At 37.0% G+C, this 576,716-nt stretch overlaps 18 protein-coding genes and 1 long non-coding RNA gene across 22 annotated transcripts in view; 10 read left to right on the forward strand and 9 right to left on the reverse strand.

The window, feature by feature from the left end:
- Nucleotides 1–1,840: 1,840 nt before the first annotated feature.
- LOC131432615 (uncharacterized) lies at nucleotides 1,841–2,590 on the forward strand (the record flags this gene model as incomplete). The annotated part of the gene is made up of 1 exon (XM_058598984.1): nucleotides 1,841–2,590. A coding segment is annotated over one exon (603 nt), but the record flags the coding sequence as incomplete, so codon positions are not given.
- Nucleotides 2,591–3,407: 817 nt separating this feature from the next.
- Nucleotides 3,408–11,127, reverse strand: LOC131431511 (uncharacterized). Its single transcript, XM_058597285.1, has 3 exons — nucleotides 11,044–11,127; nucleotides 9,439–10,522; nucleotides 3,408–9,374 (listed from the first exon to the last, which is right to left on the reverse strand). Exons 2-3 carry the CDS (start codon nucleotides 10,410–10,412, stop codon nucleotides 6,464–6,466), a joined length of 3,885 nt encoding a protein of 1,294 aa, XP_058453268.1. The 5' UTR covers nucleotides 10,413–10,522; nucleotides 11,044–11,127; the 3' UTR covers nucleotides 3,408–6,463.
- Nucleotides 11,128–18,659: 7,532 nt separating this feature from the next.
- Nucleotides 18,660–20,001, forward strand: LOC131430596 (uncharacterized). The gene is made up of 2 exons (XM_058595680.1): nucleotides 18,660–18,992; nucleotides 19,229–20,001. The coding sequence occupies exons 1-2, from the start codon at nucleotides 18,834–18,836 to the stop codon at nucleotides 19,994–19,996; spliced, it is 927 nt and encodes a 308-aa protein (XP_058451663.1). The 5' UTR covers nucleotides 18,660–18,833; the 3' UTR covers nucleotides 19,997–20,001.
- Nucleotides 19,933–20,949, reverse strand: LOC131430597 (uncharacterized). The gene is made up of 2 exons (XM_058595681.1): nucleotides 20,460–20,949; nucleotides 19,933–20,396 (listed from the first exon to the last, which is right to left on the reverse strand). The coding sequence occupies exons 1-2, from the start codon at nucleotides 20,666–20,668 to the stop codon at nucleotides 20,003–20,005; spliced, it is 603 nt and encodes a 200-aa protein (XP_058451664.1). The 5' UTR covers nucleotides 20,669–20,949; the 3' UTR covers nucleotides 19,933–20,002.
- A 10,341-nt stretch (nucleotides 20,950–31,290) lies between these two features.
- On the forward strand, nucleotides 31,291–48,856 carry LOC131427845 (gamma-tubulin complex component 5). Its single transcript, XM_058591389.1, has 4 exons — nucleotides 31,291–31,883; nucleotides 31,941–33,689; nucleotides 47,489–48,695; nucleotides 48,758–48,856. The coding sequence occupies exons 1-4, from the start codon at nucleotides 31,803–31,805 to the stop codon at nucleotides 48,799–48,801; spliced, it is 3,081 nt and encodes a 1,026-aa protein (XP_058447372.1). The 5' UTR covers nucleotides 31,291–31,802; the 3' UTR covers nucleotides 48,802–48,856.
- Nucleotides 48,803–49,556, reverse strand: LOC131427846 (DNA-directed RNA polymerase II subunit Rpb4). The gene is made up of 3 exons (XM_058591390.1): nucleotides 49,382–49,556; nucleotides 49,142–49,322; nucleotides 48,803–49,082 (listed from the first exon to the last, which is right to left on the reverse strand). Exons 1-3 carry the CDS (start codon nucleotides 49,443–49,445, stop codon nucleotides 48,908–48,910), a joined length of 420 nt encoding a protein of 139 aa, XP_058447373.1. The 5' UTR covers nucleotides 49,446–49,556; the 3' UTR covers nucleotides 48,803–48,907.
- A 6,509-nt stretch (nucleotides 49,557–56,065) lies between these two features.
- LOC131431075 (dynein light chain Tctex-type) lies at nucleotides 56,066–58,814 on the forward strand. Its single transcript, XM_058596551.1, has 3 exons — nucleotides 56,066–56,284; nucleotides 57,697–57,862; nucleotides 57,946–58,814. Exons 1-3 carry the CDS (start codon nucleotides 56,264–56,266, stop codon nucleotides 58,092–58,094), a joined length of 336 nt encoding a protein of 111 aa, XP_058452534.1. The 5' UTR covers nucleotides 56,066–56,263; the 3' UTR covers nucleotides 58,095–58,814.
- A 16,182-nt stretch (nucleotides 58,815–74,996) lies between these two features.
- Nucleotides 74,997–329,559, forward strand: LOC131432704 (uncharacterized). Its single transcript, XM_058599150.1, has 3 exons — nucleotides 74,997–76,401; nucleotides 305,594–305,875; nucleotides 323,298–329,559. Exons 1-3 carry the CDS (start codon nucleotides 76,359–76,361, stop codon nucleotides 323,849–323,851), a joined length of 879 nt encoding a protein of 292 aa, XP_058455133.1. The 5' UTR covers nucleotides 74,997–76,358; the 3' UTR covers nucleotides 323,852–329,559.
- LOC131432705 (uncharacterized) lies at nucleotides 244,037–245,987 on the forward strand. Its single transcript, XR_009229948.1, has 4 exons — nucleotides 244,037–244,239; nucleotides 244,322–245,574; nucleotides 245,646–245,813; nucleotides 245,873–245,987. It is a non-coding gene; the product is annotated as an uncharacterized LOC131432705 (long non-coding RNA).
- Nucleotides 329,560–403,898: 74,339 nt separating the features above from the next.
- LOC131430477 (coiled-coil domain-containing protein 174) lies at nucleotides 403,899–423,022 on the reverse strand. Its single transcript, XM_058595494.1, has 4 exons — nucleotides 422,901–423,022; nucleotides 422,419–422,837; nucleotides 422,071–422,354; nucleotides 403,899–405,116 (listed from the first exon to the last, which is right to left on the reverse strand). Exons 1-4 carry the CDS (start codon nucleotides 422,940–422,942, stop codon nucleotides 403,951–403,953), a joined length of 1,911 nt encoding a protein of 636 aa, XP_058451477.1. The 5' UTR covers nucleotides 422,943–423,022; the 3' UTR covers nucleotides 403,899–403,950.
- A 503-nt stretch (nucleotides 423,023–423,525) lies between these two features.
- Nucleotides 423,526–425,489, forward strand: LOC131431203 (alpha-1,3/1,6-mannosyltransferase ALG2). Its single transcript, XM_058596781.1, has one exon. The coding sequence runs from the start codon at nucleotides 423,716–423,718 to the stop codon at nucleotides 424,958–424,960; it is 1,245 nt and encodes a 414-aa protein (XP_058452764.1). The 5' UTR covers nucleotides 423,526–423,715; the 3' UTR covers nucleotides 424,961–425,489.
- A 10,496-nt stretch (nucleotides 425,490–435,985) lies between these two features.
- On the forward strand, nucleotides 435,986–439,695 carry LOC131429778 (unextended protein). Its single transcript, XM_058594118.1, has one exon. The coding sequence runs from the start codon at nucleotides 436,126–436,128 to the stop codon at nucleotides 439,117–439,119; it is 2,994 nt and encodes a 997-aa protein (XP_058450101.1). The 5' UTR covers nucleotides 435,986–436,125; the 3' UTR covers nucleotides 439,120–439,695.
- A 16,546-nt stretch (nucleotides 439,696–456,241) lies between these two features.
- LOC131430392 (uncharacterized) lies at nucleotides 456,242–458,181 on the reverse strand. The gene is made up of 2 exons (XM_058595327.1): nucleotides 457,804–458,181; nucleotides 456,242–457,740 (listed from the first exon to the last, which is right to left on the reverse strand). The coding sequence occupies exon 2, from the start codon at nucleotides 457,644–457,646 to the stop codon at nucleotides 456,708–456,710; it is 939 nt and encodes a 312-aa protein (XP_058451310.1). The 5' UTR covers nucleotides 457,647–457,740; nucleotides 457,804–458,181; the 3' UTR covers nucleotides 456,242–456,707.
- An 11,193-nt stretch (nucleotides 458,182–469,374) lies between these two features.
- On the reverse strand, nucleotides 469,375–495,696 carry LOC131427697 (activating signal cointegrator 1 complex subunit 3). The gene is made up of 9 exons (XM_058591131.1): nucleotides 495,303–495,696; nucleotides 494,974–495,241; nucleotides 494,752–494,910; nucleotides 492,848–494,692; nucleotides 476,640–479,833; nucleotides 476,414–476,582; nucleotides 476,181–476,347; nucleotides 469,778–470,232; nucleotides 469,375–469,715 (listed from the first exon to the last, which is right to left on the reverse strand). Exons 1-9 carry the CDS (start codon nucleotides 495,428–495,430, stop codon nucleotides 469,552–469,554), a joined length of 6,549 nt encoding a protein of 2,182 aa, XP_058447114.1. The 5' UTR covers nucleotides 495,431–495,696; the 3' UTR covers nucleotides 469,375–469,551.
- A 136-nt stretch (nucleotides 495,697–495,832) lies between these two features.
- LOC131431905 (vacuolar protein sorting-associated protein 16B) lies at nucleotides 495,833–497,648 on the forward strand. The gene is made up of 6 exons (XM_058597857.1): nucleotides 495,833–496,019; nucleotides 496,083–496,594; nucleotides 496,654–496,681; nucleotides 496,740–496,887; nucleotides 496,951–497,489; nucleotides 497,552–497,648. The coding sequence occupies exons 1-6, from the start codon at nucleotides 495,951–495,953 to the stop codon at nucleotides 497,588–497,590; spliced, it is 1,335 nt and encodes a 444-aa protein (XP_058453840.1). The 5' UTR covers nucleotides 495,833–495,950; the 3' UTR covers nucleotides 497,591–497,648.
- LOC131431906 (copper homeostasis protein cutC homolog) lies at nucleotides 497,530–498,633 on the reverse strand. Of its 2 annotated transcripts, none has more exons than XM_058597859.1 (2): nucleotides 498,003–498,633; nucleotides 497,530–497,930 (listed from the first exon to the last, which is right to left on the reverse strand). In XM_058597859.1, exons 1-2 carry the CDS (start codon nucleotides 498,549–498,551, stop codon nucleotides 497,691–497,693), a joined length of 789 nt encoding a protein of 262 aa, XP_058453842.1. In that variant the 5' UTR covers nucleotides 498,552–498,633; the 3' UTR covers nucleotides 497,530–497,690. The 2 variants fall into 2 exon arrangements, with proteins under 2 accessions (XP_058453842.1, XP_058453841.1); XM_058597858.1 differs by having other exon boundaries at nucleotides 497,539–497,930; nucleotides 498,000–498,632.
- A 12,795-nt stretch (nucleotides 498,634–511,428) lies between these two features.
- LOC131427458 (protein krasavietz) lies at nucleotides 511,429–545,085 on the reverse strand. Of its 3 annotated transcripts, none has more exons than XM_058590659.1 (11): nucleotides 544,928–545,085; nucleotides 544,045–544,181; nucleotides 542,448–542,519; nucleotides 531,566–531,739; nucleotides 531,391–531,491; nucleotides 523,636–523,774; nucleotides 523,065–523,366; nucleotides 521,975–522,082; nucleotides 513,329–513,548; nucleotides 513,132–513,254; nucleotides 511,429–512,594 (listed from the first exon to the last, which is right to left on the reverse strand). In XM_058590659.1, exons 3-11 carry the CDS (start codon nucleotides 542,506–542,508, stop codon nucleotides 512,569–512,571), a joined length of 1,254 nt encoding a protein of 417 aa, XP_058446642.1. In that variant the 5' UTR covers nucleotides 542,509–542,519; nucleotides 544,045–544,181; nucleotides 544,928–545,085; the 3' UTR covers nucleotides 511,429–512,568. The 3 variants fall into 3 exon arrangements, with proteins under 3 accessions (XP_058446642.1, XP_058446644.1, XP_058446645.1); XM_058590661.1 differs by having other exon boundaries at nucleotides 544,045–544,107; nucleotides 544,928–545,062; XM_058590662.1 differs by lacking the exon at nucleotides 544,045–544,181 and having other exon boundaries at nucleotides 544,928–545,080.
- A 16,995-nt stretch (nucleotides 545,086–562,080) lies between these two features.
- On the forward strand, nucleotides 562,081–563,520 carry LOC131431858 (large ribosomal subunit protein mL45). The gene is made up of 2 exons (XM_058597768.1): nucleotides 562,081–562,437; nucleotides 562,490–563,520. Exons 1-2 carry the CDS (start codon nucleotides 562,390–562,392, stop codon nucleotides 563,441–563,443), a joined length of 1,002 nt encoding a protein of 333 aa, XP_058453751.1. The 5' UTR covers nucleotides 562,081–562,389; the 3' UTR covers nucleotides 563,444–563,520.
- Nucleotides 563,521–570,793: 7,273 nt separating this feature from the next.
- The window catches only part of LOC131427885 (V-type proton ATPase subunit E), a 12,442-nt gene continuing 6,519 nt past the window's right edge, over nucleotides 570,794–576,716 (reverse strand). Inside the window, exons 3-6 of the mRNA XM_058591452.1 lie at nucleotides 573,507–573,719; nucleotides 573,302–573,433; nucleotides 573,042–573,236; nucleotides 570,794–572,970 (exon numbers count right to left, since the gene is read on the reverse strand). Of these exons, the coding sequence (XP_058447435.1) occupies nucleotides 572,863–572,970; nucleotides 573,042–573,236; nucleotides 573,302–573,433; nucleotides 573,507–573,719 (648 nt within the window). The 3' untranslated portion in view covers nucleotides 570,794–572,862. The remainder of the gene's footprint in view (nucleotides 572,971–573,041; nucleotides 573,237–573,301; nucleotides 573,434–573,506; nucleotides 573,720–576,716) is intronic.

Genomic DNA, 576,716 nt, shown 5'->3' on the forward strand with positions numbered 1-576,716 from the left:
TCCCGATCTAAATACATAGATGGCGCTAGTTTTATTTCAGTCATCTTTTTTCAGTTAATGCTAACCTTTAAAAGACAGCTGTTAAAATTTTATGTTATTCTATTCAGTTTAGTTTGTGAGTTATTGTGCTAAGAGTGACGCTACTTTTGTTATTTTCAGTACAATGGAAGTTATCACCAAGCGAAAGCGAATGACCAAAAAAATACCATTGCCACGCGCAATCGAATGCACTCGTCACCGACACCTGAAGTGCTTATGAAGCAGCACCAGTCCGGTGGCAGCGATGACCATCAGAACCTACGTAAGCATTTTATGTTTTAGTTCGTTAGGGCTCGATATTATTATTGATGAAAAATAAAGAAGACATTTAATTTGTCGTCCGAGGTGAGCGGTTCTCTTTTTTAAAAAAGAAATTCCGTCCATGAAATTGTAACTGGCGCCCGAAGTCGGGACCTCTCAGTAACGGTATAAGTTAGCACACATTGCTAAAACGAAGACATCTTTAACTCCAGTGAGTTAAAATAGAGGAACTAATCGAATTACTTAATAGCCTCAACGTGAATCAACCTAATCCAAATCCTGCTCCTCAACCTCAACCTGTACCACAGCCCCGTTTCGTCATTGATCGAAATTTAGGCTTTGAAGAACCTGATAAAATACCGCAGATAGTCAGAAATTTGCCTGACTTTAACGGAAATCCACAAGACCTTAGTCAATGGATTTTAGACGTCGAAGACGTTTTAGACCTACAACAAAGTTTTTAATACCACCTGCTTATAAAAACAATCAGGCGGAAAATCAAAGGGGAACCAAATGATGCTCTAATAACAAGTAACACGGCAACACAATGGCAAAACATTAAAGAGGTACTAAAACTCTATTACGCAGACAAAAGAGACTCAATGACTCTTGACAACCAACTAAAATCATTAGTCAGAAGCAAGCTAGAAACTATAGAAAGCTACTATAGCCGTGTGCGAAAGTTAGTAACCATTATTAGTTCGGCCATATCTATGGATGACCAGTGGCATGGTCATGAATTATTCTTAATGCGATTGTACAATCAAATCGCGTTAGATACATTCATTCGAGGTCTTGGAGATCCTCTTTCACGTTTTTGCAAAGGTCTTGGAGATCCTCTTTCACGTTTTTGCAGAAATTTCAAGCCCCAAAGTTTAGCACAAGCGTACAGTTACTGTGTAGATTAATTGAATCTTGACGCACGTAACGCCCCTGTAAACATACCCTTCTGGCAACCAGTACCGACACCGGCACCAAGACAAACTTCAGCAATTCCAGGGTACCAAGGAAAACCACCAGAAAAGCCGCCCACCAATTCCATATTTACCGTCCCGAATGCAACCCCACGACAATTTATTTCTCAAGCAACATCAAATGCGTTTGCTCCTAACCGTACTTATCCTGTTGGCAGAAATGCCTTCGCACCAAATCGAACTTTCTACCCACGACAAGACAATCCCGAACCCATGGAAATAGATCAATCAATTCACTCGAGACAAGTTAATTACGGAAATAGACCAAATTTTAAATTAGCTAGACTTGCATCGAATTCTATGCAGCGCACTAATACCGCTGCAAAACGATTCGCAAATTTAAACGATCTAGACGAATACCGAAACTTCCTTGACGAGACTTCAGAAATCAGCGAAGAATTCTTCAGTGCACAAGAAGAAAATAATACACAAGAAAAAAAGGAAGATCAAGAAATCAAAAATAGCACGGACCCAAAGCTAGGGGCTATCCCTCAGTTAAGTCGGCGGCAGCGAGGTCGGACATCAGGTCATGCAAACGATACCAATAACAATATTCGACACGACAAAAACGATGGGGCGCACTCGGACGAGCCTGGAAATGGATTTCCGGAGCACCGGACGCAGAAGACTTACGTATGATAACGACAGGGATTAACGATGTAATCGATAATAATGATAGGCAGTCCTCAATAAACAATCAAGTATTTGGCAGTTTAGATAACATTACCGAAACAATGGATAAAATTATTGCAGTTGAAAGAGATCATTTTAAATTAGCAACCGAAGAAAACTTGATACTGAAAATTTTTATAAATTTAGATTTCATTAACAAAGAAATTGAAGCTATACATGAGTCGATAGTACTCGCTATGTTAGGAATAGTAAGTCATAAGATACTAGATCCAGCAGAAATACATTTAATAGACGAGTCTCTAGCCAACCAAGGAGTATATTCGGAACTACTAGACGAAGCTCTCAACTTCGCAAAGGTGATAATCGGTACAGATAACGAGATACTGCTTTATGTGATAAACATTCCGATATTCCATCAGACAACATACGAGGAATTAAAAATCGAGGTGATATTAAAAAACGCACGAGGCATTAAATTGAAGGGAGACATTTATTTCCGAGGACCAAACTATTACTACTGTAGATTACGAGATTAAATTTGATAGTTTGTTTACAAGAAACTAAAACATGATTATAAACAATCGTCTTGAGATTTGCTTTAGAAAGGAAGATAAATATTTAGTCTAGACTTACAAAATAATGTCTGTTAGCTAGATCGCCTTCATGTCGAAATTAGGGTCATAAAAAAAAGGCCAGCCTTATCTTCATGCAGGATATATATATATATATATATATATATATATATATATATATATATATATATATATATATATATATATATATATATATATATATATATATATATATATATATATATATATATATATATATATATATATATATATATATATATATATATATATATATATATATATATATATATATATATATATATATATATATATATATATATATATATATATATATATATATAATATATATATATATATATATATATATATATATATATATATATATATATATATATATATATATATATATATATATAATATATATATATATATATATATATATATATATATTTATATATATATATATATATATATATATATATATATATATATATATATATATATATATATATATATATATATATATATATATATATATATATATATATAATATATATATATATATATATATATATATATAATATATATATATATATATATATATATATAATATATAATATATATATATATAATATATATATATATATATATATATATATATATATATATATATATATATATATATTATATATATATATATATATATATATATATATATATATATATATATAATATATATATATATATATATATATATATATATATATATATATTATATATATATATATATATATATATATATATATATATATATATATATATATAATATATATATATATATATATATATATATATATATATATATTATATTATATATATATATATATATATATATATGTTTCAGTGTTCATCCTCTTTATCGCGCAAGCTTGTTATGTCTGTCCGCTTTGGTGCAATAAAGGATCTAAGCCGAATTATATTAACCAGCCTTGGTTCTCAATCGAGTGGTGAGAAGAGAATTGCACATCACTCCCCGTTTTCTTTCTTTTTTACTCTCGCTTCATCCCCATCTCTCTTGATCCGCCTTGGTAAATTCTCGATACTCTTTCCTATCTGAAGATTCTCCAATAAGGGGAAAATGTATACATGAAATGTAGTGGAACTAACATAGATGTAAGAACAGTGTAAACTAACCTTAAAAATTTGTAAATAAATCAGTAGTATTTTAGACACCAAATTGGACGGATAGTCCAGCAGTTTTTATTTCTTGAAAGAAATAAGTTTTTCGTGGTGTTCTCCAGAGAGGAACAACTCAAAAGTAACAGATTCTCACAAAATTGATGAGAATCTTAACAGAATAGCTGTTTCCAAGCTATCAAGTAGAATCTCGACGGACGGTCGACAAACTAAGTTTCCAACGGATAGTTGGAAAATTACCGGCTAAACAAGGCTGGTGCAAACCAAACGGCAGCGGAGCAGAAATTTGATTCGACGGACGGTTGGATCAAAGCAAAGACATCATATTAACAAGATATCAAAGCTGACAGGGGTCTGATCAAAGCCACATTTTTGGCAACAAGGCTAGTAAATGGATACTTTTTTATATAAGAAAAACGAAAATGGTCACTGTCCACTTCGTGACAAACCAGATAATGAAGATGCAATGGTGTGTTGCGATGAGTGCGATCGTTGGTCCAACGATGCGTAAAAACTCGAAAATTTACCCAAAGAAAAACGAGACTATTGGAGTTGTCCAAAATGTTCTCATTTGCATAATAAATTGAAAGCTCTAGAGTTGGGAGGATCCAAGGGAATGGTAGAAGCGCAAAGACAAGCAATTTGCACTTCTACCAATAAGATGATAACGGCCCAGAAAAAGGTCATTAAATATACAACAAATGAAATGTTCAAAGCACAACGACATGCAATTTCTGAAATGCTCAGTTCATTTAAAAATGAATTCATTCTACCAGGTCCATCTGGTGTGAATGATTCAAACAGAGGAGTGGATTCTTCTGAAAAATTAATAAAAATCATAGCGAGACAATCTATGATGGAACTGCCATACTTTGATGGGTCATATAAAGTATGGCCTAAATTTAAAACCACCTTCGAAGAAACAACAAAGGAAGGTGAGTTTTCGGATCTAGAAAATCTTTCTAGACTCCAACAATATTTAAACGGGGATGCCCTAAAATTTGTTGTTAGATCAACGAAACGTTCCAAAAATAATGGAAGTTTCAACAATTTGGTAGTGTTCGCCAAATTTATGAAGGGTTACTGAAAGACGTACTTACAGTTAAAAGTCCGACTTTCGACATCCCCAAAACAATGATCGACTTTATTACAGCAGTCGAAAACCTAGTAATAAATATTAAATCTTTAGATTAAATTGATTATCTTAAGGATCAAAGATTTATCAGCCAAACTTCCTACCAATCTTCATCAACAATGGTTGCAGCATGAAATTGATAGGGAGGAAGATGATTCTGTCTATAGTCCACCCACCTTAGAAATATTCTGTAATTGGCTGATTCCATATAAAAGGCTTGCGACGATGTTGCCATATGAAAAAAGAGAAAAAACTATAAACCCCAAAAAATCGTTTTGAATGATCGAAAAGTGAAGTTGCGTGAGTTAGCTGACATCGTAAAGATATCAAAAGAACGTGTTGGCTTCAGATTTCATGAGCATTCGACTATAAGAAAGGTGTGCTCAAAGTGGGTGAGAACATGTTGACGATTCTGAGCAGTGTTTGGACATGTTTAAACGTAAGAAACCGGAGTTTTTGCATCGATATGTGACAATGGATGAAACATGGATTCATCACTTCACTCCGGAATTAATACGATCGTCATCTGATTGGAAAGCCTCTGGCGAATCTCGTCCAAAGCACCCGAAAGCACAACAATCTGGATCTGACTGGAAAGGTTATGTCCTCGGTATTTTGGGATGGGCGTGGAGTAATATTTATCGACTATCTTGAGAAAGAAAAAACCACTAACAGTGAATATTATATAGCGTTATTGAAGCGTTTGAAGGCTGAAATTGCAAAGAAACGATCGGATATGAAAATGAAATACATTTTCTTTCATCAAGACAACGCACCGTGTCACAAACAAATCAAAACATTGACAAAACTACATGAATTTCTCCCACGTCCACCGTATTCGTCAGATTTGGCTCCCAGCGACTACTGACTGTTTGCAGACCTGAAAAAAAAATGCTGCTCACCGATAAGAAGTTTCGCACGAATGAAGAGGTTATCGCTGAAACTGAGGCCTATTTTCAGGCAAAAGATAAATCGTGGTATTGAAATGTTGGAGCGGCGCTGGAATGATTGCGTTGCTCTTGATGGAGATTTCGTTAATGAATAAGGTTAATTTTGAACCAAAATAATCGTGTTCTCTTGTGTTATGTCAGAGCGAGTATCCAGTCCTCTCTGACATTCATGTCGTTTTTCTGCTGAACTTAAATGAACGGAGCTCTGTCGCGTGTTGCTTTCTCTCGGGCTTCACCCTAAGAATAAAGGACAGTTGTAATCCTGAAGTCTCTATCCGAAAGTCCGACTCCCACTCCAAAGTCCGATGCTTTCATTGGTCAAGTGTCAAAAATATTCTTCTTGAGCTAGAGGCGAAATCTCTTGGCTATTTCATTTTGTTTCAAAAAATTTTGTGACCGAAATTCGGTTGCAGGATAACCTAAATGAATAGTAGAAAAGAAACCGATCATACGAACGAGCCAGTTCTTGACTTCGAGAATAAGAAAATAACGTAGTTCGAGACTAAGATCAGGCAGATTTATGCCCCAATGCGCTCGAATGAACAAAAATGATACTCGATAAAAGCCATTCGAACTGAAATCCCCTATCATAGCTCTGGTAAGTCATAAAATCTCATCACTCACACATACCTGCCACATCTACTCAGCTACTTTCCTCTGTTCCCGCGATTCAGCATACAATCATGAGAACGGATTGCTGCGCCGTTTCAACGAACCGAACTTTTTCTCCGCTTCGAGCAGCATTTTTTCGTTTCGAACCACTTCGAATGGAACAATTTTCATCAGTTTGTTTCCCGTACCGGCGGGGCGGCCGTCCGGCGAGTGTGGCTCTTCGACTAGTTCATCCGACGGAAAATCTTCGAAGCTCATATTACTGAAACCCATCTTTTTGCTTACCTTCGACGATTGCGGTTTGCCAATCGCAGTTTCGTACTTGTCCACCCCGTTACCGTGGGATTTATCTTTTTTGCTAGCCTTTGCCGATACTTTTCTGTAGCCACCGACGTTGACTTTTACTTTTTGGCTTAATTTGGCTGGAATCACCAGAACGTGATTTCCGGTGGTACTGGCTCCCGGGGCGATATTCAGTGCAGCATCCTTATCGCCGGTTGTTTTGTCTTTCAGAGAATTGTATTTGACCTTCTCTTTCTTACTAAGAAAACTACCCGTTTTGGAGGAGCTTTTTGTGATCGTGTCGCTACTGTCGTCATAGTCATCGGATTTCAGCTTCCTCACATCGTCATCGTCGTCGTGTGAATCAAAGTTGACGTAATTGTTATCCGGTAAAATACTGGTGGCGTTCTGTGCCGAAATTTGGCTGAAGTTCACATAATTGAGCCTGGCATTCAATTGGGAACTTTGAGGATGCTGCTGCTGCTGCTGATGATGATGATGATGGTGATGTTGTTGCGTTACAGCTGCTGGCGGCTCTTTTTTTGCAATGGGAACGGTTGCCATCGTATTTGGAATGATGTGTGTTAATGCGACGGATCCCGGTTCTACGGTTACCGTTGGAATTACTGCACTCTCTCCGATGGCTTTAGAAACCGCAATTGGCTGCGACAGGACAAGTGAAGGAAACGGTTCTAAACCGAACAAGTCAGTGCGTGACTTCAGAGGTTTTTCACATGGAGGTGTAGCTTGTTGTGATTCGACTGTTGCTACTGATGCTACTTGAATAGGTTCAGTAGGGGACATAGTAAATAATTCCATTTCGGGTTGAGAACGGTTGTGAGTAGGTTTAACGGGTGTTGATGTGAAAAAATCACCAGCAGTGAGTTGTGATGTAGGCGGACAACTTTCCGGTATAGGATTTATGTTGGGAACATATTTAATACTGTTACGTTTTGGAACAGCCGGTTTCCGAAATGGGGCCATCGCAAATGGATCCAAGTCGATCTCATCTTCTTCGGTCCGTTCGACGGATTCGCCCGGTAGGGATTCGGGAGTGAAAGGATCCATTAGGGCTCCATCGTCGCCGCAAGAGTTGTTCTCGGGTGCAGATTCATAGTCAAGTTCATCATCGAGCAGCAGTGGTTTGTCGCCTTGCACCATGTCCTCTTCGCCCGAATCGTCCTCATCGATAACACTATGTTTGGTGTCGTGTTCACGCTTTTTAACCCGTACTCTCGTCACGACTCGACTGGTATCATCTTCATTTGTTGTCACACTTTCACATTCGGCATGATAGGCACTTGATCCACACGTTTTAATACTTTCGCTAATACAATCATCGACACTTCCTTCTCCACAAGCCAGGCGGTTGAATACTTTTACCGGCTTGCCCGTCGTAACTTTACCACCGTCAACACCGTCTTCTCCTTCGACAAAATCATCGTTTGCCCTCAGATCACTTGCCGATCCGATCGAATCATCGGATTCTCCATCTTCCTCCTTTTTCTGTTCATCCATTGGCCCTTTGCTTGGTTTACCTTTGGATCTGCCAGCCCTTGGCCCTTGGTTCTTCTTGACATCGTCTTTATTCACAACCTTGGAACGTAACTTCTTAACTATCTGTGCATTCTTGATCTGTCCTTTATCCACCTTGTGATAAACTGCCTGCAACTTCTCCGGTATATTACTCTCGACAAACTGTTTGAAGCTTTGCTTCTTCACTCCACCAATCGAATCTGGATAAAACTCCAGATCACTATCATCGGACGTCACATCGTTAGAGTTGAGTTTTTCGTACTTGTTTCTATCATCCAGTGGCAACTTGATAAAATTAGGCGAACCCTTCTCTCCACCGCTAATCAAATCATCCAGCTTAATCCCTAGCAACGCGGATTTATCAACCGTTTCCAAATCACCATTCGGAACGGTGCCATTCTCGCCAGAAACTCCCGCCGTACCGTCCGACGCTGGTATCAAACTTTCCTTTCCGCCGGCGGCCGAATGCCGCCACAGATTGCCACTGCCGGCTGCTGCACTGGAAATCACTTCACTCAGTTTGGAAGTCAGCTTAGACGATCGACCTGCTTTGTCTTTCAATCGCTTTGGCAGTGTAAACGGCGCTGAGCCGAATGGATCTTCCTCGATGACCACTTCACTACTCGGAATGTTAGACGACGCTAAGGCACCGGTAGAGGCAGCCTGCGATAGAATCGGCAGGGAGAACCTTTGGTGATGTGGCTGCACAAGCCATGCAGGTGGAACGGTCGCCGAAGAGCCCCGGTCGGATTTCATCTCTTCGGGCGATGTAACAATCGACGCTTGACTGCTGCCCTCCAAACGGAGCTTGTCGAACTCGGCACCGAACAGTTGATCCTCGGTAAGCGTCGAGTTGGGACTAAATGATGTTGGATCTCCGAAAGGATTCCAAGTCGAGCCGGAAACCGGTGAGACGAGCGATTTTTCACTGTTGGAATTGCTCAGGACATACTGCTGCAGAAGCGACGACCTGGATGGATGCGCCACCGACGATGGGATTAATGTCGTCGGTCTTGGGCGTGTAGAAGAAGAAGATGACGAGGGTTGCTCAGATTCGAAAGGTGATAGCAGCGATGCTGGAGAAACGGCAGCAGATTTGTCCTTATTTGTAGACAAATCATTAGACGGAACGAACAGATGTTTAGCATCTGATTGGTAGAACCTTCAAAAAAAAACATCAAACAATTATCTCATAACTTGACGTAAAACTATAACAACAAACTTACCGATAACCTAAATCGGTTGAACTGGGTTGCTGCTCACCACCTGCCATAGGCTGCATAGTGTTATCTCTGGATATACTGACTGGACTTTTGGACACCATTTTAGATGTGGGAAAATTTCCACTGAAATTTGCAACGAACATATTTTTCTCTGCATCTATGCCTAGCGTAGGCGAAACGACGTTTTTTGGTGACGGATTCAACGGAGGAGGACCGAGTTGAAAAGCAGCTCCAGTGCTGGTTTGCTGTGGTTTTGGGCGGGATCTTGGTGCGACACTAGTGCCACTCATACTGGCGGTTAACGTCGTGTACAGTGTTTTTCGGTCCGACTGTTCCGAATTGGTGTTGGAAAAGTTTGACTGTTGTTGCTTTTGTCGATCGAGCGTTACTCTCAAGGGGTTATCTTTACCGGCAGTTTTGAAGGCAAGCTCGCATACTTGATAGATGCTCGGTCTTTTTTCTGGGTCAGGCTCTAGTAAGGAACGAATCAGATGACACAGTTCCGGTGAATATTTGTTCTTCTCTGGAATAGTATATTGACAGTGCAGGATCGCTTTAGAACTATCCCCAAATGGCATAGCTCCGAAGCATAGTCTATACAGCAAACATCCCAATGCCCAAATATCTACCTTGGTGGTTATACTGTGGCCGGAGTTCAGATCGACCATTTCCGGTGCACGGTAGGATAACGAAGTATACTTTTGAACTTCTTCCTCTACCAATTTCTTACCATGTGCCACTGGATTCAGGAACCGTGTAGTGGCGGTATCTGACTCGGCCAATATAAACCGTCCCATATCATTTTGCACCACATTTTCCACTTTCAAATCGCGGTAGATGACTGGTGCTTGACAGCAGTGTAGCTGGGCCAGTGATTCGCTTACGTCGCAAAATATTTTCAACACTTCATACTCACTGAAACCTGTCTGTCCTCGTCCTTTAATCAGCACAGCCAGTTGGCTCTTATATTGTGGCATAATAATAGTTTCGTGTTGCAACTTCAGAAATCAGCAAATCCATTTCATCGCAAAAACAAACTTCAAATCGTTTGTAGGTACTTGTTGAGCGAAACACTCGGTCCAGTATTCTGTGAATTGATGAGAAAGTATTTTTCAGTGTGTGGGAGAATAGAAAGTGTACCATTTCAATCACGTAGATAACATGTTATGCTTATTGAATATGTATGTTGGTTGAATGAGTTTCAATTTCCGATTGATAAAAATTAAACAATTTATACAGCTAAGCTGTTTAATAGACATTTTTGCTTGAAATAATATATTTTATGCCATAACCTTATAGTTTCCAAAAAATAACGATTTGTTATACATTTTAGTAGCCGATAGTTGAATGAATGACCAAGAAAATACAAATACCACGCATGTAAAAATGCCGGACCATAGCAAAACTGATTTTGAAAATGAAAATGCACTTTAATTGTGAATAAAAAAAGGAAAAATATTTTCAGATAAAAATTATACCGATTTCAACAGCTGACAGTTTGCAACGTCAGCGGAAAGCCGAAATAAATGCTTCTAAAACCATGTGCTGGTTTACCAGATTGTTACTACAGACTTAAATATTATTATTTGAAATAAAAATTTTATATACCTGGTAAGATTTATACACAATGCACTCGATTTATCAAAAATTAAACGCGAGCAAACCCGTTTTCTATTAAAAGTTTTACCTGAGTTTACACCGATTGACAGTCAGAACAGAACCAGAGCTGCCAGGTGATTTGATGGGGAATCTGATTGGCCCTTTTAAAAATGTTGTGTTCAAAGAATACCAGTTAATTTTATCGAACCGCATCGGTACGATCATCGGATCGATCGAGCACGATATCGGACGAATCGTAGCGCTGTGGTCGGGCCGTCATCGAGCAATTTCCCACATTATCAGATCCGAATGGATTCCGAATCAATTCCGAATCGGCGAGAAATTTTCATTCGGAATTTCATGTGGAAATCATAATGAATTCCGAATCAATTCCAACTCCAGTGCAACGACCGATTCCGAATGAATTTCGCCTACAACCGGTTGATTCGGAAATCAGTCGGAATCGAGTGAGAAGATGCGGACTGAATTGTCAATTTGTCTTCTTCTTCTTCTTTCCCGATTTTGCACGTTTTCGTGCTGACTTTCAGTTTATTTTTAAATGAAAACATTACATAACTGATTAAACACATTGAAATCTTCATGTTTTTCGGATATACAGAACTAGTAAATAACCAGTTCTTCTTAGAATTCTAACATAAACTGTTGAAATTCGCTGGAAATTAACAAAACGGCCTACCTTAGTCAGCATCATCCATTCCTCTAGCTGGAGTGTAATGAAATGGCTTAAGTCGCCTAAATTTTACACTAACACATTCATAAAATGAGCGAATATTCAATGACATTGATAATGTCACTGACAATCAGGTTGATCGAGCAGCCAACTCAGGCGAAAATTCTAGCACTGAACCGATCGAGCACTGAAAAATCATGCAGTCGAGTAAGAATTCATATCATGTCTGGAAATTCGTTTGTGATCGTGCTATATCGCTCCAATAATCGGGCTGACGATCGAACCGACGACACGACCTGCCACTCGTCTATCTAAACTGTATCGTAAATTTAACTACCCCTCAGTCACTGGTAATGTCAAAACGAAATTGCTGGAAAAACTATTGAAACTGGCCACAAAAATCGAAAACTGTTGATTTTGAATAACAATTACCAGAACCATGGCTACGTATGTTGTTTATTTGAAACATGCTATATAAATAATCTCAAAACAAAAACGAATTTTGAGGTTTCTGCGAGCCGGAAAAAATACGGACGATTGGTTACATTATGTCTAGGATCTGCTTGGCACTTGGTCTCGTTTAGCACCCCCTGAAAAGCAGAAACTGTAGAGCATAGAGCAGCTGTTCGACAAGATGTACATAGTGCAAGAACGCGCGGTAGAAAATGGCATATTCGCAAGTACTAGCTTTAAATGAACATTTCGCTTAACTCAATTTTACACTTAATTGTTGATCAAATTCTTCGGTATAAATGAAACCGTAGATCTTATCTCGTTTGCCGAGAAAAAACTATATGCGGAAATGCCTCACTCGAAATGCCGTGATCGATCACGAGTCACGCCAGCTGATTATCGAATAGAACTAGAGGCGTGCAAAACAGCTCATTTTGGTGAACAGCTCCGAACCGATCAGCTCACCAAAGTGAATCGATTCGATGTATCAGCTCATCAGCTCTTTTATTTTGAACTTAAGGTTCATTTTGTGGTCCGTTTTTCTTATCACCGGTTGTCTTTCAAATGCATGATCGAAATTGATTTGCAATGATGCAATGAATGCAATGCGAAATAATTTATCTTTAATTGATGTCGACTAAATTGAATCTCTTAAAGAGCCGAAGATCCGATCAGCTCGTAGCGTGTTCCCTGCGTCATGATGCAGTGAACTGGGTAGCAAATGAGTGAGCTGGTGAGCTGCGGTTCTTTTGAAAAGAGCTGTGAGCTGTCAGCTCACTTCAATGATTCGATTCACTGGAACAGCTCAGGAGCGAATTGCCCATCTCTAAATAGAACGGGCAAATGAAGCAGATTTTGTACGTTAACGTAGTCAAACTGGGAACATTAGCTGAGGCTTTGCTCGTGAAGAAAACTTAAGTATGGCAAGTACTTAGTAGTCTAAATGATCGGGTATCTACGTACGATGATACAAAACATGGAAATGGTTAAGTAATTGAAATAAAAGACAGCAAACAAAAGAAATTGTTACTTATTCATTCTCTTGTTTGATTTTTGTAACCATATCCTACATCGTAATCGTCAGAACATTTCAAAACTCACGATAAATGCATTATTTTTATTGCTTGACCATGAATTGTGTTTCTTACAAAACCATTTGCAACTCCCGTCTCGGAGACGCTAGAACATGTTGACTTGTTAGCATTTGAATTGCATACAATGGAAAGTTACCCTTCATTAAATTTTCATGTAGAAGTCACTGATTCTATTCTTGAAATACACGCAGATATTTTCTACTATATTTTAACAAAATCTGTGAAAAATGCTTTCTCGCATCTTTTGCGTTTCTAAATTGTTTGTTTATTTACTCTGGGGATCCTTGGTAACTAGATCCTGGAAAACTTAAATAGTGTTGCTCGAGAAGGTTATTTTCATCATTATTAAGGGGTCGCTATATTTGCGATAACTGGCGGTGAATTGTTAACGGACAATTTCCTTGTCAGTTTTTCTTCGGAGTGCCTGGTCGTGTCGTCGATCGAACTGATGCGGTTCGACAATATTGTTTTGCTTGGTTGATCCCATTGAAGATGGGATATTTCGATACATTGTCGACAGTCTAAAAATAAGTGGAATTAGGGCTGTAAAACTATGCATTTTCTAATTCTCTGTCCCATAAATAAATGCTTCAAAATCGTGCAATTTTGCTGAGAAAATTTAATTCTACAAAAATCTCAATTTTACATGCAGAGAAAAATATTGTAAAAGTAACTAAATTTTGATTTCTTACAACGGTTTATTTTATTGAAATAGTGACAAAAGAAAATTTGGTTTAATATAGAAAATATTGTTGCTTGAAACTACAAAACTAGATGTTTGTTTTGTCTCAGTGAATTAGTTCATTTCAATAAAAAAAACACAAGTCAAATATTTGTTGTTTGTTAAAAACAACAAATATTTGACTTGTGCATTCCTGTCAGTTTCTTTACAAACAATTCCATAGTAAATTTTACCTATAAGGTAATCTATATAGTGCTTTGAATTTATAAACTTGGCAGTTAAATAAATGATAAGATATGAACCTAAAATGGCTGGTTAAAATACATAGACGATAATGCCTTTAAAGTGAGTGTGTACAGTGCCTAACGAATTGTCATCGCCGTTTCAGAGACAGTTGTTCTTGTTTTCGAATTATTCACGCTCGAAAATGTCTGTTTATGTGCCCAATTCTCGCCATTTTGCGGGAAGTTTTACTTTTCTGTAACAATTCAAAAAAAAATGCAACTGAAGCGCATCGAATGCTTTCAGAAACTTATGGTGATGCTGCTCTGAGAAAAAGAACGTGTCGGGAGTGGTTTCAACGTTTTAAAAATGGTGATTTCGATGTCGAAGACAAACATGATGGTGGAAGAGAAAAAACCTTCAAAGATGAATAACAATTTACTGCGAGCACTTAAAACTGGGTGAAATCATCACAGGAGATCTTTACCGAACGCAACTGATGCGCCTTATGCCGTTTTTCATTGAAAAACACTGGTGGCGTGGATTGCTTTGATTTTGCACTTTCGAGCAGAAATGCAATATTTTGACGGTGTTTCATTGCCATTTCTGCTCGAAAGTGCAAAACCAGAGCTGTTCCGACCGAAATAGAAAACTTTTTTACAGCAGACGTGGTAACGCACAGCTCAAAACTGCAATATATTTGTCGTTAATTTTTTCTTCGTGATAATAAATTTACCTGGTTTACATTTAGTAATCTTCTCCGATTTTCAATTCTCGATCCGAACAATGTTTTCCTTTCCTTCACCTACTATCCTTTCATAAATATTATAATTAGTTCAATTTCACAATTCTTGCAATGTTTACCTACAAACTGAATATTTTAATGTTTCCAAAATCAAATTGTTATAATTTCATCAACTTATTTCCGAAATCTATAAACCACGTTTCTTGCTAATAAATTACTTTCTTCTTCCTTCTCTTACGTTCACACCGATAAGTAGCGAGCAGCGTTGCCATTCAGTTCCTGTCAACTCGCTTTTCGCCAGGGCTTGCGGACGTTCCCAGTGGTGTTGACAAGAGCAATCCACGCCACCAGTGTTTCTCAATGAAAAACGCCATTAGTCGCGCGCTAAAAGAAAAGCGGCCACAGTATCAAGAGCGACATGACAAAGTCATCCTCACGACAATACTCGGCCTCGAGTCGCAAAAGTGGTCAAAAAGTATGTGGAAACGCGGAAATGGGAAGTCTTGTCCCACCCGCCGTATTCCCCAGATGTCGCCCCTTCTGACCTCCACCTATTCTGTTCGATGGCACACGGCCTGGCAGATCAACATTTTCAATCCTTTGAAGAGGTGGAAAAATGGATTGCTTCATGGATAGCGTCAAAAAAGGACTCCTTTTTTCGAGCCGGGAACCGAAAATTTCCGGAAAGATGGGAGAAAGTTGTCGCTAGCGACGGACAATACTTTGAATAATACATCTGTAAGCATTTTTTCGCAATAAAACTTTAAATTTTAGAAAAAAACGGCGGAAGCAAAGTTGTACACCTAATACTTACGTTTTTTGTTTCTTAAAATCCTTTTTTGTTGTAGTTAGGCGTGAAATGATTTCCTTCAAAATAATTTCTAGGGTTATTTTTGATACATTTTTTGTCGATTTATTTTATTTTAGCAATTCTAATTACTTACATTAATGAAATTACAATTATTTCTAAACCACAATCATGGCGCGATGTCCTTGCAGATAGGTTAAAATAGAGATATCCTTTAACAATTTTTGTTTGTACAGAAAACGTGTTATGTAATATTATGAGGTTTCTAATATTATTGATTATCAATACTTACGCTTGAATTGTTGATATGCTACACGAAAAAGAAATGAGCAGATGGAATTTTACTTTTTGAAACACGCACAAAATATTTTGTTTATTAAAAGTTGAAAACGTTTCTCTGGTTTATGAGAAATATAACTGACATGGTTCATTTCAACAATAAACTGATACAATGATACAATTATACAAATGAGAACATAGATGAAAGGAATCAAATTTATTATTGAGATAAAGAGAAATTAGAATTAAATCAACAAAGATTTTTCCAATAAAATCAACTCAACTTTTGTTGATAAGCAAAAAATTGGTAGTTTATTTCAACAATACAATCAGCTGGAACAGCAATTTTTTTCGTTGGGTTAGACCAAAATGTTGATTCTCATCAAACAGAGATCATTGTTGAGGGGGGAAATTTGTTTTAAACAATCATATTCTAGATAGAAAATAACAAAAATCAAATTTAATAATCTACTAACTGTTTTGTTCTTTCAAACAGCTCCATTTTGCTGCGTGTAGTAATAAAAAAACTATAAAGGGCGAAACTGTCATTTCATTTGTTTTCGTAAGTTTCGCCTTCCATGTTCCATGCCAAAAAACAGGTTCTGTAGGGTAACAGAGGTATTTTGGCCACTTAATATATTTTGGCCCACCTAACAAACTTGATCGATTTCATCGGATTTTATCTATGTTAAGTAACTCATTTTGCATCAAATTCAAGCTAATCACATTAAATTACCTATTGCGGAAGGGGTTTTTGAAGATATTACAATATTTGGTGGATATTTTTATAAAGTGGGCCAAAATAAAATCAATCCTAAAGTGGGCCAAAATACCTCTGTTACCCTATATCCGAAAAAATATAAGATTGAAATTTTTATATTTAGTTATATATATATATATATATATATATATATATATATATATATATATATATATATATATATATATATATATATTTAGAAATAAACTGAAAATCAGAATGAACACGTGCAAAATCGGGTAGAATGAAAAGAAAACGAATTGACAATTCGGTCCGCATCTTCTCACCAGAGATTATCGAGTTTCGGATATTTTTACCCGAAATTCGATCCCAACGGGTACGGATCGCGTTCGGATAGAGAAAAAATTGTTTGTCAGATTCGGGTCGAGTAACGATTTATTCATTTTAAACGGGTACAAATCGAGTTCGGGTACAAAAATTTGTTCGAGTTTCGGGTATTTGAACTCGCCTATCAAAAATTTTTTCTGGTTCGGGTCGGGTACGGGTAAAGATTTTTATTTTCTAGCAGGTACGAGTCGGGTTTGGGAGAAAATTTATTCTCGGGTTCGAGTCGAGTACGGGTATTTTTTTTCTATTTTCGATCGGATTCCAATAGATTTCCGAACCAACCGGTTGGAGGCGAAATTCATTCAGAATCAGATATTGCACTGGAGTTGGAATATATTCGGAATTGATGATGATTTCCACATAGAATTTCAAATGAAAATTTCTCGCCGATTTGAAATTCATTCGGATCTGGTAATGTGGAGCATGTCATTTGTTGATATGACTAGAGTGCCTATAACCAAAGTGACGACAGCTGTTCGTTTTAATGACCTCTTTGTTCCAAACGAACAAACGATCTGTCAAATACTATGTAGAACTAACGAAACCGCCAACATTTCGGATTCAATGTTTACGGATAAGATGTCGTCACTCTGGTTATAGGAACTCCAGAGTCCGCAGACTTTTTCCGAGTTTGAATTTTTTTAGCTGCCATCTCTGAACTGTCACCACAGACTAACAGACATGACAGTATGAGTAAATTCTTATGAAAATATTTTTTCGTGATGCACTAGTTCCACCTATATTGAACTGCGCGAACTATTTACTATCTGTACACCCCTTGTGTTATGTAAAAGTTTTTTACTAGTTGGTTTCCCCTCGTTTGTCAACACCGATCAGCTGCTTGCAGGGATGCCTGATTTCATCAAAATATTTGAAATTGAATCGTCACAATAAATTATTGGATTACGTTGATAATATATTTAACTTTTTCGCGATGTTGGAAGGTAGCCGTTTATTTGACTCAATGTTGTTCATCTAGACTATTTTTTATTGTGGTGGTAGTTTTCACTCGAAATTAAGTGGTGGCAGACCAGAAGCAAGTAAATATTGTAACAAAACGGGTTCGATTTTGTATTGCGTTGGTGGATGAGAAGTAGGCACAATTATGTATATAGTTTTGGCAATATGTATTAAATCTGAATCCTGCATGAAATTCGCATGGACGTATACAAATCAATACATTACAGGTAATTCTGTATGAACGGCAACTCTGTTGGTAAATGAAAAAATTAAACACAGTCTAGATGACAGACATGATGTTTTTGATAGGGTAACGTGGCGCCATCATGACACATGTGAGTACTGTCCCAAATAAAGGAATATTCGAAATGACCGTTAAAATGATTGAAGAATCTAATTTGAGTGTCCTGTCTGTTAGTCTGTGCTGTCACATCGGCAGTAACATCTGTCAAAGTTAACGTTAAACTCCCAGAAGAGTCTGTGCAACAATCGGTCAATTAATCGATGGATCCTACTGCCAATTGTACCGACGAAACCCTACTAAGTCGGTAGGATAATAGAGAGTACTTTTTATGGGGCAAACACAGTCCTATCTATCTCGCCACCAGTGTTAGTTTTACATCGTGTAACGGATCGGCCGTTTCATCAAGTGTAGTTTGAATTATTATTATTTATTTAAAAAAAAATAACAGGAAACCGAATTTATTCCGTACCTGATCCATTTGAGTTACTCGTGAGGGAAATTACGGAATATTTTATGGATAAAATCAGCAATTCTAATAACGAATGCAAATGGGAATCCAAACGACTTATCGCCCTAGAACCACACAGCTCGGAAGTGAAGTTGGTAAATGCCCTGGACCAATTAATTGATTCTTCGTGGGACGATGATGACGAGGAATGCGATGCGCTGCTGGTAATAATAGTAATAATAATAATTATATATATATATATATATATATATATATATATATATATATATATATATATATATATATATATATATATATATATATATATATATATATATAATATATATATATATATATATATATATATATATATATATATATATATATATATATATATATATATATATATATATATATATATATATATATATAAATTTATTTATATAAATTTTTATTTCAGGCTTCGTTCATTTGCACGACTAAAGAATCTTCATATTACACCAAAGAAACATTAGTGAATGCTTTGAAATTTGAGCAACATAGAAATGACACAACGAATAAAATCACTGGTTTAAACGAAGTGAATTTCACCTGTTTGGCTATTTCACATCGAGTGTCGGTTTTGATAAATTGGGGATATGCCGAACTGAAGTATACTGACTGTCCAAACGAACAACGATTACTGGCTGTGCTGAATCAAATACAGCCTTATATCGATGAATACCGATCTGATGACATTGTACTACAATTCCTGCAATGTATATGGAACTATGCAATAGGAAAGGAGAAATCAGATCTGATATCAAAGTTAGTTACGATAGATCCTAGTAAAATAGAGCAAATAATTGATAATCTAATTTCTATTGATATGAATGATTGTAATTTAACTGATAACCAGGACTTCAAAATTTTAGTGCAAATAGTTTGTATACCAGAAGTGTTCAGATGTGTTAGTTCACACTTAGCAAAACAGGAGATCAGTGCGTCTAGCGACAAAATTCAGATACTTCTAAATAGTATCTTAAAAACGTTAAAAACAAGTTTGTCCAAACATCAGTATTTAAGTTTATACTCACCTGATCTCAAGCCAATCGTTACGATCTTGAACGAAGCTATCAATCAAGATAACGCTGCTGTTCTTGGTATGTTAAAAGCAATTAAAAATACATGTTTGTTGGATTTTATTATTTTAGTTACTCATTTTCCCGCATTCATATATTTGAAATAAACAAAACTAACCCAAATTGTTTTGTAATTCTTGTAAAGTCGGTTCCAATCGCTTATTTATTCGCCTTAACCGCAGATCGCAACTAAGAATATCTCTTGCCTGTGGTAAAACTTCGCAACCTTCGACATCTAGTATGGGATGATAATTATAACTCATTACATCGAACTCCTTCTGCAATCTTCGTTCAACAAATTTAGAACCAACAGCGTCTTGTTCCAAACTGGCTCGTAGTTCTTGCAGGGAAGCAATCAAATCTTTGGAACAATTCATGGTAGTTCCGGTTGGGCCTTTCATTTTCAAACTTCCATATAAGCGAACGGTACAATTGCGAGGCACTGAGCCTAAGTAATTATCGAAGCTTAAATCTAGTTGGCACATCCCGTCTGGTAGTTGAAGGTCCCTTTAAATAGAAAATGGTATGAAATGTTATAAACCACCGTTGTAATTTTGTATTCTTTTGTACTCGGGTAAATCAGGAACCATCAGCGATTCCAGCGATGTTCTGTTTGCTACTAGATAACCAATAACGGAACATTTACCATAGTGCAGCTTAGTGGGATGTTCCACTAAAATTATTTCTTCAACCATTAGTGGTTTGTAATGTTCACAGTATTTTTGGATAGTAAGATTTTTGATTTCCATACTCCATTGATTAACAAAATTGGGCAACATTAAAAAACAGGGCTATGATAAAAGGACTATTCACACCTTTCCGATTCGGTTCAGTGCCGGCACGGCACCATGCACGGACACCGATATTTAGGTCATTTTACACCTTCCCGGTCCGAATCAGTTCCGTGCACGGACGCTAATATTCTGTCACGTTTTAATGCGTGTGTTCACACTTGTTCGGGACCGTTTAGTGTCGGTACTGAGCCGGCCAAATTTGAAAACACGTATTGAAACTCGTAAAAGAATATTGCCGTCCATGCACAGCACTGTGCCGGCATTAAATCGGACCGAAAAAGTATAAAAAGACCTTTAAAGGACTATTCGCACATTTCAGTCACGGTTCAGTCAACCCTACCCCAATCTGATAAAAACCCGGTGAACGACCATAATTAGGTTAAAACCGGCGATAAATAAACGATATAAATCAATCAATCCCGGTTCAGTTTCGTGACGATTCAGCGAAAGTGCCTTCAGTGTACCGTCAGTGTTCCTTTTTTGGTGGAACCCTTCCATTCTGTTTTCGTGCCGTACCCGTTCCGGCACAGCAAAGGCAGTGACATACCGACTTCAGTGAAAATTTAAAAAATATCGGTGACGACGAATTTAAGTTTGTCGTACGGACGCTACACTGATGACGATCTGCACTGAAACGGCGCTGAAATAAGATCAGTATCCGTGCACGGGGCACTGAACTGGATCGGATATGTGTGAATAGTCCTTAATTGATTTGTTTTGCGCCTTTTGCGCGCATTCACACACTCAAAAAAATAATCACATCATAGTTACGTGAAAAGTAATGTGAATATTTTGCACACTACTCTATCTATTTTCATTCGTAATTCCAATGTGGAAATCATAATGAACTACGAATAAATTACAACTCAAGTGCAACAACCGATTTCGAATGAATTTTAAAAAACTTAAAAATCATCAACACGCATAATCTTGCATCGAATCTATGACAAACATCTGCTTCTTTTTTCTTTGTTTGGTGGGAATGGTTACAATGCACTCAAATAAAAATTCACATTCGATTCACTTGAAAAATCACGTAGAAAGGTTTCAAATGTCAAATTGAATATTTTACGTGACGAAAATGAATGTTATACGAACATCCCCTAAAATGAATATAGTCATCACATAAGGTTTACGTGAATTGACCAAACGTCAAACAATCTACGTGAATTTCCAGTGTGATAAACTCGATTTTGAAAATGGCGAGCAGTGGCCCTCGAAGTGTAAGTAGTGTAAATATTTGCGAGAAAAGTTATTTAATTACAATTTTTTACTCCATCGACCGGACCATTCCAGTATGAAAGTTTCCATGTGTTCAACTGGACAGAGTGCCTGCATAAGTCCGGAAGTTTACCCGCTCCTGCCGAATGCTTCAAACAGGCCGTCGGTATGAAGCTAGAGACACTGGAACCATGTAATGCGACTTCAACCTGCATCGGTAGTGTTGTGGAAGTTCTTGGATCTCGACTTCGGCTTCGGTTGGATGGCAGTGACAACATAAACGATTTTTGGAGGCTTGTCGATTTGAGATACCACGACGTTATTAGTTGCTTTTTAAGCCATTGGAATTATATGACAATTTTCTGAAATAAATGTTTTATATTTCATTGCATTTTTCATTTCATAGATTAATATCAAAATCTCGAATCTCCCTTTCGACTTCAACCAATATATAAAATAGTAATTTTCTGGTATCTAAATTTGATATGAACTGATAGATAAATGTGATATGAACAGTACATTACATTTTACCTATGAAACACGTAACTTTTACTGGATTATGCATTAAACAGCTTTTAAATGCCAGTCCATTTAAACCTACGTGAAATGTAGGGTGGAAAATATTCACATAACTTTTCACGTAACTATAACATGATTATTATTTTGAGTGTGATTATACCACAGACTAACAGACAGGACACTTCAATTAGATTCTTCAATCATTTTAACGGTCATTTTAAATATTCCTTTATTTGGGACGGTACTCACATGTGTCATGATGGCGCCACGTTACCCTATCAAAAACATCATGTCTGTCATCTAGACTATGTTTATTTTTTTTATTTACCAACAGAGTTGCCATTCATACAGAATTACCTGTAATGCATTGATTTGTATACGTCCATGCGAATTTTATGCAGGATACAGATTTAATACATATTGCCAAAATTATATACATAATTGTGCCTACTTCTCATCCTCCACCGCAATACAAAATCCAACCCGTTTTGTTACAATATTTACTTGCTTCTGGTCTGCCGCCACTTAATTTCGGGTGAAAACTACCAACACAATAAAAAATAGTCTAGATGAACAATGTTGAGTCAAATAAATGGTTACCTTCCTGCTTCCAACATCGCGAAAAAGTTAAATATATGATCAACGTAATCCAATAATTTATTGTGACGATTCATTTTCAAATATTTTGATGAAATCAGGCATCCCTGCAAGCAGCTGATCGGTGTTGACAAACGAGGGGAAACCAACTAGTAAAAAAACTTTTACATAACACAAGGGGTGTACATATAGTAAATAGTTCGCGCAGTACAGTATAGGTGGAACTAGTGCATCACGAAAAATATTTTCATAAGAATTTACTCATACTGTCATGTCTGTTAGTCTGTGATTATACCTCCATCGGTTTCGTTTATACACTCAGAAAAATTTTATGGTAACAGTTACTATATAGAGGGCCAACCTGACCATGCGAATATAGTGGTTTTCAGCCGACTATTAAATCAGATGATTTCAACAATAGTCAAGTTCATGTTTACTATAAATGGTATCGGCTCTAGAATAGTAATATTGAACAGTATATTGTATGAATAACTAATACGATTGAGATGGTTAGGCTAACCATGACCGAATCATTATTTACATTGTAGTTTTCGCTATAACCAGAGCCATGGTATTTTTGACATTTCACTTCGAGTTATTTCGAAACTAAAGGCAGTGGTTGATTCAACAATGCTGAAGATCAGCAAAACATGAGCTAATGTTAAAAAGTTTTATAAATTTGAATTCTAGAACAAGAACAACAAAATAGTTTCATTGAATTCTATTTTATTTTTGCATCAAATCAAATGATGATGTGCCTGGTGAAATATTGATTATCATCGTAGACACGGAGCAGCGTTGCTTGGTTGCAACTGTTGATCCCAGGCTCTGTTCGGTGAAGTTTTTCCTGAAGCATAAATGGGCAGCATGGAAGAAATTAATTGCCAAGTCCAGATGCAAACCTCAATACCCACCTGTCATATATTGTTATTTTTTCCGTCGGATTTGAGCGATTTGAATCCGGGAATCGAATGATGTTCATCGTTTTCATCAATCGCGTGATGTTGTTTCTACAGCGACCGATAACGAATAATAAAAATTATACAGGACGTCGATTTCACTAGAAAACAGCCGTTACCGACAAAATTGTTGAAAAATTTAATTTCAACGACGGAAACTAGTAAGGCTACAAAATTTACTCACCTCCAAGACCTTCCAAATTGCACAATATAAGTCACAATATAGATTTTTTTTTAAATCAATCACTGATGTGTTACGAAATTGTCTGCTGTATTGTAACTTTATGTGACAATAACAAGGTACATCCGTTTATTGACAATTTGTATAGTCAAACTTTTCAAACTTCATAATTTCTTTTAAACCATGTATCTATTTATGGTAACATTATTATACTGTGGACATATTTACATGGTAGCGATAACTATTTAGCTCCTCATATATACCAAGGCTCGAAAGCAATTTCACTTTACTAGAAATTGTGATTTTAACTATTTGTTCTTATATTTGAAATGACTACCATTGTCAGGATGACCATGCCAGAAAAGTCATAAATACAAATAGTTTAGTCAAGTCGTAGTCTTTTTTTTTTTTTTTTTTTTTCATATATACGTTTATTTCATAGGCAATATACATAAGTTTTTCTTCGCCGTGGCATCCACAATACATAGTAGTTTAAACCTAATACATTTCGAATATCATATTAGTATGTTGGTACTCATTAGTTAATCTAAACACTGTTTTTATCAAGCGAGTTGCTATTTTAAATTACATTAAATAAAATACATTTATTTTGTACATGATCTTATAACTATTTCAGGATTGTTTGTATCAGTTCACCACTTATATTCAATATCCTATAGTTGGCTATTGGTTGAACTCATGGAAGAGAAAACAGTTTAACATAAAATAAAATTTAAATTGGAACTCCAATGGATTTAATGAAATGATAAAGAAGTTTCATGTATGGAAGGTCACGACAAGCAAGAATGTCGCGAACTGGGACATTGGATAGTCTACCTTGGGTACGCAAGGAATTTATTAGTTGAGATCTGACATCACGAAACTCCACGCATGTCCAAACAACATGGTCAATATCGCGGTAACCTTCGCCGCAAGCACAATGATTAGTCTCGGAAAGTCCAATTCGAAGGAGATGTGCATCTAACGTGTAGTGATTGGACATGAGTCTGGACATCACACGAATGAAATCTCTACTCACATCCAGTCCCCTGAACCATGCCTTTGTCGATATTTTAGGAATAATTGAGTGCATCCACCGACCCAGATCATCTTTATCCCAAGAAGCTTGCCAGCTGGCAAGTGTTCTTTGGCGAGACGCGCTATAGAATTCGTTGAAAGCAATCGGTCTCTCATAAATTTCACCCTCAATAGCACCACGTTTGGCTAAAATATCGGCTCTTTCATTGCCTGGAATGGAGCAATGAGCCGGAACCCAAACTATTGTGATTAGATAATTATTATTCAATATGTCGTTCAGACACTGTTTTATTTTACCCAAGAAAAACGGTTCATTTTTGCCAGCAGCGTTTGAGCGAATGGCTTCAATTGCACTCAGACTATCTGTGAAGAGGAAATAATGGTTTGGAGATAATGTGACGATTACATTCAAGCTATAATGAACTGCTGCTAACTCTGCTATATAAACAGATGCAGGTTCTTGAAGCTTGAATGAGGCCGAAACATTATTGTTGAACATACCAAACCCTGTCGCTTCTTCCATTCGCGATCCGTCCGTGTAAAACATTTTCTCAGAGTTAATATGCCTGAACTTACTTGAAAATATTTTTGGGATTTCCATAGAGCGTAGGTGGTCCGGGATTCCACGCACTTCGCGCTGCATGGATGTGTCGAAAAATAAAGTTGAGTCAGGTACATTTAGGAGGCTGACACGGATAGGAATATATCTTGAAGGGTTGATTTCCTGTGACATATGGTTAAAATATACTGTCATGAATTTTGTTTGAGATCGAAGCTCGACTAGTCGTTCGAAATTATTAATTACCATGGGATTCAGCACATCACATCTTATTAGCAGGCGTGATGAAAGCTCCCAAAATCGATCTTTTAATGGAAGAACTCCCGCCAGAACTTCAAGACTCATTGTATGTGTCGAATGCATGCAGCCTAAAGCAATTCGCAAACAACGGTACTGAATTCGCTCAAGTTTGATAATATGAGAATTTGCAGCGGAACGAAAACAAACGCATCCATATTCCATCACTGAAAGTATCGTTGTCTGATACAATTTTATTAGATCTTGCGGATGAGCACCCCACCAAGACCCTGTTATTGTTCGAAGAAAATTTACTCTTTGTTGGCATTTCGTTATCAGATACCTAATGTGTCCTCCCCACGTGCATTTGGAATCAAACCACACCCCGAGGTATTTAAAAGTCAAAACCTGTTCGATTATTCTTCCCATCATATGAAGCTGAAGTTGCGCGGGATCATGCTTTTTTGAAAAGACGACCAGCTCTGTTTTCTCCGCAGAGAATTCGATACCAAGATGAACAGCCCAAACGGACAATTTATCTAAGGTATCTTGCAATGGTTTTTGCAGATCAATAGCTTTGGATCCAGTAACTGAAACCACGCCATCATCTGCCAATTGTCTTAGTGTACATGGGGTTACTAGACAGCTGTCAATGTCATTCACGTAAAAATTATAGAGGAGCGGACTGAGGCATGAGCCTTGCGGGAGACCCATGTAGCTAATTCTGATTGTTGCCAAATCGCCATGTGAAAAATGCATGCGTTTCTCTGACAAAAGGTTGTGCAAATAATTATTTATAACCGCTGGGAGTCCATGTTGGTGGAGCTTGTCTGAAAGAACATCAATGGAAACTGAATCAAATGCTCCTTTAATGTCTAAAAATACAGATGCCATTTGTTGCTTTTGAGCGAAGGCAATTTGGATGTCAGACGAAAGTAATGCAAGGCAATCATTCGTCCCTTTATTTCTACGGAAGCCAAACTGAGTATCTGACAACAAACCGTTCGTCTCGACCCAAGTGTCGAGACGTCGTAGAATAATTTTTTCGAACAATTTTCTGATGCAGGACAACATCGCAATGGGTCTATATGAGTTGTGATTGGAAGCTGGTTTCCCCGGCTTTTGAATGGCGATAACTTTCACTTGTCTCCAGTCAGGTGGAACAATATTTTGCTCAAGAAACTTGTTGAACAATTCCAACAAACGTCTTTTTGCGAGGTCGGGCAGATTCTTCACCAAGTTGAATTTAATTCTGTCCAATCCAGGAGCGTTATTGTTACAAGACATGAGTGCTATGGAAAATTCCATCATTGAAAAGGGGCTATCAATGGAATCATCATTTGAAGAAGACTCCCTAACAATGCTATGCGTAGGAACGGAATCTGGACAAACTTTCCTCGCAAAATCAAATATCCATCGATTCGAGTACTCCTCACTCTCATTTCCTACGTTACGATTCCTCATTCGTCTGGCCGTATTCCAAAGAGTGCTCATTGAGGTTTCTCTTGACAAACCTTCCACAAAATATCTCCAATAGCTGCATTTCTTAACCCGAAGTATGTTCTTGTACTTGGTTTCTAAAACCAAGAATTTTTCAAAATTCTGAGGAGTTCCTCCTCCTCGTTTTAAAAACGTCTTGAAAGCATTTTGTTTCGCGTGTTTAGCATCTGAGCACTCTTTGTCCCACCAAGGATTTGGAGGTCTTCTGTTAGACGATGGACCAAGAAATCGTTTGGTTTGGGCTTGTTCTGCGGCCTCCAGAATCGAACAAACGAGGAAGTCATATTCTTCAAGTGGGGGAAGCTCTTCCATTGAAGTTAAGACACTTGAAATATTACTTTGGTATTTAATCCAGTCAATATTTTTTGTCAAATCATATGGAATATTAACTGAATTAGCAATGCCTTTGTTACTGCTAATTGAGATGATGATTGGTAAATGATCGCTACCATGTAAATCAGGAAATACTTTCCAGGTGCAATCTAGTCGAATTGAAGTCGAACAAAGAGATAAATCTAATGCACTTGGACGTGCAGGAGGTCTTGGGATCCGTGTCATGCTACCCATATTTAGTACCGTCATGCTAAAATTGTCGCAAATATTATATATTAGAGATGATCTGCTATCATTGTAAACGGAACCCCACATCATTCCGTGCGAATTGAAATCTCCTAAAATCAAACGTGGAGCAGGAAGGGCTTCGACAATTTCATTAAGCTGTCGTTGTCCAACTTGAGCTCTTGGAGGAATATATACCGAAGCAATGCAAATGTCCTTTCCTTTAATGTTTATTTGACAAGCAACAACTTCTATACTAGAAGTCGAAGGAATGTTTAATCTATAAAAGGAATAACATTTCTTAATTCCTAAAAGCACTCCACCATACGGGGAGTCTCTGTCGAGACGTATAATGTTAAAGTCATTAAAATTTAAGGCTATGTTTGATGTAAGCCATGTTTCGCACAAAGCAAATACATCACATTTTTGACTATGCAACAAAACTTTAAATGAATCAAGTTTTGGCATGATGCTTCGACAATTCCACTGCAGGACAGTGATTGAATCATTTGCGGCGGATGATAAATTATCCATCAAATGATACAAAACCTGAAAGAGCTGGCCATTGAGCTGATAACTGTTTCAAAAAAGTTCTAGCTATTGGAAGGAATGCTGTTATGATGGTCTTTAGAGGTTCAGAAATATTGAATGCAGCGAAAATCCATTCTACAATTTCCGAAAATTTCAGTAATCCTGTTGGTGAATGTGAAATGGAGCCCACTGGATTATTGTCTTTTCTTGAGCTAGTTCCTGGATTGGTTTGTGAATTTGACAAACCAGGAGGCACAGTTTTTGGTTTTAAATTTGGCTTTTTAGCTTTAACACGGGGATCTTTTTTTGAAGGTATAATTTTAGGTGTCTTTTTTGGTATTTTGTGGTTTGTTAATCTCCTCTTAACAGACCCTTGAGGAGTGACAAACGAGGTATCTTCACTATTTCCATCAGAGTCAGATTCCTCTGGCTCCACAAGATTTGAAAAACCGTTTTCGGTTTCCAAAGGGGAGACATGTATGACCGTTTTGAGCATTTCTGCATATGTGCGCTTAGACCGTGCTTTTAAAGAAAGCTTCATTTTGTCTTTACGCAGCTTAAATGCAGCGCACACTGAAAGATCATCATGAGGGCTTTCCCCACAATAAACACATTTTTCAACATCTTTATCGCAAAGATTATCCTTATGAGGCCCTTGACATTTGATACATTTGGACTTATTACTACAGTAAGTAGCTGTATGTCCGAATTTTTTACAGTTCGTGCAATTCATAACATGCGGTACGAAAAGCCGAACAGGAAGACGAATTTTATCGATATAGACATGGCTAGGCAATGCAGATCCGGCAAATGTTACGCGAAACGAATCTGAGGGACGATAAGACTTTTTTCCATCGACAATAGATGCTGAGTACAATTGTTTGCACTCGAGTATCTTAACTCCCTCAAGCATGGAGTTTTTAAAACGGCCAACTCCATTTTTAAGTAAATCATCTGCTGTCAGACTTGCTTCAGTCACAACACCGTCAATTTCTACCTCCTTCGATGGAATGTAAACTCGATATTCAATAGCAAATAATTTACAGGTTACAATATCGTTTGCCTGTTTCAAGTCGTTAACTACAACTCGAATTTTATCTCTATTAACCTTACAGATTTCTTTAACTTCAGAGAAATGTGATGTCAAATCCTTTGTAATTTGCATCAAGTTTAAAATCTTTTCTTTTTTTCGAAGATAGACTATCCATGGCCCAGTGGTACCCTGTGGATAATGTTTAGCCCTCGGAGTATTTAAACTTTTACTAGTATCCGGAATCGGATTCGGATGATCTTCCATGAGATCATCCATTACATTAAATTTTTTTTGTAAATTAATAATACCAAAATAAAAACTTATGTTTAGTAAAATTTCAGATATAAGAAATAAAAAATAAATTAAATTAAATCTACCTTGTAGCTGATGTCTCTGTTCCTTTATCGTGAAGAACGACGTGAAGCTCTTCCAACGATTTCCAATTGGCAGTCTTTTGCTGTTTCCAATTGGCAGTCTTCTGTCGTTTACTGCTATCTCAGTTGCTCTGCCGTCGTTGTGAACACCACTGCACTTGCTGTACCTGACCCCAGGTACAGTGCTTTTGCTCTTGGTGGCGATCAAATGCGATGCTTGCAGTGTAGCACCTCGCGATATATGCCGTCTCTTTTGATCCTACGCAGCGTACAAATTCTGGTACCTGGTAGATCAGCACTGGGTTGCTTTAGCACCTCTGTGCCTTTGCACCCCTTCGTCTTCGCACCTTTATGCGATGGCACCTCTGTGACTCGTCACTTCTATGCTCTCGCACCTCTGTGTCTCTACACCTCTGTGCGTATGAACGGGATGGCCTTCGTTGCTAGCTTTCCAGTCGGGAAACGCCCCGAATATTGCGTTTGCTATGGGCAGTTTAACTACCTGAAGCTTAGAATTGTCTCGGTAGCAGCCGTTAACTCACGAGCCAGTACAATCGAAACACAACCTCTTCGCTTGAATGGTTTTTACTGAATGAAGTCGTAGTCTTTGTTGTCTAGTAATTTATACAATACAGATGGTGAATAGTCATATATCATGATTGTTGCTACTATTTAAGCGTATAGTTGAAATGACAATGGAAAACAGGCTACAGTTACTATGGCATTTTGCTCAGTGTAGTCACATGGACTTGCCTGTTTTTTACTACCGCGGCGTCGCACCGCCTAGCCACCACAACTCAAAAAAAAATTCTCGAGCTTCTAACGCACTATTAGCTAACCAACGTGCTCACATGTTGAGAGCTCTCCACCGGAAAAGCTGACACACATCAATAGCAGTCGATAAGATCGTGGGAGTGGGTTTTCTTGGCTATCAACTGATAGATCCTGTAAAGTTGCTTTGTAGCCTTTGAATTTATCACGAGTTTTGTAATTATTTTTCAAAAATTGTTTGAAATACTTACCACTTGAAGGACTCACAGTTCGCTATTTTCCAAACCGAATTTTTTCACTGGAAATTGACGTAGATTGCTTGACGTTTGGTTAATTTACGTAAATAGAATGTGATGGTATGTTTATTTTAGGGGAAATTCGAAAAACATTCATGTTCATAACGAAAAATATTCAATTTGACGTTTCGAACTGTTTTACACGATTTTTCAAGTAAATCGAACTTGAATATTTATGTGAGTGTATGTTAGTGCCAAACTCAGCTGTTAATCAAAACATTTTGTTTGATATTGTTATTTCTTGCGTTGATATTTGGGTCAATTCCGGAAAATCGGTGTTCGACTTCCGGTGAAGCTCTTAAAGTGTTAGCATATCGTTTCGCACTAGTGCGATAAAATTTTGTGTATTTCTGTTCGCGGAAGAAAAATTTTTTCTCGTCCTAGAGTGGATCCGTGTGGCGACGCCGCGAAACATCATCGGGAGTCAATGTAAAAGAATTTACAATCGAAAAATATAAAATAATCGAAAATAATAATACAACCAAACATAACCTACAAGAAAATAAATGAACAACACAAGTGCAAAAAACACAATCGAATTAAAACACAAAATTAAATTATAAACAAACAATACAAAGGCAAGATGGGCCATCACTGGCCTTAGCCTGTCACGTTAGTGACACAGCAAATAAAAAAAAAAAAAAAAAAAAAATCGGTGTTCTGTTCATTTTCTGTTAAAACTGGCTTAGGCCATTGTGAATCCGTATCGCAAAATATAGTGCCTCATCAACACAAAATTTCCGGAATGTCTCAAGCATTAGAACAGCGCGAAGCTAGCATTCAGCAAGGAGTATCGGAACTTATAAGATCGTTGACCGGTTTTCATGTAAGTTTCGTGTTTTTTTAAAATCAAATTCTGTTGATTATCGAGGTTTTTGTACAGGAAACGGAGGAGAATTTCACGATTTGTCAACAGTTTTCATTGTCAACAATTCGGAATCATCGCTTCATTTCAGTAAACAGCCATGAAATTCGGCGCAAGGCCGAAGGGTTGATGGAGAATCTACGAATTTCCAATATGGAAAAGCAGGCCGAACAATTCCGTACGGTATTTGAACAGTTTATAAGTGATCCGGTGTGTGTGAACCATTATGAGCACGACATCCAGTGGTCAGTTTTGCTATTTCTTATGACCATCGCTCACAATCCCATTGGTGCTTTAAAGGAACGCTTGAGACGTGGGTCTCCGATCGCTTTAGTTGAGACCAATGTTCAGTCTACCGTTCTATTGGACGACGATGAAAAAACTGAACTCTTAGAGGAACTACGAGCCTGCGACATAAACACACGGACTCAGGATTCGGATGACGATTCGGAGTTAAGCGATTGGTCCGATTCAGAAGGTGATGAAGAGAAACATCTCGACACTGCTGTCGATGCTGAAAAATTAGATGTGTCCAAAGAAGTAATCGTATTCGGTAGAGTTGAACCTCCTCAGCGAGATTTGGGTTATGTAAAGTTCGATGGTTCCATGTCAGAAAAGTGGCTTAAGGAAAACGTTCAGAATTGCTGGTGGAAGGATTCTAAGGCGAAAGCAGAGGTTAACAGTACACACGAAGGAGCCGCGTTTTGTGATTATTGGAATCAAACCATTCTGAAGGCTTCGCATAGTTTCATAAAACCGGACCCCGTATCAACCGTGTCGGAATACTGTTTGGTGCGGGAAATACTTTGGATGTTCGTGAATCCGGTCAACTGCAAATTTTTTCGAATCGACGACGATCAAGTTTGGATCAACCCGAACGTGTCGCTTTCCAGTGCCACCGAGCGAGGTTTGCACACATTTTTGCTAAACTTTACCGAGCACATGACCATTGTCTATCGGTTGCGCAATTTCTGCGTCAGGGTATCGGAAGCAACCAGCAAACCCATTCCAGCGCCGTACAGCTTTGAATGCTATGCATCGGCAGTTCGTAACTTTCTCGATCATTTGCAAGCAAATGTGGTTGAACTGGAGAGTCGAAAAATTACTCAGCAACAGGATCGAATTTTTACAATTATTACGTTGTTTCAAGATCTGGAACCAGAATTTCAACTATTAAAGAATCTCAACGACATTCATCGGTTTTCGGTTCTCGATTGGACCAAATTTCCAGCCCACATCGCGGTGGCACATTTACTGTCGGGCTTGTTCCGAAGCGTAAAGTTGAGTGGTAACCTGGACAAGACGAACCTAGCTTTTGCCTTACTCTTGTCGACTCTGAAAGGTTACATGAATATCATTGACATTTGGTGGACTGAAGGCCGCTTGGACGACTGGCGGGAGGAATTTTTGGTGGAGAAAACTTACGCCGAAGATGCCAGCACGGTGACCGGTTATCGGGCACGGTTATTTTCAAAGTGCAAGCAGCGCTCGTTTTACGTGAGCTCTGCCATTTCGGAAGTGATTGAGAATGATACGATAATACAGCTGCTGATGCATCACTCACTCGCCGCGGGATACACGTTGAATATCCTGAATGGACTTGATCGGATAAGCGACTTGAGAAGTGGTTGTGAAACGGAAGATAGTATGGTTTATGTGGGCTTCTTGGAGGCAATTGTGGAAGTTCTCGAGGGATTCCGAACAGACGACGAAGTGGTTCCGGAAAGTACATGCGATGATGTTGTGCAAATGGACATGATTGCGAAGGTGAGTTCAACTTGGGAATTGGGCGTTCGTAATTTGGCATAAATTTGTTGGGCATACTTTTCGTTGACAGTCTAGTACCTCAGTTGCTTATCGGCCGCCGAGTCTAGCCAAGGGTTCGCTTGTCGTCTGAAGTTTGATTCGAAATTCAGTATGATTTCCAAAAGGGGAACCGAATCAGATGTAGCCACCGATTCTAAACCGATCCGAGCTTAATCTGTACCTAGCTTTTATGGGAGTATAAGTTTGTGAAAATCTACTCAACTGTCTGAGCAAATGAAGAGAGTTTTTGACCACTATTTCCGGTACTTCCGGAACCAAGACCTGGAAACCGGTACAGCTGAAGTCGGTTCGTTTGGCCAGCAACTAGCATAACCTATAAATTAAAACAATTTTGAGTCAAATTTAGAAGACTTTTTACGTTTTTTGCGTTATCGCTCAATTTCGACAGGTATCAATAATATATACATTACTCTATATTTCCGGAACCGGAAGCCGGATTTGGATATAATTCAAATCAAGAAAACGATACTTTTCATCTAAATCTGAGTTTGCGAAAATCGGTCTAGCTTTCTTTCTGAGAAATTGGAGTGGTTTGGAGCACACGAGCACTTTTACGATACTTTCGGAACCAGGCCCTTAACCAGGATTTCATTTCGGGAGGGGCCCAAAGATTAAAAAAATAATGTTATTGAATCTCGGTGTGCCTTTTACGGCTGTTTTAACATACACTTTAAACTTTTCCACTGGAACTGATATTGTATTACATTTCGTTACGTTTACTGTCTCGTTATTTCTGTAACACATGTCTGAGACATTTTAAATAATTATATGTTTTTGATTTCGGGAGGGGCCAGGGCCCCTCGGGCCACCCCTCTGGGTACGTGACTGTTCGGAACCATGAACGATGATTCGGTATACTAAAAATCAACGTATTTAGTCATATTTTAACTATGCCTTTTCTAACTTTTAATATTAGGTTTGAGTTTTGATTCTTCACACCCGATAACTTTTTAATACTCGTGTTCGGTTTTTGCTACAACGGTTTTTGTTCCCTCTACAAATTTAATAACTTCTTCCCTCTACAAATTTAATAACTTCAAGACAAAAACGTTGGTCCAGTACATTGAACCGTTGGTCGTCGATTGAACCGAGCGCCATTTTTTCGTTCAACAAACCCGGCTGACAGAGGTCTATTTTCAATATGAGGAGTTGGAACCCCGTTAGACTAGTTTTACTGGAGAATTTAGAAGGTTCCAATTACCTATGTTTTTCCTTTCTAATATTGAATAAACACTTCCCGGAAAATAAAACTACAAGGATCAGCCCCATGGGGTTCGAGCCATTGATGTGGAAGAAGGTAACCAAAATTTCTAATGATCATCATTTTCAATTAATCTTCACACTTTTGAATCCGCAAATGCACGAGAGTCTGCTTAGATTGAAATTTATTTGGTATTAACACCAAACACGCGAACCCAGAATATAGACTCAATTTGTCGTGATTTGTTTTGTAGCCGACGAAATTACATCAGTAGCCCAAATGTATGCAATTATATGTTTGTAGTCTTAGGTTTGTACACGCTTGCGATACGGATATCGATATTTAAGCTTCTCTTCGCCAAGCTTGTGTTCAAGTTTTGTATACAAGCAGTAATTTTTATAGCGTTTCTCTACCATTACTACCATTCTGCGATTTCGGTTGAAGCGATAAACTTTTTCTCATTATCTATCGAGTTCATTCTGTATAAATTAGAAATTAATCATATGCACTCAAAATTTACCAATTTCATCCGAACTTGCATGACACAAGATCAAAGCATATCTATTAAAGCTTCAAATCGTTTTATGGCATTTTTTGTCTTGCTGTCTAGCAACAACCTACATCTAGCATGCTACGCGTAGGACTGAAACGTTAGCCATAATTTTGCTTATATTTATAGATTCGCGTGCTTCCGATTGACCAATCAGAGCGATGCTTTTACTTTGATATATCGCTTACTCCTTCAAAATCGTCGACTATGGCAGGGAAATCCGGTATGCTGGAGATATTTTTGCAGACAAAATAGGACACTACTATCTATTAATCAACATTTCAATGATATACAATTAAAAGTACATGGCTATGAACATTCAAATCAATACGTAGAAATATTTCTTATCAAATGGTGATATAATATTATTAATTGATACAAAGAGCAAAACCACCCAACAGCGAAAGTTTCATTCAATAAGTTAAAATTAAGTACACCGTACCAACTTGAAATTGAGTCAATACGACTCAACTGTAGAGTAAATATAACTCATCTTTAAATATTTTTGCATGTGCCTTACGGAAACTACTTAGAGCCACTTTACATAAAATTAGGTTATTGAACGGAACCCCCAAATTGAGTGGAATGTACTTAGAAATTAGGTTGTTTTGCGGTTCCGTGTAGATTCCTTGTTGAATACTTCTATTTTGCGTAAAAAAACAACACTTTTCCTTTCTATGTGAAGAAAACACTCAATTTTCACACTTGTTTTTGTAGGAAAGAAAACAACAACAAACCATTCCAACAAACGAGTATTTCGTTTATGTCGTTTTCGCTTGATGCCAAACCTAACCTAGTTTCCATCCTAACTGCTGTCAAACAGTTTGATTGAAGATAGTTTCGAACCTAGTTTTAACGTTGTTGAACTGAAAATCGAGTCAGTTTCGAACCTGATTTTTACATCTGCGAAATCAACAAAGTTTCATTAAAAGTGTTTGTTTGTTGAAACTACCCTCGTTAGTTTCAGTTTTCTCAAGCAAAAACGACATTAGTATGTTGTTCAACAAACGCTAAACGCCCAACAAGATCTAACCAATAGTACTGATGTTGTACCGTTGAATTTCACTATATCACGTCATTACACTCTCACAAAGTCACTATTTTCACAGTCTCTTTTTTCCAAAAGTGTATCAAACGTTATAATACAGATACGTATTTCGGAATGCTATTTGCATCCTTCTTCAGTGTATCGGTTTTATAAGGATGAAGAAGGATGCAAATAGCATTCCGAAATACGTGTCTGTATTATAACGTTTGATACACTTTCGGAAAAATAGTGACTGTGAAAATAGTGACTTTGTGAGAGTGTAATGACGTGATATAGTGAAATTCAACGGTACAACAACAGTACTATTAATGAGTATATTCTACTAACAGCTCAAACAGAAATTTAGTGAAGATCTAACCGCTTTCAGTAGGTCGCTTCAGTGCTGCCAGTTTTAACATCATTTCTATGTAATTCACTCAAGTATCCTAGATTCAAAAGCGAGATGACGTAACTATTGCATTTTCATCGTACGAGACAGGCCTTCATAAGACGGATGATGCAGATGGGATTTCACCCGCCGTTGAAAGTTCTAATTCTGGAAACGATATACAGCCAAGCGTGATGCACGGAAAAGTAAAAATTGCCTGGCCATTCTAGTATCACTGGAAATGAATGGACTGATGAGTTGGCTAGAGCTGCTTTCCACGAATGAAAGATCCAGCTTTATCACTGTCAACTAGTTGGATAAAGCACAAGATTCGTTCATGGATGCATCTTAACATTCCAGCTACTCATTTAGGGGTTAGCCTATGTTTGTGCCTATAACCGTTTTTACTGTTCTTTACGTTTCGTCTTAGACTCGTCAGTCCAGCTACTGTTTGCAGCTTGCCATCTTGCGCTCAGACAAAGTCATTTTCACCAGATTTGAGTCTGATAATGTCAAAATGTCTACTGCATTTTTCCAAGCATCATTGCAATATTCTGGCCAGAGCTCAGACTGGATATTGCAAATTCAACTATCACATGGCTACTGTTCAGCGTACTGAGTATTATTCGTGTGACTTGTGTGAGTGCGATTACAGTACTTCACATCATCTGATACGTAACTGTCCTGCATTGACGCAAATAAGTATCCGGGATTTTGGTTCTCCAAACAGGGTTGAGTCTGTGTGTGGGGAGCTAAAATTGAAGGATATTTGATCGTTTCTCACCTTATGTGGGGAGTTGTAATCGGAGGGGATAATCATTCTTCCTGGAGTAAATGAATTCTTTCAGTGTTGACCCTGAAAGGCTTTGCAGATTGTTTCAAATTCCACAAAAGGAATGTATGGGGTGCTTACTTCCGCTCGTACATATTGCGAATCGTAATCCTCTCGGGGTTTGAAGGTATTATTATATGTGCATTTCGGCACAAATCTCCAAATAACCAGGGGAACGTGCCACTTGAGCCAATTAGTTCTGCATGTAATGTATATTTTTTTATAAGAAAATAAAATGAAATCTTTATCCCCAATTGAATGTTTACAAGAAAAAAACAATTGGAGTAGGTAACTTAACTGATTTGATAAGGGAATGTCGTCAGGGTTGGGCCATTGCTTTTTCTTCTACATATTTGACACGTGCTCCCATCGGTGTTTTATCGTGGAAGTATTATTCTCAATGACAGCAAACTTTTCAGGGCATTGTTTGTCACGGAGAATGTTTTATGAAAGTTTTGTACATTTGTCTTGTTTTCGGCATTCCTAAAAGTTTCAGAATAACCGTGAAAAACAGCTCAAAGCTTGAACCAAAACGATGTCATCTCTAAAGTAAGTATTTATTTCCATTATGTGGTTAATCATTAACAAATTATTCAAGAGAAAATTTCATTTCTCTAACCTGTTCGCGTGTAGTGTCTAGGTTGGGTCACTTGTGTAGTCAGGGTTGAGTCACATAACTTTTTTTTGTGTAGAGTGTGATAATAGTGTTGAAACCGTTTTTCGCTTGTTTTCAGAACTTTTCGCAATAAGCGTACATCTGAAAAGGGTAAACTCAATGTGAACGACGTTTCTTGGGCTCTCAAGTCTGTAATGTTGGATAATAAATCCAAAAGAGTTGCTGCAGGGCAGTGCAATCTGCCACGCTCAACTTCGAGACGAGAGATTGAGCGAACTGTTACAGAAAAGAACTCGCAACACTGTATTACAGTTTTGAATACCCATAGAATTGACCCGAACGGGAAAGCAACTAGTTCTACTGATACGCACGAAGAAGTAGCAAGTTCTTCTCTGCCCCTTCGATGTCTTCTCTCCATGATCCTACTTTTTTTTACGATTGGTCGGACCTCTGCAAAAACCCGATGAAAAGCGCTGTTCTAACTTCTCCAGAGAGCCATGCAGAGTTGCGTGAAAAACAACTGAAGTGCGACGCCTTAAAAACTACAAACCTCTTCTGGGGATGAGGATCAAGACCTCTGTATCATTTATTTGGAGTCGAATCAGAATTTTTATATTAGTCCATTTAATTTGATTAATGTTAAATTAAAATAACAATAAATAGTTTCATACTTGTTCATTTAGAATAAGTGTAGTACATATTTCGTCCAGAATCACTAGTTGCCCAACCTAGACTACTTTTTCAATTTTTTCGTTTTGTTTATAACTTTTAGCCTTTCTCATATACAAAGGTTATGCAATCACTTGAAAAACCGACTAGTGAAAATTGTCATATACCAAGTGTCATATACCATTCGACTCAGTTCATTGAGCTGAGCAATGTCTGTGTGTATGTGTGTGTGTGTGTGTGTTTGTATGTGTGTGTGTCAAATAATCTCACTAGGTTTTCTCGGAGATGATTGAACCCATTTTAACAAACTTAGATTCAAAAGAAAGGTCTCGTGGTCCTATACGGAATTCCTGAATTTAATCCGGATCCGACTTTCGGTTCCAGAGTTATAGGGTAAAGTGTGTTCAATATAGTACACCGTCACATAAACCGGCGAAACAAAAAACGTGAAAAAAATTTCTAAACTGGTCTCAAAACTACACAAATCGATAGTCATTATCAGTAGGCAACCAAACAAACCGATTCCGGCTATCCTGGCTCCCGGTATCCGGTTCCGGAAGTACCGGAAATAGTGGTCATATATACCAAAATGGATCTCACTCACTTTTCTCAGCGATGGTTTGACCGATTTCCACAAACTTAGATTCAAATGAAAGGTCTTCCGGTCCCATATAGAATAGGGTAAAGTGTGTTCAATATTGTACACCGTCACTTAAAATATTCTTGGATGCAACAAACATTTAAATCGTAATTTAGAGTGCGTACTAGTAGAGTGTGTATGTCATGTTAGTTGGTGGCCGTACGAACCGACTTTGATTATACCGGTTCTCGGGTTCCGTTGCCGGAAGTGCATATAATAGTGAACCCACTTCGTTTTTTTCAAGGGTGATCTACGCGAGCAAAGCAGTGTTTTATTCTGTATGTTATACTAGTTAATGCACAAACAATCTCTTAGTTTTTTTTTTCAAAAATCGAAGAGAAAATTTTTGAATAGAATACCACAATTTTGTATGTACATGAGAAAGGCATCATTACGTTTCTAAATGACGGTCCAAACTTTCAAATAAGACATCAATATTGAGAATATTCCAATATAAACAAAAGATACAAGGCATATTTAAGAAGTGGTCCAACCTAGACGACATTCCCCTACCGTTTGACCGATTAAGATTTTGTAGTTCTGAAAAGGACCGCTTGGTTTCGGAAGATTACGTTTGTATTCCATAAATATAATCTTAACATAAGTCATAAAATCGCTCATATATTTCAATATTTCAGTGGAAAAGAACTATCAAAATGCTATACGGGATTCATTTTTGGCTTTTAGAAGAGCCAAATTGTGGACATCTCTGCAATACTAAACACTTGTCGGAGCAACTCGAATGCGATGCAGCCAAATGCTAGTTTTATTCGCATTTGATTGGTGTGACTTTCGTACAGCGAAAAGTGCACAAAGCTAATCAAATTATTCTAGATTTGCACTAAATTGATGATTTTTAACTTCGATTTGCAAAGAAGTAATCTTAATAGTTCTTTAGACAACATTTAGAGCCATTAGAAGGGTTCATTTTGTGTAAGGGAGAGTGTTCGGTTACCGGCACCCTTTTATTTTAAGCTCATAACTTCTGACTAAGTGCACATTATGCGGACATCTATACGTCAATGGAAAGCTAAAGCCTTAGCTAACAACTGATTTAGAAACTTAGTTGATTCATTGGATTAAAAAAAATATCAATTTAGTAAAATTCATTTCTATAATGTATAACACCTCTTAAATCATTTGTACAATTAAAACTTTATTTCACTTTATAATTTTTTATTAATATTTAACACCGACTATTGGCACTTCCGACACCATTGACGTGTAGTTCAGAACTGAGAGCACACTCTCAATAAAGCAGTAAACTGAGTGCTCTCATATTACGCGTTATGTACTAAATACTCCTGACATAACAGTTCTCCCCTCTGAAGAATTAACTAACTCTTAAATAAATTCAAACGATGTTTGAGATTAAACTTCTTATTATAATAATGATATGCAAAATTCGTGTAAATCCAAAGATCATCCTTTCGATTGCAGACTTCACTGCTGTTGATGATTATCCTTTCGATTGCATTACAATGCGTTTTCCAGTGCTCTTTTTTGACGGACTACGGTTCGTTTTTGGTAATTTTTCTTGAGTAGGTTTTAACAGTTCGAAGTCAGAGAATCCTCTGAAAGGCCCTGTAGACGAACCAGGTATTCCGTGTAACGGTTCTTCAAGGTCATCCTTCCAACTGCGCTTCCTACCATGTGGTGTGTCTTCTGGGACTAGCAGTCTGGACGTTTGCATCACATTGTTTGCCAATTTTAATTGATTCCTGTGAGCCATAAGTATGTTCCTATTAAACGAAATTTGAAAAGTGTTATTAGATAATTGTTTTATAAATCTCGCCTCAATCCATCTCGCAATATCTGTCTTTTTAAAATTTTTATAATAAATTTTATCACCTTCCACTAGCCTAAGAAATGGATCGATTTTAGGGGTGGTAGGACTTATTATTGGACTAGGCTTTTCCAAAAAGTTTTTGTATTGTTTGGAAGGGTGAATCAAATCTAGCAACTTTTTTGGCTTGTATGCAAATACTTTATGAGAGGGAACGAAACCGTCGGAAGTGGCAATTTGGTTTCTGTAGTTAATCAAAAAGTAATTGATTTTCATAGTCACATCAAGATTCCGTAATTCTGGATCATGCATGTACTTTTTGAAACTCTCTTTCACTACCCGTACCAAGCGCTCCGCCTGTCCATTGCTACTTGGATTGTACGGAGGACTTTTTAAGACTTGCACCCCTTGCCTCTCTAAGAATGAAACAAATTCCTTAGAATTAAAAGGCGGCCCCCCATCAGTGACTACGACATCTGGAAGACCAAACCTGGCAAAGAAGCTTATAAATATATTTATGACCCTTCTTGCGTCTGTTCCGTGTGGCATAAAGTCTACTTCCACCCATTTCGAGAAGCTGTCTACAATAAGTAAAAATGTTTTCCTATCAAAATGAAAGAAATCCGCGTGTAAACGGCTGAATGGTCTAGTCGTTGGAATCCATTTACTGTGACTAGGTTTAGTCGGAACAGTTGCCATTTTGATACAAGCCTCACATTTTCGCAAGTAGTTTTCTATATCATTGTTTATTCCCGGCCAAAATACAGTATTCCTCGCTAGCTTTTTCATTTTAACCATACCAATATGGTTGGCATGTAACATTTTCAAAATACCAGCTCTTAAAGCCACCGGAACGATGACCCTGTCCTGGTAGACTAAACAATTTTCAACAATATCCAAATCATTTCTTAGCGAAAACATGTCTTTAAAGGATTCAGGAATGGTTTTTTGGCCACCCATTTTCCATAAAATTTCTGATGTGTGTCAGCTGTGTATCATTTCTAGTCTGGCTCGCTATTAGTCCAACATCTAGAGGAAAACGGTCTGTCAAATTCAAACTATTTATGCCACCGATATCCAAACTTCGAGGTACAGCTTGCTGCAATGGGAATCTCGAGCAGAAGTCGGCATTTCCCATATGCGAAGATTTTCTGTAAACTATATTGAACTCATATATGGACAACTCTAAAATATACCTCTGAATTCTGGTTACAATCAACGAATTGTTTCCATTTTTCCCGAATATGCCCACTAAAGGCTTGTGGTCTGTATACACCTTAAATTTTTGTCCATAAAGAAACTTGTGAAATTTCTTAATGGTGCATACAAGTGCTAATGCCTCCAAATGCAAAATCGGGTATTTCTTTTGGGCTGCATTTAGTGAGAAAGAGGTGAAGCATATCGGTTTTTCTATTTCCCCAATTTCATGAGCTAAAACTCCACCCAATCCGTACGAACTAGCATCCGATATAACCACTAATGGTTTATTTGGATCATAGAACTCCAGTAAGTTTGCTTTCAACAAGGCCTGTTTTCCATTCTGGAAAGCTTCTTGACATTCCTTTGTCCAAATAAATTTAACATTAGCAGTCAGTAAAGCATATAAGCTTCTTAACTTAGTTGACATATGTGAAACGAATTTGTTATAATAGTTAATCAAGCCTAGAAACGCTCTTAACTCTGCTACATTCGTAGGCGGTTTAGCTTCACTTATCGTGGATAATTTCTCAGGCGCAGGCAACAAACCTTTGTCCGTAATGAGATGTCCCAAATAAGGTAATTTTGTGACAAAAAACTTACACTTCTTAAAATTAACCTTAATATTTACTTTAAGCAGTCTGTCAAGAACTAGTTTCAAATTCTTGTAACATTCGTCAAAATTTTCACCTGCTATTAGGACGTCGTCCAAGTAACAGCTTACTTTTTCCAGTCCACACAGGACCTGGTCCATAATTTTTTGAAAAATCGCAGCACTGCTGGAAGCACCTTGTGGCAGTCGATTATATATAAAAAGACCCTTAATAGTGTTTATCACAGTATATTGTCTGGACCGTTCTGAAAGAAGAACCTGCGTATAAGCTCCAGCCAAATCGAGACAACAAAAAATCCTACAACCCGCTAAAGTGGCGAAAATATCCTGAGCTAGCGGTAGCGGATAAGTGTTCGGTACAATAACTTTGTTCAAAGATACCTTGCAATCAACAACCATGCGAATATCTTGATCCTTCTTCACGACAACAATAACCGGCGAAGCCCATTCGCTGGCTTCAATAGGCGTTATTACTTTTTGCTGTTCCAGCATGTCCAAATGCTCTAGCATTTTATCCTTCAGTTTAAACGGCACAGTGTACGCTTTCTTGAATATCGGCTGTTCATGCTTCAGAATTAGCTCACCTTCATAGCCCACTATAGGTTCTGAAAAATCTTTATTAAAAACTTGTTTATATCTTGATTTCAAACAATCCGTAACTTTTTCAATACCTTTCTCATCAGTCAAGCTATTAACTGAAGACACGGATACGAAGCCAGATCTCCAATCAGGGTAAAAGCAATCAAGCCAAGAACGACCAATCAAGGGAACAAATCGATTACGGCATTCCAAAACCACTAGCATATGCTGGTGCTCGAAGCCATTCAATTTCACCTTGACATCGATCTCCCCCAAGATTTTCAACCGTTTACCGTTCACCACAACAAGCTGTCGCTTGCTGCTGACTAACGGTATGTTACTAAACAATTTTTGGAAATCCGCTTCACTTATAACCGATACCGCTGATCCTGAATCAATTTCCATACTCAAGACACAGCCTTGAACAACAGCCTCCACCATGCACGGATCATTATTTTTTCTTATTGTAGATATCATCATGCACTCTAGGCCATCAGTCTCAACAGAAGAATCTCGTTCTTTAGACCTTTTGAAGTTATAGCTTTCTTCCCTAGTATCATTTTTTAAAAATCTGACTGAATTTCTGTTTTTATAACTATAGCAGTCTCTTCTAAGATGGCCCTTCTTTTTACAATAATTACAAATAGCACTAGCATATGAGTTCCGATTTCTACTGGCAGAAGCCGATCTTTTCCTAAAATCGCGCCTAAAACTAACACGATTTTCATTATAACCGTACCCATTTTTCCTATGCTGTCCACTAAAACGTCTATCATTATAACGATCATTGTCAAAAATTTCTCTCCGTCCCAAACGGTTCTTTATTGCTAACACACCATCGACATCTATTTTATTCGCATTAATTAACCTAGCTCTTTTTCCTGCCAATTCACTGTTCACTATTTTTCGCTCTACTGTAGTTAAGGCCAAATCTTCTTCCAATAACAAAGATCTCTGCAAGTCCTTATCAAAAACACCCATAATCAAACGATCTCTAATAGCTGTATCTTTGAATTCTTTGAAGTCACAATGCTCAGCTTGTAGCTTAATCGCTAAAATAAAATTTTCAGCTGACTCATCTGACCCCTGGAATCGGTTATAAAAACGGTATCTTTGCATCATATCAGGCTCTATTTTATCGAACCTCTCCTTAAGCTTTTTAACTATATCATCATACTTTAATGTTTTCAGTTCAACTGCTGGAAATATTAACTTCAGCTCATCGTAGACTACAGAACCGGAGAGAGCGATCAAAATTGACTTTTTCTTCTCTTCCGCCCATCCATTCAGTTGACTCAGGAATTCAAGTCGTTCAATATAATTGGAAAACGACGTTCCTGCTAAATAATGATCCAAAGATCCGATCATTGCCATCCTTCTATATATATATATATATATATATTTTTTTTTAAATCAATAGATACAAAAAAGAGAAAAGAAAAATTTGGAGACTTACGAGTTGATGAACTATACCAAACGAACAACCTTTGACGGTAAAGCAATGCAACTGCACTTTTCAGTTCGGTTTGACCTTGACCTAGTGCTTGAGGGCAACTCACTTTCGTTGGAAAATATGCCGATGACAACAAATTATAGCAGCTTACTATTTCCGTCTCACTCCCGCACTCACTGATCAACCGTCTGTATCTCAGCCTGCGTGAGTTATTCTATCGGTGAGAGGTAGATAAACTTGAGACCGTACCGGTTCGCTCTTTTTTTTTTTTTTTTCAATTCCTACGAGCTTTTCTGAGGACGCTACTTTTCAGAAACACAGAGTAGGGGCTGAAAAAGAGGAACAAAATGGTTGTTACAATTAAAATAGAATGCACACAGTTGTTGAAAATTTAATGCTTCCTCTATAGGTTTTCACATTCAATTTATTCTTCGCTCAAAAGTGGCCTGAATAGAGATCTGCACTATTTTTTTTTACACTATATCACCAGCACACTTTCTTCGGCTCAAGATTTCTGGCTTGTCGCCTGCAAAATCTCTAAATACTTACGCTTCTCACTCTAGATTTTAAACATCCGTTTGAGAACCTTTTCCTCGTCGCCAACTATAATGTATAACACCTCTTAAATCATTTGTACAATTAAAACTTTATTTCACTTTATAATTTTTTATTAATATTTAACACCGACTATTGGCACTTCCGACACCATTGACGTGTAGTTCAGAACTGAGAGCACACTCTCAATAAAGCAGTAAACTGAGTGCTCTCATATTACGCGTTATGTACTAAATACTCCTGACATAACAATTTCAAAAAAGGTGTTCGGTTACCAGCACCCCAAGAAATTTAATTAAAAATGGAAAAAAATATAAGTAAAGACTGCAGTTATTCAAAGAAAAAACAGTTTTTTTCTTTTTGGAAGCGTTTTGGACAAAAGTCTTCATTGTCCGATGGTGACTTCGCCTTGGCTCACTTGGTCGATGATTTGTAAGGTGGAGCCTGGTGTTGATTTGGCCGGTCTTCCACGTTTTTTTCTTTGCCGGTCCATCTGCTGTATGAACTTTGACTTGCTTTGTCCCGACAGCAGCCTGCATATCACTGACAATTTTTCACGATTTGTCGAAAAAAAAGGAGCGCCGGTAACCGAAATCGCTAGACATTTTGAAAATGATAAAACAAATCTTTGGTTGCGAAAATTTTGATAGCATCCGGTATAAAATCACGAAATAGATCGATTTCATTTCATAAATATTTAATCCACTCACCTTTCCGATTGATGCTCTTCGGTATTTGGCACAAAAATAACGTGCTGCTATTACACACACATGATATTTGTCGAAAGGACGCTATCTGCTTTCTGTCAAAAGTTACGGTGGGGTGCCGGCAACCGAACACTGCCGGCAACCGAACATCTTTCCCTAATGTTCCCCGTCACTGTCCACTTTTCGTTGTATTTCTTTTCAATGCAAACGACCAGCAGCAGAATGACGCAATCGTTCTTGTTTGAAGTAAAACTCACACTGCGAACGTCCCACAGCAGGATATTGTGACAGGAGAACTAGTTGTTGTTTTCCTGCGGTTAGGCTTGAGGAACGGAGCCTCAAATTTGCGATTGACTGTAGCACCAGTTGAAGGAAGCCTGGTGTAGTTCCACTATGTTGCTATAAGATGTGACTTGGCACAGACTGATTTCCGGTTCGATCACAGATTTTTGAAAAAAATGACCTGGCATCCCTGCGGTTCCGCGCTAGTACAGTTCCGTGCACGGACGCCACAAACACGTTTCCGGCTCAGTACCGACACGAAACGGCTCGTACATGTGTGAATAAACGCATTGAGGTGTGCGTTGGAATATTACCGTCCTTGTACGGAACTGTGTCGGCACTTAACCGGACCGAAATTGTTTGAAAAGACCTTTCTGCCAAATAACGTACAGCTGTTCTATTCATTTTACCCCAGGTTGGCAGTTCAATGCATAGCCAGTTGTCGTATTTTCAAGCCTCGACTTGTAAGGATTCTTAGTGGCAGTAGGATCGTAGTACTAGTCATGCAATGATTCTGTACGCTATGAATCAGTTGCGAAATCTATTGAAACAGAAAGACCAAAAGGAATGTAATGCCAAGACTTTGCTCCGTTTGTTCTATTCATTTTGCTAATACTAATGCACATTAAAAAAAATTGTTCTAGGAGACGGCCAAAACATCGAAGCTCCAAAACTTGCGCAATCAAATCAAAGAAATCTGTGACGACGAACTGCTGATGATGGCTTTAGATAGTTCCCTTCGGTTGGCTTGTTCAGAAGATGAAACTGAAGCTCAACTGGCGTCCCAGCCACCGGTAGATTGTTTGACGAATGCTTACTCGTTGTACAGCCGCCTGAATTCGATATCACGACATCTGATGCTCCCACTGGAACAGGTATTGTTCAGCACCATCAAGAACCTGATGGAAACAAAACGGCAAGCGGCAAACCATTTCGTCACCACTATCTATAAAGAAGAGTTTCTGGTGTTGAATCATTTGAAGAACATTAGAAAAGTACTGCTGCTGGAAGCGAGTGATTTGATGTATTACTTCTATAGTGATCTGTTTCGGCGAATAGAGGCGGGGGAAAACTGGGCCAATCCTTATCTATTGACAATTCAGCTGAACGATATACTGGCTTCGAGATTTACCGACATGACCTCGCTGTTTACGATCGAAATTCTGTCCGAGTACAAAGCGGAAACAACAACCGTGCTGGATGCGATTGATAAACTTCGGATTCTGTACAATCCGAGCAATGATCTCAGCAATATGATAAACGAAGAGACCATGACTAGCTATAACTGCATTTTCCGGTTTCTGTTGAAGGTAAAATGGGCTCTCTGTACCTTGGAATCTTTGCGTTATCCAGAGTGTTACAAGCGTAGACCGCCTTATGAGGAACCGTGTGTGTTAGATTTGAATCTAAAGCGACTGGCGATGTTGAAATTTTGGATGATCTTTACGGTTCAGTGCATTCACTCGCACCTGATGACCCACGTGTTACAATCACTCGGCATGCAGTTGGATGAGCGCTTGGATGCCGCCGATAACCTCAACGACATGATTACCGTCCATCAATCCTACATCAGCACGATCTACGAACATTGCTTCCAGCGGGAAGAGAGTAAACTATTCCGGGAAGGCATCATTCGTCTGCTTAACTTAGTTCATATCGTACGGGACGAATGGAACAACAATGTTGTCTACTCGGAGATGGACGCCCGTGGAGATATCGAGGATAACAGTATGATTGGAGATTTCATCAGCAATGCACAAGTTGGCATGTTAGAAATGACCTATTGCAAGTGTCACCAGCAGCTAGCGGAACTTTTCAACAGAGAAGTTTATACCAAGCATAAAGCACATCGTTAGTATACCCTTAGTCAACTGATTGCAGTAACAAAAATAACAGAATGTGTTTTTTTACAGTTGCAGCACTGGCGGATGCTCTCAGTTACAATATTCCTTACTAAGTTTTGTAAGTTTTGCAGAATCGCGAATAAAATATTTATTCATTGTTGTATCTTACAAATAGCAAAAATTTTTTAAGGAGAAAAGAAAAACTTGCGTAGCACCCTTTCAATACTGCAAGCTTCGCTTGGTTCCAATATCGTCCAATATTTGTCTCAACTCTTCATCCTCGAAACGCCCCTCTAGCGAAGGAATCAAAGCCTTAGCTTCTTCCGGAGCCTCAGGGCAAAGATTCCCCAGAGCGGCCAATTCAAACTTATGCAGTTTTTTAGACATTAACAAACTGAAATAGATTTGTTCTAATAAAACTTCGAAACCTCCATCAGTACTTCACTTCCCTACCTTCTTACACTGGCGATGGTTTCCTTGTTTTTGAACTTCCGGAATAGACCGGTATAGTTATAGGTCTTGAGAAATACTTCGGAGAACTCCTGTTCTTCCTCGGAGGACTCATTTTGGTTCTTGCGATGTTCTAGCAGCATATGAACTTCACTGATCAGCAACGTTTCGGCATTTTCAAATTCTGGAGCAAAGTTAGATTGTCAGTAGAAAACGTGAACTTCAACAGTGTCGCTTCATTACCTTTAGGGAATTGCAAGTCTGCTGCGTCCTCTTCAACTAAGTCGATTGGGTTGTAACCGGCCATGATTTAATATTGTAAATAACAAAAAAAGTTGATGATAGTAAAATGAGCAGCAGAGCAAATCACAAAACAAGGCGACAAGCGTTCGATATAGATTTTTTGACAGAAGCAACACAGTGGGGTAAAACTCAGAAATTTATAAATAAAAATGACGAATTGTTCAGACTGGTTTACACGAGCTATTATCTTACACGGAACGGAAGCAGAGTTGCCATATTCATAGATTTCTGGAAAAATAAGCCACAAATTTTTTTTCATCTATTTTGCTAAAACAGATTTTCCGTCACAGATCAAAGATTTTTTCAAAATTAACAGATTTCGCAAAACTGACAAATTTACAGAAAGCAAACAGAGGAAAACATCAATGAATATTTTGAGTTTGGTTTTAATTTCTGTTAGGAAATTATCAAGGATGCCCCTAAAAAATAAACCATTGGTTCTACAGCATAAACAATTGATTCCAAGGGGCAAATCACTCTAAACTCTAGACAATCTCAAACTAATAAACTCATGTCATTCCAAAACAATTTTCTCTAATCTCTTTTAATCCCAACTAGTCTAGATAAATTTGGGTAATTTAAAACTAATCCAACCTAGTTTTGCCTAATCTTGTTTGAAGTGTATCTGTCATTCGAGCTCCCACGCAGAGATGCCATTTATACAGATTTATCTGTATTATACAGATTTTTACATGCGAATGCAGATTTATTACAGAGTACAGATTTTATACAAATTTCTCAAATTAAATACAGATTTATACAGATACCACAAAAAGTAAGAAAGAAATAATGAAACTTTTCCGTCTGAGCTGGTTTGATTACCCATATTCAAATGAAAACTTTTTCGTGCAGCGTCATGAAACTTTATTGTCAGACTGAAAAGTTGTATGACCTGACTTGACGTTGCGTAATGGGCGTTTGAATTCCATGTTTGAATTCCAAGTCATCATTTTCAAACGAAAAAAGTATATGGATTTACAATTCAATTGTGGTTGATAACAAAATCAATTAAATTTCGTCGTTGAATGTTCATGTCCGTGCGGCAAGGACTTACTATATAAAGGAATGCTCTTTGCATCTGCCATTCTATAACAATAATCTAATGAAATAACATCCTCAAACATCATTTTATTTCCGAAATTTCCTTTCTGAATACAGATAAATACAGATTTTTTATACAAAACAATACAGGTTTTCTATGAAAAATATCTGGCATCTCTGCTCCCACGTTCACAGCTTCTTATGTCAAAATAATGCTTTTCCAGATCTCGGCTAAACTTCTCTAATCCCATTCCAATCCAGCGAGATCCCTGCTAAACTTTTTTACTCCCGGTAAAACTTGTTTGAGTTCAGACAAAGTTTAGAGTGATTTGCCCCTTGATTGATTCACAATTAGATCCATGGGTTAAAATACATTTTATATTGCATCATGACAAGATTTTTTTAATTTCCGACGATTCAATGTATTGTTTCTAAGATTCACAATTGAATTTATTGTACACGTGGTGTTCCAAACAATATGCAAACTGTACATTTGATTGTTTTTCAAGAAAACATGTATGAGAAAATTTCATGATTTGGATTGTTACGATACCTAACAATCTATACATTCTATTGTAAAAAGCATGTTCATAATTAATTGAATAGTTCATAATAATACATTAAAATAATTTTCAACGGCCAAAGCAAGATTGTGTGATCAATTATACTATTCACGGGAAATAAGTGTCTTAGCTGTACTGACGAGTGCGTTAAGTTGGGATTGATACACTGCTCTAAGTGACCGCCCTTGAAAATTATGATATATTTCTCGTCTAATGTATCACGAGTTTTTGTGGTGTTTACATTATTGCTGATACTGACACGCCAGCATCTGGCAATGTTTACACTATTGCTGGTAGTTTCTTGCTGGAAACATTTTTAAAAATGATTAAAAACAATGAAATATGTCTATTCAATATTTACATTATCATTCATAATTTTAATATTGAACCTTTTCATACGAAAGAATGCTTTCAACTGAGAAAATCATGAAATACGTACGAGATATTCAATATTTTCATTCCGTCTCCAATTTCTTCACCAGAAATTTCTTGAATTTCTTCACCAGCATCGCTTGCCAGCATGAAATTTAGAACGTTCAGAAATTTCCATACTGGCAACAACCAGCAGCTGGCAAGCGTTTATTTAACGCTGGTAACGTGCAGGAGCCAGTATACTGGCACTAAATATAAACATTTATTTTAACAATGATGCGCTCTAAGTTGAAAAACTTACCGTTTTTAACCGAAATACCACTTTCAATTAAAGTTTGCAAACTCTTACAAGAAGAGTTAACACTCTCTGTAAAAAGAACCAATGAAAATTTTTAAATTTACCAACGAATAAGAAATGAAATCTTGTTATTATAGTTTGATTATATTCTTATGAAACAGTTTATTAATGTTGGTGTTAAAAAGAACGAACCAAAAATTTCTGCGTAAAGCCAATTGTATGCAGATAGCAATCGTTCCATCGGTGAAGAATTCTCGATGAACATTAGATTGGATCCTTGGTACAAAATAAAGATTCTTTTGTTTACTCTCTCGTTCGATTATTAGACTACTCTTAGCAATCCTTCTCTCTAACAATTCGCAGAGAATAATAATAAAAAACTACAATTTTTTAATCAACCACGAAGGAATCAAATTATAATTTCTGATTTACCGGAAATTCAAAATGTTACACTAATATTTGTTAATTTCAGTTTAAAATGTTCCACTGCACGAAAAGTAGCCAAGTCGAGTAAAACATTCTTCGAGTGTTTTCACAGAAAAACGGTAATATTAACAGATCAGCGAATGCTCTTTAGGGAGCCAAATTCCTATGTTATAGCATGGGAAAACGACTTCGTTTGACTTCCTAAGAAGTATTCGTCAGTCTGTTACGGTGAGAGTCTGTAATTTGCACGTATGACCTAATCTAATGTTCAACGATTTGAATTCTCACGCCTTTCTCATATAGAAAGGTTATGCAATACGACGAACGGGTACTTTCGAACGAATACGAATAAGGCATTCTTGTTTTCACTCGAATGAGTTCGAACGCGACTCGTTTGCCACAAAATATTCAAATATCAGCAAACTTCTTCAAATAAAGCTAAGTCTTGATGAAATCAGTCCAATTCTTGTGATCAACCATATGCGAAACGTTTGAATGTATGCCAGTTTAGCTTCAAACGATACGTGTATTCGAACATCATTCGTACGAACGAAAAGTTTTTACGCATCAAATTTTACATCTATTAGGTACTTTATGGAAAATACGCCATGGGTAAACATGCTTTATTTTATATTAAATGCATGATTTTACCAATGTAATAAATATGTAGACTATCGAAAACATGACAAAATTGCAAGACAATTGAAACATATTTTACGCAGATACTGCTGATAGGACTGCTATTTTAAATGCTTTTAATGTGGAACACATTTTTGTTTTTTATATAGTGGTGCAAACTAGAAACCCAAGAAAAATACACGTATCAATTATTAATATCATGTCACCATTTGATTGGAAATATTTCTACGTATTGATTTGAATGTTCATAGCCATGTATTTTCAATTGTATATCATTGAAATGTTGGTTAAAAGCTAGTTGTGTCCTATTTTGTCTGCAAAAAATCTCCGGCATACCGGATTTCCCTGCCATAGTCGACGGTTTTGAAGGAGTAAGCGATATATCAAAAGGAAAGCAGCGCTCTGATTGGTCAAACGATGCAAAAGCGAAGCTGTTAGAAGCACGCGAAGCTATAAATAGAAGCAAAATTATAGCTAACGTTTCAGTCCTACACGTAGCTTGCTAGAGGTAGGTTGTTGCTAGACTGCAAAACAGAAAGTGCCATAAAACGATTTGAAGCTTTAATTGCTATGCCCTGATCTTGTGTCATGAAAGATTGGATGAAATCCCATGTTATGTCGTTTCGCCTGAGAAATTGACAACTACCCCGGGGTAAATTTTGAGTGCATAAAACTAATTTCTTATTTATATAAGATGAACTCGATTGATAATGAGAAAAAGTTTATCGCTTCAACCGAAATCGCAGAATGGTAGTAATGGTAGAGAAACGCTATAAAAATAACTACTTGCATATAAAACTTGAACACAAGCTTGACGAAAAGAAGCTTAAATATCGATATCTGTATCGCAACCATGTACAAACATATAATTGCATACATTTGGGCTATTGATGTAATTTCGTCGGCAAAAAAAATACGAATCATGACAAATATAGTCTATATTCTGGGTTCGCGTGTTCGGAGTTGGTTCATAATAAAGACTAAGCAGACTCCTCGTACATTTGCGGATTCAAAAGTGTGACGATTAATTGAAAATGTCGATCATTAGAAATTTTGGTTGCCTTGTTCCACATCAATGGCTCGAACAACCACTTGGGGCTGATCCTTGTAGTTTTTTTACTTTGCACGAAGTTTAATTTGAAAATTTCATTTACCGACTTGAGTAAAATTGGTCCTGAGTACGATATTTACTTAGGTATTATGTAATATTCGTCACTTCCTTTATGCTTGAAATCTTCCTAAAAAAAGTACCTGCGCTACCGATCCTTCTTTTGCACATGAATCGCGTTACGTACACGTTCGAGAGAAAACAAGAATGGCTTGTGTTCGTCGAATAGTCGATACGGACGTAAGCAAGCATGATAAAAAATCAGCGAAAAAAGCAAGTCAAATAACCAATGATATCAAAGATTTTTAATTACATTTAAAACGACGACAGGACCAGACACTCCGAAGAAAAATCGGAATAAAAAGTGTTCGTGAGCGATTTATCACCAGTTACCATAAATATAGCGACCCCTTGAAAATGACAAAAACTAACTATTCGAGCAACACTGTTTAAGTTGCTATGAACTAGTTACCAAGGAGCACCACAATAAATAAACAAACAGTTTGAAACAGTTGTGGAATAATTCCACATTTCATGGTTATTAAAAATCCTACAAAAAACAGCAAAAAATAACAATAATTCATTCGAGGGCTGAATTGTATATAAAGTTTGTCAAACGCCGATGCTTGGTGAGTGTAAATGATATTCTAATTCGTATAAATGAATTTCTAATCGCTTTGTATTTTCAGTTCAATCTCGAAAAAAGTTCTCTGGAACCAAATACTTAGGAAGCAAAGCTAAAAACTTTAAATGAGTTGATTGAAAAGTCCCGATTGAGTACGCAAATGCAGGAAGTTCTTGGGACATATTTACTTTTAGAGAGTTATTCCATGGCAGAAAGCGATAATTTTGTACAGCATTGAAACGGGCAGCAATGCTCCAGTATGTTGGATGATGTATTTTTCATTATTCGGAAGTGCATTCGACGTGGAACGCAATCGCTAGACGGAGTGTGTGCTGTTGTTAATAACGCTGTTAGTTGCTTGGAACTAGAGTTCATAAATGTTTTGAAATCACCTCTGAAATCTGGTTACCCTACCGGTTACATAGATAGCCCAATCGGCACTTCAAAGTTCAATCCAGCAAGGGCGATTACAAACTAGTGACGTTCGCTATGGCAGATTATGCAGCTATGGCAGATCTCTGAAAGAATAAATTTAATACCTGCCAGTGGCCAACTACACTCAGTGGTTTCGTTGTAAGCGAGAATCTCTTGTTTTTGTTTACATTTCTTTTGTGGTTACCAAGGCTACTGGTAACTGTTTTTCAAAATCAATAATTTACCAGCTTGTGTTGCCAGTTCCAACATTTTTCCAAGCGATTCCATTTTGACATTACCAGTTACTGAGGGGTAGCTCGATTTACGATACAGTTTTAAAAGCGAGTGGCAGGTCGTGTCGTCGTTTAAAATCTGTACCAGAACTGATAGTTTAAAGTTGGATGGGTGTTGTTTTTATGCATGTACGATGTTTAAAAGTGTTATTGATTCGAACATAAACGGGAATACGAATTTGATATACTTTCGAACGTATCGCATTCGGCCGTAAACAAGAATGAGGGTGTATATGTGTGTATATGTGATAACGATCAATATGCCACTTATCAATATGCACTTTGAAGAGAAATTCCATAACAGTGAACGATGGCGAAAAGTTTTCTCTTTCGTTTGGTATTAAAATTAATACTTTATTTTTCATAGTTCGCCTGTAATTGCTTTCAAAAGATGCTGTTGATAGGTGGCTTATTGGCCGCTTTCACAAAAACCGTGTGAATAATTATTATTCATGAAATGAATTACTGTCATTCCCCTCACTCTGAATTCTATTTTACAGTGTTTCCGCGGCTGAATAAATATCACTTCAGCGTTTGTCATCAACAACTGTTTTCTCCAGAGATGCCAGCTCAGTAGATTTGTGTGCAAATCGCATATTGCTAAAATAAGCTGCAGACATGTTTTGGTTGTTCGCAGGTATTTGTCAAAATTTACAATGTTTTAAAATCGCCGCGGTCTTTTGTTTTTCTTTTACTCGCATAACCAATTTCGTGCTCCACTTCGTGCGAATTTCAATCCGCAGACTTATTTTTAAGTTTACTGATTTTTTCAATCTTGTTTGAAGATATTTGAAATTTCCACCTGGCATCTCTGCTTCTGCGTTTGTCACCGCCCGTTGGTTTCTCAGACAACTGCTGTTGGTCGGAATTGTCAAACATTTTTGATGCAGAACGATCGCCATCGGTCAGTTTTGCTTGGTGAGGTTAAACGGAAAATTCTAGTTTGCTGCTTCTGCTGTTGTGTTTAAACTACCTAATTTGATATCAACGAATACCTTGGACTTTGCGGAAGTGTTTTAACGGAAAACATATTCGCGCTTAGCATGGATGACACCAGGGAAGAGGTATGTTGAAAACAGTTTCCGTTCCAAACTGCTTGCCAGCTGATGATGGAATTTTTCCCTCTGCAATTGATAGCTTTTTCGTTGTTGATCGCTTGACTTGCCGATTGCGACAGGATTTTTTAAATAAAAATTTTCGTCATTTTATTATATTTTTCATTTGGTGTTTGTGTGTAATTGCTGTAATGATTCTCTCGGTGCTTGCTTGGTTTTAATGAAATTTTAAATGTTGAACATTTATTTATTTTTGTTAGTCACTGCGATTAAGAAGACAATGGCTAAAAAAAGATGTAAACAGTTTCGTTCTGGTAGATAAAAATTCAGGTCATCATCCCGCAAATTCTTCGTTGCTATCAAAAATAATTCCTCGGATGGGCAATGGTTTCGCATCAGGAATTTTTTTTTGTAAATGTTGATTGAGTAACCAAGGTCAAGTTCACGCATAATCGATTAGCACTTGATACGCAGTTGTTCGGAATTTCTCTACTTTGCTTGTATCAATAAATATTTATCAAAATGAACTGCGCAATGATAATTACTAATGGTTTTTTATTCGGATGGATTCTTAATCTGAATAAGTCATATCTCAATTATTATAATTTTATTGACTTAGAAACTGATCCATTTTTATATATTATAAGATTGTCCTTTCTATACTTTAAGTTCTACTTCTCTAGTAATATTAGTCAGTATGTATGTCATGGAATATGAAAATAGCTGTTCCAATTAACACTACACATCAAGCGCAGCATGAAAATTGATCAAACTTTTCCGGGTGGCAAAAGTTCAGCTCAACCGTTTGTAAATATTGTTTTCACTGCTTAGCTCTTGTGCATATGATGGTTGCGTGCATTAGAGCAATGTAAGGGAACGCTATGAACAGTAGTCTGCATTACCTTTTGAGGATGTTTTATTTTTTCTTTCTCAAAACATGTGGTTAACGAAATTTTTTCATGAAATTCGAACGGATTTGTTTTGTGTTAATTTATGTCAATGAAAAGTTAAAATAGATATCTCATAGGCATATAAATTTCGAATTTTAAGCTTAGGTTCTTTGTAAAAAAATTCATTCACAAAATAAAGCCATCGTTCCTACATCGCGTGACTGCGATTGACATGGCGAGTGCCCTGGCACAAGCTATCCTACGCTTCTTATTTGTAGATGTAGTAGATATTTCTATTCTGTTACCTGTGAAAACTATGCTATGCCACACATTTGCCAAGGCGCCTGCTTGGAATCTTTCTAACGTCCCATAAACAATGCCCGGACTTTGATGAACAAACAGATACGTGGCATGGTTACTGTATTCCCCGTTTGGAGTTTTAATCGTCAGTAGTAATGTAACCACCACCGACATTTGCTTAGTTTTACCGCATATTAGAAGTCAATAATTGTCATGTTGATTCTTTGCCAGCATCAATTCGTGGTCGACGATGTCAGTAAAATTATTAAAGAAGCTATCGAAACTACGATCGGTGGAAATGCCTACCAGCATGATAAGGTGAACAACTGGACCGGTGCTGTGGTGGAGACATGCCTCAGTGTACTAACGAAGCTGCAAAAACCCTACAAATATATCGGTAAGTTGCTAAGGAAAAGCTCGTTGTAAACAGAGAAATTACGGCAGCATTACATCATATTTCTTTTTTTTTCTTCTTCATAGTAACCTGTATGATTATGCAGAAGAATGGTGCCGGATTACACACTGCTAGCTCCTGTTTCTGGAACAACGAAACGGACGGTTCCTGCACGGTTCGCTGGGAGAACAAGACGATGTATTGCATAGTGTCGGTCTTCGGGCTGTCCATCTAAATAGATTATTATCCGAAAGAATAATCCTTTCACTACCGACCAGGTTTCAAGCGCTCCCAGCCTGTTCAGGTGCTTTCGGAACCGGGCAATGTTCTAATCTATATTTGGATCTTGTCATCCGTATTTATATTCCATCGGAGATAATGAATGTTATACTCTTAGTTATCGCAAATAATCTAATCGATATTTTTTAAAAAACATCAATGTGTTTTATGTTAATCAAATAGAAACGATTTTGAATAACCCAACAAGTTGCGATTCTGGCAGGATTCGTCGAATACTTGATAGCTTTTTTTGTATTATCCAACTTAACACTATTGTTAAAACCATAAGAACCACTATTTCGAGTTAAAGTAGCTTTTGTATTGTATTATTTATGTTTAACGGTATGTTAATGAGAAGCGGAAGAATTGTTCAAGATTTATTACTAAACCTAAACCAATTAATCTTTACTCGAAAGCCTAGTTACAGCCAACCAACGATCGGGCTTCGTCCAATGACGATAAAAATATATTGTTAGGCCTTGAAACTGAAATGCTTTGATGAACGGTGCGATTGCGAGGCTATACCAAATGTTCGTAGCAATTTTGCTGATGAGTGCTGGACGGTTTTTGTTATTGCGAATGTTGAATTCGTGCGCAGTGATCAGTTTTGCTAACGGCTGGATATGTGTGTTAAGGTCAAAATAAAATTTAAACTGTAGGTTTTACATTAAGTGAACGCTAAACTTAATTTTCCTCCAATTCGAAAGTCCTTTTTTCTTCAAGTTATGCGTTTCTCAGTGCGAATTTGCGGAGGAAAAAAAGTTAACTAATATTATCCCACTGTTGAAGCTGAGGTAAGGCTCTTCTTGTTTCAAAAGCTCTTTGTCTTCTTCAAGCATTTCAAATACTTTTATTTTTTTTTCATAAATACGTTTATTTCTTAAGGCAGTTTACATAAGTTTTTCTTCGCCGTAGCATCACTTTTACATAATATTCTTATCCTAATTTAATTCTAACATAGTCACACCGTTTTGCATTTATTAAAACATATTCTCTTATTACTTAAATATCATCTTAGGTAACTCGTCATTAATTATGAAATCTACTCGGAAATATTATTTGAACCAAACGATTAACTTCTATAAATTATAAAATAAGCTGTTATTTTCAGACATTTTGTTAATAATTTCATAAACTGTTTCGAGTTTGTTTGTATCATTACATTATTTTTATTCTAATTTAGCTATTGGTTGAACTCATGGACGCAGCTGGGATCAGAACTAAGTCTTGAAAGGGGCCTTTATTAAATTGAAACTCCAGTTTTCTTTATGAAATGATAAATAAGTTTCATGTATGGAAGGTCACGACAAGCAAGAATGTCTCGAACTGGGATATTGGATAGTCTACCTTGGGTACGCAAAGAATTTATTAGTTGAGATCTGACATCACGATACTCCACGCATGTCCAAACGACATGATCAATATCTCGATAACCTTCGCCACAAGCACAATGATTAGTCTCGGAGAGCCCAATTCGAAGGAGATGTGCATCTAACGTGTAGTGATTGGACATGAGTCTAGACATCACCCGAATGAAATCTCTACTCACATCCAGGGCCCTGAACCATGCCTTTGTCGATATTTTCGGAATAATTGAGTGCATCCACCGACCCAGATCATCTTTATCCCAAGAAGCTTGCCAGCTGGCAAGTGTTCTTTGGCGAGACGAGCTATAGAATTCGTTGAAAGCAATTGGTCTCTCATAAATTTCACCCTCAATAGCACCACGTTTGGCTAAAATATCGGCTCTTTCATTGCCAGGAATGGAGCAATGAGCCGGGACCCAGACTATAGTGATTAGATAATTATTGTTCAATATGTCGTTCAGGCACTGTTTTATTTTGCCCAGGAAAAACGGTTCAGTCTTGCCAGTCATGTTTGAGCGAATGGCTTCAATTGCACTCAGACTATCTGTGAAGAGGAAATAATGGTTTGGAATTAATGTGACGATTACACTCAAACTATATTGAACTGCTGCTAGCTCTGCTATATAAACAGATGCAGGTTCTTGAAGCCTAAATGAGGCCGAAACATTATTGTTGAACATACCAAACCCTGTCGCTTCTTCAATTCGCGATCCGTCCGTGTAAAACATTTTCTCAGAGTCAATATGCCTGAACTTACTTGAAAATATTTTTGGGATTTCCGTCGAACGTAGATGATCCGGGATTCCACGCACTTCGCGCTGCATGGATGTATCGAAAAATAAAGTTGAGTCAGGGACATTTAGGAGGCTGACACGGATAGGAATATATCTTGAAGGGTTGATTTCCTGTGACATATGGTTAAAATATACTGTCATGAATTTTGTTTGAGATCGAAGCTCGACTAGTCGTTCGAAATTATTAATTACCATGGGATTCAGCACCTCACATCTTATTAGCAGGCGTGATGAAAGCTCCCAAAATCGATCTTTTAATGGAAGAACTCCCGCCAGAACTTCAAGACTCATTGTATGTGTCGAATGCATGCAGCCTAAAGCAATTCGCAAACAACGATACTGAATTCGCTCCAGTTTGATAATATGAGAGTTTGCAGCGGAACGAAAGCAAACGCATCCATATTCCATCACTGAAAGTATCGTTGTCTGATACAATTTTATTAGATCTTCCGGATGAGCACCCCACCAAGATCCTGTTATTGTTCGAAGAAAATTTACTCTTTGTTGGCATTTTGTTATCAGAAACCTAATGTGTCCTCCCCACGTGCATTTGGAATCGAACCACACCCCGAGGTATTTAAAAGTTAAAACCTGTTGGATCATTCTTCCCATCATATGGAGCTGAAGCTGCGCGGGATCATGCTTTCTTGAAAAGACGACTAACTCTGTTTTCTCCGCAGAGTATTCGATACAAAGATGAACAGCCCAATCGGACAAGTTATCTAAGGTATCTTGCAATGGTTTATGCAGATCAATAGCTTTGGGTCCAGTAACTGAAACCACGCCATCATCTGCCAATTGTCTTAGTGTACATGGGGTTACTAGACAGCTGTCAATGTCATTTACGTAAAAATTATAGAGGAGCGGACTGAGGCATGAGCCTTGCGGGAGACCCATGTAACTATTTCTGAGTGTTGCCAAATCGCCATGTGAAAAATGCATGTGTTTCTCTGACAAAAGGTTGTGCAAATAATTATTTATAACCGCTGGGAGTCCATTTTGGTGAAGCTTGTCTGAAAGAACATCAATGGAAACTGAATCAAATGCTCCTTTAATGTCTAAAAATACAGATGCCATTTGTTGCTTTTGAGCGAAGGCAATTTGGATGTCAGACGAAAGTAATGCAAGGCAATCATTCGTCCCTTTATTTCTACGGAAGCCAAACTGAGTATCTGACAACAAACCGTTCGTCTCGACCCAAGTGTCGAGACGTCGTAGAATAATTTTTTCGAACAATTTTCTGATGCAGGACAACATCGCAATGGGTCTATATGAGTTGTGATTGGAAGCTGGTTTCCCCGGTTTTTGAATGGCGATAACTTTCACTTGTCTCCAGTCAGGTGGAACAATATTTTGCTCAAGAAACTTGTTGAACAATTCCAACAAACGTCTTTTTGCGAGGTTGGGCAGATTCTTCACCAAGTTGAATTTAATTCTGTCCAACCCTGGAGCGTTATTGTTAGAAGACAAGAGTGCTATAGAAAATTCCATCATTGAAAATGGGTTATTAATAAAACCATTATTTGGAGGAGATTCCCGTATAATGCTCTGCGTAGGAACAGAATCTGGGCAAACTTTCCTAGCAAAGTCAAATATCCATCGGTTCGAGTATTCATCACTCTCATTGCCCACGGTACGATTCCTCATTCGTCTGGCCGTGTTCCAAAGAGTGCTCATTGAGGTATCTCTTGACAAACCTTCGACAAAATGTCTCCAATAGCTACATTTTTTGACTCGAAGTATGCTCTTGTACTTGGTTTCTAAAACCATAAGTTTTTCAAAATTCTGAGGAGTTCCTCCTCCCCGTTTTAGAAACGTCTTGCAAGCATTTTGTTTTGCGAGTTTAGCCTCTGAGCACTCTTTGTCCCACCAGGGGTTGGGAGGCCTTCTGTTAGTCGTTGGCCCAGGAAAGCGTTTAGTTTGGGATTGTTCTGCTGCCTCCAGAATCGAACAAATGAAGAAGTCATATTCTTCAAGTGGAGGGAGCTCTTCCATTGAATTCAAAATACTAGAGATACTACTTTGGTATTTAATCCAGTCGATATTTTTTGTCAAATCATATGGAATACTAGCGGAAGTAGCAATGCAATTGCTACTGCTAATTGAGATGATGATTGGTAAATGATCGCTACCGTGTAAATCAGGCAGTATTTTCCAGGTGCAATCTAGTCGAATTGATGTTGAGCAAAGAGATAGATCTAATGCACTTGGGCGTGCCGGAGGTCTTGGGATCCGTGTCATGCTACCCATATTTAATACCGTCATGCTAAAATTGTCACAAATGTTTTGTATTAAAGATGATCTGCTATCATTGTAAACGGAACCCCACATAATACCGTGCGAATTTAAATCCCCCAGAATCAATCGTGGTGCAGGAAGGGCTTCAACCATTTCATTAAGCTGTTGCTGTCCAACTTGTGCTTTTGGAGGAATATAAACCGAAGCTATGCAAATATCTTTGCCTTTAATGTTTATTTGGCAAGCAACAACTTCTATACTAGAAGTTGAAGGGATGTTTAATCTATAAAAGGAATAGCATTTCTTAATTCCCAAAAGCACTCCACCATACGGAGAGTCTCTATCGAGACGTATAATGTTAAAATCATTAAAATTTAAAGCTATGTTTGAAGTAAGCCATGTTTCGCATAAAGCAAATACATCACATTTTTGACTATGCAATAATATTTTAAATGAATCAAGTTTTGGCATGATGCTTCGACAATTCCACTGCAGGACAGTGATTGTATCATTTGCGACGGGTGATAAATTATCCATCAAAAGATACAAAACCTGAGACAATTGGCCATTGAGCTGATAACTGCTTCAAAAAGGTTCTAGCTATTGGAAGGAATGCCATTATGAGGGTCTTTAAGGGTTCAGATATATTGAATGCTGAGAAAATCCATTCAACAATTTCCGAAAACTTCAGTAATCCTGTTGGTGGCTGTGAAATGGAGCCCACTGGATTATTATCTTTTTCTGTACTAGATCCTGGATTGGTTTGTGAATTTGACAAACCAGGAGGCACAGTCTTTGGTTTTGACTTTTTTTGTTTAACACGGGGATCTTTTTTTGAAGATGAAATTTTAGGTGTCTTTTTTGGTAATTTTCAATACATTTTTCAATTTCCTTGTTGCAATCATTATCTTTATGAGGCCCTTCACACTTAATACATTTTGGTTTATTACTACAGTAAGTAGCTGTGTGGCCGAATTTTTTGCAGTTCGTACAATTCATTACATTTGGAACAAAAAGCCGAACAGGGAGGCGAATTTTATCGACATAGACATGGAACGGCAACGCAGACCCGGCAAATGTCACTCGAAACGAGTCTGATGGGCGATAAACTTTTTTTTCCTCTTCATGAACTACTGAGTACAGTTGTTTGCACTCCAGTATTTTCACACCCTCAAGCATAGAGTTCTTGAAACGACCAACACCATGCTTGAGTAAATCATCTACCGAAAGACTCGCTTCGGTAACAACACCGTCAATTTCGACATCTTTGGAGGGTATGTAAACTTTATACTCTTTATTGAAATGTTCCGAAGAGACAATATCATTCGCGTGTTTCAAATTATTTACCACAACACGAATTTTATCGTTATTTACTTTTATGATCTCTTTGATTGAAGAGTATCGTGATGTCAAACCTTTATTAATTTGAAAAATGTTTAATGGCTTTGATATACGTCTAAAAAAGACTATCCAAGGCCCAGAAGAGCTCTCCTGATATTTTTTCGTTCGTGGGGGTATCGGATTCATGCTAGGATTTACGTCATTTCAAATACTTTTAATCACTGATGACCAAGGTGTATTGCTGGAAGAACAGTTTGGGTTCCGGGAAAGACGAACGAACATCCACTAATTCATCAACAGTATCCAGTGAAACAAGTCAGTGTCCAAAACCACCGTTTAGATAATCACCCCGATTCTGCAATCCGACGGATTTATTCCGTTCGACTTGTATGATTCGATCAACTCCCGTTCGGGAACACTTGAAATTTCGAACACTAACCATCAAAGCTGTCTGCACTACTTACACGTTCTATATTATTTATATTATTCATTCCTTAGTAAACGAAACCGTCACACTTGTATAAACAAATTAGAACGATTCTAAGCCGAACAGAAGTAGTACATACGCAAGTCGATCGAGTAATGTTCGAAAATTGAACAAGTCGAACGAATGATATTCGAGTTCAAGCTTGTTACAATCGGTTCAGACATCTTCGAAAAAATCAAGCGGTAAAAAAAAATTGCACTAACAATCATTTTTCGATCTCGTCTAGTTGAGTTGAATGCTAAACAACACAAGGGGTCTTCGGCACTTAGATAAAAAGTTCTTGTTCTAGCAGCTTCTCAAATACACTGTTCAGCTTCAATACAACGATACAATAAAACTTCTACGTGAACTTTTAAGAAACAATAAAGTGGATTTTTGTTTTTTTTTGGCTTGATGCCAAACCTAACCCAGTTTCCACTCTAACTGCTGTCAAACCGTTTGTTTGAAGTCAGTTTTGAAAATAGTTTTAACGTTGTTGAACTGAAAATCGAGTCAGTTTCGAATCTGGATTTTATATCAGGTTTGCTCAAACCCCCGTTGCTAAGTGCGAAATCAACACAGTTTCGTGAAAAGTGTTTGTTTGATGAAACTGCCCTGGGTCAGTTTCAGTTTTCTCAAGCGAAAACGACATAAGTAATTGAAACTCTCAGGAAATAAATAGGCACATATTAAAGACTGTATTAGAAAGTATGGACGCAACCAAAGACCGCTGCCATTTCGCAATGGTTCAGAATCTGTCAATTTTTGTGACTGCGTCCTGTTGTTTACACTCTTTTCTAACCACTTGTGCAGTTGTTTATTCGTTTTCATTAGTTTGTTTCGAAATGCGTGGACTTTCAGCAGAACAACGTCGAAAAATTGTGTACAAATGGTGCACTGAACGCGGACTGTCACTGAGAAAGATAGCAAAAATTGAAGGAGTAAGTGAAAAAGCCGTGCGAAATGCAATCAGGAAGTTCGGTGAGGATAACACCTTTGAGGGTAAACCGAAAACGGGTCAAAAAAAAGGTCCTGCTAACCTTCAGTTGGATAAACGTATACTTTTGCGTTCGAGCAAAAGAAGGAGGTTTCAGTTCGGGATGTGGCCAAAAAAGTGGGCACTTCGAAGTCAAATGTTCTTCGTACTAAAGAACGTTTGAATATTATACGGTGCGAGAAGGGCAAGTGTTAAACCAGTCCGAGACATCGATTGAAGTCGAAAAAATTGGTAAGAAAGCTATGGTCTGGCAAGCAATTTGTAGCTGCGGTAAGATTTCGAAACCCTTCATCACCACTGCTTCAATGAACAGCGAAATATACATCAAGGAATGTTTACAAAAACGACTTCTACCCATGATACGAAGCCACAAGGATCCTGTTGTCTTCTGGCCAGAACTTGCTTCTTGCCACTACTCGAAATCAACGGTAGAATGGTACACTACCAAAAATGTCACTTTCGTCCCAAAAGATACGAATCCACCAAATTGCCCACAACTTCGACCAATTGAGAAATTTTGGGCATTAACGAAGACACATCTTAGGAAACATGTCTCGGCAGCCGAAACCATTCAACATTTCGAAAAAGATTGGAAAAAAGTGTCAAAACTTGTCGCCAAGAAGTCTGTACGGAATTTAATAAGGAACGTTCGCAAGAAGGTGCGCCAGCTAGTCTACAATGGCTTAGTAGCAAATCTTGAGAATAATATTCTGTTGTTGTGGTCTAATATTATCAGTATATCGAATAAAATTTGAATATCTAACATTTGCGAATTATTTACAGTGAAATCAAAGTGCGTCCATACTTGCGTCCATACGTCTTTAGGGGAGTCCGTGACATTTTGGGTTTGTGTACACTGTTATACATAAAAAATATCTATTTCAATTGGTAAAACAATTTCCCCTGTCAGGAGTTAGCTACAGGTTAGAGTCCCATTTCTGCGGTAACATTTTCGCGGTTTTCATTACATAATTGCATTCGCATGTCAATTATCCAATTTGCTTCCACGTTAGAAACTGATCATATTTCAAAATATTACTTTTTGACATCTATCCACCAAGTCAATATTGAACCCAAAATGATGACTTCCACATTTTTCAAGGTTATTGAAAATTCTAACAGTATCAGTATTTTGGGAACAGGTATCCAAAAATACTGACACTGTAAGAATTTTCAATAACCTTGAAAAATGTGGAAGTCGTCATTTTGGGTTCAATATTAACTTGAAACCTGCTCATCAAATCTGTTCCAGAATACCTATTTGTAGAGATTTGAAACAATATCGAAAAAGCGGAGTCAAATATAATACTATCTTAGGTTTTGAAATATCCTAAGCGGTCAATTTTAAATCCTATTCCTGAATCTATGTTTATGGCAATGCTTAGTTACCATATGATAAATTTTGTAATAAACTTCGACAAACGGAAGTTGATTGAATGCGAAGAAGATTCCAAACAAAGATCATTGACATCCACTCATCAAGCTAGTTTACGTGCTCTGATTACTACTTTCAATTATAAGTCAATTCAATCCAATTTCTTACAAGTAGGGGAGAGTGTTCGGTTACCGGCACCCTTTTATTTTAAGCTCATAACTTATGATTTAGAGCACATTTTGCGAACATCTATATATCAATGGAAAGCTAATGTTGATTCATTCGATTGAAAAAAAATTATTATCAAATTAGTAGAGCGATAAATTTTGACCATTTCGAAAAAGGTGTTCGGTTACCGGCACCCACTGAAAATGGAAAAATATAAGTAAAGACTGCAGTTATTAAAAGAAAACCTATTTAATCGACCTAGTGGTGTAATGATGCCGTCCTCATATTTTTCATTACATCATAAATGTAACCGTTAAATTCGCAAAAACAACTGTTTATTGAATAGAAATAGGAAAATTTGTTCGGACCTAATCTCACAAACTCTATAAATCCTGTTTACCCTGTAGTTCCGGAACCGAAAGTAGTATCCACAACAAATTAAGGAATCCCGTATGAAACTATAAGACTTTTCTTTTGAACATTTAAGTTTGTGAAAATCGTTTTGGCCATCTCCAAGAAAAGTGAGTGAGATCCTTTTTGCAGTTTTTAATCACTATTTCCAATTCTTCCGAAATCGGATTCAGATGAACGGAATAGCCGAAGTTGGTTCGTTTGCTACCAACAAATATGACCTCTAAATTGGAACAGTTTTGAGCCTAGTGAAACCTAGACTTACTATCACAGACTAACAGACAGGACACTCATATTAGATTCTTCAATAATTTTAACGGTCATTTCGAATATTCCTTTAGTTGGGACAGTACACGCATATGTCATGATGTCGCCACATTACCCTATCAAAAACATCCTGTCCGTCATCTAGACTGAGTTTATTTTTTTCATTTACCAACAGAGTTGCCATTTATACAGAATGCGAATTTAATGCAGGATACAGATTTAATGCATATTGCCAAAACTATATACATAATTGTGCTATTTCTCATCCTCCAACGCAATACAAAATCGAACCCGTTTTGTTACAATATTTACTTGCTTCTGGTCTACCGCCACCTAATTTCGAATGAAAATTGCCAACTCAATAAAAAATAATCTAGATGAGCAACATTGAGAAAAATAAATGGTTACCTTCCAACATCGCTAAAAAAGTTAAATATTTTATCAACGTAAACCAATAATTTATTGTGATGATTCATTTTCAAATATTATGATGAAATCAGGCATCCCTGCAAGCAGCTAATCGGTGTTGACAAACGAGGGAAACTAACTAGTAAAGAAACTTTCACATAACACAAGGGGTGTACCGATAGTAAATAGTTCGCGCAGTACAATATAGGTGGAGCTAGTGCATCACGAATAATTTTTTTTTAAGAATTTACTCATACTGTCATGTCTGTTAGTCTGTGTTACTATCTCAAACTCTATTTCGATTAAACCAATTAAACAAAATCGAACAAACAAAACGAACCTGCGTTTCTGTTACTTCTGCATATGTAAGTAAAGCTAAACAGCATAAAACATGTAATAGGATTATTATTATTATTATTATTATTTTTATTATTATTATTATTATTATTATTATTATTATTATTATTATTATTATTATTATTATTATTATTATTATTATTATTATTATTATTATTATTATTATTATTATTATTATTATTATTATTATTATTATTATTATTATTATTATTATTATTATTATTATTATTATTATTATTATTATTATTATTATTATTATTATTATTATTGTTATTGACATCACTACACAACGTGTACGAAATAGAACAAAGCACACCTTGTTCGTTTTGTGTGTTCTACTTCTTTCGGTGTTGTACATATTGTCATTCTATATGGAGATTTGAAAACATTGACACTCATCGCCCTGTAACTGCGGAGCCGGAAGTCGGATCCAGATGAAATTTCACAGTAGCTTTAAGGACAGTATGAACTTTAATTCAAATCAAGATTTGTGAAAATCGGTTCAAGCATCACAGAGAAATCGAAGTAGGGGACGGGTATAGCGTGATGGGTAAGTCGATACCTTTCACGCAGCCCGCCTGGGTTCGATTCCCAACCCCGCACATAGGGTCAGAAAATTTTTCTGGTCCCAAGAGGCGAATGACCTTAAGGTTAAAACCTCTATAATCGAAAAAAAATCGAAGTGAATTCAGTTTTAATAGTTTTTCTTCTCCACTTTCAGTGTTCGCGGAACAGGAAAAGAGGGGACCAGTAGTGCCGAATTAAGTTTTCATGCCACATTTTTTTTGTACATATCATCCTATATCTCCGAAACCGGAAGTCGGATCGGAATGAAATTCAATAGCAGGCTATGGGATCATGAGACCTTTCATTTGAATCTTTGTTTGTGAAAATCGGTTCAGCCATCTCTGAGAAAAGTGAGTGCATATTTTTGTTACACACACACACACAAACACATAGACATTTGCTCAGTTCGTTGAGCTGAGTCGAATGGTATATGACCTTCGGCCCTCCGGCCCTCCGGGCCTCGGTTAAAAAGTCGATTTTCACAGTGATTGCATAGCCTTTCTATATGAGAAAAGCAAAAATAGATTTTTTTCTTTTTGGAAGCGTTTTGGACGAAAGTCTTCATTGTTCGATGGTGATTTCGCCTTGGCTCTCTTGGTAGATGATTTGGATGGTGGCGCCTTTGGTGTTGATTTGGCCGGTCTTTCACGTTTTTTTCTTAGCCGGAGCATCTGCTGTATGAGCAGCTAGATGTTTGGCCAAAACTTTGCCTTGCTTTATCTCGACAGCAGCCTGTATATCACTGACAATTTTTCACGATTTGTCGAAAAAAAGGGGGTGCCGGTAACCGAACATCTTGGGGTGCCGGTAACCGAAATCGGTAGACAATACAAATCCTTGGTTGCAAAAATTTTGATTGCATTCTGTATTAAATCACGAAATAGATCGATTTCGCCTCATAAATATTCAATCCACTCACCTTTTCGATTGACGCCTTTCGATTTATGATACTATAAAAAAAGTCAGAAAAAACTTTAGTGTTGATTTTCACCCATTTAAAATTTTTTTTGAACGCAGCAAAAAGTACAAGCATATTTTTGCTTCGGTATTCGACACAAAAAGAACGAGCTGCCACAGATAACAGATATACAGGCTCACATATGAACTGTGTGTTAAATTTGCTCAATCAGTGTGGCGAACACTTGCAGATGTCACCAAGATCGACACGAGCTGTCACCAAGATTTGGGTGCCGCTCTCACATTGGATAAAATGACAATTTATCCACAATTGGATAAAATGACAATTTTATTATTGTTTTATTCCGATCGAATTCTCGTGTAATTTATGCGACAGGGAAATAAATTTGTCTCTAACACTTAGGGAAATCCTGTGATAAGTGTTTAAATTGTTATATTGATTATTTATGTAACAGTCTGGAGGATTTTTTTATCGTTCCGGAACGTAGTGGAACGTTCTGAAAGATCGCAGCGAATAGTAGAGCAGGTGGCAGTAGTGTTTGTTCGAACCTGTATATCTGTTATCTGTGGTGCTGCTATTACACACACATGACATTTGTCGGAATGACGCTATCTGCTTTCTGTAAGAAGTTACGATGAGGTGCCGGCAACCGAACACCTTCACCTACATTAAAAATGAAACAACTCTAAGGTTCCCATGATAAATACAAGAATAAAGATGATGGTGGATGCACTAAATTGAAATCTTATTCAAGTGACAAATCACAAACTTACTCTATTGTTTGCGAATGAATTCTTTCATGATAATTGATTCTATTCTATTTTGATCCTTTCTCACAAATTTTAACATTACGCAAAATATCAATTTTAGATACGAACAACCTCAAGAAATAAACCTGGATAAATGAAAGGATTTTACATAATAATAATAGTAACAATTTTATATATTTTGATCGAAAAATGTTGAAATAGTTACTGTGAACCTGTAAACTTAGTAGTAGTGTCATTTTATTGATTCTTCGTTAAAAAGCGTCTACAGGGTCCGCCATCTAACATTTTTTTGAACTAGCGTTTTTTTCGACATTGGTAACCTTAATGTCACTTCTGATTTGACAGAAACTTAGTTTTATCCTTCCGCTGAACGAAAATTGTTGTGTACCTTATGATAAAAAAAGAACCGGAATTTTCGTTTTAAAATTCCGCGCTTGTCCAATCGGTAAACTTTTATTCTCTCAACGTTGGCAACACTTTTATACACATTCTGTCAAATTTTGACGCATATCGACGATTAGTTTTTGTTTGGCGTCTATACAAATAAGTTGAAAAATTTTCGTGTGGCGATTTTTATAATGGATGAAAATTTAGAACTACGTGCGTGCATCAAATTTTGTGTTGCAAATGGATTTAAGTGTTCCGAAACGTTGAAAATGTTAGAAAAGGCCTTTGGTGAATCGTGTCTAGGAAAAACACAGGCATACAAGTGGTATAAACCCTTCAAAGGTGGTCGTACAAGCTTGGATCATGATGAGATCCCTGGCCGCCCAACAACATCTGTTACTGAAGAAAACATTGAATCGACGAAGCAAATCGTGTTGCAATATCGTTCTGTACCGATTAGAGAGATTTCTGTTTTGTTCGGCATCTCTTATGGATCAGCCGAACATATTTTAACTGATGTTTTGGGTTTGAAACGCGTCGCTTCTCGGCTGGTGCCAAAAAAACTGAATTTCATTCAAAAACAGCGTCGTGTTGATGTGGCCAAAGAGATAATTTTTGACCAAAAACTCAACCAATATCATCAACCAAGCACCGTACTCTCCTGATATGGCCCCGTGTGACTTTTTCCTCTTCCCCAGACTCAAATTGCCATTGCGGAGAACGCGTTTTGAGACCATAGAGACCATAAAAGAGAATTCGCTGCGTGAACTAAAGGCCATATCTTCGGCGGCCTATAAAACTTGTATGGAAAATTGGATCAAGCGTTGGCATGCATGTATTGCCGCAGGAGGAGGGTACTTTGAAGGCGATAATAAAGAAATTTATTAAAAATTGAAATTTTGCGTTTTTTTTAATAAAATTCCGGTTCTTTTTTGATCATAAGGTAAATGTGTAAATCTTTTGTTCAATTTGTACCTACTTGTTAGTATTGTCACAAAATCATGATAAGGATGCTTTTCTATAAAAGTACAATAATTGCCTTTCCCATATAGAAAATTTATGCAATCACTTGTAAAATTGACTAGCGAAAATTGACTCGGAGGGCTAAATCGACGACACGACCTGCCACTCGTCTATCTAAACTGTATCGTAAATTCAACTACCTCTCAGTAACTGGTAATGTCAAAACGAAATTGATTGAAAAACTATTGAAACTGGCAACAAAAAACGAAAACTGTTGATTTTAAATAACAATTACCAGAACCATGGTTACATATGTTGTTTATTTGAAACATGCTATATAAATAATCTCAAAACAAAAACGAATTTTGAGGTTTCTGCGAGCCGAAAGAAATGCGGACGGTTGGTTACATTATCCCTAGGATCTGCTTGGCACTTGGTTTCGTTTAGCACCCCCTGAAAAGCAGACACTGTATATAGAGCATAGAGCAGCTGTTCGACAAGATGTACATAGTGCAAGAACGGGCGGTAGAAAATGGCATGTTCGCAAGTACTAGCTTTGAATGAACATTTTACTCAACTCAATTTTACACTTCATTGTAGATCAAATTCTTCGGTATGAATCTCGTTTGACGAGAAAAGCAAAAAAAAAAAACTATGCCGAAATGCCTCACTCGAAATGCCGTGATCGATCACGAGTCATGCCAGCTGATTATCGAGTAGAACTGGCAAAAGAAGCAAATTTTGTGCGTTAACGTAGTCAAACTGGGAACATTAGCTGAGGTTTTGCTCGTGAAGAAAACTCTTAAGTACGGCAAGTACTTAGTAGTCTAAATGATCGGGCATCCTACGTACGATGATACAAAACATGGAAATGGTTAAGTAATTGAAATAAAAGACAGCAAACAAAAGAAATTTTTACTTATTGTTAAGGTCATTTAATGAAAAAATCAACAAGAATTATAAAGTAGATTGTTTGACAACTTCAAACAAATTGAGCTAGTACCTACTTTTTCATTCTCTTGTTTGATTTTTGTAGCCGTATCCTACATCGTAATCGTCAGAACATTGAAAAACTCACGATAAATGCATTATTTTTATTGCTTGACAATGAATTGTGTTTCTTACAAACCCATTTGCAACTCCCGTCTTTGAGACGCCTGAAACTAGAACATGTTGACTGGTTAGCATTTGAATTGCATACAATGGAAAGTTACCACCCTTCATTAAATTTTCATGCAGAAGTCACTGATTCTATTCTTGAAATGCACGCAGATATTTTATACTATATTTCAACAAAATCTGTGAAAAATGCTTTCTCGTATCTTTTGCGTTTAAAATTGTTTGTTTATTTACTCTGGGGATCCTTGGTAACTAGATCCTGGAAAACTTAAACAGTGTTGCTCGAAAAGGTTATTTTCATCATTATCAAGGGGTCGCTATATTTGCGGTAACTGGCGGTGAATCGTTAACGGACAATTTCCTTGTCAGTTTTTCTTCGGAGTGCCTGGTCGTGTCGTCGGCTAAATGTTCTATATCATTCGACACAGTTCATCGAGCTGAGCAATGTCTGTGTGTATGTAGGTGTGTATGTAGGTGTGTGAGTATGTGTCAAATAATGTCACTCTCATAATCTCATAGTCTCGTAGGTTGCTATTGAATTTCATCATGCTTCCATAGGGTAAAGTGTGTTCAAAACTGTCCCGGGTTGACGGTTCAATGCATAGGACGCTGGTCTTACAAGCCAGTTGTCGTATGTTCGAGCTCCGACCTGGAAGGATCTTAGTGTCAGTAGGATCCATAATACTAGCCATGCAATGATTCTGTACACTAAGAATCGGCTGCGAAGTCTTTTGAAACAGAAAGGCCAAATTCCACAAAAGAAATGTAATGCCAAGACTTTACTTTGTGTTCAAAACTGCACACCGTTATTTAGAGCGACGATGCAAAAAAGGGTTAAATTATTCTAGATTTGGCACAAAACTGATTCAATTTGTAAGCTATATAAGTTCCTTATTAAACGAACCGACTTCGGCTATACTGGTTCCAAGTTTCCAGTTCTAGAAGTACCGAAAATAGTGGTCAAAAATTCTAAATCGAGACTCACTCAATTTTCTCAGAGATGATTTGATCGATTTCCACAAACTTAGGCTGTTTAATTTTATCCGGATCCGACTTCCGGTTCCAGATCTATTGAGTGAAATGTGTTTAATCATTTAGTGCGATGATGCAAAATAAAGAAAAATTCTGTTAACAAGTTGGAAAGGTTATGTTCGTTTATTATCTTATTTTATTCAAGATTAAAAAAAACTTCTTGACAGAATCTTGTAGTGAATTTTTTGGAAATATAAGTAATATGAGAAAGGCATCAATCCACCACAAGGTGGATTAAGCCAGATTTTTAATTAAAACCCGACCCCGCATATTGAAGAGTAATGTCGTTTTCGCTTGAGAAAACTGAAACTGACCCAGGTAGAAACACTTTTCACGAAACTTTGTTGGTTTCGCACTTAGCAACGGGGGTTTAAACAAACCTGATATAAAAACTAGGTTCGCAACTGACTCGATTTTCAGTTCAACAACGTTAAAACTAGGTTCGAAACTAGCTTCAAACAAATGGTTTGACAGCAGTCAGTGTGGAAACAGGGTTAGGTTTGGCATCAAGCAAAAACGACATAAGGCATTTTAAATGTCAAAACTCGTCGCGCAATACAATAAATTAGTAAGCGAATTCAAATCTACCTATTAAATACCAATTCGACCGCCGAGTGAGGATATCCATCGGTTTTCAAGAAATACATAGAACATAATGATACACGGACCACGAGGAGCAAATCTTACAGTATCTGACAGCATTTTATGTTTCGCGCGCCAGCATTCAAGAGCTCTGAGAGCTTCGGTACAACTCTCACTCTCGCTCAGTTCTCTCGTCGTCTTCTCTCTGATCTCACACAAAAACATATGTTTATCACATTGCGCGTCGACCTGAACCGCCGTCGTCGCCTGCTGAGGCGGGTATCAAAGGAGGGTAGCGTGTTTTGGCTTTCAACTGGACTGGTACTATCAGTTCAGACTGTTCTCGCACTGGAGGAAGTTGCCCACATTGCGCCTTCGGGAAGAGGCGTTGGATGTTTGTTTGACCTGCTTGCTGCTGCTGCTGCTGCTACTGCCAATGTTCTAACCTTTGAACAGCTAGTAGAATTTGAACCGGCACTAGGTGAGGACGTCGTTTTCTGTTGGCAATCGCAGTCGAGGCTGTATATTTATTTTCGCCCATATCAACACCGAGGGGTGATTGACGCGTTCCGATCCGCGATAGATTGTTGGCTGCTGTGATCTGCGTAATTTTATACCTGCCATTAGCCGTCAATGGAGTGAATGTGTGAAATTAACCGGCTCCCGCCCTGGAGGCTGTTCTCTGTTGGCCGAACTGTCGAACTACCGGTATTACGGTGTGAATGCTTTCGTGACGTGAATTTAACGAATTGAAAATATAGTCAATTGAAGTGTGCTCGTTGCAGTGCGAGTCGGATGAAAGAATAATAATAATAATAAAAAAAGGCAACTGGCAGTTCAGTTCACAGATCGTCAAAGAAGTGTAATTGATTTGTGAATAAATAATAGCTGATTGGCAGGCTACCAGGTTGGCAGTTTTCGTCGTTCTCGGAAGTGTGAAAAAGCATTTGAATTGTGCTGGGATGAAGCTTTGTGCCGATAAATTTTGTCGGTGAGTGGATGCATATTTTTTTTTGTGGCGGTGCTACTCTGTATGCCATTAGTGGGGAGTAACTGGAAAAAAAGTGTTAATAGTTATCAGATTACTTGTTCAGCTTTTGTAGCAAAAATATTCGCAAAATTTTTTTTCTGAGAATCTGAACTTGTTCATCCTACAAAATTCGAATAGATACGATTCCTAAAAAAATGATTTAACATCTTACTCGAAACGGTACTTTAAAATTCCAGCATCTCTCACGTTGTATACGATTCGACGAAGAATGTTCGGGTCGTGTTTATCCCAACAGGCACATACAAATTCAGCAGTCGCTTTCTAGCTTCGAGTGTCCGAGTTCAAATCAAATTGGAGTGTGAGCTGAAGTGTACATCAGAAGCGATTAAATATTTAGTGGTTGGAGTGAAACGAAAATATCATCTTTGATAGATGTGTTTTATCCAGTGAGTGGCATCGCAGCTAAATAATAGTACAAGCATAACAGTGTTTCCTTTCGTCGATACTCATCAAAATCAACAACAATCATTTACAGCACGCGCTTTTTCGAGTGTTTTCCAGCGCTTTGTGAAGTGAAGTGCTTTTCATTTTGGAAGCATTAGCTTGAGCTCCGGTCGCCTGTCCACAATCGTTCATCGATTTCAAGGAAGGATTAGTCCCATTGCTGCCGGGCGATTGACAAATCGTTCTGTTTTCCCGAGATGGACATGAGAAGCTCTGTCAGGATTCTAGCAGTATTGTTCGGTAAGTAGGACACGTGCTTGATTTCCGATGTTTGATCTGATTAATCACCACTAAGTCTTCCAATCCATTGAAACCATACAATATATAACATCGTATCATCTCAAAGCATTTGACGGGATTGTGTCCATTATTAATGGCATTTGGTTTTGCTTGCAATTGTAGTCATCAATCACAATTCCGGTTATTTGTCAGGTCGCGAATATAAACATAATCGTATAAACATATCGCATGAGACACCAGCAGGATTGTTTACGCTTTCTTATAAGACTTCACCAATGTAATTATTTATAATCTCTATTTTCTTTTTAATATTGAGTTAACTGTTTCAAAAATTATATGTTCTGCTATTCAGATTATTCATTCAATCTTTACAAAAGTTTATAAAGAATGTTTTCTGACAGTGATGGCCCAGCACACGTTCACCACACGAGCCAGTTCTCATACAGCCCGTGTACTGTGCTTGTTCAAACCAGATTCATGAGTGTGTGCTAGCAAGAAAAGAGAGCCGAATCGATAGAGCTTGTGGCTCGTTCCAATACGAAACACGCAAGCTAGCAGGAAAAACGCACTCGAAATCTGAAGCACACGCTCGTGTGTCGTGTTCGTAGAACCTGCTCGCGATTCAACTGGTGTGCTGGCTCGTCTGCTCGCTCATGAGCTGGGTTGGGTTCTAGTTCGTGAGCTGACTCGTGGGCTGGCTCATGTGCTGACTTGAGTGTTCGTTCTTTTTTTATTCAATAATATAATATTATTTTTAGGCACACAGTGTCCGCTCTTGTCTTGTCATTCAAATGGGAATGACGTATTGACGAAGGATTGACAACATTGAATATTGACTATAATATTACCTCATGTAAGAGCTATTATGGTCAATACCACTTCAATATATCAATTAATTGGTATAGAGTATTCTTTCCTGAATTTTAGAGAAAATCAATATTCAGAGCATTCAATATTGCAACCATCGTCTAATCATTCAAAGGAGAATTGTATGTAATGTTAAAAAAATATTTTGAATACTGATTATAGAAACAAAAGACTATTTTAGTTCCAAGGTTGATTTACTCTCGTGCACTGTTTCGATTAAACCCTATTAAACGCTATTTATCATGAATTTGATAAATAAACATAACCGGTGCGCAAAATTAAGCTGCGTAGCGTTTGAGGGCTTATTTATGTATTTGCTGTACCCTACGCTCCTTTTTCTTCTATGCGTGAAATTCAATATAGTATGATATATTTTAAAAATGCTGCATGATACATGCTTTGTGATCGAATTTTTACAATCGCTATTATTGTCATTATAAATTTATTATTGAATGAAAATAGTATTTGCGGTTTTTATTACCAACCACAATGGTACTGCTGTAAAAAAAAACATATACACCGCGCTGGGAGGGTTTTGGTGGGTTTTTATCCAGACTTAGTGTGCGTGTTTTCTGTTAGCTCGCGTGTTTCGTATTTGAACGAGCCACGAGCTCTATCGATTCAGCTCTCTTTTCTTGCTAGCACACACTCATGAGTCTGGTTTGAAAAAGCACAGCACATGAGCTTCATAAGCACACACAACAGGTATACATCAACTCGTGCGCTGAGCTCGAACATCACTGTTTGGTGCATGTCAAAAAATTAAAGTTTAAGCAGTATAATAAAGTAGTGTCCCAGAAAGTAAGGACGCACTTTGATTTTGTTGTAAATAATTTACAAGTGTTAGATATTCAAATTTTATTCGATATACTGATCATATTAGACTACAACAACAGAATATTATTCTCAACCAAGGATGGCTTTTATCGTATCAAAGAACGTTCACTCTTCACTCTTCACACGATTGAATCAGTGCCATCAAAGAGAAACTAATATCATCGCAACAACAAACACCCGGCATGGCTCATTTAACATAGAATAGACACAAGTGCGAGAGCGAATTTCTCTCGATGACCTGTCTGAGAATCAAAGGTTAGCTCGCTGCTGTGGGGATCCTCTCTGAAGTAACAAACGGTCGCTTATTCTCGTTTCGCGATCCGAAACGGCAGTTGATAATTGCGATAGAATCTTTTACTATTGCCGCTTATTCTAACTATGTGCATATAACCTTTGTATAAGTTGTGTCTATGAAAATGTATGTGAATGCTCCACACAAGGGTTTTGAAATATTGCAACCTAGTATGAGAAACATCAAGTTGAACCATCGATTCGATTTTCTGCGATAATTGTCAACTTGCGATCCTCTCTTGGGAAATTCCACACAGCAACGATCATTATCAGACTGTATATTTTTTCATGGGCCGTGAAATACTCAGAGTATGAAGTGGAGCGAAGAAATGTAGAAAGATTCTCTCGCGGTTCATACATTGAGAGACTCGAGTTCTTGTAGCATCTTCTACCGGATTGAAAATGTTGTATACAATATAGATAGCAATATAGCAGCTTCTGTCAAATTTTCGGCAATCACCAACACTGGAATGATGCTTCCTATCATGCAAAACATTTGGTTTTTATTTTTTGAAAGATAATTCTGAAAAAGCTCGCAAAAATAATGATTTTTTTCATCATTTAGACCCTTTTCCCTCCTTAAGAAACGTTACCTTCATTACTCATTTGTAAGTTACAAGCGTTACATGTGTTACTTTTTGTGAGTCATAGGCGTTACGAAGTGTTACACGCATTACTTTTTATGAGTTATATAAGTTACAGAGCGTTACTCGTTTGTTAGTTACAAGCGTTACGATGCGTTACAAGCGTCACTTTTTAGTAAGTTTAAGGCGTTATGAAGTGTTACCTTTTGTATGTTACTGGCGTTACGAAGCGTTACTTTTTGTAAGTTACAGGTGTTACGAAAGGTGACATGTATTACACTTTATAAGTTTTTGGTGTTATGAAGCGTTACATTCGTTAGATTTTGGTGAGTTGTAGGCGTTACGTACGTTACACTTTTGTGAGTTACAGGCGTTACGAAGTGTCACATGCGTTGTTTTTTCGTAGGTTAGAGGCGTAACGAAGATTTACATTCGTTACAAGAGTTTTGACATCCCAATTTTAACATATTGAAGAGTAACTTATTTGTAAAATTGGTTTTCACAGTGATAGCACAACCTTTCTATGTAATAAAGGCACAAAGAATAGTTGTTTACGCTTCAGCAGAATGACACATGCTGATTTTGAAGCTGTATGAAACAGTAGCTCTCCAACGCATATTCTGATAGGTCAATTATTTATACACCTATTATTTTCTCTAACTATATATTTTATGGTACTGGAATTGTTCCGATATGCAAAAGAAACGAAAGGATTTGATTATTATTATTATTACGAAGCGTTACATGCGTTACTTTTTTGTACGGTATAGGTGTTAAGAAGTGTTACATTTTCGTGTGTTATAGGTGTTACGAAGCGTTACATGTGCGTTACATTTTTCTATGTTATAGGTGTTATGAAGTGTTACATGCGTTACTTTTTGTATGTTATAGGTGTTACAAAGTGTTATATTTTCGTGTGTTATAGGTATTACGTAGCGTTACATGCGTTACTTTTTTGTATGTTATAGGTGTTACGATGTGTTACATGCGTTACTTTTTTGAACGTTATAGGTGTTATGAAGTGTTACATTTTCGTGTGTTATTGGTGTTACGTAGCGTTACATGCGTTACTTTTTTGTACGTTTTAGGTGTTACGAAGCGTTACATGCGTTAATTTTTTGTGTGTTATAGCTGTTACGAAACGTTACATGCGTTACCTCTTTCTGTAGGTTATTGGTCAGTTCTTGAATAAAGTTACAAGTTCAAAATTCAGTTGAAGATATAATACCAAGCATTCAGTTTCAGATTTCAATATTAAAGGGAGAACAAAAAATTTTCTGTTCCTGTGTTGTACATTCGAGAGAAATATCATCAATATTGTGAAGTATCGAAATGACGGTTAACCATCGGTTTTTTTAGAGTCTGCACCATTTTTCGCAAATAATTACTGCGATACTTTTTTCCTTTGGTGTTAGAAAATTGGAAATTTTGCATATTGACTTTGTACGCCATTCGCAGTTTACGCAGTGCCTACTCTGGCGAGGGAAAACATTACGATGGGATTTATTTTGCGAACCGTTCGTATTGTGCAGTTCGCTTAAAAAAGTATAAATATCAACATGTAGATGCTTTGCCCTCGAGGAAAATGCATTAAATCAGAGGAAATTATTCGTATTTATGTTAATTCAGCTATGTCTCTGATATTACCCACCCTCGTTTTTCTCAACTGAACTGCTAAAGGAGCATTCCTCAAGGTTACGAATTGTAAATTTTCACCAATTTAGACATTCTCACGCATAGGAATTGACCAACTACATTGATTTACATGCTTCTTTAATATTCATTATCACCTATCATTAGATGCCCTAAGGATACAAAATACTGTTTTTTCATACTCATCATGCGCTCTCTGAGAATGCCTAAAATTATCAAATTGTTATTGATTCACTTATCAGACACCCTACGTGCATCGAAAATTTTATTTACATTATTTATTTAGCTGGGATTTTTTCGTTTATGAAAATATAATAATTACATCTTGCACGAATCAACTTGCACGCAGAGAAAAAAATTCTAAAAATAACTAAATTTTTGTTTCATGCAACGATTTTTTTTATTATTAAAATAGTGGCAAAAGAAAATCTTGTTTAACATAACAAATACTGCTGCTTGATACTACAAAACATGAAAATAAATTTTTCCCAGTGAATTTTGTCATTTCTGAAAACTTCAGTTTGTATTGATATTAGGGATGCATCATATCACCATGATTATATTAATAGAATGAAAAAAAACTCAACCAAAGTCGATCAATCCATATCTAACCGTTAGGGGAAAGTGTTATAAAGCTGGCCAAAACGCCCCCTTCCTTTTTTAAGTATTCAAGACTTTTCTAAACAAAAGTTTTATCTCTAATGTTATCTTTTCGTTAGATCTTTCTGGTATGCAAATTTGGCAGTTGTGGTTTACTGGAAAATATAAAAAAACTGAAAATATCATTAGATAGCTTTTCGATGTAAGGTTTAGCTTCGACTAAACAAGCAATCTAATCGTGTTAAACGTCTAATGGTCGGTTGCAACTTAGTAATTAACTTTTAGCAGTGCTAATGTCTCTATTTACAGTATAAATATCTAGAGAAACAAAGCCATTTCTTTGATATACGAATTTTCTCATAATAATCACTCTATGGACATTATGCCCCACCTTCGATTCAACAGTATGCTTCTAGTTAAAATATTGTTTTAAAGATTTATAACGGTTATTAAAACAAAAAGTAGCGTTGGGAGGATAAAAAATGTTGGTTTCCAATTGTAATTAATTGATTATGCAATTGATTTCTGATGCAAAGAATATCTTCTTTATCTGCTTTTCTTCTATACCGACATTTCAAGGGGTATATTGCATCATTGTTGTGGGACATACCACTGATTTGTTGTGAGGCATATTATACGGTTGCTGGGGCATTATGCCAACGGCAAGCGAAAAAACTGAGAATGTGGTCGTTTTGGAAAATGTGTTTGTATCAATCAATACTCATCACTTCTTCCGAAATCACTGAAAATTATGTTCCTCAGACGTATTGCAAAGAAATACATTCTCGAAGAAAATATATCAGTACATTTAGAAATATCTCAATGTTTTCTTAAGGGGGCATATTATAACACTTTACCCTACTAGGTGCAGTAAAGATAGACAAAAGAGTGCATGAACTTGTGATACGGGAAAAAAAGCGAGTGTTCCTGTTCGATCTAAAACGCATTTTTTCAGTGTCGCTACTTTCGTTTTTAATCAATATATTGATAGAAATAACAAATATTTTACTTGCGCGTTCCTGTCAATTTCTGGACAAACAATTTCAATTTGAAAAATTTGTTATAAATCAACGAACTTTATAAAAAGTTAATAATTGTAACGCTTTAAATTCACAAACTTTTTAGTTGAAATAAATTACCTTAAATTTATTTATTTCAAATAACGCGTTTGCTTTGCGCTTTTGCTTTTGCTATCATACATTTTTGTTTGATTATACGAATAAAATGATTTCTTTCAAACTTATTTACAAGGTAATTTTTGATACTACTTTTATTTCGATTTATATTAGTTTTAAAATTCATAAAAAAAAACAATTATCTTTAATTTTGAATTTTTTAAAGATAATTAGCAGTTTTGTCGCTATTCACATAACATAATGAAGCTCTGATTTTCTTTAAATTTTTATAGCATTCAACAATTCCGTGCTCCATCAGTCCGGTCAAGATAGATATCCTGCATTAAATATTTTTTGTGAAGAAAGTGTGTTAAGTAATGTTATGCAATTTTCAAAAATATTCATAATTATCAATACTTGAATTGTTGAACCCCCCCTCGGAAATGAAAGAAGCAGATAAAATTTTATTAAAAGGCGCTCAAACTTTATCCGCGGGAGATAAAAATGCATTGTTTTATTAGCGCGGGAAAAAATGGCTCTGTTTTATAAGAAATAAAATTATTACGGTTCATTTCAACAGTAAACTTAGTTGTATCATTACATAAGTAAGCACATAGATAAATTGAATCAATTTTTGTTTTGCTATAGATATGTTATATAGCAGGATTGAATCAAAAATGACATTGCCGATAGCATTACCACATCGTTGGTTGACATGTAATAAATAGTTAGTTTATTTCAACAATAAACTCAGCCGGAACCAAAAAAAGCAGGTGTGTAATGTCAGAGACATAACTGGATGTTGTGAATACGAAAACAACTGACATGTTCCTTAACACTTCCGAATATCAATTAGTTGGTCAATTGTATGAATTATGCAAGCATTCCCCTTTTTGACATTTTTCGCAAAAACAAAGAAGGCTTCACTTGATCTCGATTACTGTGAATTTCACACAGCGAAAATTGCACAAATCTAATCAAACAGTTCCAGATTTGCACTAAACTGAGGTTTTTTACCTTCGATTTGCAAGCAAGAAGTCCTAATAGTTCTTTAGAAAACTTTTAGAGCCATTAGAACGGCTGATTTAGTGTGATGCTCCCCACCGTTGTCCTTTCTTCGTTGTTTTTTCACCATTGCAAACGACTGGCAGCTGTGACGTAATCGCTCTTGTCGGAAGCGAAACTAGCTTTGCAAACGACACAAAAAACATCTGCTCGCAGTGGCGACAGAATCCAAACTGATCCAATTTTTCTTAAGAGGTTTCTTTTTACCTGATTTCGTTTGTAGCTTTTTAACTAATGGGTGGTCCTAACGGCTATAAAAATAGCTGCATACAGAATTTTAATTTCGATTATTTCATTTTGGATTTGTATTTCATTGAAAGAAACTATCAGGATGCTGTACGGGATTCATTCCTGCCTTTGAGAAGGACCAAATTGTGGAACTCACTACGATATTAAGCACTGTTCGGAACATTTTTCTCGAACGATTTGTTGTACAGCAGCAGATATTTTGCTCTCTTCCTCAGAACGCGTTTTGACTGGCTGGTGTTGACATGGGTCAAATGAGACAGGTTTTTCAATAGTGTACTATTGAAATACTTCAATGCTTTTGCTGTACACGTTTAAGTTGAAAAATTTCGATTCTGTTGGTGATTATATTATATAAATCCTTCCACAGATCACTGAGCTATGAGCTTAAAAAATATGAGAAAGGCAAACGTGCCTTATGATGAAAGGCGAACGTGCCTCTTTGATACTCGTTTATACCAAACATTCCAGAAAAGTTTAATTTTGAATTATTTGAGATTATGTCACACAACTGAAATTTTTATCATAAAATTGTGATCATATTTTCGATGGCATGTAGCAAAAATTATGTTGATTCGTTAGATACAACAAGAGATATTCACGATCAAAAACTTATTACTCTCTCAGAAGGTACATTTTTAAAAGGCGTATTCACTCTTTGAGTTTTTTTTGGAGAATCTCCAGAACTGATTTTTCCACGAGTGATAATGAACCGAACTTTTTCTGCTCGCAAATATAGAAATATAGATGTAATATCACATAGTATTATAAGCAAATTCTGTCAAAAATCGATGCAATCTTCAATTGAATCTATTCGCTCTTTATGTCAGTTTATAAGTTAGTTTATAAATTCTTCCCTTCCCTTTTATTCGACAAGCAGGTTCACAATTTGCTCTACAACAAAAATTGCAGAATTGCGGGAGCAAATGATGTCCCAACGGCAAGTGATAAACAAATCATGTAAAGAAAAGAGCTAAAATGTCACTAGTGACAGAATAACCAACTTAAATCCTAACAGAGTAAAACTCATTCATACTCCCATGAATAATACTCAAAAAAACCTCTAACCCTCAATTCTCGACGGATAAAATATTCCTCGGTCGGTCCTGGTTCGAAACAGTTATTGTTAAACAACCAATGAATCGTTTAATGAACGAACTGTGCGGGACCAACATTGCATGGCGTTAAAATATTTAGCATACCGGATATTCACAGCACAGCGCTTTTATATTCATTGTTCAAAAGTTCAATAAATTTAAAAATGTTCAGGAACTGCCTGGAATCAACTCTAACGACGAACTCATAACTTTTGACAAACATTCTATCGGGGATGCGGAGAGGGGAGGGACCATTGTTAGATGCTATCTACCGTAGTTGGTTAAACTAAGTTGCAAAACCAGTAAAACAACTATCGCACCCCGGTTGTTCCGACCAAAGCCCGACTCGACTCGGATGAATTTTACTATTTGAAGAAGATTTCTATCGCGTTCCGCTTGTCAGAAAGTTTGGTTATGTATATTCGATGATAAGGCAAACGATGCTCCTTAATTTTGTACAAAGCTCATAACTTTTTGATTGGCCATCAGAACACTGGGAGTGCAATATTCTGCTGCTATGTATGGTTTGCAGAAGGTAGGTAGCGAACAGAACAAAACGATGACACGTACGGTTGATGATTTTCGCGTGTTTGCCTGGAACGGAGAACAACTTCAGTGGTTTTCAGATGTGCCTGTTGCGCGCTATAACTACTTTTATGTAAAATTAGAAGCTAGAATCAAAGATGGAATTGAACAAACTGTTCATCCCACGAGAATAAGGCGCAGTCAGCTGCCACGCCAAATTGACAGTGATTGATGGGCACGTTTTTCGTTGAACATTCGGCAGAGTGGTTGTTTTTTTTCGTGAAGCCAATTTTAAGTGGAAATGAAGCACTACTGGTATAGAGTGAATCTATTAACTATTATCTTCGACGGTATCTTTTATCGACGGAAGCCGAACCACTGACCAGTGGAGCGTTTGATCGAAACCGTTTTTTTTTCACTCTAATGTATTTTTTATACAATGATACAAATCTTGTATCGCATACCGGATGCAGCTCATCGTTTTGTTACTGAAAATGATTTAAGTGTTTGACTAAATTAAGATAATAGGAACTTTTTACAGGTTGATGAGCTACGTCTGCTGTTTTTCAGGTTTGGGAGTTACGTGAGCTCTTGAGTCGATTGTTTCTAATGTTCTGCACAAGCCTTTTAAAGCGTTTTTGTGAGAACCGGGAGCAAATCGAAAAGTATTTTATTTTATTGAAGATCCAAAAAAAATTTTTTTACATTATCTGATATTTTTGAAAATATAAGTAATATGAGAAAGGCGTCATTACACCACTAGGTAGATTAAAAAAGGTTTTAAATATGATATCGCGTAAATGGCCACCTTTGGCCTTGAGTACAAAATGTGCTCTTTTTTCGGTGTTTTCAATCGTTCTGGCTAATGTGTCGATATGGCGGCGATTTCCCGTTGTAAAGACTGTCCCAGAAAGTATGGACGCAACCAAAAACCGCTGCCATTTTGCAATGGTTCAGAATCTGCCAATTTTTATGGCTGCGTCGTGTTGTTTACACTCTTCTCTAACCACTTGTGCAGTTGTTTATTCGTTTTCATTAGTTTGTTTCGAAATGCGTGTACTTTCAGCAGAGAAACGTCGAAAAATTGTGTACAAATGGTGCACAGAACGCGGACTGTCACTGAGAAAGATAGCAAAAATGGAAGGAGTAAGTGAAAAAACCGCGCGAAATGCAATCAGGAAGTTTGGTGAGGATAACACCTTTGAGGATAAACCGAAAACGGGTAGAAAAAAAGGTCCTGCTAACCCTCAGTTGGATAAACGTATACTGAAGGCGTTCGAGCAAAAGAAGGAGGTTTCAGTTTGGGATGTGGCCAAAAAAGTGGACACTTCGAAGTCGAATGTTCTTCGTGCTAAAGAATCTTCGAACCTATAAGAAGCAGAAACAACCAAAACATAGTCCGAAACATGAAGCATTGATCAGGCCGAGGGCTCGAAAGCTGTACAATACGATTCTTGCTGGAAATTTGAACTGAATAATCAAACGACGACGAAACCTACGTGAAATTCGATTACAAATCCTGGCCTGGCCCACAATATTATACGGTGTGAGAAGGGCAAGTGTTAAACCAGTCCGAGACATCGATTGAAGTCGAGAAATTTGGTAAGAAAGCTATGGTCTGGCAAGCAATTTGTAGCTGCGGTAAGATTTCGAAACCCTTCATCACCACTGCTTCAATGAACAGCGAAATATACATCAAGGAATGTTTACAAAAACGACTTCTACCCATGATTCGAAGCCACAAGGATCCTGTTGTTTTCTGGTCAGATCTTGCTTCTTGCCACTACTCGAAATCAACGATCGAATACTTGTCGCCAAGAAGTCTGTACGGAATTTAATGAGGAACGTTCGCAAGAAGGTGCGCCAGCTAGTATACAATGGCTAAGTAGCAAATGTTGAGAATAATATTCTCTTGTTGTAGTTTAATATTATCAGTATATCGAATAAAATTTGAATATCTAACACTTGTGAATTATTTACAGCGAAATCAAAGTGTGTCCATATTTTCTGGGACAGTCTTTATGTTGTTTTTGAGTTGAGCTATTCAGCTTATCAGCGTATACCTTGGATTTCAAATAGCCCCACAAAAAAAGTTTGGTGGCGTCAAATCGGGTGATCTCGGGGGCCAGTCAAAATCACCCTTTTTTCGATATGACTCGTCCGGGCAATAATGGTCGTAACAAATCGATTGTCAAGCTGTATGGCATGTTGCACCGTCCTATTGAAACCAGTGGCCATTCAAACCACTTTCACGAACAATCATGGCTCGATAGGGATCGCCATTAACAGTTCACGGTGTTGAAGAATCGTCTTGGAAAAAATCTGCACAAATCGGCTTGGAAAAAATCCGCACAAACACCACACAAAATTGTAACTTTTTGGTCATATGGAGGATGTTAATTGAGAGTTTTCAGTGGCATAGAACCGATAATTTTTGATAATTTTGATCGATGATTATTCGTCAAAAGTTGGCCTCGTTTTGAGTGTAGAGCTGAAATATTTCAGCGCGTTTTTTTGGTGTGTACTGTTCTATAGTAAAATTGTCTTGGAATGACACTTCCAACGCGGTATGTCATTAGTCGATTTGACCTTGGTTTGCCCGAAGCTTGCGCTTTAAATGGCCCACCCTGTAGCATTAGTGTAATTATACATTAGTCATGTCAAAATAGAACTGCAAATGTTCAGTGATATAATGCATGCTTACTTGTGTATGATAATGGATCCAGTAGTGATCTCACATACGAAAACCATTAGTTAGAGTGAGATCTGCTGTTTCTGTTCGATAGATTGACCTTTAGGGTAAGATGAAAATAGGAACGTTCGAGTTTGTTCGTGTCGCTATAACATTAGTATTGAACAATTTTCGTACTATTTTTTTTTTCTGCGGTATTGCTTCTTAGAGCCGAATTGTATCAGGTTGATTGTATTTCAATCAATGAATTGTGATAAAGTAATCGGCAAAATGAGATGACTATTGGTACTCTTAATTCTGATAATTTGTAATATTTTTTTATAATTCAACTTGTTCAAGTTTTCTTTGATAGTACTAACAGAAAAATGTTTTTCACTTACCTTTCCTAACAGCTATAGGCCTGGGGTGTCCTTCGCTGTATCAAGCATACGTCTCCACATAACTCGGCCCATGGCTGCTCGTCGCCAGCCACTCAAGGCACGGATGCTTCTGAGATCACCCTCCACTTGATCGATCCACCTTTCTCGCTGCGCTCCTCTTCTTCTTGTACCAGTCGGATTAGATTTAAGAACCATTTTAACTGGGCTGTCTTCCGACATCCTTATGACGCGCCCAGCCCGTCGTAGACGTCCGATTTTAGCTGTCCGTACGACAGGTGGTTCTCCTAGCAGCTGTTGCAATTCGTAATTCATACGCCGTCTCCACGTTCCGTCTTCCATCTGCACTCCGCCATAGATGGTCCTAAGTACCTTTCTTTCGAAAACACTGAGGGCGCGTTGGTCCTCTGCCAACATAGTTCAGATCTCGTGGCCATAGAGAACAACCGTTCTAATGAGCGTTTTGTAGATGGTCAATTTCGTGTGGTGGCGTACTTTTCTCGATCGGAGGGTTTTTTTAAGTCCAAAGTACGCACGATTCCCTGCCAAAATACGTCTATGAATTTCTCTGCTGGTGTCATTATCGGCGGTCACCAGTGAGCCCAAATACACGAGCTCGTCAACCACCTCGATATCGTCACCGTCTATCAATATTCGTGGTGGGAGGCGTAGTGTTTCTTCTCTAGAGCCTCTTCCTCTCATGTATTTTGTTTTCGACGCATTTATGGCCAGTCCGATACGCCTAGCTTCAGCTTTCAGTCCGATGTAGGTTTCCGTAATCTTCTCAAGGTTGCGTGTCACAATATCAATATCGTCAGCGAAGCCAAAAAGTTGTACGGACTTTCGGAAAATCGTGCCACTCGTGTCGATCCTCGCTCTTCGAATCACACCTTCCAGGGTAATATTGAACAAGATACAAGAAAGTCCATCACCTTGACGTAGCCCTCTCCGAGATTCGAAGGGACTCGAGAGCGTCCCAGATACTCGGACGTAGCACATCACTCTATCCATCGTTGCTTTAACCAATCGCCTCAGTTTATCCGGGAAACCGTATTCGTGCATGATCAGCCATAGCTGTTCTCGATCGATTGTGTCGTATGCCGCTTTGAAGTCAATGAATAGGTGAGGCGTGGGTACGTTGTATTCACGACACTTCTGGAGTACTTGTCTTATTGCGAATATGTGATCCGTAGTGGTGCGGGCTCCAGTAAATCTCGCTTGGTACGGCCCTACGAATTCCTTAGCTATTGGTGATAGACGACGGCAAAGGATTTGGGAGAGTTCCTTGTAGGCGGCGTTCAGCAATGTGATTGCGCGGTAATTGCAACAGTCTAGCTTATCGCCCTTTTTGTAGACGGGACATACCACTCCATCCATCCATTCCTGCGGTAGAATCTCCTCCTCCCAAATCCTAGAAATCATCCAGTGCAGCGCTCTAGCCAGTGCCTCTCCTCCATGTTTGAGCAGCTCGCCTGGGAACTGGTCATTGCCCGCGGCTTTGTTGTTCCTCAGCTTGCCGATCTCCTCAATTATCTCCGACAGATCAGGGGCTGGGAATCTGTCGTCGGCTGAGCGTGCACCCAGATTGATTCCTGTACCGTTCTCTGTATCTTGTGCTTCGCCATTCAGATGCTCGTCATAGTACTGCTTCCACCTGTCGATCCCCTCACGTTCGTTCGTGAGAAGGTTACCACTGGTATTTCTGCACATTTCGGCCTGTGGCGTGTAGCCTTTACGTGAGCGGTTCACCTTTTCATAGAACTTCCGTGTGTCATTTGCGCGGTACAGCTGTTCCATCGCTTCGCGATCTTGGTCTTCCTGGTGGCGCTTTTCCTCCGGAAAACATTGTTCTGTCTGTTCCGTGCCTGTCTGTATCGTTCCTCACTAACTCCAGTTGTTGCGCGTATTCCTCTGCAGTACGAATGCTACGTAGCTGCTTGAGATTGATTCCCGGCGTTCCTGTGCGACGAGTATTGCGCACCGTCGATAGTTTTGAGCGCATACAAACCGCGACAAGGTAGTGGTCAGAATCAATGTTGGCACTGCGGTAAGTGCGGACATTGATGACGTCGATGAGAACGTGGTCGATTTGATTTTCCGTATGTTGATCAGGTGATCTCCAGGTGGCTTTGTGGATATCTTTGCGGGGGAAAAAGGTGCTTCGAACTACCATTCCTCGAGAGGCTACAAAGTTTACGCATCGTTGACCGTTGTCGCTTGTTACCGCGTGCAGGCTCTCCAGCCCGATCACGGGCCTGTACATTACCTCCCGGCCTACCTGAGCATTCATGTCGCCGATGACGAGTTTTACATCCCGCCGTGGACAGCTGTCGTAGGTTCGTTCCAGCTGCGCGTAGAATGCTTCCTTCTCGTCATCGGGTCTCGTCTCATGTGGGCAGTGCACGTTGATGATGCTGTAATTGAAGAAACGGCCCTTGATCTTCAATACGCACATTCTATCACTGATTGGCTGCCACCCAATCACGCGCTGGCGCATCTTGCCCAACACTACGAATCCCGTTCCTAGAACGTTGGTTGTGCCACAGCTCTGGTAGAAGGTAGCCGCTTGATGCCCACTTTTCCACACCTTCTGTCCCGTCCAACAAAGTTCCTGCAGTGCTACGACATCGAAGCCGCGGATTTGAAGCTCATCATGCAGCATTCGGTCGTATCCTGGGAAGCCAAGCGATTTGCAGTTCCATGTGCCAAGCTTCCAATCGTAGTCCTTTGTTCGTTGCGTAGGTCTTTGCCGATTATTCTGAGTCGTATTTCCTTCTTGATCGTTCGTAACATATGTTTTCCGGGCGGCTTGTTAGGCCTGCACCAACCTCCTGTCAGCACTGTTCAGAGTCCCACACTGACACAAGGACGGTAATCAGCCGCTCCTAACATGGAGAACAGACGCTGTTTCGAGCCGCCCCAACATGGGGAACAGACGCTCGGGTAGGCTCGCTCTCTGTAAAGAGAAGGCAAGCCCCCCCTTCCCTGTCAGCATACGACCAAGGTCCCACCGGGGTTGGTTACCTGATCTTTCCTATGGTTGCTCGTACCCCAGCCGGCACCGCGGGGAGGTAGGGATAGGAGTTACTGGACAAGAGGCTAAGAACCACATTGGGGCCTGAATTGCGCATTGTCCAGTGTTTTTCGCTTCCTTCAAATAAAATTAGTCTAAAACACCTTTAATACATCACTAAACTTAGTTTACTTCCCCTCCTTAACTTTTTATATACCCCATTAAGCATGTATGCCTATTAGTTCGCTAGATTAAGTTTAAAAATTTAACTTTGGTTAGTACTAACGAATATGATGATATTTCTTCGGTAACATTGCTTTCAATTAATTAATGCACATTTAATCGAAAAAGTTTTCCTTTGAAATGAACTCCTAAAATTTCGGAATGTTGCTAACGACGAAAGTCTGTACTCTTTTGATCATTAATCAAGATGTTCTGAGATAGACCATAATGATTTTTTTCAGTAAAAAAACAATTTCAACCTTTTCTATTCAAATGGACAAAAATCAAACATTGAAATTACCAACTAAGCTTTTTTTCCTGGGTCAATTCTCGAACCTTTCCCGTATGGATCCGAAAACAGCACAGTTGAGAGATGTTATTTGTGCTAGCTCCGCAAATTATCGGACGGGAATTTATTAACTTTGACAATTTATGTTGATTGTTTCACCTGAATTATGTATCTCCCGGTGCTACACAAATTAAATTACGATCAAAACTTTTCATTTTTGTCCTCTGCTAAAAACTTGCTCTGCCCAATCTCGGGCCGTTTCGACACCGTGTAATCAGTGTTGGATACCGATTCCCGCTGCACGGAGAGTGGGGAGACTGTCCTGGGTAATTTAGTATTATGTTCGTATCTGGAGCAACGTGCACCGGGTGACACTCGCGGCGGTGTTCACGCTTGTTATATGCTCGACTTGGTGGGTGCTGTAGCGAAAGCATATTCTTAGCTGGCTTAACACGATAAAAACTGTCGATAAAAAGTTATAATACAATTAGTGACTGTGATCCATTTCAATCGAAAAGTTTCAGCATTCATTTGTTCTTTATGGCGTGGAATACAGAAGAAAGTAGCAACTAGGTATTAGATCCGATAGATGCTGTAAGTCGAGGAATTTATTTTGATATCTCGATATAAGTCGGCTATTACATAACATACATCTATGGTGTGTATTCAGAAACAATTCGTGACCTACACTTTAAAAATGCTTTTTTAATGTAAATTAATTTTTTACGCACCAAGAATAATTTCAATTATTTGCAATATGTTTTGCGGTTGAAGATTTTAAAATTTATCCTATATTTTTTTTTAAATTCGAAATTAATGTGTTTTTATATTAGCCGATTTTCACAAACTTAATTAATTAAAATGAAAGGTTTGGTAGTCCCATACAAAGTTCCTAAATTACATTTAAATCCAGCTTTCAGTTCCTGAGTTAATGAGTGATTAGTGTAAAATTTAAAATTGTCAGTAGAAGGCCACATAAATCGATTCCGGCTATCCCGAAATCCCGGAAATAGTGGTCATATACTCCAAATTTGAACTCACTTATCATCACTTTTTCGGAGATGGTTTGACTGATTTTTACAAGCTTAGGTGGAAGGTCATGTATATTGTTCGTAGATTACCTCGAAAAAGGAAGATCACCATCGACAACAAGTATTAGTGAGCTTTATCGAAGCGCTTGAAAACCAAAAAATCGTTTTTTCAAGACAATGCGTCGGTACAGCCCTCTCGGGCCACTCCTTCTCAAGCTATTATTGAATTATCGTCATTCAAAGTGTATTGTGTATCAAAATGTATTGCGCCAACGCTAGCCTTGTGGATTTTGATGCTCTACAAATGGACATTAAGTGGGAATTTGTATGAAGCCGTAAGCCTTTTCCTTTGAATATATAAATTTATAAAAATCGGTTTGGCCATCTTGAAGAAAAGTAAGGAGGATTCTTTTTGCAGTTTTTGATCACTATTTCCAATACTTCCGAAACCAGATTCCGAGGACCGGAATAGCCGAAGTTGATTCGTATCACCTGCAACAAATATGACCTCCAAATCGGAACAGTTTTGAGCTTAATTGAAAAGAAATTTTCCCTCTTTTGCTTCGTTGCTTTAGGTAGCGGTATAAAATAAAAAATAAACGCTTAACCCAGTAGTTCCGGAACCGGAAGTCGGATCCAGATGAAAATCAGAAATTTTATTTGGGATTATAACACCTTCTACTTAAATCTAAGTTCATGAAAAACGGCCAAACCATCACTGAGAAAGTAGCCTGAGTTTCATTTTGGAGTATTTAAACACTTTTTTCGATGCTGCCGGAATGGGAAATCGGGAGCCAGCATAGCCGGAATTAACTTGAGAGACCGTCTACTAACAATGACTAACGGTTGGAATAGTTTTGAGCCCAGTTTAGAAATCTATTTACGTTTTTGGCTCCGCCGCTTAAAGTGGTGAAATAAAATTTTTAACATTCTGCATTCTGTAATTCCGGAACCAAAAGTTGTATTCTGATGAAATTCTGAAGCCATGAGGTCTTTGATTTGAAGCTAAGCTTGTGAAAATTGGTCACGCTATATCTGAGGAAAGTAATCATTTGTAAAGACGTGTTGTGTTTTTTTTCTTCCATAACAGCACTTACCGGTTTTATCTCGTCATTTTATATTACGATTTGAAAGCTTCGACACCTATCGCTCTGTAATTGCGGAACCGGAAATCGGATCCAGATGAAATTTCAGTACAGCCGAATTGAGTTTATATGCTCAAGAACTAACAAGCTCTGCAAACTAGAAGAATATATCAGTCAGGTTTATGGGATTTAAATCTATGTTTGCCATCGTCAGTGAAAATATACTAAAATTGAATATTTTCCACTTAACCCAATTTCAAAACCGGAAGTCGGATCTGGATAAAATGTTGTATGTGTATGTATGTATAAGTGAAGTCACCATCAGTTCAAGGCATTATAAGTGTATGTGGGTTGACTTACAGTAGATCCGAGTTTGATTATCAGATAGCTTTCATATAGCTGCTGTTAAGAAGGCCAAAATGGGGTTTGAGGACCCAGCGCCTTCCACCAAGAACATCCGGCCATATAATAAAGAATTTCGCTGTACCAGCTTAAACCCGCCTGATGGTTTATTTGTTAGAAGTGTGCGTCTTACTTATTTCAGACCTTCAGGGAGAAACACAAAGCTTCCCCCACGTGACTCAGGTTGACAATTCACTTCATCATCCAGTCATTCACTTGTAAGATACCCTGATGCACTCTCTGCCCCTCCTCGTTGTCGATTTAATATATGAAATAATATGCTATGATACAATATAATAGTCGCAGTGTAAGTTTTGCTCTTCTTTCGTCGCAGTACTGCAGGAAATATAATATTTCTCTTTTCATAATAATAATAATAATAATAATAACAATGATAATAATAATAAAAAAATAATAATAATAATAGTAATAATAATAATAATAATAATAATAATAATAATAATAATAATAATAATAATAATAATAATAATAATAATAATAATAATAATAATAATAATAATAATAATAATAATAATAATAATAATAATAATAATAATAATAATAATAATAATAATAATAATAAAAATAATAATAATTATATAAGACATTAGCGGATCCCTGCACACTTCGTAGCGCAATAGTGTAAAAAATCAAAACTACTTTCAATCAGTTTTATTGATAATTGAAAAAAAAGTTGTTATAACGCTCTATGAAAGTAGTTCCCATCTTTTTCTTTATCGCAAACAACAGGTTGTGAATCGTTGCTCTATGATCTATTACCGTTTTCGTTTTTGAACCTACACGCGGGCGACTCTGACTCCGAGTAAAACGAACACGTGGTACGTGGTCAAAACAACAATTTATAAAAAAAGAAAAAAAATTAACAAACTCGCATGGATGTCGTGGTGCGACCCGAGAAAATTTTCAGAGCGAAACTACGCGATTGGAGTCCGATCTAGAGCGACCTCAGGTTGCTAAAACAAACATCTCAAAAGTTGTTTGGGCGACTCTGGGTCAGCTGTCGGGCTGCTCTGATCAATAAACGAAAACGCTATATGATTCTATGATCTATGCTTCTATATTTTTACTGTCGTTTTCGCTCGATGCCAAACCTAACTCAGTTTCCACTCTAACTGCTGTCAAACCGTTTGTCTGAAGCCAGTTTTTAACCTAGTTTCAACGTTCTCGAACTGAAAATCGAGTCAGTTTCGAACCTGGTTTTTATATCAGGTTTACTCAAACCTTTGTTTTTCCATTTTCGGTAAAAATATATAAAACCGATGGTGATTCGACGCGCGCACCGGCCACATTGTCTTTGTGAAAACAAAACTCCAAAATTGACGTATAAATGCAAATGACATTTCAGTGAGTATGATTGGAATGCATGGAATAAAAACTTTGAATTGTTACCTCGATAACATTTGCCATTATTTTGCAAACTTTAAACTTTTTCTCTGTACTTGTTCCTATATTTTCTGCACTTCTATAATTTTTGCTGTACTTTTCACACCTGCACATGTTTCTGTATAATTTGAACTTTTTCTTATAATTTTTATGCTTGTTCCTGTACTTTCTGTAATAGTTTCCGGATTTTATGAACCTGCTCCTGTACCTTCTTATACCCTACTTTCTGTACTTGTTTCTCTTATTTCTGTACTTGTTTTCATACTTTCATCACTTGGTCCTGCATTATCTGTATTTTTTACGCTATTTTTTGAACTTTCTTTACCTGTTTCAGTACCTTCTACACTTTTTCATGTGCACTTGTTCTTCTTATTTCTGTACCCGTAACTGTCAAGGTGAACTTCGAACCACTCACAAATTATCTTTGGATGGAAATGATTTGTAAAAGTTGATTTCAGAAGATCGTGGACATGATTGGTCGCGATCAGTGAAGTAGAATGGTATAAATATTTTTCTCGTACTGTTGAGTCCTTCATGTTCCGACAAAACGAGTAATCTGGCAATTATGCCATGCAAAATACATCCTAAAGTCGAAACAGTGTGTGAGCAAGGAAGTGAATCGTTTCGAAGAGGTAGAACTTGTCGAAGAGTGCCCAAATCTTGGTTCCACCCGTGCAATGTCCTGCAAAGTAGCAGAAATGATGGTTTTGGTATGTCGGACGAAACTGTTCATAGCCACAATAACCGAAAATAATTTGAAATTTCGAAGTACTTTGCAAAAACCGATGCTGAGAGAATATATGCCCAAAAACGGATTATAATTTGGATCTTGGCTGGGCCTATTGAAGATGTTTGGGACAAATGACTGACCAAACATACAATTTGAAACAAATCACAAATTTTTGAGTTCGCTTTGAGAACAATACGCACAAAATCTCGCACTCAATGACATGTGAATACAACTATGTAATGAAAACCGCGAAAAGAGACGGGACTTGAACCCGTAGTTAGCTCCTATCCGGGTAAATCGTTTTGCCAATTAAACTATCCTGCATGTGAAAGACACGAAGAAACAGTCTAATTGAACAAAAAAAGCATGTTCAGCTGTGCTTGGGTGCCACAACGTTCGTGTGTAGTTATTTTTTTTATAGCAACCCCTCCGTCAGTTGTTTCAGTCCTCAGTTAGTCTGCTTCTTGTGTGTTTCACATACAGGGTAGGTAATTGGTAAAACGATTTCCCCAAATAGTTCCTATCTACGGGTTCGAGTCCCGTCTCTGTGGTAGCTTTATTGTTGTTTCCATCTCACAGTTGTATTCGCATATCATTTTATGAATCTGTTTTTTTAATACTGATCAAATGTAAAACTAACTCAATACTGCTCTACACACTAAGAACGTTTTGCAGAATTCGGTAATTTTTTACCGAATTTTCAACAGCGTTCAGTAATCCGTTCGGTAATCACATTGATTACCGATCGTTCGGTAATTACTGAACTGTCAAACAACTACTGTAAACTGCAAACCAAATGGATCTTACTGATTGTTCGGTAATTTGTTTTGTTTGTTTTCCTTTGGTTAAAATTCTTTTATTGTCGGATTTTAAAAAACAACACATATTCATAAAAACAAATGAAGAAAATTCCAACCTGTTGTGACTATGGTTTTATTCCACGAAAAAAAGGGTCAAATGTTCTGGCTGACCGGAATTATGAGCACCATCCAATACACTGCACAATCCGTCGAGTCCACCAGAAATTACCCTTGAACGATACAAAATTATTTTCTGCCTATAAGTAAACAAAAAGATTTTAGTGGTTCTAATGTTTCAAAAACTTTAGCACCTGTACCTCAATCCATTCGATGAACTCTTCAAGATTTTTTTTCGGTTGGTTCATAAAAAGACACTTACTGAACATTTTATCAACTGTTTGATAGTTAGTTTTCAATGCACGAATTATTTATCAAACATTTTTTGAATAGCGTATGATTTTTCTTGGTTCAGACATTTTTCAAAGTTTTTAATCATCAACATTTCACTAGAATGTTACGCGCTCTGAACAAGAATGATTAATGAAAAAAAAAAGATATTTGCATGTACTTACATTCACATTCGCTACGTGTTTTCACTGTTCTTTCTGACGTTTTGTTCTATCACAAATCGAAATTCGATGCGTTAAAGATTTAATATTCTGTTTTAATTTTTAGTGTGAAAAATACAGTACATTTCAATGTAAATATACAGTACAAATTAAAATGCAGCACATATGAGTGTAAAAACCTGTTTTAATTCACATAATGGTGTAATGATGCCTTTCTCATGTATATAATATTGTGGTATTCTATTCAAAATTTTTCTCTTCGATTTTTGAAAGAAACCAAGAGATTTTGTGCAGTATTTGGGTCAACGCAGTATTTGGGTCAAAAATACAGTACAATACTGTAAAACACAGTACGGATACGAGCGTTATTTATACCTTCTTATGTTTGCATTTCACTTCAATTTTTTTTCATTCATCGATTGAATGTGCTTTGTAATGTTGTAGGTTGATGTAATGAAGCTCAAGGAGTTCATTTTTTTACTTACAGCAAATGACTATAACTAATGATGCAAATTCTACTATTCGGGCATGGGTAAAGCTTATGCAAAATTTAGGCGAAAAAAATCGTTTTAATTGAAATGGAATTGTTTGAGAGCCAAACGGTTGTGGTGTTTGAGTTAAAGGTGTTCATTTGGCTTTGTCACTCGCAAAAAATTGAATTAAGTAGGCTTAAAACGAAATACTGGGTACGACCAGGCTCCCTCTCTGATTTCCTCGTTTGTTTTCTCCTGGAGGCAGCAGTAAAAATTCAAGGTTTCCTTGGTTCATCTGAAAATAGAAGGACGAATGATATAAATATGAATCGAAAATGTTTGAATAACAATTCTGCACTGCTTCGCCTCAGTAAACGATATGAATCTTTATGAGCTTCTTGAACACTACCAGCGATACTTAACAAATTATCACAAATCGCAAATCTATTACCAGTTCAACAAAAACACTATTTGAAAAAAAATTGAACGACCATTTTTTTAGAAATCATATCTTATTTAAAAGATTTAGGATAATGAAAGTTATGTATCATGATTTAACAGTATTTCATATACAATTCATGATTTTATGGAAACCAGTAGGTTGATTGTGCCTTGAGAACTCAAAGAGTGATCAAGAATTCAGCATAAAATTTTTTTTGTCGTGTCGAATGCAGTCGACAAAACTACATTTTGTAACGAATGTAATATGAAGCAGCGGCAGATAATTGAGTAAGAAAAATTTGCAGTCATTAGCATCATCGTCGTCTTCCGGACCAAGCGAAAAACGAGAAATCTTGAAAATGCATTGTATTCGGACCAAAAATAATAAGAACTCCAAACAAAGAACGTGTTTTATGGTTGTCCGTCCGGTTTCTCACCTCCAAAATCAATTCTGTCGTCGCGTCGTGGTTTGCCATCGTTGATATTTGAAAACGGAAACTAAGTACGAAAGAGTGTTCTTGGTGTTTGCTTTATGCGCGTAGCCGTCCGGGTCCAAAAGACGATAAGCTCTCTTCGAAGTAGCAGGTGAAATGAATTACGATTCTGGCGGAACTGAGTGCGGGAAAAAAACAGGTTGAAAGCCGTCCCGAGCCTGGTTTGCCGGTCGAGTTTACCGAGTACCGAAAGATGCGTTATCAGAGCTCTATCGGAACATGGAGTTGAGAGGCTTTGTATATTTACTATACAAACAGACTGTAAATTATCAGTTTTGCTTTAGCTTCAACAAAAATGTTCAATTGAAAATTCAATGAGCTTCAAATTTCGACAATAATTATATATTATTATGTTGTCCTCTGGAACTAATTCCCATTTGGTCACGAGAGCAGTTATCAACAAAAAAAAATCAATATTCTCTTTCAACAACAATTCAGCTGATTACCTCCTTCAACAATTTCCGTACCGTTCCACCCCGGCAAAATGGGTAAACTAGTTGCAATATTTGGAGAAAATAAATGCTGAATCACGCATAATTCAGTAACTGCGGTTCCAATTACGCACTGAAACATAACCCGGCCAATTCCGATGTCGAATGAGCTCAGCAAATAGACTCACGCACCGAAAAGGCAAACGAACAAACAAAAAATTCTTTACTCTTTGTGAGGTGGTAACCCCAGTATGCAGGCATGCCAGGCACGAAAACAAAAAAAAAATAAAGGTCGAAATCATAAAGAGCGACATATTGCACAGCAAATGACTGGCAATAATGTCAACAGAACTCGGTAAATATAAATAAACAGAGTGGACAGATGATTTGCAGATTGATGCGTATTTTCGCGCCTTGCGAGTTTGCCGGATAACATCTGTTCGATGAATGGTACCAGTATGTACATACCAATATATTTGAGGGATAAGAAGTGTGTACATCTGAATTAGGAGATGTACTGCTGTTGGCACTTTTTTCTGGAATGCGAATTTGTACACAAGAGACATTAACGTCTTTTTTGGGCTTGGACACAGAAAACAGATAGGTATACAGGCTCGCATAAGAACTGTGTGTAAAATTTTGAATTAGCAGCTTAGCGAATACTCACCGCGGCAGATGTCACCGCGATCAACACTTTTTCGGGTGCCACATTCACATCAGACACTATTTTGGGCGCTACATTCACTTCACGTAATTTCTTTGTTTATCTGATGTTTAAAATCACGGTTTGTTTTATTCTGATTGAATTCTCGTGTGATTTGAACGATATGTAAATAAAGTTGTCTTAAACACTTATAGAAATTGTGTTCAAATTGTTGAATTTGTAATATTTTTTATAATTGGCAGAATAACTTTGTTATCGTTCCGGAACGTAGTGGAACATTTCGAAAGATCGCGACGAATAGACGATTAAGTGGCAGTAGTGAGCCCCTTGCTTCCAACGTATAGCAAATTTAAGTTTACACTGGTTTTTAGAAAATGTGGCTCGAGCCTGTATAACTGTTATTTATGATTTCTATAGATAAATTTCATGTTTTAAAGAGCATTAAAAAATCTAGTATTATTCATTTGTACTTTAAAAGTTTGGTGAATAAAAATAAAGTGTGGAGTCATATAACACGTGCGAGTGTTATTACATTTGTTGATTTTTCTTATTCAACGATATATTTTACAAGGCACACTGCCTTAGCTCTAAGATACCGAGTGGGACATTTTTTTTAAATAACTATTTATTGGAATATGAGTTAGAATTAAATTATTAAGATTTAAATTGGGTGTACAGCCACAAGTGGTGACTTTTCAGCCCTATTATATATATGATTTGGTTATTGCCATGAGGACATTATTTGCTTCCGCAATTCTGAGATTTTTGTGTAGGGAAAATTCTAAACCTACTTGTATTGTGTAATGGGGAAAAGGAACTTATATACTAACTTACTAACTAATACAGAGAGCGAATCGATTCAGTTGAAGATTGCATCGATTTTTGTCGGAGCCCGAGTGGGACATGTTGACAACGAATACATTGAACATCAGACTAAAGTGTGTAACCTTATGACAGAACAATTCTCATAGCATGCCAGTTTAAAGTGTTACCGCATTGATGTATATATTTTTCGATAATCTTTATATTCTCTGACAATTGTGGCAACCATATAACACAAAAGTGTTGAACAAAATGGCAACAAGAATTTTCGTGAAACTAACTAAATTACAATTTCACCACACATTTCTCAAATAACAATGCACAGTAAGCATATTCATAACATTTTCAGTGAATTAAAAAAAACGCGGATAAGCAAGTTACAGTTTTGCTTTGTTTATTTCCATTTCTCAACGCTATGTATGCAACGAAGCCTGAAATGATCAACTATCGGTTAGTACTGAAAAACTAATGAAAAAGCGGGTGGGTAATGTCAGAGACATACCTGGATGACGTGAACACGTATAAAACTAACATGCTTTTTCCACACTTCCGAATATCGATAAACGAACGTACTAGTTGATAGGTTGTGTGAATTTGGCAAACTTTGTAACAATAGAAGGCATAAGAGCAAAAAATTACAGCGTTGTGTAGGAGACAAGACCGATTACGGTGACATTACAAATGCAATGTTCAAATTCATATAAAAGGGCGTGTTCAGGTGCGTTCGAGTTCTAGACGCATAATTTATGTCAGTTTTAAAATTTAAATCTAGAAATTATAACAAGAATAACTAAATCGCGTTTAACTCGTGTTTCAAAAATATAAAAAAAATGGAACGGCAGCGTATACCAGTTTTAAATTTGACAGTAGAACTGTTCTAATAAATAAAATTCAAACGGTTTGCTGGAGATACGTTTGTTCTAGTTTCAGTTCTATTTTAGATCGCCCATATAAAACTTCCAGTTGCTGAATCTGCTCTAAATTGTTTTGAATTTGAAAAATTAACAGCAATTTTTTGTGGCCATCTATGGTTCCTAAGTTCGAGTTGGAATTAATAGGAAATCGATTTCAACAACCAACTAGTCAAATCCGTCTCGAAAATACAAATTAAACAATGATTTGAAATAATATCCTCGAACCGAGAGACGCCATATTGTATTTTAAGAATTCTACAACCATAAATTATACATATACACTCGCGAAGCGTGAGCAAAAATTATGAGAAATCGTAAATAACCAAGGGTTTTTACACATAATTAAAACGAGAGTAGACAAATTAATAATATTACATGGAATGAAAAGTCCCAGACATTGCACAGAAAAAAACATGAATAGTTTCGAACCGTGTATATTTTTGTTGAGAACAAGCCTCTAGATAACCCAATACTAAATTTCATGACAATCTACCGACTAGTGTTTGAATAAAGTCAGTCAGACGAGTTCGAGTTTTCATCATGCTATGGAAAAAGACGCACCAGCGTATAAATGCAACGGTGAAATTGACAAATTGGTCCTCCATCCCCCGTATCTATTCACTCCCTATTATCTATTTCCAAATCTGAGTGAGACTGTATGAATTTATATGCACGATTTACCAGCCAAGCATATATGTGCTTCTGTGGCTCAGTCGACTAACTGGTGTGCTTTGTGATCTGATGTTTTTCGGTTCAAGTCGCGTTGTTGCTGTCGATCTTTTGATTTTTATTCCATTCGTTTTAAAGCCATGTAATTTTCAAATCACACAATTTTTCAAGTTCTTGAATATAAATTTGTGTAAAACATAACGCTCCATTTATGTGCATCTGATAAGATGTAATCCCGGGTAGGTGTAAATAGCAAACAAAGATCAAAATAATAACAACTTTTACCATCATATCTTGGCTTGATGTTTCTGTGTTATCACAGCGATACTTGATATTTTCGTGATATTGGAATCCAAGGAATCAAGAAATTATACAATATCTGTTTAACATCAAAATTAGTTATAATATCTAATTTCGTTATTGATGAGCTATTCCGATTTCATTAAGTAAATTGATCCAGTAGTTCTATCTTCAAATAAAATACTATTGAATAAACTGCATCAGAATCAGATAAGAGAAATACTTATGATATTACTCTATTCTCAATGCTAGAATATAAAAAAATTGAAAAATTCGTCTTCTATAGATATTTTGTTCTTGGTTTCATATTACAATGACAGAATTTTATATTTTGTAGCTATTTTCTCATGCAAGTTTTGTTATGATTTTTGATATTTTAACTCTTATTTCAAACTAAATAATGTTAATTTCTACCATTGAAATATTTGGTTTAACTAACAGAATTTGTTATTGGTTTACAAATCACTTCTACCCGGGATACCACAAGAATTTTTCGAACTGTGTAATATATTTGGAACTAATCTTTGGTTGACGTGATTTAACTGTATCATCTATATTTGGTTGACGGGATTTAACTGTATCATCTATAGGTTTATTTCCTTTGAATAAGATTTGAAATGTTTAACACTTGTAATTTAAGTATCTTGTGAAATGGGACAATATTAAGTCCAACGTGTCGATTTTCATCAGTGTACTTTTTTACAGTCGTTAGTTTCGCCTTATCAACTGTAAACGTGTAATGACACAGTATTTGAAGATAGTCTTCCATTTAGTTTGTGTCAGTTTTGATTTAATTCGCACCGTGTGCAGTTATGTAGCCGGTAAAACTTAGTATCTTTCGATCGGCAGTATTAAGAGGACCGGTTGAAAGATACGCCATTCGCATTTAAAAATGTCAATTATTTCGATAATCTTCTGCGTTTAGGGATTATTCTATTTTGTGCTTAGGGCACATAACCGATTTAGTTATTCTTTACGTTTCGTCTTAGACATAAACATAAACTGTTTTGCACTGAGGAGTCGAAGATGAAATGAACAATATTCACCAGCTGAAACTGCAAGTGTCAAAAATCGTTCCCAGAGAACTATTTTTGATATTTTTTTCCATTGGACTGCTAGCATCGATACTAATTTAATTAGCACCATGTGCAGTTTTGCGACCAAGCAAACTGCCCCATTTTGTGTAATTGTATGTTTGCGTGAATATGTCATGCTTTAGTATAGTTGCACTGTTTAAATTCTGGAAGCGAAATAGTGATCATCAGTCATCTTTTAACTGTGCAACACCGTCCCTTCAAGTAGTCAAAATCTATATTACACTGTACGAAAAATTCATGTTAATTTATGTCTCGATAGATGCTCATAAAAGAAGAGTCGCCATTTACAAGTAATTTAACGGAAAAATCGGATTTTTATAATGACTATTGTGAACCTATAGTTATCGCTTCAGAAAATACAGCATGCTTTGATTTACGTCATGTGTAATGTTTAAATGTTTTAAGAGTGTAATTCAAAATTTTCTATCTTCAAAAAAGCCGAATATCATATGGCTTCTACTTTCTGCTGTATGATACATACAAATAACGTGTATAGACTGATAAATTCGATTATCAACTTGCTCCGGCCTCAAGTTATTCTTCACAAAGGAAAACGTTCAAAACCGTATTGAACTCTATTGCATGATATCACAGGATCTTCAACACGCGCACCATTCAATTGTCAGAAACAACTAGATATTTTTCTGTGAATTTTCCGACGAATACCGTAGCATGACACAGCAGAGAATCAAATCTATGAAATGGAACGATACAAAAATGAGAAAAAAAGAAACACAACTTCAACGTTTGGTTTTCATCCATTCGACGACGTTTCCACCGAATCCGATTGTCGAGTATACTGTCGGCCTGTTTTCGAAATTTAGGGAAGATAAGGAAAAACGCACCACTGAGACAAAATGTACTTCTTGTTTTCCTAACAAGTTGATAGAACCACATCACAGCAAGCCACTGCTGAGAGATTCTTGGTAGCTAAGGATGAACCTCCGTGTATTATTTTTTTGTAAAAAATCTTCGAATAGTTAAATCTTTAATTTTTATCGACTTATCGCATTTGTTTCTAATTTTTTTTAAGTTTAGGAAGCATATTACCGCATTTTACCTCCATCTACCATTGTGGCTCACTGCCCTCTTGTGAGGCACCTACTCTAACCTGTATGTCCGTAGAGCCAGGGAAGCATTCGAAAGGCTCTTCATCAGAACTAAACAAGTGAAATAACAGAGGAGGGTACGTTTCAAAAAGAGCTGAACAGCAGGTCGCTAGTAGGTTTTTAATTGGAATGTTTCAACGATCACTAGAACGGGGGCCAGAGCTGAATGAACCTTGGAAAATGCCGGCGAATACATGCAATTGAAGCTGCGGTAGCACAGCCTCCCGAGGGGACACATTGATTAAGCTCTTCCGAGGAAGTCTGATATTTTTCCTTTGGAGCAGTTCAATTTGCGGATAATATTTAAACTGTTTTTTCAAGTTATTATTTTTGGATGTCTGAATAGTCAACCAGCAATGTTCGGAATCTTGTATAAAATTTTATTAGACAACTGCCTGGTTCAATGATTGTGAAGATAAATCGTACACTAAGGATGTCGTAGTGCGGTTTTGCTATCAGGCAAGAGTTGAAAATTTCTTCAATATTGGATGCTTAACTTAATTTAATCAAATTTTTCATTAAGTATTCACTGTGTGTAAAAATTAGTTCACTTTCATACCTCCTTCGAGACTGTCGTTACAGTACTCCGTCTACAAGACAGAAGGGAAGACAGAAATAAATAACAATATAATTGTGTAAACCATTGCACAGTGGGGGAAAAACGATCAAAAAACGCGACTTTGCTAATAATTTTATAAAAAACCGAAGCAACTATTTTCAAAGTTAGTATTTCTTATGAAATTTTTTCCGTATAATCGATTTATGGTAGTTAGAAGATCCGCAAAATTCACTATCATGCCAGTTTTGCTCCAATTCCTCTTTTTCTGACTCTGACTCTGATTTCGAAAACTAACTGTGAAACTCTGGAAAAAAATGGAATTCGATAAATGGATTGTTTTTAATAAGATTGATCGCAAATGGAAGTCATCTTCTTCCATGAATTTACAGAAAAGAAGTTCTACTGATCAGTGTTTGGACCAATTATGGTTAAACAAGACAGTTCTATGTTTCGCAAATAACCTCGAAAAATAATTAACAGATAGTCTCCATGATCGCATGCTTCGCGCTACATCGTTTTACCCCAGTTTTCCGATAATGTTGAATTCGGATTTACAATCCCGAAGCAGATCCAATATGACCTACCAATATTGGCTCATATTACGTAGAAAACTTCAGTGATCCAAGTACACATAAGTGGAATGACAGTACTAGTCCGTTTAAACCTTTTTTTCCCAATGTATGTCATAAGTTGAATCTATGGGTAAGCTTCCTTTCGTATTTCGAAAGCAGGCTGATTGCGGTTGATAAAAATCGATTGATAATACAAAGAAAGACCTAGAAATAAGATTACAAATGGATTCAATAACCGCACGAATTCTTTTGTACCATTTTACCCTATTTTTTTTAATTGAGCCTTAATATTTTTTTTAATTCCGCCTTTTGGTCTACCATTCGGAAGCAGATCCAATACAAACTATCGATATTGGTTCATATTACGTAAAAAACTTCAACGATCCAAACACATTTTATGGTTTATAACTGTCATTGAAGGTTTTATAACAGTTCTGAGGTAAAATTTTTTTTTCGATTATTGATAAAACATTGGATTGGTTATATTGTACTAATATTTTGTGGAAAATACGCATTGGCTTAAACAGCTCTTTGAACATTTTCGCAGTAACATTTGAATTTAACATAAAACATTTGATTTGAAAAATTCTTTAAAATAATTCAAATGAAAAAAAATATGTTTTCATTCTTTCGTTATTTTGCACAGGTAATTGTTTCTCTATTTTCTCATCACCACTCATCAGTATCTTCAGTGTCTTCTGTTGACAGTGATTCGTCTATGACAGATTGATACGACTTATAAAATAAATTGGGGTAAAACGGTATAACAAGTTTCGTGCGGTCATTGAATTCATTTGTAATCTTATTTTTTGGTCTTTATTCGTAATATCAATCGATTTCCATCAACCGCGATCAGCCTGCTTTCGGTATGCGAAAGAAAGTTTAACCAGAAATACCCTTTTTGATTTAAATTGGGGTAAAACGGGTTAAACAGGCTAGTACTGTCATTCCCATTGTGTTTTATTGGATCACAGATGTTTTGCACGTAATATGAACCAATATTGATAGATCGTATTGGATCTACTTTTGGATTGTAGATCATATTTCAACTGAGTATTATAACTAGAAAAGAAATGGGGTAAAACGGTACAATGAGTTTTCTGCTGTCAATAAAACTATATGCAATCGATTTGTTAGACTTTTTTACATCGGAAACACTCTATTCGCTCTTCTGCAAGTTCTTCGGTTTTATGTTATACAGTTAATTTTGGATACAAAGCAGTATAAAATGAAACTTAGGGTAAAATGAACATGATAGCATTTCGTGCGGTCCTTCCTAATACATGGAAATTGATTTTACTGACCATTTTACCCCAAAAAAGTGCTTTGTGCTGTATCATGCCCCCAAAAAAATCGTCGCGTTCTTGGTCCATTTTTCCCCACTGTGCATTGGACGATATCGGATTGAGCCACTTGAACGACCTAGATTAAGGGTGATACCACGATCGAAGTCAATTGTTATTGGCTTCAAACTGTGTTGCATTCGACCTTCAAAAGAAATAGAAATCTTGATTAAGGTATGCACCTTGACTGGATCCTCCAGAGTTGATCGCCTTGACACAAATTTGACAATGTAACAAATATTTAAATTAACGTAGTTTTATGAAACTCTATGCTCTCGGCATCCTAGAGCTAACACAGTGTAGCATTGACTTACATAAAGTTGTTAAGATACAACTAAATAAAACTATTACAGTTTGATATACATTAAGTTCGCATCTGAGATCGAGACGATCAAATTCGCAGCTTACCTAAACAAAAACAACCACATGAAAACGTGAAGTACAATGTTGAGGACAGTACAATAGAACTGGGCGCGTAGAAGTAGGAAGGAAGTTTATTCTACTGCTACTACTACTGCGACGGGAGCGGGCCATTTCGCCGAAAGTCGTTTCGTTGAATAGGTCATTTCGTCGAAAGTAGTTTCTCTCAAAGGGTCATTTCGCCGAAAGGGTCATTTCGCCGAAAGGGACTTTTCGCCGAAAGGGTCTCAAATACATTACATGTAGATATACCTACATATGATGTATTCGTTGTTGTGTTATTATGCTTCCTGTATAACTGATGTGGCGCAGCCACATAACCAAAGGCTCGGCGGCATAAAGCTGCCGAGGCGACGCCGGCTGAGTTGGCCGCCGACCCGCCGTCGAAAGCGGCGGCCTCTTGCATACAAACCTGTGCCTGGTCTACTCAAAGCTAGGTTTCTTCGTTTTAGTTAGGTCCGAACGAGCGGTAGCGAGGTCGGGCAGCACACGAATCAAATCGATGTGGCGAAGCCGCATTAGATATTTTTTCACTTAGTAAACGGAAAATACCACACACATTCGCTTTATAGATACACCTATGCAATTGCTTTGATACTTACTGGTTAATAGTCAACAAGTTTCCTTGGGTTCTGAGGTTCATGAATCAATCTTTATTCAAGAATACAACAAAACGGGCGTTAACTTATTATCATTCATTTGTGTTTATGTTAAATTAATTCTAATTATAATATTAAGACAATTGCAGGAATCGGCGAAATGACTCTTTCGGCGAAATGACATTCGGCGAAGTGGCCCATTTGGCGAAATATCGTTCGACGAAACGACCCTTTCTACCCCTGATCCTACTGCGACTACTAAGATCAAGAAGGAACGGGGGAAGAATTTTCATACCAACTTTCTACATGGAGTGCATGTCATACACATGCGCTTAACGAGAGCAACTCCCTCTTCTGTGACATTCGATCACAACGGAAGGTGGTCATGTAGATCACTGGTCACCTACGAAATTCAGCGAGTCATGTATCAAGACTATCAGCAATCCGTTAGCTATGAAAAACCTTATAAGAAAATAAATAAGCACATTTCATCCGTTGGCAGTTGGCTACGAACGAGATGATAGAAGCTAACACATAGATAAAAATATTTTGTGAATTTACATCTATTTTCATGCACATATTTAGAGCAAGGTACTTCACTATTCTACATGATTCAATATAAAACTAAGAGTTAATTGATAGATAGATATTGAATTTTCAATGATAAGCCAATTTAGTTTTGTATCGATGATGGTTTTCAATCAAACTTTCGAATCAACCCATGTCTATTCTATGTTGTTATTAAATTACATGTCGAGTAAATTTCATTATTTATTTCTGTGCAGTATCGATCAATAGGAAAACAGGACGTTTTCAAAATGAGTACTGCAAAGTTAGACCAATAACAAACGAAGTTGAAATTTTGCTGAAAGAACAAATGCAGTTGGAATACAATTTGAGGCTCAATCTACATCTTCGACTAACAATGAGAGATTCTCTTTGTTTACCTTCTCTTTCGATTCCTGCTTTTCTTGGTAATTTCTTCAGTGCAGATTAAGAGATGGTAGCTTTAGTTATCATTATCGGTACATAATTGAAGAGAAGGATTGATAAGAGTACCGTAATAATCGAAAGAGAAAGTAAACAAAGAGAATCTCTCATTGATACATTCGTCGTTTTGAACATTTTATACAGAATGTTGAATACAAAATCCGTGTGTTCTCATAACCTTCGAGAAAGCATGTCGAGGTACGGATAGATTTTTTAAATCGAAGAGAAAGGATGACGGATTCTTTAATTTCCTAACATATGCGTGCGTGTTCTACGTATGCGAGAGATTACTATTATTTATTACATTGTTATTTTTATCAAATCCGTCTTACATGGCACTCTATTGGGATGGAAGGCATCCTTACGAACCGCCGGTAAACTACGATAATCAGCTTACTACTTGTCAATTCTGTGAACAATCTGCATTCTACGGTAAGCCTTACATCCAATCTTTGAAAAAGTCATGTTTAATCCAAAACAAGGCTCGGCACCGGTATCTAGCGCTTTTTGTACTTCTACTTCCAGGAAACAAGGATAATTTAGTTAGTTAGCTTTAAATTTTTTAAACCAAAAAAAATTAAACCACTAAACATTCTTCAACAGTTAAATAATTGGCTGTATTCATTGTGAAACAAGGCAACCCGAAAAAAAAATACAAACAACGCGATTCATTGTAACAGAACCATTCAAAAATTCACATTGACCATATGAACACATTTCAGTACATTGTTATTAACCATTCTATGAATTGTGAATCAACTTTTTACAATAGATTATATATACAAGGAAAAGTCTAAAATTTTCAAAAGCATTTTTTCAAAAAGTGCACAGTTTGTGTACCGGAAAGTGTATTTTTATTTATTAAATAATATAATATATTTTTAGGCACACTGCTTAAGCCCTAAGATGCCAAGGGTATTTTCTAATCTTAATTAACGACTAACTTAAAACTAGAATAGTATCATTAGATAATGTCGTATCGGTGTCTCGGATTCTCGAAAATTCAGCTTTCAGCTGGCGATCGGCAGTGGCCGGTGAATTGAATATTGCATGAGTCTTCTAGATGGCGTTGGTAAATATCTATGTTGGGCAGGAAAGTGTATAAAAAATAACATTAATTTCGGTTGTAAATTAATACGCAGAATTTCAACCGCACAAACAAGTAAACAAACGAAAGCCGACAGCCAAACGCACAGCATGCTGTGATCTGAGCATAAAAAACCATCACAAATACATGCGTACAACACAAATGTATGTGAATAGTTTATTTTCGATACACTTCTTATGAAATATTGAAAAAACTTGATGAAAGAAATTAGGAAAAAAGAAACTCCCGTAGTTGTAGCTTTTTACGACATGGAAACAGTAACCCAGTGGTTCAATTCTTGGCTAAGATTATTTTTGCCACCGGACTCCACACGGCCTCTAGGCTGGTCCTGTCCGAAGAAAGATAATAAGGACTATCAATATCCTAGTGCACCAGTTCGTTTTTGACTCGTCAGTGCATTACAGTTTATGTTAAACTGTTATGTCACCTAGCAGTTCAGCATAAACCGCTAAGCAGATTCTACTATTTGCAGAACACTTTTTTTGTTTTGCACCAAAGTGCAATGTCTAACATTGCTTCAACTACAACTATATTATAACAGTAATTGTTATAAAACTGTTTTTATACTACACAGCTCGAAAATTTGTTGTGATTTTACATCTTCAAAGATGCACATAAATGGAGCAACTTATATTCATGAACATGTAAAATCATGTGATATGAAAATTACATGGCTAGAATGAAATGAAAAACAAAAGATCTATGGCAACAGCGCGGCTTGAACCGAGAAACATTAGATCAAAAAGCACATCAGTTAATCGACTGAACCACAGAAGACAATATCTGCCTGATGAATAATTGTTACATAAAAATCCATATAGCGGCACCTGGTGACCGAGTGTAAATCACATTCGCAGCCTGTAAATTCTGTACGAGAGCAATATTGCGTCATTTGAAAAGTTAAGTAGTTATGAATTGTATCGTTTCTAGAACTATGTAAAAATCATTATTTTGTCAACTTGTTTGCGCCTTTGGTTTAACAAAACCCATACTAAGTATTTTTAAAACTAGCCATGTTTTTATTCGGTTAATGCATTTAAATACACTTAAATGATTCTAGATTCTAGATTAAGTTGCACCCATCCAATTTTGCATTCAACTGGTCAACTGAAAATCTTTGTATTCAAGGTGGGAGTTTCTAAATGTGACAGTTGAAGGTTTCTTGTCATTCCCTTTGTTTTTACTATGTTGAGTTAGTTTGTAACCAAATCTCGTAGCTTTAACAGTTTAAACAAATGTCGTAACATTAATATTCATGGTTTCCGCTAAGCATATGCAAATCAAAGGAATTTTTCCCGATCGTAAATTAACCTGCTCCATGTAGCAGTACAGTAATGTCATTATCATCTCATAATTACTCACCGAAGTGTATGCATGCACCTATTTACCTCTCAGCATTCTTCGAATCTTTGCAAGTGACAGGATAAAATTGGATTAATTCACAGGCAACATGGGACCGGAGCTATTACCGATAGAACAGCATTTCGGTTCATGCGAACGAATGGTTGCGTTCAAAGTCTGTTAGCTGTGCTTGCACATAACCTCACCCAACGCAGAGTTCTGCAGTGAATAAACCCTTCCCGATAATTTTCGTAGTTTTTCGGTTGGCTCATTCTGGAGCGACATTGATTCGCTTTATTTATGTATATTCTGGCACTGGATCTGCTAGCCTGTAACGATGCGACACATACGCATTGTGTAACGAATCAATTTGCAATTTATTATGGTAATTACAATTGAGTGTCACTCGAATGGAATTTATTGTAATTTTATCAGTGCCTGGATGTTGAACCATAAATTAAATTAATTTCGGACGACTCGTCGCCGAAGATATCAGTCGTCATTCAGTAAGTAATCCGAGTACACTTTGCGAGACATTCAATGAAGTATTCGAAATGCAATTACTAGCGGCTCAACCTGTTGCGATAGTAATTGAAAAAAAATACAATTACATCAGGTATCAGTGATTATGATTCTACAGTACATAAAGATAGTCTTCTCCACTATCATCGCTTTTTATCTAGGTTGTTTTATTATCAATCTCTTTGTCGAGCTTTTAACATCTCTCATCTGGAAAACTCTAACTGTGTTCAGTCGGAAATTTCTCTTGAAATCAACAGGTAAAAAGCCCAACAAACCAAATTGAAAATCGCTTACTTGCTGCTAGCTAAAATTGAAGAGAACTGAACAGAATGGGTATGCTTTCTGTAATATTTGAGTTTTTTTAAATTACTCGGTTTTGCTGCTATTCCTAAGCAAGTAGAATATTCTCATTTCTCGCATTAATAATGAATAGATTTTATTTTCCCAGGGTTTCACATGGACGACGTTGATAATTTGATGTTAATTTAAATTTTGCAATGCAAGAATGCACGCAATTTTATTTTACTTACCAACTAAAGCCTGAAACGACGTTCTTTCAAAAACAATTTTAATTTTTTTCATGCCGAGATGCATTTTTCAAACTCAAATGGCACGGTTCATTAATTTCTAAAACTTACACACTTTCTACTTTGAGATAAACTTACTTCGTTTGATAACTTTTTACTGGAGTGTTTTCTTTTTTTTTTATTTAAAAGCTAGTTTTATTTAGGCCTATATGCGTACAAGCTTTACGTGGCAGATTGAGCCGATTTTTTAAATAAAAGATTTTTTTTGTATTGGATCTCGTTGTCATTCTTTTTCTAGGGGGAGAGGAGCTTCCATTTCCCTTCTGCGTCTCGTTATCCATTGCCTCATCGGTGATATTGTTCGCAGTCTTAAGTTCGTTGCTAGTTGCTGGAGGGTAAGTTGTTAACTGCGGCTGGTTCTATAGGGGATACTGATGGTTTCGTTGAAGGGGATGCTTAATTGTTGTTGGTGGCTGTCACCAGGGATCCCAGGTCATTTTTTCAAAAATCTGGATTCGATTTCCAAAATCTGTGAAACGAATCTGTGAAAAGAATCTGTGAAAATCTGTCATCATTTTCAGAAATCTCTGACAATCTGCGTCATCATTGCCGTTTCAACCTTCCGAGCGAACGGACGTGCTTTGTGTTTACTGCGAAAAAACCAGTGCCGTGTGTGATAACGTGACCGGACGATCAAAACTAGATTATATCGCTATTGTGTAATAGACAATAGTGCTTTTTTCTGTGAGAGGTTTTTTGTACATTATACACTGAAGCAGTGCATTGTTGTGAGCGGACGATCGAAACAGTACCGTTAGCCGGTGATTGTTTGATCGATCAAGGCCAGATTTCAGTGGCCATTGTGATTATACTGTGCGGATTATAAGTGAGTGTGCTTTTTCCTCTCGGAGGTTTTTTGCACACCCTCGAAGCGGCGATACGCCGATCGACGAGGGCTTGGCCTTGGTGGCCCCCGTTGGATTAAAAGTAGTACTATTATTTTGTATATTTTTTTTCTTCTTCATTCGACCGTTCATTACCCCCCCCCCCCCCTATCATTTATTTCTGCGCGGAGGTAGCTCCGCGACATGTCAAATTTGACTCCCGACCCCTCCGTTCTCGATGATCAGATGGAGACTTCTGTTGGCAGCAATAAGTCTCGCATAAAGAGTTATCCCGATGGGCTTGCACTCTCGGCCGGGCCTTACTTGGTTTATTTCCGGACCAAGGCTAAAGAAAAAAAATTGAATGTTTTGAAAATATCGCGGGATCTGTCCTCGCGATACAATACTATGTAAAGTATTGATAAAATACGACCAGATAAGCTCAGGGTTCTGTTCACCAGCTCAAAGCAGGCTAATGAGCTCGTTCAAAATGATCATTTTACGCGGGAGTACCGCGTCTACGTGCCAGCTCGCGAAGTAGAAATCGACGGTGTGGTCACCGATTCGAGTTTGACTTGCGAGGACGTTCTTAAGTACGGAGAGGGCTGTTTTAAGGACCCCTCACTTAAGAACGTCAAGATACTGGACTGCAAGCGATTGCATTCAGTATCGATCGCCGGGGATGGAACAAAGTCTTATCCCCAATCTGACTCTTATCGTGTGACCTTCGCCGGCTCTGCTTTGCCCAACTACATCCTCTTGGACCGGGTTCGTCTGCCTGTTCGTCTTTTTGTACCTCGAGTAATGAATTGTACCAATTGCAAACAATTGGGGCATACAGCTTCTCATTGCTGCAATAAGCCCCGGTGTGCTAACTGTGGGGAGGCTCATGCGGATGGCTCTTGCGGTAAGGATGCTGAAAAGTGTCTCTACTGCAAGGAGGGTCCGCATGACCTAATGGCATGTCCTGCGTATAAGCTGCGAGGAGATCGGATGAAGCGTTCCCTGAAGGAACACTCCAAGCGTTCCTTTGCCGAGATGCTTAAGAGTGCCACTCCTCCTAAACTGACAACGAACCCATATGCCTGCTTGTCAACTGACGAGAGCGATTCTGACGACCCTTTGGAAGGTCCATCATCGGCGGTCCCTCATAGCTGTAGGAAAAGAATGAATAAATCCTCTCATAAGCTACCTAGTAAGGGCTCGAAGGTGTCTTCCGAAGGGCTTCGAAAAGTTACAGCTAACGGGAATCGGGACAAAACACCGAAGCAAAAGGCTCCTGGTCTCGGAAAACTCAGTTCCGAGATGGAATTCCCACCACTTCCCGGGACAACAAAATCCCCAAACGTCCCTGAAAATCTATCAGAGAACCAACTAGGTGCTGGACTTATCAAGTTCTCTGATGTTGTGGACTGGATTTTTACAACTTTTAATATTTCTGACCCTCTTAAAAGCATTTTAATTGCTTTCATGCCAACAGTAAAAACATATTTAAAGCAGTTGACTGCAAATTGGTCCCTTCTCTCAGCAATTGTATCCTTCGATGGCTAAATCATCCATCGAGGTCACGGATCTAATCACTGTTTTACAGTGGAATTGCAGAAGTATCATTCCAAAAATAGATTCTTTTAAATTTTTAGTAAATAATCTGAAATGTGACGCATTTGCATTGTGCGAAACTTGGCTAACTTCTGAAATATCCTTAAACTTCCACGATTTTAACATTATTCGCCTGGATCGAGATGATCCCTACGGAGGAGTACTTTTGGGGATCAAAAAGTGCTATTCTTTTTATCGAATTAACCTCCCCTCGATATCAGGTATTGAAACTGTCGCATGTCATGTTACAATCAAAGGCAAGGATCTTTGCATTGCTTCAATCTATATTCCCCCAAGAGCCTCGGTTGGGCATCGGTGGCTCAGTGATATCATTGAGCTCCTTCCCGCACCGACGTTGGTTTTAGGAGACTTTAACTCACACGGTACGGGTTGGGGCTGTCTTCACGACGATAACAGATCAGCTATGATCCATGATATCTGCGACAACTTCAATATGACAATCTTGAATACGGGAGAAATGACACGGATTCCTGCACCACCAGCAAGACCAAGTGCGCTGGATTTATCACTTTGCTCGACATCGCTACGGTTGGATTGCACGTGGGAGGTAATTCCTGATCCCCACGGTAGCGATCATCTACCGATCGTAATATCAATCACCAGCGGCTCAAAACCATCGAAGACAATCAATGTTTCCTATGACCTCACACGAAATATTGATTGGAATAGCTATGCGACCGCGATATCTGAGAAACTTGAAAGAACACAACAACTTCCTCCGGAGGAAGAGTACACGTTTTTGGCTGGCTTGATTCTCGACACCGCGACTCAAGCTCAGACGAAACGTGTACCCGGCGCAAAAACTAACATCCGTCCTCCCAACCCGTGGTGGGACAAAGAGTGCACAAATTTAAACGCGGAGAGAGCCTCCGCGTATAAAATATTCAGAAAAAATGGAACACCTGATAATTACCGGAATTACGCGGCGTTAGACGTTAAAATTAAGAACTTGATTAGAGCTAAGAAACGCGGTTACTGGCGTCGGTTCGTAGACGGCCTAACAAAAGAAACATCTATGAGCACTCTTTGGAACACAGCCCGACGAATGCGCAATCATAACACAACGAATGAAAGCGAGGAATATTCTAACCGCTGGATATTCGATTTTGCTAAAAAAGTATGTCCAGACTCTGTTCCGGAACAGAAGATCACCCGCGCCGCGACACCAAATACAAACGAAACACCGTTTTCGATGGTAGAGCTCTCACTTGCGCTCTTGTCATGTAACAATAAAGCCCCGGGATTAGACAGAATAAAATTCAATTTGTTGAAAAATCTGCCTGACCCCGCAAAAAGGCGCTTGCTGAGTTTATTCAATAAGTTCCTTGAGGACAACATTGTTCCACATGACTGGAGACAAGTGAAAGTGATATCCATTCAAAAACCAGGAAAACCAGCCTCCGATCACAATTCGTATCGGCCGATTGCTATGCTTTCCTGTATCCGGAAATTGTTCGAAAAAATGATTCTGTTTCGTCTAGACAATTGGGTCGAGACTAATGGCTTACTTTCAGATACACAATTTGGTTTCCGCAGGGGCAAAGGAACGAACGATTGTCTTGCGTTGCTCTCAACCGAAATTCAAATGGCATTTGCTCGTAAGGAACAAATGGCGTCAGTTTTCCTAGACATCAAGGGGGCTTTTGACTCAGTTTCTATAAATATCCTATCTGAGAAGTTGCATCAGCATGGTCTTTCACCAATTTTGAATAACTTTTTGTACAATCTATTGTCCGAGAAATACATGTATTTCGCGCATGGTGATTTATCGACAATACGATTCAGTTACATGGGTCTTCCTCAGGGCTCATGCTTAAGCCCCCTTTTATACAATTTTTACGTAAACGACATCGATAAATGTATCAACACATCTTGCACGCTGAGACAACTTGCCGACGACAGCGTTGTGTCCATTATAGGACCCAAAGCTGGCGATCTGCAAGGGCCGTTACAAGATACTCTTGCCAACTTATCCACATGGGCTCTTCAAATGGGTATCGAGTTCTCTACGGAGAAAACTGAGCTGGTTGTATTTTCAAGGAAGCGAGAACCAGCACAACTACAGCTTCAACTAGGGGGTGAAAACATAGCTCAGGTCTTCACATTCAAATATCTCGGGGTCTGGTTCGACTCCAAAGGCACCTGGGGATGTCACATTAGGTATCTGAAACAAAAATGCCAGCAGAGAATCAATTTTCTTCGTACAATAACCGGAACTTGGTGGGGTGCCCACCCAGGAGACCTGATCAGATTGTACCAAACAACGATATTGTCCGTTATGGAATATGGATGCTTCTGCTTCCGATCCGCCGCGAACACCCATTTCATTAAGCTGGAAAGAATTCAGTATCGTTGTTTGCGTATTGCCTTGGGTTGCATGCAATCAACTCATACGATGAGTCTTGAAGTGTTGACGGGCGTCTTACCGTTGAAAAACCGGTTCTGGGATCTCTCATATCGTTTGCTCATTCGATGCGACATTTTGAATCCTCTGGTGATTGAAAACTTCGAAAGGTTAGTTGAGCTTAATTCTCAAACCCGTTTTATGTCCTTGTATTTTGATTACATGGCTCAGAATATTAATCCTTCTTCGTTTGCTTCCAACCGTGCTCATTTCTTGGATACTTCTGATTCTACTGTGTTTTTCGACACATCCATGAGAGAAGAGATTCGTGGAATTCCGGAACACGTACGCCCTCGAGTGGCCCCTAATATATTTTATCATAAATTTAGAACAGTCAACTGTGAAAAGGTGTTTTACACTGATGGATCAAACATCGACAGGTCCACAGGCTTCGGCATCTTCAATCAAAACATCACCGCTTCTTACAAACTCAGTGATCCGGCTTCAGTTTACGTCGCAGAATTAGCTGCTATTCAGTACACCCTCGAGATCATTGAAACATTGCCCAAAGACCATTACGTCATTGTCACGGACAGTCTAAGTTCAATAGAAGCTCTCCGGGCAATGAAGCCAGGAAAGTATCCCCCATATTTCCTGGGGAAAATACGGGAACACTTGCGAACTTTATCTGAACGGTCTTATTCAATATCGTTAGTCTGGGTCCCTTCGCATTGTTCCATTCCGGGCAATGAAAAGGCAGACTCATTGGCTAAGGTGGGCGCATTACAAGGTGACATTTATGAAAGACCAATCTGCTTCAATGAATTTTTCAGTATTTCTCGTCAGAAAACTCTCGAAAGTTGGCAAACTTCATGGACGAATGACGAACTGGGACGATGGCTACACTCCATTATCCCTAAGGTATCGACGAAACCTTGGTTCAAGGGGATGAACGTGAGTCGTGATTTCATTCGCGTTATGTCACGACTCATGTCAAATCACTATACATTCAACGCACATCTCCGGCGTATCGGGATCGTGGAGAACGGGCTCTGCACCTGTGGCGACGGTTATCAGGACATCGAGCATGTCGTGTGGTCGTGCGTAGAGTATCGCGACGCCAGATCGGAGCTATTGGAATCCCTCAGGGCCCGAGGTAGACCGACTGAGGTTCCGGTTCGGGATGTGTTGGCGAGTCGGGATAATTCATATATGCTTCTGATATACCAGTTCCTCAAACACATTAATATACAAGTGTAATCTGTTACATCTTGCTTAGAAAGTTCCTCCTATTTATCGACGTTATTTCAACTGTGGCTAAGAATTATTTTCACCTGCAGGTTCGACACTAACTTCCGCCGATTATCCCGATTCCTCATCTGTCCACCATCTTCATCGGAACTAACAAGATCTTTTTGCTGTCACTAACCTTTTCGCTTCCCCCCTCCCCGTCTCTTCTCCATCTCGATGTCAACTAATTAGATCTCTGTCGTTCTTAGTCATTTCGTTCCCATATCTCCATTTTACTTCGTTTTCCGCAATATTTACTTCTCTATATTTTTTCGTTATATTTACATCACCATCATCGCCCACGGAAGGTCGCTAAAGTCATGCGGGCCACCCGCCGGGTATTCGTAGCCTGGGGGTGTTTCCCGCGGACCCACACGGACCGAGGGATGCGGCCAACGTCATCTGGAAGACTCATGATATATTCCATCCACCGGCCGGTGCCGATAGCCAGCTGAAGGTTGGATCTGCCAAAGTCGATCACTGCGACCCCAATACAACATTATCCAATCATACTATCCTAGTTTTAAGTTAGTCGTTAATAAAATTAGAAAAAGTCCTTGGCACCTTAGAGCTAAAGCAGTGTGCCTTTAAAATAATTATATTATTGAATAAAAAAAAATCTGTGTCATTTTAAAAATCTGTGCACAAAATTCAAAATCTATGAAACACAGATTAATCTGTGAACCTGACATCCCTGACTGTCACTGGTGTACTGGGGTTGCTTGGGGTTGGTGTGAAGGAAGCACCGTTGTCCTTTAGTTCAGTTCAGTTTAACACATGGCTTTTCGTAGTGAACAGCTTTTTGGCAATATTGACATGTGGCCATCTGACTGTCATAGGTAACAAGTGATTTGCACGGAATTCGTGTATCCTGACCAAAAGTTAAATAAGAAGGTATAGGCCTCTTCAAGCGCATGCGTAACAAACGTTCTCCCACTTTTCTTTTTCGATTGAGAGAATCTCTCCGTATTGGGACATAGTTTTGCGAATATACCCAGGTAACCAATAAGCACTAATAATGGCATTAAAATAGCCTTTTATGAGCACCGAAAATGCGTTAAGCTCTATATCTGCAATCTGAAAGCTCATCTGTTGTAAAAAGCAAAGTCCTGACATTACATTCCTTTTGTGGAATTTGGCCTTTCTGTTTCAACAGACTTCGCAGCCGATTCTTAGTGTACAGAATTATTGCATGGCTAGTACTATGGATCCTACTGACACTGGCTCGAACATACGACAACTGGCTTGTAAGACCAGCGTCCTATGCATTGAACCGCCAACCCGGGACGATTTGTTGTAAACTAATCAGAATTCAGCTTTCAGAATGCACACTAGCCTTAAATAAGCATTATCTATGAACAGCCGTATATTTTTTCAAAGTGCCTTAATTCAATACCAAGTGCGATTAAAATGCCAATTGGCGATTATTTGCCGTCATATTTTAAAACTCTATTTAGGCGATATGGCCCATGAACGGTCTCATCCGTTCAATCGGTTTACAAACAGTTACGCTAAACTGTCAAAATGTGTTCATCCGATTGAGGTTAGCAGTGACGGTAAAAAACCTAATTGTTAGATATGTCTTTTATATTATTACATCTCTGAACTAGAAGTGATGTCAGTTTGGTCTTTGAACTTGATCAAAAATCCGAAGAAGGCTTTCAAACGAGCTTAAGGATCAAGACTAAACCATGTTAACTTGTATTGGTAATTTGTATATTACGTACATTTTATTTGGCACGTATTCATAGATCTATGCATTCATATATGCCGTGCAACAAGTTTATCAAAGTTGCTTGAACGATTGAGTTTCAAACAATCTTTTTTAGCAATAATTTATTCTCAAATGAATGTTAAGCCTGATTTTTTTGAATGAAATATCAGTTTTGATCAATTTCTCACAATTTTATGAATGTATATTGTAAGGTCTAAGGCCAGTGTGTTTTAGGTTGATTTAGAAGGCTATTTTTACGCTTCAAATCTGATTTTCTCAGAAACGTTGACGAATATCAAAAAACCCAACTGAAAATCGCTTAGAAAATTAGTTTGGATTATTCTGTGAAAAATTCAGAATGATTCATAGACATTAGCGGTCGGGAAAGTCTTTTTTCTGAAGGAAGAATTGCATAGCTGTAAACGCCGTGTTCATTGAATATCTCGCCTTCAAAAGCATGGATCAAAAATCTATCCTGACAATGACTAGATTATTTAATTTAGATGCGATTAGTGCATAAAAACATATGTGTTGTCGCGGTAAAAATGAAGTGAATGCTATTTTTGGGAAGGTAAGTCGATTTCTTTGCATGTTATTTTTGGGAAAATAAGTCGCAATTTTTTCTGCTCCAGTTTCCTGGTAACGTAACAAAACAGGAGAGAGAAATAAAATCGGCTCAGTAAGGCTGCCAAACAAGCGGTAGCTTTATTGAATGCAGACACATTTTATGCAAACTTGTAACCGAAAATATCGAAACTTTTCCAGCCCATCGAGAGTAGTTTTGTACATATGCGAGAGAGCAATGTAATACGCAGAGCGAGACACGTGGGTATACGCGACCTACTGGCATCAGCCCTTAGTTCCCTTATAAAAAAGTTTGCAACACTGCTTCAATGCATTTGTATTACATTGCGCTACACAAAATAAACAAAACTAAATATTTTCTGTTACAAAAGCAGTTTTCCGGAAAATAAATAGTTTTATGACAATATTCCAAATCCATTGCTTTTCGCGTGTTAAGTTAAAGATTCCTTTTTTCGGGTTTACTTATAGAAGGTACGTAAATCTTTATATCGCAATAATTGCTGCAAGAGGAAATTCATATAGGAATGTGTTTGTTGCTAATCAAATGTGTTAGTTGATGTAAGCTGAAACTGAAATATTTTTTCTCGAGCAGTTTCAAGGAAAGCGGAAGAGTTTTAGACTAAGATTTTCGCTTTTCTTGAATTGTAATTTTAAGCAGAATGATTCGATTGGTTTATTTTTCAACCATATGGAAGATTTATTGATTAAAACCAGGAAAAGAAGCACCGGAATTTGTTTTTACGCACATATTGCTGACATTACCCATACGTTTGAAAAGAGTCTTGCTTCTTAAGTTTGTTAAAATCAATTCAGCTATCTCTGAGAAAATTGAGCGGTAACGCGTTTTGTCGTTTACGTCACTTATACCTTGTTTATCAGCGGAACCAGAAGTGACAGTCATTTGATCTTCAAACTTGATCAATAGCTCGATAGTAGCTTCAAACGATCATAAGCTGGTGGAATATGGTTCAGCCAGCTCCAAGAAAATTGAAAAGCGCACACACATACATTTTCCGATCTCTTCGAATGTATATTTTATCGAAAGTTTTTTTTACCGGAGGATTATTTTTGGGAAACAAGCTTGCCGGAAGAATATTCATCGAAAGCCTTCTTTTCCGGAAGCCCAAGTGACCGAAAACTTTTTTGTCCGAAGCTTATTTTACCGGAAGCATATTACACTGGAAACCTGTTTACAGGAAGCCTATTTCGACAGAAGTCTATTTCACTGGAGCCTATTTTACCAGAAACTTTTTTCATCAAAAGTCTTTTCAACTGGAAAATTGTTTATCGGAGGCCTACTTGTCGAAACCGTATTTTTCCGGATGCTTATCTTACCGGATGTCTATTTTCCCGGAGGTCTTTTTCACTGGAAAGCTATTTCACCAGAAACATATTTTAATGGAAACTTGTTCGCTGGAGACTTATTTGACGGACACCTTTTTTATCAGAAACCTATTTTGCGAAAGCCTGTTTTACATAGGCATCCTTTACCGGAAAACTATTTCACCGGAATCTTCTTTTACCGGAAACCCATTTACCGGAAGTCTGTTTTACCGTGAACATCTTCAGCCAGACAGCTGTTTAACAGGAGTCTCTATTCACGGAAAGACTACTTTTCCGGAAGCACATTTTACCGGAAATTGTAATTTTTGTGTTGTCGCAAAATTCATTTTATAAATAAAAAATAAATTCTACGTCTTTATGCAACAGATGAAATCAACACTCATTCCAATATATTCACTTTGATTTGCAGAAACGTTGGAACGCAATATATATAAGAAATTTTGAAATTTTCAATTTTCTACCGATTTTTTTAGATTTACGGAAAACCTAAAACAAAATCAGAATTTTAGTAGTTCTCAATTGCGTTTGGGTTATGCATAAAAATTGTTTAGATCTTTTGTCCAATACAAAAATATAATTATTTTTAGAGTTTAGGTATATTTACCAAAATTTTTGAGATTTTCAGCGTAATTCAAGTTTCAGTTTTTTTTGTAATTTTTGTTCATAACAAGTTTCCAACTGAAATAATAGAAAAATATATGTCAGGAAATTTAAAAGTTTTGATTTGATTTTGTTTGGCAAAATTTTCCCAATAATACAAATTCTCTGTATTTGTACCAAATTTCTTGAGATTCTTTGAACGGATATATAATTTTGGTCATCGATACATTGTTTCTGGTAATGATTTCAATATTTTGAAGCAGAAAAATGTACATGTCATAGCTTTAATTTTTGAGTTATATACAAACATGCTAAAAAAAATGAAAAATTCATATACGTTTATAAATTCATCGATTTTTTGAGGTTTTCTTTTGACTGTGCAGAAATGGTAGTTGAGCGAAAATTGTAGCTGGTATCACTATTAATCGAATGATGTATAAAAATATATAGGTCATCGCTTTGAATTTCGAGATATTTATGATCATTATAAAAAATCTCACCTTTTTTTAGATCATCTATCTACAGTTTTCATTATAACTTTGGGTAGACAACCCTATTTTTCGGTTTTTCAGTGCATTTTATTTCAGGAAGTAGTACTTTCCAATGGTGAACAAATTTTGAAGATCGGTTGACTAACAACAAAGTTATAACTCGGTGAAATTTAAGTGTTCAATATTTTCTAAGCGACGTTTATGCGAAAGGAAAGAAAATTGGAGAGCAGATAGGGCATTTTGGGCGCGTGAAAAAAAATTTGGAACGGTAAAAATCAAATTTTCATTGGTTTTTCTTTACCAATCATCTCCTACAAAGTTTTTGAATCAATCTACGAACTTCACAAAATTCGGGGGTGCAAAATTTATTGAGATTCGTTCAAAAACAGCTGAGCTATGACAGCTCGAAGTTACCGTTCCAACTTTTTTTCAGGCTTGGTATTTGGAGTGTTAACCCTCAGGGTACGGACTGGGTTACCGTAACCCGAGCGAAATTTGAAAGAAACGCCATACGAAGAGAAGTCGGCGAGGGGGGTCCGGACCAGGGGGGGAAAAAACTTATAGGTACACACTATTAGAGGCCCAAGCGGCAGAGTCAGCCTCCGCTTTGTGTCCGAGCTAGACACATATAAACATTGTGCTCGGGTGTGGTACACCCAGTCCGTATCAAACGTTACAAAATCCAAAATTTTCAAAAAAATTAAGTTTTAATTTTCGTCTGTTTGCCGCTGAGGAATAAAAAGGTAAGTAAGAATACGTACTCTTTACTTAATTTTGTAGATTCTAACCTCAAAATAACGCGTTGTACATGGTGTAAGCGAAGTATTGTAGTAGATCTCAATCACTTGAACGTACGTCTTATATCGAGTGCGGCAATATTATGTAACATGACTTGTGTAACTTTTTAATAATAAATATTCGCCTTTAACAATTATGTTTGGTATTTATTTATATGATACTACTCAACAATATCTGAGAAACCATTTTTTTACGCTCAAAGTAATTAATTTTAACCTTTATCATCATAAATCAAATCATAAATCAACGTATTTTCATTTTTCAAAAAAAATATAGTTTTTGGAATAAATCAAAAAACCGTTATGGACATTTGTAAGAACTACTTTTTACCTTTCAAATGCGAGTTATACAATGTTAATATTTTTTTTCAAAAAGTTACAGCATTTTGAAAAAAAAAACGTTTTTTACAAAAAAAAAAATCAAGACCCGTTCACATTTTTCATTATAATTTTTTTTCAATCAGCTAAATGATTAATCTGAAAACTCTATTATATTTTTGAGACAATTTCACACAAAATAAAAAAAAAATTATTCAAATTGACAAAGTACAGCTCGATATACACCCAATCAAAGTCGCCGGGTTAGGCTAACCCTGTCCGTACTGAACGTAACTTTTTTATAGTCCGTACCCTGAGGGTTAATTATTCGAATTACTCCGTCGGATGCTGTCCGAAACAAAATATTCAGAAATTGTCATAAAATTCGCTTTTTAAACAAATTTGTATTATTTTTTTCAGATGTAAAATAAACTATTGCGTTTTGTTTGATTTTATTCAGTTGTTTTCTGACTTCTCTCTCAGCTGTCAATTGAATAGTGTTTGATTACATTGAGCAAGAAATCATGATAAATTCATGCGGGAAAACCTGACATTCAACTGAAGCGCCATGGCTCGGTTGTGCGATGCAGCCCTCAAATTTGTTCAAGTTACACAACCTTTCCCATACAATGGGGATGACGATAACGAGATCCATTATTTACCCTTATGGGCTTAACTTTGCAGACACAAAAACATCCCAATTTATATTGCCAATGATGAACTCATCTCTCCGTATGTATGCTTCCAACAATGGCCGCTGGGAAAAGCTGCATCGGCGCAAGTCAGCATATCCTCTATCGAACATGTCTAGATGGCACCAGGTGGAATAAATTATGATCTTGTTGTTCGGAGTGTAATGTCTGTAGGCAATAAAGTTGTGGCACATTGCTTCGGCGACGTCGATGACGACAACAGCCAGGAAGGAATAGTCAACGGCACAAATGTTCGGTTCTGTCGGAGTAAATCCATGGAAAGGACGAGCGTACCATCTATTGGGTTGAGGTCGGGGAAGATAGGTAGACTCCGTACTCTTTCAATGAACTCGGTTACAGCACAGGAGCTGGGTGGACTCGGAAGATTTACATTCCCTTGTCTGTGATGTGACACCAATATCAAATCGAACCGTGGAACGGTCGGGTGATAGGTGCACTGTAGAGACTAAGAAAATGAATATTCTATTGTGTTTTTTTTTCGGTTCTTACAACACATGACCGCAAGCCTGTGGTGACATTGGTGACTTCGATGGGTAACCTCAATACGGATATCAAAACTGTATGGTGAAGCATTTTTATATTTGGTTCATCTCACAGCAGACATTTTCCGGAAGTGTTTCCCCTGTTCCGCTATAGAATCACCAGATTCCGAATGCAGGTGCATGACTCTCTTGAGGACCTCGTTTGGTATTTACGTTCGATCTGTAGTTTTGTATTGCACTTTTGTTTCAAAAATTCAAATCTCTCGGCTTTCTGGAAACGACTTTTGCGCCAAACTTTGCGCTCCGTCTGTATGAATTGCATGTGTAGTTAGCACTCGGATTGCTCGGGACTGCCAATACAGGCCAAGGGAGTGCTGGCATTTTTGGCACAGTGCCATTCAACAGAGCAGCGTACGCCACAGTCTAGCCATCTAGCGTCGTTCACCGTTCGCCGTCGCCGCTGTCGGACTACTCGATACGACGGGCTGCATCGGAAATCCATAAATAATTCCCCCCTCACATGAGAATGCAAGATCAGTATATCAGCATCGTGTACGTCATAGATCTGAAGAAAACAAGAAAATCATGTATCACGCCGTGCCATACGCGAGGGGAAATAATCAATTAGTACAACATGTGGGCCCTTCGCCGCGAGGACACGTTTCATTTGCATAGTAATTCGCAGGAGCAATTGTGATTCATTGATTTGGTGTTGATAATAGATGTTCATTTCCATAACACCCGTGTAGTAATATAATCTGGTAACATATGCAAATACATTACCTGCAATATGTTTTATTGGGGTGTATACATCGGTTCGGCTGCAATTCACGAACCGATTCATTTCTTTACTTCATCATAATTGAAGAAGTGCTGGTCAGCCAGCCCAAGCTGAATCGACCGATATATACAGTAATCGTAGAGAGCAATGTCTAGGCTATACGGCGGGTACACGAGACCATGAAAATTCCATACGTTGCCCGACATATTGGATTATCGTAATGGACCCACTTCTCATCGCCAGCCACAATTCGATACAAAAAAAACCTTTTCTTTTGTTCCGTTGAAGCAATTGTTCGCACATGAAGAAACGGTGTTCAAAGTTTCTTTGGTTTCATTTCCTACGGCACCTAATTGCCTACCATTCGGATCATACGCATTGCTTCAGATGTTGACTGGCTTTCTGGCTGGGTAACTCCGAGTTATTCCTCCAATTTTTCATCTTCAAACTTTGCTGCTGCTCCGACTCGTTCTTCGTCTGCTAAATCAAAAAGGTCACTAATGAACTTTTGGCGGACGTTGCATTCGTATTGAAATAATGTAGGAGTAATACCCTCAAAATCTCTTTTTCCGCAACAAAATTCGAAATTTTCTTAGTGAAAAAAGTATTGTTGTTTACATTTCAGTAAAATTATTCATACCGATTTTGGAACTGCATTACTGTTGCTTTCCAACGCATATTTGGAGAGGTATACTACGGGAATAAACATTGAGTGACGTCTTCTGATACAAAACAATACGAATTATTATTTATATACATAATATTTTTTTTTTTAAAGTGATCATGTAAACAGGAATGAATTTCTTCAAATTTGTTTAAAACTGTAGCTAGTCTATTCGCAATTGTGTTTAACGATTTATAAATTTTTAGTTTTAATTTAGAGTTGTATCTATCACAAGGCTTAGAGTGGCGAAATGGTAGCGCGTATGCACGGAATGGGAGCGGGTCATTGTGCCGAAAGTCGTTTCGCCGAATGCCATTTCGCCGAAAGTCGTTTCGCCGAATAGGTCATTTCGCCGAAAGTCGTTTCGCCGAAAGGGTCATTTCGCCGAAGGGCATAAAGCCTCCGAGGCGACGCCGGCTGAGTTGGTCGCCGACCCGCCGTCGGAAGCGGCGGCCTTTTGCATACAAACCTGTAACCGCCTCGTTTGCCCGGTCTACTCAAAGCTAGGTTTCTTTGCTTCAATTTAGCACACGAATCAAATCGATGTGGAGAAGCCGCATTAGATATTTTTTATTTAGTAAACGGAAAATACCACATACATTTGCTTGGTAGATACCTATGGAACTGCTTTGATGATCAGTGGGTAATAGTCAACAAGTTTCTTTGGGAACTCCGTTCTGCGGTTCATAAATCAATCTTTATTCAAGAAGTACAATTGTAGGTCAACAAAACGGGCGTTAACATTATCATCTTCAATTTGTCTTTATTTTAAATCGATTCCCATTACGATTTTAAGACAACTGCAGGAATCGGCGAAATAATCTTTTCGGCGAAACGACATTCGGCGAAGTGGCCCATTCGGCGAAATGACATTCGGCGAAATGACCCTTTCGGCGAAATGATTTTCGGCAAAACGGCTTTCGGCGAAATGACTTTCGGCGACATGACCCTGATCCGCACGGAATGCATAAGATCGCAGGATCGAGTCCTGTCGCTAAGCGTATCTTTTTCTAAAAGATCATCTTTTCTGTAAGTTTTTCATTCATTTGACCTTTCCAATAGATGTTTTCACTCAGTCATTGCAAAAACTGTACTTAGTTATAGCGACCTTACGTCAAAACAAATAAAAATTAATAAATCGAAAAGTACATATTGGAGATCCATTAAAAATAATTTTTCATTACGTTGTAATGTCATGCTGAAGTAACTTATCTTTCCATAACCTAAAAATAACTTGTTTCCATTTATACCACCTAAAACTAAATCTAGCAAAAATATTAAATGAATTCAAAATTCTTTCCTACCAACAATAGATGAACAGCATAGTATTTGAAATTACAAACTTGATAAGATGTAAAAATTTCCTAACTAATATTGAACTGTTGAACGAAATTCAATTTTATTTTACTATTTTTATGCGCCAATAACCAAAAATTTGTTTATAGAAAAAAAAACTTTGAAATTACCCTACTTTTTAAATGTTCCAAAATATACCATGTACACTGAATTTTTTTTGGTTATTATTATAAATCCTTATACACTGAGGCCTTTTTTTACGCGTGGAATACGTACCGCGTAAAAAACCGCGCAGAAAAACCGCGTAACTTCGGAAATCCGCGTAAAAAACCTCAAAAGTGAAGAAAAAAAATTTTTGGATGCCAAATATCTTAGAAATGCATGAAACGTCCAGATCTGGTGTATCTCGAAAAAAAAATTTTTTTTGTGGAAATCGCCTTTGGAAATTGAGACCGCGTAACTTCGGAAATACGCGTAGAAAAAAATCACAATATGGAAGAACTTTTTTATGCCAAATGTCTAGAAATGCATGAAACGTTCAAATCTGGTGTAACCTAAAAAAAAATTTTTTTGTGATAGACAAATTTTAAGACTTCCAAAATCGAATTTTTTTTTTCGATGTCGAATGTCTTAGAAATGCATGAAACGTCGAGATCTGGTGCAATCTGTACATATCTTTTGTGTCAAAAAGTTTATGATAAAAACTATTAATTGAAGAAGATTTGAGGTCGATTTAGAAAACTTTGTACGGTTTTTCGCCCTTTTCAGTGATGGTATAAAATTTTTAACACACTTTACCCTATATTTCCGGATCCGGATGTCGGATCCGGATGAAATCCAGGAATTACGTATGGGACCACAGGACCTTTCATTTTAATCTAAGTTTGTGAAAACCGGTTCAGCCATCTCCGAGAAAAGCTAGTGCAAAAAAACGTTACATACACACATACACACACAGACATTTTGCGTACTCGACGAACTGAGTCGAATGGTATATGACACTCGACCATCCGGGACTCGGTTCAAAAGTCGGTTTTCACGGTGATTGCATAACCTTTCTGTACGAGAAAGGCAAAACGTAAAAAAAAGACTAAACTGGTCTCAAAACTACACAAAAAGAAAGCTATCATCAGTACGCAACTAAACAAATAGATTCCGGTTATTCTGGTTCCCGGCACCCGGTTTCGGAAGTACCGGAAATAATGGTCATATATTCCAAAATGGATTTCACTCACTTTTCTCAGCGATTATTCGACCGATTGTCACTAACTCTTACTCCCGGTGAAACAAAAGTCGTAAAAAAATTCTGAACTGGACTCAAAACCGTTATTCTGAACTGGACTCAAAACCGTTATACTACCAAAAATTACTGCAGATTTTCGGATACAACAAAAATTTAAATCGTCGTTTAGAGTACTATGGAAAAATCGTATAAAATTTTCCAAATTTGAATAAAAACTAGTAGAACTTGTACGTCAAGTTGGTGGCCGTACGAACCGTCTTCGATTATACCGGTTCCGGTGCTGGAAGTACATATAATAGTGAACTCATTTCGTTTTCTAATGGATGGCCTAACCGATCAGTGAACTGTTCCATTCTCTATGTTATACTCAGAGATGCCATTTATACAGATTTATCTGTATTATACAGATTTTTACATGCGCATACAGATTTAATACAGAATACAGATTGCTTACAGATTTCTTAAATTTAATACAGATTTCACCAAAAGTATTAAGAAAAAACTTAAACTATCTATTAGTATTTGATTGCAATGACGAGATAAACGTTTAGGAATCAACGTACAAATCACTTTTTAAAATATCTATTTTTTGTGCACATTTTTAATGAAGAGCACTGAAATCCATTTATATTAAAATTTGTAAATAAATTGAACTTAAAAGTTAGACTAGTCTTTGCATCATGGATCACTATTGCCAGACTGACAGTTGCATTACCTGACTTGACGTTGCATATTGTGCACGCTTAAAAATAGTTACTCAAAAATGAGTAAGATCTCACTCATCTACAGAAAAAGTAGAACAACTCTAATTTAGAGTAACTCCGAAGTTACTCAAATTTGAGTTCTTCCACTGGAAACGATATTTGGGTAAAACTTACTCATTTACTGAGTAATACTTTATTCGTACATGTACAAAAATAGAGTAACTATCACTCAAATTTTGTGTGAAATTTTATTTCACATATACCAAATTTGCAAAAAATTGCTCCTTTTCTGTGTGTGTTGTATTAAAATGTTAAATAATTGAACTCATTACTATATCAAGTGGTGGTCGCTTGGAGTAGTGTGTTATGCTCTGGCACCAATCATACACTTATTCCTCATAAATGACATTTGAGCATATTCGTTTCCATTCTAAAGCACAACACGAAGCTGATCATTCCGGTTTTTGCAGACACAACACCGTTTGTGTTGATCGACTCACCCTCGAAATACGCGTCTCACGAACAAAAAATACAACCTGTTGCTACAAATGGTTATTACAACTTTTAGACTTATCGCGAATGCGAATAGTAACTATAAAACGAGATTTTGCGTTAAACTCAAATTTAGAGTAGGAGTTACTCAATATCATTGATGATAACTACTCAATTTTTGACGTTTCCATGTATCATTTGAAAATGAGTAACTATTACTCAAACTTTGAGTAACTTTTTCTAAGCGTGTGTTTTGGAAATCCATCTCAACCTATGAAGTGAACATTTTCAAATTAGACAAGTATATGCCACCATAATTCAATTGTTGTTGATAGGAAAAAACTATAAAATTTCGTCGATGAATATAATTTAAGATATGAAATTTAATCTACCACTCTATAACCATAATCTATTGGAATAACACCTTTTAACATAATTGTATTGTAGAAATTTCATTTTATTAGCGAATACAGATAAATACAGATATTTTATACGAATCAATACAGATTTTCTATGGAAATATCTGGCATCTCTGGTTATACTAGTTAATGCCCGAACAATCCTTAGATTTCTTTCAAAAATCGAAGAGAATCATTTTGAATAGAATACCACAGTATTATATATGAGTAGGGCATCATTACATCACTAGGTGGATCAAAACAGGTTTTTTGTTTAGGTGTTACAAAACGTTACATGTGTTCCATTTTTAAAAGGTACATGCGTTACATTCGTTACTCTTTTGTAAGTTTTGTGTGTTACGAAGCGTTATGTGTTATTTATTGGTGTTAAAAAATGTTACAAGTGTTTGGCATCCCAATTTCAACAAATCGAAGAGACAATTATTTGCAAAATCTACTAGAAATGTCAAAATTATTAGATGTTTAAAAAATGATCGTAAAATAAAATAAATTAAAAAAAAACAGCTCTATTGTTCATGGAACTTAATTTTGAAAAATCTGGTGGTGGGGGGGGGGGGGGGGTGTGGTTAAAGCCTGATTCTTTCATTCTATCCATGAAGGAAACAGTAATTCTTTTCTTGATATGAGAGTATTCGGAAAGAGAAAGTGCGTTCGAAAACGAAATCTTGGGTATGGGCATGTACCGGAGTGTACTGACGTCTCGGACGAAACAAGTTTCGGCTTGCTGCACAGTTAAACATATTTACATCTATTTTCATGCACATATTTGGAGCAGGAAATTCAATATAAAGTTACTTCTTAGATCTTTACTTTTCAATATACTTTAAAAGCAAAACTAAGCGTTAATTAAAATATGTTGTATAATTCATTGTAAAATCAAGGCATTCTAACGTACTTTTACATCGATGATGGTTTTCAATCAAATGTTTTATTCAATTGATATCTATTTCAAAGTATCATGGAATTACACTTAGTGTAAATTTAATTATTATTTTCTGTGTAGTGTTCAGATTGTGGTAATTTTGAAGGAAAAAATATAATTTTTTACCCCCAATTTTATGCTAGGTGCACATACCCGTTTTGATTCGATTTTACGTTTCGTCTTTTAATCTTCAGTGCGTAGCAGTTTATGTTGAATTACTAGCGCGACCTGACGAATAGTCGACGCCTTTCACGCAGCACATCTGGGTTCGATTCCCAACCCCACACATAGGGTCCGAAAGTTTTTCTGACCCAAAAAGGCGAATGACCTTAAGATTAAAACCTCTATACTTGAAACGAAAAAAAGTTGACTTACACATCATGTCGTTATTTTGTCTTGCCACGAGTAATATTGATATTCGATATGGAAAATATTGAAAATTGTGAATGAGTACAATGGAAATAATTCATCCTTCCAAAATTGATAGTCTACGGAAATTCTTGCTTCGTTCCTCGAAGTTACGCTTGATAAATGCAAAACTGAATCGCTGCCATTAATGCAATAATGCATTTGTCACTCTCATTTATTTCCAGTCACTTTATGTTATTTACTAGACACTTGAGATGCATGTGTTGTGCGGTTGAAATGAGCTTTGTATGGATCGGCGAGAGCGGAAATGCTAAAAGACAAATGATGTTGATGCATACAATTTAATCAGCTCTCGAGAGACACCACTATGAACTATTATCTTCATAATGTAAATGTTCGCATTTTGTAATATATTTTTTCTTCTTTTCTCTTTCTTTCTATTCACAGGTAAATATATCCCTTGGGCTCTTAGCAATAGAGACTGAGGCAATATACGTACAATGGCAGTGAGTTTATGTGATCATTTTAATGTTTGTGCCATTATCTAGAGTATGTAAGTACACTGTCACAACCAAATGTGCCACGAGGAGCTAGAGTAGGATTTTTTTGTTTTTCAGTCAGTTTTGTTAATAGCTTGTCAGTGTCAAACTATTGATAATGACTAGAATAGTATGGATTTTTTGGACGCAGAAAAGAAGTGCTTGTATCGTAATTGGTAAGTCGATCGGCCTTTCACGCAGTAGCAGTTTGGTTCGATTCTAAACTTTGATCATATGGATACAAATAGGTTGACTTTCATATAATCTAGAGGAAAAATGAATATCTTTTGTTTGTATTTGTTGCTGCGAAAAATTCACTTCCACTATAGTTGAAACGCCTAAAAATGCTGATTAATCAATAAGTTGAAACCAAATATACTCGACCTTGATGAAGGAGCTTTTTATGAACGAAATCAACTAGAGAACACTCCTCTTCTCCCTTACAATAGTCAAAAGGCGACACAACAACAACAACAACAACAACAATAATAATGGCAACCGATCAGTCATTACTAATTACCGCTGGTAATCAGCGAACAGTCAGTCCCCGCTCGACTGAGACATCAGATTGCGCTACGGTACCGCAGCGAACACTCAGCGATGAATAATTAGTCCTACGCAATCGAAGTCGACCGAGCTGGAATGGTGTTTGAAGTTCGAAATGTGAAACCTAATGGCACTTCATCATTCGTGGCGAAGCAACCGAAGCAGGCCCATGGGAATTGCATTCGGTACAGGCGTAGAGCGATTACCGGCACGGGTACAATTTTAAAATTCACACCATGCATCAATCAAGTCAATAAATAAATTCCCACATAACTACATAAAATACCAATCGGATCAGCAAGTTGTCCGGTCCGGTATTAACATTTCTTCCTATCATGAGAGTATTATGTTCGCGAGGTATCAGTCACATTCGCGCACGGTACGAGGAACGAATTGTTGTTGTTCAAGTCACCCGGAGCATCGGGTAACATATTTTGTTTTATGCCTTTAATCAATTAAAATACACGGCGAGCACTTGTTCGGTCGATGAAGCAATTGTGATTCAATTATATGCATCAGCAAGTTGTTGAACCAGACAGCCAAGACAACCAGATGACCGGGGTTTTCAGACAGAACCGCTGAGGGCCGTGTTGCGTGTTGTCGGACTATTCGTTTTTTTATGCGTCTGTGCACTTAATTGAACACTTCCGCTGATCATGCATCGAGAAATGATCGATATGTTTGAAATGTTTTGACGAAGGACTACAGTCATAATATAAGTGGAGTGACTAAATAAAAATGTGGCGAATTCTCTTTTTAATAGTGAATTCAGGACTGTTTTGGAATGTTAATCTATTTTGGTTGTGAAAGAAGCATCTTATACCATGTTCACATTAGCGCTGATATCAGTTGACATAACGAAATTATATGCATATCACGTCAGTGTTCTCGTACGATTGAAATAAAGACTGTCCCAGAAAATATGGACGCACTTTGATTTCGCTGTAAATGTAAATGTAAATGTAAGTGTTAGATATTCAAATTTTATTCGATATACTGAAAATATTAGACTACAACAACAGAATATTATTCTCAACATTTGCTACTTAGCCGTTGTAGACTAGCTGGCGCACCTTCTTGCGAACGTTCCTCATTAAATTCCGTACAGACTTCTTGGTGACAAGTTTTGACACTTTTTTCCAATCATTTTCGAACTGTTGAATGGTTTCGGCTGCCGAGACATGTTTCCTAAGATGTGCAATGTGGGCAATTTGGTGGATTCATGTCTTTTGGGACGAAAGTGACATTTTTGTTAGTATACCATTCTACCGTTGATTTCGAGTAGTGGCAAGAAGCAAGATCTCTCCAGAAGACAACAGGATCCTTGTGGCTTCGAATCATGGGTAGAAGTCGTTTTTGTGAACATGATGTATATTTCGCTGTTCATTGAAGCAGTGGCGATGAAGGGTTTCGAAATCTTACCGCAGCTACAAATTACTTGCCAGACCATAGCTTTCTTACCTCATCGTATAATATTGTGGTCCCGGCAAGGATTTGTAATCGAGTTTCACGTAGGTTTCGTCATCCATGATTATGCAGTTCAAATTTCCAGCAAGAATCGTATTGTACAGCTTTCGAACCCTCGGCCTGATCGATGCTTCTTGTTTCGGACTACGTTTTGGTTGTTTTTGCGTCTTATAGGTTCGAAGTTTTAAACGTTCTTTAGCACGAAGAACATTTGACTTCGAAGTGCCCACTTTTTTGGCCACATCCCGAACTGAAACCTCCTTCTTTTGCTCGAACACCTTCAGTATACGTTTATCCAACTGAGGGTTAGCAGGACCTTTTTTCGACTCGTTTTCGGTTTATCCTCAAAGGTGTTATCCTCACCGAACTTTCTGATTGCATTTCGCACGGCTTTTGCACTTACTCCTTCCATTTTTGCTATCTTTCTCAGTGACAGTCCGCGTTCTGTGCACCATTTGTACACAGTTTTTCGACGTTGTTCTGCTGAAAGTCCACGCATTTCGAAACAAACTAATGAAAACGAATAAACAACTGCACAAGTGGTTAGAGAAGAGTGTAAACAACAGGACGCAGCCATAAAAATTGACAGATTCTGAACCATTGCGAGATGGCAGCGGTTTTTGGTTGCGTCCATACTTTTTGGGCAAGTCTTTATTTATATCATCGTCGTTGAAGAACTGTAGTACTTCACGTTTTATATTGAGATGCAATGGACGGCCACATTTTTGTTAGGAACAGTCAATACTCCTTGCTCCTTAACCAATTCCTTTGCCATTCACCACCGTGTATTTATTCACGGTTTATTATTTCAAATTCCTTCATCGTCATTGGAACAGACCACGAGTTAGGTAAAATTGAGAGTATCCGTATTTTATCATCTCTTGAGTAATTTGAAAAGAATGTTGCAGCCTTAGCTGTCATTGTCTGAACTTCTTCAGATTCATTTTGTGGTGGATAGTCGAATAGTTGTTTCCTGATGCCTTCAACGATTTTGGAATACTTTTCTTGATGATAGTTGTCAGACCTGAGCTCTCTAACTGCTATAGGAGAAACATGAATTCCAGAAATACCTTTATTAAATACCTCAACATCTCAGCATTCTCCCAACACAATTATCTAGCGGATGATTTGTGGCCTTTGGTATTAATTTGGCTGGTCTTCAACGTTTTTTTTTTTAGCCGGAGTATCTGCTGTATGAGAAGCTAGATGTTTATCTCGACTGCAGCCTGCATATCACTGACAATTTTTCACGATTTGTCGAAAATAATGGGGTGGCGGAAACCGAAAATGGTAGACATTTTGAAATTACAAAAAAAAAAATCTTTGGTTGTGAAAGTTTTGATAGCGTCCGGTATTAAATCACGAAAAAGATCTATTTCACTTCATAAATATTCAATCCACTCACCTTTCCGATTGATGCTCTTCAATTTATGATACTCTTAAAAAAGTCAGAAAGAAACTTTTGTGTTGATATTCACGTAATTAAAAGTTATTTTGAACGCAGCAAAAAGTACAAGTGACTGTTTGATTCGCAATTCGGCACAAAAAGAACGTGCTGCTATTACACACACACACACACACACACACACACACACACACACACACACACACACACACACACACACACACACACACACACACACACACACACACACACACACACACACACATGTCATTTGTCGGATCGACGCTATCTGCTTTCTGTCAAAAGGGGGATACCGGCAACCGAACACTGCCGGCAACCGAATACCTTCCCCTATATTTTCCCATGATTAAATCACACTCACTGAACACTATAGTTGTCCCGGGTTGGCGGTTCAATACACAGGACGCTGGTCTTACAAGCCAGCTGTCGTATGTTCGAGCCCCGACCTGGAAGGATTCTCAGTGTCAGTAGGATCCATAGTACTAGCCATGCAATGATTCTGTACGCTAAGAATCGGCTGCGAAGTCTGTTGAAACAGAAAGGCCAAATTCCACGAAAGGAATGTAATGCCAAGACTTTGCTTTGAACACTATAGTTTGTTGATGCTAGTTATCACCCTGATGCTTTGTATTTCAAAAATATGCTTTTATAGTTGGGTATAGGTAATTTTTTATATCATACGTAAACTGTTATACCTAAAAGTAGGCATTTTTTTCGTTATGGCGGTTACTCCCTTGTTGAGCCTGTTATTTTTATAAACCAGCGATTTTTCTTCGATTTTGTTTTCAAAATATCTCGAATTAATCAAATGAATTTGATTTTATAATTTATTCAAAATTTTATGAGGATTACAAAAATAATAAATTTGGCGATAAAGAACCCAGACTAATTTAAAAAAGGCCGAATTCTCATGATTCTCGATTTAGTTCCTCATATATCTCGAAAATGACACCATTTAAGAAGTAGCTTCATATGAACTTTTTCATTAAACATCGTTTTTCGGAAATTATTAAAAAGTTTTTCCTCGGGAAACTGGAATTGCTCATATTAAACAATATCTTCTCTCAAAAAACTGAGTTTCATTGAATTCTGAGATAATTATGTCTTTCGTTGATTTAGTTTTCGATAAAATTACACTAAAAACCCTTCTTAATCCCCCTAGTGGTGTGATAATGCCTTTCTCTTCTTTCATAACAGTCTCATGAAAATATATTTCATACTTTTATTATATAATTTCGGATACTAATTTTGACACCAATTGATTCAGATTGATTCGAGTAGTTCACAAAAGCATGCTTCATTGTTTATGTCACAGTCAGCATTATTTTTCTAAACTAGTGCTTTACATTTGCGTTGCCTATTTGTATGAGAAGAGTGATACTAATCTAAACAAACCCTTCTTAGTCCACTTAGTGGAATTTTCATAGATCTTGAAAAATCACCATGAAATTTTCGAAATCGAAAAAATAATTTTGATGCCAAAAGAATTAGAATAGCATGAAACGTCGAGATTTAGTGTCATCTCCAAAAAAAATTTTTTTTGAGAAAATCGACTTTTTGAGACTTAGAAAAAAAAGTCCCACAAAGTTGATTTTTTACAAAAATTTTTTTTTGAGATGACACTAAATCTCGACGTTTCATGCAGTTTTAAGAGTTTCGGCAGGACATTTTTCAAGGTGCTTAAATTTTTGAGCACTAGCGCTTTACGAAATTAGAGGTGATCCCAAAATATTGGTACCCTTATATGTATAAGAGAGGTAAAAATCAACATGTTTTGTCGGTTTCGTCACTTATACCATTATATCTTCGGAACCAAAAGTCACAGCCATTTGGTCTTCGAACTTGATCAATGGTCCGATAGTAGCTTTCAAACGAGCCCAAGTTTGTTAAAATCGGTTCAGCCATCTCTGAGAAAATGGAGCGCGTTAAAATACAACGCGTTTTGTCGGTTACGTCACTTATACAATCATATCTCCGGAACCAAAAGTCACAACCATTTGATCTTCGAACTAGATCAATGGCCCGACAGCAGCTTTCAAACCAGCCCAAGTTTCTTAAAATCAGTTCAGCAATCTCTGAGAAAATTGAGCGCGTTCAAATACCTTCGAAAAGTGCACACACAGACATTTTCCGATCTCGTAGAATTGAGTCGTATGGTATATAACACTATGGGTCTCCAAGGCTCCAAAACTATAGAAATCATTTTATTAATATTAATTATATAATTTAACAAAAGTATTTGATTGGAAATGATGAAACATTTAAATCATCTGTTTTAATTCTCCTAGGGGTAGACAGATATATTATTTCTTTAGCTAAGGAATAATATTTCCCTAGTGTAGCATACAGGGCTGAGAAAATAAAGTTCAAAACCTCATCAACTCGAGATCACTGCCGAAGAAGATCGCTTGTGATCTTTCCCAATAAAGATCACTTCTGATCAGTGATCAGAGATCTTTAAATCACATCGACCAAAATCGATACGGATCTTCCGTTACACAAAATCGGTAGTGATTTTGAGCTAAAATGATTCTTAATTCATGTAAGTTCAATCATTGGATGATTCGATCAGCTTTGATCTTGGTGGAGGAATATCACATATGAACAAGATAAGACATGACATGATCTACGTCTGAAATCGTTGATCCCCCGCAGAGGAGTGGGAAAATGAGACTTTTCCAAAATCATGGAACTTTGTCAATTTTGTATCTTTGGGAAATGCTCTTTTAACACTCCTTATCAATAGAGTTGGGAAAAATACCGGTTTCGTTACGTTACGGTTTACGTAGTTTCAACATATATTCTCGTTTAATGCATTCCGTGTTCGATTCCGCAACCGTTGTTTCATTTGCAATAAAATAAAACGGTTTTTGACATGAATTTAATTTATGGAAGTAACAGGAGCACAGGGTTTGAGCACACAGCAGGCGCTGCGTTAGATTTGCCCTAGCAAAACTTGCACTCCTCTCGGGTAGATGTGAATAGTAAACGAAAATCAAAACAATAACAAATATTACCATCATATCTTGTCTTGATATTCCTGTGCTATCATAGTAAAACTTCATGTTTCTTGATATTTAATCGAAAGAATCTTCTTGATAGATTAGACAAAATCTATTTAGCATCCAGATTTGTTACTATATCTTATTTCGTTATTGACGAGGCATACCTATTTCATTAAGTACAATTGATCCAGTGGTTCCTTTTTCAAATGGAATACAATTGAATAAACTGCATCAGAATCAGATAAGAGAAATTCTTATGATATACTATTCTCAAAGCTGGAAAATCAAATTACTGAAAAATTTGTCTTCTATAAATGTTTTACTCTTGCTTTGAAGTTACAATGGTAGAATTTTAAATTTTGTTGATATTTTCTCATGCAGACTTTGCAATGATTTTTGGATATTTTAACTCTTATTTCAAACTAAATAATGTTATTTTCTACCATTGAGATGTTAGATTTTAATAATTGGTTTGCAAATTTTTTCTACCCGGGCTGTTACTTCTGTGTATGATATTCAAGCTAAACAGGGTAAATTAATCAGCTGCATGACATGATTTATGATTGAACATGTTTTTCTTATCATTATAATTATTGATAATCACAGCATATATGTTAATGTTATTTGCTGGTTTTATTGATATTACTCCGCCAACATGGTATTGCTGAATGAATTTAAAATACATCAAGAAGCATGAAATTTCGATGCGCCCGACCAAACAAACTTTTTGAAATGCTTTCATTTTTCAGGAAATAGGGCAAAGCAGTAATATAATTAGTTATTTAAAAGATGCGCTCATTAAAAATATTGGACGTCACATTTCAACAACCCTCCACCCTTCCCATCACATGCACTTTTTTTATTGTCCGGAAAGTTTTGATGTCGTCCATATAAAAAATGTCACCACGTAAACCACTTTATGCATGTTTGCTCAGTGTTATATTCTACATAGTTTAATAAGATACTTTAATATAATAGAAATCTATTATTATAATAAATCGATAGTATTTAACTAGATTTTGTTTTGCACTTCTTTTCTTGAAAAATTTGCGTTTTTTCATAAAATCGAGTCGTAAAACTTAAAAAATGTATGCTGAACATTTTTTAAAGATCAAAATTTTTGTGAAAAAATTTTTTTTTTCGTTTGTTATTCTCCCATCTTTGCTCATAGTGCAGTCAACTTCGTCAGTTGTAAGTTACAACATATCGAAAACTAAACAATATTCAGTTAATTCCTTTCGGAGAAAATTGGTTTTTTCAAGATATACGGAAAAAAGCTTACACACAGGTTTAATCATTACCTGAAACATTACTGAAAGCTACAAATCAGTCGCAAAAAAAATTATTTACAATGTTTCTTAAACTCACGATTCTTCAAAAATGAGTTGTAGTTTTATTTATCTACTTTCCGATGCCGTGTTCGGTTTTGCCCTCCCTTGTTTGGTTCCAGCGTAACCGGTGAACAAAATGTGCCAGGTTTTTTTTGTTCAAACCTGTATCTCCCAGATTCAATCTAGATGAACTGAAGTCGAGCCGAGACACTTGGACAAACATTTTATTGTTGGCTTTTACTAATTAATGAAGTGTGACGACGGGAAGATCACTTCAGTTCAGTTCCAGTTCATGTGCTATGTTTGTACATTAGCTGTCGGGGAAAATTCGCAAACATGTTACTCTGATTGCACTGGTCTTATTTTCAAGATGTCATTGAAAATCTGTCATGCAAGTCTGTGCATGAAAATAGGGGAGAAAATCGTTCCGTCTTTAAGTCTAAGCGGCTATTTTTTATCGTGTATTTTCAAAGTCGTGTTACTGATAATCCTGCATACTTTAGTCTTTGAAAAACAGTGCTATAATAATTTTGCTTTTCTTTAGCTAGTTTCTTTTCGTATATTTTTCTAATTTGCTTACCTGAATGTTTATAAACATACAACACTTACAATTTTAAACCAACCAATATTGATAATCAATTAATAGTATATTAGAAAATACCATCAAAGGTATGGCAGCTCGAGAATCTTTGACACTCAACAGTATGAATGTCGGTCTGTCTTGTTATAATAAATAGATAACCGACGGCATTCCTCGGAATTTTCCCCTGCAACAACCAGTCTGAGTGCACCACCATCATTACTAGCTGCGGGCAGGGACAGTGACTTTCCTGATTGCGTAAATAATTCAGAGTGTGTACATACAGATGTGTTTGTCCGTGAAGTCAAACTGTCATAAGCTTTCGTCACCAACGAAGCCAACGAAGGCTGAGGGTATTAAGGCACTGTAAACGATAATTGATAGTCTCGGCAGATAAATGAAAGGTAATTTGAGAGACTGAGCCACCGTTTAGATTCCTATATTATAAGGCGCAAAACCGGTCAGCTAATTAAATGCTAATTAGTTTCATTCGGGCGTATCGAAGTAGGAGTGGCGTGCAACTTCGCTAGAGTAAAAGAAACGATAGAATTTCAAGAAACTTTTGGACTATCCCGAAGATTGTTACTTCGCAAAACGAAGCTTGGATGAACACCGAAAAGGATGTTTCTCATTTATATACATTACGGGTTGTGCTTGATAAGAAAAGCGCAACCGAACTACTGCTTTGTTCGGTTCCTTGCCAATAGACAGACCGACAGAAACTGATGGATTTTTAATCCGTTGAATTCTGGAATATTTCCTTCCCTGCGAGTGCGAAAGCGACGCACTGTTGGTAGATGCATTGATTGTAGTACGGACGAGTTCAGCACTATCGTTTCCGCTTTGCTGCCTTTACTGGCCCACGATGCACGATGCAATGCTGGAAGGAAAATAAGTGCACTTGCGCCTGCTACGCTGACAACAACAATTGCGACTACTGACTAGTACCCAACCAGACGCAGTGCATTGGCGAACGCCCTGCATAGCAATAGATCGTAACGAATGGCATTTTTATGAGGATTGATAGCGCTTTTAAACGAATTATTTAGTGGTGAAAATTAGCTTGCTCTACTGCCAGTAATCGTGAAAATTGTGGATGTAGAGACAATACAAGCTTTATATATGTTATATTATTTTTTTCTGATTCAGCAATAATCGGTGCCAGTACTGGTGTCGAAGGAAGACAGTGATTCAATGCTAGCTTCTGGCCAATATATATTGGGACGAGTGCCAAATTGTTTCCGACCAAGCTGCTTGACGACATGGTAAACAGCGTTATGAATCGTGATCCGATACCACGGGGTCGGTGGACTGACTAAAATAAATGAGCCAACTGTCAGAACTATCAAGTTGATGACGTAAAAAGATTATAGAAAACTGCTTTCTGTCGTGGCCAACTACCGATTTCGATTCCTATTTAGAATGTGTCCGATGTAAAATGAAACAAGTTTGTATTTCTTTTTTTTTGCAAATGCACTCGTGTCATTGCACTATGGTCCGAAACGGGAAATTAGCGTGACAAAAATATTTTCACTATTAAATATTAGTTTTTTGTAGTTGGTGTCTTCACAAAAGTTGTTTGTAATCAAATGGCGCTCTTTTTGATGAAAAAAGTTACTAGAGTTGTCCTCAGTTAGACTGAAATCAGAAATCTAACTTTCTTAATTGAACTCAAAAAAGATTTTGTTGTAGAATAAAGATGTAGAAAATTTTATTTTGAGCAACTTTGTTGAAAAAAGTACCTCTCTAGCTCTTCATTTGATCGAGTTACATCAATTTTCTCGAGTAAAAGTAGGGTGGCTCCTGAAAAATCACTTTTTTTGTTCTAGTTGTTTTGTGAAACGTTCCACTGAAAAGTTGTCTTCAGATGAGTTGTTGAACTAATCATTGCGCACAATTTTTCTCAACCAAGCTTTTTCATATGAGCTACCAGTAAAAAGTTATGATTGTTTTTTCATCGAAAACTAGTCGAGCTTCAAATATCAATATTTATTAGATGCCAGATCGATAAAAATGTATCCTATGCGGTTCTTGAAAGGTCATAATATAAGTAAAAACTCAAGAGAAAATTAGAAGGGTGTTATTTTTTTAAACTTTTTAAAAGTAGTCTTGAAAATACCTTCAAAAATCTCAAAAATATTGCATAACCTCTTAAACGCCTTGACGTATCAACATAGTTCCTTCAGCAAAATAATAGTGTCAAATTAGTTCAACAAGTGGTCCATACATTATCCTTTCGAGAAATGAGACACACAAAAACTACAGCCAAAAATAGATTTTTTGTAGGTCAAAGCACTTCCTGAAACCCAAGAAAATCATTAGTTTGTTAAAATGAGTAGAATGTCTTTTCCGGTTTTACAGGCTATTCGGTATACAAGTGGATGAGAAAAAAGGGCCAGTGTCATAGGCGTCTTGGCACGATGTGGATAAAAATATTTGCATTTTACTAACTTGCACCAGCTTGTTGGAATGGTTGCCGAGATCATGAAAATTTCTGCTCATAAATTTATCATGGCCAACTAGTTCGGAATAACCATATTACACAGTATCTCTAATACTCAGTTGCTCAAACTCAATTGAAGTAGTTATTTTGGTCATAAATTATTTAACATTGTTCTGCAATTTATTTTTGGCTGTCATTTTTGTGTGTCTCATTTCTCAAAAGGACAATGTATGAAAAACTTGTAGAACTAATTTGATACTATTATTTTGCTGAAGGAAGTATGTTGATGCGTGAAGGCGTTTAAGAGTTATGCAATAGTTTTGAGATTTTTGAAGGTATTTTTAAGACTACTTTGAATAAGTTAAAAAAAATAACACCCTTCCAATTTTCTCTGTTATTTTTATTTATAATATGACCTTTCAGGAACCGCATAGGATACATTTTTATCGATCTGGCATCTAATAAATATTGATATTTGAAGCTCGACTAGTTTTCGATGAAAAAACAATCATAACTTTTTACTAGTAGCTCATATGAAAAAGCTTGGCTGAGCAAAATTGTGCACAATAATTAGTTCAACAACTCTTCTGAAGACAACTTTTTCGTGGAACGTTTCACAAAACAGTTAGAAGAAAAAAAGTTATTTTTCAGGAGCCACCCTACTTTTATTTGGGAAAATTGATGTAACTCGATCAAATAAAGAGCTAGAGAGGTATTTTTTTCAACAAATTTGCTCAAAATAAAATTTCCTACAACTTTATTGTACAACAAAATCATTTTTGAGTTCAATTAAGAAAGTTAGATTTCAGATTTCAGTCTAACTGAGGACCACCCTAGTATTTTTTTTTCATCAAAAAGAGCGCCATTAGATTACAAACAACTTTTGTGAAGACACCAACTACAAAAAACTAATATTTAACAGTGAAAATATTTTTGTCACGCTAATTTCCCGTTTCGGACCACTGTGCATTGGTATGTCAACTAGACTTGCATTTGAACGTATATTTATCGCTTCACTCGGGAACTATTTCGTTGTTAATTCGACTCATCATCAATAGGAAGCGTTGTTTTTAGATCGGACCTAAGGCCCAATATTCTAGCAGAATTATGATGAAAAAAACATTTTTAATCCACCCAGTGGTGTAATGATGTCTTTCTCATATTACTTATATTTTCCTAAACATCACTAAAAGATTCTGAATTTTTTTTCAAACATGAATAAAATCAAAAATTTTCTTTGGGTATAAACTACCATAACCTTTTCAATTTGTAAACAGTTATGTCAAATTATTATAGATTTAAATGTGGCAACCCTGCACGCTATACAAAATTGAACAAAGCATGTTGTTTGCTAGGCGGTGGTGTTTTCTTCTTCCGTACCAGCACGTACCGATGCATGCCGGCTTGGCGCATCATTTTGTATGACAGTTACAAAGTTTTGACACTCATCGCACTATAATTTCGGAACCGGAAGCCGGATTTAGACGAAAATGCATAGTATCTTTTAAGATAATGAGAGCTTTAATTTTAATCATAATTTGTAAAAATCGGTTTCACCGTTGTTCAGAAATCAAAGTAAGTTCCGTTTTTAGAGCTTTTCTTATCTATTACCGGTGCTTCCGGAAGCGGAAACCGAGGACTAGATTTATATATCCACTTACTAACAACGTCTCTCAACTAGATGAATTTATCAGTAAGTTTTATAAAAATTACACCTCGTTTCGCCATCACTTTTGACAAATACTCATGAAATCGAAAAATATTTCACTTATCGCGCTGTAATACCGGAACGGAAAGTCAGGTCAGGATCATTTTTTCGTGGACTTTTTGAAGAATGTGAAGACCTTTCATTTGCATCTTAGTTTGTAAAAATCGGTTGAGAAATTTCCGAGAAAATTGATTGCGCATTTTCTCATCGATTTGCACATAACGCCTTTAAATTCTGGAGCCGGAAGTCGAATAAATAAAAAAAATCAAGCTATGGGTTCGTTTGAATCCAAGGTTGTGGGAATCAGTCACGCCATCTCTGAGCAAAATGAGTGACAATTTTTTTCAGTTTTTTTTTGGTGCATATCACCCTGTAATTCCGGAACCGGAAGTCGGATGGAGATAAAATTAAAATAGCGATCTGTGGGACCATTTGAATCTGAGTTGGTAAAACTCGGTTCAGCCATATCTGAGAACATCGAGTGACATTTTGTCATTTCGACGAACTGAATCGAATGGTATATGACACTCGGCCCCCTAGGCCTGCATTCAAAATTCGGTTATTACTGTGAAAGCCATTAGTATCAGTAGGATCGTAGTACTAAACATGCAATGGTTAGAAACCTCCATTTACGAACTAAACGGGGGTTCGTAAATGGAGGTAGTTCGTAAAAAAGTGTACGTTATTTGGGATTTGGTTCGTAAAAAAAGTTTACGTTATTTGGAATTTACTTCGTAAAAAAAGTTTTGTGTAATGAATGTGGAAACCCCCAATCATATGTCCATTTTCGGAACGGATGTGATAAGTGGGTGCAAGAAAATGATGTTTTGGGTCGGTTCAAAATCCAAGATGGCGACTTCCGGTTTATCGATATTTCTTAAACATCCTTTTAATGTGGGTATTTTCGAAACGGGCCTGATGAGTAGTTGACGGAAAACGATGTTTGAAGTGGTTTGGAAATCCAAGATGGCGACTTCCGGTTTATCAATACTCCTAAAAACCCTTACAATGTGGGTATTTTCGAACCGGAATTGATAAGTAGTTAACGGAAAACGATGTTTGAAGTGGTTCGGAAATCCAAGATGGCATCTTCCGGTTCTTTGATATTGCTTAAAAACATTTACAATGTTGGTATTTTCGGGACGGGTTCGATGAGCATATACCGGGAAATTATGTTTGAAAGCGCTTCAAAAATCAAAATGATGTGTTCAGTTGTATCGGTTTTATTTGACGATCATTACGATATGACTATATATCGTTTAAAAAAAAGTTATGCTTCTGACAAAGGTGTTTCCTGCTAATCATTATTGTTTGAATATTGTACTATATTTTCGAAATGACCATAACAAGTAGACGTCTGAACAGCTATAATAATTTTATATTGTTACAGTTATATTGTATGCTTTCAATATTTTATTGAACAACTGGAAGTCGATAAAGTCGAAAAAAGTACTGTTATCAATCCCGTTCCGAAAATATTAACATTGTAAGGGTTTTTAAGGAATATCGACAAACCGGAAGTCGCTATCTTGGATTTCCAAACCACTTCAAACATCGTTTTCCGTCAACTACTCATCAATCCCGTTCCGAAGATTGTAGTAATTTCTATGGAGCCGGAAATTGTTTTCATTGGATGCAAAAACCTCTTTTTACGAAGTTGGTTCGTAATAAAAGTTTACGTTATTTGGGATTTGGTTCGTAAAAAGAGTTACGTAAAAAGAGGTAACGTAAAAAAAGTGTTCGTGAACGGAGGTTTGAGTGTACTGTAATCGCTAAAAATCTGCTGCGAAGTCTGTTGAAATCAAAGAGTTTTAAAGAATTCGTTACTTATCACGTGGTCACTTATGAAAAAAATTTTAGAACTGTCTTTCAACACATATCACTCTGTATCTCCGGAACTGGAAGTCGAATCTGATTGACAATCAGGAAAATTTTATGGGATCTCAAGACCTTTCATTTGAATATAACAAAAAGGAAATCGATACAGCTATCTTCGATAAAAGTGAGTGACATTATTTTCATTTTCATTTGGACCGGACGTCGGATCCAAATGAAATTCAAAAACTTTGTATGGGAGCATAAGCCCTTTCATATGAATCAACGTTTGTAAAAATCGATTAGTCATCGCCGAGAAAATTGAATGACTGTTACCCACTCACAGACATTTACTGATCTCGACGAACAAACTATGGCTTGTTTGATAGGTATAACAACGTGGTATTTTTTGTTTTTGAGGACAATTGAGACAGATATTGTCAAAAAACTGCAAATTTTAACATAATACTTTGAAAACTCGAAAACAATAGCGTTCTGGATGACAAAAAGGCCTTCCATTTGTAACTAGTCCGATCAAAATCGGCCTAGCCATCTTTGAAATCTACGTTTCTTTGTGCTGTACACACATACGTCAAAGTTTGCTACGTTCGTCGAGCTGATTCTATTGGTATTGGTCTTGCACAAAAATATTGATATCTCCGTTAAAATGGAGGGATTTTAACAATCTATGACTTGTTGGATACCTATCACCACAGATAACAGACATCCAAGTAGAGATTTCAATGTGTGTAAGAAATTTAACGATTGTTTCAATAAGCAATCACAAAGTAGCAATTCTCCAGTAGAGGCGCTTCGAGCAGCCCAGCAGTCGCTTATGATAGATCCAGCCATCTTTGAGAAACACGGCTCTCAATTTGGCACACACAGGCATTTGCTCAGTTTGTCGAGCTGAATCGATTGGTCTATGACACTCGGCGTTCCGGGCCTCGGAAAACTTTTTCGAGGTTTGAACGAAAGCTATACCTATTATTTATATTTAAAAAAAAGGTAAAAAACTGCTTGTCTTGGCACTCCACACTTCCGGATTCACTGCGCACCCGAGCTGTCAAAGCTCATGGACCAATTGCTCAACACCTGGCCACCATTTAGCGATTTGTTAAAGCACAGGACGTCTGTTAAATAGATTATTCGCAGAGAATCTGTTTATGATTGGTCATAGAGATGTGTTTGCCATAAATAGGGCGATTGTGATCGTGTTTTATATGCACATAAATGTGCAGTGCCGGCAACATCCGGATACTAATGTCGTTAGGAATATATGATTTATTTAATTTTTCTGCACCATTTCATAGTAGTACAGTAACAAAATAGACTCTATTTGCTGTTCATGATGGTGAAAGCGTTGCTAATGTTCCGGAGATTTAGGATGTGTGACAAGACGTGCAGTACGTACTGTAAAATCAAAGTGCTGTGTGCTGCTGATGTGTTCCGTGTCATATTTTGCAACCATCGATATGCAATCGGAAGGAGCTATTTACACATCCGCCTTTTATATTTGGATTTGCTGTACATGCACACACGCACACATGACACCCGGTGTCAGGTTCCTTCCGACACGACGACGATGGCCAAGTGAAATGCATTGAATATATTAGCAGCATAAATGCAATTATGTACAAATATGATGGCATTATTGTGAAAATGTCGTTGCTCTACGTGCTTCCAGACGTCGTATCAGTAATTCAACCGGGTGTTGATTTTATAGTAGTCATCAGTAGCAGAACAGAACACACATAGAAGGAATTGTGCTGGAGAGGATGTTGTACTTGGTGTTTAAAATTTTATGGAGTGTACATTTGCATTCTGTTTACGGGATGTTTGGTTCCACGTTAATAACATTTCCAGGATTGATAGAAGCTCACATTTGAGAAGTGAGTTTTGTTTGCGTATACAATCGTAACTCGAACGTCGTATAGTTATTGAATTATGTACATCTTTTTTGGCTTTATTTCTCGAGCTTGCGGTATCTCTAAGAGTTATATCGCTAGTTTTTACTTTCATTTTGTAATATGAGAACATTTGCTTTGGTTTAATAAACTAAAGATTAAATACTTCGGCAGACGCCTTTTATTCTGAAGTTTATTGACATTTATCAAACTAACAACAATTTGTTTTTGATTATTTGATTTCGCCTTCCTCTCATGATTGTTAATTGTAATTAGAAGTAAAAACTTAGTTTCAGATTTTTAAATTTTTGCTTTCTGAACATAGTTAAGTTGATTGTTTGGCAGTTTTGGCATAGTTTATTGTACAGGGTTTTCTAGAAATTATACGTAGAAGGTAGTATACGTAGAATTGTCCCATAAATATAGGAAACCCCATAGAATATGGGACAGTTATGTGTTTTACGACAGTGTAATAATCTATAAGAGTAAGTCGAAAGTCTAAGACTATATCTAGATCCCTCATCATTTTATTTTATGTTTTCAAAGTGATTTGCTAATCATTTGTCAATAGGGAGTTATGATTTTTCTACTCAATAATATTGAATCATATTTTTTATGTTCAGTCAGAGTAAGTTTTTGTTAAAACAAATATTGAATAAATTAATTTCGTATATTGCTTCAGTGTCTTTAGAGCACCATTCCGACTGCATATACAAGTGTACTACAGGATGTTTGACTAAGAAGCAAATGTCAATTGAGTACCAGATAAAAAGGAGAGGGTTACAATTTGAGCCCCGGGAAACACTTCAATTGCCATATTTGGAATATATGTTTTAGATACTTCCTTCATTTTTTACTATTTACCTTATTATGATTCAATTGAACCGATAGCGATTCAGATGGTAACGAATATATACTGAAATCTGATCTGACATGAAGTGAACCTTTTCATTGCTAATGTCAAGGGCAAGGATATTTGAAAAGAACATCTCTCGCCTGCAGACAATCACAGACGAGTAATTCAACCATGGTATAGAAGTTCTTTTGAAGTAATTGAATATGATGATACACAAGTTGGAATTTGGTAAAAAAAACATGAAAAATGGCTCTATTTCATTAAACTGAAATGATAACAGCATAGTATGTTTGAGAAAGTTGTGTAGTTTTTAATGGTGAAAAACTTTGTAAAACATGAAAAACTCGTATAAATTGAAAATATATATATATATATATATATATATATATATATATATATATATATATATATATATATATATATATATATATATATATATATATATATATATATATATATATATATATATATATATATATATATATATATATATATATATATATATATATATATATATATATATATATATATATATATATATATATATATATATATATATATATATATATATATATGTTCTCCTACAAAAACTTGGTTTAGGATTTATGATATCATGAAGTTACGGGAATACTATCTTCAGCTAATTAGTTTGAAATAACATTCTGCACAACTTTGCGAAGTAACTTAGCCCCTATGATAGCCCTGAGCTAAAATAATATATTTATCTCACTTTTAGGGGGATCAATCAGTTTTTCGCTTAGTTTTTCTTTTCAAAGTGTATTGAAAAATCGAGAACTGTAAAGTAACTTTTTATTTAATAGCCTGCTCCAAATATTTGCGTGAAAATTTGTGTAAATTCACAAAACATTTTCATCCCACACACACGAGTGCTGGGGCTGCCAGTTTTGCTTGTTATAATATTCAGGTTTGTATTTTAAAACTGACATAAATTATGCATCTAGAACTAAAACCAAATCAGGGTCATTTCGCCGAAAGGATTATTTCGTAGAATGTCATTTCGTCGAAATGGTCATTTCGCCGAAAGGGTAATTTCGCTGATTTCTTCAATTATCTATATATTGTAATTGGAATTGATTCAGAATAACGACAAATGAAAGTTAATAACGTTCACGCTCGTTTTGCTAACCTAAAATCGTACTTCTGAAATATATCATATTTAAAATAACGGATGAAATCATTTCCCTGTGTTTAATAAAAAAAAAATCTTGAATATTTTTGCCTTTCTCATATGGAAAGGCTATACAATCACTGCAAAAACCGACTTTTGAACCAGGGCCGATTGTCATATACCATTTGACTCAGCTCGACGAGCTGATCGAATGTCTATGTGTGTATGTATGTGAGACAAATGCTTTCACTCACTTTTCTCGGAGATGGCTAAACCGATTTTCACAAACTCAGATTCAAATGAAGGGTCTCACGGTCTCATACAAAGTTCCTGAATTTCATTTGGATCCGACTTCCGGTTATGAAATTACAGGATGATATGCACCAAATATGTCAAAATAATGTCACTTGTTTTTCTCGGAGATGGCTGAACTGATTTTCACAAACTTAGATTCATATAAAAGGTCTTATGGTTCCATACAAAGTTCCGGAATTTCATCTGGATCCAACTTCTGGTTCCGGAATTACAGGATGATATGCACCAAAAATGTGAAAATAATGTCACACAAAGTGATTCTCGGAGATAGAAGTTCTTAAGATGCCATAAGAATATCCCAATTTTCATTCGGAATAAACCCCTGATTCCGAAGATAGGGTGCTCAGTATGAAAACGTCAATTTCAGGAATACTTTGTTCATAAGCCACCTCTTTATATTGGCTAGTGATTTTCTCTAGTTTGCAGACCATGAGATTCTGTAACCAAATAAACCATTGATAGTCCCATAAATGATTTGCTGAATTTTATCCAAGTCCGACTACCGGTACATTCTTTTCCAAATTCAAATCGTCATAGAGAACCGTAAATAAATTTGTAGTTGATGTTAACGTATGGTTGAATGAACCGAATGTCACTATGCTGATATCCAGCTTTCGGTTCCGGAAGTACCGGCAATAATAATCAAATATGATAAAATGGAGCACATTATACGGACATCTATACATCAATGGAAAGCTAAAGTCCCTGGAGAACAACTGACTAAGAAACTAAGTTGATTCATTTGATTGAAAAATAATTGTTATCAATTTAGTAAAGCGATAAATTTTGGCCATTTTAAAAATTTTGGCCAGGCTACCGGCACTCCAAGAAATTTCCCTAAAAATGGAAAAATATAGGTAAAGACTGCAGCTATTCAAAGAAAAAACAGAATTTATTTTTTTTAAGTGTTTTTGACAAAAGTCTTCATGGTGACAAAATTCATCTGATTGTGACTTCGACTTGGCTCTCTTGGTCGAATATTTGGATGATGGCGCCTTTGGTATTAATATGGTTGGTCTTCAACGTTTTTTCTTAGTCGCATCTGCTGTATGAGCAGCTAGATGTTTGTCTCTACAGCAGCCTGCATATCACTGATAATTTTTCACGATTTATCGAAAAAAATGGGGTGCCGGTAACCGAAATTGGTAGACATTTCGAAAATGACAAAAAAATCTTTGGTTGCGAAAATTTTGATAGCATCCGGTATTTAATCACAAATTAAATCTATTTCACTTCATAAATATCCAATCCACTCACCTTTCCGATTGATGCTCTTCAATTCATGATACTCTAAAAAAAGTCAGAAAAAACTTTTGTGTTGATATTCACGTAATTATTTTGAACGCAGCAAAAAGTACAAGTGACTGTTTGCTTCGCAATTCGGCACAAAAAGTATGTGCTGCTATTACACACACATGACATTTTCTGGATTGACGCTATCTGCTTCCTGTCAAAAGTTACGGTGGGGTGCCGGCAACCGAACACCTTCCCCTAGTATTTCGGGGAATTTCTGCTGTAATATATAGGAGAAAATGGAAATGATAAAGGCTCCACTAGATTGATTAAAAAAGGTTTTTAAGATTGGTTAATGGTCCGTAAAACGGAATTCCCAAGAAATCTTATTGACTTTATTAGAAACTGAGCAACAAAGCATATCCTTTGGTGTATCTACCAGGTACATGATTGCGGTATTTTCTGTTAACCGAGTGTAAATGAAAAAATACCTAATGCGCCACATCAAATGTGCTGGAAATGTATATAAAAAAATTTGATATGAATAGACAGAATTTGTAGTATTCTACACACCTAGAAAATATCGTGTAAATTTACGTCAGCTAAGACTGACATATACGAGCACCAAAAATGACTCATTTTTACAGTAGATCTAACACATATTTAATGCATTCTGAAATATTTTTAAGTGTTGAAGCATGTAAATTTACTGGTCTGCTGTAAAAGTAGTGTATGTTCGACACATATGTAAATTATTCTTAGGGGACGGGTATTGCGTGATGGGTAAGTCGATGTCTTTCACGCCTGGGTTCGATTCCCAACCCCGCACATAGGGTCAGAAAGTTTTTCCGGCCCGAAGAGGCGAATGACATTAATGTTAAAACCTCTATAATTGAAACAAAAAAAAAATAAATAAATTATTCTTGTAAAATTCAATCATTTTACGAATTACATTCTTATGATTTGAGTCACATGCGGATCCACGTCACCGGTAAATTTAATTATTTTTTGCTGTGTAATTAACAATGTAATGTTTTCGAAATTACCCTTTCGGTGGAATGACCATTTCGACGAAACGACTTTCAGCGAAAATATTCTTGTCGTGCATGAACTCAGTGATGTTGTTCGACGATCCGCAATTCCATTGCTTGAAAAAATCTATGTGCTACAAAACAGTACTTAATAAATCTAACAAAAGGCTACATTAACAAGCAAGTTTAATTCCTTATGATTATCCTTTTGTTGTGCCGCGATCGTGAATATTTTTGTTAATTCCCCAGCAATAAACGATTCTCGATAATTTCAGGTTTCGTTAAATTTACATATATTTGCGAGGAGAACGTTAGTAATGTTCTGTAATTATTTGAGAAGAAAGTAACCAAAATGACAGTCACAGTGACTTGCTAATACAAATTGGCAGCAAGAATATTGGTGCAACTAATTTCGATTGTTTTAATCTGACTGAACGACATATTTTAGAAACTGTGAACAGTAACTATACTCATAGAAATTCCCAAAAGGCTTTTTGGGAATTTCTATGAGTATAGTTACTGTTCACAGTCTCTAAAATATGTCGTTCAGTCAGATTAAAGCAATCGAAATTAGTTGCACCAATATTCTTGCTGCCATTTTGTTCAAAACTTTTTATTTATATGTTTGACACTCTAATATTACCGCAATTGTCAGACAATATGAAGATTATTGAGAAAACATATAAACATCAAGACTGCGACACTTCAAACTGACATGTTGTGACATTGATCTATTTCATAAAGTTATACACATTAATCTTATGTTCAAAGCATTCGATGTCAAAATGTCCACACTTAAGATTCAAATGTAATGACACTCGCACGTGTCATATGACGACACACTTTATATTCATGCACTAAACTTTTTAAGAAACAAATGAACTTATGTAGAGAAACACTTTTGAAAAATGTGTTGATTTTTAGCAGTGTACTGAATATGCCCTATAAGAGCAAATTCAGCAGCTAGTTTTATATGGAAGACCTATAATAGAAATGAAACTGGATCAAACGTATCCCCAGCAAGCCGATCTAGTTTGTTTACTCGAACAGTTCTTCTGTCAAATTTAAAACTGGCATACGATGCCGTTCTATTAGGCTCTCTGACAGCTCACTTACAACCACAAATGCAAATGAGATTGGTTTGTTTTCATCAGGAAACGCATGCATTAAACACGATTCAGACGATCAATCAACTTCGGTCGACGTCCAGATTAATTTATTATTTTTTTAAGCAGAATATTACTCACGTATCCGACGTAAAAATGTTCCGTGAACTTGGCGTAATGTCCTTTCACATGAAATGCTTACAATTAATGTTGTTGTTCCGGAATAGTTACATGCAGGTGATAGTCGCTTGATGCTGAGTGTGAATCGCTTTAATATATTGTTTAGTTTTCATCAGGAAACGTGTTGACCACCCATTTTTCAGTAGGGCCGCTATTCATTTTTCACCGGGCATAGAAATGAATAGCGGCCCTACTGAAAAATGGGTGGTCAACACGTTTCCTGATGAAAACTAAACAATATATTAAAGCGATTCACACGCAGCATCAAGCGACTATCACCTGCATGGAACGATTACGGAACAACAACATTAATTGTGAGCAATTCATATGAAAGGATACTACGTCAAGTTCACGGAACATTTTAACGTCGGATACGTGAGCAATATTCGGCTAAAAAAATTTATACAAATAATCTGGACGTCGACGGAAGTTGATTGATCGTCTAAATCGTGTTTAATGCATGCGTTTCCTGATGAAAACAAACCAATCTCATTTGCATTTGTGGTTGTAAGTGAGCTGTCAGAGAGCCTAATTGAGGTTTCTATGCCCGGTGAAAAATGATCGGCGACCCTAGTGAAAAATGGGTGGCCAATACGTTTCCTGATGGAAACAAAACAAAATGTAATAGCGATTCACACGTGGCACCAGGCGACTATCACCGACCTGGAATGGTTACGGAATAACAACAGTAATTGTAAGCAATTCATATCAAGGAACACAATGTCAAGTTGACGGAACACGATACGTGAGTAATATCCGGCAAAAAATTATTAAATTTAATTATTGATCGTCTGAATCGTGTTTAATGCAGGCATTTCCTGATGAAAACAAACCAATCTGATTTGCATTTGTGGTTGTATGTGAGGTGTCAGAAAGCCTAACTGTTTCTATATTTGAAACATGAATAAAACACTGCTGGGGCAGCTCGTTTTTCTTGTTTTAAAATCCAGATTTAAATTTTAAAACTGACATAAATTATGCATCTAGAACTAGAACACTACTGAATATGCCCTAAATATCCGGGAAAATAGAACGGCTGTGTATACCTATTTTAAATTTGACGAACTGAACTGAACTAGAACGGTTCTATTATAGATCATCCTTGTAAAACTTCCAGCTGCTGAAATTGCTGTAAGGTTTCATCATAATAAAAAAAATGTATCATTTTCTCTTGTCAGGTTTCTTCGTTCAGTCACATATTCCAAATTGAAAAATGGTTTATTATCGATACATTGACATATCTAAACCAAGGATCAGATAATTGAAGAAAATATTTATTCTGAAATTCGAAACCAAAACGGCACTCTGTTAACAATGATATAACAGGTCAACATCTTGTATTGATTAGCAGTGGCGGTATATTTTAAGCAGGTGTTCGCTAAAATCTTGCGTCGAAAACATCATGCCAGCACAACCTTTGAAGTTTAGCTTTAAATTATTCAACCGACGAAGATGAAACAACATTTCTGAATTGCAAATTATTGCCGGCGGAAGGTGTGTGCTCTACGGATTTTGCTTTATCGTCATCGAAAACCTATAAAAGCTACCATCCACAAGCAGAATCGATTATGCACCGGATTGGTAGTAGAAAGAAAAAAAACGCTGCAGTCGTTGGTATCCTGACGTCAAAATCCTCACAACTTCATCAGAGACATTTTCTTCTTCTTTATGTATGTTACTTAGCTCTTTGAGTGCTACAAACAAGAAGTGACATTTTCGTCGGTTGCTAGGGAATTAAGGAACACCTGCGGATAAACGAGAGTACACACATTAGAGTGTTGTAGTCAAGCGAGCATCTTCTTTTGTATTGTCATCTCTGCAGGAGCTATTTATTTCTTATTTTTATTCAAATTAAATTATTCATAAAGTACGCAAGTAATTCATAGCACTTCTATTAAACTAAGTTCAGCAACAATTCAGCAGCTGGAAATACATCACCCTATTGAATATGTCTTGAAACGAGAAACCAGCGGATATTTATTTTTCCCATTCGACATCTCGTGTTCTCGGGAAGACGGTAGCCGATCAGACGAGCATAATCTTGGTAAATATAAACATATTTATTTTCAATTTAGGTTTCATTGTCCTTTGAGCTGCCATCAGCGGGAATCGAGCGTGGAACCTATCTTGTTTGTAGCAGTGTTTTGTTGGTTAGCCAGCAGAGAAGGATATTCTTTGTGATACATGATTTGACTTTAGACACACAAACTAGAGATGGTCGGGTATCGGGTATTTTACCCGAAACCCGACCCGTACCCGTACCCGACGGGTTTTTGGTCGGGTACGGGTAAAAATTTTTATTATCAATCGGGTACGGGTCGGGTACGGGTAAAAAAAATTTACTGCTTACTCGGGTACGGGTCGGGTCGGGTAAAAAAATTTACTACTCACTCGGGTACGGGTCGGGTACGGGTAATTTTTTTTTTCTGATCGATTACCCGACCATTTGTACTTCACATAAATATGTTTACACGTTGACGAGAATTTTTTATTGCAAAACAGTTGTTCCGAAAAATAAACAATTATATTCAAGGGGTTTTGACATTCGCGCCTAGAACCAGACCTGAAAACTGGCATCTTTTTCCAGAAAAAAAACATTTCTTTTCTTCATTTAAAAAAAACGATCAATCATAGTTACGTGAAAAGTTATGTGAATATTTTCCACCCTACTTTTTTATAACATATTTAATAAGATACACTGCCTTAGCTCTTAGATGTTGCGGTCAGACCCTACTTTCCACGTAGGTTTTAACGAACTGCCATTTTAAAGCTGTTTAATGCACAATCCAGTAAAAATTATTTGATTAATATATAAAATGTAGTGTAGTATCACATATCACATTCAGATACCAGAAAACTGTTATTTTAAATATGGTTGGAGATTTTCAAAATTTACATATAAATCATTAGGATTCTAACCATAGAAACATGAACATTTGTTTCAGAAAATCTGCATAGAAGTTCTTCTTATTCTTCACTTCTGGGTGGTGTCACCTCACTTGAAATGACACCGATTGATGGTACAGCAAGTTGAGCTATATTGCCAGTTCGATGTCAACATTTCATAAGGGCACATAAACCAATGAGAGTTTATCTTTGTTTACTTTCTCTTTTGTGAATATCTCCTTAATTTTCACGTGTACCTACAAAGTATTCGTGTAGAATGAAAGATAATATCTCCATGTTTCCAACATTACCAAATATGTAACGAACGTTTGTATAATAACGTAGATATAGTCGAAAGAGAAAGTAAACAAAGAAAATCTGTCAATTGTTTTTCGGCCCTTTTGAAATGTTGACGTCGAGTTAATTTACGTTTCTTTTCACTGAAAATCTCGATGCGTGACAGTCGCAAAAGTACGGGTGAAAATCTTTTCACGCGAAATGCTCAAATTTTCACCGTGTTCACTCGTTGAGGGTTCCAAGGGAGGTGGAACAGAAGTTCAATGGCTGTAAAAACCACCAGCTCCCGTTAACATCGTTGGTGTGGGTTTGTGAGGCTTACAAAACGGGCATATTTGACAGTTTTAAATCAAAATGATAATTCATTTTGCTTTGCAGTAAAAAAAATGTAACCAAAAAAAATTTCTCACAAATGTTCAAACTACTTACACTTGAAGGACTCACAGTTCACCATTTTCAAAATTGAATTTTTCACATCGGGAATACACGTGAATTATTTGATGTTTGGTCAATTCACGTAAACGAACCGATGATACTCTATTAATTTTAGGGGATTTTCGTGATTTTTCAAGTGATTCTAATGTGAATTTTTATTTGTGTGTCAAGATAATGAGCAAGCTTACTTGTGGTTCTAAAGAATTGGATCAAAAGTCGCACTGTTTCGTAAAAACCATACCTACCCAAAATAGAATACAGCGGGTATTACGGCATTTTGGATAAATATGCTTCTCGAAAAATTTGAGTAGATATTACTCCCTTTTGTTGACATTTGTAAATGAGTATAAAGTACCAAAGACATTGGAAATCTATTCTTGCTTCACAGTGTATTTATATATTTAAATGTAAACAAGCATTTTATTGTATTTTACTTTCAAAATAGAGCCTGATACGCTCTATCTAGCTCGCTATCTAAAACACTATTTTTTCCATCCTGAATTTTGGTAAACTTTTTACTACTCATTCGGGTCGGGTACGGGTACAGGTAATTTTTAAACGGGTACGGGTCGGGTACGGGTAATGTTTTTTATTTTTTATCGGGTACGGGTCGGGTACGGGTAATTTTTTTTTATTATTGATCGGGTACGGGTCGGGTACGGGTAATTTTTTAAATTTTTAATCGGGTACGGGTCGGGTACGGGTAATTTTTTTTGCTGATCACTCGGGTACGGGTCGGGTTCGGGTATAAGAATTTCTATACCCGACCATCTCTAACACAAACACACAGCAGGGTGAAATTGTTATACCATATGCTTTCTTCCGGAATCAAAATTGCTTTACGCAAGGATATTGAAATCTTAGGATTAATCGTATTTGGAGTAAACGTTTCGAATCATAATTTAACTAAATTCTCTGCATATCAGTACAATAAAAAAACGAGTAATATACTTTGTTCTATTTTGTTTTGTTATCAACGGTTTCAACAGTTTTCATTCAAATGCCCATCTATTATTATTATTATGATTTTGTATTAACCCAGTTTCAAATCCTCGTGAAAGTTTTTCGATTATATATGTTCGGAGGAGTTTGGCGAAATTGATGATTGACTGCTTCTTAGGGAAAGTCACGGCTGACTTCAGTGAAGGTTCTCCGAGGAAATCTGATTTTATATGTGAGTAATTCAGGCCTGGGCGCAGAGGAGGGGAAGATTTTTCAACATTAAATTCAATGAACAATAGAGTACTTATTATATAAAAGTGTAAATAACTTCACTATTCAGACTCACAGAAAGAAATTCTGAATTTTACAGGAGACATAATTCTTCAAACGATACAATTCATAACTACTGAACTTCTCAAATGACACAATATTCCATTTGTACAGAAATTTACTGGCTGCGAGTGTAATTTGCACTCGGCTAGCAAGTGAGACTGTATGAATTTATATGCACGATTTACCAACCAAGCAGATATGAGCTTCAGTGGTTCAGTCGACTAACTGGTGTGCTTTGTGATCTAATGTTTCGCGCTTCAAGTCGCGTTGTTGATGTCGATCTTTTGATTTTTATTTCTTTCGTTTTTAAGCCATGTAATTTTCAAATCACACAATTTTATATGTTCTTGAATATAAATTTGTGTGAAATATGACGCTCCATTTATGTGCATCTGATAAGATGTAAAACCACAAGAATTTTTCGAACTGTGTTTCGTTCTCACACACTTAAAACTTTTTACATGTTATTAGATGCACATAAATGGAGCGTCGCAGTTCACGCAAATTCACGTGGAAGAACATTTAATATTGTGTCTAAAACTCCATACATTAAATTCATTGAAATAAAAAAAAAAAGAATACTGAGAGCAACCGTCGCGACTTGAACCGAGGATCATTGGATCGCTAGTACGTCTGTTAATCGACCGAGCCACAGAAGCATGCATCTGCTTGGCTGGTAAAAGGTGCATTTGAATTCATACAGTCGCACCTGCTAGCAGAACGCAAGTTACAGTCGAAACCAGTAAAATTCAAACTCATCTAACATTAAGCCATTACAAATAAATATTTCCGTCATTTGACAAATTAGGTCGTTATGAATTACATCGTATGAAGTCACGTGTATTATTCAAATTTTTTTGGTGTGCAGGATTTGTTTTACAGTGTCAATATCGTGGATGATTCGCTTTTCTTTTAAATTTTTACTCCTTCCCACCTTTTGAACCCCCTCTCCCTAAAACTTCCCTTGGTTGACCTTTACAATAATAATATCTTTCATTTGAATTTAAGTTTACGATAATCGTTTGAACCAACTTTGAGAAATCAAATTGCTTCCCTTCGGAGTTTTTGATTACTATTTCCGGAAATGGATACAATTTTGACGAAAAACAGTACATGTTGCGTAAAAAAATACAGTACATTGACTTTGAAAAAACAGTTCATTTGGCAGTACGCATTTTACCTAAGAATAGAATAACTTATTTTCATAATTCATAATTTATTTTCATAATCTCAATAGTTTTTCTATTTATTTTACTTTTTTATAAGATAGTTTTTAATTTAATCTAAACTAAAATAATTGACGAATTAATCATCAAACATTTTTATGCACAAACATACAGTCATTTTTTTAAAGATCGGATATTTTTGATGATGATTTTGATTTAGTGCACACTTTCTTTTTGATAGTGACAATTTTCTTTTCTTTTAAATCAACAAAATGGAGTGAAATTTTGGTTACGCTTTCTAAATATGAATAAATAATGAAATAAAACATGAAGAAAAGTGCCAGGGTTGGCGGTTCAATGCATAAGGGTGCTGGTCTTACAAACCAGTTGTCGTATGTTCGAGTCCCGACCTGGAAGGATTCTTAGTGTCAATAGGATCGTAGTATTAGCAATGCTACGATTCTGTGTGCTAAGAAAAGGTCAGTTTATAAACAGAAAGGCAAAATTGATGATGAAAAGAAGAGAAAGAGACAAATCCATGTATTGTTTGCATGTATTTATATTCGTAACGTGTTGTCACTGTTCTTTCTGACATTTGGTATTACGGTAAATCGAAATTGGATGCGTTAAAGATAAATATTTTGATATGAAATATACAAAATCAAAATTCAGGTACATTTAAGGGTAAAAATCAGTACGCAGTATTCGGGTCGAAAATACAGTGCAAAACTGAAAAATACAGTACGGAAACTAGCGTTAGGTATTACTCAAGTGAGTTTCTTTTATCATCAACTAACACAATTTATTAACTCGACTTTTTTCAATCAATTCTGAAAGACAAGATTCACTCTATACTAATGAAAAAACACTCTTAAAATTGAAATTTTAACTTCTTTTACCCTCTAATTCAGAAACTGGAAGCCGTCAGATCTAAATGAAATGTCGGATTTTTTTTTGGAGCCTGGGACATTCTTATTTAAATTTGTTTTTTTTTTTTTTTTTTGCGCATATTTTCCTATAATTCCGGCACCAGAAATTGGATCTATTGTGAGTACAAATTAATTCGGTCCGTTTTTGTGGGATTAAAATGCATTTATTTCAAAACAAAAAGAATTTAAAGATTAGTCAAAGTATCGCCAATCGCTAGTTACTACTTTTCCCACCTCTCAGGCAATTTTTGAATTCCAACTAGAAAAAATGCTGCATCCGTCGGAACAACCAGTAATCAGAAGGAGCAATGTCAGGAGAATACGGCGTGTGTGCAAAATGTCCCATTTGAGTGTTTCCAAATATTTTTTCTCGACCATTGCGACATGTGGCCGAGCGTTGTCGTGCAGAAGAATAACTTTATAATGTTTCTGCTTGTATTCCGGCCGTTATTCTCGTAGAGCTTGGCTCAAATGCATCAATTGCAGCCTATACCGATCGCCCGTTATAGTATCGCCAGGTTGTAGCAGCTCATAGTATATAACACACTTTTGGTCTCAACAATAGTACCTTCAAACCATGAATGTTCGGCTTGGGTGTTGATGTTGAGGTCGATGGCAACAATTTTCCTGGGAATAGTGTAGTATATTTTCTTCTTGGGATTATCATAGAATATCAATTTTTCTTTCTCAGTTACAATACGATGTAAAAAACCTGTTCCATTTTGCCCTTGAATCTCTCATTTTCAGTTCATAAGGCACCTAACTGCCTTGCTTTTGAATCATTTCCATGGATTTTAATTGTACAGAAACTGCTTGTTGAGTCACTTCCAATGATTCTGCAAGCTTCTCTTGCGTTTCACTCGAATCTTCATCGAGTAATGCCTCTAACTGTTTGTCTTCAAATTATTTTGGTTGTCCAGAACGAGGCCTGTCTTCAAACCTGACATCTCCATTCTTGAAACGTCGAAACCATTTCCTACATAATTTGTCAGTTGGAACATTATCAACATAAACATACGCTTCAGATGCAAATTTTTTTTCCAATAAAAACATAAAACTAAAACTTACCGTAAATGCTGCTTAATTAACACAAAATTGCTCATAATTAACACAGTGAAAAACAAGGTTTTGTTTTTAAACTCGAAGCAATATGAACTGAATATTGATGACAAATGTTCAACCTCTTGAAACTATCGACATCAGCTGTCACTGTTCAATATTCATAATAGCCAGAGTCATCTTTTGAAAACGGACCGAACTAATTGGTACTCTCAAGAGAACACACACATTTTTCGATCTCGACAAACAGAGTCGAATGGTACGTGACTCTCTGCTCTCGGTTCAAAAGTCGGTTGTAACAGAAATTGCATATCCTTTCTTCATGGGGAAAGTAAAAAGTGGAAATGCGTCACAATGCCTCTTACTACCCCACACAAGAAGTACATAGAGAAATTGTGAAACCTTTTGTTTCGGATGAGATAATGAAGAATAATTAGATCACGTTGCGTTGCTGTTCGTATTGCTTCCGGACCCGGGAATCGCTTAAATAATGATCGTTGCACATTAATTAATGATGCCCCTGCGATTCAGAACCGGTAGTGGGGTGGTTAGAAAATGAGCGGTTAGAAATGCGATTATTAGTTCATTGCCAAGTAAGGAGCAAAACAAAAACTCATCAAACCGCGCACCATGAGTAATTTGGCTAAATTTAGTTTGTGACATAGCATATCGTCATTGTTTCTTCGTAATGAGGATGAATGGTGCAGAAATTGGCGCGTAAGGGAAAAGAGTATGATCGAAAAGTCGCGGGAGATGAACACGAAGAATCATGATGAAGACATGTAGAATGACAATCAACATTCCCTAAACTACCCATATTAATTGTCGCCTTCATCTGCGGCTCAACGGGAGCCCGAAAGGCAAACGAATAGTGACTTTAATTGTACGAGAATTTCCGTTGACTCATTTTAACCGAAGTACGGTCAGTGCCAGTGGGAGGTGATTCTACGATAGCATATTCAAGGAAACTATTTACTAATTGGTTGATTTCTGGACTATCGTTACTCGGATACCTTGGCCAATCCATGCTGAAGCGACAAACTACTTTTGTGGGGAAGAGTACTGGCATATAGTAATTGCGATAAATCAGCTAGCTTCTAGCGTTTCTCGGTATAGTGCTGTCACTTGATGCAATAAGTGATGACGATTCGATAGTTGTGGCGCTTTTTCTGAATCGAACTAGCGGGTTATCTGATTTTACCAAGTTGCAAAACAGTTGTTCTCGCTTGATTCTATATCAAGTAACTTAATCAAATATCAATTTTCGTATTGGAGTTTCTGACAGCTCGTTTGCAATCACAATTTCATAACCGCCTGCAAGGAAAAACAATCGAAACAATTTTCCTAATTTGCTTTAATTCGTTTTTTTTTTTCATCACGAAATATTAGACGTTTCGTTGATTGCAATGTTTCACCATCGGGTATAGAAAGAACCATTAGAGTATCTGAATGTTGATTTATAATCATCGAAGATTGGTTCATTGTTATCACGAAATATTTCTTTTTGTTTTAATGATCAATCATCTGGAGTTAGACTGGAGCAGGGCCAAAGAGCTGGCATCATTTTCTACTAAAAAGAATGCAATTCTTATTCCTGCTGCTCTCTGTTATACATAATATTATCCCTCATGATCCCTGTTGTCAATTGAGCTACACCCAAACCTTCATTTACGAAGTCGTTTTGACGTGAATAAGTGTTACCTTACTATGACGCACCCTTATGGAAGAATGGGTAGAACTTAATCATGAATATCTCTTGTTTTACTAAACGCATCAACAAGATTTTTTCTCCATGCCATCAGGAATATAATCAGCAACTTATGATAAAATTTTCAACAGTGTGAGATAACCATACCATTACTTGCCTTTATCGTACCCACGACGGTGGTTTTAAGGTAGTCAGACACAAATCAGTTCCGATCAGGGTTACCAGATATACGGATTTTTCAGTATTCTACGAGATTTTCAAGTACATTGATGAAATTTGTTTGTTTGAAATTGATTTTATATAGATTTGGAAGAATGTCGAGTTTTTCCACCAATATAAGTAATATTATAGAACGGTAATTCCTGTTTTATCATATGGTAATAGAAGAACGTGATCAATCGGATTCCGGCCGACAAATCACTGGATTAAATCATTGAAAACCTACGCAAGTTGAGCTCACTGGAAGTTATTAACAGTTGAACTTTCAGAACGCACCCAAAGTTTGTGGTACATGTACAAACTTTGTGCATTCTGCTCAACAAATACTCTCATGTGCCTTATTTGCCATGCTCTCTCCTCTCGACAGATTTTTTCAGTATATATCAATAAAGTATTTAATACTGAACACTGTGTCCAATTTTTTCTACGAATAATGAGAGCAAAACTTACACGAAAATTTCATTTATGATAATTTTTGATACTTAATTTCATCATCAAAAATGATGAAATTTCCTTTTCGACCGGGATGTTTTCTCCTAGATCAACTTGAGCTTCTGAACACTGGATTTGAATTCGGGAGCTAAATTTAGGATTGGATTCTGGAACTGAATTCTAAACCTAAATTCTGAACTTAATTTCTGTGTTAAAATTTTGTTTAAGAATTTAATTTCAAACCTTAATTCCCGGAATTCAGGATCATGATTTAAAACAAATATTCTGGAACTGATTCCTGATTCTGGATGCTGGGACTAGAGTTTTGGAACTGTTTTCTTGATAAGATTCTGGAATTGCACTTAGTCAAATTAATTTATGTTCGGAATTCAAATTCTGAGTTCTGATTCAGAAATTCAATTTCCGAATTCAGGAATAAAATTCATAATATGACTTTTAGATCTGGATTCTGGAACTAAATTTTAGATCTGAACTCCGAACGTCAATTTTTGAATTAACCTCTAATCCCCAATTCATTGCTGAATAATGTTTTTGAATTTACTTTCTGAATCCAAAATTTAGAAACTGCATGCTGGAAATGAATACAGTTTTTTAATTCAGGTTCTGAAATATTATTCTAGAATCAAATTCGGAACATGGATTCGGAATAAGTTCAGTTCCAGAATGCTAGAGTTCTAAATTTATAAATTGAATTTTTGATCTGGATTATCAGTCTGAATTTCACAACTAAATTCTGAACATATCCAAGGTTCCGAATGTAGTCCTTGAGTTCAGTTTCAGTTCCTACTTCCTGATCTTGAACTTAGAAATTTCTGGTGTAGATAAATAGGTGATGATAAAAAGTACCCCACAGATGTAAACATTGGATAAATGCCACAAATCGATTTTTTTGGTAGAATATGAATAAGTGGTAGAATATGTTAGTCGTCAATAGGTGAAACTTTAGTATAGAAACTACTACTTATGCGAACGATAATCGATTTTCAAGTGTGAAAGAATCATTTAAATTTTATTCGTATTCATTTGATCCAGCTACGTCTGTGACATTACTTACCCGCCATTTTTTTAATTACAAATAATGCAGAGATGGCATTTCACCACAGTGATACACGCTGGCGTCAGATTCTTGTCCACACCGAGGATGCAAAAAACGAAGCATCGCACAAAGAGGAAAGCGCACTTCTTCTCAGTGTCGAATAGACAGCATTTGAGTGTGTGCTTGTGGTTAAAGCAGCTGGCGCGAGTGAAACACATTCTCTTCGCATGAATCGCTCACACGCGCTCTCGTCTAAATACACCCAAGTGACCACTGGCGCGTGATGGTGAGCGAACACTTCTGTTAACTTCAATTAATAGAGAGTAGATCTGGACTTGCTATGAAAAAATTGCAAGGAAAACCGAAAATTTTACGATAAATTGTTTTATTTTGCTGATTTTGCGTGTCCACGCTTCTTCTACGCAAACCATACAGCAGAGTGCTCACCGGCGTGTACACCTCTGTGGTGCGATTCAGTGGAAGAGGTAAAAGGAAATAAACAAACGCACTCATGATGATCAGAAAGGTTTTCTGGCCCGAAAAAGCGAAAAGAGGTTAAAACCTCTATGAAAAACAGATTTGATGAGGAGATGGCGGAAAATGATATATGAAATGGTTCTGAAATCCAAGATGGCGATATATGGTTCATCCATATTCATGAAAACTATTTTAATTTGAGTATTTTCGGAACGAGTTTGAAGAGTAGATGTCGGAAAACGATATTTGAGTTTATATAAAAGAATCATGGTGTCCAATGACGAGTTCCGGTTTATTGATATTCCTTGAAACCCTTCACAATATGAGTTTTTTTTCGGAACGGGTTTGATGAGCAGGAAATTTAAATGGACCAGAAGTCACCATCAAGAAATTCGAAACCATCTCTAACTTTCTTTTCCGGCATCTAGCCATCAAATCCGATCCGAAAAAAACCCATCTTGTAATGGGTTTAAAAAATATCAATAAACCGGAAGTCGCCATGTTGAGTTTCAGAATCATGAGTTTCAGAATCACCATCAAACCCTTTCCGAATACCGATATACCCGTATTGTGAGCATTATTAGGAAATATGATTAAATCGGAAATCGCCTTTTCGAATTTCAGAACCATTTCTAACATCGTTTTTTGGCATGTAGTCACCAAACTCGATCCGAAAATACTCATATTGTAACTTCTAAGACACTGAGGATAAACGCAAATAGCACTTGAAATACCGGTATCTGTCTGCCATCATTCGTTAATATCATAACGAAATAGTTTTTTCATAGTGGAATCTAGAAGAGGTACCTTTCATTCTTTTTTAAGGCGGTTTACTCATATTGTAATTATTTTCCACAAATTTCAATAAAACGTATGAATGTAATGCTATCTTGGATTTCAGAACCATTGTTTTACTGCATCTACTCATCAAATCTGTTCCGAAAATACCCATTTTGTAAAAGTTTTTAGGGACTGTCAATAAACCGGAAGTCGCCATCTTCGATTTTGAAATGACCTGAAACATTATTTTCTTGGACCTACTTTTCACATCCATTCCGTAAATACCCATATGACTGGGGTTTTCCACATTCATTGCATAAAACTTTTATTTCGAAGTAAGTCCCGAAAAACGTATACGTTTTTACAAAACTACACACTTACTTTGTTTCGTTCGATCTCGGCAAAAAAATCTAAAAATCATCTCAGCAAACAATAAATTCGCTGAGTCTCGTTAATTTCCAATTTGACAAACGGCAGCTATTACCGTAATTGTCAGCAAAAAGTCTGTTTGGCATTGTCTTTACGCAACGTTCAGCAAACGCAACAAAGTGAGATTTATGAATTATTGACCCTTCGGCAATTGACAGTAAACAAAGAATTCAACAACATTCAATTGGGGATCAAGGTTTCGTTTATTTTCGTACGAACATACAAAAAATACTACGTGGAATGAGAAGTGCCTCTCACAGAAAAGACGTGAATATTTCCGAACAGTCTATATTTTTGTTGAGAACAAGCCCGATACCAAATTTCATGACAATCTATACACTAGTGTTTGAATAACAGCTGACCGTATCAGACGAGTTCTAGTTTTTATCAAGCTATGGGAAAAGACGCATTCATGCATAAAAGCAATGGTGAAATTAAATGATTTGCGGCACGGACTGGTTCACCATCCCCCGTATTTTCCAGACCTGGCTCCCAGCGACTATTATCTATTTCAAAATATGAATTTTTCCAGGGAAAGAAATTTTCGTCGAATGCTGAAGTCATGGCAGAAACGAAAGCTTATTTTGAAGACCTTGACAAATCTTTTTTTTAAATCATTGTACAAAACCTTTTTACGAAGTAAATTCCAAATAACGTAACTTTTTTACGTTTATATATTTAATCCGAGAAGTTTCTTATCTTATGAGATTAGATTAGTATTGTTTCAAAGGATTCGTATCGATATTATAACATATAACAATATATTGATCGATTGATTGTCTTTTTCCTTTCCCATATAGAAAAACTATGCAATCGCTGTAAAAACCGACTTCATAACCGTACCCGGTTATTTCAAAAAATCCCGAAAGTCTAACTAATTCCGACTTCTGGTTCCGGTATTACAGCACGAAAATTTTTCAAGCGATGGCGAAACGAGGGGCATTTTTTTCTAAAACTTACTGGTAAATTCATCTAGTTGGCGGATCTTGTTAGTTAGTGGATATATAAATTTTGGAACTACTAAGGGCATATTTAGGAGTGTTCTAGTTCTAGATGCATAATTTATGTCAGTTTTAAAATTTAAATCTAGAAATTATAACAAAATAAACTGGCAGCCCCAGCAGTGTTTTATCTGTGTTTCAAATATTGAAAAAATAGAACGGCAATGTATACCAGTTTTAAATTTGACAGTAGAACTGGTCGAATAAATAAAACTAAAACGGATTGCTGGGGATACGTTTGTTTCAGTTTCATTTACATTATAGACCACCCATATGAATCTTGCAGCTGCTGAATTTGCTCTAAAGCTTGCTTCATTTAGAATTGGAACAAACTTTTGCTCATATTGTGGCGCTCCTGGTGGACGGATTTGGAAGTTCTTAGCGCCCACGTGTAGGAAATTTTGTCAGCTTCACGTATGATTTTTGACATTCCGCAAATCGACTGTACTTTGTAAACAATCAACATGGAAGCCGAAAGAAGGGAAAAAATTGTGCACAGTTATTTGGAAAATCCATTGTTATCTGCATCTAGGCTAGCTGAACAGCTGAAATTGTCCAGAAATACCGTATGGCGCGTTACCAAATGGTGTAAGCAAACATTGACGACGTTTAGGAAGCCTCAAGCCAATCGTCGGAGTGGAACTGTCGAATGGAAACAGCGTGATTTTGAAGACGATTAAGAGGAATCCTAATCTTTCGGACCGTGATTTGGCCAGAAAATTCGGTGCTGCCCATGGTACCGTGAGGAGAACTCGACTCCGGGAAGGAATCAAGTCGTATCGAGCTAGCAAACAGCCAAATCGGACCATAAAACAGAATAGTGTGGTCAAAATTCGTGCTCGGAAACTATATGACCAGGTGCTGACCAAGTTCGACGGGTGTCTTCTGATGGACGATGAAACCTATGTCAAGGCTGACTTCGGACAAATCCCAGGTCAAAAATTTTACTTGGCAACGGCTCGGGGGGATGTTCCAGCCAAAATTAAAATTTGTTTTTGCCGACAAACTTGCAAGAAAATTTATGATTTGGCAGGGCATTTGCAGCTGTGGCAAAAAAACGAAAGTTTTTATTACAAATAAGACAATGACATCGGAACTATACCAAAAAGAGTGTCTCCAAAAACGAATTTGCCGTTCTTTTGATCCCACGACCATCCCGTAATGTTTTGGCCAGATTTGGCAAACTGTCATTACAGCAAAGTCGATTAAGAATGGTATGCAGAGAAATGGGTCCAGTTTGTTCCGAAAAACCTTAATCCACCCAACTGCCCCCAGTTCCGCCCTATTGAGAAATACTTGGCAATCATGAAGAGGAGACTCAAGACAAAGGGAAATGTTGTCAAAGACATCAATCAGATGACGACCTGGTGAAATAAGATAACTAAAGCGATGGACGAAGAAGGTGTGCGCCGCCTAATGAGCCGTGTTACGGGAAAAATCGAGAATTCTTTCGAAACCGTGACGAATAATTTTTTTCTTAAATGTATGAAGAAAACGCTACATTTGTATAAAAAAGATCTTGAATTCAATAATAAATAACTGAAATACAGGCAATTGTCTTTGTTCCAATTCTATCTGAAGCAAGCTTTAGTTCTTGATTTTCGCCCGATAATAGTCAAGAAAAATTCCAAAGACGAAACTCACTTCGATTTCTCAGCTACAATCAATCCGATTTTCACAATTCATGATTCAATTCAATTTGAATCATGAATGGTGAAAATCGGTTTGGTCGCTCTCATTATCTTGAAAGATACTGTGACTTTTCATCCACATCCGACTTCCGGTTCCGAAATGATAGGGCGATGAGTGTCAAAACCGGTACGGATCGGTACGTGCTGGTAAGGAAGAAGAAAACACCACCGTCCTTCGAACGAAGTAAACAACGTGCTCTGTTCAATTTCGTACATTTAAATCTATATTTTTCAGGAATCTGTAAATCTGTATCGGGGGACGAAAAATCCATTTTAAAAATTTGTATATAAAAAAGATCAGAAATTAAAGCGCTACGAAATGAGTTATTATATCGCATCTAAAAATGACAGCTACTTTTTGCTTAGAGGTAGCGTATTGTAATGTAATTGGCAATTATTTCTATTTACTTATATTTCCTACATTATGACCAAGGCCACTGAAAGGGGAACTGAAAAACAAAATACCCAAAAAAAAAGTTTCTAATATTATTCAAGCTTGAATAAAGAATTTTCTTGACATAATCCTCTTGTAATATTTTTGAAAATATAAGTAAGATGAGAAAGCGTCATTACACATATAGGTGAGTTCGAAGAGGTTTTTTTTTCTACAGAATGATTTCGGTTGAGTTCCAATCAGATTTTCAGTTAGCGAAGTATGACACATTTTCCAGGATTATGATGTGGCTGTTATAATTTACCGATGATGCATCGTTATTTACTGAGTTACAACCAACATGAAAACAATTTAAATTGTTTTTATTTTGATCATAGAATTCGCCTCTGCCATTACACCTGGTACACTTTTTTCCACATTACATATGTGTGTGATTTATTACAGGGATTCGAGTAGTTTTTCATCGTGTGAGCAAAATGACAAATCCGAAAGGGACAAATTGTACGATTTTTCTGTGCTGTAGCTGCTTAAAAATAGGGTCAAATGTGAGTCTAACTAACGAGCCATTATACGGAATCACAACTCACAATAGATACACTCTAATTGAAATCCCATGTCGTTACAGATAATGGAATAGGAATCATTCCACAACGAACGAATGAACGAACGAATAGAAAAAAAAGTACATGATACAAATGAACGAAAAAGAACACACTTTCTGTGTTACCATTGAAGTCCTGTGACTCCGGCAATGATAAAGATGTAGGTACCTGATGCGGTAACTGGAAATATCATAGAAAGGAATCCAACCATTATCGGGAAAGAGTACACTTTTGTCCCCATTCTCTCTTTCTCGTGTGTCACTCTTCGTCATCGTCGTCCGTTCCTTTGCCGCCGTTGTTGTGGTTGTCCTGGAACTTCAACGTCGGATGATATCTTGAAATGTTTTCCGACTAGGATAATGATACCTTCGTAACCGACCTGCACCGACACTCCAGTAAAAATCGTGACCGTGTGAAGCTTTCCACCGATCATTGTGGCATGCCGGTATTCATTCAGGACTTTTCTCTTTTTGTGTTACTTCTGGTGGAAAGAACCGTGTCCCAATAAACTCTGTGCTGGAAGTAGAAATGTCAAATGAGATACGGATGAGGTCGTAATCTTTTACCTCGGGACCACTAAGTTCCAGTAAGAGTTCAATTTGTTTACATCGCCCTGAATCTAGAGAAGAATGATCGGTACATTTCCCTCTTCCACGGAGAGTTATTTCTTGTTCAAATTGTCTCGTTCAGAATTTTATTCCGCTTATCAATAAATATTCTCGATAGTAGAAATCACATTTCCAGTCACAATCATCGGAATTCCAAACAATTTATTCGATCGTTGTGGGTATGAGCTTTCCGGTTCTAGCACGTGGTGGCAGTCATGCATCGCAGGATGAATCGGCACTGGAATTCCTCACAGATGAAGTGCTGCTAGGCAGTATATATAAATCGAATTATATGAAAACGAATCATCGAAAACGATTTTTTTTTGGTATGGGTCGCGCACGATTCGATATCTTCCTACGACTTGGAAGATTCTTCCGTGTCTATGAAAAACTAAACTTTTGCCTTTTAGCGGAACTTGGGGCATTACCGATTAAAATCAAGGGGATAGTAACGAATGACATTTAATCGTTTTTACGATACGTTGCTTCGTTTTGCGTAAGCATGACTCGACTATTACGATGATCAAATATTAAAATTATTTATTAGAAAATACGTATATGTTTGTACTAGTGACGCGATGTTTTTCTGGACAAGATGTGCTTATCGATGACAAATGAAAACATCTTCTAGCATTCAGGTTTAAGGTTTCAGCTCAGTCATGCATGGTACTTTTCAGTTCTATTTATTACACGATTTCACTATTACCGTTGGGATATCATTTCTTTCTATAATTCTATGATTTTGATTGCATGAAAAAATGTAAATTAACTTATCATGTAGACGGAAAAAGGGGAACTTACCCACTAACTTACTAAAACATACAAACAGTGAAGCGTTTTATTCAGGTTATTTTTATTGTGACGGTAAAAATGAACTCGGGTTCATACCTTGACCATTCAGTAGAACTATGTACATGGATTTTGCTTTATGTTGAACCAATTCGAGCGACTCTATTTGAATTCGATTTTTTGTAGTTTTTGATTTGGCTTGAATTTCTCATAAACTTCATTCGTGAACAAAAATGATAATTTTCAAAATCATAACCTGACAATTGTTAATCCAATTCGAGAGCCAGTTTCGGTTCAGCTCGTGATTGGTTGAAATTGACATAAGCAAATACAAGTTGTTGAAATTGATATTTCTGCAGGGTGGTAGGAAAAGTATTGTCAGTATCGTCGGTAACAATGTATTTTGATATTGCATATTTTGTTTTTCGGATCAACTTTTTGAAAAATTTAATTTCAATAGGATTTAAGTTCAATTTGTTTTTAAGTCCTGTCAATGTGGAAGGTATACGAGTACATTTAACAATTACTGGATGATACAATTCCAAATCACGAAGTGTGATATGGACAAGAATATTGATTATGTTAGTTGTACTTGAGAGTAGGACCAAATCTATGGATACTTCTATTTGTTAGTATTTTTCTCAAATTAAATATTTTTGATACTTTAGTTAATTACCGAAAAATTTGTTTAGACATTTTTATTAAACTGTTTCAACTAAACGTAGCTATATTTTTGACTAATATAACATTTGTCTAAGCGTTTACAAATGATAAATAATCGCAAGTGTTTTCAAATGATGAATAATCGCAGTGTTTTCAAATGATAAATAATCGCATTATATACATTTGTATATAAAGTAGCCAAAAACTGAAAAAGTTTATTACATTCTATGTCAAGATGGAGAAATAATGGACGATAGAGTTACAGTATTTGATTCTTGATATGATGTCAGCAGTAGGCAGTGATATTAGGTTTTTTGCCGTCACTGTTAACCTCAATCGGATGAACACATTTTGACAGTTCAGCAGTACTGTTTGTAAACAGAGATTTTTTGTTTGTCTGTTGACAAATTAGATGAGAGCATTTACGGTCCATATCACCTAAATAGAACATTTTTTCACGATTGTATACGGTTTGTTTTTGAGATTTATTAAATAAAAGTGACTAGTTGCAAAGTGTAAACATGATTGTTTGAAATGTGTTCTTCGATTTTTGTTTAGCTTGTTTGTAAACAGTATCGCTGAACTGTCATGAATGAATGCTTGTTCATTTGTGACGTCACGATAAAAAATCTAACTGTATGAGCTTCAACCGGCACGTGTTTCGCGCTATTAGGTTTAACACGATGACGACACAAATGAACTGCCGATGAATCAAGTTCATCTTTGACAGCTACCGTGCGTTTGTTTTGTTTTGCGACTGCAAATTACAAAAAATGACGAAAAAGTATCTGTTAAAAACGTGTTCCACTGTGAAAAGAAACTAAATAGATTGCCCTGTATGCGTTTCCAGCATCAAGGAGCGATATTTGTATAAATCTGTTTAGTGTGAGACGACTTGCAATTTTTAAATTCAACCGATGAACCTCTGATGAACTTTTAAACTGCATACAAACACACGGCGGCCGTCAAAAAAAGTTCATTCTGTTCATTTTGTGAGGTTATGTCATGTTCGTGTAAAACCCCAAGACAAGATCTGACAACTGGCTTCTTATTCTTCCTTTCGAATCATCCTTCTTGTCATTTTCGCCCTGTGGAATAAATACCAACGTATCGGCTACAGTGTAGCCATATTTACAGATTTTTTAAATAATTTTATGCTAAGAAAAAATATTTATTTATTTATATTTTTAGACTCGATTTTTGATTTGCAATAAACAAGAAAAATGTTTTGATGAATGCATTTTTTTATTATATATTAATGCTTGAAAACAATTATTTGAGCTTTGATGACAAAACATGAAATATCTCATGTTGGACGCAAAATCGAATCCATTGTTGATGTATTACCGTATCTTTTGGAAACCGGAAAAAGTCAAGATTGGATAGAAATGCTTAGTGCGACCACAGTGTGCAACACAACAGTTCATTCTTCTCGTAAAACTAAACACACTTTCGAGTCTACACTAATTTAAACAATCTTTTTTGGTTACACTTTATTTCACTAAAAAGAAAAATGGCTTGATGCTGATTTTAATTACACAGTGCTGCCACTATAAACATTTATTACAAATGAGATTGAAAAAAAGTGAAACATTCTTTGAAAATTTTCATTTTCATTTGTGAGCTGAAATTATACATTTCAATTAGGTTTTTTACCGTCACTGCTAACCTCAATCGGATGAACACATTTTGACAGTTCAGTAGTACAGTTTGTAAACAGAGATTTTTTTGTTTGTCTGTTGACAAATTGGATGAGACCATTTACGATCCATATGGCCTGAATAGAGTTTTAAAACATTTGTTCATGTTTGGATACGGTTTGTTTTTGAGATTTCTTAAATAAATGTAATTAGTTGCAAAATGAAAAGATGATTGTTTAAAATGTGTTCTTCGATTTTTGTTTGCGCTTGTTTGTAAACAGTACCGCTGAATTGTCAAGGATAAATGCTGGTGCAAAAGTTGTTTCTTTTCACAATGTGCGGGTTGCAACATCAAAATCAGCCAATCAGAAACTGGTCCATTTTGGTACCTGACGGCTACCAAAATTGATTCAGTGGCTGCTGTCAAATCCAATTTGGCGAAACATAGTCGACTGTATCTTAGTTACCCCTTTGCTGAAAATGTCAAAGATTTAGATGTGGAAAAAATCTTGGTGGATACGGTTGTATCGTTTGAGATGTATGTCTGGCAGCAGTCTGTCAGCCATATTTTGCCCGTTGACAGTGTTCAGTCAACCGTCTGGCAGCCATGCCCACGCGGGTTGGAGTGACAGCTTCCAGTTACAAACGAACAAACGACCAGGGATGTCAGGTTCACAGATTAATCTTGGTTTCACAGATTTTGAATTTTCTGCACAGATTTTAAAAATGACGCAGATTTTCACAGATTTCTGAAAATGATCACAGATTTTCACAGATTCTTGAATAAATCACAGATTTTCTCAGATTTTTGGAAATCGAGCACAGTTTAGCACCAAAAAGTACAGAGCGGTAGAGGCAAAAGGCACAGAGAGTGTTGGTAGTGAGACCTTTTTTTTTGCTCACTAAATTGAATTCGATCTGCTAAAATGGTACGGAAAATGAGTAATGAGACCTTTTTTTTTTGCTCACCATATTGATTTTGAACTGCTATTGGGGTACGGAAAACGGTCACAGATTTTCACAGACTGGTTTTGGGTTTGATCACAGATTTTTGAAAAATATTGCGCATATAAATTTGAAAAATTATTGCGCATATAAGATTACACTGATTACAAGCTTACAATATAAGATTACACTGATTACAAGCGTACAATATGTGTTATTACATCTGTTTATTTTTGTATCTAAACTAGAAGCTAGAGACTTTACTAAACCAGAGAGGTCACTTCAAGATCAATTCCGTAAGTTGAGTTCTTATTTTCAATCCTTTGCATATTGCTATGGTTCGAACAAATAATTATCGATATTTCTCTACTTCGACAAAAACAAATCAATCATTTCCTCTGAGAACCAGTCGTGCCCCTAACTCTCCTACGGAAAGGGGGAAGTGACATTTTTTGGGTTTCGACAACGATGACGATACCGGCGGCTCTGAGGCAGTAGATTAATTGAAATTTCATTCAAATTATTTCCTAATCAAAAAGTACAGAAAGTATTTGTCGGTGGTTGTTGATGACAATGACTGGTCGGAAAGCTGATGTCAAATTCTTTTCACGTTACTGTGAATGTCTCACTCGACGTGACGGAATTGCTTCGATACTGGTTTCGCAGTTCTAAAGCTTGAACCTTCGCAGTTATTTTGAGTCGACTTTTGAACGAAATCGATGTGCTTAGTCATTTTGGAATATAAATTACAGTGGCGTAATTTCAATAGTCATTGGCATGAATCATAACCAAGCAATTTAAAAACGATCTTCGTAACAAACACAGAGTTTTTGAACATTTCGCATTTTTAAACTTTAAATTACTCAGCAAATATTTGTTTAGTACTGAGTTAGTATTATGTCATCGATGCTGCAATCCAACAAATCGTTCTACCCGGATTCGTTATGGGACCAACATGTTATGATTTTGAAACATCTTAGTTTTGCTGGGTTGTCTATTGTTATATTAGAAACTCGAATATCAGTTCAGTGGATTTTCATTGGAGCCGTAACATTTTTCGAGTTAAAAGTAAGTTCTGTTTGTATTCGTTAACCCATTATAACCCGGGGGTTTTAAAATTTGAATCAAATGAACTGATATCATCAGTTCCATCATATTATGTGTTGAAGATTATGGGAAACGCAAAACCACTGTTAAAAATCTTTTCTAAACGAAATTATGCCACCGTGTGATATATCATACACACAAATGTTAGCATACACTGAAATGAAAATCTTATTTATATTCATTAGATTTGTCATATGAATTATATGCAGAATATAATTCATAGAAATTATATGGAAACTCATAATCTTAATTTAATGTGTACGTCAAATCTAAATGGACGTTATCATAATGAAAGTTATAAAAATATCCCATATAATTTATATGGAAATCCGATGGAAGTCGTGAATCGTACTGCTTGAAGCTGAAGAAATAGTTGTGTCTCCGATATTCATCAACTGCTCCAGACCATTTTTTTCAGGAAGTTCCGCATCTCAATGTAATTTTAAATCGATGACAAGACAGCTCATCCAACGTCGTTCAAGGATATGCGTTAACGGACCATGAAATATATATCCGGTACATTTCATTACTCTATCTGTCTAGTAAGATTCATTTTTATTTTCAGTCTCGGGATCTCACTTTTCTTTCGCAAATATCATGAGGTGCTCCCTTACCGAACGGAATACTAGTAAAGCTTGAATCCTCAAAGAAAAGTAGTAGTTGGCGATTATCTGCTATTCGTATGAGCTCCATTGAAAGTTATATATATATATATATATATATATATATATATATATATATATATATACATATATATATATATATATATATATATATATATATATATATATATATATATATATATATATATATATATATATATATATATATATATATATATATATATATATATATATATATATATATATATATATATATATATATATATATATATATACATACATATATATATATATATATATATATATATATATATATATATATATATATATATATATATATATATAAATTTTATAAAACTAGTCATATGGCATATATGAACCTATCTAAATAAAATCGAAGTGAATAAAATATGCGCTTCATAAATTGTTCCAATGTATGTTGTGCGGATATCTAGTAATGGTTATAAGACGCGCCAATCAATTTGACTCAGACCAGAAATTTCATTCGTTATATGGAAATCCTGTAAAAATAACGTTAAGAAGAGTTTTATGTTTCATAAGATTATCTCATATATTTGACATGATGTTGAACACATCTTGTAACTATTATTGGAAATGCTAATAGTGCAAAATCATTAGAATTTCATATAATGTGAAAAAGAAAATTTAGCTCAGTGTAAAATTTTAAATTATTTGGGATTTGTTTTATAGATATAACCTTTTTAGAGCCCCTACTAATGTTTTGTCACAAGATATAAGTATTAGCGCATAATTTGACAAAAAAATACAAAGCAATATATAACTTACTTTTGCACTACCATTTCTAGTCGTTAGTAGGTCAAAGGTCGAGGAACAAAATACAATTAAATTTTGAAAACCAAACAGCAGATTTAACACCCAAAGAAGTAGTGTTGTTTATCTGTTTTTGTTATCGAGAAGCTGTTGGGTAGTGCAGTTCCACAGTATATATTTTTCGAAAAATAGATATTACTGCGTATGATATATCATACACTAGGACATAATGGGTTAATATGACCTGAGGGGCAACTGAGTTCGAATATTTGATCCTAGAAACCGTTATTGAGCATGGAAAATTTGTGCAAAGTCCCACAAGCTATCCAAATCGACGTTCAAAGATCAAATAGCTGTGACTTTTGCTCCCGGAGATATGATAGTATAAGTAACATAACCGACAAAAACCTGTTTTAATCCACCTAGTGGTGTAATGATGCCTTTCTCATGTACATATAATATTGTGGTATTCTATTCAAAAAATTTCTGTTCGATTTTTGATAGAAACCAGGAGATTGTTTATGCATAACATACAAAATAAAACAGTGCTTTCATTGCGTAAGCCATCCTTAAGAAAACGAAATGGGTTCACTATTATATGCACTTCCGGCACCGGAACCCTACTGATAATGACTATCACTTTGTGTAGTTTTGAGACCAGTTTAGAACATTTTTTACGTTTTTTGTTTCGCCGGTTTAAGTGACGATGTACAATATTGAACACACTTTACCCTATAATTCCGGAACCGGAAGTCGGATCCGGATGAAATTCAGGAATTCTGTATGGGATCGGAGGACCTTTCATTTGAATCAAAGTTTGTGGAAATCGGTCAAATCATCGCTGAGAAAAGTGAGTGAGATTCATTTTGATATATAGTACCACTATTTCCGGTACTTCCGGAACCGGATACAGGGAACTAGGATAGCCGGAATCGCTTTGTTTAGTCGCCTACTGATAATGACTATCACTTTGTGTAGTTTTGAGACCAGTTTAGAACATTTTTTACGTATTTTGTTTCGCCGGTTTAAGTGACGGTGTACAATATTGAACACACTTTACCCTATAATTCCGGAACCGGAAGTCGGATCCGGATGAAATTCAGGAATTCCGTATGGGACCGGAAGACCTTTCATTTGAATCTAAGTTTGTGGAAATCGGTCTAACCATCGCTGAGAAAAGTGAGTGAGATCTATTTTCGTATATATGACCACTATTTCCGGTACTTCCGGAACCGGATACCAGGAACCAGGATAGCCGGAATCGCTTTGTTTAGTTGCCTACTGATAATGACTATCAATTTGTGAAGTTTTGAGACCAGTTTAGAAATTTTTTTACGTTTTTTGTTTCGCCGGTTTAAGTGACGGTGTACAATATTGAACACACTTTACCCTATAATTCCGAACCGGAAGTCGGATCCGAATGAAATTCAGGAATTCCGTATGGGATCACGAGACCTTTCATTTAAATTTAAGTTTGTGGAAATCGGTCTAACCATCGCTGAGAAAAGTGAGTGAGATCTATTTTCGTATATATGACCACTAGTTCCGGTACTTCCGGAACCGGATAGCCGGAATTTGTTTGTTTGGTCGCCTACTGATAATGACTATCACTTTGTGTAGTTTTGAGACCAGTTTAGAACATTTTTTACGTTTTTTGTTTCGCCGGTTTAAGTGACGATGTACAATATTGAACACACTTTACCCTATAATTCCGGAACCGGAAGTCGGATCCGGATGAAATTCAGGAATTCCGTATGGGACCACGAGACCTTTCATTTGAATCCTAGTTTGTCAAAATCGGTTCAGCCATCTCCGAGAAAACCTAGTGAGATTATTTGACACACACACACACATACATACACACACAGACATTGCTCAACTCGATGAACTGAGTCGAATGGTATATGACACTTGGCCCTCCGGGCCAATTTTCACTGGTCGGTTTTTCAAGTGATTGTATAACCTTTCTATATGAGAAAGGCAAAAATGTTGTTTTTTATCGCTCTAATATTTATAAGGGGATCACCTCTAATTTCGTAAAGCGGTAGTGCTCAAACTGAACTACTCGAATCAATCTGAATGAATTGGTGTTAAAAATGAGCCCAAATTACTGTCAGTAATTATCTCAACAAAAAGAAAAAAAAAATTTAATGAGACTGTTTTGATGAAAAAGAAAGGTATTATCACATCACTAGGTGGATTAAGAATGTTTTTTTTGTTACGTTAGCTCTTTGTATTTTGCCGAGGAGTTAACAAGGAGTTAGACCACTCATCAGCGAGTGAGCAGAGACGCCAGGTCTGCAGATTTGTCTGTAAATTTGCAGATTTGGGGTATAGTGCTGCAGACATTTTTTGTTGTGCAGACTTTTGCAGACTTTTGAAATTCTCGCAGACTTTTACAGACTTTTGAAATTTTCGCATACTTTCGTCTATATTTACAGACTTTTGAAATTTCCGCGACCTTTTTTTTTTGCTCACCAAGTCAGTTTTGCGTGTCATACTTTATAAATAAATTGCTGCAAGACATACTTGCTGACTGCAGTTTTTTTTTCAGATTTACAGACCGTTTCTGCAGATATTTGAAATTTTTACCTGGCATCTCTGTCAGTGAGTTAAAATTATTCTTGCATCTTGTTTTTAAGTAATTATCCTCGCTTGAACGTTGGTCGTTTAAATATGAGATAACTAACTGCTTAAAAGTTCCTATCTCATGCCTTCCCGTGAGTCTATGATGACATTTGATCAATAGTACGCCGTCAACTGGGTGCTAAAGCCTTCTGCGTTAGTAGCTGAATGAGAGGGTGCGAATTGTTTTGTATACAATTACTCATCTAAAAAAAACAATTAAAAATCGTTGAAATAGAGCACGCGTTTCGGCTTGACATCCCATTGATAAAGTGTATTTAAGCTCCTCAATGTGGTTTTAAATTGCCTTTAAAACACCAGACTTGTAGTCCACTTATTTCAATAAACACCGTTTGTTACATTCTTTGCATTGCTCTTAGATTAGCATTTTTCATCTCAACCTTAAATAACTCCACGTATAAAGAAAATTACGTTCTATGAGTAAGAGGAACTGTATAGGTTTAATTATTTCTTCTCCTATTATTATGTAGGGGCGTGTAAAACAAAATATTTAGATGAGTGTAAATATCTTACTATGTCCCAACAGTATGAAGATTTGGATACGATTGGTAAGAAATAGGACATTAGATACAAACTGGAGTATAGGTAATATCGGAAAGGTTATATACGATACAACACTGAAGAACATACACTAAACACGCGTCGATTGCTTGCCATTTTGCAAGGGATCGAGAGTATTTATGTAATGTTTGAATCCATTTGATGCAAACATTGCATTGAGGCGGGGCTGGTCGATGGAACGGTGACCTCGGAGAACGACTTATGTACCTATGAAATGGGTCATCGGAATTCGATTAAGTTAACACCTTCCTGAGTGAAAGATTAAGTTATTTGCATCTATAAACAAAATACATGGAAACATATTTTTTCTGTCTACAGCTATCAGACAGGGTGCTTGTATGTGATGAGAAAGTTCATAGGAACTTGTTATGTACTTAAAAATTCTCAAAAGTTTCGCACGTTTCTGGCACAATAAAAATATTCTTTGATGGTTCATTACTGCTGTTATTCTAAGATAACTGACAGCATTTGCAAAGAAAAAAATTTTTTTTGAAACACCTTGTGGTGCAATGATACCTTTCTCATATGACTTATATTTTCATAAATATCACTAGAACATTCTGTCAACAATTTTTTTAAACTGGGAATAAATTATAAACTTTCTTCGGGTATAAACTAACCTTACCTTTTCAATTTGTAAAAAGTAATGTCGAGTTAATAGAATTTTTTTTATTTTGTCGTCGCACTAAACGACGATTTGAAGTTTTAAACACAATTTACCCTATAGTTCCAGAACTGAAAGTAGGACCCGGATGAAATTCAGCAGCAACCTATGAGACTATAGGACATTCCATTTCAGCCTGAGAAAATGGAGATAGTTTCGTTCAAGAGTTTATGACCACTGTCTCAGTTTTGAGCCAAACCTACAAGAATTCAACCTTTTTTTTGCATCATCGCTCTAAATGAAGATGTGCAGTTTTAAATACACTTTACCTGATGAAAGCATTATGGAATTCAATAAAATACAATGCGTTTTGTCGGTTACGTCACTTATACCATTATATCTCCGGAACCATGAGGTCACGGTCACATGATCTTCAAACTTGATTCACAACCCAATAGCAGCTTTCAAACGAGCTTAGGTTTGTTAATATCGGTTCAGTTAACTCCAAGAAAACTGTACGAAAAACTGTCTGTTTTTATCCACCTAGTGATGTAATAATGCCTTTCTCGTATCAATCATACTATCATATATAATACTGTGGTATTCTTCAAAAAACATTTCTTCGATTCTTGAAGGAATAACCGTCTACTGATAATAGCTACCGATGGGAACAGTTTTGAACTGGATCAAGATTTTTTTAAATATTTTTTTCGCCCTTTTAAGTGATGGTATAAAATTTCTAGCACACTTCAGCCTATAATTCCGAAACCGAAAGTCAGATCCAGATGAAATTCTGAAGTTTGGTTTAGAATCATAAGACTATTAATTTAAATCTAAATTTGTTAAAATCTGGCAAGCCACATTTGAGAATAGTGACTAAGTAATTGGCCTTCTAACGACAGTTCGACATGTAGATGGCGCTGTTGTGCAAGCGATGATGTTTTCGATTGAAGCTGTCAAAATACATAGGAATGTTTATTATCCAGTGAATTTTTATTTATTTGTAGTTTAAATTCGAATAATCAAAGAATACTCTGTTGTAAATAAATTAATGTTTTTTTATTTCTATCAATTAGAATTTCAACCAACATTTTTAAGTTTTTTGCTTGAGAATAAATCTAAGTTTTTTGCTTTCAGAATGACCTACAGATTGATAATATTGACTTTACTTGTTGACACCGTTCTGAAATAATCGGTCTGGCCGTTTATTCCACCATTCCATTTGTTTAAACCTTTAATTTCGATTACAAAAATTAATGACATAACCTCGTTTAGAATCAATATCTAACCATAGTTAAGTATTGAAGAAATTAAAGGTTTACTTTTTATGCACAAGTTGAATAAATGCAAAAGTTTTATCCATCCCGTAGGTTTGTTTAAGGAAAAATTACTAAGTTAGTAACTATTTCCGCATTTAATACTCGATTGCTATATTGCTCTTTGTGATAATTTGCTAACATCATCGTTTTCTTGATCCATAAAGTGAAACATAAAAGGCGTGGAGTTGATTTGAGTTTTGCGATTGAAGGCCAATTAAAAATTGAAATTTTTACATCAATCACCCTAAAATTCTTGAACCGGGTGTCGAATAAATTTCAAAAGTTTTGCAAAAGACCATGTGACCATTCATTTGAATCTAAGTTTGAAATAATCGGATACGTCATCTCTGAGAAAAATTAGGACGCGTATTTTCATTTTTTTTGCACATTTTACCACATAACTTCGGAACCTATACAAACAAAATTCAGGAATTTTGTGTGGAATTACAAGACCTTTTATTTGAATCTACGTTTGTGAAAATCGGTTCGGCCATCTCTGAGAAAAGTTGGTGCACTTATTTCAATAATTTTTTGTGCATTTTACCCTACATTTCCTGAACCGGAAAGCGGATCCAAAAATATTCAGAAATTTTGAAAGCCTGTTTTAATTCACCTAGTGATGTAATGATGACTTTCTCATATCTCTTATGTTATCATATATAAATGTGTGAATTTTTGCAAAATAATTTTGTTTGAATTTTGTAAAACGAAAAGGTTTGTCCATCAACTAGTATAACCTACAGAGTGAAACAGTTCTCAGGTCGGTAAGACCATCTCTGAGAAAACGAAGTGAGTTCCACTATTGCAGGTAATTACGAAACTTGAATCCGGGAACCGGTCTAATCGAAATCTGTTCGAGAAAAGTGACTGTTAATTGAAAACCGGGAATCAGAAAAGCCGACATTAATTTGGTTGGTCGTCTACTGACAATGAATATCGATTGAAATAGTTTTGAGGCAAGCTTATAAATTAGTTTACGTGTTTTTCTCACCGCTTTTAGTGACGGTATAAATATTTTAATCAATCCGGATGAAACTTTGGAGTTTAGTACAGGACTATGAGTCCTTTTATTTGGTAAAATCGGTCACGCCATCTCTGAGCAAAGTGAGGAAATAATTTGAAATTGCAATTTTTACACACACTTAAATCACGGTGAACAAAAGGCTGAAAAAGAACGACAAAGCGATATTTTAATGTAATTTCGGCTAAGATAGCTTTTTCCTAAATTCTCGGTTTATTATTTCCGGCAATTCGAAATGTTACACTGATATTCGGCTTGCAAGTTTGGAATCTGAGGGCTATAGTGATATCTGAAATCATTTATATTAATTTTATTTTCTGTCTTTGACTCGGCAGTGAATAACAGTTTATGCCGAGCTGGTATGCCACTCAGAAGTTTCTGCTACTTGCGGAATATGTTAAAAAAAGGTAATTTATTTAACCAGTTCAATTGATCAGAAACTGACTATAAATGGTTAAAGTCGCTAAAAAAACAAACAAAAACACATGAAGCGGAAAAATAATCACTCGTTGCTTAACCTAAATTGAGAGATTATTTCCATCAAGGTACCGAAACATATAGGCTCCATTAGCAAATAGCGCTTCGCTCAAATAGTCCAATGACGTATAATTTCCAGTTTTGCCAAGGGCAACTTTTTGTCAGGTTGTGGCACAAGCGGAAATCAAGGTTCCCCAGTTCTCGATAAATTATTTCTGCTGTATCGGAATGCTGACTGCACCGATCAGAGAAATGCCAAAACTGTACCTATTCGGAACACACAGACGGAGTGGATGTCTGTGTGGAATCACACAGAACCGAATGTGATGGGCCGGAGCAAATGTTCGGGCATCTATCATCAGTTCGGCCTAATTTCATATATTTATCGATGCTCTTCCCAGTTTGGCCATCGACGCAGTGTCTGCAGAATGGACCATAACTATATAGACGCGTGAGGATTTCGAGACAAGTGAGAAAAGAAATGCAGTTTATGTGAAGCGCAGTATAATTCCATTTATTTGAATCCCATTCGTTTCAGCAAGTTGATTATGCTCTAACGAAGCCGATGGATTTTGTGGTGAATTCATTAAATAAGTGATTTACAACTCGAAGCAAATGGGGTTTTCAATTGAGTATTGATTGATATATTATGATTTCGGGAATGTACAAAGTTTCGTCATATGTTCCGAATTTTGCTTAGGTAATTTCTATTACAATAACTAGTATTGGCCATCAAGAAATATCATATCATGTCATTTTATAACTTCGGCTGCTGGAGTGAGGTTCGTTCAACATACTAGATAAACTTGAGTCTCAAGCTGTTGGGTTAATTAAATTGTGTGAAATTGATTTCAACAAGCAACATTTTAGCCCTCCTCCCATTGGCCCATCATACCATGCCACATATGTCTTCGAAAGTCTCTTGCCTAATCCAGTGAAAAACACGATTCAGGCGAGGGTGTAGATTCGGTAAGTGTACGATATTTTTCAAATTCTGCTCTCAACCGAAAAACCGTTCTTATCAAGATTTCCAATTAAGATTAATATTTACGACTGGGTTCACGCAGTGTGTCGATTAAGAGTTGGCTGTTGGCTAAACCCAAGATCCTAATAGGGTTCATCGTGGTCTCGGCAGGCACGATATTAGTCGCCGAAGGGAGGAAGAGAGGGCGAGGCGATTTAATTAAAGACGGACTTTTGCTGTCTATCGCTCCGTCCGTCCGTCCGATTCACATGACCTGCACTTATGGTTATAAGCAAAATTTGGTTCGAATGGTATGTGGTATGTGGCTGTATACGATAATAAACTAGCTCAAAATGGGATAAAGAACATCCGTTCTGCGGCGAAAGTTTTTCTGATCTCCTTCAGTTCCAGTGTTTATTTGTTTGCCACTTGGTACTGAATGAAATACACTAATTTTTTTCGATTGAACGGGATGCTAATTTATTGAACCGAGACAGAGCTCGAGGCGGCATTTTGCAAGTTGACAGTGTTTCATATGTATTGAAGCATAAAAACAGCAGTTTAAGCATTTGGATATTTCTAATCGCAATTGTAGAATTAGTGTGTTTTCGTCTTTTGCATAGTCGCGCTTGAAATTTCAAACACTGGTCATTGTGTAATTCCGGAACAGGAAGTCGGATCCGCACAACATACAGGAATTATGTTTAGGACCGTAAGATTTTTTATTAGAATCTAAGTTCGAGAAAATCACTAAAGTCAACTCGGCGAAAAGTGAGTTTCTGTTTTCGAGTTTTTGACTACTATTTCCGATACTGCCGGTACCGGATTCCGGAGAACAATATATCCGAAATGAGTTTGTGTGGTCATCAGCTTACAAGAAATTTATTCACTATTTTTTTGATGTGGAAAACATCTTTATTTTCTATATAGGGTGCAAATTAGAAACTCAAGGAAAAATACACGTAGAAATGTGGTCAGGTTTTAAACACTCACAGGTCAGTATATTTTGTATCAATTATTAATATTATTTCATTATTTGATTGAAAATATTTCTACGATTCGATTTGAATGTATCAAGCCACGTATTTTCAATTATAAATGATTGAAATTTTGATTAGTAGCGAGCAGTGTCCTATTTTGTCTGCTAAAAATCTCCGGCATATCGAATTTCCCTGCCATAGACGACGGTTTTGAAGGAGTAAGCTATATATCAAGAGGAAAGTATCGCTCTGATTGGTCAATCGATGCAAAAGCGAAGCTGTTGGAAGTACGCGAATCTATAAATAGAAGCAAAATTATAGCTATCGTTTCAGTCCTATGCGTAGCATGCTAGAGGTAGGTTATTGCTAGACAGCAAGACAAAAAGTGCCATAAAACGATTTGAAGCTTTAATTGGTATGCTCTGATCTTGTGTCACGCATGCTCGGATGAAATTCCATGTAATGTAGTTTTGCCTGAGAAATTGACATCTACCCCAGGGTAAATTTTGAGTGCTTAGGATTAATTTCTAATTTATATAAGATGAACTCGAGTGGTAATGAGAACAAGTTTATTCGCAGAATGGTAGAGAAACTTAACTAAAAAAGATAATTTCTTGCATACAAAACTCGAACAAAAGCTTAGCGAAGAGAAGCTTCAGTATCAAAATCGTATTGCAGGTATGTACAAAGATATAATTGCATACATTTAGGATATTGGGGTAATTTCGTCGGCTATAAAACAAACAATGTTCGGTGTTGGTTCTAATCAAGTTCAATCTAGGCAGACTTTCGTACAATTGCGGATTCAAAAGTGTGACGATTGATTGAACTGTTTGATTGTAGATCATTAGAAATTTTGGTCGCCTTGTTCCACATCAATGGCTCGAACAACCCCATGGGGCTGATTCCCGTAGTTTTTTTTTGAGAAATTGGCTCAAAAATATATTTTTTTTTATAAAAGCAAATTATCCAACTAACCAATTTTGATTTGGAACACATCTTTGACTAATTTCGCGCTTAATCATGTTCAGAGCTAACAGCCCCCTTAATGAAACTCGCTGTGCAGAAAGACTTCGTCATATAAAAGACTGTCTTTTGGAAACGGGCTTAACTTATTTTACCATATTTTTTTCAAATGGCTGTAGTCGAATACTCACAAATCCTACCAAAAAGTGTTGTATGAGTGGTTTTTATAAGATTAGTCAAGTTTTTGAATAAAATTACTGAAAAAAATCCTAAACTGAAAAAAATGACTGAAAATTTTGAGATCGATTTGCAAAAGAAAAACATTTTTAATTTGGGTGAAATTTTGATACAAGATAGGTTATATTATGTTTCCTACCTACAATCAAAGATTCAAATTGGGTACTTTTAAGGAAAAAAAGTTATTTGAAAAAAAAATAACCAAACTGATTTTTTTCCATTGTAAATCATCGAAAACTAAAGACTTAGACATTACCGATAATATTTTTATCTTTTCCCTTCTGTCAGCTGTTGGAGAATTCAATTGTTCCTTCAACTGCATAATTATTTCAACATACGCCTCCTTTTTGCTAACGACCGTTGAATCTATTCCGAATATATTTTGACGCACTGCTTGCGTAATTTGCAATGATTTTTTATGCGAAAATCCATACTTCTCATATTCCTTGGTGAAATTGGTGACACGTTCAATATTTCATCAATGCTGTTAAACTTTTCGACGTCATACGGATCGTGTGGCTGGTTTGTTCCTGGAATTGATTCCAATGATGGAATCGATGGTACACTATCTGTGAGACCAAAAAGCTTACAGGGTTGACCGATCATGATGACATTAAAAATGCAATTTTAAAACTCTCTCAACAGATTTGAAGTTGAAAAACAGGCAGTTATTTGTATTAATATCTACAGCCAAAGGTTTTTTTTTGCAAAATTGCGCTTTCGTTCATAAATAGAGATTTCTGTTCACGACAAGCGCGAATTTGTTTGCTATGTTTGACACATGTTATTAGGTAACGTTGAATAATGATCGTACGTGAAGTTCACTTTCCGAAAAGTTTACATGAAATTTTCCAACGCTACAGATTTCTGCTTTCTCTACCGATCTACTTCTTAGAACCTATGTATTTTGGTTCATTTTTCAGAAAACTCGAGAATTATTTAATTACAATCATACAATTTTTAAAAACCAAATTAAAGAATAACATTTCTCCCTGGTTCGCTTTATCATAAATCTACAATCTAATTGACACCAATATCTACTTTTTGATAAACTGCATTTGCCCCTTAGAAATAAGTAGTACATGATGAACCATTTTCTCATACTGTATTTTCCGGGTATATTTCGATTCAATACAGATTGATGTCAGAATAAAAAACTGGAATCAATGAGGCTGATTGGTTTGAACGAGCGAAATAACGAGTGACTTTTAATCGCAAAACTAACAGTGGGTAATGTCAAAAACAACAGTCGAAGTGGATACACAATGGTTTGTATATAATATTGTCTACTACCACATGCTGATGGAACTTGAAGGTTTATCCTTGTACTAGAGGGTGTTATATGATATACTACCAATATTGGGGCTAAACCTAATGTGAATTTTTTGAATATAGATAGGCCGAAAACCGTCACCTAGATTTTTAGAATAATAACCCAGAAGGTCGCCATCCTAAACTTGAAAATAGATCGAAACTTTAGACGCCAATTCGGGTTTAATAGTGACTTGAAACATCAAATTTGCAACCTTCTCGTCGAACCCTTACCAAAATACACAAATGAACACATTTGGTAGCGCCGCATTGAACACCGACCAGATGACTACCATTTTCAACCATATTTAATATTATCCTTCATAATACTATATCAATTTGTAACCCTTTTATTAGGTTACTGTTGTGTATAGCAGATGTAATCACATTGAAATATGGCTTCGTATCAGTGTTGAATTGAGAATATGAAACTGTCGAGTTACATCAAATAAGCATGAAAATATATGTGTTGGTCGGGTGCTGACACTTCCAACTAGAACGTTAAACTGTGCAGTTATCTTTATTGAAATGAACATCTCCTGAATCCTGATTCTTCTGCATATTGAATGCAGTGATGGTAACATAACAGTTGCATGATTATTGTTTGGTTCAATAGTACAAGCTAACGGCTTCCGCTGAAAGATAGTTAATTGTGTTTAACCACCTTTAATAAAAAAGAAATATCTACATTTTGAACTGAAACTGAATTTGCAAGCAATCGTTTCGCTTGTAAATGTTGATTCCAATATGCACACGACAAACCAATTCATTTTTAAGCGTACACTAACGAAGTAATGCTTTCGAATCAAGTAAAATGTGGCAAATCCATCAACAAATCACCGAGATACAGGCGTTTCAGGAACGGAAAATCCAAATTGACCTGCTAGTTACCGAACAGCTAACTGATATTCAATATACTCAAGTGAATACGGCATCAACACACCGCACACATACAAAAGCGAGCGAATGGATGTAACTTTGAGACTTGGCATCCACTCACCAGAAAAGCCACCTGCTACGTTGGCGGATGGTTGCCGACTAGTTAAAATTGTAAAATGGTATATATTTATAGATTCGTTTTTGCGCGAAGGTTCATACGATGCAGAAGGGAGTGAAACTTTTTCTATCTGTTATCTGACTTACATCAATGGTGTAATTCATAATTTTTCGCTGCAATACTTAGCGGTTAATGCTGAACCATAAGGGTGGCGTTAGTAGTCCAACTTATACTGCTTATGCACTGATGCGTCGTAGACGAAATGTGAAAAGATGAAAAATTCCGATTTATTAGGAAATGTACAGCTCTAGCGACTAATACGACTGACTTGAAAAGGACTTCATTTCGAATACGCCTAAAATGTAGCGGAAAACAGACCTAGTAGATGTCTAGCAATAATTGATGCAGGTGGTGATTGGACTCACTATTGAACTGCTGGACACACTCTTACTTAACAGACTGTGCTGTGCAAGTATTGACAAGACATTTTTTTTAGATTTCTTTTCTTATAAATTTGTAAAAATTGCTTCTATGTGTATAAAACGAGGCTAAATATTTCATTGTTTTTTCGTACTGTGACAGTAAAGTAACGAATCAGTTCTATCTGTTTGAGAAGCTTGGGTATAGCAACAAGTACTAGTGACCTTATCCTATCGATTGCACATGTTTGGTAAAAAAAACGATGCATTTATCAACTAATAATAGTATATGACATTCAGTGCCTAACAAAATGCACAAAGTTCGATAACTGCAGCTGGATAAAACACTGGATACAAACACTGAATGAAAGAAAAAACAAGCAGAAACTGATTATTTTACGTTTCGCATTCAGCTCATCAGTGCATTAGCAGATTATGTTGACTGCTAATGCCACCTCGCGGATCAACATAATCCGCTAAGCAGACGTAAAGTCATTGCTATTTACAATGCACTTATTTACACCGAAGTGCTATGTCTATCCTGACGTCCCAGGCGAAAGCAGAAACTGGATAAAAACACTGAAACTGGAATCGCCTCGAATATTGGCTTTGCAGCAGCCTTTGCGATAAGCACCAACCAAACAATCTACCTGCAGCTTACAGTTGTCTTCGTATCGAGAAACAACCTCTTCGTTTGAATGCTTTTTACTGAGTGAAACCCTGCACTTATGTTACTTTTTTATATGAAATTCATACTATATATTTAGTTATTTAGGAATTAACCTTGTGTGTGCTAGGGCACATAACCAATTTCATTATGTTCACGTTTCGTTTTAACCTCGGCGGTTTATGTTGAACTGCAGGTGGCATAACAGTTCAACATAAACTGCTATGCACTGATCAGTCTACGACGAAAGATAATGGTGAAAGTAAGTAAGGATCTAGTGTGATCTAAGAAAAAAAATTTATATTCACCGAAATCTGAAATTTATTTTTTATGTCAAGAGTCGAGATAACACCAGATCTCGACGTTCGATATCGGAAATCTTAAAATTCAAAGTCCCAGAGAGTCGATTTTTTTTTCAAAAATTCTTATGATCGCGACGTTCGGTGAGGAAGCGCTAGAATGTCGAAATTAATCAATACACAAGTTATTTGGAAAAAAAGGGATGACATGACATTTTTTTCAAATAAACCTTATGCTGACTACAAAGATTACATTCGGATACATTTTTGGAAAAAACTTTTTACGCATTTCATGGGAAATCAACGAATAACTTATAACCGATTTCATTGAAATTTTTTAAATTCGTTGATTTTCTATGAAAAGCGTGAAAAGGTTTTCCAAAAATGTATCCGAATGTAATCTTTGTAGCCAGCATAAGATTTATTTGAAAAAAAAATGTATATCATCGCATTATTTTTCCAGATATTTGTGAAAGATCACAAAAAAACTCATTTTTTCAGAGCTATTTTTGATAAGACTCGGAAAATCCTCCGAACTTTTCAGCAATTTTTTCCCTGCGGATAGAGAAAAGCATTTCAAAGGTCTGTATGTTTTTGGTTTTGGTAAATTTTTCAAATTTTATATCGAAGTTTTCCTAAAACCATCCGCGCGCGTGGTACTTGGACGATGGCCTTAAGCCACAAATGTTTCTGTCCCCATAAATTGTGCATCCGGACCACTGTGCAATGCAATATAATTCGGAAATTTTAAAATTTCCGATCTCCTACCTATTTTTTGAGATTCTACGCAAACTTAAAACAAAATCAATTTTTTAGTAGTTTTCAATTGCGTTTGGGTTGAACATAAAAATTGTTTAGATCTTTTGTGCAATACAAGAATATAATTATTTTAAGAGCTTAAATATATTTACCAAAATTTTTAAAACTGTCAGTGAAATGCAAGTTTCGATTTTTTTTGTAAATTTTGTTCGTAACAAATTTCCAACTAGAATAATAAAAAAATGTATGTCATATAATTTGAAAGTTTTGTTTTGCAAAATTTTCGCAAAAATAAAAATTCTCTGTACATGCTCCAATTTTTTTGAGATTCTTTGAACGGATATATAATTTTGTTCATCAACACATTGTTTCTGGAAATAAATCTAATATTTTGGAGCAGAAAAATGTACATGTCATCGCTTTAACATTTTTATAATATATACAAACATGTGAAGAAAATGAAAAGTTCATATAAAGACTGTTCCAGAAAGTATGGACGCACGTTGATTTCGCTGTAAATAATTCACAAGTGTTAGATATTCAAATTTAATTCGATATACTGATAATATTAGACTAAACAACAGAATATTATTCTCAACATTTGCTACTTAGCCATTGTAGACTAGCTGGCGCACCTTCTTGCGATCGTTCCTCATTAAATTCCGTGCAGACTTCTTTGCGACAAGTTTTGACACTTTTTTCCAATCTTTTTCAAACTGTTGAATGGTTTCGTTGCCGAGACATGTTTCCTAAGATGTACCTTCGTTAATGCCCAAAATTCCTCAATTGGTCGAAGTTGTGGGCAATTTGGTGGATTCATGTCGTTTGGGACGAAAGTGACATTTTTGGTAGTATACCATTCTACCGTTGATTTCGAGTGGCAAGAAGCAAGATCTCGTCAGAAGACAACAGGATCCTTGTGGTTTCGAATCATGGGTAGAAGTCGTTTTTGTAAACATTCCTTAATGTATATTTCGCTGTTCATTGAAGCAGTGGTGGTGAAGGGTTTCGAAATTGTTTGCCAGACCATAACTTTCTTACCAAATTTTTCGACTTCAATCGATGACTCGGACTGGTTTAACACTTGCCCTTCTCGCACCGTATAATATTGTGGTCCCGTCAAGGATTTGTAATCGAGTTTCACGTAGGTTTCGTCGTCCATGATTATGCAGTTCAAATTTCCAGCAAGAATCGTATTGTATAGCTTTCGAATCCTCGGCCTGATCGATGCTTCTTGTTTCGGACTACGTTTTGGTTGTTTCTGCTTCTTATAGGTTCGAAGATTCAAACGTTCTTTAGCACGAAGAACATTTGACTTCGAAGTGCTCATTGAAACCTCCTTCTTTTACTCGAACGCCTTCAGTATACGTTTATCCAACTGAGGGTTAGCAGGACCTTTTTTTCGATCCGTTTTCGGTTTATCCTCAAAGGTGTTATCCTCACCGAACTTCCTGATTGCATTTTGCACGGCTTTTTCACTTAATCCTTCCATTTTTACTATCTTTCTCAGTGGTTCTCAGTCCGCGTTCTGTGTACCATTTGTACACAATTTTTCGACGTTGTTCTGCTGAAAGTCCACGCATTTCGAAACAAATTAATGAAAACGAATAAACAACTGTACAAGTGGTTAGAGAAGAGTGTAAGCAGCAGGACGCAACCATAAAAATTGACAGATTCTGAACTATTGCGAAATGGCAGCGGTTTTTGGTTGCGTCCATACTTTCTGGGACAGTCTTTAATTCGACCTTACCGTTGTCGCCCAGTTCCGTCCTGAACGGTCACTACACACATGTCATTCTGAAAGCAGCTAAGGATATACAGATTAATTGTAATATGTAATTGCTTTTATTTGTCAAAATAAATTACCTTAGGAAATTTAAATATTGATACGGAGATTACACAGTAACGCGATACACAGTATCGAAATAAGTGAAAATGTTTACATTTGATTTCGTTTCACTCATGGCACACTTCAAGATGAACTGTTTACAACACATTAAGGGCATATTCAGGAGTGTTCTAGTTCTAGATGCATAAATTATGTCAGTTTTAAAATTTAAGTCTAGAAATTATAACAAAATAAACTGGCAGCCCCAGCAGCGTTTTATCTGTGTTTCAAATATAGAAAAAATAGAACGGCAATGTATACCAGTTTTAAATTTGACAGTAGAACTGGTCGAATAAATAAAACTAAAACGGATTGCTGGGGATACGTTTGTTTCAGTTTCATTTACATTATAGACCACCCATATGAATCTTGCAGCTGCTGAATTTGCTCTAACTCTTGTGCTCCACCAAGCGGTGAGTGCGGTCATTTTAGAAAGTACCGGGTACGAACCAGATTTTTTTAAATTTTGTGTACACATGCATGTCTTCATTATTTATCTTTGGTCCTACTTCTCATTTATATGTCTTAAATAAAAATCGGAATTTTACAATGCAAACGTTATTAAAAACTTTTGTATAGTAAGAACCAGTCTGTTGGGGAAGCGAAAATCTATTTGCGCACCCCTGGTAGTGATGAAAACATTCCTACTAAAATCTGTAATACCAACGAACCATCTACTGTAGTTCAGTGACAGTTAGGACACAAGTAAAAAACGTGGTCACACAAGTATTAAGCGCTATCCACACTAGGCCGTGACGAATCCGGAACGGGACAGCAACGTGCCGGGATTTATTTGTAAAATATTCTCATCATACCGTGCACCTTCCGTGTCGCTACCGTTGCTATTAGTAACATACATAATCGTTGCATTTGCATTTGCTTCTGTTCCTCACGAAAATGGCATATTTTTCCAACGAAGAATTGGTCATGATTGCAACTGCTCTGAATGACGAAGATAATCAGCAGTTTAAAAACATACAAAAAAAAAGAAATAAGATTTGGATGCACGAACTTTAGCGAAACAGAGCAGTTGAGGGTAAATTCATCGCCTTATATAAGCAGCTTGTGAATGACGAGATTCATGGAATATTTCCGAATGTCTGAAGCCTGTTTCAACTCACTGTTGAGTAAAATTCATCCGTGTCTTAAAAAGCATGACACTACATTCCGATTAGCAGTGACTCCCGAGAGAGGCTGGTCGTTTGTTTGAAGTAATTTCATTAATTTGTTAACAAGATTTTTTTTTTTTTTTTTTTTTTTTTTGTTTCGATTATAGAGACTTTAACATCTTAGGTCATTCGCCTCTTCGGACCAGAAAAACTTTCTGACCCTATGTGCGGGGTTGGGAATCGAACCCAGGCGGGCTGCGTTAAAGGCATCGACTATCCCATCACGCTATACCCGTCCCCATAACAAGATTTGTAAATTTCCTGCACCACGATTGATTCTGGGGGATTTAAATTCGCACGGTATTATGTGGGGTTCCGTTTACAATGATAGCAGATCATCTTTAATACAAAACATTTGTGACAATTTTAGCATGACGGTATTAAATATGGGTAGCATTACACGGATCCCAAGACCTCCTGCACGCCCAAGTGCATTAGATCTATCTCTTTGCTCAACATCAATTCGACTAGATTGCACCTGGAAAATACTGCCTGATTCACACGGTAGCGATCATTTACCAATCATCATCTCAATTAGCAGTAGCAATTGCATTGCTACTTCCGCTAGTATTCCATATGATTTGACAAAAAATATCGACTGGATTAAATACCAAAGTAGTATCTCTAGTATTTTGAATTCAATGGAAGTGCTCCCTCCACTTGAAGAATATGACTTCCTCATTTGTTCGATTCTGGAGGCAGCAGAACAATCCCAAACTAAACGCTTTCCTGGGCCAACGACTAACAGAAGGCCTCCCAACCCCTGGTGGGACAAAGAGTGCTCAGAGGCTAAACTCGCAAAACAAAATGCTTGCAAGACGTTTCTAAAACGGGGAGGAGGAACTCCTCAGAATTTTGAAAAACTTATGGTTTTAGAAACCAAGTACAAGAGCATACTTCGAGCCAAAAAATGTAGCTATTGGAGACATTTTGTCGAAGGTTTGTCAAGAGATACCTCAATGAGCACTCTTTGGAACACGGCCAGACGAATGAGGAATCGTACCGTGGGCAATGAGAGTGATGAATACTCGAACCGATGGATATTTGACTTTGCTAGGAAAGTTTGCCCAGATTCTGTTCCTACGCAGAGCATTATACGGGAATCTCCTCCAAATAATGGTTTTATTAATAACCCATTTTCAATGATGGAATTTTCTATAGCACTCTTGTCTTGTAACAATAACGCTCCAGGGTTGGACAGAATTAAATTCAACTTGGTGAAGAATCTGCCCAACCTCGCAAAAAGACGTTTGTTGGAATTGTTCAACAAGTTTCTTGAGCAAAATATTGTTCCACCTGACTGGAGACAAGTGAAAGTTATCGCCATTCAAAAACCGGGGAAACCAGCTTCCAATCACAACTCATATAGACCCATTGCGATGTTGTCCTGCATCAGAAAATTGTTCGAAAAAATTATTCTACGACGTCTCGACACTTGGGTCGAGACGAACGGTTTGTTGTCAGATACTCAGTTTGGCTTCCGTAGAAATAAAGGGACGAATGATTGCCTTGCATTACTTTCGTCTGACATCCAAATTGCCTTCGCTCAAAAGCAACAAATGGCATCTGTATTTTTAGACATTAAAGGAGCATTTGATTCAGTTTCCATTGATGTTCTTTCAGACAAGCTTCACCAAAATGGTCTCCCAGCGGTTATAAATAATTATTTGCACAACCTTTTGTCAGAGAAACACATGCATTTTTCACATGGCGATTTGGCAACACTCAGAAATAGTTACATGGGTCTCCCGCAAGGCTCATGCCTCAGTCCGCTCCTCTATAATTTTTACGTAAATGACATTGACAGCTGTCTAGTAACCCCATGTACACTAAGACAATTGGCAGATGATGGCGTGGTTTCAGTTACTGGACCCAAAGCTATTGATCTGCATAAACCATTGCAAGATACCTTAGATAACTTGTCCGATTGGGCTGTTCATCTTGGTATCGAATTCTCTGCGGAGAAAACAGAGTTAGTCGTCTTTTCAAGAAAGCATGATCCCGCGCAGCTTCAGCTCCATATGATGGGAAGAATGATCCAACAGGTTTTAACTTTTAAATACCTCGGGGTGTGGTTCGATTCCAAATGCACGTGGGGAGGACACATTAGGTTTCTGATAACAAAATGCCAACAAAGAGTAAATTTTCTTCGAACAATAACAGGATCTTGGTGGGGTGCTCATCCGGAAGATCTAATAAAATTGTATCAGACAACGATACTTTCAGTGATGGAATATGGATGCGTTTGCTTTCGTTCCGCTGCAAACTCTCATATTATCAAACTGGAGCGAATTCAGTATCGTTGTTTGCGAATTGCTTTAGGGTGCATGCATTCGACACATACAATGAGTCTTGAAGTTCTGGCGGGAGTTCTTCCATTAAAAGATCGATTTTGGGAGCTTTCATCACGCCTGCTAATAAGATGTGAGGTGCTGAATCCCATGGTAATTAATAATTTCGAACGACTAGTCGAGCTTCGATCTCAAACAAAATTCATGACAGTATATTTTAACCATATGTCACAGGAAATCAACCCTTCAAGATATATTCCTATCCGTGTCAGCCTCCTAAATGTCCCTGACTCAACTTTATTTTTCGATACATCCATGCAGCGCGAAGTGCGTGGAATCCCGGATCATCTACGGAAATCCCAAAAATATTTTCAAGTAAGTTCAGGCATATTGACTCTGAGAAAATGTTTTACACGGACGGATCGCGAATTGAAGAAGCGACAGGGTTTGGTATGTTCAACAATAATGTTTCGGCCTCATTTAGGCTTCAAGAACCTGCATCTGTTTATATAGCAGAGCTAGCAGCAGTTCAATATAGTTTGAGTGTAATCGTCACATTAATTCCAAACCATTATTTCCTCTTCACAGATAGTCTGAGTGCAATTGAAGCCATTCGCTCAAACATGACTGGCAAGACTGAACCGTTTTTCCTGGGCAAAATAAAACAGTGTCTGAACGACATATTGAACAATAATTATCTAATCACTATAGTCTGGGTCCCGGCTCATTGCTCCATTCCTGGCAATGAAAGAGCCGATATTTTAGCCAAACGTGGTGCTATTGAGGGTGAAATTTATGAGAGACCAATTGCTTTCAACGAATTCTATAGCTCGTCTCGCCAAAGAACACTTGCCAGCTGGCAAGCTTCTTGGGATAAAGATGATCTGGGTCGGTGGATGCACTCAATTATTCCGAAAATATCGACAAAGGCATGGTTCAGGGCCCTGGATGTGAGTAGAGATTTCATTCGGGTGATGTCTAGACTCATGTCCAATCACTACACGTTAGATGCACATCTCCTTCGAATTGGGCTCTCCGAGACTAATCATTGTGCTTGTGGCGAAGGTTATCGAGATATTGATCATGTCGTTTGGACATGCGTGGAGTATCGTGATGTCAGATCTCAACTAATAAATTCTTTGCGTACCCAAGGTAGACTATCCAATATCCCAGTTCGAGACATTCTTGCTTGTCGTGACCTTTCATACATGAAACTTATTTATCATTTCATAAAGAAAACTGGAGTTTCAATTTAATAAAGGCCCCTTTCAAGACTTAGTTCTGATCCCAGCTGCGTCCATGAGTTCAACCAATAGCTAAATTAGAATAAAAATAATGTAATGATACAAACAAACTCGAAACAGTTTATGAAATTATTAACAAAATGTCTGAAAATAACAGCTTATTTTATAATTTATAGAAGTTAATCGTTTGGTTCAAATAATATTTCCGAGTAGATTTCATAATTAATGACGAGTTACCTAAGATGATATTTAAGTAATAAGAGAATATGTTTTAATAAATGCAAAACGTTGTGACTATGTTAGAATTAAATTAGGATAAGAATATTATGTAAAAGTGATGCTACGGCGAAGAAAAACTTATGGAAACTGCCTTAAGAAATAAACGTATTTATGAAAAAAAAAAAAAGATTTGTAAATGTTAAGAAAACTCCAACCAAAAATTGTATAACGATCATTGAGATGGCTTATAGTTTGTGTTCGTCTCATGATTTCAGATATTTAGCAACAGGAGACACGCATAAAACCAAAGCATTTAGTTACAGACTTGGGACTGTCTACCAGATTGTTCACGAGATATGTCATGTAATTACCGAAAAATTAATCGACGATGCAATGTCGCTAACAACAGAAGATATGTAGAAGAAGATTGCTAACGATTTTTGTGGAATTTCCCGCTGTATCTTGGAGCCTTGGATAGAAGCATGTGGCAATTCTAGTCCCTGCCGAAAGTAACTTTGAGTCAACGCATGCTTTGACCGTGCTTCGGACGTGTGTCGATACAGACACGGATACGACATGGTCTAGTGAGAATATTCACATGGACCTGCATTAAACAAATTTGAAGCGTAACATCGGACGGGATCCGGTCCAGTCCCGTTCCGGATACGTCACGGCCTAGTGTGAATACCGCTTTAAAAGTCTGTTGCTACAGTTTGATTAAGTTATATAATTTGTGCTATTAAATCAGTTGAACAGACACCAAAATCTTAAAGCTAGATTGAATTACGCTAATGGATTGTGTTATTTTTAACCTCGTCGTGACGGACTTCCACGACATTCTGTAAATTTCTAACTTCGTCGTGACGGATTTCCACGACACAGTCAAAAACACTTTGAATGCTAGCACCGGACACAACAATTTGTTTCGGAAGAACCGGCTAAGTTTTTTTTACGGCTTTTACATTCAAAGTGTTCGATCCGGTTCTTGCAACAGATAAGTTTTTAAAGAGATTTTGCTTGTTAAATTCCAAATCCAGTTTTAGCTTTCTGTTTTTTAACAAAAATAGGTAAACAACAATAAATTCGATTTAGGCGAACTGAGTCGAATAGTATAAGACGTTCAATTCCTCCTCATTTGAAACTTCGATGTTTGCATCGATGCCTTTCTATGTAAGAACAGACAAATGAATGAGAACCTTCAATCGGTAAGATCAAACAAAGTCGTGAATGACGGAGGCATTCATAAAACCGCTACCAGTAGATACTGTGCTAACTGCCATATTTCACGGTCCATGATGCCTCGGATTTCTCGCAGACATGCCAAGGGTTAAACAAGCAAACATCATCAATGCCATCAGGTTCAGTATCCGTTTATGTTGACTGACAGTGAAACGAAAAATTAGACAACAAACCCACAAATCCTCAGCACGGTACGTGTTTATTTAGACTGGACTCGTGAATACTCTGCATCCGTTCCCGAAGCGCACCTCATCTACATATTCGGTAACCAGTAACTAATAGGAAAGCAGTGGAGCGCCAGTCAGCAAGTCGGCCAAAAAATAAAAACAAAACAAAGAAAACCAGGGTAGATGTGAATTTACATTTTCAGACAAACACTTCTGGTGCAATACGTGAAAGCTGGTGGCTGTGAAAAATGCCATATCGATGTTCCAACTGGTTCCCATTGACCGTGGCAGAAGATATTAATTGGAGATAACGAGGAACTAATTGGGCTCTGGCGGTTTCACAATTTGATAAATCGATTCATTCAAGAAGATGCAAATTTGGTTGATATAAGGTCATCACATTCAATCGAGTTAACTGTTTTATCTTTTTTTGTTTTTGTTATCTATAAGATAGTGATTAAGTAACGGTTAGCGGAGAGATTTTCTAATTCGATTATGTTTCTGGTTTTTCTTTCGTTTCAGGTATGTACAAACAGCCCATATTTCACCCAAAGTTGCGGTTAGCGTGAGTATGATGATTATCTTGATTGTCACCGTTTTAGCACCGATTACACCACTCGATGGTTAGGAAACATTATCTGTCCTATACATTACCGGTTTTTTTTCTTTATCATGCCTCTAGCTGGTATTTGAAAAATCAATATGATGTAAAGGATGAGCGCATGAGGGATGGATTGAGAAAAAATCATTGCTGTGCTAAGACTGTTTGGTAATAGTTTTAATGGTACAAATTAATCACCTTTTGTTGTACTTTGTGATTGACTGCTTGAGCGAAAATGTCAAACGAATGAACAGAATGACGTTAGGAGGGAACAAACGCCTCGAGCAAAAGTTTTATTGGGGTATTGATGGATTATTAATCCGACACTCGTTGTTTCTAGAGAGCACTAATACCTGAGTATCTCCACGAGTATCACGGACTTGTAGGTAACAAATGTGCATGTGTGCTAATATATCAGTAGATTAGAAATATTATTGTTCAAAACTCGTCGTAAGAAGCTAACAGTACCGAACGAAGTTGAGTTTGAAGAAAATGGATCGAACACATGTACATTGAAAAACCCTTCTTAATCCACGTAGTGGTTACTATTATGTCTCATTAAAACCTTTGTAATTCTATCCTCAGTCATTAGTATTGTGAGCTTATAAAAAAACTAGTAGTTTCCAAACAAGTCTAAGTCTTATATCTTCAGAGGCGCAAGTGGCAACCATTTGATTTTCGCACTTCATATAAATTTAAATCGAAGATTTCAAACGAGCCTAGACTTGTAGAAATCGGCTCTGTCATCTCTGAGAGAGTTGAGCGGTAAAACAGCGCGTTTTGTCGGTTACGTCACTTATACCATTATAAACTTCGAAACTAGAAGTGACAGTCATTTTATCCTCAAACTTGATCAATGGTCCAAACGAACATGAGCTTGTTGAAATAGGCTCAGCCATCTCTGAGAAAATTGAGCGGTAAAACTATTTTGAAAAATGCACACACATAAAGACTGTCCTAGAAAGTATGGACGCACTTAGATTTCGCTGTAAATAATTCACAAGTGTTAGATATTCAAATTTCATTCGATATACTGATAATATTAGACCACAACAACAGAATGTTATTCTGAACATTTGCTACTTAGCCATTGTAGACCAGCTGGCGCACCTTCTTGCGAACGTTCCTCATTAAATTCCGTACAGACTTCTTGGCGACAAGTTTTGACACTTTTTTTCAATCTTTTTCGAACTGTTGAATGGTTTCGGCTGCCGAGACATGTTTCCTAAGATGTGCCTTCGTTAATGCCCAAAATTCCTCAATTGGTCGAAGTTATGGGCAATTTGGTGGATTCATGTCTTTTGGGACGAAAGTGACATTTTTGGTAGTATACCATTCTACCGTTGATTTCGAGTAGTGGCAAGAAGCAAGATCTAACCAGAAGACAGCAGGATCCTTGTGGCTTCGAATCGTGGGTAGAAGTCGTTTTTGTAAACATTCCTTGATGTATATTTCGCTGTTCATTGAAGCAGTGGTGATGAAGGGTTTCGAAATCTTACCGCAGCTACAAATTGCTTGCCAGACCATATTTTTCTTACCAAATTTTTCAACTTCAATCGATGTCTCGGACTGGTTTAACACTTGCCCTTCTCGCACCGTATAATATTGTGGTCCCGGCAAGGATTTGAGATCGAGTTTCACGTAGGTTTCGTCGTCCATGATTATGCATTTCAAATTTCCAGCAAGAATCGTATTGTACAGCTTTCGAACCCTCGGCCTGATCGATGCTTCTTGTTTCGAACTACGATTTGATTGTTTCTGCTTCTTATAGGATCAAAAAGATTCAAACGTTCTTTAGCACGAAGAACATTTGACTTCGAAGTGCCCACTTTTTTTACCACATCCCGATCTGAAACCTCCTTCTTTTGCTCGAACGCCTTCAGTATAAGTTTATCCAACTAAGGGCTAGCATGACCTTTTCTTCGACCCGTTTTCGGTTTATCCTCAAAGGTGTTATCCTCACCGAGCTTTCTGATTGCACTTCGCACGGCTTTTTCACTTACTCCTTCCATTTTTGCTATTTTTCTCAGTGACAGTCTGCGTTCTGTGCACCATTTGTTCACAATTTTTCGACGTTGTTCTGCTGAAAGTCCACGCATTTCGAAACAAACTAATGAAAACGAATAAATAACTGCACAAGTGGTTAGAAAACACTCTTCAACAGGACGCAGCCATAAAAATTGACAGATTCTGAACCATTGCGAAATGGCAGCGGTTTTTGGTAGCGTCCATACTTTCTGGGACAGTCTTTACATTCTCCGATCTCATTGAGCTGAATCGAATGGTTTATAGCACTATGGGTCTCCAGGACTCTGTTCGAAATTCGTGGTTTCTACAAATTGTATTACCTTTCTATAGAGAAAAGCAAAAATAAAGATACTCGTATTTTGTTGGTACCAGAACAGCATAACAAATTATTGTTTTCACTCTGTACTAGAGATGGTCGGGTAAAAATTTTTTCAAACTCGAACTCGATCCTTACCCGATTGAAAATAAAAAAACTTTTACCCGTACTCGTCCCAAACCCGACCCGAACCCGACCGAACCCTTAAGTTCGAAGTGATATCCGGGAATAAAACTAAAGCTAAGAGTTTCGATTTGACAAACGTAACACATTTTCCGATCATGATTAATTTTCAAAGGAGAAGAATTATTTGTTTCATCATAAAAGCATGAGTATTATTATGACTTCTTGAGAATATAATATTTTAAAATACAATGATTTTGTAATCATGACCAGTGTTGGGAGAATCATGATTAGAAAAAATTCATTTCAAAATCATTCGTGAAAAAATCAGTTCTAGAGATTTTCTAAGAAAAACTCTGTGAGTGAAAAAATCTCTGCCGAGATTTTCATTTGTGAAACATGCATCCACAACTCTGCACAGTAACTCTGAACCTCGAAGTTCAGAAGTAATGTTTTGTGTCAGCGAAACATGATGACGAGTTCTCATCCACAGAAATGGCACTAAAGAGATAATCGACACGAAGAAGAGTCTACGCTGCAGTTTGATACCTAAGTGATTCGAGCATGATTTAATTATTATATTTTCATCTACAAAATATCTCTATTGAAAAAAAGAAATAATGAAAATTCATATTCCAAATATTTATTACAGCGACGAAAGGCTGATTCAATTCCAGCAGGTTGATTACACTGCTCTATTCAGATCAAACCCAATAAAATGCTATATAGCATGAATTTGATTCATAAAAGTAACAGGAGCGCAGCATTTTGCAAGTCTGGAACACACAGCAGATGGAGCGTTTGTACGGCGCGTTTGAATTGGCGTAAGGATAAACTGCGCTCCTGTTACTCTTGCGTATGATATTCAAGTTAAATTGGGTAATATTTTTTAATCAGCTGCATAACATGCATGCACATGCTGCTTCAATTGATGATATTACTCCACTACCACGTTTCCTGAATATATTATCAACACTTATTGTTTCGATTATAGAGGTTTAAACCTTAATGTCATTTGCCTCTTTAGGCCAGAAAAACTTGCTGGCCCTATGCGCGAGGATGAGCATCGAACCCCTGCGTGAAAGACATCGGCTTACTTATCACGCTATATCCGTCCGTGCGAATTTATTCATCATGTATTCTGAAGAGGGTTGGGATATAATGGCTACGAAAATTCATTTTCCATTGATCTTCTGTTCGAGAATTATATCGGATATATTCAATGGTCGAACTGAGAATGTTCACTGGCGAACTTTTCATAACTGATTTTTTGCCATGTGTGATCAGTTTCAGTAAGAATCGCGTTTGCAAGAAATCAGAAGTAAACTTTTTTTCAGAGAGTTTTAGTCGCGATTTTCGAGATTTTGATTTTCTCTCAACACTTATCATGCCAACGACAACGGATTTTTCTCCGTGTAGATGCGTCATTAATGACTTTGTCTTCTACATACACTGATATGTTAAACTTGCCAAAATATCGACGAAACCTTGGTTCAGGGGGATGAACGTGAGTCGCGATTTCATTCGTGTGATGTCTCGACTCATGTCAAACCACTACACATTCAACGCACATCTCCGGCGTATTGGGCTCACGGAGAGCGGTCTCTGCACCTGTGGCGAGGGTTATCAGGACATCGAGCATGTCGTGTGGTCGTGCGTAGAGTATCGCGACGCCAGGTCGAAGCTACTGGAATCCCTTAGGGCCCGAGGTAGACCACCTGAGGTTCCGGTCCGAGATGTGATGGCGAGTCGGGATAGTTCATATATGTTTCGCATATATCAGTACCTTAAACACATTAATATCCAAGTGTAATCTGATATACCTCGCTCAGAAAGTATAATCTCCACCTACAGGTTCGACACTAATATCCGCCCGATTCTCTCGATCCCCGTCCCTGTCCACCATCTTCATTGGAACTAACAAGATCTTTTTTTTTTGTCACTAACTATTCGTTCCCCCTTTCTCCGTCTCTTCACCATCTCGATGGCAACTAATTAGATCTTTGTAGTTTTCAGACATTTTGTTTCCATACCCCCTATTTACCTCGGTTTCCACAATATTTACTTTTTTTTTTTTTCATTCTCTTCCGTAACATCACCATCACCGTCTACGGTTCTACGCTCCAGTCGATGACCAGCATGCGGGCCACCCGCCGGGCCTTCGTAGCCTGGGGGTGTTTCCCGCGGACCCACACGAACCGAAAGGAATCGGCCATAGATAGCGCCATCTGGAAGACCCATGCAACATACAATGGATTCTAGAAAATCTAAGACGACATAATCTAACGATACTATTCTAGTTTTAAGTTAGTCGTTAATTAAGATTAGAAAATACCCTTGGCATCTTAGAGCTTAAGCAGTGTGCCTAAAAATATATTATATTGTTGAATAAAAAAAAAAAATGTTAAACTTGGCATTGTCATAATCAACGCAGTGAGCCTTTTTTATTTTCCGCTGCAAGCTTGATTACTTTCGCTTCGTTTTGGAAAAAAACATGATGTACGTTATACGATTTGTTCAATTGCAGCTCTTTAACCTTTTTTAAGTCGGGTGCATTTTTTTCCCTCAGTATAGTATCAGTATTCGCTTACTGAAGGAAAAATAGAACTCTATCTGAAGTTAGGAACAATTGGTCTTTGCGTTTTGTTCTGTTTTGTTCTGCATATCACACAGTCGTTTCATTGTTCGCCACAGTTATTGTATTTTGCTTCTATTACCGAAATCGTAGCGGTACGTTGGTTTTGAACTACGCACGTATGTGAACTGAAGCAAATATATTGTTAGTAAGAAACAAGACTGAAATTTTGGAAATATCTAATTTTCCAGAATTATCGTTCAACAAAATAAATTCAAATGTTTTGCATAATAAAAAGCATCATTCGAACAACATTTTGTATTTTTTTCGTGGGAAAATATTGAGAAATAAGTCGGTGAAGAGGTATTTATGAGAACGCTTCTTAAAGATCATGATTTGCGGTGTCCACTGTATCTCAGCACAGACTAATCAGAAGTGAACAAATCAAAGCAGCATAGTTAGAGTAGAAGTTTTTCTAGACTCCAACGTTTCTGTTTGATTTTTTTTAATTTTTGAAGTTTTGATGATTGTTTAAAGTGAAAACTACGATTTATCAGGAAAAAATCCCCCATTTTGTTGTTGTTAAACCTCCCCAAAGTAACAAACAACGAAAAGGAAAATGTTGGGGTCTAGTTTTTTATATGTTGAAAGTTTGTGCAAACTTTGAAAAAAATCGGGTCAGTAGTTTTTGAATGACGATGGACACGGACTTTCAAAACCTGCTTTCGAGGAAAACGCGTTTGAAGGTTTTTGTCTATAAAATCAATGGAAACAATTAATTACTCCAGGGAGCCCGTAGGGTCTAACATTTTCAAGAAATCATATTTTTTCTTTTATAGCTTATTATAACGAAACATTTCAAGAATGTTTCGTCAAGTTTTGAAGTCAATCGCAGTGAAAAGCCTGTGCGCCGAGCTCTTGCTTCTTCGTAGAATGAGATAGCCATAGATAAAGGTCCATAACTTCCAGAGTTTCGTTCCAATAGGCTTGAAAATTTCACAGAAAATTCTTCAAATGTTTTACTATAAGAAAATATAAAGAAAATAATAAATGATTTTTCAAGAGTGTTAGACCCTACCCGCCTCTTAAATTATGTTTCTTATAGGTATAATAATTCAAGTGTAACAGGTTCTTCAAATACTGCTTCACCTGATTGGCATCTTTTTTTATAAATAGACATTATTTATTGTCTCGGGTTGGCGGTTCAATGCATAGGTCACTGGTCTAACAAACCAGTTGTCGTATGTTCGAGCCCCGACCTGAAAGGATTCGTAGTGTCAGTAGGATCGTAGCACCAGCCATGCAATGGTTCTGTACACTCTGAATCAGCTGTGAAGTCTGTTGAAACAGAAGGTCAAATTCCACTACAGGAATGTAATACCAAGGCTTTGATTTTATTGTTACTGGATAAAATACATATCAGCTTCACATTTCAGGCGGGACATAAGTATTTGTCACAAAAATTAGATGATTGTTATTTTCAAGCCGAATGATCTGGTAACACTGCAAATGACATTTCTTATATACAAATGTTTGTTCTGAGTAGAATTCGCTTATTTTCGCGTGATCTGTTTCAGTTGAAGTAAAATGGGTAGAAAAGGAAAAGAGACTAAGGTGGAAACAAGGAAGATTACAATGAACTTGTTCAGGTTAAACAAATCTGTTACCGAAATAGTTGGGAGCTTTTGTAGACCCAGAACAACGGTTCAGAGTATTATTAAACGCTATAAACATAACGAGAATTTCAATAATGCAGCTAGAAAAGGACGACCATGCAAATTAACGGATAGAGAAAAACGAAAAGTTATTGAATTATTGAAAAAGAGCCTAATACTTCTTCATCAAAAGTACAAGTAGAGTTACAGTAGTTTTGTGGAATGGATGTTAGCTCCAGAACAGTGCGCAGAGTTTTTTTTTTAATAAAGCTTAGTATAATGCTCCGGTGTGCCGTAAGAAACCTTTAATTAGTAAGGTTAAGCGCTATTCACACTAAACCGTGACGTATCCGGAACGGGACCGGATCGTGTCCGCAACGTGCCGGGATTTATATGTAAAATATTCTTATCATACCGTGCACTTTCCGTGTTGCTGCCGTTGCAATCAGTAGCATACACAATCGTTTGATGTTTTCTGTTCCTCACGAAAATGGCACATTTTTCTAACGAAGAATTGGCCGCAATTGCAATTGCTCTGAATGACGAATATAATCAGCAGTTCAGAAACAAAAAAAAACCTAGTGGTGTAATGATGCCTTTCTCATGTATATAATATTGTGGTATTCTATTGAAAATTTGTCTCTTCGATTATTATATGCACTTCCGGCACCGGAACCCGAGAACCGGTATAATCAAAGTCGGTTAGTACGGCCACCAACTAACATGACACACAAACTCTACTAGTACGCACTCTAAATTACGATTTAAATGTTTGTTGCATCCGAAAATAGGCACTAATTTTTGGTATGGCCATAAGACTTTTCAAGTGACCCTAAGATTGGAAATAACAGTTTAGAGTCCAGTTTATAACATTTTTTACGGTTTTTGTTTCGCCGGTTTAAGTGACGGTGTACAATATTGAACACACTTTAACCTATAACTCCGGAATCGGAAGTCGGATCCGGATGAAAATCAGGAATACCGTATGGGACCGGAAGACCTTTCATTTGAATCTAAGTTTGTCAAAATCGGTTAAGCCATCTCCGAGAAAACCTAGTGAGATTATTTGACACATACACCCACACACACATACACACAAAACTGACCGAGAGAGGCTGGCAGTTTCTTTTAGCGTATAGCGATCATTGAGATGGCTTAGGGCATATTCAGTAGTGTTCTAGTTCTAGATGCATAATTTATGCCAGTAACAAAATTTAAATCTGAATTTTATAACAAGAAAAACTGGCAGCCATAGCAGTGTTTTACTCGTGTTTCAAATATACAAAAAATAGAACGGCATCGTAGACCAGTTTTAAATTTGACAGAAGAACTGGTCGAATAAATAAAACTAGAACGGCTATAGATCTTCCATATAGAACTTCTAGCTGTTGAATTTGCTCTTATAGTTTGTGTTCGTCTCATGACTTCAGATATTTAGCAACAGGAGATACGCAAAAACCATAGCACTTAGTTACAGACTTGGGGCAAGTACTGTCCACCAGATTGTTCACGAGATATGTCGTGTAATTACCCGAAGATTAATCGATGATGCAGTGCCGAAACCAACAGAAGATATGTGGAAGAAGATAGCTAACGATTTTTACACTATGTGGAATTTCCCGCTGTGTCTTGGAGCCTTGGATGGAAAGCATGTGACAATTCAAGTACCTGCCAATAGTGTCTTTGAGTCAACGCATGCTTTGACCGTGCTTCGGACATGTATCGATACCAGTGCGGTGAAATTTCGTTTTCAATCGCATAATATAAGATGAAAATGAAATTTATGGCTACTGACCGTCAGCATATTCCTACTAATTCATTTGACTTTTGCTGTCATTTTCGCGTGAAGCTCCCAGAATTCATCGTCAGTTGAATAATCGTACCTAGTTTTGCCTGCTCAGTTTTAAGTGCCAAGTAGTCTAGCTGCTTTACTGTTTTCGCTCTTGGTAGTGAACAAGTTCAAATGAATAGAATTATAAATGGTGTAAAGTATTAAAAATGAAAACTGAAGGAGGAAACAATAAATTTATGTATATTTTGTAAATTTTGTAAAATTACCCGAGAACTGAATGCAGCCCGTTCGGTACGTCAGCGAACGTTGTGTGAAGTTTACTGCAGTAGGGTGATCGTCAATGTTTTCCACATTCAGTTTCAATTAAATTGAATGAAGTTTTACTGCACTGGTCGATACAGACAGATGTTTCGATTAATGTTTATTAAACAAAGTCTATTTCGTTTTATTTTATGATCATTTAATAAAGGGTAGTGTGGAAAACATATAGTTGTTTTCTTTGACTAATATATTGTATTGAAAAAATAACGCATTACATAGAGGAACAACAAAAACAAAGTTTCATACGAATGACGTATACTTATGTCCATCAGTGTAGATACGAACACCCACAAGTGAAAATCATTGTGAATCTTTTCTGTTATTATCGATTCTCGAAGCTTCGAAGATACTGCATATTATATGATTTTCATTGAAACTATGAAATGAAATGGGTAAACGAGAACGCAATTTTGAAACTACTGTTCAGCTTTTGTCGTTGACTGGATAGGGATCTCGTTCTCATAATTTGAAAGCGGAGCTGAGAGTGGCATGTATTTTGCTCCATGTTCGTCTATTTTTGAGTGAAGGAAAATGACTTTTATTGGCTCTGATACTCAGGTACATGTGTGATCAAGCATCGAAAGCGAACTTCACTCAATCATCACCGAAAAATCAACGGTGTTAGGACAGGTTATATCATTTTGAGTAAATTTGTTTACTTCAATAGATTTTATGACTGATGGTTCGGGTAGGCAGCCAGATGAGAATCGAAATCAGTTTCCGCACGCTGAGAATTTGTTTGCTCGTTTGTGGTTGCGGCATCGGAGTTTAATTTACCTTTTGCCATAAAATTAGAGCTGTGCGCCGCCGCGCCACGCCGCCGCCGCCGATAATTTCGACACGCCGCCAATTTAAGAAAAAGATTATCAGCGCGCCGGTTATCCCATTTTAATCGTGCCGCCGATAATATTACATCAGCCGAAAAAATGATTTTGTCAATGTGGAAAATTGTTTACAGTTTTCATAAAAATTCATTGGAAATTACAGTACAGTCACTTTCCTCCTACTTATACTGAAACTCAGTACTACTGTTGTCAACCGAAGCCAATGTCATTTGATTCAAAGTCTATTTTCTGTCTTTATTTAAAAGGTTTTGAGCTATTGGCACATTATCGCAACATTATCGGTCGCGACATCTGAAAATGAAAAATGGAACCAAGAAAAGGAGGGTTCTTCCGAAAAAAAAATAATGTTAGGTTTTTTCGGATTAACATTTTTTTTTAGAAACAGTGTAGTGTTGATTTCTCGGGTACTAGAATGTTTAGCGATCGAGTACCATTTATTTTGGATACTTTATTTGTTATTTCCGGGCATTTGAAAAATGGTATTGAACAAAGTTTCATGCTCCATTCTAAATAAACGTTAGTTTTCGCACAATAAATTAAGATCAACGTTACCAACTCAAAGTAAAAACATTTTCTTCTACTTCTACTATGACTTTTCAAATGAATTTTCCCGTTTTTATAAGAAATCGTTACAAATGTGAGGTAATTAAAATTTGAATTTGTTAATTTGATATTATTTTTGATATCTGAATGAATTTGAGCGCCAAATCGATTTTATGTTAATTACATACGTACGAAAAAGATATACTTATTTTTAGAGTTGATAAAACGATTTTTATACATGATAATTATCAACTATGTAAAAAGCGATTTGAAAAATAGTTCCGAATAAAACTTCATATTTCTTGCTCATAATAAAAAAAACCCTTTGTATATGAATGAAATATTTATTTAAACAATAGTCAACCAACTCCAAATAATCGCACTTATACTCATCTCAATTTCTCTTCTAATTCGATGCATTCGAAACCATTTACCATCTCTATTCACTGCGTTGGCTTTAATGGATCACATAAACATTAGGATCTTTGATTGTAGGTCGACAAAACAATAAGATAGAGAAATTGTCCTGTGTGAATCAATATTAAAATTTTTAATATGTTTATAATTGATTACGCCGAATCTCGCCGCCTCCGCCGCCGATGTTTTCAGGAAACAGCGTCACGCCGATTCGCCGCCGCCGCTGGTCAAAAAAACGTTTCAGCCGCCGATGATGACATTTTTGATCGGCGCACAGCTCTACATAAAATTTCGTCTGTTCCAGCGGGTTATGTAAGGTAGCTGCACATATATTCGAAATGAACTTACTGGATTTGGATAAAGTCAATCAAAATTGTGTCTTTGTCTGAAATACCATGTTGCTCCTCGACGGATTACGATTTCTTCTTCAACTTTATGTTTTATTCCGGAGATCAGTTTTATTACGTCCCCGGTGGAAAGTTATGATTAGTATTTCTCAACCTTAACTGGAATGTGTTTCACTCTTGTAAGAAATTATTTAAAAAAAACTACCTTATACGTAATCCTAAGACAAAAACAGAAGCTCATTCCTTTTCATAGCTCAGTTGATTCGAGGATCCCGCGTAGGCCAATATACAGACGATGATTGTAATGGCATTGGTGGAATGCGAGAGACTTTGCATGGAACTACATATATGACACACGAGAACTGGTGACGGTGGGGAAGGTTGTGACTGACGGATGCACGACGGTATGCAGTTTATTTTGAAGGAAGCTCGTCAAATGTGAGTACGATAGACGAGTGCGAGTCAGAAGCGTGATACAGCATTACGATAGAGCGGCATACTTCAACAACAACATCCCGGCATCCCAGCTAGCGCTACCGTGGAGGTGAGCATCTGGGCAAATTTTCAGTACGGGTGGTCTCTTTCCGTTGAGTACGCCGGTTGCCTTCGAGAGCAACATAAGGAAACGCGACACGCACGGTGGCTGTTGCTTAGAATATTATAGAGCTTCTAGAGTAAACTTTACTGTTTTATTATGTATGGTAACTAATGTCGCTTGGAAATCCAAACAGCAGCAAATTTTTTATCGCAACAGGTCCACAGGTTCTTAGTCAACTAGAGTTGTGAGATCACGAGACTTCGATTGTTTATATTTAACTTCTCATGCCTGGACGGCTATGAGTTCGTGACTCTGAGCATGTTTAGAAATCCAATACCATGTGCAATCTGTTAGGTAATTATTCACTTGTGAAATAACCAATTTACATTTTTTTTGGTGTGTGTGTGTGTGTGTGTGTGTGAGCGATTTTGATAAAATGATCAATGAAATCTTTAGAATCTTAGAACCAAGAATGATGCAAAGAACAGATGATCTTGCGCGAAAAGGAGAATGTAAGAAATTGATCGTACGCTCGATAGAATGGTATTTTAGTAAAGGAGGGCACCAGGGCCGGTGAAAGAGGTGGGTACGGTGGGTAGTGCTACCCACCCGAAAATTCCAAAGGTGGGTAATTACCTACCTGGAGTTTCCAGCGAAAAGCAATGGCAATAATAGTATTATTCATACCAAACATAATATTTTTATTGTAACTCTTAATAATAATTAAAATCAAGGTAGAGTAAAGATGTGAAGATATATAACAGTAAGGTAAGAAGTGACCAGGAAACAGAAGTCTTTTAGTAACTTAACATTCACCTTCTAGTAGAGAAGTTGAACTTAAGTATCTAATCAATGCAAATAAAACAGTACTCAACCGTCGACTTACTCTCATTCGAGCCAACTATTTTTCTTTGGAGTATCTTTTTGAGATCAGTAAAGGACGAGTAGTCGCTGGGACTAGGTTATTGAGAATATGGTGGATGAAGAAACAGATCGGAGCCCAATTCGTTCAATTTGGCCATTGTTTTCATTGACTTGTGGTACGGTGCATTGTCTTGGATAAATATAATGGTTTCTTCCTCGTATGAGACTGTTTATTCGATTTCGCTCTTTAAGCGCATCAATAATTCAATAAAATGATCACTTTTGATGGTATTTTCCATTCTAAAATAGTCGATGTTAATTATCCTCGACTATCTAAAAACTGACGCTATGATTGTTCCGGCGGCTACCTGTTGCATTTTTGGATGGCTTTCTCCGTCTGAATGCGGATATGACCACGGAGAAAAATTTTGGATCCATGTTTCGTCCATTGTTTCATACCAACGCAACACAACGCAAGAAATCCTTTTTATTGCGACTAAACAGTGCCAAACAGCTCTTTGGATCGTTGATGCATTGTTGCTTTTGTTCTATTGTGAGCGAACATGGTACCCATTTGGAAAAGACTAAATTCATGCTCAGATTTTCGCGTAAGATCGTAAAAGCATATCTAGTTGATGTGCTAACCATCTCAGCACATCTAATCTCACGAGCTTTGATTTTGCGTTCATTCAACACGGTTGTCAAAACTTGCCTAATTTTTTTTCCGTCTGGATGACGAAATACCAGAAATCTTTGTTTTTAATGGATCCGACTGCGAGTAACATTTCTTGACCCATTGCTGAGTGCTGAGCTAGCGCCTTTTAAGAAGCAATGTTTTATCAATACAAGGAATTCATCATGTCTATTTTTTCGTAAATTAATAAGTAGCTTCACTTATATGTCGGTAGGTGTAGTGTGTACCACAAACACGATTGACGTGAAAATTTAACTCATGACATCTTAAGGTTGGTACTACTAAAATAAGGTTTGTTTGACATCACAAACGTCATCTTTGGGTCATTCCCGGAACTTTTTGAACAATGTGTTACGCACTTCAGCGGCTGAATTGTTTATGGATTTGTTTCGTGCGCCGTTCGATACCCGTGCGATACACATTTGGATCGAAAATCAGCTGTTTCTTCGTATTCGAGAAAATTCTTGATGACCTCGATATGAGTTGGCGGTTCAATGCATAGGGCGCTGGTCTTATGAGCCAGTTGTCGTATGTTCGAGTCCCGATCTGAAAGGATTTTTAGAGTCAGTCGGATCGTAGCACCAGTCATGCAATGGTTCGGTACGCTATGAGTCGGGTGCGAAGTCTGTTGAAAAAGAATGTCAAATAGTTCTTCAAAAGGAATGTAATACCAAGGCATTGGTTTCCGATCATGGAGAACTGGATGAACTAGTCCAGCACCTTCTATCAGTGATTTTAAAACTAGTTAATAGTTTTATGTTCTATTCGTTGTTTTAATGCGCAATTTTGTTTTAAAACAACATATCGAAAATACTTTAAATCGAAATTTCATGCAAAGTTATACCAATACAAAATTTTGTTAAAAAAATGACCGAAACAAAATTTTGTTAAAGAAATGAGAAATTCTACTTATACATTAATACTTCGAAATGATGGGTCGTACCCCCCGTACGAAAAATTACCCACCTGGGCTTAACATGTTTCACCGGCCCTGGGGGGCACTTCATGAAACGGTTGAAAAAATTAGCCATTTTTTTTATTGTATTGTACAGAAACAGAAAAGGACACAAGTTATTTTTAGAGTATCTTGTATCTTCAAAATGGTTTGGAAAAATCGATTTCTCGTTCACACAATATCGTCCAAAGCTCTGATAAATTTATTTGATTCACGGAAAAGCCAGCGATCGCAAAACAACTTACATATTAGTTGTTTTTCTGAATTTGACTGGTTAAAATTTGTTACAAATAAAAGATTGCTGTTTTAACTAAACTGGCATTTTTTATTTATCGTGCTGGCAGTATAGCAATGACACCCAGCAAAGAGCAATGGCATACACCTAAGTGGAAAATGAAACGTTTCAATGAGGTGTCACTCCTGCAACTGAGCAATCGCACAATCCCAGTAAAGTTACCTGTATGCATGAAAGCAAAAAATACCTCAGATGTTTCAACCAATTATTCATTTATTTGAACTTAAGACGTTTCTTGCAACAAATATTTTTTACTGCTAGTCTCTGTCGGGGGGCAGCTAATCGTTCACCGCTTGAGCAACGAAATTTGACCTAAGTAGCTGCTTTTAGCTTTATCGCTAAGCTCACAGATGATATAGAAATGCAACAGAAGATTTACAAGAGGGAATTCACAAACCTAGTGTTCACAGAGCATTAAGAAATTTTTCCTCCACTTGCAGAATGGCTCACTTTTTTCGGAAGAGCTTTTTTGATTCCGTTTTCAAGAATGTTGCTGAGAAGCCTAATGCTACAGATGCACTTTCAAGAAAATACAAATAGTGATACTTTATTTTAGCAGTAAATTTTTAAGCGTTAAGCGTTTTGTAAGCTTAACATTTGTGCTATAAGAATATCGAATTCATATATGGAAAACTTGTTTTACAATTAATTCTTATATTCTTATATTGTTTTACAATTAACTCCTATATTCTCTATTTTCACTCACATGAAACGGCCACTACGTTACTGACATAAATGACGTTCATTTGCCATTGAAAATTTTCATTATGAAACGTTCCTGGTGAAATGAAGAGGATTTTTGTTCTGCGTTTTGCTGTCTTCGTTCACTGCCAAGTGACAGTATTTGAATGCAGTGATTTCGTTTACCTGAATGGTTATGACAAAATCAACCAAGGCGTGAAACAACAATTGCAATATTGTAATTTTGTGATCTGCGTGTTCTCCGTGAACATCAGGTAAAGAATAAAGAAATTTCAATATTAAACATAAACATACAAACACATAAACAAAACAGCAGTTTGGTGTGAACAGGTTAATTTCATAAAACGCGCCTAAAAGTTTGGAGGCTTCAAAGAAATGACATGTTGCGCGTACATTAATACATTATCTTAGGAAGTATTTGAAATTCGTTTTTTGAAACTTTGCAATGATATTCTCAGATGCTACATCTACCATTTTGTGCTTTAAATGAAAAATAGACTTTGAGCATTTGTAATCTAACAAAAAAAAATTATAGGATTTTGGAATAACCAGTTCATCGATACTGGCTTCGATTTCGTACTGGTATTGAGTCTAGATGAAATATCTAAAACATACACTGCATTTGAAAACTGGTAACATCGAGAGGGATGGCACCTCGTTATTCGATGCTGGAATAGATTAGTTATGACTATTCTCGAATCGAATTTTCAAACTGCTATTTGAATAATTCGGAATTGATAGAAATATTTTCAAATGATTGCATTTGCCAGGTTACTATCGACGAATTTCGTATTCAGAGTTGGCAGCACCTTCTCAGATTTTAATTAAACTTGCTGTACATGAAGATTAATTTGGTTTTCCAAAAATGATTTAGGGTGAAGCCAGAGAGAAAGCGACAGGCGACGCAAAGCGAACCGATGCGAAACTTGACAGATCGCGGGGAGTCGGAGTATGTCAGAGTGAACTCGATGCGTTGCGAAGCGACTACTGACCGATCGCATCACCCACAGTCTGACATACAAGTCATCTTTCTGCTGCACTTGAATGGACGGAACTCTGCCGCACGACTTCGTGCGATCTGTCAAGTTTCGCATCGCTTCGCCTCGCCTCGCGGGTCACTTTCTCTTTGGCTTCACCCTTAGGGTGAATCCAGAGTGGCCGCGAGACGCGACGCGAAGCGATGCGATGCGAACGTTAAAGGATCTGAATTTTGCTCATTTGTTTCCAGCAATAAATTAACATGTATTCTAGAATAACCACGAGGGGTTGCGTAGTGACAAGCAATTTCCGGTGCGACAAACAACAAAGCAGTGCGTGCTCAGTTTTTTATGCGACTAACGAGCGAACAAAGGTTTCTTTATTTTTCGTAATGGTGGAAGAAGATAATTTGATTGATATCGAAGCTCTAATCGAATCAGATTTTCAACGGAATGCGCTTTGGGATCAACAATCTCGCAACTATGGTTCTGGATTCTTGTAAACAAGTGTTGATAAGAGGTTTCGAAAACATTAGAAATTACTGGAAATTACAATCAATAAAAGTACATTAAATGAGTTTTGAGAATATTTCGAGTTATCTCGATGAAAAAAGTCTATGCTTCTTTTCATATATTTTTAGATACAAATGCTAAGAAAAAATGGAAACATCGACGCGATAATTCCGAAAAGAATAACCAATCGGCACTATTTCTAGAAATAGGGTTTTGAAAGTTAGCACTACTGGAAAAAAAACATCACACCGTGAGAAAGATTTGCATTCTGCAAAAAAAGCTACAACTTCGGATAAAGCTGCAGCAGTTGACACTTCAGCATGTAGATGGATTAAATAAGAGTGGATCCAATCAAGATTATTTGACTTTGATTAATATGAACATTGTATATTGTTTTGGTACTACTGTACAAAACACTTTGACTCTAGCTACTAATTCTTATTGGAAATCTTTCACGTTACGCATCGCGTCGCGTTTCGCGCCCACTCTGGCTTTACTCTTAGACTGTCTTTTGAAAAAAGCCAAACTTTCATTGCCATTTTTTTTTTCAAATGACTATAGTTGAAAAATAGTTTTCACAAAATTAGTCAAGGTTTTCAATAAAAAGCATAGAAAAAATCCTAATCGACTCCTACACTGAAAAAAATCAATTTAAAAAATTTAGATTCGATTAGCCAAAAAAAAACATTTTTGATTTGGATGAAATTTTATTGCAAAATTGGTGATTATGTTCTCTTCCTACAATCAAAAATTCAAGCTGGACACTTTTAAGGAAAAAATCAATTATCGAAAACTAAATCAATGAAAGCCATACTTGTCTCAGAATTCAATGAAACTCAGTTTGTAAGATATTGTTTAATATAGCAACTTAGTATATTTTTATTAACCAAGAAAGTTGCAAAGTTTTTTTATTTTTGTCTTTCTCATACGAGGTCTGTTCAAAAAGTTCCCGGAATTTTTTAATTGCGCGCGTCTGGAGAGTCCGGTGGTCAAATTTTTTTTATTGTGTTGGTACATATGTCCCTAATGTATGGTGAAATTTTCAGCTGTATTCATTGATTACATTCTGTCTTGTAGCGGCTGGTGTAGACGTGTTTTTTTGAGCTCGGCGATTTTTGTTAGTTTAAACAATGGAAGAATTGAAGAATTTGTATTAAATTTTGCGTGAAAAACGAAATAAAGTGTAACCAAGTGTGCGAAATGTTACAGAGAGCCTACGGTGAGTCTGCTATGAAAAAAACAAGTGTTTACGAGTAGTATAAGCGTTTCCAAGATGTCCGCGGAGACGTTGAAGAAGACGAACGCTCCGGTCGACCCAGCACGTCAATAATCGATGAAAATGTGGGAAAAGTGGAAAAAATGATTATGGATGATCGCCGAATCACTATTTGAGAAGTTGCTGATGAAGTTGGCATATCAGTTGGCTCATGCCATCATATTTTTTCAAATGTTTTGGGCATGAAACGAGTGGCAGCAAAATTCGTTCCAAAACTGCTGAATTTTAATCAAAAAAACAAACGCATTACCATCGCTTAATCATGCCCCAACCTCCTTATTCACCAGATATCGCTCCGTGTGATTTTTTCCTGTTCCCAAAGTTGAAGAGACCCATGAAAGGACAGCGTTTTTCATCGATTGAAGAGATAAAGGCAGAATCGCTGAGAGTGCTACAGAGCATTACAAAAAGTGACTATCAGGGGTGTTTCGAAAACTGGAAAAAACGCTGGCATAAGTGTATTATATCTAGGGGGGATTACTTTGAAGGGGACCATATAGATGTAGACGAATAAATAAATATTTTTTTAGAAAAATGAGAATTCCGGGTACTTTTTGAACAGACCTCGTATACGTTTATAAAGACTAAGAAATTACTGTGAAAACCAACTTTTGAACGAAGGATTGGAGTGCCATTCGACTTAGATTGTCAAGATCACAAAATGTCTGAGTGTGTATGGCTGTGTGTATGTGACAAATGATGTCACTCAATTCTCTCAGAGATGGCTGAACCGATTTTCATAAACTTTGATTCAAATGAAAGGTCTTATGGTCCCATAGATCGTTATTACATTTTATCTTGATCCGACTTCTGGTTCCAGAATTACAGAGTGATATGCACACAAAAAAAGTAGAAAAAAATTTTCCCTCACTTTTCTCAGAGATGGCGTGACTGATTTTTACAAACAAAAGTCCCATAGCTCGCTATTGAATTTAATCTTTTTCCGACTTCCGGTTCCGTAATTACAAGGCAATATGTACAAATGCATGATAAAATTGCGCACTCAATTTTACCGGAAATTTCCTAACCTAACCTAATTTAATTTTTACAAGCTGATATGCAAATAAAAGATCTTGAAATTTTTTAAAAATTCCCCGACAAGTTGATCCAGATCCGACTTCCAGTATTACAGTATTATTAAGCGATGGCAAAGCGAGGTACACATTTTTACAAAACTTACTGCTAAATTCATCTGGTTACCAGATTTTGTTAATTAGTAAATATATAAAACTACTTATTAGTAAATATATAAAACTACTTTGGGATTACTAGTTCCCAGTTTCCGTTTCCGAAAGCATCGATAGTAGTAAACAAAAGCTTCAAAAAACGGAACTTACTTCGACAACTCAACAACGGTTAAACCGATATTCACGAAACATGATTCAAATGAAAGCTCTCATTATCTTTAAAGATACTGCGAAATAGCATCCAGATCCGACTTCCGGTTCCGAAATTATAGGGCGATGAGTTTCAAAACTTTCAAACTGTCATACAAAATGATGTACAAAACCGGTACGCATCGATACGTGCTGGCAAGGATGGCTTTTATCGTATCAAAGATCGCTCACCAGCAACTCTTCACACGATTGAATCAGTGCCATCAAAGAGAGACGGATATCATCGCAACAACAAAAACCCGACATGGCTGATTTAACATAGAATAGACACCAGTGCGAGAGCGAATTTCTTTCGATGACCTTTCTGAGAATCAAAGGTTAGCACGCTGCTGTAGGGATCCTCTCTGAATCAACAAACGGTCGCTTATTCTCGTTTCGCGATCCGATTCTATACAGGCAGTAGATAATTGCTATAGAATCACTTTACTATTGCCGCTTATTCTAACTATGTGCATATAACCTTTGTATAAGTTGAGTCTATGAAAATGTATGTGAATGAATCCACACAGCAACGATCATTATCAGACTGTAATTTTTTTTAAGGGCGTGAAATATTCAGAGCATGAAGTGGAGCGAAGAAATGTAGACAAATTCTCTCGTGGTTCATGCATTGAGAGACTCGAGTTCTTGTAGCATCTTCTACCGGATTGAAAATGTTGTATACAATATAGATAGTAATATAGCAGCTTCTGTCAAATTTTCGGCAAATCACCAACACTGCGTGCTGGTACGAAAGAATAAAACACCACCGCCTAGCACACAGTGTGTTTTGTTCAATTTTGTATAGCGTGCAGGGTTGCCACATTTGAATCTATATTAATTCGACATAACTGTTTACAAATTGAAAAAGGTTATGGTTGTTTATACCCAAAGAAAGTTTTTTACATTATTGAAGTTTGAAATCTTGAAACAAACTTCTAGTGATATTTTTGAAAATATAAATAATATGAGAAACACTAGGTGGAATGAAAAAGGTTTTTTAATAATATACTTAAAAAGGCACACTGCCTTAGATCTAAGATGCCGAGGTAAGACCCTACTTTTCTCGTAGGTTTTAATGAACTGGCATTAAGAAGTTGTTTAATACATATTTCAGTAAAAGTTGCTTAATTTATAGATAAAATGTAGTGAGCGTTCATATCACATCCACCTAAAAGGTAAACAATTGTTACTTTAAATATTTAAAAAAAAAAGGTACACGTAATTGAAATGTATTGCACATAGTATTTTGGCAACATTTATCTGAAGTCATGTTATCTTCTAAGATAATTTTTAGATATAGGATATGTTTGTAAATAATATGAAAATACCACGAAAAAAATTCATAAAACTTAAAATTGATACAAAAATGCGATGATATAATTTTTTTTTTCAAATAAACCTCATGAAGGCTACAAGGATCACATTCGGACAAATTTCTGGAAAACTTTTTCATGCTTTTCATAGAAAATCAACGAATTTCGTAAATTTCAACGAAATCGGTTATATGAAATTCGTTGATTTTCCATGAAAAGCATGAAAAGGTTTTCCAAAAATGTTTCCGAATGTGATCCTTGTAGCCAGCATTAGCTTTATTAAAAAAAATCAAACCATGGAATTATTTTTTCAAATAATTGTGAGAGATCACAAAAAAAACATTTTTTCAGAATTATTTTTGATAAGACTCGGAGAACTCTCCGAATTTTTCAGTCATTTTGGCCTGCAGATAAATAAAAGCTTTTCAATGGTCTGTATATATTTCCTAAAACCACCCGCGCGCATGGTACTTGGACGATGGCCTTAAGTACGATTCAGACGATCATTCAACTTCCGTCAACGTTAACGGCACTTCGCCGGTGGTTTATATAAGCTTAAGACATTCATTATTGAAACGTATATACACTCCGGAAGTAAAAACGCTACGTGAGGTGATGTCAACCATTAATAAGTGTTACAAAAAGCTTCTTTCCATTGCCATTTCGTGCCAGTAACAGTTACCTGACATAACGTGTGAATCGCACTTAAGCCGAAATATCCCAGTGGTTTTGAGTTCTAGGCAGTTCTCTCTTAGTGTCAATAACATGCCACAAGGATATAAAACCCTCAATATGAAAGTTTAAGATTTGTAGTCATTAACTTGTAAGACCGACGACTAGAACACGTGTCTCTCTGTACCAGATTTTGACAAAATTCAATTGTCGATAATGTCGATAATATAAGGGAAGTGTGTTATCAACTGACAAACTCTGAAAAGTTGAAAATTTAGTTTTGAGAAAATCACAATTCTTTCTGCGTTGTAGGCTTTGAATGAATTTTTTAGCAAATTTCCAAACTACTTACACTTTAAGGATTCACTGTTCGCCAATCTTATGATGTTTGATCATTTGACTTTTGGTCAATTCACGTAAATTGTATGTGAGGATTCTATTCATTTTAGAAGATGTTCGCCTAAATTTCTAACCTCTGAATCCATTCCACGTGATTTTTTAAGTGATTCCAACGTTACTTTTTACTTGAATGCAGTCAGTGTCAATATATTGTGCACGCTTACTTGTGGTTCTAATAAATTGTGTCAAAAGTCGCACTATTTCGTATAAAACCAAACCTACCCAAAATTGAGTTCACGGGTATTACGGCATTTTGGATAAATATGCTTTTCGCAAAATTACAATATTACTCCCTTGTGTTGACATTTTAAGGTGAGTGGAAAGTAACCAATACATTGGAAATCTATTTATGCTTCACAATGTATTTATATTTTAATGTATTTCAGACACCAACTAACGCCTGATACGGCTCGCTATCTAAAACACTTTATTTTCTCCAACCTGAATTTTGACTCAGTGAAAGTTTTAAATTCTACTCAAATTTTTGACAATTGTTCACAGTACTTTTGATTCACTCACTAAGGAACCACTTCTAAGCGTGTATTATAGCAAGCGTTATAGAGATGGTCAGGTTACGGGTATTTGTACGGGTAAAAAATGTTACTGCTCATTCGGGTTCGGGTCGGGTACGGTCAACGGGTTTGCTTTTTAATCGGGTACGGGTAAATTTTTTAATTTTTTATCGGATTACGGTTCGGGTTCAGGTTTAAGAATCTCAATATCCGACCATCTCTAGTAGACGGACATAATGTCTTAAAACTCTTTTTTGTCGAAAAACTACTTTTTAACAAAACATCTAATACAAATGCACTGATGAAGTGTACCTCAACTTTCTACTATTAACTAAATAAAAAAAACTAAAAATGTATCATTATTTTTACGTTTCGTCTTTGACTCATCAGTGCAGAGCAGTTCAAATTGAACTGCTTAGTGCTAAACTCGGCAGTTCAATTTGAACCGCTAAGCAGACGTAAAGTTTCTGCTACTTACAGAACACTTTTTGTTTTGCAACTGATTTGCACTGATGAGTCAAAGACGAAACGTAAAAATAATGAAAACGGTTATGTGCCCTAGCACAAAATTTGGCTAACCCCTAAATAAAAATGTATGCTAGTTTTCATTGGACTTTCAAGCAAAATTGATCAAAAATTATATTCAAACCTATAATCGGGCTTTACAGGGCATTGATTATTAATCGACTAAAACGTTTTAAATTCAATTGTGCACACAACTTTCATAAACTGGTTGTCCTGAACATAAAAATTCGAGCGAATCAATAGGTGCAGCACGGACTGCATCACATGAGTGTTAGTGTCTTTTTCTGTAATGGGAAACAAAATATCACACCACCAAAATTATCAACTAGTAGCCGCACCTATTTTTCAATTTTATCATTGGAATCGTTAGATACAAATAAAGCAATAATAAATAGTACTAGAACGATTATTAAAAAATTACTCTACAGATTTGCGTATGCTACTCATAAATTGTAAGCAATTGTCTTGGCTGTTAATTTTATAACGTATTAAAATTAACAGCACATTTTTTATGTAATTTAAAACTTTCCTTTTCACACCCAATGCTAAGAACGCAATGCTATTTCGCGGAGACAAATCGTTCCCGATGTTGCATTTCATTGCGTCGGCCGTGAAGCTCCTCCGTGCAAACACATTTAGCCATGTGTCTCAATTAAAACTGCGAGAGTGAAATTTATGAATGAAATTGCCCCCCGCTCAGACACGGGTCGCGAGGACTTATCATGCTAAATGCGGACAGCGTAAATGTAAGAAGGATAGAACGGTACAAAATGCACTACGTCTGAAAACTTGCCTAGGCTAAGCCTCGAAAGATGATTGTTTAGTTCTTAGTTCTGGTCTAAATACTCTGATAGAGTTCATGCGACGAAATAAAATAATTGTAAAAATGTAATAACATTAACACAGAGTATTCTACGAAGCTAATTTTTACTAACAGAATAACGATTTGTGTGTTGTTTTATCCCGCACTACCCTTCAAACCAAACCAGACTTCAAGACAGGCAAACAGACCTGAGCTGGTAAGCATACAATATGAATACGTAAACTAACACGTATAAATCTAGTTAGTTATATTTAGAGTTTTACTCTCATTCATTCATGCGAAAACGTCGACAAGTTGCAGATAATTTCCGCTCGGTGCCGAACACCACCGACGCGGTTCAGTCGAATTAATAAGGAAATAAACCGAAAGGCAAATTAGCATAACCGAAATATTTTTTTTTTTTTGTTTCAATTATAGAGGCTTTAACATTAATGTCATTCACCTCTTCGGGGCCAGAAAAACTTTCTGGCCCTATGTGCGGGGTTGGGAATCGAACCCAGGCGGGCTGCGTGAAAGGCATTGACTTACCCATCACGCTATACCCGTCCCCGAACCGAAATAATGTTTGACTTTATACCTCCATAAATTATGGAAGTGAGTGTGGAATTTCGAGATGAAGTTGGTAACATACAGTCGCCTAGAGTATACGGAAATGACGATGAAACTTCACCTCATTAGGAAAAGAATCCCCAAGATTATGTTACAAGTAAAATTACGTGACAATGATACAAATTAGGATGCGGTACAATATGGGTCAACTTGAAAGAAGCGATGACAAGGTGAGTGACAAGCCTCGACTCGGATGGTTAGGAAAATAATGAGAATATTCCCTTTATCCGAAATTATTTATTTTTCATGCTCCGTTTGTGTGAATGTAATCTATTTTTGCCTAAAACCTACGAAATCGGCAGAAGTACTACCTATTTAGGAGAATAAAAGATAAATGCCTGTGACTCACTGGTTGCCAATAACCGCCTGCAGAGCTCTTACTTGACAGACATTAACTGTTGGCTAAAGTAGGCTGGGAATACTGGTGAACATAGACAAAGTGACGGAAAGAGTTGTATTACGTTGCACTGTAAGATAATACATAAGAATATACAAGCGCGTGTTTAGATTTATTACATTAACACGTGAGATTGCTACCGCAAATCAGAGTTTATTTCACATGATTTCACGTAACCGCAACGGGCACACGGAAAGTTGTTCGATAGAAAAAAATCGAAGCATCGAAATTGATGCATTCGTTTAGAGCTTTCCCATCACTACACTGAAAATCGAGTTTACTTCTTTTTTGAGGAAACATCGCTCATTGTCGAACTGTTCTATGAGCTGGGTACCACCAAATTTTACCGAATACTCTTTCTGAGTTCATAATGGGTAGTAACTGAATCGTTATCTACTCAAACTTTGACTTGATCGTCAAAAAATAGCTGACATGACAACACTTTGGGCAATCTTACATTTACCTAAACATTGAGGTCATCGCTCGTTAGTCTGGTCACGTAATACGCTAGTTACCTTAAAATTGCGGAGATGCAATTTAGTGTATTTTGGATAGTTTTCGACCCAAAATTAGGTAGCGACCGGTAAGAGTGTACAATATAATTTTACACGCTTTTTGAACAACTCATTGTTTGAGTTACGATCACTCAAATTCATAAACTGGAACAATATGTCAAAATTTGAGTATGGATTTGAGTAAATTAGCTCGGAAACTATTACTTGTAAAAAAAGGTGTCCTGTAGGTATTAGGAAATCGTTTCTAGAAATTTATACATCGAATTCAAAGAATCCAGATTTTCAATTAATACCCAAGTAACAATTTTTGTTACGCTAGCTTGTTTGTGACTAGTTTGCAACCAGATATTTGAGTGATTGTTACTAACATCTAACCACTTGCATGACTCAAAAAGCGCAGTTTCTACTAGTTGTTTAGTCGGCTAAAAATAAGTTGTCGATACGTTGTAATGCCATACTGAAATAACTTATCTTTTCAAAACTTGAAAATAACTTGTTTTCAGGTAAATTAGTTGAAACTTAGTCACCATCGACATTATAAACATTGAATAAATCCAGAATACTTTTCTATCAATAATGAAAAAGCAGAAGAGTACTTTAAATCACAAACTTGATACAAGGTACAAATTTCACAACGATTTTAAAACTGTCGAGCGGAATTCAATTTTACTTAACTTTTTTTTATGCGCCTTCAATCAAAATCTGTTTATAAAGATATAAAAAATATATATGTTCAGAATGCTCAAAATTATTCCAAGTAGAGTGATTTCTCATCATTATAAATTCATATATCATGAGAATTATAGAATTATCACAATCGATGTTCAATCTCTATATTATTTTCTTCGTGTTTATGACAGTGCATAGAACAAAAGTGACTATTCTGCCTTTCATAATTTTTGGCAAAAAGTAGTTTTGAAAAAAGTAATATCCTGGTTTTATTTATGTTCCATACACTTCTTGAGACTCCATATTGTGTTCGCCATATTCAAGCCAACAAAAGTTGTTTTGTTTGCATTTTAGTTATCATAACATTGGGAAAACCTACCGATAACTCTCTGAATCAATGAAGAAATCATATGTTATAATCTCATAATATCTAAGTTATTACTACATCAATTCACATAGTAACGATTTACATATACGCTTACGTATTTATAATGGTTCCGCAACCTTTTTTCAACTAGTAGCTAAAACCAAAACTGTGAATTAAGATATGTTAGAATCAAGTAACGATAACTTACAAATGATAACTAGTTCAATGTTTTTGTTATAAAGAAACACTGCCGTCACCTTGTTTTAACCAGCATAACATAAAAAACATTTTCGTGTTCTTGTTGCAACATAGTTGGGCTAAATGGTATCAGAATTAGTTACGGGTTGCCAATATTGAAGTCAAATAAACTTATTTTCAACTAGTAGCCAGAAATAAAGTTGTGATTAAAGATATGTTTGGATTAAGTTACGATAGCTTATAATTTATAATTAATTCAATATGACAAAAAGGTGTGGTGATTTGAAACCTAAATAACTATTTCTGCTCTTGTTGCAACATAGTTTGGGCTTAGTCGCATCAGAACTAGTTGGGGATTGCTACTTGGGTATGATCGTATAAGTGATGCAACAAATAAATACATTTTTTTTTCTATCCGCACAATTACTACAGAAAGTGATCAATACTCAAGTTCAAATGTTCTATTGCTGATACATTTGGTTTCAGAATTCGCATAAAAAATGAGCCCAAATTTGTGTCAAAAAATACATTTTAAAATCTGTTAACGGAACTGTGTGAATGTAACAAAAATGTGCACGCTATTTTCTCGGAGAAGGCAGGACCGATTTTCTTCAACTCAGATTCAAATGGAAGGGCCTATAGCCTCATAGTTTACTATTCGATTTCATCCATATCCAACATCCGGTTCCGGAGCTACGGGGGAAAATGTGCGAAATAAATTGAAAAGTATACTCTTAGAAAAAATTAAATTTACGCTTGATGTAAATTCAAGCATGTCGCAATTTCTTCGGTGATGACACAACCTTGTAAAAATAATTATTATGTCTGTATTGATGTAAACTTCAGCTAAATTAACTGTGAGGTTAAAGATATAACTTATCTTTACATTATTTGAAATGTAAATTTAAGTGAATTACGACACTCCTCTAATGTGCATCTAAAAGACTCAAATTTACACGAATTTTTCACGTTCCGCCGAACAGGCTGAACCGATTTTAACAAATTTAGACTCAAAAGAAAGATACTACTGCCTCATAGGATTTTTTTATATTTCATTAGGATCAAAGAAAGAGCTGAAAAATCAAAAGTTGGCCTCCATAGAAGAAGATGTATAATATAGAATATATCAGATGTACCTGTTCCCTGCTATTTAATTTCATACGGATCCGACTCACGGTTCCGGAATTAGAGAGTTAAGTGTGCAGAAATTTCAAACAGACACAAAGGTGCAGAAAACTTAGAGCAAAGGTGCAAAATTTGACCTAATTTTTTACAAAACACACACAAATTCTTGTGATTTTACATCTTATAAGATGCATAAATAAGATAAAGAAGATAAATGGAGCGTCGTATTTCACACAAACTTATATTCAAGAAACTGTGTGATTTGAAAATTACATGGCTTGAATTCAAATAAAATAATAAACAAAAAATCGATAGCAACAGTGCGACTTGAATCGAGAAACATTAAATCACAAAGTACATCGGTTAATCGGTTGAACCACAGAAGTTTATATCTGCTTGTTGAAGTATTGATACACATAAATCTATACAGCGGCATTTTGTAGTCGAGTGCAAATTACACTCGGAGCGTGTAAAATCCCGTGCGAATGGAATATTGCGTCTTTTGAAAAATTAAGTTGTTGTGAACAGTATTGTTTGTAGAATTATGTCACCCGTAAAATTCATAATTTTTTTCTGTGATATTTTGTGCTATTTGTCGCACTTTTTTTTTGTAATTCCGGAACCGGAAGTCTGACTCATACCAAATTCAGTTTTACCTTACCTTTCATACAATTATCTCCTAAGTTTGTATTTGAAGGAATTTAAAAATAAACGAAAAACAGTACATTCTACCTAAACGGTTTTTGGCAAAATTAAGCTGCACACTTCATTTAAGCTTTCAAATTTTCTCTATTCTAGAAAATCAAACCAAAAATACGACACGAATTCAAGTTTTCAAATTAATGTTAACGAAATTAGCCTGGTTGCCAAAGCAATTAACAGAAAAATCGTGCAGTCCTGCCGGCCCCAGTTTGACGAATTTTCTCTCCGCGTGGCTCTAACTATATCAGGGACCCTACTAAAGGGTGATTTTTTAAGAGCTTGAGAACTTTTTTAAACAATAAAACGCATAAAATTTGCAAAATCTCATCGGTTCTTTATTTTAAACGTTAGATTGGTACATGACATTTACTTTTTGAAGATAATTTCATTTAAATGTTGACCGCGGCTGCGTCTTAGGTGGTCCATTCGGAAAATCCGCTTTTTTATCGACAAATTTTGTTCAGCGATGAGGCTCATTTCTGGTTGAATGGCTACGTAAATAAGCAAAATTGCCGCATTTGGAGTGAAGAGCAACCAAAAGCCGTTCAAGAACTGCCCATGCATCCCGAAAAATGCACTGTTTGGTGTGGTTTGTACGCTGGTGGAATCATTGGACCGTATTTTTTCAAAGATGCTGTTGGACGCAACGTTACAGTGAATGGCGATCGCTATCGTTCGATGCTAACAAACTTTTTGTTGCCAAAAATGGAAGAACTGAACTTGGTTGACATGTGGTTTCAACAAGATGGCGCTACATGCCACACAGCTCGCGATTCTATGGCCATTTTGAGGGAAAACTTCGGAGAACAATTCATCTCAAGAAATGGACCGGTAAGTTGGCCACCAAGATCATGCGATTTGACGCCTTTAGACTATTTTTTGTGGGGCTACGTCAAGTCTAAAGTCTACAGAAATAAGCCAGTAACTATTCCAGCTTTGGAAGACAACATTTCCGAAGAAATTCGGGCTATTCCGGCCGAAATGCTCGAAAAAGTTGCCCAAAATTGGACTTTCCGAATGGACCACCTAAGACGCAGCCGCGGTCAACATTTAAATGAAATTATCTTCAAAAAGTAAATGTCATGTACCAATCTAACGTTTAAAATAAAGAACCGATGAGATTTTGCAAATTTTATGCGTTTTATTGTTTAAAAAAGTTCTCAAGCTCTTAAAAAATCACCCTTTATAATCTGGACCATAACTACCACATTTTTAACAGTTACAAGCTTGCTATGAAAAACTTTCTGCTTATTTGGTATTTAAGAGATTTTTACATTTTGTAGCGATGCATTGACCCCTCTAATCTACAGATTATCATAGTTCTTTGGGAGTCAAGTGAACTATCAAATTCCTACGTTATATGATAACGTAATAAAGGAATCCGACGGTTCATTTGGCTCCCAAAAAAAAGTTCGTCAGTATGTTTCAATAAGAGTCTGTACTCAAATATATCAATACAATCAAAACACATTCGACCAACAGAATGGTTTTGCGTTCTAACATTGAAAACACCTATCCTGATCTTGTATCCTATTCAATTTTCGAAACGCTGGTTCCGTTTTTATAATCCCAATTAAAATGAATGTTTTTTTTTGTAGATTTTCAATCCGATGTGCGGAAAAATAAAAATTATATTGAAATATATTCCGTTTCCATAAAGTCTTTTGTCGAAGAAGATTACACGTGTGTCGTAAAAAACAAGAATTGTTCAACAGAGCCAATGCTTTGGATTGAAATTCCAAATTCGTTGGGTTTGACTGAAGTGACCGTCGAAAGGAAATTAATATCTACGGGGCCGACGTAGCATAAATCAATAGCTATGGAGACCGCCCATGTGTTGGCTATTCCATTGACGATCAGAACCAGCTTATATTGCAAAATGTACATATATTAATCAATACCGACGTCGGTCACATCCGAACTTAGATCGGCGCTTGACAAAAGTAATGTTAGTTATAATTTTCACATGGAGCTAAAGATGGAGAAACTCTATATTATCATGCGTTATTGCTCTGATTGGACGGCCTCCAAGAAGGATTTGAAGCTCATAAATTCTTCGATCGAAAAACTCTTCAAGTGACCAAGTAAAACCGGAAGAATGCTATTCATTTTTTGTTCTTGCGTTTTAAAATGCACGTAATACTTTCGACTAGGTATAGAATTCAATGTTGGAATATTTCTCCGAGGCCTGAAGGGTCGGGTGTCTCATACCAATCGATTCAGCTCGATGAACTGAGGCAATGTCTGTATGTGTGTGCAGAACAAAGAGGCGTAGATCTCCGAGGAAAAATGAAAAGTTTTCTAATCACCCAGTACGCTATTGAATCTGATCTTAACTACACGCCGGCGACTCTGGCCCCGAGTAAAACGAAAACACTCTGGGTCAGCTCTCGGGCTGCTCTGATCAATTAACCGAAAACGGTATAAGTAAAATTATGTCGATGATTGAGGTACAACCAAGGGGAGGACGCTTAGAACAATGTGCCAATCACACATTAACACAATGCGTTGGCGCATTTATCAATATTGGCACTTTCGTTTTCATACAGTTGCACAGTTGCGGCACACAAAGGGCTCAGTTTTGACAAGTAGCTGTTTCATGGGGAACAGCGTGGCACACTTAGACTCACAGTATGTCACGTGTTTTTTTAGAGGCACAATATAGTTTTCACGACATTTTGCCACGTTTCGATTTAGCACGCTTTGTTTTTGATTTTTGTGTTCAAAACATTTTTATAATTACAACAATAATTTAGTTTGAAGAACACAATTTCAAACAACTGGAGTAATTTATTTCAGATATATTTTGTAACAAATTTTTAAATAGTTTTGGCTGGTAAGCTGTTAAAATAACAAAAATCATAACAAAAAAGACTCTAGCGGGAACAAAATCGTAACAGATTTTGGAACGTTAGTATCACAATTATTATTGAATTTGATATAACTACAGAAGTCCGGAAGCAGAAGTTTATAACAATAGTTGTAAAAAATTAGATAGTGAATTTAACACAGATCCCAGCTAACTTTTAGTATCGTTTCAATCCAAAATTGATTTTTTTATTAAATGAATAATTTATTTAGTGATCTGATTTCTTCTTTTAGTTTTTTGAAATTCTGATGATTATATTTCGATGTAAGGCTACGAAAGAACTCATTTTTTCAATTAATGAACTTTATCATGAGTCTTGCAAATGAAAATAAAACATCATAACTGATTTTGTTATTATATGGTTATCATAAGTTTCAACTTTCAACTGTTTTCATTTGTTAAATATCTGAAAATAACATAAATTGTTATACATATCAACTGTTGATATACTTGTGTTATGATTTTGTTATGCGCATCTGATCGGATATATGCAATTTTTATAGTGTGTAAAGTTAGAGTTTTGAGTATGTATGGTATATGTTAAATGTTGAGTAATATTTACTCAGTACTAGGCAAGGGTTAATTAGCTCGAATGAACAAACATTCTCAAAATTTTCGTCGAAATATTTCAAACGTACCTTTAACGGAACAGAATTCTGCCATCATTACCACGGTGAGAAAATTGGGACCCGGTCCGACGCAGATAGAAAGTTCAATCGATAATCATTACCCTTAAAATTCAAATACTCGTTGAAAACCTGTAACTGCTTCTACAAATTTTCCACAATTTCCTCGCACAACAGTTCCGCAGAACGGTGAGTAGAATTTGTTGTCAATAACAGAGTAGAAGTTATTCAGTTTTCTAAGTCAATATTATTCACTTTTTGACATTCGAACTAAATAAGCAAAAGTGGGTCTATAAAAACTGTATCGAAAATTTAGCTACACCTCAGTAACTGGCAATGTCAAAACGGAATCATTAGAAAAAATGTTAAAGTTGAAAAATTATAAATTTTGAGGGGACGGGTATAGCGTGATGGGATAGTCGATGCCTTTCACGCAGCCCGCCTGGGTTCGATTCCCAACCCCGCACATAGGGTCAGAAAGATTTTCTGGTCCGAAGAGGCGAATGACCTAAGATGTTAAAGCCTCTATAATTGAAACAAAAAAAAAAAAAAATAAATAAATTTTGAATAACAGTTACCATTACCTTGGTTACTGCTTATTGAATACTTAAGGATAAAATGTAAACCAAGTTTTCTAGTGTTGATAATTTGTGTAATACTGCAATACATTTCATTTGGTATGTAATTGGTATGGTATTGAGTTTAAAACAATCTGTTTAGGCAATAATTTATTCTAAAACTAATGTTAAGCCTGACTTTTAGGATCGATTTGTTCAATTTTTCACCAATGTTTGATGGAAAATTGCTTACGTTTTATGAATGTAAATTTTAATTCCCTAAGAAAAAAGTTAGCTACACTGCTAACATGTGTATTAGATCGCGCTACACAATATAAACAAAACTAAATAAACTGTTAAAAAAGCAGTTTTCTGGAAAAATAAATAGTTTTACGACAACCTTCAATATCCATTACCTTTAGCGTGTTAAATTGAAGGTTCCATTTTTGCGGAATTACTAATAGAAGGTACGTAAATCTTTATTTTGCAATAATTTCTGCAAGAGAAAATCCATATAGGAATGTGTTCGTTGCTAATCAAATATGTTAGTGGAAGTAAGCTGAGAGTTGAAATAATTTTTAAATAATTTTTAATAATTTATTAAAATCAGGAAAAAAACGCAGGAATTGGTTTTTACGCACACATTGTTCACACTTTAGTCATTCACTTGCAAAGTGTCTTGCTCCTTAAGAAATGTGAATAAAACAAACTGATATTTCATAACAAAAAGTTTAAAAAGGCGGGTTTAAATTTGACCAGTTTTAAATTTGACAGTAGAATTGTTTGAATAAATAAAACTAGAACGGTTGGCTGGGGATACGATTGTTTCAATTTTAGATCTATTATATATCGCCCATATAGAACTTCCAGCTGCTGAACTTGCTCTTAGGATTTTACTATATTTAGAGTACACTAAGGTCTTTTTTTATGCGGTCTTTTTTATGCGGTTTTTTATGCGACTTTTTTATGCGAATTTTCAGAGTTATGCGGTTTTTTTTATGCGAAGTTTCAGATTTATGCGTTTTTTTTATGCGAATTTTCAGAGTTATGCGGTTTTTTTATGCGGTACGTAAACTCGCATAAAAAACTACGAGGATCAGCCTCATGGGGTTGTTCGAGCCATTGATGCGGAACAAGGTAACCAAAATTTCTAATGATCGAAATTTTCAAATAATCGTCACACTTTTGAATCTGCAAATGCACGAGAGTCTGCTTAGATTGATCTTTATTTGGAACTAACACCGAACCCAGAATTTAGACTCTATTAGTCGTGATTTGTATTTGTTCTGTAGCCGACGAAATTACATCAATAGTCCATTATATGTTTGTAAATGCTTACGATAAGGATATCAATATTTAAGCTTCTCTTCGCCAAGCTTGTGTTCAAGTTTTGTATGCAAACAGTTATTTTTATAGCGTTACCATTACTACCATTCGGCGAATTCGGTTGAAGCGATAAACATTTTCTCATTATCAAGCGAGTTCATCTTATATAAACTAGAAATTAATCTTATGGGCTCAAAATTTACTCTGGGGTAGCTGTCAATTTCTCAGGGGAAACGACATAACATGGAATTTCATCCGATCTTGCATGACACAAGATCAGATAATTTCAATTAAAGCTTCAATACATTTTATGGCACTTTTTGTCTTGCTGTTTAGCAACAACCTACCTCTAGCATATTACACGTAGGACTGAAACGTTAGATATTATTTTGCTTATATTTATAGCTTCGCGTGCTTCCAACAGTTTCGCCTTTGCATCGATTGACCAATCAGAGCGATGCTTTCCCTTTGATATATCGCTTACTCCTTCAAAACCGTCGTCTATGGCAGGAAATTCCGGTATGTCGGAGATTTTTTGCAGACCAAATAGGACACTGCTAGCTATTAATCAACATTTCAATGATATACAATTAAAAATACATGGCTATGAACATTTAAATCAATACGTAGAAATATTTCCAATCAAATGGTAACATAATATTAATAATTGATGCAAAATTGACTGAGCTGTAATTGTTCGAAATCTGACCACATTTCTACGTGTATTTTTATTGAGTTTCTAATTTGCACCCCTATATAGAAAACAAAAATGTGTTCCACACCAAAAAGACTTCAGTGTAAGACAATAAACTGCCCAAGTTAGGATTGGATCAACGGTGTGACATGTATCGGCAAGTTAAGCCCGTATTCAAGCGAGTTGCGCTGCGGTACGCTCCGCGTATGCGGGTCGTAATTGAAAAATTCACTGCTCCGAAAGTATTAATCTTTCCACTCTGAAACTTTGACAAGATTGAGTTAAACCCCCTAAGGCTAAAGTTTTTCAACTAAAAAAAGAAAAAAAATTGGCCCTAGTTTGATTTTTTTCATTTGTTCATTAATTTTTAACTTTTTTCATTAAATTTACTTTAAAGGTTGTTTCATGGAATCGCTTATTTGAAGGCTAACAAAAAGACGCATATTTCATGTCTTGGACGAATTTTCGTATCTCTATTAGATTTTACAGTATAGGCTATTGAAAAAAGGCTCTTTTTTTGTAAACGCGAAACTTCAAAAAATCATATCTCGAAAATTCCAAGCACCATATCGAAATAAAAAAATACGTGTCGAATATTTTCAAGTTCTTTACCGAAAAAAAAATAGTTGAATGAAAAAAAAAATTTTGATTGGCTGATTTTGCGTGGAATGCCCCATATATTTTTCAAAATTTTTAGTTCTCTTGGTAAGCATTTTAGTTCTCGTAGCAATTGAAACAGTGTTACTCGAGATGATTATTTTTATGATTATCAAGGGGTCGCAATATTTGTGGTAACTGGCGATAAATCGTTAACGAACAATTTTAATATTAATTTTTCTTCGGAGTGTCTGGTCGTGTCGTCGACTCAAGTATATTGAATAATTATACGAGTAAAATGCGAACAACTAATTAGACTTAGCTCGATTTACAAACCGCAAGCAGTCTGATCAATCGAGTAGTAGTACATTACAAGTTCTCTAACTTCCAACTTCCCTATCAGTAGGCTGCTAATAGGGAAAGGGCAGCCTTGTTCAAAGTATCCAGTTCTCGTTGCCATGGTTGCGACTATACATACTGGAAAACTGGTACCAATTTAATTATATAAAAATCAACAGTTCTTCATTAACGATTCCGTCCGCTCAAGATCAACAATCTGAATTGAATTTCCGTCCATGCGAGAGAACGCACCAAACCGAGGGGGTTTGGAAGCAAAATATTAAATGGAATTTCCACCGGCTCCGACCATGTTTGGCTTCGGTACTGTGTTTAACTTTTCACCATCATCATCAGTAGCCGAACCAACCACTCTAGAACGTGTGCAGTGTAATGTACGTAGAACTACATGTGAATATGCGTTGGATGCCTGTCTAGATTTAGGGTCGCCGTGATTATTATTAGCATATCCAGCAGAAGCAGTACGCTAGTTCCGAGCAGCTCTGGAAACGCGCGATAATTCGAAAGCGTGTGAAAATTTGCAAACAAAGTTGAAGCTCCGGATTTGGAAGTGTCGGAATCAGCCGTCAACAATTGAATGTTTGCGAGTGGGTTTTGATGAACGAACATAACAATCTCATTAGGTGCAAAATAGCGAGCGGTTGCGTTTGGAGTTTGTTTTTTTTTTGTAGTCAGTCGATGCCTAGATAAGTTTACATGGATGTCAAACTGACTACAATCTTAGGAATCTGAGAACAATGGAACTAAAAGAATTTATTGTTTTTATGAAAATTAATTCGGCTGTCAATACACGAAAAAATCCGTGATCACAATACAACTAAAATAGTTGTTATTTTTCTGAATATGATTGGGTAAAATTTGGTACAAGTTATCGATTATTGTTTTCTCCCCAAAACTGTAAACGAAACACTACAATTGAATCGTGCCACACTCACATCAGTTACTTGTGTTGCAACAATTAACAGTAAAACGAGTTGTCATATTTAAAATTCGCATGAATTGAGGGTAAGAAGTAGTTGTGTTTCAATTATTCAGTTTATTGAACTAAAAAAATCTAAAATACTGAAGCAATGAACGTTTATTTACTGTTAGTCTCTTTGAAATGTGTCACGATTTATTGTAAGTGAGGGAAATTTTCATTGTGAAAGCAATTAATTGTTGAAAATTTACGAATTAAGACCAACTTATCAACTGTTTTCGCACTTAACACTAAAACCCATTAAGGTTGTTGACATTCCCTTGATGGAATTTTTCCACAAAATTTTCACATGACATCAAGCAGCTTTTACTTCAAAATGGCACACAAGAAAAGAATTTTTTATTCCAATTTTAGTACGGCGCCGATGAACCTAATGCTAGGGTTTTATTTTCAAGAAAGCACAAGTAGTATCACTTCTCTTCATCCACATTTTTTACTGTCGCTTTAAACTTCTCGAAATTTTACTATAAGTGGGCTCTTAACACTCAATTTTTATACCGGTGTAAAGAGAAAACAGCACAACAGAGTCATCCCAAGTAGCATGTTAAGTTGCTGTCCTGTATATTTCTACTGATTGTGCAATTTATCAAGTTAGTTTATATCACTATTCTAGTAAATGTTGTGTTATGGAAAAAGCGGAATTTTGCTGTGTTGTGCAACATATCTTTAAGTTCATCCGTTTTTACAAACATTTATTCACAACGATTGTGCAACTGATACAAAAACTGCTGCGTCGATCCCATCACAATGGCAGTAATAAAATCAGCGAAAAAACAATTGTGAAACTCGTGAGAACTACTACGTAATGTAAACAAGAAATGAAATGACGTTTACAAAAACATGCAAACTTAATCTCGAATGAATAAGTTTCCCATTTGATTTTCAATACGACTGCTCTTAACACAAAAATGGATCTTGTTGAATAATCTGCACATGAAAAATTATAATGCAATATATTGTAGAATTGATCTTTTATGTTCTTGTAAATGAAAAATCGACAACTAACTGCATTTTTATGGAGAAACATGTATGCGTACGCCCGAAATTTTCAAGCGCCATTGAGTTAACGTGTTTTGATGATTGTGCACCAATTTCTGTGCAAATACCAGTCTATTAATTTTTATGTGAATCATCGGAATGGTGTTTAAATACGTGTATTCAAACATTCCTAAAATTTTCAGACGATTTTGATCAAATTAATATGTAAATAAACATGAAAAGCCTCGTAATGAATATTTAGCTGACACCTCAGTGATTTTGCAGTTCTTTCCGAATTATTCCGTTGATTATTTCCAAACTGGCGGAAATTCGAAATGTTACACCGATATACGGTTTTAGAAATCACCGTTTTTAACTGCAATCGACCATACATACTGAAATCAAAAAAAATAATAAATTCGAATGCCTTCAGGTTTTCTGTACATTTTATGATGCAACACAGCTGCAACCAAAATGACGATGAATCGTTTATTTCAAGGCGATTAGTTAAAATGCTTTTTTTTATCTACACATTTACAATAAAATTTATATGCACATAAGATTATTATATTCAGAGATAGCCTCAAAGTCGTATATAAATTCTAAGATATTCTTACTACAAACAAATATACAGAATTTAATTGTCTTCAAATCATGAAAATTTGATCAACGAATTTTTAAAACTTCAGTGAAACACTTTGTGAAATGTTAGATAAAATTCTGGAAAATGCATTAATAAAGCTATTTTGGTAACGTTTGCATTAAAAAAAACTATTTTAATCCACCTAGTGGTGTAATAATAACCTTCTCATATCAATCATACTACCATACATTGAAGTCTTTTTTATGCGAGTTTACGTACTGCATAAAAAACCGCATCACTCTGAAAATTCGCATAAAAAAACCGCATAACTCTGAAAATTCGCATAAAAAAAGTCGCATAAAAACCGCATAAAAAAACCGTAGTGTATATAATATTGCGGTATTCTATATTGATAAAAACTAGCAAATCGGAGTAGATTTGAGATCGATTTAGAATTTTTTTAAAGTTTTTTCGCCCTTTTCAGTGATGGTATGAAATTTTTAACACACTTTACCCTATATTTCCGAAACCGGAAGTCGGATCCGGATCAAATTCAGGAATTCCGTATGGGAACAAAGGATTTTCATTTGATCCTAAGTATGTGAAAATCGGTCGCGCTGTCTCTGAGAACAGTTAGAATAACAATTTTCATTTATCTGCACATTTTACCCCATAACTCCGGAACCGAAAGTCAGATCCAACAGAAATTCAACAATTTAGTATGTGACTTAAGAGCTTTCATTTGAATCTAAGTTTGTGAAAATCGGTCAAGCCATATCCGAAAACAGTGTGTGCACTTATTTTCACAATTTTTTGCATATTTTTTCCCATAATTCCGGAACCGGAAACCGGATCCAAAAAATATTCAGGAATATTGTCTGGGACCACAAGACCTTTCAATTGAATTTAATTTTGATAAAATCTGTCGAGCCATCTTCGACAAAAAATAGTGCAAAAAAACGTTACATACACACACATACACATAAACATTTTGTGTACTCGACGAACTGAGTAGAATGGTATATGACACTCGGCCCTCCGGGTCTCGGTTCAGAAATCGGTTTTTACAGTGATTGCATAACACTTCGATATGAGAAAGTCAAAACACGTCGCTGAATATGAAATATTTATACATATCAGTCTGTAATTCCGGAAGCGGAAGTCGTATCCGGATAAAATTTTAGTAGAATTATATGGGGTTGTAAGACCTTTCGTTTGAACCTACGCTAGTGAAAATTGGATGGGCGGTGTCTGAGAAAATCCAGATGAAATTCAATAGCAACCCATGGGGCTATAAGGCCTAGTTAATCTTAGCTGAAGAAAATCGGTTGAGCGGTCTCTGAGAAAATCGAGTGCACTTTTTATTAATTTTTTTGCTCATTTTACCCCGAGCCGGAAGTCCGATCCGGGTAAAATTCAATAGCACCCTATGGGACTAAGAGAGGTTTCATTTGAATCTAAGTTTGTGAAAATCGGTTCAGCAATCTCCGAGAATACACATACACACATACATACATGCACACACACAGACATTTGCTCAGTTCGTCGGGCTGAGTTGAATGATATGTGATATTTGGCCCTCCGGACCTCGGTTGAATAGTCAGTTTTTACAGTGATTGCATAACCTTTCTATATAAGAAAGGCAAAAATGGATGGCGATTTTTCATGGATTTACCTTCACCCGCACTGACAAAACTACACATGCAGCATCAATAATAGTAGTCCATGAGTCAGCAGACAAAATTTGGCAGCTCCATCATTCGAACTCTAACCGTGATGGCAAAAACAGTGAAGCAACTCAATTCAGTGTGCCCGATCCTATCTCAGCCTGGATGGCGACGATTGAAAGTGCACTTCGTATCCCAAGTAGCAATCCGCAACTAGTTCAGATACGACTACGTCCAAACTATGTTGCAACAAGAGCACGAACATATTTTTTATGTTATACTGGTTAAAACAATGTGACAGCAGTGTTTATTTATAACGTAAATATTGAACTGACCAAGTAAGTTATCGTTACTTAATTCCAGCATGTCCTTAATCACAGCTATGCTTTTAGCTAGTAGTTGAAATAAGGTTTATTTTCCGTTGCGAAACCATTATAAATAAGTTAGCGTATATGTATATAATATAGATATTATAAGATTATAACGTATAATTTCTTCATTGATTCAGATAGTTATCAGTAGGTTATCCCAACGTTATGATAACGATAATGCAACCAAAAAAAATTTTGTTGGCTTGAATATGACGAACACAATAAGAAGTCTCAAGAAGTGTATGAGCTTGAGCTTGAGCTTGAGCGACCACCCCTGGTTGCTACTCCGTTACTGATCGGGATTAGCTGAAATTGTACAGGAAGTTTCTAGATGATCCGACCTGGGACTGGTAAATCATCCTTCAATGTACATCTTCTGGTAATCCCAGAATTCATTGATCAGTACCGGCGCCGGCCAGGCCGAAACGTAGATCGTCTAAGGAATGGGAAGGGATGTTAGTCCAACACTTGTTGTTACTAGAGGCCGTATGTACTACTGCGCACTCCATAAGTGTCACGGGTGAAGGATATTTGTTAGTAAAAATTTCATTATTGGTATTATTCGCGCGCGACTCAGTATGTTCCGATTTCAAGATGCTCGGATGCATCACTAAACTCACTAACTTCCCGAGTGAACGTTTCAACAATATCCTATATTGAAGTCCCGGAAAATCTTGATTCACAGCTCTTATTCGAGGAAACTGAAGAAAAATTTGCAATACTATCACGTGAAGAATAAAAACTTCCCTATTTTATTAAAAATGAAATTACGTGATACAAAATAAACGAGTGAATAGGATTTAGACAAAATAGTTGATTCATTGCATTGACATATTCTAAACAGCTGTTATAAAATCATTTTAAAACACCAAATAAAGGTCAATAGATTTCACGCGCGTCTTGATTCTTTATTATTTCCGCTTTATAATTTCAATTATTTATTAAAATTATTAATGGGTTATATTGGTTGATCTGGGCAGCCGGCTACCGAGAAAAGATTTAATTTATTGTTTGAAATAATAATATCAAGTATTTTTTACTATGTATTCAATATGTTATCTCTGTTATTAACTTTGTAATATCAACGTTGTATGGGCCGCAGACTGTAAACCTACAACTTCGATCGGCCTTTGGGAATAATCCGAGCGGAACTTTATCGTTCTTTAGTAATTGAGATACAAATACAACACATTCTTAACATTAGTGAACTTTATTAACATTAATTGTAAATCACTTCATGATATAGCACAACCGATGCGAACCTTAGCTCTTTCCCTCCTTAACTAAAATCTCGCGCGTCCAGGAAACAAAAAGGCGGAATCATTAGCGCCATTGCTTGACAAGCGACGTTTTTTCTGTCATCGAAGTAAGCTGTGCAGTGGTGCTAAATTTTCATTACCAATTCATTCTTTGAGCTGTCAAGATCAGCTCGAACATTCTCCCCCGGGCGAACGCTGGAACTAGAAGAACTTGAAGACGAAACATTGTCAAAAATGGGAAGCAATGCAAGCTTGTGAACAGGACGTCGAAGAATTCCTGCCCTTGTCCGGACATCCACAACTCGCACCAAACCATCTCTACCAGGAAAAGCTTCTTTAATTCTCCCCAGTTTCCAAGAACAGGCTGGTAAATTATCTTCCTTTATAATCACCATCATTCCGCTTCGTACATTGACCACCTTCCGTGTCCATTTTGACCTGGTCTGTAGCTCCATCAGATATTCACTTGACCAGCGTCTCCAGAAATTATTTCGAAGCTGCTGTACATACTGTAGACGAGACAACCTGTTTTCCGGAACCCCATCGTACTTCGGCTCTGGAATGGCTGTCACGACACGATCGATCATCAAATGCCCTGGAGTGAGAGGCTCAAGGTCCATGGCATCTCCCGAATGGGCATACAATGGACGTGAATTCAAATTTGCCTCAATCTGGCAGAGCAGGGTTGAGAACTCGACCAGGTTGAGGGACGTGGTTTGGCATATCTTCTTCAAGATGGATTTGGCGCTTTTCACTCCTGCCTCCCATATTCCTCCCATATGGGGGGCGCTTGGAGGAATCATTTTCCATTTGATCCTTCGTGGTTGGCAGAATTCAAACAATTTTTGTTCCATAAGTTGCTGTTTGAAAAGTAGGTAAAGCTCCCGCAGTTGGTTTTTTGCACCCACAAAATTGGTGCCATTATCCGAATAAATGTACTCGGGAACACCTCGTCGAGATATAAATCGGAGCAGCGCCGCAATGAATGAATCAGTGGATAATCCTTCAACGACTTCTAGATGGATACCCTTTGTCACCATACACACAAAGACACAGATATAGCCCTTTACCATCATGCCCTTCCGACCAGTCTGCTTCAAGAGGATTGGACCCGCAAAATCAAGACCAACCCTTTCAAACGCCAGAGCTCGATCACAACGGCTCGCTGGAAGATCTCCCATGAACTGACCTACTGTCATTGGTTTGGTCTTAAAACACTGAACACATTTAGACGTAACCTTTCGAACTGCAGAACGACCCTTAGGAATCCAAAATTCACGACGAATTGTTGCAAGGAGGGCGGTTGGTCCAATATGCAGATTTTCCCGATGAAGTGCGGTAATTAGGCTGTCAACTACAGGATGGTGATTCGGCAGAATCCATTGATGCTTATTCGGAAATGGTAATTTGGAATGACGCAGACGACCACCAACTCGTAACATGCCGTCGTAGAGTTCAGGATTCATCGCGGACAATCTCTTGCAAGGTTCACTAGACTGAACCCGGACGATTTCCTCTCCAAACTCCTGGTACTGGATTACTCGGACAATCACTTTCATAGATTCGTTTAACTCATTCACTGTAGGAAAACGCTGCAAAACACGCTCATTCTGGCTCTTTTTTGACGCGTTCTTGCAGAAACGCAACACATGCGCAATAACACGTTGTAACTTTCTAAAGGACTCGAATTTTGTAAATACAGGTAATTTTTCAAGATACACTACTGTATAAACAACGGCAACACGTTTCATTTCTGGAATCTCTCCATCGCAGAGTAGGGGAGGAATATCTCTTTCATACGAATCACTTCGCAAGAACAATGGGCCATTCCACCACAAATCGTTCTTCGCTAACTTGGTGGCAGACTGACCTCGCGATATAACATCAGCTGGATTCTCGTTGGTTCGTACATATCGCCATTCAAATTCCTCCTTCGTAGAGGTAATTTCACTTACACGATTTCCAACAAAAGTGTCTAACATGCTCGGTTTTTTCTTCAGCCATGCTAAAACCACCTGACTGTCTGACCACAGTACAATAGAATGGAAGCACAAGTCCATCGCAGACACAGTTTTTCGCACAAGACGATGGAGAAGTAAAGCAGCAACTAGCTCCTTGCGGGGAATAGTTAGAGCTGCCTTTGGAACTACCTTGGACTTTCCACACAGAAGACGAACAATTGCCTCTTCATCACAAACCACAGATCGGATATAAACACAAGCACCCAACGCCCTTTGGGATGCGTCAGCAAACCCATGCAGCTCGAACCTGGGGGCACTTGTCACTACTACTTGACGTGGTATACGCAGTAAATTGATTCCGACTATCGCTGCAAGGAAATGTCCCCATTCTTGAAGTAGCTCTCCCTTGATCTGTTCATCAAAATCGATGTCTTCCTTCCAGGTTAGCTGCATCACAAATTTTCCAATGACAACCACTGGAGACACCAATCCTAAGGGGTCAAACATTCTAGCAATAAGCGATAGGACTTGTCGTTTGGTTGGTATCGTGATGTCACAGGAGGGCATAGACACGAATAGCAATTCGTCAGTCGTAGGGTCCCACATCAATCCCAGCATGCTTATTACTTCATTCGCTCCCGATTGTGCAAAGCTGACCAGCTGCTCTCGGTCCGCTTCAGGAATGGCACGTAACAGCTCCAAACTATTCGATGACCATTTATGCAAGTGGAACCCACCCGCCTTGAGCAATTGAATCAACTGTATTTGGGCTTCGTATGCTTGAGATATTTCATCATAGCCAAACAGAGCATTGTCGACGTAAAAGCTCCTTTCGACTACTTCAGATGCCATTGGGAATTTTTCTTTCTCGTCGATGGCAAGTTGGTTGAGTGCTCTAGTTGCTAGGAAAGGAGCACAAGAAGTACCGTAGGTGACGGTTGTCAATTCTAAAACACGGATGGGAGCAGATGAATCCTTTCGCCAGAATACTCGTTGCAAAGGAGAGTGACAGTTGTCCACAACCACCTGTCTGTACATTTTCTCTACGTCCGTAGTCATCACATAACGAGGCTTGCGGAAGCGCAAGACGATCGATTGCAAATCACTTTGGGTAATAGCACCTACTTTCATGACGTCATTCAAGGACAGACCAGAAATCTTTGCAGAGGCATCGAATACAACACGACACTTTGTAGTGGTATTCGACGGACGGATTACAGCATGATGCGGTAGGTACCACTTGTTGATATCAGGCTTATCGTGGCATTCAAACACCTCCTTGCAGTGTCCAAGTTCTTCATATTCCGTCATAAATTCGATATATTGTCGCTGCAGATCCGGATGTTTGGTCAACCTTCCTTCTAAAGCGTAAAATCGTCGAAGTGCCATAACTCTGGAATCACCAAGCTTGCTGGAACACTCTTTGAGTGGTAGCTGCACCCCATATCTCCCAGATGCATCTCGTCGATGGGTGGACATGAAATGTTGCTCACATTCTATTTCTTCACTGGATCTTTGGTTTGGACTGGAAATTTCTTCTAACTCCCAGAATCGACGAATCAGCTTATCCAAATCGTCGACGGTTACAGAATGGGAATAAATAACCATCTCGGATGTCGTATTTCCCATGTAACTACCACCTATGACCCAGCCAAACTGAGTCTCCTTGAGGATTGGGAGATTTTCAGTCAACGATATCTCCCCGGGGAGCAGCAGCTTCAGGAACCATTGGCTTCCAATTAGCATGTCGATTTCGCCAGATTGATTGAAAGTCGGGTCGGCTAATTTAACACCTGCTGGAAGAATCCAGTTGCTGACATCGAAGCTTGACGAGGGTAAACTTGCTGTCACTCTATCAGTCACTAAGCATTGAACGCTGGCTCGGAAGTCGGAGTAGTAGGATCGGATCTCTACCACGCTGCTAGTCGATGAATGAGTACTGGTACAATTTACACCCTTCACGGTGACATTCGACGGAAGCTCCTTTAATCCTAACTTGTTCATCATTGATCGAGAAATGAGATTGGCTTGGGATGCGCTATCCAACAAGATTCTACACTGGTGGGGCTTGTAGTGTCTGTCCATGACTTCTACCACGGCGGTAAGAAGCAGAACGGACTGCATTGAAAATTCATTGGAGCAGGATGCAGTAGTCAGTTGCACTGGTTGATCTACTTTCTCTGGTGTATTTTTGGTCTGGACAGATTCGGATTCACTCATCGGTTTCCTTTCTTCTACAGGCGGATTTTTCTTCTCCTCGAAGTGAATAAGACTGTGATGTCGTCGTTTGCACTTAAAGCAGGTTTTGTCGGATGGGCACTTGCTGCTACGATGTCCCTTTCTCATGCAGTTGAAACAGACGTTCCGTTCTCGAACTTTGGCCAGCCTTTGCTGCGTTGTTAGAGCCTTAAACTCAGGACACGTGTAATTCTGGTGACCTTTACCACAGAAATCACATTGAAGCTCGTTTTCTGATGAAGCCACGGTTGCGTGGGACTTAGCAAATGCCTTATTCGATGTGACGGTTTGCTTGATTTGATATTGCGTCTGTTTAGGGTTGGTATATTCGCATCTTTCTAAAACGAAACACTGATCTTTCAGGAATTTCAGCATGATGTCATATCCTGGAAGTTCGCCATGCTTGACGGTCGACTCCCAACGCCTTCTGGTCTCTTTATCCAATGCTGCTGCAAGCAGATGAACTACGATCTGCTCAGACACTCCTGTAAACGGTTGCTCAAGAAATTTCAAGCCTTCGACGTCCCTGGTACACTCTTCTACCAAATTTCGGAGCTCGACATGGTTTTCCTTGGTCATCTTGGTTAGGTGCAATAATCCATTGATGTGTGCATCGATTGCGTGGCGCTTGTTTTCGTACCTTTCCTCAAGAATTTCCCACGCGTGGGCGTAGTTACCTTCATTGATGGTCTTTGCATCTATCAAGCCAGCTGCACTACCCACTAATGCTTTATCAAGATGGTATAGTTTTACAGCTGGTGGGTCGGGGGCCTTGTCGACCAGATCTAAGAACATGGCCTTGAATTTAGGCCAGCTCTCATACCTTCCATCGAATGTTGGGATTGGCATTCTAAGAGGTTGGTGCACTACTAAAGGAGCAGAAGCGTTTTGTCGTGCAACGACTGCCTGGATTGGAATAGTTTGCATTTCAGCACGTTCTTCTAGCATGATGGCAACCGTGTCACAAAGCTTGTCGAAGTCTTCAAAATGCCCATCATGATTAGTCATGTCCTCGGCGGACACTAAAGACAAATTCTTCTCGTGCAAATCTTCATACTCTCTTCTAACAGAATCAAGCTTCTTGGTGAAGACTTTGATCTGGGCTTGGCTTAGCACGGGAACTTCCTCTGCTTCTTGTGGTATAATGGTATTATAAATCAATGTTGCAAATATTCTTCGTGTAACTAATTCATTCACGCATCCTTGCTGTGATTATACTGCCTTCGAATATGCCAGTCTCGAACAACGTTGAACTATTCACTGCTCGAAAGAGAGAAGGGTGCAAAAGGAATAAGCAATAATCGTAGAGAACCCGAATATACTAATCCATTCTTCGCTGCTGGTATACATCGTGCATTTTCGTTTTATACATTCGTTTGTCATTCGTTCATTTATTTTATTCTTCGAATTGGTTCGAATAGCGTCACGGCGAAGATCGTTGGTTTCATTCTTCGCGAAGCATTCTTCATCTAATAAATTCATCATATCTCGTTCGATAGCAGTAATGGGAGAATGCTGGAATATGGTTCATCACATACACATAAGACTATGGTAATAGTGCGGGGGGAAACATCTTAATTTGCATGTTTCAAAGACAGCACGAACGATCATCGCGAATTAGGTTTGGCGATGATCGCTGTATGAATATTCGCTCGATATTCGCGTTAAGTCATTCGGGGGTATGTCCAATGCGAATAACAACTGCAAGGAATACGCCCTTATTCTGAATAACGTCGTATCGTATTTTCCCTCGTATTTCATTTGTATTCTCCATAACGCTAGCAAAATCAAAGGTAGCTATGATTCGATCGAACCACATTCGATCGAAAAATCAATACGTCGTTATTCAGAATAAGGGCGATAGATATTCGTGCAAGTAACGAAGCAGCGTCGGCTTTGTTCGCGCCCGAATATACGGACAAGTAAGGATACCAGAACGATTATCGAACAAAGGCGAAGGAAAGCGAGCGATGGTCATAGACATTCGTTGTATTTTTGATATTCGAGCAACATTGTTATAAATCTTGGTCACCTTACCTTTGGCCAATCCGCGGCGGTGAACAAGCGTTTCAAGTTGCGCCATTGTTAGCAACCTTTCTTCGAGCTTTACCTTCTTCTTCTGCTTCCTTCTCTTTGGAGTGGAACGATCTGATGTAGACTGCCCAAGTGCAGAACTAACAGCAGCCCTTTCCACTGGATTACCTGGATGGACGGATGAAACAGGATCAGACTCCCGCATTAGGACCAAAGCGGAAATATTTCAAGCCTTATGCTTGAAACAGGAACTATCTTCCTCCTATCAGGAACTTCACACACTTTCACTTTCTTTAGTTCTGTTTTTAGCGGCGACCCACAGCTTGTACTGATGGCGTCTTCCGCAGGCTCACTTTTTCATTTACACGACGACACGTTCGCACTTTTCACAAAATGGCAACGGCAACTCGAGTGCATTTTTAAGTTCACTATTTTCAGTGTTTGCTTTCAATCACTCACGACATTTGCGAAACTTCCGAATTCGATTCCCGTTCTTCACTGAATCGCATATCCGGTTCGAAGGACCATTTTTTGTATGGGCCGCAGACTGTAAACCTACAACTTCGATCGGCCTTTGGGAATAATCCGAGCGGAACTTTATCGTTCTTTAGTAATTGAGATACAAATACAACACATTCTTAACATTAGTGAACTTTATTAACATTAATTGTAAATCACTTCATGATATAGCACAACCGATGCGAACCTTAGCTCTTTCCCTCCTTAACTAAAATCTCGCGCGTCCAGGAAACAAAAAGGCGGAATCATTAGCGCCATTGCTTGACAAGCGACGTTTTTTCTGTCATCGAAGTAAGCTGTGCAGTGGTGCTAAATTTTCATTACCAATTCATTCTTTGAGCTGTCAAGATCAGCTCGAACAAACGTATTTGCGCAATAGTTGATTTTTATCATTCAATTTATTATCCTGAAAGACAATCAATAACATGGAAGAAGAAAACATTCCAAATAAAACTTTTCTCTGAAGTTAGACAGAAATTGATAGGTTGAATGAAGAGGTTAGTAAGTAAAGTAATAGTAGGTAATAGTAAAATAGAGTAATCAGAAGTGAAACATTGAAAATATCTGATAACTGAAAGGAAAAAGAAACTCCTGCAATTGTCGCCTTTTACGACATGGAAGCAGGAACCCAGTGGATCTATTCTTGGTTCATTTTTTTTCGCCGGATTCCACACGGCATCTAGGCTGGTACTGTCCGGAGAGAGCTAATAGGTACTATCAATCTCCTAGTGGACCCCAGCCCCTAATAAGAAGTCTCAAGAAGTGTATGAAACATAAATAAAACAAGGATATTACTATTTTCAAAACTGCTTTTTACCGAAAATAGTGAAAGGCATAATAGTCATTTTTGTTCTATGCACTATCATAAATACGAAGAAAACAATATAGAAATTGAACATCGATTGGGATAATATTATAATTCTAATGATATATGAATTTAAAATAATGAGAAATCACACTACTTGGATTAATTTTGAGCATTCTGAACATCGGGTTATTTTGTTGTTTATTTTTTATATCTTTATAAACATGATTTAAAGTACTCTTCTGCCTTTTTATTGATGATAGAAAAGTATTCTGGATTCACGTAAGTGGTTAGATGTTAGTTGCAATCTCTCAAATTTCTGGTTGCAAACCAATCATAAATATGCTAGGGCAACAAAAATTGTTACTTGGGATTTTACTTCCACCATGAAGAAAGATGAAGTTGCTGAATATCGAATATCAGTAAACCCCCCAAAGTCCTCCAGCTGCGTCTCATCGAGATTCTCTGGGCCAACATGAAGCATAAGATCAACTCCAATAATTTTGTCGCGAAAACCGAGGAGGTATTGATAAATGAAACGAAGAAAGAGCTCAAAAACATGCCTACACGCATGTTTTCGTCCACCATGGCGAAAGGGCGTAAAAGTTTTAATCTCATTTTAATTTATAAATGAGGTTTAACAGCTAGAAAATTGTAGTTTTGACTTTAAACAACCACCGAAAATCACAGTTCGAGTTCACACTTCATTCGGTACAGTCGAGAATCGCTTACGGTCGAGACGACAAAAACGAAGACAATACAGTGTAGCGAACAATAGTGTATTCAAAATGAACAAAAACGATATACAAAGACCTAAAGCTTGGCCTTCGCGATCAACTTCGATCTGTAATGAAATCAAGCGCTGCAAAGTTAGACCAGCAGCGAACGAAATTGAAATCTTACTATGTTTGATGTTTGTAACGCCATAACTGTGGGACTACTGAACGGATTGCCATGTTGGTCATGGATAAGCTCATATAACTTGACGAGAATCGATACGTTTTGAAGACCGTAGAAACAGAGAGTTTAGCGTATGATACTTCATAGAAAAATTGCTGCAGCAAGACATACTTGCTAACTGCAGAATTTTGGCATCTCTGATAGCTAGTGTCATCAACAGAGGGGCTTATGAAAAAATGCTTATAACTTGACGAGAATCGATACGTTCTGAAGACCATAGAAACATTTTGCATACCTTAGATATGACTACTATACGGGGGGTGGATGTAGCAAGTGCCATAAATAGAGGAGTGTAATGTTTGTAACGGTATAACTCCGAAAGTACTTAATGGATTGCTATCGAACTTGGCACATGTACTTCTAGCTCTTCAGAAATAGTCATAAGCGTATTTTTATAGGAGAGGGAGCGTAGCAAGTGTAAGTAACAAGAAGGGGTCATAAAAAATTCATATAACCTGACGAAAATAGATATTTTTTGAAGGCCTTAGAAACATTTCGCATACCTTATATATCATTATATGGGGGGATAGATGTAGAAAGTGTCTTCGAAAAGGGGTTATAATGTTTGAAATGGCATAACTCCGAAAACAGCATATTTCTAGCAACTAAGTGAGGTTCCCAAAAATATTCACAAGAGGGAGGGGGGGAATAACTATTCACAACATTGATCTGAATTGACGAAATCATACGATCAAGGTGCATTTTTTAATCTAAATTGAGAAAACTGTCGATTCAAGAAGATGGAAATAGGTTTACAACAACATTTGTATAATCGTTATTTAATAGGTTTTCCTCCCCGGTGAACGACCACAATGATTAAAGCCGGAGTAAAATAAATTCTATAGAAAAGTTATTCTATAGTACGAATGTAGTTATGATGTTAAACAGCCTTTCGTTATAAAATTATCATTATCAGATGGAAAACTTAAAGCAAAATCAAAGCTTTGGTTTTACATTCCTGAAGTGGAATTTGACCTTCTGTTTCAACAGACTTCGCATCCGATTCATAGCGTACAGAACCATTGCATGGCTGGTGCTACGATCCTTCCAGGTCGGGGCTCGAACATACGACAACTGGTTTATAAGACCAGTGCATTGAACCGCCAACCCGGGACTTAAAGCAATTACGTGGAAATAATGATATCATTGAATTTTTTATAAAGAGGGAGTAGCAAGTGTTTATAGCCATGGAAGCCAAAAGTATTGTAGATCGAATGTGACGAGTAAGTACGGAAGTACGTTACAAGCACATGTACATAATAATTCAAGTACGTTACAAGCACATACACATATGAAACTCGGAGGTTACTAAGAAGTTATTTTAAGAGAGAAAGGTGTGATCTGAGATGGGACATTGATCGTTCGCAATCTGAACTTGAACGGAGTATTGTTCAACCGGGTTGACGTTTAAGTTGTGTTTCATTATAATCAGAGTATCAATGGGGAGTGACAATTTCTAGAATTTTTTCGGCCTTGCCTTCACGAAACATTTCCGTGCAACGCCGAGTAAATTAGTTAGTATAAAATAAAAACGTAGGGGTCTAGAAAAACATCTACTACAACTATGTTACTTGGACTTTTTTGACTTCTGATTATTTTGCGTTGAGATACAGTTTAAAACGCGTCCTCGAAAATACTTCTTCACCGACTTATTTCTCAATATTTTTAAACGAAAACAATTAAAAATGTAGCTCGAATGGTGCTTTGTATTATGTAAAACATTTGGATTCAGTTTTTTGAAATAAAATGGTGTTATTGTTCATCGGTTATCCAGTTTTATTTTCCCAAACTTGACTTCTTAAAAATAACTATAAATTGTTTCCGCTGTAACGACTAACTAATTTTTCAAATAACTCGAATCGGATTATCGTCACAGTGTCGGTTTCAATAACAGGTTTAAATGAAAATATCGAGAAAAATCTGAGATAAATTTATTCATTATTCGTTTCCGAATTACAACGATTTGAATCAATATTAATGCAGATTGTATATTCGGGTTCTCCATCCAAGTTTAACCAAAATCAAAGCAATCCTGACTTTTAACACTTTTTCTGCTAGATATTATTATAAGAGTAAAATTTACTAAAAAAGGCGGGTGGGTAATGTCAGAGACATAACTGGATGTCGTGAATACGAAGAAACTGGTACGCTCCGCTCCCATCACTTTTCCGAATATCAGTTAGTTGATTGATTGCATGAATTGTGCAAGATGTCTCCTTTTTTACTAATAGAGTTTGAAGCGATGCACCTACATTAAAGTACAGATTAGTTACATTAAACAGCTAATATTCTATTTATTTATTTATTTATTTATTTGTAGTTTATTTTTATTGAAGCTATAAAGGTCGAAGATATCTTATTCTTATCGAAATTTCAGTACGAGACAATTGTAATGGCCTGGTCTGAAATGTATCGACGATCCACGGTATGCAAGAGTAATTCTAATAATAATAATGATAATAATAGTAATAATAATAATAATAATAATAATAATAATAATAATATTAATAATAATAATAATAATAATATATATGGCAACCCTGTTTCGCATGGCATATTTTCACACGACCCCATACTAGTATAAAGATGTGTTCAACATCATCACTTCCACTTTCGCATTGCCGTTCGTAATTGAATGTGTTAGTGACGGTGCAAATTATTTTAACTTCCATCTTGATGAATCTTTTGGTATGAAATATTGAAATTTAAATTAACTCTTTTTGATTATCTGTGGCACTAAAAAGTGCCTTGAATTATCACAATCAACAAGATCTGAGGTGGTTCTCGTGTGTGTCTTGTTTCGGAAACAGTTGCTCAGAAAATGGTAGGAAAGCGACAAAATTCAACTAGTTCTTTATGATAATCTTTAGCACTGAAAAGTGCTTTGAATTGTCTGCAAAGCACTGAGAAGTGCTTTGGATGGGCCTTGCTGGACTTTTTGGCTGCCTTTCTACCGGTTTTCGGTGCCATCGTGCTGACAATCTTACGTTCAGAGTAGCTGCTTTACTTAAATAAAGCTATTTCTCGCATCATATATTATTTCATACCTGGCAGCGGTGTACGGACAGTCCCTCTGCCAAAATTCCTTTTCCTTTTGTTTTCGAGAACGAGAAACAGTGAGACGACAGGTCCTCGATGTTGCTCTCGTGTGTCTTGTTTCGGGAACAGTTGCTCAGCAAATGGTAAGAAAAATGAATCACTCAACTTTTATATGGATGCTCTTGTATAGATGCAGACATCTCGCGTTCTGATTGGCTGGTGCTGTCATGGGTTAAATCAAACAGGTTTTTCAGCCAGTATCGGCATTACATTCCTTTTGTGGAATTTGGCCTTTCTGTTTCAAACGGACTACGCAGCCGATTCTTATTGTACAGAATCATTGCATGGCTAGTACGATGGATCCTACTGACACTAAGAATCCTTCCAGGTCGGGGCTCGAACATACGACAACTGGCTTGTAAGACCAGCGTCCTATGCATTGAACCGCCAACCCGGGACAAAGTGTACTATTGAAAAACTTCAATTTTGTTGCAATGCACGTTCAAGTTGAAAATTTTCGATTCTATTGGTTGTTAGATCATGTAAATCCTTCCACAGATCACTGAGCTATGAGCTTTCAAAATACAAGAAAGGCAAACGCGCCTTATGAATTATCCTCTTTGATTATACCATTATACTATATTATACTCGTTTATACCAAATATTTCAGAAAAGTTTAATTTTGAACTATTTGAGATTATGTCACACAACTGAAAATTTTATCATAAAATTGTGATTATATTTCCGATGGCATGTAGCAAGAATTATGTTGATTCATTAGATACAACAGGAGATATTCACGATCAAAAACTTATCACTCTCTCAGAGGGTAAATTTTGAAAAGGCGCCCCATGGTAAAGTAAGTCGTATTCACGACAAAAAATGCAATCAGACGATCAGTGCCGCAGTTACTCATCTGTGTGTTCTTGGTCGATTAGAGGCGACGATGGAGCTAATGTGTTACATTCAATCGAAATTCAAACTGACACTCGAAAGCAACAAAACGTTCTACCCGAAGCGAAGTGACACCGAAGGCGTTGTTGTCACTGTCGTCCGGCACGCAAGCACACTCAGGCCAGAAAATTGTGTGAAAACGGTGTTTTCCCATCCCAACAGCGGAAATCGGTAAATGTGCGGACAGGATGTTTCGCTCTGCTTGATTCCGCTCCACAGGGCTAATACAATGATACCAGCCCTGACATGTATGTACGTGCACATGACGTTTACCCGAACCAGACCATCTCTCCTGATGGTCCCGTCGGTGACGTCCCCGCTGTTAACGGTTTGGATGGGATTAAATTTTAAATTTTTTTCACTTTGCCCGACGCTATCAAAGTCAAACCAGGAAAACTTGCAGTCTGTATGATACTGTCAGCGGCTATGTGTTGAACATGAAACTGACGTGTGTGTGACAGCGCTGGTGATAGAAGATGTACAAGTTTTAACTGAGTAATATGTGACTGGCATCGCTCAGAATAGCAATCAAAGTTTTCTTAACGAAAGCTCAGGATGTCGCAGTGTACGGTATTTGTAATTTGGTTCGCGCACACGAGAAAGTTGCATTTGATGTAACTAATTCAATTTTTAAAGTGTAACAGACAAGTAATAACATTTCATCACTGTAAATGTCTTTATTCAAATTCCGAACAGCCTGAAATATGTTACTTTGTAAGTGAATCTTTCATAAACTCGAATCAGAAACATGCAAAACTATTAGAGCATGCCCTATTGATTCCCTACAACTTCTTCCTGGACGACATTTTTGTACGATGAACGGTTTCCGAATTACAACGAGAAGAACTAACTGTTTTAGCTGTAACTTCTTAATTTTTCAAAAGGCACGGATGGGATAGCCATCAATCTGTAGGTTTTAATAACAGCTTTAAAATAAAAATTATAAAAAAAATTAAAACCTGGTTTTTTTTTTATTTAACTTTTTCGGATTATTTTGTAAATATAGAGAAAAAAAATCAATATTTTTTTTAGAGTGCCCAATCGATTCCCTACAACTTTTTCCTGAACGCCATTGTTTTCCGAGTTACAACGATTTGAAAAAGAATCCATCGGTTCAAAACTTATGGTTTGCCATATTGAAACCATGTGCAAAGTTTCATCCAAATTGGAGAAGGTCGATTCTGATTTTGTAACTTTTTTGTCTTTTTATTTCTGGTAACGGAGGCATTTTTGCCACTCTAATATACTTTGGTCAAGTGCTCATATTTTTTTAAGAAGTATAGGATTTGATTTTTAAAATGAGCAAAAAAAATTGAGAAAATTGATGAAATCTTTATTGCAATCGATAGAACAATCAATATAATTTAATGTTTGAAGATTATTTCATGCAAATGCTGTCCGTGGTTCCGCTTTAGATGGCCCATACGCAAGGTCCAATTTTGGAACACTCCAACATATCGGCCGGTATTTCACGAATAATGCTACCGTTCTATAATCCACACCAAACAGTGACTTTTTTGGGATGCATTGCAATGCTTCTGGCTAGTTTTCACTCCAGATGTGGAAATTTTGCTTATTGACGTATCCATTCAACCAGGAATGAGCTTCGTCGCTGAACACAATTTTTCGATAAAAATCGTGAATCTTCCTTTAACTTTTCCAGCGTCTGTTCAGGATTAAATTATAGACCAAACGACGATTTATGATAAAATTATACACCAAACTGAAGAAGTTTGGCAATGACACTAGCTACGATTCAGGAGTGATCTGTCAAAAACAGTGTTGCCAAAAAGATACCAGCAAAAAATCACCCTTCATATGTAAACGTTTTTTGCCTTTCTCACATAGAAAGGTATATGCAATCACTTGGAAAATTGACTAGTAAAAATTGACCCGGATGAACAAGTGTCTATACTATTCGACTCAGTTCGTCGAGCTGAGCAATGTCTGTGTGTGTGGGTGTCAAATTATCTCACTAGGTTTTCGCGGAGATGGCTGAATCGATTTTCACCAACTTATATTCAAATCAAAGGTCTCGTGGTCCCATACGGAATTCCTGAATTTCACCCAGTTCCGGTATTACAAGGTAGAGTGTGTTAAAAAGTCACTTAAGCAGCGAACCAAAAAACGTAAAAAAATCTAAATTGGTCTCAAAATTACACCAATCGGTAGCGATTATCATTAGGCAGCCAAACGGCTATTCTGGTACACGGTTTTTGATTAATGAGGGAGATATTCATTTTCCAGCTTCTACTTTACAAATACCTTCCGATAATAGGAATATCAATTCCCGATTCCCGAGCTCGGCATAATGAAATGCCGAATTAATTGTCGGCAACACGACATTTTACAGATTGTTCAGTAATTCACATGCTCTTTTCCGAAATTCGTTCAAGCAATATGCTGATATCTCGGTAAAGTGCATTCTTTTGCCGAAGTGTGGCAAAAGGTCTGCCCCTTCCCGAAAGTTTGAGAAATATTATGGAGTTGTTGATTACACCGTAGATTACACCGTGCGATATAGGTTTTGAGAGTTGCGTGATGGTCAAAACTTCAAGTTACGTGATGGCCCCGAAGCAGAACAGAGTCAACACCACATAAAACAGAGGATGAAACCGGGGTAAAATAAATGACAATAATAATAATAATACACAAAATAGTAGTTTAGTTTTTTAAGCTATATAGGGACCGTGCACGAGGGCGTGGTTTAGTGGCCTGGCGACGACAGCGCACGAGGCGGCGAGAGGAAAAAATAAAGCTACCATAGCAAAACTTGTAAACTGAGTTTGAAAATATTTTCTAGCGTATTTTCTCTGCGGATTTTTTTCCGAACCCTATGGAACTATTCGCGTGTGGTGCGAACGATTGTTCAACATCGACTGACTATTAAATTTTGATTCGAATTATTCATTCTGTCATTGCAGTTGGATTTGTGTATAATATTTGTCATATTCACTCAAACTCAAACACTCAAACGATATTCTCAGCACATTGAATAATTTTTTAATCGACTTGACCGGAAACACTGAAAAATATATTGCTAAAACATTCTAACTTCAGCCCTTTAGTAAAAATTGCTTTTGTGTAATTTCTTTTTATTCTTTCACTCAAAGAAAATACCTCAATAAAAAGTTTAAATATTTTTTAAATGAAGTAAGTTTATCTCGAAGTTATTCTTACTTTCCCTGAATTGCAGTTATTACACCACTTGCTATTACTTTATTTTCAGAGCAAAATAGACCCAAATAACTTTCCATCCGTCAAACTTTGAAATGGGCCACAGTTTTAATTGTAATCGTAAAAATGCTCACGTGTAGCCAGTTTGACGTATATTGAAAATACGAGTCACGAAGCTAGCAACAAATAATCATTTTATTGAAACGCTGAACTGTTTTGCCTTTCTCATATAGAAAGGTTATACAATCACTTGAAAAACGACTAGCAAAAATTGGCCAAGTGTCATATGTCATTCCACTCAGTTCGTCGAGCTGAGCAATCTATCTGTGCGTGTGTTTCTCGAAAATGACTTTGATGACCAACTTAGAATCAAATGAAAGGTCTCATGATTCTACACGAAATTCTTGAATTTCATCCGGTTTCGGTTCCGGAATGATAGGTTGCAAAGTGTGCTAAAATTGTGTACCGTCACTTAAAGAGTCGAAACGAAAAGAATAAAAAGTTTTCTAAATTGGTCTCGAAAGTATTCCCGGTTTTCGAATAACGACGGCAGATAATAGTCATACACTCAAAAAAGGATCTCACTTACTTTTACACTTGGTCCGGTATTCCTAATTTTAGGTTCAAATGAATGATCTTATGCTCCTACCGAAAATTAAGTATATTTTTCGGTTGCAATTAAAATCATGTTAGTTGATGGCCATACGAACCAGAACAAATTGGCTCAAATGGCACGTTCCCCTTGATTATATGTTCTCGGATTCTAGTGCCCGAAATACCTAAAATAGTGGAACTCACTTCGTTTTCTCATCGATGTCAGAGTACTGTTTCATTCTGTAGGTTATACTAGTTAATGCACAAACAATCTCTTTGGTTTATTTTAAGAATCGGAGAGAAATGTTTCTAATAGTATACCACAGTATTATATATGAGAATATGATTGATATGAGAAAAGGATCATTACACCACTATGTTGTATTAAAACAGGTTTTTGACTATTTTATTCAGCGTGAACATATGGTAACGGTGTAAAGCTAAAGTAGAGTTTTTTCGCCTATTCGCCACTAATGGCGCTACTTGTTATCGTGCACGGTCCCTATACTTTACGAAGTTTTTTTGAGTCAACGCCTGAGTAAAGATCCTATGGAATTTTGTTTTTGTTCCGATTATAGAGGATTTCACCTTAAGTTCATTCGCTTCTTCGGGCTACAAGCTGCGGGATTGGGAATCGAACCCAGGCGGGTTGTGTGAAAAGCATCGACTTACCCATCGCGGTGTACCCGTCCCCAAAAGTTCCATTTGACGAAGCGTTTCACTCGAAATTATCGTGGGATGTGAAGCGTTACGTTAAGTTAAAGAAGCTAGAAAGCGTTGCATATGATAATTTTCTTAAATTGAGTGCTAAAAATCATATGAGTTATTTTGTGGGAATTATGAATGTGTAAACCCGTTATAAGGGTTAGATCCTTGCGGTAAGAAAGCTATAGGTGTACAATGCGTTACATGAGTTATTTTTTGTAAGTTTTAGGCTTTCTGAAGCATTGCATACGTTACTTTTTTGTAAGTTATAGGCATTACGAAGCGTTACATGCGTTACTATTCAGTAAGTTACAGGCGTTACGGAGCGTTACAAAGCGATTTTTTAGTAAATTATAGACGTTACGAAGCGTTACATGCGTTACTTTTTAATAAATTATACACGTTACGAAGCGTTACATGCGTTACTTTTTAGTAAGTTACAGGCGTTACATGCGTTACGAGGCGTTATATGCGTTACTTTTCTATAAGTTATAGACGTTACGAAGCGTTACATGCATTACTTTTTTGTGAGTCATAGGGGTTACGAACCGTTACATGCGTTACTTTTATTTTTAGTAAGTTACGTGCGATACTTTTTTGTAAGTTATAGGCGTTACAGAACGTTACTTTTTAGTAAGTTATAGACGTTACGAAGCGTAACTTTTGCGATTCATAGGCGGTACATGCATTACTTTTTATGAGTTATAGAAATTACGATGCGTTACTCGTTTGTAAGTTACAAGCGTAACGGTGCGTTACATGCGTCATTTTTTAGTAAGTTCAAGGCGTTACTCTTTGTATGTGACTGGCGTCACGAAGCGATACTTTTTGTAAGTTACAGGTGCTACGAAACGTGACATGTATTACACTGAATAAGTTTTTGGCGTTATGAAGCGTTACATGCGTTACTTTTTAGTAAGTTATAGACGTTACGAAGCGTCACATGCATTACTTTTTTGTGAGTCGTTAGGCGTTACGAATCGTTACATGCGTTACTTTTTTGTATGTTATAGGTGTCACGAAGCGTTACATGCGTTATTTTTTAAAAGTTAGGTGCGATACTTTTTTGTAAGTTATAGACGTTACGAAGCATTACATGCGTCACTTTTTTAGTGCATCATAGACGTTACAAAGCTTTACTTTATAGGCGTTACGAAGCGTTACATGCGTTATTTTTTAGTAAGTAACGTGCATTACTTTTTTGTAAGTTTTAGGCGTTACAGAGCATTACGAAGCGTTACTTTTTAGTGAGTTATAGACGTTACGAAGCGTTACATGCGTTACTTTTTGTGATTCATAGGCGGTAGGAAGCGTTACATGCATTACTTTTTATGAGTTATAGAAGTTACAAGCGTTACGATGCACTACAAGCATAACTTTTTAGTAAGTTTAAGGCGTTATGAAGCGTTATCTTTTGTATGTTACTGGCGTTACGAAGCGATACTTTTTGTATGTTACAGGTGTTACGAAACGTGACATGTGTTACATTGTATAAGTTTTTGGTGTTATGAAGCGTTACATGCGTTAGGTTTTGGTGAGTTGTAGGCATTACGTACGTTACTCTTTTGTGAGTTACAGGCGTAACGAAGTATCACATGCCTTTTTTTGTAGGTTAGAGGCGTAACGAAGATTTACATTCGTTACTTTAAATAAGTTTAAGGCGCTACGAAGCATCACATGCGTTATACGTTTGTAAGTTCAAAGCGTTATAAATCGTTACATGCGTAGCTTTTTTTGTAAGTTATAGGTGTTAAAAAGCGTCACAAAAGTTTTGGCATCCCTATTTTAACATATTGAAGAGTAACTTATTTGTAAAATCTACTGGGAATGTCAAAATTATAAAATGATAAGAAATGGTCCTACAGCTACATGGAATACAGTGATAAAAATTGGCTTGATGACAAATCTTATCGAAAGGAAAACTTGTAGCTAATTTTGATGGAAAATAAGCATGAATATTATTGCAAAAAGATCCATAAATATTATTCCCGTAACTAAAACTTCTTTTGCTCAATAAAACTTGTAGGTGAATTATTTGTTCTATTCTATCCATGAAGCAATCATTAGCTCATTTCTTGATATGAGAGTATTCGGTAAATTGAATTGTAATTTCACAAGATTCAACAATTTCAATATTTCAAATGTTACCGACAGGGGGCGAGGGGAGCTGGCCACTTTCGAAATCAGAAACAGAAACGAAAAAAAGGTGCTTACACCGTTTTGAGAGTTACGTGACGGTCAAAATTCCACTACCGATAAAGCACGCAGCGGCAGGTCCTACGAAGCACACAGCTCAAAAAATTCTTGTGATTTTACATCTTATCAGATGCACATAAATGGAGCGTCACAAATTCAAGAAGATGAAAAATTGTGTGATTTGAATATTATATTGCTTTAAAACGAATGGAATAAAAATCAAAAGATCGATGGCAACAACGCGACTTGAACCAAAAAACATTAGATAACAAAGCGCACCAGTTAGTCGACTGAGCCACAGAAGCACATATCTGCTTGGCTGGTAAATCGTGAACATAAATTCATACAGTCTCACTTGCTAGCCGAGTGCAAGTTACACTCGGAACCAGTAAATTTCTGTACGAATGAAATATTTCGTCATTTGAGAAGTTAAGTAGTTATGAATTGTATCGTTTGTAGAATTATGTCACTTGTAAAATTCATAATTTCTTTCTGCGCAGAACAGATAGAATGGAGGATGAAACCTGGATAAAATAAATGACAATAATAATAATACACAAAATTGTACTGGACGTCCGGAGAGAGAAAGTGCGCGAGCATGCCTTGTTAAGTAAGATTCTGCAGCTTGATTCCACACATACTTATTTGGGGCTAGAAAGACAAACGCAAGCGCACTTCGACTTCATGTTTGGCTGAATCCATTATGATACGCCAGAAAAAAGAATGATTACCCGATAATAAACTGAAGTCAGCATGAGTGTTTTGAAGCGGCACCAGTGTTTCGATGGGTGTCTTAATAGGACGGAAAGATTAGAATGGCGGTTTTTTGGGTCAGCATACCATACTTTTGGAGGACTACCTCAAATCAGAAAAAACTAGTATTAGCGTGCATTAATGAAGCGATTGAAGACCGAATTCGCTGTGGAATGGCCTTACATGATTCACATGAGCATCGCTACTATGGTTAAATCAGTTCACCTGATTTGGCTTCCTCGAACTATTATCTGTACTCAAACGTTAATTTGTCTCTGAGAAATTTCAGACCACTACTTCCGGAGCCTGAACCAGCGTAGTAGTGTAAATTTGTATGACCATCTACTAATATGTCCTATAAATTTAGAAGATGTTTTCCGTTCTCCACGAATCGGCTGTGCTACTCTATGCACTGAATTGTCGTCATTTAAAGTAGGAATGTAAGTGGTCTCAGAGTGTATGGCATCATCACAAGTGATGTGGATTGTTGTGCTATAAAAATATTTAGAAGGTCTTAGACATGTGTTACAGAAATAATATGACAGTAAGCGCTAAGAAATTTAATACCTAACAACTTTCTCTCGGACACAGGTACCAATTTTATTTGAATACTTCATAATGACAGTTCCAATTGAAAAGTTTAAAGTGTCTGTTAAAAACCCCGATAAAAGACACACCGAGAATTAGGTACATAAGTAATTTTCAGTAACATTGTTTTTTTTATCGGAGAGCCCCTCCGATGTGTACAGTTCGATTGTTTATTTACAATTGAGCAGCACATCAAATGTCAAGTTAATACGAATGCTCACCGATAGGTGTCACATGACTATTATTGAAATTAGCAGTTATTGTGTTCCAGGGAAGTTTTCATCCGCTAGTGGTGTTCTTGTTTTGTGTTTTCGATTACATGCGGGTTCTTCTCAGCAATTGAGTAAATTCGATTAACACTGTATATTGTAGTATATGTATAATATGATTGAATCGTTTGTAACAAATAATAAGTGCCTTAATAATATAATTTATATTGTCCTTCCGCTTTGAATCCGCATCTCGTCTTTAGTTTCTTTTTTTTGTCGTATATTTTTTACACTTAGCTTTTAGAGTTTTTTTGCCTTCTTTGCTCTGTATTGTTTTTAAATTCTCAAACTTCATACTTCTTGTTTTCTTCTCCATATCCTACTAAGAGCCCACGGTAATTGTTCGACTAATAATCTTTCCTGTGCGGTCTCCGGAACCGAATGCATTCTCTTACTATGTTTATGTAAATGAAATCAGTTCCCTTGATTGCATGGCATAGCCCAGCATAGCCCGGTTCGCCACAGAAGAAATGCATGATTCATATCGCACGTCTCGCCATCGCAGGATTTAATATTCAAACGATTCTCGTAAGCACTGGAGGCGTAGGAAAAACCCGCCCTCCCCCGGGCACTGGCCTGCCTGGGGCTGAGGCTATCGTCTGGCCGGGAAGGAGCAAAACTTTTCCGAATAAACTGTATCGTGACTTCATTAATGGAAAAACTTCCTCCCTTGCGGCTCCCCGCATGGCAGTGAATTTAAAGTGAAAATAGTCGGAAAGCAGTGATTCATACAGTTTTTTCCCAGTCTCGAGTGGTGCCGTTGGTTGGTTTACAAAAGAGGAGGCAAAATAAACGAGGTGGATGATCATGTCCCTTGTTGTTTTACGATGCGAAACGCCTTTCGTTGTCGATGGCGTTTGTGCAAATTGTTCTTTGTCAGATTTACCCTAGTCCTTTTATCCCAGTAGACCGCTGCCTGTATGCTTGGGAAGATTTTCGTTGCCGTTAGCAATGAGGCCATTAATTGATTTTATTTGGTGAGTACCGCAGTTTTGTTGTCCTTTGGCGGTGGTCTAGAATGGCCTAGAATGGGTGTTCACAGTTTGGGGTAATTAAAATTGGAAAACATAGATGAATCATATCCATTGTCTTGGTAACCTTTCAAAGCCAAAATTGTCAATCTACGCTAGGTGATTGAAATAGATTGGAGAAGATTTATCTCTTAGAGAATTGTTTTTCCGTTTTTTTATTTTGACGAGAATTATTCTACTCGTTGGGTGGGAGCTCCCTCATTTTTGTGCAAGTTCAAATTGCGGGAATTTTACCGCATATTATTCTTCTACTGTTCGCCAGTAACTGCCCGTGGGTGCTCTGCGAGGATGGAATTTACAATCGCTTTTCCAATCCTATTAGTGAATTCCATTTCTGTTATCGTTGCAGGAGTGGGAAAAAAGTTAAGACTCTTAAGGTTCTAGTGGAAGTTATTTCTGAAAGAAAAAAAATGCTATCGACCAATGATGGTCCGATGATGGAATTCAAATGCTATGCATGCACGAAACTGGAAGATGGGAATTCAATCGTGGTTTCTTCTTGAGGTAACGAGAAAACAGATTCCTGAAGTATATTTTTCGTTTCCTTTCGTCAAAACAAGCGTTTCCAGTCGCCTGTGCGCCTCAATAGGACTTCATGCACAGACTTATAATTCAGGAAATGGAGTTGCAACGAAATCATCTCATCGTCATATTATACAATTCGTTTTGTTTTGAATGTAGTTGCAAATTTCCTAAATCATACATATTCATACTAAGCTAGCGAGGTATGTGCAGAATTTGGTGAGGACCTAGACAATTGTTTTCGATTTCCAACGTTGTGTTTGTAATCCGAGAGACGCGCAAGACTTTTGTTACATATGAATACATTTCAAAACTAGATGTGGTTTACAAAAAGATTTCATATTCCTTATCGATACTTGGTCCTGAGAAAACATAGTGAGTTTTGAAGTTTTTGACCACTATTTCCGCTACTTTCGAAACCGGAATCCAAGAACCGGTGTAGCCCAAGTCTGCTCATTTGGCTATAAACTAACCTGACAATTGGAACAGTTTTGAGGAGAACTAAGAATAAAAAAAAAGTTTTTTGCATCGGCGTCTTGAATTACGATTAGAAATTTGGAATACTGATCACCCGTTAGCTCCGGAATTGGAAGTCGATTCCAGATCAACAATTTTTTACTACTCTTTGCGGCACTTCCTTTATTTTGAATCACAATTTAGAAGATTCAAAAAGGGTATAGCCGGGTTTGCATATAAAAACTGCCCCTAAAACAGAAATTAAATTGATCAAACTTGTTTGATAGGATTTGTATTGGAGATGAATTTCCCAACATTTGAGCCCTTTAACTGCCATATCTGTGGAGTTGGAAATCAGGAATATTTTAAGTATTATGTGAAACCTTAATGATTTTTATATGTAAAAAAAATATGTTCAAAATTTTCGAATTTATTTTATTCGTACTTAATATTTTGGTACAACTACAACTCTTTACATCAAAATAAACCGTTTATGAGTACATTACGATGTATTATTTTCAAATTTAAAAAAAATGTGAACGGGTATTATATCAGACTTAAAAAAAAATATCCATCGAAAAACCATGCGTCTCCAACAAATCATCATCAGATGGAGACGCGTAGTATTTAGTTCTGAAATAATACACCACTTACCTTCAGAATAAAATACGATGCGTTTTCACCTACAACTTGAGTTCAGGTCTTGGGTATTGAAGTAATTAATAATAAAAAAAGAAATTCATTCCTAATGTTATTTACACACGCCCGCACACCTAACACGATTTACCTAGCAATAATGTAAGGAATGCACTAGTGAACATGTGTGCCAACGGACGGTTATAAATTCATAAAAAAGGACCGATGAGGGAGGAACATGAATCAGAACTATTGAATTGACAAATATTTAGTTTTTAGTATACTGAACTGATAAGTAATTTTTCTAACATTTATTATATTTAAATCAATGTAAGTACACAGAAGTATACATGTTTCACTTATTTTTGTTATGTTTAGATCTAAAGATGAGTGGTGTATGATTTAAGAACTAAATATCATGCGTCTCCATCTGATGATAATTTGATGGAGACGCATGGTTTTTCGATTGATTATTTTTTTAAAAGTCTGATATAATACCCGTCAACATTTTTTTTAAATTTGAAAATAATACAGCGTAATGTACTTATAAATGATTTATTTTTGATAAAAAACGTGCTTAATTCACCTAGCAGTGAGATGATACCTTTTTTATCAAACCGCATGTGTTTTTGCATGAATATTCTTCGGTGTTTTAGTTCTCATTCATTCATTATTTTAATGACCGTCGTTCTAAGCGCAATTTGAGATTTTAATCACTCATTGCTCTGTAATGGCGAAACTGCAAATCGGATCGAATTTGAATCTAAAAGTGTGACAATCGGTTTACGGTACAATGAGTTTACGATTATTTAAGGTACTTCCAGAGCCGGTATTCAGGAACCAGTATAACCCAAACCGATTCGTATGGCCATATGACGAATAAATTCCAATAGTTTTGAGTCCAACTTTGAAGCTTTTCGGAATTATCATCTTCTATATCCGTTTGAATTTCAAAAATTAATCATTCTGTAATTGTGGAGCAGGGAAAAGCCCAGTGGAGCTAGTTTAGTTAAAACTTTCTCTCCAACAGGCATAAAACCTCCTCATCTTTTGCATCAACAGATTAGAATGATCCAAATAATACATAATACATAATAACTTAAAACTAAAACTTCGAAATTATACAATGAGGAGAGAAAACTAATACTAAATATAGTATTCTAGTTACTAGAACCTATCGAGACAGATAACTGAGAAACAGCTTTTTTAGAACATTACGAGAATGATGAAGGTCAAATACATTGGAGCAATTATTAAAGGTTTGTAATAACCGTAGTTAGTTCTAGATGAGAGTATTCTAAGAAATGGTTGGAAACGAGTACGGCGATGACTATCTAAGTGTAACAATTGTAGAAGATCTGAACAGTCTATACGAAATCAGTGACAAAAATGACCTTACAGACGTCACGTCGAACAGAGCGCAAATCTAGGTCAATCAGCTTGCAACGATCTTCGTAGCTCGGAAGGTCCACGAAAGACGACGAAGTTCAAAACGGACGAATTTGCGTTGGATTGATTCAAGGCGTTGAATGTCTCGAAGGTAAAAAAGATACATACTCTAGAGTTGAGCGTATCAAGTTACAGTTAATAATTTTGTCTTTGACGATTTGGCTTTTTTGAGAAAACGATTGAGCTTTGAGAAACGATTCGATACTGGAACCAGAATTCGAAAATCGGTGTAGTCGAGGTCAGATAAATTCACCTGAGGAGCTGTATAGTATACATTTGTTTCAAAATCAGTGTAGACATCTTTGAAAAATCGTAATGCGAATTAAATCTGAATCGAAAACTGAATACCACTAAAACTGAACTATCCCAATCTGCAAACCCGATAAACCTGATAAATTTATGTGAAAAATCATTTTTATATTAATCACCTCGAGTACCCTAAACCGGAAAATCTGACTGAAAAGCAAGATGTGTCATAGCATCATAAAACTTTTCCTTTGAATCTTAGATGATTCTTAGATTTCCATATTATCCTGTAGTTCCGGAACAAGAAGTCGAATCCAAACATAATTCAGGAACCCTGTTTGGGAGTATACGACTTTTCATATGAATCTGAGTTTGTAGAAAACGGTTCAACCATCTCCGAGAAAATTGAGTGAAATTATTTATCACACATGCATTTGCTGATCTCGATGAACTGATTCGAATGATATATGGGTGTTATGTTCTTCCAACATTTATTGCTGTAAGTAGTTTAAATCAATATAATTATGGAATTGCTTTCACCTCAAAAATGCTTCCATCATCTGGTTTACATATTCGAACGATTATGTTGCCAAAAACGAACCGTGCTAAAATCGGTCCGAGGCAAAATATCATGCTGTACACAGTCTTTTGGGTACTTAGAAACAATTGGATGTAACAGTATAAAAAATCATGATTCACGTAGCTCCCAAGCATGGCTTTGTCATACAGCGCTCAAAACTCCTACTACTGGAATAGGGGGAAAAGTCGCTTACACAAAACTGTCGATATCTCCGTTAAAACTGGACCGATTCTAACAATCTATGGCTTGTTGGATAGCTATTTTCGAGCGAAATTTAAGACTAAAAACATATCCTGTTTTCAAGGGCAATTGTGACAGTCATTGTCAAAAAACTGAAAATTTTTACATAAAACTTTGTATAAATCAAAAAGTAAGCATCCGATCTCAAAATCATTCAATAGCGTTCTGGGTGACGGGGAGACCTTTCATTTGCGACTAGTTTGATCAAAATCGGATACCGAGAACTAGGATAGCCGGAATCGATTTGTGTAGTTTTGAGACCAGTTTGGAAATTTTTTTACGTTTTTTGTTTCGCCGGTTTAAGTGACGGTGTACAATATTGAACACACCTTATAACTCCGGAACCGGAAGTCGGATCCGGATGAAATTCAGGAATTCCGTATGGGACCACGAGACCTTTAATTTGAATCTAAGTTTGTCAAAACCGGTTCAGCCATCTCCGAGAAAACCTAGCGAGATTATTTGACACACACACACGCACACACACACACACACACACACACACACACACACACACACACACACACACACACACACACACACACACACACACACACACACACACACACACACAACACACACACACACACACACACACACACACACACACACACACACACACACACACACACACACACACACACACACACACACACACACACACACACACACACACACACACACACACACAGACATTGCTCAGCTCGATGAACTGAGTCGAATGGTATATGACACTTGGCCAATTTTCACAAGTCATTTTTTCCGGGCCAATTTTCACTAGTCAATTTTTCAAGTGATTACATAACATTTTGCAAATATCAGAAAAAATCAGAAAGGTTTCCCGTAATACCTAAAATATTACTGATTTTTTTCAATTTTTTTTGCTAGAGAAGTTTTTGAAAAAATTAAATAAAATGAAATTCGGAAGAACCACCCTAACTCATAAAGCTTGCTTCATTTAGAATTGGAACAAACTTTTGCTCATATTGTGGCGCTCCTGGTGGACGAATTTGGAACCTCTTGGCGCCCACGTGTCGGGAATTTTGTCAGCTTCACGTATGGTTTTTGACATTCCGAAAATCGACTGTACTTTGTAAACAATCAACATGGAAGCCGAAAGAAGGAAAAAAAATTGTGCACAGTTATTTGGAAAATCCATTGTGGTCTGCATCTAGGCTAGCTAAACAGCTGAAATTGCCCAGAAATACCGTATGGCGCGTTATCAAACGGTATAAGAAAACATTGACGACGATTCGGAAGCCTCAAGCCGATCGTCGGAGTCGAACTGACGACCGGAAATTGCGTGGTAAGATTTTGAAGACGATTAAGAGGAATCCTAATCTGTCGGACCGTGATTTGGCCAGAAAATTCGGTGCTGCCCATAGTACCGTGAGGAGAACTCGACTCCGGGAAGGAATCAAGTCGTATCGAGCTAGCAAACAGCCAAATCGGACCATGAAACAGAATAGTGTGGTCAAAAGTCGTGCTCGGAAACTATATGACCAGGTGCTGACCAAGTTCAACGGGTGTCTTCTGATGGACGATGAAACCTGTGTCAAGGCTGACTTCGGTCAAATCCCAGGTCAAAAATTTTACTTGGCAACGGCTCGGGGGGATGTTTCAGCCAAATTTAAATTTGTTTTTGCCGACAAATTTGCAAGAAAATTTATGATTTGGCCGGGCATTTGCGGCTGCGGCAAAAAAACGAAAGTTTTCGTTACAAATAAGACAATGACATCGGAACTATACCAAAAAAAGTGTCTCCAAAAACGAATTTTGCCGTTCATTCGATCCCACGACCATCCTGTAATGTTTTGGCTAGATTTGGCAAGCTGTCATTACAGCAATGCCGTTTAAGAATGGTATGCAGAGAAAGTGGTCCAGTTTGTTCCGAAAAACCTTAACCCACTCAATTGCCCCCAGTTCCGCCCTATTGAGAAATACTGGGCAATCATGAAGAGGAGACTCAAGGCAAAGGGAAACGTTGTCAAAGACATCAATCAGATGACGACCTGGTGGAATAAGATAGCTAAAACGATGGACGAAGAAGGTGTGCGCCGCCTACTGAGCCGTGTTACAGGAAAAATTCGAGAATTCCTTCAAAACCGTGACGAATAATTTTATCCGTATTTTTTCTTAAAAGTATGAAGAAAATGCTACATTTGTATAAAAAACGTGATTAATCCACCTAGCAGTGAGATGATACCTTTTTTTATCAATACGCATGTGTTTTTGCATGGATATTCTTAGGTGTTTTAGTTCTCATGACATTATTTTAATTGTCGGCGTTTTAAACGGCAAATTGAGATTTTAATCACTCATTACCCTGTAATGCCGAAACTGCAAAACATATCGAATTTCAATCTTAGCGTGCTACAATCGATTGAACATTCCATGAGATGTCGAAGTAAGTTCCACTTAAGAGTTTTTCGTCATTATTTATGGTACTTCCAGAGCCGGTATTCAGGAGTTAGCATAGCCCAAAATGATTCGAATGGCCATAAATTATTACGCCAAACAATTTACATGAAATTTATAAACTCATCATCTGTAATTCCAGAATCGGATAAAATTCACCAATTTTGTATGGGACCTTAAGTCCTGTAATATTTGTTTTTGAAGTTCGATTTGGTCTTTTTTGAGAAAATGATTGAGCTTTGAGAATCGATTCGATACTGGAACCGGAATTCTAAAATCGGTGTAGCCGAAATCAGTTAAATTCACCTGAGCAGTGTGTAGACATCTTTGAGAAATTGTAGTGGGAATTAAAATTTGGGGGTACATTCCGAATCCAAAAACGAATACCGCTCAAACTGAAATAAATTTATTTGGTAATCGACTATCCAAATCTGCAAACCCGATAAACCTGATTAATTTATGTGAAATGGACATTTTTATACTAATCACCCTGCATTTTCTAAACCAGAAGTCGGATCTGACTAAAAAGTAAGAGGTTTTATAGGATTTTAAGACCTCTCATTTGAATCATAGATGATTCTTAGATTTCATTTGAATCTTAGATCGGTTCAGCCATCTACGAGAAAAATTAATTGCATGATTTTAATTTCGTTTCACATATCATCCTGTGGTTCCGCAATCAGAAGTCCAAACGTAATTCAGGAACCTTGTTTGGGAGTATACGACTTTTCATATGAATCTGAGTTTGTAGAAAACGGTTTAAATATTTCCGAGAAAATTGAGTGAAATTATTTGTCACACACGCATTTGCTGATCTCGACGAACTGAGTCATGTTCTTCCAGCATTTATTGCTGTAAATAGTTTAAATCAATATAATTATGGAATTATTTCCAACTCGATAATGCTGGTATCATCTGGTTTACATATGCCATATTCGAAAGATTATGTTGCCAAAAATGAACCGTGCTAAAATTGGTCCGAGGCAAATTGTCATAAAAAATTTTGCTGTACACAGTCTTTTTGGTACTTAGAAACAATTATATGTAACAGTATAAAAAATCGTGTTTCATGTTGCTCCCAAGCATTGCTTTTTCATACAGCGCTCAAAATTCCTTCTACTGGAATAAGGCTTACACAAAAATATTGATATCTCCGTTAAAAATGGACGGATTTTAACAATCTATGGCTTGTTGGATAGGTATTACCGAGCGAAATCTAAGTCTGTAAACATATTCTGTTTTCAAGGTCAAATGTGACAGATACTGTCAAAAAATTTTGACATAAAACTTCGTATAACTCAAAAAGTAAAAATCCGATCTTAAAACCATTCAATAGCGTTCTGGGTGACGGGGAGACCTTTCATTTGCGACTAGTTTGATCAAAATCGGTCCAGCCATCTCTGAGATCTCGGCCTCTTAGTTGACAACACACATACAGACACACACATACACACACACACAGACATTTGCTCAGTTCGTCGAGCTGAATCGATTGGTATATGACATTCGGCCCTCCGGGCCTCGGAAAATTTTTCGAAAGTTTGAGCGAATTCTATACCTATTTTTTATATATATAAAAAAAGGTAAAAAGATCTTGAATACAATAATAAATAACTGAAATACAGGCAATTGTCTTTGTTCCAATTCTATTTGAAGCAAGCTTTAGGACTTTTCATTTGAATCTATGTTTGTGAAAATTTTTAAGAAATCAGCTCATCATATTTTTCATCAAAGTTTATAGAAATTTATAAAAATTCTATCGGTATGGCTACATTTCAGAAAAGTGTTTTCGGCCATGTTGGCACATCTTTAGCTGTAATCCCAGAATCAGATATCGAATTCAGATGAAATTTAAAAAAAAAACATCAGGTTTTCACTTGAACCTAGGTATGTGAATGGCGGTTCAGCCAGTTCAGAAAAAAAGTGAGTGAATGTTTCTGTCATACACACCGATAGACATTTAGTGATCTTGTCGAAACTGATTCAACTTGCCCTCAAGGTTCTGCAGTCGTTTTATGAAGTGATTGCATAGCGGAACAAAAGCTTCAAAACGGAATGCAGTTCTGCGACTAAAAAGTTCAAAACGTTATATTCTTTCGTCAAAAAGTGAAAAAGCAGTAGATCATATGTCGTTTAAAGTAACAAAACCCGCAAACTGGAACGAGTATCGGGAAACTAGAACTTACATCACAGGTAAGAAAAATGTATCAAGTAGTTTTGACATTATGAAACCAGAACAATTGAGCTCGTAAACGGTTAAACTCGTCACGAAATGATCGTAAGCTATATGGAGGCTATCGACTTCGAATTTTGGAATATATTTTCTTTTATTTAAAACTACCCTGTAACTTAATCGATAGCATTACAGGTGTAGCCGCCTTAGTCCGAGCGGCGGCGCGAGGAGAATTGGAACGGGTTTTCTTTCAGCGAAATAATAACTATCTTTTTTCTTCATTAAACTTTTTGTTTTTATTTCTGTACACTTAGCAGCACGGTTTTGTTTTCATGCTTTTACACTATGGCAACAATCGTGTTTAAATGTTCAAATATTCTTCATGGCCGGACTTTATCCTTCTGTTTTCGCGGTCGAAACACTACTAAAGAGAATGAATCATATTCTCAATCACAGATTTTCAGACATATTGGATGAAATACTTTACTCTGATTCTCTGATATTTTGGATGGAACACTTTACTTCTGTTTTCTGATATATTGGATGGAACACTGCACTTTTCTAATTTTTCTAAAGTTCACAAAACTAAGGTTACTCTCGACGCCGTCTTGTTTCATATATTATGTTCTTCTGGGCTCTATGAACTGAAACTGAACCTGAACTGTCTACTGGTCGACTCCCGAGACTTACGGATATCTTTCGCGGATTCTTTGAAACTGACTGACTCCTAACTCTTCCCAACTATGGGTTTTTAAACTCCTAACTTTTACTTTTCGGGTGAAGCCCGAAGATTTTAGTACAAGCTGAGCTTGCGATTTTAATTAGAAAGTGGTAGATATTGAAAAAGATCAACTTATGCGGAAAGTTGAAAGTTTACGGATTTTTATTTGATTGATTTGGTTCGTTTGGCGTAATAAATAATAATGTAAATAAATTAGAGAAATGTTGCAGCAAATGTGGCAACTTTGCACGCTGTACAAAATTGAACAAAGCATGCTGTGTGCTAGACCGTTGTGTTTTCTACTTCCATACCAGCACGTACCGATGCGTACCCGTTTTGCATCATTGCACAGTATCTTTTAAGACAAGGAAAGCTTTAATTTGAACCATGATTCGTAAAAATCAGTTTAACCGTTGCTGAGAAATCAAAGTGAGTTCCGTTTTTGGTGTTTTTCTTCATTATTACCGGTGCTTTCGGAAACGGACCGGGGACTAGTAGCCCAAAAGTAGATTTATACATCCACTAATTTTCAAGACCATTTATTTGATTCTTAGTTTGTGAAAATCGGTTAATAAATTTCCGAGAAAATTTGGTGCGCATTTTCTCTTAGATTTTAACATATTACCTTGTAATTTCGGAACCGGAAGTCGGATAAGGATAAAATTCAATGGCAAGCTATGGAACCATAAGACCTTTCGTTTGAATCAAAGATTGTGCAAATCGGTTTAGACTTTCGTTCAAAAGTCGGTTATCACAATAATTACATAGCCTTTCTATATGAAAAAAGCAAAAACGGGCTTTATCCACCTAGCAGAGAGATGATACCTTTTTTTATTGATCCACATGTCTACTGCATCAATATTCGTTTGTCTCTAAATAAAAAATGTGACTAGAAAAAATGATAATCGTTTGCTTTATCGAAATAGACAGGAAAATTTCTATAAATATTAATATTTTCTTGAATATATTTGAATGATATGAAAATAACATTTTGTTGGTGGTTGTAGTTGAAGACAGTTACAATCGATTTAGTTATCAAAATGTATGAGTGATCACTTTGAATTCGAAGATTAGACATAATTTCCAGTATGAGGTTTAACACGACACAGTCTAACAATTATGTTGCAAAAAAAAATGTACCGTGCTAAAAACGAATTGAGTCAAAATATTATGCTGGAGAATACTGTACTCAATCTTTCAATCATGATTGTATTGAAAATTGTGTCTAATTTTGATTCCAAGCGTCATTTCACCGTGCTTCGTTCAAAATACCAACTATTGTGATATGGCGAAAAACTTTTTCTCTAACCACTTGTGCAGTTGTTTATTCGTTTTCATTAGTTTGTTCCGAAATGCGTGGACTTTCAGCAGAACAACGTCGAAAAATTGTGTACAAATAGTGCACAGAACGCGGACTGAGAAAGATAGCAAAAATGGAAGGAGTAAGTGAAAAAGCCGTGCGAAGTGCAATCAGGAAGTTCGGTGAGGATAACACCTTTGAGGATAAACCGAAAACGGGTCGAAGAAAAGGTCCTGCTAGCCCTTAGTTGGATAAACTTATACTGAAGGCGTTCGAGCAAAAGAAGGAGGTTTCAGATCGGGATGTGGTCAAAAAAGTGAGCATTTCGAAGTCAAATGTTCTTCGTGCTAAAGAACGTTTGAATCTTTTTGATCCTATAAGAAGCAGAAACAACCAAATCGTAGTTCGAAACAAGAAGCATCGATCAGGCCGAGAGTTCGAAAGCTGTACAATACGATTCTTGCTGAAAATTTGAACTGCATAATCATGGACGACGAAACCTACATGAAACTCGATTACAAATCCTTGCCGTGACCACAATATTATACGGTGCGAGAAGGGCAAGTGTTAAACCAGTCCGAAACATCGATTGAAATCGAAAAATTTGGTAAGAAAGCTATGGTCTGGCAAGCAATTTGTAGCTGCGGTAAAATTTCGAAACCCTTCATCATCACTGCTTCAATGAATAGCGAAATACACATCAAGGAATGTTTACAAAAACGACTTCTACCCATGATTCGAAGCCACAAGGATCCTGTTGTCTTCTGGCCAGATCTTGCTTCTTGCCACTACTCGAAATCAACGGTAGAATGTTATACTACCAAAAATGTCACTTTCGTCCCAAAAGACATAAATCCACCAAATTGCCCACAGCTTCGACCAATTGAGGAATTTTGGGCATTAACGAAGGCACATCTCAGGAAAAAAGTGTCACCACTTGTCGCCAAGAATTCTGTACGGAATTTAATGAGGAACGTTCGCAAGAAGATGCTCCAGCTATTCTACAATGGCTAAGTAGCTAATGTTGAGAATAATATTCTGTTGTTGTAGTCTAATATTATCAGTATATCGTATAAAATTTGAATATCTAACACTTGTGAATTATTTACAGCGAAATCAAAGTGCGTCCATACTTTCTGGGACAGTCTTTAAATCGATTGTCACATGTTCAGGTTCAAAAGAATATTTTTATTGTTTCATACAATTTCTCTTTTCGATCCGATTTGCAATTCCGAAATTGCAGAGTTCAGACTGTCACTCAGAACGACGGTCAAAAAATGTATCATCTTAGTACTAGGAGAATTAAGCACTTTTTTATGTTTAAAAACCTGTTTTAACCCACCTAGTTCTTTTTTTCTGGTGTAATCATGGTGAATACTGTGGTATTCTATTCAAAATATTTCTCTTTGATTTTTAAGAAATCAAGGGATTGTTTGTGTATTAATTAGTATAACATAGATAATGAAACAGTTCTCTGATCGGTTAGGCCATCCATTGGAAAACGAAGTGGGTTTACTATTATATGTACATCCAGCACCGGAACCGGTATAATCGAAGTCGGTTCGTACGACCACCAACTAACATGATGTACAAACTCTACTAGTTTTTATTCAAATTTTGAAGATTTTATACGACTTTGCCATTGTACTCTAAACGACGATTTAAATTTTTGTTGTATCCGAAAATATGCAGTAATTTTTGGTAGGACCAAAAGACCTTTCATTTGACCCTAAGATTGAGAATAACGGTTTTGAGTCAAGTTTAGAATTTTTTTTACGGTTTTTGTTTCGCCGGTTTAGGTGACGGTGTACAATAATTAACGCACTTTACCCTATGATTCCGGCACCGGAAGTCGGAAATTCAAGAATTCCGTATAGAACCATGAGACCTTCTAAGCTTATCAAAATCGGCTCAGCCATCTCCGAGAAAAGCTGGTGAGATTAATTGACACACACACACGCACAATTTTTACTAGACGGTTGCATAACCTTTCTATATGAGAAAGGCGAAAAACAGTACACAGATAAAAAAATGTTGTGAATTTACATCTATTTTCATGCACATATTTGGAGCAGGCAATTAAACATAAACTTACTTGACAATTATGTACGTTTCAATATACTTCAATCGCAAAACTAAGCGTTAATTGAAAGATACAGTTATATTTAATGAAAAATCAATGCATTCCAATTCAGTTTTGCTTCGATGAAGGTTTTCAATCAAACTTTCGATACAACCCATATCTATTCCATAATACTATTGATTTACATATCGTGTAAATTTCATTATTTCTTTCTGTGTACGTCGTAATTGGGTCAAAAACACTGTACAAACTGTAAAATACAGTGCGAATACGAGCGTTATCAATAGCTCAAATCAATAGTTTATAGCAGCTGAAATTACTAGAAATACTACCCAATTAAAGAATTCTTATGGTACCTGGCCATTCTGGTATTATTGGAAATGAATGGGCTGATGAGTTGGCTAGAGCTGATGCAACAAATGATTTCGTTGGTCCTGAACCAGATTTACCACTGTAAACTAACTGTGGCTTGTGGCACAGCTTGCAAACTTGTGCTCAGACGAAAGCATTTTTACCAGATTTGAATCTGAAAATGTCAAAATGTCTACTGCATTTTTCAGCGCAGTATTCTAGTCAGAGCTCTGACTAGACATTGCAAATTCAATTATCACATGGCTACTGTTCAGCGTGCTGAGTATTATTCGTGTAATTTGTGTGAATGCGATTACGGTACTTCATATCATCTAGTATGTAACTGTCCCACATTGACGCAACTACGTATCAGGGTTTTTAGTTCTCCAAACATGGTTGAGGCTGTATATGCGGAGCTACAATTAAAGGATATTCTATCGTTTCTCACCCAATGTGGTAAGAAGCTACAGTCAGAGGTGTTCATCATTCTTCCTGGAGTGAATGCATGCTTTCTGTATTGACCTTAAATAGGTTTTAGTAGATTGTTTGGCATCTCTTATGGGGTGCCGAATTTACTTCTGCTCTTACATACTGCGAATCGTTCTGCCTTCTTCCGGAAATGCAGAATGGTGTCGCTTTTGTAGAATCTCAAAATACTCTCGGGGGTTGAAGGTTTCATTAACTGCGCATTTTAGCACCTGCCAATCGTTTAGCATCCCTCCGGAAATGCAGAACGATTTGTTTCTTTATGTTTTGTTCTGTTATTACACCTCATCCACTTCACAATTCCCTTCCATGTTCCCTTTATCCGTGTCACTTGAGCAAATTAGTTCCGATAGGTTATTAAAAAATTGTTGTACACATGTTCATGGCAACGTGGACAAAAAAAAACTGTGATCTGATCGTAGTTTGACGACTAAAGTCCTTGCTGATGAATGATCTCACATTTCTTAGAAGTGTCCTTACTTTCCGAATATGCCCCTTATTATAAAATAACATGGTAATTCTATTAATACTAAATCTAATAAGTACAGTATAGTTGACATGAAGACTATATTTTCTTTTTGTTTTCCACATCCAGTTCGCTGTTTTAGGCTCGGTCACGCCATAAAACGCCTTGTCTACCACTCCTGTTTTAGTGATGACATTTTATTATAACAATCATAGCATACCGAATTATTAATGCAGTTATAAATGGTTTGCAAAAATGGAAGCGTTTTATTGATCTAATTTGCATTTTGTTTCATTTGGGATCCGTAGTCCATAAGCCATAAACCTTTCCACGCTAGCATTGCACCTATGCAGAATAGCCAATCAAAAATCGAAGCCTAAACTATTCGGAAATAATCCGAATAAGCTGAAACTACAGCTAGGCGCTGTGATATTTTCCTACCGATAGTTTGATGGCCAAATCACGTATCGACTATTCAGTGCCAACAGCCGTTATTTATGGCACCGCTGTAGCAGACATAAATCAAATTGTGCTTTAGATTTGAGTCGCCGCCACATCTTTCCCGAAAATAGCAACGTTAGAAAATATTAGAGCCATGTTCCATGTTCGAGAGGCAGGCACTCCGTGCAGTACGAAATCTGCAATGAGAACATTAACTTATTACACTGAAGTTTTTCTTTATGTGGTTTTAATGCAAATTTTCGAAGCTATGCGTTTTTGTGTTTTTTTTGTCTAATTCTATTGTATTTGGATTAAATGTTCATCAGCACAAAACTCGTTTTTTATGGGGTTTTAATTCGCGTTTTTTTTATCTTATGCGTTTTCCCTAAATTGAGTTTTGTGTGTAGAGTAGATTTTAAAAATTGTATGTTTTGTATTGCTAAGATCTACATCTACACTACGTAGTTTTTATTTTGCGAAATTTTCAAGTATTAATTTTATTCGAATTTCTAAATTTACCTTTTTTGTTAATTTTGTGAGGAATCTTTTTGTGTGATACGTATCTCCCGCTTAAAAAAAGACTTCAGTGCATGTTATACCTTCGCGTAAATCTATCTGAAAGTGAAAAAAAACACTGACTACATACACGATGTAACAATGTTTTGAATCTGATTTTATTACCATGTGGGTCTCCACCATAAAACAATCATCCGCAACCGTTGGAGGTGCGAAGCGATGAAAATTGGAAAACTACTACTGCCATGGATAGAACCGGACTGACTGCATGATATTCGTACGTGTTTCTCGATGAAAACAAGCTCCGTTGCTGCCAATCGAAATGAGAGCCAAGGGAATTATGCCAACGACGGACACCACGGCCAAAAATGAATTTTGATTCATAATATTTTGCAAATTCACTTCCTCGTCAATGTTTCAATGTCAACAATCATAATCTAATTATGAACGACAAAATCTCGATACATTTTGTACCTTTGGTTGAAGACAAAACTTCGTCAATTTAAGTTCAACGCCCTAAACAAACCCAAAATTCGCTAATGAAAAAGAAACATTTATGGATATTTATACTAGATCGACATGCCAGAGATATGATCAAATCGGTCCAATTCCCCTGTTGCCTATCAACAATTGCAACGGACATTTGAGGGTCATTAAATAGTAAACAACATTCCAATCTGACATAAACAGTACAGTTCAGAACAAGCATTCAAAACCAATGATTGACGTTGGAATGCAATGTGTTGTGGCATTCGCGCTTGGGCGTTATTCGGATACTGTGGGGAAAGTTTATTAATTTAGAATTAATCTAGACGTTGTAGAGCACAGGTCATTGATCCTATGATGATTCTGATTCTAGAGAGCTACTATTTAAGTATATCAGCCTCTTGGTTTCAAATACTTCACTTCATTTGCTGTTCTTGATTTTTGGGACCAAATCACATAAGGTGTCAACAACATTGTGAGTGGACAATGGACAACAATATTTTTTTCTAGTTCTACTAGGGACGCTCAGATCGGTTGCTTTGCTTCAGCCTAGAACTCATCGAACTACCTTCGGACATAATGATCCAATATTATAGCTCAGGGATAGAGTTCGAGATCATCTGCATACATTACTTTAAATAACGACAATTAACTGCAAAGATCGTTAACGAATAGTACGAAGAGGAGTGGGTCGAGATGGCTCCCTTGTAGAACACCCGATGTAACGTTGAAGGATTCGAAGAGTACAGTTCCGACCTGTACGGTAGCACTTCGATTAGCGAGCTACGACATAAAACCAATAGTTATCCAATCAGGGAATCCGCTTCGTCTCAATTTTTTCATTGCGTGCTGATGAAAAATACAATCGAAAGCTTAAAGCAAACCGCGTCGATTTGGTGCCGTTTTTCAAGTTTGTCGATCAATGTAGAAACATAGCTCATTAGCTTCGTAGCAGTAGACCGCTTTCTGACAAACCCGTACTGACCGATGGATATGATATGTTTTACTGAGAAATATAGGAGATCTAACAACATGCGCTCGAAAACTTTTGGTGAGCAGCTCAGAATTGAGATGCCTCTGTAGTCTGTGACGTCGTGTACTTTGCCGGTTTTGTGAACTGGAACTACGGTAACGGCTTCCTATTTCATATGAGCTCCTATTTCCATCTCATGCTTTCAACTCATTACTTTGAACATAAATAATATCTTACAACGTACCTGAACCAAACTGTGAAATGTTTTAAAATGATTATTTAAGCTATTGTCACACTTTCCCATTGAAAAAAATGATTTTAAATTCTTCGGTGATCGTTTTTTTTTTCATTTAAAACAAACTCACATTTCAATTTAGGACACATTTTCGTCTCAAGATGTACAGTTCGACATGTTTCTGAATATCTACTAATCAATTCGTCTCAAAACATGATTACTATTTCACACAATTACACTACTATTGAATGCTGAATGACTTCATAATTAGTAATGTTCACTTGCCACTTGTTTATTTAACGATTAAAAACTTAAAAAATTACCCGACAAGCAATAAAAGTCTTCAAAAATATTACATGAAAGTTTTTCACTTAGTTCACTTGATTGCGCTTTGTTTTCATCTCATTTGGTTTCGCAAAGTTGCCAAGTTTTCTCATAAAGTTATTGATATTTATATTTCAATAAAACTGTTTCGGCTTCGAATAGGGTAACAAAGGTATTTTGGCCCACTTTAGGATTGATTTTATTTTAGCCCACTTTGTAAAAAATATCCACCAAATGTTGTAATAACTTTGAAAATCCCTTCCGCAATAGGTAATTTAATGTTATTAGCTTCAAATTGATGTAACATGGGTTACTTAACATCGATTAAATCCATAAAGTTTGTTAGGTGGGCCAAAATATATGAAGTGACCTAAATACCTCTGTTATCCCATTACCAGAAAGAGCTTGTTAAATACTAATGAAATAACCATTGTTGCAAATCTAGTAGCACTGGTTTCTTTCCGCTACCCGCTTGTGAGAAATTCTGGCAACCGTCCCTGGCTGCATTCCGGCAGCTGTCAATGTTGTCCAGGCGAAATTACGTCATTCTCTCGCCGCACGTGTCTTGTTCATTTCTCTCTTCCTTCTTTTTCCTTTTTTTATTCGACTTCAGTTGATATTCGTCAATCCCGCATCCGTCCATACAAAAAACGAATCTTGAGACGAGGTAAATGAAATTGAAATATGGGTATGTTTGGTAGTGAGAAAACAATGTTATTGGCAATAACATGTTCCATAATTAGTATATATGAAGGGCAATAACTTATTGTCTTTCATATGTACTTTTTTCTTTTAAATAAAACCAAGACGCTAAAAATGTAGAACCGATCCAAAACGGTTCTGCCAATCTTGTATGTCAAGAATCCGACAGAAACAGAACCGATAATAACCGCTAGGCGAAATTCTCTGCCGGAAACGGTTGTTGCATTGTTGCCAGACTTTTGCCGGAATTCTGGCAGAATTCCGGCAAAAATGGCTGACAGATATAGCCAGCCGTCTGGGGGGAAATCTGCCCGCCGCATACAAGTGGGTATATGTCAACACAGAGATGCCAGATATTTCCATAGAAAATATGTATTGCTTTGCATAAAAAGTCTATATCTGCTCTATCTGTTCACTAATAAAATGAAATTCTTATAATAAAATGATGTTAACAGATAATTATTAATATCTCCGTAAGTCATTACCGCACTCACTAGAATATTCAACGAGGAAATTATTTTTAATATAAATGTTTGTCAGTGTTCATCATCAAATATCTGCACAAAAGTTTTCCATTTTAACATGTGATTTGTCCGTTGAATAATACACTTTTAAAGAACCACTGCAATCAAATACTAATAGATACTCAGAGAGAAAAGTGTATTTTTTTACTTCTCACTTTTTATGAACAAATCTGTACTACATTTAAGAAATCTGTATAAAATCCGTACTCTGATTTAAATCAGAATGCGAACGCAAAAATCTATACGATACAATAAATCTATCTGTATAAATGGCATCTCTGGCTCTGCATTTTGTTTTTAGAACGGGCAATGGCTAAATAGTAACAATTCCTTTTTTGGTTTTTTTTCTAAAGTTTACCAAATTAACCTTACAGTAAAATTTTAAATTTAAAACGAACGGTAACGATAACAACCGAAAAAATTTTAAACGTCGATATGATTCAACACTGGTTGTGTTGTTTTATAGTTGGTGTTAGGCCCATCTTAAGAAGAATTCTGACATTTTGAACCTGAGAGTGTAATAGTGCAATATTTTGTTTTGATTACTGTCGCATTTGCTAATTAATTGGCAGAATAATATAATCCATCCAACATCCAACGATAGGATGTATTGGATTTCGGAGAAAGACGATTTCTTGCAGCAGTTTATCTTAAGACAGCTCAAAACTGGAAAAAGCATTTTAATATTTCAGGTTAGTGGAACGAACTCAATACATAAGATTCTTACAATATTTGGTCTTCTTCTTCCTATCCGAAATCTGAATCGGTCTCAAAATGACGCTCAACAATTCCTGTATAGTTTATACTTGAATTATAATGAAATTTCACAGTAATACTACATGCTACTTACAATCAGTGATCAGTGATCGAGTTTAATTCAAAATCCCTTCGCGGGATACAGCAGTAAAATAAAGAGAAATGATATTCGTACCTAATCGAACAAATTTTCACGGTTTTTTATCTTTCCGTTTGACAATTTTACTTTGTTTTCTTCTTCGCATCCAGTCGTACCGTCAAGTGCACCCGCCGTGTGTCTCGTCAGTATGCCGCTGTCAGATAACTTCCGAGGGACTTCGAGTACATTGCTACACTGTACGCTAACATTCCCCGACCCGTAAAGCGTCGAATTTTCTTCAGCTTTACCACTATCCAGCACATCTAGAACGGCCAATCTAGTGACCGGTCTGCGTATAACACCTGAACTAGTTTGTACGTAGGCCTGACGCACCCGATTATCACGTCCGTGTAGAGTCTTCACTACGCGTCCTCGCTTCCAGCTGTTTCTTATCTTTTCATCGACTATGATAACAAGGTCTCCGACCTCTATCTGCTTCGTGTCCTTAAACCATTTAGTTCGACGAGTTAATGTTGGCAAATACTCCATGACCCAGCGTGTCCAGAATTGCCCAAGGAGATTTTGCATCAAATTCCAATTACATCTCAGAGCAGACCTCGAATCGACAGTTTCTTTAATGGCATGCCCCACTCCGTTCGAACTCAACAGAAGAAAATGGTTTGGTGTGATAGCTTCCTGCTCTGAAGTATCCAACGGCACATAGGTCAGCGGTCGAGTGTTTACGATTGATTCAGATTCTGCAACCAATGTTAAGAACGTCTCTTCGTTAACGGACTTAGGGAAACCTAGTGATGCTAATGCCGTTTTCACTGATCGTACTAATCTCTCCCAGCTTCCACCCATATGAGGGGCGGCTGGAGGATTAAAGTGCCATTTCGTATTGGCGTTAGTAAACGTTCCGGCAAGGTCCCGATTTATTGCTTGAATCTCGAGAGTCAGTTCGTTGCAAGCTCCTCGAAAATTTGTACCATTGTCACTAAAAATTTCCAATGGTGAACCTCTTCGTGAGATGAATCGCCGTAAAGCTAGTTTGAAGGATTCAGTGGAGAGACTGTGTGCCACTTCTAAATGCACCGCTCGCACGGTCATGCAAGTAAATAGTGCTATCCAGCGTTTCACTTGACTTCTTCCAACCTTTATTAAAAATGGGCCACAATAATCTATGCCAACATGCGTGAACGGTCGAACAAATGGTTTTAAACGTACATCTGGAAGAGGAGCCATTCGTGGAGTCTGAGGCTTCGCGTTGTTCACCCGGCACAACATGCACTTTCGTGCCACACCTTTTACTAATCTTCTTAGTTGGAAAATGAAAAATTTCTGACGAACTTCGTTTACCACTGTTTCTCCGTTAGCGTGAGCAAATTTACGATGGTACCAGTCAACAATTAGTTCGGTCGCTAGATGTTTTCTAGGTAAAATAATTGGAAATCTAGTATCGTAAGGAAGGAATTCTGCTTGCGCTAAGCGAGATTCTAACCTCATAACTCCTGACTCGTCGACTATGGCAGAGAGAGCCGAAATAGGACTGTTACTTTCAATCTCAATTCGGTCAGTTGAATCGTGGTCTTTATTCCATTCAAGAATTCTCATTTCATCAGGATATTCTTCGACTTGAATGGTCTTCCATATCGTTTTCTCCGCCTGTTGTAACTCTTCGGAAGTTAGCATTCCTCTCACTCGTTGACGACTGCAATTAATAAAATGATACACATAGCCAACGGTACGAACTAGACGTTCCCATTTAGAAAAACGGCGTAATTCGATAAGCCTGTGATGACCGGTTGCATGAATAAGAGTAAAGTGTGCTTGATTTGAACGTAATTCTTCTACGGCAGGAGCTATGGGTCTATCGTGCCGAGGCCAGTTCTCGACGCTATTTTCAAAAAGGAATTCAGAGCTAGCATACCATCTATTATTTGGGTCGAAGGATGGACCAGTTCCCCATTTTGTTCCAACATCAGCTACATTCAATTTGGTCGGCAACCACCTCCATTCACTCAAAGAAGTCTCAGAGAGAATCTCGCCAGCTCTAAACATCACGTATTGACGGTACCGTCGTGGGTCTCCTCGCAACCACGCTAAGACTGTCATTGAGTCTGTCCAGAAGAAACGCTGGGTTATCCTTAAACTGTGACTTTTTCCGATCGTCTTTGCCAAACGAACCCCCAGGACTGCCGCTTGTAGTTCCATTCGGGGAACAGAAACGGGTTTCAGCGGAGCAACTTTGGCTTTTGAAGCAACCAAAGCAAGTCTTGGCTTACCATACTCAACTATCCGAAAATATGCGACACAGCAATAAGCAGATTCGCTCGCATCTACAAAAACGTGAAGTTGTAAAGTATCGTAACTTTCAGGTGAGTAATTTGGGAAATAGCATCTGGGAACCTTGACCATCTGTAATTGATCGAAGAAACTTATCCATCGAAACCAATCCTGCGCTATCTCAGACGTAATTGGATCGTCCCAACCGATACCAGTCTTCCAGATCTCCTGAATAATAATCTTACCATGGATCACGAATGCGGATATAAATCCCAGTGGGTCGAAAAAGCTCATGACAATTTGAAGTACTTGTCGTTTTGTTGGGACTGCTTTTGCATCGATTAACACTTGCAGATCGTCTCTTAGAGCAACTTGGAATGATAGCACGTCGTCTGTAGGTCGCCACACCAACCCTAGAACTCGTTCTGCTGTACTGCTTTTGTCGATCAAAAAACTTTTAACATCATCGTCGTTTTTTTCTCCAAGCCGTCGCAGGACGTATTCAGAATTCGAAAGCCAGTTCCTTATGTTGAATCCTCCCTTGGAATGTACCTGCTTGACGTCTAGTGCTATTTTTACCATCTCCTCCTCAGTATCACGACTGTCTAGGAAGTCGTCCACGTAGTGATTCTCGCGGATTGCTACGGCGGCCTCGGGGTACTCTTTCTCGTAGTCTGTTGCATTCCTATTTTTCACATACTGTGCGGTACATGGCGAACAAGTAGATCCGAAGGTGGCAACATCCATCACGTAGATTTCAGGTTTATCATTCTGGTTATTCCGCCAAAGAAAACGCTGCGCCTGACGATCATCCGAACGGATTTGTACTTGGTGAAACATCTCTTTGATGTCACCTGTCACCGCAAATTGGCGTTGACGGAAGCGGCTGAGTACTGTAGCTAGAGGTGTCAGCAAATCTGGGCCTTTAAGCATCATGGAGTTGAACGAAATTCCAGCAACCTCTGCGGCCGCGTCCCAAATCACGCGTACTTTATTTGGTTTCTTAGGATGTACTACAGCTCCCAATGGTAGGTACCATACCCTTTTTGGATCCGAAGTTAACAATTCTTTCTCGCTGGCTTTATGAGCGTAGCCTTTCTCCTGAAATTCGAGGATTTGCTTACTGACATTTTCAAACAGGTCTGGATTCGAATGTAATTTTCGTTCCAAGCATTTTAACCTTCGCTCGGCCATGGGAAAGCTGTTCGGAAACTCTACGATCTCATGCTTCCAAAGCAGTCCAGATTCAAAGCGACCGTCAACTGTACGCGTCGTTGTTTCACGTAATATATGTTTAGCTCGTTGATCTTCTTCGGACTCTGGTGGCGGTATAGTTCCAACTCCCAAAGTTTCCGTTTCTAGAAATCCTCGAACAAGATCGTGGAGTTCGCGATCTTTCGAGCATGCACAAATGTGTAGAGAGGTATTTGTATTTGGACCCTCACCCATTCTTCCGAATACCGTCCAACCTAGTCGTGTCTTTGCAGCCACTGGCTCATCGAATCGTCGTTCGCGCTTTTTCTGTGTGAGAACAATGTTCGAATGGTCCAAGCCTATAAGAATTCTGGGAACTGCAGAATTGTAACTTTCAACTGGCAGTCCCCGAAGGTATGTGAACTTTTCCGCTAGATCATCGAAGTCCAATGATTGTGTTGGTAGTTCCAAACTTTTCACTGTTCGAACATTTGTCATTCGATATCTTTTGTCACAGTTAGCCGGTTTCGATATCTCTATTTCTGCAATTCTCAGCGAATCCGATTCCTCGCGGGAAACATTTGCAGTCCACGAAAGGCACAAAGGATCACGTTCTCCTTGTAAACCTAGCTCCTTGGCCAGGTCTGAATCTAGTAGGGTTAAGTCAGAACCGTCGTCCAGAAAGGCATACGTTCTAATCGACGTGTTCTTTCCATGAAGCATCACTGGCACGATTTTAAAAAGTATCGAGCGTTGATCGTGTCTGTGTGCACCAACAGTTGCTTTCGAAAACGGTGATGAGCAATCGGACACTGAAGTATCTGTTCTCGCTGGGTGTAATAGCTGATGATGATGCTCTTCGCATCCGTCTATATTGCATACATGCTTTGATCTACACGGCCATCGGCCATGCGGTGTTAAACAGCGACTACATAAACGTTTTTCTTCCACCTTATTCCACCTCTCGTTTATTGTCATGCCCTTTAGCACTGTACATTCTCTTGCCTTGTGACCCGATTTTTCGCATATTAGACAGTTATGTGATGAAAAACTTGCCTTATGACTATCACTAATTGATTTCCCGTTGTCTAAAGAATGTGCATTCAAGAAGTTCTTTGACTTCTGTCTATCTATCGAGATTTTTGGGGTCTCCCATCCTGCCGGAGTAGTCACATCACTTGCAGCCGATACAAGAGCCGACATGTAGTCTCCAAACGTGCCTAGGTCAACTACTGAAACATGCTGTTTGTACAGAGCCCAATCCAATTTTATATTTGCTGGTAATTTATCGACTAGCTCCTGTAACAACATGGGATTTTGCAATTGTGCTTCTTGCTGAGTAGCTCTGAGATGGCCGCATAGATTCTGAATTATTAATCCGAAACTTATGAGCGATTCCAATCTGTCAGCCTTAGGTGGTGGCACTGAACGAACTTTAGATAATAGGCAATGTACGACTAACTCTGGTCGTCCGTAGAGAGTGCGCAACGTTGACAATACATACGGAACTGAAGCGGGCATCAAAGGTAGCTTCGAACCGCTTCCAAGGCGTTTCCCTTGAGACACCGTTGCAAACGCATTAAGTTTTCCCCATCGGTATACCCGCACAACATCGTAGAATTGTCATATGCACTAATAAACATTTGCCATTCAGCAGGGTTTCCTGAAAAATATGGTAATTCTTTTGGAATCACATGACGCGCGGCCAGTTGCTGTGCTGTAGGAGTTCTGTTCACTTCCTCTAATCTTTGATTATTGTCTACTAGCATATCGTGAGAACGACTACGATGATCCACGCTATTGTGAAATGCACCAGGCGATGGTGGCAACGGAAGTCGTGACTTTGGAAGAATACGTGTTGATAACTGCAAATGTGGCTGTTGAAATCGTTGTTCTTGATTATTGCCAAATGCAGAAGGCAATCGTGGAAACGTAGGTTGCAACGTTGAAGGAATACGCGATGATGACTGGAAATGTGTCTGTTGAGAACGTTGTTCTTGAGTACTGCGAGTTGCAGGAGGCAGCGGTAGCGTTGAAAATCGTGATAATGAAGGGAAACGAGATGACACCTGGTTACGTTTTGGTTCACATTCAGGTCGTTGAACTTGGTTGCTGTGATCCGCAGAAGATAATGGAAGGATTGGAAATCGTAACGATGACTGAAAAACAGGCACAGTGAGGCTGGATTGACCATTTGCTGTAGATTTTCCGGTGTCTACCGCTCCTGTATCCAGCACTGTCTTTTCATGACAATTACTTGTTTGCTGAACTATACAATCATTCGAAGCTAACGGTGTTTTGTGTACTGTACCCTTACCAATGTCAACTGACAACATCGTTCTATTGACAGACGAATCATCAAACTGCGTGGCTGCCATCTGAGACTCTTTAACTCTCGAACTGACACCGGCACTTTGTTTTTGTGCATTCATCCAGTCTTGAACTTTGCTCCTGCTACTTTGAATACTACAGCGACTCCGTTCACTTTTACCGTCTTCTTCATCTAAGATTGCTTCCTCCAGAGAAAACTTTTTCCGGAGATACTCTTCTTCTCTTGCTTTCATTTCCTCGAAAGCCGCTTCTAGACGTATATTTTCTCGTTCTCTAGCTACTTTTTCCTGCTCGTACTTTTCCATCTGTAACCGATCTGCCAGAGATTTCTCTTCCTCTAAACGACGAAGCTCCAGTTCGATTCTGGCCTTTCTCGCCCGGGAACTAGATGTACTTGATCCGCCAACTCTAGAATTAAAACTCTCTGACAGGCACTTACTGCACATCCACTTTTGATCTTTGATCGATGCATCCACATTAGCGCAGGTGAAATGCCACCATGTATCACACCGATCGCATTGTACCATATCCTCCGCAGAGTCCGGCTGGTCGCAGCCCAGACACGCTGATGTAAATGCCTTAGATAATAAAGCAATGTTACCTTTCCTCGAGCTGCGACTCCGTCCCTTACTGATTTGGCTCATTTTGACAAATATTTTTTGAGTATTATTGGATTTCGGAGAAAGACGATTTCTTGCAGCAGTTTATCTTAAGACAGCTCAAAACTGGAAAAAGCATTTTAATATTTCAGGTTAGTGGAACGAACTCAATACATAAGATTCTTACAATATTTGGTCTTCTTCTTCCTATCCGAAATCTGAATCGGTCTCAAAATGACGCTCAACAATTCCTGTATAGTTTATACTTGAATTATAATGAAATTTCACAGTAATACTACATGCTACTTACAATCAGTGATCAGTGATCGAGTTTAATTCAAAATCCCTTCGCGGGATACAGCAGTAAAATAAAGAGAAATGATATTCGTACCTAATCGAACAAATTTTCACGGTTTTTTATCTTTCCGTTTGACAATTTTACTTTGTTTTCTTCTTCGCATCCAGTCGTACCGTCAAGTGCACCCGCCGTGTGTCTCGTCAGTATGCCGCTGTCAGATAACTTCCGAGGGACTTCGAGTACATTGCTACACTGTACGCTAACAGGATGAATAAAAATCCTTTGAGATAAAATTAGGAGCAGAGTAGTGAACATATCAGAATTATTTTTAGCTGATTTTTTATTTTAATTTTCAAGGAATATGAACCAATTATCAATGTGAAGCAAGGCGGATTAAGCAGAAATATGAAAAAATGATAGTGATTTTAGTGGCTAAATCAGTTTTTAAAGGTAAAGTCCTTAAGGAGTGTATCGAAAATACGCTATCCGCAACATTTTCTGACAAATTATGATAAAAACGATATTTTATTCCAACTAAAAATTGATCCTTAATTGTACGTGGTTAAACTTGAGCATAATGAAAACCGGATGAAATTGAAGTTATTCCTTCACGAATTTTCGAACATTTGATCGAACGCTCTTCATTAAGTTCCAGACAAGTGTTGTATCGCATTTTTTGGACGCTTAAGCCCAAATTTTTTTGAACTCCTGCATGTTCCCAGCTGCCTTACCAGTCTTCTTGAAGACCCTCTTCACGATTGCCCAGTAACGTTCGATGGGTCGAAGCTGTGGGCAATTTGCTAGATTGATATTTTTCTCAACGAAATTTATACCCCTTCCCTTGGAAGAATAGGGTTTTCTGCCTCTTCCGGGTAGCTCATTCAAAGAATAGAGTTCCCCAAACTTATTAATGATGGTTTTAACATGATGAATTCGCTTCGCCAATTTTCGCATAGTAATACCCTTCTCACTTAGCCATGTGTCCAGAACCTTAATTTTCACTTCCTTTTCAATACGCGACATTTTGAAAACGCAGAATTTCAACCGCACAAACAAGTAAACAAACGAAAGCTGACAGCCGAACGCACAGCATGCTGTGATCTGAGCATAACAAACCATCACAAATACAAGCGTACAACTCAAATGTATGTGGATAGCCTCTTTTCGATGCACTTCTTATTAAGTACATCTGCCATTGTGTGTGTCCTCGATCAATCATCAAATCGAATTATGTTATGTCATCTTCTGGTAGAGAAAAGTATGATCAAAACACATTTTTTAGTTATTTGTATTTATGTTATAGTTGACAATGTTCTTAACCAGCTCAAAGAATCATAGCATCGTCCAACAGACGTTTTGGCCATTTACGAATATTTATCAACAAAGAATCCGATGAAACTAATAACCAATTCATGGGATCCCGATTCGTAAGTGAGCAGGATTGTTCGCGTGTATAATACTCCCGACATCTAAAGACTGTCCCAGAAAGTATGGACGCACTTTGATTTTGCTGTAAATAATTCACAAGTGTTACATATTCAAATTTTATTTGATATACTGATAATATTAGACTACAACAACAGAATATTATTCTCAATATTTGCTACTTAGCCATTGTAGACTAGCTGGCGCACCTTTTTGCGAACGTTCCTCATTAAATTCCGTTCAGACTTCATGGTGACAAGTTTTGACACTTTTTTCCAATCTTTTTCGAACTGTTGAATGGTTTCGGCTGCCGAGACATGTTTCCTAAGATGTGCCTTCGTTAATGCCAAAAATTCCTCAATTGGTCGAAGTTGTGGGCAATTTGGTGGATTCATGTCTTTTGGGACGAAAGTGACATTTTTGGCAGTATACCATTCTACCGTTGATTTCGAGTAGTGGCAAGAAGCAAGATCTAGCCAGAACACAACAGGATTTTCTTGTGGCTTCGAATCATGGGTAGAAGTCGTTTTAGTAAACATTCCTTGATGTATGTTTCGTTGTTCATTGAAGCAGTGGTGATGAAGGGTTTCGAAATCTTACCGCAGCTACAAATTGCTTGCCAGACCATAGCTTTCTTACCAAATTTTTCGACTTCAATCGATGTCTCGGACAGAATTAACACTTGCCCTTCTCGCACCGTATAATATTGTGGGCCACGCAAGGATTTGTAATCGAGTTTCACGTAGGTTTCGTCGTCCATGATTATGCAGTTCAAATTTCCAGCAAGAATCGTATTGTACAGCTTTCGAACCCTCTGCGTGATCGATGCTTCTTGTTTAGGACTACGTTTTAATTGTTTCTACTTCTTATAGGTTCGAAGATTCAAACGTTCTTTAGCACGAAGAACATTTGACTTCGAAGTGCCCACTTTTTTGGCCACATCCCGAACTGAAACCTCCTTCTTTTGCTCGAACGCCTTCAGTATACGTTTATCCAACTGAGGGTTAGCAGGACAATTTTTTCGACCCGTTTTTGGTTTATCCTCAAAGGTGTTATCCTCACCGAACTTCCTGATTGCATTTCGCACAGCTTTTTCACTTACTCCTTCCATTTTTGCTATCTTTCTCAGTGACAGTCCGCGTTCTGTGCACCATTTGTACACAATTTTTTGACGTTGTTCTGCTGAAAGTCAACGCATTTCGAAACAAACTAATGAAAACGAATAAACAACTGCACAAGTGGTGTGTTAACAACAGGACGCAGCCACAAAAATCGACAAATTCTGAATCATTGCGAAATGGCAGCGGTTTTTGGTTGCGTCCATACTTTCTGGGACAGTCTTTATGTAAAAGAAACTTCTTAATCATTATGAACAGTATAATATAGCAAGCGTTTATCGATCTCCACTTTAATTGATGAATAGAGTATGTTTATCCGCAGAGCTTTTCTATAGAAAAATTTACCAAAAATGACATAACGTAATTCGACATGATGATTGCCATCAAAGTCGTGGCTTCTCACCTTACCTTCAAAAAACGTCTGACAGTTATTTTAAAAAAACGTCTCTAATGATTACTAAACATTCTATTTGTAGATTTCGATGTCCATAAAAATCGATTATTGTAAGAGTTACCATGGTAACGAATATATACTGAAATCTAATCTAATAATACAATGAATGTCAAGGACAAGGATATTTGAAAAGAACACTTCTCGCCTGCAGACGATCGCAGACGAGTAATTCAACCACAGTATGAAAGCTCTTTTGAAGTAGTTTAATATGTAAGTAGTCTCATCTGCACCTTTCTGCGCCTTTTGATGATAGACAAGTTGGAATTTTGTAAAAAAAAACATGAAAAATGACTCTATTTCATTAAACTGAAATGATAGCAGCACAGTGTGTTTGAGAAAGTGTGTAGTTTTTAATGTTAAAATACTTTGTAAAACATGAAAAACTCATATAAATTGAAAATATATGCGTTTTCGCACAAAAACTGGTTTTAGGCCACTCTTTTCAGAAAATACATTATAAAATGAATTACACTCAAGTTATGGGAATGGTACCTTCAGCGAATTTGTTTGAAATAACTTCTGCATAACTTTGTTAAAGTAACTTAGCCCCTATGTTGGCCCTGAGCAAAAAAAAATATATTTTTATCTCACTTTTAGGGGGATTAATCAAATAAATAATATTTTCTAAAAGATGGCGTCTATCATTTTGAGCAACTTTGCTGAAGATACTGTACCTCAAAAACCACGTTTCTATTAGTTATCAATTAAGAGCGTGAAATTGAGCTTTTGAACCACTGTGCATTGGTTCAAAAGTCGATTTTAACAGTGATTGCATAGCCTTTATATATGAGAAAAGCAAAACTTAAGATAAATTTTGTGACAATTTCAGCGATTCAAATCACTTCAAAATTTATAGTAAATCCTTCCAACACAAATAATAACACTATTTACGTTGAGTCATCAGCAGGATAAGCATGTGAAATCTGCCCCCAAAGAGAATTCATATTGTTATACGACATTCGAAAGGTCATAGACTGGAAACAATTTTCTCAAAGTTTCAACCCTTTAATTGCTATATTGACGGGGCTAGTGTGGTTCTATTGATTATTATTTTATTTGATTTATGAAGAAACTTCTCCTCCAAAAAATTTGAAAAAAAATCAGGTATGTTTGAGGCATTATGGGGAAGGTTCACAATTTTTTTAAAAATTTTTGAATATGTATTTCATCCATTAAAAAATACTAGAAAAGTTTGAAACATATTTTTTCCGTTTTCCAATTTTTGCACCACCCTGGATTTTTTAGTGATAAATAAAGAATTTTTGAACATGTTGAAGTGGTATGTTTTCATATTTTTAAAAAATGTGTACGACCAAAATATTTGATTTTTTCTAAAAAATAAATAACAGTCGATCATGCGTCCCCGTCAAATTCTGTGAGAAGGAAACGCATGGTGCTTTGTTCTAGTAGTTTATGCAACTCAAGCGCAGGGCATAGAAATCAAAGTAACGAAAAGAAGGAAATGAGTTTCAACCTTTGCATAATACATACACGATCATACTTCGGGTATAATCGAGAAAGTTACAAAGCAAGAACTTACTGGTGAGTGGTTCATATATGAATGGTAGTAATATATGAACGTCGCGACTATCACACATATGAAATTCGGTTACGGCAGTCAAGAACACGAGCGGGTGTCAGTTTTTCACATGTGTCTGATGGATGTAATAAAAGAATAATGAAAGAAAGATGGAAAATTTCATCACAGTGTCAAAAGTTATCATAAAGATATGTCATCGAGGGATGTCTATAGTTTTCAGGAAAAATGTGTGATAAATATAAGGTTGGAATTTTGTGTTTGAAAACGTAAATCGAATATCTCTATGATGTTTTCCATGGTTTGTTGACTGAGAGCGCTATATCTATCTATCTATCTATATATATAAAAATGCAGAGATCATTCTTTGTAATCGCATCACGTAAGAACGGATGGACGGATTGAGATGCTTTTTTTTTGTTTGATCAGTTTTTACCCCCACCGGGTTCGTACATCAAAAAAATTAGGAAAACTTACCGGAAAAGTGGGAAAAACCAATAAAGTTATTTTGTATGGACAATGGAATTTTCCACTGAAAAAGTCGCCAATGATTGCTAGATTTACGATTGATGTTTGGCGCGCAACGAGTTGCATAAGTGCTTGGTCGTGGAAGGAAAGAATACTAGATCGTTGAAAAAATTGTTTGGCGCGCAACGAGATATTTAGTGTTGAGATTTCACATGCATACTTGATGGATGTGATTCGTCATTTCGAACCACGTGCTCAAATGGATATCAAAATTATTGCTTACTAATGTCGTTTTCGCTTGAAAAATCTTAAACTGACCCAAGGTAGTTTCATCAAACAAACACTTTTCACGAAACTGTGTTGATTTCGCACTTAGCAACGGGGGTTTGAGTAAAACTGATTTAAAAACCAGGTTCGAAACTGACTCGATTTTCAGTTCAGCAACGTTGAAACTAGGTTCGAAACTGACTTCAAACAAACGGTTTGACAGCAGTTAGAGTGGAAGCTGGGTTAGGTTTGGCATCAAGCGAAAACGACATGAATGACTCAATGACTGTTCTAGAAAACCGTTGTAGGCAGGAGAAGAAGTTTGGATATCATTTACCAGTTGATGAATTGTGTTCAATGGAGTCAGATGAATAGTATTGGTCATTGCGGGGTCAAGATTAACAAATCAGAAATTTTTTTAATGAATCAATGTGAAGATTGCGCTGTAGAAGCGCTAAGGTCAAACTAAGAGATTTTCCTTGCATTTTTCTTTCTAATGAATTAGATTAGACTAAGCGCACACAGTAAGTGGTTTTTAGATATCAATGTTCAAGATGATTACCATAATGAATTGAGACTGTTATTTCATGTTGCATATTCTGTGAAGAATGTTCAAATTACAATTTAAGCGTCGTCTCCAAGCAATCAAAAGTTCCAGAGTACCTGAAAATGTCCATTTTATTAGACCTCTAAAATACGGGTGGTACTTTTTGATAACTTGAACGGATGTGGGTACAGTTTTACTGACTTGCAAACAGCTGGACATTCGGTAATCTGTTCAGTAAAAGTTTTATTTGCTGAATGATCGGTACAGTTCCACTGAACTTCGATCTGTCATAATTCTAATGACTTCATCATCATTCAATACCTATGTTCGGCGTATTTAGTATTACAATTTTTTGGTGAATTGTACTAGAGATCTGGGAAAGGAAGGAGCAATTTGGTTTACAAAACATATTTTCATCCGAATAATTAATTTATTTGCATGTGATGAATGAATTGAATTACATTTGCTCTCCAGAAATAATTTATTCAAATAAAATGATCAATTATTTTCGGATGCAATTCAGTAGAATGTCTGTGTGTGTATGTAACGTTTTTTTGCACTAACTTTTCTCGGAGATGGCTGAACCGATTTTCACAAACTTAGATTCAAATGAAATTACTTGAGGTTCCATAAAAAATTCCTGAATATTATTTGGATCCGACTTCCGGTTTGGGAGTTATGGGATAAAATGTTCAAAAATAAGAAAATATATGTTCTAACTTTTCTCATAGATGGCGCGACCGATTTTCACAAACTTAGATTCAAATGAAAGGTCCTGTGGTCCCATACGTAATTCCTGAATTTCATGCGGATCCGACTTCCGGGTCCGGAAATATAGGCTAAAGTGGGTTAAAAATAGTATACCATCACTGAAAATGGGGAGAAATTTAAAAAAAATTTCTAAATCGACCTCAAATGTTTTCCAATTGATAATTTTTATCAGTAGACAAACCGATTTCGGTTATTCTCTTAAGAATCGCAGAAAATTATTTTGAAGAATACCACAGTATTATATATGATAGTATGATTTATATGAGAAAGGCATCATTACACCCCTAGGTGGATTAAAACAGGTTTTTTTTTCTCTACGAATCTAGAAATTTTCGCATCTTTACGTCCGAAAATTATGTTATTTGACAGATCTTTATTTCTGCTGAATGTATAGTGATGATTACCGAAATTCTTCGTTATTTTTTATTAATTTTCCGATTATTGGTAAAACTTTCACTGAGTTCGTCAAGAGAAATGACATTTCAGAGTTCACAGAACGTCTCAGTAAATAATAAATAATCGTAACTTTTACATAGGATTTTCCGATATTCAGTAGTTCTTTGACAGATGACCGTAAATTGAATAAATTTTTCGTAACTTTCAGTAAAAATAATATTTTATAGATCGTTGCCGGAAAAATTATTACCGAACACAAAAATAGATTTTTTTTTGTGTATATGAAACTGCTTCGAAGTTGGTTCTGTCGGGTGAACATTTACGTATCAGTAATTCCTTAACACGGACTGTTCAGAATAGAAATCTGTGTATTTGTTCAGTTTTCGCTTAACAGAGGTATTACATATTTTCACATTAATCTTTGGTGGTATTTCTTTTTTTTTTTTGAGCTAAAGCGAGTGTGTGTGTCGAATTCCGTTGGTTGTAGGTTAAGTAATCAGAAAAATAATGAAGAGAAACGTTGACCACTTAGTCTTTTGACAATTCTTCTGACGAGACGAAGTTCGACGGGTCAGCTAGTCTATATATATAAAAATGCAGAGATCATTCTTTGTAATCGCATCACGTAAGAACGGATGGACGGATTGAGATGCTTTTTTTTTCGTTTGATCAGTTTTTACCCCCACCGGGTTCGTACATCAAAAAAATTAGGAAAACTTACCGGAAAAGTGGGAAAAACCAATAAAGTTATTTTGTATGGACAATGGAATTTTTCCACTGAAAAAGTCGCCAATGATTGCTAGATCTACAATTGATGTTTGGCGCGCAAGGAGATGCTCAGTATTTCGCCGTTGAAGAAAAGAATACTAGATCTTTGGAAAATCGTTTGGCGCGCAACGAGTAGATTTGGGTAGAGATTTTACATGCATGATTGATTCGTCATTTGGAAACACGTGCATAATAGGGTATCAAAATCATTACTTGCACTGTTTTAGCTATACCGTAAACAGAAACACAAGTTCTAATGTCATTTACCAGTAGATGTAGTTAGATGAATTATGTTGGCCATCGTGGGCGTGAGTTGAATAAATCAAATTATGTAACGATTTTTTACGTATCAATGATAGGATTCTGCTGTTGAAATAATGAGTTCAGATGAAAATATTTTCCTTGCATTTAGCACGTTTGTTCAGCCGATTCGAGTGAGTTTTCAAGAAAGGTTCACTTCAAAACGGATGGTATTCATGACATTTGTAAGCTGCTTAAGCCAAATCATTTCATTTTCCGAACTTTGGATTACTTGACGAATTACCATATGCGAATCGTGAATCTGAAGGAGAAATCGTGGCATGTAAGAACCATTAGTTGTGAGATCTGCTATTTTATACATTGGCTTTAACGATAAGAAGAATACTGGTATAATCACTCCTCATGTTCACTCCGCTAGAACAGAATATTGATTCTCAGGACTGAATACTAAGCAAACCGATGTGGTGGCTCGACGAATGAGAGGCCTTTTGATACAATTCTTGAACGAATATAGCGTTCATGTCAAAGTTAATGGACACAATATTTAATAAAAGGGTAATTTGAACTTTCGAATGTCCAAGTATTTTTCATTTTATCGCTAATTCGTTAATCGAAAATTGATCCTGTCATTATCCTGCTACGAACATTCATCAAATATAATATCACTAGCGGTGAAGTAGGTTATGGATAACCGTCCAAAATTAGTTTATTACTTTCGATAATCCCTAAGGATTTGCTATTAAATTTTAAACGTCTTCAGTACAAATAATTCTTAATATTCAATGATAAACAACAATCCCCGAGGGCTGCTTTTGGAAATTTGGGGGGTCAATTTAAAGTAATTATCTTGGTCATCTCTTTTTCATCCATCTGTTAATTTATTAATTTGTTTATTTAGGAGCAAGGGAAAAGCCTGCTGGAGCTGAGATTTTGGTTCTCCTTCTCCAGCAGGCATAAAACCTTCTAATCTTTTGCATCAACAAATAACATTTGACCAAATGATACATAACGAAATCTTAAATTACCCTTATTTAAACTACAAAGCTAACTAACAACGATTCATATTGACTAATTATCCTAATAAAACTACCGGGAAAATATTTGGAGAAAACGGGTTTTAATGGCGTTATGAGATAAATTGAAATTAAATCCATCAGAGCAAGTATTGAAAACGCGACATATACTCGAAAACGGTTCAATGAACCCATAGTTAGTTCTAGCACGAAGAATTCTGAGAAAGGGATTAAACCGCAAATTACGCCGAAGAATGTCAAAACTTAGCTGTTGTAGAAGATCTGCACTATCAATTCGAGATTAGATGAGGTCCGCGACGAAAACAGCTTTTTGTGTATCACGGCGGACAGATAGCAAATCGAAGTGTATGTCTACAACGATTTTCGTAGCTTGGAAGATTAAATGGATCTCTCCAGGGCAGGCGACGCAAAGCAAAACGAATGAACTTGTACTGAACAGTTTCAATGCGTAGCTTATCTGTTTGATAATATGGTGCCCAAACAACAACAGCATACTCGCGAACTAGAGCGCAATATAACGATTTCAGGCAGCATATGTTATTGAAATTTTTTGAGATGCGAAAGATGAATCCTAGCATCTTTAATGCTTTAGAGAGGGTATATTCTATGTGATCTTTGAAACTAAGTTTTGAATCCAATAGCACTCCTAGATTCCTAATTGATGTCTCCCGTTTTAGTACAGCTTGCGAAATAGTGTAATCATACATGATCGTGGTTCGTTTGCGAGAGAAGGAGATAACGAAGCATTTGAAGGCGTTAATAACCATTCTGTTGACGTTGCACCAGTTAGAAAATACATCCAACTGTGACTGCAAGAAGTTTGAGTCTTTCAGATATTTGATGAAATGAAACAGTTTGAAATCGTCGGCGAATGATAGCTTCATGCATTGCAATGCGAAATTCAGATCATTTAGATATATCAGAAATATGAATGGTCCTAGATGGCTTCCCTGAGGAACACAAGAACTCACGATGAATGATGGAGTAACGCAGTCGCCAATTCTCACGGTCATACTGCGACCAGTCAGATATGATTCAACCCAATCCATCATCCCGCATGTCAAATCTTTAGTTTGAGAGAGATCTACAATCTCTGTTCAATACACTGACTCGAAGGATGAGATGGCAAACGGTGCATTTGTTTAGTTTTTGCGTAACAAAAGCATTGAACATATCCACAATAATTCTTGATGATATTTCTTCTTCGTGACGAAGTTATTGTGTTGGATATGAATTTGTCGTAATTCGTTTATTGTAAGCCAAGTAATCAGTAAAATAATGGAAAGAAACATTAACGTTTGGCAACTCTGCTGTTCGAAAACACAAATTTAAAAAAATAATTTCAGGCGAGACGAAGTTCGACGGGTCAGCTAGTATTATTATATTTATTCTAAAATTTGAAACAACAACAGTCAAGCATTTATCGACCATGTTCATTAAAAAACTTGATTCGCTGAATCGATTTCTTCAATTCTTGGGTATATTGTGTAGAAAGCTCCGTACTTTCCAGAAAATATCTGAGAACACATAATGACGTCTCATGTACCAATTAACTCAGTAAGTAATTTTCAATCTCAGAGGAACGCTTCCAGGTTTTTACTGGTTTAACATGGATAAATATCATTAAGCTTAGTGATATGCTGGTGTTAATGAGAAAGATCATCAATCCTTGGATTGGAAAGAGAGCAATAAGTATCGGAATATAGTAGCTCTGGAATAGAAGCTTTTGAAAAGGATGTTCTGCCAAGCAATTTTGGATTAAAAGCTTTATCACAAGATTACCTAATTAAGATACACAGAGCATAAAAAAAGCTATTCGGGCCAATAATAAGTTGTATCTCTTTTTTCAAAGCTTAAAAGTGCTATATCGTGTACACTCCAAATTCGACTGGATATTTGGGAATCCAGCGCCGTTGCTGTGAATGTGCTATTGGCAATAGAACTGTTGGTTGTTGTTCACACATGGTCGCCATTATTTACTACTTATCTCATGCTCGGTTTTTATCCAGAATAGTGAGACTGGCGGAAATATTGTAGGAAATTCTTAAATCAGAACAGCTACCAACGACCAAGTCTATAGAATAAACGAAAATAATCAGAGAAAATGCGTGCTTTCAAATAACAGTGTATATTTACAACATTTTTTATCCCATTTCCTATTTAAATGAAATATACAGTCAATAATTCTAAGAAATTTTTTCGTGACCTTTCCTACATGAAACTTCTTTATCATTTCATAAAGACAATTGAAGTTTCAATTTAATAAATGACCCTTTTGAGTCTTAAGAAATCGATTCCAACCTTCATCAATGGCCACTTCTGTTCGTCACCAATATAAAAAAGAAAAATTCAATTCACTGCTGTTTCAACTCGCTATGTATTTAGTGAAATGTACAGAGCTGGCAAAAAGGAAACAGTTTTGTACGAGACCCCACAGTGCAAAACGATTTGACCATTTCTGACTCATTTCTTTCTTTTCGTTACTTTGATTTCTAAGCCCTGCGCTTGAGTTGCATAAACTACTAGAACAAAGCACCATGCATTTCCTTCGCTCAGAATTTGATGAGACGCATGGTCGACTGTTATTTATTTTTTAGAAAAAATCAAATATTTTAGTCGTCCACATTTTTTAAAAATATGAAAACATACCACTTTAACATGTCCAAAAATTTGTTATTTATCACTAAATAATCCAGGGTGGTCCAAAAATTGGATAACGGAAAAAATATGTTTCAAACTTTTCTAGTATTTTTTAATGGAAGATCTACATTTTCAAAAATTTAGAAAAAAATTGTAAACCTTCCCCATAATGCCTTAAACATACCTGAGTTTTTTCAAATTTTTTGGAGGAGCAGTTTCTTCAAAAATCAAATAAAATAAAAATCAATAGAACCACCCTAGCCCCGTCAATATGTCAGTTAAAGGGTTGAAACTTTGAGAAAATTGTTTCCAGTCTATGACCTTTCGAATGTCGTATAACAATATGAATTCCCTTTGGGGGCAGATTTCACATGCTTATCCTGCTATAGCCTTTTGTTTCGTCATGTACAATTTATCGCTTATTCTAAAATATTTGATGGCCCTTCAAAAATTTTGATATTTGTGAAATAACGTTTTTGACTCTTCTGACTCGAAAGTTTAAGGCCGACTATTGCCATAGCTGATTTATGCTTCAAATTCGATCATTGATTTACTTCCAGCAGACTGTTTTACTTCCAGCTGTTTGATATTGATGATGATGTTCATGCATTAGCAATAAAACGCTTTTTGACATGAATTAAATTTATGAAAGTAACAGAAGCGAAGGGTTTCAAACACACAGAACGCGCTGCGATTGAATGGCGCGTTTGAATTGCCGTCGCAAAATTCCAATTCCCAGCGCTTGATGCACCCTAGCTCATATAAATTGACTAAAATTATCAGTGCATAACTTTAGTTCAACCGTTTGAAGGCATCATCTTTCAATACTCAATTTGGGTAAATTTAATAATTTCGCTCGCCCCTCCGGGCACTTTTGCTGATTAAAAACATTCTTCTACATCAATCATTTCCGATCGAATCAGAAGTATTTTTTCAAATTAAGATCTTTACTGATCTCGACTTGACATGATCATGATCATACGAAAATCAAAATCACTTAGAGATCAGATCAGTTCTGATTTCGTAATGATAATTTATTCCTTGGTTAAGATCACTTGAAATCAGCAGTGATCAGTGGTTTTCCCAGCCCTAATGATGTCAATATAAAATACTGTTTATATTTTAACAACGATATCTATTTCATGAATCTCAACATACCGAACTTATTTCAAATAGATCATGACGTGTATCAGTAAGTATATTTTGATTATTTTCGCAAATCAATAACGTTGTTCGAGTTGATTCAACTATTTGCAATGTCTAAAACAAATAAAACCGAATTATTTTTCAACTAACAGAATTTTGTTTCAATAAAAACACCAGTTATTTCAATTAAAATATTTGTTGAAATTGAAAGGTATGTGTCCTCACTAATTGACAGCATTTTTTTTTCAAACAGTTAAATTAGTTGTTTCAACCATTGTTTCTGCTAATCGAAAAACAAAAATGACAGTTTAGTTAAAACAACAATCGATTAGTTGTACCAAATTATAACCAATCGAATTCAGAAAATCAACTAATATTCTGGTTGAAATGGGATCGCGGGTGGTTCCGTGTACGGTTCCGAAAATTCAATCCTTCATATTGCACTCACAAATTTATATGTAAATCTTCACATTGTGCGAAATTAAAGAAGATGCATCGGATGCTTCAGCTCGATTTTGCCTAATTCTCGAAATAAACTTTCCCGGAACTGTGTGTGCACTGTTCTACACCGAGCATCGTAGATGATTTTTTTTATTCCTGAAACTGCTTCGACCTGCATGAAATGTACACCTCTTACAAAGAAGTACTTACTTTGTAAAGAAATCATACGATACCAGGCGGTCGGTTGGTTGGTTTCCTTACAAAGTTGCAATTGAATAATATTATTCATTCACAAGAAAAATAAACAATTGAAATCGTGATACGATTGTTTACTATACCACACCATTCGGTTTCCCGTTGCAATGCAAACCGAGACCTACCTACTCCTAGGCACCTGCATTGTTTCGCCAATATTGCTTCAGGTGTCAAAACAAAATATATTTCGATCTGCAATTTCCGACTTGAATTTACGAAAAAGTCAATAATTTAAAGTGGCTTTAACTGACCATGTGTACTTATTCATATTTGTGCATTAACTTGTTCCATCGAGCCTCCGAATCACAGACATACTAAGAGCCGCCTATCCACTTAAATTCACATGACTCGTGACTCGAAACTAATTGTGTAATTGTCACCCCACACGGATCGACTCCGAAGTCATTAGCAATCACTCGCTATTTACCACGTTACGATTCTCATTATTCTAATTGTCCCCGTAGTAACATTTTTCGTTCTCCGTGTGTTTCCGTTTCAGTGCTCATCGTGCCTTCGTCGATGGTTGATGCCCGACGTTGCTACGTCTGTGGGGAAGGCTCGGAAGCACCGTTTCGCACGGCGATGGCCCTTGCCGCTGCGTTTGCTTCGTCCTCATCGTCCTATCGCCATCACAACAACACCAGTTCCGGCGGTCCGGCGACGAGCACTTTACCCAATATCGTGACCACCTGCGAGGACTTCGAGCGGGACCAAGACGAGCTGGACAAATACGTGCTCGAGTGTCCCTCGACTTACACCAGCTGCCTCACCCAGGTCGACGGTAAGTAAGCCAGTAACTGTTTCAGGTTCCGTACGCCCCGGCAACAGTGCAACCCCGATAGCGTGGGACTTTATCTAACCAAAATATATAACTCTCTGGTCGTAGCTCACAGCATTGAATCGTACGGACTGTAATGCACATATCGACTGTGACCAGTTTTACGACACCATCACACTTTCGGGATGGTACATTTTTGCAGGCTCATGAAACAGTCAACCGGCTAGCAATTGCCTGTTCGGGATCGGGGGGATCAAGTGCTTACATTAAACATGGAGTGTTTATGGGGAACGATTATAATTACGACTGAAAGATGCTTAAGTAATGCTGTCAGTCAGTATCGACATTATCTTCAATACGTACGTATTGAGGTTCATGTGTTTTAGAATGAGCTGCGATAATATTAATTGATGTTAAGTTCATGGTGTGTCTTCAACTTTTAATTATTATGCGGTATTTGAAGTCGTTTAATTTTATATCTTCAATTTAATCTGCGAAGGTAACCAAAACACCTGCTTCAAAATTCTGCTAATTGACCAGATTACTTCCAATGGTGTTAGGGTTGCCAACTTGAATGCATCTCTCGTGCGGACGATTTTTTTCTGGAAAGACAAATCCTATAATTGAAGAATATTGATAAACATTCTGGCATTCCAAATCATACCATTCAAAGTGATACTGGAAACGTACTTAATCACGGATAATACCATGTTATTGGTATTTTGTTTTGACTGAGAGTGCTAACATTTTTTAGTTTTTTTTTCTGCCGATAAACGATCTACTGGTTATAGTGAAGACTTGAGACTCTTACTATGTTCACACTATGAATTAAAACAAGTTTTAACTCTGATTTCATGTTTTAAGCGAAATAACATGTTTTACTTTTGCGTTATTTCATACTCAGAAACGTCGCATTAAAACATGTTTTCCCGAAATAACATGATATAATTGTCAGTAAAGCACAACCCTGCTAGCATTTTCCGTCACTTTTCGACTATGTCAATTGACAAGCTGTTCAACAACAGCAGTTTTCCATCAAAGTAGCCATGTAATCATAATAAAATAAAACTGAAAACTGGTACCAACGTTGCCAGGTATACCGATTTCTCGGTATTTATACAGATTTTTCCCGTCTATACAGCAATACAGATATGTACTCCCAAAATACCGATAACTCACAAATCATACAGATAAGTACCGATTTTGGTTTTTAGCTTGAATAGACAAGAGAAAAGGTTGTCGTGGGACCTTTTTGTTTTGCTCACCTCTTGGTGACATTTTCTACTACTTATGTAGAAGAGACTCTGATACCGATATGGTACAGATAAATTTTTGCGCCGAATACAGATTTTTGGAAAAACGACCTGGCAATGCAGACTGGTATAACCACTTTTGTTTTTAAATTAAAAGATGACTTTTTGGTCATTTGCTGCTCAAAAATATTAGAAACGTTGGCAATAAGCGTGAAACGATAATATCGACGACACGACCAGGCACTTCGAAGAAAAATGGTAAAAAAAGTGTCTGTGAGTGAAGCACTACACGCTTAAATTGGATTACCGACCTCAGCTGTTCAAATCTCGGCAGGTGATTTTTTCGGTAAAATTCACGTTTTATCACTGCGGTACCTTGAGGTACTGCTGTCAACAAATGTTCATTTGTGCTGATATATCAGTAGAATGGAAATATTCGGTAGTTCGGCTGTTCAAAACTCGTCAAAAGCGGCAAGATTTACCGAACGAAATTAAGTGTGTACCAGTTACCACAGTATTGAGCGTCCCCTTGTTTATTACAAAAATAACCTTCTCAAGCAACACTGTACTGGTTGCTAAGGACTTGTTACCAAGTACTCCCAGCAAAGTAAATAAACACAATTTTTTCCAAATCAAATCAAACATGAATTAGGAAGGAGAAAGGTACATGATATAGCTTATCTATTGACTCTATCCTAATTTGATTTTCCTAACAGAATACAAGGAATATGCACAAAATCACGAGATGTTCAAGTTATGCTAGAAGAAATTAACATAAACTACACTAATTCAATTAACAATGTGACAAACTTGTCCTGTTATAACAAACCTCTCTCTCCTGTAGACAAATCATCGCACCACTGAGCAGAATTTGCTTGCACGGGTAAACCTAAAATTATTTTCTAAGCTGAGCAATTTCAAACCTATAACAGACTCACATGACTATTTACCCTTCGTGGGCTCAGGCTGCTGATTCACCCAAAAAATTGTAACTTGGGTCAGCCTGATCCGATTTTAGTCAGGTTTTGTTATGCATTTATTTCATATTTCAGGAATCAAACAGTTTTTATGTCCTTCCGAAGACTGCGAATTGACTAGAGTCAATCAGTGCCAGTACATAAATTTGACATACGTGGCATACGGAATCATGAACAAAACAAAAAGCATGTATGTCAGTTTTGTGGGAAAGGATTTAGGATTTTGCGTCAACATGTCACCGTAGTTCATATAGGTATATAGTACGGTTCCTCATTTCCTTATTGGTATTGGTCGTAACATTGTATATATCGTCGTTTTAGGATTCAAATTACAACATGATGAAAATGTACACGAGAGGAAAGTTTCATTGAACTAGTCTTTTAGTTACGAGCTGTCGCGAATTAATAGAATAAGAATGTATCAGAATAAGTGTATTGGTATTGAGAAAAGTGTATTGGTATTGGGAAAAGTGTATTGGTAATGAAAAAGAATGAAGCAGAAAGAATTTCCGTCTAATGAATTACAGGGTCCGGCACTCGAAGTGTAACCAATTAAAAAGGCCATAAATTCAGTTTGGAAAATTACTTTTACTTAGTTCAAAGTACAAAATGTGTAAAAATAATACAAAATTCAGAATCAATTCGCTTTTGCTCGATATGACCACCTTTTGCCTTGACTTGATGACTAGAGAGAGCGAAGGAGTTGCTTCGTTTGGCCGAAAGCGGTCAATTTCCGAACATTGTATTTTCTAACGAGAAAATTTTTCCAATTGAGCAATTCATAAACTTTCAAAACGATAGGGTTTACTTGACCGACCGTTCATACGAGAATTTGAGTCATCGATTGGCCACCAGGAGGCAGCACCCGCAACAGATAATGGTTTGGGCCGCTGTAACCGCAAATGGGCGCTCTCCAATCGTTTTCATTGAGCCTGGCGTCAAGGTAAATGCGACATATTATCGGGAAAGTATTCTGGAGGTTGGTTTGAAGCCGTTGGCAGACAAACATCTCGGTGGCAGACCATGGACGTTTCAGCAGGACTCGGCACCGTCTCACAAAGCTCGAGTGAACCAAGAATGGCTGAAAAACAACGTTCCGAACTTCATCACGTCCACACAATGGCTCTCGAATTCACCAGATGCGAATCCAATGGATTATTCTCTTTGGGCCATTTTGGAGAGCAAAGTCCGAACTAAAAGATACACCAGTTTCGAGGCGCTGAAAAAAGTTATTGTACACGAGTGGGCCAAAATACCTGCAAGTCACATTCGGCCAAACGAAGCAACTCCTTCGCTCTCTCAAGTCATCAAGTCAAGGCAAAAGGTGGTCATATCGAGCAAAAGTGAATTGATTCTGAATTTTGTATTATTTTTACACATTTTGTACTTTGAATTAAGTAAAAGTAATTTTCCAAACTGAATTTATGGCCTTTTTAATTGGTTAGACTTCGAGTGCCGGACCCTGTAAATTAAAAAAAGACTATTGTACTTCAACATATTGACTTCGATTCGACATAAATGAAGGTGTTGCGCTATCTTTAGTCCAGTTTGATCTCTAATAATCCAAGCAAGTTTTGGTAAATTTTACACTCATCACGTATACAACATTTGTCATTAGAGTATAAAAATATAATAAGGACAACAGGATAGTTCAATTATTGACTCAATGTTTTTGTGGTTTTACCAAGTTAAATTACATCAAAATTATACGGGAAAAGAAAACAAATACAATAAAACGAATGAGTATAAAAAAGAGATCGATTTTAACTTTCAAAAGGAATGAAAAAGCGCCGTTTAGATTAATGTTCAATCATTCTCGATTACAGGGCTTAAACAACATGAAGATATTCTCTTCAACGACGATCACACTTCTTCGTATGTTCCGAATGTAGATTTCGAAAATAGGGCACTTTAGGTTCAATAGTTTTCGAGAAGAATCTGCGCTAAATCCGACGGTACAATGTAAATAACACGTCAATCGAATCGTTGCTAGGATAACTATTAGTCGAAAAATAACAAGTTATCGGCCTAGGTTGCCAGTTTCAATCTAAATTCAAATGATCTCGCTTTGACATTTCGAGTTACTGAGGGGTAGTCAAATTTACGATACAGTTTTAATAGTCGAGTGGCACGTCGTGTTGTCGATAATATCCTTCATAACTAGGAGAAGTACCTGGCTTGTTTCTTATTTTTCGGATGTTGTCAAAATACTTTTTTCTTTCCTACCTGCGACGTAGGAATTTTTGCAGTTTGTTTATAAACAAACTCAATACCAAGTAATATGTCATGCGTATAACATAATCTTAGTGTGAACAGTGGGGTTTTAACTTTATATTGCTATCGTTAAAACATGTTATTTTCTGCAGGTGTGAACATAGTATCTCGAATTGCTGGATCTGATTTCCCATTGCAACGGAATCTACACATTATTTTTCGTGTTTATGTGAGCATTCTGAAGACTGTACTCGAACAAAATGCAATAGACAAAAAGGATCTTTTTACGACGAATATTTTTGAAGCTCTCAGGGAATAAACAAATAATCCTAACAATTCTCATATAGCTGAGCCACATGCAGAGATTTAAAAACAAAAAGATATTTTTGACCCTAAAAAAATTACCCTTTCGGCGAAATGACCCTTTCGGCGAAACGACTTTCGGTGAAATGCCCCGCTCTCCACTGTGATTATGTTCCAATGGCTTTGTGCCGCCGATCCATCTTGGCTTCAGTTATGTGGCTGCGCCACATGCGGAAATTTAAAAACAAAAAGATTTTTTTTACCCTAAAAAAATGACTCATTCGGCGAAATGACCCATTCGGCGAAATGACCCATTCGGTGAAACGACTTTCGGTGAAATGACCCGATCCTCACTGGGATTATGTTTCAATTATATCTCGATTGACATAGATGCGCGCCATCTTATGCGTATGTGAGGCATGTTTGCATGCAACTAAGTGTTTTGGGGTAGTCTTTCGTGAAGTGGGAAATACCCAAAATGGTAAAGAAGTATGTTGTATTTTACTCTGATCAAATAAATCTAAAACCAATAATTTTTATTTTAGCGTCTTGATCAAAATCCATTTTTTTTCAGCGCAAATTGTCTTAAAATTATTACTTAGGCTGTGAACCATTTCGCGGTTAATTTTAACTTTTGGTTAAAATCTGATACTCGAGCGGTTAATTTGATGTTGTCAAAAATATCCCTGCTCGAGAGCATGGTTATTTTTCTCAGATCGATAGTTATTTTCTGACACTGAAAAAAATCTTGCAATGAAAATTCTAATATTAATTCTTTAGTTGAAATTATTTCCAGTGGAAAATAAACTCGAATAACTTTCCGTCCGTCAAGTTTTGAAATGGCCCGCAGTTTTAGGCTGTGAACCATTTCACGGTTAATTTTAACTTTTGGTTAGAATCTGACACTTGAGCGGTTATTTTGTGTCGAGTAGTTGCGACCATTTCAAAATTTGACTGCGGCCATTTCAAAATTTGACGGACGGAAAGTTATTTGGGTCTATTTTCCACTGGAAATAATTTCAACTAAAAAATTAATCTTAGAATTTTCATTGTAAGATTTTTTTCAGTGTCGGAAAATAACCATCGATCTTTCAAAAATAATTATGCTTTCGAGCAGGGTTATTTTTGACAACATCAAATTAACCATTCGAGTGTCAGATTTTAAAGAAAAGTTATAATTAACCGCGAAATGGTTCACAGCCTTAATTCAGATACTTGTTTTTTTTTGTGATAAAATTTTTTATTCTGGCCTTTTTGCGTAAAAGCTTTACGTGGCCGATTGGCTTACATTTTTATTACTTAAAAAATTTTGTTTTGCTTTTGGATCTCGTTGTCACCCTTTTTCTAGGGGAAGATGAGTTTCCATTTCCATCCAACGAGGATCGGGGATCGTCCGCGGCTTATCTCATCATCCATTGCTTCATCGTCGGTGGTGTGTGTGATTTCCGTTTTCTTTTCGTTTTCCTTGTTGATCGTAGTCTTGGGCTCGTTGAGAGTTGCTGTAGATGCGCCTTGTTGTACATTGGTTGCAGTTGCTGGTTGGTTGGAGGGTAAGTTGTTAACTGCAGCTGGTGTACTTTGTTTTATAGACGATACTAATGGTTTCGTTCAAGGGGATACTTCATTGTTGTTGGTGGCTGTCACAGGTGTACTGGGGTTGCTTGGGGTTGGTGTGAAGGAAGCATTGTTGTCCTTTGGTGTAGTTGTCTCCTTGTGCAGTTTATCACATGGCTTACCGTAGTGAACAGCTTTTTGGGAATAATGACATGTGGCCATCTGATTGTCATAGGTAACAAGTGATTTGCACGGAATTCTTGTATCTTGACCGAAAATCACATAAGAAGGTATAGCCTTCTTCAAGTGTATGCGTAATAAACGTACGCCATTTAGAATACCGGGGAAAAATTCTTCTACTTTTCTTTTTCGATAGAGAGAATCTCTCCGTATTGGGACATAGTTTTGTGAATATAAGGATCGATGACGCATGAGGGAAGATCATGCAGACGCACTTCTATAGCGCTATCTTCCATATATACTGGAATGTTGTACTTAATGTTCTCGTGCTCCACATAGTGCACATTGTTATTGTCTTTTGCGAATTGAATCGCATCCAACTCTTTATAAAACTGGATGTAAACAACACTATTTGTCTTATTACATTGAAGTAAATGCACACGTTTAACGTCAAGATGCGTTTGCTCCTTAAGCAAACCTTCAAGTTCTCGTATCGAAGGTCAAATTTTGCACTGCCTGAAGTCAACAACAATTGTATCTTTTCGTGTCGGCGGTAGCTTTTGTTTGTTTGGTTCACTCATTTCGAGGTCGATCTATTGTTCACTACACAATACTGTACTTGGTTTCTTCCATCCCGAACGTAGGTGGTTTTGTTATATCGACTGACTTGGATGAAATGTGAAAGCGAACTGGAATACTTGTTTTTGTTTAGTAAATCATCACCTTCGTTTTGAAGCCACGTAGCGAAATGTAAATTTTATTTTTACTGAGACACTTTGAAAAACCTGTTTTATTCCACCTATTGGTGTAATGAAACCTTTCTTATCTCACTCATATTCTCACATACAATGTGGTTTTCTTCGATATAAATATCTATGCTTCTTGAAGGAAAACAAAAAAAAAGTATGTTTCTGCATCAACTAGTACGACTTAAAAAATGAAAGAGTTCCACTATATCCGGTGCCTCAGGAATCAGAAACCAATCGAACTCGCTTCGTTTTGCCTTCTACTGAAATTGGCTAGCAATAGGAATAATTTTGAGACTTGAACAGAAAAGTATTTACGTTTTTGACTTCGCTTAGTTTCATCTTCATGAGTTTTGAATTCCGCCTATTTTTCAAATGTTGATCCAGAGTTAATACAGTGTGTCAGATTGTTAGTTTCTATAGAAATCGTATCCATGCTGCTCAACCAGAGTAAAATGCCATACAAGATGCATTTGCTTACCCAATAATCACCGAGGAATAAAAATAGGTATATTTCGAGTGGTTCGTCCTAGATCATGTTTGAACAAATCTTGGACCGTATTTTGAAGAAAAAAGTTCGGGTTCTCTCTCTCATTCGGGATGGGGAAATAACTAACGATAAGGATAACAACATAAAACCGAAGATCTGGAAGATTGATAGTACCTACTATTTTTCTTCGGACAGGATCAGCCTAAAGACCGTGCGGAAAAAAACCCAGTCAAGATTATATCCATTGGGTTCCTAAATCCGTATCGAAAAAGACCACAATTGCAAGAATTCCTATTTTCCTTATTTCAGTTACCAGTGTTTTTTTTCGATGTTTAACGTTTGGTTGTTGTTATTTACTAACCGATCCATTTGTTCAACATGCAGCTATTTTAAATAATATTTATTCTCCATTTCACGAGAAATTTTTTTCTCGTTTATTTCTTCGAGCTTCTAAAACTAGTGCTATCTGGCTAAATCCATTTTTTTCTCGCAAGACAACGATTTAAAATATGAAAATCATCTCTCACTAAAAACTATTAAAATTACACTGTTCATAACGCAGATAAATCGGAATCACTGCTTTTGCGGTATGTTTGATAAATAAAGGGAAAATAATCAGAATGATTTTTCACCTCACATTCCCAACTATTGCACGAAAAAGGCCAATGATTTTATCTGGGCTGCCCTGGTAAAATTATATGAAGATTTTTTTTCGTTTGAAAGCAGATTCCAATATAGTTTTTCATACACTCGGGTTTTGTTCTATAAGGCCTCAATCGGTCGATATATTACACTAATTTATCGTGAAGACAAAAGTGGAAAAAATTACAAATAAAAAATTTACAAAAGGCAACCGGCTGTCTAAAGTTTTACGAGTTCGTTCGTTCGAGGTCCATACCGGCGGCAACCCTATGAGATGTTCTTTATCCTTTTTTTTTTGATTACCTGAAATATACAACTTTTACCACCGTTATCTCAGGTCAGCGTAGTTCCATAATCATGATTGACGTTTTAAAATTATAATGACTTTCATGTCGCCTGCACCAATTATGCTCGAAAATAACAGAACAGTGAATACCATTAGCAAACAACCCGTGGTGTGGCGCGCTGGCATGGCAGATTTTAGGTCAACCCGTTTAGTAAAGTCTATATACAAACCGTAGGACCCTTTCTCCGAGTGTTTTCATGTTGATGCTCAAACCACCTTGTTCATAACGAGCCGCTAGCAGCACTAGTTCTGTGTAGTATAACGAACAGCACGCTGCATCGAAGAAAACACCAACCACCCACTTGGAGCATTTCTGCGTGGATGACGACGAGAGGTTGGTGGTGCAAATCATTCATGCAACCAAAAGCCCTTCCGCCATGAATTTAATTTTAATGATATTTTCCTCGAGTACTTGTTGGCACGGTTGAGTAATCGAATATTTCATTCTGATAGAAGGGTTTTTCCATTCGGAACTAAACAACAAGTTTTTCTTTTGTTTTGATTTCAATGTAGCAAAATTGATGGGAAACATTTTCCAGCTTTGCAATGGAAATTCGTGATGCAGGAAATCTTCTTTGATCGTTATTTGCACCTTGTTTTTCGTTATTTGTTTGTCGTTCTTGGTAATTCTTTTTTTTTTTGCAAAGCGTTCTGTTTTTTTTCGTTATTGATTAACACCAGTAGATAAATCGAATCCAAAATGTTACTTCCAATTTAGAAAACGATTTTTTTTAAATTTCCTATGAATTTGACTTCTGACAGGTTGCAAACTTGCGCTCAGGCAAAAGTACAGATCTGAAAATGTCAAAATGTCTACAGCATTTTCCCAAGCATCATTGCAGTATTCTGGTCGGAGATCTGACTGGACATTGCAAACTTAACTATCACATGGCTGGTATTCAGCGTGCTGAGTATAATTCGTGTGATTTGTATGAGTGCGACTACGGTACTTCATATCATCCAACATGTAACTGTCCCGCTTTGACGCAACCACTTATTCAGGTTTTTGGTTCTCCATACATGGTTGGAAATGTGTATGGAGAGCATACGCATCTATCGTTTCTCACCCAATGGGCCAGCCGTATGAATAAAATGTAATAAAGTCTCTTGTTTGTAGTATCTTCTCGAAAACGTAGTCCACAGAGTAAAACACGTTTGGTTTGGTTTTAATTTTTCTACTTCACTTTATCAGCAAACACAGGAGTAGCATCCTCTGGAGCTACCTACCGAAAAATTGTAGTAAATACTACATGTTCGAACGTTGTTGTGTAGTAAAGTCTCTGCTTTTGACAGGAACGTGATCCACATGTAGCATTTACTACCGAAATTCAAGCATGCTACGTTTTATTCATACGGCCCAATGTCGTAAGGAGCTACTGACAGAGAGGTTAATCGCTCTTTCTGGAGTGAATGAATCCTTGCGTCTGCTCAGCGGTGTTTGCTGGCGTTAGCAGTTCAACATAAACTGCTGACACCAGAGCTAAAAAAGTCATTTTTATTGACTCAAAATAAACGAAAATGACGAGAAATTAATGTCACTTTCAGATTCGCTTGCAAACTATGAGAAGGAAATCCATGTCCAATCCATGACATAAGCGGAATAGCAGTTTCAAAATTGTGTTCTTTCTTTCTTTTGCTCTTTCAGTCATTTGCGGTTTTCAGTGAAATTTCCACAGTATGGAGTGTCGGCATTCAACCGAAGCTTTGAGAGTCGAAAATGACAGAAAAAGGGTTCACAATGACTTTTACCTGTTGGTGCTCGAATTTGTAGTAGTTTTGGTTTCAAAAGAGTTTCTGGGGAGTAATTACTTCGATTTGTCATATCTTAGTCAGTTTCTATAGCCAAGCGTCACAGATTTTCAATACATCGATGAAAGAATGAGAATTGAAATTCTGCTGATGCCCCCTGCAGTTTGGTTTCGTCTTGTCATAAAGGAAAGAGTGACGTTGACAATTATACTCTCTCTTTTTTTTCAATGAGAAACGAAAAAGCTTTATCTCTCGTCGCTTGTTCTGATGTCGGTCATTTACGAATGATACAGTAAAATATTGAAAATAAGACTGTTGAATTGGATTCTTTCATTGAGAATGCGTGACAGTTTTTAGCTCTTGCTGACACACTGATGAGCCAAATTCGGTACCCATGCGGTACCAAAACCCCCAAATTCGAGCAGCCTACCTGGGTTCGATTCCTAACCCTGCACATAGGGTCAGAAAGTTTTTCTGGCCCGAAGAAGTGAAAGGTTTTAGCAGATTGTTTGACATTCCTTATTATGGCGAATCGTTGGGCATTATTCTGGAAACGCAGAATAGTGTCGCTTTTATAAAATCTTTAAATCCTTTCGGTGAGTGGAGGTTTCATTAAATGTGCATTTGCACCTGCAGATCTCTCACCCTCCTTTCGGCGGTACAGAACGATGTTTCTACACAATTCCTTTTCATGTTCCTCTGATTCTTTCCTTCGCATCAGGAAAGTGATGAGAAGCCATGTCAAGGCACAAATCTCCAAACAACCAGTGGAGCGTGACGTTTGAGCCCATTTGTTCCGATGCCTGTCGATATCCACTCCCTAACCAAAATAATAAAGTACCAAATGGATCCTTCTCGCAGTCTAAACCTTATCTACATACGTCCTAGTTAAGTTCCCTGAATGATCGACGGAGTTTAGTCTAACCCGATTTTTAGTAAGGAAAAATATAGATAATCATTGTACCACCACTACCACTCAAAATAAATATTCCGACCAATGATTTTATTATAAGTTGTTTGATGCACATTGAAATTAGACTTTTTTTAGAGCAACACTTAGGCACCGCATCCATCCATCTGACACCGGTATGTTAGCACCAGCCATTTGAATGTATTCTAGATAAACCGACATTACAAGCTATTATGAAAGAATCGACCCAAAAATCTCTAATTTTCGTGCAATAAACAAGGTAAACCATTGAACGATCGCATTACTGATTGTTTGTTTACGTTGCCGTTCCAATTTTAATCTCATCAAGATGGCGTCATGACAGAGGACCGACCGCATCGTACTTCCAGTGATGCCAACTCTCCTTTCTTATTGCATCTCATTTTGTTATTGATGAAATATTTCAATTGCATTAATTACAACTGATCTAATAGTTCCACCTGTCAATAAAAAGCAAGCGGCTTCAGAATTAGTTGCAAGAAATATTAATAATATTATTTTATTCTGAGCACCAACTCTATACGAAATTTGTCTTCTGTAAATATTGTACTCCTAAATTGATATTACAATGAACGAATTGGCTACTCTGTTGTTATTCTCTCGTGCAGTATTATTTATTATTTTTAATAATTTTATTTTTAATTTCAAACAAAATAATGTTAAGTTTTACCATTGAGTTATTTGGTTTTAATTATTGAGTTAGCTATTGTTTTGTTTGGCCATCTATTGATAATCACTACCGATTCAAATAGCTTTGAGCCAAGTTTTTAATACCTGAACCATACTGTGAAATGTTCTAAAATGGTTATTTACGTTTTTGTCACACTTTTCCAGTAAAAAACGCAAACATCTTTTCGTCTCAAGTTTTACGTTAGTCATGTTTATGAATATTCACCAATTGACCGTCCTAAAAAATGATCACTATTTCACATAATTTCAGCACTACTCAATGTTGGATGACTTCATAATTAGTAATTTTCACTTTTCGTTTGTTTAATCAACGAACGATTATAAACTTCTAAAATTACCCGCTAAGCAATAAAAATCGTCAAAATATGAGATGAAAATTTGCAATTAATTCACTTGATTCCGCTCATAATGTTATGAAAAAAAAAATTCTTTAAATTATCATCAACAAGTATTTTTTGGTATCCGTGTCATTAGTTTAAGTATATTATTGATATTTCAAAAAAACTGTTCCAGCTTCAAATGTTACTAGAAAGTGCGTGTTGAATAGACATGAAATAACCATTAAGGTCTGAGGACAGAGGGTCGCGTGTTGAGTTTTAAATCGACCACGTGGCTCGCTCAATTCCCTTTGCGCATCGTACTACTCCTGTACTCTCTCGTATATGAGCAAACTGTACCGGGTTGCCAGCATACATTTTATTATTTTGATGAGAAGTTTTATCACATAAATCTATTGTATGGGTTGGTATGGATTCCAATAAACAATGAAAAAATATTCAACTTTCACAAAGATTGAATGTGTTCTGTGTGTTTGGCAGCCTTGTCGAGCCAATTTTATTTCTCTCTCCTTTTACAGAATGCTATCAGGAAGCCAAAGCGAAAAAAAATGGCAGATGCATTGAAACTGACTTTGTGTCACAGAAAAATACAAGACTTTATTTTTATTGCGATAACATATATGTTTTTATGTACTAATCGCATCTAAACTAAATTATCTAGACTTTGTCACGGTACTTTTATGATACAAGTCTTGAAAGCCGAGATATTCGATGAACAAGTAGAGGTATGCATTTCCGAGCGTTCCAATTTTCAGTAGTTCTTCAGTCAGAAAAAAATACAACACGACCGCTAAACTCAATGAATCATTCTGAAAATTTCACAGAATATTCTCAACTTAATTTCAAAGACATTGTCAGGTGGGCTTTTCTACATTCTGCACCGTTTCCAAGAAAATTTAATTTGAAACGGGAAAATAGCAAAAAAACCTATCACTTTACGGTACTGTCCTCAGCCCTTAAGGGGCGGGCAGGGTCCAACACTTTTGAAAAATCATTTATTATTTTTTTTTTTATTTTCTGATAGTAAAACATTTCAAGAATATCCCTAAGCCTATCGGAACAAAACTCAGAAAGTTATGGGCATTTTTCTTTGCCGATCTCATACTACGAAGAAATAAGAGCTGCGTACACAGGCACAAGATTTCTGCTTCGATTGACTTAAAAACTTGACAAAACATTCTCGAAATTATTCATTATAGCAAAATACAAAATAAAAAATATGGCTTTTTGAGAATGTTAGATCCAACGTGATCCCTTGATTAATAAATTGTTTCCTTCGATTTTATAGACAATAAACTTTAAACGCGTTTTTCTCAAAAGCAGGTTTTGAAAATCCGTGTCCATCGTCATTCAAAAACTACTGCACCATTGCTACAAAATGGCCGATTTTTTCGTGCAAAATCGTACTTTTGAATTTAAGCAACCACCAATAATTAAAAAAATTTAAAAAAAAATCAAACAGAAACATTGGGGTTTAGAAAAACTTCTGCTCTAACTATGTTGCTTTGATTTGTTCACTTCGCTGTTACGTGTGTGTGTGTGTTTCATTGGCTGTGCATCTAATATTTTCATACTTTTGAAAGGGCTAATCCAGATTCAATGTGATAGAAGCAGGTGGGGCAAACACAACTCGTTTGTGTTAGTGAAATTCAGTTTTCTTTAGCACGCAAGGAAAACTAAAAACCACGTGCTTGCTTTCGTCACACCACTCGGACTAGTTGGCATTGAATCAAAGCATGTTTGTTTTTCATGTATGTCGTCATACCAAACTACACTGATAAAAATTTGCGATTGATATGTAAACGCCATATGTAAACACCACTTCAATTTAATATGCTTTTCATATCAATACATAACCAAAGCGATTTGTTTCAAGATTTCTAGTTCAAATTCACTAAGATGCGAGATTAGATTATTTTTCACTTAGCTTTGATGTGTTTTTCTTTTGGATGTGATGTGTTTGCTATTGAATCGAACTACATGTGTGAAACACTTCATTTTCTAGTGATTTGTATGTGCAAAACACTTGAATCGGTCAATTTTGTTTCAATTGAAATCTATGTGGAAAACTATGTGACATTCACATGACATGCATATAGAATCTAGAGGTAACGATATATCTGATCGTTTTTAAGTGCATTTCATATAAACGTTGCATGATTTCCACTAAATATCAACAGTCTTTACACTCATTTTATGAGTTAAGTGTTTATTTTCATGAATTTCATGTGTTCTACAAGCAGTGATAGATTGAATGCTTTGCACATGATGCTAGCGTGCAAATTATTTTCAGTGTATTTACATAGTTCTGATTTCTAACACAAGTAAGTCATGTGGTCTGCCCCACCTGTTTATATCACGTTGATCCAGATTAACCTAACAATAAAATTTTGATTGTAAAACGAAACGAAATAGACCCAATAGTTTTTAAAAGTCGAATTGATTACAAACTGGTTCTAAAGCCATCGTGTGTAGTGTCGGTTCAAGGATCAAGAGTAAACCAAGTTAACTTGTGTTGGTAATTTGTGTATTACGTACATTTTATTTGATACGTATGCACTAAATCTGTGTATTCATATATGCAGTGCACCGAGTTTATCAAAGTGGATTGCACGATTGAGTTTCAAACAATCTTTTTTCATAATAAATAATCCTCAAATGAATGTTAAGCCTGACATCTTGGATGAAATATCAGTTTTGATCAATTTTTCACCAACGTTAGATGGAAAATTGCTTACATTTTATGAATGTAGATTTTAATTCCATAATAAAAAAGTTAGTATTTGTATTAGATTGCGCTACACAAAATAAACAAAACTAAATATTTTCTGTTACAAAAGCAGTTTTCCGGAAAAATAAAAAGTTTTACGACAACATTTCATATCCATTGCCTTTCGCGTGTTAAATTAAAGGTTTCTTTTTTGCGGGTTTACTTATAGAAAGTACGTAAATCTTTATAGTGCAATAATTTCTGCCAGAGGAAATCCATATAGGAATGTGTTTATTGCTAATCAAATGTGTCAGAAACTGAAATAATTTTTCTCGAGCAGTTTTAAGGAAAACGGAAGAGTTTTAGACTAAGATTTGCGCTTTTCCTGAATTGCAGTTTTAAGTAGTATGAACCGATTGGTTTTTTTTTTCAACCATATGGGAGATTTATTGAGTAATATCAGGAAAAGAAGCGCCGGAATTCGTTTTTACGCACACATTGTTGGCATTACTCATACGCTTGCAAAGAGTCTTGCTCCTTAAGGCATTAAAGTACGATTCAGACGGTCCGGCTTCTTCCGTCACCGTCACCGGAACGTCAACGTCCGTCACCGTCATTATGATTCACACGATCCGGTTTCCTATCCGTGTCCGTAATGTCATTTTCTAACACGTTGAATTTGGGAGCTTTTGAAGCCAATCAATCTGTTGTTTTCCTACCTTTTAATTGAATAAATAACTTTCAAAATTAACTAGAAAGAGAAAAAAACAAAACAATCACTTCCACTCAACAACGTAACGTACTTTGCAAATCTACTGATAAGTTTAATTACTTATATGTGGTATATTTCGTTTAAGAGTGGGATCTTGACAACGAATACATACATAACAAACGTCAGCTCAATACCGTAATCATATGAATCATGCATGTGTGCGATAATCACAGTCCGTCAAATATTCTTTCAGAGAAATATTGACGGAGCTTGCCGTTGACGGACGTTGACGTTCCGGATCTCTGCTGGATCGTGTGAATACGCAAAGGGAAAACTCATTTGACTAATTTTGACGGAGGCTGACGTTCCGGTGACGGTGACGGAAGAAGCCGGATCGTCTGAATCGTACATAAGGCTTTTTAAGAAGAATTGTGATATTTTTAACCTGAGAGTGTAAAAGTGCAATATTTTGTTTTCAATGCTAGGATGAATCTCAAATGACCAACTAGAGGATGGATGAAAATCCATTCAGATGAAATTTAGAACAGAGTAGTGAACATATCAGAACTGTTTTTTGAATATAAGTTAAATTTCTAAGAAATGTGAAACAGTTCTCAATGTGGAACAGAGCCAATTAAGCAGAAATATGAAATAATTATAGTGATTTTAGTGGCTAAATCTGGTTTTTAAAGTAACGTTAAATTGAAATAGGGAGCCGTTACCCTACATATATCCCGCTTTGGAGTATATGACCACTATCTCCGGTGAATACGGAAGCCGGAACCGGAAACCAGGATAGACAGTATCGATTTGTTCGGCTATACCGATTGTTAACTACCGATTAGAATAGTTTTGAATGGAATTTGGAATTTTTTGATGTTTTTTGCTGTATCGCTTTGAATTACGATATAAAATGTTCAACACACTACGCCATTTTTTCCGAAACCGGAGGTCGGATTTATATGAAATTCACGAATTCACTATGAGGCCTTGAAACCTTTCATTTAAATCTGAATTTGTGAAAATCGGTTCTGTCAAAACAGACATTTTGCGTACTCGTCAAAGTGAGTCGTATGGTATATGACACTTGGCCCTCCAAGTCTTGGCTCAAAAATCGGTTCTTACAATGATAACATAACCTTTCTTTATGAGGAAGGCTAAAAGTTAGGTGTATTATTAAGTACGATTCAGACGGTCCGTCACCTTCCGTCACAGTCAAGCTCCGTCACCGTCAAAATAAGTTGCATGCATTCTTATGGAGACATTCATACATAACGTCACAGTCACAGAACGCATTGACGGACGCCATCTATCAGTATCTATTGACTCCGTGGAATTTGTTTCGAAAATCGAATACTTTGTAAATAGGTACATAGGCGTATACCGTTTCGATTGGTAAATTCCCTTGCTCTGGAACACTCATTCTTGAGTGATCACTTTTGGTCAAAATCTCGTGAATTATTCGTTATTATGTGAACTGTAACTGTTAGTGTAAACTTCACAACTATTATTACGATATGTTTAGCAAACTGATCTGACAGTTAATGTCATCTCTTTCTCTTTTTCTTCCAGGTGACATGGAGCTGCGAACGTGTGGTGAGAGCCTCACCATAAACGACTGCAAGAGCGCCAATAAAATCGATTACTGCTACTGCAGCGAAGATCTGTGCAACAGCCTGAAACGGACGCAAATCCGGCGGGAGATCGAAGACGCTCAGTCGGGAGCTCAATCGGAGCATCTGAAGCAGCGTGAACCGAACAACAGCGACGACGAAGATCTTTCCGAGTCATCCGGAATGGGTCCGGATTCCCACGAGAGACATCGCGCTCCACCGGGTCACCATCGGACGGTACTGGGCGGAAACCACAACATCCACAATCAGATAGAAAAGGACTTCGCCACAACACAGATTGTAATGACGCTGAAACCAATTCCGACTACCGACAGGCGGAACAACAGCAGCACCCGAGATGATCCTGCGAAGCCGGCCAGCAGCGGTGCTAGTAATTGTCAATGGTATCCAGAGCGTAGCAGAAGCAATTTGCTGTCACTGCTACTGCTGACGGTCGGCGGTGGCCTGCTTTCGCGATTAACTTGGTTCCGGGGTCACTCGGCATTCGTTTAATTAGTGGGATTGTGAACTTTTATCTTGATGTGATTTCGAGCGCAAATTGGATTTTTGACACCGCCAGATGGGCTGCGTTGATTTACGAACGACTCATTTGTTCCGGATGTGGTTTACCACTAAGTTTAGCTTTTTCTCAATATGCCTCTTTCCTACTCTCGGTGATTTGGACTTAGCTAGCCGGAGTTTTATTGCCCTCAATAGAAGCCCAATGTTAGGACATTACACACGGTGATGTTTCTGCGCAAAAATCTTTCATTTTATATGATTCATTTTCATGTTGGGTTTATTACCAGCAATCCTAGATAAACAGCAATTGTTTGAAAACGCAAAAGCTGATATTTTCGCTATCACTAAAGAAATCTTCGTGAAAAACTATAATTTTATTTAGAAAAACGAACTAAATAAACTGATTTTTCTTCTTTGAAAATCCGCTCAACGATAGTGAAGAAAACTGCTTCTACGTTTTGCAACCATTGCTGTTTTCCTAAGAATGTAACATAAATTGTCCCTTGAACAAATATATTGGAAGCAATATTCAGATATTAGCGACCCAGCAAAATTTTCAGCGATGTCAGTAGAACTGTCATTTCCTATTCAACCAGAGATGCCAGGTAAAAAAATTTAAAATCTTCAGGCTGTGTTGCGAAACTCTGTGAATCCGAAAAAAATGTCTTCGGGTTCTCATTTCTATATAAAGTATGACTCAGAGAACTCTATAAAGTAAGACACAGAATTAAAACAAAAAACAAGAGCACGTCCAATTCAAAAATCTGTACATTTTGACGGAAGTCTTCGAAAAACTCGATTTTAAAAAGTCTGGAGCACTTCAGAAGAAATCTGCAAATTTGAAGACAAATCTGCAAACCTGGCATCTCTGTATTCAACAAGCGATGTAACCACCAGAGAAATGCTACAAAGAGAGGGCTCCGGTTTGTAGATTAAGCGAACCAAAAACACGATCATGTCTGCAACTTTTGTCACCAGTCATAAATTTTTTTTTGAAATCTTCGGAATATCTGAAAAAACTCCACAAAATCTGTAGAAATCTGCAGTACTTTTAAGCAAAGATGCCTGGTAAACATTTCAAATTTCTTCAGACAGGGTTGCAGAAGTCTGTACAACCGAAAAAATGTCTTCGGTCTCTCATTTCTCTATAAAGTATGAAACACAAAACTGGCTAAGCTAGAACTAAAAAACAGCTCACCCATTTCAAAAGTCTGTAAATTTTGACGAAAGTCGGCAAAAAACTCGATGTTCAGAAACCTGCGAAAAATACTGCAATAAAAAATGTTTGCAGCACTACAAGAAATCTGAAAATTTCCAGATGAATCTGCAGACCAGAGATGCCAGGAAAAAATTTCAAATATCTTCAGACAGGGTTGAAAAAGTCTGTACATCAGAAAAAATGTCTCTATAAAATATGATACGCTAAACTGACTTGCTGAGGAAAAAAACAAAAGGTCGCGGCGATTTCAAAAGTCTGTAAATATTGACGAAAGTCTGCGAAAAACTCGTTTTTCAAAACTCTGCAACAATGTCTGCAGCCAAGGATGGCTTTTATCGTATCAAAGAACGCTCACTCGAAACTCTTCACACGATTCAATAAGGGCCATCAAAGAGAGACGGATATCATCGTAGCAACAAAAAACCGGCATGGTTCATTTAACATAGAATAGACACAAGTGCGAGAGCGAATTTCTCTCGATGACCTGTCTGAAGATCACGAGTTAGCACGCTGCTGTGGGGATTCTCTCTGAAGCAACAAACGGTCGCTTATTCTCGTTTCGCGATCCGATTCTATACAGGCAGTTGACAATTGCGATAGAATCATTCTACTATTGCCGCTTATTCTAACTATGTGCATAGAACCTTTGTATAAGTTGTGTATATGAAAATGTATGTGAATGCTCCACACAAGGGTTTTGAAACATTGCAACCTAGTATGAGAATCATCAAGTGGAATCATCGATACGATTTCCTGCGATAATTGTCAACTGGCGATTCTCTCTTGGTAAATTCCACATAGCACCGATCATTAACAGACTGCAAATTTTTTTTAAGAGCTGTGACATGCTCAGAGTATGAAGTGGAGCGAAGAAATTCTCTCTCGGTTCATGCATTGAGAGACTCGAGTTCTTGTAGCATCTTCTACCGGATTGAAAATGTTGTATACAATATAGATAAAAATCGAGCAGCTTCTGTCAAATTTTCGGCAATCACCAACACTGTCTGCAGCACTATCATGTGATGTAAATTTTGACGAAAGTCTGCGAAAAACTCGATTTTCAAAAGTCTGCATATACGAAATCTGCAGATTTACAGACAAATCTGCAGATTTGACATCTCTGCTGCAGACCTGGCATCTCTGCAGATACAAACTTCAAACCTGACATCTCTGGTAACCATAGTATATCATACGTGTTTTGTTGTCTTCATTGCATCCAATAAACTATTAAAAAAATCAATGATTTTCTCAATTCTTCTATTGGATTTTATGACAAACGAGTTTCAATACACGTTAGTTGCTAATGCATACTTATGATTCAAAGTGCTTTGGATTAATTGTTAAAAGATACTAAAAATTCAATATTTAATATTTTCTGTGATTGAAACATCGCATTGAAGTCTACATCACATTGACTTACTCTGAACTTCGTTCGTTGGAGAAACATAGAGAAATGACAAATGCGTTGTATGTTTATTATTTCACCACAACAAATTTCAAAGTGTCGGGTTTCTTATGGACTTCCGGTGAAACCCTCAACGAATGAACACGCTGTATCGTGTTAGTGCGGTGAAAATTTGAATATTTCGCGAAAAAGAAAGGATTTTCATTCGTACTTTGGCGACTCCACGTTGTCACATAGCGAGGTTTTCACTTGTAGTCCAGTGAAAAGAAAGTCCATTGGACTATAAACGAAAATTAACTGGCAATATAGCTAAGTCGCTGTGCCATCACTCGGTGTCATCTCAAGTGATGTGACACCACCAGAAGTGAAGAGGAAAAAGAAGAAGGGGTTTTATGGTAAAAAAACAAATGTCAGCATCCACATTGGAGAGGAACTACAGGCGAACCGAGTATTACAATACAGTAGAGTATTGATTTTAACATCAGACGAAAGGGGAAACTAATTCCCGGCAAGTATCAAATTCATTAAAATTCCTCTTCGAAGTGAATGTTGACGAATGGTTTATTGGCAGTTATCAAAATGAAAAAAAAAACGCAACAAGTATTCGTTGACGACGTTCTATCTGAAGGTGTCAAGAGTTCATGTCATTTTTTAGCCGTTCAGAATAAGATGATACTAGAGCGATCCCTAGTCATTATAGTTGAACTATGAATGTGAAATAATAATCCATTAGATAAAAGATGGAATCGCAAATTGTAATCCGTTCCATGTTTTCGCTTATGTGTTTTTGTAATCATGTTTCCCAAATTGGAAAAAAGTTAAAGCCACAATAGAATGGTTGAAAAGTGTATCGCTGTTCGTATGATTAAGTCTTAAAAGTCATCTGTCAAATTTTCAACTCAAGGGTTAATTTGAACCACATTTTTGGTTATGTTTACACTCTCCTCGATCCAGGTTGCTTGATTATCAAAACAATGAATTAGTAGCTGAATGTAGTGAATCGAATCTATGTTAATCAATATCATTTATTCCCATTTTATGTATTCGAATTACTTGGATACATTTTTAAGTTTTGATAACAGTACTTCTGTTGAATTTGTCATCAACAAATAATGTTTATTTATTTTTCTCATTTGGTTCAATGTTTGACAGTTCGTTTGGTTCTTTTTGGTTGCACACTTTGCGTGACTCTTATCATAACGAGGACTCTAATCAAACGTATTTATTATCAGTAAATCTTGAAATGTAGATCTTCAAAAATCGGCAGGTGGCTTCTAAGTCCTTATCATAAGCAAAGCGATACTTGTTCGTTCACGTTCGTTTCCCCCGTTTAGAATCACACAGCATTGCAATGATTTCCTACAGCATAAATACATTTACATCAAAGAAAAAGCCACACCAAAAATAAAATAAACGAGCTCAACTGATTTCCCGTGAAATTTTTCTTTTCACAAACCATTCTAAATAGAAAATCGACACAACTGTGATGGTGCTTTCGGAGCTTTAAAAGCACACCAGACACAAAGAAATATTCCTTTAGTTAAGTTTTTATGTTAAGATCCGTTTGAAGGAGAATATCATCCTATTGCCAAGTGAAGATGAAAAAATGCTCAGTTCTTTCAAAAAAAAAAACAAACGAAATAGTCCGCAAAGGAATTTAGCAAACTAAGTGTTAATGTGTCTCGAACCGAGCGAATGAAAAGCTAGTAGTTTCCCCTCACTGATTTGTAAATATCGATTGTAAATAATTAGAATCATCTACAGTGTTTAGTTTGAAAATGCAAGACGAAATCCAACACCATATGATGGACAAACGAAAGAAATTTGAATAACTAATCAAGATGTTTTGTCCGGTAAAAGTGTACGAAGTATGATTTGTTTTGTCTATTTTACAGAAACCGTTAAAAGCTTACCAATGTTCTTTGCCAATGTCCAACGATTACAATATGAATGAGTGGAATGGTAGAAAAAGTTTTGAAAATGTCCATCCAAACGCGCTGCAAATCGTGCCACCCTGAAAACATAAAGAGAAGAATTCGCAGTTACGATACTGTTGTACTACAAAAAATATTTTCCAATGTTGATTACTTATGTTTAGAGCAAATTCTGCACCTGCAAAATTTATATGGAATATTTATTGACCATTCTGACAACTCACTTACTATGAGTTGTATTCATCACGAAACATCAAACATTTTTAAGTACGCTTCAGACGATCAGTCAACTTCTGTCAACGTTAACGGAACTTCGTCTGTAATTTAGATTAGTTTAAGGACATTTCATTATTGACACGAATACACCTTCCCGACGTATAAACGTTCCGAGAGGCATCTCGAAAAGAATAAAGACAAAAATGCCACAAAACAGTGTGACACACATGAAATGTCAGTACGTCACAAAAGAACGAAGAAGAATAGAAGCACAATGAATACCGCGTTTGGATAAATCCCCTATGAATTCCAGTTGCTTTCTCCTGGATTTACATTCGCTTGACATTTTTTTCTCAATTTCACTAATTCATATTTGAATGTTTTTACAAAAAAAATCATGTCTAAGAAAAGAGTATTACACGTCGAGAATCAAGGCAAAATAGCGATAACCGTACATTGAATGAGCTACAAGTATGCAATTGATTGAGCCACATGATGATGGAAAATGATGAAATAGTTTTTAGATTATTATTTATACAAACTACCCGAAATGAATGTACGATGCGTATACATTGAGTGTTTCTAGGAATAAAATTTAGCGACAATGAATTCCGATTTCTCAACTTGTTGAACCGAATATTAGTACGGATTAAGTAAATACCGCATGACCATAAATCTCAAGCCCAAAGGGTGCGTTGATGAGAGTAGTGCACCAAATCTATATTTAATCCAAATAAAGAAAACGATGAATAATCCAATAATTATAGCAATGAAGTATGCTGAAATGTCCCTCAAACGAACCCCCCAACCATGACGTGACGTACAAGTCGTGAATGGTGAAGTATAATTTACGAATACACCTATAAGTAATACTGTCACTTGCCATATCTAGAATGAATAATAAAACCGTAAAATTAAGTAAGTACGTTTGCTGGTATCATTTATTTCAAAGAGAATCCGAAATCCTCACCCCGATTCTGTATTTCGTTCGAATCGGATTTTTTCGATCGAATACGAAATTTTTCAATCTGTATCTCGATCAAGTTCAAGTTTTCCATTCACAGCATCACTCAATCGAATTACATATTTGACTAGTGGACGCGTGCGAGCTTTCGCAACACACACTTACACACTTAAACAGTTTATACTCTTATTTTTTGTATCGTTTATTCAAATATAAACTCAAGATTACAATGTCCCATACGATTCATTGAAAAATGTAGGGTCAGTAATCGTGAACCAGTTGGTTCAGTAATAATTTAATTTTATTGACCCTCCGAGCGTCGACCAGTTCCGACAAAATGCCATGGAAACAATACAAGTTAGAAAAGAAGCAAATATATGTTTACATTCAGCACACAATGATTTCTCGCCACATCTGAAACATTAAATTCATGGGATGAGACAATAACAAACTAAAAAAAATCTAGGCAATGGTTCTAAGTAGTTTTAACTTTCTTATTGAAAGAATCACTGGATATAAAGCAAAATTACTTAACATCGTTCATACTGTAACTTGATATTTTTCCAAACATAAACAATCATTGTCATAGTTACGACGCATCTAGCGATCAGACGCTTGTTGTTTCGCTTCAAAAGACTGATACTGACAGTCAGCGATGCCAGATAGTAGTAGTGTCATTTCCGTAGAATGGAATTTTTCTCGGAAGCGCTCACGGTGACAAGCTTTTTTTCTTTTTTTTGCTCGCCAGACAAAACTTGTTTCCGTAGTTCTCCGTTGATAAATTTTAATTTCCGTAGAAAAAATCCAATCTACGGATCCGATAAATAAACAAATAAACAAATAAACAAATAAACAAATAAACAAATAAACAAATAAACAAATAAACAAATAAACAAATAAACAAATAAACAAATAAACAAATAAACAAATAAACAAATAAACAAATAAACAAATAAACAAATAAACAAATAAACAAATAAACAAATAAACAAATAAACAAATAAACAAATAAACAAATAAACAAATAAACAAATAAACAAATAAACAAATAAACAAATAAACAAATAAACAAATAAACAAATAAACAAATAAACAAATAAACAAATAAACAAATAAACAAATAAACAAATGAACAGATGGTAAATTTTACTTAAATCCATACTCAGATATTGACATATTGTTCCAGTTTATGGATTTGAGTACTCGCAACTAAAACCATGAGTTATGTTCAAAGAGCGTGTAGGCATTTTCAGACAAAGTACATACATTTAAGGCACCCACGGGGTAATATAGAACCCGTACATTCACCATATGTAGATGTTATTGTTTTTCCAGGACTTCACTTTAGGTACAAAACCGAAATGGAGACTTGGCAAAACAATATATAGAACGATACTTCTTTGGTATTTTATGAAATTCTGTAGGAATTTTCCTAGATTTTTTTTTAAACCTTTTTATTTTCAGATCTTATCGAACATTTTTGGAACCTTTTTACAGTATTAAAAGTTGAAACCCAAACCTTTCATTAGAATAAGTAGTAAAATAAATATTTCTAAAATTGAATCAAAAACCCTATAAATGAAGTATGATTAGAGAGATGAACAAAGGAAATTGCTTGTAATATCCACAATAATAATGCTGCTGGTTAACAGAAAATCGCCATTGAATTGAGTTTTTTGAAAACTAAAATTGGCGTTTAGTTCTAAAGATCTAAGAAACAAAATCGCTTATAAATGTCAATAAATTGTATGTGATTGAATGTGAATACAAACGATCCGTTCGCCTACATCGTATTCAATTGATATCAAAGTGAAAATACAACATCTGTTCAAGATTGTACATAATGATAACCCATTTACAAATCCATTCCAGTAATAAACTTTCACCTGAATGAAAATATCGAATGGAACATGACGACCTCTTTATTATTCTAATCTCATTAGTGTTTACCAAACAAAACGACAAAACCAGCCACCTGCTATGACGTCATGAAACTGTGGCCAGCATCATTCAGCAAAAACCAAAACAATGAAGAAGAATGGCTAACAAAAAACTGGATATTACAAACTACTTGTTTATTCAGTACCCTTTAAAGCACTTCCCCGCAAATAATCGATCAGAATATCATCACTACGATAAGAAAATTAAGATTTTACTCGAATTGAAATGCTCGAATGTTTGTTTACCGTACTCTGAGCGCTCTGATTGCCCACCAGATGCCCCAGATGTTGGCTACGCTAGCACTTGCTGAAGCGCCCTATCCTTGCCACCGGGCTGGACAAAACCGATAGACTGATCGACGGAATCCCGCCTGTAGTCCCTCAAAGTGCCCGTCCAATTCAGTAGCGGTCGTCCCGCACCGCAAATACGAATTTTAGCGATTGTTATATCAGCATTATAAGGACGATTTGTGCCACTGCGTACAAGCTGTTAGCATAAACAAATTGATTCATCGTGTCAAACGTGGTGTGCGGTTAATTGCTGGATGCCAATGAGCTTGCCGAGTGAAGCAAAGCGCGGCGTTCGTTGCGGAGTAGGATGAATTCATTAGCACACATCAACATGAGTTCATGCTAATGATGCGGTCAGGCTGCCACCGGTGATGCATCACGCTTTATTACACACACACGACAGACTGCAAGCTAGCTAGCTGGAACTACCTCGGCTAACGGGAATATAACGCGTATAGTCAACATTTAGGATGCACATAGTATTCGATGCCAAACGAACTTTTGTATTGTCGTTTGCTTGGTTGTAGGAATAAATTACCGATCACTGATCGACTCAGTCATCTAATACTTTGTATGGTTAAATGTTAATCTGAATTTTCCCAGCGGTTTAAATATGGATCACTGCATTCGTTATACGGATAATCTGACACGAAGCCATACTCGGTTGACAGCAGTTGCTCGTCACACATCTGTGAAACGATTTTGGTTGTCAATTAACCATCAACCTCACGAGCGGGTAAATTATTTTATAGACTGTTACGATAATTACTCTTGCACACCAACTGTTGAACATAGAATAATTTTATCATAACAGATCAAAATATGGCACCTGAAATGGATTCTCTTATTTATACGGTAGCGGTCATCGTTACCAATCATTATCTCAATAAATAGTAGCAGATGCATTGCCTATTCAATCAATGTTGCACTTGATTTGTCGAGAAATATTGCCTGGATAAAATTTGAATTTGACTTCGTTTGATAGCGCGGTAAATAACGGGCTTCGAATCTTTCTGAGAAAGGCCCTGAGTAAAATGTATTCCTTACAAATTTATATTGACACTAGCTGACCCGTCGAACTTCGTCTCCCCCGATTTTTTTTTTGAATTTATGTTTTAAGACAGTACAGTAGAATTGTCAAATGTCTTATGCTGTTAATGTATCTTTTCATTATTTTACTGATTACTTGGCTGCGATGAATTCATCAAAATATATTTTGAATATTTTAAACGCTTTTGTTACGCAAAAATTAAGCGAATGCACCGATCGCCATATCATCTTTCGAATCAGTGCATCGAACAGTGATTGTGGATCTCTCTCAAACTAATGGTATCGACATATGGAATAAAAAGTGAAGCAAAAATAACTAGATGACGCTTGATTTCGCAAATTTACAAAAGTTGCCCTCGCGGCTTGTAGTTCGTCACTTCTCGCTAGTATGGTGTTATTATTTCGTCGTTTTCGACAACTTTTCGTAGCGTGACAATCACAGGAACAATTTTCGATTAACAATTGAGCGATAAAACTTTTTTTAACCTTTAATTTATGACTTCAGTCAGTAATCATTTAGTAAATTTCTGACATATCAGAGACTCGGATGATTCACATCGCTAAGTTCGACTCGACTATCAGAACTTTTGATCCTGTTTATGGTACAGCTAGAACACTCGTATGCGTTCCATCATTGAGTCATTTGGTAATCAATAATTTGGATACCAAATTAAGCACGTGGCTCGGAATGACAAATAACATAGATCAAGCATGCATGTGAAATCTCCACACAAAACAACTCGTAGCGCGTCAAACGATTTTTTCAACGATCTAGAATTCCTTTCTTCGACGAACAAACACTTATGCAACTCGTTATGCGCCAAACACCTATCTTTGGACTTTTTCAACGGAAAATTCCATTTTCCATACAAAACAACTTTATGGATTTTCTCCACTTTTCCGGTGGATTTCTCTATTTTTGCCTTTTTTTATATATATAAAAAATAGGTATAGAATTCGCTCAAACTTTAGAAAATTTTTCCGAGGGCCGAGTGTCATATACCAATCGATTCAGCTCGACGAACTGAGCAAATGTCCGTGTGTGTGTGTGTGTATGTGTGTGTGTGTGTATGTGTGTGTGTGTGTATGTGTGTTGTCAACTAAGAGGTCGAGATCTCAGACATGGCTTGACCGATTTTGATCAAACTAGTCGCAAAAGAAAGGTCACCCGTCACCCTGAACGCTATTGAATGGTTTTGAGATCGGATGTTTACTTTTTGAGTTATACGAAGTTTTATGTCAAAATTTTCAGTTTTTTTTATAGTATCTGTCACAATTGACCTTGAAAACAGAATATGTTTCCAGACTTAGATTCCGCACGGTAATAGCTATCCAACAAGCCATAGATTGTTAAAATCCGTCCATTTTTAACGGAGATATCGATATTTTTGTGTAAACGCCTTATTCCAGTAGTAGGAGTTTTACGCGTTTGATGACAAAGTGCCGTTTTGGAGCCAAATTAAACACGATTTTTTATACTGTTACATACAATTGTTTCTAAGTACCAAAAAGACTGTGTACAGATAATGGCAGAATTTTCGAGTTGAAAGCAATTCCATAATTATATTGTTTTAAACTACTTGTTGGAAGAACATAACACCCATATACCAATTCCCATATAATTCCAGAATCAGAAATCAAAATCGGATAAAATTCCCTAATTTTGCATGGGACCATAAATCCTTTAATTTGAATTTTTGTTTTTGAAATTCAATTTTTTGAGAAAACGATTGGATACTGGTGCCGGAGTTCAAAATCAGTGTAGCCGAAGTCAGTTAAATTCACCTGAGGAGTTGTATAGTTTACAAAATGTTCGAAAATCAGTGCAGACTGACTAGAAAGCAAGATGTTTTATAGAATCTTAAGACCTTTCATTTGAATCTTAGATGGTTCTTAGCAGAGATGTCTATCTCCTCTGTGTGACGAAGAGCAAGCAAAATTTATCCCCTCGCACTGACAACTTCAACGAGAGCTCTTTTCTTTCACATTTATACACCACTGTTGTGTAAGTGTGCACGCATCAAGAGTGCGTTTGTTTATTTCCTTTTACCTCTTCCACTGAATCGCACCAAAGTGCTAGAGCATTAGCTAATAAATTCTCTGAGGTGGATGTAGATACTTTCACAGAGGTGCACACGCCGGTGAGCACTCTGCTGTATGGTTTTCGTAGATGAAGCGTGGACACGCAAAATCAGCAAAATAAAACAATTTATCGTAAAATTTTCGGTTTTCCTTGCAAATTTTTCATAGCAAGGCCAGATCTACTCTCTATTAATTGAAGTTCACAGAAGTGTTCGCTCACAATCACGCGCCAGTGGTCACTTGGGTGTATTTAGACGAGAGCGCGTGTGAGCGATTCATGCGAAGAGAATGTGTTTCACTCGCGCCAGCTGCTTTAACCACAAGCACACACTCAAATGCTGTCTATTCGACACTGAGAAGAAGTGCGCTTTCCTCTTTGTGCGGTGCTTCGTTTTTTCCATCCTCGGTGTGGCAGAAATCTGACTCTAGCGTTTATCACTGTGGTGAAATGCCATCTCTGGTTCTTAGATTTCATTTGAATCTTAGATCGGTTCAGCCATCTATGAGTAAAATGAGTTACACTATTTTAATTCCGTTTGACATATTATCCTGTAACTCAGGAACCAGAAGTCGGATCCAGGCGTAATTCAGGAACTTTGTTTGGAAGCACTTCTCGTATGAATCTGAGTTTGTAGAAAATGGTTGAGTCATCTCCAAGAAAATGATCTTGATGAACTGATTCGAATGGTATATTGGTGTCATGTTCTTCCAGCATTCATTACTGTCAGTAGTTTAAATCAATATAATTATCCAATTGTTTTTAACTCGAAAATGCTGCCATCTTGGCTATCATCTGATTTACATATGTCGTATTCGAACGATTATGTTGCCAAAAACGAACCGTGCTAAAATCGGTCCGAGGCAAACTGTCATGAAAAAGGATGTTGTACACAGTCTTTTTGGTACTTAGAAACAATTGTATGCAACAGTATAAAAAATCGTGTTTCACGTTGCTCCTAAGCATTGCTCTGTCATACAACGCACAAAACTCCTACTGTTGGAATAGGGGGAAAAGTCGCTTATTCAAAAAAGTCGCTTATTCAAAAATGCCGTTGAAAATGGGCGGATTTTAACAATCTATGGCTTGTTGGATAGGTATTACCGTGCGAAATCTAAGTCTGAAAATATATTCTGTTTTCAAGGCCAATTGTGACAGATACTGTCAAAAAACATAAAATTTGACATAAAACTTATAACTCAAAAAGTAAACATCCGATCTCAAAACCATTCAATAGCGTTCTGGGTAACGGGGAGACCTTTCATTTACGACTAGTTTGATCAAAATCGGTCCAGCCATCTCTGAGACCTCTTAGTTGACAACACACATACAGACACACACACATACACACACACACGAACATTTGTTCAGTTCGTCGAGCTAAATAGATTGGTATATGGCATTCGGCCCTCCGGGCCTCGGAAAATTTTTCTAAAGTTTGAGCGAATTTTATATCTATTTTTTATATTTATAAATAAAGGTAAAACGCAAAATTTCAATTTTAAATAAATTTCTTTATTATCGCCTTCAAAGTACTCTCCTCCTGCGGCAATACATGCATGCCAACGCTTGATCCAATTTTCCATACAAGTTTTATAAGCCTTTAGTTCACGCAGCGAATTCTCTTTTATCGTCTCTATGGTCTCAAAACGCGTTCTCCGCAATGGCAATTTGAGTCTGGGGAAGAGGAAAAAGTCACGGTTTGCTTCGCCGATTCAATGTTTTCTTCAGTAACAGATGTTGTTGGGCGGCCAGGGATCTCATCATGATCTAAGCTTGTACGACCACCTTTGAAGCGTTTATACCACTCGTATGCCTGTGTTTTTCCTAGACACGATTCACCAAAGGCCTTTTCTAAAATTTTCAACGTTTCATTTGCAACACAAAATTTGATGCACGCACGTTGTTCTAAATTTTCATCCATTATAAAAATCGCCACACGAAAATTTTTCAACTTCTTTGTATAGACGCCAAACAAAAACTAATCTTACGATATGCGTAAAAATTTGACAGAATGTGTATAAAAGTGTTGCCAACGTTGAGAGAATAAAATTTTACCGATTGGACAAGCGCGGGAATTTTAAAATGAAAATTCCAGTTCTTTTTTGATCATAAGGTACTTAACAAAAAAAGTTAATGTCTATATTTCAATTGAAAATTTCTTTCCAACTCATATGAAAAAGTATTCGATATGATAATTAGGTATAAGTCTGTTAAAATCTAATCATTTTCATTAGTTCATATTCATTTGTCTGGCAATACGACTGTAAGTGTCGAGTGAATGTATAGGGTGATTTTTTAAGAGCTTGAGAACTTTTTTAAACAATAAAACGCATAAAATTTGCAAAATCTCATCGGTTCTTTATTTTAAACGTTAGATTGGTACATGACATTTACTTTTTGAAGATAATTTCATTTAAATGTTGACCGCGGCTGCGTCTTAGGTGGTCCATTCGGAAAATCCGCTTTTTTATCGACAAATTTTGTTCAGCGATGAGGCTCATTTCTGGTTGAATGGCTACGTAAATAAGCAAAATTGCCGCATTTGGAGTGAAGAGCAACCAGAAGCCGTTCAAGAACTGCCCATGCATCCCGAAAAATGCACTGTTTGGTGTGGTTTGTACGCTGGTGGAATCATTGGACCGTATTTTTTCAAAGATGCTGTTGGACGCAACGTTACAGTGAATGGCGATCGCTATCGTTCGATGCTAACAAACTTTTTGTTGCCAAAAATGGAAGAACTGAACTTGGTTGACATGTGATTTCAACAAGATGGCGGTACATGCCACACAGCTCGCGATTCTATGGCCATTTTGAGGGAAAACTTCGGAGAACAATTCATCTCAAGAAATGGACCGGTAAGTTGGCCACCAAGATCATGCGATTTGACGCCTTTAGACTATTTTTTGTGGGACTACGTCAAGTCTAAAGTCTACAGAAATAAGCCAGTAACTATTCCAGCTTTGGAAGACAACATTTCCGAAGAAATTCGGGCTATTCCGGCCGAAATGCTCGAAAAAGTTGCCCAAAATTGGACTTTCCGAATGGACCACCTGAGACGCAGCCGCGGTCAACATTTAAATGAAATTATCTTCAAAAAGTAAATGTCATGTACCAATCTAACGTTTAAAATAAAGAACCGATGAGATTTTGCAAATTTTATGCGTTTTATTGTTTAAAAAAGTTCTCAAGCTCTTAAAAAATCACCCTGTATAATAAGTGTCATACGTTTGGAATTAATATGCTGTTTGTTGGGTGAAATTCAAATGTATTATCAATAGAAATCAATATGATTTGATTTGAATCAAATTTGAAGACTTACACTTACAATTAAAGTGTCGAATCAAATGCGGCAAAGTGAAGTGCAAAACAAACAGTGGAGTGTATCGAAAATAAGCTATCCACAAATTTTTCTTTCAAATTATGATAAAAACGATATTTTATTCAAACTAAAAATTGATCCTTTATTGTACGAGGTTAAACTTGAGCATAATCAAAACCGGATGAAATTAATGTTATTCCTTCACGAATTTTCGGACTTTTGATTGAACGCTCTTCATCAAGTTCCGGACAAGTGTTGCATCGCATTTTTTGGACGCTTGAGCCCAAATTTTTTGAACTCCTGCATGTTCCCAGCTACTTTACCAGTCTTCTTGAAGACCCTCTTCACGATTGCCCAGTAACGTTCGATGGGTCGAAGCTGAGGGCAACTTGGTGGATTGATATTTTTCTCAACAAAATTTAACCCTTTTCCGCAAGCCATTTGAGAGTGGTTTTGGCATGGTGAACCGACGCTAAATCCGGCCAAAACAGTGGAGGTGTACTATGCTTCTTATACAAAGGCAGCAATAACTTTTGGAGACACTCAGATCGATAGATTTCTGCATTTATAATTCCGGTAGTGTAAAAAATGGTTGACTTCAAACCACAGGAACAAATTGCTTGCCATACCAGTACCGTTCGGCCGAATTTCTCCACTTGAATCGACCTGTCCGCATTGCTCACATCCTCCCCAACGACGACAGTAAAGTATTGTGGACCAGGAAGGGTTTTTGAGTCCTCCTTTACATAAGTCTCATCGTCCATCAAAACGCATGCATCCGGACCCTGAAAAAGACGCGAATACAATTTCCGGGCCCTTGTTGCTGCTTGCTTCTTCTGTTTTACACTTTGTTCCGAGATTTTCTGCTTGTTGTAGGTCTTTAGGTGATTTCGCCTCTTGATACGCTGAACCATTGCGATACTCGTTCCTGCTGTTTTGGCAAAATCACGTATTGACACTGATTTGTTCTTCATGATTGGAGATATCACTTTCTGGTCCTGTTTCGGGTTGGAAGAACCGGGTTTTCTGCCTCTTCCTGGTAGCTCATCCAAAGAATAGTGTTTCCAAACTTATTAATGATGGTTTTAACAGTGGCATGATGAATTCCAAACCGCTTCGCCAATTTTCACATAGTAATACCCTTCTCACTTAGCCATGTGTCCAGAACCTTTATTTTTGCTTTTCAATACGCGACATTTTGAAAACGCAGAATTTCAACCGCACAAACAAGTAAACAAACGAAAACTGACAGGCAAAAGCACAGCATGCTGTGATCTGAGCATAAAAAACCATCACAAATACATGCGTACAACAAAAATGTATGTGGATAGCTTATTTTCGAAACACTCCTTAACATATATCGGGTATATTAGGAATAATGCTTTTCTGGTCAACGTGACAGGCGAGACTCTGACTTGGAAGGAGCGTTGTGGATGACGTACCAGGGGGCAGTAGGCACCACCTGGTCCACAATGGAAGAATGTGCTTGATAAAAATATTTGCACAAACACCAGTGTAGCACGACCAAAAGACAATAGAAAAGAGTGGGTTCCCGGACAAAAACCGACACTAATAGCCAAAGAATTTTCAGCCAAACGCCCGCTATAGAGTGCTCTGGGGTACCGTCGGAAGGAGGAGATCTGCTTGATGGAAACCGTTTGCTGATCAAGTGACAAGTGCGGTCCAAAGCACCATCCATGCACGATATGGAATCTCCCGAACGTCCGGTGGAAGCAGTCTTGCACTTCAGCCAAATGGCACTTCCTGTGTGCTAAATTGAAACTTTTGGAATTGTGTATTGTGTACAGATGGCGCACAAGTGTGGTTATAAATTTTTGATGACTTCTGGTTCCGGTAGTACGACCTTCGGTTTTCTCAATTCCACTGCAGTCGAGTGGGTAGCGAGCAGAAAAGATGATTTTCCGAAGTGAAGAACAAAGCGTCTGAAACCGGTTCGGTTATCCGCAACGCATTTGCTGGTATCATTTGCCGGATGCAGGATACAAGTGTGACCAGCTTGGAGTCGGGGTCTTTTATCTTGCCGATATGGTATGGGGGTATCGAATTCAATATCTTTGTCGAGTTTAACAATGCAATGGTCATAATCTGATAATTAGTTGGAATAGGATTAATTGCACCGGGGATTGTCTACGATGCGGAATATGCGGCAATTGAGACAGTCTGTTGTGTGGATTTACGACGTTAAATAGCAAATATGATTCTTTAGAGTGTTTCTGAGTGGTATCACTTGAAGAACACTTATTAAGTGAATACTTGAAATTAATAGCTTCAAACTAAGCTTATAGTGATCGGTTATTTGGTGGAGGTTTAGTTTTTTTGGGATATCTCATCTAGAGATCTTACGTGTATTCAACTGCGAGGTACATTCTGCTATTAATCGATTGTATTTTGGACAGATGCGTATTGCTTCAACTACTTATGGGCTTCCTCAGTGTCTTACGATTCAAACACTCGAGCAGAAACCTACGAGTAATTGACAAAATACGTATTAGTTTGGTGCTGGAGCACAGTCTCGTTTTGTGGGATTATTTTATCACTAGCTGACCCATCGAGCTTCGTCTCGCCCAAAATTTTTTTGTTCGAATTTATGTTTTCGGACAACAGAATTGTCAAACGACTAAGTGCTTCACGTATGTCTCCATTGTTTTTCTGATTACCTAACCTACAATTACGGGATGCGACACACTCGCTTTAGCTCAAAAAAGGAGTATCACAAAAAATAATGTGAAAATGTGAAATACTTATATTAAAATTGAGCAAATGCACAGGTTGTCATCTCATCCTTTGAGTCAATTAACTGAACAGAGATCCTTCTCTCACGGCTTCAACGGAATGGATATAAGGTGCCACGTTTTCCGTTTCAGATGTGACTCTATCCGGATACATGCGTTTTGACCATAATGTTGTATTGATAAACTTAACACAATGTTGCAGAGTTTCTTTTCTAGAATTGTTCATTCGGTAGAGTAAGATATATTTACAATTTGTTTTTAGCCCAAGTAACCAAACGTTCGTAAAAAAGTATTTGGTTCAAGTAGCATACAAAACATTCCCAACAGTCCGTTTTTAATGAATTACTCAAACTTGAATGTTCACCCGACGCAACAGAACAAATATTGCAGAAGTTCCTTGTACAGCTTTAAAGCAGCGAGAAAGTTTTCTAGGAACATTTTCTGTACGTTCTAGTTGCTAAAAAGTACCACGCGTTCATTAAAGCTCTAATGAAGTCGATATTTTTCAGGTACTGTGGAACTTTTGGTTGCTTGGACAGACGACGCTTAAATTTTAATTTGTTATTTATCTCACAAATTTTAACATTATGGTAATCATCTTGAACATTGATCTAATTGCCACTTATTATGTGCGCTTAGTGTAATCTAAAACATTCGAAAGTAAAATGTAAGGAAGATCTCTTAGTTTGACCTTAGCGCTTCTACAGCACAATATTTTCATTGATTCATTCAAAAATTTTCTGATTTCTGATTCATCTGATTTCATTATATACAATTCTTTAACTGGATATCAGAATTTTTCTTCTACCTGCAGCGGTCATACAGTCATATGCAATCTGTCATTAATTTATTTACAAGCAATAATTTTGATACCCAATTAATCACGTATCCACAAAACATCTCGTTGCGCGCCAAAAGATTCTTTCAACGATCTAGTATTCCTTTCTTCGACGGCCAAACTCTTATGCAACTCGTTATGCGCCAAAAACACCTATCGATGATCTAGCAAGCATAGACGACTTTTTCAACGGAAAATTCCATTGTCCATACAAAATAATTTTATTGATTTTTTCCACTTTTCCGGCAAGTTTTTCTAATTTTTTTGATGTACGAACCCGGTGGGGGTAAAAACTGAACAAACAAAAAAAGAATCATGTAAATCCGTCCATGCGTTCTTACGTGATGCGATTACAAGGAATGATCTTTGCATTTTTATACATATAGATTTGGAACACTTTCCGTAAGTATTTACATAGAAATTTTATTAACCTCGCCTATTCTTAAAGTTTAATGCTATTCTACTCGGTTTCAAAATATTCCAAAGTGTTTGAGATATTTCTGAATGTATTAATACATTTTCTTCGAGAATGTGGGTATTTCATTGCAATACGCCGGAGCAGTATAACAAAAAAAACGACAACTTCCAAAACGACATCTCAGTTTTTTCGCTTACCATTAATAAAAATTGTTCAACAAAAAATCTATTTTCGGCTGTAGTTTTTGTGTGTCTCATTTCTCGAATGGATAATGCACGGAACACTTGCAGGACTAATTTGAAACTATTATTTTTCTAAAAGAAGTATGTTGATACGTTAAGGCGTTTAAGAGTTATGCCATGTTTTTGGGTTTTTAAGGTATTTTTTCACTTATAGAGTAACGGCTCTCTATTTCATGTGAGCTCCTATTTCCATCTCATCCTTTCACCTCATGGCTTTGAACATGAATAATATCTTACAACGTACCTGAACCAAACTGTAGAATATTTTGAAATTATTATTCAAGCTATTGTCACACTTTTTCATTTTACGGTGATCGTTTTTTTATTCATTTAAAACAAACTCACTTTTCAATTCAGGACACATTTTCGTCTCAAGATTTACAGTTCGTCTAGTTTCTGAATATCTACTAACCGATTCGTCTCAAAACATGATCACCATTTCGCACAATTACACTACTATTGAATGCTGGATGACTTCATAATTAGTAATGTTCACTTGCCACTTGTTTAGTTAACGATTAAAAACTTCAAAAATTACCCGACAAGCAATAAAAGTCTTCAATAATATGAGATGAAAGTTTTTCACTTCGTTCACTTGAATGCGCTTTGTTTTCATCTCATTTGGTTTCGCAAAGTTGCCAAAGTTGTTTTCTAATAATGTTTTGTATTAACAAGTATTTTTTGGTATCCGTGACATTAGTTTAATTATATTGTTGATATTTATATTTCAATAAAACTGTTTCGGCTTCGAATATTACCAGAAAAAGCGGGTTAAATACTAATGAAATAACCATTGTGCCAAATCTAGTAGCACTGGTTTCTTTCCGCTATACATCACCATAACACTGTTAAGTGTGTGTGTTTCATCGGCTCTGCACAGAGATGCCAGATATTTTCATAGAAAATATGTATCTGCTCTATCTGTTTTCACTAATAAAATGAATCAGTTCAAATTGGTTTAAAATTTTAATATAAATGTTTATCACTGTTCATCATCAAATATTTGCACAAAAGATTTCCATTTTAACATGTGATTTGTCCGTTGATTATTAAACTTTTAAAGAAGTACTGCAATCAAATACTAACAGAAACTCAGAGAGATAAGTCTAATGTTTTACTTCTCACTTTTTATGAACCTTTACAAATCTGTATTAAATTTAGAAAATCTGCAATCTGATTTAAATCAGTATGCGAACGCAAAAATCTATACAATACAGATAAATCTGTATAAGTGGTATCTCTGGTTCTGCATTCTATTTTTCGAAGGGCTAGTGCCTAAATAGTAACAATTTTGGTTTGTTGTTTTTTTAAGTTCTCCAAATTAACTGCACAGTAAAGTTTTAAACTTAAAACGAAAGGTAACGAAAACGATCCAAAAAATTTTAAACGTCGAAATGATTTCAAACTATTTTTAAAAATATCGTGTGTTGTCTCATAGTTGGCCTTAGGCCCTTTTTAAGGAAAATTCTGATATTTTGAACCTGAGAGTTTAATAGTGCAATATTTTGGTTTTGATTGCTGTCGCCATTGCAAATTTATGGGAGACCAAGGATAGGATGAATATAAAACATTTGAGATGAAATTAGGAGCACAGTAGTGAACATATCATCAGTGTTTTTAGCTGATTTTTTTCAATATTATTTCAATTTCCAAGGAATGTGAATCAATTCCCAATGTGGAGCAAGGCGAACTAAGCAGCAAAATATGAAAAAAATCGTAGTGATTTTAGTGGCTAAATCAAGTTTTTAAGGTAACGTCTTTAAAGATGAGATGAAATAGAGAACACTTACCCTATTATGATCTTTCAGGAACCGCATAGGATAAATTTTTATCGTTCTGGTATCTAATGAATATTGGTATTTGAAGGTTGACTAGTTTTTGATGAAAAAACAATCAAACCTTTTTATTGGAGCTCATATGAAAAAGCTTAGTTCAGCAAAATTGTGCACAATAATTAGTTCAACAACTCTTTTGAAGACAACTTTTCCATAGAACGTTCACAAAAAAGTCAAAACAAAAAGGTGATTTTTCAGGAGCCACCCTGTGTTTTTACCTTTATATATATATATATATATATATATATATATATATATATATATATATATATATATATATATATATATATATATATATATATATATATATATATATATATATATATATATATATATATATATATATATATATATATATATATATATATATATATTTATATATCTATATATATATATATATATATATATATATATATATATATATATATATATATATATATATATATATATATATATATATATATATATATATATATATATATATGTATATATATATTCACTCATACTTTAGAAAAATTTTCCGAGGTCCGGAGGGCCGAGTGTCATATACCAAGAAAATGTCCGTGTGTGTGTATGTGTGTGTCTGTATGTGTGTTGTCAACTAAGAGGTCGAGATCTCAGAGATGGCGATTTTGATCAAACTAGTCGCAAATGAAAGGTCTCCCCGTCACCCAGAACGCTATTGAATGGTTTTGAGATAGGATGTTTACTTTTTAAGTTATACGAAGTTTTATGTCAAAATTTTCAGTTTATTGACAGTATCTGTCAGTTCAGTTTTTGGAGAATATCTGACCATTTGAGATGACTAAACCGTTTTCTACACACTCAGATTCATATGAAAAGTCGTACACTTCCAAACAAGGTTCCTGAATTACGTTTGGTTCCGAAGCTACAGGATGTCATGTGAAATGAAGTTGAAATTGTGTAACTCATTTTTCTCGTAGATGGCTTAACCGATCTAAGATTCAAATGAAAAGTCTTAAGATTCTATAAAACATCTTTCTTTTCAGTCAGATCCAACTTCCGGTTCGGGGATATAAAAATGTCTATTTTACGTAAATTAATCAGGTTTATAGGATTTGAATATTTTGAGAGTCGATAATTAAATTAACTTATTTCAGTTTTAGTGGTATTCAGTTTTCGCTCCGGATTTAATTCGCACTACTGTTTCTCAAAGATCTACACTGATTTTCGAACATTTTGAAACAAATGTAAACTATACAGCTCCTGAGGTGAATTTATCTGACTTCGGCTACACCGATTTTCGAGTTCCGGTTCCAGTATCGAATCGTTTTTCAAAGCTCAATCGTTTTCTCAAAAAAGGTCAAATCGAATTTCAAAAACAAAAATTCAAATTAAAGAATTTATGGTCCCATACAAAATTAAAGAATTTTATCCAATTCTGACTTCCGATTGTGGAATTACAGAGTGAGGAGTTTTTAAAATTCAAACCAATATAGAAGATGACAGTTGGACTCAAAACTATTTATTCGTCATATTAATTTGAGGCCATACAAATCCGTGTTATGCTGGTTCCTAAATACCGGCTCTGGATGTACCGCAAATAACCGTAAACTCTAAAGTGGAACTTACTTCGACATATCATGGCATGTTCAATCGATTATTACACGTTTAGATTCAAATTCGATCCGATTTGCAGTTTCGACGCTACAGGATAATGAGTGATTAAAATCTGAAATTTCCGCTTGAAACAACGGTCATTAAAGACTGTTCCAGAAAGTATGGACGCAACCAAGAACCGCTGCCATTTCGCAGTGGTTCAGAATCTGTCAATTTTTATGGCTGAGTCCTGTTGTTTACACTCTTCTCTAACCACTTGTGCAGTTGTTTATTCGTTTTCATTAGTTTGTTCCGAAATGCGTGGACTTTCAGCAGAACAACGTCGAGAAATTGTGTACAAATGGTGCACAGAACGCGGACTGTCACTGAGAAAGATAGCAAAAATGGAAGGAGTAAGTGAAAAAGCCGTGCGAAATGCAATCAGGAAGTCCGGTGAGGATAACACCTTTAAGGATAAACCAAAAACGGGTCGAAAAAAGGTCCTGCTAACCCTCAGTTGGATAAACGTATACTTAAGGCGTTCGAGCAAAAAGGAGGAGGTTTCAGTTCGGAATGTGGCCAAAGAAGTGGGCACTTCGAAGTCAAATGTTCTTCGTGCTAAAGAACGTTTGAATCTTCGAACCTATAAGAAGAATAAACAACCAAAACGTAGTCCGAAACAAGAAGCATCGATCAGGCCGACGGTTCAAAAGCTGTACAATACGATTCTTGCTGGAAATTTGAACTGCATAATCATGGACGACGAAACCTACGTGAAACTCGATTACAAATCTTTGCCGGGACCACAATATAATACGGTGCGAGAAGGGCAAGTGTTAAACCAGTCCGAGACATCGATTGAAAGCGAAATATACATCAAGGAATGTTTACAAAAACGACTTCTACCCATGATTCGAGGCCACAAGGATCCCACACTACTCGAAATCAACGGTGAAATGGTATACTACCAAAAATGTCAATTTCGTCCCAAAAGATATGAATACACCAAATTGCCCACAACTTCGACCAATTGAGGAATTTTGGCCATTAACGAAAGCACATTTTAGGAAACATGTCTCGGCAGCCGAAACCATTCAACAGTTCGAAAAAGATTGGAAAAAAGTGTCAAAACTTGTTGCCAAGAAGAACGGAATTTAATGAGGAACGTTCGCAAGAAGGTGCGCTAACTAGTCTACAATGGCTAAGTAGCAAATGTTGAGAATAATATTCTGTTTTTGTAGTCTAATATTATCAGTATATCGAATAAAATTTGAATATCTAACACTTGTGAATTATTTACAGCAAAATCAAAGTGCGTCCATACTTTCTGGGACAGTCTTTAAAATAATGTCATGAGAACTAAAACACCGACCGTCTTAAACAATTTGCACATGCAAAAAAACACATGCGGATTGATAAAAAAAAGGTTAGTTAGTCAGTTGTTTATTTTAGTCCGGTTTTAACCTATCCGTCATTCACCGGGGGATAAAAAAAGGTATCAAGGATTAAGCACGTTTTTTTTATAAAATGATGTATAGTTGAAATCAGCAAGGTGAAGTATTGTCGCCAAAGATTTTGATCTGTTTAACAAAGAATGAATAATTTCGCTATAGGCAATTTGTCTATAAATTAAATGACTAAAGTGACCGTCTTAAACAATTTGCACAAATGTGTCTTCCTCATACTAGGCAACTGAAAATACTCATGGTTTATAACCATACATAGTTAGTGCTTGTTTTACTAGCGAACAAAACGTGTCGTAAGCCCACTGCGCCCAATCACGGATTGTATTCCGTATTTCTATGTAATTTTACGCGCCTTATTTTGGCACTAAATTTCACCTTGTTAATCATATTAACAAGATTTTCAGCTCTCACATTTCCCGAACAAATTATTGGCAACATCCTTTTTTGTGAGCATGTCGCGAATCTCATACATAGAAGTAGGGGAGAGAAATGTCAAATTCGTACGCGCCAAAATAGCAGGGCTGCGCACCCATACAATTGACATGATATGTTGAATGTGATACCGTGCGATGGCGTTGCTGAACTGAAGATTGATTTTGCTCCAAGCTGACAGGGTCTGCCTTAATGCATGTTCATACCGAACATTTTAGAACAGTTCAATGTTGAATTATTTGGTGTTACATATGTGGTAATTTCAATTTTGAGTTATCTTTGAATATCTACAATCTTTCCTTCTGTTTCGAAAACATTGGCCGAGAGGATTTCCAAACTCACAACTGGGATCTAAACAAAAAGAGATTAATTCCTACTTGGAAAAAGAAGCCAGTTAAAGCTTGCTTCATTTAGAATTGGAACAAACTTTTGCTCATATTGTGGCGCTCCTGGTAGACGGATGTGGAAGTTCTTAGAGCCCACGTGTCGGGAATTTTGTCAGCTTCACGTATGATTTTTGACATTCCGCAAATCGACTGTACTTTGTAAACAATCAACATGGCAGCCGAAAGAAGGGAAAAAATTGTGCACAGTTATTTGGAAAATCCATTGTGGTCTGCATCTAGACTAGCTAAACAGCTGAAATTGCCCAGAAATACCGAATAGCGCGTTATCAAACGGTATAAAGAAGCATTGACTACGATCGTCGGAGTGGAACTGTCTACCGGAAACTGCGTGGTAAGATTTTGAAGCCGATTAAGAGGAATCCTAATCTGTCGGACCGTCATTTGGCCAGAAAATTCGGTGCTGCTCATAGTACCCTGAAGAGAACTCGACTCCGGGAAGGACTCCAGTTTGTTCCGAAAAACCATAACCCACCCAACTGCCCTCAGTTCCGCCCTATTTAGAAATACTGGGTAATCATGAAGAGGAGATTCAAGGCAAAGGGAAAGGTTGTCAAAGACATCAATCAGAAGACGACCTGGTGGAATAAGATAGCTAAAACGATGGATGAAGAAGATGTGCGCCGCCTAATGAGCCGTGTTACAGGAAAAATTCGAGAATTCCTTAGAAACCGTGACGAATAATTTTATCCGTATTTTTTCTTAAATGTATGAAGAAAACGCTACATTTGTATAAAAAAAGATCTTGAATTGTCTTTGTTCCAATTCTATCTGAAGCAAGCTTTATCTGTTTCTGCCCTAACCTAAGACACTAATAGGCTACAAACCAATGAAAATTTCGCATTCTATAAGAGTGTCTGGTACAACAGTAAATGTTGCTAGTGTTTCGAAACTGTTATTTGAAACCCTGGAGCTCTAAATACCGTTGCGGGACTTAACATCGATTTCAGGTGCACAAAATCCTTTTGTTGGAAACAACTTTTCTGGACATGGTTCGAGTGGTGGCCTAGCCTCTGTACCACACAGGTAAGTCCTAATTCAAACAAGAAAATGAAAAGTTATGAGCTTCATAAAATTGCCCTCACGCAAGCTTATGAAAAAGTTTGGCTGGCAGTTATAATAAAAGTTTACATAAGAAATTTATACGGGAAAACACTCCGAGTTTAAATTGCCAGAAAACAATGTAAATTGTGGATAATTGATTTTCTGTTGTACAATCGAAAAATTACATATAATCTGCAGTTTAATGACCGCTGTAGAAGAAGGATAACGAGTACAAGGTTGAAAGTTGTAAACGTGAACAGTTAAGTAATTATTATAATTACAGAGCCGGTAATGAAGTCACTTTGTGTGGCAAACAACGTGTGTGATCTTACCGGATAATGCAATCCTAGTGCGTATTTAGGCATAACGTTGTATGCAAATGGAGTTACGTTGATTTATTTTTTCAAACAAGTGATAACAAATCTATGCAACATCAAAAACGTTGAAGTATGTTTTCAACCACTGTTGGATAGTGACTATGTCGGTATCAAGATCAATAATCTCTTGCGAAGCGTGAGCCTCGCGGCTATTACGAACGGTACGCCGATGTGGCTGCAGTTGAAAGCAAATTTATGTACATACTAATTTCATATCCCTCATCAACCCAACTGACCGGTAAAACAAATCTCCTCTCAGTCAGCCCGTCACGGCTGGGGCTATTAATTAAGTGATATGATAGCGAGCCCTTTCGGTTCCGTGGCCCAGGCAAAAGCGTGGAGGCGCGTTCACTCCGCAGGATCCACCAGCTTGCAGCAACGGGCGGTGCACAGTCTAAACAAACAAATCGAATCATTATAATGTCTTATTTAACGGATTGAAGTGTTATTCTAGGGTGCATGTGATTTGTTTATATTTTATGACATTAATATATTTACACGGTTTTGTTTTCACTTTTTATTTTCTTTGTGCTCTGCGTTGTCTCGTTGTTCGAATCGGTCGGGGAACGTTTTCAGGGTGACGTGAGGCATGTCAGATGACTTTCGATGGCGCTACAGCATGTGGATGTGGTCGTGCTGTTGAAACGATGCAAGTTCTTTGATCTTCCACCGACTCGGAATCCAGGGGAGCGAAGTCATATCAAAGGTTTACACAGTTTTACTTGCAGAAGATGTTGACGTAAGAGGAGAAATCGAATCATTCCTCACCGTCCAACAAATTATAGTTTTGAAAGTATTTGGATTATTGACGCATCCAGAGCATTCCACATCATTGGTATTTTTCAAAGCAGTTCTAATGCAATCTATTCCTGTTCTACTTAGCGTCGATCCGTACGTCAACAACTATTCATTCCCAGACGATCCAACAAAACATAAATATGTTAAAAGCTTGTAAGATTAAGATGATAATCTATACAATCGTGATCAAGCAAGGCTCTTGAGTTAAAATATGTTACCGCGATTTGTTCCAATACCTAACATTAGCGAGATGGAGAAACAATGCATTTGTAAAAGGTGGTATTCAACGTACACCGTAAAATCGTCTAACAGCAAGTCCGTTCAGTTGTTTGTCAGCTTTTACCTTCGTGGTGATTAATATCAATTGACTGACAGTAAGCAGCATACAGCTGTACTACTGATATGTTATGTAGGGCGAGAGTTTTATTAATGACTTCCGCTGGGTTTCCCCTTCAAAGAGCCCGAGGTACGTCGACGCAGAAATCTTACCATATAGTTGAAGCAGTTTCTATTGCAAGCGAAATTATGTAACAATTTGCATACCGTACAAAATTCAATGATTTAATGTTCATGAAAATGATTAGAGGAAAGTATTATGAAGCGCCAATGCTGGCCAAAACGCACCCCTTCTTTTTTTAAGTATTCAAGACTTTTCTACACAAAAGTTTTATCACTAACACTTTTTGGACCGAAGTTTATTCTATCAAAAACCATCGATGGATTCACGTTGATCCATATGAGAATGCCACTGGTTCGCCGCTGATGTACGAATAAGGCTGGAAAAAGGAAATTTCGTCTGTGCTTGCATTTTCGTAGGAGGATATCCAGGATATCACCAGGATGTGTTCAAATAGACATAACATCGCCCGGAAGAGACGAACTAATTGCTAATTGATTTTGAAACTAAAATGGAATCACAGGAATTATTCAAGTATTTTAAAGGAAGTTATGTTAAAATTGATACAACTTTGATAATTCGACGCTTTCTAGTCAGCTAGATAGAAGAGCATGAAACAATAGTAGAGAAATAAATTCATTTTGGATTTTTCTAAACCAAATAATTTGTCACGTTTCATTGTAAATATACGAACAATTTTCTGTAATGTCCTTACTCAAGTTAAACTTGAAGCGAACAAATCATCGAATTTACTTATTGGCTTATCATGCAGTTTTTGAAAAACAAGAAAATGCACTGGTTACCAATAGTGCGAAAAGGTTTCGAGAGCATGAAAATGTTCAAATACGAGTTCAACAATAAAACTAGTATTTGCCATTATGTTCAATATTCGCACTATTGCTTTGATACAAAATGCCTAATAATAATGACAAATAACAGATAACCTAGAGTGCCTATAACCAGAGTGACGACATCTCATCCGTAATTTTGGCAACAATTCAAAACATTCCATTTGCTTTACATTGAATTGACAGGTCGTTTGCTCGTTTGGAACTGGGAGCTGTCATTCCAAACGAACAGCTGTCGCCACTCTGATTATAGTCACTCTAAGATAACCGATAGAAATGGGCATGCTTTGATGTCATCCGGTTGCCAGAATATTTATTTTTCAATATTTCAAAACTGTCACGACGAAACAGAAGAATGGGCTAAGCCAAACAGGTCATTTTGTGAACCAAAAAAAAATGATGTTTTTGTATGAGACCTAGGGGTATTATTATTTGTATTTGGTTGTGATGCCATGGTGAAGATCGTCAAGAGGCGCTTTAAGAGAAACGCCTCAAACAGCCACTTAATAGGCAAAGGATCCCAACGTATCGGATCGTCCCAGCTCCACAAGATCCAGAAGGTTCAAGACTTTTCGGTGTTACAGCATCAAGAACTAGTGATATGTAAGTGCGAAAGCGCTTCTTAAAAGGGTTGCGGAAGGAAGGTGGGAGAGTAAGGCTTGTTCGCGACAAAATTAACGCGTGAAATATTTCGTAAACTAATGATCGTATGTCTGTTCATTGAGTAAAATCAATTTCTGGTGATATTACAGTTTTTAGATCGAATAACCTGTGCCTAGTTCCCTCGGTAATTCACTTGATGTGCCTCAGAGATGTGTGTTAGGTCCTATTCTTTTTATTATGTATATTAACACTTCCAATACTAAGGGTGTAAAAAAGTTAGAACGCTAACTTTGACTCAGCTATTATTTGACCGATTTCTAAAGTTTCATCATCATTAGAAAGATAAATTCATTTGGAATAAAATCTATTGAAGTATAATGAGTAAAAACATGACTACCCAAAGTAATTATAAAAAGTTCTAACCAAATTCTCACTTTGACCGGCCATATCTCAGCCGTTAATGGTGCGATGTTAAAAATATTACAATCATTCGAAAGATACATCTGACACAAAATAAATAACGTGAAGTCTTATTCAATTACTCATAGCAAATGGAAGCTCTGAAAAAAATGTAAGTTAAAATCCAAGCATAAATAATGGAAAACTGGTTATTTGTTACATTTCTTCAAAATTTAAGGCGATGACACATGTGTTTTATACACCAATAGATTGCATATTAATTCATCTACAAATATTCAATAGAAGCAGTTTCAAGTTTACTGAAAAATCTCAAAAATATTGATATTTTTAGTATATTGGAAAAAGTACAGTAAAAATTTTTTACTGTACTTTTTCCAATATTGAAATATTCGGCAGTTCGCGAGGAATGCCAAAGACTGAGCATTTATATGCATCACTCGCTTGAATTTGATACTAGCTTCAATTTACAGAAAGAAATAATTTCAAATTTACTAAAAAAATACAAAATTCTATATTTTCCCAGAATTTTTTTAAAATATTGCTATTGATTAACACGTATTATGACATTCAAAGAAAACATCTTGTCGTTCACCAGTCGACAGAATATTGTTTCAGCTGAAATTTGTCACAAAAAATGACTTAATTTGTCTTAAAAAACTTCGAAAAATTCGATGTTTTCTCAGAAAACACAATTTTCACAATTTCTCAACCAATTTTTACATACTAATAGTTTAAAGTTGAGACCAGCTTCAATTTAAAGAAAGAAATTATTTCAAACTTACTAAAACAAAATTACAAAATTCGATATTTTCACAGAATTTTTTAAATACTACCATTGTTTGACATACAGCGTTATTTCCAATTTCCTCAAAAATTTCACAAAATTCGATGTTACAACCGATTGCAACAGATTAATTTCAAATGAAGAGTCAAAAACAATGATCAAGTTTTGTCATCGTCGTTTTAAACTATGATACACAAGTCTGATCCGAACAAAATTCTATAGCAGGATCTTTCATTTGATTCTAAGTTTGTGAAAATCGGTTCAATTATCTCTGAGAAATCGAAATTAGTTCCATTTGATAGTGTTTGATAAATACTTCCGGATATCTAGAATACAACTCCATCTGGCCAACTTGGCTTAGATAGCTTTCAACCTTACATGAATGTAAACCTGCTCTTGTAATGTTGATTTACAAAAACGCATATATTACAATTTTCACCCTAAGTGTCGAAAATTTGTAATATTTTCAAATAGTTGTAAAAATATCGATATTTTTGAGATTATTACAGTAAATGTGATATAATTTTCTTCAAATTATAACTGGAACAAAATTCAATCATTTTTTCTCAGAAATGCTTAGTTGCCTGCATTGCATTTCTCGATAAATACCAAAAGCTTTGAGGAAATTAAAAAATCCGTGAAAATATCTAATTATTGGATTTTTTCCATAAATATGTTTATTTAATAGGCAATATACATAAGTTTTTCTTCGCCGTAGCATCCACAATACATAATACTTTAAACCTAATACATTTAGAATATCATATTAGTATGTTGGCATTCATTAGTTAATCTTAACACTGTTTTAAAATACCTGTATATAATTATTTGATTTATTTTTGGTAAATTTGAAGTTGTTTTCATTTGAAAATTATAGCTGGTATCAAATGCAATCTATTGGCATACAAAATATAAACCATATATATCGCTTTGAACTCAATGATATGTGACTTTCGGTTAAGTTTTTGATCGAAACTTTTGCTCGATATTCTAAACTGGGAAATTTTTCATTTTCATTATTTTGTGAGTGATGTATTTGTCTAATGATTAAATTTTTTTGAAATCGGACTACTAATGGCCGAGATATAGCCATCAAAGTAAGCGTTCCTAATTTTGTTTCGAAAGACTTTGGTTTACACTTTTTAAGATACCTTTCGGTATACAACTCTATTATCTATTAACCTTACTAAATTTTAGTATAATCAGTCAAAATCAGCGTTCTAACCCTTGTGTCCCCTTGGTAGTCCGCGTAACGTTTTACCGTCTTGGTATACTCGGAGTGTTAATAACATAGAGTCGCGTTTTTTGACGATACTGTTCTGTTCATTACAGCAAAGATTAATTTAAAAAAAACTTAATTGAAAGATTGTTGCACATTTAAACAACGATCTGCGTTCGCTGGTTCCATGGTTAAAATTTAAGCAACAGAAACTAAATGTCGTGAAAATTATATATTTGGTTATTTCCTCTGTTAGAACCGGTCATTACGGCAATGTTGAAATAGATGTTGTAACTCTCAAACGCGTTAGAGAAATGAAGTATTTTGTAGTCATAATTGATGAAAAATTCACATTCAAATCTCATATTAATAAAGTCATCAAAAAGATTGCCAAAAAAACTGTGTATTGTGTCGGTTTTAAAAATGACTTAACGATCCATAGTAAGATTTTACCGTATAAAACAGTCATTTATTTATTTATTTGTCGAACAAATGTAGGTTACAGACAACAAAAGTTACGATGGTTTCTGATCTGATTCATTATTTCTACGATTCAGTTTTAATTTTTCTTTTATTTGTCTACTGGACTTAATTAGATCGATTTTTGGCAGTTGTAAAAGCGCATCATTCAATTAACAGGATTATTTATGGCATTATTTGTCTTATATTTTTTTCCGAGAATTTTCGACGACTTCTAAGATAGCGACTATGAGCATCACATTTTAGTTGTGAAAACAATGATTCAGATTATACTCGTGGGGAAAAATGTCGTTGATAAAATAAAGCATTGTAACTTTGCGGCGTTCTTCGAGTGTTTGTACAGGGTCTGGCACTCGAAGTGTAACCAACTTCAGACCGTTCGCGCAGCTGACGCACGGGCATCAGCTCTCTAGAAATTTGCTAAATGACAGTTCGGAGTTGTATTGTTTACAAGCGCAAGAAAGCATTTTGCCAAAAGTGAACGCGAAAAAAAATCAGTGATGAATTTAAAACGTAATAGTGTGATTGCTTTATATTTAGATGGAAAATCACAACCAGCGATTGTTCGTGAGCTCAAACACCTTAAAGCAGTGCCGTAGTTGTTCAAATTTAATTGGTTAGTCGTTGACTTTGTTGATGGGGCGCCTGGATTTCTGTGGTACAGGGGCGCATTGCAATTGACTGAAGTTAGATTTTTTAACGGGGTTTGCTGTTTCTTCATCTTCGTATTTTTGTATACAACAGTTATATAGTTCTATTATCAGACTTATTAGTTGCGAGCGAGTCGCCGTATTTTCCTCAACAACTCATTTTTAACTCTTTTGTAAGTTTCCTGAAGCTCTACAATTGCCACACAAATAAACTCATTTGCAACAGACATAAGTGTTATCATAATCTGAATGTTAATGTTTCTAAGTAACCAAGTGTTGAGATTTCCACTTTCTGTATTTATTATTCTTTCAAATAATAGTTCCGATTGTGTGATTTTGAGATAGAGTTCCAAATCTACTTCTTCAAAACTGCACAGAAAGAAATTATGAATTTTCCAGGTGACATAATCCTTACTAATTTACAGCCAAGCAGATATGTGCTTCTGTGGCTCAGTCGACTATCTGGTGTGCTTTGTGATCTAATGTTCCGTCTATCATCAAAAACCATTTGAAATTGCATATTGCACCAAATGCATGATACTTGAGAATATTAGATCATGCCTAACGTGCAACCTAAACTGATGTAGAACTCATCGATAACGTAAAAGACCCCGTGTGTAGTGGAGGATATACTGAAACCAATTGCCAATTGCACTAAACCTGTGCTACACTTTTTGCACCGATACCACTTCGCAGTTTGGAAGAAACCTGTAAAATTGAATTGATTCAGATGTAACAAAAAGTAAGTAAGTGTAAGTAAGTGAAATTTACGCGCTAAACATGATAATTTCAATCAATCATGATGGAAAATACAACTGATAGAAAGAAAATGGAGAATTATCTATTTTAAAGTTTACTCTGCATAAAAAATTTAACGGCAACAAATTTAATATTAATATGTGAAAAGATTTTTTGAAATTTATGTTACATTTAATGGAAAAATGTGTCTAATGCAGATTTCCGTTTTCACTGTTTTTGTAAGCATCAAGATTCCATTTTATTAACACAGAAAAAAAATGTAAATTTTACAGGTGACACAATTCTACAAACGATACGATTCATAACAACTTAATATGTCAATTTAAGAATTTTACTAGCTCCTAATGTAATTTGCACTTGGCTACCAAGTGACGCTGTATGCGTTTTGAGGTATCAATTATTCACTAAGCAGATATGTGCTTCTGTGGCCCAGTCGATTAACTGGAGCGCTTTGAGATCTGATGCTTCTTTTGTTCAAGTCTCGCGCAGTTGCTATCGATATTTTGTATTTTATTTCATTCGTTTTCAAGCCATGTAATTTTCATATCACACAATTCTACATGTTCTTGCATATAAATTAGTTTAAAACATGACGCTCCATTTATGTGCATCTTATAAGAAGATTTTTTTGAACTGACAAATTTTCAGATATTTTTACTGTATAAATTGTCAAATGACGCAAAAATTGACATAATTTGAACTTGGTTAGCAAGTGGGACTATATAAATTTGTATGAACCATTTACTCATCAGCGGCTTGGGTGACTCAGGCAAGTAACGGACATACTTTACCATTTAATGATTCTTGGTTGAAGTTACCATTGTTTGCTCTATGAGTTTTTATTTTTTGTTCATATCGTTGAATTTCATGCCATATAATTTTCAACACTCACAACATTACATGTTTTTTACGTAAGTTTGCGTGAAGCATCAAATAGTGCATGTTTTGATAATTCTGTGAAAGCTTATTTCAATCTTAGTTTGTTTAAAATTGTAGATTGAAGACGGCATTCATTCCTAGCAGCTGTCCCGGATTGTTCTTCACTGTATCAAGCATATGTTTCAATTCCACGGTTCATGGCCCAAAATATTTTTATAAGGAATTACAACTGGCATTTTTCCGCGCTTGACAAGTTGTTATTAATAATATATATTCTAAAATTCATAAAATCCAAGATGACGGCTTTTGGTTTGTGGATATTCTATCAACTCGCTATACAATTAATGTTTTCGAAACAGGTTTGACAAGTAAGTTATTGTAATTAATGTCATATTATTCTCATGTGGTCTGCCGTAAAATTTTACTGTTACAATTATGCAAGTGACGCATTGAAAGTTTGCAAATCAACTAGTATGTGTGATTGTCGATATTCAGATATGTAGAAAAAGCATGTCAGTTACCCCAGATAAATCTTGCGTGCTTAAGATTAATTTCTAATTTAAATAAGATGATCTTGGTTAACCTGACATAACTGTTTACAAATTGAAAAGGTGATGGTAGTTTATACCGAAGAAAGAATCTGATTTTATTCAAGTTTGAAAAAAAGAAATTTGACAGAATCTTCTAGTCATGTTTTTGAAAATATTAGTAATATGAAAAAGGCATCATTACATCATTACATTAGGTTTTTCATTTTCACATATTACCTTGTAACTCCGAAATTCGGTTCCTGATGAAATTAAATAACAAGCTATGGGACCATAAGACCTTTCATTTGAAGCTAAGTTGGTGAAAATCGGTTTGGCCATCTCTGAAAAAGTGATTGCGGTGATGGCGATACCAAAAACCTGTTTTAATCCACCTACTGATGTAATTATGCCTTTCTCATACCAATCATACTATCATATATAATACTGTAGTATTCTTCAAAATAATTTTCTTCGATTCTTGAAAGAATAACCGAAATCGGTTTGTTTGACCGTCTACTGATAAAAACTATCAATTGGAGAAAATTTGAGGTGGAATTAGAAAATTTTCGCCCTTTTTTCAGTGATGGTATAAAATTTTTAACCCACTTTACCCTATATTTCCGGATCCGGAAGTCTTCTTGGTTAGGAAATTTATCAGAAATAAAATAAAAAAGAAAGCAACAGCTGTTTCAACGAATTGTATTTAGCCATGAACTAACAAGACCTGCAAATTGATTTTGCGTATTTTTGCACTGTCACTTTCAAATAAAATATTCGTGGAAATCGAAATATTTAACACTTATCACCCTATTATCCCGGAATCCGTTGTAAGATTCAGATAAAATTCAATTGAAATTTCAGTTAAACTGTTATAATACTTTTCGTTTGAATTGAAATTTACGCAAATTAGCCAAGCAATTATTGTGAAAAATTTGTCGAATATTTTGACACACACCTACACGAACATTTTGCCATCTAGACTAATTCAAATGATATAGGTCAGTTGAACCAATAGTCGTCTCATTAGTCAGGACATCACAGTATTTATCCGATTACTCGGTCTTCAGCACACATATGATGCATTCGGAGCCAATATCTTCGCCGAAGCAGCCCTAACAATCAAAATTAGGGTAAAATGAACTATACTTCTGTTACGAAAACGTGAAAATCGGAGCAGAATGCATATATTTTCATCTTATTCTTTGAACCAATGCACAGTAGGGAAAAATGGATCAAAAACGCTACGACTTTTTGAAGGCAGATGACCACAAAGCGTTTTTTGGTGTAAAATGGTCAGTAAAATCGATTCTACGTACTTAGAAGGACCGCACTAAATGCTATCATGTTCATTTTACCTCAAGGTCCCTTTTGTCGTCGACTAAAAGGCGCCTTTTACAAATTTCCCCTCTGAGAGAGTAATAAGTTTTTAATCGTGAGTATCTCTTGTTGTATCTAACGTATCAACATAATTTTTACTACATGCCATCAGAAATATCGTCATCAATTTATGATAACATTTTCAGTTGTATGACATAATCATAAATAATTAAAAATTAAAGTGTTCTGAAATTTTTGGTATAAACGAAAGAAAAGTCATGACGTTTTTCTCGTACCTGGGTAGGTATAAAACGTTAATACTTGATATATTTCGTTCAGCTCAGGTTCAAGTATCAAGAATTCAGTTCGATATTTCATCAATGGCGTTCAGTATTTAATCCCTTCAAAGCAGATCGATTGCGTCATCCTGCTGCTTATCGTTTGTATTCTAACAAAATAAGTGGAAAACGATGGGGAATATTACGCAAAATCAGCCCTTATAATGGATTTAAATATTATCTAAAGGACTATTAGAAATACTTATCTGGAGTGAATATAACCAGTTTAGTGAAGGTTTACAGTTTAATTGATTCTAATTGATAAATATTCGCATTTTTTCTCGACATTTTTATTTGGATTTTGGTAGTGACAATTATAATTGTTCATTATATTTGCATTAATATAAATTTCAAAATTTTTCGTATTGAATAAAAAAGTTTAACGTATACGTCCTCCTTTTTTATCATGAAGAACTATATAAATTATTTCATTATATTGAACTGTATGTCAGAACGTTTGATGTAACTAATCCGTAGTTGAGTGCAGTGCATCGTTTCAAACTCTAGTAAAGAAGGGGAAAGCTTGCACAATTCACATAATCGATTCACTAACTGATATTCGGGAATGTACCAGTTTAATTCCTATTCAAGTCATCCAGTTATGTCTCTGACATTACCCACCCTTCTTTTTGTACTGGATTGTAATAATGTTTAATTATATAATATATCACAGAAGAAGTTTCAGAAGACCGAATAGAATGTTTCTGATGTAAAAAGGTCTGACAAATCATTGGCATATAGTTTTAATGACAGCAGGAAACTCGTTGTACCGTTTTTAATCTACAATCCAGAACCAGATCCAATACGATCTATCAATATTGGTTCACATTACGTAGGAAACTGCAGAAATCCAAGTTCATTCAATAGGATTGGTAGTACTAGCCCTTTTAATCCGTTTTACACCAATTTATTTCATAAATCGTATCATTGGTTAAAATTACTATCGCATTCTTATTGCGGTTGATTAAAATTATATCAGTCAAAAAAAAGAAGAACTAGAAAGAACTTAAAATTAAAATCATGTTATACCGTTTCACACCAATATTGATAGGATAAATTGGAGTAACACGGTATAGCATGATTCGTGCGGTCATTGAATCTATTTGTAATCTACTTTTCATGGTATTCTACACAATATCAGTAGGTTTTGATCAACCGCAGTAAGCCTTCTTTTGAAATGTGAAAGAAAGTTTAATTAATGGTACGATTTATGTAATTAATTGGAGTAAAACGGGTTAAACGAACTAGTATTGTTATTCCCATTGTATGTACTTGGATCACTGAAGTTTTCTAAGTAGTACGGACCACTATGGCTAGGTCGCATTGATTATGCTTCAGGATCGTAAATCAGAATTGAACTTAAAATTAAGTTTGAAGGAAAATTGGGGTAGAACGATGTTGCACGATTCATGGGATCATGGAAACTAACTGTTAATTAATTTGTAGGGCTATGTGCGTAACATCGAACTATCTTGGTTTAACATAATTGATTGAAGAAAATGATCTGGAGTAAGACAGAAAACAGTTTTTTGCAATCGTTCTGACAAACAGCAATCTCTTTATAGAACTAATAAAAATGTCAGGAGTGCCTTTTCATTAGTCAAATACATTTTTCAGTGTTTTACAGTTAGTGAGGTAGAAAAAAAGAAAAAATTGGGGCAAAACGGCCATGGTAGTGAATTTTGTGGCTATTCTAATTGTCATCAATCGATTCTACGGTCAATTCTACATAAGATAAACCTACTTTGAAAATATTTTCAAAGATTTCTATGAAATTATTGAGTAAAGTCGCGTTTTTCATCCTTTTTCCCCACAGTGCAATGTATTAATCAAAGACAGCAGATATCATTATTAGTAATGATCCTAAAATGTTAAATTAGTGGTAAACCTTAGATGATTTAGGGTACAGATACCCTATGAAACTCAACCTCGTTTTAAAAGATGGATGATGCAATTATTGCATAGTTTTCAAAATGAGAAAAACAAAAAGCACGTCTCACTATCCATGAAATACAGTATCTATTCATACCCTAATGGCAACGACGAATGAAGCTCATGCTGGTAGAATCTATCTACTGACAACTTTATTCATAAAAATGTCATTTAATACATGCTGGGTACAGCTAACGTATACGCGGCCCAATATTATAATCCAGTCTACTCTAGTTCATTATCAATATTTTGGCGATTGATTATTTTCCATTTTAGTCAAATTGCCTAAATGTATGCAATTTCGTACTACGCGTCTTGTACACAAACGAGTATACATTGACAGAAAATACCAGCAAACAGCTTTTCGAATTAATACAGCTTGTCATATCATTGAAAAAAATCATGATGTCTTTAAGTGGCTATCATAGTCTATAGCGTTAAATGAGTTAGATATTCTGAAATCGGGAGATCCGAAGTTCGAAACCAGTTTATATGAATCCATGACAGAATTCTTTTTCGTTGTTGCGAATAAAATCACTAAAATGTAAATTCCAGGATGAGATTGTATATTTTGTGCCCATTCATTCTATTTTTTTAGCCTTTGTTCGCGGTGTTTTCAGTAATGTCAGTAATGAGTTTTGTTATCAACTAGAGAAATTCCATATCTCTTTTCGATTTCAGTATGTTTTTCGATATTATAGGAATATTTATCTGCTTTCGATTTTGATTTTTTAACTTTTAAGGCGACCAATACTAAGCAAATTAAGTAACCGATAAATACGAATATCTAATCAGAAAGAAAATGTTTATTTTAGCACTTAGTGGATAGCTTTTTAAGAAAATAAATTCCATTTATTTCTATAATATCAAAAATTTCCTAACTATTTACCACTAATGTCACGAAATAGTAACAGACACAGATACTAATAGTGGGAGGAAAGTGCGGTGCTATCTCTGTTGTATTAGTACAGGTGTATCATTTTACATCTTACAGATAACTCATTTTGATAAGTTACATTTAAATAAATGGTAGATTGGAATGTTTGTATTTACATATATTCTTAAACTTTCAGCTACGTTTAGTTTTCATCGGTTAGATGTTTAACATATAATTTTAATGGAATGATAACTTTATCTAATTTCTCCGAAGTGCACTTTGTTTATATGATCCGGATTTTTTCAAAGTATCTCTATGGTCTTATGTAGATCCTAGTATTATTCTTACGGAATACCAAATCCAGACCAAAATTTTTTAGTTTTGTTTTGGGCAGATGTTTAATATCATGGCTGAAATCTATTAAAACTATTTTTAATTTTTCTGATGGTTGGGTTGATTGTTTTTCAACAGTATTTTTTTTTTATCAAAATTTTTTTGAATTAATTGCTTCGAATATTAATTGAGCTTTCCAATATCGAGAATGTATTTTTTCTCGTTTCTTACCGCATTTTCTCCATGAGCTAGGTTATGCATTCAATGAATCATGGTGAAAAGCTGCCATTTTATGCTGATGAGAAAGATAAGAAGTATAACGTATAATACTTTCCGTATTAGTTAGCTTTCTATATATCAAAAAGGATAAGTTTTCCGTCTTCCTCATGATGAAAATGTCTAAGAAGTCTGCTATTTTTTGCTTCTTCACAAGTGAATTTAATGCTTTTATTCATGTTATCGAATGGTGAACTACCTCACTATGTATTGAGTAGGTCTTTAATCAAAATGATAAAATTTCATAAAGTATCATCTCAGAAGCATATAAGAAATCGGAAAATACCAATGAAACCCCCATCAGTTGAATTCATGTGGTAATTAATTCTACTATACCGACCTTCCAATATACAAGGCTGAGTTTTAAGAAAAGATGCCAGTATTTATATTAATTCATCTCGTTCAAAATTATTGAAATTCATCATTTCTTATTCAAAACTTCATTATTGTCAAATTTTTCAATAAAGTCAACTTGAAACTATTAAAAGCTATTAATGAAGATTACAAACAGTTATAAATGCTAGTATATTTTATGTTTGAATATAATAACTGTTAGAAAAATTGTTGTTAAGGCAGCACTGCTCAAAGCTGACTTGTGCATTGCTTCCTCCCGAGATTCTATTTATAGAACTCACAAACAAAGAAATAATTTGCGCTCCATTTATGCTTTCGAAAGCTTTGTAGTATTAGGTAAACAAATTCGTTCTGCACCCTGATGTCAATCCTGAGGCACTTCTTACTTATGCTATATATTTAGCTTGAAAATAAATAATGATTTGCGTCCTCAGTAGAATTATATAAAGTATTTAAAAAGATTTCCACCATACGCCCGGAATAAGTTTTAAGAGCACCCTTTTTAATTCTCCTACCGTGATTCTGCGCCCTTAAAACATTCCTAAGGCATCCTTCCAAATTAGGCGTACAAGATTTTTTTTGCTTCAAAATAGATAGTGATTTGCGCCCTCAGTTGGATCATTTGATGTATTTTAAAATACTTCCACCCTGCACCCTGGAATCATTCCTAAAGCATCCTTCCAAATTATCTTTACAAGATGTTATTTATTTAGCGTGAAAACAAATAAAAACTTGCGCCCTCACTATGATTATTTAATATATTTAAAAATACTTCCATCCTTCACTCCTTCATTTCCCTATCGTGATTCTGCGCCTTGGAATAATTCCTGAGGTGCCCTTCCAAATTATCTTTACAAGATGTTATGTATCAAGCTTGAAAATAAGTAATAAGTTGCGCCCTCAGTTGGATCAATTAATGTTTTCAAAAATACTTTCATTCTGCGCCCTGTAATCTATTGTATAGGTCGCCCTTTTCCCATTTCCTGCGACCTGGAACTATTACTAAGGCAATCTTCCAAATTATCCTTGGATATTTAATTTTTTTGCTTGAAAATAAGTAATAATTTGTGCCCCCTTCTTATGATTATTTAATATATTTAAACTACTTTCATCCTGCGCCCTGGTATTAATTATATGGGCGCCTTTTGCAATTCTCTTACCGTGATTTTGCGCCCTAGAATCATTCCTAGTGCGCCCTTCCAAATTGTTCATTTTATGTATTCAAAAATACTCTCATTATGCGCCCTGAAATCTATTTCTATTTTCCTCCCGTGATTCTGTGCCCTCGAACTATTCCTAAGGCGCCCATCCAAATTATCCTTACAAGATTTTTTTTAGCTGGAAAATAAGTTATAATTTGCGCCCTCACTACAATTATTTAATGTATTTAAAATACTTTCATCCTGCGCCCTGGAATTAATGATATGGGCTCCCTTTTCAATTCTCTTACCGTGATTCTGCGCCCTAGAATAATTCCTATTGCGCTCTTCCAAATTATCATTACAAGATGTTATTTATTTGGATTGAAAATAAATAATGATTTGCGCCCTCAGAAGGATATTTTACTATAATCAAGATTACTTTCATCCTGCGCCCTGGAAGAAATTATGTGGGCGCCTTTTCCAATTCTCCTACCGTGAGTCTGCGCCCTGGAATCATTTTCAAGGCGCCCTTCCAAATTATCCATACAAGAAGCAATTATGTGGGCGCCTTTTCCAATTCTCCTACCGTGAGTCTGCGCCCTGGAATCATTCCCAAAACGCCCTTCCAAATTATCCATACAAGATGTTATTTATTTAGATTGAAAATAAATATTGATTTGCGCCAGTGATAGCCGTTCAACCGAGAAGGTTGTGTATAGAAGCGTACAGTTTAATAACGCTGGTTAGTTTACACGCGTTAAATACGACAACGGTTGAACTACAGGTAGAGACCTGTTGGCAGCAGCCGTTAAAACGTAAAATCGTGCTGCATAAGAGAGCCCTAGTGCTGGGCCAAGCTGGTGAAGGAAACAACAAAGGGCGTTTCCCAAGCTCTACCCAGGCCACAATATACAGCCACAAGTGCTGAGCAGGAGAGTGCAAAGGCACATTGAAGAAGAAGAGTGCAAAGGCACACAGAAGCAGGAGAGTGCAAAGGCACACCGGTGCGAAGGCACTTCGGTGAAGAAGCATATCGGTGCGGAGCACAAGGAAGAAGGAGACAAGACAACTCGGTCTTTCCACTGCCATACAACACGCAGGTATACACCGGTGACCTGCGCTGGTTACAGCTGGCGAAGACGAAAGCAAATCGGAATTCGAGTGGTGCTGGATGTCAGGTAGCAGTAGCATCACATCATATTCTATCGCTACAGTGAGCTTCAGCATTGTATCAACGTCCAGATACATCCAACAAGAACATCTAGAGCAACGAGGATCTACACGGCAGTGCAACGGAGATAGACAACAATTTCAAGGTAGAAGTTTTTTCTTTTCCTTTTGATTGAGTACTGTGTAGTGTTGGTTTCATTTTTTACTTTAAAGTTTGATTAAAAATTTTAATGTGATGGATGAATCCATGGACGTAAATCCTAGCATGAATCCTATACCCCCACGAACGAAAAAATATCAGGAGGGCTCTTCTGGGCCTTGGATAGTCTTTTTTAGACGTATATCAAAGCCATTAAACATTTACCAAATTTCTAAAGGTTTGACATCACGATTCTCTTCAATCAAAGAGATCATAAAAGTAAATAACGATAAAATTCGTGTTGTGGTAAATAATTTGAAACACGCGAATGATATTGTCTCTTCGGAACATTTCAATAAAGAGTATAAAGTTTACATACCCTCCAAAGATGTCGAAATTGACGGTGTTGTTACCGAAGCGAGTCTTTCGGTAGATGATTTACTCAAGCATGGTGTTGGTCGTTTCAAGAACTCTATGCTTGAGGGTGTGAAAATACTGGAGTGCAAACAACTGTACTCAGTAGTTTATGAAGAGGGAAAAAAAGTTTATCGCCCATCAGACTCGTTTCGAGTGACATTTGCCGGATCTGCGTTGCCGTTCCATGTCTATGTCGATAAAATTCGCCTCCCTGTTCGGCTTTTTGTTCCAAATGTAATGAATTGTACGAACTGCAAAAAATTCGGACACACAGCTACTTACTGTAGCAATAAACCAAAATGTATTAAGTGTGAAGGACCTCATAAAGATAATGATTGCAACAAGGAAATTGAAAAATGTATTTATTGTGGGGAAAGTCCTCACGAGGATATTTCAGTATGCACTGCATTTAAAGTGCACAAAGACAAAATTAAGCTTTCTTTAAAAGCACGGTCTAAGCGCACATATGCAGAAATGCTTAAAACGGTCATTGATGTCCCCCCTTTGGAAACCGAAAACGGGTTTTCAAATCTAGATGAACCAGAGGACTCTGACTCTGACGAAAATAGTGAAGGTAATTCGTTTATCACTACCCAAGGGTCAGTTAAGAGAAAGAAGTCTTCTTCCAAATTACCAAAAAAGACACCTAAAATTTCATCTTCAAAAAAAGATCCCCGTGTTAAACAAAAAAAGTCAAAACCAAAGACTGTGCCTCCTGGTTTGTCAAATTCACAAACCAATCCAGGATCTAGCACAGAAAAAGGTAATAATCCTGTGGGCTCCATTTCACAGCCACCAACAGGATTACTGAAGTTTTCGGAAATTGTTGAATGGATTTTCTCAGCATTCAATATATCTGAACCCTTAAAGACCCTCATAATGGCATTCCTTCCAATAGCTAGAAATTTTTCGAAGCAGTTATCAGCTCAATGGCCAATTGTCTCAGGTTTTGTATCTTTTGATGGATAATTTATCACCCGCCGCAAATGATACAATCACTGTCCTGCAGTGGAATTGTCGAAGCATCATGCCAAAACTTGATTCATTTAAAATATTATTGCATAGTCAAAAATGTGATGTATTTGCTTTAAGCGAAACATGGCTTACTTCAAACATAGCTTTAAATTTTAATGATTTTAACATTATACGTCTCGATAGAGACTCTCCGTATGGTGGAGTGCTTTTGGGAATTAAGAAATGCTGTTCCTTTTATAGATTAAACATCCCTTCAACTTCTAGTATAGAAGTTGTTGCTTGCCAAATAAACATTAAAGGCAAAGATATTTGCATAGCTTCGGTTTATATTCCTCCAAAAGCACAAGTTGGACAGCGACAGCTTAATGAAATGGTTGAAGCCCTTCCTGCTCCACGATTGATTCTGGGGGATTTAAATTCGCACGGAATGATGTGGGGTTCCGTTTACAATGATAGCAGATCATCTTTAATACAAAACATTTGTGACAATTTTAGCATGACGGTATTAAATATGGGTAGCATGACACGGATCCCAAGACCTCCTGCACGCCCAAGTGCATTAGATCTATCTCTTTGCTCAACATCAATTCGACTAGATTGCACCTGGAAAATATTGCCTGATTTACACGGTAGCGATCATTTACCAATCATCATCTCAATTAGCAATAGCAATTGCATTGCTACTTCAGCTAGTATTCCATATGATTTGACAAAAAATATCGACTGGATTAAATACCAAAGTAGTATCTCTAGTATTTTGAATTCAATGGAAGAGCTCCCTCCACTTGAAGAATATGACTTCCTCGTTTGTTCGATTCTGGAGGCCGCAGAACAATCCCAAACTAAACGCTTTCCTGGGCCAACGACTAACAGAAGGCCTCCCAACCCCTGGTGGGACAAAGAGTGCTCAGAGGCTAAACTCGCAAAACAAAATGCTTGCAAGACGTTTCTAAAACGGGGAGGAGGAACTCCTCAGAATTTTGAAAAACTTATGGTTTTAGAAACCAAGTACAAGAGCATACTTCGAGCCAAAAAATGTAGCTATTGGAGACATTTTGTCGAAGGTTTGTCAAGAGAAACCTCAATGAGCACTCTTTGGAATACGGCCAGACGAATGAGGAATCGTAACGTGGGCAATGAGAGTGATGAATACTCGAACCGATGGATATTTGACTTTGCTACGAAAGTTTGCCCAGATTCTGTTCCTACGCAGAGCATTATACGGGAATCTCCTCCAAATAATGGTTTTATTAATAACCCATTTTCAATGATGGAATTTTCTATAGCACTCTTGTCTTGTAACAATAACGCCCCTGGGTTGGACAGAATTAAATTCAACTTGGTGAAGAATCTGCCCGACCTCGCAAAAAGACGTTTGTTGGAATTGTTCAACAAGTTTTTTGAGCAAAATATTGTTCCACCTGACTGGAGACAAGTGAAAGTTATCGCCATTCAAAAGCCGGGGAAACCAGCTTCCAATCACAACTCATATAGACCCATTGCGATGTTGTCCTGCATCAGAAAATTGTTCGAAAAAATTATTCTACGACGTCTCGACACTTGGGTCGAGACGAACGGTTTGTTGTCAGATACTCAGTTTGGCTTCCGTAGAAATAAAGGGACGAATGATTGCCTTGCATTACTTTCGTCTGACATCCAAATTGCCTTCGCTCAAAAGCAACAAATGGCATCTGTATTTTTAGACATTAAAGGAGCATTTGATTCAGTTTCCATTGATGTTCTTTCAGACAAGCTCCACCAACATGGACTCCCAGCGGTTATAAATAATTATTTGCACAACCTTTTGTCAGAGAAACGCATGCATTTTTCACATGGCGATTTGGCAACATTCAGAATTAGCTACATGGGTCTCCCGCAAGGCTCATGCCTCAGTCCGCTCCTCTATAATTTTTACGTGAATGACATTGACAGCTGTCTAGTAACCCCATGTACACTAAGACAATTGGCAGATGATGGCGTGGTTTCAGTTACTGGGCCCAAAGCTATTGATCTGCATAAACCATTGCAAGATACCTTAGATAACTTGTCCGTTTGGGCTGTTCATCTTGGTATCGAATTCTCTGCGGAGAAAACAGAGTTAGTCGTCTTTTCAAGAAAGCATGATCCCGCGCAGCTTCAGCTCCATATGATGGGAAGAATGATCCAACAGGTTTTAACTTTTAAATACCTCGGGGTGTGGTTCGATTCCAAATGCACGTGGGGAGGACACATTAGGTATCTGATAACGAAATGCCAACAAAGAGTAAATTTTCTTCGAACAATAACAGGATCTTGGTGGGGTTCTCATCCGCAAGATCTAATAAAATTGTATCAAACAACGATACTTTCAGTGATGGAATATGGATGCGTTTGTTTTCGTTCCGCTGCAAACTCTCATATTATCAAACTTGAGCGAATTCAGTACCGTTGTTTGCGAATTGCCTTAGGCTGCATGCATTCGACACATACAATGAGTCTTGAAGTTCTGGCGGGAGTTCTTCCATTAAAAGATCGATTTTGGGAGCTTTCATCACGCCTGCTAATAAGATGTGAGGTGCTGAATCCCATGGTAATTAATAATTTCGAACGACTAGTCGAGCTTCGATCTCAAACAAAATTTATGACAGTATATTTTAACCATATGTCACAGGAAATCAACCCTTCAAGATATATTCCTATCCGTGTCAGCATCCTAAGTGCCCCTGACTCAACTTTATTTTTCGATACATCCATGCAGCGTGAAGTGCGTGGAATCCCGGATCATCTACGCTCGACGGAAATCCCAAAAATATTTTCAAGTAAGTTCAGGCATATTGACTCTGAGAAAATGTTTTATACGGACGGATCGCGAATTGAAGAAGCGACAGGGTTTGGTATGTTCAACAATAATGTTTCGGCCTCATTTAGGCTTCAAGAACCTGCATCTGTTTATATAGCAGAGCTAGCAGCAGTTCATTATAGTTTGAGTGTAATCGTCACATTATCTCCAAACCATTATTTCCTCTTCACAGATAGTCTGAGTGCAATTGAAACTATTCGCTCAAACATGACTGGCAAGACTGAACCGTTTTTCCTGGGCAAAATAAAACAGTGCCTGAACGACATATTGAACAATAATTGTCTAATCACTATAGTCTGGGTCCCGGCTCATTGCTCCATTCCTGGCAATGAAAGAGCCGATATTTTAGCCAAACGTGGTGCTATTGAGGGTGAAATTTATGAGCGACCGATTGCTTTCAACGAATTCTATAGCTCGTCTCGCCAAAGAACACTTGCCAGCTGGCAAGCATCTTGGGATAGAGATGATCTGGGTCGGTGGATGCACTCAATTATTCCGAAAATATCGACAAAGGCATGGTTCAGGGGACTGGATGTGAGTAGGGATTTCATTCGTGTGATGTCCAGACTCATGTCCAATCACTACACGTTAGATGCACATCTCTTTCGAATTGGGCTCTTCGAGACTAATCATTGTGCTTGCGGAGAAGGTTATTGGGATATTGATCATGTCGTTTGGACATGCGTGGAGTATCGTGATGTCAGATCTCAACTAATAAATTCTTTGCGTACCCAAGGTAGACTATCCAATATCCCAGTTCGAGACATTCTTGCTTGTCGTGACCTTTCATACATGAAACTTATTTATCATTTCATAAAGAAAATTGGAGTTTCAATTTAATAAAGGCCCCTTTTAAGACTTAGTTCTGATCCCAGCTGCGTCCATGAGTTCAACCAATAGCTAAATTAGAATAAAAATTATGTAATGATACAAACAAACTCGAAACAGTTTATGAAATTATCAACAAAATGTCTGAAAATAACAGCTTTTTTTATAATTTATAGAAGTTAATCGTTTGGTTCAAATAATATTTCCGAGTATATTTCATAATTAATGACGAGTTACCTAAGATGATATTTAAGCTATAAGAGAATATGTTTTAATAAATTCAAAACGTTGTGACTATGTTAGAATTAAATTAGGATAAGAATATTATGTAAAAGTGATGCTACGGCGAAGAAAAACTTATGTAAACTGCCTTAAGAAATAAACGTATTTATGGAAAAAAAAATTGATTTGCGCCCTCAGAAGGATATTTTACTATAATCAAATTAATTTCATCCTGCGCCCTGGAAGCAATTATGTGGGCGCCTTTTCCAATTCTCCTACCGTGAGTCTGCGCCCTGGAATCATTTTCAAGGCGCCCTTCCAAATTATCCATACAAGAAGCAATTATGTGGGCGCCTTTTCCAATTCTCCTACCGTGAGTCTGCGCCCTGGAATCATTCCCAAAACGCCCTTCCAAATTATCCATACAAGATGTTATTTATTTAGATTGAAAATAAATATTGATTTGCGCCCTCAGAAGGATATTTTACTATAATCAAATTAATTTCATCCTGCGCCCTGGAAGAAATTATGTGGGCGCCTTTTCCAATTCTCCTACCGTGAGTCTGCGCCCTGGAATCATTTTCAAGGCGCCCTTCCAAATTATCCATACAAGAAGCAATTATGTGGGCGCCTTTTCCAATTCTCCTACCGTGAGTCTGCGCTCTGGAATCATTCCCAAAACGCCCTTCCAAATTATCCATACAAGATGTTATTTATTTAGATTGAAAATAAATATTGATTTGCGCCCTCAGAAGGATATTTTACTATAATCAAATTAATTTCATCCTGCGCCCTGGAAGCAATTATGTGGGCGCCTTTTCCAATTCTCCTACCGTGAGTCTGCGCCCTGGAACCATTCCCAAAACGCCCTTCCAAATTATCCATACAAGATGTTATTTATTTAGATTCAAAAAAATTTTGATTTGCGCCCTCAGAAAGATATTTCACTATAATCAAGATTACTTTCATCCTGCGCCCTGGAAGAAATTATGTGGGAGCCTTTTATTAATTCTCCTACCGTGAGTCTGCGCCCTGGAATCATTCCCTAAACGCCCTTCCAAATTATCCATACAAGATGTTATTTATTTAGATTGAAAATAAATATTGATTTGCGCCCTCAGAAAGATATTTTGCTATAATCAAGATTACTTTCATCCTGCGCCCTGAAATCATTTCCAAGGCGCCCTTCCAAATTATCCATACAAGATGTTATTTATTTAGATTGAAATTAATAATGATTTGCGCCCTCAGAAGAATATTTTACTATAATCAAGATTACTTTCATCCTGCGCCCTGGAATCATTTCCAAGGTGCCCTTCCAAATTATCCTTACAAGATAATATCTATTTAGATTGAAAATAAATGATGATTTGCGCCCTCCGAAGGATATTTTAGTATAATCAAGATTACATTCATCCTGCGCCCTGGAAGCAATTATGTGGGCGCCTTTTCCAATTCTTCTACCGTGAATCTGCGCTTTGGAATCATTTCCAAGGCGCCCTTCCAAATTATCCATACAAGATGTTATTTATTTAGATTGAAAATAAATAATGATTTGCGCCCCCAGAAGGATATTTTACTATAATCAAGATTACTTTCATCCTGCGCCCTGGAATCCTTTTCAAGGCGCCCTTCCTAATTATCCTCACAAGATGATATCTATTTAGATTGAAAATAAGTGATGATTTGCGCCCTCAGAAGGATATTTTACTATAATCAAGATTACATTCATCCTGCGCCCTGGAAGCAATTATGTGGGCGCCTTTTCCAATTCTCCTACCGTGAATCTGCGCTTTGGAATCATTTCCAAGGCGCCCTTCCAAATTATCCATACAAGATGTTAATTATTTAGATTGAAAATAAATAATGATTTGCGCCCTCAGAAGGATATTTTACTATAATCAAGATTACTTTCATCCTGCGCCCTGGAATCATTTCCAAGGCGCCCTTCCAAATTATCCTTACAAGATGATATCTATTTAGATTGAAAATAAGTGATGATTTGCGCCCTCAGAAGGATATTTTACTATAATCAAGATTACTTTCATCCTGTGCCCTGGGAGCAATTATGTAGGCGCATTTTCAAATTCTCCTACCGTGAGTCTGCGCCCTGGAATCATTTCAAAGGCGCCCTTACTAATGATCCATACAAGATGTTATTTATTTAGATTGAAAATAAATGTTGATTTGCGCCCTCAGAAGGATATTTTACTATAATCAAGATTACTTTCATCCTGCGCCCTGGAAGCAATTATGTGGGCGCCTTTTCCAATTTTCCTACCGTGAATCTGCGCTTTGGAATCATTTCCAAGGCGCCCTTCCAAATTATCCATACAAGATGTTATTTATTTAGATTGAAAATAAATAATGATTTGCGCCCTCAGAAGGATATTTTACTATAATCAAGATTACTTTCATCCTGCGCCCTGGAAGCAATTATGTGGGCGCCTTTTCCAATTCTCCTACCGTGAATCTGCGCTTTGGAATCATTTCCAAGGCGCCCTTCCAAATTATCCATACAAGATGTTATTTATTTAGATTGAAAATAAATATTGATTTGCGCCCTCAGAAGGATATTTTACTATAATCAAGATTACTTTCATCCTGCGCCCTGGAAGCAATTATGTGGGCGCCTTTTCCAATTCTCCTACCGTGAATCTGCGCTTTGGATTCATTTCCAAGGCGCCCTTCCAAATTATCCATACAAGATGTTATTTATTTAGATTGAAAATAAATAATGATTTGCGCCCCCAGAAGGATATTTTACTATAATCAAGATTACTTTCATCCTGCGCCCTGGAATCATTTCCAAGGCGCCCTTCCAAATTATCCTCACAAGATGATATCTATTTAGATTGAAAATAAGTGATGATTTGCGCTCTCAGAAGGATATTTTTCTATAATCAAGATTACTTTCATCCTGCGCCCTGGAAGCAATTATGTGGGCGCCTTTTCAATTCTTCTACCGTGAGTCTGCGCCCTGGAATAATTTCCAAGGCACCCTTCCAAATTATCCATACAAGATGTTATTTATTTAGATTGAAAATAAATAATGATTTGCGCCCTCAGAAGGATATTTCACTATAATCAAGATTACTTTCACCCTGCGCCCTGGGAGCAATCACCTTTTTCAATTGTATTATTATGTCTTTTGCACCCTTCAGGTTACTTGAATCAGTCATTACAAAATTTTCAAAAAAAAATTTTTCGGTTGCAGTTTCAAGAGCTGGTTAGTCACTGACTAACTGTGACTAACCGCAACTACAGCACTGCCTTAAAGTGAATAAAGTTTTTGTTTATCGCACCATAACTCGTTACAATAATACTGGTAGCATCGCAAAACGTCATGGAGGTGGTCATCAAAAGACTGCAACGTCACGTGAGATGGTTCAAAAAGTGAAGAAGCGACTTGAACGAAATCCTCGACGAAGTGCCAATCAAATGGCAAAAGAACTGAAAATATCCGACCGTAGCATCCGCCGCATACTGAAAAATGATCTGAAGGTCAAGCCTTACAAGATCCAAAAGGCGCATGATCTCACACCGAAGCAGCAACAAGTTAGACTTGAGAGAGCGAAGGAGTTGCTTCGTTTGGCCGAAAGCGGTCAATTTCCGAACATTGTATTTTCTGACGAGAAAATTTTTCCAATTGAGCAATTCGTAAACTCTCAAAACGATAGGGTTTACTTGACCGACCGTTCATACGAGAATTTGAGTCATCGATTGGCCACCAGGAGGCAGCACCCGCAACAGATAATGGTTTGGGCCGCTGTAACCGCAGATGGGCGCTCTCCAATCGTTTTCATCGAGCCTGGCGTCAAGGTAAATGCGACATATTATCGGGAAAGTATTCTGGAGGTTGCTTTGAAGCCGTGGGCAGACAAACATCTCGGTGGCAGACCATGGACGTTTCAGCAGGACTCGGCACCGTCTCACAAAGCTCGAGTGAACCAAGAATGGCTGAAAAACAACGTTCCGAACTTCATCACGTCCACACAATGGCTCTCGAATTCACCAGATGCGAATCCAATGGATTATTCTCTTTGGACCATTTTGGAGAGCAAAGTCCGAACTAAAAGATACACCAGTCTCGAGGCGCTGAAAAAAGTTATTGTCCGCGAGTGGGCCAAAATACCTGCAAGTCACATTCGGGCAGCTTGCGATTCGTTTTTTGACCGTCTCAAGGCCATAGTCAAGGCAAAAGGTGGTCATATCGAGCAAAACTGAATTGATTCTGAATTTTGTATTATTTTTACACATTTTGTACTTTTAATTAAGTAAAAGTAATTTTCCAAACTGAATTTATGGCCTTTTTAATTGGTTACAATTCGAGTGCCGGACCCTGTAAGTATATAAGCATACAACGCGCCTTATATGATGGAAGAGGAAATGTAGTCCAGTTTAGTCTACGAAGCGCATACAGTAAAAATTGTTTTTGGACAGCTTCGATGCGTTCTTCGTGTACGGAGGTACATGGGTTCCATACTATGTTGCAGTATTCCAAAATTGGCCTGGTATAAGCTGTGTATAATAATTCCATTGTGTAAGGGTTCTGAAAATTATGACTGGAGTGTTTAATGAAGCCTAACATACTATTTGCTTTATTAATAATTGTATTATAATGCTCCACAAAAGTAAGTTTTGAAATTAAGTCTAGGTCTCTAATAATTTCACATTTTCTACTGATTAGTTTCCTAAATGTATATCAATAGAAGCAGACATGATTTTTTCTACACACCTTGAAAAAATAGTGTAAATTTACGTCTTCTGTGACCGACATATTCGATCGTCAAAACTCGTAACTCATTTATACATCTTATATAACAAATATTTCATGCATTCTGATATATTTTTAAGTGCTGAAACATGCAAATTTACACTCCTGCTTGAAAAGCGTGGTGTGTTTGACACATATTTGAAACATTCTTGCAAAACTCAGTTATTTTAAAAATACGTTCTAATAAATTGAGTCGTATGTGGATTTCTGTCAGCTGTAAATTACATAATTTTTTGCTGTGTACTAAACTATATTGAACTACACTACTATGACTGAAAAAATCACTTCCGCGGTTGTCGTTCATGAACCAACCATCCTCAAAACTCAAAATCACGAAGTTCACAAGTTGATTTATGTGTCAGCGAAATTTGAATTCGATACCTACACACCAAAAAAAATTGAATTTTACAGGTGACCTAATTCCTCATACGATGTAATTCATAAAGACCTAATTTGTCAAATGACGGAAAATTTCATTTGTAATGACTTAATGTTAGATTAGCTTGAATTTTACTGGTTTCGGCTGTAACTTGCGTTCCTCTAACAGGTGCGACTGTCTGGCTTTAAATGTCTCTTTTACCAGCCAAGCAGATGTGTGCTTCTGTAGCTCAGTCGATTAACAACGTGCTTTGCGATCCAATGGATCTTGGTTCAAGTCGCGGTGCTCGCTATCAGTATTCATTTTTTTATTTAAATAAATTTCATGTTATGGAATTTTAGACACAATATTAAATGTTCTTCCACGTAAATTTGCGTGAACTGCGACGTTCCCCGAGCCCCGACCTGAAAGGATTCTTAGTGTCAGTAGGATCCATAGTACTAGCCATGCAATGATTCTGTACACTAAGAATCGGCTGCGAAGTCTGTTGAAACAGAAAGGCCAAATTCCACCACAGGAATGTAATACCAAGGCTTTGCTTTGCGACGCTCCTTTTATGTGCATCTAATAAGATGTAAAATCACAGGGTTTTTTCGAAGTGTGTAAGTGATTCGTGCAAGATTTTATTATTATATTTCCATCAATAAAAAAACCTCTACTGAATGAACTCGCAACTAAGAAATAGTGACTGCGATATTTTAGATGCACGCTATTTATCATGAATTTGATTTATGAAAGTAACATGACCTGCGCTCCTGTTACGTCTGCGTATGATGTTCAAGGTAAATTGGCTAGTAATTGTTAATCAGTTGCATTACATGCATTGTGGTTGTTCTTTATTATTAGTTTTTTTTTCTCTGTTCATCAGACAACAAAGACTAGTCTTCTCGCTCTATACCTATTTTCCGCTCGAGCACTGGGTAGGAGAGATTATTTATAATATTATTGAGGAGATTGTTCGCTAGTAAAGTTTACATAACTGATTTTTCTGTCATGTGAAATCAATTTCAAAGATTTGTGTTTGCAAAAAAACAGTACTGAACTTTTCTGCAGTGACTTGTGAATTTTTTTTCCCAACACTGCTCCTAACTATTAGAAGTAAAGGGTGTTTATTATCAAAATCATTGTTCAACAAAACAGTTTTTAGAGCACTTCGTGAATTTTATGGTGCACATAATCCGTCTGACCGTCTGAGACCACCATAAAGAACTTCAACGAACAAAATTGCCGCATTTGGAGCAATCACACGCCGTTCAAGAATTACCGATGTATCTCGGTAAAGGTACTGTTTGGTACGGTCTAGGGGCTGGTGGAATCATCGGTCCTTGTTTCATTACAAACGAGGAAGGACTACGCGTTACCGTGAATGAAAATCGATACAGAACCATTATCAATGAGTTTTTGTTGCTAAATCTTCAAGATATGGATGTGGGCAAAATGTGGTTGCAATAGAATGGTGCCACTTGTCATACTGTGGCCGAAACAATTGACTTATTGAAAGAACATTTCAACGACAGCCTAATTTCGAAAAATGAACCGGTGAATTGGCCTCCGCGTTCGTGTGATTTGACGCCACTCGATTTTTTTTTTGTGGGGATACGTGAAGTCATTGTTTATGCGGTACCGAGACAACAGGGTTGAGATTTGGGCAACTTCGAATCGGAAGGCGAACTAAACTGGAAAAGTGACGGGATTCCTAAAGAAATTAAATCGGAATAAATTATTTATTATGACAGTTCATCTATTCAATTTCATCAAAATAATCCTAAGGTAGAGTTAACGCACAGGAGCATACGGTGCAAGTTTGCTGGACGGAAATAAAGTGACGTACGTAAAATGTTACGTTGGCAGTTAACCTCGGTTTGCCACAGAACAATGCTTATTATGATTCATGAAATCATAGCATTTTGTTTCATTTCACTGACTGAACGAATAATTTCCGTCCTAATAAAGTACTTTCAAGCGAAGCATCACTCAATTATTTGTGCCATAATTCAGAGCAAATCGTATATGAAATTGAATCCTGAATTATCCATGCCACAAATACAATTTGTTTTCAACTTCGAGCAATGCCACTGTTTCAGCACTTCCTAAAGCTAAAAGTGTGGATATTAAACACCCATCTGACACCGGTATGTGAGCACCAGCCATTTGAAAGTATACCGATTACGTTTAGCCCCTCGCGTTTCGAGCCCCAAACACTGCGATGTTTTGATACTCATCGCGACTCTCAAATTGTGAAAATTATCTCCACTTGATGTCCCAAAATAATGTCTGCTGTATTTTAGGTAAACCGACTAGTTATTGTGAGAGAGTCGGCCCAAAATTCACTCATTTTCGTGCACTAAACAAGGTAAACGCGTTAAAAAATGTATTACTGTTTGTTTGTTTACGTTGCAATCAGCTGATTTTGAAGTTCTGATTTTGATCTCATCAAGATGGCGTCGTGACAGGGGGCCGATATTAAATATCCATTCCAGTGCCTCTAACCAGAAACTAGAAAATAGGTACCAAAATCAAGTTAGCTTTCATTTTCCCTGGAACAAGTTCGAGCTGGGAAAATTGTGAAGCACCCATGGATGAGCAGGTGGATATGTAAATGCAATCCGATTAAGACCACTGTACGCCGGCTGGTGGTCCGCTACGGGATGGACTCGGCTGCCCGTTGACCACCGGAACCAATGACCGGCGAGTATCGCTTTGTTGCGGTGACGATGTTGGAGATGGCAGTCGGTGGTTTGTCCTTTGTTCGTAAAACCGACCGGCGGATCGACTCGGAGCTATTATATTGCATCGACAGTAGCGTAACAAAGCGATTATCAGTTTTATCCCTCCCCATAAATGGGTCTGATTGTTAAAAATGCATTCTCATCCACAGCCGGTGGTATTGGAAAGCATCTGAAAATCAATCCAGGTGACATAACACCATGTTAAGCGTATTCAATGCATACAGAACCATAACGAGCATCAAGCTGAAGGTTCAATAAACTTGATAGAAATACTCGGTAATCATAGGCCATTATTTTTCAGATTTTGAACGTGCAAGCGCGACATCAATGAATCAATTAACACATTGACGTTGTGGTCCATGTTAAATGAGCATGTAGAAAACTTATTATTTTAAATCGCAGATCAGTTTTCAATTATTTACGATAAAAAAATCTCTCCGTCATTTTCAAATGAAGTGTAAGTGCTGATCTAAATGAATCGATCAAAAGCGTTACTCAATAAACTAAGAGCTTTTGAGGATATGTGTTTGATTCATAAACTTTTCCTTAATTGAACATGTCAGTTATTGATTCGAACTATCATGAATTTCTAATTTATGAAATTATTCGTTTAGGCCGTGGACCATCTCGCGAATTATTTTAACTTTTAGTTAAAATTTGACAGTCGAGCAGTTATTTTTGGTCAAGTAGTTAAATTCCATTAACTCTTCGGCTCACGGATGGAAAGTTATTTGGGTTCATTTTGTACTGGAAATAAAATGATATCAAGTGGTACAATAATTGCAATACAGCGAACATAAGAAGCACTTCAAGATAAACTTACTTCGTTTGACAATGTATTGGAATTTTTTATTGTGGTACTTTCTTAGACTGAGAGTATAAAAAAATCACCTAGAAGAAATTTTTACTAAAGGTCTGAAATTAAAATTTTGTTAAAAGATTTTTTTCAGTGTCGGATAATAACTACATATCGAGTTGTCAAAAATAACCATGCTTTCGAGTAGGTTTATTTTTGACAATGACAAAATAACTGGTCGACAGTCAAATTTTAACTAAAAGTTAAAATAATTCGCGAAGCCTTAGAGCCTTCCACAGCCTTAGAATCAAGGAAGTGCTCACTGAGGCTGAGCTTCTTCATTTTCGTTCTCCAACAGACACAACCTTCCCATCTGTGTACACCCAAAGCTCCATTTACGTAATAATCGGGACTTCGTACATCGAATTATGACATAAAAAAGTTTACGTTATTTAGAATTTTCATGTATGTTATTATTGGATATGTACCTTATGATCAAAAAAGAACCGGAATTTTCCTTTTAAAATTCCCGCGCTTGTTCAATCGGTAAACTTTTATTCTCTCAACGTTGGCAACACTTCTATACACATTCTGTCAAATTTTGACGCATATCGTACGATTAGTTTTTGTTTGGCGTCTATACAAAGAAGTTGAAAAATTTTCGTGTGGCGATTTTTATAATGGATGAAAATTTAGAACAACGTGCGTGCATCAAATTTTGTGTTGCAAATGGATTTAAGTGTTTCGAAACGTTGAAAATGTTAGAAAAGGCCTTTGGTGAATCGTGTCGAAGAAAAACACAGGCATACGACTGGTATAAACGCTTCAAAGGTGGTCGTACAAGCTTGGATCATGATGAGATCCCTGGCCGCCCAACAACATCTGTTACTGAAGAAAACATTGAATCGGCGAAGCAAATCGTGTTGCAAAATCGTTCTGTACCGATTAGAGAGATTGCTGTGTTGTTGGGCATCTCTTATGGATCAGCCGAACACATTTTAACTGATGTTTTGGATTTGAAACGCGTCGCTTCTCGGCTGGTGCCAAAAAAGCTCGATTTCATTCAAAAACAGCGTCGTTATGATGTGGCCAAAGACATGATTTCCAACGCAGATAGTGACCCCACATTCATCGAATGCATCATAACTGGTGATGAGGTGTGGATCTATGAATATGACGTCGAAACTGCACAACAAACGACCGAATGGCGCTTCGAAGGCGAGCCGTTGTTCTAAATTTTCATCCATTATAAAAATCGCCACACGAAAATTTTTCAACTTCTTTGTATAGACGCCAAACAAAAACTAATCGTACGATATGCATCAAAATTTGACAGAATGTGTATAAAATGTTGCCAACGTTGAAAGAATAAAAGTTTACCGATTGGACAAGCGCGGAAATTTTAAAATGAAAATTCCGGTTCTTTTTTGATCATAAGGTATAATATAATGGATAACTATGGAACAAAAATTATTAGAGCAATTCCAGAAATGAGTAGACGAAAAAGTGACAAAATCAGAATCGACCTTCTCCGATTTGGATGAAACTTTGCACATGGCTTCAGTGTGGCAAACCATAAGTTTTGAACCAATAGAGAGGTCAATCCGACTCACGACTGATTTTTAAAAAGGGCGTATGTATTTTTGCCTTTCACAAAAATTGCCTTTTTCAAATCGTTGTAACTCGGAAACCGTTAATTGTACATAAAAATGGCGTTCAGGAAGAAGTTGTAGGGAATCGATTGGGCACTCTTAAAAAATATACACTCAAATAAATGTTCAAATGACTCTACTAATGAGATGACTATTGGTACAACAGACCTACGTGTGAAATTTCATGACATTTTGATTAGTCAAAAAATAACAGCCATAACATACATTCTTATGGCGTTTTTCATTGAGGAACACTGATGGCGTGGATTGCTCTGGTTTTGCACTTTCGAGCAGAAATGGCAATGAAACACCGTCAGAATGTTGCATTTCTGCTCGAAAGTGCAAAACCAGAGCAATCCACACCACCAGTGTTTCTCAATGAAAAACGGCATTAGTAACCTCTGAGTTACAAAAAGTATATGTGCTCGTAACGTACTTAAATTAACGTTCCTTATCACATCCGATCTACATAACCTTAGGCTTCCCTGATTATAAATACTTAGAGCAAATTCAGCAGCTGCAAGATTCATATGGGTTGTCTATAATTAGAGTGACTATAATCAGAGTGGCGACAGCTGTTTGTTTGGAATGACAGCTCCCAGTTCCAAACGAGCAAACGACCTGTCAATTCAATGTAAAGCTAATGGAATGTTTTGAATTGTTGCCAAAATTACCGATGAGATGTCGTCACTCTGGTTATAGGCACTCTATCTATAATGTAACTGAAACTGAAACAAACGTACCCCCAGCAAGCCGTTTCAGTTTGATTTATTCGAACAGTTCTACCGACGACACGACCTGCCACTCGTCTATCAAAACTGTATCGTAAATTTAACTACCCCTCAGTAACTGCAAATGTCAAATCGAAAACGCTAGTGAATTTTTTTAAACTGGCAGCACAAGTTGATATATTTATTGATTTTGAATAACAGTCACCATAACCTTGGTTACTGCATATCGAAGGCAAGATGAATGTAAACAAAATAAATTTCAGATCGGTTATTATATTACGAAACATTTTAATGGATTTACCTGACTCGAGCGGAATGTAAAAAATGAAGAGTATGAGTTATGTCTTTTATAAAGCCAAGTTCAAAATTCAGGTCTTGACTTGAAACCGTTGTGTGAGAAGGAAGACATGGAAATGACCGACAACGAGCTGAGCGAGGCTAGTGCTCTGCGGTACCTGTATAACGTACGGTCAAATGATTTCTTTGTGGAATTCCACTAGTAATCCTCGAATAGTGGCCAACAAGGTGAAATACTGTTTCCACTTCTGCGCAATCAACCGACTCACAACAATTTTGACACCGGTATATTACACCGAATCCTACTGCCCAGAAAAGCTAGCAGTTGAAGTGTACGGATGAATCGCTGGAAGCAGATCATTGTCCTCGTTCGTTGGTTTCATCCTTAGTTTCGATTAAATTCCGAAAATCGAGTTCATTTGAATGCATTTCTGCTTAATTTGGACAAAGTTTAACACTAATAGAACTATTCCACCGCTTTCAAAACATGTTTATTTGTTTTGGGGTTCCTTGGTAACTAGTCCATAGCAACTTAAACAGTGTTGCTCGAGAAGATTATTTTTGTCATTTACAAGGGGTCGCTAGATTTGTGGTAACTGGCGGTGAATCGTTAGGGAACAGTTTTAATGCTGATTTTTCTTCGAAGTGCCTGGTCGTGTCGTCGGTTCTACTGTCGAATTTGAAACTGCTATACGCTGCCGTTCTATTTTTTCTATATTTGAAACACAGATGAAACGCTGCTGGGGCTGCCAGTTTATTTTGTTATAATTACTAGATTTAAATTTTAAAACTGACATAAATTTTGCATCTAGAACTAGAACACTCCTGAATATGCCCTTAGTTATATAATTCTCATGACGTATTTATTTTATAACGACAGGCAGTTTATCATCATAACTACATTCGTACTATAACGATTTAGTTAATGCAAATGTTATCGTAAACTTATTTCCTTCACTTTTGGTCGACAGTTATCTCAATTTACATAAAAAAATGCACATTGTTTATATGATTTCTTCGTCAATTGAGATCAATGTTACTTCCTTTTGTTAAAAATATTTATTCCACCGCCCTTTTGTGAATATTTTTGTGATCCTCACTTAGTTGCTAAAAATATGCAGTGCTGGTCTAGAATTTCTATTTAATCTTTCTCATGTTTGGGGCACTTGCTACACTTTATAATCTATTATTATGTGAAATTAGTATCTATATTAGTCAGAAAGTATCGTTTCTCCTCTTTTTGCAGGCACTTGCTACAATTCAACCTTTTGTTCATCTGTGCCATGAATATCTGATCTCGCCAAGAAAGGGGCAGTGGGGGCCCGTGTTCCCGAGCTTCAATTAACAAAAAAAAATCCATTTAATTCCGTTATATTTAAAAAAAAGTTTTTACTATTTCGCCACTGATATCACGGAATAGTAACAGACACAGACTGATACCAGTATTTCAGTGTGCTATTACCAACATTCTTCACCGAAATACTGTGTCTGTTACTATCTCGTGATATTAGTGGCTAAATAGTAAAGACTTTTTTTAAATATAGTGGAATCCAAAGGAATTAATTATTTCTTTTTGAATCGATTTGATTTGTTTCACTAACCGCTCAAAAAGTAACTCTTATTAAAATTGTTATAAAACTCAATCGCATTAGGATTGAAAGAAAACTACAAAACTAAACCAATAACTTTTCTCATAAAATGAACACTAAACTAATAATTAAACTGTTCTAATGAAATTGGAATTCATAAGATCTACTCCTCCCAAATAAAGTAACTCTAAATCACTGTGCTTGTTTGAACAAATGAATTGAAAATCGTTTTCTTTTTTTTTCATACAAAATCATCGCAACGATGCATTATAAATGGCAAAAATACCACAGAATCCAATTTTTATCGTATCCCTCAGCCCAACAATGCATTGCAGTTAGTATGGTTTACATTTTTTCCACAAACTACATTGAAGCACCCTTTTGAGCTGGTTCGACTAGCACGCGATAGAACAAGAAAACTGAAATGTATAAATTAACCTGACAAAAGCAGAAACTATGACTCGTTTAAAAAGAACTCTTCTACGAAACAGTTTATTAGCTTCCACTTCGCATGTGCATCGAGAATTTTCACTTTTTTGTTCGTTTCGAGTGCATGGTTGCTCCGAGTAATGACTTCGTTCACGGTATATTTATTTGCGAGAATTAAATAAAATGGCTAATATGCGTTTAGCAAGAAACCTTTCATGTCTCTGCTATGGAATTGCCATTTCGTGAGAGTGTCTGAATAGGTGTCGAAGGGATGAGTTAGTGAATGGAAGAAAACTATTACATTGCTTTGATTCGGTTTGTGTCGGCACAACTTATTCGATGATTGGGAATAAAAATATCTAAGTTTCACTATTGCTGAGATGGCGTTTAAAAATTAGATTTAGATACCAACTAACCTGAATCGATACGGTGCGAGATAATATAATTGAAAAACGAAACCATATCTTTATGTTTTGTCATGTCTGTTCACGAAGTAAAGCTTGCTTCAGATAGAATTGGAACAAAGACAATTGCCTATATTTCAGTTATTTATTATTGAACTCGAGATCTTTTTTTATACAAATGTAGCGTTTTCTTCATACTTTTAAGAAAAAATACGGATAAAATTATTCGTCACGGTTTCGAAGGAATTCTCGAATTTTTTCTGTAACACGGCTCATTAGGCGGCGCACACCATCTTCGTCCATCGTTTTAGCTATTTATTCCACCAGGTCTTCATTTGTTTGATGTCTATGATAACCTTTCCCTTTGCTAGAGTCTCCTCTTCATGATTGCCCAGTATTTCTCAATAGGGCGGAACTGGGGGCAGTTGAGTGGGTTAAGGTTTTTCAGAACAAACTGGACCCCTTTCTCTGTATACTCTTGAACAACTTTGTTGTAATGACAGCTTGCCAAATCTGGCCAAAACATTACGGGATGGTCGTGGGATTTTAAATTTGGCTGGAACATCCCCCCGAGCCGTTGCCAAGTAAAAATTTTGACCTGGGATTTGCCCGAAGTCAGCCTTGACATAGGTTTCATCGTCCATCAGAGGACACCCGTCGAACTTGGTCAGCACCTGGTCATATAGATTCCGAGCACGAATTTTGACCACACTATTCTGTTTTAAGGTCCGATTTGGCAGTTTGCTAGCTCGATACGACTTGATTCCTTCCCGGAGTCGAGTTCTCCTCACGGTACCATGGGCAGCACCGAATTTTCTGGCCAAATCACGGGCCGACAGATTAGGATTGCTCTTAATCGTCTTCAAAATCTTATCACGCAGTTTCCGGTCGACAGCTTCACTCCGACGATTGGCTTGAGGCTTTCGAATCGTCGTCAATGTTTCCTTATACCGTTTGATAACGCGCCATACGGTATTTCTGGGCAATTTAAGCTGTTTAGCTAGCCTAGATGCAGACCACAATGGATTTTCCAAATAACTGTGCACATTTTTTTCCCTTCTTTCGGTTTCCATGTTGATTGTTTACAAAGTACAGTCGATTTTCGGAATGTCAAAAACCATACGCGAAGCTGACAAAATTCCCGACAAGTGGGCGCCAAGAACTTCCAAATCCGTCCACCAGGAGCGCCACAATATGAGCAAAAGTTTGTTCCAATTCTAAATGAAATTTATAGCTTAAATTATGCTACGATTACTGGTTAGCAGCTTATGGTTTAAGATCGTGATCAACTGAAATGTATCATTCTTGACCAGTATGGTAAAATTTTCATTTCGAATTAAAGTATTTGATGAAAATGAAATTTCTGGCCTCCACATTCAATTGACTTTTGCTACCATACTCAATTGATTCATTGTCAATTGAATAATTGAACATGGTCATTTAATGTGTTCTTGGTCTATTTTAATTGCTTATGGATATTACCATTTGCAAATCTCAGCCGTTTCTGTAATAAATTATTAAAAAGGCACAAAAATAAACACGATGACAGAAAATTACTCCAGCCAGAATAATAAACAGAGGGTGCGAGCGGGTCATTTCGCCGAAAAAGTAGTGTGAAGCCATTCATCAATTGAAAACATCGTATAGAGCACAAATTCCGCTTAATTTTTAAATATAATAAAACGATCGAAAAAGTAATGATGTATTGAATTCAAGTCTATCGGTCTCACAAATGAACTTTGAATGCAAAAACCGGATAAATACATTTGTTTTGGGAGAACCGATTAAGTTTTTGTCCGGTTTTTGCATTCGAAGTTTTTCTGTCCGGTTCTTGCAAAAAAGATGTCTTTAAACGATTCTTGCATTGCAAAGTCCATGTCCGGTGTTTGCTCTTAATGTTTTTATCCGGTTTTTGCATTCAAAAATACACAAACGGGTTTTCCAAACTAAGTTGCACTTATCCGATTTTTGCTTTCAGCCGTTCAAAAATCAACAGTTGTAACGGGTGTTTTTTATGAGTTTTGTTTTTTCAATACGAATTACTCTATTGCTGAAAGTTGTTTTTCATTCAGTAATAGCCGTTCAACCGAGAAGGTTGTGTATAGAAGCGTACAGTTTAATAACGCTGGTTGGTTTACACGCGTTAAATACGACAACGGTTGAACTACAGGTAGAGACCTGTTGGCAGCAGCCGTTAAAACGTATAGTCGTGCTGCATAAGAGAGCCCTAGTGCTGGGCCAAGCTGGTGAAGGAAACAACAAAGGGCGTTTCCCAAACTCTACCCAGGCCACAATATACAGCCACAAGTGCTGAGCAGGAGAGTGCAAAGGCACATCGAAGAGGAAGAGTGCAAAGGCACATAGAAGCAGGAGAGTGCAAAGGCACACCGGTGCGAAGGCACTTCGGTGCAGAAGCATATCGGTGCGGAGCACTAGGAAGAAGGAGACAAGACAACTCGGTCTTTCCACTGCCATACAACACGCAGGTATACACCGGTGACCTGCGCTGGTTACAGCTGGCGAAGACGAAAGCAAATCGGAATTCGAGTGGTGCTGGATGTCAGGTAGCAGTAGCATCACATCCAACAATCAGCATCCAACCAGAACATCTAGAGCAACGAGGATCTACACGGCAGTGCAACGGAGATAGACAACAATTTCAAGGTAGAAGTTTTTTCTTTTCCTTTTGATTGAGTACTGTGTAGTGTTGGTTTCAAATTTTATTTTAAAGTTTGGTTAAAAATTTTAATGTAATGGATGAATCCATGGACGTAAATCCTAGCATGAATCCTATACCCCCACGAACGAAAAAATATCAGGAGAGCTCTTCTGGGCCTTGGATAGTCTTTTTTAGACGTATATCAAAGCCATTAAACATTTACCGAATTTCTAAAGGTTTGACATCACGATTCTCTTCAATCAAAGAGATCATAAAAGTAAATAACGATAAAATTCGTGTTGTGGTAAATTATTTGAAACACGCGAATGATATTGTCTCTTCGGAACATTTCAATAAAGAGTATAAAGTTTACATACCCTCCAAAGATGTCGAAATTGACGGTGTTGTTACCGAAGCGAGTCTTTCGGTAGATGATTTACTCAAGCATGGTGTTGGTCGTTTCAAGAACTCTATGCTTGAGGGTGTGAAAATACTGGAGTGCAAACAACTGTACTCAGTAGTTCATGAAGAGGAAAAAAAAGTTTATCGCCCATCAGACTCGTTTCGAGTGACATTTGCCGGGTCTGCGTTGCCGTCCCATGTCTATGTCGATAAAATTCGCCTCCCTGTTCGGCTTTTTGTTCCAAATGTAATGAATTGTACGAACTGCAAAAAATTCGGCCACACAGCTACTTACTGTAGTAATAAACCAAAATGTATTAAGTGTGAAGGGCCTCATAAAGATAATGATTGCAACAAGGAAATTGAAAAATGTATTTATTGTGGGAATAGTCCTCATGATGATATTTCAGTATGCACTGCATTTAAAGTGCACAAAGACAAAATTAAGCTTTCTTTAAAAGCACGGTCTAAGCGCACATATGCAGAAATGCTTAAAACGGTCATTGATGTCCCCCCTTTGGAAACCGAAAACGGGTTTTCAAATCTAGAGGAACCAGAGGACTCTGACTCTGACGAAAATAGTGAAGATAATTCGTTTATCACTACCCAAGGGTCAGTTAAGAGAAAGAAGTCTTCCTCCAAATTACCAAAAAAGACACCTAAAATTTCATCTTCAAAAAAAGATCCCCGTGTTAAACAAAAAAAGTCAAAACCAAAGACTGTGCCTCCTGGTTTGTCAAATTCACAAACCAATCCAGGATCTAGTACAGAAAAAGATAATAATCCAGTGGGCTCCATTTCACAGCCACCAACAGGATTACTGAAGTTTTCGGAAATTGTTGAATGGATTTTCTCAGCATTCAATATATCTGAACCCTTAAAGACCCTCATAATGGCATTCCTTCCAATAGCTAGAACCTTTTTGAAGCAGTTATCAGCTCAATGGCCAATTGTCTCAGGTTTTGTTTCTTTTGATGGATAATTTATCACCCGTCGCAAATGATACAATCACTGTCCTGCAGTGGAATTGTCGAAGCATCATGCCAAAACTTGATTCATTTAAAATATTATTGCATAGTCAAAAATGTGATGTATTTGCTTTATGCGAAACATGGCTTACTTCAAACATAGCTTTAAATTTTAATGATTTTAACATTATACGTCTCGATAGAAACTCTCCGTATGGTGGAGTGCTTTTGGGAATTAAGAAATGCTATTCCTTTTATAGATTAAACATCCCTTCAACTTCTAGTATAGAAGTTGTTGCTTGCCAAATAAACATTAAAGGCAAAGATATTTGCATAGCTTCGGTTTATATTCCTCCAAAAGCACAAGTTGGACAGCGACAGCTTAATGAGATGGTTGAAGCCCTTCCTGCTCCACGATTGATTCTGGGGGATTTAAATTCGCACGGAATGATGTGGGGTTCCGTTTACAATGATAGCAGATCATCTTTAATACAAAACATTTGTGACAATTTTAGCATGACGGTATTAAATATGGGTAGCATGACACGGATCCCAAGACCTCCGGCACGCCCAAGTGCATTAGATCTATCTCTTTGCTCAACATCAATTCGACTAGATTGCACCTGGAAAATACTGCCTGATTTACACGGTAGCGATCATTTACCAATCATCATCTCAATTAGCAGTAGCAATTGCATTGCTACTTCCGCTAGTATTCCATATGATTTGACAAAAAATATCGACTGGATTAAATACCAAAGTAGTATCTCTAGTATTTTGAATTCAATGGAAGAGCTCCCTCCACTTGAAGAATATGACTTCCTCATTTGTTCGATTCTGGAGGCAGCAGAACAATCCCAAACTAAACGCTTTCCTGGGCCAACGACTAACAGAAGGCCTCCCAACCCCTGGTGGGACAAAGAGTGCTCAGAGGCTAAACTCGCAAAACAAAATGCTTGCAAGACGTTTCTAAAACGGGGAGGAGGAACTCCTCAGAATTTTGAAAAACTTATGGTTTTAGAAACCAAGTACAAGAGCATACTTCGAGCCAAAAAATGTAGCTATTGGAGACATTTTGTCGAAGGTTTGTCAAGAGATACCTCAATGAGCACTCTTTGGAACACGGCCAGACGAATGAGGAATCGTAACGTGGGCAATGAGAGTGATGAATACTCGAACCGATGGATATTTGACTTTGCTAGGAAAGTTTGCCCAGATTCTGTTCCTACGCAGAGCATTATACGGGAATCTCCTCCAAATAATGGTTTTATTAATAACCCATTTTCAATGATGGAATTTTCTATAGCACTCTTGTCTTGTAACAATAACGCTCCAGGGTTGGACAGAATTAAATTCAACTTGGTGAAGAATCTGCCCAACCTCGCAAAAAGACGTTTGTTGGAATTGTTCAACAAGTTTCTTGAGCAAAATATTGTTCCACCTGACTGGAGACAAGTGAAAGTTATCGCCATTCAAAAACCGGGGAAACCAGCTTCCAATCACAACTCATATAGACCCATTGCGATGTTGTCCTGCATCAGAAAATTGTTCGAAAAAATTATTCTACGACGTCTCGACACTTGGGTCGAGACGAACGGTTTGTTGTCAGATACTCAGTTTGGCTTCCGTAGAAATAAAGGGACGAATGATTGCCTTGCATTACTTTCGTCTGACATCCAAATTGCCTTCGCTCAAAAGCAACAAATGGCATCTGTATTTTTAGACATTAAAGGAGCATTTGATTCAGTTTCCATTGATGTTCTTTCAGACAAGCTTCACCAAAATGGACTCCCAGCGGTTATAAATAATTATTTGCACAACCTTTTGTCAGAGAAACACATGCATTTTTCACATGGCGATTTGGCAACACTCAGAAATAGTTACATGGGTCTCCCGCAAGGCTCATGCCTCAGCCCGCTCCTCTATAATTTTTACGTAAATGACATTGACAGCTGTCTAGTAACCCCATGTACACTAAGACAATTGGCAGATGATGGCGTGGTTTCAGTTACTGGACCCAAAGCTATTGATCTGCATAAACCATTGCAAGATACCTTAGATAACTTGTCCGATTGGGCTGTTCATCTTGGTATCGAATTCTCTGCGGAGAAAACAGAGCTGGTCGTCTTTTCAAGAAAGCATGATCCCGCGCAGCTTCAGCTTCATATGATGGGAAGAATGATCCAACAGGTTTTGACTTTCAAATACCTTGGGGTGTGGTTTGATTCCAAATGCACGTGGGGAGGACACATTAGGTTTCTGATAACAAAATGCCAACAAAGAGTAAATTTTCTTCGAACAATAACAGGATCTTGGTGGGGTGCTCATCCGGAAGATCTAATAAAATTGTATCAGACAACGATACTTTCAGTGATGGAATATGGATGCGTTTGCTTTCGTTCCGCTGCAAACTCTCATATTATCAAACTGGAGCGAATTCAGTATCGTTGTTTGCGAATTGCTTTAGGGTGCATGCATTCGACACATACAATGAGTCTTGAAGTTCTGGCGGGAGTTCTTCCATTAAAAGATCGATTTTGGGAGCTTTCATCACGCCTGCTAATAAGATGTGAGGTGCTGAATCCCATGGTAATTAATAATTTCGAACGACTAGTCGAACTTCGATCTCAAACAAAATTCATGACAGTATATTTTAACCATATGTCACAGGAAATCAACCCTTCAAGATATATTCCTATCCGTGTCAGCCTCCTAAATGTCCCTGACTCAACTTTATTTTTCGATACATCCATGCAGCGCGAAGTGCGTGGAATCCCGGATCATCTACGTTCGACGGAAATCCCAAACATATTTTCAAGTAAGTTCAGGCATATTGACTCTGAGAAAATGTTTTACACGGACGGATCGCGAATTGAAGAAGCGACAGGGTTTGGTATGTTCAACAATAATGTTTCGGCCTCATTTAGGCTTCAAGAACCTGCATCTGTTTATATAGCAGAGCTAGCAGCAGTTCATTATAGTTTGAGTGTAATCGTCACATTAATTCCAAACCATTATTTCCTCTTCACAGATAGTCTGAGTGCAATTGAAGCTATTCGCTCAAACATGACTGGCAAGACTGAACCGTTTTTCCTGGGCAAAATAAAACAGTGCCTGAACGACATATTGAACAATAATTGTCTAATCACTATAGTCTGGGTCCCGGCTCATTGCTCCATTCCTGGCAATGAAAGAGCCGATATTTTAGCCAAACGTGGTGCTATTGAGGGTGAAATTTATGAGAGACCAATTGCTTTCAACGAATTCTATAGCTCGTCTCGCCAAAGAACACTTGCCAGCTGGCAAGCTTCTTGGGATAAAGATGATCTGGGTCGGTGGATGCACTCAATTATTCCGAAAATATCGACAAAGGCATGGTTCAGGGGACTGGATGTGAGTAGAGATTTCATTCGTGTGATGTCCAGACTCATGTCCAATCACTACACGTTAGATGCACATCTCCTTCGAATTGGGCTCTCCGAGACTAATCATTGTGCTTGTGGCGAAGGTTATCGAGATATTGATCATGTCGTTTGGACATGCGTGGAGTATCGTGATGTCAGATCTCAACTAATAAATTCTTTGCGTACCCAAGGTAGACTATCCAATATCCCAGTTCGAGACATTCTTGCTTGTCGTGACCTTTCATACATGAAACTTATTTATCATTTCATAAAGAAAACTGGAGTTTCAATTTAATAAAGGCCCCTTTCAAGACTTAGTTCTGATCCCAGCTGCGTCCATGAGTTCAACCAATAGCTAAATTAGAATAAAAATAATGTAATGATACAAACAATCTCGAAACAGTTTATGAAATTATTAACAAAATGTCTGAAAATAACAGCTTATTTTATAATTTATAGAAATTAATCGTTTGGTTCAAATAATATTTCCGAGTAGATTTCATAATTAATGACGAGTTACCTAAGATGATATTTAAGTAATAAGAGAATATGTTTTAATAAATGCAAAACGTTGTGACTATGTTAGAATTAAATTAGGATAAGAATATTATGTAAAAGTGATGCTACGGCGAAGAAAAACTTATGTAAACTGCCTTAAGAAATAAACGTATTTATGAAAAAAAAAAAAAAGTTGTTTTGACAGTGTAAAGTGACGTCTCTACTCAGTATTGTTTGATAAATCATCATGAATAGGTAAAAAGTAGTTGTAGTATTCTAGGTGGAGAATGAAATCTGTTTCTGCAATGACCAATTTGTAACTCATTTGAGTACATAACACTTAAGAAAATTTGTTCTTGATACTAATAAAAACCATTACCATATAAAAAAAATGTTTGAGTTTGCAATTATCAGTATTCTTGCAAAGGAAATCTGTAGTCAGTTGCTATATTTGAAAATATGTTACACGTTTCTGTAAATTTGATTTTTGGTAAATTTACTGCCCTCTAGCTGTGTCTAATCCTACATAAGTAGAAAAGAAAAACAAATATTGTAACAGTTTGACATCAAATTGATACATTAGAACCTTTGTGTTCCAATTTTTGAGGGATGGATGCGGGTTAAACAAATGTGGATTTTTAGTGGTGTTAGGAAATTCTTTCCTGTCGCAACATTTAAATCTGTATTTTTCAGGAGAAATAAAATACAGATTAATCTGTATATGTGGTAACCCTGTTTCGTACGGCATATTTTGAAGCGACACCCATACTAGTATAAACATGTGTTCTGCATAAATACTTTAAATAAAGAGATGGCTTTTTGGTCAATTGGTTTCTCGTCAAAACATTTATTTTTCGTTGAAGGCCAACGTTTCGAAGGTTATACCTTCATCTTCAGGGCAACTGTAATTTTATGTATTATTTAGTCACAAAAATTTTTTTTCACGAAATACAATAATTTTACAAAATGTACTCACAACGACTACAAATATTTTGCGTCAAGTATGGTGTGACATTTATAATACTTGGTTGAAAAACGGCTAAAACACAAAAACGAGACATACGAATTCAATTTGTTTAGAAATTTTAATTCGAACTATTTGTTTTGCCAAGAACTTACACAAGCACTTCCCACGCACAACGACTTTAATTGAGCACTTAAATATTGCAAGCAGAGAATATGGAAGACAGCACAGCAAAAATTAGAGTGAAACAGATGAGAAATGATAGACAGCGAAATCGGAGGCGAGATGGACAGTTAATGTGTGAGAGAGAGCAACAGACCAGAGTATACAGCATTCAAATTATGCGTGTCGGTTCTGAAGTTAATGGTTGAACTGTCAATAAAAATATGGCACATTTCCAATGTTTGTAAAGCATTAGTTCTGTTTTCTTGATCGAGAATTCTGGTTTTGTTCAGATCAAAACTGTGTTCATTGTCGATCATATGAACCATCAGTACACACGAACGAATTTCCATCGCATTTATTACAGTGTAAAATTGCATCCTGTGAATAAAATCCCTTTCCATATATCTCGATCTATTCGCAGAACTATACGTTGAAATATCATTTCAAACGTCTAATATTTCAAAAAGTTTTTTTCACGTTGACATTTGAGACTTCGAAAACTTCTTTGGCGTCTTTCATCGGAAGCTCCACGCGAAACGATTTTGATCGAAGGTTATGCATGCATACACCCCACCGGCTCTGTTCAAAGGAAACAAAACAAACCATAAATTCACTGGAAAAATAAACGTGCTCGCATCGGCTGTTGAAATAATAATGTTCATTATTTTGAAAATACATAAGTTGTTGAGCATGCCATTCATCTTCTACATAGTTGCTCGTTTCAAAACAGTCGGAGACTGCATGCCGACGACAGCCGAAAAACTCCCAGAGGAGATGTCTCCCGTTTCTACTCGTTGATTTATATGCAAAGAATTAAATCGTCTGTTTTATTGCCATGCAGGAGGTGACAACTATGTTTTATTTAATATATGGGTCGAACGGTTGAAAAAAAAACACTATTTTTGCCAATTTATTAGAGCTATCGTTCAACAAAATAAATTCAAATGTTTTGCATAATACAAAGCATCATTCAAATAACGTTGTGATTTTTTCGTGAAAAAATTTTGAGCAATAAGTCGGTGAAGAAGTATTTACGCTTCTTAAAAATCATGATTTGCGGAGTCCACTGTATCTCAGCGCAGACTAATCAGATGTCAACAAATCAACGCAGTATAGTTAAAGCACAGACTAACAGACATAACAGTATGAGTAAATTCTTATAAAAATAATTTTTCGTGATGCACTAGTTCCACCTATATTGTAATATTTGAAAATGAATCGTCACAATAAATTATTGGATTACGTTGATAATATATTTAACTTTTTCGCGATGTTGGAAGGTAACCATTTATTTGACTCAACGTTGTTCATCTAGACTATTTTTTATTGTGTTGGTAATTTTCACCCGAAACTAAGTGGTGGCAGACCAGAAGCAAGTAAATATTGTAACAAAACGGGTTCGATTCTGTATTGCGTTGGAGGATGAGAAGTAGGCACAAATATGTATATAGTTTTGGCAATATGTATTAAATCTGTATCCTGCATGAAATTCGCATGGACGTATACAAATCAATACACTACAGGTAATTCTGTATGAATGGCAACTCAGTTGGTAAATGAAAAAATAAACACATTCTAGATGACAGACAGGATGTTTTTGATAGGGTAACGTGGCATATGTGAGTACTGTTCCAAATAAAGGAATATTCGAAATGACCGTTAAAATGATTGAAGAATCTAATTTGAGTGTCCTGTCTGTTAGTCTGTGGTTAAAGTAGATGTTTTTCTAGAACCCAACGCTTCTGTTTGATTCATTGTTTTTTTTTAATTTTTTTTTCAATTTTTGTTGGTTCTTTAAAGTCAAAACTACGATTTTATGCGAAAAAATCCGCCATTTTGTAGCTGTAAAACCTCCCCAAAGTAATATTCAACGAAATGGAGAACGATGGTATCTAGTAATTTACATGTAGAAAGTGTGTGCAAAATTTAAAAAAAAATTGGTGAAGTAGTTTTTGAATAACAATGGACACGGACTTTTAAAACCTGCTTTCGAGAAAAACGCGTTCAAAGTTCACCACGATCGACACGAGGTGCCATCACGATTTGGGTGGCGCTTTCACAGAGCCACAATTTTGGGTGCAACATTCACTTCACGTTAGGTTTTTTGTTTTGCTGTTGGTTAAAATGACAAGTTTATTTTTGTTTTATTTCGATCGAATTCTCGTTTGATTTATGCGACATGGAAATAAAGTTGTCTTTAACACTTAGGGAAATCGTGTGATAAGTGATAAAATTGTTGTAGTTGGAATATTTCTATAACAGGCAGGAGGATATTGTTATCGTTGCGGAACGTAGTGGAAAGTTTTGAAAGATTGCTGCGAACATTCGAGTAGGTGGCAGTAGTGTTTCCAACGTATAGCAAATTCGAAATTTACACAGGATTTTGAAAGATTTTGTTCGAGCCTGTATTTCTGTTATCTGTGGTTTGTCTATAAAATCGAAGGAAACAATTTTTCTATAAAGCACGCAGTGTCCAACACTCGTAAAACTATATTTTTTCTTTGCATTTTGTTATAAAAAGAAACATTTCCAGAATGTTTTGTCAAATTTTCAAGTCAATCGAAGCATAACTCTTGGGCTTGTGCACCGAGCTTTTGACTCTTCACAATATAAGATATGAAAAGTTAAAGGCATAACTTCCAGAGCTTTGTTCCGATAGGCAAATTTGATAGTCGAAAATATCAAATCGCAACTCACATCGACTTCTTATATATAACTCGATTCTTACAACACAAACTCCAATAATTTCGAATCCAACTTTCGATTGCAGAAAATGACGTTGCAAAAAGGCGACAAAAATAATCTACACTGAGCACGAAACTACTTCAAAACAGTAAATATAAAACATCTCGTAGCAATAATTCACATATTTATGCACAAACGGATTGAGCAAGTGATTGAACTCATAACAGATTTAACATAGCTGAATTTTAGTGAGTTAGACACGTTATATGAAATAATAACCAAACAAGTAAACAAATGTTTATTCCTTCCCGTATCCGCAGTTTGATAACCATCAAACTCAGTCACTCTCTGTAATCTCACTTAAATCTTCTTCTCGAAAATACGTTCCTTCATGCGTCAAGTAAGATGCCTTTAATGCGTCATGTCAACGATAACACGTCGAATGTTACCGGTCTCATCAACCCACACGCACACGTTGGTCCCAATAGCATAGAACAGTTTACTCCTAATTATGGACTGTCTGTGATGGCACTGTATTATGGCCAATCACTGTCAACATCAGACCTAGTGAAGCACCATCGCCCAGCATTCCGCTTGTATGTTAGAACCAGCGCGATTTTCTACAGCCACAAGGAAAATATCGCCGAGAAACGGTTTTACGATTATGGTCCACATAATAAAATGTAACTTTCTCATAAAGTCGTAATGTCACTGCAGAGGCTGTTATGCGCTGCCTCCCCGTGAGAATGCTATGTTGATTACACTACAACAATTGTTGTAGGTTTGCAGTATTCGAGGGAAGATGCCTTGCGCTTGGAGATTGTTTCTGGATGCATGTTTTTTTATGGAATGCTAAATTGTGTCACATTTATCAGAAAATCATTATTAACAGCCGTGTTAGTAATGACCGTTTTCCTGATTGCAATATTTAATTTTTATCGTCTCAGCTAACCTCGAGTTTTTGACAGTTCAGTAGGACCATTTTTATGGAGGACAATCCTTCAGAATTTCAAAATACGAGGTTAGCTGATACGACAGAAAGTCTAATTCAGTAGAACTGTTTAAATCCGCGGAAGACAAATTGGTTCAACATTATGTTAATATGTCCTTGTAAATAGTTCTGCTGAACTGTTCAAGATGAACCTGAGGTCATTTGTGACACCACAATAAAACCCAATGGGATCATTTCGGTTAAAGTAAACAAATCAGAAATGAGAACTACTGGCGAATAAGCCAAAATGTAAACATGATATATAGTTCATTTAGAGGTTAAACTTTTTAGTACATAGGGCCATAACCGGTTTTCTATACTTTACGTTTCGTATTCGACTCGTCAGTGCTTAACAGTTTATGTTAACCTGGATACATATAGACTTACAGTAGATCGAATTTTTTTTATTATGTAGCTTTCATATTATTGCTATTAAGAACGCCACAATGGATTTTGAGGACTGTGAAGGTTGCTGACGCTGGTGCCGGTCAAAACTACCCGGCCTTAACCTAGTTACGATCGTTCGCCGGTCGTTGAATTTTATTTTTCCCTACTACAATATAGATTTTCGTAGCACGGCCAACTCTACTCTCTATAAATTATTTAAAAAACACAAAAGTGTTCGCTCACCAGTGCACGCATCAGTACACACTTGGGTGTATTTAGGCGACAGCACGTGAGAGCGATTCATGCGAGGAGAATGTGGTTCACTCGCACCAGCTTGTTTAAGTACAAGCGCATACTTACAATCTGTCTATTCGTTACTGAGCATAAGTGTTTTCTTTTTTTGTGTGATGTTCGCCAGCTGCATCCTAAGTGAGAGCATAAAACTTACACGCTGGTGTATCACTTTGGTGAAATGCCATCACTGGATGAAGCATAAAGTTAGGGTAAATTGTAATCATTTTGAGATATTTCTAAATGTATTATATTTTCTTCGAGAATTTCTGGGTATTTCATTACTATACGACTACATAAGTTTTAATGGGGGGGCGGCCCGTTTGACATAAGGCCATTTGGCATAATACCGTTTGGCATAATGCTGTTTGGCATAATGGTCATTTATGTTAGCATATTGCCATTTGTCATAATAATAATTGGATTTGCAATATTGTAATCTAATGTAAATTTTTGTTTGTGTTTCGATCGAGTGATGTTGTGTAAGGAAAACTCGAACGAAATATGTGAATTTTATATTCGATCCAAATATTTCGATAATATTAGGTGAAATAGCATTATTATTTTTTATTTTTCAAATTCTGTAGTAAATAGCACACTATAATTTTATAGAAGTAATTCACTTAGTGCTAGCACAATATTCTGTTCGTCATATATGATTCAGGTCGAGACGTCCGAAGGCCGCGATTGCGCCTGCCACCCGCTGTCGGAAGCGCCGGCAAGAAATCACTTCTGTCTAGTAGCGGGCGTTTGCCAGGATTACTCAAAGTTAGGAATCAGGTCATTAAAAACGATGCGGCGTAGCCGCATTAGACCTTTCAAAATTGCAGTAAATTAGAACAATTTCTATTAAGCAGCATGTACATCTGTTATGCCAAATGACTGTTATGGCAAATAACCATTATACCAAACGACGTTATCCCAAACGGTATTATGCCAAACGTGGTAGCCCCGTTTTAATGATTCTGATAGAAATGATAAAAATTGATTAATAAAAACACACTTTTCAATGTTTTTCGTTTGTCTCAGGCATAATGCCTCAGCAGCCGTATAAAATGCCTCACAACAAATCAGTGGTATAACACACAACAAGAGACATTTTGGCCCACAGCAATGATGCATTATACCTCTTGAAATGTCCCTAAAGTGACTGTTTTGAGAAAATTAGTATATCAAAGAAATGGTGGATAAAATGCTTATTTAGTCGAAGCAAAACCTTACATCAATAAACTGTCTAATAATATGTTCATTATTTTCATATTGACAATTTTGAATATGTTACCTATTTTCTAATGTTAAATTGACATTTTTGCCTTTCTCATATAGAAAGGTTATGCAATCCCTGTGAAAACCGACTTTTGAACCGAAGCCCGGAGGGCCGTGTGTCATATACCATTCGACTCAGTGTGTGTGTGTATGTGCGTGTATGTGCGTATGTGTGTATGTAACGTTTTTTTGCACTAACTCTTCTCGAAAATGGCTGAACCGATTTTCACAAACTTAGATTCAAATTCCCATACAAAATTCCTTAATATTATTTGCATCCGACTTTCGGTTCCGGAATTATGGGGTAAAATATGCAAAAAAAATGAAAACATGTGTTCTAACTCTTCTCATAGATGGCGCGACCGATTTTCGCAAACTTAGGTTCAAATAAAAGGTCCTGTGGTCCCATACGTAATTCCTGAATTTCATCCGGATCCGACTTCGAAAATACTACAGTATTATATATGATAGTATGATTGATATGAGAAAGGCATCATTACACCACTAGGTGGATTAAAACAGGTTTTTAAATTTGCGTACCTTTCGTGCAAATGACTTCCGCTCGCTTTTTTCCTCACTGTTATTTAATCAATTTGATTGCACGAACCTGTCTGCATATTTAACCTGGAATGCCTTATGTGAATGACATGTAGCTTTTGTACTAATATTAGTGAGCGAGAAGAACAGTTCCTGTCAAAATTGTTAGCGTTTGGTCGACAATACGACCAGGCTCTCCGAAGAAAAATCAGCATTAAAACTGTTCGCTAACGATTCACCGCCAGTTACCACAAATCTAGCGACCCCTTGTAAATGATAAAAATAATCTTCTCGAGCAACACTGTTTAAGTTGCTATGGACTAGTTACCAAGGAACCCCAAAACAAATAAACATGTTTCGAAAGCGGTGGAATAATTCTATTAGTGTTAAACTTTGTCCAAATTAAGCAGAAATGCATTTAAATGAACTCGATTTTCGGAATTTAATCGAAACTATGGACGAAACCAACGAACGAGGACAATGATCAGCTTCCAGCGATTCATTCGTACACTTCACCTGCTAGCTTTTCTGGGCAGTAGGATTCGGTGTAATATGTCGGTGTCAAAATTGATTTGTGTCGGTTGATTGCGCAGCAGTGGAAACAGTATTTCACCTTGTTGGCCACTATTCGAGGATTACTAGTGGAATTCCACAAAGAAATCATTTTACCGTACGTTATGCAGGTACCGCAGAGCACTAGTCTCGCTCAGCTCGTTGTCGGTCATTTCCATGTCTTCCTTCTCACACAACGGTTTCAAGTCAAGACCTGAATTGTGAACTTGGCTTTATAAAAGACATATTTCATACTCCTCAATTTTTACATTCCGCTCGAGTTATGTAAATCCATTAAAATGTTCCGTAATATAAAAACCGATCTGAAATTTATTTTGTTTACATTCATCTTGCCTTCGATATGCAGTAACCAAGGTTATGGTGACTGTTATTCAAAATCAATAAATATATCAACTTGTGCTGCCAGTTTAAAAAAATACACTAGCGTTTTCGATTTGACATGTCCAGTTACTGAGGGGTAGTTAAATTTACGATACAGTTTTGATAGACGAGTGGCAGGTCGTGTCGTCGGTTTGGTCTTAGAAATCACAGCATTCACAATAAAGTGAGCAAAGTAAGATTTACTTCTGAGTGAGCTCGAATGAGCGAACATTTTCGTCGAACAATTTTCAATTTATCTGTGACGGAACAGAATTCTACCGTCACCACTACGATGAGAAAATCGAGAACCGGTACGAACAAGAAATTCACTTTAAACTTCACATAATCGTCGGTAACCTGTAATCGCTTCTACAATCGAGTTTTTCACGGCAAAGTGAAAAAATTTGTTGACTATGTAGAAACAAAGTAAAAGTTACTCAGTTTACTTTATCAATAGTACTCACTAAATAAGCAAAAGTGAGTACAAATTTCTCACTGGAGAGAAACGAACGAGCGAGTAAAGGCAAGAAAACTCCTTATTCGAGTAAAATGTCTCTCAAACCAATACTCAAATATTGACCTATCCTATCGAACCAGTTCACAAACGAATAATACGGACATGTTTCTTCCACATTTCCGAATATAGATCACCATCCGTATTATTGTGTGAATCTTGCAACTTTGTGACGGTTCATCTATGCTAAAATACGACTTATTGACGACAAACATATTCTACCATACAATCACAATCGCCGAACACTTCCGGTGAAACTCTCAACGGGTGAGCACGTTGCATCGTGTTAGTCGGGAGAAAATTCGAGTATTTCGCGAGGAAGAAAGGATTTCTATACGTACTTTGACGACTCGCCGAAAGTTATGGAAGAAAGGGACGAATCCTCCCTGGCCCGAACTTTTTCAGGGGCCCGGAACCTCGAAGATTCAAAATTGTTTTTCCATTCTTCATTACAAATCAAAAATCGAAACAAATTTGGTTTGCAAATTATTTTGTAAAAATTAGTATTTAGAAACCTCTTGATTCGATGAAATTCCCATTCCCACAATGTTTTTAATTCTCATGTTTAGGGGCCCGTAATATTGCAGTCCCCATGGGCCCGACTTTTCTCTCGGTGGCCCTGCATAACAGTTCGGCTGAAAAGTTCGTATCGTTTAATAGAAACACACACGGCACTTTTTTCATCAAAAAGTAGTGTTTCATCAACACACGAAATTCCTTTTCCATTTTTTTTTCACAATAACAAAAGTAGCTTCACTCAAAATGCAATATCTCACAAACTAATAATCAGACAGCTGTCAAATTTATACACGTATCTTTTGAAGGTTGGTACTAACTGAAAAGGGTATGGATTTAATTCTAGTGGCGCCCTCTCATAGAAACGATACGAACTTTTCAGCCGATCTGTTACAATCAAGTACAATGTGTGAACCCTGACCGGTGCGATCTAAAGGGTGATTTTTTAAGAGCTTGAGAACTTTTTTAAACAATAAAACGCATAAAATTTGCAAAATCTCATCGGTTCTTTATTTTAAACGTTAGATTGGTACATGACATTTACTTTTTGAAGATAATTTCATTTAAATGTTGACCGCGGCTGCGTCTTAGGTGGTCCATTCGGAAAGTCCAATTTTGGGCAACTTTTTCGAGCATTTCGGCCGGAATAGCCCGAATTTCTTCGGAAATGTTGTCTTCCAAAGCTGGAATAGTTACTGGCTTATTTCTGTAGACTTTAGACTTGACGTAGCCCCACAAAAAATAGTCTAAAGGCGTCAAATCGCATGATCTTGGTGGCCAACTTACCGGTCCATTTCTTGAGATGAATTGTTCTCCGAAGTTTTCCCTCAAAATGGCCATAGAATCGCGAGCTGTGTGGCATGTAGCGCCATCTTGTTGAAACCACATGTCAACCAAGTTCAGTTCTTCCATTTTTGGCAACAAAAAGTTTGTTAGCATCGAACGATAGCGATCGCCATTCACTGTAACGTTGCGTCCAACAGCATCTTTGAAAAAATACGGTCCAATGATTCCACCAGCGTACAAACCACACCAAACAGTGCATTTTTCGGGATGCATGGGCAGTTCTTGAACGGCTTCTGGTTGCTCTTCACTCCAAATGCGGCAATTTTGCTTATTTACGTAGCCATTCAACCAGAAATGAGCCTCATCGCTGAACAAAATTTGTCGATAAAAAAGCGGATTTTCCGAATGGACCACCTAAGACGCAGCCGCGGTCAACATTTAAATGAAATTATCTTCAAAAAGTAAATGTCATGTACCAATCTAACGTTTAAAATAAAGAACCGATGAGATTTTGCAAATTTTATGCGTTTTATTGTTTAAAAAAGTTCTCAAGCTCTTAAAAAATCACCCTTTACTTCAAGCTTCTGAAACTGTCAACGTCGTTCGCTACCAACAACCAATTACTTCTCATTTTTAGAAGAATTTACTAATATTGTTATGTTTGTTAGTCTGTGACACAAGTCCTCAGTGGAAAGTGCTTTACTATGCAGCTTAATCATCACACCTGGCCTCATCCGCGACTACCATCTGTTTTGCTACGCACTTCCTGTGAAGGACTTTAATTCTCAAGAAAACTGGAATAACTATGTCGGTTTATTTACAAAAAGCGAAAATTAATTAAGACTGCACCAGGTAATGGGTTATTAATTGTAATGTGTCTATCAAATGAGAGAATAATAGAGTGAATATTTAAATATTTATCATAGCCGCATACTAAATGTTCGCTCTTCAACAGTAAATAAATTACACAAACTCGATTAGCAAGTCTATTTATTGAATAAGCATTTCCAAACTCACTATCCATCTCAATAGTCTGCATTACTTGTCCATTTATTCTTAGTAGCTATACTGGGTCCTCCCTTGTCTGACTGATTCCTCAAAAATTTCAGACCAGCTTCAATTGATGCTTCCAGAGCAGTTTTCGTGACCGGTGGTTGGCGCTGGTTTTGTTTTATTCGCGATGACGATGATGTTGGCCCATAATAGTCGAAAGTGGGTGGCGGTGGAATTTGCACTCCCATGTTTGCAGACTGTTTATGTTCACGCTCATCCTCCGAACCATCACTCAGCTCATTCCGTATTGGTTCGGGATTTTGCTGCAGCTTCTGCTGCTTTTCTGGCCCAGTTGGATTTTCGAAAGCATCATAATTCCTTCTTTTAAACTCTTTCTTCTTGGTGGTGAAAAACAGCGTTTTGTTTGTTTCCTCCGGTAAAATGAGGTCTTCCATCCCGGGCACTGTCGGCATAAAGATATCTTCTACGTCATGCTGTGTAGCGCGGGCGGATGTCAAAAGTGGATTATTTGCCATTCTCTCCTCAATGCCATCGGATCGTTGAGGAGGAAGTGGACCAATCTGTTCCTCTTCATCATCATCCTCTTCCTCTTCCTCTTCAGTAGGTTTCACTTCGTTTCCAACGTCCCGAGGAGAGTTTAGCAATGGATTTTTCTTCACCAACTCGACCCACCCGGTGGGTTTTTCTACAGGTGGAGCGAATTCACTTATTCTTTCTTTTCGCTTCATCTCGTTCCATTCTTCCTGAGACATAACGTACCATTCCCGCGCTGGTTTCCATTCCGATTGTTCATCCAACTCTTTGCCAGCGTCCCAAGGGCGAACGTGTTTCTGTCTTTCGTGGTCTCGTTTTCTTTCCTCTCTCTCCTTTCTTCTCTTTGCTTTCGCTTCCGCTTTCAATCGTTTCTTCTCTGCCGTAGTATCGTAAAGCTCCTCGTCTTTGTCTTCCGTTTCCTCAGCCTCTTCCTCAGGCGGCAATCCCAGTCGAGCACGCTGCCTTGCCTTGGCCGCTTTCACCCGATCGGCAATTATCTTGTCACGAGCTTTTCGCAAATCATCCTTCTCCTTTTGTGCATCGATTGTAGCTTCTCGAATTGCATCCAGCTCGTGCTGCTGCCGAGTGCGCTCCTCCCGGTCTGTCGAAAAAGCATAGTATCCGACACCATGCTGGCGGGCCTCTGAGGAAGAAAGGAGAATATGGGATCATTAGTATACGGCAGCAGAAATGTGTTATTTAGAATTTACCCCGTAAAAGAATATTTTGTTTGGAACAGATTGAGATTGCATTTCTGAAATCCGAGTTCCGAACGAACATAAAATTGATTAATTTGTTTTTTAATTGCTACTAGGCACAATTGAAAGTTCCAGGACTTTTTAAACATCGTGGCTTCTAGTATCGCCTGAGGTCTTTTTTCGTGTTGTTTCAAAGTGTGCGGAACAAATCAAGCACAAACCTTTTTGAGACCCACATTTTCTGTCCAAATACGATAAATCGATGTTTTTTCGTTCACAACATCTTTTGGCCGGCCCGAACGTTCGTCGTCTTCCAAGTCCTCCCGTCCCGCTTGAAAACATTTAAACCACTCTGAATACGGCTACGGGCTGGAAAATCATCGCCATAAAATTGTTTCATCATTTGTTGAGTTTCGGTATAAGTTTTACCAAGTTTAAAATAAAAGTTAATGTTGGCTCTTTGTTCGATGCTCATTTTCCGATACTACAAATGTATTGTTACATTTAGCGCGACACCTCAGCTTCCATACGTCCAAATGTAATGAAAATTTTATGCGACCTCCCTAGAGGATACACAATTGACGGCTTTGAGACAGTTGTAGACACTAGGAGCCGCGCTTTGAGGGTACACAGAAAGAAATAATGAAATTTACATTTATGGAACAGAAATGAGATGAATCGAAAATTTGATTGAAAACCATCGACGATGAAGAACTAAGTTGGATTGCATTAATTTTATTTAAATAATAGAACTGTATTTTTCATTTAACTTTTAGTTTTGCGTTTGAAATCTATTGAAACGTAAAGAATTGTGACACTAAGGTATTTTTATGCGGTCTTTTTTTGCGTTTTTTATGCGACTTTTTTATGCGAATTTTCAGAGTAATGCGGTTTTTTTCTGCGAATTTTCAGAGTTATGCGTTTTTTTATGCGGTACGTAAACTCGCATAAACAAAGACTTCAGTGTACAGACTTAGAAAATTTCGCAGAATTCGGTAATTTGATGTGATAATGTCGATCGAAATTTGTTGTGCGAAAACTAAAGTTTATTTGGAAAGAAGCATTATACTTGTTTCGATATCATACTTAAAATGCTCGAGAATAACAAGTAAAGTATCCAACATAAATGGTACTCGATAGCTAAGCATTCTAGTTCTCAAGATGTCAACATTTCTGTGTAAAAAATACTCGACCGTAAAAACATAACCTAACCCAATTTTCCACATTGCTGAATATTTTTCATGATTAATCGTAGTTCACACTAGAAAAAGTAGGAGTAACCACTTTCAAATCGCTTTTCTTCCCATCCCAGTTTACTTTTATTGCTGATATCTATTTGTACTATTGAATAAACGAAAAATAAACGTGACAAATCACAACTGCCGGCATGAAAATTTTCGGAAGAGTCCTCCTTTCATTGGTTCTATTTTTCGTTAGCAGGTGTGGCTACCGGTAATTCAGTTTTGCGACAATGTGTCAATTGACTTTTCTGACAACTCACTTACAACCACAAATGCAAATGAGATTGATTTGTTTTCATCAGGAAACGCCTGCATTAAACACGATTCAGATTAATCAACTTCGGTCGACGTTAAGATCACGTCCCCGACGTTGAAATGTTACGTGAGTTTGAAGTAGTGTCCCTTCATATGAATTGCTAACAATTAATGTTTCTGTGCCGTAACGGCGGCCAAAATATTACTAAGCTATTCGTGACGTTGACCGAGCTTTGATTGATCGTGTGAATCGTGTTTAATGCAGGCGTTTCCTGAAGAAAACAAACCAATGTCATTTGCATTTGTGGTAGTAAGTGAGCTGTCAGCAAAGTCAATTGGCACATATTTGTAAAACTGAATACAAATAGATATCAGCAATAAAAGTAAACTCGGAGTAGAAAAAAATCGATTTCAAAGTGATTACTATTTTTAGTGTAAACTACGATTAAACATGGAGTTCACACCGTTTTTTTTAATCGTCAAACCAATTTTTTGTTTCATACTTTATAGAGAAATGAGATACTCAGTCATTTTTTTTTATTTACAGATTTTTGAACCCCTGTTTAAAGATATTCTTAGAAATCTGGCATTTCTGGTATCGAAGGTTGCCGCACATCATAAGACTTTAGCGTGTTTTCAATAGTATTGCTGTCAGGCACGCACCCAGAGAGACCCACACGAAATCGAACACTTTCTTCGATTGGTTTGATATTTACTGTTTACACATTGACTGTTTTTTTTCTACTTAGTGGTGTAATGATGTCTTTTTAACTACTGATAATATAAGCAATTTATGCAAGTTTTATTTTAGAAATTTTGACTACTATTGCCGATATCGGATGAGCAAGGTAAATTAATAAGGCCTTAAACTAACAAGACATAATGTTGGAACAGTTTGGAATTTTGCTAAAAATTCTACAGAGTTTTCACATCTTCACCTCAAATGATAGTTTGAAATTTATATGACACTCGGCCCAACTAACCACGGTTCTAAAGTCGGCTCAGACTACACCGTGGAGTAGTGATTAAGATTCTGCAGATGGAAAAGATTGCATACTCTGGACAAAAAGACGAACGCAAGCACACTTCGGAAAAAAAATTTCGGTTATGGTGATTAGTTCGGTTGGACTTCTGATGTCGGTTGGAAACTGTTGACGAAACCAGGATCCATTATTATACGCCAGAGAACACAAAAATTACTCGACAATGAACTGGCTGCGGCACGAGTATTCCGAAGCGATCCAGGGAGACTGAAAAGGGTGGAAAGGTCATAAGTTCGATTCATTGGAAATGTTTTGAAATAATTTTCGTAGACTACCTCGAAAAAGGAAAAGCACTCTTGACAGCAAGTATAAGTGTGCATTATTGGAGCGATTTTAAACTAAAAAATTCATGTTTTAGGTAATGCATAATAGGATCGCATAATCTTGAATTTTGAGCTCTGGCCGCTACTTCCGGAACCGGAAACCAGAAACCGCCAATATAAATATCCCAAGTAGCAAATGTAACTTATTGAACTTTTAAGATGTTTTACAATTGATTTAGAAATGTTAGTTATGTTAGATATGTTCAGAAAGATTATTAAATATTTTAAAATTGGTTGTGCAACTTATCACTGTTAAGTTTCACAATACTACCGAAAAAATCACTATAGAACAACTTTAAGTACATCTAAAACAATTGTGCAGTAAATCACCAACTTGTTAATGTTTCACTAGAAGCTCTGCAAAAAATTCACATTGTCATGTGAAACGGGAGTAAGTATAACAATTGTGCAACTTATCAAAAACTCTCCAAACGGCTGTCATAATTGTACCGGACTCAATATACTCGAAATTGCTTTAAAACTCTTGTGGAAGAAATTTTTCTAGTTAACTGATTGATGCTCTCCGCAAGGCAAAAAATGATTGGCCAAATTGATAACCTTGTTGTAAAAAATATGTTTCTGTTGAGTCCGCATAGTTTTGGCTGCCTCATGAATTTTTAGGTCAGTGTGAGCAGTTTTCTTCCGTTTTAGAAAAACAATGATATAAAATTCAAAACTTGCAAAAAAGTTGTGCAAGATTTATCTGTTTTAATTGAACGCAAAACTTGCAGATATGAGATTTTTATCATAAAAATTTCTGGAATACAGCATTACATACGCAATGAAAACAAAAATCAATCAGATAATTTGTATTCGGTTTCCATCTCGCGAAAAAAATGAGCAGACCTGACATCACTTTTTCAAGATATTGAATGAAAAGTTAATTCATCATAGTTACTCTCATAGTTATATATTACCGCTTGTGCAACTTGTTTTTGCAACTCCAGCACATGGACTTACCAAAACAATGCCTACAGTGCATATCACAAAAGTCGGACCCGCTAAGATGAATGACTATACTGTATTGTTGTTTAATTCAACTAGAAGATTACTGATAGAAAAACAAAACGTAGAGCATTTCTTTCCGAAATATTAATATGTTAATTTTTTTTATTTAAAAGATATTTTATTCAGGCCTATTTGCGTACAAGCTTTACGTGGCCGATTTAGCTGAGTTTTTAGATACAATTTTTTTTTGTATTGGATCTCGTTGTCACCCTTTTTCTAGGGGGAGAGGAGCTTCCATTTTCCTCCTGAGAGGATTGAGGGGCAGTTTGTTCGTGGTTCGTCTCGTCATCCATTGCCGCGGTATTGTTGTTGATTTCGTTGCTAGTTGCTGTAGATGCGCCTTGTTGTACATTGTTTGCAGTTGCTGGTTGGTTGGATGGTAAGCTGTTAACTGCAGCTGGTGTACTTTGTTCTATAGGGGTTACGTTAGATGGTTTCGTTGAAGGGGATACTTCCCTGTTGTTGGTGACTGTCACAGGTGTACTGGGGTTGCTTGGGGTTGATGTGAAGGAAGCACCGTTGTCCTTTGGTATAGTTGTCTCCTTGTCCGGTTTATCACATGGCTTACCGTAGTGAACAGCTTTTTGCCAATATTGACATGTGGCCATCTGATTGTCATAGGTAACAAGTGATTTGCACGGTATTCTTGTATCCTGACCGAATGTCACATAAGAAGGTATAGGCCTCCTCAAGCGCATGCGTAACAAACGTACGCCATTTAGAATACCGGGGAAAAAATTCTTCCACGTTTCTTTTTCGATAGAGAGACAGTATTGGGACATGGTATGGCGAATATAAGGATCGATGACGCTTGAGGGAAGATCATGCACACGCACTTCTATAGCACTATCTTCCATATATACTGGAATGTTGTACTTGATATTTTCATGCTCCACATAGTGCACATTAATATTGTCTTTAGCGAATTGAATTGCATCCAACTCTTTATAGAACTGGATATAAACAACATTATTGGTCTTATTGCATTGAAGTAAATGCAAACGTTTAATGTCAAGATGCATTTGCTCCTTAAGCAAACCTTCAAGTTCTCATATCGAAGGTCAAATTTTGCACTGTCTGAAGTCAATAATAATTGTATTCTTTTGTACCGGCGGTAGCTTTTGTTCGTTTGGTTCACTCATTTTTGAGGTCTATTGTTCACTACACAATACTGTACTTGGTTTCTTCTGTCCCCAACGTAAGCGGTTTTGTTTTATCGACTGACTTGGATGAGATGTAAACCCGAACTGATTAATATGTTAATGTTTCCTGTTATTTAGATAATATAAGTTATTACGTTGGGTGAACCATTTACTATTCAACTCACTGTTACCATCGATGCCATATTGAAAAATATTCAAGCAAAATTCATTTCGAGATTTTTCAGGATTAATTACACATTAGTTTGATCGAAACCGACTGAAAATTTTAAGAATGTTTGAATTCATGTATTTTAAACTGCATTCCGATGATTCTCATTAAAAATACTAGACTGTTATTTTCACAGTAATTGGTGCACAATCAGCAAAACACGTTAATTCAAAGGCGCTTGAAAATTTCGGCCGTACGAATACATGTTTCACCATAAAAATGCAGTTCGTTGTCGATTTTTCAATTACAAAAACACAAAAGATCAATTCTACAATATGTAAGATTATCATTTTTCATGTGCAGATTATTTTACAAGATCCATGTTTGTGTTAAGAGCAGTTGTATTGAAAATCAAATGTGAAACTTATTCATTAGAAATTAAGTTTGCATGTTTTTGTAAACGTCACTCCATTTCTTGTTTACATTACGTAGTAGTTCTCACGAGTTTCACAATTGTTTTTTCGCTGATTTTATTACTGCCTCTGTGATGGGATCGACGTATAAGTTTTTGTATCAGTTGCACAACCGTTGTGAATGAATGTTCGTAATAACGGATGAACTTGAAGATATGTTGCACAACACAGAAAAATTGCGCTTTTTCCATAACACAACAGTTACCAGAATAGTAATATAAACTAACTTGATAAATTGCACAATCAGTAGAAAAATACAAGACAGCAACTTAACATGCTACTTGGGATGTGTGGCCATCAACAAATATGACCTACGAGTTGGAATAGTTTTGATGCGTGTTAAGAAGGCTTTTTCTGTTCTTCACGAGACGAAACAAGGGAGCCACCACGGACCACTCCTTCTAAAGCTATTCGTGACTGATCTATACTGTGAATTGTCTTTATTTGAAGTAGTGTATGCAGAAGATCTAAAAAAATATCGCAAACCTTGTGGATTGGGATACTCTACAAATGAACATTGAGAAAGTCTTATAAATATGTGATCAGAACGGCATCCGCTTTGTGTTTGTTACAACGAAAGGCTCTGAAGTTTTATGACTCATCAAACGAAGCACTCAAGACATCAACGATGTGTATTGTTCTTAGAATATTTATATCCCTTCAAAAAAGGGTATCAATGAGATTCAACATTACTGTGATTTTATTTACATACAATGTAAAAAAATAAACTGGTTCATGTTTAGTATTTAGAATCCCTGTCAAATGAGCAAATGAAGAAAATAAGGTGATTGGATGTCGTTAAAGTTTACTTGCTTATTCCAGGTAGGCAAAAAAAAACATCTCAAAAGACATTTTTTTGAAATGTTAAGCAATCTATTTGGAAGCATTCATATGACCATTTTTACTCTGATAATAGAAATGCTGCATTTACTAGTATGATTTGAATAATTCTTGTTACGTTGCAAATATGAGAAAGTGGGAAATTCTCCGTATCTATATGATTACCGAGCATCACATCATAAAACGGAAAAGTTGAATTGCTAGTTAGCGCACCCAATTACTGTAGCTTTTTTACGCTTTTACGATTGTATCTTTCTAGTTATCATGATGGCAATCGTACAACATTTCAGTACCTAACATCGCGTGCCCTCTCTTGTTATAATTGTATACAGTTCTCTTTTAGTTGGAGGATGCAGATGCACCATGCACAAATCCATAAACTTTTATTGGAACGTTCTAACAAATTTCGGCACATGTAGCAGAAAACTATGCACTTTTCCGAGAACAAAAGAACACCATAAACATTTCTCTAATTATTTTATTTTGGTAATTCGCCCAATTATATTTTTCCACTTATCACGCCGCACCGACTCCGCGAACACAGCAGATTTTTCCGGGTTGTTATTACATTTCCTGTAGCATCGGACCCCGCTCACCTCCCCCACTTGTCTCTCATAATCGACAGATGGTCGCTTTTCTCGAATAGTTCCCAACTAGAAACGAAGTACTCTCATCTTCACTTCACAGCAAAGGATCCTCGAATGCGATTATTGCAGCCAGCTGGAACATCCCCCGCAAACTCCCCTTTCCAACTTCCCTTGGTAAGCCAACTGAGAAAAAAAAGCGCAACCAAAGTCAAGCCGAAGCAATAATTTCGTGAAACTATACGCCGTACGGTTCTGCTGTTACTATTTTCCACAATGGCAAAGCGGTGGAGCAGATTTTCATTCAACTTTTAATTAAATTATGACTGCTGCAACCAACTGGAGCGTGTATGTGCCAGAGAAAAAGAGAGAATGTACGGGACTGCGGGTAAGGCGGGCGCCAGGGAAAAGCAGTACCAAACTCAGCTTAATTCGTTCCAGTTTTCGAAAAGTGAAAGAATGTTCCAAATCTCAGGCCAAACAGTGCGAATCGCGAGATCGGCAATTCTCAGAAGCCCATTAGAACATATTTTATTGCCGTAAGTTTGGCATTCACGGAATTTTACAACTATTGACAATTTTAAGTTTAGTTTATTTTGCTCTAAGATTGGTCCTAGATAAAACAAATTTTCCTTTTTGGTGAGATATAACGAAGATTAAATTTTAGAAAAAAAGATACAAAGCAAAATCAAAATAAGCTTTGCGAGCAGATGTTTGCAATAACCGGTATCATACTGTAACCGAAATATTCTTGCCCTGGAAATGCTGCAACGAAGTTACATTTCATCAGTTTAAGTTTCCTCCTGCCGTTGTGAAATCTTATTTAATCATCAGCATACGGGAACCGGCACATACACATTTGCTGACTAGCTCGACAGTATTTGAGAAGAAAAACGACAGGAGATGCAGCTGCTGACGACTGTTTGAGAGTACGAAAATGACGACTGGTAAATGTTGAAATAACTCAGTTGGGTAGCAACACGGGAACCAGGCCACCTAACTCGAGAAAGAGAGATACAGATAGATAGAGAGAGAAACTAATGAATTAAGCAAACTTTGTGTAGCACAGCTTTTGTGCAATATGAATGGTTTAGGTGAAAGGTGCTCAAGGATGCAACACTCATTAGTACTCGGTGAAATTCAAGCTTTGGTTTGTATTCAATTATGCTTCAAGAAATCTGTCGTGAAAGAACGGGAAATTTACGTAAAAGGAAACATTTCCGGCGTTTATACTCAATTACAATAATTACAAACTAATAATTGATGTTGTTCAGCATGAGTGTAAGAACGAGCTTAAATAGAAGCCATGCCACCGAATGCAGTAATCAACAATAGAAGATTGTCAGGCGCTGCTAGGATCTGAAAAGTTTTCAGTTCACGTCCCTCGGGTGGCGGATGGGAGTAGATATCAATTTTCTTCCAGATCAACTGCAAATTTGGTTTTGACTAAAAGACTCTTGAAATAGACAACTGGTCGTCGGGTGATTCCAAGCTACCCCTTGAATTGGTTACCACTTCGAACTGACTGGATGCGTTTGGGATGAATCTCAAATTAATGCATTCGTTGTGAATTGATGAAGTTAGTTCGAAAAGGAGGCTTATTTTTTTTAAATAACTATTTATTGAAATATGAAATTAATTATTAAGATTTTAAATTGGGTGTTCAGCCACAAGTGGTGACTTTTCAGCCCTATTATATATATCATTTGGTTGTTACCATGAGGACATTATTTGCTTCCGCAATTCTGAGATTTTTGTGTAGGGAAAATTCTAAACCTACTTGCTAACTAATACAGAGAGCGAATCGATTCAATTGAAGATTGCATCGATTTTTGTCGGAATTTGCTTATAATATTATGTGACAACACATCTAATGGTTCTATATTTGTGAGTCTGTGTAACTCATTTGTACTAAACCAGGGAGGACACTTCAAAATCATTTTCATAATTTTATTCTGAATCCTTTGAAGCGTTTTCTTCCTGGTGGAACAACAACTTGACCAAATTGGTACTGCATAAAGCATGGCTGGTCTGAAAATTTGTTTATAAATTAACAATGTGTTTTTTAGACCGAGCTTAGAATTTCTGTTTATAAGAGGATATAAACATTTAATATATTTATTACACTTTGCCTGGATTCCTTCAATGTGATCCTTGAAAGTGAGCTTTTTGTCATACGTTAAACCTAAGTATTTAGCTTGATCAGACCATGTCAATTCCAAGCCATTCAATTTGATAATGTGATTATTGTTTGGTTTGAGAAAAGAAGCTCTTGGCTTATTATGAAAGATAATTAATTGCGTTTTTGCTACATTTGGTTTATTTTCATTTTGACAGATAATCACTGAAAATATTTAAACTTCTTTGTAGGCGACTGCAGGTCACTCTTAGGTTTCTACCTTTCGCTAACAGACTTGTGTCGTCACAGAATAACGATTTCTGACAACCAACGGGTAGATTTGGAAGATCAGAAGTGAAAATATTATAAAAGATTGGAGCTACACTCGAACCCTGCGGAACACCGGCTCGTACGGGTAGCAATTCAGATTTAAAATTCTGATAGCTAACCTAAAGAGTACGATCAGTTAAATAATTTTGAATCATTTTGATCAAATAAATAGGAAACTGGAAATCAGACATTTTTGCTATTAAACCTTTGTGCCAAACACTGTCGAATGCTTTTTCTATATCTAGAAGAGCAACTCCAGTGGATAACCCAGAAGATTTATTTGCTTTTATCATGTTCGTTACTCTGACAAGTTGATGAGTAGTTGAATGTTCATGACGAAATCCCAACTGCTCTGGTAAAAAAATTGAATTCTCATTTATATGAGACATCATTCTCAACAAGATAATTTTTTCAAAAAGTTTACTGATAGAATAAAGTAAGCTAATTGGTCGATAACTTGATGTTTCTGCTCGGTTTTTATCAGGTTTGAGGATAGGAATTACTTTAGTGTTTCTCCATCTTTTTGGGAAGTAAGCTAATGAAAAACACTTGTTGCAAATTTTAACCAGGAGTCTCAAGGCAACATCGGGAAGATTTTAAACAAGAATATTAAAAATTCCATCATTACCAGGAGCCTTCATGTTTTTAAGTTTCCTAATAATTGATTTAATTTCATCAAAATTCGTCTCAATAATGTCATCTTGTGATAACACTTGGGTTGAAATGTGATCATATTTCAGTGAGACTTCATTTTCAATAGGACTCACAACGTTCAAATTAAAATTGTGGACACTCTCGAACTGCTGAGCAAGTTTTTGAGCTTTTTCGCCATTTGTAAGAAGTATTTGATTTCCTTCCTTGAGAGCAGGAATTGGTTTCTGAGGTTTCTTAAGAACCTTAGAAAGTTTCCAGAAAGGTTTGGAATATGGTTCAGTTTGTTCAACTAAAGCGATGAAATAAATTCCATGAATGGTTTCAACTTCCGACTCCCAAGCTTTCAATAACTTTAGTATTGAAAAAAGGTAAAATTCGATGTTTAATTTGCCGTTGGACAAAAATGGCAACTCCACCACTCATTCCAGTAAACCTGTCAAATCGATGAACCACATAAGGGGCTGTCCATAAAAGACGTCACGCCGCAAGGGGGAGGGGGGTGTTTCATAAAACGTGACCTTTTGTGACTGGGGGGAGGGGGGGATATTCTCAATGAGCGCATTTTTGAAATACCTAATTATATTACTGCTTTGCCCTATTTCCTGAAAAAATCTCCACAATAAACGTTTACATTCTATAGGAAAACGTGTATTTGTTGATGTAAAAGCTTCTTCTTGTAAATTCGGAAATGAGTGATGCAGGAAATCATTTCTGTTGTGATCAGCAAAAGTGCACGGAGGAGCGAGTAAATTAGCGAAATTAATAAATTTTGCCTAATATGAGTAAAAATAAAAAATATGCCTTCAAACGGTTTAACTTAAGTTATGCACTGACAATTTTTTCAGTAATTTGATTTTCTAGCATTGATAATAGTAAATCATAAGAATTTCTTGTATGTGATTCAGATGCAGTTTATTCAATTGTACTCCATTTGAAAAAGGGCGGGAGATCAACGATTTCAGACGTAGATCATGTCATGTCTTATCTTGATCATATGTGATTTTCCTCCACCAACATCAAAGCTTATCGAATCATCCAATGATTGAACTTACATGAATCAAGAATCATTTTAGCTCAAAATCACTACCGATTTTGTGTGACGGAAGATCCGTACCGATTTTGATCGATGTAATTTAAAATTCACTGATCAACTGATCATGAAAAGATTCTCCGGCAGTGATCTCGTTTTGATGAGGTTTTGGTCTTTATTTTCTCAGCCCTGTATGCTACACTAAGGAAATATGATTCTTTACCTAAAACTGTAATATATCTGTGTACTCCTAGGAGGAATAAAACAGATGGTTTAAATGTTTCATCAATTCCAACCAAATACTTTTGTTAATTTATATAATTGATATTATTAAAATAATTCCGATGATTTTGTAGTTTTGGGGATATTTTTTAATCTAATGACAGCATGTAATAAATCGATTTTTCCCTCATATTTGTATGGTTTGTCATACATATTAAGAATGTATTGAGATGAATTTTATTTATTTTGAATTCGTGACATGTGACATAGGGGGTGGGGGGTCTTTGCTTCTGTGACAATTTGTGACAAAGGGGGGATGGGGAGTCAAAAATCGTCAAAAAAAAGTGTGACGTCTTTTATGGACAGCCCCTAATGTGGATTACTTTTCAATTGGACATTTGGTTTAAGAAAAGTTTCTGTCACAATGGCAATATGAGTTTGTGAACTTTGTGAAAATTATAAAATTCATCCTCGCTCGATTTTAAAGATCGAGCATTCCAATTTAAAATATTCAAATAATTATTTAACATCACTGTTAAATTTTAAATTCATTATAATATTATTTGCAAATTACCATCCGATTTGAAATGCTTCAAAAAGTGATGAAGTCGAATTCATTCGGATGATCATTTGAAAAAGTTGATCTTGTAGGTAGATGATTTTATTTTCCGTTATATCGCCTAATTCGACTTCATTTAAAGAAGCGAATGGCATTGAAGGAATATTGGTAGGTAGATGTCTACCTGTTACACTAGTGTAGCTGCCATTAGAAGAAGATGATTTGGCCGATCTACCTATTAATAAATTGTTTTCGTTAGAAAATGAACTGCAAGGCGTTACTGTGTTTTGATTATTTACATTAGAAGAAATAAGTGGTAGATTTCTACCTGTTACACTAGCGTAACTGACATTAGAAGAAGATGATGACGAGGTCGATCTACCTGTCAATAAATTGTTTTCGTTAGAAGACGAATTGGAAGGCGTACCTGTTTTTTGTTTTAAATTCGAAAAAATAAGTGCCTTAGAAGAATTAGGCGTGGCATTTGTAACGTTTTTTTTTTCATTTTCAGGTATGTTCTGTAAATTTAAGGTCGTTGATTTGACTTGTTGTCTAAGCGAACGAGCGTTTAAATTTTTTTCCCTGACAGGACATTGCAAATAATTGGATTTATGATTTCCATCGCAATTTGAACATGAAAATTTATCAGTGGTTTCATTCATTGGACAAATGTCTTTCGAATGAGATTTACCACAATTCAAACACCGTATATCCATATGACAATTTTTGGTTCCATGACCGAAGCCTTGGCAACGACGACATTGCGTTAAGTTTGCAATACGATTATGCCGTTTATAATGTTCCCAATGAATTTTAATGTGGGAAATGAAACGTACTTTTTCTAAAGTTTTCAAATTGTTTACATCACTTCGATTGAAGTGTATTTGGTAAAGTTCATGGGAAATTCCAGAGCGTGGTTTAGAAGTACCATTCGCTCTTTTTTCATAAGTATTACTTGGGAAGGGGCAAAACGAAGCAATTCTTTCAGTTCATTTTTAATTTCATCAGTTATTTGATCATTTGATAAGCCTCTCAAGACAGCCTTGAAGGGTCTGTCTGATTTCATATCATATGAATAAAATAATCTTCCAATCCATCAACCAAGACTCGACATTCTCCTCTTCGTCCGATTTGAAATGAGACTTTTACTTCCGGGAGAAAAGTAGAAAGCTTAGTACGGAATGCTTTGAAGTCGGAAATAATCACCGTCACTGGTGGCATAGATTGTTGTTTCTTCCCAGAACGACAAGCGTCCATTTTGGGAATTTTTGAAGAATTTTTTTCTATGTCGCTACAATCGGATTCAGGAAGAATCTCGTAAATATTGTTAGACGAAATAGGATCAGTGGAAGGGAAATCCGTCCGTTGTCTTTTATTTTTACATTCAGATTCTATAAGATCGTGAATGTTATTAGAAAAATGTTGAATAACGGATTGTGATTTATTCCGTATTGAATTATTTTTAGTCTTAGGCTTGTTGCCTTTTCGGTTGGACGCAGGCATTTTTGAAATGAATGAAATTTTAAATTAAATTAACTACTAAATTTTTTGTTTGAGCTGTTAGTAGTAAATTAACTAGGCTAAATTAGTCTTCGTTTAGACTCCTAGTTTGGAAAAGTCTTGATAAAGACTGATTAGTTCGAAGAATAGTCCTTTGAATAGCTAGCCTTAAAAAGGCTGACTAATTTCTTAGTCACTCTTTGTATCACTTAGTCACTCTAATATCACTTTTTGTATAGCCTTTAGAAAGGCTGACTAGTTGTTAGTCTTTAAAAAGACTGTCAGTGGTACAGGTAGCCTTGAAAAAGACTGAAGCCTTGAATCAATGAAACTCTAGGTAGCCAAAAAAAATCCAGGAGCCAAGAGCTGTTCAACACCGACTGAGTGTGTTTTTACATTATTCCTAGTTATTTTCATGTTAACTGCTTCCGAAATTGGGTCCAGTAACATTCGTAGACCTTCCCAATCAAAACATCGCATTGGAAGATTATGACAAATAATCAGTTTCAAACGAGCTTCGGTAAAACTTTGTGTATCGATGGCCAGTGGTCTGCAACTGCAGTATCGTCAGATTTTTTGACAAAGCCTCGAAATTTAGCTTGCTCTGGATGCTTTGTACGGGGAAATAGCGAGTGAAATTATTGGCATCGTAACTTTTTGTGAATATTCACAATCTCCACCTTCGATTATATTGCATTTGAAAACTTTTTCTTCAATTTTTATACACTCTGGGATAATCGATGCAAAGGCACGTTTTTTCGCTTTCTTCTGATCCATTTTCAATTTACTATAAAACTATAAACGAACCGTTTTAAAAACAAACAGAGAATGACCGATCTTTTCTCTTATTCGAAATATTTTCCTCTCTGCGTGCTGCCACTCTCGCGTCACTGTTGTTCGTGTTCGCCGTACGCTACCCATGACATGAATTCGATCAACGTTGAATGACGATCATTTTGGTTCGTGACGGAACTACTTTGTACGATTTGACGTGTGGATGATGATCACGACTCAGTGCAACTCTACACGTAAAATCGCAGATCACCTTATCTTGAGTTTATCTTTGATACTATATGGTATTGCACCTAATATTTCTATATATGTGAGTCTATGCAACTCATTTGTAATAAACGCAGGAGATAACTTTCAGTATTTCATTCCGAATCTTTTGAAGCGTTTTAATCCAAGTGAAAAAAAACTGGATCAAATTGGTACTGCATAACGATTTATTGTTCTTGTTACACTTAGTTTGGATTTTACTTGATCAGGCCATGTCAGTTTCTAGTCATTAAGTTGGATTACATGATTACTGTTGGCATCAATAATAGTAGTTATGAGCGAATGCTAAAAGATAATTAATTGTGTTTTTGTCATATTCAAGGAAAAAGAGATATCTATGATGCAAGTCACCGTATCACTTGAATAATTGTCCAGCGTGCACACGACTCCGTCGACAAATGAATCCATTTTTAAGCGTACAATATCGAAGTATTGTTTTCGAATCCAGTTAAAAGTAGAAAATTCATCAACAAATCACCAAAATACAAGCGCTCCGAATTGGGCAAAAAAAATCTATCGCCGAAAGTTTTAAACTGACCTGTTAGTCACCGGAACATCAAAATCAAATGAAGAATCCAGTCAACTCTTTTGTGATCGCACGTTCCGTGGTATGATTAATATTTTTGTAGAAATCGTTAAATGAATTTCAAACTCGAAGAAGTAAAGATGGACGCTGTTTTTTAATATGGGAAATACTTAGTTTTTTTAAGATTAAGTTAAATATTGGTTGTGGGACAGTTTTAAATTATACGTTTGATGACAACACAAGAACAATCATTTCGTGAGGTTTTTAGAGCACAACGAAATAAAATAATCTTGAGAACCCAAATTTAAAGACAACAAAATTTTCTTCAAATTTCTTTTTGCTTCGTCTGAACTTTATGATGTAGACGAAAAAACGTTGGAAGTGGTTTCTGCGTTTGAGCATCCCGAAATTATGATTTTATGAAAAACATTTAAAATCTCACCTGAAAATGATTCTATGTTTTATTCACTTTCACTTATTGTGTATAAAGTAATTTGTAATCTTCCTTTTTTACCACCTTACATTATGACCGAGGCCATCATCTGTTCATCTTATCAGAAGAAATTTTTGATATTCTCTTTTATGTAAGTTTCATCCAGTTTTTGGAATAGAGACAAAATCAGGATAATGGTTTTACTTCTTTTATTTATCTAAAAAATCTGCAAAATACAGATGAATCTGTATATGTGGCTAACCTAGGGGCAAGCAATGGTCAAAACCGTCGGTCGTGCGCGAGAAAACAAACGGATGACATCATGATGGCATACTGTGATTGGTTTGTTAAAACATTGGTCGATTCAAACCAATTTTTCAATAGAATGCTATTGAATACAGATATTGTCCCGGGTTGGCGGTTCAATGCATAGGACGCTGGTCTTACAAGCCAGTTGTTGTATGTTCGAGCCCCGACCTGGAAGGATTCTTAGTGTCACTAGGATCCATAGTGCCATGCAAAGATTCTGTACACTAAGAATCGGCTGCGAAGTCTGTTGAAACAGAAAGGCCAAATTCCACAAAAGGAATGTAATGCCAAGACTTTGACTTCCTTTGAATACAGAAACGACGTTACCATATATGTTTAAGTCGAATGTTTCTGAATCGATTGGTTGTTAAATAATATAAATCCGTCAAAAAGTGTCTAAGTTATTATCGTTCAAATTTATGACAGAAAAAGGCTCTGCGAGTAGTTTTGAAATATACTAGTTTTGCATCAAAAACATTGACTATGACAGAAAAACGATAACCTCAGGATCGGCGCGAAGCTCTTGGTGCCGTATGGCCAGTTCATTTTTTTTTGCATAAGTTTTGCTTGGAAGAATTATCCAGATTATATGAACTCTATTGCTCAATACCTATTCTGCCCATTCTCGCATATCAGTCCCATAACGATTTTCGTCAATTTAGGGTTAGATTGAGGAATGAGATCTATCCTCAATATACTCTCAGAAATTGCGATAAAAGTAGAGGTTTTGTTCAGTAAAATGTGAAAAAAATATCAACTCATGTCTGTCCCATATGCAAAGTACCCGCATATCAGTCCTATTCAGTGCAAATTTCAATAATTTCATTTGTTGCAATATTGAAATAGTAAAGGTGTATTACCGATAATTCATGTAATTATACCATGATTTAGCACTAGGTAGCACAATAAGTCAAAAAATTCGAAAATTAAATTTTGATCGTCTTTTTCCCGAAATGCCGATTTTTCATATGGGACTGATATGCAAGTATGGGCAGTACTCTCCATGCCAAATTTTGCATGTTTTTCTATCACGCATTTTTGTTATGCACTTGTAAAACGTAACTAAAAATATGCACTTACCGTCAAACAGCACATCTTGATAAGTCACAGACTCTTTTTCTAAATTTTCGGCATCTTGTTTAGCCCACTGCTGCCGCATCTCTCGGAACCGATCACCAATAGTGTCCTCCGTAATGGCTACTGACGGCATGGGTCCGATGATTTCGCCATCTTCTTCGTGTTCTCCTTCTCCGTCTTCCCGTTCGCCCGTAGTTCGTGCCAATTCTTTATCTTTCCGTATACAATCGTCCAACTCTTCTCTACGACACTTGCGGCTACGTCCAAGGAAATCAACGAATTCCACCCTGCGAACAATATTTTTTTTTTTGAAAAACAAGCGATAATTGCTTAACAAAATCAAATTCATACCAGTCCCTGTTTTGCTCTTTTCTGTGGCTCTCCTCATCCGACGAAATATACGATTCATCGGAACTTGCCGCTTCATCACTGAGAGGAGGTGGTCTATCTGATTGTTTCTTGTGGTTGAACATCACCAGACAATTTTCGTCACTATTCAGTGACCCACCCGAAGCCACCATGCGATCGTAGTAACGGGCTTTTGCTTTCAGAACTCGTTTCGAACGCTCTAATGCTGCCGAATCTTCCAATTCGACCATTTTTCCGTCTTTTTCCGATGCATTTGTTTTATTGCTATCCTTTGCGCCATTCCCAGATGACTTCTCCGGCTTGGGAACTTTTTTCGGAACAAAATCATCAATCGAATTGGATGCTTTAGCACGGCTTACTTCCTCCTGCTTTCGCAGCAATTCCGCTTTCAAACTGAGAAGCTGTCGAGAAATCAATTCGTTATTTCCCATTAAATTAAACTTGGCATTGCTATGATGACTTACCGATGATTTGTCTATTACAATTTTTCTGTTAGGATCATTCATGACAAATTTTGGAAATAATTTACTCCAAGCAGAAGATGAAATGCAAATGTAAAGCGAAATCCAACAAATATTTTGTTGTTTACATACAGTATCTGTCAAAATCATATGGTTAGAAAATCCCGAGTATATTGACATACCATAACTTAATTGCAACAAAAATAATTTTATCCTTTAGCAAAACTTCATAATACTATTTTTTCTGAAAAATAATGTGCATAACTGCAGCTTACAATTTTGCATTATTAAATCAGAAAACAGAAAAAGATATCTATCGAGCTTCTGATGATCCTCAGATCAAGCCTGTGTATGTGAAGACCTACTATCAACATTATAGAAAACCCACTTGAAAAATGTAAAAAAAATAAAGATCATTGAATAAATTTTACTTAGTTCGGGTTGATTGAATGAGTTGTGAAATCTTCAAAATGCTATCAAACGCTGAACCTTTATTAATAAATACATAAATTATATTGACCATGCACCGAGACAACTCTGTGAATGTACTCCGTGAAAAGCGTTCACGTTCTTCGATATATATGTTCCGCCACATGGGCAACAAATTGTTTTGACGTGAAACGTGACAACGATTTGTTTTTTTCGGACACGCATCTAATCATCTCGTCAATTTCTGTAACATCTTCAGTGCTACACGTAAACGCCTAGTGCTGATCGGATACGTTTGCCCCATCATTCCTAGCTGCCACAAAAAAAATCCACCATCTCCTATCCCGGACAGTGCCGGACAAAATAAAACCGATAAAAAGTTTCCAGGTATGGTCCGTATTTTGTTTGTACATCCCGACTTGGGTATCGGCGGTGCCGAACGGCTTGTTGTGGATGCTGCATTGGCATTGCAGAATAAAGGTCATACGGTTAGCTTTCTGACGAATCATCACGATCCGGAGCATTGCTTCGAGGAAACACGAGATGGAAAATTGAGAGTCCTTACCGTTGGTGATTGGATTCCGAGGGACATTTTTGGAAAATGTTACGCCGTTTGTGCATATGTGAGAATGGTGTATGCTGCCTTTTATTTCACCTTCTTCCTGTCGAAACAAGAACGTTTTGACATTGTATTTTGTGATCTCATATCGCTGGGAATTCCGATTATTCGGCTGGCTAAATCAAACCCGAAGGTGCTGTTCTACTGCCATTACCCAGATCAGCTGCTCTCACAACCGGGCAGTTTGTTGAAGCGATACTACCGGATGCCATTGAATTATCTAGAAGAAATCACAACTGGCAAGGCCGATGGAATCTTAGTAAACAGCAAGTTCACTGGTCGCGTCTTCAAGGAAACATTTAAGCGTATATCAGTCGACCCGGATGTATTGTACCCGTCTCTGAACACAAAATATTTCGACGAAACAGTGCTGGAAGAGAAGGACAAAATTTCCGGTATTCCACCAGAGTGCTTCGTCTTTCTTTCGATCAATCGTTACGAGCGTAAGAAAAATCTTAATCTAGCAATGCACGCTTTCAAAAGACTACAGGAACTCATATCGCCGCATGAATGGAACAAACTCATGCTAATAGTTGCGGGAGGATACGACGAACGTGTACTGGAGAACGTAGAACACTTCGACGAACTAGAAGAACTCGCTGAAGATATGGGTCTTCGCTCGAAGATTCGATTCCTTCGCTCCCCCAGTGATCGCGAAAAGTTGTTCTTACTTCAGCGTGCTCAGGCACTAGTCTACACACCGGAGAACGAACATTTTGGTATAGTACCCCTGGAGGGAATGTATCTCGCCAAACCGATCATTGCTGTAAACAGCGGAGGTCCTACAGAAACCATCATTCATGATCAGACAGGATTTTTATGTGAGCCTACGCCGGTTAGTTTCGGTGCTGCCATGGCAAAGCTAGTCAAAGATGACAGGAGCTGCGAACGAATGGGTGAAATGGGTCGAAAACGGGTTCAACAGAGATTCTCGTTCGAAGCTTTTAGCACTAAGCTGGACAATATTGTAACCGATTTGACTGCCAGACAAGACGAACCGAAGAAAGCCAAATAGCATAGGATTGCTTTTCCGCTGTCTAGTTTCCTGTTGCTGCAGGCCATGCGGAATATAGCCTATTAATCCCTCATTGATACCGTAAAAGAAGATTGTATTTTGTGCCACACTGAGACTTGTAATACTAGGATAAGTTTTGCTAAAATGATTCTTATAATAAACGTGACTAAATATTGCCAGTTTATTTTTAAAAACTCCAAAACCAGGTTATGTTACAGTTTTAGAACTCTAAGACAGTGCGGCACGAAACACAAATCGAATGTTGTATATTTGTGACTAAAAAAACAGTAGTTTTTAGCAGTTTAGATAATATTGTTTTTTTATGGTCTCTTCCTGATCACAACTTGAACTCTGAAAATAAAACATAAATTGTCTTATCTAAAAAAAAACGAGGGTGAGTGTCATTGACATTAACGCTTTTGAGCTAGATACAAGTAACAAAGAAAAATACCACGTTAATTATGACTATTGTTTAACGTATTTGTAGTATGTAATGTTGAACATGCACCTAATATAAAGTAGCTTGAAATTGCAGTGTTATATCAATCCGAAAGCATTGTCATTATTACGTCTTGCAAAGAGCTAAGTAAATAATTTCACAACCTGAATACAAATCCACAACTATGAATACAGAAATAGAGTTTTTAAACTATTTTTGCCTATTCTTCTACTTTCACTTACCAGAACACAACACTATCACTTCGTTCCGTAAATTGCTTTTATTTCTTCTATATTTCTATTCCATGGGGGCTAGGGTCCACTAGGAGAATGATAGTACCTATTATCTCTCCCCAGACAGTACTAGCCTAGATGCCGTGTGGAATCCGGCGGAAAAAAATGAACCAAGAATAGATCCACTGGGTTCCTGCTTCCATGTCGTAAAAGGCGACAATTGCAGGAATTTCTTTTTCTTTTCAGTTATCAGATATTTTCAATGTTTCACTTCTGATTACTTTATTTTACTAAATTATCTCTTCATTCAACCTATCAATTTCCGTCTAGCTTCCGAGAAAAGTTTTATTAGGAATGATTCCTTCTTCCATGTTATTGGTTGTCTTTCAGGATTATAAAATGAATGATAAAAATCAACCATTGCGCAAATTCGTTTATATTACAAAGTTAATAACAGAGATAACATTTATCGGTATATTGAATACATAGTAAAAAACACTTGATATTAATATTTCAAACAGTAAATTAATATTTTTCTCGGTAGCCCAGATCAACCAATATAACCAATTATTAATCATAATAAATAATTAAAATAATAAAGTGGAAATAATAAAGAATCAAGACGCTTGTGATATCTGTTGACCTTTATTTGGAGTTTAGTAGTGCATTCGAGCATCTTGAAAGCGGAACATACTGAGTCGCGCGCGAATAATACCAATACTGAAATTTTTACTAACAAATATCCTCCTCCCGTGACACTTGTGGAGTGCGCAGTAGTATATACGGCCTCTAGTAACAACAAGTGTTGGACTAACATCCCTTCCCATTCCTTAGACGATCTACGTTCGGGCCTGGCCGGCGCCAGTACTGATCATTGAATTCTGGGATTACCAGAAGATGTACATTGAAGGATGATTTACCAGTCCCAGGTCGGATCATCTAGAAACTCCCTGTACAATTTCAGCTAATCCCGATCAGTAACGGAGTAGCAACCAGGGGTGGTCGCTCAAGCTCAAGCTTTATTTCTTCTATATTTCTATTCCTTCGAGCTTTTAAGAATAGTCTTATCGAAAAGAAGTGTTTTGCTTCTTTCGTGTTATTTCTCATTCGGCAAAACTATAGATTGTGGTGAGCTCAATTCATGCCCGTTCCTCATGGCTTATTTTTATGTTTAATTCACACGTTTCTTTTACTAACTTAAATATTGAATTTAGTTTTCGAATCTTAAGCCGGTGGTTTGCCAAATTTGTCGCGTCTTTTTCCTGTCTAGGTATCTATTGTGATAGCCAGATATTAGATAGGATATTAGGTTAAGACAAGTTCAAAATTTGTCGTGGAACAGTTAGGATGAGAGTGGCTTCAGAGCATAATTAAATGCGAAGATAATTAAATATAAACTCCAATAAGTTAGACACTGTCTTATTTTATCATTATCATAGCACCTCAATTTCAGCAGACCCTGTCAGCTTGGAGCGAAATCAATCTTCAGTCCAGCAACGCCATCGCACGGCATCACATTGAAAAATTGTATTGGAGCGCAGTGCTGCTATTTTGGCGCACACGAATTTGACATTTCTCTCCCCTACTTCTATGTACGAGATTCGATGCGGACTCGTCTGAAGGCGCCATGCTTGCAAAAAAGGATGTTGCCAACTATTTGTTCGGGAAATGTGAGAGCTGGATATCTTGTTAATATGATATCTTTGGTTTCAGATTAATCAGCTACGATTAAAATAACTGCAAATTTTCTGTCTCGGTACCCGGCTGCCTAGAAATTGAGGAACAAAAATTATAAGTTTAACAACTAACAAGTAGTGCAAGTCTTCATATTCTCAATGTAGGAAGTCGGCCAACTTTTGTTAGGTCTGGTAGAGAAGAAGTTTTGGATATAACGCTTTGCACTAACCAAGCTATCCACGAACTAGGTAACTGGCGAGTTGGAGATGAAGCGAAACCTTCGCTATCTGATCATAAGTTTATATTCTTTGATCACCTAGGTGTCACCACAAATAGGACGACCTATCGAAATCCAAAATCCACAAATTGGGATCTTTATAGTGTAAACTTGGCAACCAGGTTTCACGGGTATTTTCCTACTATCGAATGTCCCGCAGACTTGGACATTGCTGTTGATACGATGAACTCACTCATCGTCCTATCCTATGAAGAGGCATGTCCTTCTCGTGTTCTAAAATCTACGAGAGGTACTCCGTGGTGGAGAGCTGAACTGGATAGACTAAAAAGAGATATGAGAAGAGCTTGGAACAGGCGTGGCCGTGACTACTCGAGTGCGTTCAGAGTAGCTCGTAGAGCGTACAAGAAATGTCTCAGATTTGCCGAACGTGCTGGTTGGAAAAATCTTCGTACAAATGTCTCTAGTTTGAACGAAACTAGTAGGCTTCTCTCGAAATCTCCGGTCTTCCAGGTGAACTTATTAAAGAACAAAAATGACGTGTTTGTTTCGGAGGAAGTGGACATTCTTAATTGTCTCTTTGACTCTCACTTTCCAGGTAGTATGGATGTTGAACATGAAACAAATATTGAACCTCATAACGGTACTCCTGAGTCAGGCTTTGGCACGGTCACTTGTCACAACTGAATCGATCAAGTGGGCCGTTAACAGTTTTTCACCATACAAATCCCCTGGAAATGATAGAATTTTCCTAGCTTTACTGCAAAGGGGATTCAATATAATTAAGCATGTTTTGAAAAAAAAATTACTTTGCAGTCTAGCCTACGGCTATATCCCAAAAGCATGGAGAGAAATATGTGTAAAATTCATTCCAAAAGGTGGACGTACGAACTATGAGGATGTCAAGAGATTCAGACCAATAAGCTTAAGCTCTTTTCTGCTGAAGGTCCTCGAACGCATAGTCGATCATCGCATTAGAGGTGGGCGCTTTCTTAGATATAGAGAGTGCCTTCGATAATGTATCTTTTCGTTCCATAGATCTAGGGATGAGTAGACATCGAGTACCCACTTGCGTCTCAAACTGGATAGGCGCAATGCTCAGCAATCGCATTCATCATTCGTCATTGAGACAGGCAGAGATAAGGAAGGTGAGCGTTTGCGGCTGTCCACAAGGTGGAGTTCTATCACCTTTACTCTGGAACCTTGTTGCTGACGGACTACTGGTAAAATTGAATGAACTTGGATTCCCCACATATGGTTTCGCAGATGATTATCTTATACAAATTACTGGACTATGCATTGCTACAATCTTTGACATAATGCAACAGGCATTAAAGGTAGTCGAAGAATGGTGTCAACAAGTTGAGTTATCAGTAAATCCTAATAAAACTTCATTGATTCTTTTCACAAAGAAGCGAATAACAACCGGAACCCGTCCTCTGCAGTTCTATGGTGCTGAATGGTGGTGCTCTGACACGGTTAAGTACGTTGGAGTTATTCTTAACTCCAAACTGAACTGTAATGCTCATATTGAGTTCAGAATCAAAAGAGCATCCATGGCGTTTGGGCAATGTCGACGGGCCTCTCACTACTACTCCGACTGCTGCTCTCGAGGCTCTGTTCAATATTAAGTCTTTACGTGTGCACATCAAACAAGAAGCGTTATCTTGTGCCTACAGACTACATGCGACTAGTCTCTGGAAAGAAAATCAAATAAACTCGGGTAACAGCCATACAATTCTGAGGTCCGAAATGATCTCATGGGATGAGATGATTCTTGCCCCTAGTGACATCACACTCACGTGTAGTTTTCCATATAGGACTTTTCATGTAATAACTCCTTCTAGAGAGGTGTGGTTGTCAGGTTTTGATTTCACCACTGCAAGAACACTGATGGTTCACTGATGGAGGGTCGAGCTGGCGCAGGCGTATGATGTAGGAAAATGGGATTGGAACAATCTTTTTCTTTGGGTAATTACTGCACTGTCTTCCAAGCAGAAATTTTTGCAATTATGTGCGGTGTTCAGTCAGCCCTCCTTCGAAATTTATCCGGCAGAATAATAGACTTTTGCTCTGATAGCCAGGCTGCAATTAAATCACTAAGGTGATACGTACTCAGATAGAAGAACTCAGCATATAACAGGTGATTTTTTAAGAGCTTGAGAACTTTTTTAAACAATAAAACGCATAAAATTTGCAAAATCTCATCGGTTCTTTATTTTAAACGTTAGATTGGTACATGACATTTACTTTTTGAAGATAATTTCATTTAAATGTTGACCGCGGCTGCGTCTTAGGTGGTCCATTCGGAAAATCCGCTTTTTTATCGACAAATTTTGTTCAGCGATGAGGCTCATTTCTGGTTGAATGGCTACGTAAATAAGCAAAATTGCCGCATTTGGAGTGAAGAGCAACCAGAAGCCGTTCAAGAACTGCCCATGCATCCCGAAAAATGCACTGTTTGGTGTGGTTTGTACGCTGGTGGAATCATTGGACCGTATTTTTTCAAAGATGCTGTTGGACGCAACGTTACAGTGAATGGCGATCGCTATCGTTCGATGCTAACAAACTTTTTGTTGCCAAAAATGGAAGAACTGAACTTGGTTGACATGTGGTTTCAACAAGATGGCGCTACATGCCACACAGCTCGCGATTCTATGGCCATTTTGAGGGAAAACTTCGGAGAACAATTCATCTCAAGAAATGGACCGGTAAGTTGGCCACCAAGATCATGCGATTTGACGCCTTTAGACTATTTTTTGTGGGGCTACGTCAAGTCTAAAGTCTACAGAAATAAGCCAGTAACTATTCCAGCTTTGGAAGACAACATTTCCGAAGAAATTCGGGCTATTCCGGCCGAAATGCTCGAAAAAGTTGCCCAAAATTGGACTTTCCGAATGGACCACCTAAGACGCAGCCGCGGTCAACATTTAAATGAAATTATCTTCAAAAAGTAAATGTCATGTACCAATCTAACGTTTAAAATAAAGAACCGATGAGATTTTGCAAATTTTATGCGTTTTATTGTTTAAAAAAGTTCTCAAGCTCTTAAAAAATCACCCTGTATAATGCTATAAATCTCGTTTGGGTACCAGGTCATTCCAATATAAAAGGAAATTAATGGGCTGACGAATTGGCGAGGGCAGGTGCAGAGATCAACTTCGTTGGCCCTGAGCCGTACCAATTTCGAAGTGTTGGATAAAGCAGAAGATTCTGACTTGGGCTTCCTCTAAGCATAAAAGCAACTGGATGCGTTTGCAGACTTGCCGTCAAACAAAAATATTTTTGGAGGCACCTTCAGGAGCCGTTTCCAAGGACCTTTTACATTTCTCGAAACGTAACTGCGGTGTACTTGTAAGGGGTCTGACTGGCCACTGCAGACTGAATTATCATATGGCCACTGTACAGCGGGCTGAATTGTTCTCATGTGACCTTTGTGAATCAGATTATGGGACTTCATATCATTTAATATGTAATTGCCCTGCAGTTTCACAATTAAGACATCGTGTTTTCGGTTACTATTACATAGATGAACCGCAGTTTAAGGGACTAAGACTTGGAAATATCCTTGGATTTTTAACTCAATGTGGAAAAGAGCTCTAGCTCTCTCGCTAGTGGTATATACTTCTTGTAAGTTTTAAACTGCCTGCTGTATGTTTGTGCCGTCTTGTAACCCTACATCTCCTTAATACCACACCTCCCTCTCCTTTCTTTCCTATCAATGAAAATGATGACAACTCACGGCAAGGCACAAATCCCCGAAAAAAACACGGGGAACGTGCCGTTTGAGCCATTTTATTCTGATTCCTGATTCCTGACCGGTCTGAAAATTTACTGCTCCTGACGTATGTCACTTTTAAATAGAAATATCACAGCATCAAAATATCGCGGAGTTAGGCTTCGTCGTGAATCGTTAGTTTTTTAATTTTTGGTTTTTAATAGATTCATTTGATACAACCTATTACATGATTTACAGAATGATGTCAGCTTGTCTAAGGTCTAAAAACAAGGGTCATCTCTAATGTTCTGCAGCAATGGCACAGAAATGTTCTAGCTTTCTAAAAAAAATGCAAAATTTTAGCTAAACTGGACATGGGTAAGCGGTTATTAAAGTTTTTTTATCTTGAAAAATTCATATGTTTGATTTGATTGCACATTTTCACGCATTTGGTTTTCAAATACTTTGTTTTAACATTAACTGTATGGTGCATTCTAGGCACCCTTTTATCCAAATACGTTTTATATTTAGCGTAATTTAATGGTGTTCCATTCCTAAAATTTTTTCAATGGTGCAATGATGCGCCAAAATCTCGTACAAGTTGACCATTTGATTTCCTAAATATATGTCTATAGATTGAGTTTCGTTTCTACAGAGCCTGATGAAATCAGGCATCCATGTAAGCAGCTGATCAGTGTTAACAAACGAGGGGGTAGGGATGTCGTAATATCGATCGATTAATCGAGTAATCGATTAATAACCCAGATAATCGAGTAATATTTAATCGAATAGCTTAAAACTAATATTCGATTATTGAGCTAATCGAATAATTAAAAAAATCCCATTGTAATAATCGAATGAATAATCGAGTAATCGATTAATAACCCAGATAATCGAATAAATTCCAATCGATTAGTTTCAAAATTATACTCGATTATTGAATAATCGAGTAATTCGAAATTTCCGACATCCCTACGAGGGGGAACCAACTGGTAAAAAACGTTTACATAACACAAAGGGTGTACCGATAGTAAATAGTTCGCGCAGTTCAATGTACGTGGAACTAGTGCCAAACGAAAATTTATTTTTAGAAGATTTGACTCATAGTGTCATGTCTGTTAGTCTCTGCTGGAATTGCCCTCAATCCACTAGACGATTTATTTTTCTATTCGCTTTAATGCTTGATAAAAAGAATGCTATCAATTTCAGTACAACAGACAGCGAAGGGATTAAAACAAATATCCACGGTAAAATTTTGCGTATTTGCATATCAGATTTGTTCCAATTCAAGTCTACAATTTTGTTACAAGTATGTTAATGTATTAACTAAGGATATTACGGAGCTGGACACTGGAAAATACAACTAGTTTCGTCTGATGTCAAAAAAGAACTGGCTGTCTCTTCATTCAACCGTTTCTCTCGCATCGGTCGCTCTCAATAAAAAAGGTAAAACTCTCTAATGGTCATTCTACGCAAGGACTGTTTCTCTTACCGAAATTCCTTAACTTTAAAAGTGCTATCACTCCATAACAGTTAATTGGACGTTTGTCTATAGAAACTTCAGAAATCTCTAAAAAGTCTACAAAACTGCAAAGTCTGTTTACAAAATAAATCGTCAAATTCACAAACAAATCTATTCCGCGGCGATTTCTTCGAATGCCAAGCCCCGTTGAAAATCACATTAGCAGAAAAAACTAGGCAACTCCAGCAACGTTATACTCGTGTTTTAAACATAGTGACAATGTACACGACTTTTAAATTTGGCTGTAGAACTGTTCGAAAAAATAAAAACAAAAGCAATCGATACGTTTGTTTCGGTTTCAATTCTATTATCCATCTCTCATATAATACTTCAGGCTGCTGAGTTTTCTCTATGCGTTCAAAATTAGGATAAATTATCGTTTTTTAAATCTGTAAGAATTATTATGATTTTTTCAATACCAGAAACATAACTTCGAAGCCACATCTTTACAAAGAAAAAAGCAATAATTGCAAACCGTATTGACAAACTGAACGAATGTGAGAGTTCTGTTCGTTTCATTTTGTCAGTAGTGAGCAGTTCAACAGCACTCAATAAAATCTAACCTTTTTCTTGGTTGGCAATCAGCAGTTCTCTAAGAAAGGGACTAACGATTTTGTTGCACGTAGACCACCTGTCGCACTGTATGCTGAAGGAATTTTCATTCAGTTTGAGTTTCAGTTTCCTAAAAATTGTAAGTGAAAAATTCAACGGCGGTCCAAGGTCTCATATATAAAATCTGTATGAAATGTTCATTACGACCGAAGTAACAAAAGTAAACAAACCGAGATTTTTATTGCATTCTGTTAGGAATGTCCTAATACACGCACTACCCGAACACCGTTTCTCGATTCACTATAGATTCACTAAAAAATCTGTCAACACATTTAACGTATGTCGAAATCAATGAACTTTCGTCAATTGGCAATGTACCAAAGCATACACAAAAGTTTTCCACGAAAAAGCAGATCTAGTGTGATATTATGAAAGTGAGACTTGCTGTAGAATTGGAGATATTTAATGGGATCGAGTTGCTATTAAGCTTGTGGAAAAACACGCTGATTAATTAGGAAAGAAATTGAATCCTTCGTCAAACAAAAGCGAAAATTATCAAAACACACTAAAAACGTCTGTCATTTTTTTCCACTTGACATGCAAAACTAGCTCTTACTAATGTTTTCGAGCAAAACTGGCTTTCACACAAGTGCGAGTAACAAAACAACGAATGAACACTGTGACTTTCGCAAAACGACGTAACTAACAGAAGCAAAACGACTTATGTGTCAAGTCAACCAGGAAAAAACGACCTATCATACTGTCCGATGTACATGATCAAATTACAAAACGACGTAAGAGTCGTTTTTGCCCAAAAGTTATCTTTGTAGTTGAAAATTGTGAATTAGTCACTATGATACGTTGCACGCGTTGGACGATTGAAGTTGTTTCAATTACTCATTTTTTAAATAGGATTTAAAATTGTGCGATTATTTTTCAACATCGCTTTTCTCGGTTCAGCTGAAATGTTAGAGCAAATTCAGCAGCTACAAGATTCATATGGGTGGTCTATAATGTAAATGAAACTGAAACAAACGTATCCCCAGCAATCCGTTTTAGTTTGATTTTTTCGACCAGTTCTACCGTCAAATTTGAAACTGGTATACACTGCCGTTCTATTTTTTCTATATTTGAAACACAGATAAAACGCTGCTGGGGTTGCCAGTTTATTTTGTTATAATTTCAAGATTTAAATTTTAAAACTGACTTAAATTATGCATCTAGAACTAGAACACTCCTTGAACTTCGTCGTTTTGAACATTTTATGCAGAAATATTCAGGTCCCACTTAGAAAAAAACGTTCAACGGTGGTCCTTCATTGGTCCAATACGTTGGATAATTGGTCCAATGAAAGTCCAATCAATCGTTCAACGGGAGGCCAACACGGGACCTTCGTTTGCCGATTTTGAAACAGACCGTTGAACCGAATGCCATTTTTTTCGTTCAACAAACCCGGCAGACAGAGGTCCATTGTTGAGCCATTTTTAACACGAGGAGTTGGAGCCCCGTTGGACTAGTTTTACTGCAGAATTTCTGAAATTTTCTCCACTTATTTGTTTAAACTAACAATACATACCTGCATAATACTTCCACAGACTAACAGACATGACAGTATGAGTAAATTCTTATAAAAAATAATTTTTCGTGATGCACTAGCACCACCTATATTGTACTGCGCGAACTATTTACTATCTGTACACCCCTTGTGTTATGTAAAAGTTTTTTTACTGGTTGGTTTCCCCTCGTTTGTCAACACCGATCAGCTGCTTGCAGGGATGCCTGATTTCATCATAATATTTGAAAATGAATCGTCACAATAAATTATTGGATTACGTTGATAATATATTTAACTTTTTCGCGATGTTGGAAGGTAACCATTTATTTGACTCAACGTTGTTCATCTAGACTATTTTTTATTGTGTTGGTAGTTTTCACCCGAAATTAAGTGGCGGCAGACCAGAAGCAAGTAAATATTGTAACAAAACGGGTTCGATTTTGTCTTGCGTTGGAGGATGAGAAGTAGGCACAATAATGTATATAGTTTTGGCAATATGTATTAAATCTGTATCCTGCATGAAATTCGCATGGACGTATACAAATCAATACATTACAGGTAATTCTGTATGCATGGCAACTCTGTTGGTAAATGAAAAAAATAAACACAGTCTAGATGACAGACAGGATGTTTTTGATAGGGTAACGTGGCGCCATCATGACACATGTGAGTACTGTCCCAAATAAAGGAATATTCGAAATGACCGTTAAAATGGTTGAAGAATCTAATTTGAGTGTCCTGTCTGTTAGTCTGTGATACTTCTACTTCACGTAGAATAACAACAAATTTTTTTTCTATGTAAAGGTAACACTTAATTTTCACACAATTTTTGCAAGAGAAAAACAACAACAAACCGTTCCAACAAATTGAACGAATATTTCGTGCAACACGTTGTTCAACAAGCGCTCAAAAACCAACAAAATTGAACGGCCTGCTGAGAGGGGTGCTGGAGCATCGAAGCACTTTCGTTGGACGTTTTTTTCTCACAGGGAGCTTTTGGAATGTATAACAGTTACCCAGAAGGAAACTGGTAGAAAAATTGCCATGACAGTTACGTAGTGTTTTGTTATAAATACACTGACGATGGCCTTAATTTTCTTCGCACTCTTCATGCCATCGCAGATCGAAGTCACAACAAAAAAGTGAATCACCTATCGAAAGCGAAAACTAAATTTAGATCGAAATAATCGGCGGTAGACTCGCGAGTAACATAGACTGTTTGGTGGAAACAAATATGCCGAGAGCTACAAAAGTTCCGATTGAAAAAAGTACTTGCTCGATTACACTAGCGATAGTATTAGTAGTTTTAGTGCAACCTTTCAATTCTGTCAACGGTGCTCATATACTGTCCCATAGCGACGATGAAAAAAGTGCTGTAAACGATGTTAATTACTCATTTTCTGAGGGAAGCTCGCATAAACATTTACTACTAGTGACCAATAGTAGTTTGACCCAAATTGAATCAAGTGACGAGCTGCTGGTGAAGCTGGTGTCGAGTGCGGAAGAATGCTGGAAACAAACAGAAACAGTATACGATGGAATGGCTCGTATCGTAGATCGAAATGATACACATCTAGTGGCGGCGGTGAATTTTTTCAATCATCAGCAGAAATGGCCCACACTAAGTGAAGGGTTTCTCAACGGCAATAGTTATATTAACCATCAACCACCTATAATTGGTGTGTGTGCCTGCCTAAGTGTGAATGCCAAGGAGGAAAGTGATTTGTTTTATTTGCCGTTCTCCACGGAATTAAGTAGTGAAGGCGGTCAAAAGGATAGACGAGTACAACGCAGTACTAATACAGTTGACGATGCGGGGAAGTTTGAGGGTGGCCGAGGTATGAATTCAGTTAACGATGCGGGGAAGCCGGAGGGTGGCCGAAGCGATCTGGTATCGGGCAGAAATCTAGTTATATTTGGCCTTCGCGTCGAGCACGCTGATAAGGAGCCAACGGTCGATGAAGAAGCAGTCCCATCGGTGTTGAGTCACTCGTCCGTTACGCTTCGCCTGTTCGGCATGGGATTAAGCGAAGACACCGTGGTGGTGTTTACGCAAGAACATAATATATTTGGAGGTTCCTGTTTGGTCCCGGTGACAAACATGTTTCAGGTTATCAAAGGTTCGGTGAGCGGATACAGTGCGACGGTGAGAATTGAACTTCCTGCTACTAAGACAGGAACATATTTCTATTTATGCGCTAAGCATGGTAACTTGAAAGGAACGGAACAGTCGGCTCGCAGTGTTGATCCGTTCATTCACCAGGGCTCTGACGCATGGATGCGTATGACAAGTTACGAGCCGTTGCTACCACTGTGGGTTTCGTTACTTATTATTGGCATTTGTCTTATGTTTTCTGCATTATTCTCCGGGCTTAATCTGGGATTGATGTCGCTTGATCGAACGGATTTGAAAATTTTATGCAACACAGGAACGGAAGAAGAGAAGCAGTATGCCAGAGCCATTCAACCGGTACGAGACCATGGCAATTTCCTACTCTGCAGTATTCTACTGGGTAATGTCCTAGTAAATTCCACATTCACCATTTTGCTAGACGGTCTAACGTCCGGACTGGTTGCGGTCATTTGTTCTACAATTGCAATTGTAATATTTGGCGAAATAACACCGCAGGCAATCTGTTCCCGTCATGGTCTCGCTGTTGGCGCCAAAACGATATTGATCACTAAAACCGTCATGCTGATAACCGCACCTCTTGCTTATCCGACGTCGAAGATATTAGATTATCTACTAGGCGAAGAAATCGGCAACTTCTACAACCGCGAACGCCTGAAAGAGCTTGTCAAAGTGACCAATGATATCAATGATTTGGACAAGGACGAAGTCAACGTCATATCCGGGGTGCTTGAGTTACGCAAGAAAACCGCAGAGGATGTGATGACCAGGATTGATGATGCGTTTATGTTGCCGCTGGATGCGGTTCTCGATTTCGAAACTATCACCGAAATAATGAAGTCGGGATTTTCCCGAATTCCTGTGTACGAAAACGAAAGGAACAATATAATCACGTTGCTTTACATCAAAGATCTAGCATTCGTTGATCCGGACGATAACACGCAATTGAAGACGCTTTGTGAATTCTATCAAAATCCGTGCCATTTTGTGTTCGAAGATATTACTTTAGATCTATTGTTTAAGCAGTTCAAAGAGGGCCACAAGGGTCACATGGCTTTCGTGCACCGTGTTAACAACGAAGGGGAAGGTGATCCCTTCTACGAAACGGTCGGCTTGGTAACGCTAGAGGACGTCATCGAAGAGTTAATCCAAGCGGAAATAATGGACGAAACAGACGTATTTACGGACAACCGTAGGAAAGTACGTCGTGATCGCATCAAATGTCAGGATTTCGCAGTATTTTCGCAAGGTCGCGATGGTACTTCGCAACGTTTGCGAATATCACCACAGCTCACTTTGGCTACATTCCAGTATCTGAGTACTTCGGTAGATGCGTTCAAAGCGGACGTGGTTTCGGAAACCATTCTCCGTCGGCTGCTCAATCAGGACATTGTTCACCACGTGAAGCACAAAGGTAAAGATAAGAACGACCCCAGCATGTTTATCATCTCTCGTGGCAAGCCGGCAGACTTTTTTGTACTTATACTGGAGGGACGGGTCGAGGTGACGGTTGGTAGAGAAAATTTAGTCTTTGAAAGTGGGCCCTTTACTTACTTCGGAACGCAAGCATTGATACAAAATGTGGGTGTCGATATTCCGACGGATTCGTCTCAGCAAATTATGGGCTCGTTACAGTCTCTCAATATGGACGCCATGCTGCGCCATACGTTCCTGCCGGATTACACGGTGAAGGCGGTCACCGAGGTGGTCTACATTCAAATCAAACGCAATTTGTACTTAGCAGCCAAACGTGCTACACTGATGGAGCGTTCGCAACGTGTGGGAGAACATTCGCTGGAACCGTTCGACGATGAGGTGGAAAAGCTGCTGCACTCTCTGGACGAAGATGATCGAAGTGTTGGTGCCGATACGACGAATCTACAGACGCCCAAGGCCAGCAAACCCACTAGCAATGCTCCCTCACCGACAACGATAGTCTCCGAGCGACCGACACCGGATCAGAACAATGGACCAATTTCGAGTACCGTGCCGTTAAACCTGAATGTATTAAGCATGCGCAGTAATAGCCTAGCTGTTACCTCCCAGCGAACGCTGGACGAATCCGAAAAACCGTTATTAACCCGTTCCAAATCTTAATATTGTACCGTTTTGCAACCTAAGTTTAAAGTAATGTTTGTAGTCCTGGTTGTAGTCAAAGAACCTTATCAATACTAGTAAAGAACAAATCAAATCAAAGTTATTACATAAGAGAACTTCCAATACATTTTATTTTATGTTTTGAAGTAAGGAAAATTTAACTCATGCAGATGATTGTGTAGTGTGTAAGTGAAATCTTTGTCATTTCCGAAGAGAGGACGTCCATGAAATAAAGAAAAAAAAACGAGACCGGTATGATGTGTTCGTTTGCTAATGCGTTCTACTGTCACTTCGACAAACAAAAAGCATCGAATGAAGCAAATTAATATCACTTCTATTGAGATATTTTATTTAAGACTTGTAATCACCTAGGTTAGTACTTATTATACACGAAGTAAGTTCCTTTAGAGATGGGAGATAAACTAGTGTTGCATTATGGATAAATTTGTAGTTGAAACACGAACTTAGTTACAATGTGGCACACAAAAAAAAACGTCCCTGCATTTCAAAACCAAAATGAAACTGTTGTATGATATAAATTTAGCAGATGAAAATAAAATGTTTGTTTGAAACTTATTCTGAGAAGTTGTGCTTTCTTTGTTTCGTTCCTTTGTGACAAATATCAAAATACAGGAGGGTGGTATTTGTAAGAACCACCCGAAAAATGCATACAGTCGAAAACGTTCCTGTTCATGGGTTGGGATCAAAGCCGACATAAATTAGTAATAAGGCGAGTGGCGCTTGCTTTGATACGAATGTTATCTGAGAACAAAATTGCAAAGTTACAGCTACAAATTCATTCAGATTGATTCAGACAGTACACAAAACCATGCTTCAGCGCTTATGTCACATGTTCGGCTAGATTCTACGATCCAAAGGTATTAGCAATAATGCATTCGAGCTTCAGCTTAGGTCACTCTCAAAAATAATTGTGCGGATAGAAAACATTGATTTATCGGTTACATCTTTTGTACGATTATATCTCCTGGACCAGAACAGACAACTATTTGATCTTCGAACTTGTGTGGGTACAAACTGGTATATAATAATCAATGCATAGCAAGCTATGACCAATCCTATCCAGCTATCCAATAAATCATAGAACAACTTATTTCATCATTAGACCACGGACTGCTGTACAAGTAACGGGTGACAACTAAAATTTTGGAATTTCTTTCTCAAGCTGTTAAAAAAAGACAAACATACTTGAAGAAGATCTGATTTATTGAAATTAAAGATACATTGTTCATTGTTGAAAAAAAATTAGTGAACATTTGAAAACGGTCCGTAATCGGATGTTCGGCGAAGCTTCCGTTTGATGTCGGAACAGGAGCGTTGTACGGCCTTCATGTCAATTTGGCGAATGCATCTCTTGATTCTACCAATCAACTGTTAGCAATTCGTGGCTCTCCAGTTATTTTTGTACACGAAGGAGCTCGAAACCCCGAAGAAATCTTCGATTAGGCGACACTGAGGTAGATTTATCGGGAGTGGTTTTTGGGTACAAATGGGATCGAATGGGTATTCAGGAACGATTGTGTTTTTTGGCACAATGCGATGACGCTTTATCCGGCCAAAACACGTATTGTCCATCAGCATGATGTTTTTGAAGAAACGGGATCAAAATTTTCTTCAAACATTCGTTCTGGTACACATCTTGATTGATTGACAAACCAGAGGGCTTGAACCATGGCTTAAAAATGCCTTTCTCGGAAATGACAATGTACAGCATCACTTTCCGTTCAAACTTATGTTTAAAATAATATTTTATGTTCGGATGTACAGTAGAACTATCCGTTGAATAGTATCGATCGTTTGCGGGATTCTGCGTCTTCGAAAGAGGGAAGTATCTTTCGTCGTCCAAAACAATTTTTTTTCCGGAAAAAATTTTAATCAACCAGCGGCATTGGGAATTCAGCGTTGAAATCTGTGCGTCAGTATATCCCGGGGCTCGCGTCTTCTTTCGGTACTTTATTCCGAGTCTTTTCAATGTTTTGCAGATGTACTGGTGAGAACAGTTGAACTTTTTTGCGACATCCCTTTGACTCAGTGAATCCTTGTTGTTGAAGGCACGAGAAAGAGAACGAAGTCCTTTTGCGTCCATAATTTTGGCTGGTCGTCCACTACCTTCCTTACGAGCAGTTGTTGAGCATCTTAGGATATTGTAAACTGTCGAAGCCGCAACATTTTTGCTTTTAAAATGTTGTACCGTATACTCGCCCTTATTCTGAATAACGTCGTATCGTTTTTTTCCTCGTATTTCTTTTGTATTCCCCATAACGCTAGCAAAATCAAAGGTAGCTATGATTCGATCGAAAAATCAATACGTCGTTATTCAGAATAAGGGCGACTATTTGCCGAAATTTCTGTGCAGTTCGTAGAACTGTACAATGCGGTCGCGAAATACTTCTTGTTTCGACGACATTTTGAGCAAAACTGAGCAAGCATGAACAGAACAGAAAATAATAGCAGAAAGAGGAGAAAGAGAGCTAACACATACACACTCTTAGTGCTTTCTGAGCTCGTTTGTTGTTGAGCATACAGGCCTCGAAAAAATTCCAAAATTTTAGTTGCCACCCGTTAAACAGTTCATCATCCTGGGTGATTCCGTTTTCGTTGAGTAATTAACAATTCTCGGTTGATTTTTCATTAGGGCGTATATCGTCTATTGATCCCGCCAATTATTGTCAGCAAAAATTTTACTGTTAGTTCGGCAAAAGTGATCAGGATTGAATCATGAACTGCCGAGTCATCAGTAACCGAACATGGAATGGATTTTTCTTGATTATTGTATGTAAAATAAGTCACAAAAGCAAAGGTTGGAGAAAGCTGGTGTTTTATTCACCCCTATTCCGTATTTCGATCGAATCGAATTTTGTCGAACTAATGTAAAAATTTGCATTCTGTAATTCGATCGAGTGATGCTTTTGTATGGAAAACTCGAACTCGATCGAGCTACAGAATGCCAAATTTCGTATTCGATCGAAAAAATCCGATTCGAACGAAATACAGAATCGGGGTGATTATGTTCATTTGAATCTAGCATACAAAAAAGAAAACATCACCCCTTAAATCAATTTTGTCTAGTGCTCCTCATCGCACCTACTTGGAAATAAGCAGATAATAATTATATTAGCGAAGCAGATAGCACAGTGAGTTATCTTGTCACGAAATATAAAAAAAACTGATTTCCTTCTTCCAATGTTTTCCAGCTCTACGAGCAATGGCGACATGGTGCTTTGCAAAATCGAAAAGAGACACTAGATGGCAAGTTTCTCACCGAGTTTTAGTAAAAAAATATCTCACTGTTCGAAATCTCGGCAAACGGATTTGCTGATTTCGGTATATTTGTTGTTTACTAACAAGTTCAGTATAATATTATGCCAAACTTCGTCAAAAGTACGCGCTTTACTGAGATATCAGCATATTACTTTAACGAATTTCGGAAAAGAGCACGCGGATTACTGAGCAATCAGCAAAATATCGTGTTGCCGATCTACTTCGGCATTTCAAAATGCCGAGCTCGAGAATCGGTTTTAAATGTGTAGATTTAATTTCACGGTATCAGGATTTGTCTGTATCCTTACTCAATGAGGAAGGATGCACACGGCTGCACACCAATGCACTATGGTCCGAAACGGGAAATTAGCGTGACAAAAATATTTTCACTATTAAATATTAGTTTTTTGTAGTTGGCGTCTTCACAAAAGTTGTTTGTAATGAAATGGCGCTCCTTTTGATGAAAAATGTTACTAGGGTGTTCCTCATTTAGATTGAATTCTGAAATCTAACTATCTTAATTGAACTCAAAAATGATTTTGTTGTACAATGAAGTTGTAGGAGATTTTTTTTGAGCAACTTTGCTGAAAAAAGCACCTCTCTAGCTTTTCATTCGATCGAGTTACATCAATTTTTCCGAATAAAACTAGGGTGGCTCCTGAAAGTTCACTTTTTTTGTTCTAACTTTTTTCTGAAATGTTCTACGGAAAAGTTGTCTTCAGAAGAGTTATTGTACTAATCATTGCGCACAATTTTGATCAACCAAGCTTTTTCATATGAGCTACCAGTAAAAAGTTATGATTATTTTTTCAACAAAAACCAGTCAAGCTTCAAATATCAATATTCATTAGATACCAGATTGATAAAAATGTATCCTATGCGGTTCCTGAAAGGTCATAGTATAAGTAATAATTTAAGAGAAAATTGGGATGGTGTTATTTTTTTAACTTATTTTAATTAATTTTAAAAATACCTTCAAAAAACTCAAAAACATTGCATAACTCTTAAACGCCTTAACGTATCAACCTACTTTCTTCAGCAGAATAATAGTATCAAGTTAGTTCTACAAGTGTTTCATACATTGTCCTTCCGAGAAATGAGACACACAAAAACTACAGCTTGGTGTCTTCACAAACTACAAAAAACTAATATTTAATAGTGAAAATATTTTTGTCACACTAATTTCCCGTTTCGGACCACCGTGCAATGCACAGTGGTCCCAATCATGTCAAAACACGCGTTTTTTTATTTGTGCTTCGGGGGTTAATTTTGAAGCTTTCATGTCATCAGAAGAATTTCTATTTGAAATAGTCCGCTTCTTTTAATATAATCAAAGTTGACATTAATCCACGTACAAGTGAGTTAGAATAATTATTTTGCATACGACATATCTCTTATAATTTTGTTGCTATTGTATTGTCCCAGCGTATGATATATAATACATAGGATAATTTCGTTTGGAATAGATTTTTAATAGTGATTTGGCATTTCTCAACATATTCAACACAAAATATGATGGTATTGATGGTATCTGATAATTAGGTTCAAATTTGGGAACCCCTGGTTTATAATGGGTTAAACTATATTATTGGTATCGATATAGTCATTTAGGGATTAACCTTGTTTGTGCTAGGACACATAACCAATTTCATTATCTTTACGTTTCGTCTTAGACTCGTCAGTGCATAACAGGACTTGGCACTTCGGTGCTAATTATAAGTGTATTGCAAGTAGCAGTAGCCTGCCTAGCGGTTTATTTATCAATCGCCTGCCTCATAATATCAGTCAAGTATAAAATGTTTCAAAATGTTGCACTTCAAAAACATAAAACACAGAGAAAATGAAACTAATGTGACGATTTTACCGACAACGAATCAATGGATGACAACCGCGATTAGTGAACCAATTGGTTCCTAATGATGGAAATGATTCTTTCCCAAATGTAACAAGATTCAATAAAACCATCAATCGTTTTTCTACGTACAGCTCAAGCAACCAAAGTCTTTTGTGTGATTTATAAGGGCATATAAAGTAGATATAAGACAAAAGTGTATGTAAAGCGTATATGAGATTTGGTGGTTACTTGGAAATGTAATAGAACAACCAGCTCTGTTTGGATATAAAGCATTCCAGATAGTTACTATGTGAAATAAACAGCACGTTTTCCTGATTCATTTTTTAAGCCATCGCACTGCAGGTAATGAGGACCGGACTTGGATCGATAAGTAACTGATAGCAATATTTATGATATATGATAAAAGCTGCCTTTCACTATGTACATTATAATAGATTACCAAGCAACTGCTGCTATAAATGATTTAGTATAATCTAAAATGGGTTTCCTAGGCGTATGATAACACCGAAATTTCAGCTAAAGTATATCTACCAACAACTAGTTCTATTTGGTTCCTAGATGACAATAGGTGTAAAAAGTAAAACCATGTTTTAATCTATCTAGTGATGTGATGAAGCCATTCTCTTAGAGCAAATTCAGCAACTAGAACTAAAACTAGAACAAACATATCTTCAGCAAACCGTTTTAGTTTTACAATGCCGTTCTATTTTTTGTATTTTTGAAACACAAGTATAATGCTGCTGGGGCTGCGTTTTTCTGATTATAATTTCCAGATTTAAATTTTAAAACTGACATAAATTATGCATCTAGAACTGGAACACTCCTGAACATGCCCCCTTTTTTCTCATAAATTCATAAGTATATCTGAAAAATTTCCTTGCGCTCCGGTTAGGAACATTGGACCACATTTACCATTTACATGGTCATTTACGAAAAACGACCTTTAAATAGAACTTCTTACACTAATCACCCTGTGACTCCGCACAGTACGAAAAATTCTTGTGTTCTTACATCTTATGAGATGCACAAAAATGGCGCGTCACATTTCACACAAATTCATGTTCAAAAACATGTAAAATTGTGTGATTTGAAAATTACATGGCTCGAAATCGAATCAAATAAAAAAGAAAAGATCGATTGCAACAGTGCGACTTGAACCGAGAAACATTAGATCACAAAACACTCCAGTTAATCGACTGAACCACAGAAGCACATATCTACCTGATATATAATTGATAAATATAAATCCAAACAGCGGCACTTGGTAGCCGAGTGAAAATTACACTCGGAGCCTATAAAAATTCTGTACGAATAGAACATAGTGTCATTTGACAAGTTAAGTTTGTAATAAATTGTATCGTTTGTAGAATTATGTCACCTGTAAAATTCATAATTTCTTTCTGTGCGGAATCGTATGCTGTATCAAGAAAAAATGCTGAAATTTTGTACGGCATTTTAAATCCAAGTTTGTGAAAATTGGTTCATCCATCTCAGAGAAAAATGAGGGCAAAATTGCCAATTTTTGATGTGAATAACTTTTACTTTTTTTTTGAACTTCTGGAAACAATGAAAAAAACTCATCACGCCTTCTCTTACCTTTTTCGCACTCCGCATATATCGACGTGAACATTTCATAAGGGCACATAAACCAATGAGAGATTCTCTTTGTTTACTTTCTCTTCTGTTAATAACAACTAAATTTTCACGTTCAGCTACCAAATTTGCATATAGAATGAAAGAAAATATCTCCAGCTTTGTAATAGTATCATACATGTAACGACAATTGCGTAATAACGCAGATATAATCGAAAGAGAAGGTAACCAAAGAGAATCTGTCAATTGTTTTAAGGCCCTTTTGAAATGTTCACGTCGATATCAGACCCGATGTTCAACTAGGGGAATATAAAACGTAAACCATGGTCGAATATCGATCATTTCTTCTTGTACGTTACGACGAAACTGGACGTCGTGGTGAGAATCTGAATATTGGACCTGGATTCGGGAACAGAATTTTGGATTAGATTCTAGAACTGAAATCAGAATCTAGATTCTAGTCCTCCTGAATACTTAACTTAACCCCAGTACAGGTTCAGAATTCGAAACTAAGTTCAATTTCTGGAACTAGATTTAGTTTCTCAAATTACGTTCGGAATTCGAATCTAGAATTCTGATTAAGAAATTCAACTTCAGAGTTCAGGAACAAAATTCAAGATATGAATTTAAGATCAGAATTTCTTTTTTTTTCCCTTTATGGGCTACTCTGGCCGAGGGGGGTGGTTACAACGATCCGCACTTTCCATACCGGACGAACTAGGCTATGGTGCCCAAATGAACACTAGTAACGAAGGAGGAAACCGGCCTATCATTGATAGGTTCCCTCCAGCATGTAACCCAAGCGACAGATTCCTTTACGGTTATCAATTTGCAACGAAAGATACGAATATCTTCTATTGCAAGTTCACCAGAGAGTTTGTCACTTGGGCAGGAAGTGTGTGCTTCACCCTGTAACCAGTCAATCATTGAGTCGTGCGTCTGTATCGTATTAGTATTTTGTCATCCTACCAACTGCTTCTGTTGCTTAAATGTCCTCGTCGATGAGACTTTGGAAAATTTCGCTTTGTATCCGCTTCGGTCTTGGCCCTGCTTTTCTATATAGTCTTTTATGTCTGAAGCGGTACAAACGATTATTACTTTAAAGTTCCTAAATAGATGTAGATATGTTTGGTCTACTAACACTATCCATTCTAATATGTTCTGATTGTTTCTATCTTTGTCGAAGTTACGTTACATTTCCTTTTCCCCATTGCATCGCTTTTTTGACTATGCCGGAGAAACCTGTTAGTATCTTAAGTTGATAATTTATCAAGAATAAAGAAATAATAATAATTACTATAACAATAATATTTTTTTCTGGGTTTACCGGTCGGGCAGCTGAATAGCGCAGATTCTAAACCGGGCCCATTTATGGATCCAGGATATACAATATAAATTCCTTGTCAGACGAACTAGTCTATGTTGACAAACTGAACACTGGCGGCCAGGAATTGTGCATTGATCCTTTCACCATGTGTAAATTCGTTGTTGAAATATTTAAAGAAGATATTCAACAGAAATTATACTTACTAAATATGGCTTGATGGTGTACTTAATCTATAATCTTGAAAGAGGAAATAAATATATGTTTTGCATAGTAGAGTATGAGTGATGATTGATTAGTGAGTGAATCATTAGTTTGGATCTAAGTAAAAGTGTCGAATGTCTGAGAAAGCGCCAAGCATACTACAATGTAATCTAAGAGAAAGCTACTTTCAACAAGCAACTAAACTACTATGTGTGAATGTCTCGGGTGCTGTTATCCACTCCATTTGCGGTTCCAAGAGGTAACAAAGAGTACACGATTCGGTGATCATATAACCAACTGCATACTGCAAAAGAGATCAAATTTGATTAGTAGATCGCTTCTCTTCCTTAGATCAAAGTGTAGTATTTGTTGTAGCATGGACAATGCCTGACAAGTTTGGCACACTCAGAAAGAAGAACATATCCATTTTACTGCTCCCATTCTGTGTATTGTTGCCTCTTCTTGTCAGACATTACCCATGGCACCATTAGTGTGCATCCTTCTCCATTGAGTAAGGATACAGACAAGCCCTGGGACCGTGACAGCATCATTCAATCTGTCTTAAGGTTGTGCTAACGCCCAGGGTGAATTTAAGATCAGAATTTCGAAACTAAATTTTAGATTAGAACTCCGAATCAGAATTTTGGTACTGACTTCCCAGGATTCTATTCCCAAATTCAGTTTCAGAATTAATCCCTAAACTCGGTTTCAGAATTCATTTCCAGAATTCAGAACTTGCATGCTGGGTCTAAATGCGGAACTTGGATTCTGTAACTAGATTTTGGAACCGAATTTAATTTTATAATTCACGTTTGGCATTCAAGTTCAAAATTCAGTTCTAGAACTAAATTCGGAACCAGGGTCCTGAATATGAGTTCAGTTCCATAATTTTTGAACCCATTTCATGAACTAAATTCTAGATCTGGATTCCGAACCTAAATTGTTAAACTGAATACAGAGGGTGTTTCAGGCAAGGATGGCTTTTATCGTTGTTGTTTCTCTGACAATTAAGAAGCCTTTCCGGATTTGTAATAGTCCCTTTATTTCCACAGGGAAGATTTTAAATCTCTGTAGTAAATTTAATATAAGTTCACATTAGTTCATTTAGCTGTTATTCCATACAAAACTCACGTTTAGTAAATTGCTACTGTTTTAGTTCAGATGTAGCTCATGGATCTACTGCTGCTTCAATGATTCGTTACGTTAGATGGATTTAGAGAACTGTAGATATTTATCGAACAGTACAATCCTAGAATAAGTTAGGTTAAGCGATAAATATTAATTCAATTCAGTGACAAACACTATTACTTATAGTTCAAGTTCAATCAAAGTAACTTTTTGGAACAGAATGTAACTGTAATTACGTAAATAAGTATTTATTAACTAAGCGGCGTTCAGTTCACGCGCGTTTGCCTAACTCTCAAACCATTTTGTTTTATTCCTTCTTAATCTATTTTATCAAACTGTCATTCTCTTCACGGTGCTATCGCTATCAAGGTGCGCTCAACTTGTTGTTGACACTCCCCCCCGAGTATGCTGTGCACATCCTATCGGTCAAGCTTACTCTTCAACGCGCCTTAAGTCCAGCACCGCAAGTTTAACGGCTGGTCTCTCGTATACGCCTCGTGCAGTTTGTACCGTTGCTTTACGCACTTGCCCGTCTTTATTCACAGTTTCTATGACTCTACCTTTTGGCCAACAATTCCGCGGTTGATCCGGATCCACGATCAGAACAATGTCACCAACTTCAATCGGTTTAACCTTTTCAAACCATTTCGAGCGTCTTGTGATTTCTGGTAGATAGTCACGAAGCCAACGTTTCCAAAACTGATTGGCTATTACCTGTGAAATCTTACAACCTCTACGAAGAGCAATCGAGCTATCGTTCAGTAACGTCAGTGGTTTCGATCCGTCGGAAGATCCAAGCAGAAAATGATTTGGTGTTAGTGCTGGGGCTGACTCATTTTCTACTGGTACATACGTTAATGGACGAGCGTTCAACGTGCCTTCGATTTCTATCAGCGCATTTCGAAGCTCTTCATCTGTTGGTCGACGAGATATTTTGAGAGATGAAAGATTACGTTTCACAGATTGGATTAAACGCTCCCAACTCCCCCCCCATATGGGGAGCCGCCGGCGGATTGAAGTGCCAATTTGTATGTGAAGATACAAACTCTTCTGCTAAGCTCATTTGATTCACGACACACAATGCTTCTTTAAGTTCACGATCTGCTCCGATAAAATTTGTTCCTCGATCGCTATAAAAATTTGTTGGCGTTCCCCGTCGAGCGACAAAATTTCTCAGTGCCATTATACATGAACTTGTATTGAGAGAACTAACAACCTCTAAATGTACCGCTCTGATTGTAAGGCACGTTAGAAGAACACCCCAACGCTTTTCGACTCTGCGACCCACGCACACCTCCATTGGACCAAAATAATCTACCCCGGTGTGTGTAAACGGTCTAGTATATGCGGCGAGCCTACACGGTGGAAGATCTGCCATTGCTGGGGGGCGAGGAACGGTGTCACGTAGCTTGCACTGTGGACAGTTCGATCGAATGCTACGATACAATTTTCTTACTCTAGTAATGCAATAAAGTTGCTTTACTTCATTCACCACAGTTTCGTGATTTTGGTGATGATACTTTACGTGAAAATCCGTAACAAGCAGTCGAGTGACCGGATGCGTCCACGGTAGTATTATTGGATTTAAATTTTCCCAGCTTAAGTACTGACAACCAGTTGCTCTGCCTTTCATTCTTATAAGTCCATTCTTATCTATAAATGCGTTGAGTTTGTAGAGTGAACTTTTTTTTGGAATATTCTTTGCAGAAACTGGCATATTTCGTTGACCTTTGATAAGAGAAATCTCCCTAGAGTATGTATCGTGCTGTGCCTGACGGAAGTGGTATTCTTCGGCTCGTTGCATTTCAATACCCGAAAGATTTCCAAGTTGTCGCGTTGACTGCTCGCATCTAATATTATTTGTAAACCGAAATATATATGCTGTAACCCGAATCAAACGTTTCCAATTCGAATAGTCGTTTGCAAGAATCAACGGTGTATATCCTTCAACATGAACGTTAACAGGGACCCGAAGTTCTTCATTTGTAGCAGATTCGAAAGGCATCGTTGGCCAATTCATTTCAGGCAAATGAATATACTCTGGAGCCCTATTCCATCGGCTGTTGTTTCTCAAATCCGGTAGGCGTTCCCATTTGGTTCCTTCATCGGCAACATTACATTTCGAGGCAACCCATCGCCAATCTTTCACCTCCGTTAGATCCAAAATTTCGCTAACTCGTGCTGCCACGTACTGACTGTATTTGCGATGATCAGATCTCAGCCAGGAAAGGACATTCCGCGAATCAGACCAGAATACACAACGTGAGGGTTTGATAGTCAGACTACGGACGATTGCATCTGCTAGTCTTGCACCAATAACTGCAGATTGAAGTTCGAGTCTTGGGATTGTTAGATACTTAATAGGTGCTACTCGTGTTTTTGCTCCCACCAATCTACATTCTATACTTCCATTAGAATCGAAACGAAGATAAACTACGGCTGCCATACCCTTTTCACTCGCATCGACGAAAGTATGCAACTGCATCTCCGATGATTCATCAGCCCACTGCGATTTGTAACATCTCGGAATTTTCAAGCACTCGACTTGTGGCAGAAGCTTCAACCACATTTGCCATTTAGTGAAGCATGATGCCGTAATTGCTTCATCCCATTCCACACCCGAACGCCAAATTTCCTGCAATAGCACCTTTAGTACCATCAAATAGTGAGAGATGAGTCCGAGAGGATCGTAGATAGTCATCAATACTCGTAATACCTCGCGTTTTGTAGGGTGTCTACATCCGTTCATTAATTTTCTATCAAACCGTGACCAATTTATTTTAAATGTAAAACAGTCCGATGCTGTGCACCACCACATCCCAAGGACCTTTTCTATAGCCAGTTTTGAGATAAGATCCATGCTTTTTTCTGCGGTCTGTTTGTTGTTGAGAACAGACAATACGTGTTCAGAGTTAGATATCCAATTTCTAATTTCGAAACCACCTTGATCATAAACGTATGAAACGTCCTTTGCTAACATGATCGTATCCTGTTCTGTGTCGACACTGCACAACATATCGTCTACGTAAGTATTGTTAACGATTGCATCGACAGCTGCTGGGTATTCGTGAACAAAACGATTGGCATTAAGGTTTTTAATGAAATGAGCAGTGCTAGGCGAACAACACGCGCCAAAGGTCATTACTTGCATGACGAATACACTTGGCTCCCGTTCGTTCTCGTCTGTTCTCCAAAGAAATCTTTGACACTGTTGATCCACTGAACGAATACGTATTTGGTGAAACATCTCACGAATATCACCGCATACGGCATATCTGCGTTCTCGAAACTTATAAAGAATAGAGGCAAGCGAGACTAATTGATCGGGACCGGGAACAAGTACTGAGTTCAATGAAACACCTCTAGTAGACGCAGCAGCATCCCAAACAATCCTTACTTTTCCTGGTTTATTGGGATTCATGACAGGAAATACTGGGAGGTACCAGATGCGTTCGAACTTCTGTTCAATTTCAGCAGTTGTCAATTTACGAATGTAACCCTTTGCGAGATAATCGGCAATCTTATCGTTCAATGTCTTTCCCAATTCTCGATCTCTGCTCATCCGTTTTTCGAGATTCCCTAACCGTTGAAGTGCCATTGGTTTGCTATCTGGCAGTCGTATATTTCCTTCGCGAAACAATAAGGCAGTTTCAAATCGTTCTCCATTAAACTGCGTAAGTGTTTGAAGAAGAGAAAGAGCCCGCTCATCATCTTTAGATCTAATATCATTTACAGAATTCGTAATTCCAAGATTGTCTATAAACAGAAAATCTTTGACTGTCTGGTTTAAATTATCGTCGTACTCATGATCGCATACACATACATGATTAGTATAGTGCACCATGTTGAACGACGTGTGTGTGGGGGAGCCTCCATAAACAATCCAACCAATATTTGTTTTAATAGCAATCGGTTGTGTTGCAGTTCCTTCTCGACTCTTACGCACGAGTGACACGCTAGCATGTTTCACCCCAATTAGAATCTTTGGACGAACATTTGTGTACGATTCTATTGGTATTCCTCGAAGATATGGATACTTAACTTGTAGTTGATCTACATCCAATGACTGCTGTGGCAGCTGGAGCTCATGGACAGTGCGTACATCGTCAAGATTAAACCGTCTCCCATTCTGACCCGATATTTGAAGATTTACACTACAAGAATTAGCTTCATATCTTTCGGTGCCGCCGGTCCACTTCAAACAAAGCGGACGACGAATTCCATCGAGACCAATTTCATTTGCTATGTCTTGGTCTATGAGTGTAAGCTCAGAACCGTCATCTAAAAACGCATAACATTTGATATTTTTATTTTTACCATATAAGACAACTGGTACGTAACGAAAAAGAGTTGAGCTGTCAGAGATTCTGTGTGTATTACATGATGGAGAATTTGCTGATGGATAAACATTTGCGGTTCCTCCATTTAAGACTTTGTGAAGCAGTGAATTGTGTTTATAAACACAACCCTCCCTGCCGCATGGTTTAGAATCGCAATTACCCTTATGAGGTAGTAAACACCTTCGGCACAGCCTATTTTCCCGAACAACGGCCCATTTTGCGTCATAAGGTAAGGCAACGAATCCTTTACAGCTTTCTAGAGACTTGCAGTTTCCTTTACATACGATACAAGCGTTGAAATTATGTTTCCCGGCTGATGGCTCATGGTTCGATAATTCATCTTCTGTTGATGTCATTTCCGCGTGCATATTCAACGCGGCCCTTCCTCGCGGTGTTTGTTTATCATATAATGTTTGTGGTTCGATAATGAGACTAGCATCTTCGGCTAGGTCATAAATCCAATGAGCGAATTTGGCCAAATTAACTTTACGAAGTGATCTAGTCTGCCTGGCCCAGTCCAATCTAAGAGACGGGGGGAGTTTTTTCACGAGTTCATGTAATAATGAAACGTCACAGTTATATTCCTTGCGCCCGCATGCTTCAATAGTGGTATACAAATTTTGTACAGCTAACGCGAAATCTATTAATTTATCCATCGAATCTGATTTCAAGGGCGCCATACACAGGATTTTTTCCTTTAAACAGTTTATGATGGTGTGTGGCTGACCGAATCGAAGTTTGAGTGCTTCGATCGCTCTGTGGACTGTTGAAGGATGAAGAAGAAAACTTCTTACGGCTGTGAGTGCATTACCTTTTAAGCAATTTCTCAGGCGTATCATGTTTTCTTCATTTCGGAAGCCACACATTTCCGTTGTACTCTCAAATGTAGAGAAAAACATTGGCCATTCTTCTGGGTTTCCAGCGAAAATCGGAAGCTCTTTAGAGATAACCTGGCGAGCGGCTAGTTGGTTACGAGTCAGACGACAGGAAATCTGGTTGCTGCCTGTAACTGTAAAATGCTTATTACTCTTGTGTCGGGACTTCCCTTTTTTCGGTGTCGAAAGAAATTCTGGCTTGAAACTTCGTTTTGAGACGGAAGCTTCATCGGATCCAGCATCATCTGTGCTATTTTCGAATGTTTCTGAATTTCTATCACTGTCTTCTTCCAAGAAACTATCACCGCTTTCTTCCGAATCGGTATGCACGGAAACTTGCTGTGTAGGATTTTCACTCAACCAATCGTTTACTTTGGAGTTATGGTAAACATCATTATTTTCATCTTCTTGCTCAATTTGTAACTCTGACAGTTCCTTCATACACTATACTGTTTGTCCAACAATTTTCGCCTTTCATCCAGAAGCGTTTGCTCGGCTTGGAGTTTTCGAAGTTTTAGTTCTAACACGGCCTTTGTGGATTTTCTAGACGCTGTTGATTTTACAGAATCAGGAATCAGAACAAATTGGCTCAAATGGCACGTTCCCCTTGATATTTGGAGATTTGTGCCTTGCCATCAATTTGTTTTTAGCATCATTTTCCCGATATATAAGAGGGAAGGATTGAAAGGAAATGGTAAGGGTTGGACTAGGAGGATGGGAAAAATTGACGACACAAAAACACATAAAAGCAGAAGTAAATTCTGCACCCCTAAGGGATGCTGAACAATCTGCTGAGGATCACATTTAGTGGAAGCAGAAGGAAATTCTGAACCTCTACGAGGTCCCGAACAGTCTGCTGTTAATAAAACCTCCAACCCCCGAGTGGATTTAGAGAACTTACAAAAGCGACACCATTCTGCACTCCCGGAAGAATGCAGAACGACTCGCAGTATGTACGAGCAGAAGTAAATGCGGTACCCCCCAGAGGATGCCAAACAATCTGCCAAACCCTATTTAAGGTGAATACAGAAGGGATTCATTCACTCCAGGAAGAACGATGAACCCTTCTGACTATAGCTCCTTACCACATTGGGTGAGAAACGAGAGAATATCCTTCAATTTTAGCTCCGCATACACAGACTCAACCATGTATGGAGAACCAAAAACCCGGATACGTAGCTGCGTCAATGCGGGACAGTTACATATCAGATGATATGAAGTACCATAATCGCATTCACACAAATCACACGAATAATACTCAGCACGTTGAATAGTAGCCATGTGATAATTGAGTTTGCAATGTCCAGTCAGAGCTCTGACCAGAATACTTCAATGATACTTGGAGAAATGCAGTCGACACTTTGACATTTTCAGATTTAAATCTGGTAGAAATGCTTTTGTCTGAGCGCAAGTTTGCAAGCTGCGCCAGTAGCTGGCATGTTTGGATGCAGCCCAAGAACGTATCTTGTGCTTTATCCAACTAGTTGAAAATGGTAAAGCAGGTCCAGGACCAACGAAATCATTCGTTGCACCAGCTCTAGCCAACTCATCAGCCCATTCATTTCCAGTAATACCAGAATGGCCGGGTACCCATATGAAGTAAACAGCATTTGAAAAGCTGAGGTCTTCAATTTGAGTTCGACATGCGATCACTAGATTCGACCGTGAGTCATTCGAACTGAGTGCTTTTAAGGCTGCCTGACTGTCGGAACAAAAATAAATACGTTTACCACAGATCCTCTGCTGAAGTGCCGATTGTACTCCACACAGAATTGCGTAGATTTCTGCTTGGAACACAGTACAGTATCTACCAAGTGAATGAGACTGCTCCAGCCTATTTCACGACAGTAGATACCAGCACCAGCACGACCATTCAACAGAGAACCGTCCGTATAACAAACTATGTGTTCATCAAGTTGTCGTTCCAGACAACCAGACAATCATTCCTAACGAAGAGGATAGCTCACATTGAATGTTTTAAAAGGAAAACTGCATGTGAGAGTTAGGTCACTAGGAGCGAGTAAATACTCATCCCACGGAACCATTTGAGACCACAAGCGAGTGTGACTGGTAGCATATTCTAATGGGTTACTGTTCCAAAGCCCTGTAACCCTAAGACGGTATGCACAAGATAATGCTTCTTGTTTTAGGAACACATGTAGTGGTTTAATGCACAGTAGCGCCTCTAGAGCAGCAGTAGGAGTTGTCGTGAATGCTCCTGTCATCGCCATTAGGACCATCCTTTGGAGATGATTTAGCTTTGACTGAACTGTCGCGACTTCTCCTTTCTGCCACCATACAAGACATCCATATGCTAAAATTGGTCTAACGATAGTTGTGTAGATCCAATGAATATATCTGGGTTTGAGTCCCCATGATTTTCCAAAAGCTCGTCTGCATTGGCCGAAAGCAATGCAAGCTCTTACAATCCTGAAGTCAATGTGAGCAGACCAATTCAGTTTTGAGTCAAGAATAACCCCGACGTATTTAACTTGATCGACCACAGTGACCCCTGAACCAAAGAACTGCAACGGACGAGCTCCTGTAATTATCCTACGATGAGTGAAAAGCACCATTGATGTTTTACCCGGATTTACAGATAATCCAAACCTGACAACACCATTGTTCAACAGATCGCAGGGCTTGCTGCATTAAATCAAAGAGAGTGTTAATGCTTATACCGGTCATCAATATATGATAATCGTCGGCAAAACCATAAGTCGGAAGTCCAAGGTTATTAAGTTTCCTTAACAAACTATCAGCGACTAGGTTCCATAAAAGTGGGGATAGTACACCACCTTGAGGACACCCACAGACACTCAGCTTTCTAATCTCTGGCCTGCCGAAGCGATGATCAAAGAAGTTGATTGCTAAGCATTGCGTGTATCCAGTAAGGGAAAAACCCAAGATATTCCGTTCACGACTGCAATGTTTAACCTCCTGCAGCCATTCAGCCATCGGCACGGAAATACACCTTGACTTAGGAGTTCCTATTTTTGTGGCCTTTTACGACAGGAAATCTGGTTGCTGCCTGTAACTGTAAAATGCTTATTACTCTTGTGTCGGGACTTCCCTTTTTTCGGTGTCGAAAGAAATTCTGGCTTGAAACTTCGTTTTGAGACGGAAGCTTCATCGGATCCAGCATCATCTGTGCTATTTTCGAATGTTTCTGAATTTCTATCACTGTCTTCTTCCAAGAAACTATCACCGCTTTCTTCCGAATCGGTATGCACGGAAACTTGCTGTGTAGGATTTTCACTCAACCAATCGTTTACTTTGGAGTTATGGTAAACATCATTATTTTCATCTTCTTGCTCAATTTGTAACTCTGACAGTTCCTTCATGACACTATACTGTTTGTCCAACAATTTTCGCCTTTCATCCAGAAGCGTTTGCTCGGCTTGGAGTTTTCGAAGTTTTAGTTCTAACACGGCCTTTGTGGATTTTCTAGACGCTGTTGATTTTACAGAACTGGCTTTACTCAGTCTTCCATCTGGCATCGATACTGAAACTTGGACATTTCGTGTTTGAACGTTTTCAATCTGCTTCTTAGGCTTTTCTTTAAGTTTCCTAGGTATAACCTTCTTCTTGTCTTCTTCCTCCGCGGGTTTGGCACTGAATTTCTTCGATTTAGTGCCAGTGTACTTCTGTTTTTCCTTCAGTAGTCTAACGGATGCGCATTTGTTGCAATACCAATCGTTATATTCCACTTCGTCAGAAACACCAACACAAGTGAAATGGTGCCAGCTATCACAATCGTCACATTGCACCATCCTGCTATTATCAGCTTGCTTACACGTTCGACAGCTGTGACCAGTAACGTTTTGATTCTCGGAATTAACAATAGCACCAGTAGTAGTGTCAACCGCACCGGCATTGTTTTTACCATAGGCAAGGTTGGCAGCAGCAGCAGCCTCAGACATGGCCATAAACAGATTTAAAAGATGTTGTTTCTCTGACAATTAAGAAGCCTTTCCGGATTTGTAATAGTCCCTTTATTTCCACAGGGAAGATTTTAAATCTCTGTAGTAAATTTAATATAAGTTCACATTAGTTCATTTAGCTGTTATTCCATACAAAACTCACGTTTAGTAAATTGCTACTGTTTTAGTTCAGATGTAGCTCATGGATCTACTGCTGCTTCAATGATTCGTTACGTTAGATGGATTTAGAGAACTGTAGATATTTATCGAACAGTACAATCCTAGAATAAGTTAGGTTAAGCGATAAATATTAATTCAATTCAGTGACAAACACTATTACTTATAGTTCAAGTTCAATCAAAGTAACTTTTTGGAACAGAATGTAACTGTAATTACGTAAATAAGTATTTATTAACTAAGCGGCGTTCAGTTCACGCGCGTTTGCCTAACTCTCAAACCATTTTGTTTTATTCCTTCTTAATCTATTTTATCAAACTGTCATTCTCTTCACGGTGCTATCGCTATCAAGGTGCGCTCAACTTGTTGTTGTTAAAGAACGCTCTCTATCAACTCTTCACATGATTCAATCAGTGCCATCGAAGAGAGACGGATAGCATCTTAGCAACAAAAAACCGGCATGGTTCATTTAACATAGAGAGGACACCAGTGCGAGAGCGTATTTCTCTCGATTACCTGTCTGAGCATCACGGGTTAGCACGCTGCTATGGGGATTCTCTCTGAAGCAACTAATGGTCTCTCATTCTCGTTTCGCGATCCGATTCTGTACGAGCAGTGGATAATTGAGATAGAATCATTTTACAGTTGCCGCTTATTCTAACTATTTGCATATAACATTTGTATAAGTTGTGTCTATGAAAATGTCTGTAAATGCTCATCACCAGAGTTTTGAAATATTGTAACCTATGAAAATTATTAAGTCGAATCATCGATTCGACTTTCTGCGATAATTGTCAACTTCAATTCGCTCGTATTACCGTATCGCGGTAAGTTCCACACAGCGCCGATCATTGCATAACTGTATCTATTTGCTAATGACCGTTAAATACTCATAGTATGAGGTGGAGCGAAGTTTTGTAGAAAAATTCTCTCGTGTCGCAAGTATTGAAAGACAGCGAGTTTTTGTAGCATCATCTACCATATTGAAAATGTTGTATACAATGTAGGGAAACTTTCTGCGAAATTAACGGCAATCTCCAACACTGGTTTCAGGCACTGAATTTGTTTTTTTTTTCAATTCAGTTTCAGTTCATGAGCCTGATCCATTGGTTAAGAATAAGTTGTCGTTACTGTGCAATGCCGTACTGAAAGAACTTATCTTTCTATAATATGAGAATAACATGTTTTCAAATAAAACTAGTTAAGACTATCACTTTCAGCACCATCACCATCGACATTTTAAACATTGAACAAACCCAAAATGCTTTTCTTTTAACAATAAAAAAGCAGCATAGTACTTGAAATTATAAACTTGAATAGTCACCTCTTTATGAAAATAAACAACGAAATAACCCAACGTTTCAAATGCTTGAAATTAATCCATGTACACTAAATTCATATATAATGAGAATTAAAATATAATCGTAATCGATGTTCCACCCCTATGTTGTTTTCTTCGTGTTTTTGATGGCGCATAGAAGGGAAAGGACTATTCTGCCATTTATTATTATTGTCGAAAGTAGTTATGGAAGAAGTAATATTCTGATTTTATTTATATTTCAAACACTTCTTGCGACTCCATAATATATTCGCCATATTCAAGTCAATAAAAGTTTTTTAGGTTGCATTTTCGTTATCATTACATTGCTGTCCCCTTGTTTGAGTAACATAAAAAACACGTTCGTGCTCTTGTTGCAACATAGTTGGACTTAGTCGTATGAGAACTAGTTGCGGATTGCTACTATGGACGTCAAATAAACTTATTTTGAACTAGTGGTTAAAAGCATAGCTGTGATTAAAAATATGTTCGGATTCAGTAACGATAGCTTATAAATTAGAATGAAAATGTGGTGGTTGGAAACCAAAATAACTATTCCGCAACTAGTTATGTTATGAAAAAGCATTGCCATCACCTTGCTTCAACCAGTGTAACATAAAAACATGTTCCTGCTCTTGTTGCAACATAGTTTGAACTTAGTCGAATCAGAACTAGTTGCGGTTTACTACTTGAGTATGCATCAAGCCGTAAACCCGGGAGACATACACAGACATACGGATATTTGCTTATTTCGACGAAGAGTGTCTTGCTGGTTCCCGTAGGTTACTAGCGATTTGCATAATCACTTTCAGACGTTATCGAAAGACACATAATAGTGGATCGGTTTCGTTGATCGCATACGTACACCATTCAGAACATCTGGAAAAGAAGGCTTTCACCGATCTCTCTCGATGGAAAGAATCTTTCCGTATTGAGATTAACATTTTTCAATATCAGCCTCTCCTCAATATAAACAATAAGCTACAATTATAGAAAAAAAATCGAGAACCTTGGACGAAAGCAGCAAAATCGATTGCAGAGAAATCTGCACAGACCCGAATGGCTGTAGCCAACTTAAAAGTTCGTAGTTTCTTCAAGCAGCCTAATTGATTAACCGTAATTACTTTTAAGATGACTAATAATGCACACGTAAATGAATAAAAACTGCACCTTGGATTGAACTAACAGTAAATTTGTTATATTCCAAATTTAATCTGTTCAGATTTTGTCGTGAACTAGCCATATATCGAACCCCTACCTGGAAGGATCCTTAGTAGGATCGTAGCACTAGCCATGCAATGATTCTGTACACTATGAATCGGGTGCGAAGTGTGTTAAAACAGAAGGTAAAATTCCACAAAAGTAATGTAATATCAAGACTTTGCATGGCTTTGCTTAAATTAATATGTTGTCAGTCTTGGATGAGGTATGAAAGCGACCAAAACTTAAATTGTTAGAACTACTCAGTAAAATAAGATGCCACTCACTACACCAAATCCGTCATCCGGACACAAGAACCGCTTCGTGAATTTTTACTCATGACTGCTCGTTGATACCAAATATTTTAGAAACCTTCAATTTTGAGTTATTTGTGGTTTTCTCATACTACAGAAAGTTATATCATAAACTGCTGATAACATTTCCAATATCATGAAACAAACCTTATGTTATGCACAATAAGGGATATTCACGACCAAAATTATGAATGTGATCGAATTTAAGTAAAGTAAGACGTATTCCAGTAGAAATGCGTGACTTTTTACTTATAACCGGTATCAGTTAATCATCTCAGTACTAGTAGTAGAAATACAAAAATTATCCGGAGCTCAGTAAAGAGATTCTTCTGAAAATAATATTTAATGTCCCATTTCTAGGCTTGCACTGATAAACATTCTTTTTTGCAATGTACTAAGTCTTGAAAAATATGGCATATGACCTATATTCTATGTTTGAAATTTTCAGTATTTCTTGAACAACAAAAATCTAAGATGATCTGAGAACATCGAAATGCATTATCACTGCCGCCCAGCAAGATTTTTACCAATCCATGAGTTTTCGCACCAAAAAAATCTTAATAAAAAAAGACATAAACAAATGTATATTGTAACTCTTAGATAAATTGAACGACATCCATATGCTAAAATTGGTCTAACGATAGTTGTGTAGATCCAATGAATATATCTGGGTTTGAGTCCCCATGATTTTCCAAAAGCTCGTCTGCATTGGCCGAAAGCAATGCAAGCTCTTACAATCCTGAAGTCAATGTGAGCAGACCAATTCAGTTTTGAGTCAAGAATAACCCCGACGTATTTAACTTGATCGACCACAGTGACCCCTGAACCAAAGAACTGCAACGGACGAGCTCCTGTAATTATCCTACGATGAGTGAAAAGCACCATTGATGTTTTACCCGGATTTACAGATAATCCAAACCTGACAACACCATTGTTCAACAGATCGCAGGGCTTGCTGCATTAAATCAAAGAGAGTGTTAATGCTTATACCGGTCATCAATATATGATAATCGTCGGCAAAACCATAAGTCGGAAGTCCAAGGTTATTAAGTTTCCTTAACAAACTATCAGCGACTAGGTTCCATAAAAGTGGGGATAGTACACCACCTTGAGGACACCCACAGACACTCAGCTTTCTAATCTCTGGCCTGCCGAAGCGATGATCAAAGAAGTTGATTGCTAAGCATTGCGTGTATCCAGTAAGGGAAAAACCCAAGATATTCCGTTCACGACTGCAATGTTTAACCTCCTGCAGCCATTCAGCCATCGGCACGGAAATACACCTTGACTTAGGAGTTCCTATTTTTGTGGCCTTTTACGACAGGAAATCTGGTTGCTGCCTGTAACTGTAAAATGCTTATTACTCTTGTGTCGGGACTTCCCTTTTTTCTAACTCTTAGATAAATTGAACGGCTGAAAGCAAAAGTCGGATAAGTGCAACTTAGTTTGGAAAACCCGTTTAAGTATTTTTGAATGCAAAAACCGGATAAAAACATTGAGCGCAAAAGTCGGACACGGACTTTTAAATGCAAAAACCGTTTAAAAACATTTTTATTGCAAGAACCGGACAAAAATACTTTGAAAGCAAGAACCGGACAAAAACTTAACCGGTTCTTCCAAAACAAATATATTTATCCGGTTTTTGCATTCAAAGTTATTTTCGGCCAACTGTCGCTGCGGGATAAAGCATGGGTCGCTAGTTTACTACGGGTGGCGTGATACGTAAGCACATTTTCTTTGAGTCTCGTCTTGTTCCGCAGGGAAAATCGAATGTGATTCCATAATTATGTCAACTCTACTCTATAAATTTTAATGGAAATTCTTTGCAATAAGTTATTCGAGAAGAACCATAAATGTACAAAATTCTTGATACGAAGATGAAACGTGAAATATAGCTCGGTAAACTTAGCTCGTATCTGTTTTCATACCACGCAACTATATTTTCCATAATGGATGGAACTGATATACTTTATTATTGGCTCGTAGCTACGATGCATAAATGTTCACTAAATTCATAATGTTTTCACCAATTAACAAGCAAACATGTATTAAGGATTACTGGAAAAAATGAAAACAGATATGTGTTTCTTTTGATACTTCTATTAATCATCTGTGCAGTCAAGTATGCGTATTAGTGGTTTCAATTCGAGGAACATCATAGTTGTATCAGTTCAATTGTGAATATAACAACAGATTTGAAATTTTTATTCAAACGAAATTAGAGTGAAATGTTCAACATCTTCTATTCATTCAATTCATTCAAACCATCAGTTGGAGTAGGATTCACTATCTATGCACAAAAAAAAAGAAACTTATAACCATGTAAGTCAATAGTAATATGAAATGGACATCAATTTGATTGACAAACATAATCGATATAAAACTAAATACGAATGCATTCATTTTAAATGAATGAAACTTTGTTTTTCAATCAACGCTCAGGTTTGCTTCTTAGGTAAAAGAAAAACAAAGAACTGTAAAGTAATTTTGAATTTAATATCCTTTTCAACATGTGTGCATGAAAATAGGCATAATTGTACAAAATATGTTTATGTGTGCATGGCGTTAACTCAAAGGATCGAGTAAAAATCGGAAGGATTGATTCGAATATTATCTTCACTAAAACACATGTATTTCGAATTTATTTTTTTATTTGTCTTAAATTTTGCATTAAGACTTGCTGATCGGGTATTCTTGCAAAATTTGCATTGTTAGCTCGTAATATTCAATAGTTCATTGTAGCCATAAACTGTTAGTTAAAAACGGAGGGAGAGCTTGAGCTTCATTAGATTATCCTAACACAAAAAAACGGTTTCAATGACTATTGGTTTCAACAGGACGGGGTAACATGCCATACAGTTTGACTAACAATCGATTTGTTATGAACATTACGAGTCATAACGATGATTTTGACTAGCCCCTGAGATGACCCACAAGACTTTTTTTGTGAGGCTATTTGAAATCCAAGGTATACGCTGAGAAGTCATGAATCATAGCAAAACTCAAAGTCGATTGTTGATAAAGGAAAATGAAACTAGACCAGATGACTTATAAGTTAGACTAATATACCGACAGTCATCTCATTTGTTCATTCGCTTTATTTTTTAGCTAATAACTCGACTTTCAATCAACAAATTGTGATAAAATCGAATTCAAAATCTTTGCTTCGGCTCTAAGAAACAGTATCTCAGAAATAAAGGCTTGAGAATTGAGCAATACTGCTGTTTTATCAACGCGAAAACTCGATGCGAATGATCCTATTTCCATCCATTCCCTTTGAGCCAGTGGCTCGAACAAAGACAGCAGTTCTTACTTCTAGCAATGATTATAGTATACGAGAAGCGAACTGGAGATGGGTTGAACGGGAGTACCGTTACCTTACTATTCGAAACAGTAAACTCAATCACTCGATTTACAATCAAAGGATTGCATGTTATGAGTACATTGAATGAATAGAAGTACCGACATGAATATAGCATAGTTATCAGATATCTATAAAAAGGTTTAAGATATGTTGAATATTTTACTCTAATTTCAAATCTGTTGTTATATTCACAATTGAACTGATACAATTATGATGTTCCTCGAATTGAAACCACTAATACGTATACTTGACTGCACAGATGATTAACAGAAGTATCAAAAGAAACACATATCTGTTTTCATTTTTTCCAGTAATCCTTAATACATGTTTGCTTGTTAATTGGTGAAAACATTATGAATTTAGTGAACATTTATGCATCGTAGCTACGAGCCATTAATAAAGTATATCAGTTCCATCCATTATGGAAAATATAGTTGCGTGGTATGAAAACAGATACGAGCTAAGTTTACCGAGCTATATTTGATGTTTCATCTTCGTATCAAGAATTTTGTACATTTATGATTCTTCTCGAATAACTTATTGCAAAGAGTTTCCATTAAAATTTATAGAGTAGAGTTGACATAATTATGGAATCACATTCGATTTTCCCTGCGGAACAAGACGAGACTCAAAGAAAATGTGCTTACGTATCACGCCACCCGTAGTAAACTAGCGACCCATGCTTTATCCCGCAGCGACAGTTGGCCGAAAATAACTTTGAATGCAAAAACCGGATAAATACATTTGTTTTGGAAGAACCGGTTAAGTTTTTGTCCGGTTCTTGCTTTCAAAGTATTTTTGTCCGGTTCTTGCAATAAAAATGTTTTTAAACGGTTTTTGCATTTAAAAGTCCGTGTCCGACTTTTGCGCTCAATGTTTTTATCCGGTTTTTGCATTCAAAAATACTTAAACGGGTTTTCCAAACTAAGTTGCACTTATCCGACTTTTGCTTTAAGCCGTTCAATTATAAGTAAAGTTTTTCCGAAGCATTAGTTCGAATCAAAATACAATCTCGTTCGCCAGTTTCCCAATCGTATTCCAGCCAAAATTGTATCGGCACCAAAAAATACAAACGACAATCTTGGAGCAACAAATTGCCGGTCTGGCCTCGAACTTTTGGTAACATGAAAAAACATTCTCACTCGAACAAAACAACAAATGAGAGCGAAGATAAAACACATTTTTTCCGGATTCAGCTAGACGCCAAACGAAAGATAATCCCAAAACAGACATGATGTTATTGCATCAGTAAAAAGTCGCATGGCGAAATATCACACTAAAAATAAAGAACCGCGCATACGCATATTGAATGGATAGGCCGTTTCTCTAGTGAAGTGTGTTTGGTTTGTAATTCTGAAAACACCTACATATCGTACGAAATTTGCCTCGAACCGGTTACGGCGAGTTCGAAATGACACATGATGAGCACGTTTCGCTAGCGTAATTCACGTACGTTTAGGTGAATATCGTCATCAGGGATCGTACACTGGCGACGTCTAAGATAAGGAGGGCATTTATTCAACAGTGTATAACAAAGTAGGTTTGATCCGGATGAGATGCCGCACCTTTATAAAAATCGACTATTCACTGAATCAGAACTATACTTATTGTTATTAAGAGTTGAAAAATCCTACTACATATTAAAAAAAAAATTTGCGTTAAAACATAAAATGAAAAATGCAAGATAAGGCTCCGAAATGCTACACCTCAGGATAAGCGGCGTCTTAATATGGGGGGAACGTTAGAAAGAAGAGGTTGTTCACATTTATTTTCTTTGTTATTTAATGAATGTTCGATATTTTCTCAAAAGCAAGCACAATCATCAAGCAATGAAATGAAAAATTACCATGGACATTAGGGTACCAATATTTTTGGGTCATCTCTAATTTCGTGAAGCGGTAGTGCAAAATGCACTAAATTTGAGCTAAATCGATTATTGGTAAGTGTTGCTGGCGGTTAAAGTTTGATAATTTTCAAACTTAAAATGTCTTAGGATTGCATGGAACGTCGAGATCTAATATCATCTCGATTTTTTTAAATAGAGGGTAGGGTCTAACGGTTTAAGAAATACACTATTCTTGCAAATTTTAATAGAGGTATCGTTCAACAAAACAAATTCTAATGTTTTGCATTATACAAAGCATCATTCGAACAACATTCCGTATTTCTTTTCGTGAAAAATATTGAGAAATAAGCCGCTGAAGGAGTATTTTTTAAGACGCTTGTTGAAAGTCAAAATTACGATTTTTCACGAAAAAAACCCACCATTTTGAAGCAGCAAAACTTCCCCAGAGTAACAAAAAACGAAAAGGAAAACGTTGGGGTCTGGTATTTTACATGTAGAAAGTGTGTGAAAAATTTGAAAAAAATTGGTGAAGTAGTTTTCGAATAACGATTGACACGGGCTTTCCAAACCTGCTTTCGAGAAAAACGCGTTTAAAATTTATTGTCTGTAAAATCGAAGGAAACAATTTATTTTCCTGGGGAGTGTGTATTTTTTCATTGTATTTTGATTGTAGACTGACCCAGGGCAGTTTCATCAAACAAATACTTTTCATGAAACTCTGTTGGATTCGCACTTAGCAACGGGGGTTTGAGCAAACCTAATAGAAAAATCAGGTTTGACAGCAGTTAAGGTGGAAACTGGGTTAGGTTTGACATTAAGCGAAAACGACATAAGAATTAAATGAAACGTGGAGACCTGGTGTTATCCCGAAAAATCGGTATTTTCGGAAATCCCAACATTTTCCCAAAGCCGATATATTTCAAAAAAAAATTTCTTCGAGTGAACACTAAATCTCAACATGTAATTCAAAAACATTCGGCACGTTCTGGATTGATCACGGAGTGGACATAACTAATAGTGCTTCAAATTGACAATAAAGACTGTCCCAGAAAGTATGGACGCAACCAAAAACCGCTACCATTTCGCAATGGTTCAGAATCTGGCAATTTTTATGACTGCGTCCTGTTATTTACACTCTTCTCTAACCACTTGTGCAGTTGTTTATTCGTTTTCATTAGTTTGTTTCGAAATGCGTGGACTTTCAGCAGAACAACGTCGAAAAATTGTGTACAAATGGTGCAAAGAACGCGGACAGTCACTGAGAAAGATAGCAAAAATGGAAGGAGTAAGTGAAAAAGCCGTGCGAAATGCAATCAGGCAGTTCGGTGAGGATAACACCCTTGAGGATAAACCGAAAACGGGTCGAAAAAGGGGTCCTGCTAACCCTCAGTTGGATAAACGTATACTGAAGGCGTTCGAGCAAAAGAAGGAGGTTTCAGTTCGGGATGTGGCCAAAAAAGTGGGCATGTCGAAGTCAAATGTTCTTCGTGCTAAAGAACGTTTGTATCTTCGAAAAACAGAAACAACCAAAACGTAGTCCGAAACAAGAAGCATCGATCAGGCCGAGGGTTCGAAAGCTGTACAATACGATTCTTGCTGGAAATTTGAACTGCATAATCATGGACGACGAAACTTACGTGAAACTCGATTACAAATCCTTGCCGGGACCACAATATTATACGGTGCGAGAAGGGCAAGTGTTAAGCCAGTCCGAGACATCGATTGAAGTCGAAAAATTTGGTAAGAAAGCTATGGTCTGGCAAGCAATTTGTAGCTGCGGTAAGATTTCGAAACTCTTCATCACCACTACATCAAGGAATGTTTACAAAAACGACTTCTACCCATGATTCGAAGCCACAAGGATCCTGTTGTCTTCTGGCCAGATCTTGCTTCTTGCCACTACTAGATATCAACGGTAGAATGGTATACTACCAAAAATGTCACTTTCGTCCCAAAAGACATGAATCCACCAAATTGCCCACAACTTCGACCAATTGAGGAATTTTGGGCATTAACGAAGGCACATCTTAGGAAACATGTCTCGGCAGCCAAAACCATTCAACAGTTCGAAAAAGATTGGAAAAAAGTGTCAAAACTTGTCGCCAAGAAGTCTGTACGGATTTTAATGAGGAACGTTCGCAAGAAGGTGCGCCAGTTAGTCTACAATGGCTAAGTAGCAAATGTTGAGAATAATATTCTGTTGTTGTAGTCTAATATTATCAGTATATCGAATAAAATTTGAATATCTGACACTTGTGAATTATTTACAGCGAAATCAAAGTGCGTCCATATTTCTGGGACAGTCTTTAGATCATTAGATAGTTTCAAGCATTCTTATGTCAGGAATTGGCCACCAATTTGGATTATCTTGATGCAGTTGGAGCGAATATTAATGTATTACATTATCAGGAACAAAAGTAAATCGGCATCTTAAGAACTTTGCAAGAAATGTCAACGCTTGCCTATTCGGTTCGGTGACGGCACTAATGTTATGACACATTGCAATGACAACGGAACTGATTCGGGCACCGATTTGAATAAGGCAATTTTGGTGAAATGCAAAAATACATACCCCCTTTTTAAAAATCAGTCGTGAGTCGGATTGATTTCTCAATCGGTTCAAAACTTATGGTTTGCCATACTGAAGCCATGTGCAAAGTTTCATCCAAATCGGAGAAGGTCGATTCTGATGTTGTCATTTTTTCGTCTATTCTTCCCTATGGAATTGCTCTATATTAAAAAAAAAAAGCAGAACAACAGCTATTATTATTAAACTACAAAGGAAATTGACATATTATTAGGCTGGCGGGCACTGAAAATATTGAGTTGCTCAACATGCCTATTGCTATTTTTTTGATAAGGTTTATTGAGCTATCCAGGGAAATCCTGAAAGTATTTCATGGAAGTATCAATTATCAAAATCAAGCGTAAATTTATTGTGAAAATACGAGTATTCTTAATATGGCCTAATAAATGTCCGTCTGTGAATCTTCGTAAAGTGAGAATGCGAATGTTTGAAAACTCCGAAAATCCAATGCAGATGACACGCCCGAGTTAAACGTTATCAAACCAGTCACGTACCCAGAGAGGGAGCCCGAGGGGCCCTGGCTGGAATCAAAAACATATAATTATTCAGAATGTCACAGACATGTGTTACAGAAATAACAAGACACTAAAGGTAATGATATGTAATACAATATCAGTTCCAGTGGAAAAGTTTAAAGTGTATGTACGTTAAAAACAGCCGTAAAGGTACACCGAGAATTAGGTACATAGCAATCTTCAGTAACATTATTTTTTAATCTTTGGGCCCCTCCCGAAATGAAATCCTAGTTACGGGCCTGTATCAAACGATGTTTGTGATTGTGTAATTATCATGGTATTTTTTATGAAAACTGCAGTAAATCACCTCAATATTAGAACAGTTTAAGTATGTATTAGATTTCGGTGCCTGGTCCAAAAATACCGCGACATATTCTTTTGTTCTATTTCGACAAACATATGAAAGCAATGGGTGCAATAAATAGCATTATATTTACTTAGAAAACAAATATATCGACGTAAAAATATCATAGATTATCTACGCAGTAACGAATCACATTATAGTTTTTGCACTTACCTTCCGCTATAGCGAAGTTTTCAGGTAATCCGTCGGTTAAACTCAACGTGCAATAATTAGATAAGATACGGAATTACAATTTTTCCATTTGAAGAGCAATCAAATCTCTTTCGGATTCGTTCTCAATTGATACCTGTAAGTCAGCGGGTGCTGGAACAACCTCCAAGTGAATGTCATATTGTTGATCTATACCGATGTATCCGTCCGACATGAGGTAAACAGTATAGATGCAACGGCCTAAAAATTATTTCATCAAATTTCATCTGGTTTAACCAACAATAAACGATTGATCAACCTACCCAATCGCCTTGGTGCCACAAAGCACAATTGATGTGAACTTTTGTTACTCCGATAGACGCAACGTTTCATGGCAATCAGCTCTCCTTGGGCTTGATGACCGAGCGTTAGGAACCAACCTTCATCTTTGCCTTTGGGAAACTTGGGGCAGTGAATGTTCAGAGTTTCGAAACTACCCAAGCGAATCAACTGTACGTTCAGAACATATTCCTGTTCGGCGTAGAGCTCCATCCATGTGTCTCGTGTTTGAGGTTGTGTTAACGTTCGCTCAATGCTGGCATCCTGTCCGTAGGGACCACGAACCGAGAGCTGCACATTAATGGACGGCAGGGAACAAACGACTTTGTAGATTTGTTCAATTTCCGATTCCTCGAACTCCTGTCTGAGCGTACCCGCTAGGGTCTCATAGCGTCGATTACATTTCTCCTTCAGTGCCGGTAACGTTAAAAATGGAAGACTGTAAGTGGAAAGATTATTGAGTGATTGCTACAAACTTCGTACCCAGTACATGAAGGCTTTTTTATAGGGGGCAACGAACCATAGCTGCATATCTAGGGGATATATTATTTTAGTTGGTTGTTTCGGCACTGTAACGGCAGGACTGGAGATCGTTGGTGTTTGATGAAAGCTTGGAAAGATTGGAAAACCCGACGACCCCAGAGGCTAGCTCTTCAACTTTACGAAATTCACGATGATGATAATGATATCCCCGTGAATTGTTAAATAAATGATTCCTTGTGTAGGTTCAAAAACGAAAACGGTATTAGAGATGGCTGAATCGATTTGCACAAGCTTAGGTTTAAATGAAAGCACTTATTTGCTCTCATACGGGTATTTAAATTTTGAAACAGTCAGAGTGACGATGCTATGCGAAAAAAAATCATCTAAAATGAGGTCAAAACTGTTCCATTTTGTAGATTTTGTTAGTTGCTGACCAAACAAACCGAATTCAGCTATATTCAAAAACTAAACAAATGATTTTTCTCATTCCATTCTCCTCCTGCTATCTTTTACCCCATATATAAACTTTGGATTTTTTTTTGTTTCGATTATAGAGGTTTTAACTTTGAGGTCATTTGCCTCTTCGGATCAGAAAAAAGTTCTGACCCTATGTGCGTGGTTGGGAACCGAACCCGAACGGTCGATATCTCAGAGATGATTGGACCGATTTTGATCAAACTAGTCGCAAATAAGAGGTCTCACTGTCACCCTGAACTTTATTGAATGGTTTTGAGGTCGGATGTTTACTTTTTGAGTTATACAAAGTTTTATGTAAAAATTTTCAGTTTTTTGTCAATATCTAGCCCAATTGACCTTGAAAACAGTATATGTTTTAAGGCTTAGATTCCGCACTGTAATAGCTACCAAACAAGCCATAGATTGTTTAAATTCCTCGATTTAACGGAGATATCGATATATATATTTTTTTTTTGTTATGCAATTGTTTCTTAACACCTAAAAGACAATGCACAGCATCCTTTTTCAAGAGGTTTCGATTTTAGCACGGTTCGTTATTGGCAACATAATCGTTCGAACATGACATATGTATTAGAAAGATGGCAGTATTTTTAAATTCAAAATAATTTCATTATTTATGCTTGCAACCAAGGATGGCTTTTATCGTATCAAAGAACGCTCACTGGCAACTCTTCGACGATTGAATCAGTACCATCAAAGAGAGACGGATATCATCGCAACAACAAAAACCCGGCATGGCTCATTTAACATAGAATCGACACCAGTGCGAGAGCAAATTTCTCTCGATGACATTTCTGAGAATCAAAGCTTAGCACGCTACTAACCAGCCAGTTGATAATTGCGATAGAATCATTTTACTATTACTATTCTAACTATGTGCATATAACCTTTGTATAAGTTGTGTCTATGAAAATGTCTGTGAATGTTCCACACAAAGGATTTGAAATATTGCAACCTAGTATGAGAATCATCAAGTTGAATCATCGATTCGATTTTTTGCGATAATTGTCTTGCGATTCTCTCTTGGGAAATTCCAGACAGCAACGATCATTATCAGACTGTAAATTTTTTTAAGGGCCGTGAAATACTCAGAGTATGAAGTGGAGCGAAGGAATGTAGAAAAATTCTCTCACGGTTCATGCATTGAGAGACTCGAGTTCTTGTAGCATCTTCTACCGGATTGAAAATGTTGTATACAATATAGATAGCAATATAGCAGCTTCTGTCAAATTTTCGGCGATCACCAACACTGAGTTATATCATATAACACACTTAAATTTTTTAGCTGAGTCTCGGCAAAAAAAATACCGAGATTCGCACAACCGAGTAATCAGCAATCATCTCGGCAAAAAAAAACTACTGAGCGTCTCGACACCCTCATTGCCGAAATCGTCAGCATAAGGTTTACTGTTTGATCAGTGAAACGTTCACTGAATATTCGGCAGTCCATTAAACGAAAAAATCTAGTCAATTATTTTGTTTGTAATTTCTCAACATTATAAACACGCCATTCAGGATCAAAAATTCATTTTATTAACACTTAAAGGAGGCTTAAAAATTTGTTGTTAGTAGTGCTTAAAGCCTCTACCTGAAAACATGTAGCATAAAAAAATTTAAAAGTTTGTCGGAAGGCTCGCATTTGATACCGAATACTGTAAGAACCATGCAAAGAGTTTTAAATGCTGACAGTATTTCCGGTCCTATGGGAATTATTACATCTCTCCAAACTAATGAGCAGTCTCCTTCGCCAAATTCCTCAGACATCACAACAGCGGCGTTTCCGGATGCGGCCACCTTGAGTCGAGCTTACAATATATTGATTTTTGGCTTACAAAAATTTTCAATATTTAATGATGCATATACGGTATTGTTCAAATAAACTTACTTTGATCTATTGAATTATTCCATGCATTGGGTTATTTTTTCGCATATAACCCCAAAGTTTTGTCTCGAGGACGCTTTGAGCCCCGTGTTGGGTGTTTTTCCCTTATAATCGCGAGTGCTCTGATAAAATCGCTTTTTTATAAAGCGAAACATGTTACTATCACCCTCATTCTTGTTTACGTCCGTATCGGCAGTACGACGAACGGGTACTTTCGAACGAATACGAATAAGCCATTCTTGTTTTCACTCGAATGAATTTGAACGCGACTCGTTTGTCACAAAAAATTCAAATATCAGTAAACTTCTTCAAATAAATGCTAAGCCTTGATGAAATCAGTCCAATTCTTGTGATTATCCATATGCTAAACGCTAATATGTATGGCAGTTTAACTTCAAACGATACGTGTATTCGAACATCATTCGTACGAATGGAAAGTCCCATTCTCGTTTACGGACGAATAGACGAAATGGCGTGGTTTCGATTCGTCAGTTTTATGTTGCGAATCAATCGTTCGAACACATTGAAAAAAGTTTAACCGATTTCTAACAAATTTATTTTCGAGTCTAAAGGTGATTTGCAATCAAATCTTAAATTTGTGTATTGCAGAAAACATTTAGAAAGCATAGCAGTATAGTAAAATGCTGTTTTTTTTCTGGCGAGCTTTCGAATATATGCGCGGTTCCAAGTTTTTACGCATCAAATTTTATATCCATTAGGTACTGGAAAATACGCCATGGGCAAATATGCTCTATTTTATATTAAATGCATGATTTTACCAATGTAATAAATATGAAGACTATCGAAAACATGACAAAATTGCAAGAAAAATGCAACATATTTTTCTCAGATAATACTGATCGGACTGTTTTTTTTTTACTTTGCACGAAGTTTAATTTGAAAATTTCATTTACCGAGTTGAATAAAATTAGTCCTGAGTACGTTATTATGTAGCATTCGTCACTTCCTTGATGCTTGGAATCTTCCTAAAAACAACTACCTGCGCTGCCGATCCTTCTTTTGCACAGGAGTCGCGTACGTACACGCAGAGATGGCATTTCACCAGAGTTATACACGCTAGAGTCAGATTTTTGCCACACCGAGGATGAAAAAACGAAGCACCGCACAAAGAGGAAGGCGCACTTCTTCTCAGTGTCGAATAGACAGCATTTGAGTGTGTGCTTGTGGTTAAAGCAGTTGGCGCGAGTGAAACACATTCTCTTCGCATGAATCACTCACACGCGCTCTCGTCTAAACACACCCAAGTGACCACTAACGCGTGATTGTGAGCGAACACTTCTGTGAACTTCAATTAATAGAGAGTAGATCTGGCCTTGCTATGAAAAATTTGCAAGGAAAACCGAAAATTTTACGATAAATTGTTTTATTTTGCTGATTTTGCGTGTCCACGCTTCATCTACGAAAACCATACAGCAGAGTGCTCACCGGCGTGTACACCTCTGTGAAAGTATCTGCATCCTCCCCAGAGAATTTATTAGCTAATGCTCTAGCACTTTGGTGCGATTCAGTGGAAGAGGTAAAAGGAAATAAACAAACGCACTCATGATGCGTGCACACTTACACAGCAGTGGTGTATAAATGTGAAAGAGAAGAGCTCTCGTTGAAGTTGTCAGTGCGAGGGGAGAAATTTTGCTTGCTCTTCGTCACACAGAGGAGATAGACATCTCTGGGTACACGTTCGAGTGAAAACAAGAATGGATTGTTCGCATTCGTTCGAAAGCATGTGTTCGTCGTATGGTCGATACGGACGTAAGCAAGCATGAAGATACAAAGTCAGCGAAAAAAACAAGTCAAATAACAAATGATAGCAAAGATTTTTAATTACAACTAAAATCTGTACCAGAACTGATAGTTTAAAGTTGGATGGGCGTTGTTTTTATGCATGTGCGATGTTGAAAATAGTGATTGATTCGAACGTAAACGGGAATACGAATTTGATATACTTTCGAACGTATCGCATACGGACGTAAACAAGAATGAGGGTGTATATTTATTCAATATTTTTACCTGCAAGTGATTCCACGCTTCTTCGAAGATTATCCATTTTTTCACTAGAGAATTTCATCAGAAAATAATCGCGCAAGCGCGAAAATGTAACGCGGCAATAAATGACAGCTGTCGTGCTGAATCTCGGCAACAGCTAGTGCATATTCCGAAATCTCGGCAAACGTCTCTGCTGATGTCGGCATATCTGTTGTTTACTGATAAATTCAGCAAGTAATTATGCCAAATTTCGCCAAAGTGAAGCATTTTACCGAAATATCAGTGAATGCATTTAACGAAGTTCAGAAACATGCGTATTGATTACTGAGCAATCAGCAAATTTACGTGTTGCTGATCAGTTTCAGCATTTTATTATGCCAAGCTCAAGAAATGGCCTTAAGTGTGTAGATATTACTTCAGATTGTAACAAAACTAAAAATTTAGCCTCGAAAGGCTACTGAATAAAATAATGCAATCAAAGTATTATCGTTCATATAACTTTCATAAAACCTGATGCCAGAATTACAATTCATAAATATACACGTTTTTGGAAAATGTATTGATTTAGTACATTTTCGTTGACTAGTGATATCTTATTTCAACAGTTTTTCAATCGATAATGAAATTCGACCGCGCTCTGTCATGCGGCGAATTGCTATTTGGCGCTGGGAAAGATACCGAAAATACTTGAATGTTTTCTTATATTCAATCGTTCTTAAGAAGGAGATAGATTCTCGATTCAGGTATAAACATTGTTAGCATGTTAGTAAATACATATGCATATCAGGGATGCCAGGTTCACACATTGAACTGCGTTTCACAGATTTTCAATTTTCTGAACAGATTTTAAAAATGACACAGATTTCTGAAAATGATCACAGATTTTCACAGATTCTAAAAAAAACACAGATTTTCACAGTTTAGCACCAAAAAGTACACAGCGGTTGAGGAAAAGATACAGAGCGTGTTGGTAGTGAGACCTTTTTTTGCTCACCGAATTGATCTGCTATTATCGCTATTATGGTACGGGAAACGGGCACAGATTTTCACAGACAGGTTTTTGGCTTGATCACAGATTTTTGAAAAAATGACCTGGCATCCCTGATGCATATAACCTTATGTTAGTCAATTATAAATACTTATAGTTCATAGTTCTAGTGCAATAGTAATCAACAATAATAAAGATTGAATTAGGTTATGCTCGGTGGGTCACGTCAAGAGTCTCCTAAGATCAGGGGCACGTGCCCCCACTGCCCCTCCGTAAAAGTGGCCCTGGGTTACATTCAAGCTGTGAAATATTCACAAATCCATGACGAATCAATAAGAGTTTTTAACAAGCCAACAAAACGTGTGATAAGCCCACTGCACTCAATCACTGATAATATTTCTGGTTTCTATGGTTGTGTAGACATTGGAAAATAGTGCACCCGCTTCTAAAGCATAGCGCTGTCAGTGTCTCTCCACACAGTAGGAAATTTAGTTTTAATGTTTTGCCTTTGAAACGCTGGTTGTGGAATAGAACAAAAAAAAAAACAACTTACTCCAGTTTCACCTGATTGAAGACATGTGCATTGTGCGGTTCGACGTGCGGCAAAGTCATCACAACAGAATCATCGAGCCAACGTGCTTGGATTATGCACTGCATCAACTGTTGAATCCTTAGAGTGCTAGCCAACCAACCTCGTTCGGCACTTATGTCTATCATGGCCTTGATTATTAATCAATTGATTTGTCATTTGGTGTTAGGCCAGAGATACATGTTAAAGGTACTTACTTGAATGATTCTTATCGATTGATCCAATACAGATTTCGTATCGGTTCCATAGTCAGAATTGGGTAACGGCAAACGGGACAGATGAGCTTGCATCAATAGGAAGACCTTGGTATGAGGATTATCCATCGAAAGTGGATCAACCTTTAGTCGACAAAGCTTCGAAAGATCGCTAAAAGTTTATGGGTTGGTGAAGAAGCGTTTTTCTTACGAATGATTGATTACTCACGTGTTGTAAACGTCTTCGTGGTGCCGTACAGGCTGCTGTTCAAACTCCCACGCATCTACCATAGCTCGCAGGAGCTCCTCAAAGTTCATATCGTGTCGTAACGTATCTGCAAAATGGCGCATACTTTGGTGGGATAGATAGTAGTATGATGATATTCTTCCCATCGATGTGGGAATCAATCCACGTTCATCTTCAGCTATCAGAATACATCCGGCTCGTACCAACGTATCCAGAACATTCTGAACCATCTTCGACAGAAAACGATTGACTTCTGTCTGTTCGATATTGTCCAAATTGTAATATGCTGGATTTCGAAGCAGTCGACGGAAGAAATACGTCCACGTAAGATAATCCAACACCCCTTGCTTTGTCTGAACTGTACCGGCTACGATTTCCGCATTCACATGATCAGAAAGCACCTGCAGAAGACTGGATTCAACTGGGAATGGATCGTACAGGAACTTTTTGTAGAAATTCTTTTTCACATCATGCACAAATACACAGGCAATTCCTTCGTTACCGAACTGCGGCCGTCCAGCACGACCCATCATTTGTAGCACATCCGTGATCGGCATGTCAACGTATCGTTTCAGTTTACCGTCGAAGAACTCGGTTCCCTTGATAATGACTAGATGGGCTGGAAGATTTACACCCCACGCCAGCGTAGCGGTCGCAATCAGAACCTGAATTTTGCGATGCAAAAATAGCTCCTCGGCTGTTTTTCGATCACGTTCTTGCAGCCCAGCATGATGGATACCGATGCCGAAAGCCAACGTCAACTTCAAGTTGTTATCTTTGATGTTCATCAGAATCTGATCCATTTCCTGCTCCGGAATGTGCAGAAACTGTTTCGGATTGTCTTCTCCCGCCAAAAATGCAATCAAATCCAGTGCGGTAATACGAGTTTGCTTACGCGAAGCCACAAAGATAAGTGCCGGGGTGCAGGGAGAGTATTGACGAATAGCTTGGAAAGCGGGACGATTCATGGTTGCCATTCGTGGGCAGTAGTGCTTTCCAGGAAATCCTTGTATATGCACAGACAGTGGCACCGGTCGAACGGAAGGTTTGAAATTGTACAAACCCATCATGCCAATACCCAACCAATTAGCCAGATCACGTGCATTAGCCAAAGCCGTGGACAAACCGACAATCCGAAGCGTGCGTTCAGTGTGCGAAGCGATGAAGTTGGTTCGAGAAACAATTACTTCCAGCACCGGGCCACGATCCTCACCGAGAAGATGGATTTCATCGATCACTATCAAAGCAACATCCCTCACATAATCACGCGTTTGCCACGATCGACTGATACCGTCCCACTTTTCCGGGGTCGTAACGATAACGTGTGACTCACGTATTGCTTTGATGTCCGGAGTAACATCACCGGTTAATTCGACGACTTTTTTGCCCAGTTTCTGTTCCAATCGAACTTTCCAATCATCAATGCGTTCTTTGACTAGTGCCTTGAGAGGAGCTATATAGACGACTTTCCCCTTCGGAAGAGTTTTGAATACCCGGAACATGGCAATTTCAGCAGCAATAGTTTTACCCGAACCGGTGGGAGCTCCCAGCAGAACGTTGCTATCGGTATGATACAGACAGTGGAATATCTGAGTTTGAATCGGATTAAAATGGGTAAAAGTGTACAACGATTCAAAGTTCCGATTATTCAGAACTGTGACAGGCAACGGTTGCAGCGGAAGGAGTTCCGTATGAGGTGGATGAACTTCCGGTAGAATAAGGTGTTTGAATGATAACGGTATCAGATTGGAGCTTCCAAGCCACGTATCACTAGTCGCTCTTATGTAATATTGTGGAGGTAAAGGATCTTTCAGTGGGATAGTCATAACTAATTCCTGTACTTCTTTCCGGATGGTTTGCCGTTTGGTCATCTGGAAATATTCGGAGTGATAAATAAAATTGCTTTCCGGATCCTCAATCCAAATCCAAAATGATTCAGCTGTCTTCCCGTGAACACGATCATTCCACCTAAACGAAGGTGTTATGAATATACGAATTCTCAGAACTGTTCTAGTAATCGGCTGTAGGGTTGCCTCAATTTCCAGCAGAGGAAATTCTTCAGCACACCGCTTTACCAGTGCCGCATGACGATGATTTCGCACCATTTCACCAATTTCCTGCTGATCCATGTCTCTCAAAGCTAGAATACTAAGTCCCCGTTGTTCAATTTTCTCCACCACGTCCATCGGCAGTATCGGAAACTGATACATCGGTGTCATAAACTCCCACATCTGCTTCTCGAACATTTTACTAATGTTCAACATTCTTCCCGCTAGTATCGGATTGTTCTGTCGCAAAACGATAGTGAACAACGCTCGTGCTATCCTCACGGCGTTTTGCGTGATGTAAGACATATCCGAAATCAGTGAGAACGATTTTACCCATCCCTTCGACAGATAAGTTTGCATCAATATGTTCACCTTTCCATGGATATTTTCGCTACCACCTCGAACCGGTACCTCACAGCACACCCTTGTCAAATCGTCCAACTCATCCATTTCATCATCCCTGACCTTTAGCTGCTCAAATTCCTGCGCATTTGACATCATCGCTATAATGTCCGCTTCATTCATGATTGGTTTCAGCATTTCATTAAACACTTCCACCGTATCGTACTTTATGTAGAAATGCGACGCCGTTCTGCCCAGATCAGTCACATTCAAATCTCCCGTTCGCTCATTATATCGAACCATCCGCGCCTTATCGAGAGCCATCGCGGCTGTACTGATTAGCTGCCTTCTCTTCTGTTCTAGCGTGGGGTCATCCTGCAAATCCTGATAGTTCAACCCATAGCACTGCGGATTCATCCTCATCCGTACGAACAAATACGTGTAGCTAAGCCACTCGATCGCCTCGTCAATGTTGCTAATCGTACCGAGCGTAACCTCGGCGTTCAAATTATCCGCCAGACACTGGATAAAGTTCGACTCGATCGGAAATTGATTCGTCAACAGTGACAAATAGTGGTTCAGCTTATCGTGCGTCGTGATAATCGTGCCGACACCGCTTTTGTCGAACTGAGGTCGCCCAGCGCGTCCGAAAATTTGTAGCACATCGAGAATACCCAGGTCAACGAACGTACCATGCTTGGAGTCATAGATCTCCGTGCCTTTGATGATGACTGCGTGAGCCGGTAGGTTCACACCCCAGGCGAGAGTTGCCGTGCACACTAAGACCTGAAAACGATAGGATAGAAATGACACGGAAGATTAAATGTTTGTCGATATATCCAGAAAATGTATACACGTGTACGGCAAACAAAGTTTAATTGGTTTCGCCATCTTCGCCAATCTTGCATTATTCATAGCATATACCATAATGTACATTTCGCATTTCAGGTTTAGCTAATCTTCATCCCTATTCTTTATTTCGATGGAATGTGAAAATTCGGGTGATGCTTGTGTGTGCAAAATTTTGTATTCGATCCAAATAATACGATCAAAATATAGAATAGAGATGATAATACCAGGTATGTCGGTATGAAACGAGTGTTTTACCTTTTTTATAAATATAAAAAAATAGGTATAGAATTTTCCGAGGCCCAGAGGGCCGAGTGTTATATATGTTGCATATGGCAATTTGCAGATAGCCTTTTGGTTCAGTGTAACATAAATGTCAAAATGTAGAGAGTAGTGAAATAAACGGCGACTCGATATATTGATTAGATTGGCAAAAACTCGATATATTGATTAGAAATATGAATTTTGGAGAGGAAATCCCCATTGATGCAATGATAATAGCCAATATAACGAAAACTGACGATTTCCTAAATGAAATAATAAAATATATGAGAAATGGTTGGCCAGAGAAAATCGACAAACGCCTTGTTAATGTATTTTCCAATAAGCACGATTTGGAAATAGTTGTCGAGTGTTTATTGTACCAGGACAGGGTAGTTATACCGCAGAAATTACAAGGAGGGACTTTGAAACTTTTACACGTTAACCATGCAGGCATTGTGAAAATGAAGCAATTGGCTAGAAAGTGTGTTTATTGGTTTGGGATCAATTCTGACATAGAAAAATATGTAGCGAGTTGTGATGTTTGCAACAGTATGGCTATCGTATATAAACCTACTATAGAGTCTAATTGGACACCTACCACGAAACCATTTAGTAGAATACACATAGATTTCTTTCATTTTTCATCCCATACATTTCTTTTGATAGTGGACAGTCTCTCAAAGTGGGTGGAAGTAGAGTGGATGAAGAGGGGCACGGATTGTGCTAAGGTAATCCAGAAATTGATATCATTTTTTGCACGTTTTGGGCTGCCAGATGTGTTAGTATCAGATGGTGGCCCGCCTTTCAATTCCCATAAGTTTGTTGAGTTTTTGGAAAAACAGGGTATCAAGGTCATGAAAAGTCCTCCATACCATCCTCAGAGTAATGGGCAGGCAGAAAGACTTGTGAGAACAGTCAAGGAAGTTTTGAAGAAGTTCCTAATGGAGCCAATATATTCGAATTTGGGGCTAGAAGAGTTAATAAGCATTTTTTTAATTAATTATAGAAATAACAGCATGACGAATGACGGCAAATTCCCGTCTGAAAAAATATTTTCCTACTCACCAAAGACTTTATTGGACCTTTTACACCCAAAAAAGCATTACAAACAAAATATACTAAAGCACGTTATCCCTTACGATGATGAAGTTAACGGTCCAAAGTTTAATACTAATAAAAAAGATCCCTTGGATGAACTGATAGCGGGAGACGTAGTTTGGTATAAAAACCACGATCCCCGCAATCAGTTCAGATGGTTGAAAGCAACGTTTATTAAAAGGTATTCTCATCATACATTTCAGGTTGCAATTAGAAGCGTGGTGCTCATGGCACATCGAACGCAGCTAAGGATAGCCAATAATGATGGGCTTGAACGACCAAACGTTACAATATCGATGAGTTCCCCTAATATTTATGACGGGAAGGATGATGAGCCCTTCTTGGGGTTCCCAGAGGTTCCTCGAGTTAAAACGAATAAAAAGAGAAAATTGGTGACAGTGGAGTGGGCGGTTTTCGGCCAAAGGCGTTCGAAAAGGATACGGTTGGCAAAGGTTGACCGAGATTTTGTTTACAATTAGTAGTATGTAAGACAAACGATTTACAATTGAAATATCTATTAGATTTAGTAGTTATTTTTATACAGATTGAATTAATTTGATTGAAATTGCATATAATAGATTAGTCTTCTTATAGAAGGTAGAGCTGTTGCATATGGCAATTTGCAGATAGCCTTTTGGTTCAGTGTAACATAAATGTCAAAATGTAGAGAGTAGTGAAATAAACGGCGAGAAGCTGGCATTCTTGTTCAGACATTGGAGACGTACTGACTTAAAACTGGTGAGCTATATTTTAAAGAAAACTCCGAAGATTCCCTTGTCCTTTCCGGCTGGTGATTGTCACGCGAGAAGCCTAGTTAATCGGTACTGGATAGCTGGAGTACTGAAGATAACCGTTAGGTAAGATAAAGTTTAGATGATAGCTTTCTCACGCTCTCCTGACATTACAATATACTAATCGATTTAGCTCGACGAACTGAGCAAATGTCCATGTGTGTGACTATGTGTTGTCAACAAAGAGGTCCAGATCTCAGAGATGACTGGACCGATTTTGATCAAAGCCATGTAGTGGATTTTGACATTCTGTTTCAACAGACTTCGCAGCCGATTCAGAGTGTACAGAACCATTGCATGGCTGGTGCTACGATCCTACTGACACTACGAATCCTTCCAGGTCAGTACTCGAACATACGACAACTGATTTGTAAGACCAGTGCCCTATGCATTGAACCGCCAACCCGGGACTAGTCGCAAATAAAAGGTCTCCCCGTCACCCTGAATGCTATTTAATGGTTTTGAGATTGGATGTTTTTGAGTTATACGAAGTTTCAGAGTCCGAATTTTCTGTTTTTTGACAATATCTGTCACAATTAACCTTGAAAACAAAATATGTTTTTGGACTTAGACTACGCACGGTAATGGCTATCCAACAAGCAATAGATTGCTAAAATCCATCCATTTTTATCGGAGATATCGATGTTTTTGTATGAGCGACTTTTCGCTTTATTCCAGTAGTAGGAGTTTTACGCGCTTGACGATAAAGCGATATTTCGGATCAAAGGGAAACACGATTTTCAATACTGTTTTATGCAATTATTCATAAGCACCTAAGACTATGCACAGCACTCTTTTTCATGGCGTTTCGTTTTTTGGCAAAATAGTTCAAAACAATTTCATATTCATTTTATTTTTATTGTTTGGAATAATAATTGTTGGAAAAACACAACTTGTTATTTCCTTATACCATTCGAAGAAGTTCGTCGAGAGAAGCAAATTTGTGTGTGAAAAAGAATTTCAATGATTTCCTCGGAGATGGCTTAACTGATTTCTACAATTTCTGAAGTTCATTTGGGTTCGACCTCTGGTTCCGGAACTACAGGATGGTATATGTAATGAAATTAAAATAATGTTACTCAACTTGCTCGTACATGGCTGAAACGATTTCGTCCATCTAACATTCAACATCTTAAGGTCCTATACAAACTGCTTGTTTTTAATCAGATCCGACTTCCGGTTCAGGAGATACAGGGAGCTTAGTGTAAAAATTTCACATAAATTTATCGGGTTTATCGGGTTTACAGATTTTGAGACCTTTTTTATCAATCCGCATTTGTTTTTTTCATGGATATTCTTAGGTGTTTTAGTTCTCATGACATTATTTTAACTATCGTCGTTTTAAACGGCAAATTGAGAATTTATTCACTCATTACTCTATAATGTCGAAAGTGCAAAAGGTGTCGAATTTCAATCGTAACGTGTGACAATCGATTGAACATTCCATGTGATGTCGAAGTAAGTTCCACTTTAGAGTTTTTCGTCATTATTTATGGTACTTCCAGAGCCGGTATTCAGGAACTAGCATAACCTACAATGATTTGTATGGCCATAAATGATTACGTCAAACAATTTACATCTTCTATATCGGTATGAATGTTAAAAAACTCATCATCCTGTAATTCCGGAATCGGACAAAATTCACCAATTTTGTATGGGACCATAAGTCCTTTAGTTTGAATTTTTAGTTTTGATGTTCGATTTGACCTTTTTGAGAAAATGATTTAGCTTTGAGAAACGATTCGATACTGAAACCGGAGTACTAACATCCTGAGGAGTGTGTAGACATTTTTGAGAAATCGTAGTGCGAATTAAAATTTCGGGGACCTGCAACGAAAACTGAATACCGCTAGAACTGAATTAAGTTTATTTGGTTATCGACTGTCCAAATCTGCCAACCCGATAAACCTGAATAATTTATGTGAAATGGACATTTTCATACTAATCACCCTGTAGCTCCTAAACCGGAAGTCAGATCTGACTAAAAAGTAAAATGTTTTATAGGATTTTAAGACCTCTCATTTGAATCATATATGATTCTTAGATTTCAATTTAATCTTAGATCGGTTCAGCCATCTACGAGAAAAATTAGTTGCATTATTTTCATTTCGTTTCACATATCATCCTGTGGTTCCGCAATCAGAAGTCGGATCCAAACGTAATTCAGGAACCTTGTTTGGGGGTATACTACTTTTCATATTAATCTGAGTTTGTAGAAAACGGTTGAGTCATCTCCGAAAAAATAGAGTGAAATTATTTGTCACACACACATTTGCTGATCTCGACGAACTGAGTCGAATGGTATATGGGAGTTATGTTCTTCCAGCATTTATTACTGTAAGTAGTTTAAATCAAAATAATTATGGAATTACTTTCAACTTGAAAATGCTGCCATCATCTTGTTTACATGTCATACTCGATCGATTATGTTGCCAAAAACGAACCGTGCTAAAATCGGTCCGAGACAAAATGCCATGAAGAAAGATGCTGTACACATAGTCTTTTTGGTACTTAGAAACAATTGTATGTAACAGTATAAAAAATCATGTTTCCGAAACAGCGCTTTATCATCAACTACTGGAATAAGCCGAAAAGTCGTTTACACAATAATATTGATATCTCCGTTAAAGGTTCGAAATGAATTTAGGTTCGAAATTCATATCTAACATTTAGTTGCCGAATCCAGATTGAAAATTCATTTCCTAAATTTGGTCATGAATTCTGCGGTTGAAATCCAGAATTTTGGATTCGAATTCCAACCATAAATTAAGAAACTAAACTCAGTTCTAAATTCTAGTCAAGAAAACAGTTCTAGAGTAAAAGATTAGGATTCAGTTTCAGAGATTAACGGATTTTGATAATCTGTGGCTTGTTGGATAGCTATTACAGTGCGGAATCTAAGTCTAAAACATATTATGTTTTCAAGGTCAATTGTCCGTGTGTGTGTGTGTGTGTGTGTGTGTGTTTGTGTGTCTGTATGTGTGTTTTCAACTACGAGGTCGAGATCTCAGAGATGGCTAGACCGATTTTGATCAAACTAGTCGCAAATGAAAGGTCCCCGTCACCCTGAACGCTATTGAATGGTTTTGAGATCGGATGTTTACTTTTTGAGTTACACGAAGTTTTATGTCAAAATTTTCAGTTTTTTGACAGTATCTGTCACAATTGACCTTGAAAACAAAATATATTTTCAGACTTAGATTCCGCACGGTAATACCTATCCAACAAGCCATAGATTGCTAAAATCCGTCCATTTTTAACAGAGACATCGAAATTTTTGTGTAAGCGACTTTTTCCCCTATTCCAGCAGTATAAGTTTTGAGCACTGTCTGGCAAAGAAATGCTTGAGAGCTACATAAAACACGATTTCTAGGTACCATTGTACCAGGTACGATTGTTTCTAGGTACCAAAAAGACTGTGTACAGCATGATATTTTGCCTCGGACCGATTTTAGCACGGTTCGTTTTTAGCAACATAATCGTTCGAATATGCCATATGTAAACCAGATGATGGCAGAATTTTCGAGTTAAAAGCAATTCCATAATTATATTGATTTAAACTACTTACAGCAATTAATGCTGGAAGAACATAACAGCCATATACCATTCGATTCAGTTCGTCGAGATCAGCAAATGCGTGTGTGACAAATAATTTCACTCTATTTTTTCGGAGATGACTCAACCGTTTTCTACAAACTCAGATTCATATGAAAAGTCGTATAGGTTCCGACCTATGGTTCCGGAACTACAGGATGATATGTGAAACGAAATTAAAACTGTGTAACTCATTTTTCTCGTAGATGGCTGTACCGATTTAAGATTAAAATGAAATCTAAGAATCATCTAAGATTCAAATGAAAAGTTTTAATATTCTATAGAACATCTTGTTTTTCAATCAGATCCAACTTCCGGTTTCGGAGATACAGAGTGATTAGTATAAAAATGTCTATTTCACAAAAATTAATCAGATTTATCGGGTTAGCAGATTTGGATAGTCGATAACCAAATAAACTTATTTCATTTTTGATTGTATTCAGTTTTCGTTTCGGAAGGCACCCAAAAATATAATTCGCACTACGATTCCTCAAAGATGTCTACATTGATTTTCAAACATTTTGAAACAAATGTAAACTATACAGCTACTCAGGTGAATTTGTCTGACTTCGGCTACACCGAATTTCGAATTCCGATTCCAGTATCGAATCGTTTCTCAAAGCACAATCGTTTTCTCAAAAAAAGCCAAATCGAATTTCAGAAACAAAAGTTCAAATTAAAATAAATCCAATGTTATCCTATTCTGACTTCCGATTCTGGAATTGTAGGATGATGAATTTTTAAAATTCAAAGCGATATTGAAGATGGCAATCCCGAAATGCTTCAAAGTTGGACTCAAAAATATTGCAATTTATTCGTCATATGGCCATACGAATCGGTTTGGGTTATGTTTAATCGATTGTTATACTTTTAGATCCAAATTCGATCCCATTTGCAGTTTCGACATTACAGAGTAATGAGTGATTAAAACCTCAAATTGCCAAGTAAACTGAGAATTTACCGCCCCGAAATTCAACGATGTTAACCTGTTAACCGATCGAAGCGCCGTCTGCATGTCATTGTCGGTGTTGTCGGATTTCTATGTAATATGTGAAAGTTTACAAGTCGATATTGTTGCAAAACTGAAATGTAGAGGCGCTGCTTGTTTAGAGATGATACTTTCAGCAAGAGCTGTCAAATCGGTAGGAAAATTTCTAATTACTCCACCTTTTCAACGATTTCTTATGAAAACGGGCAAATTCATTTGAAAAATCATAGTAGAAGTTGAAGAAAATGTTTTTACTCTGAGGCGGTAATGTTGATCTTAGTTTATTGTGCGAAATCTAACGTTTATTCAGAATAGAGCATTAAACTTAATTTGATACCATTTTTCAAATGTCTGGAAATAACAAATAAAGTATCCGATATAAATGGTACTCGATAAATTTCCGAAAGAATCCTCCTTTTCTTGGTTCCATTTTTCATTGTCGCTACCGGTGAATCAGCTTTGCGACAATGTGCCAATCGTGTCATTCAGACTGAAGGTCTAGGGTTGGTCTGCAGCGGACCCATCCGCGAGTGTTTTTATTTTATTCTTTTGGTGGTCGTGTTTCATCTCGAGTTGTTGACAGCAGAGCGAGTGGGAGAGAAGGGATACTGTTGAGATCGTTCCTTGGACATATTTTATATTTTTCTAACTTATTATATTTCTCCGGAGTATCGAAAATCAGATTTTGTTGAGATCATATTGTTTACCAAAACATATCCGGATCACTTTCCCTCCCTACTAACAAATCTCCCGCGGTCTCTAGAAACAACGAGTATCGCACTAACATTCCTTCCTTTCCCTCAGTAGCACAGCGTTTGGTCGTAGCCAGCGTCGTTATTGATTATTTAATAAAAAGTTAGGAGTGAGTGGCTATGTACAGTGAAAATGATTTGCTTCTCCCAAGCTTCATTTTCTTGGTTCATTGTACAACCACGGTCAATCACGAAGTGCAACTACGGGCGATCTACTTCTGCTCAGCTCTAAAATTTAGGTTCGAAATTCATATCTAACACTTAGTTGCCGAATCCAGATTGAAAATTCATTTCCTAAATTTGGTCATGAATTCTGCGGTTGAAATCCAGAATTTTGGATTCGAATTCCAACCAAAAATTAAGAAACTAAACTCAGTTCTAAATTCTAGTCAAGAAAACAGTTCTAGAGTAAAAGATTAGGATTCAGTTCCAGAGTCATAGTTTCTAATTCTGAAACTGTTAATCTGAAACCGAATTCTGAAACTAATTTCTAAACCTGAAATTAAATTCCGCATTCAGGTGGACCAGAATCTAGGTTCTGAATTCAGTTTTAGATCTCAGTTCTAGCATTTAAATCAAAATTCAGTTCTCTGCTGCTACTGTTTGGTTAAGTAGGTAAAGTGTTTGAGGTTTTATACCACGCAGAAGGCTTTGCTGTTGCTGTGTTGGGTGGAAGATCCTTATCACGAATGTGTGTGTTCGCATTTATAGAAATCGGGCCCTTAAAACAAGAATCAGTATGAAACCAACTTGCATTCCGCAGGGTTTATTTGTTTATTTGTTTGCTTGTTTCATCTGACAATAAAAGTCCAAGGCCAAGTTATAAAATCGAGGATTGCGACACTTTTTGAACAAACTTATATGATAATTCACCAAAATCTAATAAATTTTCTACTAGGAAGAAAGCTCGAACACACGCTGCAATAGGTTCGTACGAGTTCCAGACGATGTCCGATGGAATCTTCGTTGAAGCAAGCCTGTTGATCGTAGAGTTCGTTGTGAAGCGCGGAAGTCGATGAGGGACAGGATCTTTGAAGAGTCGATTTCCCCGTTGATAATCTTCGCCACAAACGCAGCTTGTTGAATTTTCCTTCGTCGTTTCAGGGTGTCAAGACATAACAGGCGACTCGATCAGGGTACGATGGTAGATCCAAGGGATTTCGCCCAGGGAGATCTCTTAGCGCCTTTTCTCAATTTCAGTTTCTCGTTTGTGTCTTCAACAACCAGCTTCGGTCAGTTCGCTCGTACATCTCATCCAAGTCAGTCGATATAACAAAACCGCTTACGTTCGGGACAGAAGATACCAAGTACAGTATTGTGTAGTGAACAATAGAACGACCTCGACATGAGTGAACCAAACGAACAAAAGCTACCGCCGACACGAAAGAATACAATTGTTGTTGACTTAAGGTAGTGCAAAATTCGACCTTCGATACGAGAACTTGAAGGTTTGCTTACGGAGCAAATGCATCTTGACATTAAACGTGTGCATTTACTTCAATGTAATAAGACGAATAATGTTGTTTACGTCCAGTTGGATGCAATTCAATTCGCAAAAGACAATAACAATGTGCACTATGTGGAGCACGAGAACATTAAGTACAACATTCCAGTATATATGGAAGATAGTGCTATAGAAATGCGTGTACATGATTTTCCCTCAAGCATCACAGATTCATATATTTGCAAAACTATGTCCCAATACGGAGAGATTCTCTCTATCGAAAAAGAAAAGTGGAAGAATTTTTTCCCCGGTATTCTAAATGGCGTACGTTTGTTACGCATACACTTGAAGAGGCCTATACCTTCTTATGTGATTTTCGGTCAAGATACAAGAATTCCGTGCAAATCACTTGTTACCTATGACAATCAGATGGCCACATGTCAATATTGCCACAAAGCTGTTCACTACGGTAAGCCATGTGATAAACTGGACAAGGAGACAACTACTCCAAAGGACAACGGTGCTTCCTTCCTACCAACCCCAACCAACCCCAGTACACCTGTAACAGCCACCAACAACAATGAAGCATTCCCTTCAACGAAACCATTAGTATTCCCTATAGAAGAAAGTACGCCAGCTGCAGTTAACAATTCACCCTCCAACCAACCAGCAACTGCAACCAATGTACAACAAGGCGCATCTACAGCAACTCTCAACGAGCCCAAGACTACGATCAACAAGGAAAACGAAAATAAAACGGACATCACACACAACACCGACGATGAATCAATGGATGATGAGAAAAGCCGCGGACGAAGTGACCCCCGATCCTCGTTGGATGGAATCCCCCTAGAAAAAGGGTGACAACGAGATCCAATAGCAAAAAAAAATTTAAGTAACAAAAATGTAAGCCAATCGACCACGTAAAGCTTTTACGCAAAAAGGCCAGAATAAAATTTTTTTTATAAAAAATAATCTGCTTCGGTGCCGGTTTTCGTTCTTTTTACCACGTGTACGAAATCGAACACAGCACGCTGTGTTCTTCTTTCGTAGAGGCGATGTTGTGTTTGCTTCTTCCGTACCTGGACATGTAAGTACCGGGCGCCCTATATGAAGATTTTTTTTGACACCCATAACCCTGTAGTTTCGGAACTGGAAGTCGGATCGGGATAAAATTAGGGTATTCCGTATGAAACCATAGGATCTTTCATATAAAGCTAATTTTGCGAAAATAGGTCAAACCATCGCTGAGAAAAGTAAGCTCGATTTTGGAGTTTGTAAACAATATTACCGCGGCTTCCGGAACCGATGATATAGCCAAAGTCGATTCGCTTGGCCGTCAGCTGACGAAGCCTGACGATTGGAATTAATTTGAACCCTGTTTTGAAATAATTACTCGCGTTTTGCATCACCGCTCTGTGTGACTGTTTGAAATTTTCAACACTCTTCATCCTGGAGTTCCGGAACCGAGAGTTTTGTATGAGGCGGTGAGACCTTAATTTTGAACCTGTTTTTTTAAATCGGTCGCTCCATCTCTGAGAAAAGTGTGGAAGTAATTTGAAATAGGAATTGTTATACTAATCGCCCGGTTATTCTAAATAAAATTCAGGAAATTTGTATAAGACAATTATACCTTTCATTTTAATCTAAGTTCTAATCTAATCTAAGCGTCCCGGGTTGGCGGTTCAATGCATAGGACGCTGGTCTTATAAGCCAGTTGTCGTATGTTCGAGCCCCGACCTGGAAGGATTCTTAGTGTCAGTAGGATCCATAGTACTAGCCATGCAATGATTCTGTACACTAAGTATCGGCTGCGAAGTCTGTTGAAACAGAAAGGCCAAATTCCACAAAAGGAATGTAATGCCAGGACTTTGTCTTGCTTTGTGAAAATCGCTTCAGCCGTAACCAAGAGTCGGATTCGAAAAAAAAAGTCAAGAACTTTGTATGGGACCACAAGACCATTTATTTGAATCTAATGTCGTTTTCGCTTGAGAAAACTGAAACTGACCCAGGGTAGTTTCATCGAACAAACACTTTTCACGGAACTGTGTTGACTTCGCACTTAGCAACGAGGGTTTGAGCAAACCTGATATAACAACCAGGTTCGAAACTGACTCGATTTTCAGTTCAACAACGTTAAAACTAGGTTCGAAACTAGCTTCAAACAAACGGTTTGACAGCAGTTAGGGTGGAACCTGGATTAAGTTTGGCATCAAGCGAAAACGACATAAGTTCGTGAAAATCGGTTCAGCTTGAGGAGAAAAGTGAGTGCAGAAAATGTTATTTTCACAAAAATCGATTTTCACAGTGATTGCATAACCTTCCTGTGTGAAAATGGCAAAAACATGTAATCAATGTATAAGTTATACGGATTTTTTTTCCTCTATCACCACCCCCTACTACATGGTATTCAGGAATTTTGCGCGCACGATCTGGCTTTTTTTTGAAAAAAAAAATTGTAATCGCAGAGAGTGGTGATTTTTCAAGATCGAAATTGTCTAACTTTAACCGCCGGAGGGCACCACTTACTTATAACCGATTTAGCTCAAATTTTGCATGGCGATGTTTTTCAGGAGCTTAAACTTTTTTTATATCATTTATTTTACTCCGGCTTTAACCAGCTTACACTTTTCAACTCTACCGCTTTACGAAATTAGAGATGACCCCAAAATATTGGAACCCTAATGGACACAAGCATGTGCTGCATGCAGTGTTGGTGATTGCCGAAAATTTGACAGAAGTTGCTCGATTTTTATCTATATTGTATACAACATTTTCAATCCGGTACTACAAGAACTCGAGTCTCTCAATGCATGAACCGCGAGAGGATTTTTCTACATTTCTTCACTCCACTTCATACTCTGAGTATTTCACGGCCCTTAAAAAAATAATGATTGGTGCTGTGTGGAATTTCCCAAGAGAGACACAACTTATACCAAGGTTATATGCACATAGATAGAATAAGCGGCAATAGTAAAATGATTCTATCGCAATTCAGAGAGGATCCCCACAGCAGCGTGCTAACCTACGATTCTCAGAAATGTCATCGAGAGAAATTCGCTCTCGCACTGGTGTCTATTATATCCGGCTCTCTTTGATGGCACTTATTGAATCGTGTGAAGAGTTGCTAGTGAGCGTTCATTGATACGATAAAAGCCATTCTTGGCTGCATGGAATATTAACGGATCAATAATACCGTGGAGCAGCTTCTGGACTTTTTGTGATTCAGTTTTGTGCACCGTTCGCTTCACACGAGACACATTTTCATCGGAATTTAGCTGTTTCTTCGCATTCGAGAAAAACCTGCACTTTCGATGAAACTCTCAACGGGTGAGCACATTGCATCGTGTTAGCCCGGAGAAAATTCGAGTATTTCGCAAGAAAGAAAGGATTTTCAGCCGTACTTTGACGATTCGACGCAGCCGCACAGCGAGATTTTCGCTTGTAGTCAAGTGAAAATAAAGTCCATTGGACTATAAACGAAAATTAACTGGCAATATAGCCTTAGTTGCTGTGCCATCAATTCGGCGTCATCTCGAGTGAGGTGACGCCAACCAGCAAAGAAGAAGAAGAGAAAAACCTGTTCGAACAACCCCATAGGGCTGCCCCTTGTAGTTTTTTTTTAAATCATCTAGTAAAATCTGAAAATTATAACTATTGTTTAATTCTTGACGAGAGCTTGACGAGTTGGCTTCAACACCGACCGAAGCCGAACTGCTGTTGATTAAAACGCCTGATTGAAAGCAACAATCAAAACCGAGTTATAAGCGTAATGTATCCAAAAAAAGATGAACGAATACAACTATGAAATGAAATATTAAGAATGAACCCCTAGCTTTCTTCTATTCGGGGAGATTGTTTTACCAGTTAAACTACCGAAAAAATAGTCTAATTGAACAGCAAAAACCGAGCACCTTCAGCTGTGCTCGGACGCCACGCAGTCCAAATTATTCAAATTTGCTCCCTTAAATTCGATATCAATATACAAGGCAATATCACTATAGAGAAGGTTAAAGTTACCTTGATGATGCCATCAGCAAAGTATTTTTCCACCAGGTTCCTATCCTGTCGTAACATTCCGGCGTGATGCATTGCCAGTCCGTTCTGGAACAGCTCCACCAGCTGTTTGTTGCGACTTTTGGAAATCGCTTTGATTGCATTTCCATACTCCGGATTACTGTCCGGAATCAGCAACTGAATGTGGCCCTTCTGTTGGGCAAACTCCTTAATGATAGTCGCCATCCGAACTGTCGCGTTTCGTGCATGAACAAACACCATCACCTGGTGCCCCTGGCGTACCATATCGATACAGCGATCGTAACAGATAGTATCCATATCGGCCAATTGTTGCAGTGCCTTCAGTGATTTTACTCCGATGAAGTCGGTACTCAGTGGAACCGGTCGGAAGCGTGAATCGAAAAAGAACAAACCAATCATCGGATTAACTCGCAGAAATCGTGCGACGTCGATGTAATTCGGAAGAGTGGCTGAAAGACCAACGATCCGAATCATACTCTGGGATGATTCTACCAAACGAAGTGTACGGGCGACCAGCGCTTCCACTACCGGACCTCGTTCCCCATGCAATAGGTGCACTTCGTCAATTATGAGCAACTTCACCAAACTAATGAAGGCAACATCCCCAGCGCCTTTCCGCGTAACGACGTCCCATTTTTCCGGTGTAGTCACAATCATTTGAGTTTGCTGCATCTCGGTTTTAGTCAGTTGCATATCGCCGGTAAGTTCTCGAACCGATATTCCCAGAGGAGCCAGTCGTTTCCCGAAATTACTGGTCATTTCAGCGGCGAGCGCTTTCATTGGTGCCACGTAAACCACCTTAAATTGGTCACGGTGTATAACACCTTGATCTACGTACTGTCGAATAGTGTTCACAATTGTCAACATAGCAACGTTTGTTTTGCCGGCTCCGGTAGGAGCACATACAAGCAAATTTTCGTTGCTATGATAGGCCGCCGGATAGACGATGCTCTGGATCCGATTAAGTTCCTTACAGCCTTTGAAAGCTATTTGGCTTATTTCGTCCATGGAATTAATCTGAATACGATTGTTTCCGATAGAAAGTGGTGGTGGATCCGTTGCAGGAATTTTAACTTCTTCGTACAGCTTACTGTCGTTACGTTCCACGTTATCCGGCAGCATCAATTTGCCACCGGCGATAAATCCTACGTGCGCTTTGGCCTCACTGTAAGAATCGTACACGTTCGGATACTTGACGGGCTTTGGAGGTTTTGGTGCCATCGTTCGGGGAGGCCTGTCGTCAAATAGTGGCGTCATTTGTGCTGCCATTAGTAGGCTTTGCTGATAATTCAGTCTCATCTTCATTGGGTCCAGTTCCTCACTTTCTTCTTCAACTCCACCCACAGCGTTCAGAAACTTTTTCAACTTTTTTTCTTCCTTATTCACCTGTTTCCGTAGTTGTTTCTCCGACTCCGATTGAATCATGACTGGCATTAGGTATGCCGGTGCATGCTGCATAGCTTCTAGTTTTTTAACAGCTTTTTCCTTGAAAACATTAATTTGTGCCGTTGCTTTAACCCGCTCGATAATGTGCTTTCGATTCTGCAGCAGCTCTTGGATCAATTCGAACTTATCGAAGCCCAAATAATCGAACAGTTCATTCTGTAGTTCATCGTTCGTTTTCGGAGATTTCAACAACTCCACCAAACTGTCGATCAGTTCCGGAAGCATTCGTTTCGCTAGCCAGGCCCGTGTGTATTTATCATTATCAGTCGCACTGGAAGAACTTGGGCCAGGTTGCGCAAGCCGCTGTTGCTTTCGGTTGTCGTACTTCATCGAGAAAGCAACTGCCGATTTTTTCTCTGCAGGTTGCGATGGTATAAGATCCTGAAAATTGGAATAATTTAGTTAGGCAAACAGTTTTTTTGTCATCAGAGATTGTTTACACTTAATAAACTAAAGTCATTCCCTAAACCTTCCGGTACTTGACACTTTATGTGTGATCCCCATATCGGTTTCGTTTCGCTCTGCTGATTTCCAGTTTCAGTCTCTTCAAGATATTTACGGCAGTCTTCGTTCAGGTGTTGACTTATTTCATTTACAAGCTAGAAAAATCGCAAACTATTAGCAACCGCCTGAGGCAAAGTAACCTAAGCTAGTCCACTCACCAGACACATTTTGTTAATGAGAGCATTCGGCACTTGACCGAACATCTTTTTAATACGTGAAGTATGCTTCAGCATAACAATTTTCTGATCTAAAAACAATCGCAATATAAATATTGCTGCATCGTCCACCAACACAGCGTTTTCTTCACTTCCCAGCATCTCTCGGCAGTAGGTCCACAAGGCTCGCAACTGATTGGTAACAAGTGAAGCTTCTTTAGTGTCCATTTGTTTGTTGACGAATAGTTTTAGTTCTTTCCAGGATACTCCACTGGAAGAGAGGAATTATAATTATATGTTATTTCACAAAATTGTAACTTGTGTAATGTTACCTTCGAGCTTCTTTTGTGCGAAATATCTGCAAAGCTGGTCTATCTTCCGCCCGGTTCGTTAGCTCGCGATCAATGTCCAAATCCGTGCTGGCACGCATTGAACGGGAAAGTTTCGGTAGTTCCATCATCTTAATAGATTGATACAGAACGAATGGAAGGCCGGATAATAATCACGATTATTTCACAATATGTGACAAAACAGTAGCCTATCAACTGTCGTTTTCCCTCTGAGTTCTGCTCCCTAGCAGTCAAATAAATAAGTCTTTTTGCTAGAATGCCAATGTACTCTTGTCGAAAAAAGTAATATTTGCAAATTATATTCAAATAAACAATAAATTTCAATTATGAACTAATTGTAATAACGTTGTCAGATGGCAGAACGACCGAAAAGAATTCAAAGAATACAATATGCTCGAAAAAATGCAATTTATAAAACGTCACACGTTAAACCCATGTGGCAAACTTCATAGTTTGGTGGGGCACGTTCTAATGCTTCACGTTCGCCCTGATCGACCGAAGAGGACGGAGCCGCCTGACGATAACCGAAATAACGGGACCTCGCAGTTTGTTTTTATTTACATTTTCTTTTACCGTGTTACTACACATTTTATGCTCCGCACATAAAATTAGTATTTGACAAATTAATCAATGGAATCTAAAGATGACGAATATTGGAACGATACAGCCAGTAAATCATTTAACTTTGATGACGATGAGGTATGTGTTCGCCGAGAAGGAGGAGGTAAATATTATACTAACGTATTTTCCTCTACTCAACAGGTTGCCGTTCTGGAAGTTCCCAGTACCACCCGGCAAAGTATTTTTGGCGAAGACAGTGCATCCGAGGTGAATTATGCCAGTAATCAGCACGAACTGCCTCTGCATATGATAATCTCTAATGTTGATCTGGCAGACGTTCTGGACGATCAATCGCGGAACGAAAAAGCATTACCAAAAGGAATTAGCTTAGAGGAGGAAGTGAAATTGCTTAGAAAAAAGATACAGCAACTGAGCTATGCTCCCTCGATAAGCACGGTATTGGCAACGGTCGCTCTAGGGAAACCCTGTACGTTGGAAATGTTCCGCTCGCTACGGGAGAAAGAAGAGCTACTTGACGAAGCAATCGCATGTGGAAATGGGAACGCCATTCTGAAAGTGGTTCTGTTTCTGGAACGAACCCTGAAGAAAAAGCTGTTCTACAGATTATTGCAAACCCGTCCCGAAGCTGTCAATCACTATGTGAACTATATGGCAGTTCGACTGAGGGTCACCGAATGTACAGATTTATTGGTGTAAATATTGGGTATATTTTCCATGAAAATAGTTTTTCTGCATATTGTTTTGCTTATAGGTTCCTTGGCAGGCATCATGAAGCTAGCGTATGTAGAGTACATTTTCATGAATCTTACAATAATATGAAGAGTATTTCTTTTTCAGTTACTACAATTTTCCGTCTATGTCCGAAGCACCTCAAACATTGAGTTCAAGCGACAAAGATTAAAAAAGATCTATGCCGATTACTTTTCACAACCAGGAGCGAACGTCTTCTACGCTCAACTTGTGGCGAATTACATTAATCTAATAGGTACGATAGCACACTACTACTACTACTCGCGGTAATACAGAAATTGATGATGCATTTCTCTAGAGTTCCAAATAGCTGAACAGCATTCAAACGGTTTGAACGTCGGTTCCATCTTGGATCAGTCTGTTCTGAATACACTATTCTATGTCTGTGGGCGATACAAATGGGGAGACACTTCGCTGCAGACTAACGAGAATCCTTTCAAACTAGTAGAAGCGCACCAAGTAGCCCAATCGCAATTCGAGTGGATCGCATTGAATGAACGCGCGAGACGGCAAGCTTGGCTCGACTTTGAACACATTTTCGAGAAGAAAGCATGGCTCAATTTGAAGCAGAAATCATTCAACATACACATTCCACTGGACAAAACCATCCTGCGCCTATTTGCTCTACACGCACCCGATCCAGTGTTGAGCAATTTTCTCAGTAAAGTGGAAGACCCTCAGCGAAGGTTGGTTTTGGCGAGAAAAGTCAATGCGAAAAAAACGATCATTGATGCACTGGTAGCTTTAAAGGATCGCATTGAACTAGAGAGCTATCGGAACTCATTGGATGCTGGAACCGAAGAGCGATTTTATGCTGAAAACGCTATTAAATCGCTGGTAAGTAAATTCTATATTTCTTCTTCCAAGTTAAAAATAATGTTTTTTTTTCGTTTTTGTAGAACAAGTGGAAGAGTGATGCCATTAAACTGATCAAATGAAATTCTTCATGAGACCCTCTACACACTGAACAAAAATATATTTAATTATACATTTTAATTCAAACAACGTTACTACCAAATCGGAAATGTTATCACATCCTCATATGACTTCAGTAGCTATTTGAATTTTTATTAACCTAACAATATTTTCATCACAAACTAACAATCCGTCGCCAACAGTGGAAACGCTACCCATTGGCAGTGCACACACGGGGTCAGTCTTCTTTAGTGATCTTGCCGAAGCGTGAATCGCACAGCATTTCGTTGTTTGTACAATGTTCTGGGCATTTTCCGTCGTAACACCGGAACCGGGCATAATAACCATTTTTGTTCCTTGTTCCTAAAATGCAAGAAATAGTGATGTAGATTAATCAAACACACATCAAACCACACTAAATCCAATAACAACCACTCTAATTTGCTCCGCTATATTCACCAATTGAACCACATTTTGCAATCCTTCAACAGCCGTCCTTTCGAAGCCACTGGTAAGTATCGTACTGAATCCCAGGGATGCAACAAGTTTCAGATTCTCCGCCATTCGTCCGACCTCGGTACAATCGAAAGCTCTATGGAATGTAATCGATAGCCCAAACGTCTGTGCCGCCGTCACAATCATCCGACATTGGTCGGCATGAATATTTCCATCGTCGGTCAAGGCACCAAAAACGAAACCATCAGCACCGTCGTGGGCCAACAACTTCAAATCATGCACCATGGCATTCATCTCAGGCTCACTGTAACAGAAATCACTACCTTGGCGGCAACGGATCATCGCATAAAGCTTTGTGCGGTGGTTGTTTTTCTGAATAAAGCACTTGATTTCGCTCAGCAATCCAACGGAAGGAGTTAATCCGCCCTCGCTAAGGGCAGCACAAACTTCCAGGCGATCGGCACCACCCCGAACGGCGGCCACGGCCGATTCAAACGAGTCGACACAAATTTCCAACAGTGGTGGCATTTGGTAGTATTTTTTTTAGAAAATATTTATAGTAACAATGTTTTGAAATGAACGCTAATGAATGATACATTTCTCGGTATGTGTGAAATGATCGAGTTTGTTGTTTTACTATACACGAATACGTTCTATGAATTAGTATGACAAATGCATCGAATGTCAAAAAGAAATCTGCAATGTTGGGCCCGGAGTTATGGGTGTTTTTATCAATTTCTTTGAATATGGTTTAATCTAATATTAAACATCATTAACCGCCTATTCCTTCGGGACGTTAGTAAATACATTGCGCTTTGAAGTAATTTATAAAAGTGATTCGTAAATAGCTTTAGCTTTACGTTTACTTAGCGATTCAAATTGAACTGCTTGTTTGCACGAGCTGCTCTGCACTGACGAATTGAAGACGAAACTTAAATAATATTTATTTTTATTATATTCATATCATTTAATTCCGGTCACAGTCCTGAGGTCGTTCGCTAGGAGGTAAATTCAGGTTTATTGATAAGAAACAAATTTTTGAGAAGCATTTTCCAATACAGATTGGATCAGATTCAAGAATCGTCTCCCCTAGACATTCTAATGATATACCCAGCCCATCCTATTTGTCCAAGTTTATTTTAACTACTATTTCCGGTTCTTCCGAAACCGGAATCGAGTTACCGTTACAGTCTAGGTTGGTTCGTATGGCCAGCCACAAACCTGATCCAAAAGCTACATTTTTTAGCCCAATTTAGATTTTTTGGCAGATTTGCTCAGACTTGTCTTCTGGTCACATACAAAGTTGCTGAATTTTATCCGGATTCGGAGTTTTAGGGGGATGAGTCTTTCACACTGTTATTAAGAGCGACGATGCAAGAAACGTAAAAAAACTCAAACTAAGTTTTGAAAGTAGGGGAAGAGTGTTCGGTTGCAGGCACCCCACCGTAACTTTTGACAGAAAGCAGATAGCGTCATTCTGACAAATGTCATGTGTGTGTGTAATAACAGGATGTTCTTTTTGTGCTGACTTTTTATGACTTTTTTCATAGTATCATATGTTGAAAAGCATCAATCGAATTTATTTATGAGATTAAATCGGTCTATTTCGTGACTTTATACCAGATGCTATCAAAATTTTCGCAACCAAAGTTTTTTTCGTCATTTTCAAAATATCTACCGATTTCGGTTACCTGCACCCCATGGTGTTCAGTTACCGGCACCCCATTTTATTCGACAAATCGCGAAAAATTGTCAGTGATATGCAGAGATGCCAAGTCTGCAAATTTGTCTGTAAATTACAGACTTTGAAACTTCGATTGTTTGCAGACATTCGTCAGAAATTACAGACCTTTGAAAATTGGCGTGATCTTTTCTTTTTGCTAGCAAAACTTATTGTATTACCTGGCATCTCGGGTGATATGCAACACGTGGACAACTTGACAGCTTCAACACATCTGTCAAATAAGTAAAAACTTTGGTTCTCTGGTTCTGTTAGCCATGGCGACTTCAAACAAATCTTCCAAGTCAAGGAAAATGCACTGTTTAATGCCATTAAACGTTGCTTAGTGGATAAGAGTTTAGATCTTATTCAGTTGTTAGCTAGGGACTTTAGCTTTCCATTGAGGTATAGGTGTCCGCATAATGTGCACTTAGTCAGAAGTTATAGGCTTAAAAGAAAAGGGTGCCGGTAACCGAACGGTGCCGTTCGTTGAAAACAATCGGTCTCTCATAAATTTCACCCTCAATAGCACCACGTTTGGCTAAAATACCGGCGAATGTGCGAATGGAATGCACCGTTAGATGATTAAAATTGTTTTTTTTTTTTCAATTATCATTAATTTCTACTTGTTTTCATGTACTAAATATCGTGCAAAATTGAAACCATCGCTTGGATATAATAGAACAATCATATTGTATTGCTATACAATTTTCAGAAAACGGAAACATATAATAAGCACAGGTCAGTTCGGTTTTACAGCTCATCCAAGTCAGTCGATAAAACAAAACCGTTTACGTTCGGGACAGAAGAAACCAAGTACAGTATTGTGTAGTGAACAATAGACCTCGAAATGAGTGAACCAAACGAACAAAAGCTACCGCCGACACGAAAGAATACAATTGTTGTTGACTTCAGGCAGTGCAAAATTCGACCTTCGATACAAGAACTTGAAGGTTTGCTTAAGGAGCAAATGCATCTTGACATTTAACGTGTGCATTTACTTCAATGCGATAAGACGAATAATGTTGTTTACATCCAGTTTTATAAAGAGTTGGATGCAATTCAATTCGCAAAAGACAATAACAATGTGCATTATATGGAGCACAAAAACATTAAGTACAACATTCCAGTATATATGGATGATAGTGCTATAGAAGTGCGTGTGCATGATCTTCACTCAAGCGTCACCGATTCTTATATTCGCAAAACTATGTCCCAATACGGAGAGATTCTCTCTATCGGAAAAGAAAAGTGGAAGAATTTTTTCCCCGGTATTCTAAATGACGTACGTTTATTACGCATACACTTGAAGAAGCCTTTACCTTCTTATGTGATTTTCGGTCAAGATACAAGAATTCCGTGCAAATCACTTGTTACCTATGACAATCAGATGGCCACATGTCAATATTGTCAAAAAGCTTTTCACTACGGTTAGCCATGTAATAAACTGGACAAGGAGACAACTATACCAAAGGACAACGGAGCTTCCTTCACACCAACCCCAAGCAACCCCAGTACACCTGTGACAGCCGCCAACAACAATGAAGCATCCCCTTCAACGAAACCATCAGTATCCTCTATAGAACAAAGTACACCGGCTGCAGTTAACAACTCACCCTCCAACCAACCAGCAATTGCAACCAATATACAACAAGGTGCATCTACAGCAACTAGCAACGAAAAGAAGACGGAAATCGACAACAATACCATCGATGCGACAACGGATGACGGGACGAACCACGAACGAAGTGCCCCTCAATCCTCGCAGGAGGGAAATGGAGGCTCCACTCCCCCTAGAAAAAGGGTGACAACTAGATCCAACTCAAAAAAAATTTATTCAAAAATCGGCTCTATCGGCCACGTAAAGCTTGTACGCAAATAGGCCTGAATAAAAAATATCTTTTAAATAAAAAAAATAAGCACAGGTGAAGAGCAGTACGCATCTAAAACTTAAATCACCAGAAGATCAAATAAAGCTTTCATTCGAATCGTTGAACATTCTAGAGTAGTGCTTTTTGATGTTTAAACATATATTCAAACTTGAACTCACGCACTTGTGTACAACTCCTATGGACGAAGTTCAGGTTTGTAGCAAACTTGGGTACAAACTCATGTATAAGTTTAAAATGAACTTGCACACGTAAAATTGAACACAAGTTCTGCGCGATGCATGTTTTCTTGAAGACTGATTATTAGACTTAGAACGAATATGGTTACTCCTCTATACGTGTAGACAAAATGAAAGCCTTGGAATGACATTCCCTTTCTGGAATTTGACCTTTTTTGCCTTTCTCATATAGAAAGGTTATGCAATCGCTGTGAAAACCGACTTTACAATCGAGGTCCGGAGGGCCGAGGGTCATATATCATTCGACTTAGTTCGTCGAGATCACAAAATGTCTGTACATGTATGTATGTATGTGTGTATGTGACAAATAATGTCACTCAATTTTCTCAGAGATGGCTTAACCGAATTCCACAAACATAAATTGAAATGAAAGGTCCTAAGGTCCCATACAAAGTTCCTAAGTTTCATTTGGATCCGACTTCCGGTTCCGGAATTGCAGGGTGATATGCACCAAAAAAAGGTCACGCGTTTCTTAGAGATGGCGTGACCGATTTCCACAAACCTAGATTCAAATGAAAGGTCTTATGGCCTCATACAATTTTCGTGAATTTCATGTGGATCCGACTTCCGATTCCGGAATTACAAGGATATATGTTAAAATTTATCAAAAAATTGCGCACTCAATTTTCTCGAAAATTTCCTAACCGATTTTAACAAACTAAGAAGCAAATAAAAGGTCTTGAAATCCTTTAAAAAATCCCAGATCCGACTTCCGGTTCCGGTATTACAGTGCGGTAAGTGAAAAATTTTCAATTTCTTGGGTACTTTTTAACAAATGATGGCGAAACGAGATGCGAATTTTGATAAAACATACTGGTAAATTAATTTAGTTGGCAGATCTCGTTATTTTTTTTTTTCATAAATACGTTTATTTCTTAAGGCAGTTTACATAAGTTTTTCTTCGCCGTAGCATCACTTTTACATAATATTCTTATCCTAATTTAATTCTAACATAGTCACAACGTTTTGCATTTATTAAAACATATTCTCTTATTACTTAAATATCATCTTAGGTAACTCGTCATTAATTATGAAATCTACTCGGAAATATTATTTGAACCAAACGATTAACTTCTATAAATTATAAAATAAGCTGTTATTTTCAGACATTTTGTTAATAATTTCATAAACTGTTTCGAGTTTGTTTGTATCATTACATTATTTTTATTCTAATTTAGCTATTGGTTGAACTCATGGACGCAGCTGGGATCAGAACTAAGTCTTGAAAGGGGCCTTTATTAAATTGAAACTCCAGTTTTCTTTATGAAATGATAAATAAGTTTCATGTATGAAAGGTCACGACAAGCAAGAATGTCTCGAACTGGGATATTGGATAGTCTACCTTGGGTACGCAAAGAATTTATTAGTTGAGATCTGACATCACGATACTCCACGCATGTCCAAACGACATGATCAATATCTCGATAACCTTCGCCACAAGCACAATGATTAGTCTCGGAGAGCCCAATTCGAAGGAGATGTGCATCTAACGTGTAGTGATTGGACATGAGTCTAGACATCACACGAATGAAATCTCTACTCACATCCAGTCCCCTGAACCATGCCTTTGTCGATATTTTCGGAATAATTGAGTGCATCCACCGACCCAGATCATCTTTATCCCAAGAAGCTTGCCAGCTGGCAAGTGTTCTTTGGCGAGACGAGCTATAGAATTCGTTGAAAGCAATTGGTCTCTCATAAATTTCACCCTCAATAGCACCACGTTTGGCTAAAATATCGGCTCTTTCATTGCCAGGAATGGAGCAATGAGCCGGGACCCAGACTATAGTGATTAGATAATTATTGTTCAATATGTCGTTCAGGCACTGTTTTATTTTGCCCAGGAAAAACGGTTCAGTCTTGCCAGTCATGTTTGAGCGAATGGCTTCAATTGCACTCAGACTATCTGTGAAGAGGAAATAATGGTTTGGAATTAATGTGACGATTACACTCAAACTATAATGAACTGCTGCTAACTCTGCTATATAAACAGATGCAGGTTCTTGAAGCCTAAATGAGGCCGAAACATTATTGTTGAACATACCAAACCCTGTCGCTTCTTCAATTCGCGATCCGTCCGTGTAAAACATATTCTCAGAGTCAATATGCCTGAACTTACTTGAAAATATTTTTGGGATTTCCGTCGAACGTAGATGATCCGGGATTCCACGCACTTCGCGCTGCATGGATGTATCGAAAAATAAAGTTGAGTCAGGGACATTTAGGAGGCTGACACGGATAGGAATATATCTTGAAGGGTTGATTTCCTGTGACATATGGTTAAAATATACTGTCATGAATTTTGTTTGAGATCGAAGCTCGACTAGTCGTTCGAAATTATTAATTACCATGGGATTCAGCACCTCACATCTTATTAGCAGGCGTGATGAAAGCTCCCAAAATCGATCTTTTAATGGAAGAACTCCCGCCAGAACTTCAAGACTCATTGTATGTGTCGAATGCATGCACCCTAAGGCAATTCGCAAACAACGATACTGAATTCGCTCCAGTTTGATAATATGAGAGTTTGCAGCGGAACGAAAGCAAACGCATCCATATTCCATCACTGAAAGTATCGTTGTCTGATACAATTTTATTAGATCTTCCGGATGAGCACCCCACCAAGATCCTGTTATTGTTCGAAGAAAATTTACTCTTTGTTGGCATTTTGTTATCAGAAACCTAATGTGTCCTCCCCACGTGCATTTGGAATCGAACCACACCCCGAGGTATTTAAAAGTTAAAACCTGTTGGATCATTCTTCCCATCATATGGAGCTGAAGCTGCGCGGGATCATGCTTTCTTGAAAAGACGACTAACTCTGTTTTCTCCGCAGAGAATTCGATACCAAGATGAACAGCCCAATCGGACAAGTTATCTAAAGTATCTTGCAATGGTTTATGCAGATCAATAGCTTTGGGTCCAGTAACTGAAACCACGCCATCATCTGCCAATTGTCTTAGTGTACATGGGGTTACTAGACAGCTGTCAATGTCATTTACGTAAAAATTATAGAGGAGCGGACTGAGGCATGAGCCTTGCGGGAGACCCATGTAACTATTTCTGAGTGTTGCCAAATCGCCATGTGAAAAATGCATGTGTTTCTCTGACAAAAGGTTGTGCAAATAATTATTTATAACCGCTGGGAGTCCATTTTGGTGAAGCTTGTCTGAAAGAACATCAATGGAAACTGAATCAAATGCTCCTTTAATGTCTAAAAATACAGATGCCATTTGTTGCTTTTGAGCGAAGGCAATTTGGATGTCAGACGAAAGTAATGCAAGGCAATCATTCGTCCCTTTATTTCTACGGAAGCCAAACTGAGTATCTGACAACAAACCGTTCGTCTCGACCCAAGTGTCGAGACGTCGTAGAATAATTTTTTCGAACAATTTTCTGATGCAGGACAACATCGCAATGGGTCTATATGAGTTGTGATTGGAAGCTGGTTTCCCCGGTTTTTGAATGGCGATAACTTTCACTTGTCTCCAGTCAGGTGGAACAATATTTTGCTCAAGAAACTTGTTGAACAATTCCAACAAACGTCTTTTTGCGAGGTTGGGCAGATTCTTCACCAAGTTGAATTTAATTCTGTCCAACCCTGGAGCGTTATTGTTACAAGACAAGAGTGCTATAGAAAATTCCATCATTGAAAATGGGTTATTAATAAAACCATTATTTGGAGGAGATTCCCGTATAATGCTCTGCGTAGGAACAGAATCTGGGCAAACTTTCCTAGCAAAGTCAAATATCCATCGGTTCGAGTATTCATCACTCTCATTGCCCACGGTACGATTCCTCATTCGTCTGGCCGTGTTCCAAAGAGTGCTCATTGAGGTATCTCTTGACAAACCTTCGACAAAATGTCTCCAATAGCTACATTTTTTGGCTCGAAGTATGCTCTTGTACTTGGTTTCTAAAACCATAAGTTTTTCAAAATTCTGAGGAGTTCCTCCTCCCCGTTTTAGAAACGTCTTGCAAGCATTTTGTTTTGCGAGTTTAGCCTCTGAGCACTCTTTGTCCCACCAGGGGTTGGGAGGCCTTCTGTTAGTCGTTGGCCCAGGAAAGCGTTTAGTTTGGGATTGTTCTGCTGCCTCCAGAATCGAACAAATGAGGAAGTCATATTCTTCAAGTGGAGGGAGCTCTTCCATTGAATTCAAAATACTAGAGATACTACTTTGGTATTTAATCCAGTCGATATTTTTTGTCAAATCATATGGAATACTAGCGGAAGTAGCAATGCAATTGCTACTGCTAATTGAGATGATGATTGGTAAATGATCGCTACCGTGTAAATCAGGCAGTATTTTCCAGGTGCAATCTAGTCGAATTGATGTTGAGCAAAGAGATAGATCTAATGCACTTGGGCGTGCCGGAGGTCTTGGGATCCGTGTCATGCTACCCATATTTAATACCGTCATGCTAAAATTGTCACAAATGTTTTGTATTAAAGATGATCTGCTATCATTGTAAACGGAACCCCACATAATACCGTGCGAATTTAAATCCCCCAGAATCAATCGTGGTGCAGGAAGGGCTTCAACCATTTCATTAAGCTGTTGCTGTCCAACTTGTGCTTTTGGAGGAATTTAAACCGAAGCTATGCAAATATCTTTGCCTTTAATGTTTATTTGGCAAGCAACAACATCTATACTAGAAGTTGAAGGGATGTTTAATCTATAAAAGGAATAGCATTCCTTAATTCCCAAAAGCACTCCACCATACGGAGAGTCTCTATCGAGACGTATAATGTTAAAATCATTAAAATTTAAAGCTATGTTTGAAGTAAGCCATGTTTCGCATAAAGCAAATACATCACATTTTTGACTATGCAATAATATTTTAAATGAATCAAGTTTTGGCATGATGCTTCGACAATTCCACTGCAGGACAGTGATTGTATCATTTGCGACGGGTGATAAATTATCCATCAAAAGATACAAAACCTGAGACAATTGGCCATTGAGCTGATAACTGCTTCAAAAAGGTTCTAGCTATTGGAAGGAATGCCATTATGAGGGTCTTTAAGGGTTCAGATATATTGAATGCTGAGAAAATCCATTCAACAATTTCCGAAAACTTCAGTAATCCTGTTGGTGGCTGTGAAATGGAGCCCACTGGATTATTATCTTTTTCTGTACTAGATCCTGGATTGGTTTGTGAATTTGACAAACCAGGAGGCACAGTCTTTGGTTTTGACTTTTTTTGTTTAACACGGGGATCTTTTTTTGAAGATGAAATTTTAGGTGTCTTTTTTGGTAATTTGGAGGAAGACTTCTTTCTCTTAACTGACCCTTGGGTAGTGATAAACGAATTACCTTCACTATTTTCGTCAGAGTCAGAGTCCTCTGGTTCCTCTAGATTTGAAAACCCGTTTTCGGTTTCCAAAGGGGGGACATCAATGACCGTTTTAAGCATTTCTGCATATGTGCGCTTAGACCGTGCTTTTAAAGAAAGCTTAATTTTGTCTTTGTGCACTTTAAATGCAGTGCATACTGAAATATCATCATGAGGACTATTCCCACAATAAATACATTTTTCAATTTCCTTGTTGCAATCATTATCTTTATGAGGCCCTTCACACTTAATACATTTTGGTTTATTACTACAGTAAGTAGCTGTGTGGCCGAATTTTTTGCAGTTCGTACAATTCATTACATTTGGAACAAAAAGCCGAACAGGGAGGCGAATTTTATCGACATAGACATGGGACGGCAACGCAGACCCGGCAAATGTCACTCGAAACGAGTCTGATGGGCGATAAACTTTTTTTTCCTCTTCATGAACTACTGAGTACAGTTGTTTGCACTCCAGTATTTTCACACCCTCAAGCATAGAGTTCTTGAAACGACCAACACCATGCTTGAGTAAATCATCTACCGAAAGACTCGCTTCGGTAACAACACCGTCAATTTCGACATCTTTGGAGGGTATGTAAACTTTATACTCTTTATTGAAATGTTCCGAAGAGACAATATCATTCGCGTGTTTCAAATTATTTACCACAACACGAATTTTATCGTTATTTACTTTTATGATCTCTTTGATTGAAGAGTATCGTGATGTCAAACCTTTATTAATTTGAAAAATGTTTAATGGCTTTGATATACGTCTAAAAAAGACTATCCAAGGCCCAGAAGAGCTCTCCTGATATTTTTTCGTTCGTGGGGGTATCGGATTCATGCTAGGATTTACGTCCATGGATTCATCCATTACATTAAAATTTTTAACTAAACTTTAAAATAAAATTTGAAACCAACACTACACAGTACTCAATCAAAAGGAAAAGAAAAAAACTTCTACCTTGAAATTGTTGTCTATCTCCGTTGCACTGCCGTGTAGATCCTCGTTGCTCTAGATGTTCTTGTTGGATGTATCTGGACGTTGATACAATGCTGAAGCTCACTGTAGCGATAGAATATGATGTGATGCTACTGCTACCTGACATCCAGCACCACTCGAATTCCGATTTACTTTCGTCTTCGCCAGCTGTAACCAGCGCAGGTCACCGGTGTATACCTGCGTGTTGTATGGCAGTGGAAAGACCGAGTTGTCTTGTCTCCTTCTTCCTAGTGCTCCGCACCGATATGCTTCTGCACCGAAGTGCCTTCGCACCGGTGTGCCTTTGCACTCTCCTGCTTCTATGTGCCTTTGCACTCTTCCTCTTCGATGTGCCTTTGCACTCTCCTGCTCAGCACTTGTGGCTGTATATTGCGGCCTGGGTAGAGTTTGGGAAACGCCCTTTGTTGTTTCCTTCACCAGCTTGGCCCAGCACTAGGGCTCTCTTATGCAGCACGACTATACGTTTTAACGGCTGCTGCCAACAGGTTTCTACCTGTAGTTCAACCGTTGTCGTATTTAACGCGTGTAAACCAACCAGCGTTATTAAACTGTACGCTTCTATACACAACCTTCTCGGTTGAACGGCTATTACTGAATCTGCAGATCTCGTTAGTTAGTGAATATACCAAACTACTTTGGGACTACTAGTCCCCGGTTTTCGCTTCCGAAAGCACAGATAATAGTGAAGAAAATCTGGAAAAACGGAACTCACTTCGATTTCTCAGCAACGGTTAAGCCGATTTTCACGAATCATTATTCAAATTGAAGCTCTCGTTGTCTTTAAATATGCTGTGCAATTTCATCCTGATCCGACTTCCGGTTCCGAAATTGCGGCTTTCCTCTTTTCGCAGCGTGATTTGTGCAATTTCGTATAGCGTGCAGGGTTGCCACATTAAAATTTATATTCTTCAGGTGAAAAAAATGTAAATTTTCTAATTCTTTTATTCAATCTGTACCTACTTGTTAGTGTTATTACAAGATCATAATCACGATGCTTTTCTATTAAAAGTACACATATTGCCTTTCTCATATAGAAAAATTATGCAATCTCTTGAAAAATTGACTAGTGAAAATTGGCCCAGAGGGCTAAGTGTTCTATATCATTCGACACAGTTCATCAAGTTGAGCAATGTATTTGTCTGTGCGTGTATGTAAGTGAGTATGTGTCAAATAATATCACACATAAAATAAAACATCTCATAGTCGCAAAGGTTGCTATTGAATTTCTACATGCTTTCATAGGGTAAAGTGTGTTTAAAATTGCACATCGTCATTTAGAGCGAAGATGCAAAAAAGGGTAAAATTCTTCTAGATTTGGCTCAATACTGATTCAATTTGTAGGCTATATTAGTTACTTACTAAACGAGCCGATTTCAGCTATACTAGTTCCAAGTAATGGAAACAAAAACTCTAGAACGAGATTCACCCAATTTTTTCAAAGATGATTTGATCGATTCCCACAATCTTAGACTCAAATAGAAGTTCCTATAGTCTCATAGGTTGCAGTTTAATTTCATCCGGGCCCGACTTCCAGTTCCAGATCTATAGGGCAAAGTGTGTTCAATCATTTAGTGCGACGAAGCAAAATAAAGTAAAATTCTCATTAACTTGACATAACTGTTTACAAATTGAAAAGGTTATCACCCTCATTCTTGTTTACGTCCGTATCCGCTATACGACGAACGGGTACTTTCGAACGAATACGAATAAGCCATTCTTGTTTTCACTCGAATGAATTCGAACGCGACTCGTTTGCCACAAAATATTCAAATATCAATAAACTTCTTCAAAAAAATGCTAAGCCTTGATGAAATCAGTCCAATTCTTGTGATTAACCATATGCGAAACGCTAGAATGTATGCCATTTTAGCTTCAAACGATACGTGTATTCGAACATCATTCGTACGAACGAAATGTCCCATTCCCGTTTACGGACGAATAGACGAAATGCCGTGGTTTCGATTCGTCAGTTTAATGTTGCGAATCAACCGTTCGAACACATTGAAAAGTTTAACCGATCTCTAACAAAATTATTTTCGAATCTAAAGGTGATTTTTAATCAAATCATAAATTTGTGTTTTGCATAAATCATTTAGAAAGCAAAGCAGTATAGTAAAATGCTGTTTTTTTTTCTGGGGAGCCTTTGAATACATGCGAGGTTCAAAGTTTTTACGCATCAATTTTGCATCTATTAGTATTATGGAAAATACGCCATGGGTAAACATGCTTTATTTTATATAAAATGCATGATTTTACCAATGAAATAAATATGTAGGCTATCGAAAACATGACAAAATTGCAAGAAAAATGCAACATATTTTTCGCAGATACTACTGATCGGACTGCTATCTCAAATGCTTTTTTTTACTTTGCACGAAGTTTAATTTGAAAATTTTATTTACCGACTTGAATAAAATTGGTCCTGAGTACGATATTTATTTATTATGTAGCATTCGTCACTTCCTTGATGCTTGGAATCTTCCCTAAAAAACTACCTGCGCTACCGATCCTTCTTGTGCACAGGAATCGGGTACGTACACGTTCGAGTGAAAACAAGAATGGCTTGTTCGCATTCGTTCGTCGAATAATCGATACGAACGTAAGCAAGCATCATGATACAAAATCAGTGAAAAAACAAGTCAAATAACAAATGATATCAAAGATTTTTATTTACAACTCAAATCTGTACCAGAACTGATAGTTTAAAGTTGGATGGGCGTTGTTTTTATGCATGTACGATGTTTAAAAGTGTGATTGATTCGAACGTAAACGGGAATACGAATTTGCTATACTTTCGAACGTATCGCATACGGCCGTAAACAAGAATGAGGGTGTATGTTAGTTTATACCCAAAGAAAGTTTTTCATTTTGTTCAAGATAGAAAAAAAAATTCTTGACAGAACCTTCCAGTGAATTTTTTGGAATTTTATGTAATATGAGAAAGGCATCATTACACCACTAGGTGGATTAAGACAGGTTTTTCACCAGACTTCGCATCCAATTCATAACTTACAGAATCCTTGCATGGCTGGTGCTACAATCCTACTGACAAAAAGAATCCTTCCTGGTCGGGGCTCGATCGCGTGAGTCAATCGCGGACGATCCCTTGATACAGCAAAGGACTTAACAGAACTAAACTGATTCCTAAACTATTTCTTATTGCATCCTTATGCTGGGCGGATTTCTCAGTTTGTTTATAATTGAAACAACAAATGTCGTGCATACTTTAAAATATTTTATTTAAACTGCTAATTACTTAACTCCGACGCTAAGTTTACTGTCTCTATTTCAAATCAGTTGCATCACGCCATTCTATCGCCAGAAATTATTTTTGTTTTTATTGGTCTTGTGTGGATGATGATATTTTACCTACTAATTCGTTTATATGGGTTGCTTTTTTGTTCTATTCTGTTACGGTTGTGTATTCACTTGACTATATTTCGGTTAGCAAAAAAAGTGGAAGACTCGCAAACTCTAGTTTGCGTCGGTAGCATCAAAGATGTGTCTTGTTCTACTACCCGAAACCAGCATCATCATCTGCTGAAATGTATGAAATTTCTCCGGAGATTTCCTGTCTGCTGGGAGAGCGCAGTGTTTTTGTTTTCAATTATCCTAAAACTTACACGAAACGGTTCAGCACAACAATCGATCAATCAATGACTACCTGTTGTTGGTTAGTAAGTTCGTTTGATTTAGAATTGTTTCGGCTAGTCGACTTACTTCCTAAGGAAGAACAAAAATTGTCCATGCCTGACCTCAACCAAACAAGCACGACTTCTTTCTTTCTTTCCAATGGAGGCAGCAATAGCTCCGGATAACGATTCGTAATTTTCTCCCGACAGTTCGACAGTAGGCTTGGTTATAACAGTTTTGCTGGTGTTGGTGTAGTTTCTTTTTCGTTCAACACGTTTGAGCTGGGCTCTCTGCAGAAAAATGGCAATCGGGGTTTTTTTCGGTTCGGTTTTATTGTTTAGCAATTTTTATTACGATTTTTTTTGTATAAATTTGTTTTAACGGTTTTCCGTTTTTTCGCTATCGCTTTTTTTTCTAGAAATCTAGAGGTGAGTTTGATGCTCTCCACGAGTGTGTTTTAAATCCCAGTTAAAATTTACGGTCATTCCATGGATGTGTGGTTTCTGTTTTTGGCGCGCGCACAATTTGCTAGAATTTTGTAGCTCTCTTTTTTTGTCTCAATGGTTTACATGATAGTTTATGAATAAATAATGCTGCATTTCGCGTGGTAGATAGTGTTGTATGCATTTGAGTGTGTGTGTGTGGTTTCAAAAATCTCCGATCGCTTCTGCACGATAATCGTTATAAATCAGGAGGCGGCTCTCATTGCGGGAGGAAACGATCTAATCCTCCTCTTCAGATTCGCTCTCTGTGAAAGAAAAAAAACGGTGGATTAGATGGTATCATAAAATTGCTTTTTGGTAGTATGAAATTCTCGGAAACAGAATGATTGATTTTTTTTGTGTTTCCGTGTGCGAAGAAATTGCCAGATTCGATAGTGACAAAATTAATGATTGGTCTAGAATCTAGGCATGGATTTTTATATAGCCTCACATAATTTGGGAAACACTACGACTGGTTATCATGAATCCCTACTCAAAGCTAGGCGGTAGAAGTCAAATCCCTTCTGGTTTCAAGTAGAAAATTTGACACGAATTTTGAACGGAAATTAAAGATTAAACTTAACATTAAAAAACGTTTCAAAAGGCTATATATATCGACTCCTTTAACCACTGACAAGCGATAACTGAAGCTTCCTGTCGGCGGTGAAACAGAATCGAATTTGCTATTGCATCCGATTACGACCGGACAGCGACAGTTCCGTGAGGAGTCTCAAAGTCCGGGGTTTACGGCGATGCTGGTTCGATGATGTTCGGAAGCATTATAAACTAATCAAAATGCTTACCTTCTTCGGCATTTTGAAGCCATTCGATAAATTTCTTCATCTGCTCTAAAAAGTGCATTTTGCCCTTGTTTGAATGCCCCTCCTTGTACCATTTAAGGATCGAATCCTCAGAAACAACCTCGGCTGTATGAGACAAATAGAAATAAAATGATAACACAATCATTTATCTGCAGTACACAATGGGCGGGCAGACATACTTTTGTAGAACAGCAGTACGATCTTTTGGAACGCCTTCATAAAGTTCATGTTTTCGTAGCAGAATTCCTGTACTTTCAACAACAGAGCCATCTCCGAGCGATCGGAGCTGGTAAAGGCTTCAAACAGTTGCGTGTAGGTACGCAGGTGCTTTAAAGCTTGCTCAGCCACCAATTCTTCCTTTTTATTCCACTCGGCTAGTGACATTATGGTGTTCCAAATCTGCAAAGGAAAATAAATTAGGTTTTATTAAAAAAAAGGGAAATTTTAGTTGAGCTTTCAGAAATTTACAGGAGAAAAGATGGCAAGTAAATCAGAATCGACTTTCTCCAATTTTAACGAAACATCGTACACGTCTTCGGTATAGCAAACCATTAATTTGTCACGAATGGATAGACCGATTCTACTAACGGGTTACTTTCAATAAGGGTGAATGTATTTTCTACATGCACATTCTTCAAATCACTGTAACTCAGAAACTGTACTAAAATGGTGTCCAAGAAGAAATTGTACGAAACTAGTTGGACTCAGAATATACACTGAAATAAGGTGAATATTTTATTTAAATTTTAGCCGAAAAATCAATTTTTTACCAAACATTTGATTTGATTTTAAAACAGAGTTCACAAAAAATACTACTACTTTGAAGAAAATAAATTCTATTTAATGTCTTTATATTAAACAATTTCTTTACTGAAAAACAGTGGCGTCTCGTCCTTATGTGCACCTCGTGCACTGCACAACCGGTGGAATTGAAGGAATGAACTGCGTCCCCAACCCCATCAAAATTCAATAATTTTTTTTGACTCTTTTCGATGAAAGCAGGTTGGATCGTTCCGAAATTGCACGCATCTTATATACATCAGGCATAAAATGTCAAGTACCTGTTGTCGCTGTGTTAGTGTCTTTTCCGTGCACATGAGTTACTGCACAGATTAAAAAAGAGAAAGAATTACTCAGCTTAGCTCTGAGATTTGGTTGTTTAATAAAATATCCCATCCGAAAGTAAATCGTTATCTCATTGTTTCGAAAAACACAAGCGAATCTCCATTCCTCAATCTTTAGTTTTCACATTTTTACTTACAACGAACTGTTACATCGGCTATCATAACACATAAGCAGTTCACAACTAGTCAATTTTGTCACGAGACGCCACTGCTGAAAAATATCTCGAATTAATAAAAACAAATACTAATATTTCGGTATGCATTTTGCAACCAAACAGATTTAAAATTAGTTTACTGATAAAGGTTGCAAAAAGCATATCAAAATAGTAGTATTAGTGTCTGTTACTATTTCGTGACATATAATAGATCGGATACTACTCTTTGATTTATGGAAAAATGCTATCTACTAATCAAATCAAATTCTATGGTTACGGACTGTTCAAAGAATTCAGACTACAGAACAATTTTCTCTGTGTTGTCAAGAGTCGCCAACCATACAGACTGCTTCATCACCAAATCGCACACTTAGTACGTCGCACAGTGGGGAAAAATGGACTAAAAACGCGACGATTTTTTGGAGGCGTGATACAGCTGACCACAAAGCACTTTTTTGGTGTAAAATGGTCAGAAAAATCGATCCCATGTATTTAGAAGGACCGCACGAAACGCTGTCATATTCATTTTACCCCAAGTTCCCTTTTAATACTGCATTGTATTCAAGCCTAACTATATACCATGAAACCGAAGAACTTGCTTCTGCGAATAGAGTGTTTCCGATGTAAAAAAGTCTAACAAATCGATTGCATATAGTTTTATTGACAGCAGAAAACTCGTTGCACCGTTTTACCCCATTTCTGTTCTAGTTATAATATTCAGTTGAAATATGATCTACAATCCAAAAGCAGATCCAATGCGATCTATCAATATTGGTTCATAATACGTTCAAAACATCTATGATCCAATTAAACACAATGGGAATGACAGTACTAGCCTGTTTAACCCGTTTTACCCCAAATTATTTCAAAAGTCGTATTTTTTGTTAAACTTTCTTTCGCATACCGAAAGCAGGCTGATTGCGGTTGATGAAAGTCGATTGATATTACAAGGAAAGACCTGAAAATAGGATTACAAATGAATTCAATGACCGCACTAATCTTTTCATACCGTTTTACCCCAATTTATCCTTCAACTGAGTCTTAAGATTTTGCTTTCGGTATGCGAAAGAAAGTTTAACCAGAAATACGACTTATGAAATAAATTGGGGTAAAACGGTATTGCAAAATTCGTGCGGTCATTGAATTCATTTGTAATCCTATTTTCAGGTCTTTCTTCGTAATATCAATCGATTTTCATCAACCGCAATCAGCCTGCTTTCGGTATGCGAAAGAAAGTTTAACAAGAAATACGACTTATGAATTAAATTGGGGTAAAACGGGTTAAACAGGCTAGTACTGTCATTCCCATTGTGTTTAATTGGATCACAAATGTTTTGCACGTAATATGAACCAATATTGGTACGTCATACTGGATCTGCTTCGGGGTTGTAAATTTGAATTCAACATAAAATTATATTTGTCGTAAAATTGGGGTAAAACGATGTAGCACGAAGCATGCGATCATGAACACTATCTGTAAATTATTATTTGAGGTTATATGCGAAACATAGATCTGTCTTGTTTAACCAAAATTGGTCCAAACACCGATCAGTAGAACTTTTTTTTTCTGTAAACTCACGGAAGAAGATGACTGGGGGTAAAACAGAATACAGTTGTTTGCGGTCAATCTTATTAAAAACAATCCATTTATCTAACTTATGAGCATGTCAGGAATACCTTCCGATTGGTGGAATTGAATTTTTTCCTGAGTTTCACAGTTAGTTTTCAAAGTAGCCAGAAAAAAAGAGAAATTGGAGCAAAACGGGCATGAAAGTGAATTTTGCGGATCTTCTAACTATCATAATTCTACAGAAAAATTTGCATAAGAAATACTAATTTTGAAGATAATTGCTCATGTTTTTCTAATATTATTGAGTAAAGTCGCGTTTTTGATCGTTTTTCCCTACTGTGCGTCGGTTGCATGATAATCGTGATTTGATCTGTAGACTTCGCGTAGCAGAATAATTAGATTGATTTTTTCTTGCATTATTTGAAAGACTTTTGAGTACATCTTGGTAGTATCTGGCGATGAGATCGATTCTTTATTAATTTCGGCCTATTTACTATTGAACGCTCTCGTGAGGTCAATTTTTACCCCAGGGTTACTACAAACCTCCGTAATTCGGTTACGGTTTATTAGTTTTTTTTCAAAAATAATTTCAGTAATAAATTAAATAATAACTCAAATATTATTATTGAAGCCTCTTTGCGAAGGAATTTGAAATGAAACTGTTCCGTTTATCTGTGAATACATTGAAATTTATCAATGTTAGAGGTTTCAATTCCGGGTAACAAATGCACCCCACGAAAGCGTTTACTTATACTAAAAATCAAAACTCACGAGAGCGTCAGGGGTTATTATTTCCCTTTCATTCGTAGAACTGTAGTACGCAAAAGTTTAAGCAAAAAAGTCCCTATGCAAAATTGGAACCAAATAGAAGATAGGTAAGTGATGCCTCCGCCCGGCAGTTGGAGTTTGAAAATTCTCGAGCTTGCAAAATCATTATTTAATTTCTAAAATCGAGAAATTGATAGGAATTTGATGCCAAGTTTCTTAGAATCGCTTGAAACGTTGAGATCTTGTATTATATCGAAAAAAAATCATACAGTCGAAATTTAATTTTTGTTTTAGATAACACCAAATCTTTTGACGTTTCATGTTATTCTGAAACATTTGGTATTATTTTTTTTTCAATCTCGGATATCTAAAAAATCCCAGAGAGTCGATTTTTCTCAATAACTTTTTTTTGATAACACCAGATTTCATGCAATTCTAAGACATTTGAAATAAAAAAAATTTCTGTATCAGAAATTTTTCAATTTTTTATGCGGTTTAAGTTATGCGGGTTTTTATGCAATTTTTTGCCCGTATAAAAAAGACTTGAGTGTACTATAAATTATGTCTAATAACAGTAGAACCATAAACAAAAAAAACTAGTTACTTGAAGGCATTGAAAAAATGAATACTCGTTTGCTGAAGAAAAATACTCTGGTATTCAAACTATTTGACTATTTGAACCAAAAACTTGAAGTCTTGCAAATACACTAGAGTCTCTTTTTATGCATTTTTATATGGGTTTTCATGGGGACGGGTATAGCCTGATGGGTTAGTCGATGCCTTTTACGCAGCCCACCTGGGTTCGATCCCCAACCCCGCACATAGGGTCAGAAAGCTTTTCTGGCCCGAAGAGGTGAATGACCTTAAGGTTAAAACCTCTTTAAAAAAAAAAAAATATGGGTTTTCATGTGAATTTTCAAAGTTATGGGGATTTTTTGTTTTGTCTTAGGAATGTGCGAAACGCAGAGATCTGACGTGTTACTTGCAGAGAAATAAAATTTTCAACCTGATTTTCTCAAACTTTGTTTTTCGGAAATTTTGAGCGAATTTTTAGTTATGCGGTTTTTTATAACTAATTCTTGCTTAAAAATGACGTATGTATCTGTAAATTGTTTTAGCTGTAATTGCTTCATTTAACAAAAAAAAAAAAAAAACATCACGCAAAATGATTTTTAAAATTAGTTTAAAATAAAAATATCGCAAAAAAATTAAAGAGGCGGTTTCTTAAATTTAAGTTTATTTTAAATTCTACCTAAATAAATCAACTTTTTATCTCAGTGTATAATTTTTTGAGCGTCGAATGGATTTTTATAGAAACTCGAACAAATGCTAGCAACACTCTTCCAGATAAGAAAAAAAGTTTTTGGACATGTTACCGTAATAATGTTTACACAAGCAGGGTTGTTACGAAAAATTTCGAAATCAAAACGCGCGAAATCCGCGCGAAGGCGAAAACTAAAACGCGTGAAATCCGCGCAAAGTTGAAAACTAAAACGTGCGATATTCGAGCGAAGCATTGCATTATAGTACTATTTCTATGCAGGTGATACTTTCCACAGAACTTAAAAACCCACATAAATATAATTTAAAAATCTGCATAATTTTGTCATATGAACACAATAAATAAGTCCGCATACAACACGTCACTATGAGAAACCCCATGAAAACGATTTTATGCCCGGCGAACGACTGCAATTTTTATTCTCCATCTTTTTCTTTGTCCTTAGGTAATTTATACTCTCGGATATACGGAAAATGTTAAAGTTAAAATTGCTGACAATTGTGATTTTGAAAGAAGTTAAGCAGATTTCAGCGAAGACAATTTTTTTTATTCAACATCTTCTTGCTCGGAAAGCTTTTCCTTCCCGGTAAGAAGAATTTTAAGGTAGACCACATCAGGATCACCTGATTAACTCTTTTTAATTTCAGTTTCAATTATTTGTCGCCGTGATTATGATTAGCTTTTGTTTTCTGAAACAGCGCTTCTCCCGTTGTCGGATTTTACTCTTAATGTCTTCCTTTTCCTCCTCATCTTTTATTCTTTTATTTGGAGAAGGGAAAAGCCCACTGGAGTTAGTTTCTGTCAAACTTGCTCTACAGCAGGCATAAAACCTCCTCATCTTTTGCATCAACAGATTACAATCATCCAAATGATACATTTCCTTAAATCTAGTGCTTCCTATAGCAACTAGATCTAATGAAACAATAACATGAGGAACGGTTACTTAATAACTCTTTATATCCATAATATAAGTTCTAAAATAGAGAATCCGAAGAAAAAAATAGTATTGAAGATTACGACGTCGAATGTCTAATTGTAACAATTGCAATAGCTCGGAGCAATCGATTTGTGACACTGAAGTAGGTCTGCCACAAACATCGCGACGGACAGATAATAAACCGAGACCAACCAGTTTGCAGCGGTCATGGTAACTAGGTAAGTTTTAAAGGATATGTCCATGGAAGACTTTGGAGAGGTGACCTATAAGGTGACCCGATAACACCAGCATATCCGAAAGTTGAGCGAACTAAAGCGCAATACAGAGCTTACAAGCAATGTACATAAGAGAATTTTTTAGTAACGTGGAAAATAAATCCTAATTGTTAAGAGGCTTATAGGAGATAGTGAAGCCTATGTGCTTCTTAAAATTTAACTTGAAATCCAGAAGAACATCCAGGTCCTTAACAGACGATGCGCGTTCGGGAATAGTTTTTAAAATATTATAGTCGAACTTGAAAACAGACTTTTTGCGACTAAAAAAGATGACTGAGCATTTAGTGGAATTTAAAACCGTTTTGTTGATGTTACACCAATTAGTTAAATAATCCAATTGTTCTTGTAGGAACTCTGAGCTGCAGATTTGATTATATGAAATATTTCAAAGTCATCGGTGAAGCATAGTTTCATACATTTGATCGAAAAATTTAGATCGTTGAGATACAATAAAAATATTAACAGTCCAAGGTGACATCCTTGAGGAACTCCAGAGGTAACACCAAATTGTGAGGTTGTACAGTGTCCTCGTTTTACTTTCATTTCACGACCAGTTAGATATATCTTCTTTCGATTTCCACCTTAGAACGGGGAAACGCAATCACATATATCGAAAAGTTTTTGTAATTCCTGGTAACAGCTCTGCTGAAATAGGAATTTGTACCACTCAAGATCGGAGAACATAAAATCGAACTTATGTAAACAGAAGAAAACATTTGCTAGAACCGCCTTCTCGAAAATTTGGGTTTCATCAAGGTGAAAATTCACCAGTTCGACCAGCTCGACCAACTGCTTAAACGTTCGCCTATCCTTAATTTTTTGGGGTTTCATAAAACTCACAAGCTTAAAAAATTTTCAAAGAACTTTTTTTTTCGAATAAACGATTCACAAATGTGAAATAATGTTTCTTAAAATTCGAGAAAAATCCGCGCCATCGCATCAAAATCGGAGCAGAAAGTGATTCGGGATTTTATGCAAATTTTCAAAGTTATGCGGATTTCTTATTTTGTATCCTTAGAAATCTACTTTCTAGGACTTTTTTTTTTTTTTGAGATCTCGATGTTTCATGCATGTCTAAAACAAAGCAATTTTTTATGCAAATTTTCAAAGTTATGCGATTTTTCGAAATTATGCGTTTTTTTATGCGGTACGTAACCCCTGCATAGAAACAGTAAACTCTTGTAGCTGTAATTTATTTCTTTAACACCAAAAAAACACTAAAAAAATACGTTATTTGCTTTATATTAGTAGTTCAAAATAAATAAATTTTTAAATTTAATTTTGGGCTCTTATTACCGGTATCACTAGACGGTGAAAATCAAGTAAGGTGAATCACGACTAAAGTCGCTTCAGAGAAAAAAGTAATTACTTAGATGAGCTTGTTGTTATTTTAAATTATTACATCAGATTACAAAAATTTTGTTGGAAAAAAAATTTGTTTTTCACTACAGTGCACACCGTGGTTCAAAAGTCCAATTTCACGCTCCTAATTGATAGCTTAATTAAAACGTGGTTTTTGAGATTCAGTATCTTCAGCAAAGTTGCTCAGAATGATAGACGCCGTATTTTAACAAATTTTATTTATGTGTTTTACAAAATTATTCAACTATTTATCTTAGTGTATAATCTTCTGAGATTGCCTTATTGATTTCCTAGAAGACCCTTGCTGATCTAGACTGCCTTTTGAAAAGGGTCAAACTTGTTAGTAAACTATCATTTTTTTCCAAACAATTATAGTCGACAAATGACAAATCCTACAAAAAGTGTTGGAATAATGAATTTCGCAAAATTAAACATATTTTCAAGTGCAAATACTGTATAAAAACTTATTTTAATCTTATATTGGAAAAATTGGTTTTGGACGATATTTTGTCTAAGATTCAAATGAAACTTAAAGTTTAGGATATTACTGGTGGTGCCGTTGTTTGCCCGATCTTGGCAAGAAGTATCAGTATTGGAAAAGAAAAGTTTGAGTTAAAAAATTTGCCCATCTTGGAATATATACACGGTTGGTAAAAAACACAAAAACCTATCTTAGGGCAAAATTTCAACAAAATTGAAAATGGTATTTTTTGCAAATCGAAAATTCGACTTATTTTGTAAAAAGAAAACTAGTACAACTTTTTATAAAGGATTAGACATTAAAAAAAGAAAGAAAAATTTGACCCTTTTAAAAAGAGGGATAAACAAAGTGTGCAAAATAGTTTCTTGTGGCGAACTGTACATGTTCAAAATGTGTCATTAAAATCTGAAAGGGTGCTACGATCTCTGAATACAATTTAGTGTGAAATTTGTCAGAACTACCAAGAAACCTTGTTTGTACAAGAACGATTTTTGAATTACAAGGATTAAAAATGGCCTACAATGTACAGCACCCTTTTGGAAAGTCCGTCTTGAATCGAATCAGTCGTGTTAAACAAATTGTTTGCTCTGCTGGAAACGTTCCAAATGCTGGATTTCATTCGAATCGGACTATGTGAAGTTTGATGACTTGCTATCCCATTTCTGGAATTTGCGAATGTGTAGGAATCCATAGGACACACACCGTTTGTTTAAAACAGTCCAAACGGGTCTCCTCTGGAAACCCTTCGATATAGCAACCATTTGAACCATCCTAGAGATCGAGAATCTCGTAAAACGGATTTGTCTAGGTGCCACTTAAATTATAAAACGAAAGCAATATAGAAAACTGAAACAAAAACAACAATACTTACAAGACCGATGACTTCATGTTCCGGAATGTTTGATCTAACCGACATATCTTTGACGTCGGTTATAATATCCTTTGCTGACTTGTTATCATTAATATCGTCGACCAGTAGCTGAAAGTACAAGGTGAAAAAATTAAAAACAGGTCTAAACGCGGAACGAGGACGTGGATATGATACATAATGGGATAAACTGTCCTAAATCTTGATGTATGCGACAGTACCGATTTAGACCGTCGAATTCAGTATGATTTAGATTTTATTTTCCAGAATTAGCAAATGTCCATCAATTATCAATGGAATTCGATGTACTAACCAAAATTCTGAAGTTTCGTATAATTAAACGGCATTTGTCGAAGATTGCAACTATCAACTGTATCAAACTTAAGGCTAGTGAATGGATCCATACCTGTCCGCGGTCCGGAAAAGAGGATCATCCACTGAAACAAGTTTGATCTTACTTACTCTGGCACACGGTTCCACACCGGAACGCTCTACGGAGAGAATTGCGACCAGTTCTACTAAAAATGTGCCCAGTTGAACGATTCTAGGCTTTCTTTATCCTACGATTGTCTGTACCATTAGAGACCTGCAAGGCAGTTTGATCATGCCCAAGCAGGCACTATGACAGGCACAGTTTGATTTTGGCCTCCGGACTGAACAATGCACAGGTAGTGATGCATTTGCTCTGCTTAATAGGAGGCCTTAGGTTGTTTTGAACACGGTTTGTTTTCTAAAATAAAATCTACGACAGATTGCAATCTTCCACGTGATGCGTTTGTTTTCCATTCTTACGCAGGACGGGAAAAAAAAGTTGTTCCTTTGCGTCGTTCGTGTCCGAATGTATTTTTAGCTCTCACCAATGATACGCGAGAGTTACTTTTCCTCTCGGTTAAAATAGATAACCATTAGAAAAGCAACTCAAAGCTGGTAGAGTGCAGTAGTATAAATAAACACATCCAACGGTGGTATTGTTATTGCACACAGTCGACACCCACCGACGGATTGAAGTCCAAATTCGGTGGGCTCTAATTAGGTGCCTTTGGAAGACGCAACGGAGTTACACCTTAGCCTGTACCTAACCTATATAACATACCTGTGTCAATTCGCGTTTTGCTTCCTGGCTCGCCTGAGCCATGTGAAGCTTGTAGATGTCCGCCAGGTTCTTCTCGATGAAAACAGCCTTGAGGTATTCCTCACTGCGTTTGTTGATCGGCAAGAAGTCCAGTAGACGGTTGTCGAGGCCACCTTTGCGCAGAACCGCTACCAACGGGGATGCGCCCTTCTCCTGCTTGAAGGTGACGAACACCTCGAGCAAAAACTCGAGCGCTAGACCATCCTTCGTTAGGTGCTCGTTGTTCAACACAAGCAGCACGTGCGGCGGTATGGAATTGTTTACTGTTGAAAGATGTTGAATTATTGCATTTTAATTTACTCAATTGTTGGTTAAATTAATCTATTTCTAAATTTGTCCTAGTCCTCATTGACATTGCAATCTCATTACTTTTTCAAGAAGAGAAAAAATGTAAGCAAAAGATTAGGATAGTTACTATGGGCACTTCTTTTTTATTAAAAACCATCAATTTGTAGCATTTTGTTTCAAATATCCGGGGATCCAGGTGCCGAATCAGTGAAATTTCTGCTCAAAAAACAAAACTACAACTTACCAATCCATAACGCAGTCATACGAGCCAACTTGAGTCTTTCCAGTGGAGTGAATCCCTTGATAAAGATCAGGACCTTCTTCATTTCCTCCTCAAACATTTTCTCGAGGTACTTGTATCGACGCATAAGCCGTGTGAAAATCTGAAAGTATGGAAAAATATATTTATTCAGATGTCTTGCCAGTGCCCATCAAAATGCTCAGGGGATTTTGAGAGGGGTTTTGTTGAAATCCTAGAAAAGGTTCAATCCCGAAGCAATCCAGGGGGAATGAATTCAAGCAAAGGATTCCATTTAATGTTGCACAATTGTCCACACCAGATAAATTGGTTGATTACATTAACTGGCTCTAGCTAAGTATGTGCAAAGACTGATTCATAATCAGTAAAGAAAGTAAACTTAAAAACTTCGACGTCTCGAAATGATAGCGCAGATATTGAAATAACCCTTCTCTGCGCCTGCATGGGTGAAAGCGCAACCTATATTAACAACGACTAAACAGAGCGGACAAGACTGACTATCGCAATTAACTGAAAACGATTTTCAGCTCGAGTGAAACGTGCCTGATTGGGAAACTGTTTCCCAATATCGTTTAACGCATCCGTTAGAAATGAATGCTCGGAGCGGGATTTTGTTGTATGGAGCGCAACATTTACAAACAGAGCCCTATAAAGTCGAACAAGAAGATGATTGGACGCGATAACGGATGTTGGGCCATTCAAGAAAACAATGATCCTAAGCATACTAGATGTCTCCCTCGTGCCTAGAAGAAGGATAATGGTATCACTATCTTGAAAGAATCCTTCAAATTGTTCGATGCAAACGCTCTCGTGTAGCGATCACACTGTTTACTTTTTGAACGCTACATCGCAGTAGCGATACATCAGTTTCTAGTGATTTTAACTAAGTTTGCTGCTTAATTAATTAACTAAGCCTATTTTTTAACGGATGTAGCTATACTTGTGTACCCTTTCCGATCGGTGCACTAAACCGTAACACCAAAAATTATTAGTTTTGATATACGGTGCGGATCACAAGGTAAACTCCTAAATTGTCTAATATCGTTTATTTCTTTTAATTTCCTGTTTGATGAAAATTTTCATCAATTATTTAAAGAAAATTCGTTTTACTGTACAGAACCCGGAGAAGACAGCACTTTTTTTCGGAACATCTGCAGATGTACGTATGATGATAATAAAAAACCCTTCTTAATCCACCTAGTGGTGTGATAATGCCTTTCTCTTTCTTCAAAACAGTCTCATAAAAACATTTTTTATCTTTTTATTAAATAGTTTGTGACACTAATTTAGGCTCATTTTTGACACCAATTGATTCAGACTGAATCGAGTAGTTCACAAAAGCATTCTTCAGTGTTTATATCCCGTAGTAGGCATCATTTTTCCAACCAAGCGCTTGACATTTGCGTTTCCTATTTGTATGAGAAGAGTGATGCTAATCTAAAAAAACCCTTCTTAGTCCACTTAGTGGAATTTTCATAGATCTTGAAAAAGAACCATGAAATTTCCGAAATCGAAAAAAAATTGTTGATGCCAAAAGTCTTAGAATTGCATGAAACGTCGAGATTTAGTGTCATCTCGGAAAAATTTTTTTTTTCAAAAATCGACTTTCTGGGACTTAGAAAAAATATCTAAAGTTAGGGGCTGGGGTTCACTAGGAGATTGATAGTACCTATTAGCTCTCTCCGGACTGTACCAGCCTAGATGCCGTGTGGAATCCGGCGGAAAAAAATGAACCAAGAATAGATCCACTGGGTTCCTGCTTCCATGTCGTAAAAGGCGACAATTGCAGGAGTTTCTTTTTCCTTTCAGTTATCAGATATTTTCAATGTTTTACTTCTGATTGCTCTATTTTACTAAATCATCTCTTTATTCAACCTATCAATTTCCGTCTAGCTTCGTAGAAAAGTTTTATTAGGAATGATTTCTTCTTCCATGTTATTGATTGTCTTTCAGGATTATAAAATTAATGATAAAAATCAACCATTGCGCAAATCCGTTTATATTACAAAGTTAATAACAGAGATGACATGTATCGGTATATTGAATACATAGTAAAAAACACTTGATATTAATATTTCAAACAGTAAATTAATATTTTTCTCGGTAGCCGGCTGCCCAGATCAACTAATATAACCAATTAATAATTTTAATAAATAATTAAAATAATAAAGCGGAAATAATAAAGAATCAAGACGCGTGTGAAATCTGTTGACCTTTGTTTGGTGATTTAAAATGATTTTATAATAACTGTTTAGAATATTTCAATGCAATGAATCAACTTTTTTGTCTAAATCCTATTCGCTCGTTTATTTTGTATCACGTAGTTTCATTTATAAAAACGTGCTTAATCCACCTAGCAGTGAGATGATACCTTTTTTTTATCAATCCGAATGTGTTTTTTTTTGCATGACTAAAAAAACGCGAAAGGTAGATGCATAAACGAGTGACTGCATACTCGACAGCCGGCTGTCCGGAGTTTTGTCAATTTCGGAGATTGACTGTTTCGTGCATTATATTGCCAGCACAAAGTAACACATAAAACGATAATACTTTAAAACATTCTTGGTAGCCGGCTACCCAGAGCAATAAACACATGATAACATTATTAAAACATTTACTAACAAAGTATCCTCTCCAGAATTCGATTTAAACAAATTTTTTTTGAGATTATACTAAATTTCGACATTTCATGAAATTTTAAGATTTTTGGCATCAAAAAAATGTTCGACTTCGGAAATTTCATGTACGTCACTTATACCATTATATCTCCGGAACCAAAAATCACAGTCATTTGGTCTTCGAATTTAATCAATGGTTCGATAGTAGCTTTTAAACGAACATGAGTTTGTTAAAATAGATTCAGCAATCTGAAATCCGAAGTTGAACTCTGATACATCTAGTTGCTGAGAAGACTTACGTAAAACTCAGATACTACAAGAATGTTAGAATAGAATTAAAAATTAGAAGAATATTTAGCGACATACAAACATATCTGTATAAAATGTTCATTTCGACCTTAGTAACAATGAGAGATTCTCTTTGTTTACTTTTTCTTTCGATTATTGCGAAATATTCCTGCTTATTTCGGTAATTTCTGCAGTGCGTATACGAAGATGATAGCTTTAGTTATCTTTAACGGTAAATAATTGGAGAGAAGGATTGCTAAGAGTAGCGTAATAATCGAAAGAGAAAGTAAACAAAGAGAATCTCTTTTTGTTACTTAAGTCGAAATGAACATTTTATACAGATATAATAAACAAGAAACAAAGAAAAATCAATCACTTTCAATGATTTCAAATTAAAAAAATTCTTGTCGATTGGTCCAGTAATTTTTTTTTGTCGTGTGAAAGAACGGTTTCGACAAAACGCGCTTCAAAGTTTATTTGCTGCAAAGGCACGGCATCGCGCAAGTAAATTCAAAGAACAGTATCTCCAAAAATATTCATAGTGCGACTCTGAAAATTTGAAATTCTGTTCTCAGACAGCATATCATCGATTTAAACAATAAAACAAATAAAAATATCGATTTTTCATTGTGTAAATAAAAAACATCGACTTTTCATTTTTGGAAAATCAAATTAAAAAAAAATCCAATGAAGGTTTTTTTTGGATATTGTAAAAGTAGCCTCATTTATGCGACACGCTCCGAAAAGAGAGAAAAATGCATATGAAAATTTTCATTTTAAATAAAACCGTAGAGCTTCGGAGTTGTACGAAGTGGAAAGTTCACATTAGATTCGAATACAGAATGGAAGATAGCTTCGTTTTTTTTTAAAGTTCGCAAGAAAAATTTTGATTCAGCTAACGATTTGCAGCTGCGAAAAAAAATTGAAGTTTTCATTACAAATTAATCAACGCAACTAAGGCCAGTCCTTGTTCAAATGACGTCGGAACAATGCACAAACATCTTGACGAGCATTCTGATACGTAGAATTAGGGCATGTTCAGAAGTGTTCTATTTCTAGATGCATAATTTGTCAGTTATAAAATTTGTATCTAGAATTTATAACAAAATAAACTCGCAACCCCAGCAGCGTTTTGTCTGTGTTTCAAATATAGAAATAAAAGAACGGCAGCGTATACCAGTTTTAAATTTGACAGAAGAGCTGTTCGAATAAATAAAACTAAAACGGCTTGCTGGGGATACGTAGAGTGCCTATAACCAGAGTGACGACATCTCATCCGTAATGCTGGCAACAATTAAAAACATTCCATTAGCTTTACATTGAATTGACAGGTCGTTTGCTCGTTTGGAACTGGTAGCTGTCATTCCAAACGAACAGCTGTCGCCACTCTGATTATAGTCACTCTAGGGATACGTTTGTGTCAGTTTCAGTTATATTATAGACCACCCATATGAATCTTGCAGCTGCTGAATTTGCTCTATTTTTTCAACGTTACACGTAAATGAATATTACATCACGACTTGAAATATAAAAAAATATTGTAATTCCCCATCATCAATTAAATTACGTCGATTTTGCTTGTAAATTGCGACAGCGATAATTACGATTTTTGCTGTGTATAAAATAAGGCTCTACAAAAAAGAGACCATGAATAAATAAACATTTTACCATAAATCAATTCACACAAAGGTCTTCTAAAGTTTTGGTGCAGATTTGGCTAGCGGCAACTACATATGACAGACTCTTCTATGATTTAGTGAGAACAGGGTGAATATATCATCGAAAATCCTTTCAATTTATCCAATTTTAGATCATTATTAAACTTAATTAAACTTAACCACCCTAACTGCTGTCAAATCGTTTGTTTGAAGCTAGTTTCAAACCTAGGTTCAACGTTGTTAAATTGAAAATCGAGTCAGTTTCGAAACTTGGTTTTTAAATCAGGCTTGATCAAATCCCCGTTGCTAAGTGCAGAACCAACACAGTTTCGTGAAAAGTGTTTGTTTGACGAAACTACCCTGGGACAGTTTCACTTTTCTCAAGCGAAAACAACATTAGAAAATAAGCTCAAAATACTCCAGAAATAGCGAGATGGTGGAATAAAATGGCCACTGAAGCTGGCGAACAGACTATTGAAAAGACGATGCGAGATATTCCTATAATGAAGATAATGATCAGCATTTGGTGGGATGATATTTATTTTGTGCTGTTGAAAACGAGTGAAACAGTTTCTCAACACTACACACACAACATATAATCGATATGAACCAAGCAAGTTGAAACGATACTAATCCTGATAATTCTTCGTTTCACAGATAAAATAATTCGGATGGGAAGTAATAGCACATGCGGCTTAGTCACCAAACCTAGCTCCTTCAGATTACCAACTATTTGCGTCGATGAGGCACGTACTCACTAGAAAGCCATATGGGGTAGTTCGAACTGTTGACGTAGGATTAAACAACTATTGTCAAAATCATTGCTAACATTTGTTATAATTATTCAGGCAAATCTTTTTGTGCTGTGTTCTGTATCAACCTATTTGTTTCTAGGTGAAAAATCTTTTCGAGTATAACTCTTTGAGAATTTTGAATGCCCCGAAAAGGACCATTTATATTGCTGGTGTGTCTGAGGAAAGGTGTTGATCACAATCATTTCAATTTTCCATGATCGAGGACATCAAACGTTTGCAAAAAAAAAACAGTAGAATTTTGATGAAAACATTTCTCGTGCAAGGTGAACGACACACAAAACAAATTGATCTACTTTCTGATTTGCATAGGTATCAAGGCCAGGCTATAAATAATTTTCAAAAAATCTGAAAATATACCATACATTTTTAGAAATTATATAGAATTAGCCCGCGTGACCGATAAGTTGGTAGAGAAAAGGAGAGGACGGTGTGCACTCAGGTTGTTTAAAAAAAAGTTATTATCAATTAAAAGTGCAAAATATTTGATTGGTGTAAAACCGACCAGAGCGAATTCGATAGAATATGAAACTGTTTTGCTTTTAGCTTTTGGTGACTCCCACTAACAAATCGGATGAGTTTGAGCACTTGAAGCATTTTGTCTGGTGCACCGAAATTGCGTGTATTTATACACATCTCAAATACAACTTTTATGTACACCATCAGGAGAGACTTCAGTGACTTATGCTTATGGCAGTTGAAAATAAAATGCTGTCTCAGTTGCAACTTCAAAGTGGTTTTATTGATGAGGTTATTGACAGATCTACTTGACGTGCAGAAGGCCGCACTCTTCTATTGCATCATGATAGGTTTAATAAAAAAAATCCCAAAAGTATATACTGCTACATCATACCACATAAGCAGTGCACGACCCGTAATTTGTGTCACGAGACGACACTGCCGCAGTTACGCGGTTTTTTTTGCAGTACGTATCCCCCGCTTAAAAAAGATCTCAATGTACGTTCTTATCCGTAAAAAAATTATTTTTCAAACAATAAACGAATTTGAAAATAACACGATTTTCTGAGAAATCTGATTTCAAATGGGATTACACAATTGCCGAACGGTATTCCCATGAAAACCGTGAATTTATTTATACGAAACTGTCTGTTAGGGGAAACCATGATAATGGCTTGAAAACTTGCTCATTTGTTGAAATCTCGACCACTAAATATCTAAAACATATAGTTTTTGTCTAATCGATGCGTAGAAATATTTCCATGCAGTGTAATGATGTTTAATGTGAAAATTAGTTGACTTATAGATGTTTCAAACCTGACCACTGTTTGAACTGTTTTATTTTTCGTATTTTGAATTCCCACCACCGTAAGTACTCCTACGTCAAAGACGGGTCAATGCTTTGATGAATTTTTAATCTAGCCAGGAATCCACAAATAGCCAGAAAGAGGTAGCTAGCAACGACCAGTGCTTTGAATAAACAAACTTTTTGTTACGCACTAACTTATTGTGCCCATACTTGCATATATTGAGACAAGTTTAGAAAAAGATGAATACATATTTCGGTAATAATTCGCTTTTTTCCGCTACTGTGATGAGTGATCAGTGATACTATTGAATCATATACATGGATTACATTATAAACTTTTCATCTGAAATGAAATATTGCATTTTAGTATACTTTTGGTCACGAACGAAAAGATACTCGCATACCGGTTTTCGTGTTTGATTCCCCATTCGTGTGAAACTTTTAATCGTTCCATAGTTGCACTATTTATGTACCATGTAAAAATAGTTTTAATTGTATGCCTTGTCTACATCAGATTTTGGTCAAAGTTATGGGAAAAGAGTTGATTCTTTTCCTAAAGTTTTTGCTTCGGAGGATTAAAGTGTAAGTATAAATGTGAGCAATACGTTCGATTCTAAAAGAAGCTATTTTGGCGAGGAATTGAGATCGGAACGCAAAATATCCAAAAAGAATTGTCGTACCAGCGGTATCCAAAGATCAATTCAAAGATAGTTTATCTTACATTATCTAAATTTTTGTATGCACTGCCAGCGCTAAATATTGCTACAGTGGTTTAAGAATAACAATCAATGCATTTGATTATTTAATTTATTTGATGATTATTTGATGATATTTTTCTTAAAATTTTACTGAACTAATTTCAAATTATTTTTGCAATTTCTGAAAGTAGGGTAAAAATAGACGATTCCATTTCCCTAACTTGAAAGCGGCCAGAACCCATATGGGACTGATATGCGAGTACGGATAGTATTGACACCCGTAATTATCAACATAATTTTCAATTGATGCACCAAAGAGACGTCAAAGTTATATAATTCGCTATCCAAAGTTTGTTCTAGTTTTGCATTACGTTCGCAAATCGCATAGAGACCACCTACCTGTTCATGGTTCCGCATCGATTCCATGTCTTCCGGTGCTGCGAATAGACAGCGATCGGTACGTGGTTTCTCGCCATCTTGTGAGATAGAACCTCCGGGTACTGCGAACGGAAGAAAGAAAACAAATGCAGCTATAAGTTAACGGAACTCGCCGTGGCACTAAGAAGTATCTTACCAAGTAATCCACCAGCAATCAGAATATCGAATAATACTTCTCCGTAGCGACGATAATCAAGCTTGTTACCGGCACTGTCTAAAAATTTGGAAATTTGCTCTAGATCTTCAGCTGCTTCAAGACCTGCAATGACCGCGTCACGGAATCCCGTGGGATCATTCTTCTCTCTTTCATCTGAAAATGCAAACAGGAAAGCAACAAGCAGAGAAAACGAGTTAGTAACAAGTTGTCAACTATGTATGAGAGAAGGATGGAGATGTGGGCTGAAACATTGCACGTTGGCAACATAATAAAAACACACGAAGCCACGGTGAATTGCGTATCGCAATAAATAGTAAATAACAGGCGGGAGGAATATAGTGCGTCATTTCATGAGGCTCGGAAACAAATCTGTGATGAGTTCAAGGTTGATTTCGTCGAAACTTTTGCATGACGACGCTTACTAATGGTTTAACTTATGAAGACACAAATAGGAAAAAGCCATATTAGCTGTGAAGGATGTAGGGAAACGTGCGACTTTGAAAGGAAGGAAACGTGAAATACAAGTATTATTCTGCGGTTTCGAATGTGTTAAAACCAAGCAGATGCTAGGCATTGTTTGTAGAAAAGAAAAAAAGGAACTGAGCTTCTGTTCTGACGCAACCAGTGGTGGATAACGTGAAGCTGCGTCAAACAGCAACGTGACTTCAGAAGAGAAGAAATGAAATATGGTGAACACGATATGTAGGTGGCACCACGAAAGTGGTATCCTTCACATTTGGCCCTGTTTCTTATTTGAGGTCGTGGGCAGAGTTTGATAGACATTCAGAGCGATTATGTTTAAGAATTTGTGCGCGTGTTACTTTCGCAGAATGTAACATCGTATTTCAATTTGCATATTTTATCGTCAGACAACAATAGTCATCTCAATTCTACTGATAGCAATCCATAAAAACGGACCAAAATGATAACTTCAATAATTCACTCACTCAAATTACGATAGAAATCAAAGCCAAATTATCCGGTAATAGCACAACCGAAAAGCTCACATGTCGTTACGAGGCAACAGATTAGATATATTGCTACATTTGAAAACAGGTCGCGTGCAGATTTCGTAACAATCCCCTATGGGATGTGTGTTCGTTTCTCTTTTAGCCCCAGTTACCGACGGTGGCAGAAGGGACGGGTAAAGAAATGATTTTTGCTCTTAGCACTGTGAAAACGCAATGTCCCTGGTATGGTTTGTAGGACATCCCGGTAGACTGGAAAGTGCTAACAGGAGGGAATTGTACGAAAATGTTGACCTGTTTCCAGCTGTTGTACGCTTGCTTAACAGTTACGTTTCCTATGTTGAGAAAAGTCACTCCAAAATGGCAAGTCTTATTCGTTTACTCTAAGCATGGTGAAAACGAATTATCCCATGTAATTAAGGATACTTCGGTAGAACATGCTGATCCGTTCTCGTAACGATATGGAAGCCAGTCAGTCGTGAATTATGTATAGGCAATCTGTGCAGAGAACTATTAAAACGGTCAGATCTGTCAATTATGAGTCGAAAAGGTCATAGCGTAATGTACATTTCATCGATTTTTTGATAAACATACATTTCATAATTAAGAAAGAAAATTTGCATCATCAGTTCGCAATTTTTATTCTAGTCTTTCTGTTGAGAAAGGGGCAAAAAAAGGAAAAATCCCTTGAATATTTTCAAAATATCTCAAAAATGGTTGGTCCGATTGAATTACGGTTTGATTACAAGTAACCGGTTTATAACTAAGCGCACATAAGTTTTTATTTACGTTTCGCCTTCGACTCTTCAATGCATAGGAGTTCATGTTGAACTGCCACGCCACTTAGCAGTTCAACACAAACCGCTAGACTGAATTTTGATTAGGACATTTGTGGGTATAACGGCTCCCGTAGTCATCTCATATACGAAAACAATTAGTTAGAGTGATATCTGCTGTCTCTGTTCGATAGATTGACCTTATGGGTACGATGAAAATACATGAAAATACATCTTTTTCCGCGAGGGATACGTACCGCAAAATTTGCGTTAAAAAAACCGCGTAAAAAACTCTAAACTAGAGAAACAAATTTTGTGATGCCAAATATCCTAAAAATGCATGATACGTCCGGATCTGGTGTAATCTCAAAAAAGTTTTTTTTAAATCGACTTAGGAACGACAAATTTCGAGGTTTCCGAAGTCGAAATTTTTTTAGGCCAAATATCTAAGAAATGCATGAAACGTGAAAAAATCGAAAATTTTCTAAGTGTCAGAGTTGACTTAAAAAAAAAAATGCGGGATAACACCAGAGGTTTCTTGCACTTCTAAGACAAAACAAGAAAACTGCGTAGCTTGGAAAATCCTCGGCTAAATTGATTTCTACAAACTTAGATTCATATGAAAGGTCTTACTTTCCCATAGAACGCTTCTAAAGTTTATCCTGATTCACTTCCGGAATTACAGGGTGAGTAGTAAAAAACATTTAATTCTACGACCTCAAATCTTTTTTTTAAATATCGCATGAAAACCGCTTAACTTCGAAAAGTCGCCAAAAATACCTAACTATAGAAATTTGCATAAAAAACGCTAAATTAAGGGAAAAGTTTTTTATTGCCAGATGTTTCAAAAATTCATGAAACATGGAGATCTGGAACAATCTCGAAAAAAATAGTTTTTTTCATGATATCGACTCGGAAACTGAAAAATTTTCAAATTCCCTGAATTGAATTTTTTTCATGTCGAATGTTTCAGAGATGTACGAAGCGTGGAGATCTGGTGATATCTTGAGAAAAAAAAATTTAAAAAAATTTGTTTAAGTATTTCGAGAAATTTTTGTGTTCCAAAATATTTAAATACTAAGCGGTTTTCACCGAAAATCACGATTTTGTTCTTGAATTTATTGTTTGATTTTTTTTAATTGGCTCAAATTTTGCAATACGTACCCAAAAAATGTTATGAAAAAAATTATTTTGAAATCACGATCTCTAGATTTTTTTTAGATAGCACTAGATCTCGACGTTTCGTGTAACATAACTTTGAAAATTCGCATAAAAACAACAAAAAGAAGATATTCTTTTCCTTGTCTTCTTTTCTTAAAAAATCATGAAACAGAGATCAGCAACCTCTGAATTTTTTTAATCGACTCAGATTTTAAACAATTTTAGACTCAGAAATCAAAGACTTTTCTTTGATGCCAATTTTTTTAGAAACGCACGTGGTGTGGTGAGATTTGGGTGTTATCCAAAAAAATATAACACACTGAGGCCTTTTTTACGAGGTTTTTATGCACATTTGTGGGTTTTTGTTTTGAACAAAAACGCACATACTCAATTCAGCTCTCTTCACGTTTCATCTTCGGCTCATCAGTGCTTCAAGCTGGAGAAAGCTAAAATAAAATATGTGCTTTTTTGTACAAAACAAAAACCCCTAAATGTTGACACTCTGCAGCGACCAGTAGTCAGTCGTCACTCGTTTTCGTTCTAGCCATCAGAAAGGATATTGCATCTAGGTTTAATATAAAAAAAGTCGTTACATAAATAGTGTAAACATTGCACCTGCTTAGCGCTTCAAATTGAACTGCTAGGCGGAGATGACAGTTCAATTTGAACTGCTTTATGTACTGATGAGTCGAAGGCGAAACATTCAAAGTTATGCGGTTTTCTTGTTTTATCTGAGAAATGCATGAAACGTCGAGATCTGGCGTTATTCCAAAATTTTTTAAGTCAACTCTCTGACACAAAATATTTTTCGAGATTACACCAAATCTCGACCTTTCTTGCATTTCTAAGACATTTTGGCATCAAAAAAAATCTATACTTCGTAAATCTTAACATTTTCTCAGTCCCAAAGTCCAGTCCCAAATTTTGATCGAGATAACTTCAGATATCTATATTTCATGAATTTTTGGCAACACAAAAAATTCTATAGTTTTGCAGGTTTGTTACGCAGATTTTCGAAGTTATGCCATTTTTTTTGTACGTGGAATTCCGAAGTTATGCGTTTTTTTTGTGGGTCACTTTCGGTGCAGTTGAAAAAAAAATTGTTTCACAAAAAGTGTTTACTTTGCGTCTGCTTAGCGGCTCAAATTGAACTGTTTAAGTTTTTGCAGCAAGCAGTTCAATTTGAACTGCTTTGCACTGACGAGTCGAAGACGAAACGTAACGATTAGGTATGATTTTGTTAAAAAAAATTACATAAAACTGTCTTTTACAATAACTTTTGAAAGACTATTGTTTTGCTAAATGTTTCTTTTGGAAATTCGTTTTAACGCTCAAATCAAACCAAATTATCAATATCAATATTTAAAACAATCATTTCTTTCTGGGTGATTTTACGATATCAGCCCCTTTCAAGAAAGTGCACCGAAAATTTTCAAAAATCCACGTATTCTTGAAATACTACCCATATGCGATATTCGATTCACAATTTCTTCATGTTAACCTAGAGTGCCATAAACTTCTTCTACAGGTACAAAATATCGTAAAACAAAAAAAAATATCAAAAATACTTTATTGAAATGATCGGTTAGATGATTAAGTTCCATTTACAACCACCTACAGTTACCTAAAACATTGCCGAAGACACCATTTTAATCGGACCATCCGTTTTTTGAGATACACTGAGGTCTATTTTTATGCAGTTTCTTTTTACGCGAATTTCCGAAGTTATACGGTGTTTTTTAGGCGGATTTCCCAAGATACGCAGTTTTCTTGTTTTGTCTTAGAAATGCATGAAACGTCGAGATCTGGTGTTATCCCGATTTTTTTAAAGTCAATTCTGACACTTAGAAATTTTCGATTTTTTTTCAAAAAAAAATTTTCAGATTACACAAGATCTGGACGTTTTATGCATTTCGAAGACATTTGACATACATAAAATGATCTTCCATTTTTGCGATTTTTCTCTACGCGGATTTCCGAAGTTACGTGGTTTCAAATTCTCCAAATAAAAAAAATCGTTTATTTTGGTTAATCTTTCAATATTCGATCAAATAATAACAATCTTTTTTTTATGGGTGATTATACGACATCAGACCCTTTTATGAAAGTGCGACGAAAATTTTTCAAACAAGTTTTCAATTTTTAAAATTCCACATTTTTTTAAATACTATATCTTTTTGGACCATAGTTTCTCCATCTTTACCAAAAGTGCCATAGACTTATTCTATTATCAGTTAGAAAATATCGTAAAATAAATGTCAAAAATAGTTTTTTTTAAATGATCGATGTGTTACTTCATTTTCGAAACAAGATAACACAGCAGTTTTTTTACAGTATGTTTTCTCCTCTCAAACAGTTATCTAAAACATTGCGAAAGACAACAAATCAATCGTTTTTTTTTCGAAAATTTCCCGAATTATGTCTTTTTCTAAAGTAAGACTAGAGTCCAAGTTGTAACTGATCATGCAAATTTGTTTTGCGTATGCGTTTCAAAATTTGAGCCAAATAAAAAATTATATTAAATATTAAATTAAAGAACACAATCATGATTTCCGGCGAAAGCCGCGTAGTATTTAAATATTTTGGGATACGAAAATTTCTCGAAATACTTCCAAACACTGTCAACAACTTGATTTAGCGATCGAGTGTAGTAAACAAACGCTCGGACCGGTTCCTCATCGATTCAGGAAAAGCCCATTCTAAGCATTCATTCACAATTTTTATGTACCATAAGTTTCAGTAATGCTACAGATCGATATACCGTAGCACACTAGTCGTTATGGATTAAATCGCAGTTGTTTTCCAGGAAGTATTCGCGATAACGGAAGTAGTATCCAAAATAAAATATGGCGCCAATGACCACCACCACCACCGCCGTACTGGTGCAGCAGTAGTATTACAACAAACCAGAAAGCAGTTAAATCCAATCGGGTTTACGTCAAACCGGTTCTCCTTCAACTTTGTTTCATAGACGACGGCGGTTGAAAACAAGGTCATACCCGGGTATGTACACACCAACAAGATAACACAGTTGCGACGGCGGCGGTGACGACGACGCTGGGTTGGCGTCGCATTCTGATTCGCGTTTGATTGCGATGTAGCTGGACGAAGAAGGGTATAATAGGCCGGGACGCAGATGCACCCGAATCATCGATAGCAGCAGGCGCATTTCGATCTCTACTGGATGTCACAATAATTACTCCGGTTGAATTTGAAATTATGGGGCTATGGCTATCTTGTTTTCCTTTTCCGTTACATGTTTTGTGTGATCGAAATTACAGGGTCATTGGCGTTGTAAATAATAAAAACACGTTTCGCAAATACCAGCTTATTCCATACGGGATGCAGCTGTTTATTTTACAACCGTAGCTGCAATAAATCGATTAAATATTGAGATAATGTTTTGTTTGTTAATCGTTTAGGAACGGGGTTTGGAATGTTTGCAACAAGGAAATGGCAGATTCCGGAAAAAACATATATTTTATAAATCTTAACATATGGTATGCTACATCGCTCATCTAGTATACCAAAAACCATTAGTTAGAATGAGATCTACTATTTCTGTTTGATGGATTGACTTTAAGAGTAAGATGAAATTAGGTACATTCGCTTCGAGTCATTATAACAGCAATATTGAAAAAAATTTAAACTATTTTTTCTACGGTATAGAACCTTAGAGCCGAAGCAAAGATATTGTATTCGATTTGATCACAATTCGTTGATTGAAATTCGTGTAATCGGCAAAATAACATGGTGACTCTACTGATAAGATGATTATTGGTACAATAGGCCAACCATGCAATTTTCCAGTTATGTTAGTCACGTCAATTGTTTAGATATTTGACTAATTTCGGCATGTTTCCCAGTGGTAGTAAAGTGCATGTAAGGGTTATTTATCCGGGTTCCAATTTGATCAGGATTTTACGTTGACAATCTTATCATTGTTGGCATTGAAATAAAACGTCTGCAGATAATTTCCAGACATTTCTTCAAAGACAAATGTAAAATAAGAACAATGAAACGCGACTGTTATGACGGGAGAATATATCCGTTGCAAACTTTCGAGTATGCCAAATCATTAAAAAAATCTACGAATGTATCAATCAACTGGCATTCAATACAGCTTGACATTCAGTGATGGAGACCAAATATCAAAACTAAAGCCTAAAATAGCCGGATTTTAATTGTTTCACGTTTCGCCTTCGACTAATCAGTGCGCATTAGAAGATTATGTTGGACTGCTAATCGCACCTCAATCTGCCATGAGGTACCTACTCTAGGTTTGCGATCACAAAGATCCGCCAATTGACATAAGCAATACAAAAAAATCTGCTAATGCATTGGTGAGCCGAAGGCGAAACGTAAAAAAAATATAGACTAATTTCGCTCCAAATCGTGTTCGGATTTGGCAGCTCTCAGATTTGAATGAAACTTTCTCGACATATACACTTTATCACAAAAACCCACTTTGTTTTTCCAAAATTGACTATCTTTATAAAAAGGCAAGACTTCTTTTTATCAATTTTTTGCAAAAAGCTAGTTGAAAAGTGACATATTTCACAAAAAGTGTTGTACTAGCAACTTTCACGAAATCAGTCGAATTTTTAAATGAAAATACTGAAAAAATCCTTATAGAGTCCTACAATGAAAAAAATTTAAAATCGATTTACAAAAAAATAAATTGATTTTAAAATATTGTCACAGAATAGCTGATTATGTTCCCTATCAACCGTTCAATACATTACAAAATGGACACTTTTAAGGATCAAGAGTGAACCAAGTTAACTTGTGTTGGTAATTTGTGTATTACGTACATTTTATTTGGTACGTATGCCATAGATCTATGTATTATATGCAGTGCACCGAGTTTATCAAAGTGACTTGCACGATTGAGTTTCAAACAATCTTTTTTAACAATAATTTATTCTCAAATGAATGTTAAGCCTGACATTTTGGATGAAATATTATTTTTGATCTATTTTTCACCTACGTTTGATGGAAAATTGCATACATTTTATGAATGTAGATTTTAATTTCCTAATAAAAAATGTTAGCAACACTGCTTCAATGCATTTTTATAAGATTGCGCTATAGAAAATAAACAAAACTAAATATTTTCTGTTACAAAAGCAGTTTTCCGGAAAAATAAATAGTTTTACAACAACATTCCACATCCATTGTCTTTCACGTGTTAAATTAAAGGTTTGTATTTTGCGGGTTTACTTATCGAAGGTACGTAAATCTTTATATCGCAATAATTTCTGCAAGAGAAAATCCATATAGGAATGTGTTTGTTGCTAATCAAATGTGTCAGTGGAAGTAAGCTGAAACTGAAATAATTTTTCTCGAGCAGTTTTAAGGAAAACGGAAGAGTTTTAGACTAAGATTTTCGCTTTTCTTGAATTGCAATTTTAAGCAGAATGAACTGATTGGTTTATTTTTTCAAACATATGGAGGATTTATTGATTAGAATCTGAGAAAGAAGCGCCGGAATTTGTTTTTACGCACACATTGTTGACATTACTTATACGCTTGTAAAGAGTCTTGCTATTTCTCGTCCAAACTGAATTTTTAATCCAGTGTCTATCGAGCTTAACTGAAAGTCATCATCATCAAATGCCCATTTTTCTACATATGGAAAGTTGACAAGCAACATAATAACCTATGTTGGGACAATATCATTAAAATAAAAGATAAAAACAAAATCATTTTTTTGTGATTTGACTTCAAATTTTTTCAGTATAGGGTTCGAGTAATATTTTCAGTATTTTCATTCAAAAATCTAACACAACAATTTTTTGTACAAGGATAATTTTTTTTAATATTACCATTTCATTCGGTTATAAGTATATCACGTCAAAATACAAATTCACTATGTATCTCACAACACTATAAATCATGTATAATGAACGTCACATCACATATACGCATTTCGAATACAATTTATATTCTTCATCAGTGTGTTAGGTTTTTTAATTATTAATTAATTTTTTGTAGGATTTGTCATTTTTCGACTATTTTTTTTTGCAAAAATTGAAAAAAATGATGTTTAGCACTTTTTAATTCTGGATCAATGTTGGAAAAACAAAGTGGCTTTTTGTGATAAAGTCTTAGTCTCAGTTTCATTTAAATTTGAGAGAGTACTACCAAATCCGAACACGATCTGGCGCGAAATTCGCCTATTCGATTCCTATATTGAAAAACCCTGTTTTAATCCACCGATTTCTGGGGAAAAAGCTTCGGTTTTTATGTTCTGGGGAATGGTTTTCGGGAAAATGTTATAGAACCCTATTGGTTTGTTGCGACAAAGTCTACATGACCAGAAAGTTTCATCCAAATTTGAGACCTTTTTTTAAATTTGTTTATGGTCTATTCTCAATTCTTTTCAACCCGGTTTAGTACCGGTGCAATGCCGTGAACGACCACTAAAAATTTGTCATGTTGTTCTTTTTTTGCATTTCGTCTTCGATTAATCGGAGCATTTTCAGTTTACGTTGTGCTGCTAATGCCACCTCGCGGTTCCACATTAACCACGAAATAACCGTGAAGTTAATACTATTTTCAAAGCACTCTATTACATCGTTTGTTTTGCAAATAGCATTCACTGTACGTCTACTAATCGGTTTATGTTACGTTGAATCGCGAGGATGTATCAGTGGTGAACTGAACTAATGAATAGAAGACAAAAAACGGCCCGGCTAAATCGACTGAAGGACAGCCAGAAAAACGTTATTTTATTTCGTTCGGACCAAAGCAAATAGCAGCTGTTAGCTGATTCAAAATAGACGAAAATGACTGCAAATATATGCCACTTTCAGTTTCGCTTGAAAATTTTGAGAACGAGATCGTTTCCAGTCAACGAAAAAAGCAGAATACACTGAGGTACCGCGTAAAAAAACGCGCAAAAAAAAACTTCGGAAATCCGCGAGATTTTTACTTCAAAACAAAAAAAAACGTCCAAATCTGGCGTAATTTAAAAAAAACTGCGTGTGAAAATCGACTTTGGAACTTGAGACTTCCAGAATCGAATTTTTTTCGATTCCGAGTATCTTATAAATGTATGGAACGTCGAGATCTGGTGTAATCTAAACTTTTTTTTTAATCGAAAATTTTCGGAATCGAAGTGTCAGAGTTGATTTAAAAAAATTCAGGATAACACCAGATCTGGAGGTTTCAAGCATTTCTAAGACAAAACCAGAAAACCGCGTAGCTTCGGAAATCCACGTAAAAAAACGCGTAACTTCGGAAATCCGCGTAAAAAGAAACCGCATAAAAAACGCGTAAAAAGGCCTCAGTGTAGTAGTTTAAGAATTGTTTTTTTGCTTCCTCTTCCAGTCTTTTTCGATATTCAACCGAATAACGTTTTCCAATGTACAGAAAGAATGAGAATTGAAATTTGACTAAATTTCCATAAAAATATTTTGATTTCGCCTTGTCGCAGGGAAACGACTGATATTGGAGTGAGAGATGAAAATGCTTCCTCTTTTTCTATTTGTTTGTTTTGAATATGATTATTTTTTAATAGAACAATAAGAAAAACAAAGATGAGGTTGTTGCATTCTTTCATTGAAATTACGTGACAATTTTAAACTTTGGCAATGACGTTACACTTCGCCGTAAGACAATGTTTTGCAAATAGCATTAACTTCACGCCAGCGAAACAGTTTTTGCTGAACCACAACGTGGCACTGGTGGCTCAATATAAACTGCTCATGTAGTGATGAGTCGAAAACGAAACACGAAGAAGGTGAAATTAGTTATGTTCACGTCGCACAAACCGGTTTCCATGACATTTATACCTATTCAATAAGTGTATTTACGCTTGTCTGGGTCAGCAATGTCTTCAGACGGCGTCAGGCACAATTTGAAAGGCCGAGCAAAAAATATTCGAAAACGAAACGTAAAGAAAAACAAACTTCTGGCTATTTCAATCAATTATGAACGATTCTTACTCACCCCTTTTCCTGGTCTTGATGCGTTGACCTGATAGTACTGGTCTTTCGGCTTTCTGACTCATACAACAAATTACTGCTCCATCGAGTGACACCCAGTGACGGTTAAGTATGTCAATCCAGACGAGAAAAAGAGAAAAGAAAAAAAGAAAACATTGCTGCAGTTACATTCGATAATGAAAATACACAACATTTTCGTCTGCTCTTCTGAGAAAGATATAAACTATTACAAGATGAGATTGGAACAAAGTGTTCACAATTTCTATTTCGTCAGCTTCATTGACCTACATTCTTTCGGGTGGTTTGGTTAGACGCGACATGCGATTGTCGTTACAACTAAAACGAAAATATTCCTTGCCGATGGACGACGGTAAATGGGGTTGTGGTGACGATCTGACGAGGTATGAAGAACCAAAAATTCTGTAGCGAGGCTGCGTGTTACAACCGAGTGAGGGTCAAATCGCTCGCGTAACATAGCTAAGCACAGGCTTTTTTCAGGTTTACTTTGACAGTTTCCCGCATCAGGGGATTAACCACAGAAGAAACTGAGTTCTGTTTAATCCGTGGACCACGACTGTCATAATCTACCGTGGCAAGGAATATTTTCATTTGATAATCGCAGCGAATTATAATACCCGAAATACATTATTTTTGTTTATCGGATTCTACTAATCTTCAAGCATGGTGGTTTAGCTTCAATACAATGACGAAGACGTTTTTCATAATTCTAATTCTAACACAGAGACACTTATTGCTCAGTCATGGAATCAAGTACACAAAACTGTTATACTCGAACATTGGGATTAACAAGGTGATCACCATAATGACGTGGCCCAACTGGTAGTACAAGATAATTATGTATTCACTTTCGCTCCACTTCCGTTTTACACTCTATCCTATGAATGATGATTGCAAGTTGACAGGCTTTTTTTGATCGTGAAAGCTCTACTTAAAACAATACCATCACATGTCACTAATGAGTATATAAATTAAAATCCGGAGTTTTACTATAAGAACATAAAATTTATCGTTTTTGTGTTTAATACACGATTCCGAACAAGAATTACATAGCTATAAGGTCGTGCTTTGAATCCTTTGTCGTTTGTAAATGAAAAATTAGACTGATTCATTTTTGAGGCATATGGCCGGCCTTCTTTTAACAAAGTGCTAAAAGGAGAAATTTCGTATTGAAATTATAATGATACGTGTTAAAATTCGACTGAACCTGCTTTCAAAATTATTCTGCCTCCGTTGTTTTACAATAAATCACATGAGTCACCAACACCTCGTGTGAAACGATGAAACAATAAAACAGTAGTCTATACTGATATGATCCGGGATAGAGAAAAAGAGCACTGCACACATTACAATCAATATCTGATTCACATAAGGTTACAAAGAAACTAAGACAAAAGACACAAAGGCTTGTAAAATAAAATGGTGACTAATCTGCTTTCACGGTACGCTGTTGTCCATGAGGCTACAGTAATCTGATTTGAAATTAAAATTAAAATACATTGCAATTTCTGGAAAACAATGAGCTGACGAACTTAACTGCTAGTGTTTTAAAACTAAAGGAAAAAAAATTAACGAAAGCTTACTTATGAACTGGGTTTCCTCGAAAAACACGGGTCCGAATGCAAGTAGGAACAAAAATTTGTGTTCTTTCCGGTTCCGGTATAAAAAAAATAAATTAAACTCAAAAACTAAAAAATAAGTATCACAATTCCTGGTAGCACTAGAACAAAAACAAGAATCTTTGTAAACTCGATGTACAGTATAAACGACCGTCTAATGACTATCTACAAAACACGGAAAGACGTTAAATTAATATGCTACGGGTAGAGCGCATACGTCGCTTTAAAACGTGGAAACTACCGAATCACGTCTTTGTCGTTCGCGGGTTTCGAAATGTTCACTACCTCTCTTTCTCTTCTTTGCTACTACGGTAGTTTCTCTAGCTCGCAGTACGGTGATATTCACGAATACACCCACCAAAGTACCGGTTCGCACACACATATACGCCCGCTTCAGATGTAGGCGTAAATCGCAACGTGACAAAGAGAACACACATACTACACAAATTTACGCAAGTCGAGATCGAATTGAAATTTTGTCGTTTACTTTCGCCATTCACAAAAAATAACCAACCCCAAAAATTAACTACACTCGAGGAAATAGATGGAAGACGGTACATGGCGTGATTCCTTTTACATCCGAATTCGCAACGTCACAACGGAAAACCTTGAAAAACTCGATTCAACCGAACCGTTTCCAACGTCTGAAGGACAACTTTCGACCATGATTCGTGTCAAATTCTGCCATTTTCTATCTGAACGAAGAATACGCGGACGCGTTACGAAATCGGTAGAAACACCCAAAAAAGGCACCGTTTTTGCTCATTGTTACCGCGAACAACATTGAAAAGACATTTAACGCCACATAACAGAGAAGAAAATGGCTTCAAGTCGCGAATTTACTTACAGATTTTTTGTATCTAGGATAACTCGCGGAGAGCAATGATATAAAAAACGGGAAGAATTCACACAACCGAATACTTCACACCACACGCGCTGATTGATGAAAGAAATTTTGTGCTGCGCTGGTTCGTTTCGACAGGTCGACACGAAAAGCGGATTTGGTAGATAACGGTAGTGTGGGTAAATTGTCAGTATTGGGCGTAGTAAATGAAAGTTGTGTGGGGCTGTGGACCGTGTACATACACCAACCGGTCCAGATAACCGTACGCATACTATCGTACTATGCGGAAGTACACAGGGGTGTAATATTTTGTTCGAATGTCGAGTACTTACTTGATATTTTTCGTATGATATAATTTATATTGAAAAAAATCTCCCAAAAATCTTACTCCCCTGTACCCAGTAAATTCGAACATCGGACGCATCGTGCACGAAAGCTTTTGATTGCGTTTCGAGCTTACATAGTGTATCGGTAGAACAAAAGAGTGAAGATATACCAAAGCAGAGAGCGGATATCCAATACTCAGGTGATGAGATATATCGGGGTTGGATTTCCAACCTCAAACATAGGGCCAGAGTTTTTCTGGCCCTAAGAGGCGAATGACCTAAAAGTTAAAGCCTCCATGATCGAGACAAAAGAATGTTTAATACTCTTGCACACCCTATCAGGGAGACGTCGGCTCGAAAATGGCTTGTTTGATATTCCTTTGCTTTGTTTCTCTAGCGATACATAATGTAAACATAAAGCTTTTTTAGGTCGACACGGTTGATGCAAATGGTGCAGAATTGTCCGATGACGGGCCGATCGAAGCGCTACGATCGGCCCCATATCGTGCTCAATCGGTCCGATAATCGGGCCGATGATCGGACTTATACGGGTCTACAAATTTCACTGGGTAAGTTCTCCATAAGCATTAGAAAAGGTTTCAACTGCGAAAAACAGTTTCTCTCTGTTTACTTTCTCTTCTTATGTACGATTTAAACGATCCGGCTTCTTCCGTCACCGTCACCGGAACGTCAGCCTCCGTCAAAATTAGTAAAATGAGTTTTCCATTTGCGCATTCACACGATCCAGCAGAGATCCGGAACGTCAACGTCCGTCAACGGCAAGCTCCGTCAACATTTCTCCGAAAGAATATTTGACGGACTGTGATTATCGCACACATACACAATTCATATAATTACGGTATTGAACTGACGTTTGTTATGTATGTATTCAGTGTCAAGATCCCACTCTTAAACGGAATATACCACAAATATACCACAGTAATAAAACTTACAAGTAGATTTGCAAAGTACACACTTAGAAAATTTCGCAAAATTCGGTAATTTTTTACCGAATTTTCAACAGCTGAACGTTCGGTAATCAGTTCGGTAATACAATCGATTACCGATCGTTCGGTAATTGCTGAACTGTCAAACAACTACCGTAAACTGTAAACAAAATGGATCTAACTGATTGTTCGGTAATTTGTTGTTTGTTTGTTTTCCTTTGGTTAAAATTCTTTTATTTTCGGATTTCAAAAAACAACACATGTTCACAAAATGAATGAATTTTTAATTTAATTCCAACCTGTTGTGGCTATGGTTTTATTCCACCTTCCAAAACACTGCACAATCCGTCGAGTCCACCAGAAATTACCCTCGAACGATTTGTGTAGGCAGCAAGTGGACAAGTGATACAAAATTATTTTCTGCCCATAAGTAAATAAAAAGCTTTTAGTGATTCTAATGTTTCAAAAATTTTAGCACCTGTACCTCAATCCATTCAAGATTTTTTTCGTTGGGTTTATAAAAAGACTCTTACTGAACATTTTATCAATTGTTTGACATTTATTTTTCACGACAATCAGTATTTACAGAAGTTCGGTTATTGGAAGATTATTTTACTATACGGACGGTAGGGTTTTACCGTACTCGGCGACTTTTCAGATTTACCGTATGAATTGTATATCTATTTACAGAATACGGTAATGAAAACTTGCGTAACCCAAATCGTCCGGTAAAAATTTGCATTTGCACCCCGATCGTCCGGTAAAAATTTGCATAATTTTTGTAAAATGACGCTCATGTGCCAAAATATCGGTAATTTCTATTGATTACCGAAAGTTTTCGTCAAAAAAATTACCGAACAACGGAATGGAATCTTAGTGTGTACGTTACGTTGTTGAGTGGAACTGATTGTTTTGTTTTTTCCTCTTTCTAGTTAATTTTAAAAGTTATTTATTCTATTAAAAGGTACGAAAACAACAGATCGTTTGCTTCAAAAGCCCCAAGATTTTGTATTAGTGGAATAAAATTGTGCGAAACTAAGTTCTTCAAATTCTGCGTGTAAGAAAATGATATGACGGACACGGATAGGAAACCGGATCGTGTGAATCAGAATGACGGTGACAGACGTTGACGTTCCGGTGACGGTGACGGAAGAAACCAAAACCCGCACGGCGTTTTGGCTTCCTGGACAGCCATGGCTACGAGACGGCTTCCAAAATTGATTCAGAGACGGCTGTCAATTCTAATTTGATTAAACATAGCCGCCTGTATCTTAGTTAGTCGAGCGTTTTTATCTTTTCACCTTCGCTGAACATGTCAAAGACGATGTGGAAAAATCCTGGTGGATACGGTTGTATCGACGACACGACCTGCCACTCGCTATTCAAAACTGTATCACAAATTTAACTACCCCTCAGTAACTCGTAATGTCAAAATGAAAACGCTTGAAAAATGTTTGAAACTGGCAACTCAGCCTGAAAAATGTGGTTTTTGGAATAACAGCTATTGTTGCCTTAGTTACATTTATTTACCTTAATATTTTCACAACAGTCGAAAGAGAGGATTTAAATATACCTATTTTTAACTGCGAAGGTTGTTCCGCTACGGAGAAGCTCTACCATTTTTAAAGAGAAACCATTCTTTTGGGGTTTCTACGGTTTCTTTGCACTGGTATTCGAAGCCACACTGTTTTATATTTTAAAGAAGTCTGTTATGAGTTATTCGTATAAGGAAGAAATCAGAGTCGACAACGGAACGTATTAGGAAATATTCATAGGATTGATCTTCGTTGTGCATAATTTATTAGATCTATTGATACCATACCAGATTTCACAATCGAACCTACCCTGACCTGTTTCTGGGTGTTTTTTTTTAACAGATACTGAATTGTACTTTGCGGTATATTCAAGTGAAAACTCTGATCTAATACATAGATTCTAATCAAACAAAACAATCATACGAAACAAATTTTGAATGGTTCATGGTCGCGAAAAAATTCATGGGGCCAGTTTTTTTTATTTAATTTTATTACAGTTATATAATCTTTATCTTTCGCGGTAGCGGTAAAAGACTTCCTAAACTAGGAAATAGGCTAATGGAAATATTTTGATTACTCTAATATATTTTGGACTGGCGCTCATATTTTTGGTTGTAATCAAAATGGAGTACATATTCATAGCTAACATGTTTACGAATGGAAACATCTTTAAAATTTTGGGTCACGATGTACTTCATTTTGATTATTTTCAGAAATATGTACGCTGGACCAAAATATATTAGTGGCTAAAATATCTCCGTTACCCTGCATTAGAGATAAGCGATTCGTTCGCGATCGGTTCAAAAGAAATAGTTCTTTTGAAAGTATTAATGACCAACAGTTCTTTTTTTTAGAACGATAGTTCTTCAGTTTATAGTCGTGGACCTTATATTTTTTTTTATCGCCCCGTCTTTTTCGAGAACGGTAGAAAACAGTTTATTGCGAAACCTCAAGTTAGTTATTCAACAAGCAAACATAACTAGTTCTTTTAATAGAACTCTCCATCACTTAACGCCTCTTTGAAATGAAATGTTTTGCCCATCTCTATCTTGCATGATCAATTGTTGAACCTGGCACTGGTGCAGGATAATCCTGTAATGGCGAATAAATAAAAATAAAACACTAAGCTTCTGGAAACGTTAGATCAAACCATCATTTCCAAATCAAAATCTTCAGACGGCCAATATTGCCAAGCCCCTTCAAAAATCATAAAGTGCGTGTCATTCGAAATCACAGCTATTGATCGAACCGCATTCGCACAGACAGCCAAATTTTGATCCTCAAAGAGCCTTATTTCTTCCCAACATGTTTTACCGGGTACAAGATTTTCGAAGATATGGTTTTTGCAAATAGCCTCACGAGAGCTTGAAGATGCATTGAGCTTACTGCATCGGTAATTTTCACTATGTCCTGATACTTATTATCATGACGATTAGTCTAGGTGTTATATTTGGTGTCCTGAAACGATCCATCATAATTAAACCCCGAAGTAACATTAAGACTTTTTAATCTTCCAATACCAATTCTGCCTTGTTGAAGCGTCCCCCGAAGAGTAATCCAGCAAGATCTAGTTTACACTCAGGATAATTTTACAAATAACACAATTCAATACAATGAATAAATGATATATATTCGGTACTGCAAAAGTTTGAAATCACTAGAAAAAACTGTTGTGGTTTTATTCGACATTATGGTTTGTTTATTTATTATGGGGCCTCCTTGGTAACTAGTTCGTAGCAACTTAAACAGTGTTGCGCAAGAAGAATAATTTTATCATTTTCAAGGGGCCGCTATATTCGTGGTAACTGGCGGTAAATCCCTCACAGACACTTTTTATCTCAATTTTTCTTCGGAGTGTCTGGTCGTGTCGTCGGTTGTATCGTTTGAGGTGTATGTCTGGTGCGATGAGGCAGTCGGTCATCCGAATGGCTGCCAGCCATATTTTGACCGCTGGTAGCGTTTAGTCAGCCGTGTGGCCGCCATACGTATGCGGGAATAGCATCACTGCGCACCCATACAATTGACATCAATTGACAGCCATTTGATCTTCGAACTTAATCAGGAATCCAAATTTGGGTTTCACAACGAATTTATTGTATTGTGATAGTGACAAAAGCAAATCTCATTAAGTAAAAACCATTCAAGCGAAGAGGTTGTGTTTCGATTGTACTGGCTCGTGAGTTAACGGCTGCTACCGAGACAATTCTAAGCTTCAGGTAGTTAAACTGCCCATAGCAAACGCAATATTCGGGGCGTTTCCCGACTGGAAAGCTAGAAACGAAGGCCATCCCGTTCATACGCACAGAGGTGCGAGAGCATAGAAGTGACGAGTCACAGAGGTGCCATCGCATAAAGGTGCGAAGACGAAGGGGTGCAAAGGCACAAAGGTGCTAAAGCAACCCAGTGCTGATCTACCAGGTACGAGAATTTGTACGCTGCGTAGGATCGAAAGAGACGACATATATCGCAAGCTGCTACACTGCAAAAATCACATTTGATCGCCACCAAGAGCAACAGCACTGTACCTGTGGTCAGGTACAGGCAGCACACCAAGTTCAGATGTGACCACAACGATGGCAGAGCAACTGAGATAGCAGAAAACGACAGAAGACTGCCAATTGGAAACAGCAAAAGACTGCTAATTGGAAATCGTTGGAAGAGCTTCACGTCGTTCTTCACGATGAAGGAACAGAGACATCAGCTACAAGATAGATTTAATTTAATTTATTTTTTATTTCTTATATCTGAAATTTTACTAAACATAAGTTTTCATTTTGGTATTATTAATTTACAAAAAAAAATTAATGTAATGGATGATCTCATGGAAGATCATCCGAATCCGATTCAGGATACTAGTCAGAGCATAAATACTCCGAGGGCTAAACATTATCCACAGGGTACCACTGGGCCATGGATAGTCTATCTTCGAAAAAAAGAAAAGATTTTAAATTTGATGCAAATTACCAAGGATTTGACATCACATTTCTCTGAAGTTAAAGAAATATGTAAAGTTAATAGAGATAAAATTCGAGTTGTTGTCAACGACTTGAAACAGGCGAACGAAATTGTAACCTGTAAATTATTTTCTGTTGAATATCGAGTTTACATTCCATCGAAGGAGGTGGAAATTGACGGTGTTGTGACTGAAGCAAGTCTGACGGCCGATGATTTACCTAAAAATGGAGTTGGTCGTTTTAAAAACTCCATGCTTGAGGGAGTTAAGATACTCGAGTGCAAGCAATTGTACTCAGCATCTATTGTCGATGGAAAAAAGTCGTATCGTCCCTCAGATTCGTTTCGTGTAACATTTGCCGGATCTGCGTTGCCTAGCCATGTCTATATCGATAAAATTCGTCTTCCTGTTCGGCTTTTCGTACCGCATGTTATGAATTGCACGAACTGTAAAAAATTCGGGCATACAGCTACTTACTGTAGTAATAAGTCCAAATGTATCAAATGTCAAGGGCCACATAAGGATAATCTTTGCGATAAAGATGTTGAAAAATGTGTTTATTGTGGGGAGAGACCTCATGATGATCTTTCAGTATGCGCTGCATTTAAGTTGCGTAAAGACAAAATGAAGCTTTCTTTAAAAGCACGGTCTAAGCGCACATATGCAGAAATGCTTAAAACGGTCATACATGTCTCCCCTTTGGAAACCGAAAACGGTTTTTCAAATCTTATGGAGCCAGAGGAATCTGACTCCGACGGAAATAGTGAAGATACCTCGTTTGTCACTCCTCAAGGGTCTGTTAAGAGGAGATTACCAAACCACAAAATACCAAAAAAGACACCTAAAATTACAGCTTCAAAAAAAGATCCCCGTGTTAAAGCTAAAAAGCCAAATTTAAAACCAAAAACTGTGCCTCCTGGTTTGTCAAATTCACAAACCAATCCAGGAACTAGCTCAAGAAAAGACAATAATCCAGTGGGCTCCGTTTCACATTCACCAACAGGATTACTGAAGTTTTCGGAAATTGTAGAATGGATTTTCGTAGCATTCAATATTTCTGAACCTCTAAAGACCATCATAACGGCATTCCTTCCAATAGCTAGAACTTTTTTGAAACAGTTATCAGCTCAATGGCCAGCTCTCTCAGGTTTTGTATCATTTGATGGATAATTTATCATCCGCCACAAATGATTCAATCACTGTCCTGCAGTGGAATTGTCGAAGCATCATGCCAAAACCTGATTCATTTAAAGTTTTGTTGCATAGTCAAAAATGTGATGTATTTGCTTTGTGCGAAACATGGCTTACATCAAACATAGCCTTAAATTTTAATGACTTTAACATTATACGTCTCGATAGAGACTCTCCGTATGGTGGAGTGCTTTTAGGAATTAAGAAATGTTATTCCTTTTATAGATTAAACATTCCTTCGACTTCTAGTATAGAAGTTGTTGCTTGTCAAATAAACAGTAAAGGAAAGGACATTTGCATCGCTTCGGTATATATTCCTCCAAGAGCTCAAGTTGGACAACGACAGCCCCATGAAATTGTCGAAGCTCTTCCTGCTCCACGTTTGATTTTAGGAGATTTCAATTCGCACGGAATGATGTGGGGTTCCGTTTACAATGATAGCAGATCATCCTTAATATATAATATTTGCGACAATTTTAGCATGACGGTACTAAATATGGGTAGCATGACACGGATCCCAAGACCTCCTGCACGTCCAAGTGCATTAGATTTATCTCTTTGCTCGACTTCAATTCGACTAGATTGCACCTGGAAAGTATTTCCTGATTCACACGGTAGCGATCATTTACCAATCATCATCTCAATTAGCAGTAACAAAGGCATTGCTAATTCAGTTAATATTCCATATGATTTGACAAAAAATATTGACTGGATTAAATACCAAAGTAATATTTCAAGTGCCTTAACTTCAATGGAAGAGCTCCCCCCACTTGAAGAATATGACTTCCTCGTTTGTTCGATTCTGGAGGCCGCAGAACAAGCCCAAACCAAACAATTTCTTGGTCCATCGTCTAACAGAAGGCCTCCAAACCCTTGGTGGGACAAAGAGTGCTCAGATGCTAAGCACGCGAAACAAAATGCCTTCAAGACGTTTTTAAAACGAGGAGGAGGAACTCCTCAGAATTTTGAAAAATTCTTGACTTTAGAAACCAAGTACAAGAGCATACTTCGGGCCAAGAAATGTAGCTATTGGAGACATTTTGTCGAAGGTTTGTCAAGAGAAACCTCAATGAGCACTCTTTGGAATACGGCCAAACGAATGAGGAATCGTAACGTAGGAAATGAGAGTGAGGAATACTCGAACCGATGGATATTTGATTTTGCGAGGAAAGTTTGTCCAGATTCTGTTCCTACGCATAGCATTATTAGGGAATCTTTTTCAAATAATGGTTCCATTGATAGCCCCTTTTCAATGATGGAATTTTCCATAGCACTCATGTCTTGTAACAATAACGCTCCTGGGTTGGACAGAATAAAATTCAACTTGGTGAAGAATCTGCCCGACCTCGCAAAAAGACGTTTGTTGGAATTGTTCAACAAGCTTCTTGAGCAAAATATTGTTCCACCTGACTGGAGGCAAGTGAAAGTTATCGCCATTCAAAAGCCGGGGAAACCAGCTTCCAATCACAACTCATATAGACCCATTGCGATGTTGTCCTGCATCAGAAAATTGTTCGAAAAAATTATTCTACGACGTCTCGACACTTGGGTCGAGACGAACGGTTTGTTGTCAGATACTCAGTTTGGCTTCCGTAGAAATAAAGGGACGAATGATTGCCTTGCATTACTTTCGTCTGACATCCAAATTGCCTTCGCTCAAAAGCAACAAATAGCATCTGTATTTTTAGTCATTAAAGGAGCATTTGATTCAGTTTCCATTGATGTTCTTTCAGACAAGCTTCACCAACATGGACTCCCAGCGGTTATAAATAATTATTTGCACAACCTTTTGTCAGAGAAACGCATGCATTTTTCACATGGCGATTTGGTAACATTCAGAATTAGCTACATGGGTCTACCACAAGGCTCTTGCCTCAGTCCGCTCCTTTATAATTTTTACGTGAATGACATTGACAGCTGTCTAGTATCCCCATGTATACTAAGACAATTGGCAGATGATGGCGTAGTTTCAGTTACTGGACCCAAAGCTATTGATCTGCAAAAACCATTGCAAGATACCTTAGATAACTTGTCCGTTTGGGCTGTCCATCTGGGTATCGAATTCAGTATATTTCAACCATATGCCACAGGAAATCAACCCTTCAAGATATATTCCTATCCGTGTCAGCCTCCTAAATGTCCCTGACTCAACTTTATTTTTCGACACATCCATGCAGCGCGAAGTGCGTGGAATCCCGGAACACCTACGCTCGTTGGAAATCCCAAAAATATTTACAAGTAAGTTCAGGCATATCGACCCTGAGAAAATGTTTTACACGGACGGATCGCGAATTGAAGAAGCGACAGGGTTTGGTATGTTCAACAATAATGTTTCGGTCTCCTTTAGGCTTCAAGAACCTGCATCTGTTTATATAGCAGAGTTAGCAGCAGTTCATTATAGTTTGAGTGTAATCGTCACATTATCTCCAAACCATTATTTTCTTTTCACAGATAGTCTGAGTGCAATTGAAGCCATTCGCTCAAAGGCTGCTGGCAAAAATGAACCTTTTTTCTTGGGCAAAATAAAACAGTGCCTGAACGTCATATTGAATAATAATTATCAAATCACAATAGTTAGGGTCCCGGCTCATTGCTCCATTCCAGGCAATGAAAGAGCCGATATTTTAGCCAAACGTGGTGCTATTGAGGGTGAAATTTATGAGAGACCAATTGCTTTCAACGAATTCTATAGCGCGGCTCGCCAAAGAACACTTGCCAGCTGGCAAGCTTCTTGGGATAAAGATGATCTGGGTCGGTGGATGCACTCAATTATTCCTAAAATATCGACAAAGGCATGGTTCAGGGGACTGGATGTGAGTAGAGATTTCATTCGTGTGATGTCCAGACTCATGTCCAATCACTACACGTTAGATGCACATCTCCTTCGAATTGGACTTTCCGAGACTAATCATTGTGCTTGTGGCGAAGGTTACCGCGATATTGACCATGTTGTTTGGACATGCGTGGAGTATCGTGATGTCAGATCTCAACTAATAAATTCCTTGCGTACCCAAGGTAGACTATCCAATGTCCCAGTTCGCGACATTCTTGCTTGTCGTGACGTTCCTTACATGAAACTTCTTTATTATTTCATTAAGTCCATTGGAGTTCCAATTTAAATTTTATTTTATGTTAGATTGTTTTCTCTTCCATGAGCTCAACCAATAGCCAGCTATCTTATATTAAATAAAAGTGATGAACTGATACAAACAAACCTGAAATAGTTATAAGATCATGTACAAAATAAATGTATTTCATTTAATGTAATTTATAATAGCAACTCGCTTGATAAAAACAGTGTTTAGATTAACTAATGAATACCAACATACTAATATGATATTCGAAATGTATTAGGTTTAAAGTACTATGTATTGTAGATGCCACGGCGATGAAAAACTTATGTATATTGCCTATGAAATAAACGTATTTATGAAAAAAAAAGCAAATCTGGTTTGATATAGCAAATAACAAACATAATAACAATAAACTCTGCTGAAATAAATATATTTTTTGTTTAGTAAGATATAGGGTAACAGAGGTATTTTGGCCCACTTTAGGATTGATTTTATTTTGGCCCACTTTATAAGAATATCCACCAAATATTGTAATATCTTTAAAAACCCTTTCCACAATAGGTAATTTAATGTGATTAGCTTCAAATTGATGCAAAATGAGTTACTTAACATCGATAAAATCCGATGAAATCGATAAAGTTTGTTAGGTGGGCCAAAATATATGAAGTGGCCAAAATACCTCTGTTACCCTATTCATCTCTATTTTTTTATTGAAATAGAGATCGTTGTGAATTTTAAGGGGAGAAATTGGTTCAGAACACCCATATTATTTATATTCATCTTCAAATTAACATAAATCAAATTAAAAAATCAACTAACTGTTTGGTTATTTTAAAAATGCCTAATTTCTTTTCGTGAACTTGTATTTTGATAGGTTCTATTGTTACAAATACTGCTGTTTGAACTGCGATTGCTCAGCAAATGATGACGATACACCCTGTCAATATTGATTTTGGTGGAAATAAAATACGTGTTATACGCTAGCGAGCAGGACTGCAAAGAGACCCGCAATCGTTTATTCCGTGTATATATATTTTATATATTTACATATGTATGTATGTATGTATATATATATATATATATATATATATATATATATATATATATATATATATATATATATATATATATATATATATATATATATATATATATATATATATATATATATATATATATATATATATAACTTTACATGTTATTCACAATGTTGGCAGCACTTTTATTTACATTGTTTCGTCGGAGTGCGTTATTGATGATAGTACATTGTAAAGACTTTCTTATATACAGTACACTCCAGTCTTGTTCATAAATTCAATTCCAACCTGGATCATGCAGTTTTGTAATTTCCGGGAGGAAATAATTTCCGTTTGGATTGAGAAAGAACATTATCACGAGAACTGGTGCTATCAGATGACGATAGGTCGAGGAGCAGATCACTTTAACAACAACATTTAATTTATAGCCAATTCGTGCAAATGACCATCAATTTCTTTTTAATATTAACTTTCATTGTGATAAAAGTAAATGTGCAATTAATTTAAAGCAAAGGCATCATTTTATCAAGGTATCTAGCTCTCACATTTTACGAGCAAATCGTAATCGATATACTTTTTTGCGAGCATATATCCGAAATATCACACTCATGCGCACCAAAATAGCAGCACTGCGCATTTCACATGATAATGTTTTCTCGATGCTCAGTTGTATGAAATATCCACAAATAACTCTAAATTATAGTTTTCTAAAATGTTTGGTTTCAACGAGTGTTAAAGAAAAAAACTCATTTCTAGTGCTCGGGCGACGGCTTTGATGCAGTGAACAAGATTGCATTTTCAGGCTTTAGCTAGGTAGGATAAAATGCAAAACTTGACACATTTAATTTATTCTGACCTGTGCAGTTGACTTTTGTCGTGAATACGACTTACTTTACTATGGGGTGCCTTTTCAAAATTAGCCATATGGAAGAATGGGCAGAACTTAATCGTGAATATCTCGACTTGTATTAACGGTAGCAACATAACTCTTACACCATTTCATCAAAAATATGATCAGGAATTGAGGATAATATTTTGAACAGTGTGAGATAACCACAAACAACTCAAAAATTAAGTTTTCTCAAACTTTGAAAACAACGCGGAAAACTCTTTACTTTTGCTTGGCTTTTTCGCGCAAGGACGACGATTTTGAGGTAGTCAGGCACATATCTTCAACTGACTGCGTATAAAAGGGGAACCGTGGTCAAAAATCGATCATTTCTTCTTGTGCGTTGGACGGAAGCAGACGTCGTGGGACTAGCAGATTTGGAGAGTGCACCTTCTGCGTGGTTAAAAACCTCAAACGTTCAGGTCGTGCTCTCATTTGGACTTCAGCCGTCAGGTGGAGCAGTCGTCAATGAAAGCAGACCTTTTCCGTTGTACAAAACCTCGAACGCTCAGGTCACAGAGCCAGTTTCCCTTCGAAGAAGATCGATTACATCATCCTGTTGGTGGTCGTTTGCATTGAAGCAAAATACAACGGGAAATGGACAACAATGTGGAACATTGTGCAAAATCAGCCTTTCTAATGGCTTTAAATATTACCTAAAGAACTATAAAGATTGCTTCTTTGTAAATCAAAAATTAAAATTTGCAGTGCAGTGCAAATCTAAGATAATATGATCAGTTTTTAATGTGGAACACATTTTTGTTTTCTATATAGCGGTGCAAACTAGAAACTCAAGAAAAATACACGTAGAAATGTGGTCAGGTTTTAAACAATTACAGCTCAGTCAATTTTGTATCAATTATTAATATTATGTCACCATTTGATTGGAAATATTTCTACGTATTGATTTGAATGTTCATAGCCATGTATTTTTAATTTTATATCATTGAAATGTTGATTAATAGCTAGCAGTGTCCTATTTTGGTTGCAAAAAAGCCGGGTAGGTAATGTCAGAGACATAACTGGATGTCGTGAATACGAAAACAACTGACTTGTTCCTTCACACTTCCGAATATCAATTAGTTGATCAATTGTATGAATTATGCAAGCATTCCCCTTTGCACATTTTCCGCAAAAACAAAGAAGGCTTCACTTTTTATTGAGAGGCTTGTTTCTACCTTATTTCGTTTGTAGCTTTTTCACTAATGGGCGGTCCTAACGGCTATAAAAATATCCGCATTCAGAATTTTAATGTTGATTATTTCATTTCGGATTTGCATAATTTATTGAAAGAAACTATCAATATGCTGAAGGGACTCGTTTCTACCATTCAGAAAGGTCAAATTGCGTAATTCTCTACGACATTAAACTCTGGAACATTTTTCGCAAAAACAAAGAAGGCTTCACTTGATCTCGTTTACTGTGAATTTCACACAGCGAAAAGTGCACAAATCTAACCAAACTGTTCTAGATTTGCACTAAACTGAGGATATTTACCTTCGATTTGCGAACAACAAATCCTAATAGTTCTTTAGAAAACTTTTAGAGCTATTAGAACGGCTGATTTTGTGTAATGCTCTCCACCGTTGTTTTTTTACCAATGCAAATGACTGGCAGCTGTGACGTAATCGCTCTTGTCGCTTACGCGAAACTAGCTGTGCAAACGACACAAAACACATCTGCTCGCAGTGGCGATAGAATCCAAACTGATTCAATTTTTGTTAAGAGGTTTCTTTTTATTGTGATTTCGTTTATAGCTTTTTCACTAATGGGCGGTCCTGACGGCTATAAAAATAGCCGCATACAGAGTTTTAATGTCGATTATTTCATTTCGGATTTGCGTAATTTATTGAAAGAAACTATCAGGGTGCTGCCTTTCAGAAGGACCAAATTGTGGAACTCACTACGATATTAAACACTGCTCGGAACATTTTCCACGAACGATTTGTTATACAGCAGCAGATATTTTGTTCTCTTCCTCAGAACGCATTCTGATTGGCTGGTGTTGACATGGGTCGAATGAGACAGGTTTTTCAATAGTGTACTATTGAAATACTTCAATGCTTTTTCTATACACGTTTAAGTTGAAAAATTTCGATTCTATTGGTAGTTAGATTATATAAATCCTTTCACAGATCACTGAGCTATGAGCTTTCAAAATACGAGGAAGGCAAACGCGCCTTATGAATTATCCTCTTTGATACTCGTTTATACCAAACATTTCAGAAAAGTTTAATTTTGAATTATTTGAGATTATGTCACACAACTGAAAATTTTATCATAAAATTGTGATCATATTCCCAATGGCATGTAGCAAAAATTATCTTGATTCGTTAGATACAACAAGAGATATTCACGATCAAAAACTTATCACTCTCTCAGAGGGTAAATTTTGAAAAGGCACCCCATAGTAAAGTAAGTCGTATTCACGACAAAAATCTCCGGCATACCGGATTTCCCTGCCATAGTCGACGGTTTTAAAGGAGTAAGCGAAATATCAAAGGGAAAACAGCACTCTGATTGGTCAATCGAAGCAAAAGCAAAGCTGTTGGAAGCACGCGAATCTACAAATAGAAGCGAAATTATAGCTAACGTTTCAGTCTTATGCGTAGCTTGCTAGAGGTAGGTGGTTGCTACACAGCAAGACAAAAAGTGCCGTAAACGATTTGAAGCTTTTATTGGTATGCTTTGATCTTGTGTCATGCAAGATTGGATGAAATCCCATATTATGTCGTTTCGCCTGAGAAATTTACAACTACCACAGGGTAAATTTTGAGTGCATAAGACTAATTTCTAATTTATATAAGATGAACTCGATTGATAATGAGAAATATTTTATTGCTTCAACCGAAAGCGCAAAATGGTAGTAATGGTAGAGAAACGCTATAAAAATAACTGCTTGCATACAAAATTTGTACACAAGCTTGGTGAAGAGAAGCTTAAATATCGATATCCGTATCGCAAGCATGTACAAACATTTAATTGTATACATTTGGGCTATTGATGTAATTTCGTCGGCTACGAAACAAATACAAATCACGATAAATAGAGTCTATATTCTGGGTTCGCGTGTTCGGTGTTGATTCCTAATAAGGATCAATCTAAGCAGACTCTTGTGCATTTGCGGATTCAAAAGTGTGACGATTAATTGAAAATGTCAATCATTGGAAATTTTGGTTGCCTTGTTCCACATCAACGGCTCGAACAACCCCATGGGGCTGATCCTTGTAGTTTTTTGCAATTTTTACAGTTCTAAATTCGCAACAGTGTTCAAAATCGTTTATATCCAATCAGTGTTTAATATCTTAGAAAATTATACAATTTGGCCCTTCACGCACGCCTTCATAATAGGTTCTTTCCAATATTTTATCATAAAGACTATACTGATTATTTTGAAATATTTGTGTGTCAGAATGTTTGATGTAACTAATCTGTACTGTAGTTTGGGTGAATCGTTTTAAATTCTAATAGTGTAAAAGGGCACAACTTGCACAATTAACACAATCGATCAACTAATTGATATTCGGAAATATAAAGAAAGAGTGCCAGTTTTATTCGTATTCACGATATCCAGTTATGTCTCTGACATTACACACCTGTACTTTTTTTTTTATGTCAGCAAATTAATTATTGTGTATTTCTGCGGGCGAACAATTTTTACTCTCTTGTGGCCTGTTTTATTAAGTTGTGTGTTAAAACAAGTGTGTCGTGAATTAGTTGTATATTAGTATTAGTTAGTATATGTGCACCTTAACAATTCTGGAAACAAAAAAATGAAACCTTGCGCAATTCACATAATATATCGACTTATGAGAACGAATTTAGATATTCAGAGAACACTGCATACTCTTTTTCAGAAAGGTTCAATAGTATTAAACGTAATACGGCACGCTCGTCGGCAAGTATGTATGGAATAGTTCGTTCTCCAATCTGTTCGCTCGTGTATATTTCCTGCATCGAAGCCGGTAACTCAGTCTGTTGGTATGAGTGCTGTAGCTGCGCTGAATCGTTTTGTTGCAAGTCCCTCGCATTGATGAATGAATGGTGAAAGCTCTGATTATTAACTCAATAATATTTCGTCGATTAGTTTAAAACTAATATTCCATTATTCAATCTATTAATAACATTTATCGAGTAATTAATCGAGTAAACGACAATCTTATTCGAAGCGCATTCATAAGTTTTGGTATATTGCCGCAAAACTCATTTACTAGTAGCTACACCTGCAAATAAAAAAATGGAAACAAAAAACGAGAATCCTCGGTTGATTTTTCAGAAGGTCGTAACAGTTTCCCTTTGTTGGTTTAGTTTATCCACATACTAACAGACATGACAGTATAAGTAAATTCTTATAAAAATAATTTTTCGTGATGCACTAGTTCCACCTATATGGTACTGCGCGAACTATTTGCTATCGGTACACCCCTTGTGTTACGTAAAAGTTTTTTTACTAGTTGGTTACCCCTCGTTTGTCAACACCACAATTCACAATTCTGTTACGAAGTCGAAAATTTCGGGTATCATATTATGTAGAGTTGAGTTGTGTAAACAAAGAGGAACCAAAGACATCATATTAACAAGATATCCAGCTCTCACATTTCCCGAACAAATCTTTGGCAACATCCTTTTTGGCGAGTATGGCGTCCTCAGGCGAGTCCGCATCGAATCTCGTTCATAGAAGTAGGGGAGAGAAATGTCCAATTCGTACGCGCAAAAAAAGCAGCACTGCGCACCCATACAATTGACATGACATGTTGAATGAGACGCCGTGCGATGGCGTTGCTGAACTGAAGATTCATTTCGCTCCAAGCTGACAGGGTCTGGAGGAACTGTCACTATGTCTAAGGGCCTTTTGAATAATCAACCGAGAATTCTTCTGAAATCTTGATATCAGCATTAAAAGTAATCTCGGAGACGAAGAAAATCTGTCTGAACGATTTTTGCTACTTTTTTCTCGTGTATGATAAAACATGGAAAATCTTCAGAAATCTGTAAATTTAGATTAGATTAATTTGATTACGAACGTGCTTTTGCGCCTCTGTATTTCATTTTAACATCAATCTGTTCCATTGGAGCACGATTCGTCCGATGTTCGAAATTACTGGGATGTTGTTTTTGAATCGTTTAGCGAGACCCTGTAGTGTTCGAAATTGAATTATGTCAGTGTTATTTCAACCGATTCAACATTTGACATTACGGTCATAACATAATTTCTGTGGTCAGCTGGAATTTATAGTGCACCTTTTACAATCGTCTTATTTAAATCGAATAAAATATTTTGGAATTGCTTCGTGAATTATGACTTTGATCAACTTCTCATACTAAGCCAAAGGACAACATTCTTTTCTAAATGAACCATTTCAAGAAAGTTGAAGCTAGAGATTTATCAGTGAATACAATGAACAAAATTATAAGGATCTTTTCAGTTAAGTCTTTTTGAAAAGATATACTTGGTTTTAATAAAACCTTCAACATTATCAGAACGAGTTGCTCATTGAAACAACACAAAAGTCATGGCATCAATTTCTGTCATCAGTCGATTAGGAATAAAATTCCTTCAGGTAAGATGATGCCATATGCTAAAAACAAAACCTTATCACCAATTATTTTTAGCTCCCGCAACCAGGATTTCTGATACCATGTCTAAACAATGTCGTCGCTCAGCAGCAAGTTCGACACCGCCGTACCAAACATTGGGATCCAAAGTGGAAAAGATTGCGTAAAGCTAAATTTGTAAAAATTGACATTCCCAATTTAAACGAACGAGCCGAAGATCTTAGCCAGGAGCAGGTGAAATCAAAAATGAAGGAAAAAGGTTTACTTCCTCCACGACCATGGTTGGAACGTCCGTTTTATATCAGTTGTACCGGTGGAATTTTTGAGCCCTACGTTCCTCCGGAAGGCGATGGTAAAATGTCGGCCATCTCAAAAGAAGGTGCTAAGCAAAAGTTCGAGCTGATCGAAAAGAAAACTAAATCAATGATGGCTATTCGGAAGATTCGAAACTATGATGAAGATTTCGAAAGTCCAGAATTTGCTTCATTTGCGCAGGATATTTACATCAATGCCCACAGCACATTGGCGGAAAAAAACAAATACAAACTTCGCGAGATGGTCACGGAGCGGGCTTATCCTGAGCTAATGCATAACATAGCCGATAAAACTATCCACTGGTCATTTTTGAAGTCCTTGGAACCACCTCGAGTGGTTCATGCTCGCGTTACTGATGTGATTACCAAAGAAAACCTTTTCGCCCAGGTAACCGTGCGGTTTCATACACAGCAGAAGCTAGCTATTTACGATCGCTTCGGCAGATTGATGCACGGGAGCGAAACCATTGCCAAGGATTGTTTGGAATATGTTGTGTTTGAAAAGCATTTGTCCAACGAGTACGGTGTTTGGCGCTTGCACGAGAAAATAATCCCCGATTGGATGCCTCCAAAGTCTCCGGCCTTTACCACGTACAGAATGGATGATGAACCTCCAGCAAAAAAACCGGAAGATAGCAAAGATATAGCAACTACTGACGCATCGGAAGGTGATAAGGTTGCTACGGTTACTGCTTGAATATTAACGTAAAATGTTCAAAACTCGATAGCTGCAATTAAATAACAAGTAAATCGGAAGCTATGTTTTCACAGGTAGTTCTTTGTTCCTTTTTTCGTAGTCCTTGGAAGTGTGGCTGCAGTAACATGAGAGTCCCAGTCGTTCATGTAAATGCTCCTTTGAACTATTTTTGACATACGTCCTTTTATCCATCACCCTCATAAATGACACCTGTGACAGGTGTTTGGTTCTGCCTACGGTAGAGTTATTGCGTCCTTGTTCGTTCGCACCCTCTCATTTTGCTACTACCGCGGAAAGTGATAGCAACTAACGTCGGTCATCATAAGGCACATATTGAGGCATGATATAGGGACTTGTGAGTGACGATTGACCATTTGACGACTTGACGACTGACCTTAGCTCTCGTGTAGTCTTTGCAGAAACATTCTAAGAACGAACGAAAGAACTAGTTATTTTGATTGAACTTGCTAGTTCTGAACGGTTTTGCCCATCACTAGTTTCAATGATACACACCCTAGCAGCCACGTATACTGAAGGATCTGTTGTAAGCAACTCAAGAATCGTGGAATCTTTAGAACAACTTGGTTATAGATATGGTATAATAAACCAGATCTGAACGCTTCAGTTGTATTCTTCTCAGCCGGTCGCCTATACACGGAAAAGACGTAAATTACCAATTTCCAATATTATAGTTTTTGTTTCCAGTTTCAACTGTCTCGTTCCAAAAATTTTTTAGCATACGACTGCAATTATAGGTTCATAAGTAGTAAAGTGAGGTAGGGGGTGCGAACAAACCAGATATAAGATCCAGGTTCGAAACTGACTCGATTTTCAGTTTAATGACGTGGAAACTAGATTAGGGGCTGGTTTCAAACAAACGATTTGACTGAAATTAGGTTGGAAACTGGGTTTGGTTTGGCATGAAACGAAAACGATATTAGATTCTTTTGTTTTTATAGTTTGCTATTGAATTCCATTTTGATCCGAAACTCTGAACCAAAACCAATTAAATCTTACCAAAGATACAGTAGTCCATGAAATTTCCAAGGCGTATAAAAGTGTTACTTTTAATTGTGAGCCAAAAACACTCGAAATGTGCCAGCTTCAGGAATCAGAAATGTATAATATCATTAACTAAGCCCCAATTTAGGAGTCTACAGATACTCTGAGGTTGTTTGAGTTGAATATAGGCAAAGACATAATATTCACAAGATAACCAGTTGTCACGTTTCTCAAACAAATCGCAACATCCTTTTTCACCACCAAGGCGCCCTCAGGCGAGTCCGCATCGAATATTGTACATACAAGTAGGTAATAAAAATGTCCAATTCGTGCGCGAAAATAGTAGCACTGCGCACCTATACAATTGACATGAAATGTTCAATGTGATGCCGTGCGATGGAGTTGCTGAACTGACAATTGATTTCGCTCCAAGCTGACAGGGTCTGATATCGGTCTAACTTCGAAGGATATTAGACTTCGATGGTTTTACCCGCACTGGTTGAACCATCTCGATTTCAAAAAAATAATTTTTAAATATGGAAAAACAGACATGGACATTTATTGAACAAAATAATTGTACTGCGAAATGATGGAAATTATTCATGTGCTGCGGACATGCAATCTCTTGAGCTGTCGAAACAAATCTTCGTGATATGATCCTTGCACATAGGTTCATGACAAGCCAAGCCTTTGAAGTAAGTTTTGCAATTTAAATTACGTAGGAACAAGACGCATCGCTTCTATTTCGACATCTTTTGACGTGAATACGTCTTACTTTACTATGTGGCGCCTTTTCAAAATTTGATCGGTACAAAAATGGGCAAAAGTTAATCGTGAATATCTCGAGCTGTATTAAACCAGACCCTGTCCGCTTGCAGCAAAATCAATCTTCATTTCAGCAACGCTATCGCACGGCATCACATTCAACATGTCATGTCAATTGTATGGGTTCACAGTGCTGCTATTTTGGCGCGGTCGAATTTAACATTTCTGTCTCCTACTTCTTTTAGGTTTTTTACCGTCACTGCTAACCTCAATCGGATGAACACATTTTGACAGTTCAGCAGTACTGTTTGTAAACAGATTTTTTTGTTTGTTTGTCTGTTGACAAATTGCATGAGAGCATTTACGGTCCATATCGCCTAAATAAAGTATTGAAACATTTGCTCACGATTTGATACGGTTTGTTTTTGAGATTTATTAAATAAAAGTGACTATTGGCAAAGTGTAAAGACAATTGTTTGAAACGTGTTCTTCGATTTTTGTTTAAGTTTGTTTGTAAACAGTACCGCTGAACTGTCAAGGATGAATTTTTGTTTATTCGTGACGTCACGATAAAAAATTCAATGTACGAGATTCGATGCGGATTCATCTGAGGGCGTAATACTCGCAAAAAAGGATGTTGCCAATGATTTGTTCTGAAAATATGAGAGCTTGTTATTTTAAACAGTTTTCTATAGCGGCGAAGAAAAAAATGAAAATAATCTGAATTGGGCTTAAAATTGTTCTACCGTTGGATCATTGCAATCTGTTGATACAAAAGATGAGGAGGTTTTATGCCTGCTGGAGAGAGAGAGAGAGAGAGATTGCTATATTTCATCTCCATCGGGCTTTTCCCTGCTCCGCAAATAAACAAATAAATAAACAAATGAAGACAAATAAGACTTGTGTCTTTCAATAGATGCCATGATCCTACAAAAGAAAATCGAGCCTTGTAAGTTGGAAACAACATTTAAGTCTTGCCAATTATGCAGTAGTCCATAAAATAAGCTTACGAGACGTATAAAAGTGTTACGTTTAATTGTGATCCAAAAACTAATGTTTAAATAGTATGCATCGAACCAATCGAAGAAAGTGCTCGATTTCGGGACCCTTAGGGTCCTTAGCCTCTTTACCATGCGACTTACCTACCAGACCGGACCTAATCCGATTATCATCCCTTTGCCTCGTTGCAAAGAGATTATAGGGTAACAGAGGTATTTTGGCCCACTTTAGGATTGATTTTATTTTGGCCCACTTTGTAAAAATATCCACCAAATGTTGCAATATCTTTGAAAACCCCTTCCGCAATATGTCATTGAATGTGATTAGCTTCAAATTGATGCAACATGGGTTACTTAACATCGATTAAATCCATAAAGTTTGTTAGGTGGGCCAATATATTTGAAGTGGAAAAAATAGCTCTGTTACCCTAGTCGGATAACAAAAATGGTAGCAATCGATGAAAAATATTTCGATAACTATAATCTCTCGAAATTATTGTGTCTTATTTACCAAAAAGTCGAAAAGGTATATAAGAATATACCTGATATCACATCCAGTGGCGTACCGAGGAAATTTGGCGCCCGGGGTAAAATAAGAGGTTTGCCGCCCATCGTTGGTTTAGTGAGTAAAAAAAAACAACGCTGAAGAATTTGTTTGCCGCCCCCCTAAAAACGTTGCGCCCGGGGCGAATGCCCCCTTCGCCCCCCTCTAGATACGCGCAGAGAAAAATATTGTAAAAATAACTTAATTTATGTTCCATGCAACGATTTTTTTATTGGAATAGTAACAAAAGAAAATCTGGTTTAATATAAAAAAAATGTTGCTTGAAACCACAAAACATGATAATCATTTTTTCTCAGTGGTTAGTTTGTTCCAATCAGAGATGCCAGATATTTTCATAGAAAATCTGTATTTCTCAGTATAACAAATCTGTATTTATCTGTATTCACTAATTGTATGAAATTTCTACAATAAAATGATGATGGTTCATTAGGTTATGGTTATAGAATGGTAGGTCAATGAACATTTATTCTTCATATCTTCGTCATTGTGCATAAGTCATTGTTGCGCTCACAGGAATATTCAACGACGACGTTTTCGGTCTTTTGTTAGCATTCGACTTTCGGCCATTTATATTTCAGCTTTTTTTTATTCGGCCTTCTATGATTCGACCTTTTGAAGTGCTGCCGTTTGAATATGTTGACGTCATAAGTTGAGATGGAATTCCAACGTTCAATATGCAACATCAAATCAGGTCATACAACTCTCAGTCTGACAATAAAGTTTCATGATGCCATGACTTCCTTGAATATCAGTTCAAATTATAATATAAATGTTTTTCAGTGTTCATTACTTGGCTCATCATCAAATATTTGCACAAAATATTTCCATTTTAATTTGTGATTTGTCCGTTGATTAATAAACTTTTACCTCATCATTGCAATCAAATACTAATAGATAGCTCAGACGGAAAAATTTATTTTTTTCTTTCTTACTTTTTGTGAAATCTGTATTAAGTTTAGGGAATCTGTACAAAATCTGTATTCTGTACTAAGTCTGTATGTGCATGTGAAAATCTGTATAATACAGATTAATCTCTATGAATGACATCGCTGGTTCCAAGCGACATTTTGATAAAAACAACAAATATTTTACTTGTGCGTTCCTGTCAATTTGTTACCAAACAATTTCACGGAAAATTTGATTTTTTTTTATTTAAAAGATATTTCTATTCAGGCCTATTTGCGTACAAGCTTTACGTGGCCGAATTAGCCGATTTTTTAAATAAAGAATTTTTTGAAGTGGATCTCGTTGTCAGGAGAAGAGCTTCCATTTCCCTCCTGCGAGGGTTGAGGGGCACTTTGTTCGTGGCTCGTCTCGTCCTCCATTGCCGCATCGGTGGTTTTGTTGTTGATTTCCGTCTTCTTTTGGTTTTCCTTGTTGTTCGCAGTCTTGGGCTCGTTGCTAGTTGCTGTAGAAGCGACACTGTACATTGGTTGCAGTTGTTGGTTGGTTTAATGGTAAAACAGAAGTACTACGCTCACTAGTTTTCGTTGTTGAACGGTTGATCTTGTCTTTGGTTGAAAATGTTCTTTTCGCAGTTTCAGTGCAAGGTTTACCGTAGTGTGCAGGTTGTTCACAAAACTGACATGTAACGAGCTGATTTTCATAGGTAATCAGCGTTTTACACGGATGTGTCCCACCTTGACCACAAATGATGTAAGATGGAATTGCCTTACGTAGTTGCATACGTACCACTCGCACGCCATTCCGGATACCGGAAAAAAAATTCCGCCATACTTCTCTTTCGATGGAAAGAACTTCACCGTACTGCGACATGATTTCCCGAACGGACTGATCGCTGGTCTGCGGGGGAAGGTCATGCACGCGTACTTGTATGGCATTGTCCACCATGTGCACAGGAATTTTGTATTTAATGTTGTCACACTCAACGCTGTGCACCTCGTTGTTAACCGAAGCGAATGCAATTGCATCGCTTTCACGTTTAAACATAATGTACCACAGTTAGACGCCTTGTTGAATTGAATCTCAGTTACATTATTAGGGTCTAGATGCATTCGTTCTTTAAGTAAGATTTCAATTTCATTTGCTACTGGTCCAACTTTGCAACGCTTGAAATCTATACAAATTGAATTTGGTCTTGTTGGCCAAGTTTCAGGCTTTGTTAAATCGTATTTGACCATTCCGTACACTCTATTGTTCACTGCACTGTATTGCCTTTGTTTCTTTTGCTTCGACCGCAAACGATTTTCGAATGTGTTGGGTGAGATGCGAGCACGAACTGTTTGAAAATTTTGTTTTCAATGAACGAACTCTAAATAACGTTAATAATTGTAGTGTTTTAAATTCACAAACTTTTTAGTTGAAATATATTATTTTAAATTTAGCTAATTCTACTAACGCTTTTGTTTATTAAAATCATACATACCTTGTAAATTAGTTTGAAAGAAATCATCTCATTCTTAAAAACATACAAACATGTTTTTAAAAATGAAATGATTTCTTCCAAACTAATTTACAAGGTAGTTTTCGATACTACTGTTATTTCGATTTATATTCGTGTTCAAATGACTAAAAACAATCATTTTTTTCTGAAATTTATTAGGACATTAAGCCATTTTGTCATTGCTATTGCTAGACGATCGAATTATTCACATACCACAATCAAGACCTGGGTTTTTAATTTTTATAGCATCCAAAGATCGATCGGTGCTCCATCAATCCGGTCAAGATAATTTTTGTAAAGAAAATGTGTTATGTAATGTTACGCAATTTTAAAAGACATTAATTATCAATACATACACTTGAATTGTCGAAACCTCCTAGGAAATGAGAGAAGCAGATAAAATTTCACGCGTATAAACTTTATTCCTTGGGAGAAACAGAATTATTCTGGTTTGGTTTGAATTAGGTTTTTCATGAACATGACATAACCTCACAAAATGAACAGAATGAACTTTTTTTGACAGTCGATGTGTATTTGTTTACAGTTTAAAAGTTCATCAGAGGCTCATCGTTTGAATGTAAAAATTGCAAGTCGCCTCACACCAGTGATGACCGAGCTGCTCTATACCTGCAGTGTGTGCCTATTAAGCTCGTGTGTTGTGCTTTTCAAACCAGACTCATGAGCGTGTGCTATTTGTGTAGTCCACCTACTGACAAGAGACAATACAAGAGCGGACACTGTGTGCTTAAAAATTATATTATATATAATTATAAAATAAGATTATATTTATATAAAGAAAAAAACCGACTTATATAAAGAAAAAAACCGACACTGAAGTCAGCACATGAGCTAGCACATGAGCCAGCTCACGAGCTAGCTCCCCATTCCAGCTCATGAGCCAGCATCGCGAAGCATACGATTCTTGATCTAGTAGCAATACGGCACATGAGCGTGTGCTTCAGACTTCGTGTGCGTGTTTTTGAAAAGGTACAGCACACGGACTGTATGAGAGCTGGTTCGTGTGCTGGCCATCACTGCCTCACACTAAACAGATTTATACATATATCGGTCCTTGATGCTGGAAACACATACAGGGCAATCTTATTAGTTCTTTTAACTGTGGAACACGTTTTTAACAGGCACTTTTTCGTCATTTTTCAATTTTTAATTTGCAGTCGCAAAACAAAACAAACACACGGCAGCTGTCAAAAATGAATTTGATTCTTCGACAGTTCATTTGTGTGCAATATTTTGATTTTGATTGCTGTGTCCATTGTTAATTACATTCCACAAAAGGAATGTAATGCCAAGACTTTGCTTACAAATGAGATGAAATAGGGAGCCCTTACCCAACTAGCTACATAAATCAAATATAAAAAATTTGTTTTGTTTTTCTAAACCATGCTCTATTTCTCTGTGTGTAGTTAAACTCCGTCGAATCAATGAAAGCCAGGTCAAGAGCTCTTGATTTTCAATTTTCGAGATGTTGACCGTACAGGTGGTAAATTTCTCATTTATTATTATTAATATCATTTATTTTACCCCGGCTTTAACCTTCTGGTCGTTCGCCGGGGGTGAATTTCTCATATTTTCTATTAAACAAATGAACAATTCGCTTGCTCCAGGGTTGGCTCTTCCCCCCATACCCTTGTTTTTCTGTATTTTTGTTAATTTTTGTCCTGTTTCATAGATTTTACACAGCTGGTTCTCATTTTCCATACATAGTAGTTCCATTGAATATGTGTTGTTATGTTATTATTTTGTTACCGTGTTCATGTGCTGGTTGGTTCATATTGTACTGTTCGTGAGTGATTTCAATTCAATGCACTATCTGCTCGTTACTGGTTCCTTTTATATAGTAGCTCTCTATGGTATTTCTTCAAATATAGCATCAACTTCATCTACATAATTCAGAAAGGGTCACAAATCTATTGTTGGAGTACCTTTAACATTTTTTTCTCTCTCTATAAACGATACTAACCAGTCCAAACGATACATGATTGTGAAAATGTGTTTAAGACTTATATATTTTATGTAGATAATTGATTCCACGAAAAGCGTCTCCCAAGCTATAGCTTTGTTTGTAGTTAAGCCATATCGTTTTAATGATGTATTATTGATCAATATATTTCTTGAAATTTACTATTATATCCATTATGATTACAACAATACCTATATATTAATTACACATTATCCTCTATTTATATACTTTTCTGTTGCCAGAATTATCATATATTAAGTCTAGTTATTTCATGTTTTAAATTTGATTTCAGGGAAAATTTAATCAAAAATTAATAAAGAACGCAAACAGCGGCAATAACGATTTAACAGAAATAAAACAAATCGCATGTTTTGTGCCTATTTCCCTTTGATTCGATTTCCGGCCAACAGATGACGTAACGTTGGCAAGATGTAATGAAAATATTTCTTGTATGTTCCCAAACACAGACACACACACCGACTAAAGGGTGGTACTGGAAACGACACTCACCCACCCATTTACGAGTGTAGTTATTCCATAAAAAACGAACAGTTTTCGCAGCTTCCGATAGACCTGTCATTGTTTTGACGTTCAGCAAATGACACAATCTGGAGGAAATTTGGTGCAAGCAAAACAAGATGCTGTGACACGGTCTTAGAAGGCGAATTTACTGTTCTTTTTATGTTTGATTACTCCATGGATTACTACCGAAATGACGTTTGACATGAATTCAATAACATTAAAACAGCGGATTCGAATCAAAGGCCGTCAGGTGCGATCAAACGGAGAAATGTGATTGTTTTTCACGGGTGTAAATAAAGTTTGTTCAAGCTCATGCATTGTATTTGTTTTTTGTTTCTTTCACTAAAGTTAAACTTCTTGGCAACTTTCTTCACATGATTCGATGAAGCAACACAGGATGTGCTGCTGCCAAGTAAAGCCGACAAAGGAATGTATTTTTGATTCTACTTTTTTCTGTTGTAGGACAATTACGTGACTTCAATGCGAGCATGAGGTGTACAACGGATTATCGTTTACGCTTGCAATTCACTAAATAACGATATTTGTGTCTAACACACACTAAAAATTTAACAAACTCTACACAAATTATGTTTGAAATATATATATATATATATATAAAAAACAAAGCATATGTAAACATCGATTGAAATAGTAAGTAATAGTTTTTTTTTCTTTCTTATATTACTCATAAAAGTGAACCTTTAACCAAAACCAACGGATGATCATCGAATGGCATAAAAATACCCCCCCCCGTGAAGGATGTTAATTCGAGGGGTGCGAAATAACAGTAAACGGTTGTATATAAAGATAATGAATGTTTGGCTAAACTTTGATCATATTGTGGTTAGGTTTGGTTCATATTTTTTGTTACAACTACGATTTTTTTTCTTTCTATTGGTGTATCTGTGTGGTATAGCGTAAACTTAGAACTGTGGTGGTTGGAACTGACCTCATCTCATCTTGTGGAGGAACATTAAAGCAGCAGATGGCTTGCCGAGCCACTCACGGACAATGAGTCGCAGCGTTTTCCTCCCCCACTGTGCATTGTTTCTCATTCACTAATTCATCGAAACTGTATACTAACTACACTACTAACCAGATGGTTTTTCCACGTCGGGTTAAAATTACGAAAATAAAGAAAACCGTGGGTTTGTGGTGAAGCGTCACAATGGCAGCAACTTTTTAATCGGTGAACTTGCGATTGATGTTACGACCGAACAATGCATTACGGATTGCAGGTATTAGCTGTTGGGCGATGAGCTCAAGCCGGGACTCCAGAGTGTTGGAGATCTATAAACGAATTTCCGTATAGTGGAATGCTTGATAAAAAAAACAACGCTTGCGTCCCCTCTCTCTCTTACCTTAATACGTCCCGTTTGAGTAATCAGGTCGATTCCACCGGTAGTGTCTGCAGGCAAGTATGTATCGGTGTCGAGAATCACAACCACATCCCTACCGGATGTTTTCTTGTAAGCCTCAACAGCCGACGGCAGAATATTCTGGATCAGTTGGGCATCGGCTTGTCGACCACGAACGAACACGTTGGTCTCCATGAGCTATTTGAAACGTAAGTATTCCAGTGAAACAAATCCAATACCTTAAGTAGTAATCCGTAACATACCTGTAGCAATCCCTGGGTAATGAGAGCGGAGAGCACCTCACCGTAGCGGGCCGGATCACGAGTTACCTCGCCTAGCCGACGCCTACATTCCTCGAGTACGCTGGCGACGTGATCTTCGCGTACTTTCAGTACCTAACGACCGAAGAATAAATCAAACCATTCGTCATAAATTCATGAAACAACAATTCGACATTTGGGAACGTACTTTCAGACGGGCCTGGTTCAGCATATTCGACGATTGGATCTTTTTCTGCAGTTCGACCTGCTTCTCCTTTTTCTCGTAGTACTCCATGATCTTCAGGCGCTGTTGCTGCACCAGCCGACCCTTTTCTATGTTGAATTCTTCCTCGGCCTTGGCATCGATTTCCTCTGCTTTTTCGTTGGCCTCCTGCTCGATGAAGGCCATCATGTGCTTGATCTGCGCAACGAACGAAACCGAACCGGAAGGAAAATGATTTAGTATATTTAAGATTACTTTCGGCTCTTAACAGGAATTTTCTAAGTTTACTCCAATGCAATAAGACATATAATGTTGTTTACATTCAGTTTTATAAAGAGTTGGATGCAATTCGATTCGCAAAAGACAATAACAATGGAGCACGAAAACATTAAGTACAACATTCCAGTATGTATGCAAGATAGTGCTATAGAAGTGCGTGTGCATGATCTTCCCTCAAGCGTCATCGATCCTTATATTCGCAAAACTATGTCCCAATACGGAGAGATTCTCTCTATAGAAAAAGAAAAGTGGAAGAACTTTTTTCCCGGTATTCTAAATGGCGTACGTTTGTTACGCATGCGCTTGAGGAGGCCTTTACCTTCTTATGTGACTTTCGGGCAGGATATAAGAATCACTTGTTACCTATGACAATCAGATGGCCACATGTCAATATTGCCAAAAAGCTGTTCACTACGGAAAGCCATGTAATAAACTGGCCAAGATGACAATTGCACCAAAGGAAAACGGTGCTTTCTTCACACCAACCCCAGAACACCTGTGACAGCCACCAACAACAATGAAGCATCCCCCTCAATGAAACCATCAGTATCCCCTATAGAACAAAGTACACCAGCTGCAGTTAACAACATACCCAATACCCGTGAAATAAGTAACGATTGTTCCGCCAATAACAGTATTGCCGAACCAATGGACGGGAGCGTGAATAGCGAACCAGTTTTCCCTTCACTCGCTAGATAATAGCGAAAGCGCTTCTCCTCCAAGGAAAAAAATTACAAGATTCAGCAAAAAAAATATTTTTGTCGTGAATACGACTTACTTTACTATGGGGCGCCTTTTCAAAATTTACCCTCTGAGAGAGTGATAAGTTTTTGATCGTGAATATCTCTTGTTGTATCTAACGAATCAACATAATTTCTGCTACAGGCCATCGGAAATATGATCACAATTTTATGATAAAATATTCAGTTGTGTGACATAATCCAAATAATTCAAAATTAAACTTTTCTGAAATGTTTAGTATAAACGAGTATCAAAGAGGATAATTCATAAGGCGCGTTTGCCTTTCTCGTATTTCTAAAGCTCATAGCTCAGTAATCTGTGAAATGATTTATATAATCTAACTACAAATAGAATCGAATTTTTTCAACTTAAACGTGTATAGCAACAGCATTGAAGTATTTCAATAGTACACTGTTGAAAAACCTGTCTCATTTGACCCATGTCAACAGAACGCGTTCTGAGGAAGAGAACAAAATATCTGCTGCTGTCCGAACAGTGCTTAATATCGTAGTGAGTTCCACAATTTGGTTCTTTTGAAAGGCAGGAATGAATCCCGTACAGCATCCTGATAGTTTCTTTCAATGAAATGCAAATCGACAATAAAATTCGATATGCTGCTGTTTTTATAGACGTTATCACCGCCCATTAGTTAAAAGGCTACAAACGAGATCACGTAAAAAGAAACCTCATAACAACAATTGGATCAGTTTGGATTCTATCGCCACTGCAAGCAGATGTATTGTGTGTCGTTTGCAAAGCTAGTTTCGCTTCCTACAAGAGCGATTACGTCACAGCTGCTAGTCGTTTGCATTGGTGAAAAAACAACGAAAAGAGGACAACGGTGGAGAGCATCACACAAAATCAACCGTTCTAAAAGTTTTCTAAAGAACTATTAGAATTTCTTGCTCGCAAATCGAAGGTAAATATCCTCAGTTTAGTGCACATCTAGAACAGTTTGATTAGATTTGTGCACTTTTCGCTGTGTGAAATTCACAGTAATCGAAATAAAGTGAAGCCTTCTTTGTTTTTGCAAAAAATGTGAAAAAGGAGAATGCTTGTATAATTCATACAATTGATCAATTAGTTGATATTCGGAAGTGTTAAGGAACATGTCAGTTGTTTTCGTATTCACGACATCCAGTTATGTCTTTGACATTACCCACCCACCTTTTTTTTTGTAAAACTGCCGCGTTAAGCTTAAGTGCAAAAGAGCCGAATAATAAAAAAATCTACAAGGATCAGGCCTATGGAGTTGTTCGAGCCATTTATGTGGAACAAGGCAACCAAAATTTCTAATGATCGACATTTTCAATTAATCGTCACACTTTGAATCCGCAAATGCACGAGAGTCTGCTTAGATTGATCTTTATTAGAAACCAGCACCGAACACGCGAACCCAGAATATAGACTCTATTTGTCGTGATTTGTATTTGTTTTGTAGCCGACGAAATTACATCAATAGCCCAAATGTATGCAATTATATGTTTGTACATGCTTGTGATACGGATATCGATATTTAAACTTCTCTTCGCCAAGCTTGTGTTCAAGTTTTGTATGCAAACAGTTATTTTTATAGCGTTTCTCTACCATTACTACCATTCTGCGATTTCGGTTGAAGCGATAAACTATTTCTCATTATCAATCGAGTTCATCTTATATAAATTAAAAAATAATCTTATGCACTCAAAATTTACCCTGGGATAGTCAATTTTTCAGGCGAAACGACATAACATGGGATTTCATCCAATCTTGCATGACATAAGATCAAAGCAGCTTCAAATCGTTTTATGGCACTTTTTGTCTTGCTGTCTAGCAACAACCTATCTCTAGCATGCTACACGTAGGACTGAAACGTTAGCTATAATTTTGCTTATATTTATAGCTTCGCTTTTGCATCGATTGACCAATCAGAGCGATGCTTTCCCCTTGATATATCGCTTACTCCTTCAAAACGGTCGACTATGGCAGAGAATTCGGTATGCCGGAGATTTTTTGCAGACAAAATAGGAAACTGCTAGCTATTAATCAATATTTCAATGATATACAATTAAAAATATATGGCTGTTAACATTCAAATCAATACGTAGAAATATTTCCTATCAAATGGTGACATAATATTAGTAATTGATACAAAATTGATTGAGCTGTAATTGTTCAAAACCTGACCACATTTCT

The sequence above is a fragment of the Malaya genurostris genome, chromosome 2 (genome assembly GCF_030247185.1).
Source record: "Malaya genurostris strain Urasoe2022 chromosome 2, Malgen_1.1, whole genome shotgun sequence".
Lineage (NCBI taxonomy): Eukaryota > Metazoa > Arthropoda > Insecta > Diptera > Culicidae > Malaya > Malaya genurostris.

Excerpts from the sequence above, each read along its gene's own strand:
- LOC131431511 (XM_058597285.1), bottom strand. The coding sequence starts at position 10,412 with ATGCCACAATATAAGAGCCAACTGGCTGTGCTGATTAAAGGACGAGGA. Across the intron at positions 9,375-9,438 it reads TCAACCGATTTAGGTTATCG|GTTCTACCAATCAGATGCTA; the intron begins GTAAGTTTGTTG and ends TTTTTTTTGAAG.
- LOC131430596 (XM_058595680.1), top strand. The coding sequence starts at position 18,834 with ATGGATAAAATCAGCAATTCTAATAACGAATGCAAATGGGAATCCAAA. Across the intron at positions 18,993-19,228 it reads AGGAATGCGATGCGCTGCTG|GCTTCGTTCATTTGCACGAC; the intron begins GTAATAATAGTA and ends TTTTTATTTCAG.
- LOC131430597 (XM_058595681.1), bottom strand. The coding sequence starts at position 20,668 with ATGTTGCCCAATTTTGTTAATCAATGGAGTATGGAAATCAAAAATCTT. Across the intron at positions 20,397-20,459 it reads ATGGTTCCTGATTTACCCGA|GGACCTTCAACTACCAGACG; the intron begins GTACAAAAGAAT and ends TTCTATTTAAAG.
- LOC131427845 (XM_058591389.1), top strand. The coding sequence starts at position 31,803 with ATGTCTCAAGCATTAGAACAGCGCGAAGCTAGCATTCAGCAAGGAGTA. Across the intron at positions 31,884-31,940 it reads GATCGTTGACCGGTTTTCAT|GAAACGGAGGAGAATTTCAC; the intron begins GTAAGTTTCGTG and ends GTTTTTGTACAG. Across the intron at positions 33,690-47,488 it reads AAATGGACATGATTGCGAAG|GAGACGGCCAAAACATCGAA; the intron begins GTGAGTTCAACT and ends AAATTGTTCTAG.
- LOC131427846 (XM_058591390.1), bottom strand. The coding sequence starts at position 49,445 with ATGGCCGGTTACAACCCAATCGACTTAGTTGAAGAGGACGCAGCAGAC. Across the intron at positions 49,323-49,381 it reads AGACTTGCAATTCCCTAAAG|AATTTGAAAATGCCGAAACG; the intron begins GTAATGAAGCGA and ends ACTTTGCTCCAG. Across the intron at positions 49,083-49,141 it reads ACCATCGCCAGTGTAAGAAG|TTTGTTAATGTCTAAAAAAC; the intron begins GTAGGGAAGTGA and ends AATCTATTTCAG.
- LOC131431075 (XM_058596551.1), top strand. The coding sequence starts at position 56,264 with ATGGATGACACCAGGGAAGAG. Across the intron at positions 56,285-57,696 it reads TGGATGACACCAGGGAAGAG|CATCAATTCGTGGTCGACGA; the intron begins GTATGTTGAAAA and ends ATTCTTTGCCAG. Across the intron at positions 57,863-57,945 it reads AAAACCCTACAAATATATCG|TAACCTGTATGATTATGCAG; the intron begins GTAAGTTGCTAA and ends TCTTCTTCATAG.
- LOC131432704 (XM_058599150.1), top strand. The coding sequence starts at position 76,359 with ATGGACATGAGAAGCTCTGTCAGGATTCTAGCAGTATTGTTCG. Across the intron at positions 76,402-305,593 it reads GATTCTAGCAGTATTGTTCG|TGCTCATCGTGCCTTCGTCG; the intron begins GTAAGTAGGACA and ends TTTCCGTTTCAG. Across the intron at positions 305,876-323,297 it reads CTGCCTCACCCAGGTCGACG|GTGACATGGAGCTGCGAACG; the intron begins GTAAGTAAGCCA and ends TTTTTCTTCCAG.
- LOC131430477 (XM_058595494.1), bottom strand. The coding sequence starts at position 422,942 with ATGAATGATCCTAACAGAAAAATTGTAATAGACAAATCATCG. Across the intron at positions 422,838-422,900 it reads TTGTAATAGACAAATCATCG|CTTCTCAGTTTGAAAGCGGA; the intron begins GTAAGTCATCAT and ends ATTTCTCGACAG. Across the intron at positions 422,355-422,418 it reads AAAGAGCAAAACAGGGACTG|GGTGGAATTCGTTGATTTCC; the intron begins GTATGAATTTGA and ends TATTGTTCGCAG.
- LOC131431203 (XM_058596781.1), top strand. The coding sequence starts at position 423,716 with ATGGTCCGTATTTTGTTTGTACATCCCGACTTGGGTATCGGCGGTGCC.
- LOC131429778 (XM_058594118.1), top strand. The coding sequence starts at position 436,126 with ATGCCGAGAGCTACAAAAGTTCCGATTGAAAAAAGTACTTGCTCGATT.
- LOC131430392 (XM_058595327.1), bottom strand. The coding sequence starts at position 457,646 with ATGGCCATGTCTGAGGCTGCTGCTGCTGCCAACCTTGCCTATGGTAAA.
- LOC131427697 (XM_058591131.1), bottom strand. The coding sequence starts at position 495,430 with ATGATGGAACTACCGAAACTTTCCCGTTCAATGCGTGCCAGCACGGAT. Across the intron at positions 494,693-494,751 it reads ATGACTTTAGTTTATTAAGT|GATCTTATACCATCGCAACC; the intron begins GTAAACAATCTC and ends TCCAATTTTCAG. Across the intron at positions 476,583-476,639 it reads CACGAAGACGTTTACAACAC|CGATCTTTCGAAGCTTTGTC; the intron begins GTGAGTAATCAA and ends ATAAACTTTTAG.
- LOC131431905 (XM_058597857.1), top strand. The coding sequence starts at position 495,951 with ATGGAATCTAAAGATGACGAATATTGGAACGATACAGCCAGTAAATCA. Across the intron at positions 496,020-496,082 it reads TTAACTTTGATGACGATGAG|GTTGCCGTTCTGGAAGTTCC; the intron begins GTATGTGTTCGC and ends TCTACTCAACAG. Across the intron at positions 496,682-496,739 it reads GCAGGCATCATGAAGCTAGC|TTACTACAATTTTCCGTCTA; the intron begins GTATGTAGAGTA and ends TTTCTTTTTCAG.
- LOC131431906 (XM_058597858.1), bottom strand. The coding sequence starts at position 498,551 with ATGCCACCACTGTTGGAAATTTGTGTCGACTCGTTTGAATCGGCCGTG. Across the intron at positions 497,931-497,999 it reads TAGCGGAGCAAATTAGAGTG|GAACAAGGAACAAAAATGGT; the intron begins GTTGTTATTGGA and ends CTTGCATTTTAG.
- LOC131427458 (XM_058590659.1), bottom strand. The coding sequence starts at position 542,508 with ATGAGTCAGAAAGCCGAAAGACCAGTACTATCAGGTCAACGCATCAAG. Across the intron at positions 522,083-523,064 it reads CAAAACGCGAATTGACACAG|CTACTGGTCGACGATATTAA; the intron begins GTATGTTATATA and ends TTGTACTTTCAG. Across the intron at positions 513,549-521,974 it reads AACATGAAGTCATCGGTCTT|ATTTGGAACACCATAATGTC; the intron begins GTAAGTATTGTT and ends TTTCCTTTGCAG.
- LOC131431858 (XM_058597768.1), top strand. The coding sequence starts at position 562,390 with ATGGCATCAATTTCTGTCATCAGTCGATTAGGAATAAAATTCCTTCAG. Across the intron at positions 562,438-562,489 it reads TAGGAATAAAATTCCTTCAG|CTCCCGCAACCAGGATTTCT; the intron begins GTAAGATGATGC and ends AATTATTTTTAG.